The following is a 519,022-nucleotide window of genomic DNA, read 5'->3' as shown; positions in this document are numbered from 1 at the left end:
GTTAATTATGTTAGTCATCAAATTTTCACACTGAAGACTCAGTTTTGCTCTTGAGAGGCTTTACACACAATGAGCCCTGATTGTGTCAAGGAACACTCATGTCAAGAGCTTGTTATTGTATTTCAGTTAGGGATGCACTGATGCCCTTTTGTACCAGAGAATTTCAATGAACCTTCTATCACACTTTTGTATTTCAAAGAACAGGTTATTAAAAAGTATGAGTCAAGAGATGGATACAAACATCCATCATTAAGAAATTAAAGGAACCGGATGTGTAGGTCTGCCTAGAGCAGGCCGTCCTCACAAACTGAGCGAAATGCACAAGACCTAGTGATGGAGGCCACCGTTGACTGTCTGCAGGTGGTAAAAGCTCCAACAGCTGATGTGGGAGACACCGCATACAGGAAATGTTGCATGGGTTCTTCATCGGTCAAAGCTTAAAGGGACGGTGGCAAAGAGAGACGGAACCTCGGATGGGCATGTGGGAGACTCCAAGTTCAACTGGAAGAAGATTCTTTGGTCTGATAAAATGAAAATGGAGCTTTCTGGTCTTCAGACCAGACGCTATGTTTGGCAGAAGCCAAAACACTGCAATTCACCACAAACGCATCTTCACCCACCATGAAGCATGGTGGTGGTAACATCATGCTGTGGGGATGCTTCTCTTCTAAAGGTAGAGGGTAAAATTACTACAGTGAAATAAATAGAAATCCTGGAGGACAATCTGATTAAGTCTGCAAGGGAACTATGACATGGGCGATTTACATAATAACATTATGACCACCTTCCTAATATTGCGTAGGTCTCCCTTGTGCATCCAAAACATTCTGAGGGTGTCCTGTGGTGTCTGACAACGGAATGTTGTAAGTTAAGGAGAGGGGCCTATGTGGATCAGACTTGTTCCAGTGCATCCCACAGATACTTAATAAGTCTGTGCTGTTTTTTTTTTTTAAGTTGTTCCTGAACCATTTCTGTGTGTGTGCCTGTGTAATGCTGCATCCTGCTGGGGATGGCTGCTGCCATCAAGGAGTGCCAAGTAATACAAGGGTAAAACAATCAGGGGGAAGAATTAAGTCTCAAAGGCACTGCAAATCCGTGTATTGCTAATGAAGCTAAAGCTGTTTTACTTTTTATGGAAACAAACAGCTCTACTGAACTAGATCACTAACTTGTGATGAACATGTGACAAAGTAAAGCAGCTCCCAAGAAACAAGGTCTCTTCAGAGGTTATCCAGCAGCTACAGGGTAAGTGCTAATAATAATTTTATAGAAAAAAACAGAAGGACACACTACTTATTCACACATTTAATCTTTTGACTGAAGAATCAGTCTTACCACAGCAGCACACAAACATATACAAGCCATTAAAAAAAAAAAATCAGACAATAGTGGTCCAGTGTCCACATATAAACCAAAAGCATAAGCTGAAATAAAATCCTAGAATAAGTTACAGGACTTTATCTACAGAACAGTGACTGGGACTGGTTTGTATTGCAAGAAGCGAATCAGACTTGTAGGCATTTCCAGCTGCTCGATACAGTGGATCTTGTTGATCTTTTGGAGGTATCTTCGCACGGCAAGGCGGCACTGTGAAGTCAAGGCTTTTGGATTTCCTGGAGTTCACAGGAGGGGAAAAAAAAAAAAAAAACAAGATTAATACTTTATCATTGCATTCGTTTTATAAGATCTAGCTCAGGCTGTAAAGATATTTCGTGGCTGATCATGCTGTCTACAGTAATTGGTAATGCATTCTTATGGCTCTCCTTGCTGGATGACATTTCAGCTCCATAACCATAAAGAGTAGCCAGGAAATAAGCTTTGCCAAAGGGAGAATCATGAAGATCTCTTCACATGTTATGTCTCTATCCCTCTTTGGGCTATTAAATTTGCTCCATCCACCAGCACACACACACTCTGGGGGTCTTGTTTCAATGTACTACACTCATCTGGGACTTGTTGTGGATTCTCATTAGAGTCGAGCTGCCAATAATTTATCTCAAGGTCTTGTTTTCAGACTTTAATTCCAGAAGTGTCTCCCCAAATTGAATTAATGTGACATGCAAATCTTGCGCAGCAAAAGAAAAAAGGAAGCGTGCTCTCCAGTGGCTGCTAATATTTATGTCTACTCAGGAAGAAGTGGTTTCGTGTTTGTTTAACAAAGGTTATGCAGAAACACCAACCCACTGGTCCAATACAATCGAAGAATCTCCATTGTCTGGTAAACACTATCTGCTAGAGTTTAATTTGGGGGTTCATTAAAAAATGAATTCATCATTAATAATAACTCACTATTTTCCACTTCTTCACTGTTTTGTAGAAAGCTTTCCATAAATGACTAATTCAATGAGGACTACCTTTAGCTAGATTTCACAAGCAATTGTTCTGGATAGATTTGTGGCAAGTGTAGCAACTGAATGCTGTCATGTTCTCTCCTAATTATGATTCAACCTGCCAGAAATCCATCCTTATACAGGAGCAGGGCAGTGTCCACGATCTGTATTTTATCTGTACCTCTTTCCCGCAGAAGCAGCTCCACGGCCTCGTTCTGCTTCGTTGACTTCTCTATGATCAGCGTAGGGAGGTAGACGTTTGCACCAAAGTCAATCAGAAGCTGGATGTACTCCACGTCACAGCCATGCCTGAGGCACATCTCCAGCACAGTCTTGGGCTGCTTCACGGAGCTCAGCAGCTTCGCGTCCGTGCAGTTGTAATCCGGGTCCGCCCCGTAGAGGAGCAGCAGTTTGAAGCACTCCATGTGTCCGTAAACGGCGGCCAGGTACAGCGGCCCGCTGGACACCCTGGCACTGGACGTCCAGAGTAAGACTTTGGAGCGGGAGTTCACCTCGGCGCCGTGCTTAAGGAGGAGCTTCAGTATCTCCACGTCGCCCTCCCGTGCTGCGGTGAGGACGGGGGAGGAGTTGTTGGATGAGCTCCCGTTGGGGTTGGCCCCGGCTCTGAGGAGGGTGAAGACACAGTCCAGGTATTTCCCGCGAACAGCCGCGAACAGAGGCGTCTGGGCTTTGACGTCCACGCACTCCACGAGAGCGCCGTGGGCTAGCAGCACCTGCAGGCAGCTGAGGTGGCCTTTAGACACGGCGGCATGCAGAGGCGTGCCTGCGATGCCCCAGCCACCTCTGCAGTTGATGACCTTCTTGTAGATTTCTTGGCAGAGCATCTCATCAAGGAGTCTGTCATTGTTTTGTAACACCACCTGTCTGAGCTGGGAGATTTCACAACTGCTTTCTTCTTCCTCAGACGTCCTTAGCTGGAGCATAGAACCTACTGGAAGACAAAGAGGGAGGACATCAGCAAGACACTAAATATGGATGTAAAAAGAGACGTACAATGACATATTTATTTTCTTCTGAGACGGAGATATCAATACACAAATCAGCTCTCGACTGAGGCCGGTAAACTCATTCCATGCCATGCAATCATGACGTGAAATGAGTTTAAATGTTAATCTGGAAGCCCATTTTGTCGGCTGTAACATTGTTCACTTTGAAGGACAGTAAAACACACTTTTACAGGTCAGTCTGTGCTCGTATTGGACACTGAGACAGGTTTTGTTTGCTGTCATCGTTCCTCCAGACCCTTAAGAAATCTGCTCCCAAATCAGTTCCAGTCTAAAGAATGGGGAACAAATTCCACATTACTTATTTGGGCTAAGAACACATTCCAAAGTTGGTCTGAGGGTAAAATGAGACTTCAGTAGTGAGAGATGTACAAAAGAAACTGACAAGACTGTGAGCACATGTGTTAACTTCTGATAAAGTCAAATATATATATGCACACTGGCTGAGAATGAGCCTTGCAGGACCTTTCTATAATAACCCTTTTGCACCGAACTTCAATCAAAATACTTACAATTGTATGTTCAAGAACTCGTCAGGTTAAACGCACAACTTATAAACCACAACTTATACTTGATTATGAACAACGAAAGGTTTCTAGAAAACTCGGCATGCAAAAAAACACATTTAAAGGTGGTCTAAGCGATTAAAAACAAATATTCCTTTAAATATTATCATCGTCCATGCTTTTCTGTGTTAAGACTTACGGCGAAATAAGACGTTTTTAACTGCATTTTGGTACACCACATATATAACGACCTTGAATGGATAATAGCTAATTATAGTAGACTGCACCAGTACCGCAGCAACCTAACGGGTCTTTGCACAACATGTACATTATGTCACGTATCAGGGCTAATACGAGAACTGTAACAACAACAATATCGCAAATATTCAGCTGAAACAACCGCCAGCGTATCAAACAGATAATAAGCTCCGATTTTAGCGTTGCGACGCTAATGTTTTCTTACACTGAAATTAATTGTTTTGACAAAAACACGCTATTCCGTTGTGTTTTCTTCCTTTTACTTTACCTAAGATGTGTCCACTCCCCACCAGCTGTCTGCTTCTTCTTCCTATTTCCTGTTCTTCCTCGTTGCGTTTGGGTGAAGTAGCACCGCTGCCCTCCAGTGGTCAGTGACTGCTACAGCATGATCGACGAACAAGGTGAGCTGTTTAAAAACTGTGAATTGAATGGTTAAATCTACGTGAAAAATATTAAAAACAACATTTAAACATTTATTAAATTAAAGTAGACCCAGAGTTTTAAATCTTAAATAAATTAAAGACAGTATTACGTCTGGATAAATTATGAATTAAATGATAATCTGGAAAATAAATGCAGAAAATACTAAAAAGCAGCCTTAAATTATACAAATCGAAATTCACTTAAAAATATCTTATTTAATGCCATATTTTGCTCACTGTTATCCACATTTATAAATAAGCGAAATGATAAAAATAAAGTTTGAAAAGGGTTGATTGGAAATACAAAACAAATATGCTAGACAACTGGCACTTTTCCAAAAAAAGACAAAATGGCTGTGATTATAATTAAAAATATGAATTTATCATGTGAGAACTTATTTCCAATTCAGTACATATACATTTGAAGATTGAATTTGTGTTAGCGCTACTTAGCTAATGTTGGTATGCTATGTGCTAGCACATAGCATACCAACATTAGCTAATGTTGGTATGCTATGTGCTAGCACATAGCATACCAATATTAGCTAAGTAAGTAAGTAACTTACTTAGTAAGTAAGTAAGTTTAGCCTAGGCTAAACTGACACGGGGACTGTTAGCATGCTGACATTAGCATAAATCACAAGACGCTTCTGTATCGGCCTCGCACTGAAGGCACACTGAATATTCTTTTAAACTTTTAATATACCTTGTGGATACTATAGCCAATACCTGTAAAACTAGCTAACTGACATGTGAAGCCGTATTTCTATTTCTTTTCAGTATTATATTAACTGGCATCTTTAACTTTACTGTACATCTTTCTCTAGTAGTAGTAGTTTCAGTAACCATATGTTCTTTTATCTACAATCATAATCTGTTTATTATTATTATTATTATTATTATTATTATTATTGTATTTTCATTTATTTTATGTTTTATTAATTTTATTTATTTTTGTCATTTATATTTTTGTTTTTATTACTGTATATATTTTATTTCTGTGAGCACCTTGGGTCAATTACATTGCGTTTAAGTGTGCTATATAAATAAACGTGACTTGACTTGACTTGACTAGGTCTACTTTGTGTCAGCACTACTTAGCTGATGTTGGCATGCTAACAGGCTAAACTGAAATGAGGTACATTAGCCTGCCGACTTTAGCATAAATCACAAGCAGTTGGCAATTTCATGGTTAAATAACATTAACTAAAATGTAGAATAAAAACTATATTGCCCTGTGAAATATGATTATGTCTATCAAATACTGAAATGTGCTCTTCATGTACTTAAATACATGTACTAGCTCCCTCTGTGTTACAAAATGCAAATAAGTGAAATAAAGAAATACAATTAGCTTTGTGAAAAGGGAAAATGTGCATTTGCATGTATAAAATGGTGAAAATTACTTTAATTGAAATAAATGTATCAAATACAGTACATGTTTGCTCACTCAGTCTAATAAATACTCCCTCTTGATGAACCTCTTATGAGAGGAAATGTGCCTACAGCTGTTTCCATAGCAACAGACTGACATCTCCAAGCTATGGCTGCGTTATCACTGCCTTCAACTTTATCTGTTCCCTCTCCAGGCAACCAAGATGGCATCCTCTCCTTTTTAAAACTGGGGTCTCTTTCTTTGCATGTGCGTCACAGAGGCTTTGTCTGGTCAGCGATGAGGCCTTTAGTGTTCGAGCTGAGACAACAGACTGTGAACACAATGCAGGAGACGGCACCGTCAAGATCTGAAACCAGAAAAAAAATATATATATATATCATCAGTACCCAGAAGATACTGATAACTCTAACTATAAAAAGCATCAATGTGCACCTAAACAACTTTACACTACTATGACTCTTTGGACTTCCTTCTGTCAGGAGCTCTAAGATGCATCCCGCCTCAGTGAGCCGGCCTGTTTCCATTGAGTGGCAGGGGTTTTACAACATGGTAATGAGCAGCGCTGGCCTTCTCTGTCCACTCCGCTTCTATGGCTGTTGCTGAGAGACAAAGTAGAAGTCATCCAGGCGCTCGGAGAGAGTGGAGAAGAGGCCTTTAAAACAACGACACCGCCATAACTCATAGTGTGTTTGCAGGACGAGGGAAGGAGGGAAGTGTGTGGAAGGGACGCAGTTGGAGTTGAGACAAGAGGGATTGAAAGGAAAATTAGCCGCTTTTAAACTTGTGCAACGAAACTGAGAATAGGGCGAAAATAATCTACACGTTTAATAGCAATGCTGGGAGTGCGCTGATTTGTGCAATGCTCATTTTCCTTCAGAGGACTTAACTTGCTCTGCGAGATGACAGGCACACTTGCATCACCTCTACGGGCTCTACTCTGGATTCTTTGTGCAGTTTTGATGACCACATCTGGAGGTGAGATGCTCTCATTTGCCACAGAATAAAATTAGTAAATTAAAACGTGAGCATTTATTTGGGGAAACTGTGGTTTTACGTCATTCAGAGATTTTCAGAGCTGAGGACTTTGCAAATGCTTGCTTACCTTTTATTACTGTTTGTTCTACATTGTTTCAAATTCCTATACACAATTGTGTTTAATGATCTAAAATTAGACAGTGCTGGTTTAAAAAAAATCTAAGTAGTAACATGTATTCGTGTGCATACAGTTACTGAGCGGTTCATAGACTTTTTGACTGGAATTGAGCTTTTTAATCATAGTGCCTCCTGTAAATGTCTTCTCCTCTACACATTTTGCAGTCATGCAGACCCCACTGATCCAACCAAACAGGATTAGGTTTCATTGAACTTTATTCTTGCAGTTTTTTTTTTTTTTTTTAGGTGGTTATCTTCGACGACCACACCTGTAGCTGTGTTTCAATTGTACTAGTACTGTCTTCTGTCTCTATTAAGTCTCACAGTCTGTTTTTTTTCTTATTCATTAGAGTCATATCTGAGAAAGCAGCGGTCTTCACAGGTCACACAAGCGTTAATTGGAAATGGTGCATATAACAACATAGAAGAGGCTTTTCATTGAGTTTGTAATTAGTTTGTACCTAGTGTTGTTAATAATTATGTAAATGATCAAATACCGCTCACTGAAACAATACAGTTATTGTAAGATGATGCTATTTTTATCCTGTACTTAACCTTCCTATTGTCCTATAAAAATGTGGTTTACAGACCATGGATTCCGAAAAGAAGTGTACAATGTAAATAGTTGAGAAGAAGCTGGCTAAAAACAGAACTAGGTCATACATTTTTATTGTAAGCTTTAGAAAAAGTCAAATTTTGTAGTCAGTTTTGATCCAGGAGGACAAAAGTTGCATGGACAATTTCATACAAGGGTACAAGTTAGAGGTACTTGACTTGAGTGTTTTATGCTCCTCTTTTACTCCAATAGCTCACAGGGAACTAATCTACTTTAGATTAAGATTAAGTAACAAGTTAAGTAATAAGTGTCCAGTAATATTGCATACGCAAGTCATGCGTTTGCAAAATGACCACTTTATTTTTTAATCAGATAGTTCTTTACTAATTATACTTGCAGTTCTGAATGTGGGCATTTTACTTCCAACAGAGTAGCGTTTTATTTGTAGCAGTGTTTTTTTTTTTTTTTACATAAGGTACTTCTAACTTTACAGTTAAAGGTGTGAATTCTTCCCTCCTCTACTGCCAGTAAACTGTATCAGAAGCGCCTCCAATATCCTGTAAATCTGTAAATGTTCATCACCTTAAAAATAATATGTTACAGAGGCAGTGTTTTACATAAAGCGTAATACTTAAAACCAGTACTGGCGGTGGGTACTGATAGCTAGGATTTCATGACCTGATGCAAAATCCTGATGTAAGATCAGACAAAATATGCAAAACGTGAAACCTCTGTCATGTAGTATCTGTTTTTGCTTCCTAAACGCAGCAACCTGAAGAATTTGTTGTTTAAAAAAATGTTAAATTAACTGACTGAGCTAAGTGAATATGTCGCACATTCTAAGCAAGATGTGATTTTCATGATTCGTAGAGAAATGGCTGCTCTTGCACGCTGTCAGCTGAGTTTGAATGTTGCCTTCCAGAGCACACTCCCTGTCCAATAGGAGGCCAGATCCACCTGACCAGCCTGCGATGCTATTGGCTCTCTGAGTCGAGATCATCCTGGCTTGAGGCGCGGGATTCGTGCAGAAAGACTCGCGGAGGGGATCTCGCTTCTGCGGACGGCCCCGAGCTGAGAAATTTCATCTTCTACTCCTTTCCAATGTGAGGCCCACAGAAAATATCATTTATATCATGCCATATTACTGTGTACTTAAACCAGATATGCTGTCATATTTCTGGATTTGTTTAGGGAAACCACTGTGTGGGTTTGGTTGGGAGGAGAAGCCCCAGAGAGACTCAGTGAGAGACAGGAGATGTGTGCCCAGATAGCTTTCGGCACATTGGGGAGGTGGAGGAAAGCGCAGTGTGCCGGACGATACCTCTTCCTCTGTGAAAATGAAGTTACTGGTAAGGCTTGTTTACCGCTCAAAAACATCAGGGGCTCACATGAAGAAAGAACGAGGTAAGCTCCACAGGGAAGGTTGGCGGGATATATGCTAGGGGACAAAAGCAGAGAGAGGAAAACAGATAAGGTCAGAACTTGCAGTCACAAAAAATAAACAAGGCTTGGACCTACCATTTTTGACATTTGGCTGTCAGCATCTTGTTTATTTTGGCGCCAGGAGTGACCATAGTGGACAAGAGAAGGAGCTGGAAAGGATTGAGGAGTGGATCTTTAGAGATTTGAGTTTGACTTCTCAGTAACTAAGTTTTCAAGTTCCACAAGGTGATTTTGGTTTATTCCTCTTCACGCAGAGTCTTTACCATCTCTAGACAGTTACCTGACTGGATTGGTTCTCATGACTGGCGTCTATGCTGGCACCCAGATACACCCCCTTCCCAGTGTCCCAGACACTGGACAGCACACAGTAGAGGTTAGTAAAGTGTCACATTAACATTGACAACAACACCTACTCACTTGCTACATGATTAGAAAGAAAAGAAAGAAGGATAACTTGATCATTTTAATTATCTTTTTAGATATGTAATCTCTAATCAGGGGTTACCGGTCAGCATTGGGAATCACTGGTCAAAAACACTGATTTGCGACCTGCCGTACTTGTCCCAGAGGGCTATCCTTGACATTCCCAGCAGTTATATGGATCAAGATTTTGAAATAACTTAATTAGGATTTCGGAAAAAAAACAGATTTGTGGGACTTCGCTCACTTTTCACACATGAAAAAGCATTCAAATGTAATTTATAGGTGGACAAAATAGCAAGCTAGAAGTATTTATAAATGGCTGAAATACATATAAGTCACAGATAGGTTAAACTTGGTGTGATCAGTTGAAATAATCAGCTAAGTATTGGGTCAGTGGTGAGAAGCTAAAAGTAACGGATAAAACGGCGGAAACACTCAACTAGCACAGTTTACCTGTATGAAAGATATGTATAATCTAATAATTTGTCTTGTTGATTAAATACGATAAATGAACATACTAGGACATGAAAAAATTAAGCTGACGAAAGAGTGTCCTAGGTTACACTCTGAGCTCTCAGGGTAATTCCTTTGTAACTGAATATCAGGATAAATGTGTGGTGTATGTTGTGGTGTTGTTATAATCCCCACAGATGCTGCTTTTCCCAGGCGTGTGGTTCAGTCATGCAGGTCAGCTTGCATCAGTGGATCTGGTTGTTCGGCCCAGCCCTGTGTCCTCTCTGGCCTGTGTCCAGATCCTTCGACCCTACTGCAACCCCAACCACCACTTGGTGCCTCCAGGTACTGAACAGCATTAGCCGCACAAATGGTCCAAGTTTATCGGCTCGTGTGACCGATAATCCCCTCTTGACTTGTCAGGTTGCAGCTCTCTTCTTAATCCGTTCAGCTGCTGCTCGGCGGTACCGCTGTGCAACACCACAGGGGGCTGCAGCATGGGACAGTACTGGTGCCATCTGCTGGAGGCCTGCGTGCCCACCACCAATCCATGCAGCCCTTACGATCCTGCAGTGACAAGGCGGGGCTTTGCCTTACCGCCTCGGTACCCCGCACTGACACCCTTTTACCACCTGGTAGCAGACCTGCCTCTGAGACTAACTCCTAGCTCTGAATTGAAAACTCTGACCGTGAGTTAACTTTCATTCCATTTAAGTCCATTTTGTGGATCACGTACTCTTTACAGTTTATTATAAAAGCTGATTTTTCTACAACAGCTTCTTCTCCCAGATCGAGGCATCACAGTGTACCCTGATGATGTTGTGGCTATACAACACACTCTCGACTCCGGAGCATTTCTGCACTGCCAAAATAGTGACGCCTCTCTAAACTCACCCTGGCGCCAAAGTTACCTGTCCCTCAGGGGGACGGAGTGGGGAGGGTGGTTGGAGGGAGGTCTCACTTCACTGCCCAAAGGAAGCAAGTGGGTAGATGGGGTGTTGTGTGATCTGAGGATGCTCTATGTGGACACACTACACGGAGCTACTTCTCATGACGATATCTTTGACTACACTCACACAGAGACAAGCACAGCTCCTGATGTTAGGCCCCTGACTGCAGGATCTAACCCCAGTCTGAAATCTAAATTCAGACTTAATGTCATCCACCCGTTGCCAGATGAAAAAAACCAGATTCACGTCCAAATCAACATCCCAACTCTCATTGTTGTCAAGGCCCTTTACGGAGAGAATGCAAGGAGCTCGTGGTCCGGCCCGGTGCTGCAGACCGGAGTCCCCTTTCTTCCATCGTGTCCTGAAGAAGTGCTCCAATCTTCACCTGGCTGTGAGAAACAGTCCAGTGAAGCCTGGTTCTCTTCTGTGACTCTGGTGTTGCCGTCAGTGGGCGTTCAGGTGCTGAACATCAATGTGATGGACTCAGAAAGCTTTCAAAGTCTGAGTGTGAAGGTCTGTGGCTACGAGGCCGTGACAGGACTTAGTGTTGAGCCGTATGGATGCCCCAGGATGCTCGTAGACACATCACAGGTAAGAAAGCACAAGAAATAATTAGCAGCAAACACGTGGCTTTGTTGACAATGTATATGTAGTTTACCACACTAGTGTGAAATGGCAGTTTGTGTCAGTCAGTCAAAAAATATCTTCGGTTTTGTACAGACATTCATATCTTCGAGGCGATATATCCTAATCTGATACCTGAATGTTATCTTACTCTCACTTTGCTGACATTCTGTTTCATATTTTAAACATTAGTCATTTACAGCCAAAGTGGAGAGAGGCTCCTCAGTAAAATTCACGTGGGTGATTGACAACCTAGAAGAGTTTGCCTATGAAGGTGAATCTTACAGTGTGATGTTCAAGAAACCTGCAGAGTATAAGCTCCAGGTGAGCCTTTGGTTAACTATTGAATGTGTTTCTGTTTCTCTTGTTTTAAGCTTGTCACAAATAGAATAAAAAGAATAATCTGTAAACTTTCTGTTAGGTGACAGCGTCCAACCCTGTGAGCTCTGAAAGCCAGCAAATCCTCCTGACTGCTGCTGAAGTGACACCACTGGCTGAGCCGGAGCTCCTGTCTGTCAGAGAGGTTGTAGCTGTGGATGATGTTCACCTCTATACTGTGAAGGTCAGAGTGGATACCTCCCTTCCTGTTACCTTTAGGTAAGAGTATTTTCTTGCACATACACCTGTATTTTATTGATTTTTCCAGATATAACCTTTCAAAGGGAGAGGACAGGCATGCTATGTAGACTTAGCAAGAAAGACTTGAAACACACACTTGAAAAGTTGTGTCTTGTCTGATTATTCATAATCTCCTTGTACTTCCGTTCATGTAGGTGGGAGTTTGGAGACGGCAGTAACAGTGTCGTCCACACCCACCCTGCTCCCTGTCAGACCATGTCAGAAGGACATGGGGAAAAAGAAGGGAAGCAGGTCTATGTCCAGGACTCAGTGAACCATACCTATTCCATCCCAGGTGAACACACATTTAACTCCCAAAAGACCATTATGTGGGATTTAGTTGGCTATGTTAGCATAGATGAAATATAGTATTTATATTCTCTCGCCGTAACTACAAACTGTTGCTATTGTACAGTAAATGAGCCATTCACATCTACATAGGAAGTTGAAGTGTCAGCCTCAACAGGTTGTCCTAGACGAGAGGTAAATTTAAATGTCTTTAAATACACATATACATAAGTAGGGGGCTCCATAAGTAGGGGGCTCCATAAGTAGGGGGCTCCATCTCTCCATTAATTTTTAGGGTCCTTGGCCTGGAAAAAGCTGAAGACCCCTGTCCTAGACACTTGGAAAAGAAGGAGTACTAAGTTGATTGCAATCTGCAACCTCCACTTAATACTACACATGAACTCTTTATAGCTGCACGGTTATAATACTGTTTTATCAAAGACAATTACAATTTAACTGACTCTGCAGTTTCCCTCAGCTGTACTAAAAATTATAATCTTTTTCAACTCATTGCTTTAGTTTTACACCCCATAGCTTTTACTGTTTTGGTCCACTCTCACCTCTCATCACCATGGCTCCAACAGCAGTTAACGGACTGTAAGGTAGTATAGCTGCCCAGAGTGACGAACAACTCAAAAACCAGTCAGCCTTAATCAGATGCCCCCATCAGATGGCTAGTTACCATATTATCTGGTGTTTTATAAACTATATCCACTGATTCATGTATCATTGGAAATATTTGCTCCATTTATGTCTAATTGAAAATATGCCCTTGACATTGGTTTCCGATTTTTTATTTTTTTTTAATTATCTTGGGAACATTAAGGAAGTATCAATGGCACCATAGTTGACAGTTTAGATTTACTATATAACAAATAGTTTTCTGTCTGTTTTCTCTCTCCAGGGGACTATACACTTCATGTTCAAGTCTCCAATCAATATGACAGCAGAGACACATCCGTGAAGATAAATGTCCGCCATCGGTTAAATAGCCTCTTCATTTCCTCTTCGACTTCGGTGCTCCTCATCAAACAGACGTTCCAACTGGAGGCTTCCATCGAGCCTTCCACCTCTGCTGTTTTCTACACCTGGGACTTTGGCGATGGTTCCAAAGCTATCCGCGGCATCCACCGTAAAGTCAGCCACAGTTTTGGATCTGCCGGAATTTATAACGTCACAGTATGTGCCAGCAACACTCTTACGTCTTTGACTGCCTGGGTTGTGGTGGTAGCTGTGGAGAAAATCTCTGGTTTAACTGTCACCCACAACGCACCAAGAGAGGCAGGCTCTGTTACGGACTTCAAAGCAGAAGTTGCCACTGGTACCAGTCTCACCTGGGATTTTCACTTTGGCGATGGGTCCCAGCTGGTAAACCTTATAGATGGTTCCATCTCCCATGTCTATAAGTTTCCAGGGAACTATAAAGTAGATGTAAAAGTCTCTAATTCGGTCAGCCAGGCTCATCAGTCTATCACTGCTGAGGTCTATAGATTGACTGTTAGTGGAGTTCTCCCAACAGAATGTGTAATAAGTGGAAAAGACATAGAGCTTACTGCTCTGGTGAACGGTAACATTTCCAGTCTGACTTTCCATTGGCTGTTTGGGGAGGATTCACCTTTGTCTGTAGTGACAGGACAGTCAACAGTCATGCATGCATTTCCAAGCCATGGGATTTTTCGTCTTAATCTGACTGTGTTTAGTTCTGTTACATCTGTATCATTTAGTACAAGTATATGTGTCGAAAGTCCAATAACTAATGTTGAGGTGTGGCCATCACAGGATGTAGTGCCAGTTGGAGAAGAGGTGTGTGTCACAGTGTTAGTTTCCCCTGAACAAATGACAGGTTACCACTTTAAGTGGTTCACTAAGCCTTCTGGCTTTTCTGCCATGACAGAAAACTCTCAGAAATGTTTTGTCTTCAGAGGTGCAGGTGTTGAAGAGGTGTCAGTAACGGCAAGTAACAAAGTGAGCAACAAAACAACCAAAACTGATATCACTGTTCAAGAACCTGTGAGTCAGCTCTCTGTCATGCATGATAGTCAAAGTGACACTCTGACCGTCAATACATTAGCGTGCTTTTGGGTTGCCAGTTGCGTTGGCAGCAATGTGTCTGTGCTGTGGGACTTTGGAGATGGGTCTCCCACAGAGCAGAAGCACAACGTATCACATGTCTTTACCTCAACGGGTCAATTCACAGTTACTGCCACAGCATTTAATGTTGTTAGCCGTGACTCTACAACCCTCAGAGTCAATGTTTTATTTCCTGTTTCCAACCTTTCGCTTCACACCAGCCAGCCTTATGGTGTGGTAGGAGAGGAAATCCTTGTCACAGCCATTAGCAGCGCTATTAGCAGCACAAGCTACTACTGGACAGTAGACGGCATCACCTCAATGAAACAGGGTACTTATCAGTTTAGATTTATTGTCCCCAATGCAGGAGTACATCGAGTAAAGGTTATAGCCCAGAACCTTGTGAGTAGAAGGGAGGCAGCTATTTTAATTGAGGCTTTTGAAAGAATACAGAGTCTTCAGATTGAGTGTCAAAGCCTGATAGATAAGAAATATGTACCTGCCCATGAGGAGCTGCTGTTTATTGCTTCAGTCACCAAAGGCTCCAACGTCACTTATGACTGGCGTTTTACACAGAGTGGAACAAATCGACAAATTACAGGAGATCAATGGATTTTTCGTGTGTTAGCTGAAACCTCTGGCAGTATTTCAGTTCATCTTAGAGCTTCTAATGTCTTGAGCGAAGCCACCAGCAGTGTTTCTTTACTCGCAGTAGAGCGTGTAACAAGTGCACACATAGCAGCACAATCAAACATTGTGGCCCTGCGGAAAGTAGCGAACATCTCTGTATTTGTGGATACCGGGTCAGACTTACATTACTTTTGGTATGTGAATTCAGATTTCTCACCCCTGCAGACACAGGAACCCTTTCTTCTCTACACTTTTTCAAGTCTGGGCCATTGTCTTGTCAGAGTTTCAGTTCAAAATGTAATTAGCCAGAGTAATTACACCAAAGAGTTTTTGGTTCAAGAAGAAGTTCAAGGGGTGGACTTTCAAATTGACAGCAAGAAACATCCTTTTTACGTCAATACAAGTGCTGCTCTTTATTTTCTTGGGTTCATCCACAAGGGCAGTGACCTCCACTGGGACTGGAAAGTTAGAACTGCCGAACAGAACCTGTTCACCTCCACCAATCAAACTTTTACTTATAGTTTTCCACATGCAGGCACCTACCAGGTGTATTTGAATGTCTCCAATGGGATAAATTGGCAGGTGGTTTCACACAGTGTCACAGCCCAGGATGCAATCCAAGGTCTTCTGCTGAATATTAGCAAGTCTTCTTTATGTATTGAGGAGCAAGTAATGTTTACTTCAACAATTTCCAAAGGCAGCAATGTAAGCTATGTTATAACTTTCAGAAACAAAGGCTGGATACATAGTCAAGATATTTTTGAAGGCCAGTTCACCACATCGAGCCTTCCGGTTGGGAGGCACCAAGTTGCATTGAAAGCTTTGAACCAGGTCAGTAGTGCTGAGGCATCCTCTAGCATCCTGGTAACTGAGCAAATTCAAGGTCTGCGAATTGTCAACTGTTGTTCCAGTACCCTAGAAGCTCTTAAAGGAATCCAGTTTAAGGCAGAAGTTCAAAGTGGGTTTCCAATCAACTATACCTGGATATTTGACTTGGAAATGTCTGGGCTCACGTGGCTAACAGGACAAGAAGTAACCTATACTCCATTGGAGAATGGCTCATTGTCTGTTAGTGTACTTGCCAGCAATGGAATCTGCTCCCAAAGGATAAACAAGACTGTAAAAGTTGAGTTGCCCATTAAGAAAGTCAAACTTGTCTGTAACTCAGAAAAAGTATTTGTTGGACATACTGCCGGGTTTTCTGCAATAGTGAATGAAGGGAGCAATGTCCAGTACCTGTGGGATTTCGGAGATAACACAGAGGAGTTGGTGACAGACTCAAGTGTTGTCAGTCATACCTACTACTATACTGGAAAATACAGCGTCATGGTCAAAGTTCTCAACAGTGTTAGCGACACGTCCACACAGCTACACATTGTAGTAGAGGAGCTTCAGTGTTCCGGCCCACAGGCCGTCATGATCCAGAGCCAGTCCACTATCTTCAAATCCATACCAAGCTATTTTGAAGCGAGCGTGGACGTTAACTGCTCTGTTTACAGGACTTCCTATCGATGGGAGTTATTCAGTGAATCATATTGCACCAGTGACAACACACATTTGTCTGGGAACAGCATCAATCTGGGGGATGCAACGTCCCCTTTTCTATTACTCCCAAAGCATACTCTCGATGTAGGACGCTATTGCCTGGTATTCACAGTTTCCTTCAAGGGAACTCCTCTTCTCGTCCAACAAAGGACCAACATCACAGTTGTCCACTCCCCATTAGTAGCCGTCATTAAGGGAGGCTCCCACAGACTGTGGCCAAGCCTCAGTGACCTTGTCCTTGACGGATCGGAGTCTTATGACCCTGATATGGAAGCCGGAGTAGAGGACACACTACAGTATCAATGGACCTGGATGTCAGCGGTAATCACCTTCTGATGTTACAGCATTCTTATTGTTATTGCAATGTCATGTCGTAGAGTGTAGCATAAATTTCTTATTGTCAGTAAAATCTGTACTTACAGAACTCCGCAGAGTCTCCTTTTATAAAGCCGCCAATTGGGAATATGAGCAGTAGGATGACTATACTCAGCAGTCAGCTACACCCAGGCACAGTCTACCTTTTCACCGTCACTGTGCATAAGACAGGGAGGACACCTGCCTTTGTTAACCAGACGGTGAATATTACGTATAATCTTCCTAACCTATTTCTACCCACTTCTTTATCAAATAAATTGTATTACAGTTCTGTCTTACTCTGGAGCCCTCACTAATGTCGTACTCGTTTCAGGTAACTGTTAGTGAAGCTCCAGTGCTTCCTTTGACTGTGGAATGCGCATCTTGTTCTGTACTCTTGTCTGCTCATTACAACAGTTACAGCACGCCTGTCGTCCTTGCTGGACAATGCGGAGAATGTAATGACCAGGTTCAGGTAATAACTTACAATTTTTAACTTATAGTTAACACTTGGTGTGCATATTGTTGGAGGCCCAATTAATTGCAACATGGAGTTTGAAGTGATTCAGTTGGTTAAGTAGAAGAATAACCATTAGAAAACAGTTGGTTATTTGCAAAATACAGTACAGTAATAACACAGTATTGTGATTCATATATTGTATGTGTCTTCCCACAGTACGAATGGAGAGCTGAGCATCAGAGTGGCATTGCCATAGACCTTGATGAGGCCACCACCCTTACTGGGAGACATTCTCCTAACTTGGTGGTGCGTTCAGGTGTCCTGCAGCCAGGGCAGAGTTATTCCTTCGCCCTCAGTGTGTCACAGCCTGACAGCGGGCGGTGGGGCAGGGCCAGCCTTATGATACAGCTGAACTATCCTCCCCACGGCGGCCTATGCGATCTCAATCCAGAGTCAGATATACGTCTTCTGGAGACAGTGGTCACCTACAATTGTTCAGGTAAGGCTGTGATGTTAACAATACCACATCAGTATCTTTTTCACCAGTCAGAATGAGTAATTCTATTCTGTGGAGCCTCTTTTAGTGACTTGATTGCGTATTGTTGTATTTAACAATGTCTGTCTTCCCTTTTGTTAGGTTGGCAGGGTGGTCAAAGCAGGGCCTCTCAGCTGATCTATACCTTACAAGCAACATCCTGCCAACCCACTAGTAATGTGTGCCCCATGCTCACCCTCTACAGGTGAACATTGGCCTCGGCTTTAACTTATTAACTGACAAACATTGTGTTATTATAACCTACTAAATACTACTAAAAACTCCAGTGTAAAAATGAAATAATTCTTCCCTTAAGGGGTATTCAGTCAACATTCAGCTGCCTGGTCCCAATGGGGAGTCCAGGACAACAGAAAAACACATCCGTTATCACAGTTATTCTGCTGGTAGAAGACCATCTGGGGGCAAAGACCGTTGCTCTGAACAGGTAAAGATTTGAGGTAATTGGTGCAAAATGTTAGGTGCTTTTCCAGCCACCGTGCTTGGTCAAAGGTCAGGTAAGCCATTTGAGGACAACACACATCAGGTCCAGTGCCTCTGTTAAGATTTTGTAAACACTCTCATGGTCTTGATTCCACTTCCCAGAACGTTGACAGTTGAAAACCCTGCATGGGACGGAGCTGCCAGTCAGTGGCTCAGAAACAAGTGCCAGACAGAACTGTGGGCCTTGGTCCAACATGGCAACCCTCAGGAGATCATCCCTTATTCCATTGCTGTTACCAGCAAGCTCAATCAGGTAGGATACCTACCCTACATTTTTATTTTTCAGTGCATGAAATGACACTTTAAACTAGTGTTAATTATCTAGCTGCTCATAACTTCAGACTGTGAGCATCATGATGTGTTACTAAATTATGAATTCCATCCTCATCTACAGATGGAGTTTGGACGGACTGCTGGGGAACTCACGGCCAGGAGGGAGATCCGTGGAAATGTGACCCAGGCCCTCGTCTCTCTCCCTGTGTCCTCCTTGCTGGATGTTGATCAAATCAGCTCAGCACTGTCCCAGTCTACTGTAAGAAAGCAAAACCACATTTTTTCCTTGTTATTCTCATCTCGTAATGCACATGTGATCTGTAATATTACAAACAATTGCCTCAATAGAGAGAGCTGGAGGATCTCAAATATTAGCAGTAATTTGCCTGTTTGGAAGATGTGCTTATTGGCTGTGTGGAAGAGAGTTAAATGAGAAGCTCAATACCACCCCCACTGTGGTCTGTTAATTAAGAAGCCACAGCCAGCAGCATGTTAGCTTAATTTGGCACATAGATTGAAATGGTGGGAAACATCTAGCCAGACTGTACAAGCTCAATATAATCTGCTTAACATCACTCCCTAGCTCACTAATAGACTTCCAATACCTGGCTTTTTAATAAAAAAAAAACAAAGAGTATTAATTAGTATTTGCTGTTTTACAGTAGAATTTGTCTGGAGTAATCTTGCAATTCCTTCGAGCCAATAAATAAATAAAAAAAAAAAAATATATATATATATATATATGTGTGTGTATATATGTGTGTATATATATATATATATATATATATATATGTATATGTATAATGAATTTGGCATGAAATATAATTATATGGACAGTCTTTTGTCCTTGTTTCCAGTCTTGGTGCAAAGCTAACTGGCTGATGGTTGTAGGTTCATATTTAGATGCTTTCATCTCGATCATGATTGTGATCCTATTACAGCAGTATGACTTAGCCCCTAGTTATATGAAACTGAATAGCTCCAGACACAACTGTCATTGACCATTGTTAGCAGAAGGCTAAAGTACTAGCAATATTCAGCAGAGCCACTGATCACTCAACACTACGCCAACCACAACGACACATTTAAAAGTTGCAGGACAATGAAATTTCCTTTCTTTCTTTTTTGATAACCCTCTATTTTGGGTTGATATGCACTGTAGATATTTGTTGCAAATGTTATGAAAAGACATGTGATTGGCCAAAGTTTCCCCATCAATGGCCAGATTTTCCAAAGCTTGAAAACACAGCCAAAAATATGTGCTGCAGTCTTGTTTCCTATCAGATCTCTTAAACTACAAAGTAAGGAAAGTTTATTGTGGACTTCTTGCCCAAGGATACTCAAAAAAGTATTGGCTGTTCCAGCTTTAATGGACTGCCATTGCCATCGACATTAAGAATACCTTCACACGAGAGTACGCCAGGGTCATCTAACTGTATATCTAAATCTAGCCAGTGTTCTTTTTTTCTTTTTGCTGTGTGTTGAATTTACATCTGTCTATTTTTTGTAATTCCAGGCTGTTCCTAATGAGTTGGTGTGTGAGAGCTGCCAGGAGAAAGTTCTGGAGTCTGTGAGGAAGATGATTCATGTCATAGAAGAACAGACGAGTCCCGCTGTTTTGCCAGCTGTTCACACAGGGAGAAACATCCTTGATGTTATAGGTGCTGTTCAACAACTATCTCTGGCATGAAACAGCCATGCACTGGTGTGAAACTTACTAAATATGCTTTGCGTTTCCAGGTAGCACCCTGGCGGCTGGGCCCGAGACAGCCAGTGCTTCCAGTTCTCCCCCCACGTACTCAGGCACTCTGCAGGCAGCTTCAGCAATCGCCTTGTCAGCGCTGGGCCATGCTGGAGCTCTGATGCGGGCTTTGATGCGTTTGCAGGTTCTCGGTGAGGAGCCCTTTTCACTTTCTACAAACTATATCAACACAGTTGGTTTCCAAGGAGACCCTTCTGAACTCCTCTGCACTGACCGATCAAATCGCTCCGACCAACTTCCCACTGGCCTTTCTCAGTCATCATCAGCTGATGAATCTGAAGGTTCTGGTCCGTGTCAGTTTCATATCCCCAACTCCCTTACTGCACACCTAAGGAGTGAGAGGTCTAAGGTGGTGCAGGTCCTGTTTGATATAGGTGGAGCACTGGAGCACAACCCTTTGCTGACAGCAGCCGACCCTCCAATCTCTACTTCTCTGGTTGCCATGGAGCTCACCACTCCTCAGGGTCAGCCCATACTCATCCAGGACTTGGACCCTGAGCAAGGTATTAGGGTCACCCTGCCCAACAAGTACCCTGTGGAACAGGGAGATGGGGGACTAGGTGAAGCTGGAAATGGGACGTGTCTTTCTGTAACACTCCCCACGGAAGGACAGTTGAACTTCACAGTAAAAGCTCTGGATGAGCTGGATGAAAATGCAGGTTTATACATCTCCTTCAACTTCAGTCTGGCTCCAGGTACAGTATGTTATTCTTCAGTCTCTACATCCGTCCTGTTAAAAGAACGACTAGTCCTAAATTAATGATAGTTTATAAGTTGCAGTAGACACATGACATTTCACGATGTCAAAACTTTTTGTGGAGTTAAAAGAGTGAACTAAATTTAAGGTCAGTCCTGCAGCACCTACATTATTATTAATCAGCCTTCCCTGTATATCTGTGAGTTTCTGCATGAATTATATATTTCAAAATTTTCAAAATGCATTTTGCATTTCTAGGAGCTACTCCAGCCAGCCTGGGACATGTCAAGACAGAAGTGAGCTCTGCCGTGCCAGGGACTAATGCATCCCAGGATTCCCTAGTGAGAGAGTGGGCTCTCACCCTCTCTGCTCTGGCCACCTCCTCAGAAGAAACTATCTTTCTGTCCCCACTGTGAGTCCCAGCGCTCTCGTGTTAAGTGCCCTGATTGCTAATTTGATGTTGATAATTTGCTTCATGAGAGTGGATTTCCCTCCACAACAGCTTGAATGGGACAGACAAGCCTCTCTATGTCAACCTGACCTCATCTCTGGTGGACGGCGGTCCTGTCCGAGTGTCGGTGTGCGTGTTCAGCTCTCTGTGCCGGTACTACAGCGTGAAGGAGAGCCGTTGGAGCAGTGAAGGTCTTCAGCCACTGGAGGGCAGCACACTCCACACGGCTCACTGTCTCACCCAGCACCTCACCATGTTTGGGGCCAGTTTGTTTGTTCATCCTGGGGCAGTTGTTCTGCTGCCACCGGTATGTGAGACCACAAAGAATAACAAGGAATTTTTGTTACAGCACCCGACACACAAAATATATATACGCTACCAATCCCTAAATATAAAGCTGGGATCAACGAGCTCTTCCCTTTCTCTCTGTCATGCTTTATATTTGCAGTCAGGAGGACCAGTGCGGAACATGGTGGTGGGGATGGTGTGTGCCGTCCTGGTTCTGATTCACCTGCTGGTGGGGCTCATTGCCCACAAATTGGACCACTTGGACACCCTGAGACAGAGCCAGGTCCCTCTGTGTGGTCGACCGGGACTGTACCACTATAGAGTGCTGGTCAAGACCGGCTGGAGGCCAGGCTCAGGTCAGCCGAGGGCAATTAACAGAATAGAAGAATAGAAGTGTATTTTTACATGAGATTTTTTTTTTTAAAATGTTCTTTTTTTTTGTGATGGAAATGATTAATGCTGTGTATCAGGTACCACAGCACATGTTGGCATCAGTCTGTATGGTGTGAACAAGAGCGGCTCCCGCCATCTGCAGAGGGATGGAGCTTTTCAGCGTGGCAGCCTGGACCAGTTTCACGTGGAGACGGATGACAACCTGGGAGAGGTTTGGAAAATCCGCATCTGGCATGACAACACAGGTGCCTGCAGAAATATAAAGCGAAATTACCCCCAAGTTCAACAAGTTATTAAAGAGTATGCAGTTACATTGGTCTCACTTGATTCTGAAAGTAATCAGAATAGTTTAATGTCATGTAAATATAGGTTTGGACCCATCCTGGTACGTTCAGCATGTGGTGGTGTGGGACCCTCAGACCGACCACATGTTCTTCTTCCTGCTGGAAGACTGGCTCTCTGTGGAGAATCAGAAGAATGGCACCGTGGAGAAGGAAGTTCTAGCCTCGTGTAAGCTTGTGCATGGTTCTTTCAGCTTGCACACTGCAATAAAACTTAATAAACAGGTAGACGATTTATCAAAAGGAGCTGTCAGAATTCCTCATGTTTTTGTCCACATCAGGTCCAGAGGAGCTCACTCAGTTCCGACGGGTCCTCGCCTCCCAGCTGATATTTGGGATGGCCGAGCGTCACCTGTGGTTGTCACTGTGGGAACGTCCCGCTCACAGCTGTTTCACCAGAGGTCAGAGGGTTACCTGCACTGCCCTCCTGCTGCACCTCTACCTGGCGCTGGGGGCTTTGTGGTACGGAGCTGTTGGCACTGAAGGGCACAGGTGAGCTGCTTTATTTTCGGTTCATGGCATAAAAGATTTTCCAGATATCAACCGTGCAGGTCTGACGGGATCATTTGTGTCCCTTTTACACAAGTGGGCCGGTGTCGTCCCATCTGCTGGTTAACATGGAGACGGTCGCCGTGGGGATGACGGTTGCCGTACTGGCGTTTCCTCTCCAGTGCTTCCTCTGTTTCCTGTTTAGAAAAGCTCCCAGCCAGGTGACTCAACACAGCTTTTGTTTTTGTCTGACTTCTTATTCAACCTGAATGTTTTGTCGAAGCCGGTCCTTTGTTCTTGGTCGCCCCCTCCGTGTGTTGCTGGTTAGAGGTCGTTGTAGGCTTGTGCTGGTCGTGCGTCTAGACTTTGTTTTGCTAGACTACAGTCTAATCTCAATATGGAAACACAACAAGTGAGTGTTGGCCATTTATCTGAAAGTACACTCACTAATGCAGGTGTGTGTTTATGTGTGGCCGTAACCCAGGTAACCGTGGACATGTCAGTTCCTCCATCTCCTGTCTGCCACTCTGTGGAGATGGACGTCTACCTTGGCCAGTCGAATCTCTCCGGCCCTTCATTCCTGTCTCTGCCAGATTCCTCTGGCCCAGTCCGAGACAGTACTTCATCTGTGAGAGCACACACACACACACACACACACACAGATGGTTGATATTCTAGTCCTGACTCATTTCTTGGACTCACATTCCTAGTGTTCTTCTGTCTGTAGTTGCTGGAGAGCAAGGCGTTAGACTCCAGTATCTTGGACTTCTGGGCTGCCTCTGGCTTGGCGCCCCAGACAGACGGAGCAACGCTAGAGAATGGCATGGTAGCATGGCCATCATGTGACAGCCTCCTCTTACAGCCTACCGAGACAACCATAGGTCTCGACGTCTGCAAGGACTCACCACTGCAGGGTCCTGCTCGCCAGCTGAGGAGGAAGAAGGCCTTGATGCAGCTCCACCTTTCCTCACCCAGGCCCACTGTCTCTGCCACAGCTCCTCTTTCAGAGGACATTTCCAACTCTCCCCACTTCTCAGATGAACTTGGCCAGAAGTGTCCCATCACGAACCCCTATCCAGTCCAAGTTCACAACCACAATCTGACTACACTTCTAACCGTGTCTGGTGAGAAACCTTTTAAATGAACTGAAAGGAAATCAAAGTTTATTACTCGTGTATCTATAGAAAGTTTTTTTTTTTTGTGATTGTTTGTAGAGGAGGACCTGCTAATGTCTATAGCAGCAGCAGCAACAGAGGAGACCGCAGATGCAACCAACAGCAACTCAGACAGCGGCTGGGATTCCCCTAGAACCACATCTTCTTTCTCAACCACGTAAGGATCACCTCTAGGAATCACACACATGCGCTTTCTTGCAGTTCTACGTTGCTCGTTGTTCACTCATGTGATTCTGTCGCTTTCAGGCGGAGCGTCTCCTGCAGCAGCTGGTCAGAGCAGAGTGAGGATAAGTCCCTGTATGGAGAAGACATCATCAAGCCTGACCTTCAGTCCTATCCCTCGCTGTGTGAGACGGGACTCCACAAGTGTCCTTCTATGCTGTCTGTGGACTCAGTGGCAAGCACCTTCCTGCCAAGCCCTTCTCCTGACTCCACACGGTCGTCCTCTACCACACGCATCGGTACCGGCCAACTTTTATTTTGTCCGATGTGCCCCAACCGTCTTGTCAAATGAACTCAAGTACCCCTTCGTTTACTCCACCTGCCACAGATCAGACTTAGGTATCGTCATAAAATCAGTCCCAGATGGCAAACAAATCTATCCAGACACTCAACTGAACACTGGCCCAGTAATGTCACGTACGATCCCCATATCGTGGATCAGTATCTGCCATGGCTACAGGCTGGCACAGAGCAGATCTGCAATTATCTGGCATAGCGGAACAGTAAACCCCATGATGTAGATGGGTAGAAGTGAACCCCACTGGTGGCCTGGATCTTGCCAGTCGTGTCTAGGCTACAGCTAAAACACAAGACTTTTAGATAGATGTGGCCCAAAGATTATTTCTATTCAACTGTTTATCTCTACATGTCCCTTTACCTACATACAAAATCTATTTCAACCATATCCATCACTAGCTAAGGTGTACTCATCACGTTTAGCTATCTGTTTCAGCTTCTTTACTCACTTATTTCAGCAGAATACAGTGCAGGTGTATAGCTCAATATGTGGATATACTTTTTAAAGTTCAGATCAGGATGAATGTAGTATTAGTAGTATAGCATTCACCCCCTAGAGTACAATTACCCCAGGTTTGGTTTTTACGGCAATGTGGGACATGACAATCCGTTACCTACCTGTTTAGTATATTTCTATTCACAAGGTTTATATTGTTTGAAATATCTTTTGTTCAATTCTACCACTGTAGGGGTTGTTCGAGGTCAGCCCAGCTGGGTGCTCCCTCCCTGGGCACTGTGTATGATTTACCCACTGGTGGCTGTGCTGCTAGGAGCCTGCCTGGCAATGGTGGGACTCTATGGGAGTTTCTTCTCCAGAAGAGTAGTACTCATGTGGCTGATATCAGCTACATGTGCCTTCCTCACCTCTGCTTTGCTGCTGGAACCTCTCAAAGTGAGTTCAAAGTCCAACTAATTTCTCAGATGTTTGCCGCTGGATAATTCATCTGATTTGCATGCTCTTTCATGCTCAGGTGTGCGTGCAGGCCTTGATCTACACAGCGCTGTGGAGGCCGGTGGATCCAGAGGTGGAGGAGCAGCTGGCTCAGGAGACCACTGTGGTAAGAGCATTTGGAGAACACAGCGGGAAGGTTCGCCCGCTGTGTGGCTACGGGCTGCTGCAGGCGAAAGAGGAGGCCCGCAAAGTTCGAGCTCTGCGCTCACTCATGAGGGTGAGAATGAAACTGACCAAAAACATTCAGAGGCAGCTTGTCTCCAGAGAAATCTCATCTTTTGCCTTTTTCCTCTGCATCTTCCCTGTAGCACTGTGTGTGCCAGCTGCTGTTTCTGTTGCTGGTGCTGATGGTGAACTACCAGGACAGAATAGAGCAGAGGCAGGTTAGGCTGCTGAACTCCGCCGTCAGACAACGTCTTCACACTGCACCCCTGGGGTTTCCTAACCTCACCTCACTCAGAGAGTAAGGGCAACTCTCAGCTTCCTGCTGTCAAATCACCACATCACGCCAGAAACATTACATCCACACTGTGCAGAATGTGGAGAGAACATCTTCAGCAATTGACTTTGTTGGTTCTAATAGATAAACTACCATCCAGTATATAGTATCGAATAGGATGTCTTTATTATCATTGTACAAGTACAGCGAAATTAAGGTGACCTGAGGTCCCCTCTTAGGTGCAGTAAAAAAATAAAAGTAAGGAAATGTAAAAAACTAGAATAAAAAATATGTACAAAACTATAGACATTAACATGACATAACACTGTTATTGCACATCACATGAAGTTATTGCACTCTATTCTAGTAAGAGTGCATTGTGTTGCTGCATAAGACAAAAAGTAATGTAGGAAGACAAAATTCCTCACTAGAGGGTGACACGGGAATCAATTGTCGCTCCCATCCCATCCCGAGCCCACAAAAATACTCCCGTCATATCCCGATCACGTGACTGCCCCCCCAAAAAAAATCCTGTCCCGCAAAATCCTGAGAGAAAGACTCCCAAATCCTGTCCCGCTCCCTGTGTTGTTGTCTAAAGTTATCAGACTCTGTTGCCCCACTTGTCCCCCATGTAGCATGTTTGGTTAATCGCGGTCAAATCGCTGAGGTTGCCTTGGAAATTTAGGCTACACGCGTTATTTTTTAATTTAATCTCCGGCTTGTCCCTCTCCCGTTGATTATTTGCTCTTTCCCGTCACTATCACGTTACCAACAGTGAAATTGACTCCGGTGGGAATACCGTGACCCGCGGGAGTCCCGAAAATTTCACCCTTGGTTTGTTTTGAAATTCTAAAAACTAATATTATGCCCTGTTCACATCGTGGTATTAAACGGCATCTAATGTGATCTAATCACCAGTGGACAGCTCTAAGTACAGGTGTGAACACATCTAACATGCACTGAGGAGGCATTGAGATTTGAAGCTCGACCAAAATTGGTCTGGAACCACTCCATTGGGAACTGATTATACTCTGGCAAAGATCTGCAGGGCCAGCCTGTTAAATCTGTGTGAGTGGGCTTTATGTGGTGATGGACAGAAGGAATGGACATCATCTAAGCTTAGTGGAGTATAATGTGTTTACAACTAAATGGCTTTGATTGGTTATTGGACTATCCACTTGCACGAAGACGTATGTTTTTCTGTCACTATGGGATGTGTTTCAACCGATAGAGAAACATGCCCTGAGATCTTAATGAAATCCAAATGGTGTGTTACTAGACTCATACCCCAATAAAGATTTTGAGTGGCTACCCCAGGCCTGGGTAATTTAACGCAATAAGGAAATTAAAAACGCATTTTGAAGTTTAAGCAAACTTAACAAGAAATGGAGCAACTAGTTTGTTTGCTTGTTTTGATTACAGCTTACAGTATATTTGGTGGGTTATTTAGAGTATGTGGACAGAGTCAACCAAAATTACAATGTATGTTTATGCTAATGAAAGAACCATGTTTCTAATATTTCTCTGACATCACATTGACAATCTCTTGGCCCTCCTTCCCTCATCCAGCTGGTCAGATACAGAACAGTGGATCAATCACACTTTGGCGCCACACCTCCACCAGAACCCCACGTTACGCCTCGTAGGGTTACCACAGCTGCAGTACACTCACGCCCTCGGCACCCTGTCAGTTAAGCTTCTGGGAAACAACACTGCAAAGACACGCCAGCTCCTAGCTGACCTGCACGCGGCGCACAAGAGCAGGAAACTGTGAGTGCACCATCCGTGACATGCTCAGTGTGTATTCATTAGTACTGAATTACTCTAATGAGGCGTGTCCCATTAAAATCTGCCAACAAGCTAAACAGTGCAACTTAGTTTTCTTCTGAAAACAAATGGAGCAATAAAAGTTTAATGTTTTCTCATGTAAATTACCCCAAACTATTTTGTACATTTCATAATGAGGGTTAATATTACATTGCATACACTGCAGACGTTATTTTTCATAATGGTAACCGTCTATTGTGATGATAATTGTATTTAATATGCTTTAAACAGCGTTGTTTGTGTTCTGATGCTTTTCTAATTGTGTTCTTTTTCATTCTGTTTTTGCCCCAGGTTTAAGGCTCTTTCTATAGACTTCACACACTACCACAGAGAGTCTGGTTTATTTCTATGTGTGTCCATACAACTAGAGCGGGCTCAGACAAGAGTCACCCCCTTCCTCTCCATCCATCCGCTCCTCATCCCTTCACCCTTCTCAGGTCCGGACCTTCAGGTGGCTCTGACGGTAACAGTCTCTGTAATTCTATCTAATAAACAATTCTTTCATACAGAACTGAGCTCTCACGTTACGCAGTCCACTTTTTATCCTGCAGATCCTTCTTCTCATCTCTGCTCTACTAATCTTGTTTGGGGAGCTTGGGTCTATGGCTACTGAGTGTGCTCAGCATCTGCTCCAATGCAGTCACTGGTTCCAGCTCCTCTTGGCCTTGTTGTCACTGGCAACAACTGTCCTTCAGCTGTGCTGCCTGTCTCTTGTTACTTCATGTGTTTCCAAGGTAAAGAACAAAACACAACACTGTAAACTGCGTAACTTATCGCTCTCACTAACCTAAAAGAATATGTGTGTACCATTTAGCTGAGGTCCAAACCAGACAGCTTCATCAGCTTCCATAGCGCAGCCCTCCTGGCACAGAGGTCTTCTCAGTGTGCAGCTGTCTTGCTCACTCTGCTTGTTTTAAAGGTAAATAAAAGAGCTTGTTCATTTGCAGACAGATTAACCACTTTAGTGAACGTCTTCTCGTTTTCATCACTCTCTGTTCCAGCTGCTGGGAACCTTACGGTTCGTGCGGAGGTGGGTGGTGATAGGCAGAGTGCTGCAGAGAGCCCGGGGGGAGCTGGGGGCTCTGTTTGTCCTCGTACTGCTGCTGCTGCTGCTCTGCATTCACCTTGGAAACACGGTACGAGGAGAAACTTTCAAATGAAACAAATGTTGATGTCAGAGAAAGGTGTTTGCAAGAGTTCTGCCTGTATTTCAGCTTTTTTCCCAGTCGGTGGAAGGTTTTCTGTCACTGCATCAGACCAGCGTCTCGGTGCTCTCCGTCCTGCGTGGCCGGATGGTGCTTCAACGACTCTGCAAAGTCCATCCAGTCTTGGGCCCTCTCTACGGGCTGCTACTGATGGGTGGAAGTGCTTGGCTCTTGGCCAGACTGTGTGGAGCTGTTCTCATTCGTACATACAGGTAGACATAACAAGATTCTTATTGTTTCTTGTTGTGTTTGTGTTTTTGGCAAATTTTGTTGGAGCAACACAACAGCCTTTCAAAACAAGACACTGTCAGTCTTTACATACTTTATATTCTAAGGCACACTTGGAGTGTATGGATGTGTAGCTCAATTATTACCATGTTTGGTCCAGACATTTGTCCTTATGATGGAAGGATGAAATTTCGATCAGTTCACCAAACTTTAATACAGATTGTTGTGAAGGGGACATATGTATTGTCACATTTCGGGGTATAATCCAGGCAATAAGCATAGCAGCATTTCATTCAAAACCACAGATGTAAGTGTCAAGTTTTGAAGTAGAAGTCAGGGAATGTCCAGAGTGAATTGGACTCAGTATGCAACAACTACGAATGTGTGTAGCATCAGTGTACTCTGTACAAAATTATATGGTGATCCATCAGCAGCAAAGACCAAAACCATAGATACCAACATGATGTGAGAGAAATCATCAAAAGCAGTTGACTGCATCCTCTGGCAACCACAAAGTCTCAATCCATCCAATATCTGTGAGGAATGTCAGTCTACATTTTGCTACCATGTAACCCTCAAGAATAAGTGCATAATATGTATTGAGTATGTGATAGCTGCTAACTCATTTCCTCCAAACAGACCCCCATAGAGAATAAAGCGGGATTCATTGCTACCTGTTGTTGTGTCCCAAAGGGCAGAGCAGGCTGCGTTGTTTCTTCCATCCATTGAACCTCAGGACTACGAGATGGTGGAGTTCTTCATCAAGAGGCTCAAGCTGTGGATGGGACTTACCAAGGCTAAACAAGTAAACAGTTGTTTTGTTAATATGCGTTTCATTTTCCTGCTTCGTTCACGTTGCTGATTCAGCACATTTCTTTCCCCTCACATTTAGTTCCGGCACAGGGTCAAGTTTGAAGGCATGGACATCCCACCTTCTAGATACTCCCGGGAATCTCGTCTCTCCACCCTGTCTTCCACCCTCCCTTCGTCCGACTCCGCGTCCATGTCCTCCTCCTTCTCATCCCCCCGGCCGCTGTCCTCGGCTCTCTCCATAAGGTCTGTGGACTCTGTGGTATCAGAGCCAGGGTTCGAAGTCCAGTCCTACCTGGACAGCCTGGTGCCCTGCGTCAGTGCTGTGCTCTCTCGTTTCGATCGGGTCAACCAGATAACCGAGGACATTCACAACCTGGAAATGAAACTGGAGGAGGCGCAGGCCAGGAGAAGGAAACACTTGATAGATAACAAGGAGAACAGTAAAGGAAGATTTGCAGAACTAGAAAAGCTGGAGGAACCAGATAAGGAAAAGGTAACAGCAGAAGTTAAGCACAGGAGGAAGGGTTTTCTTTATCCCAGACCGCGAATCTCTCTTCCATCCTCCTTTCCTTTCACTCAGTCCGCACTTCAGTCCTCTGCTCGATCAATCTGCATCCTTCCCCGCACACGTAGCTCCTTCTCTGAGTCTGAGTCAGGACCAGTCCAGCCTCAGACCCCCGGAAACGCACCTTTTTCTCAAGGCGCCAAGCCTGCTCCTGGAATCACTGGTTTGTGTGCAGGTTCTTCTGCCTTTGGCAAGTTCCCCCGAAGAAGAGCTTGGCATTCTGGGAGTTCTCATTCAGCTGACGCCGCTCAGAGGGCCTTCCAACTCTCAGGAGTTGCTTCGTGTAGAAACGGAGGAGAAAACGTAGCATTCGCTAACGCCAGACCCAGAAGTGAAGAGGGGGTAAAGAGACATATCACTGATGGGGTTCCCGTCAAGAGAAAGGCCTGGATCGCCGAAGGACCAGGGACTGAGTAAGAGTAAATATGTGTTCACACTGAAAGTAAGCTTATCTGTTGCCCCATCCTACTCTTTATGGCTGGGCAACAGAAGAACTGACTGAATCTTTGTTGTTATCTTCAGAAGTGCCAATCAGCTGGACTGCGTTTGTTGCATCTTTGGCACTGTAAGAGGATGCACTGTTCTGATGAGATGACTAGTGCTGTTCAGGCTCCTCTTTCATTATTTTATAGGTGTAGCCTTTAAAAATGCAAGTCTGCTCTGCTCTGATAACCTAGGTTGACCTAGAACACTCTTGCACGGAAGTCATTTACCAAATCAGATGATTCAATTACTTTTTCAGGCCTTTCTGCTTTTCTGTCTTAGAATCTCAACCCCTTTGTGCCAAAACATTGCTTAGGAGACAGACAAGCTTTCACTCTTATGAACTTTTATGCACAAAACTGTCTGTACCTTTACAATACTGCGTACCTTCGAATGCTAAAACTCTACATATGAATAAAGAGGTGAGAGCATTTGGTCTGGAGGTAGGTTTAATTTTTTTCAATTATTATTGTTCCACAAACAGGACCACATGTTCTAATAGCTATACCGTGTGTGTGTTTAGTGATAACATGGTCCAATTGACATTTTATTAACCATTATTACTTATCTAAAGGCAAATGCCTTGATAGGAGTGTCAACATGAGATTACATATCTTGACACCCATTCCCTAAGGTCACTGACAAAAGTGTTTGCTATAAATTAAATGACATAAAAAGCGCGAGATTAGACTTATTTTGTAAATAACAAAGGCAACGTAAAGGAAAAATGCACATGTTCAATTCAAGAGTGAGTAGAGCTGGGATACTGTATGTGAGGTTTAAAATGAAATCAACAGAGGTATAAAGGCCGTCAATATGTCACATGTCAAGATCAAACACAACAACTTTCATAAATGTACAACTGCTGCATTTATGCCCGACAATATCTAACACTGACTTTGGCAAGAGTCCCTCCGTGATGACTTTTTCCACTTGCCGCTTTTGAATTACTTGTGTTCCTTTAAATGTACAATTGACCTTGTCTTGAGGTCAGCGGTTGCTATCTTTCCTTATCATCTCAGTCCAAACTTGCATGTGTGCATTGCCTTATCACCTACAATGGTAAAATGTCAACCCACCCATATAAAAGAGGATGCATGTCTGTCTGGGGACGCTCAGGTTGTGGAGTCTAGAGGTAAGTCCACAGGATCGCACACTCAATATTTCACTGAAGTAGTATTTAGTGGGAATGTTTCTGTAATATCATCAAACTTAAAAGTATGAGCTTGATTTGTTATATTGCTCCTCTGAAGACTGCTTTCTTTTGCAGCAATTGACAGCAGAGCCGAGACCATGAAGTGGGTTTTTGTTGTGTGTGCCATGGTGGCACTGTCTGAGTGTATCATCCAGTAAGTCAGTCAATACCACTCTAACACGTTTTTGTTACCAACTTCATCTGCTTTTCTGACACTTATAAAGTGTAGGGTCTCTTGAAATGAAATCAGCGTCTGCATATAAAATTAGTGAGAGCTTTACGAGGAAGGCCTTTTTATTCATCTCATATGGCACAAATAAAAAGTTTACAGACGTAGCTAAAGAAACCAATCTAAAGTTTCCTGCTTTGACTCATAGGGTGCCTCTGGAGAAGGGTAAGTCTGCCAGGGAGTACCTGGAGGAGCAGGGTCTGTGGGAGGAGTACAGGCTCAAATACCCGTACAACCCCTTGGCCAAGTTTGACGAGAGCTTCGCTGTGCGCAATGAGCCCATGACCAATGACGCTGATGTGAGTAAAAGAAGCTGAAGCGCAGGCAGACAAATGAACAGAACTTGGACAAGAGTCTCATGACTAATCTTGGCGCCCTCTCCGTCTCCAGCTGTCTTACTATGGAATCATCTCGATTGGGACTCCCCCTCAGTCCTTCAAGGTCATCTTTGACAGTGGCTCATCTAACCTGTGGGTGCCTTCCGTCTACTGCAGCAGTCCAGCCTGCAGTACGTAAAACTGTATTATACTGCCCAGTTAACTGCCTTGATTATGGCAGCAGGGTAATTTAAGAACACGGAAAAGTTACGGAGTTACGTCCACCCTTTGGTGAACAGGGTGTAAGAGGAACAAGATATAGTACGTGACAGTGGTTAGGGCTAAACGTTGGACAAGGTGAAGATAAAAAATCAAGACAATTACAAGCTTAAGAGAGGCCAAGACCTACCTCTCTAAAGAAACAAAGACCCAAGGACAATTCAAAAGGTTTGTTAGGTTCAGGGTCAGATTTAGGAACCCGCACAAGTATATATGAAGGTACATACTACCTTTCTAGGTCTAGGTACTAACATACCACACCAACAAAGTACTACCTAGTTGGTGTGGTATGTTGGTACCTAGACTTTAGTTTTCAAGTTATCACAAACGTGCTTTGTAACTTGTATTATGATACTTGAGTCAGTGTTTCCATTTTATACTACAGTATACATCTCTAAGACAAAGCACATTTTTCCTCTCTTCCTAGACAACCATGTCAAGTTTAACCCTAGCGGGAGCAGCACCTACCGATACAACGGCAGTCCTCTCGATATCCACTATGGCACTGGCAGCATGACCGGCGTCCTTGGTTATGACACCGTGACGGTGAGAACTCAAAGCATGTAGCATCACTTAAAGATCCCACTTTTTGAGGCTGTTTTAAAATCTTGTCCTGTCTGTTTGCCTGTCAGGTCGGCGGGCTCCCCGTGAGGAACCAGATCTTTGGTCTGAGCGAGACTGAGGCTCCCTTCATGCAGTACATGCGTGCTGATGGTATCCTGGGCCTGGCCTACCCTCGCCTGGCTGCCTCTGGCGCAACACCCGTGTTCGACAACATGATGAAGGAGGGCCTGGTCAACCAGGACCTCTTCTCTGTGTATCTGAGCCCGTAAGGACAACCGTAGCCTTGCAGCATCTTATGTAGAGAAATGAATAGTTGTTTCTCATGATGCTAATTTGCTTGAATGCTGAGGTAGAATCTGATTTCTACAAAGTTTATCTGCAAGTTCTCACTTTCCTCTGCAGTAACTCTGAGCAAGGCAGCGTGGTGACCTTCGGCGGTGTCGACCCCAACCACTACTATGGTTCCATCACCTGGATTCCCCTCTCAAGTGGGATGTACTGGCAGATCACAGTGGACAGGTATCTCCGCAGATTCACACTAAAATGTGTTCGAGACCCAAGACCTTTTTCTTGGCAAACATCTGCCCTTTTCTGACGGTTGCTGCGTTGTCCCTTCCAGCGTTACTGTCAACGGTCAGGTTGTGGCGTGCAGCGGCGGTTGTCAGGCTATCGTAGACACTGGAACTTCTATGATCGTTGGACCTCAGAGCAGCATCAGCAACATCAACCGCTGGCTCGGGGCTAATTTCCAGAATACTGAGGTAAGTGCAAATAAAGACGGGTTACCCATTTGCTTTTCTTGCAGAGGGTTCTGGGAGATTGATACTCTTCATTTAAATATGAGGTTGAGGAGTTTTAATGCATATGTTGATACTCTCGTATCACTCCCTCTTCCCTCAGTATACTGTCAACTGCAACAGCGTTGGCCAGATGCCTGATATCACCTTCCACATCCATGGACAACAATTCACTCTCCCAGCCACTGCCTACGTCCGTGGGGTAAGTTCTTTGCCTGAATCAGTATTTTCTCACCTCCTTACATTTCTCCTATATTTGAAATTCTCCTAAATCCCTCCGCTAGTCTCAGTACTACGGCTGCCGTACCGGCTTCAGCAATGGAGGTAGCAACCTGTGGATCCTGGGTGACGTCTTCATCAGGCAGTACTATGCCATCTTCAACAGAGGCCAGAACATGGTGGGTCTGGCCAAGGCTAGATAATCAACCTGAAGTCAAGCTGTGCAGCGGTCGCCTGTACGTCTTAGTGTAATAAGTGTAAAAACTAAGACTCCAGTCTTCAAATGATTATGTTTCCTTAAAGCCAATAAAAAGACTTCACTCAATTTGACTGTTTGTCAGTGATGCCATAGCGACTCATTTAAGATGCCGACTCAACCAAACAATACGTGTAAAAGGTACAACAGAATAACTTTGAGGAACAGATTTTCGCAACTACTTGAGCACTTAACCCAGATGTTCTGATGTCCGCCCTGGGTTCTTTTACATTTGGTGCAAAAGGGGGAAGAACCCAATTGCAGGAGAACATACATTACAAAAGGTGAGACAGGGTCATCTGAAAATGGTCCAACACGTAATCCAAGTCAATGAAGAACCAGGAAACACCAAAAAACATAGGAAATAGACTCATGGATGACTTATGTCAAACTGACAAAGGGAAAGGCGATTAGAGAAGAGCTATCAATCACAGAGGAGGTACCAAAAAGACAGGAAGTAAAAGCAGACATAAAAAACAGGGTCATTGAAAATAAATACAAGAAACACAAATAACCATATATAAATATCATCATCCACATGATTAAAAGAACATGTTATTGTATTCATACTTAGCATGTGCATCACAGGCTTGATCACCATTTTTCATTTCATCCCTGTGTCATAGCTAAAAACTAAGGGTGGGACTTTAACGCGTTAATTACGATTAATTAATTACGAACAAATTAACACGTTAAAAACAACATTTAATCGCAGTTTGCATTCCAAACAACGCAGAACTTTTGTCAGTGCACGATTCCCTGGTACACCGATTACACTGATGCACGCAGAGCTCGGCTCACGGCTACCAAAATGGAGGAATCGGATGAAAGCACGTTGCTGATGGAAGGCAAATTTTATTTAAAATAACTACTAACTAACTAATGGAAGCCTTGATGAAAGCGGGGTTTTGTGCAAATTGCATACCACTGAAGCACTTCAGCCCTACGGTGCCATCTAAGAGCTGTTAGTGCTAGTCAATACTGTTTTGAAAAAGTACTTAAAATGGCACTTTAACTTTAGGTCTGTTCAGTTTTGGCCAGGGGTATTTTCTTGAATTGAAATGCAATTAAATGCTTTTTTCCAGACGTTAAAATGTTTCAAGAGTGAAATGACCGCCAACTTGTACGTGCCTCACGCCAACGCCATGGCTGGTGTACGCTGGCTTCTACAGATGTAGATCCTTTTGCAAAACTTGGAGGTGATGCTAGGAAACTGTCATAAATGTGAAAACAATTAGTCCGACTGATCAGGACTGTGCCGGTCGACCCTGAGCAGAGCCATGCCAGCCGTGTGGCATGGAATTAGCCGCATGTCAGCCAGGTATATCAAATTCCCATACAATGCATCTGAACAGGTCAACATTAAAGCACAATTTGCAGCGAGAGACGGTTTTCCCAATGTAACTGGAGCTACTGACTGCACACACATTGCTTTAAAAGCGCCATCACATGATGAAACATTTTCATTCGATCACTGAACAGATCATATGTGATGCGTAAATGTAATTAACCAACATTGTGGCGCGTGGAGGACAGCTGCCAAAGAGGACATTTTTGCGCCCCTCCACTCCAGTGAGTAGCGTCTCCAATTCGCTTTCTGTAAAGTTCTTCTTTTTTCCCGTTTTACTCATTCTTATGTTTTCATTTTCTGATCGTGCAGAGAGGGAAATCTCAGGTGCAGGGTCAATTGAAATATGATTTGCATATTTAAAAGGAGGCGTGGATGGGGAGGGGTCGGGTACAACATGTGCGCTCAATTGGGAGGTACAAAGGAAATGTGCTTCTGGATCTGAGCGTGCGCCACATTCTAGTAGGAAATCCACGCAAGTCTTTTTTACATGAGGCCCCTGGAGTTTACAGTATTCATGTCTGTGTCTATTATTTGATTCAGTCGTCCACTAAAATCCATTTAAATTGAAAAAATTTTGCTTTTTGGGGCAAATATTGTTATGCGATTAAAATGTGATTAATCGAGATTAATTAATTACAAAGCCTCAAATTAATTAGATTAATTATCAAGTCCTACCCCTACTAAAAAACTTACCCAACTAAGTGCATACAGGAGCAGAAAGAGTGTTTCCTCCGTGTATTTAGTGAACTTAGGTGAATGGTAAAGGTACGAGGAAGTTTCACAAGACGTCCATATCGTGTTATCCAACATTCCAGTGAAAACCGAAACTATTTTTAGATTTCCTTAGCAGACGCTCGTTGCTCTCCTACTTCTGTGTGACAGGATTGACAAGCTCCTAGTGAGAAGTAAGAGGCGGTTCAGCTGTACGACTGTTCATGTTCTTTGGACACTTCTGCACCGTCACATGTCACAGTCATAGTGTTACAGCTAAACAATGGCGGTATGAGGAAGTTTCAGATAAGCTCTATATCATGCTCATCAAACATTCCAGTTAAAACCAGAGCTCTGTTTAGTTTTCCTCATTCAATAGTCCTCCAGATTACAAAACCTGAACGACAACAGCAGATAGCAACAGTCTACACACCCAGTGGGTAGAGACGGTTCAACTGTATTACTGTTTCAGTCCTTCCTACACTTCTGCACCGTCAAATAGGAGGCAATAAAGAACTAAAGGATGCCTGGAGAATTTCCCTGGAAGAGTAAGTGGTGTTACTACTTTTCTTTCACCCTAATGTTTATTGTTTTTCACTGTATTGATTTTAGTGGACGGCAAATTAAGTCGGAATTGTTTTGTGTAGAATTTAAGAGGTCTGCGGGAGCAGATGGGAGCAACCGCGACTGGATGTCGCAACTGCCGCGTAAACTTCACACCGTTCCTCTCTATGAACTGGCCATACCTGGTAAGGACCTGAAATAATGTAAAACTACCTACATACTGTCACTCTTCACTAATGTGAAGAACATGTATCTCCAAAGTGTCTTTAATTAGCTGGAGGAACAGCCTCATTTTCAGCTTTGTGACAAAGCATATTTTGAGAGTTGCAAAAAAAAAAAAGTTAACATTGGAAATTCCCAGTTGCAGAGGATTGCACCATTTCTGTACCTACTATCATGATTTTGTTTCATTGCCTTTTGTCAGATACTCTCCAATGATGGCTCACGTACCTTTACTGTTCACATTGTCATTGAATGTGTAAATGCTTCCACTGTATAATGTCAAAACACTGCACAATGGAACTAAAGAAGGCGTGTCTTGCTGCTTCCAGTAGCTATTTAGTAGCTCCCTCTGTCTTTTCCTTTATTATTTTCTCTCCTGCAGTTATAATTTAGTTTCATCTGGAATTGGACACCTGCTTATTTACTTTAAAAAGTCATGTACATGAGTGTATAGAGTTGTGTCAAGTAGGAGTCCTTTAAGGAACTCTCCTACTGTCTATTGAAAGCGTAGCACACACATTGCCACTGCTGTAGTTTAAAGTGGCGCCAAGTGTTCTTCTGCCAGATGAGAAAATGAACAGTGAGCAACTCAACAAGTTGGTGGCAATGGCGCAAAATGCTGGACTGCTACCTTCAAAGGGACCTCAAGAGGTGATGGTTCCAGCACAGGGAGTATATACATGAAATGTTAAGCGTCCACGTGGTAACATCAGCCTTACCTCGTGAGGACAACTTGAAACGGTCTAACAACTCAGATATATTATGGAATTTAAATAAAACATCACGCCTAAGTGATGTTATTTTAATTTACCATCCAGCTCCAATGGCAGCAAGCATCACAAGGCCGGACTTTGGTGAAAAGATTTCCCTTTGCAAGTTTGTGAATACTACATGAGTTAATATGGTTATGGAAGTTAGACCCAATGGTGATTGGAAACCCAACAGTGGTTGGAGACCCAACAGAGGAAGACCACCGAAAGTATCATGGTCCCACTTCTGGGCACGTGGCCCTGACCCCAGGCCCCAAATTGCCATGCATGCTGTTAGAGTGGTGAACATGTCATAATATCAGAAATTGGAGATATGTGAATTGTTCACTAGACAGCAACAAAATGAGTTCATGAAACTTTATCATTGCTCTGATAAGTGATGGTGTGTGATTCCTAGGAAGCCACGACTCAATGAGTTATGACCTGGATGTCAACTCCTCGATAGTAGAGCCTAAGAGACTGAGGAGGTTTAGCAAGATCTGCTGCGTGCGTAAAATAGTGCGCAGATGGGGATCCACTCAGGTAAGGGGAGCTTCCGACCCGTCGATTGTTATTGTCAATGATGAAGCAAATGATGAAGCAAATGTTTATCCGGTTTTGCTTTTATCACAGGAAGCGACTATCACAGATCAGCTGGATGCAGGGGTACGCTACTTTGACCTGAGGATTGCTCGCAAGCCGAACGACCCCGACCCCACCAGGCTTTACTTTTACCATGGGCTTTACACACGGACTGATGTGGAGGTAAAGACGCATAACAATTATCACTCGGTACTTAGGAATTAATCAACCTTTGGATTATTTGTCACCAGCGGTATCAGGTCTGGGTTTTCTCTGAGAATCATTACTTAAAACAGAAAATGAAGGATCCCCGATTTGGGATGCAAAAAAAGAGGAAACCTGTCCAGGCTGTGCCATCTCCTGTCTCCTATCTATTAAAGGCACATAAGCCCCCAAAACTTTACTTAAAAAAAAAAAAAGATGTACCTCTGTGAGAGCCAAAAAGCTTTAGCGAGTTGAGAAAACAGCAAATCAGCTGTCCAGTGTACTACAGTTGGATGTTAATGAATTCAGTCTATCAGATCAGAGTACGCTTTAAATCCCAGTGTCTGGGGCTCCATCATATAGAAATATTTAATGTGCAGAAAATATAACTGAACCGAAACAACTGAAAATAATCTTGTGCTTGCGTATGTGAATATTCAAATTAAAATGTACATGGAAGAAAAGCTGCAGCAGAGAAGGGGTTTTATATATCTTATGTCAACTGCTTTAACGTCCTCTTCTGCCGCCGTGGATCAGACCGTTCTCCGCGCCATACACGACTGGGCCAAGGACCACCCTAAGGAGATCCTCATCCTGGCCTTTTCCAACTTTAGAGGTTTTGACAAACAGTCCGAACAGATGCTGCACGACCACCTCATCAAGTTCATCAAGACCTTGTTTGGAGCCAGGCTTGTCCCTAAATCGGTACAGTCAGTACGCAAATAAATAAAATAAAAAAAGAAGTTGCGCTTAAACTTTCAAAATAAGATGTTTTCATGTTCCTCAACAGGCCAATCCCACCTTGAAGAGCTGCTGGGACCATGACAGAAACGTCATAGTTTCTTATGATTATAAAGCAAATCAGGAGTTGTGGACAAAAATAACTTATTTCTACGGGAACAGTATGAAATCTGGAGACGTTGAGGCAAGACTCTGCCGAGCTTTGGAAAAGGAAAAGCCTTACAAGTGTGAGTCTTCCCTGTTTGGTTTGAGTGTAATGTCAGTAATGACGGTTCTTACATTTCGTGCCGTGAAACGATCGCTGACCTTTAATTTGACCTGCAGATTTCTTCGTGTGCGGCTTGAACCTGACGCTGCCGACCGACGCCAGGATACTCAAGTACATCCTTCGCCTCTGTGACAACTTCTGCAACGTCGTACGCAGGAGTCTGCCAAAGCTGGTGCAGTGGCTGAAAACGGAATCGGCCCGAAATGTGAACATTGTCGCCTCAGACGTGGTGACCCGTGACGACTTTGTCAGGACGGTTATCGAGCTCAATTTTAAACGCGGAGCAGCATAATTAAAATAATGATAATAATAAAAAAAAATCTGATTTGTGCTTGCTTTGGTTTGTTAATAGTCACCTTTTCCATTTCCACACACAATTTAAAGAAGATCAGTCACCAACACTTAAAGCTGAACTGAGTTACAGATTGTTTGTATATACCATGCATTCTGTTTTTGTTTTTTGTTTTTTGTAAGAATTAATGCATAAATTAACATTTTCGATTGTGCTCAGATTTAAAAGGAATGTAAGTGTCCCTGATCATAATTAAAAAGTGTCATAAGGAAGCATCATCTGTCGGTGCGCCACCCTCTGTCAAGAGACGGTACTGCAATAAAGTGTACCCCTGCGCGTGCCTGAAAGTTTTGGCTGGCCTCAGTGTCAACAAACTAGCCAACGTTAGCTCCCTGAAGTGACACACTTGGTGGATTAGGATGTTAAGACTGGCATGGCGGCGGACAGCGTCCACAAGTAGCCGCTCGGAGCCCGCACGCCTTTTATCTGCAGCTCTTCTGGGAGCGGACGGTCCACGGCTGAGCTCCGAGGCCAACATTAGGTGTTTCAGACGAATTCCCCTCCCACCACCAAGTGACAGGTCGCCGCCGCTCCTCCATCCCCAGCCGGCCTGCTACCTCAGGTAAAGCCACCGCGGCTAATAGGTAGCTAACGCTAGCTGTACGTTGGCACTGCCTCGACACGTTACAGCAAGCATACACAACTCAGCAGAAGATTTCAGTGGATGTTAAATAAGATGGTGTTGTGTTGTTCACGTTAATGATAGCAGCGAGGAGCATGGTTTCTGTCGAACCGCACGACACCCTATTACAAAATCGTACAATTAAGCTCCCGTAACGTTAACTGCAGCCAAGCTAGGTCGCTCAGAGAAAAAATACATTTACCTACGTCTGAATACCTATTTTATTTAATTCGGCATAAACACAAACGCTACCAATAAGCGCTGCTTCCCAATAATGTGTCAGCTTTTCTAACTGGTTTCCTTGGTAACCCAGCGACTTTCCCGTGCTGCTAACAGTAAAAGCTAGCATTGGTCTTGTCGTTTACACCTTCAGAATCCAACTTATGTGTCCTGTGTGTCATAGCTGTTCCGCCCGAATTTAAAGAAAGGGCTTAATATATCGGAAACTGTTCAGTCGTTTGTTTTTTAGGTCATGTACATTTGCCTGTGAGCCTCGTCTTCTTAAATTAGGGCTCATTCAAATGGAATTCGACATGGCAGTCGGTTGGCTAACGGCTACAGTTTGGACAGCTACTGCAGCTGTGTTGAAGGGCTGCTGAGCAAGCCCCCGCAGTGTTAGCTAGCTGACAGCGTGAATGAACGCATGTGGCTTAGGACAAGATTACTTTTTAGGTTTATGTATTATTGCAGCTAGCAGAGTTAGCCGTTAGCCTTCACACTATATAGCGCTAATATTTCAATTAAGATAAATGTGTACAGTGTTTAAAGCTGAGTAATGAGGTTATGCGTTGTATTCCCTAACTTCCCTAACAATCCCTCACAATCATATTTAATATTTCTTGGACAGTGATTTGCAGGTAAGGACTGCCTGTGTCATCTGCCCAAAGCAACCTGTTCCATGACTGAAAGATCTAGTCGTGTCTTTCTAATCTTCAGATTTGTGAATGTTTTTCACCTTGTAGTGAAGTATAATTAACAGAACGGCCATTATATTTTAACTGACTGGTCATTATTATGGCACCTGTCATTGGGTGGGATATATTAGATTGTACGTGAACAGCTGGTCCTAAAGAAGCAGGAAAAGTGGGCAAAACTGCAGCTCTGGTGGGGTGTTCCCAGTCTGCAGCGGTTCATACTTATTAAAATGGTCCAAGGAAGGAAAAGCGGTGAATCAGCGAAAGAGTCACGGACAGCCAAGGGTCATTGACGCATTTGGGGATCGAAGGCTGACTATTGGGATCCGATCCTCGAGATGAGCTACTGTAGCTCAAACTTCTGAACAAGTTAATGTTAGTTCTGGTAGAAGGGAGTCAGAACACACAAAGCATCACAGCTCTGTAGCTGCAGACCAGTCGAGGTGCCCATGCTGACCCAGCTGTCCACTGCTGAAAGCTCCTGGGGCCCCTGATTATCAGAAATGGAAGCAATGGAAGAACGTGGTCTTGTCTCATTAAACATGTTTGTTTTACTTCACATGGATGCTCCAGTCCATGGGAGTTGATTACTTGTGTAAGATATGGCTCAATGATACTTTTTTTATGCATTTTATGCAAGGAACAACCCCTTGCTGTTGTCATGGGGTGTTCATGGTCTACAACAATGTTCTGGTGGTGGTACATATCAAAGTAATTTCCACATAAATGCCAGGACCCATATTTCCCAGCAGAACATGACATTACTTTACACTACAAGCTGGTGGTTGTAGTGCCGTGCCTGATCAGTGTATAAGCTAAAATTAAAAAAAAAAACGTATGTCTATGAACCTAATTGTACCCATGAGTCTTCACATATCCAGGTATTTGCCTTAATTCTCTGCACCATTGGACTCTAAACAAACTACATCTGTGAATGTGTTGTGTATCCAGTCAGCCTGTCTTCATGAGCATGGCGTCAGGAGGCGAAGAGGCGTCGTCCACTCCTCACAAACACACCAACAGGTTAGCCAAGGAGAGGTCGCCCTACCTGCTGCAACATGCACACAACCCTGTTGACTGGTGAGTGCCTTTACTCTACAAATTGGCACATACTGTAAAAACAATACTTTGCATATTGTCTGATTTTCAGATTTTCTTTTTTCAGGTATCCATGGGGACAAGATGCTTTTGACAAAGCAAAGGCCGAAGACAAACCCATCTTTTTATCAGGTAAGAAGTCTCTTTCAACCACATCATTAACAAGCATTTAATACTGGGACCATTACACTTAGAACTTGCTTATGTTTCAGAGTGAGGAATTAAATTATCCATGGCCATATATTATAAGAAGTGGAAAAACTTTGTTTACACCTGATTTTATTCTGACTGGCAGTAGTTGTGCCTGTAGCAGACGTAAAACATTTGCTTCCTTTAAATGTTTCTTTCTTTGACCACCAGTGGGCTACTCGACATGCCATTGGTGTCATGTTATGGAGAGAGAGTCTTTCGAGGATGAGGAAATTGGTAAAATCCTTAGTGACAACTTTGTCTGCATCAAGCTAGACAGAGAAGAGAGACCTGATGTGGACAAGGTCTACATGACCTTTGTGCAGGTTTGTGCACATCTACGTTTTCACACTCACAGCACTTTCAGTTTTGTTTTTTTTATATGCACATGTTCTTTTATGTCTTTTTGTTGCTATTGTTTCCAGGCAACCAGTGGAGGTGGAGGCTGGCCCATGAGTGTGTGGTTGACCCCTGACCTTACCCCTTTCATCGGAGGCACCTACTTCCCTCCGAGAGACCATAGAGGACGACCTGGGTTCAAGACAGTCCTCACCAGAATCACGGAGCAGGTAGCAAGGCTTTGCCAAAACAAAGATTTCAGTTTTTGGTCCATTCAAAGAATAAGTTTTCAGACTCATACACTGTCTCAGTAGTATGGATGTGTGTGAAAGCCATAAAGTATGTCTTACGCTCCTCAGTGGCAGAATAATCGTCCTGCTCTGGAGTCCAGTGGGCAAAGGATCCTTGAAGCTCTCAAGAAAGGCACCACCGTCGCTGCAAACCCAGGAGAAAGTCCTCCTCTGGCCCCAGATGTCGCTAATCGCTGCTTCCAACAGTTGGCCCACTCCTATGAGGAGGAGTATGGCGGCTTTAAAAATGCACCAAAGTTCCCCACACCAGGTAGATGCTACAGCTGCAGCAGCAGCAAGGAGGGTCACCTCAGTGGCTTTCAACCTTGACAAACCTGTTCAATGCTCTGTGAGCCTCTGACTCACTTTCTCTTCACGTTACTCTCTCTCTATCTTTTCTTATCCCTCTGTAGTGAATCTGATGTTCCTGATGTCTTACTGGTCTGTGAATCGCACCACATCAGAAGGGGTTGAGGCTCTCCAGATGGCCTTGCACACGCTCCGCATGATGGCACTGGGAGGGATCCATGACCACGTGGCACAGGTTCATATCAGGGATAGGAACATTTAGAAATGTTGATAAATGATCACTTGCAGTTTTTTTTTTTTATTCTGAAATGTACATTTGATGTGTACGCATTGTCCCAGTTAATACTAGAGGACTGATACTACAGCTGTTAGAACTAGGGATGTCAGTATCGGGTGTTTGTTTGATACTGTGCTCATTTTTCTAAAGCTGCAAAAGGACCACATCTGATAACACTTGAAAGATAAACTGTGATGACAAAAGTAAAGCAGACTGCAGACTAAGCTCTGCTAAATCGTGGAGTGAAAAGTTAATTTGATAAAATGTCGCCAGAACAAAGGCAGCTCTGACTTTGAGGTGTCCGCTAATGCCAGCTGTGGGATACCGCTCGACAGCTACATCCAACTTTGCAGCAAACACAGCATAGGTGAGAGAAAATGTTTTGAGACAATCCACGGTTTTTAAAAATGGCCTTTGTCTCGTAGCGTGCTGGAGACCAAACTGTAGCATCAAAGCGGCAGCAGCTTGTTGTGGGATACCTTTAGCGCCGTCACTGATATTTGGACCAGGAGTGTCTCACATCATTTTAACAGTACAGTGGATAAATGGAGAATTTACTCTGCCAAAACTCGGCTACGTGCAAAAGATTTTCGAGATTCATAGTCTAACCAAGCAGTAGCATGATTGTTGGCTGATATATGTTGGGGAGATGAACCATGGCAGTGCTGAAGGGTTAACAAAGGATCACAGCTGATAATACAGAGGAGTTTTTTCATCAGCAAGAACCCCTACTTTTCCAAAACAAAGTCACAAACTGCAGTAACACTCAAGCTGTCATTTTAGACTTATTCTTCTACAGTTGTGTGGCTTGGGGTATTGAAATGCACAGAACTGGTTGCAAGTTGCACTGAAGCAAGAGCATTAGTTTGTGAAAGCTTTTACAGTGTGCCTTCCTACATCTTTCTTTCTCAGGGTTTTCATCGTTACTCTACAGATTCCTCCTGGCACGTTCCTCACTTTGAAAAGATGTTGTACGACCAGGCTCAGCTGGCTGTAGCCTACATAACAGCTTCTCAGGTGTGTGTGCGCGTTTTTGTCTCTGTTCTCGGCTGTTTGTGTGTGTTGTTAATTAGGACTGGAACTTGCAGGCAAACTCAAATACATACATGCTTGTGTTTAATGAGGATGTAGAGGCTTTCTCAGCGTTCCCATTGGACGCTGCAGGGAATACCCCTCATATAAATCACATGACGGTACCTTTAAGGTTGTATTAAGGTTGAATCACGACTCTTAAGCAGCTGCGTTCTATGTACTTGTGTGTTTCCAGGTATCAGGTGAGCAGTTCTTTGCAGAAGTGGCTAAGGACATACTGGTCTATGTCTCCAGAGACCTGAGTGACAAGGTGAAACATCTACAGCCTTATTGCTGCTATGTCTGTGTTTGGGTGTTACTTATCTTATGAGGACCACATGTTATCACTAGTGCATTAAAGCAATGGGAATAACCTAAAGGTTTACCACGATATGCGAGAATGGGAGTTAGGGTAAGTGGGATGTTGTCACCATGTCTTTTTCCGCTACTGACAAAGTGCAACATAGTTTATGCCACCAGGAAATGGGAAGTGTGTTCACGCATCCTCGAGGCCAAGGGACGGGACCCCGCTGACAAATAGCCTCCTAAACCCCTGCTCTCCTCTAAGGGTCAGCCCCTTTTCCCTTCTGATTAATGAGGCGACAGCAGCGAACGGGGCACGCAATTAAAACCGCACTCTACGGCATCGTTATATTCCCCAAGATTTATTATGTAATTACGGGCTAATGAATTAACTCCGCAAAGGTAATTTTCTACAGACTCCGTGATTTTCTTGGTGGTACGATACGCGGGATCTCCCCACTGCGAGGTAGACCCCCTGAGTTCTCAAAATACACCTCGTGGCTGTGGTCAGTTGTCATAAACAGAGCCCTTAAAGACGTTAATGGATTACTGTCACATTTGTCAAATCGGTACTTAAAATGGCAGTCTTGTTAGCGTTTTTTCCTCTCAGGCTTTCACAGAAGACATATTGTCTTGTCAGAGTGGGAGAGCAGAGGTGTATTAATGATGGCTGCGTGTCACACAGGGGAGGACGTGCTTTTGTGCTTGCTCTTACACTGTCATGGTTGACTGGCACATTTAATTGAGGTGAGCCTTCGTTCCCAAGCATTCCCAAGCATTCCCATGCAGATGGCTTGACTAGATTAAGTTTAGAGTGCATTATAGACGGCAACGCATCCGTAGAAACACGGAGGACTTTGGCTGATGTCATTTAGACACTTTTTATTTGTGGTCATCAAATATAGATGGCATCAGTAAGCCAATTATAATCCAAGACATAGAGTGTGCTAAAGCAATGCGGGGTATATTTGAGGAATTAAAAACAATATATATATCAAGACACGCAGCTTTCTCACAAGACCACGTGCACCACATACCATCTCAACTTCAACTTCCACTTCCATGATAAATTGAATATGAGATGCTTGAACTGCAAAAAGTGTGTTGCACAATGCGTCTGCACAGAATGCGCGCCGAGAGATCTGAAGGCTGATTTATGTTCCCTTGGCAACTCTGATTTGATATGTATACATTTTTTTATCAGTCACTGATCATCTTGCCCCTAAGTGGCCTCTCTCACCGTGCTTCCATCCCTTTGTATTGTCTGAAACAGTCCGGGGGCTTCTACAGTGCAGAGGATGCAGACTCTGTCCCGCCATCGGGTGGGGCAGAAAAACGAGAGGGGGCTTTCTGTGTGTGGACGGCTTCAGAGGTTCGGGAGCTCCTGTCAGATGTGGTTGAGGGCACCACTGGAAGTGCCACGCTATCAGACATCTTCATGCACCACTATGGGGTCAAGGATCAAGGCAACGTTGCTCCAGAACAGGTGCTTCTACCTTCTACTAGGCATTCTTATGTCACATGTAGCTTTTGTAATTCTTCTGTTGGTTGCAGTTTTAGGTGACAGGTTAAAAGAAGTTACTGTGTATTCATGAAATTCACATACAGATATTGTAATTTAATGAACTAAGAAACAGACTGAATGATTATCACTTCCTTCAGACAGCATTTTAAGGTGTTACAAGTCCATCAAGGCATTAACTTGACATCTGTTACAGTCAGTATGAGTCAATTTCCGTGAATAACCTTTTATCCTCTGTTCTGTATGTTGCCAGGACCCCCATGGGGAGCTGCAGGGTCAGAATGTGCTGATCGTGCGTTATTCAGTCGAGTTAACAGCTGCTCACTTTGGCATCAGTGTGGAGAAAACCAACGAGCTCCTTGCCTCCGCCAGAGCCAAGATGGCAGAAGTTCGGAAGAGTCGGCCACGCCCTCATCTGGATACCAAGATGTTGGCCTCCTGGAATGGTAAAGAGTAGAAGAAAGGTTCACACTACAGCAGTATTTTTTGACTTTTACTAGATGAACTCATTGTTGATAAAATGTTACTATCAGCCATTATGTCACATCCTGTATCTATAGCATCAAATAACTAACTAAAACAGGCACAACTAACTAAACTTATCCAGAGAATTGACATTTGAACATGCTCCAATATTATATTAACGACCTAAAATGACAGAAACCATCCTTGGAAAAAATAAATTATTTGATGTGTATTTTAGTGTTTTAATTTGGCCCAAGTCCCATCCACTAACATGGAGGGGGTGGAGCTTATGGCCTATACTGCAGCCAGACACCAGGGGGAGCTCTACTTGCTTTGGCTTCACTTTTGAGGAGCAGTTCCACTGTCCATCTTTATATGTCTATGGTTGAAACACCATAGTCACATGGTGATAAACCTGCAAGATTTTGATAAATATATAATGGCCTTTCTGCCTGTTCCCAGTTGGAACAGTGTGGCTGACTGGAAATCAGTAAAGCAGTGTTAATATTCCAAATGGCTTTAGTTTTGGTAGTTGATGATCTGTGCTCCTTCTCCAAACTGGGGACCATTTATTCATACAGCCCCACTTGGGAAAACATAAATAGACTGAACTATCCCTCTAAACAGGACAATGACATTCAAAAGTAATATAAGCAACATTCATTCATGTCTTGTTGTAAAAACTGCCAAAACCGATGTCATGTAGTTAAAATTGTTGCATAATTATTACCCTTATCTCTGCAAATAAGGTGTATGATGTGAGAAGCAAGTGCGCTTAAAAAAAAAAAAAGAAAATAGTTTTAAAATCGTGGATGTGAAAGGGATATGAACCATTGACCTTATGCTCCAAAACTTGCTTCTATAACCACTAGATTACAGCCCCTCAATTGCAAAAGTACAATTATCGAGTAAGTTACAATTAAATCAGAGTTTAATATTTGATTTGGTTTTGACAGATCATTAATTTCACTTTTACTCCACACTCGCAGCAAGCCGACGGCGTTCATTTGAGTGATTGATAGAGCATCCGTAGGGTTCCATGTCATGTGATGCTATGTTACTACTTTGTGCTTCTTCTTCTCTAAAGTTGTTTGCTCTGTCTGATAAATAGAAGGACAATGGAGAGCATCGCGTAAAAGTTGTAATAAACAAGATATAGTGTACTTTGACAGCCTGTCATAAATACACATATATATATTTATGCCCACATTTATTATCTGCCCTATCAAAATGTGTGCAGATTACAGACGCTTGTTGTCATTTTGCATTAGCGTGATGCCAGTTTGGGGACTGCTAAACGTTGTTTGTCTCAGATGTGATTAATCACACGAGCACGCGCATACATAAACACATAACTGCACCCACAACTTTGCCTCACAATCCTGCCGTCTCAAGACACACTGTGTTAGTGAGGTAATGAGGCTCTGCGATCCTGAGAACTTTGCAATTAGACGCAAGACTCTCTTTCTCCTCTCTAATGAAGAAACCCCTCTATTAATCACCTGTCCTCTGCTGCAAGACTTTGAAGACCATTCTGTGCACTCACGATGCTTTGATACACGACATGAAAGAGCGTGGAAGGAGTGGATGTTGAGAGGGACAAGGGAAGGGATGAGGGAGAACATGGGAACTTCAAAGAGTGGGAAAAATAACTAAGCTGAGACTGTGTTGCGGTTACACATGGGTTCCTCACTGGAGAAGGAACATGATGTGGTAAGATGAGTGACAGTCATTCTTTTTTTATTTTATTTTTTTCTTTAACCTGTATCACCACCTCTGCTTCCTTCCCAACAGGCCTGATGCTCTCGGCCTATGCTCGTGTTGGCGCTGTACTGGGGGACAAGGCCTTGCTGGAAAGAGCAGTGGAGGCTGGCAACTTCCTAAAGGAGCACTTGTGGGATGCTGAGCGGCAGACCATCCTCCGATCTTGTTACCGGGGAGACCAGATGGAGGTGCAACAGATGTAAGAGTTTTGTTGATTGCTTTTTTTTCCTACTTGATTTCTGTCAAATTTAATTAAAACTGCACCCATAGTTTATCCGATTTTATGAGTGCTCCACTTTAAATAATTATTTAAGGATGTTTGTCCTGGCTCTGAGACAGATTTCTAGTATCCTCTGGTAGTTTTTTTGCTAGCACATTTAAACATTCCTGACACATCATTGTCATCCGTCAAGTGACAGTGTTTTTATTACCCACATAACTTTCTTAAGCTTAAAGACAATCATAATGTAAAGAAGAGGATGTTTCACTTTAAGTAAAGGAGAAATAAACCATTCTTCTGTGCTAGGATGACTAACTGCTTATGTGCAAACAGGAAACCAGGACATCTGAATAAATCATGTTACACAAAGAAATCAGAGAACACGCTCACATGCACTGCAGTAACCTGCTTAGAGTAAATCTACATTTACATGCAGCAGGTCGGTAATTTGATTTCTCTTCTAGCCTCTATAATGGCTTATTCTTGAAACAAGATTGCCCATATTTTAAGTGGATTATAGACGCCTGTTGAATGACTTACAATGTTGAAGAGGTTTTTCCTCTTCAGAGATTGAGAGAGCAGTGAGAAAAATATGGTTGAGAATATGCAGTTTTTCTTTGTAGGTTGCATTTTTGTCTCATACACTAAACCTACTGTTCTGCTTTGCAGGACTCTATGTACTTATTATCCTGCTTTTAGTCTGTGTTTCTGTTGAATGAAACATGGCCAAGAAATCTGTGTTTTTAAGCAATGATTAAAACTTAAATATCTTTATATGAGAATATATTTTAAAGATTGCTCCACCTGACAGAAAATTAAAAGAGTTTCTCAGCCACCTCACATATGGTGGCTAGGAAAAGAAAGCCATTCTGTAACACTTGGCATTGACACTTTGCTACAGCCCAATCTAGATGGAGCTGTTTTACTACAAAGATCCTGTTGCTAAAAAGTTTAAAGTCAAAGATGGCCTTTTTAAGAAACGTCCATTGGAACCCTGCATGTTTTTTTGTGTAATTGTAACATTGTAGTATAAATCAGGGATGTCCAAATCAGGTTTTTTGGTCCTCCGATCCGAGAAAGGACTTTTAATGTTCAGTCTGAGTATGGATCCGATCTTAAATATACAAAATTTCCTCCCCTGGAGATCTTAAAGTCTTTTCTTATCAATAGGGCTGTCAAAGCTAATACCGTACGGAGGAGAAGGTAGCTTGTACCTTGGTTCCAGAAAACATGTGTTCTCTACTACAGAAATGTAGAAAAGAAGTGGGCCGGTCAACCAATGCCATAAACTCCCTCTCTATAATATTTTTCACGTTGACAAAATAATACACAACTTAAATCCACATGGCATCCACATGCATACATTAATGTCAACACAAGGCTAATTAACCACGCTAATATAATTTTTATGAGGGAAGCACACATAACCTACTCCTATTCGATAATTTAACTTGTGAACCTTGGTTTGGATTATTTTAGTTAGGGCAGCACAGTGGTGTGGTGGTTAGCACTGATGCCTCACAGCAAGAAGGTTCCAGGTTCGAATCTAGGCCGACTGGGGCCTTTCCGTGTGGAGTTTGCATGTTCTCCCTGTAACTATAAGGATGAAATATTTTCAAAACCTCTTTTTACTAATGAACAGACATCGCTTCCTGTGTTTTTGTCTTTTCAATTATCCAAAATAGCAGTTGAGGGTTATTTTATGAATGAATGAATGAGACAAAACTCCACTTACCCAAGAGCGACCCTGTTGAGTAGGCTGTCCTTAATGTGACCAAGGACGTGTTGTGTGCTCAAACTGCTGAAAGAATTTGGTCACAAGACTTCAAATGTGTCCTCAATGTACCGAGGTGTGTCCACACCTATACTAATGCAGCTGTGATGGGATTGCTCAGTGGTTATTAATGTAAGGTCTGAATTGGGCCTTAGGTGAAGATAAGGTCACATTTTGAGCAATTAGTGCTGAAAGACAGGGACCTCTTTTTGCTGTTGCTCAAAAATGTCCAGGTCACGGAAGTGCATGAAAGTGTTATCATTCAGTCTGTATTTTAGGTTGGGAATGTGTTCCAAGCTTCAGAATATACACACAGACAAAAACACTTGTCTCTTGTTGATTCTACACGCTACAGGTGTCCTCAATCTGTTGGCTAGCCCCATGCCCTAGTTACTGTGAAATGCCACAGATTCAGCAGAAACATACGCCAGGAGTCTTACAGCATGCTTAATGAAATGCATACACGCTCTGGCCTTGTTCCACAGCCTTTGTCTCATTCATAATTGTCCAATCCAGGTCTGTGTCAGCATAATGCTTACCAAAGCCCTTTTCTTAAGCCTCGTTTAGTTTCCATACATGGGTAAATCACTCTATCATGCCAGGCACATGAGGACCGTGGGCTAATTTACCAGGAAGAATGGTAGGTGCTCAGAGTAACTGGGTTAATAGGCTGTGGAATTGTTGAGAAGCTGATACCATAGATTTTCTGTGGCCTTTGCTTGGCACTGGATGATCGAGAGTCTTCCTGGCGTCTTCAGAGATTGGAGGGATGCCTGAGAATAGGTGCTCTGTGGCAGTGGCAAGTGTTTTTCCACTGAGATGTTGACTCACTATTCGTTGGCTTGTCAACATGTTTGATCATATGCTGCCTGATCTGCACCGCATTTAACAGATATTACTTGTCAGTGAGTCCTTATTTCTGCAGATTTTTGCTTGGTTCACCCATGGCGACTCCTTCAGGTCATGGTAAATACCAGCTCGATCTACTGCATTCAAACAAGCCTTGATGTGCTATTTCAAAACCAATAGCACTGATATGGTTCCCTACTCTTGCCTCAAGAATTTGGAACCTGGCTGTACCGATTCAACCACGAGAACATTACTGAAGTGTGACTAATGTTGGCATTCCAGTTTATGCCAACCAAGGAGAAAACAATTTCTTTGTCAGACTTTGTCCTTGGCAGCATTATTCCCCAAAACTATTGCCACAAAGTTGGAAGCACACTATCGTCTCAGATTGTCTTTCAGTTGATTCGATGTAGCTTTAACATTTTATAAATAGAAGTAAGATTGACTCACAGCACAAGTCACAGTTAAAATCTCCAGATCAGAAATACAAACACTTTATTGTTATGTATTTTTCAACTTGTCATAAAGAAATGAACAGTGCTTTAGTCGATATGTCCGTGATTTTCTACTTCCTGACTGTTCCTGTGACTGCGACCATTGCTGATTTGTTCAAATAAATGTTTTTTTAAAAGGCTGTGTGATTTTCTAATGATACTGGGGACAGTAGTTTTTTCTTTCTAGCTAATGTTACTCAGAAATAAATACTTTACTAGTACTTTACTCTTTTTTACCACTGACTTACACATTTGGTACTCAGGTCCATGTGGCAGAATCAGGGCTTGGTATCCCAATTCAATTCCCATTCACAAGGTCCCGGTTTGATACAATATCAATTAATTTGAGATATTTCAGTTTGAAAACTATTTTAATTAGTTATGAAAGAGATTTTCACAAAACCAATGAGAGATTTTTGGAATTTCTCAAATAGTTGGCACATCGTGCTTAAGGCTTCGCTTTTTTTTTTGCAGCTCTTCTCTGACGTCATATTTTTTATATCCAATACATTTTTAAAAATCCAGACTTAGTCAAAATAAACTTCAGTGCCCATGTCCATGATAATAAAGGAACCTGTCATCCAGTTTAACACTCCAGCACTTTTTTTTCTTTATAGATTCACCCCTTAGGGCACTTCTACGCTGACAACATACATTTCTACTTATCTGTCAATCCTGGAGGACTCTCAGATTTAACTATCTTAAACTAGTAACTTGTTTCACAATATTTTATACGATTAAATCCCAGTAAAACTGAAATGTTGGTTTAAGCCTCAGATCAGGTCTCTTCTGATATTCTTCAACACTTCACTGGCCACAAATCCTTTTCCAAAAAGCTAAACCTAATTTTTGTCTCCCGGCAAAAAGTTGATAATTACCTGAAGCTCTAATACTTAACCTAATCGCAAAAATAGTAAAACTCTGTAAAAAAGATTACTTACTAATACCTTCTATCCATCGCATATCAGCCATGGTTAATTCCAGATTATATCCCTTAAATCCTCTGAGCGAGGCCTCAGGGAACTCTGTACGGAAGTCCTCTCATCTTTCTCTTTCTCGCTCACCTTTTCTTTGTGACATTATTATACGTTATTCCTGATGTAATTGCACAGCGTAATCCATAAACAGTTCAGTCCAAGAGCAAGCGTATTAAATTAGTCTCCAACATAAAGGTCACTGCTGTTGTAAAAATGATGGGACTCTGTTTTTACATGACCCATATCGCCCCAATAGGTTTCTACCTAGGTAGCTGGTGTATCACTGGCTATTATGACTGACTATTATGTAGCTATTATTATAAAACTGTCTCATATTGCTATGATACGGTAGACTGACAAGGTGTTTTATCTTTGCTCTCAGGAATATGACTCATTTAACTCGCTCCACTGATGGTGTGAATGAAAAGGCTGTCTAGCATTTCTAAAAGGCTTTTCCATTTCCGTGTTTGTGTGCCAGTGAAATCCTCTTAAGGTCTTGTCTCAGGCCGTCATGCCCGTGGCTGGGGTCACCTCAGCTGGATGACATGTCGCTGTGTGACTCAAGAGGCTGAAGAGTTTGGGAAGCTCTTAGCTGCGAGTGTGTTAGTGTGGGGAAAGAGGCAACATGGGTGCAAATAACCATAATAAGAAGTATTCCTTACATTTGCAGTGTGCTTACCTTCAATTTTACCACCAAGAAACATCTTTATAACCAATTTCTCATCCGACTTTACTACTGCAAAGATGTTGTATTGCCTGAAAACTAAACTAATATAGAAATTATACACTAATGGCCAGAATTACAAAAATGAGATCCAAGGATCAAGTATAAATGAGAATGTCCTTAAAAAATGACCAGCTACTAAAAAGACACACAGCTGTGGGTATCCCCAGTTGGTGTTCTTTGATCTCCAACCACAGCTCAGGCAGTGATGTACCCTATATGGTTCGTCAACACCTGAAAGTATGGAAGAAGATGCCTTAGTCTGATAGTTCCTCAGACAAACGTTGCAAAGAGGAAAATAATTCTTAATTAAAAGTTATTTCAAGCTGTTCCTTTTTTTTTTTAGTTTTCCAAGATAAAAGACTTGAACCATGTGGACTGATTGGTCTGGCACTGGGTTTCTAGTTAGTTTTTTGTCAACAGCTGTTCAAATTCTGTTCTCCTCTGGCAGCTAGACACCTCTCATCTTTAAATCTGTTGCCATCAATTGGTCAAAATTTCAGTTTGTGCAGTACTTACACATGCAGGACTAATTTGTCATCAGCTGTTTTCTGCTGCTTTGCATGCTAACAAATACTTGTGTCCTGAAGCGATGTGCTGACATGACGAACGTGCTTAAAAAACGATTGGCTTAAAATTAGGATGCCATTTACATTATGAGCACCACATGGAGGTGATATTTAACGTCCTGACTTCCATTAACTTATCGGGCAAAGACCGGCAAGGCATGCCGGTTATTTGCAGTCGGACTTGGAGAACACTATTTATGTATGTATTAGCTCCAGGCCCTACGCTATAGTCTGAATTTCTGCCCTCTCCACACCATCTACTCACATGTCTGCTCTGTTATCTGTGTTGCAGTGATTTCAGTGAAAGTAACTGCTGTTTGACCTTTATTAACTTAACCACTTCAACATGAGCTGCTCAGTTCCAATTACCATTGAAGAACGCAGAGAAACTCAACACAGCTGACTAACATTTTAGCGGTAATCACAGAACTATGTAGGTACAAAGGTGTACCTGCTTTGCCCCATACCACAAAGGCTCTACGTAAATTCGTTGTGGAAGCTTGATAGAACCTTACTTATTTTTCTAAATATTAAATTGCTCGAGATTTTCCTTGAGCTTAGCAAATGCCCTTATCCCCTTCGAATTTACATCAAACTGACCTTGACCCGTCCAGCACATGAGTGCTTGCTGTCTCCGTTTTGACCTGACTTATGAGTCGGCCTCTGTCTTTCTGTCTGGGGAAGATAGGCTGAGATATGCACCCTCACCCTGCTACGACCTCTCAAAGTCATGCGCTTCACCTCCTCCAAAGCCTTCCTCCTGTTTTCAGCCTCTTGACCGCCAGCCTCCCCTGACACAGCACTATCTGGCCCCCTGTCACCGTCCATCCACCTGCACTCACTCAGATGGGGTGCCACTGGGAGAATTGAAGGGGGGAAAGCAGCATGAGCCGTGGTCAGGGACACTTGAATGGGCGAGTCTTGAACAATCAATCACATTTAACATCAGTGACGTAGAATGGGTTATAAAATGGAGATAGGTTGGTATACGCAAAAAACTTCAAGTGTTGATTTTTTTTTCTGTAAAGGTAGTGTTACAAAGAAGGAGACTTAAAACTCCAGAGACATTTGCGTGTGCACATATGAATGTCTTTGCCCTAACTTCAAAGAAAGCAGATGGATAATATCACATTAGGGAGAGATTATTTTCAACATGCTCCATGTAACGAAGGCTTGTACTGTCCCCATAACATTTCTTTAGGCTTTTTATAATCTCTAGTCTATGGCTTGAAAGGAAAGAACTTCGCTCAGTGAAAGATGAAGGGAAAATAACAAGCCGAGCTAGTTCAACAGCAGTAACTCATCTCAATGCCTCTTGCATTGATCTACCAATAAATTCTTAATATAAAATGTCCTCATTTTTGCTGTCACTCCCTTTCTTTGATTTCCATTTTCTCCCTCTGTGTTCTCCAGATCTCCGCCTATCTCTGGCTTCCTGGACGACTATGCCTTCATCATTTGTGGCTTGCTGGACCTTTATGAGGCCACGCTGCAGGCCGAGTGGGTGCAGTGGGCTGAGGAGCTGCAGGTCAGGCAGGACGAGCTGTTCTGGGATGGTCAGGGCGGAGGCTACTTCTGCAGCAATCCAAGTGACAGCACTGTACTCCTACAACTAAAAGAGGGTGAGGAAAAGATACGGTATATTTTGATAATGGGTAGGGACGTAGTTTTACCAGTGATTATTCAGAAACTTCCAGGGCAGTTGTAACTCTTGACCTTGTGTCATAAAGCGAACTGTAAAAAACTCACTTGTAAAAAAAATCATAGAATCATAGATTTTACATAACATCTTTAGTGAAACTTTGAGTAATAGTGTTTCATCAAGGTTTTACTTAACGTCTTAGAGGCCTATCCACTTAAGAGTGATCGAATCTTAATTAATGATCATCATTCATGGTATAACCTTGTATATTACAGTAGCTTTGTATAACAAAACGTGTTCTGGGCTACATGCTAACAATTGTACAATAACAGTACTGCTGTGTTAATCAGGTATAAAGTTTTTCAAAATTGATTATTTTTTATTTTAGTCCTTATAATGACACTAGATGAAAGCCAACCGTTTGCCAATCTATCCTAAGAGGGGCATGAATGTTTGAACCACAATTTTAGCTTTACATACCCAAACTCAATTCTTTATGTGGTGTGTTTCAGCCAATGGAGAAAAAAATACTTCTGCGTGCAACTGGATACCAATCAGAGCCATTTTATTACAAATTTGAATATCAACAGCGCTCAGATGATGTGTATGAGTCCATCACTACATAAAGCCCACCCAGACGATCTGATTGGCCTAGCAGATCTTCACTGGAGCATAATGAGCTCCAAATGGAGTGACTCCAGACCAAGTTTTAAGTGGAAATATTTAGTAGGCTTGGAAAGTCGGGCCGGCTTTCAAATTTCAAGTCCATCCTCTGGGCAGCCTCTGGAGACCAGGAATGTCTTTACAAGCAACCCATTCAATAAATGTTAGAACAGATATTTCAGTCAGGTAATTCATTTGAACAAAAGAAGTGCTACTAGATGAGTGTAATCATTCCTTTATTCAGTTATTCATTCATCCTTATTTTTTGACAAATTCATCTGTTTCGATTCTTTTTCACCTACCTATATCCTTCACCTTATGGAGTGTAACAGAATGGAAGCTCTGGCTGTAATATCCCTAGTAGTTTCACTCCATTGCTTCACTTAATCTATAAGACAGGAGGGAGCCATGGGTAGATGGATGGATTGATGGATGAATAAGTTCGAGGATTGGGGGGGGCAGAGGACCCCCATCTCTCAGTCAAGCAGAACCTTTCCACCATGAAAGCGCCCAAAGACTGATGCTCTGATTCTTCTGCTACTTTGATCACCAGACCTGTCAAACATGTCTCCATTCCGTCTCTCAGTCCATCTGCTTCTGACAGGTAGAAACAGCACCGCATTGTACAGTGGGAATCTAAAGTCCACATCCTCCCTCTGCCTCATCTCATCTTGCTTACATCTTAACTTCATCCTGATTTTTTGTTTTCTTACGTTTGTTATATTTTCCTTCTTTGTTGCCCTCTCGCCTTGACTTTAAGCTCATGTATCTATAATGATTGTCAGAAATTCAGTCTCACTGACATGAAAACTAAATACTACAGCTATTTGTTTTAGAATCAGTTTTTCATATCAAGCCTGAAAAGTTCAGTGCGTGATGGAATGTACTTTTTTCTTAACAATATAACATTCATGAAGCTGAGATCTAGTCCAGGACTTTTATATTAGATTGCATTTTCAGTATTACACTTAATGAACTGGCAAGTGAAAGTATGTTTAAGTAATTGACATTGAGCATCTTGTGTCAATACAATGTTCTGCTGGGAAACGTTCGGACTAAATAACATGTGGATGTTATTTAGACAAGTACAACCCACCTAGACCAGACCAGGAACCCCCGCCCCATAGCAATGACACTCCTTGATGGCAGCAGCCATCCCCAGCAGGATGCAGCCTGACACAGGCACACACACACAGAAATGGTTTAGGAACAACTAAAAAAAAAACAACATGAAAAACAGGACAAGATGTTGACCTGGCCTCCAAATTCACCAGATCCCAAACTGATCATGTATCTGTGGGATGCACTGGAACAAGCCTGATCCACAGAGGCCCCTCAGCTCAACCCATAGGACCCAAAGGCCCCCACTAACAACATCCTGTTGCCAGACACCACAGGACACCCTCAGAAGGTCCATTTTCATTCTCTGATAAGTCACAACTGCTTGGTGGCACAAGGGAGACCTACACAATATACATAGGTCATAATGTTATGCCTGATCTGCTTTGCATTATTTTTTAAATCTAAAATTAGTTCAGAAGCAGTCTGCAGTTTTTGCATAAAAATAGTTTATTCAGTATGTAGTTTAATGTTGACACTTTGTGGATAAATGAGATTTTTTGTTCCAAACGACTGATGGGATATAAATAATATAAATAGTCTGACCTTGATGTGCGCTCCAGCCTTTCTTCAGCTGCCAGTCCACTTCTCTAAGTGATGGCTGCTGGCAGGTTAGATAAACTGACACCTTGTAGACATGCAGACATTTACCTTTGATCCGTCGGCCCAAAGTTTCCAGTTTGGCTCGAGTTACTGTGTCTCGCAGCGGCCATCTATTTCAACGCCGTCCTTCTCCTTTTTATTCATATGCTCTTGTCATCTCCACTGCGCTTCATATTTGGCTTTATTACTGTGTATGTGCTGTCAATAGATGGGTCTTTCCCCATCCAAATTGATCTCATGCTGTGTTTCTTGGAGTTGGAAATTGAAGGTTTTTCCATTTGCGTAAATTTGCTGAGAGTTTTCCGTGTGGTTAGCTTTTAGCCAAACTAAGAATTTTATTAAGATCGTCAGTTGAATTGTTGAAGGTTTCCAGATATTCATTTTCCTGGCTTTCATAGCTTGGTGCAAGCAGCTCAGACGGGAGTGAGATACCACGGATAGGTGGGCAAACAGGGGGAAAGAAGCATGATTATTCTTGTTATGAACTGTCGACAGATCTGAGTTGATGGCTGCACATGCACGCGAGCCTGTGGTCGTCCCTGCGCGCCGTCACACCTGCATCTGTGTGTGTGTTTATCATAGCGGACGTGTGAGAGGTTTCCCATCTGAGAGGATTGACAATGCCATTATGGCGGCGGCGCTGTGTAGGCTTGAAGCCCATTAGTGACGCTACAGCCACCGCACTGTGGACGCCTGTCCCAGCAGCGTAGCCTGTCACTGAAAGACACATCAGCCCACCACGCTGCCACTCTACGACTAACACCCCTGACAGACTCCCCTGTGTGAATTTGTTTTGGAGTAGTAAAGCTAAAATCATGCAGAACATCTTTTTATTTATTTAGGGGGGAAAAAAAAGAGCTGTGTTTGTTCAAATCTTGAACCGTTTTTGTCTCCTGAGGCCACAGCACATTTGATGTTTTTCCATTTGACAAGTCAAAAAATCTTGAGGTGCATCGACTTCGGTGTTGTGATAGACTTTCAAAAACTGATAAAAGTGAAAGTGTTGTTTTAATGCAGTGAATCTGGGCTGTGCTGCTTTTGCTTTCACGAGTCTTTCTCCATGTGTTTTTTTACAGGGTTGTGTATTTGTTTGGCAGTGTGGCTCTGTCACAGTTTTACATCCATGTGACTTCTTTTCATGGGGCTTCTTAAGAGGAAACATTTGAAATGTGGAAAGTAGACAGGCTCTCTCTCTCAACATCTGTGTGTATCCATGGTATTTATGTACATACATGTGTATGTTAAAACTTCCTTGCTGCAGGGCCCAATAAGAGCTGAAACATACTGCAGGATAAAATCTAATTATTCCTGCAATTTCGTCATGCTTGGGTGTTCACGTGCAGCTATATGTGATTGTTAGGTCATGCCTGTCATAAGAAATATTGATTATATGCAGCGTAGAGTGCAGTCTGGCTGTGTGTTAATGGATGTCTTTCTTTGCTATATTTTTGTTTTTGATCTGAAATATTTGTCTTTAAGGCGGCTTATGTCCTATGCCGACTCAGAAATCTTTGTCTGTCTCTTGCTCACACTCGCACAAACTGCAAAAGCCAGACATCAGGGGATTTGTGGGAAGCCGACATGTAACGAGGTCATAGGTTGTGAGAAGATCGCCTCCAGGTTCTCACTGGACACTGATAAGAGATAAGGACCAATCACTTAACAGAGCGTAGTCATAGGTCATCAGTTAGTTCCACCACATCGCACCGTAGGTGTCTCTGGAATGGTTGCATGCTCTGTGAGAGAGGAAGGCATTTTGACGTGCTATTTTTCCTGTGAGCTCAACAAGATGCAAAGGAAATTTGGTTTTGGACCAGACGCATCACATTTGTTACAAGGTTTATCGCTTACGTTTCATGAAAAAGTAGAGGTAGAATAGCTGTTATGCACATAACATTTTCTTTTTGCCTTGTATGTTCCTGCTATTATGTGTAGTTGATGTGAAATGTTTTGCCTGTTTCTGAAGTTATAAAAATCCTTGAGTACTGTTTTAGAATTTGCACCTGGTTATGCAGTGTTATTTGCATATAGTGTTCCACATTGGCATAAAAGTTAGTGAAGCATTTTCTGAGACAGAACACAAAAACCTGAGATGAAGCCCCACAAATCATGGCATCCAATAGATTCGCACAGAATTATCTCCCGACCCACTCTGCTGTCTGCTTCAGATTGATGAAGCTTTTAGCTCCTTTGGGCTCTTTGTTTCGGGTGCTGTTTTCAGCAAACTGTGTCAGATAAAGTCAGTATACACTACTTGTCCAGCACTTACAGACAAAGAAATGTGAGTAGTTGGTGAACGCAGTTCAGCATCTAATAGAAACACCTCGATAGATACTGGTGTATGTGGTGGAGACCAAAACATAGCTAAAAGACGAGTGAATATTTGTCACATTTTCAGAAACTTCAAAGGTTGTTGTGTAACTGTATTGTGAACTGGTATGTGAATTTAGCCAAATAAAACGGTACAGCATAAGTATGAGTTATTGTGCCACCCGTAAAAAGAATCCATGAAATGTCATAGAGGAGATAATAATTGACTGCCACTGTGAAACATGCTAGACTCCTTATTTCTTGAAGTGTAAACTTTTTGGACTAAGTCTACAACAGTCAAAGCCTTGTGAAAATGGTTTCTGTCTCTTTGTGTCCCCCAGATCAGGACGGAGCGGAGCCCAGTGCCAACTCGGTGTCAGCCTCCAATCTCCTGCGCCTGTCCCAGTATACCGGAAGACAGGAGTGGCTCCAGAAGTCCCAGCAGCTGCTGACTGCATTCTCTGACCGTCTGACCACTATTCCCATAGCCCTGCCTGAAATGGTCCGGGCTCTTATGGCCCAGCACTTCACACTGAAGCAGGTCATTGGCACACAAACATGCACACATTTGCTGATATTAATACACATTTGCAGCTATTTATGAAGAATTAATGTCTCCTTATGGGCTGCACTGACCATTACAACTATATTTTTCCATGGCTATTTGCAACTTTGTCAAATTAGTCTGCACAGTACACAAATTTTTTTTAGAGGTCTTATTTGAAATTAGTAGGGGGAGTGGTGCTGTTAGCCTAAACTAATTTTCATGTCCGCCTGCGGAAAGAAACTGTTCCTTCTTGCATGACAAATTGTGCATGCACAGTAAACTGGTAAACAAAAACCAAACTAAACAATACACAACACCAGGACAATAGCTGAGCAAGAAGCTGGTGAAACAATGAACATTTTCATATTGATTGTGATGACTCACTTCTATTATCGGTAACCATGCATACAGTGAAAAACTGTCCCACTACTGACACAGGGCTCTTTTAACAGTTAGATCGTTACATATTACCACTAAATAAATCTTCTTCGTTCTCCATAGCACAGTTTTTCATGCTTCTATGTCAGAATGATGACAATGGATACAAGCGCAGTCTAACCAGATTCTGAAGCAATGGCTCTTGGCGTCTAATTTTGTCAGACAAATAGTGTGAACAAGGAAAGGTTTCATGTACCTCGACAAGCTGTCCGTGTCTTTAAATCTACAAAAATTAAAAAAAACAAAAAAAAAAACAATTTCAACAGAAGTACATGATTCATGCCACAGCTGAGACATTTAGTGTGTACAAAAGATTTGAGTCATAAGTATTGATTACAAAGACATCAGACAGATGGCACAGCATCACTCAACTAACCTAGGTACATTTAATCCTCTTAATGCTACACTCACTCTAATGGCAAGAGAAAGCAACAAGCGATGTCATCTGTGATATGAAGTGCCAAGCTGATGCCTGGTGCTACGTGATGTGTGAGACAAGCAAAATATGAAGGTTTAGCTCGTTTCAACTTTTTGCGTTGCTCCATTGACACATCTACCAGTCATGCATTTTGTTTCAGCAGTTAACATTTTAACAAATAACGTCCCCAACAACATCAACAAGCGCTTGAGAAGCACTTAAATGGCAACTTTGTGATAATGTAGCTGGCAACACTGACTGAGATGTAGCTTTTGTCGCTCGTAGTCAGAACCATAGACTGTATATAAACATGGACAATGCGTCGCCACTTCGTTGCATTGCCAAACTGACGCTATTTTCCCAAGGATATGGGCAGCTCCATCTTGCGACTTTGGAGACACAGTTTGCGCAGTACGGTCCAAGAGTGGCTCACTAGCGTTTACAACTCTCCCATCCCATGGGATGTTGTCACATCCTGTTTCTATAGCATCAAATAACTAATTAAAGCGAAACTTATCCAAACAATTGACACTTGAACATGCATCAACATCATATTAACTACCTAAATGGCAGAAACCATCCTTGGAAAAAAATAATAATAATTATACGTGCATTTTAGTGTTTTAGTTTGGCCCAAGTCCCATCCACTAACATGGAGGAGGTGGAGTTTATGACCTATACTGCAGCCAGTCACTAGGGGGAGCTCTACTTGCTTTGGCTTCACTTTTGAGAAGAAGTTCCACCTGAACACAGCATTAGATAACAGCTCAAAGCACTCATAAGACATTATTTCTAAGCACTCGAAGACATTATTTCAAGTTAAGGACCACCTTAAATAGCAGCTTAATCTCTGTCCTAACTCAAAAATAGCTAAACAAGGGCCCTAGACTGTGTCCAGTTTTTGAGAGTTACAACTTTGCTTGTTCTCATGCCGAGGTCTGGTGTTAATAAAGTTCAAAAAAGGAAAAACCCACTGGTGGTGCATTCACACATCTAAAACCAACAATCAGCAATAATAAAATGAGCTTCGGCTGTTTTCCAAAAAGCAGTATGCAACAGATTATTTTCAAAAGGAACAGGAGGGGAGCTTCTAACATAGATGCCCCTGATGATGAAAGCGCAGCACTGACTAAGCTCGCAAAAAAGCTAATGTGTTACCCGTGGCTATGTTTCGACAGAGAAGCGAAGCTGCGTGTGTTTGTAGGTAATGTGAGTCGTCCATTTACGGCAACTCTAAACTTAAATATACATTTATATACACAACCCACTCAAATATTCTGCAAATATTTAGTCTCCAGTCACAGTCATTGGCATGTCCTTGTTTAACATCAAAGTGGTATGCAAATCAGGACGACTATTCATCAGCAGGCAATGACATCGGCTATGTTAACATGGTTATATATCATTTTTATTAGAGATTTCAACATTCGGCCAGTCTTTGGAGTGTCAAACCTGCCGTAAATATAACAGAAGACGTTGTTTTTTTCCACTGAAATCATTCTTTCGAAAAAGAGATGACCATGGTGATGGATTGAAACAGACCAGCGTTGTCAGCGGTGCTGCCTAGATCAATCAAATGCTCGTTCAAACCCCCAATGCCAGTGATTAGTACCGTACCAAAAAAAGAACCAAATAATGTGATAATAACTGAACACATGTTATATAAACCTCGTTTGCATATGTGTCTCCTTAAGCAAACAGCTAAAGTGTTGATGCATATTTATCACCTCATTTCTATTATACTAGGTCATCTAAGGCAACTGGCACTATCTCAGCTTTCTACATGCACACTTAATCTCTGGACACCCTCTCGAAATCTTTTTACCCTGTTTTTAATGGCCCTCATGCATTTAATGGGCTATTTGAGCTGCTCTGCCACAGTTACATAATCAGTTTTGAAATATTAACACGCTCAGTTGAGCCTGAAACCACTACGAGCGTGCTGGCGAAGGCGCAGAGGGAGTTACACTAAAGTTTCTCCGTCCACCTGGAGGAAAGTTTTGGCGTGAAAGAATGCGCCGTACAGTCAAAAGAACAAAGAAAGGAATGAGTGGAGTGGTAAGAGAGGGCTAGTTAGCTTTCTGTCCGTCACATATGACCTGCGGAGGGTGAGCCGGGGCGACAGGGCGACGGGGCGAGGATAACAAGCTCACGGTGAGGCAACGCGAAGCAGTCCCAGAGAAAACACCTGCCTCCCTTGTTACCGCTACAAATACAGTAGTGACCTGTCTCGCTTCCTTCGTCATCCCTCCTCCTCATATGTGTCACCTTTACCCTCATATTTCACTCTGTTCATACTCCTTCATCTCATTACCTCTCTTCTCTCCTTTTTTTTCTTTTTTTTAGATTGTGATCTGCGGCCAGAGAGACGCTCCAGACACCACAAGTCTTCTAGCAACAATCAACTCCCTCTTCCTTCCGTATAAGGTAAGTATTCGACATCCTGTTTGTGCGAAAGAGATGCATCATCCGGACAAACATGTCATCGGTCCCTAAAGTAACCGGGAAAAGCAAAAATCAACTTTCAGCCGCATAAACACGCTCTGATTTACTCTAACGTCAGTACCTTCATAGAGGCAGCAGATTTGCAATAACCTTTGAAACATGCACACAGACAGATAAACACAGATGCAGAGTGAGACGGACCTAGAACACTGCCTGGGGTGTTGGCTGGTTTAAGTGTGGTTCTTTAAAGGTCAGCCTGAGCTTCTCTCCTTTCCTCTCCTCGGTGTAATAACTTCCCTGCTATCTCTTCTTAGGCATTAGTTGACCTTAAAGACCCTTTCTAAATGCCGAGTGGGTCTAAATCGTAACTCTGCAATTGCTGAGAATCTGACTGCGTGCTTGTGTGAGTGCGAGACTTCAATCCAGTCCTGATGAAGCAAGAAATGGACAGCTGTCAACTCTGCATCAGACTTGAATTCACTATGGACCTGTGGCAGATTTCTCAGTCTAAAACTATTTTTCAAAGCTGTGTAGCAAATCCAAGTGTATTTAAAGCCTGTCAAGTCTTTTGTAACTAGTCCAAGTCAGGTCTCGCATCTCCCACAGAAGATTTCAAATTATTTGTCTGTCAGAGCAATTCTCAAGTTATCTGAAGCAAGTCCAAATAATTTCAAGTCAGTCCGTGCTGTCCTCGGTGGATCATCACACAGATAATTGATCAGTTTGGGATCAAGTGAATTTGGAGGCCAGGTCAACACCTTGTGTTGTTTTTCATGTTTTTTTTTTTCAGTTGTTCCTAAACCGTTTTTGTGTGTGTGTCTGTGTCAGGCTGCATCCAGCTGGGGATGGCTGCTGCCATCAAGGAGTGTCATTGCTATGGGGTGGGGGTGCCTGGTCTGGTCTATGTGGGTGGTACATGTCTAAATAACATCCACATGAATGCCAGGTCCCAAAGGTTCCCAGCAGAACATTGAATTGTCACAAGATGGTCAATGTTATTCACTTCTCCTGTCAGTGGTTTTAATGATGTGGCTGGTGTATGTATGCTGTTGTACAAGGATCAAGATGAGATATGCTGGATGCAGCTGGACTCACTGCAATTTGATGTTCTGCATCTCATTGCTTCTCACTTTGTACTCGGGTACGAGTATGTTCAATTCGAAAAACAAAGAAAACACACAGTCACACGGAGCTCCGGCGCTCTGATTGTGTTAAACTGCTCGCTGAATTCTGTTTATTCGATCAGCCCGTAACCAAAATTAGATCGCTAAATTAAAGCAGCTATTGTCCAGAAACACACTCCCCCGTCCCCCCCTCCTTCACACACACACCAGCTCAACAGGGCCCTATTGAAATATAGATGAGTTGTGCAGTATCAGGCAGTGGCTGCAGTAACATCAGACCATTCCAGGTCCCTGAAGAGAGACAGAGACCAAGACTGAGCTAGATAGAGCCATTATCAGGATGGATCTATTATTAAGGGGGATCTACGTTATATGCTCTTACATCCAGCCAGGAAAAGTCACATGCTCAGCTTTGCTGCAGCGGTGTGTTTGGGAAGAGTCTCAGGTTTAGTATCGTGTCAAGACAGGTTTATCTTTTTAGTGAGTTTATTGATGGCACTTTAGCTAATGAAAAAGGGATCAGTAAGATTTTACAGAGATATCAGTATTCATGCTGTAGTAATAAAACATCTTTCCTAAGTAGGTCTGCGTTGAGTACATCTTAACTTTTGTAATGAATAGTATCAGAAGATACAAATTAAGGTAAATATGTTAAATGTCCATTTGTTGGTACAGAGTTTCGAGTACTCAAACTTATATATTTTGAGTCTGAAGCCTTCTAAGACCTACAGGTAATTTGTACAAGAAAGTAGTTACAGGTCAGCCCCGCTGTGTTTATAGAAGATTTAATTTGTCTGAATAACACAGTATAAATATCTATTTCATGCCTCATGTTCAAACTAATTAACCTTTGGTCTAATTACAAGCCTGTGTCTGCTAGTGAAAGCAATGATGGTAGAGGTGGTGAAACCAAAAATGGGGCGTTTCAAAGGCCCCAGTTACGGATGAAAGAAGAGGTAATGGTGAGGAGTGCAGTGGTTTTTACTACTGGGACCAATGAGATGAATAAAAAAATGAGTACATGCTTAACCTACTGTTAAGAGTCAGGCTAGCTCAATCCTCCCAAGTGGGAAGAGTATCTTAGTTACTAAAACCAGGATCATTTTTATCAAATGAATATCAAGACATCTGAAAACAACTTGACACTCGTTATATCTTCTTACACAGTAAACATTATTTAAGTCTGCATGTTCACTGAAGCCCGCTGGATAGGTTTGTGAGAGTGACACATCAGATACAGATTTTGTTCAAATGAGCCTTCTTTGAGCCTCGGCGTGAGATGAAGGGGGGGGATTGCAAATGAGTAAATAACACGGAGGGGGGAGAGTGTGTGTCTCCAGATGTTTTAGGAACAGCCAGTCATTAGTGGCACTAGCAGCTATCTTTGCCAGGCTGAGATGCAGTGATCCCCCACAACACTAAACACACAGGGAATGAGATAGCAGCCTTCCAGAGGAATAGCTCTGCTGCATGCAGCAGATGTGAATCACACACATAAACACTGCGTATACCCAAGCAGGCACAGAGGCAACTCATACACTTACTATGGTACACATGTGCACCTGAATATTCAGATCACACCACGTACAGCATGTAAAGACAAGATGTAACACGTGTTTTCGTTTGAACACACACAAAGGCATTAGTAATGAGGCAATAGAGGCGAGAGGGTGAAAGAAAGAAATGGTAGGGAAGCAGTTACGCTATTAATTGATTGGTTGATTCTATTATGACAGCTTTCTTAATTGAATAATTGATGAAATCCATTAGCTACTAATGGAGCTTACTTTAGCTCACAGAGCGGGTTGAAAATGTGGTCTTTAACTGACCTAAATGCTCAGTGGCTCATTTTAAAACATGAAAAAGTCTTAATGCTGTTAGCAACATAAGGTGTACACAGAGGAAGAGACTAGGAGTGGAGTGTTAATGAAGTTCAGTGAGTTGTAGCAATGATAAATTGGTATCCGCCCACATTTGGAGACGCAAAGTGGGCAGATACTAACTTAATTTCCACTTTGAGGCGACAGCCAATGGAAGCAAGACTGACGTTCCTCAAATGTTTCCACAAAAAGGAAACAGTCCATGGTTCCTACTACCAAATTCACCATTCTGTCAGCGAGCTTGGAGCATTGGGTAAACCCAGATGGAGCAACATTGTTTGAACTTGTGCCTATTTTTACTCAGAAACATTTGGGATGGGGAATATTCAGTAGGGTTATCTAGGCAACCAGAGCCTGGAACGATCAACTGTCGGCTAAAAAGCAATGGGAGACGAACATATCACGTTATGCAGGATTTAAAGCTGCTCGCCCAAGCAGGAAATCAGTATCTATAAGTTAATGATCCATGTAAATACAGAAACAGCAATAGTCTTGTATATAGGTAATTAGTCCCATGGATTATGAGGGTTTTATTTGAGTAACTCAAATAAAAAAACAGGATGTAACTGCTAACACTATGCTAAGCTTTTAGGTGGAAAGTACTACACAGTGGATGTGGCACAGTAGCACACCAACATGCATGCTGTTTAATCGGCTATATTCTTTATGGCTCCACCAAGCACGTGAAGTCCCAGATGCCACCCACTAGCACACAGCCAATGCAGAGAGAGACCTCTTTGACCTTGCCAAAGGCGGACTATGCTGGACAGCCCGCAACGCAGACATAACACATCCTCTGAGTATCCAGTTTCCTAGAGGTTTTTTTGGAGATTATTCTGCACGGTGTTTATCATCGGGTTGGGTTGTTGAAATAAAGATAACATAATAATGCTTGATTAATCGCACATTAACTATGAAAAGCATGCATTAAGCGCGGTCAAATGCATTAATCCAATAATTGCTGTTATGTTATGGCTTTTGAAAAACTTTTGCAAAATAGACACCACCTAAAAAGACCACCACCCTTTCATCATGGAGGGAAATTTAAAACTTGTCGGAAGACACGAGTTCTCCTCAAGGTTGGGGAAACAGCGATTACTTTTAAATGATCAATTTATCCAAGGTGCTTTGTGATGAAGTCTTGATAATAAAATAATAATAATAAACAGTACTAACAGATCAACACAAAGACTTGTTGGAGGTAATGTATGCACAGTAAGATAACGCATAAGATTACCCGAAAGCCCATTAGGCTAGAAGAGAATGGGAATCTGAATGAGACAGATAAAGGATAAAATGTATGATGGGGTCAAGGGGATGAATTATGTACGTGCGAGAGGTTAAATGAGATAAATGTAAGAGGTAGAAGGAAGAGTGAATGAGGGGATTGGGGATTGTGCTCCACGTTACATTAGGCAGCAATGAGCAGAGAACATGTCTAATTTGAATCCAATTACTCCTCATCTGTTTTCCCTGGTTTTAGCCCGGCACAAACTAATTGTGTGCTCAGAACCCAACTCATGCTGATTTAAACACGCACACACGCACAGATCTTATCTCCGTTTAATTTATTTACCATTTTAATTTACCATGTGCTTCTCAATTCATCCCTGCGCTCAGATGTTTTTCTGCGCTTTTTGCTTGTTGTAATCAATTACGGCCCTCAAACGTCGCCTTGATTGTAATTGCTGCAATAAATTGTGGTTAATTTTTCTATTACACTGAAATATAGCTTGATTAGAGTTGGGTCGAGGTTTGTTGATCGGGAACCGACTGAAATTGTAAGGGAGTGAGAGTTGGAACACAAATAGAGAGGCAGTCTTTCTAGGAATTAGTCTTCTCCCCACACTTCCACATTCCTATTCTTCTGCCCTCTGGTTGTTTGGGCCTCTGACTACTGCAATCTGCATGCATCTCTGCTTTCCTGCTCTCTGTCTCCCTCCTATGGAGGTGTGAAACAGTATGTTAAAGGTATCGTAGAAGGGGAATTGTTGGGTGTGTAACACAGTGGTATAACTTTTCAGTTTATCTCTAGATTGTTTCAACAGCTTTAGAAGGACGTTTGTATTGAAAACCTAACGATAGATAGTTGTCGAAAATGGCAGTTTCTAACAGTGCAAACACTAACCTGGTCTCTATAATAAGTCAGCAGGGTGGTCAGCAAGGTGGTCAGGAAGTGGTAACAAAGCTGCAATGCAGTCAGAGTCGTGGCAGTGGTGTGCGTTTCTTAGTTGTGTACTCAAGCGATAACCCTTTATAGGGCACTCATTGAAATTCTTAGAAATTAAAATTTTCAACCATAGAGTGTTATTGTAGGGCATAAAAATACTTTTTTTTTACTTTTGTGAATTTTTTCAAAACTTTTGTGGAGAAAATCAAGATCAATGAATTTTCCATATATGGTTCTTCACCCTTAAGTGGTAAACAGATGTTAACATGTATTGTCACCATTAGAACATAAGTGCTGATTCAGGCATACTCATTATTACATTAGACAACATTTCTTTGTGGTTCAAGCGGTTATGCTCAGCATTCATGCAGAGGAGGACCTTGTAGACCACATTGGACCAGGATTTGGGATGCAGGGACGCAATTTAAAATGTGTGCTGAAGTTACCAAATATGGTTTCTTTGCCCCATAAAGGGTTAAAAACACGTTCAAAATGAAACCATCACTACAAGTTTGATGTTCTGACATACACCGATCAGGTGTAACATTATGACCTAATACTGTGTAGGTCTCTCTTGTGCCTCTAAAACAGTTCTGAGCTGGTTCTCAGTTCTAGCTTGGCATAGCCAGCAATATGAGTCTAGTTACACTCCATTTGGATTTCATTGTAGGGTATGTTTCATTTGAAACAGAGGAAAAAAATACTTTAAAAAAATTAAATAGTTCAACAAGCAATCAGAGCCATTTCAACGTGTATGACTATGTCGCTGTTACTCGTCTGTCCATCACCGCATAAACCCAGCCCAAAGGATTTGATTCGCCCTTGAGATCTTTGCCGGAAGCATAATCAGTTCCCAACAGAGCGACTCCAGACCAGCTTTTCTGCTCAAAAACATTAAGAGGAAGAGGTTTGGGCCTACCACTTCAAGTATTTACTTAATTATTAAACAAATGTGAAATCCTGGAGTCTTACTTTGGAGAATATGGAATTGTCAATGGTTATATTTTTTTTCCTAACAGTGTTTTAAAAAAAAAAAAAAAAAAAAAAAATTATTTCTACCAGGAGATACTGCTTTCTGAGTCAGTCATAAAGATTTAATTCAGTAACAAGCACATTTTCTTTGGAGATTAGACCCAGTCGTCATAGACTTTGGGAGGGAGAAGATAAGGTCGAGTTTATTGTAGGTGATGAGAAGAAGATAACGCTTGAGCACGGCATGTAATGAGGAATGGACTCTGATGAGCTTGACCTGGGCCCTGGATGTGAAGACTGGAGGTGAAAAGGGTGGAGGAGGGTTGCAGCACTTGAAATCAGCATCAGAGGAGAACGTATTTAGAATTTGACTGGATGATTGAGATCGTAGAGAAATCTGAAAGGATCGGGTAGAATCTCCAACGGCCAGTCTGATTGCGAAGTGGGAAGAATGAAAGAGAGAGAGATAGAGAGAGTTACTGGTTTTCCTGATAGAACTTATGCTGAAATTCATTTGTCGATTACATTTCCTGACTCACTGATTCATCCGCTAATTGTTCCTGCTCTAATTGAATACATTTTTAGTTTCCTCTACAATATGCCCCCGAGATACTGCCAGGCTAACATTGGTTTATAGTTTGAATGGGTGACATTAAAAATGCACAGAAAAGGTTTCCGATGTTATTATTAATTTAAATTCATGCACCAATTAGGCATAACATCATGACCACCTTCCTAATATTGTGTAGGTCTCCCTTGTGCCTCCAAAACAGTTGTGACTCTTCAGAGCGTGGACATGGGCCTTCTGTATGGAATGAATTTACTATCATAATGCAAGAGCATTTTAAATTGATTCGAGGGCAGAATTGATCGATTTCATTCTCAGATTTTGTGATATTATCTCTCAAAACTCTGCTCTCGCTCTCAAATTTGCTCTGCGCTCTCAAATTTGCTCTGCGCGTGCTCAAACTGTGTCCACGCACTCGGTTACGATGCTGCTCGCGCAGATTTCCTGCGCTCAATCTCCAGCTCTCCCTCTTGCTCTCACGGAACATGTGCGCTCACGAAACTCTGCTCTGCTCGCGGATGTTTGGTGTATCAACGCTGTCAACCAATAGAAGGCCGGCTGGTAGTGACCAATCAGATGATCCCTGTTTGTATACGGGTGCGTTGGCTGTTTTTCGAGGAGCGTCGCATACGGGCGGGCACTCTTTCAACAGGTTTCATTCACTCCCTACCCCCGGGGCAGTAATAAATGTGATTTCTTTTATTTGTTGGACCACTGTTCGAATAAAATATCATTCAACACATACAAGAGCGTCCGAGCTTCTCATTAAAATGGCTATATTGTATAATAACAGCCGCATCGAACACTGTTCTTTGCGGTGTGCTGGTGCAGAAAACAATGTCACCATCCTGAAGCTAGCGGGACGGGCGAAATGGATCGGCGGCAAAGCCAAAGTGCTCAGGCAAGTTATTTTTAAATTCATTTTAATGTCACGCGCTCGTGGTAACTTTCGTGAACGCTTTAAAATCAAGATAAAAATGTTTACGATGAGGCAATTTTATGGCCTGCTAACATTAGGAAGAAAAATAATAACCACCAATGTCCCATGTAAATATTTGTTGCACATCTAGAATATAGCTCATTAGCTAGGTCTGGAACAGAGACCAAGAGCCTCAGCAGCTCACTGCCTCATCGTAAACATTTTTACCTTGATTTTAAAGCGTTCACGAAAGTTACCACAAGCGCGTGACATTAAAATGAATCTAAAAATAACTTGCCTGAGCACTTTGGCGTTGCCGCCGATCCATTTCGCCCGTCCCGCTAGCTTCAGGATGGTGACATTGTTTTCTGCACCAGCACACCGCAAAGAACAGTGTTCAATGCGGCTGTTATTATACAATATAGCCATTTTAATGAGAATTAATCACATTTATTACTGCCCCGGGGGTAGGGAGTGAATGAAACCTGTTGAAAGAGTGCCCGCCCGTATGCGACGCTCCTCGAAAAACAGCCAACGCACCCGTATACAAACAGGGATCATCTGATTGGTCACTACCAGCCGGCCTTCTATTGGTTGACAGCGTTGATACACCAAAGATCCGCGAGCAGAGCAGAGTTTCGTGAGCGCACATGTTCCGTGAGAGCAAGAGAGAGAGCTGGAGATTGAGCGCAGGAAATCTGCGCGAGCAGCATCGTAAACGAGTGCGTGGACACAGTTTGAGCACGCGCAGAGCAAATTTGAGAGCGAGAGCAGAGTTTTGAGAGATAATATCACAAAATCTGAGAATGAAATCGATAAATCCTGCCCTCGAATCAATTTAAAATGCTCTTGCATTATGATAGTAAATTCATTCCATACTTCTGAGGGTGTCCTGTGGTGTCTGGCAATAGAATGTTGGTAGTGGGGGGCCTTTGGGTCCTATGGGTTGAGCTGAGGGGCCTCTGTGGATCATCCCACAGATACTTGATCAGTTTGGGATCTAGTGAATTTGGAGGCCAGGTCAACACCTTGTGCTGTTCTTCATGGTTTTTGAGTTGTTCCTAAACCATTTTAGTGTGTGTGTCTGTGTCAGGCTGCATCCTGCTGGGGATGGCTGCAGCCATGAAGGAGTGTCATTTCTATGGGGTGGGGGTGCCTGGTCTGGTCTAGGTGGGTGGTACATGTCTAAGTAACATCCACACGAATGCCAGGTTCAAAAGTTTCTCAACAGAACATTGAATTGTCACAAGATAGTCAATATTATTTACTTCTCCCGTCAGTGGTCATAATGTTGTGCCTGATTGGTGTATATAATGTTTCTGACCAGTGAAATCCAGCATCTTCGTTAACCATAATCTTTTTAACTTATGTAATTTCAGTGGAATTTGTTAGATATCAATAGCTTTTTTTGATTGACTGCAGGAGTTTCAGTGGAAACATGCATTTTTTTTCTATTCCCACTGTTTCTGTTATATACCCTTCACACTCTCTTATTCTGCTGTTGTTTGCCATACATTGTTTCATTGTGTCCGGGAACATCCCAGTCACTGCCATATTTGTGGCCAGCCAGATGACTGTGGCGAAGTAAAGGTTTGTAAAAGCTTGATGATTGATATTAACAAAAGCAAAAAATCTCCAGATTACTACCCATATGAACGTAAATACAGCTCCTAGGCCGGATATTTTTTACCCTCAAAAGGGATTAAATCTGAACTTGATACTAATAAAATCCACATTAAAAATAAATATTCCGCTTTTTTTTTACCCGCGCATGCTGCATGCTAGTAAATCTTGGTGGAGTTGAAAAAGAAAATTATTCTAAGGGATTTTTTTCCTACACTGTCTTGAAGATTTACATGAAAAGTGCATATTTTTTAATGTTCTCAAAGCTGTTCTGATAATGAGCGACAAAGCGTCTTGAGAGAAGCGTTGAGTGGGCCTCATAGTATGAATTGCCGTCGCTAGATTTATGTGTGTAGTCTTTTATGAGTTGAATAATCTCTTCCAAGCTAAATTATCTGTGAATTCCAATTGTTTTTGGCTCGAATGCCTCTGTCAGCACCGCTTATTAATCAGTCTCTATGCTTTTGCAAACCCCATAATCTATCCACTTAATGTCTGTGTTACGCAGCGAGGATCAAACAGTCACTGGGAGCCCTCTCTGGAGTATACTTATGTAAGGCAGCTGAGTGATAGGTGCAGGATCTGGTAGAGTTATCTGTGGCAAGTGTTAAAGATGATTGCAGACTGCAGGATGGAAGCGCTAAACATATTACAGGGATTTCTTCGGATTTGAGGAACAGGATATAAGAATCCCTGGTTGGACATAATTGTAAGTGGATATGTTCCCCTGCTCTTCTAGAGAAGAGAACAGGATAGAATGGAATAAGAAACAGACGGGAGAGGGGATGGAGAGAACATAGCCTTTTAAGAGGAGAGAGGCCTTTAGAAAACATCTGCGGAGGGAAACAAGTGGGAATCCCTAACAAGACCTTAGAGACATGGGGATGAGTTAGCAGGGTCACATGGAGTGCAATAAGAGGAAAGGAAAGGAAGGAGCTGGGTGGATATCGAGAGCCCAGTTGGAGGCTAACTAGCGCCGGTAACAATACGGTGCAGAGGAGGATTAGAGCTAGGCTAGTCTCACAGTCATCAGTGATCTGCTGCCTTGTTGCCCTCCTTCTCCCTTCTCCCCTCCATCACAATCCCTCCGTTCCCTCATCAAAGCTCCTTGTAAGACTGCATGTGTGTGTATTTGTCCGTATTTAGCATTTTGTGCTAAGAATTGATTCGTCCGTTCTCTTGCTAATGACCTGCTAAGCCCAATAACCACCCAGAGAGCAGAACCCAGGTTGACTGACAGCTGTGGGAAAGGTCCCAGATGGTTCCCGTTGCAGGAAAGTGCTTGCCAGGCTGACTGTAATGCATTCAGATAGCCGCGCGCGCCATCATGATTTTAAAATTCACTTTCACCGAACCGTCCTCTCACTCCATCCTTCTCAGACATGTCATTCTGAAATGTTCAATATTCCTCAACTGAGTGATTTTGCTTCAGTCTATCCAGTAATTCCACCATGGGCCAATGGAGCCATGAAGCTATGGGGGGAGGTGCATGTACGCTCAGTATCCAGCAGAGAGTGGACAGCTTTGGTGGTGTTGTTTGAGATGTAATCCTCTTCCCGTGGTTGTATCTCGTCGGTACGTCTGCTGCAGTCGCGCCCCACGCCGCGCGCTTATCCACATCTCAGCTTCGTAAATAAAACCCACGCTGAACAGATGAAACGCCTGTGTGCACACACTCACACAACGCATAGATACACATGTTGACTTAACTACTTCGCTCTCTTTTTATCCTTGTAGGCTGTGAATGTTTTTGTCCAATATAAACACATATTTCTCCCAAGTTTAGTTTAATCATTGTCGTATTTGTGAAGTAGTCTTTTCCTCAGGATGTGTGATTCGGAAGCTGGAGCCGTTTTGCTGAATTAATCATGGTTGTGCATGAATTTACGTTTATTTGATAGCATATTTGCGAACTTAATGACACTTGAGTATGCAAAGATGTGATTAATATTAATGATGACAGAAAAGAGCATAATAAAGTTAGTATTGTATAGATTTTTTGTGTTCACCTGTTCACCTAACTCAGTTTAAAATTTTGAATCAATTTTCTATTTAAACTTTCTGCCACTTTCCACTAAAATAAAAGCAGTAAAACTAAAGTTTTAAAATCCTTTTGTATCACTCATGGTAGGTTACAGAGTATAGATTTTTTAAAAAGTCTTTGAAGTAAAGTAGCGTTGAAGAAACTTTTCAACACAGAAAAATAAGGCATTTAAGGCATTAAAACTGCTCCCAAACCTTCCTGTGAACTTTTGCATCGAGCAATCGATAACTACTACATCTAAGCAGTTTGTGTGTGGCCATGAATAGTTGGAAGCGTTCTCGGCTAAGCCAACATCTCACTGGCAGTCAAAGTAAGGAAAGCTGTTCTGAGCAATTTGTTCATTAACAATGCCAACACTCAATTTGCTTTCATACATGCTAGAGGACTTTCTGTTGGAGAACATCCCACATAAATCTTTCTCTGAACTACATACAGATTTTACTTTGCTAAACAAGCAGTTCCGCAAGTAAAACCAAAGTCTTTCATATTATCCGTCCTCAAAATAACAATAGAACTGTTCTGAGTCTGACTACCTCCCTTAGATCTCTCATCTGAATCTGATGATCTAAAACTAAGGTTTGGACCTCTCTTGTCTTTGTCATTCTATTCTATAAAATGCAGATAGAGTTTCCCTGAAATAATTCACGCCCTCATAACGATCTGATCAACTTATCTTTTATTTGTAATTGAGAAAAGTAGCAAACTGATGCTAAATGTATCTGTCCGTGTAGTTCTTTTCTGGGACACTTGAATGCTGAGAGGAAGTTCCAGATTATGGAAGGTTTTCTTTTAATCTTTAAAATTTCCATTAATCCATTAAGATTTCTAATCAGTCTCTTTCTCTAAAATAAGGGAAAAAGTGTTTTCTATTCTATTCTCGATTACCTTTCAAATAACGTAATCTTGTAAGATAAAATAGCCATTTTACAGGCATTCTGTGAACCTGTAAACCTTGTTGTATGTATATAAGTTTGGCCTGGAAAAAAAATTGCGGTTCAAATAATTTATACTCATTTTATTCCGGTATTTACCCTGGATTTTAATCAAATACTGTGTGAACCACTAATAAACTCTTGCCAGTAGTACAGAACTCAACCCAGTTTAACACCTGGAAATAATCGACGATAATGTTTTAATCATTCAGTCTCTCTCTTTGTGCACACGTCCACGTTAGTAAGTGTTTCAAGCCAACATACTGAAATCCTAAGATGTCCTAAAAACAGAACAAAAAATGAATGCCGATTTTCAGAAAAGAAAAAGAAAAAAAATGAAAAAGCTTGTCTTTGATAGAGTAGTGCGTTTTCCCCCCGGTGCAACTCTCACTTTCTCTTCTTCTCACTCTTCTCAGTTACTTACAGTATTTCCCTCTTACAGTAAATGCAGCACCACTTACTTAGTAGGTCCCTTTTGCTATTATTTAAAGGCAGCATATGTTTCAGTACATATACGTTACTGCAGCATGAAATAAGATGTGGGCTAGTGCACAGATTATATCCTCTGCAGTGTGACGTAACAGCCCTCATGCTCTAGCTGATAATGCTTTCACACACGACATAAGACTCGTTTCTCTGCACATGCTTAAGTTAACGGTTTCCCGTGATGAGATGAGGAAAGAAGATGAATTTTGTATTTTATGTCAGATTCTGGGCCTCCGTGCGAATGAGAGGTAATGAATCACCTCTGCTGGAGTCCAGAAGTCTTTAGTCTCACACATGCAGATAGTTGCCAGTGGTTCTGAGGGGTCAGCACAGTTCATCTGTTCTCCAGCTGATTGACCCTGACTCTAAGGATATGACCATCTGAAGAAAGAGCCAAGGTCTTTGACAAGGAATTAATTAAGACACGTTACACTTGTCTTCATTCCAGTCACTTCCAAAGAAAAAGTCAGTTTTCTAGTTAGTCTGATATAGGGTTTTATAGGCTGTTACACAGTGTACATAATCCAATAAATCAACTATTAAAGTGCTAATTTCTATATTTTCCGTACCAGTCAGTTGAACACACCTTCTCATTTAACAGATACTGACGACATCAAAACTATGAAGGAACACATCTGGAATTATGTAGTAAACCAAAAAGTGTTCAACATCCCAGAATATGCTTTATATTTTAGATTCTTCAAAGTAGTCACCTTTTGCTTTGATGACAGTTTTGCAAACTCTTGACATTCTCTCAGTCAACTTCATGAGGTTGTCACCTGGAATGGTTTTCAGTCAATAGATGAGCCTTGTCAGGAGTGAATTTGTGAATTTCTTGCCTTTTTAATATGTTTGACGCCATCAGTTTGTTGTGTAGGTGCAGGGTTGATACACAGTTCTCTACAGTGAATAGTCCTGTTGAACTGCTGTTCTAATATATATTATAGCAAGAACAACTCAACTAAGTGAAGAGAAACGACAGTCCGTCATTACTTGAAGACAAGAACTTGGAATGTATCCTCAAGATCAGTCAGAAAAATCAAATGTTGTGATGATAATGGCTCTCATGATTACAGGAAGACCAACAGTAACCTATGCTTGAAGATAAGTCCAATAGTTCAATAAAAGTTACTAGGTTCAGAAACCACAAATGAACAACACCTCAGATTAGAAGCGTTCAAGTTGCAGACATATCTCAACATCAACTGCTGTTGCCAAGATAGGCCCTAAACCTGTTAAAAGTAATTTTTTGATGAATAATACCATTTCAAGCTACAGTTTGCCTCCTGGTAGGCAGAGTTTGAGGGACATTCATCTTCTTTGGTGCTGTTCTGACTGGACAAGGTTCTGTGCAAGCCTCCGGACACTCCTCCTTCCCACATTTAGTATACTGCATTGGTTATGTACCCACTCCAAAACAGAGGCAAGTTAGCAAATCTTGGTATATTATAGCAACAATGCTAATTTGAATCCGCAGTCCCTAGGCAGGTAACACAAAAACACAATAAGACATAGGACAGGACAGTAGATCACAATAAGAGCACATCACATGACAGTACATTACTAAGAAGATAAAAGTCAATGGTTACAAGACTGGTTTGCTTTCAACCACTGCTTGAGGTGAGTTTTGAAGGTTTGTAATGTGGGACACTCCCTTATGGAGAGTGGAAAACTGTTCCAGATCTTACTGGCCTTTAGAGAAAGAGCATTTCATTCCCAAATTTGGGAAAGAAGTTGGGCTATCTATCATCCTTTGGGTTCAGATTGTGTAGTGGCAAAGGACCATACTGTTAAGCTTGGTATATACCTCTTATCTGATCTACACGGTGCCCTTATGCACATATAAACTGGTGTGTCGCCATCGTCCTGTGACGCTTTGCTAAAACGCTAGTCAGAAACTTGTCAGCTGTGATGAGTTTCTCTGCATATTAGGATCAGTGACAGCTCTTGCGGCTTGCTTGGATTTCTAGAGACGGCGTAACTATGGGCGTAGAATCAACACAGCAGCATAAATCTAGGTTAACCCTCAAACACTTGTTCTTTACCTCGTGAATGGATTGGATGTGGCATCAAAAAGTTACCACTGCCAGCAGTGTCGATCGAAACAATGCAGAGTGAGTTTAGCCTTCCTAGGATCTGTTATACACATATTGACTTTTTATAGATCTCTATAGTTGTAACGATTTTCTGACGAGGGAGTAGTCGTTGATCTTTTCTCAACAAGCTGTTGCACTGGGAGCTAAACAGACTGAGAAGCCAACAAGACATATTTAAAGAAATGGTAACTGCTAAATAAGTAGGGATTGGTCATCTTTTGGCTTGGTTCCCTGAGTGATGAGGTCCTGAAATGTAAATGTCATTGTGGAAGTGTGTCAAGTATTCCAACAATCTGGGATGTTTCAAGAGATCCGGTTTCGTCCTTGTCAGGCTCCTATGTCAGATTCAATCTCCGTTGCATTTTTAACTTGACATCGCTTTTATGACACTTTCACAAATGAGATTTCTCTTTCATCCTAAATGCAACATAAGCTGATGAAGTACGTCGTAGGTGTCGGGGCCTGATTGAAGGGAGAGGCTGTTAATTCTGTTCAGACACCAAGGCGTCCTCACATCTCGCTGCAGACACTGTTGATTTAGTGAAGAGTGGCTTGTAGAAACTGTCAGCAGCTGAAAAGTGATGGCCGGTGTGACAAAGGACAGAACGGACCGCCGCAACAGCCTCCATTGGTCATTCTGACAGTAGATCTAAACAAGTCACACACACAAGCGTATGTGTGTGAATTTTGTAATTCTTTTTCAGGTCTGAGTGAGATAGTTTTTTTAATTGCATAAAAGCTGATTTCTTGAGATTTAAAGTCTTAACCTATTTGACATTTTTATGGTCGACACCAAGAGCAGCTTGGGTTATTTTTTATTTTTTTTATTTATTTTTTAAATTTTATTGCCTTTAAAGCACATTAACAGAAAATTAACATCACATAAGAAAACAAAAGCTCATCTTAGGACTGGGTCTCGACTGTCACGCAGAGATAGCACTGTATAAAAGGTAGAGCACATATGCACTTATCTAGTTTTATACATTTTGAGGTATTGGAGATATTGGGGTCCATCTTCTCATAAAATTAGGCACTTTTAGCTGTACCTGGGCAGTCATATATGCCATCATGTAGACATGCTTTACATTCTGTAACTATAGAGAGCCGAAGTCCCGCCCCTCTACTTCCGGGTTATGGGACCTATCTTTCGAAAAAATATGAACGGCAGTCTATGGAGAGATAATAATTATTTTCTGGTCCCGATCGAATTGTGGCATGAATTTCACATATGATGTGTGTGAATTTAAAAGATAATTTTTCAAGTCAAGAGATAAATTATTCGACGTAAATAAGCTGAACAACATTAGGTTTTGTATGAGATCGCTTAGTGAACTACATCTCTCGTCTGGAACAATGTACGTAACTAGAGAACTATGGCTGTCTCCTTGTTGAGCTTTACCGTCTTCTTCCAGGACGAAGGCAGAAGCATCAAACGAGGTGAAAATCATTATTAATCGGGTCATGTCGAGAGCTGTAGTTACACGAAGGGAGTTTTGGTCGGTTCTGTACGCGCCAGCATGCGGGACTTGTAGTTCGTTTAATTACGTATTTTCCATAGCGTTTTACTTAACTATCTTGCGACAAACTGTGACATTCTTGACATGTAAAATCATTTTTTATTCTGAAAAACAACATATGTATAATCCAAGGCACAAGTCGATCGGGACCAGAAAATAATTTATCTTTCGCCATAGACTGCCGTTCATATTTTTTCGAAAGATAGGTCCCATAACCCGGAAGTAGAGGGGGCGGGACTTCGGCTCTCTATAGAGAGTTCATGGGAGGGTCAGGCTTCATCCAATTAATAGTAATCATTTTTCTTGCAATCATTAACAAAACATGTAATATATAACATTGTTCTTTGGTAAACAGGTGGGTTAGTTGTTTAAAAAAAAAACAACGTACTGTGAGAAGTGGGTTGTACAAAACCATATGATGTATTAGTTATATATTATTTTATTTATATGTGTGTGAGACAATATGCATTAGTCTATGTACAGGTCACAAGCTAATACTCAGTTTTGGCACGCGGTGAGTAATGAAAAAGACGGAGCAGCTGCAGTGAGCTGTTAGATGAAGAGCTGCAGGCAATATGCTCTACACCTCAGCGAAGTAACCAACTCCTTTTTACTGTGTCCTGCTTTTTTATATCTTGTCACAGTTGCTAAAATGATGGAAAAAGACCAGTTATTGTCAGTTTTTATGAAAAAAAGTGAAAATAGTTTGTTTTCCTGTAGCTGGGCCATGTTATATTAAACCACATTTGCTGTAACGCACACACACACACACACACACTTTTGTGGGCGTAGAAAGTTCAGGTTGGCTTTCATGCTCCAGTCGAATAAAATATAAAAATATAAACTATTATGCAAATAGTATAAAAATAACTTTTCTCCAATTCTTTGTCATCTTCCTGTCAATGACAGAATTGGGTATGCATTGAAGATGTCAGCGCAGCAAAAACCACAGCTGCACTGAAAGAACGTGCGCAATTTGAAACTACATACAAATACACACTAGAATTTGGAAGCTGAGGTGTTAAACTGGACTGAGATCTGATGACTGCGACGCAAGCACATAGCAACGACCGTTCAGCGAGCCCTTGTATGGAAGCCTCCTTTCCTCATTTATATGTCACCTGCCTGTATATTTAGAAGTAGCTTCTACTGTTTCACATCACAATACTCTGGAGGCTGCTTGCCGCACCGAGAAAAAAAGAAAAGCATACTTATTATGATGCACAAATGCCAAATGTATTCAATCTTCCAAATAACAGTGCAGCGTCAGCCTGTCTCTGCTCGTTAAACTTATTGACGCTACCAAATCAGTCTGTCTGTGCTATAAATATCTTATTCTTTAAATTTCTCTGACCTTTTCCTGCCTTTGAAATGTCCAGTTGTCTTTCTGACACTCTCAGCTCCTTTCTCACCTGCCATCCTTTCTCAGCCCTGGTAGAAATGCAGATGGGTGAATGAAGTTCTTGTCGAAGTTGTGTCAGCAGACGCCACACGTGTCTCTCCTCTAATTTTATGTCCCAGTGTGTCTGTGTCTGTCCTGGGGCAGCGGTCCAGATGCTAGATTGTTACTGAGCAGGTCCCTTAATGTGTGTGTGTGTCTGTGTGTGAAGTGTGGGACCGAACAACAGTGAAAGGGATGTAAATCTCATGCTTGGCTGCACACACTGCGTTCATGGGCAGCGCCATCACTCTTCCTCAGGTATGACAGTAGCTCTTAAAAGTGTGCTTTGCGTTTCTGCACCTCGCTGACAAAACCCGGCCCGCGAGTCGCGGCCGCACTGGCTTAGCTTTTACGAATGCACTCCTAAAGCTGCGTTTGTTGGTGAGTTGGTGTCAAGCGCAGGTACTGCGTGTTCCCCTCAAGTGTCTCGGTTGGTTTGGCAGAGTGAGAGAGGGAGAGTGGGAGGGAGCTGTCAGTGTAGGGACATTTAACGGGTGGGAGTTGTGTGTGTGTTTGTGTGTGTTTGTTTCAGGGTTGCCCAATATAAGGGGATTAACCCTGTGGGAGTTTGACTGTGCTCTCATGTGTAGCCAACTGTGCTGTCTGCTGGAGCTTCACTCACAGACCTGCACATTCTGCAGTAAGCTGAACACAAGACCACACACTATATGCGTTCAGTTTGTCACATGTTCCTGTTTCTCTATGTTGCTCTCTTTCTCCATCATTCACTCAGACACACACACAAAAAAAAATAAATCACACACTGGTCCTGTCCAGTCCCCAGGGGTGTTTGAAGATGGTGTTGTTTTGACACAGACAGACTACCATGTGACCTCAGAGATGAGGGCGCGTGGCTAGATGTGGTCTGGACCCATGAGAGGGACCGCGTCTAGCTGACAGGCGAAAAGAAGAGTCCAGACGGAGAGTTAAAGGTTCGGCTTGGCGGGGGAAATCCTCCTCCAGTCTCCATAGCAACCGGTCATACCACTATGACCGCATTCCATCACACTCCTCGCCGGTCTTCCTCCGTTCCTCTTGATCGTCTCACTGTCTGAAATGTTATGGCGCTCTGTGGGAAGGCGCAGTTTCCCGTGTTTCTGCAATAATGGTATTTATGCTCTCAGCTGTATCTAACAGGTGTGGCAGCATCACTGTTGAGAACCAGATAAGATGAGATCGAGCAGCTTCATTGCATCACCCCCTAAGGAGGATATTTTTTCACCCGTGCACCACATTCAGTAATAGAAACGGAAATGCCTCGCCACTGCAGAGATGGTCTCCATTAGCAGACGTTGGCAAGTGTACCCCATTGATAGTTTCTTAGCATTAGACGTGCAGATGGCTACCGGCACAAATGAGCATCTAAATGGCTGAGTGGAGCACTTGGGGCGCATTGAGATGTCCACCGAATGAGATCGTGAGGCTCACTGAGACTGAAATGAGATTTAAACTGTTTTGCATGGCGGTCCGGGTGAATTCTGGCTGGCAGGAGTGTCTCTTCTAATGGGCATCTAGGTCTAATGACCGGGTAAAGATTCAGGTTGAAGGCAGAATTAGTGCTACTTGAAACTCCCTGGTTTGTTTAAGCCACGACCAAACATGGCTCAGTGTGAACTGGCTGGTAAGCTAACATGTCTAACCTACACATTCATGAGACATTCAGAATGTGAGTCTGGTAACACGGCATTTTGATTTCATTATGGGGCGCGTTTCAGCCAATAGAGACACTCAGTTAGACTCAAATTCAACTCCGCAACTCACCAGATAAAGCCCTCCCAAATGATTCAATTGGCCCTTCAGATGAATTCTAAACAGAGCGACTCCAGATTGAAATTCCCAGACGAAGATGTTGTGGGCAGAGGAACGCTGGCATGGCTTCCAGGCTAATGCAGATGATTAGCAGGTATAATGTTTACCGTGCTCGCCATTGCATTCATTTGCTAATTAGCACTTAACAAAAAACATACTGAGACTGATGAGAATGTGATTAACGGTCAACTGCTTGATGGTGCGAGAGTAAACATCCTGTGGTTGGCATAGTCACCGGGAAATTTTCCCAATGAACCATGAACATTTGTGGCAAATTTGATCTAGTCTGGTAGCTGTTCAGAAGTTTCAGTCTGCGTCAACTAGCTAATGGGTTGACCAACCAACACTGCCATGTCTGGAGATAATTTGGATGAAATTTAATGATTGACCATAAACGCCACATTTTAAAACCGTGCTGAGAATGATACAGAGCCCTACTATGTTGGAATTTAATTTTATAAACGAAATAATTCTGGTTTGGAACGTGTAACTCATTCATACTTCAGTACCCTTTAATACATAAACCTTACCCGACACCCATCACCAGACCTCTCTCCTCCTGTGGTCTTCCTGCCACCTCTCCCTTCTCCCCCATCTTAACATCTTTGTCTGTGCTTGTCGGTTATGTTGTCATTTCTCGCTCGAAAGTGGTGCCGCGCGGGGAGGAAATGCGTTTGACAGGAATCCGCCTTAGGGACGGACAGGGCAGCCCTCTTTACCTTCGCTCTACTGCCTGTCCAAGCTGCACACGCATCGCACAGACACACACGAGACAAGCAACCTCTTTTTATATTCTGCTTTGTGGGCCTTGGGTCATGTCCACACGCAATAATAATTTTTAATATTTAATTGATTTGTTTCTGAGTGACAAGGCTGATCTAATTCTGAGCTGCTTCATTGAAAGGCAACACGTGTGAACCACATGCCCATTCACACACACACACACACACACACACACACACACCGTTCTCTTTACTACAGGCATGAGACCACAGCAGCCACCGACTCATGAGCAAATGTGTTTGTTTTTGTGGGGTTACTTTGGGTGACTGTATTCCAGTTATGTGTGAATGATGCAGCTTTAAAGGAAAATAGAAACTCATCATGATCAAAACTAGACTCTGCCCCTTGCTGAGATGATCCACTCACGCAAATAAAATGTTTAAAAGCTGTGATCACACTGAACATCTTTTACAGTGACACTAACTTTCATCTTTAGTGACTGGATTGCTGCCGCACAGTAACATAAAACTGACAACCCAGTCTCTTACACTGTTACCTGAGCAGCCTGTTATCTAACAGAGGAAGTGTTTTTGTCTCTTTCACCAATATGTTTAAAAAAAAATCACAATCCCCGACACATAGCCAGTGCATATAATGCTAAACCTTTTTATTTTCCACTTACTTAAATGCACAAACCTTTCCAACAGCAAGTAAAGCATTTTAGCTATCTGTTACTTATTACCAACGCATGCTTAGATTATGCTTAAATATTCAAATCATTATATTCAAATGTATGTCTTCTGTCTTCAACAAAGACCAGTCTTCAACTGTATTGTTTTATCTCGGACTGCAACAAACTTAATCTATATTATATTTTTTCAGTTAATCTGTGTCGATGGATCCTTAGACTAACAAATAATTAAACATATCTTCTACCATTTAACTTTTCAACCATTTTCTTTCTAAGGTTTTCTTATAAAAGTTTCATAACATGAAATCTACGGATAAAAAGAATCAATTTCAGACTAATTTTTATGTAATATTATTCATCACAAAAGTTAGAATCTATACAGAGTAGACGTCATTAGCATGTTATTCACTGTATTGCACTTAGAACTTAACTTTCATTGAAATCTATATTGTTTAGTTTAATATGTTTAAAGTACACTGATCAGGCATAACATCTTGCGACAATACAATGCTCTGCTGGGAAACTTTTGGACCTGGCATTCGTGTGGATGTTACTTAGACATGTACCACACACCTAGACCAGACCAGGCACCCCCACCCCATAATAATGACACTCCTTGATGGCAGCAGCCATCCCCAGCAGGATGCAGCCTGACACAGGCACACACACAAAAACAGTTTAGGAACAACTCAAAAAACATGAAAAACAGCATAAGGTGCTGACCTGGCCTCCAAATTCACTAGATCCCAAACTGATCAAGTATCTGTGGGATGCACTGGAACAAGCTTGATCCACAGAGGCCCTTCCCCTTAACCTACAGGCCCATGTTCATTCTCTGTTGAGTCACAACTGTTTTGGAGGCACAAGGGAGACTTACACAATATTAGGAAGGCGGTCATAATGTAATTCCTGATCGATGTATATGTTATAAGCAAACTGCTAACACTTGTCAATGCACTGGACATCACCTTTGCCATTTTACCCTTGAGGTTCTGCTCCAGAGAGAAGGAAACAACAGTGATTCTGACAAATCTGACAAATGTCACTAACTAAAATATTGATGTTGCCCTCTAATGGTTGAAGGTTGCAAAGTCCCACGACATTCCTTGTTGAGAATAGCGGTTGTACTGCTGTGGCAGGCTCTTTCTGATTTATAGTAGAAAGACAAGGTGGACAAGGTGTCCATTTTATTAGGTCTTCAATGAATGGAATATTTCTCATATGTCAAATATTATTATTTGAAAAAATTAAAGTATTCCTAACTGTACTGAAAATGAAGACAAGCGAGTGAAAGATACATACAAAAACAACATCATGTTAACCAGTTACTGCTTTTCTTGGTTGCTCGTGCAGGTCCTGATGCTGACTGATGGAAATGCAGAGAATTTTCTGTGCCAGCGTTTGCCCGTCCTCTCCTCCATGTCCCAGCTGGGTGGTGTAGCCACAGCCTACGTCTGTCAGGACTTCACATGTTCTCTGCCTGTCACCGACCCCCAGGAACTACGTCGACTACTCCTGGACGGGACCTTGGACATGCAACCAGAATGACTGAGGGACTGACCTGACTGAGTTATAACACACTGACGGTCGTAATCTCCAAAAAACAGCAAACATCAGACCTCCAGCCTAGCTTATTTTTTCTGTTTTTTTGCTAGTAAGTCTGGCTTTGCTACAAGACAATGCTGATGCTTAGATTGCTGATACCCTACAATGAGGTTGTCCTCCCCTAGCTCATTCCAGGTCTGTAGTCTTTATTAGCAAGTCCAGCTAAGTATTACCTCGGACATCAGCTCCAGTTATACTTTAGTAGACCGTCAGAAACAGAACTTTGTAGAAGCCATATTGAAATTCAGGTATATAAATGTCCTTCTAAGGAAATTCACACAGCAGTCGCCTGAAAGGTTGTAGCACTTGTACAAAAAGTCCTAGTTTGACTGTTAGGCTAGAAATAAGCTTCAGACTCTAAACAGACCATAACCGAAGACCCCTTTGATGAACTATTTTTAGTAAGGTCAAAGAGAACAAGCCTCTTTAACGTCCTCCGCCTGCCACCAGCTCTCACTCCTATGTCTGGCTGTTATCTCGATTTACCGCAAAAGGATTCTTCTCCACCGCAGCAGATACTCTTGTGAGTTTCGTCATGAGATTTAGACGTCAAACATGTATGCGCACAACCGTGAATAAAACAATTATTTTATTATCGGTGTCCATTTCACTGTTTTTGCAATGGATGCTTCTGTTGTGATTCTGACCTAAGTAGTCTCAGTAGTCTACACAGTCTTTTTATTAACGGATGCTGGTGCTGCATTTGAACTGATCAATGTACACTTAGATCACAAAAGGATTCTTTTGTGATGAGAAAGTGCCTACCTTTGCCTGGTATAGCAAGATTTAATTCTTATCAGAATATAGGTCTGGAAATGCAACATTTGGATTTCATTATGGGGCTTGTTTCAGCTGGTATTTGACAAAGTACCTGTGCACGCATGCGGTTAGTCTAACAATCCTTCAGAACTGCGAATTATGTGATGTATGCTTCTCGACAATTGCCTTAATTGCTGTCAGTGTCTTACAACAGGCGCCTGTTGTCTTTAAAAAACAACGTTTCATTAAGTGGGACCGTTCAAACACGGTTGAACTGATTTAAAGCTATTTTTCTTATTTTACTTTTAGACAGACTAGAATAAGTGACAAGATTTTTGTGACATGTTCTACCTCGATGTGCCAGTCAGTCAAAGATGGGAAAACTCCTTCAGGATGGGATTGAATGTGTCCCAGCAGTCAGTCTTTCTCTTGTTCTGTACTATAAATACTCGCACAGAGTGAAACCCACTGTTGTGTATTTTCCTCGACTTCTTCCCTTTAGGCTGTAGGAAGTGCAATGCAAGTGTGGTGCGACTGTGTTCTGCCAAGAATGGGAAGTGTGTGGATAAGGGACAGAAAGATGAACTGCTGATGTTGAAGCAAAGGACTTTGTCTCAGAGGGTCCTGCTCTGGGGTTTGGTAGCGAGACAGACGAGGAGATGCGAGGAGCGACGTGAGGATTCCGTCGTGGCTCGACGGCAGCCTCGTATCCCGCACCTCACCTGAGAGGTGAAATGACTCGCCGTGTCATCCAGCAGCGTACTGCAAGACCACCGAGACCATCTGCGCTTGTTTACTTTCGCTCCTCTTTCTGTTTCTTCTCCTCCCTTTCAGATCTGGCGAGGGCCTTGTCGCCTGAAGAACGAGAGGAGTCATTTTGGCAGGCGCCTGCTTCTGTGGAAGAGCAAGAAATTGCCAAGAGAGGAAAAGAAGAAAAGAGGGCGAGGAGGAATATGAGGCGCAGGGATAGGCAGGGATAGGAGAGAGGTAGAACTATCACTCTGTTTCATTTCAGCTCTGGAGGGTCCCAACATCACTTTTTTTTTTTTTTTTAACCTGTCAGATTGGGAACAGTCACGCTTTTTTTTGTCACTTTGGGGTTCCTTTTCATGTATTTCCATCAAATCCCTTTACAGCCTTATCTCCCCTCCCCTCCTTTGGTGTCTAAACCCTATCATCCTGTACCAGGTTGGGACCCCTCTATCTTTGGTCGCACACACACCGGTGTGTCTCCCTCTCCGTACCTCTGCTGCACCATAGCCCTGTAAGCATGTTGGAACCGCTGCCCCCTTAATTTATTCAGTCATTTCTCTACACACACACACGCGCGCACACACACACATCATTTGTTATCTCCTTCCCTCTTTGAATTCCATCACTCCACTCATTATTGTTCTCCACTAATTGTTTAGATGAGCTGCGCAAGCTAAATTTTAATTAGCGCTGAGATTAGCAGTTGACCCCAGCTAACCTGTCGGCCTCGCTAATTACGAAGCTGCAATCTACATGCCTCAGATCTGAGAAGATATTAATGATGTCGTTATTTGCATGGCAGGTTTTTATAGTAAACTTAGTGCTTACATTTTGCCTGAACAAAGGTAATAAAAAATATATAGTAAAAATTATAACCTGAGAAATAGGTTACTGGAGACCTAAGTATGTGATTTGTACATGTTACAAAGTGAAAGATCAGCTTGTAGTCGGTTCATTAAATGTTTTATTTGTGATTAAGAGGACTTTTCCTGAAAGCAATGGAAGACAATAAAGGAATGATAAAATGCAGGTAATGCATTTTATTAGCACATTTTTTGTCAAAAAAAAACTTGATGTTGCATTTTAGACTAAGTTAAAGTGATTTGGTGCTTTCATAATTTTTGCATAAAGAGTTGTAATAGATTCTAAATTGGCCGTAGGTGTGATTGTGAGTGTGAATGGTTGTCTGTCTCTCTGTGTTAGCCCTGCGATAGACTGGCGACCTGTCCAGGGTGTACCCCGCGACCCTTCACAGGAACAAGCGGTTACAGAAGATGAATGAATGAATGAATGAATGAGTTGTAATAATCAAGACTATTTAATGAAGATGTGAATAAGACTGAGTCTACGGTGAGTATGAAGCATAGGCTGTATAAAGATGGACGGCGGAACAGCTCCTTTAAAAGTGAAGCCAAAGCAAGTAGAGCTCCCCCTGGTGACTATCTGCAGTATAGGTCTTAAGCTCAACCCTCTTCATGTTAGTGGATGGGATTTGGGGCCAAATTAAAACATGAAAGTATGTGTCAAATACATTTTTTCAAGGATGGTCATTTTAGGTAGTGAATACTGTATAACACTGATGCATATTCAAGTGTCCATTTTTCTGAGAAGTTTCGTTTTAGTTATTTGACGCTGTAGAAACAGGATATGACATCATGATCTCTACAAGTCAACCTCTCCATGAAATGGTCCCGCAGGAGTGGGAGATTTGAGAAAAAAAAAAAAAAAAAAGTACAGTGTATAATCCAACATTTCCTTGTAACTGGTGGAGGTAGAGCAGAAAAACGTGAGTGAGTCTCGTGGAAGTGTGGGCGGGTCATCGATAACACGGCTCCGTGTGGCTCCACTCCGTGTGGCTCCACACACACTGAAGTAGGATCTCTCACAACTCATAATGTAGCCTGATGTGCACCTCCCCGGAAATGTCACTGCGTTTCGTTGTTCACGTCTGCACAACCACAGAAAATTCACCCTTGCTCAGCCTCCTACACCCAGCCTGCTTGAATGTCTTCTCTATGTTCTGTTCAGCAGTGATTTCCGTGAAACATTTGATTCACATTTATTAAGTTTAACCCCAACAAAAGTTCCATTCACCATTCAGATCCATTCACCACAGTTTGAAGTATACAAAGAAACTAAACACAACTGACTAGTGCTTTAATTACAAAACGATGCAGGCGAGTAGGCTTACCATAGACCCGTTGAGAAAATGTAAACCAAGCAGTAGGCACAAGAGTACCTTGACCTAAATGGTACCACCATCTTGTTGTTCAGCAGGTATAATACTCTCCCTGTTACAGTGCTAAAACATTTTTTTAACAGCTGAAGTACATCTGATGGTGATGCTAATGCCATTAGCTCAGCACGTTTGAGGTCATAAACCAAGTGGTGATGACACTAGATCAAAGCAGCCGTAAGGTTGGGCAGAAGCGAGACCAAGGGAAGCATCCTCTGGTAATTAAAACATCAACTCAAACCGCGCTTGAGATATTCAAACCGTATTGATATGACAATGACGTACCACGTGTTTCCATTTTGAATGACATTAGGTTTGTACGCGTTATGTAATTTCAAAAGTTTAAACTAGAGCAAATTAATGTGTAGACTTAAAAAGTGTAGCTCAATCTACAGTTGCAGGTTTGTGCATTTGTGTATCATTCAGTATTTATTGCATGATCTTTTTTGTGGTTTTTGGATGGACATTATTGAAACATGCCACCGTGTGTGTAAATGAGTGTGTGTGGGTGCATGCAGCAGTCTGTGTTTTTGATGAAAGCGAGTTTCTGTAAAGCAAGGCTGTGGCTGTGTGTGTGTGTGACTGTGTGTGTGCTGTTGTCTTTGCTATCGGATAAGGCTGCTGTGTTTCAGTCTGTGTCATAATGAGGCCACAGGGGGCTGACAAGAGCGACACTCTAACTTGGAGAGAGGAGGAACATTCACAAACAGGGCGCTGGTGGTGGTGTGCGGGGTGAAGACATGGATGCTTTTATTCTGTCTTTCTGTCGCCGCGCTCAAAAACTGGATGCGTCTTAAGAACATTTCACCGTTTGAACTGTTCAAGCAGCTTCAATTTGGAAAAGTTTTGAGATTTGACGATTCTCTTTTAGGAAAAACTTTTCTGTTGCTTGTAAAAACTTGAATTGCAAAAGGACATTGTGTGTGTGTGTGTGTATTTATGTGAAGAGAGTTATATCTGCAGTCATCACACTGTCTGTGTGTGTGCGATAGTGTGCGTGTGTGGTAGTGTGTGAGTCAGAATAGGTATCCCACCCCTGGCGCCTGTCTGATAAGCCCAAGAAACTCCTGGAGAAAATCCATACCCCTGCTCATCAACCCAGGTTGGTACCTTGTGTTTTAACACCGATGACACGCAATACAAACACACACACACACACACACACACACACACACACGTGTTTCTATCTTTGAAAGGCCTTTCCGTTGACATAATGCATTCCCATAATACTTACCCTAACCATAACAATATAGACTAAGTGCCTCACCATATCCTTTACCCTTACATGATTGTAACCTTTACCCTAAAACAGTTTTAACAGGTTTGAACAGGGGGAAAAAAATATGCAACCAAGAAAAATGTCCCCACAAAGACAACATGGCCCCACAATGTTGGTATTACACAAGAGCCCCCACAATGTAATAAAAACAAGAACAAAAACACACACAAAATAGTTAAAAGGCAAAGAGGAGTCCTGGGATCTTAATCTCCTGTTATACTATACTTCCTCGATGTAAGTGCTGCTGTTGATGTAGTTCGGCTGCCAGAGGTTAAAATGTCTTGAACACTTAAAAAAAAAAACTATATACTCGTAATTGCACTGCATCTGGGTAAGAAGAAGCTGGTTGCTTGTTCATTACGCAGTTGCCATCTCAGCTCTCGGCCATGCTGGTCTTGGTTATTAGGTATTTTCCAATTTGTTTCAAGGATTTTGTTGAAGCTGTTCTGCACACCTCTGTCCAAGTTAGGAATAAAACTTTCATAACTGTACGAGGCTTCCCTGGGGCTGGTCTTGATGACAGCATCTAACAAAACCAGCCCCCACTGAAGTTCACAGCAGTCAAATGATTTGTTCTCCGTAGGCAACAAAGAGCAATTTGAGCGACGGCATCATCAGTAGCCATTTTCTTTCAGTAGCTCAGTTTCTGAACAGTCCCCACCAGCCATACCCTCTTGTAAAACTTATGCAGCTACAGCCTCGAGCTGTCTCCGCTATTTATTGCTTCCCGCTCTCTCCAAAAACAAATAACCTGGATGTTTATCCAAGCCGGCGAACACACTGTAAGAAGTTTCTTGTCTATAATATTTGGTGCAATGATATTAAAAGATGTTTAAATGTAAGGTTATACCCACTGTGAAATTCAGTTTCTTATCTGGACTGGCGAAGACTCCTTCACCTCTCCACCTCCACCATGACCGTCAGCTGGCCTGACAGCGTCTGACTGGAGGAACTCTGCAGCCAATGGCGGCTGATAAAGTCTGAGCTATGATCCAGCTACCCTGCCTACCTCAGTCTGACATGCACATAGGATGACGGTTAAAATCTTGCCAGACAGGACAGGTAAAAGGGTGACAAATGTTTCAATCCGGCAACCTAGGGTTGTGATGTGGTGTAGATTTATAGCTTTTTTTCATCCTTCTAGTCCTCCCTCTGATTCTAAAGAACCATGATGATGAATGCGAACAGACAGCTCATTTTTTCACCTCCATCTCCACAGCTTTCCACAACAATGACCTAATCGATCATTCCCTGATCACTGTGTGCGTCCTGACAAACCACATTTCATACAATTCTTAACAAGCAGTAACCGCAAAAAAATAATAATGACACAATGGCATTTGGAAAGAATAAGGTGTGTCTAAGACTTCAAGGGGTGGGGGCAATTGCTGAGACAAAATGTTGATGAGAAACTAATGCTAACCTCTTCAAACGGTTCCTCAGTCAGATTAGGCGGTGCTCTAGATGTAGCTCAATATCCACTCCTTGCTTGTATTGCAATATATGCTAGAGAATCAAAACATAAACATCCCTGCTGCTGGTACCTTGTATACTGTTGCCAAACCTGCACTAACCTTTGGGGACATGAACCACAAGAAGATGGATGTTATGTCGAAGAAGTTACAAGTCAGCACACTGCCTATATATGGTTCAGCCTGTTTGCCACCCCAAAAAGTTTCAGAGTGAAACTAGTAGAACATAAAAATGCTGCTAGAGTTTGTAAGGAGCTAACTCTGTTTGAGAAGAAAATACCATCAACGCCGTTGCTCCATTGTGGTTCACCCAAGGCTCTGAGCCCGATGATGAATTTGACGGTAGGAACCAAAGTGGTGGACAGTGTTTAATGCAATAAATGTTTGGGGAAGTCTTCATTTGCATCGTATGTCATTATCAACCGTAATGCTCCCATTGGTTACTCCCTTAATTGCATATCCTAAATGTTGAGATTACCTAAACTTGGCACCCGCTTGCTTCGTGTTGCAACATTACTGGCTTCCTCCAGAGTGTACACCCCTTTAAGAAAACCAACTGCCTTCATCTAGACCAAATCTTGACATGTACCCTTTTTATGAAATAAAGTGTTCCCTTTATCTATAAATACTTAAAATAGTTTGGCTCAGTTGTACATCTGCATGACTTGGCTCCATTAGCAATACAGCCGGATATTAGTCTCCTACACCTGATATTGATGTTGGCAATCTCAGTTCTTATCATCTAGCACAACCAGCAGGTAAGGCTTTCCACATATTCAATGGGAAATCATCCACGGCATGGCTTGCCACACAACAGTTTGACTGATCATGTTCCCCACAGGAAAAATCCCGCCGACTCCCTAAATTGTAACCATGGCCATTTGTGGTTTTGTGTGAAATTACTCAACGACCATTGGACCGTTTAATTAGGCACTTTACTTCTTTGGCTTTTCATCTTGTCGAGTGCATCCATCGGGTCAGAATTAAGAAGTTAAGAAGTTTTCACAAGCCCACTGCCTACTTTGCATGCTAACACACTAAACTAATACGCCCAGTACTACATTTTAGATACTGTGAACATCTTGGTATGCGGATGACAGCAGTTAGGTTAAAGCACCACAGCCTCACAGAGCTGCCACCATGATAAACTTTTGTACTTATTCCTTCTCCAATAAGTTATATTGTACCTTTTTATAATGTCATAGTTGAAAGTATTCTATTGAATTCCACCCCTCCAAGCGTACTGTATTACAGTGGCAGGTCTTTTTGTCTAGTTTTTGGAAATGTCATGCAGTCCAGCTAAGTATAAATCTTATTTTCATCCCAGCTATTTTATTTTCTCAAGATTTATTTCCTCTTGTGGACAGCACAAGATCATTTAGCTAGAGGAAAAAAGTTTCTTCTGCCACAGAACAAGATCATACACACCAGTATGTACTTTATATTGATGACTATTGAAATTCTTTAAAGAATTTCAAAATATCTGTGGAATGAGTATGCTCCAGAATACGTGTGTGTGTCTCTCTTCACTCTTGAACTAATATTGAATCGGACAGTTCATGAATTGCTGGTTGATAGGAGCTCGCTTCACTTTTCCTTTCTCAGCTCCGTGTGCAGGTGACACCGGGGAAAGAAGTAATAATATGTACGTGGGCTGACGGAGAGGACGATGAGCTGGAGTGAGGATGAAGTGGTTCAAATGAAGGAAGAGTCAACAGGTCAGTTATTTAAAAGTGAGGCAGGCAGGTGGACGGAGATATGAGGGAGGTCTGCCACAGAAGACGCCATACACATTTTTATTACTGTTCTTCCTATTATTATGGGTTTTAGTGTTGTGTAGAATACTGGCATCTTCCTTTTGAGGTGGGAGATCCGGTAGCTCATTTTACTGCTCCCGTTCAGTCACTTTGTGTGAATGTTATCACTGCCCCTCTGTTGTCAGGCTGCCTTTTTCCAGCTGCTACACTGCACCATAAAGCTGCCCAGTGGAAATAAACTACTGCTCCGGCGGAGATATTATTAAACAATGTGAGATTCCTTTTCCCTCATGAGAGTGAGGAAAACATTTCAGAGCCTCTACACCAGTCTATAAATTACACCATGAGGTCTAATGCTTGTCAGACTGGTGCATTTTTTAAAAACGCATCCAACTTGTATCTGTATGAGGCCATTCGCTGAATGAGAAAGTAAAAAAAAAAAAAAATTTACATTACGGATGAAGAAAAAATGAAACCGATTCCAAATTGCATATTGTCTTCTTTTTAAGAGACAGCTGAATTGATCTGTAGCATTCTAAGCTCCAACCAGCATCTGGCTAGCTTGACGCTTAAAGATGGAAAATGGGAAAATGTCTTGTCATACTTGTCAATAAAAGCTCATCAACAAATATAGCAACTATTTTTTTTTTTCCTGAAAACCTTAACCCCACATTCTTAAAACACACTCCCATGCAGCTGTGGGTGGACAATTTGAGGGAGAGAATAGCAGAACATTTAATCAACCAATCAATAGTTAGACAAAAACATGATGCAAACGGTGTAGCTTATTGATTACCACTATATTTTTAAGCTTAAACATCCTTGTGGCGTACTCCGATGCCACCGTGAGTTCTACAGCAGAGAATCACCCGGAGAGCGATGACGTTTAAGTTGCTTTATTGAGAACACGACACTCAACGCAACGTTTGTTGTCGTTCGCAGCCTTGCACTCCTTTCTCCTGCAGCTGACAGCTGTGAGTGTGTCTCTCTGCATTGTGTCCCTCCAGGTCCAACACGCTACTGTGTTAAAAGGAGAGAGTGATTAGTCCAACAGGATGCAGGTGTGCCAATCACTCTCACCTGGTGCTGCTCTCCTGAGCCCTCTCCACACCTCTCTCCTGCAGCTGATGCACCACGCCCCCTCCACAATCATCTATTTACTGTTTTTCTTGTAAATATATGTGATTTCACATATTTTTTTCCCCCACTTTTTTTTTTTCAGTCGGGCTCATTTCTTCCTTTTTCCAGTCTTAATACTAGACATTTGTTAATTTTGTCAACAAAACCATGATGAAAAAAAATAATTGGTGAATTTCTTTTAATTTTAAATACAAAACGAAAAGTAATTAAAAGGTAAAGCTGTTAAATATGACAAAATGTGTCACATTAGTCACCAATGACGTTAAAGAGGAATGAATGAACCAATGAGCTAAAAACTAAATGACTAAAACTAAAAGTTAACACCAATGAGAAAGTAGATATGTATATTTCTCAAAACTATTCTAGTAGGTCCAAATTCAGCTGTAATTTTTCATTCTTTTTATGTCTTTTTCTTTCAGAATTTGGTTTCCATAGACCTTACTCAAATGCTACTTTCCATGTTTTTTTTAAAGGCTGTGCATCTTAAGGCTCTTTTAGAGTACTGTGGGACCTAGACACCGTAACGTACGCACGCAGCCTGTGCTCGTGAGAGCCATTTATACTCACGCTCGTCAGTCTGGCTCGCCCTGTAAAAACACCACCCAAACGCTAGTCGGCACTGCGTCTTTTTTTCCCGTCGGGTTAATTTTTGTTTCTACTTTCTGCATCACTTTCAACTATGGCCAATGAAATGTTTGCGGAAATTCCGCCAAAATTTTGCGAGTCAGTTAACCTTTCCTCCATGTGTTCCATCTGTATTGATCCAAAACAATCAATTCGAAAATTGTGGAGATTTTTGAATTGGTTGATTGAACTGCGTCAACGCAGAAGTCTAAACCGCCTATTAAGGTATCTACCCTCTGATTAAATTTGAAATAATGTAAGAAGGCGAGGTGGTTAGCACTGATGCCTCACAGTGAGAAGGTCCCAGGTTCGAATCCATGGGCCAACTGGGCCTTTCTGTGTGGAGTTTGCATGTTCTCCCTGTGTCTGCGTGGGTTCTCTCTGGGTACTCCAGCTTCCTCCCACTGTCCAAAGACATGCTCATTAGGTTAACTGGTGATTCTAAACTGGCCGTAGGTGTGATTGTGAATGGTTGTCTGTCTCTCTGTGTTGGCCCTGCAATAGACTGGCGACCTGTCCAGGGTGTACCCCTGCCTCTCGCCCGATGACAGCTGGGATAGGCTCCAGCAGACCCTGCGACCCTTAACAGGAACAAGCGGTTATAGAAGATGAATGAATAATGTAAGAATGACAATTGAAATTTGAGGTCATATCCACTATATCAATGTAGTGTTGGGTTTCTTCAGGATCATTCAGCTGCAGTAACCCAATCATCATCATCATCAAATGACTGTTTACGTTTACTGCCAATTTAATTAGAGGTGCTATTGATTAGCGCTGACCCACTGAAAACCCAAGTTAACAGTGTTTACATCAGGAAAGTTAAATGAGCTGAATGCCTTGAGTTCTAAAACAGACATCACTAAGATCAGAAATCGATCTCATATTTTCTCAGTCATCATGAAGCAGAAATGCATCAATCTCTGTGTTTCATTTCTACTGAATGAAAAACAAAAAAGGTCTTGGCTCGAACGGCAATTAAGGAGCTGCAGCTGCAGGACAAACAGATTTTGATTGAAGTTTTCTTTTCAAAGGGCCCGTAAAACAGATGTCCCATGCAGCCACTCGTGCCTACCGATGTGCTCGGAAACCAAAGAGAAAAAGTGAAGGTGAAGAACAAAACACGAGAGGTCTAATCAGCATTTTATCAACGCAACAGAGTGAACACACGCTCTCCATCTCCCTCTCGCCTTCTCTTGCCATAGATTTATCATGCGTTGCCGGGCCCGGTTTGTGTGGTGTGTAGGGAGGTAACTAGAGCGATGGAGGCTGAGGGGGAACCGGGCAACTAGTTCATCATGTTAGCCTAGTTAGATGAAAGCGGAAAGAAAGAGATGCTCATTAAAACCTTCCATCCCGACTCCACATTCCTGCGTTTATCTCCCCGTTTCCGTCGTCTTCCTTCTTACTCAGTGTCACTGTTTTGCGTCATGCTATTGCGAGAAAAACATACGGCGTTATGCAACATAGCCGGGTAATTACATGCTCTTCCTGCTGCTCATTTTCTGATCTAAACTGGAATCGCTGTCAATACCGGAGGAAAGGTAGAATCTGTCAGCATTGATGTTGGCCGCTCATTATTGGCTTTGGCTTTTGTTGAGTCAAACTGCGAAGAGCTGGTGCTTGGGTCATTTCACATACATTAAAGTGAGGGGCAACGGAGTGCAGAATGGCTGTCAGAATAACTCTAGTTTTTATGTTGCTTTTTTTATGTGGTGTGTGAAAACTTTGTGTTTTCTCATCTATTATTCTACAACAGAACTCTGTTGAAGAAAAGTCATTCCCGTTATTTAAAACAAAATAATAAAGAAATCAACTAACGGCAAGCAGTGAGCTGATAGTGTTGCATCCTAACACGCATCCATTTATTGCGTTCGCACACAAACTCCAAGTGTCCGCGCTGGTTTTCATGTCCGTGCCCTTGACATTTCCCCGACATTTGTTGACATTTGTGGACACATGTAAACTGCAGGATTTGAGAGTTTATCAGAAACGGAAGGAGAATAGTGATGGGTAAATGTCACCAGGCTCAGGCCATCTGTCGTTATGGCGCCGGCACTGGGGTGAAGTGCACTGTGGGACGGTTTGACACTGGTCACTTCTGCTGTGCTGTGGCTCAGAGTCAGGGTGCAGTGTGGCTGGCTTCACGGACACAATAAAGTGGTCCAGACCTTCGCCTTTAACTCGTAGAGAAAAGTACTGATGAATGCAACAAATTACAACAGACCAAAATGGTTCTCATCATTAAATTTATACTTTTCCTGAAGAGCGGTATTGAATCACAAGTGTGGGTGACTCTCGCGGCGCCATCTTGGCAATGCTTAACTCCACTTAACCCTCGGCTAATTCAAAAAATGCCCAAAGAGCTGTCATGTGAGTGAAGCTGAAGCAGGCAACTGTCACAGAGACAGACAGTTATCAGTCTGTGACAGTGTCCACACCCTTAACTAGACATGAATTTTAAACCCTGGTATAAAGTAAAGGAGCGAGTTACAGACGTCAAGAATGGTGAGACCAAAACCGTTTGTAGAACCAGGTTGGGCATTTTGATAACTCCTCAGGTGGCCATTCAAGGAAACTTCTTTGGACATTTTTCTGTTGGCTTAATTTTTTAATGTTGCCACTTGGTGCACACATGCCTGTATCTGTCCTTGCAGTAACGTTGGAAACTTGTGCTTTATTCGTGCCTCGTTGAGCTGCTTTTTTTGGTTTTGCATAATCATGTATGGCGCAAAACTGACAGAAGCAAAGGTCCTAATTCAGCTTAGCGGGGTTAAATAAAAGCGGATGGTATGAATTCAAGACTATTTCTGCAAACTTGAACTCTACACAGAGTACAGCCCAGGCCAGCATGCGAAAGTGAACCCATTCCTCTTGAGTAAGGACAAAAGACAGATGGAACGAGGCATGATGTTAATAAACCAGTCAGCAGAACAATCAGAAGTATATTCTGCAACATCTAGAGATATATAACCTTTACATGTGTGCACGCATGTGCCCTGGCATCCCTTTTAACTTTTGATTGTGGAAGTAATTTTAATTTCAGAGAAGTTAATGTAGCATAGCCTTGCATGCAAGGCCCATACAAGATTCCTTATCAGCAGCAAATCACCTCAAAGCAACATTCCTTTCAAAAGTTCCTCCTACGTTGTCAGTGAAATTGCAAACAGCTAGGCCTCTCTAATGGAAACAATATTAACAGATTTCGTATGACAGATGCAGAGACAGGCGATCAGAGGAAGGATTAAAGCCTGGATATGGTCAGATGAGGTGCAAGGAAATACTGTTGTTTGTTTTCAGCCATGCTAGTGTAGTGTTGGTGGGTCATGAAGCCCACTATTCAGCAACTATACTAAGGATTTTGTACAGGCGTTCATGAACAACAAATTAACAAAGGGTGAATCCTGATTACTTGCCAGTCGTCTTATTATTGATTTAGTGACACCCTGAGGATGATATGTATGTGTCTGAATGAAATATTTGAACAAATATCGGATGGAGTGAAATTTGGATACATACGATGATATTTGTTCTTGATACCTTAAGACCAAGGCTACTTTTTGAAAGTTTCACCTGAAATAAACATCTTCAAATTTATTCACCAAGCGTTCAGCCCTTGTAAAGCTGAAATGAACAACCTTGGGGGGTACTGGTAAGTCTCCCCGCCTCTACCAATCCTCAAGACTGAGATTCCAGCTCGACATATACTTCCGCCCTATGACTGAATGTGGAACCATAAATTAGAGCATCTAACCTTATAACAATGAATCATTACTCACTGATTAACCTGTTCTGAAAATTGACAACTGCAAGTTTGTTGCAATTTATGCATTGCTACGTTTGTTTCGGTTGGAGAGGTTCGAGGTGGACTCTTCATCGAATGTGCCTGCCAACTTTAAAAATATGGCAGTAGTTTGTGTTGGTCCTTAAAGGGGAACTACTGTTTTTCACAACCTGGACCTTATTTCTGGCATAAAATATTATCGTTTACTCACCCATATAACTTTTGTGTAATTTGCACTCATTCAGGAGATGATTAGATCAGCGTATATCCATATAGTGGGAGTGACTGGGGCACCGAGACACAGCCTCTAAATAACGCATTATCTGCCGCGAAACTCATTCATTTCACCAATATTTTATGATACGCTAGTGCTATTCCCCGTTGAGTCCGAAGTTGCCTGTTATCATCATCCGGGGTCTATAGATTGACCTGGATGATGTCATCTCTGAGCGCCACGCGCAATGGTCAGCTTATTTACCTGTACTTTGAAACTGCTATTTTTTTTGCAACGTGGCTGAATATTTTTCCGATTCTGAGGTTGTGGACGAACCATAGCAGTAGCAAATTACAGGTAAACAATTTACAGGTCAATCAGTGAGTTTTGCGGCAGATAATGCGTTATTTAGAGGCTGTGTCTCGGTGCCCCAGTCACTCCCACTATATGGACATACGCTGATCTAATTATCTCCTGAATGAGTGCAAATGACACAAAAGTTATATGGGTGAGTAAACGATGATATTTTACGCCAGAAATAAGGTCCAGGTTGTAAAAAACAGTAGTTCCCCTTTAGGAACTTCACAGTGGGGCAAGTTCACTATGTGTGTTTTTGCATGGCATTACCTTTATTTCAAAGCACATCTTTAAAACACTGTCTTGCAAACTACTGAAATAGCACTTTTGTGAAGATTTATCCTTGAGAAACCAATGCCCAATATCGGTGCAAGTGGAAGTGGTGTATAGTGTTAGCTAGCAGGCTAACACATTAAACCAAAAAAGATGATTTTGTGCCAGAATTTTAAAAGGATCAATTAATAACTGACTAATGGATAACAAAGTAGTAAGGATAGTAAGGATAACAATTAAACATGAAAAATAAGGTGAATTGCAGCAATGAAAATATTTACCGACTATAAATGTTACTGTTGATGCTGTGAAGTCAATAGTAACAGCAACCTTGTGTGTATGATTCAGCTCTATAAGTGCATATAATATTCATAACTTTGATCTGTCTTTGCAGGAGTGGGTGGGCTTGCATTGCACCAAATGTAAACAAACAGCTTCTGATTAAATCCGTGCCCCGGCGTGATTTACTGCATTAATTTATGTTCATACATACGCAGATAACCACTCTAATATTCTGCGAGCAGCGCGCGGCGTAGGGATGATTTGATCACTGCTGCATTTCCATTGACTGGCTGTCGTGCCGTACAGCTAGGGCGGCTCATGTAATGAGAAGACACGTACTGTAGCTTATGCCAGGAAATTGGCTTCATTGCCTTAGTGTTTGCTATTGGTTTGTGTGTCAGCAGCAACAGGATGCAGTAATAAAGGCTTCACTGAAAGCGTCTGTTTGACTGTATATTTGGGAAAATGCGCTTCTATGTTGTTATCGGTTGTCTGCATGTGTAGAAGTGATGATCCAGTCCAGAAAATTTAGATAGCAGCAGCTGCCATGAGAACATTTTTCCACCTTGGGATAAACACAACCCAGTATAGGTTATTACCCATGAGCTAGGCTGGAAACACACATGTAGCCTGCTCCTGCTATGCTATTTCGATTTCATTACAGGACATGTTTCAACCTATACAGAGTACAAAATATACCTCTGCGCACAACTCTATAGATCCTATAACAAAGAGCTATTTTGTTGTAAGTTAGCCTAGCAGATCTTTGTTGGAGCATAATCAGTTCCCAATGGCGCGACTCCAGAACACCACAAAGACTTTGTGGGCGGGGGAGGTTGACTAGTTTCCAGGCTACCATTACTTTTATCCATATGATCCGTCATTAATAGAAAAAAATATCAACATTCAATGCAACTTATTCCAAGCTCTTCACTGTGGGTGAGGTAGCTTTAAACGTTTGACTCATGTTGGCCTGACTGTAAGACAACCCTCGCTATAAAACAAAGCTCCCTTTTCCAATACATACTTTTGGAAAAGACTTGGAAAACACAATGTCAAACTTGGTCTGTCTTCAAGATTCTAGTCGTCCGGTGATTGGATTGGTCAACATCTCTCACAAAGTGGAACTGAAATACTTTTCAAAACACAATAAGGAGACACTTGGAGTCTCTTTGTGGTAAACTGGGCAAACTAAACACTTTTAGAGATGACTAAGCCTAACAGACTGTTAATTTACTTGCAACATTATCTGCCAGAGCCAGTGTTACAACAAGATGCTCGCCACTTGCAAGCATATTTGAGGTTTTTAATATGTAAATGTTTAATGCAAATCTCATCAAAAAACGTCATTTGGGAAGAAAAAGCACACTTATCCTTTAAATTCCTGTGGGTAAGTGTGCGTTTCCATTATTCTACCAAGTTACTCAAACCCTTAATCTCACCCATAACCCATTACATAATACCTGCTATACTTGATGAGGGAACCGAGATTTAAACATCAGCAGCCATGTCACATCTGCAAGCTACTTCACAGGCTCCCGGCCCCTCGAAATAAGATTGATAAAGTGGAAGTGGAATTCCTTTTTGATGAGACATCTAAACTCCAAACAGCGCTGTGACCACAAGGAACATGGATAAAAGCTGCAGATCATTTTTCTTCTGGACATGTTGCAGCAGAGAGCGAAGACTTGCGTGGCTTCTCGCTATTGTGGCCGTAACTCTCTCCAGACTGTAAAAAAAAAAAAAGAAAAGCCAAAGCCGAAGGCCAGCCAAACTGTGGGCTCGCACACACACACACACACACACACACACACACACACACACACACACACACACACACACACACACATACCCTCGTTCCTGTCTACCTCTCTCTCAGGTTAATGATGTGTGACCGTTCTGACAGGAGAGACCTGCTCAGAAAACCCACCGAGAAGCAGGTTACACCCTTCATATTTCCAAAGAAACCTCCCATGGGCTTGCATCTAGGATTACCTCGAATCTGTCTTTATGTGTGATGGCGACACTTCTGTGTATGCTTGTGTTTTTGTGCTCGAGTCCCTGTGTGTTACGGGCCTGGGTTTTCAGTGGCTTATGGAAATGTTCTCCCACCTACGATACCACATCTGTTCCCCTGGTACCACTCCCCTCCTTCCCTCTGATCTGTGTCCAGATGACATTCCTGCCTAGCGAGCCTCATCATGGTCCCATGATGAATAAGACTGCCTAATTTACATAATAAAGTGCTGGAGATGCAGACGCGGAAGCGAAAGGGAACCCACATGAACTCTGGACGCCTGTCTGAACTCTGTGAGGCGCCTTTTGATTTTTTTTTTGGGGGGGGGGTGACAAGGCCACGTTTGCCGTTCATTTCATTAAAGTGTGTGACATTTGTTTTTATTGAGGAAATGGAGTTCAGCATCATTAGATATTGTAAGATAAGACACGTATGTTTTGGCTCAGCGTCATTTTTTTATTTGCGAAGCTAGGTTTAGACACAAAAGATTACTGGTAAATTTAGTTTTAACTCCATGTTCGGTGTACTATGGACAAGTAGTTTGGTGCCATTGGTGAATACAGCAAAGTAGCTAGTTTTACCAGGCTCAAGGACTGAACGGTTGTTAGGCTGTTTGTAAGGGGTCCTGAACACCAAATAGTCAGTAACGAAATATTGGCAGTGAAGAGGGACTGCAATCACCTAATGTCACATGTGTCTCTAGACCAATAAGATGCAGTTGAACAGTACACAAAGACTACAGCTACTAGCCAGCTACTAGCACTTTGTAGGTTTTGCGTCTGTGTGACAGAATATACCTCTGCGTACCAACAGTCGCCTTTCAGAAAGGTGAAACCGGAAGATCATGGGCTAGGTAGGTAGCTAGGAAGAGCTACAAACCGCAGAACTAACCATTCCTGAATCATACTGATAAGTTGGTTTACAGTTTATTTAGACTGGATGGCCATGTTGTTGTGAAATATATGTGTGTTTCACTGATGAATAAAGAGAGAACCAGTTTGATCGTGCCCTTTGGACCTGGTTGTACCTGGCTGAGAGATGTACTCTGCAGTAGATTTAATGCTGAATTGGCTGAAAAGTTGCTGCGGGGAGCCAGCTAGTGGCAACGGAGTGGGTGAACAAAAATTTCGGCTGCTTTGGGATCGTTTTGGCTGTTTTTCTAATTAATTTCTAGCATGCTGACATTAGTTTGCTAATGTAATTCAACAGTAATAGTAATCAGTTTCTGGAACTATCTCTGCTTGAATGCTTCAGTGAGATTTAGATAGACTGACAAAGGAAATGAGCAAACCAGGCTTATTTAAGGCGATACAACTACAATTACCATGCAACATGCATCTACATGTTTATGTGGGGTAAATCGGGAGGTCGCGTTGAGTTCTGCCCCTGCACAGTTGCACACTCATAGAGGCCAGATATAGCAGTTCATCAGACGATCATGTGACGAGACGTGGCCCATATACTGCAAGGTGGTTTTTGAGTGTTTCTGCTCGTTACTTATTTGGACCAGATGTGGTATGTATGAGGCGAAATAACCTCACCACCCAAGCAGGTGGCAGTAGACTATAATCAAAAGGGACAACCAGAAGAACCTGGACTAGCCAGGAAGCTAGGAAGCATTACAAACTAGCTACGTCATGAGTATTTGAGTGTTGGAATGATCAGCTGAGGTGACGGAAAATGCGAAGGGAATCTGTATGGGTCCTCTAGACTTTGCCATTTGCTTGCGTTTGTCATTTTGTTTCTGTTTGTGTGCCCCAGTCTGAAGAGTTTTCTCTTACCGGTGCACTCCGGCGCAGATTCAACATGCTCAATTGGCCGAAAAACCTCTGACAGGGGTCCAACTACTGCAACCGGGCCAGGACACGCACCAAAAACTAGAGCCACACGCACTCACTAATGGCCTGACAACAGCCAAGGCCAACTATCCGCTTGGTGTAACTGAACAGATGACGGGATGAACTCCATTTTTTGCAGTAAGGCATTCCTCATTCTGTGGTTCGTTGATTGTGAATTGTGCTTCTTCATGGTAAATAAACTAGATCGGGATCTGGAGAGTGCGTAGGCCATAGCACATGCTTCAAGTCATCTTCATACTAGTCACATCATTCAGTGACTAATGCTGCTCCGTGTGGAAGGATTTACATTGTGTAAATGTTTATGTCATACACAATTCGTCACCTGTCTGTAAATTCAAAGTGTACTGTCAAGCAGAAAATCGTAGTAAGTTACGTAAGGATATTGTGCAACGTTCAGAGCTTGCTTTCCAACTAACCACTAAATCAAAGTGGGCAGACGGTGGGAATGTGGGGATTACAACATGGCAACAAGAAGACGTTGGTGAACCATAATGGCGGCACATATGGAAATTCAATCACTCAGGAATGTATACATGCCGAAAGACAGATAGGATGCTGTGTGACAAGCGGACTTTCCCCTCTGCTCCCAGTGTTTCTGTCTCGCACACACGCAACCCCTTAACTCCTCCGCATTTCAATCATTCAGATAATTCAAAACACCCACCCAAGTCATCACAAAAATGGAAATATTGATCTCCCTTTCAGTGGCTGATTTGGGCTGCGGAAATGGCTCGAGACAAATGCGAGGAGCCCCGGTCTTTTATGGAATCTTCGCACGGTAGCTCGGAGTCCGTGCGTTCAACAGGCCGCCTGCGATTTGGCTGTGACTGGATGCTGGCTGGAAAGCACAGGGTCGAGGCTGGCGCACTGAGAAAGGCCGTAGAGAAGCTTTTCAATCATTTTTCATCTGGGTTCCTTCTTTTCTCAACAAGGGGGGAGTGTCTGAGTTGTGTGCCGCTGCTTACGGCACATGTTTTCTGTTGGTTCCCAACTTCTGTGTGCATTGAAGTAGTTTGCTTTTACTGTGTCTGCGTTCCTGGTTGGCGGTGCATTCTTTTTTTGGGCGTCTGTGTCTCTCCATGTAATTGCTTAAGAAGTGTGTGGGTTTGTGCGGACATGTGATAGGCAGGTGGACAGACTGCCTGTCAGATGCAACTGGCAGGTAGCAGCTGTAGATCATTTCTGGGGTCAGAGGTTTAGAACACACACACTCACCTCATTAGTGCTGTCCTGGTAATGAAAGAATCAAAAAAAAGGGACTCCTTTCGAACAAAACTGGAAAACCGGATGGTTGGAAGTAGTTACAAAAGTTTGTGTCCAAAAGTTCTTTTTTCTTTTCAGTAAAAAAAAATAAAATAAATAAATAAATGGTGCATAGCAACGGTGTGTGTGTCTGCATGCGAGTTTGTGTGCATATGAAAAATGTGTGTCTGGCGTTTGTCCGTCAATATATTCCCCCTGTGGGAGTGATCAATTGCTGTGATCGCTTTTCCTTTTCCTGTGTGAGCTTTTAACCCACATAACCAGACTGCGGACATCGCTGAAAGCTTGACACATGCACTGTGATTTCTCACTCTGCTCTGACGCCAGCAGCAGTTGGCTGCCTGGAAGATGGGTGTTTGCTGCGTTATGTAATCCTCCGATCAAAGGCCCTGCGCAGCCAGTAATTGCAGTGACATTCAGATTTAATTCAGGTGGCTAGTGTAACATTTGTATCTTGATGGACCCCGGCCACGGTGAGCTGTTTACACTGGTCTGGGTTAGCTATCGACTCGAACAGTGGCAATGCTGATCATTATGTCTATTGGACCGCTACTTCAGAACATGCTGAAATGTTGTGGCCCTCAGAGAACTGTTCTAGTCTAGTTAGTTTTTTTTTTGTTGTTTTTGTTAGTTTGATTTTATTTTATCTTTTTTTTTTATTTGGGAAGTGTCCCAGCAATTAGTGTTGACAGATCGGCCAGTTTTACTCACAATTAGGTGGTTTTGAATCTTATTTTGCAGGAACACCGCAACAATACAATGTTCTGCTGGGAAACGTTTGGACCTGGCATTCATGTGGATGTTAATTAGACATGTACCACCCACCTAGACCAGACCAGGCACCCCCACCCCTTAGCAATGACAACCTCAGAAGGCCCATGTTCATTCTCTGATGAGTCACAACTGTTTTGGAGGCACAAGGGAGACCTACATAATATTAGGGAGGTGTTCATAATGTTATACTATGATTTGTGTATAAGTACAGTATGGCGGGTGAACGAAATTTGGGCTTATTGCCTTTTAATGCTGATTTGAAACCAAACCCTTGGTTCTGTGTGCACTCTGATGGTTTTTGAACAGCTTTTGGCCTGGAAATCATCAGCTGTATTTGGCAACACTGCCTACAAAACTTTGGCCATCCTCTGTGATTTCTACATTTGTGGTTTGTAGTTGAATATCCCCACAATATTTCGGCACATTGCCCTGAAATTTGGCACCGCCATTCATTTCGCCCTAATGATCAATTGTAACAAATTTGAATCCCCCAATCTTTCATCTGGTGCCATCATTGGGGCAAACTGTGAAATCATCCAATTCTTTTGTCGATGAACTAAAAAATGCAAAGCTCTTGATAGCGCAGCCCTGGCTACAGCTATTGTTATGAGTAGATGTTAGTGAGCTAACTTGCTAAGCTAAAATTGCTTATAATCCGGTTTTCAACTTCAGCATGTTGTTGTTTTCATTCTGGATGTGTTAGCATGTAGACATTAGCATTTAGCGCAAAAGCATCGCCTCAGAGTGCACTCATCACCCAGCCACATATTATTCATATACTGTTTGTGTATGCCACAGTATTCTTGATTAGGATGATTCAGAAGTGCCTGTAAAGAAGTAAACACTCACACAACATACATTAATAAGCATTATACATTTGCATGGACTAGATACACACAGTGATTTCCATGATTAGATTAGCAAACCTCCCAAATTCAACTATCCCAAACTCTTGTTTATTTACCCTTTGGTAGTTTTAGTGTACTTTTCCCACTTTGACAATTTTGCATTGCCTAAATATTCCCACATTACGCAGTTATTAACTCTTAGTGACACATGCTGAGGAGCAGTGGCCTAACATATTCCATCCTCACCCCAGGGACAGCAGCGGCCCGTCCTGAGTTGACTCCCCGAGACCCTCTGGGATCGCGGAGCTCAGAGTGCGGGAGCCGAGCTCTGACAGAGCTGGAGGATGCTCAAAGAGGGAAAAGATGAAAGGCAGAGGCAAATAGAGAAGCGCTGAGGGCTCCTTCTGTTTCTGCCTGGCGTTCGTCTCAACTTTCTCCTAAGTTCTTTCTCTGTTTTGTCATGTTGCAGTTCCAACTTCGTGTTAGCGATTTATTTATTTTTGTTAAAAAAAAAAAAAACAATGCTGTTTTAATTAGGCTCACAGAAGGGAAGGGGGAGGGAATCAAAGAGAAAGCAAAAGTAGAATGAGGAATTCCCGTCTCAGAATCCATCTATTAGTCATCACTGCACAGCTTTGCAAACTCCTTCTTGTTCGACTGCCGGTCTTGTACCTGTGCTCGTCTTAATCTCCTTGGTCCTCCATCTTCTCTTTGCCTTTCCTTCCTCCTCTGGAAGCCTTATCTCATTCCTCTCTCCCTTTCCCCTCTGATTCATTTCCTCCTTTGTTTGCCCTCCCACTCCTTTTTCCGCCTCGTATTGTTTGCAGCTTCTTTCTGTTTCTTCTCTTCCTCGTCCTAATCATTCTTCTGGTGAACCTTCTTGTCATTTTGCTTAATTCGTCATCTTTCTCCTCATGCGCCATCTCCTCTTCTGGATACTCTCAGCTCATTTTTCTATCTGTTACTTTATCTGATCTCCCATTTTTCACCCTCCTCTTGCCCCAACTAATCTCCTCTCCTTCAATTTTTTTTTGCCTCCATGTCATTACAGGCATATAATTTATGAAGTGTTGAAAATGTTCCTCTCTGCCACACTGCTCCGTAACCAAGGTTACCAACATGTGAATCAGTATCACTGGAATCATGTGTGATTTTGAGGTGGGCAAGCAGGAGTGGAAAAGCTTCATAGTTACAGATTTGTATAGTCTGGAGTCGTGTGTTTAACATTTCTCAATTAGAGGTGATTTTCATTTCTAAATGACTGATATTGTTGTTGACCCTCTCCGGGCTCCCAAAGCACGCCCACACACACGCATGGACGCACCACATGAGTCACAACCGAGTGCATTGTATTACTGTGCTGTTTGGATTGCATGTGGGCTAAGATAAACTGACATGCTCATTTTCTTCTATTTATCATTCAGCAAATAAACAGAAAAGTGAGACCATGGGCACTCGCCTCTTGCGTCCCATTGCCGGCCTTGTCCTGTTCTGCGCGGCTGATTTGTCCCACCATGTGAGTGTGTTTTTGATAAGTGTGTGTGGCAGTCGGACCACAACTTGACGTGACGTACCTCAGAGAGATGTTTGACGTTTTTGTGAAAAAACTTTATTCTGTGTCTTCCTGATCATTAGATGAGACAATCAACGTCAACTGTCAATCAGCTGTTCACTTTCTTTTATGCCTTAACTGATGGGGACACTGAAGAGAAAGAGGCAATGTGGAATAGAGCAGGGACTGATAATTGGCAAGGGAGTCCACTGCTCGAGGAACATGTTTGTACGGTACGTGCCATAATTATGCAACCAATATTTACCAAAGATTAGAGTGAAATATCTGCTTCTTAAGTGTGTGATGCAATAGGGTTTCAAAACAGGAAGTTATCTGAGGCTAGCATAAGAGATTTGTGCATTTTTGTATTTTGGCCTGACTGGTTTCAATTGGGAAAAGAGTTATGTCTTTTGTTTAAACTAATTAGATTGTATAGCTGAATCAAAATCGCTTTTGATTCCTCAAGCTCTGTCAGTCCAGTCCATGGACTGTAAATAAAGATGGACAGCGGAACTGCTCCTCAAATGTGATGCCAAAGCAAATTGAGCTCCCCCTGGTGGCTGGCTGCAGTATAGGTCATAAGCTCCACCCCCTCTATGTTAGTGGGTGGGACTTGGTCCAAATTGACAGTTCCTCTTATTTTAGGTAGTTAATTCAGTGCTGATGCATGTCTTAATTTTTTTGATAAGTTTGGTTTTAGTTAGTTATGTGACGCTACAGAAGAGGGTGTGACCTCATGATGACTACCAATTCCAGCTGCTCTGTAAAGTGGTCCTGTAGGACAGTGAGAATAGGAATAAATAAATAAATAAATAAATAAGAACAGTGTATAATCCAACATTTCTTTGTAACTGGTGGAGGTAGAGCAGAGTGCAGTATTGATCAAACGTATCTGCCCGTGTCTCCTGGAAACTAGCATCAGTTTGGCCAATGCAGGGATGTGGGGAACACATATTTATATACAGTCTATGGTCCAATCTGATGAAACCACGCCCACAATGTCCTGTCAAGAGTTCAACTCTTGTAATTGAGCATTTTACCTAAATTTGAACTTTGTTTTGTGCTCGTTTAAATAATGTTATTGGAAAGTAATAGCCTGGAAGCCAGAGCAACTTCCCTGCTAACAATGTTTTTTTTTTTTATGGCAGAAAGTTGGTCTGGTGTCACTCCGCTGAAAACTGATTATGCTCCAGCAAAGATCTGCAGGTGACCAGAACAGAAGACTAACAGCAACGAAGATGTACACGTCATCTGAGCGCCGTGGAGTTGAATTTCTTTACACACAAAATGGCTGCCTTAACGTCACCTAATTCTTTGCTCTGATTGGTTGTAGGTCTAACTAGTTGCACGCAGAAGTATTTTTTTTCCCTCTGTTTCAGCTGAAACAAAACCGCATAATGAAATCCACATGGAGTGATTAATATTCTGATAAAAATTTAATCTGGCTACTCAAGGCCTTTAATGCCCTATACCTTAATATCGTCAATAACTGGCTCCAAAGGAGTGCAGGTTTGCTGGCACTAAATACAGCAATGGGCTGCTGGTCAAGAGAATGAAAAGCTCCACAGCATATGCGAAGAGCAAACTCCTGGATTTCATAGTAACCACGAATGTCACGTTCAGCTTCAGCTGATTTAATCAATCAAAAGGATGTGTTTTTCTTCTTATTTGTGGTTTGTTGATATCACACCCTTTCTTGGGATACTTTTGTGGCTAGATTTGTCAAATACAAAATCCTGGATGCCAGTTTGTTCTTCCGCAGTACAGTTGTTGATATCATTTGGGAGGAGGCTCTGCAGAACACAAATTCAAAGAGAAGCACAAGTATTCCTTTCTCCTTTAGAATTTTTATTGTACCCAAACATTTAAATAGCCTGCGGCGACACTGGGAGTTAGAACAAATGATTCCCCATATCGTGGCATCAATTCTACAACACTGAACTCGATCTCAGTTTTATTGGGAGTAAGCATGCTGCAGTAGTGATGGTAAATGATTGTTCTTTGTGCGCCAACAAACTTACAAACCCTGCTTGACAACATATATATATATATATATATTTTAAACCAGCAGATGCTTCTTCCAAGCTATTTTTTCTATCGATCGTAGCCTTCTATGCATCGTTAGCTTTTTGCCCGTGCTTCTCCTCGTGGCAACAATAATCTTTTTTTTTTTAATGTGCCTGTGTGACAGCAGGAAAAGAGCTGTTTTATAGCAGGTGCTAGGCTACGGACCCTGGGCTTGTTTGTGACACCTGCGCAATAAGGCACTGAGCAATTAGACAGCCTCCTGTCCCGCAGTGCAAAGGGTTAACTGTAAGAACAATACTGGAGCAAGGACATGGGATGACTCAATGATCAATATAGTAATTACCTCCTCTGGACTGTTCCCACTCCTGGAGACTGTAGGGGGAGGACTAATGAGGGTTCAATAACATGGACAGAGTGCAGTCACGTACATCAACACACAGACATCAGTGCACGCTGCATGGTAATGAGTGATTATCAGGTATCAGATAATTCAATTGGAATCAGTTTACAATTACACGCACACAAAAAAAAAAAAACCTCACCTCTAGAGGGAGGTCAGGGGTTAGAGATTCTGGAGCTGGGAGGGGATTCGGAGTCATCAGCTGACACGAACGTGGCTCATCTTTCCAAGACAGGCCAAACCCCGAAGCCTGCAGAAGATTATGTGACCGAACGATCCATCACGGTTTGATGAGGCATTTGCGAAAGCATCTTGTGTCTGTCAGTGATTTACAAAGTTATTGTGAGGGACACTGGTGCAAATTTCATTGCAGGCTATCCAATAGAGAAATGAAAAACAAAGTATCAAAGCCATGGTGGTGGCTGATCACTGAAACCATCAGGGTTTATTCTTTGGGGACCAGGAAAGGAAAGAGAAGGGGAAATTTGGTGGCTGTCCGTTTATATATTTGTTGAAATATTTCACTCTGGATCAAAGTAGGGTAAAACCAACCACTAGTGTCTTCATTCTCAAGATGTTATGTATTATGAAAAAGCTCATGAAGTGTCTGAAATGGAAAAGGTCCATCCACCGAGGGGAGTGAATGTGCCCTTTACCCCCTATATTATTACATAAACTGAGTCTGTCAAACAGATTTTAAGAGTTGTTTAGCAAAACTTTGATTTTTGGCTGACTGTGCTGAAGGAAATGTTTCCATTAGGATTAAGTCTATGAAGGTCATAGTATATAAAACAAAAATGTTCCTATTTAAACCCCAACTCCTCAGCAGTCATTTAGAACTGAAGAAGCCACTTGGATGAAATTTCTTCAAGAAACCCTCCAAGTCTAGTGGCCCTTGTTTCAGCTTTTTATTTTTTTATTTTTGGACTTCAGTATCAAGACGTACACTGATCAGCCACAACATTAGGAGAAGTAAATAACATTGACCATCTTGTGACAATACAATGTTCTGCTGGGAAACGTTTGGACCTGGCATTCATGTGGATGTTACTTAGACATGTAGCACCCACCTAGACCAGACACCCCCACCCCATAGCAATGACACTCCCTGATGGCAGCAGCCATCCCCAACAGGATGCAGCCTGACACAGACACACACACAAAAAAACTTTAGGAACAACTAAAAAAAAAAAAAACATGAAAAACAGCACAAGGTGTTGACCTGGCCTCCAAATTCACTAGATCCCAAACTGATCAAGTATCTGTGGAATGCACTAGAACAACCCTCAGAAGGGCCATGTCCACACTCTGATGAGTCACAACTGTTTTGGAGGCTCAAGGGAGACCTACACAATATGAGGACATAGGTCATAATGTTATGCCTGATCGGTGTATCTTCTGGTGACCATACCAACACTTGGCCTTTCACAGATGCTGATCTTAAGGTATCAACAATGTTCATCAAGGAGAAACTTTTATGGGAGATTCATTGGGGATCACCTTTAGGAATCCCCAAATTTTCACACTTAAATGAGTCTTTTCAGGGTTTTCCTCTGGAACCAACTGACTGACATGAACATCCTTAATATGTGTTTGTTTTGTGCACCACTGCAGTGTTGTCTGTTGTTTGCCCCATGCAGCCTGTGTGTACTTGATACCAGCTATAGCTTGCTGGCTTGTGCTGATTGTAATGTTGATTGGAAACTCCAGTTTCTCACAGTTGAAGTTATTAGGATTCCTCCTCTGGGGAACATGAATGCATGTACTTTTTTAAAAAAATTGCATTTCATCCAATAGTTTTTGAGACATTTAACTAAAATTCAAAACGTCACAACCTGCCTGAGTCTTCTGGAGATTGCCAAAGTCTGCACGGTTCATGCATTTGCTTCGGCTCAGACTGTATCTTATTTGTGCATCGCATTTGACAAAAGCACCTGTCAGTGTCTGTTTCAGACACTTCAGCCTTGACCAAAGTGGGGGAGGGGCTCATCGACCTATCCGTAGGTTGACATGACACCCACAGAGCTGCTCCACCAGTAGGGCTAATACAAAACAAATTATTTCAGTCTAAGAATCAACTTGCAAAAAGCCCGTTTTATCTTAAATTAATCGTAGCGTGAGGATTGCTCTGCCATGGCAATCATTGACTGTGCAAACAGCTGCGGGTCAGGAGGCCTGTGGAGTTGCCACGAGAGAAGGTTATTCCCGGAGAATTGAGATCACTCACTCTGATAAATTGAGGTCTTAGCTCGAGGTGGACGGCACTAGCAAACATCATTCATCAACTGCTCATAAAAGTTCGCCCTGGGAGGTGTTTGTAGGCATTGCCATTGCTTTATTCCATGTTATAAATAATAAATGCATAATTATATTGCTTATTATTAATGCATGTGTTTAAACTTTTAGGCGTGCTTTGCCTAGGACCTGTCTGTTGCACTTTTGATTGTGTTCAGAGCAGCTTCGTTCCTGGCTAATAGGTACAAGCAGTGTTGGATCAATATGCTTCAGTGGGTGCTCTGTTAAGAAAGTACACAATTAAGTAATCAGTGCAAACAAGATCTATTGACAGAGGCTGGAAAGAGTCCGTTTTTCTCTCATTTTGTCTAATCCTGTTTGCACATGCAGGTGTTTTTTAGGCCACGCGTAATTCTCAGCCTGTGCTTCCACAGTGAGCTATGTGTGAACAGACCAGGTGATTAATATCTGCCGCTGCACGCCAGCGCAGGCTGGAACGGATGCTATGGAAAAAAGAAATTGGTCCACCGAATTGATTTGCTCCTGCTCTCAGATCAACGATCAAATGCCGTAATGAAAATAAAGTATGCTGCTGCTCTGTGGTGAATAATGCGCTCGGGGTTACTGCTGTATGTATGTTTTGGAATCCCTGCATCGAAAAAACAAACAGATCTGAAACAGGGTGGAGGTTTGTAATGCAGAGACGCTACATCATTAAAATAATAATAAAAAAAGGATACTACTATGTGTGCTCTGCCTCAGGCTGCTTTACTTCACATCCTAAAGCAGCTGTTGGTGTGAGTGTGAGAGACAGGCGGCTTGGGGAAACATCTTCCTCTAGTGGCCACCAGCGTGCACTCCTGCAAGAACCAGGGTCCCCAGATCTGGTAAGACAAATATGTATTCATTATTTAAACTACGCTCTGTGAGACTAACAGATTTCAAATGTGTTTGTTGTTTCTGTTGACTTTCTAGAATGACTAAGAGCTCAAACTGTTTCTGCAAACTACATAGTTTTGGAAAAGGTGCTGCAGGCTTCAGGGATGCCCCGGTCTCCCCCTTGCAGCACACTGTGGGATAGTTTTAACCCCATAATAACTTTTACAGCCTTGAATTCATATGTGCTGGGACTTATTAGAGGTTACACAATTAATCAAAATAAATGTTTAGTTTTATGACCAAATGCAAAAAACAAACAAACAGAAGATCCAGTTGACTTTGGTGTGCGGTTTCACCTGGATCCTCTTGTTTTTGCCTTGGCTGAGGCAACAAGTGCACAATATAGACTACTTCACCACACATCCTCAGCCTGTTGGAGTGACTATGTGCCAACTTCCCAGTTCCACACAATAAAGTCCCGCACCAATCATGCTGCAGCGCTCCTTAAATGCCATCACTCCCTTGCTTCTCATTGGCGCACAGCTGACATTAAGATTCCAGCTGTTTCGCCCCCCCCTCCTCCCCACCCCCTCTTCCTCTCCTGCCCCGTTGCAACTTCATCTTTGACGCGCAGCTCAGCCACTGAGGAGGGAGATCCGAGTCAGGCCGCGCCGCCATTGGCGCAGAGTCGGGCGCTCGTTGGGCGGGGATTGAGAAGTTAGTATCCCCTCATCCAGCTGTGCGAGCTCCGCTGATGGACGGAACCGAGTACACAGATTGGAGGAGAGGAGAGCGAGAGCAGGAGCGCCCGGTCTTTCGTGTGCGCAACAATGGAGAGGGGAGGCGTTTGTGATATTTAGAAAATATCAAAGGTCGCCTCTTTGACGCCTGTGTTTTATTTGTGTGTGTGTGTGTGTGTGTGTTCATGGATGCGCAGCAGCAGCAGCATCTCCATGGATCTTTAAAGCACTCCTTCGGGATACGCGCAGACGAAAAACCGCGTGTGGATGCAATGAAAAGTCTTGGATTCTTAATCTGAACGAGGAAAAGCGGCGGACGAAACGCGGGGAGAGGCAAATCAATTCAATTTCTCCTCTTTTGGGGTTTGCCCATCAGCTCCGTGGAGGAGGTGGAGGAGGGAAGCGTGAAGAAGTTTGCGCGCGGCGTCGGCATTTCTAACAAAGCCCGGGGCGCCGTAAAGTACGCAAACTCTCACTGCTCCGGTTTTTATTTGCAACTGGGTGATGATTGGGAATTGTTGCTGAGGCCCCTGGAGAGGCTTCTTGGACACCGGAGACCGGGGCCTGGGCGCACCGCGTCTGTTGAGACGGATCCGCGCAGCTCCACCACCTGGAAACTATACGGTCCACTAGACGCACCAAAAACCCACAAGACCCTCTCCTCTTTTCTCCCCCAGCTCCCTGCCTCTCTTCTGTATCTCTCCCTTCCTCGTGTTCCCCTCTCACCAAGAGGATTCCCTTTCTTCTTCAGGCTGGTGTGGACTTTTACAGCCGCCACAATAACTGATCATGCGATGACTGAGCGCGCTTTGGGCACATCTACCGAGTCCATTACAGGTAATGAATCTCAACGGGAAGATGCTCCCGTCACTCTTGCAGCATGATAGCGTTCAGAAACGAGTGCACAGTTGGCAGATTAATGTTTCTGGCGAAGTTTGGGGAGCAATGCAAAGAGCTGCATGCTATTGTTTTAGGATCTGGGGTTTTGTTTCTGATGAAAAGGAATGCGAGCCCCTCTTGGGTTTTAGGAGGCTCATTAGGAGCTCCATTCGATTTTCCAGCCGAGGACAGCAAATCTGCAATCAGTCGACGTTAATCACTAAAAAACAAAGCAGCTTTGTGCATTATTTATTCCATAAAAAAACAATTATGTGTAATATTTGCCTATTATGTGTGCGCACATTTTCCTGAAATAACCTCCCCACCACCTAGCTGCTCTATAGTGTTGCTTTCCTTCCAGTGTTTAATTGTGCGCATATGTGCAGCAGTGCGTCTTTCACCAAATGCAAAGTTATTTTCTTCCAACAGTCCAAATCTGCACATTTAAATGCTCATATTTTCCTGAATCCTAACTGTTCATAATGCGCTCTGTCTCTCTCTCTCTCGCTCATGGTTGTCATCTCTATTTACTGAATCTGTGTGTGTGTGTGTGTGTGTGATCGCCCGTATCCCTCGCAGGAGGCGAATGATGGCAGAGGATGGGGAAGGAAATCTCTCAGGGGCCCCCGACGCCAGGGGCTCGGAGGGTCGCTCCTCTCTGCCGAGGACCTTCATCCGGCTCAACGACCTGTCCGGGCTCGGGACGGGAGGCGGGGAGCGCGGCGAGGTGGTGGTGGTGGAGCCGGCGGCGTCCCCTGCGCCCGACGGGATCTCTACGGCCGGGGAGGATGCGTCGGCGAGCGGCGAGGAGAGCCTGCCCTACCCCACCCTGGCCCCCGTGGTCTTCTTCTACCTGAAACAAACCACCCGGCCCCGGAGCTGGTGCCTCAAGATGGTCTGCAACCCATATCCTTTCTTCTTCTAATTTTTTTTTATTTATTTTTTTAAACTTCGGAGTCTGCTCATGCGCACATGCGCGCTCCCACCTGTGGCAGGTAAGAAACAGCTGCTCGGTTGTGGAGCTTTTCCAGCTGACCTCAAGGGTAATCCAGTCACCACTTAAAAACTATAGTGAGCACGTGGCCTGCTTTGGCACACACTTCCAGGAGGGTGAGTGTGTGTGAACATGTTGCTGTTGTGTGAAGCTAGTCTTAAAGCTTCTTGGCCTCAGGTGAAGTAAACCAGGGGCCAGGTGTATTTGTGTGACTCACTTGTTTTGGTCCCTCTGGAGCTGGGGCCGATCTCACAAGGCGTGGGTACGCTTTGACCCTCCGGTCCGTGCACTCGGCTTCACCCGTCCTCATTCAGAGCCGTTTTTTATTATTTTTTTTATGTTCCAATCGATTATTCATAACGACCGCTCCGGATGAAAATCCATTGACCTCACAAGACTGAACCTGAGCGAAAGGGCCGCGGGTTATAATTAGTTTATTGATACACACCTGGAGTGGCTGTTCATCGAGCCTTTCCTTGGGGTTGAATAGCAGCGGAGGGGTGGTGTCTATTGAAGTCGCGGAGCCTTATTGAATCGCTCCTGCCACTGAAGTGTATTATTGATTCATAAGTGTACAGACCTGCACTGATGCACTTCCCCTGAGAGGAGGGGGAAGCAGGCACTAGAGAGTCTTCTCTGTCTCCCAGTGTTTCTCACTCAGTGTTTAGGCAACACGGATGTTTGTGTGTGTGAGGTCTTGATAGCTGGATGTGAGACAGCTATTGGAATGAATGTTTCCTTGGCTGATGCTGCTCTGGAGGTTTCAGACAGAATTTATTTTTCTGTTAGATGCTGCGCGTTAATATCTTTTGGATTACCTCCGTTCCTTCCCTCTCTGTCTGCCTCCCCTCCCACGCCTCCACCCGTATCCTCTCTCCATCCATTCCTTCTGCCGTCTGTCGCTCTGCATCCCTACGCCCCCCCTCCCTCTCTCCCTCCTCCTCCTCTTTCCTCATTTGTCACCATTTTAATTGAGACACAGTCAGCCTGTCCTCCTCTTCCCCCCAGGCCCGCTGTCCGCGATGCTGCTCGCACTTGTTACTCTTCCACTCACACCCCCACCCCACCACTTTCTTCCGCCGTCACCCTCTCATCTTTATTTTCCTCCTTTGTCCTGGTCTCGGCCTCCCAGCGATCGCAGCTGATTTCCATGTCTGTAAATGTCAAATCTTTAAAAGGTCTTACAAATAGACTTTCATAGCAGCAGGGGCGCATCACTCCCCAGAGGCTCGGCGGGGAGCAAAGGCGATCCTTGATACTATTATCCAAGTCAGGGGCTCTCAAACATTTACTTTTCACCGAGCCCCCGCCGAGACCCCCATATTAGGGCAGAACTTTTCTACTGGATAAAAAGAAATTGCACCCCAAATGCTTTTGATCACATAAAGTTGTGACGGTAAGGTTGAAGTTGTTGCCACGTTCTCAGTAACTGACAAGGAAAATCAGTGAATTCTTACAAGCTCAAGTAATTGTTTGCTTTTCCACATAATCCTAGCTCCTCCTTGTATGCTGTGTACATACACCGATCAGCCACAACATTAAAACCACTGACACAGGCACACACACACAAAAAACGGTTTAGGAATAACTCAAAAAAGCATGAAAAACAGCACAAGGTGTTGACCTGGCCTCCAAATTCACTAGATCCCAAACTGATCAGTATCTGTGGGATGCACTGGAACAAGCCTGATCCACAGAGGCCCCTCCTCTCAATTTATAGGATCCAAAGGCCCCCCACTAACAACATGCTGTTGCCAGACACCACAGGACACCCTCAGAAGGCCCATGTCCATTCTCTGATGAATCACAACTCTTTTGGAGACACAAGGAAGACCTACACAATATTGAGCAGGTGGTCATAATGTTATGTCTGATTGGTGTATAAGTTGTTCTGGTAAAGTTAAAGTCGTTTGATTTATCAAATTGATTGATTTATTTCTCGGTGAACCATCCCATCTCGAGGATGTCATGTCATGCAACGTTATTGGATATACTACAACTTGGATCACTGAGAATCTTCACAAACACATTGTGACTATGTACACAACTTTTGTGTCTCACTCATTGTTTTGGTTTGTGCTGTTAAAAAGTTACATTTGTCATCCATCTGTCTACACCTGAATGCACTGCGCGTAATCAAGGCGAGCCTATAGACGGAGCTCGTTGGTCCACGCACACACGTACGCTTGTCGACTGTAGCACGGTTTCGTATGGATTAAAAACTCAGGTGCGCCGCAGTCTGGATTTGAATGCCCTCAAATGCCCTCGATTGCCAACATTCACCTTGTGCTGGACGACGACATTGCTTTTTCTTTTCCAGACGCCGCCCGATTCTTTTCAGTCAATTAAGGTCGGCGGTCTTGAAATGGATCCGTTTTACAGACCCTGCTTTAAAATGCTGTATGGATTTTAAAGCGTTGAAAGGGCCGCTTTGTAATTTGCTGATGATGGTTGAATGTTGAGTGCGCAGACGTCCCTCGGGCTTTAATGGTTGTATTTAGACCTTCTCGGTCTTCTTGTTTCCCCTTTAATGTGTATCTGTGCTGATTTGGGGAAAGGTCACTGACTGTGTAATGCATCGTAACATTACTGAGATCGATTTGTCTCTGCGTACCCCGCATGTGTGTGTGCGGGCGCTTGTGTGCTCTGCGCCGTGGGAATCCGTGTGCGCGCTGGTGCTTTGTATCGGAGAGAGCAGATGTATCTCCAGCTATATTTGTAACTCTTCCTCTCTTGATCCGCGGCCCTCCTCTGCCTCTGCCTCTCCGCGCCGTCCCTCCATCTCTGCTCTCCGGTTGAAAAATGTAATCCTGCAGTAGTCGCCGCTCTCTCTCTCTCTTGCTATAAATACATCCACCACCAGCAGCCAGCTCCGATGCGCAGGGGCCCCGTCCTCTGTCTGACGCCGCAGACCAACAGCACGGGAAAACCCGACTGATCTCAGGGCCAGAATCTTTTCTAAACAGGCATATCCTCGGTAAGCCCTCAGCCTTGGGCTGCCGGCGGCCATTTTCGACAGTCTGAAGTAATTAGGACCCCTGGATCCTCGTTGAGGTATTTAGGGTCTAATTGAAGACCCCTGGGGTGCACACTCTGAGTGATGTTTTGCCCAGCACATTGCCTGTGTGAAATTCCCTCTGCTGGCTTTGCTAATGATTCCTGCAGAATCTGTGTACGGTAGAAAGCGAGAGCCATTGTGCATGTGTGTGTGTGTGTGTCAGCAAGGTTGTGTAAGCGGCGCGCATATACATGCACACACTTCCACAGGACTCCCGTAGGTGTCTCCTCTCTGGCGGGGAGCTGGATACCGTGCCAAGACGGAGGAGGAGGAGGGGAGTTTGGGAACTCTTCCAGCGCTCTCTATCCTTTGCTCGCACTGATTTAAGCAGAGGATTACACATCCCCGAACGGTGAGGGAGGACACCTGGCCCTGCTAGGTGTTTGTCATCACGCTGAAATAACATCACAGAAAAGGCTGATAAACCACTTGCACTCAAGGGAACGGAGGGATTTTTGGCAAAATAAGCTACTGATTAATATTTTTTCCCTCTGTTTCGCTCCCTCGCTCTGTATATCAGCGAAGCGGGCTTTCACATTTGTTGCTCGTCGCTCTGATGCGTCCGTCCAATAATGGAACCCGAAGCGGACACTTACTTAATCAGCAGAAAATGCCTCCTGCCCTCCCCCTTTCGCGCGTTCTCCCCTCGCAACCTCCCCCCCCCTCCTCCTCCTCCTCTTCCCTCGCTACTCCTTTCTTTCAGACCCCTCGCTATTTTCTTCCTGTCTTCGGAGTTAAAAGCCTCATGTTGGCTGGGGAGCGCGGAGGGGCGTGCGCTTGCCATCTCCGTCGGCCTCCAAAACCAGTAGAGGGAGAAGAAAGAGAAGAAGAAAAAAGAAACGGCAGAAGAAAAAAAAAAAAAAAACAACCAAAAAAATAAAATAAAACGAGGCTCAGTCGGAGAGCTGAGTGGGATTTCAGAGAGCATTTTTTAAGAGGTGATAAAGTAGGCCTGTACCCGCCAAAAACTTCACTTTCATATTTCTCTCCTTCGCACCCCACCTCCCCCCACTTCCTTGGAGAATTTTTCCAGCTTCTTACGAGTTTGTTCCTCACTCCGAATTCTATCAGAACTTTTTTCCTAGGTGTGTAAGATCATAGTAGGATACACGCTACACACACACACATATATATATACACACCGATGAGGCATAACATTATGACCACCTTCCTAATATTGTGCAGGTCTCCCTTTTTTCCTCCAAAACAGTTGTGACTCATCAGAGAATGGACATGGGCCTTCTGAGGGTGTCCTGTGGTGTCTGGCAACAGAATGTTGTTAGTAGGGGCCTTTGGGTCCTATGGGTTGAGGGGAGGGGCCTCTGTGGATCATCCCACAGATACTTGATCAGTTTGGGATCTAGTGAATTTGGAGGCCAGGTCAACACCTTGTGCTGTTCTTCATGTTTTTTGAGTTGTTCCTAAACCGTTTTTGTGTGTGTGTGTCTGTGTCATCCTGCTGGGGATGGCTGCTGCCATCAAGGAGTGTCATTGCTATGGGGTGGGGGTGTTTGATCTGGTCTAGGTCTAAGTAACATCCATACGAGTACCAGGAAAGCACATTTTCATATTCCCCATGTGTTCTCTCCATATGTCAGAGGCTGACATGAACTCTTTATTTCAGTGTGTGTATATAGTTGTGTGTCTGTGTTTGTGTGTGTGGCTGGTCTTTAGGCTGCAATTCATGCGTCTCGCTGAGCACGCGATGCGACTTGCATGTATTTTGCATGTAAAGTGCGAGCCGCAACGGATACGCGCGTGCGTCGGAGATTGTGTTCGCGTGCATGCTTAGAGTCGCGCACGTGATCATATTAATATTTAACATACGCCTAGCTCAGACTTTAAAAAGCGGATTTTTATGTAAAACACGACTTGCCAAAAGGATGGCTCAGCCTGCAGCGATCTTGCACGCCGGGTTTAATGTAGATATTGTTGGCCAGTCAGATTCCCTGCTAACTAAATGATCATCATGAGGGCTCTGTGTAATATGTCAGTGACTGCAGGGTAGACAAGCAGGCCATAGCTATATTTAGTGCCAGCAAACCTGCACCCACTTAGTGCTAGATGATATTATGGTATAGGGCTCACTTTTAAATGAAATGGAAATATTGGAAATGTTATAAATGAATACTTGGCTAGCATTAAGCCTTAAAGGTTTGGTTCTTTTGACAATTGATTCTTTCGTGTATGATTTTCTCTTTTTCAATCCTAAAAAACATTTTCCAAAATAAATGTTGCGTTGCTTATTACTTCACAATTCAGTCCACCATGGTGACTTTTAGTGTAATCTGATCTGCATTAATGGATTTTCTGGACGCTTGAAACAGCAGTACAAGCTACATATACTGTCACATCACATTGAGCAGCATTAGTATTTATCTGTATTTCTGTCTTCGTAATAAATAGAAGTTCAAAATGTACTCTCCTTTTGGGTTTTACCAACTCCCTGAGGCTAACGCGTGGCTACTTGCGCCACTGTGCTTGCTAGCTAGCTGCTAACATAGCCTGTGTGTTTGTATGCTAGGAAGGTAACATTGAACAGGTGGTCAGAGATCGATTCTTGATAAAAAAGATGTGTACTGCCGCCGGAGCTCAGGTTAAAACGTTAAAGTCGTGTACAAAAACGAGCTGAAAGATGCTAAAAGATGCTAAAAGATGCTAAAACAGTCCACAATGCTGAATTTGGTGATAATTCTCTGTGGCATCAACTGATGACAAATAAACGTTGATTGGTTCAGCTTCACAAACAGTTTCTAGGTATCTAAATATTTAATGGTGAGCATCGTTATCATATCGATAGTAGACAGTTGAGGCTGTAGAAAGTGAAAATCTGTCTTTGAGGATGCAGAGGCATTTATTTGGATTCTCTTTTCCTACCAGGATACCTCTAACTGCTAATACTACTCTCTGCTTTTGGCAAAATGCTCAAGTTTATTCTCTGAAGGTGGACAAAAGGCATTCTGGGAAATGCGGGAAATCATTTATGAAGCCGCTAGTCAACAGGGATAATGGCTACGGCCGACATGTTTGTGTCCCCTGTCACCTTCCTTTCAGCTCACTGTTACATTTGTTGACAGCACGAACCCCTTCTGTCTCACTTTCCTTTTCTAAGATGGAAACTAAGTGGCAGAATGAAAACTTGCATAACTGCAAACCAAAAGAGCTCTAATGAGAGCGCGGCCCCAGTCAAAAACATTCAGCGCAGCACTGTAGCTGGTATTTATGTAGGCATGGGCGTGTGGGTGTAGGGCTTTGTTATTGTGCCTGAAAATCTTTGTCACATTGAGAATTGAACGTTAGCCGGTTTGTCGCTTTTAGTCACCGTGCTTTTGCGCTTGGCTTCGACAGCAGGAAGTGAGTGAGCGTTTATCACATCCCTTTTCATAAACAGCTCAGAACATTCATCAGAATCACTTTAATGACGTTTCTGCCATCCATATCATGCAGGCCCTGCTGTGTGCGCGCTTTAGACCTGACCAGCATCTGTCACACGTTCAGGAAAACCAAGGTTGTTTGAGGAGAGCGACGCTTCTTTCGCCCTTGAACCCACTCCGACAACAGTGACAGATCAGTTTACTGCTGATGACAAACTCCTGACACACTGTACTGTGTACTGTATGTGTGTGAAGCGCAGTGATTCAGCCACCGCAACACTGAAAGTGCCAATTATTGATGAGTAACAGAAGTGACAATCAGGAAGAGAAGGCAGGAGAAAGGGAGCGAGGGAGCGAGGCCGGGGCTCGGGCTGCAGTTAAGGTGCGAGCAGACGACTCGGTAAGAGGTCTGCCCTTAATGAGGAGTTTTGCTTAAGCTCTTAAACACAAAGAAAACCCTCATTTGTGCTCTGTGTGCTGCCCATTTTTCTACTCTACTGCTGATTGCTACGGCACTATACTTCCCTGCACGCGGGTTGTTAAAGCTTTGGCGTTTTCAGTTCAACACACCTGGTGTTTGGTGGTTTTTCCTTTGAGCCTTGATTATTAAGCTTTTCAGAAGAAAATTGCTGCTTGTACCGGCTACGGGTTCTTATTCGGAGAGATATCACCGACAGCTTTATATATATAAATATAGATAAATATAGGTTTACTAGTGGAAGAAGCGCCTTCTGCTGCGCTAAAGCCTGTTTTAGTGTTACTGCTCCATTCGCATTGATTTTCAGCCTCAACTCAACAACAGCTAAAATAAACAGAGCTGGAAGTTCAACACACAAACACACAGATCTTCTTCACCCCAAGTAATCACCTTTTTTTTTTTTTTCCATTTGACCCTTGATCAACATGACTCCTACCCTGGTGTAGCCAGACTTAGTACTTATCCAAATATGACTCCGCTAACCATTTGGATTTGATTATTTTTTCATTATGTTTCAACCACTGCAGAGAAAAATCTGCACCCAATTGGATCATCCTACAACCTATCAGAGCAACACAATATGTGACATTAAGTGATGAAGGCTTTCTCAACACATGACTTCAATCTCTGTTAATTGTTCGTCCTTTAAAGTTAATCGGTGTCAATAACGGATTGCGGCCATTTTGCCGTAAACAAATTCTGCGCACAATTGGACAGTCCCACAGCCGTTCAGAGCCATTTTGTTGTCAACAAAGTCAACTCCATGGCGCTCAGAACTACATCGCTGTTGCTCATCTGTCCATCCCCGCGTAATGCCCATGACTGGCCAAGCAGATATTTGCTGGAGCATAATCAGTTCCCAATGGAGGGGTTCCAGACCAACTTTCCGCCCTTGCTTCCCAAGCTTCTAACAGACGTTGAATACATTTAACAACAAACTGTGATATTTGATTATGTCTTTTTCAGCGTCCTTTAGAGATGCAAAAGAGGTATGATATTAATAAATAAATATGATTAGGACTGCCCTTCGTCTCTCCAGTCAGTGTTGTGCCTTTTCAGTGGTGATTTCAACACAGACCACTTTGTTCAGAACAAACATTTCAGATTCGTCAATTGTGGTCTGGCCTTTAATTTGTCTCACTGGCAGCTTAATATTGATTGACGAAAAAAAAGGTCAAAGTGGTCAGGCTGGAATTAAATAGCGAACAAAATAGCGTTGAGAAAAAGGAAACTCAGAGCAACCGAGGGCAAACAGTATAACAAGACTCCATTGTTGCGCTGAAGAAACTGGGGCAGTGGAAACGTGAATTTTCTGTGAATTTACCATGTGACTCATAGCTCTTATAGTAGACTGCAGGTGGGTCGCCATGCCAAGGCAGATGAGGAGTATCACACACAGAAAATGTAAGGAAAAACACACTGCTTTGCCAGACCCTAATTAACAAGCGACCAAAGATCATGATGCGATGACTGGAAAGTGTGTCTCTGAGTTGTGTGCCCAAATCCAAGGAAAAACCTTAGCAGCCTAATCTAAACAGATTCTGAGTGCTTCGGATTCACAAATGAGCTCTGCGGACCCAACCTGTGGTTTGGCCTTTTTCTGGTAGAACCGTCATGCGGCCTGCAATTACAGTACCTGCGCGACCTGGTTTTCTCTGAGTAACCTGGTTACCAATGTTTGTGTGTGTGTCGGGAGGGTGTGGGGGGGAGGGGGTCCCAGGGCAGGGTAGCTGTGTGTGTGTTTGTGTGTTGGCAGCAGAGGACCGGCTAACCCGATACGCACCCGGTGAGACTCCGACCGCAGTGATTCAGGGGTAAACCGCAAACTCCGCTGTAGACTGCCAGACAGCAGCAGGAAGCACTCTCACTCTGTGTGTGTGTCACTCTGCAGGATTGTATGATTGTTTTTACTGTTTTCTTACTTTGTCATGGATTAGTTTGCATGTATGTAAGGAGAGAAAGCATAATATCTGAGTCTCAAGCAGCTTCCAGCTTTTATGTACTTGCATTTTTTTTTGTTGTTTGTGTGTTGCTTCAACTCACTTTCCTGTTGGTTTTGTGCCCCTTCATTCCTTTGATTCCGGTGGCCTATTTAACAAATTAATGTGACTCCCATAAAAACCACAGGATAGCTCCTGGAGATTGGAGGAAAAATAAAGGGAAAGAGGGAGAGAGAGAGGGAAAAAGGAAAGTTGGAGGAGTCTGATGATAGGAGGTAGTGAAATCCTGAGGAGAGGGATTGAGCTTTGACTCTTCTACAGACACGCTGCCTTCGAGGTTTCGTCTGTGACCCTGTAAAAAAATTCAGTTCCCAGTGGTTATGCGTCTCACCTTAGTTTTTCCCTGCGGCGACCGTATTGCTGGAGGGAAAGTCTATTGTCTGGAGTTTGAGAAGCACAGTTACGTGTGTGCGCGTGCGTGTGTTTGTCTCCAGAAAGGAAATATGTCAATCAATTATTTGTACAGGGTGAACAATTAGTACAGACAAAGCTGTGGTGCTTAATTACCGCTGCTTTAGAAAACAGCTTGTCGCGATTAAGAGGTATGAAAAAACCAAACAATTCTGTCACTGCCATGTGCAGTAAATCATCAGGGATAGTTTGGTTAGATAAATGGTCTGGTTGACTGGCTGGTTGTTTTATAGATGGTTTATAGGCTTGTTTGTTGGCTGAAAGGCTGGATTGTGTCGTGTTTTGATGTTCGGGTAGTTGGATGGAGGCCTGCTTGACAGATTGGTTGATTGATTGGTTTGGAAGGTTGTGTTATTCCCTGGTTACTTCCCCGTTGGGTTGTTTGACTGACCAGATAGCTTGCTAGTAAATTGGTGAACTGAATGGTTTGTTACTTGGTACTTTGGTTTGTCGTTTCACTGGTGGGTTGATCAATTGGTTGACTTGGGTGGATGAATGTTTGGTTAATTTATCACCTACTTGATTCTTTGGATCTGTATTAACACATTTAGTTGGATTGTTAGTTGTAGTGCTGCAGCTAAATTGTACTGGCAAAGGCCCATGTTATATTCTCAAATAATTCATTAATTATGACTATAAACAACTATAGCAATAAGTAGCAAAAATAGCCATCACAAGCGACCAAAATCAAAGGACTAAAATGGTCTAAAAATATTTAATTTGTTCAGAATTCAGTTTATGGAGGACCAAAACTGCCAGAAATTAAATGGCTCAATCAAGACAAAAAAAACAAAAACAAAGATAATAAATTAGTAAGCTAAACGTGACATAAATTGATATTTATCTTTTTCTATAAATTTAATTCTCTATACGTTTCTTGTTTAAGAAACGTAATGTTGTCACTCAACGTGTATCATGGTGTCGACTTTTCATCTTAATAACTGGTTGGAGCAGAAATGACAACAAAAATAATTCACTGACAAAAACAAATACATTTGAAAATAAATCAATAAGTAAATGGGAAAATTCAGTCCGTAAAGTTGAAAATGTAAATAAATGCAAAAGCAAATTAAAACAGAATTACCAAATTATGTTACGTTTTATATATTAATTGATGTCTGTGTTTACTTTTAGGATTATTTTCTGTGGATTTAAAAGCACGTATTTTTATTTTGTTTTATTTGTATTTCAGCACTTCTGGTCCTCCATAGATATTTGCCATCAGACAGGAGTGCAGATACTAACGAATATTTATGTTTAAGAAATCAATGCTGTGTTTTGCAACTTTGCAGAATGAAACAATTAGTTAAAAGTTGCTGTAATTTTAAGTTTGATTAATCTCTAAATGACTGGTTAGCGGTTGGGTCATTTAGTGGCTGGACTGGTATTTGGTTGGAGAGTTGTGGGGGTGGGGCATATTTTTAAGGCATTATTATAATATAACCTCCTCTGTACCTTAATATGGAAAAGGCAGGCTAGATATAAATACAGGCATTTTACATATTGTGCACAAAATACTGCATGTATACACAAAACGAATGAACATATGTCCTTTCTAAATCTGTCTTATTTTTGCTCCCTTTCAATATGTTATTTTTTTCTTCTTCTTCCTTAGCCCCCCTCTTTGTTGGGCTTTCCGTGAGATGGCTGTAAGTTTATGTAGGACTCGGTCCAGGATTTTCTCTACCAGCTTTTTCTCATTAGGGTATTGTAGAAGACTTGAGCAAGGCTCCACGGCGTGGCAACAGAAGGGGGCGGGGGTACAAGCGAATGACGGAGACAGGGGTGGGCCAGCTATACATTTACTCCAGACGCAGCAAAATCTCATTGGGCGCCTGAATCAAGTTATCTTTAACTCTCTTAACGTGGCCGCATCTGGTCTCTTTCTTCTCTCCTTTGCCTTTCTGCTAACTCCTGCCGATCTGCATCTTTCTCCGTCTCGGCGCCTGCTTCAGTTTAATGTACGTTCCTTCCCCTACCTCCTTTCTCAAACCTTCTACTTGTCACATAGGATTTTTTTTCTGTTACACATCCCCGCTCCACCCTCTGCTCTGTTGTGATAACTACACCACCCCTCTCCCGCTGTATTTCTCCTCAGACAGACTGATAAGTTGATGAGCAGCAGCACAGCGGGGGATGCCATGTCTGATAGATGTGTCCGTTTTAGACCGCGTTGCAAACTGAGGACTCAGGTGGCATTGACACACACCAGACCTGACCGCTGGCCTTATCTCTGTACCAGCACACACACACACACACACTCACAACCACACACACTTCTCCTCATGGCACAAACAAGTGGAGCGTCAAATCGGTTGACTGTCAAATCGGCCCATTGTGGATTGCCAGTAATGTCAATAATTCACAGGCACGTACAGAAATACATCTGTCTTGTCACATTTTTTTTTGTCTCCTCCTCCCCTTCCTCCTTCTCCTCCTCCTCCTCCTCCTCCTCTCTGTCTCTGTATCTCTATCGCAATCGCTCTCTTTCAAGCCATCAAGACACTAATCAGGATTTTCCCGCAGCAGGACCGGGGAGTCTGGTGAAGGAGCGAGGGAGAAAAAAAAGAGAGATGTCTTATTATAGATAACAAACGAGGGATATAAATACCTCTGGGGTCAGGAAGCTTATGTAAGAGTCATGATATGTGCGTCGGCCTCTCGGCTAAACCCGTGCACGGGATCCTGCGTGCGCTTCCTGCATCTGCGTGCGCGGATAGACTCTGTAATGTAAATCCAGCATATATCACAACACAATCTTGCAATACGGTAACAGATTGCCTGGTGGTGATTCACGCAATTAGTGATCTTATTCGGCGATGTGCCCGAAGCGTTGCTGCGGCGTTCGGCGTATCGTGTGCAGTCAGCCTGGTTTGTTCCAGTTAATGCAGATCCTGTGAATGCTGAGAGAAAGCTAATGAACTGACCGGAGGGGTATATCAACGCGCGTGCTTGTGTTTTTGGTCATTATGGAAGGCTGTTGTGCTCGTGTAACAAGGAACCAGCTACAGAAAGTAGCAGAAACTGTTTTTTATATAGTAATGGAGTGAGGATCATTCAAGCGACTGTTCATCAAACCTCTACCCCACACAGAGACTTTCCAATCACAACTTAGTGACAGTGTTGCTACGTTCGCACTAGAGACAATACAGCAAGAAGCTACAATACATTTTTCATGTTATATAGGGTCCACAGGACACCCCACGCTTAAGTGAGCACTCTACGGATGCGGTGGCGATGCCAGTTAACGTTTAAACAGATGGCGTCACCAAGAACGCCAACGAGCGATTGAGAAACACTTCAATTGCGACATTTATGAAACCAAAAGTACGAGGACAAAAGTGTGGGGAGTAAATGAAACAGTTTGTTCATCTCCTTTAACACAAGTTGAAGTATGGCATGTGTGGCAAACTAGCCTCCACGCTACAGTAGTAACCTTAACAAGAAAGAAGGACATTCACTAATTTCCTAATGTGTGTAAATTCCTTTTTATTCCTATTCTGTTTCTGCTTTGTCCATTTGAATCTCCCGCAGCGGGGGATCAATACCTGAGGCGCATCTCATCTCATCTCACTTTGAAGGCCAATAAGCATTTCATTCATTCATTCATTCGTTCTTTTATTGTCTGTGACCGCTTGTCCTCTGGAAGGTCACGGAGCTGGGTGGGGCCGATCCCAGCGGTCACTGGGCGAGAGGCGGGGCACACCTTGGACAGGTTGCCAGTCTACCGCGGGGCTAACACAGAGTAGAATCGCCAATTAACCTAACGTCTTTGGACGGTGGGACGAAGCCAGAGTACGCGGAGAGAACCCACGCAGAAACAGGGAGAACATGAAAACTCCATTCAGGAAAGCCCCAAGTCGGTTGATGGATCCGGCTGTGTATCATCTACCCACTGTGTGCCAAGACGTATTATTTTTATTCCACTTTGCTTTGTCAGGTAAAAGCAAGACATGGCATTTGAGAATAAGAACAAAAGAACGCTAAGCCTCATTTCTTGCTTGTCAAAGTGAGGTAGGCGGCAAAAAAAAAAAAAAAAGTCTGCAGCTACCTTGCAACATATGGAAACCAAATAGGATGTTTCCAATTAACTCATAAAACTAACAGTAGTATATTTAGCTAACTAACTAGAGTTTGTTAAAAGAAAATCTACTTTTGTCTCCCTCTATCTGAAATAGGACCTCCTATTTAAACATGCTAGAGTGGCCTAGCCTGGGAAGCTTGAGTGAACATTAATGTAGTGTGGTGTATATTTGGAGGTTCTCATGGTTAGCTGGAGTAAGAGGAAGTGTGTGTGTGTTGTGAGTTTGTGTCATCTGTGTCCTTACCTTTGTCATACTGTAATTACTCCGCTTCACTTCGGTGCCCTTTTCACTGCGATCGCTTTGCACAGGCAGTGGCACTGACATGACAATAGACTAACACACACGCACACACACGGGCAACACACACTATCGGGCGTCCTCCCCATCGGTGCTTGGCCCAAATCACTGTGACATTTACAGTTTCGCAGCCATTAGAGCCTAATGTCCCAGGGGCGACTGCGTGATGGCTGCTCCGGCATCTGATCACAGCGTTTTGCGAGCGCGCCGAGCCTCGGCGTCCTTTCAGATGCTACACCTGCGCCGGGATCGGCCGAGGAGGGGCAACTCCCACGGGCGAGGAGCTTGCCAAATTTAAAGGCGGACGCGAGGTCGGGTGAAACGGATGTAATCAGTCAGGCTGACAAAGAGAAAATGTCAGATGTCGGTACATCGGCGCCTGATGCTCCCTCCTTGTGTAGGTGTTAGCTGAAACTGCTGCGTCGCTTTAATGAATTTTACATGAGCATTAGAGAATACGAGGTGTGGATTTATACGCTTGCTAGACTACAGATTGATTATATGTAGTTTTGTCCTTAAACAATAGTACGTTAAGGGAATGTGAAGTGTGTTAAGTGTGTGAAGATTGCAGAGTTTGTAAAGTCAATGTAAAGATAATCCAACAGTCAGTTAGTGGAGTCTCACTCTGCACAATGGTAACAAAATATCCCGACTCAAACCTCACCAAACAACACCACACAACAAGCTACGTCTCATTAGTCATATATTTCTGTGTTTCTTACAAATGCAAATTAATTATTCACTCTCCTTTCATCTCCGCTTTGGTCTCCTCCAGAAAAATATCTGGCTCTTCACGTGGCACTGTGTTCGTCAGCCAGCTGCTGAGGTTTGGTGCACCTTCTTTTACATCACATACAGTAATTCGACCTATTTTTAACACAGAAATGTTGACATCTGCATTTTCAGGGCTGTGACGAGACAGAATGGCTGTGGTTAAGAGGTCAGCGCGATCCGAGTATGCGCAGATGTTTAGCCTAGAGACAGTTAGCTTAGCCTCTTCACAAGTGAAATAATATGTCACGTTGTAATGCATTATTCAAATACATTTCATGGGGTGAACAATACTGTGATGTGGGAATGCTGCTTCGCTTCAGACGATTCCTAATCAGTAACTGCGAAGTTCTAAGCGATTAAAAAGGTGGACAAACTAATAAATATAAAAGGCTCGACAAAATCCGCCGAAAACCTACAATGCCTGCATCAAATACAAATGATCCCTACATGCAAATGGTTCAACATCACCCCTCTCCCATTCCTTCCCTCCGCGGCACATATTGTATTCTGATGCTCCCACACATTCACAAATGTGACAGCGTCATTTCTGGAAGAAAAAATGCACCCTCTCCACCCGAGGGTGCAGATCCTTCCGATGCAGGATGAGAAAGAGAGTGAGATGTGCTTTTTGTCTTGATTAATATTTTGTCTTAGTCACCAGTGCATCACCCTCCCTTTCCCTTCATTTCTACCTCCTCCTGCGTGTGTGTGTGTGTGTGTTCGTAGCAAGTAACAAGTATGCATACTGTTGCGTGCGCTCCTGTAAGATCTGGTCTCTGTTAGTGTTTATACCACTATAGGCTAACGCAGCATAGCTTGGCCTGATAATCAAGCACACAGGGAGGTCTTGCTGCTCTGTTGCGTCGTGTGTGTGCATGTGTGTGTGTGCGTGTTTTGCAGTCATCCCATACATACAGTTTGCAGATGTAGACTGTGAGGGAAACCCTGTCTGCTCCCCGGAGAAATGTGTGTGCCTCTGTGTTGTGTGGTTTGCGTCTGTTTTTGACCTGAAACAAGCTCGAGCTCTGTGTTTGTTTGTGCAATACGTAATCCTGCGAGAGCGCGTGTTTATCTCTATTTATCCATTGTGTAGTTGCCGGCCCTCGACGTATGTGTCGGGGTGTGTTGGCGCACGTAAAGTATTTTCGTTTTGTGTTTATCAGTAGTGGTTCGGCGGGCAGATGTCGTCTAGCTGAGGGTGTGTATTGCTCCCTCTGAGAGACACATGCATATACAGTATACACACGGGGTGTAGGGAGGGGAGCCTCGGCGCTCGTGGTTTCGGTGTCCCTCGTTAACTCGCTCTGTTCAGGATTTCCTACAAGATGTGGCTACGAAACCAGTTCCAGACTCCTCTGTCTCTCTCTCTCTCTCTCTTCTTTCCTCTCCCTTCCTCCTTGCCTCTTTGTCTTTTGGTGAACGATAGAGAGGCACCGAGAAAGGGAGAGAGAGAGAGAGAGAGAGAGAGAGAGAGAGAGTGAGAAAGAAGGAGAAGTCTGCTTCTAATTTTAAGTGCTCCCTTACTGTCCTCTCCTCCTGGGTCCTAACTCCCCTCTGTGTCGAGGCAGGCCGCCAAGTGCCTCTTTAAGAAAAACACAAATTAAATTCATAAATAAGACCGCGGGCCTGTGGCTCGCAGGGGAGACCTGGTTGTTTGCCTTTATCCTTCTTATGTCCTGTGCGTCGAACAAAAGCCACACTTGTGCTACTCTGCCTCGATAGAACAACCTGTATCGAAACGTAGTGATCGCTCACTTGTTCTACTCATTAGGTCTTTATACTGTGAAGGTATCCATGCCTTTGAGGCAGAGTAATATCTCATTCTTTTATGGCACGTGTAATGCGGTATTGCTTTATTGATGTGTATTGCGCCAGTAAATTTACTGGAAATTCAATTGAGAACGTATTTACACATAAAATACCAGGTGGGAATGTTTTTGACAGACTTAAAGCTGAACAAATTAAGGCAATTCATCATGTTGGTGCAATAATCCTTTAAGCCATATATCGCCATAAAGCACAGCTGCTCATTGATTTACAGTATTTCCTTTAATGATCTAATTCAACCAGAGCAATTACAGAGATCACAAAGTTATCAATGAGCCTGGGTTCTCTGAGTAATCTGGTTACGTAAGTGGCACAAGAATGTCGCTTTGTTCCTAGAAAATATATTAAGGTTATGTTTATGTGTATTTACAACCCTACAATTAATATTTCTTTGTCACTGAATGCCTTGCTTTAATTGCTGCCTCACACCTGTGCTGGGTTCAAGGTTTCTACAAATTTAGGCCACGCCCTACACCCTTCACTTGCTGTCGGATATTTCTGCTTGATTGATTTCTTCAATCAGTGCTTTTCTTGTTTGGCTCATTTAACAAATTAATTTGTATGGATGGATGCCTTGTTTCAATCTACCGTTCACAACCTAATCCAGGAAGCTCATCAACTATTTTATTTTACATTTCCACTTGACTGAGCGGTTTTACTACTGTGATCATTGGGAGTATATTTGCGAAACGGCATCTCTCTCATGCAGAATCTGCAGTACACAACCATGACATTCCACCGACGTGAGGTCAGATAAATGAACATGCATGCAGCTAATGAACCTGCTGAGTCTGCGTTCCTGGTGCTAATACAGGGGAAGGCTGCGGAGGTTTTGCGAAGAAAAGGGCAGCAGGCAATAAAGACAACAGGGAAGAAGTAGTGCTGAGCAGTGGTACAGTATATCAGTCCCAGGAGTGTTTATATAGGCGCGTTGACCGACGTGCTTCTGTATAAGGTTTGTGATAGATTTGACTAAAGATCTCGTTGTTTAACTACCTCCAAATCTTAATTTAATCCATCTATCCTTGTGAAAACCTGTTAAAGCACTCTGCTCCTGTCCTCTGTCTATAAAGCACCTGCTCCTCAGATTTATGTTTCTTGCTTCTACCAGTGTCTCCGGTTATCTTCACCGATCACACTCTTCTTTATCCTACTCTGCCTGTGCTCATCTGTTTTTTCCGGCTACTGTGACGGCTGAAGTCGAATTTGATTGAAATTTCTGTAGGACACTGTGAGAGATCGGCAAAGTCAGCCATGCAGGAAACATCGTCTGTTCAGCGTTTTTTTCTCCCGTGAGTGAAAAAAAACACTGTTTACAAAAGGCGAGATTTATCTATGTACTGTAAGTGTAATATTAGTGTTCCTCTAAGGGCCTTGAAGTCATCTCTGGTAGGCAAGTTTGGTTCAGTGGAGCAGATCATTGGTAATTTCTTGGAAGTTGCAGTTTTGAGGGTTCATCTCCTATCATTTAGCCAATTTCTCTACCGTATCCTCATGCTCCGCCCCGGCTGGGATCATGTTCTGAGCTTGTCTGTATTAGCTGAGCTAATGATAACGCTGACATTGACCACAGATGGCCAATGTCTGTTTGAGTTTGCATTATTGAGGAGCCCGTCCACCCATAAGGCAGCTCTAAGTGGGCATACATATAATTTCTAAGGACTAAAGGGAAGTCTGTATACCCCAGAGGAATCATCTTTGACACCTGATCCAGGTGTCACATGTACATGATACTTTAGTAAAATGACCTGCTGACCTGACTGACTACATATGGACACACACACACCTAGTTGGTAAAACACCCTGACTTCTTAAGACATTGCTCTCTTTATTTTGGGCCAATTTACAAAACAGTCAGGAAGTAGGCTTCTGACTATGTAGCATCTAGCTAAATGGCTCAGACCCACATAAGTAACTTTAAAAGACAAAATAATAATCGGCTTAAGTCGATACTTAAAAAAATACCACTGTAGCACACTGATTGCCTGGAAGTCAGTCCGAATTGGTGGTAGGCCTATCTGAATGCGTGCAGAAGTCATTTTTTCTCCGCATTGTTTGAGGCACACCCAATAATGAAATAAAAGTGGCGTGTCACCAGACTATATTCTAATAAAAATGAGTACCACATTGAGTGAAATGCAGGCAGGCCAGGACTGCAAACAAAACTAAAACCAAAACACTGGCGAAATGAGCACTGCCATCTCGTCCTGGAGATCTCATTTGAAACCGGAGTCTGCTGCCTTGGAAGCTCACTGCACGCAGATTATTGTCATGATTGCTAACTACCAGTTGTCCAGAACAAACACGTTTTCCCCTGGTAGCATTAACGTTCAGTTGCTTTCAAAACACACATCTAAGATACCGCAAAAGACCCTCTCATAAAACCCAAGAGTATCAGTGAGTAAAATGCAGAATGACTACTCTCAGTTTTTATGCTATGCTAAGCTAATTGCCTGCTAATTGGCTCTAGTCTAGCATGAGGTATCTCAATTCACGTCAAGTGTAGGAGGTTATGTGCTGGAGTCTCGGCTAGTTGTCACACAGAGCCACCGAGACAACTGGTAGAAAGACTTTATTACCAATGGAACGTGCCGTAGCGATCTCTCTTCTGTGTGTAGCTTCATATTTAGGGTAATTGCAATTCATGGAAAGAAAATGAATCTGTGTTTTCCCCAAAATGTGGAACTATTCCCTTTAGCTAAATTTAGACCTCTAGAATTTGAAGCAATGGTTCAGCGACATGTATAATCCACATTATTTCAACCAAATAAGCTAAATCTGAATTGATTCAATATGGGTTTTCAAAAGGACTCATTTTTGAAAGTGGAATAAGTGCCGTATTCAGATTAGATAAAACTCTAAATCCAATTATCTGCTTTTGCGAGATTATCTGCCCATGTGTCCCTGAATACAATTATTCATTGTGCAGCTACACTTTTACAGACACACACACACTTACATTAAATGCATTCATACTGAATTCAACTTACAGTATGTTGTCAGCGGTTGCAATGCTTTTGTTAATGGCTTTCAGAGTCCCGGGTTTCTCACAGGTTCTTTAGGGGAAGCCCTAGCATAATAAGTAATTGTTCAGTATCCCTATACTTCAATTACCTCCAAATTATCCCGTTTAATGTGTATAAGAATGGTAATCACCAGTTCCTCTCCCACCACTATTATTTCCCCACATACAGCGAGACACTTATGTCAGCAACACAAGTTTTCCCATATGAGTGCTCCTTGGGGCATAAATCTGTCAAATAGCAGACTGTAATGTACGTCTATTTTGGGGTTCCGAAGAAATGGGCTTGTGATCGGAAGACGGCTTGTTCTGTTCTACAGAGCAGCTGGGAAAATGTGGGTGGGGGAGACTAAATGGTAACTCCTCCGTTGTTGATGTAGTTTACAGCTTGGATGGTTACATTTCTCAACATACAGTTAACCATGACATAACTCCATCAGCTCTTAAATCACCAAACCCGGAGTTTGGGTATTTTTATTTTTTTTTACACAACAAAGGTGATACATTACTGTCCCCTTAGACTGCGCCTGGCTGCCCGAGTGAGATAACATACGAAGGGCCGGATCATGCCCTTTCATTCGCCGCAAAGCCCCAGCTGCTTAGGCCAGTGCATTTTCGACACACTGTGCTGATGTTGTACACCAGTTGGGGAACCGCGGCGTGTCATTGGAGATTACTCTGCAGTGCCGTTCTTTAGCCATAATGAGCTGACGGACTGATGAGCGAGACTGAAATGTCTGAGCGCTACGAGCACTCTTATAAATCAGGGCCCCCGTTCTGAATTATTCACTACGTCTTTACCCCAAGGAGATGGAGAGGGGGGAAAAAGGAACGAAATGAGGAAAGATACAGCATGACCACCAGGGTTGAAGCAGAATGAATAGAAGATGAAAGATGAGGAAGTAAGGACAGGGGTAAAAAGATGGCAAGGCAAAGGAATTCTGGGAGCTAGGACATAGTGAAGGTATACGAGTAGAGATGGAGGGAGTTGTTTGGTTTTCTCAGCATGGGGTGAATTTTATATTGGATGTAGTTTTATCTGCTCTTAATCTGTTCTTTTATAGTCATGCTAATTCTATATTCTAGGGAGTATAGAGGCATTACTTTCAAAGAAGAGGAATCCTGATGAATCCTGATGACTTTGCTAACCCCTGAGTTTACCTCTTTTCCCAGCATAAGGTTGACCATTTAATTTTTTCAAATTAAACATTGTTTGTATGAATGTTCTTCTACTTTGTCTACTTTGTGACTATCAGCCTCAGTCAAAACACAGAAGCACAAATATTACTTTGTTAGAGTTCGAAAAAGATCAGGGTTTGGGCTAAAGCTGATTCTTTCACTCGGAGAAACCAGGTTGCATGCGTAACATTTGTAACACAAGTTACCAGGCAAGCTTCTCTGATCTTCCACAAGGTTCTCTGCCATTTTAGTGGCTACCAGGGTGTTGAGTCCTACCCAGCCTTGGAGAATTCATACGCACTTACCTCCACAACTGTAAAAGGTTAAATATAGAAAACTTTAGTTGTCATTTTCCGGCTAGGACGGACAGCATCTGTCCACTCCGAAAGACGCAGAAACGGTTGTTGTTTACTTTGTAAGAAATAAATGTTAAACCTTGATAAGCACGATGAACCATTTTGATGTGAGTTACCAAAGACATTTACCTCCTCTTATTATATTACTGCACTATAACTGCTAAAGACCGAAGTCTGATATTCTTTACAGTGAGCTGGTCGGCCTCACTTATCGTGGCCAGAGACTCACAGCTTCGTCAAAACCAGACCCTTGGAGTCTTTCAGTTTCTGTGTCAAAAACCTTCTTCAGCCTTTTTCTCGTCTTTTTCTCGTCTTTTTCTCGTCCTCCACAGACAAGCTGTGGAGGACTTCTTTCATTCCATCCTTTCTCTTTAAGCTACCTTTTCTTCCACTCTTTTCCCCCATCTCTCTGGTGTGCTACCTTCCCTCCTCAACCGGGGTTGCTATGGTGATGTGAGTTATATATATATATATATATATATATATGTATATAGAATAGGGAGCTTTTTCCAATGTTTTTTTTCTCTTCTGCATCTTCATGGTTTTCCTTTTGTCTTTTGTTTCTGACTGGCTGTTTTCCTGTGCAGAGGATGCACCCATCGTTTCCCCTCAGTGGGTTGTGGAGTTCAGCTGCGGTGTTCATTATCTGTCGCTGGAGGGTGGATGTGGTTTGGGGATAGTACAGACAGGTATCTTTCTCTTAGCCTAAACACTTCCCCACTTTCCTTCTTATTTTACTCTCCTGTCATTTCATCTTCCCTTCATCTCTGTGCCCTACTATCCTCCCCTTCCTTTAGCTTCATCCTGTCCCTTCACCTGTCCTCCTCTCTTCCTGCCTCCCTTCCCTCCCTGTCAGTCTACCCTCTCATCCGTCCACCCACGCAACACCAGCTTTTCTCTCATTGCGCTCATGTGTGTGTGAAATCCACAGACGTGCATGCACGGTGGTCATGCGCTCTCATATCTGTCAGGGCTTTTGTGGGCGCAGCATCCATCCGGGAGACATACAGGGAGGCAGGGCACGGCGAGGAGGAGCAGCGAGTGGAAAGGGGAGAATGCAATTTAAATGCGAGCGTTAAGGAAGAGAGGGAAACCCTGTCTGGGGGAAAATGTGGGAAACAAGATTTGGCACAGAGCAGCTGAAATGAACCGAAGTGCGCTGAGTCATAAGAGATAAGATTAAGATGAAACTTTGTTTTTTCCCTTTGGGGAGATTTGCTTTCTGGCAGAAAGCACAATTAATTTTACAGCAAGGCAACAACGGAATAAAAATAATCACAATCACAGATGCAGGAGATAAAGTAAGCAATAAAGCAAGATGTAAACAGTTTGGTCGACCGTAAGAGAGGAGAACGCAGAAAAGAGGTTTGGATTATTTATGTTTATGGACGGATTATTGCGCAAGCAAAATTTGAAACCAGACTTTATTGACCATTGATGCAGTTTAATAGGTGGCAGATTTATCTCTCTGAATTAACTGATTTCAAGCAGAGGCAGAGAAAAGCGGCTTGTCTAGTCTAGCTGCCAAATGTGGATTTTGTTGATAGATTACTAGCTGCAGCTCGGATCATTCGCGAGTCTTCACCAGCTGATGATCCATGCAGGAGTAAAGAGACGTCAGTGTTCTCGTAAAAGCTAGTTGGCGTGATAAAAAGAAATGTATAGGCTCGACAGCTGTGAGAGACAGACGGTGACGCGTCAAGGGGTTAGTGACGGACAGTAAAAGTTGCAAAAAGTTTGACTGGAATATCATATTCATCAAGTAAAACAACAAGTAAAAAGAGTATGTTAAAATGATGAGGTATAATTTAACAGGTAACACCATATACTAATTACTGGAGAATAAAAATGCGTTCTGATGGAGCCCTGGACAGAGAAAGATTTACTTCCAGGTCGGTTTTGGCTAGTAAAAAAAAATATCTATATATGGCAGATGCCCTTATTCATGCTTCAGTATAAAAGTTTGTGCCATGGTTCCCAACTGACCCCGAGGAATATTGTCCAAAATGCTTTTTCCCCTAAATAAGATATACAAAAGTCTTACAAAAGTTTCTTGAGTTCTTGAAACTTTCTTTCCGTGTCTTCTGTGACTCCGGACGTGCCCAGTTAAAGGTGTTTCAGCACGTAGCATTATCTCTCTGCTGCAGTTTGACACATTTGATGCGAGTTGGTCATTTCTGTATGCGTCGCTTCCAGTTTGCACAATTACGACAGTTCAATTAAATTTTATTTATGTAGCGTCGACAACGATCCAAATCATCTCAAGACGCTTTACAGAACGCAAAGCCTGAAACCTCCCTGAGCAAGCGCTAAGGTGACGGTGGCAAAGGAAAACTCCCTTAAAAACAACCTTAAGCTTGAGCCTGGCTGGATAGAGAAACAAACAAAAAAAAAATGGAGGTGGACTCCATCTCTCAGAGGCTGAGGACAGAAAACCAAAGCAATGTGAGAATATAGAGTGAGAGAAAGCTGCCAGAGTGATAAAAACAGAAGCAGAGCAGAAAGGGAAAGGCGAGGTCTGACCTGCCCTGAGGTAGTCTCATATACTTGTTCAATCAATAAAAGCATACACATAGTTCCCTTGTATATTGTCAAATAATGCAATTCCCGCATATTTCTTGACTTTTTAATAGAATTTTTACGTTCCATTGATCGGCCTCGTGTCTGATGCTTGCTAATATAGCGACAAAAAGAAAGCGGTTCTCAGTTTTTCCGGCTTGCATGTCATTTCTCCCGTCACTATATTTATCAGGGCTGCTGCTCCGCTGTGCAGACAGCTGAACAACATGAAAGGCCTTTGCCCTGCAGACGAACACATGCACTCCCCCACACCGGGCACGTGTACACACACACACACAGACACACACACACAAGCCTTCGTTGCGGGTCCGATCGAAGCTGTTTGGTTGTTTTCTGTTCCACACGTGCAAACGCGGAGCTGAGGTAAAACGTGTAAGATCACGGCAGGTGTGGGAAGTGCGCATCCATCTGCCCCTAAAGGAGACGCTAACCGATTTGCATGCCGTACAGATGTGTGCTGCTATGTGTGTCCTACAGGAGCCCATTCAGCAACTCTAACGGCCTTTAATCCCCTGAATCAGCAACATCACTGTCAGTGCTTAAGAATATCAGAGCATATGTGTGGGCGGACGGGTGCGATGGGGAGGGGGGCTCACATGTTTCATGAAATATACATCGTTATCATGCAAGCGCAAGAATGATTGGGTACATGTTTGGAAGGACTGCTCTGTGCACGTGTCTGAAGGATAGTCCTTTTATTTCTTTTTTGTGCTTTTTGTGTCGGAGATGCGCCTCTTTTATTCCCACATTAGTGATTATTAATTGCTCTGCTTACTTCCACTTCCCACGGGCCCACACACACACACACATAAAGCATCACAGCAGCAGCAGGCACAGCAGCATCTGTTTTGTCATAAATGATGGTTCATGAGAGAGATAAAAAGAAGAAGGTGGAGATGGATGGGGAGAGCGTCGTGTTAAATGAACGGGAGGACTTGTGTTAAACGGATGGCTTCGCTGTGATTTTAATGAATTAGTGTTTCGGGGGGGGGGGGGACACGGCCCGACCGACGCCGCTCCCGCCTTGAGGTTTAGAAAGATTAGCAACGCGCCGACTCGGTCACATTTTTTGATGATGAGGTAGGATGCGAGATGAAAGGAGCTGTGTTTTGTACGGAATATATGCAAGAGTTTCATTTTTATTTGATTTCTTTCCTGATGAGCAGTAATTACTGTATCCGTTCAAGAGGAAGAACAGCTACCGGTCTTTCGGGTTAAGGGGTTGGTTGTGTTACTTACTGCTTACCTCTAGTGGTGTATCGCCATGGAAATAGCTTCGTTCACCAAAGCTTTGAAATATCTCTAAGGTTCTCAGTTTCAACTTGAAAGTTTTATTTGGAAGTAAAAAACAAAATTCGGTGGAGCAACAACAACATCCATCATCTATATATCTAGTATCCCTTGTCCCCTAGAGGGTTGTGGGGGCGTTGGAGCCTATGCCATTTATCATTGGGTGAGGGACGGGGAACTCCACGGACAGTTCACCAGTCTATCACAGGGTTGGAGCAACAACAGTTTGTGTGATTAAACATTTTGCAGTATCACTTACTCTGATAAGTATCTTCTTGACAGAGCAGAGTCCCGAATGAAGATAGTGGATAAGAATAGGACCCCGTGGTGTCTAGACGCTGGTGGAGGTGATGGTGGTTGAGACGCCCTGGACAATCAGGATGAAGTGGGACTAGGGAGGACAACAGCTGCAAGAATTTCAATTCATTTAAAGGACAAAAACTTGTCACAGATTGGTTCAGAGAACATTGGACAACAGTAGCAAGGGCTAAGACTGAGAATGAAGAGATTTTGACGGCGTCGGAAAGTGACGAACTGGATGCTTTAGACGGATCAGAAGAAAAATGCCCAAATTGACCATGAAGCAATAGAGATGGAACACGTAAACACATCTTTGTTATTAAAGTTATGCCAGGCTGGAGACTAAACCTCATTTCCACTCTAGTGCTCAAAGATTTTAAATGATACTCAGCCCTACTGGAAAGAACGACATTGCCGTTGGGACTGTTACATTTCAGTTGCGGGGGATGGACGGCTCCTGTGAGGGAATCCCATCATTTACAGCCGCCGAAATTCTGACTGGCACTCGCAAACTGGCCGAGGCTGTTCTCTACTGACGACTAGCTATGCAGTCAATTCAGTTCTTTGGCCTCTCTTTGTGAGTGTGTGTTGGTTCAAATGACTATATTGTAAAGTGTGTGTGCGACTTCTCTTCATCCCCCTCCCCCCTTGTGTAATGACGGAGTGTGTCTGGGAGGCGGGCTTGCCTTGCTAAGTACACCTGAGGGAACTCTGCACTGTGCAGCCTCGCTTTATCATACCTGACATTCCACTATATATGTTTGGGGGGAGAGAGAGAGTTTGCGTCACTGCTGTAGGCAGCCTCGGTCGACCCCTCACACACTCTCCTGGCTCAGCATTCAACGCAACTGCTGTGACACAGTCATCCATCACACTTACCTACGCACAAACACACACACTCAAACCCATGCACACACACTATGCACATATGCTATATCACACTGTGGACTATGTAAGCATGTATGGATGCACTCAGAGGCTCTTTAGATTGTGACATTGAAGTACATAAACACACACATTAGCTCTCTACTGACAAATATTCGGTGTGATCATTGGCTTATGTTCATCTTGCTTATTTACATTTAATAAGGAAGTCTTAACAATTTGATAGGTGCTTTGCAAGAACAGTTCTTTGCACTGTTCCTCAGTCATGATTAAAGCAACACCAGCAGTTACTGCATGTGCCATAAGTAATGTCAATGATGGAGGAGTATTTTTCGAGAAGGCCTGAACCAGGCAAGTCCCCAGGTACAGCACTTGATATGAATAGTTTTCTGAGAAATCCCTAGGACCAGACCATTGCGAATGGTCTGTATCACCCAATTATATTGCCCCATTAATGTGGATCCAATAGTAGGTTAGCTGTCTTAGCCAGAGGGAATCTGTGTTTTATATTAACTCTGGAAAATAGTTTTCTTAATACATCCATGGGGGCATGAAACTCACCTCGTGCTGCTTACTGTGTTACAACAAACTAAAGAATAAAGTGGACTACTGCAACTCCGTATTTCCAGTAATGTGTATAAAACATGCAATGAGTTGTCACATTTGAATGTTTGGCTCCTTTTCTGCGTTGAATCTCGATTCGCTCCTCTATTAATCCATGTTTCTTGCGTCTCTACCGTCAGCGGTATCAGATGCTGACCTCAGTATTGCATCAAATGCACTTTTTTTCCTCGTTTCCTTTTTTTTTTTTTTCTTGGGGTGATCCATTTTACATCCATGACCTATCAGTCTCTTTGTGGTTTACAATGAAATTCCTGAGTGGGAACGTCAGACTGCACTCTGCACCTAGATCCTCCTTTAAAAAAAGCTGTAAATACAATAAAAAGTGAGGTTTCCAAGAATGAAAACCATGATCAACCTGACTTTTAGGGACAAATTAAAAAAACGTGGAAAAATGACGTTTTTCTGATTGTAGGACATCATTACCTCTTAGTATTATTAGTCCTAATTCACTGTAGCCTCTTTCACTCAGCCTGTTTAAGCTTGGACTGTTGTGCCTTTACTCCACCTTGTCAGCTTGTGTGAAAGGGTCAGTGACCAATGACTGCCGTTTTTGTTGCACCACCAAGCAAGAGATGTATTTGGGGAACGCGGGACATGTCATGAGTCAGATTACGGAATTCCAGCGTCCTGCCTGTGGCGACGTTACTCTGGCTTTGCGTGGTTTACCGTGAAAGAGCAAAAGCACAATCGTCGTTAGAGGGGGTTATGGAGCGAATCTGTGGGAAATGGGCTTTTGATGCCCTGGTGCTTTGGAAAGCAAGCCAAAGTTTTGAAATATATCTACACTTCAAAAGGCTACTTTGATTGGGATTCTCCAGATTTTTCCAAATTTAACTAAAACTGTGATCATTCCCTGAACTTTAGTAAACATTGTAGTGTCCTAAGCCTTATAGCAGGACATCAACCCTTGTCTCCGGCACTTTGTACACCCAGTCTGTCACACTGACCTCATGTGACTTCTCTGCAGTGCAGGCATGTCACGTTTCCTTTGCTGGAGAACCCATTTTGCTAGTGACTAGTACCGTAGGTTTGGATAGAAAATGTATTTCGTAGAAGAGGAGAAAGTTGTGGAGGAACATTGCCACGAAAGGTTAATGAGAGGACAATAGAATCAGAGATGCTGTAACTTTGCTAAAAAGAGAGCAGAGAGCTTCAAATGTGGTGAGATAGAGGTAGTTGCAGATGGTAGCTCACCGCTGCTCTGTGTAAAACAATAAAAGCTGATTCATGTCTACATTCCTCGGCTGGTTGTAAAACCTGCTTGCTTGCTTTAAACGAGGGCTCTGCCAGTCTCTTTCCCTACATAGGCCTCCTCTCCTCTTTAGTTTTCCTCTTCTTTTTTTTATGTCCCCTCTCCTCTTAGGGCCGCTTTGCGAATGTACACACTCGGAAACACACACACGATCTGATCAAACCGTATCCCGATATCAGGAAATACCTCTAAGCCCAGGACATTCCTCTGATAAAGCGAGTGTGTGTATGCCTGTGTTAATGTTTTGCCTTGTGCGTGTGCGCGCGCGTGTCTGTATCGGTTTGACACGCACATTTGAAGCCAATCTGAGACCCCGCTGTGTTAGTGAAAGTCGGGAAAGAAAGATCCTTGTCCAAAATAAGAGACATCGAGCGGTTTCTGGCCGTGGCGCAAGAATAACAAGTCATTTTGGTGTTTCCTTGGCTGGAGGGCAGAACAAAGCGGAGGGGATCTAATCAGCTTCATTTCAGCTTCATTTCAGCTTCATTCATGGCCCGGGCTGACTCGTTTTACATTCCTTGCCTCTCCGCTAGCATGAGACTCCCGTCGCGGTGTTGGCTGCAGCTTCATAATCTGATAGAAACAGCTATTAAAATCACATCCCTGCACAGGACTGTGACTTGCTGAGGCAGGGAATAGAAGGCTTTTATAGGTTTTCTGCAAGTTGTTGCTTAACACTGCTTTAAGCTTTATTTAAATCCATGAAACATGCACACGAATCATCTGTGCCACTTTGATTTTGAATGGACAGTCTAAATCATGCTTCAGCTAACCACGCCAGCAGTCTGTGAGGCTGTGTTCAGGCGAAGTGGTGCTAAATGCTAATGCTAGCCAAATAACATATTGACAATTAACTTGTTAGGATGCTAACAGTTTTACAGGTATTGTATTTAAAATGTTAGCATGCTAAAATTTGCTAATTATTACTCAACAAAAAGTACATTGTCAGTTAATGCAAATGTTTTGGAGGTGTAAAAGATTTTGATCTGATAATGGTGCTAGCTAGAGTAGCGGGGCTCAGCAAAAGCTTTAGCATTCATTTTCTGGGCATTATCTGTACCAAATTTCCTGATAATCCATCCAGTGCTCTTTCACACAAAAGATAAAAAAAAAATTATAATAAACATCCTAGCAAAGTATCTAGCTTTTGTTGTAATATTTAAGTCTGAACCGACTGAACAGACCGACATGAGCCTAGCAGCTAGCGTGGCTAATATTTTTCTTATTCTTTATTTGACTATGTGCTCTGGTTAAAACTCAATCTCTATAACACTTTTTAGAAATATTCTTCTTGTGCAGTAATTTATTCAAGAAAATTAATAATTTCATCTGTGAAGATATGAACTCTGGTTTTCAGTATCCAGTGTTACCCTCTTGTGCAGCAATAACAGCAACTAAATGTTCCCGGTAACTGCTGATCAGTCATCTACAGCGGCTTAGAGGGACTTGAAAGTAAAATAGAGTAGGTAGTTAATTTAGCAGAGCTGCTTCCCTTCACCCTGGGCACGTCCACTAACTCTGTTTGCCTGATCTTCATTCAGAAAATATGTACCGACCTGTGTCCACTCAGGATATGTTGTGTGTCTCTGCAGAAGATCATTTTCCCCGAGCCACGATATTTAAAGCTGCAAACGTGCTATCATTCGGGGATCAGGAGAAAATGAGTTCATCTCGAGTATTATCAAATGCACGCGGCGTGATATTGCGATCCAGCTTTGCAGAGTCTTGGCTGTTGTTGTATCCTGTGCCTGGATTCACTTCCTGGTTGAGTGGTGAGGGTGGCTGTGCTTTGTCTGAACGGCAGCTCTGCATTAGATCACTCTGCTATATTACGAGAGTAAAGCGGAGTCTACTCTGTGTGTACAGTATGGAAGCTTATTTTCTCTCTCCCTTCTCTCCCACCATCCACCACTCCGATTCTCTAACTCCCCTAAGACTAGCCTTGAATTACTTAATGCCAATATTCTCTTCCTCCGCTCCCTCCAAGTCTTCCTTGATTTACTCTTTCATCTCACTTTCTGCATTTCCCATGGCTATGCCAGATTCTTTTTATTCAATGCTCCCTCCTTCCCCTCATCCACCTTCTTATTCCCTTTCTTTCCTTCCCTTTCTGTGCTCCCTGGCTGTGCAGGAATTTCTCCCCAGTTCCAGTCCACTAATCAGCCTTCCTGTGTCCATCCTTCCATCTCTCACCCTTCCACCTTTCACTTGCTCCCCAGCTATTTGATGTGCTTCATTTCCTAATTTTACACAACCCTGCAGCACATCCAATGCCTCTCACCTCGCCTTTTTTTTCCTCCTTCCACTTCCAGTCCACCTCCTTTATCAGCTCTCCCGCATTCTCTCTCATTTTCTCTCATTATGTCAGCGTTATCTGCCGATTTGTTCCCTCCCAAACCTCCCACTCCCTTTCTGTCCTCATCCTTCCCCTCTTCTTCTCTCTTCTCCGTTGCCTATGTCTTTTATGGGAACTGGTGGGAGGCTGTGGTGGTCCATCTTGAGTTATAGTTTGTTTTGATGTGCTGGAATAGATAGAGAGACTGAAGGACAGGGGCACTGGGAGAGGAGGAGAGGAGGGGGAGCACAGAAGCACTGAAGAGGAAGATAAAGACGGGGATAGATAAATTTGGCCAGGACAGAAACAGGAGAGAACGACAGAGCAGTGGAGAAGAGGAAGTGGATAGGAGGCAGGGTATGGCTCACTTCATAACGGCTGGTTTTACCTTCCAGTCGACCCTGAGGACCACGAATTAAAGCCAGGCAGACCTCCAGACATGTTCTCCACGCATGAGGGGAAGCAACGATGGATGGAAGAGTGTAGGGAGGCAGTGCCCTGTTTGTTGGGGAGACAGGGAAAACCCCAGAAAAGGTCCCTGTGTGGCGTGAGAACCATGTTAAAGCGACAGATGGCAGCCTGCACGGATTATTCAAAAAAGGCAAAAGGCAGATGACAGAGCACTATGAACAAGCTTTGTTCCAAAGCTTTAAAGGAAGGATCTGTCATTGCCTTTATTTTTCTTCTTCAATTTTTTTTTTTTTTTAACCATTGATTTATTCACAGTAGTTTGTGTTGTGCGGACTTCAAAATCAGCACATGAACTGATCTGAAGCAGCAGTCATGGAGTACGCCACTGATGAAAGATGAATTTTAAAGTAAAAAAAAAAAAAACAGAACCCAAACAGTTTTGATCCAACACCTGTAACTGCAGGGCAGTTTGAGCATTTTCCAAATAAGTTAACAAAGAACAACTTCATGCTACTGTTGCCTCAGGACCCGCACATCTTAATGGCAGATGACCGATAGTTTCATGCATTTTAACCACAGTTTCCATCTAGCTGCCCGCACAGACCATTTAAAGCAGCTGTATTCCCCTTAATGACCAACGCAATTAACTTTTGTGACCCTTTTCACAATAAAAGCCATCCTGCGATTCACTATTTAGGCTAACTTATTAGCGCTGCTACAGAGACTGATCAATAAGGCAGCGATCGATGAGAACAGTAATCCTAAAGAACATGTATCGTATGTTGTGCAGGAATTAGAAATCTGAACACGGCTGTCTGTTCCGTTTGCACTTCTCTCCAGGACGCTGCGGTGTATCTTCAAGCCCAAAAGTAACTAACTTCTCCTCGTTAGCTTGAGTAGCGTTGATGCGCGCTGAGTCACCGACTTCATTAAGCCTTTATTAACGGAATATACTACAGTCTGATCACATTGGGTAATTAATGCAAGTGTTTATGGCTTTCCACAAGCGTCTCAATTTTGGCATCCAGGGTTTGGAGCCATTACTCGAGAACAGTTAGCAAGCCAAGAACAAAAATCTGGCTTTACTTTGTGAATTTTGTCATTTCCAATTTTCTCCACTTAAAACAGTATGGTTTGAACGTTTAGCTTAAAAATCATTTCCAACACTTTATTAATTAAGTCAGAGAGAACATTGTACAATCTCTTACTTACTTACTTAAGCTCCTGCAAATCTTATCTTATACATAATTAATTACTATTTAAATGTAATATAAAGCAAGTCATAGTGACATTTTTACTTGAGTAGAACGTTATAGGCTCGCTCCACCACTGTCTCTTTTTCCTCAGCTTGCCCTTTTTCTTTTCCTTCCCCTTTTTTGATTTGTACAGTACTCCCTCCTTTCAGTCTTAACCCCTTCTCCTCTCTCTCATACTCCCCTCTCTCCAGGGCATTGGGCTGGTATGTGACCTATCTCTACCATTTTCCCCCTCTCTCGCTCTTTATCTCCGCCACCGCCGCGGCTTTTTCTTACATTTTCATCGCTCATATTGCAGCGATTTGCAGCATCTCCCATGATCAAAGTGGAAGCACCAAGTTGAGTCGCTTCCCCGTCCCTAAGAGGGTCAATTGAATCACAGCCGCTTTCTCTTTCATCTTCCAATCATCCCACTTCCTTTCCATTATGTCTGGCTATTTGGCTCCGCTGTTTGCCAGTAAATTTACATTTCCGCGCTCCCGTCCGCGGCGATCCATTTTTTTTCTTCAGTTATTTCTTTGCCGGGTCTGTCTTCAGCCAGTCAGCTGAGTAAACAGCGACGGTTTATCTAGATTTTTTTGACGTCAGCGAGCCGTCCCATAACCTCTATCATCTGCCACAGAGGTCACGGGTCATTATTTCTGGTTCTCCCCCGGAGACCTCTGAGAAGAGCTGCGGTTCAACGAGAACAGCGTCTGCCCACGCAAGGGCTAAACAGACAGTTTTTAAATAAAGTTGCTGCGCCGAGGTGCCAGCACTTCAAATGGCGCGGTACAAGTTGAAACCGAAGCCAGCAGAATATGAAAGGAAAGGTCGCAGCAGCTGTGCCAGCGCTTTGCTGATCCGATACGACTTAATGTATGAAAGGTGACTGCTTTCTTTGATCAACCTTGTCAGAACCGCCGAGAGACCTTTTCAGAAGACAGCTTGATTTATAACCAGGGAGTCTCTGCGTATAGAAAAAGAGATCTTCTGGCACAGTAGAAGAGTCACTTAATCAGAAATTGCCTCATCTGTGCGTTAGGCACATAAACATTGGTTACTGCTGTTCAAAGAGTGTATGTTCTGATCCATATTAGGTAGTTTGTGATGCACTGGAAGAGGATACCATCGAAGGGATAGTGCAGTACCCAGACTTGAGTGTTCAAGTGTGGATGTAAGGCCAAGGAAAATAAATAGATGCTCTCCTAAGCGTCCTTAGCTGAATAAAGATGAAAGAAGTCAGACTCCTTACCAGACCAGCGGTTCACAGCCTTTTTTCTTTCCTTGGAACTCCCCTTACGTGTATCTAAGTCGAGCCTTTCTCCCGCGCACACACTTATCTGTACTCCAGTTCGCTCATAAAAGCACCAAGAGCATCTTTGTACTGCGAGATGTTTGATTCAGCGTTTTGATCCAGAGCCGTCTGTAGCTCCCGTAGCTCCCCATCACAAATAACACATTCGGGCCAAAAGTCTGCTCCTTTTTTTCTTCAGTAAAATCAAGCTAAAGCTAACTCTTGAGATGCAGCCATACTTTCTTTCTTTTCTTTAGTTTTTCTTTTTTTTTTTGATATCAATAAGAAATCCGCATGTTTATGTTTCTGAAATGTTATTTCATTCATAAAAAAGCAACGCTCCCACTGCTGGGAAAACAAAGGGGATGAGCTTCAGCTAGCTGCTAGCTGGCCGGATGAAACTGACTTGAGGGTCTGGGGGAGGGGAGGGGCCTCTGTGGATCATGCTTGTTCCAGTGCATCCCACATATACTTGATTAGTTTGGGATCTAGGGAATTTGGAGGCCAGGTCAACACTTTGTGCTGTTTTTCATATTTTTTGAGTTGTTCCTAAACCGTTTTTTTTGTGTGTGTGCCTGCGTCAGATAGCATCCTGCTGGGGATGGCTGCTGCCATAAAATGGCTCGCTCACAAGATTAGTCCACGTATGACGGAGGTTCAAAAAAATGACAGAAGCTTTAACTGGGGAAATGCCACAAATCTCCGGAACCAATGACATGATTATTTTGACTTTTAGGTTGTTTGTTACAAAACTGAATTGATATTGAATTGAATCAACACCCTGTGAATTAGAATCAAATCGATTCAGGAAGTCACTAGCGATACCCAGCTCTACCCTTAAGAGGAGCTTCCCCTGCTTGGGAACCATGGATTCAGACCCTAGGTGTGTGTATGGTTCTGATCTGCTGAGGTTTGCCTCTTCCTAATCACTACAGCCTCAACTTCAACCCTTCAGTTCCAGACACACACCACACCGTCCAGGCTTTAGAGGATCAGCAGCAGCACTGATAACACGCACACACTCTCATATATGCTCGTAAGTGTTTGTGTACATAGATAGCACAAAAATACACACACACACTCACGATGATACACACGCCTGAAGACACGCATGGACGAGTGCCTGAGAGGCTGAGAGAGGCTAACAAACGAACCACCTGCTATCGGACCTAGAGTGTCTGTCCTGCGTGTGTGTGTGCGTGAGCGTGATAAGTGAAGTGGAGTAGAAGTTCAGCCCTAATCAGCGCCCGTCTCCCTCTAATGGCCCTCTTCACCGTCCACTACGAGCAGCGCCACATCTCCACAACAAACACACCCTCTTCACCCTGCTCCGGCTGGACGTGCACACACACAGACACACACATACGAGACAGCAATTCACCTAGTGTTTTTGCCAGCGAGGCACCAGAGACACCATAGTCCACTTTAAAAACTCTTCAGATCAGTTTGTGTACTATTTAATGAGATACTCTTACACGCAGCTCATACTGTAAATTCCACACTGTGTGCGTCACAGTAGGTTATTTAATTTAAGGAGGAAGATGGACAGTGATGAACTTTCTGCATGTTATTTTTATGCAGGTAAAGTAGCTCCAGCTGTTTTCAAACCACCCATAAGTATCTTAATATAGAGTATGATGTACAGCAGGGCTATTCAGTTACAAACTCAGCAGGGCCAAATTTTCAAATCAAGAAATGTAGCCGGGCCAGATATGTTAGGTTCCCCTTAAGCATCTTGTAATGACAAATTTCCAACCAACACAGATCAATGTGATGAAAAATATGCACCTTGCAATTGAACAGAACCTGAACCAATAACATTTGTTTCTGGTCATATCTGAACATGGTACATTACAAAGTCCATTTAACTGAAAAAAATCTTTTAGTATGCCAAACCTGTGTGTTTAATGAGTGCGTACTCATGGAAAAAGGTTTTGTGTTTGAACTTGGTAAAATATAAAGATACAAAGATAAAATAAAAAGTATTTATCCATCCGGACTGGGTTTTCATCGTCAATTCTACGTTTGTTGATATAATGGAGCTGTTGGACAAGACAACAAACAGTTTTTTAAAATCTGAACAGTTGAAAATTACAAATTTTAGACTTGGTGTCGCGGAACTACTCCCGTCAGCACCGCTAGCCCTGGTTCAAAGCAACACAGAGGCTACGTGAAGTTGTCTGAAACACTGTAGGAATTTCTGAAATCTTGCAAAACACGTAGCCCCCGCATTTCTTTAATTCAATTCGGTTCAGGTTGGCTGGGCCACAGACTGGGCCACAGGCTGGGCCACAGGCTGGGCCACTTGTAGGTTGGTTCTGGGCTGCTAATTGAATAGGCTTGATGTACAGCATGTAGAGGTGGTGGAAGGTGTCAGGTGAGAGACATTCAGAGTGTTAGTCATCAGTCAGCAAAGTAAAACAGTTTATTTCCATAATCATTAGCTCTTTGTGGCATAGTGTTACTGCCAAACCAGTTCTTGTTTTTGTCTTCCTCCACCACATACTGTATAGATCAGTTGATCGTATTTTCTGTGTATTTCTACGATCCCCATCATGCTTCAGCTGATGTTAAGTCCTATCATTTGACACCTAAATGTGATCACATTTTTATTCTCAGCATGAAAGTCGCTTTATTAGCAGCCAGCACTTCCTGTTTGTGCAATCTTTAATACGTGTGAATGATTAGCAAAAATACATGCATTAAAGCTATAGTCCTATATTTAAGCTTTAGCTGATGTCTCTTGCTTTGTGAGCGTCTTTGAGTAAGACTCTAACAATAACTTCTAGAAATTCCAAGGCTGGAAGCTAGCCGCAAAAGTTCCCTTGCCCACAAATGTTCAGCGAAGAGCCAATCAAATTGTTTGGGTGGGCTTTAAGGGGTGGGCTTTAAGTGGTGGACAGAAGAGTATCCAGTGACGTAGTCGCACACATCATCTGAGCTAAGTGGAGTTGATTTTTTTTTAAAAACAAAATGACTCTGATTGGTTGTTGGACTTTCCAGTTGTGTGCATAAGTATTCTTTTTTTTTATCTGTATCTTTTGAATAGGCCCCACAATGAAATCCCAATGGTGTGTTACCTGACTCTCCCATAATATTCTTGTTCCTTCAGTTTTCGGAGTGATGGAGAGGAGATTCTGCTGGGTGAAAACAGCATTAGATAATCCCTGAGGCAAACCCAAAGTGTAACAATAACAGAGCTATCATCACCAAAACTATTTGCTGCACGCACACACGCTTGTGTAGACGTACATGCGCTCACGTCCCCATCCACAGTCAGATCAGTGTGGGAATGTTTGTGCCATCAGCGAGCGTCTTGTGCTGTGTTGATGTTGTGATTACAGGGGGTGTTTAAGGTTGAGGATGACTCATCTGACATAGACACACACACATACACACACATCATACACACACCGCACACCCACAGCAATCTAGATAAAGATCATCACTCACTCGCCCTCTCCTTCCTCCCTCTCGTCCGCTGACAATGCTTACAGCTCACTGGGATTTATGCTCACCATTTCACTGGTTTAAACATCTTTATATAAACGCTTCAATCCTAAATGCTGCTCGGGGAGGAGAAATAACAGTAATAGCAAAGAGTAAAATTAATTTAAATTGCAATCAAAGCCAGTTTGAAAGCGTCGTTTTAATCTCTGCACTTTATATGTATATCATTGGAATGGGCCAAATTCGTGGATCGCTGAGCGCAAATCTGCGTTTGTACGTGGAGCACAAAGCAAAATCTCCAGTTCTGTTTTTGTCCCCACACATCTGCCGTGTTTGGCTTTCAATCCTGGGAGGGATATTATTCACAGACATGCCTAAACTCTGTCAGATGACCGTGCTCAGGAAGATTTATCTCCCCTTGTACTTGATGTTTCCATTTTTTTAAGACCCTTGTTTTGCTTTGCTCTTCAACATTTTCACTCACTGGGATCAAGTATTTATGTAGGCACGTATACACACTCAGACCCCATAATCAGCTAAAGTCCCTGGTGCTAAAATTTCTTCTTCTTCTCCTCCTCATTGTATCTCCACAAGCTCATGGATTCACAAGCTATTGTGCAAAATGTTAGTAAAACTGATGTTAACTGCTTTAAAGCTGCGTTGATGTATTTTTTGCCACTTGGGGGCAGTATAACAACCTGACAACAGAATGATATATTGTCAAACTCATATTGTGGCATAAGTTAAACAAACAAATCCTAAGCAATATTTGCATCAATTAGCTGAAAAAGGCAATCTGCTGCAGCTAGATATACCAAACCAGTTAGTTAAAATGGCAGAACTTGACCAGAGTTTACCTCTCCCAGCAACCGTTCTCGCACTTTATGCTGTAATTTTACTAATAATTGATTTCAAAAAATATAAATTATTGCAGCTTTAAATTGTAGCCAAAGTAATAATGTGTCCATGATTTCTTGATGTCCATCCAGATTTGGGCTGAATATAGCCTTTTGGACTATTTCCATTTGATATACTGGTGCAGTCATACAAAACAAAGGGACTGTTTAAAAAATCAGAAATTACCATCCAAAGTTTGTTACCATAACAAGCTCATGTTTGCTCAAGCTATTGTGCAAAAAGTTTGTAAAACTAATGTTAACTATGTTTTAAAGCTGCGTTGGTGTATTTATGGCCACTAGGGGGCAGTGGAACAGCCTGACAACAGAATGTCATCTTTTTAAACGTAAGACTATTTCTTGTTGGACGAAACAAAGAACTGTTTTTAAAATCTGAAAACCAACTAAAAATTAATCTAAAAGGTCTTTGCCAAAAAAAAAAAAGCAATTTTCAGTGGGTGGGGCTCTGATTGCATGTGAAAGAAAACCCAGGAAATCGGGGAAAATGTCAATCACGTCCAGACCATGCAGCCGGGAGGAAAGAACTAATCAGGCTAAGTGGGAAAACGAGTGGAAACACCTGTTAACAGAGAACCCAAAGTACATAGAGTGGAGAGGGTCTTTAAGCAGTAGAAGGGAAAGAGAAAATCTAAAGTTGAAAAGATGAAATGACTTACCTTATAAATATATTATGTCACAAAATAATCTCAACGCAATTTAAGACCAAATGTATTTCAACAAGCATTAGTTATTCTTTAACAGAGCATGTAGAGTGAGTCTTATCTGAAAAGACAGACAATTCAGGGACACATTACAGGGCAGTACGTTGCACGTATTTGAAATTTATGATGATTCCCTGCCAGCCAAGAAGCCAGATATCCTTTTGCACAGGTAGGATAATGTTTTTGTTTTTTGCTTTTTCCAAGATTTGTGTATAGTCTTTCCAGTTTACTGCCCTATCAATGCTCTGGAACTCCATATTTGGTCTCCGATGTAGCCAAAACTGCAAGCCCCGTAAGTCCAGGCAACTTCTCTCTCAAAAGCTAAATTAGTTTGTTGCTCTCTAGAACCGAGCATGTGAGGGGAGGCCATGCGGAGGAACGAAGGAAAAGATGATAGGCATCGCAGTGGACAAATGGAGGGAACGCGCCACCGAGTCCCAAACAGTGGGAAAGTCCTGAGGGAGAAATTTGTTCTGCACTCCTCTGCTACGCTTCACCGTCCCCCTTTCTCACTCCTTCCCTGTCTACTTTTATCCCTCCTTCTCCCTCTGTTTGACTTCCCTGGCTGCTCTGTGATTTGTTTTGTTCCCTTCTAATGCTATCTGTTGCTATTCTCAGAGGCTCACTGGCTACAAGGATGGACAGTGTGTATACACTAGCCTTGAGTGCGGCGTCACATCAACAGTGCCATGGCTGAGTGTGTGTGTGCATGTGTGTGCTTGTTTGTTCGGTGAAGAGAGGGCGGGGGTCCAATAAAGGGCCAGAGAGACGGAGACGAGCATGGCTTCTCTCCACATTCACAAGACAATTTTACTATCTACTTGTTGACAGAAACTCTCAAGGCACCCAGGGAGTAAAACTCTCACTTGGAGAACGCTCAGTGAAAATCCCTGATTTCTAAATGTATTCTCTAGTCGACGGAGTGAATGCTGTTTATCAGTGTGAAGAGAGAGCGGGTCGCAGTAGTCTTCCTCTCTGGTGGCAGCCATTTTAGAGGCTCCTCTCTTCACGGTGGCATTGTGGTGCAGTCCCAGTTGATTAACATGTTGTCAGTAGCTGTGGCTGCGCCTCTCCTCTCTCTGTAAGCCACTGTGCAAAGACAAGACACAAAATTGGGTAATATATGACTTTGGAGACCTGTGATTGGTTAGAACGCAAGACTTTATTGCATGTTGTGATGCAGCGCATATGGTTCTGATTTTGGCTTTTTTTTTTTTTTCTCTTTCCCTTTCCCCCTTGCTGGAACGCAGACAATAAGCCACACACATGCAGATGCATGCAGACAAACATGGAGAAATAAGCAGGCAGAATATTCTCACATGCACCAATCCTGATATTGATTGTGCTTAAGTTCACTATATTCACATGACCCCTGCCCTTATACATGCTGACCCCACTATGGCCAATTCCTGATGGCTGCTCTTGCAGTTAATTGCCAGTCATGGTCAGTGTGCCCTTATCGAGCTGCTTTGATTATATATCCTGTGCTGGTCATGGGCTCATTATTTTAATAGGCCAGCACTGACAACTATACATTACTACAGAGGAACCGGGATCTAAATGCTTTATTTAATGGCCTTTGACACATCTTCATGGCTGTGATCCAAACTCAGGCTTGTTGTGGTCACTTCCAGGAAGCACAGACCTTATTTATTAATGTTTCCGTTGAAAGAGCTGTTAAAGTTAACAAATATGCGAAAAGATGCTCATAGCTAAAATGTCGACACAGCCATATTGTAGAATTGATTTTTACTATTTGTAGCCGTCAAGCGTTTAGGATTGGTTGCAGGACTGTCCAGTTGCATGCAGAGGTATTTTATTCTCTGTATCAGTAGAACCACGCCTCATAATGAAATCCTTAGTTGGTAAAGACACTGTAGTTCGCTCTTGCTGCCTTCAAGTGGAGTTGTGTTTACAATCTGCATGTGAAGAGACCATATGAACGGCCTTTTCTTGTGATATTCACAACCTTGTAAGTGGACATTTTTGGAAAGGTCCGAGTTCATGAGTATTGACGAGCTTGTTGACGTTTCCAGAAATTGGCATGAAGGTTAAATTAATGTACTTTAATTTTGTCGCTCTTTGAGATTTCATTATATTTTTGGGGCAAATGATAACAGCAGTCTCATCCAATGCAGTGATCCGTCAACCAATCATATTTGTTTGCTTCACCCGTTCCCTTGACTGCTAGTTTCCCAAAACGCTTGTCGATTGAGTGCCCCTCTGGCAACAATGTTGCTGCCAACACCGAGTGAGTTGTAGCTTATGTTGCCTTTAACATGAAGGCGCCATTAGCCTCAGTGCTTTCTAGACACCAACAGTTGCCACTTTCCTTATGACTTGAAGCTGTTGTTAGGACTTGAATGCCAAACAATATCATAAAATATCTTAAATTGTGAGTGGGGGAAATGGCCAATATGGATGTAGTTCTAAGCAATACTGGAGTACTGGTAAGCATCATAATATTGCCTTTGGCTTTGCTTTTGTTTGAATGAATAGATTTTAGTTTGCACATTACATACAGTATATTGTGAGCATCAGCACAATTTACTGCATCAGCTCAATATGCTGCATGTTTTTTTTGCTTGTTTGTTTTACCCCAATGAAATCATTGTTTTTGTCGTTGAAAAGGGAAGAAGGAACATGGAGAGAAACAGTGCTACAGATGTATGTCCACCAGTATGTGGGATTGTATGAGAACATCCCCTGTATTTGAAAAAAAAATGGATTTCTGGTGCAGAAAGACAAAAACATAAAGCAGGCATCACTGTCTGAGTCACTCAGTAGTCACCGTCACAGTGAAAAGAAAAAGCCAACGGTGGAAGGATGTAACACGGCCGAGCTATGCATATATGTAAAGACGCGGTGCCCACCCAAACTGTTGAGAGGGATGGCTTTAAGGCAATGGCAAAAGCACTGCATTCACGGTATGCTGTGCCAAGCCACAAACGCTTCACACAAAACAAAATCCTGAACTTGTACAGCAGCTGTCGTGAGAAAGAGGAACAAATGGCTCGAACACACACACTTACACATAGCGTCAGCTGTGCAGTTTGATAACTTCCACTAGTTTGAATAACAGTGTCCAACCACTGTAAAGTAATCGGGAATACATTTGACTCCAGGCAATAAATGATTACCTTTCCAGAATATTGTAGCTTATTTAACATTTCAAGCTCATTCTGTTGCACTGCAATTAAGGAAGGGTGGAAGTTTTTGATTTTCACATTGATGCTACATAACATCTCTCTCACATAAGAATCTCATTTATTGTACCAAATGAACAGTAAAAGCTTAACATTTAACTATATACATAATAGATAAATGATTGAATCAGACAGCTAAGTGTTATTAAGTAACAGTTCCAAATATCAAATAACACCTGGAGAATGGTTGAATCAATTATATGTGGTTGGAATAGCTAAATGTAATCCATAACTGGTCAAAATATTACTAATGCAGTATATATACAATATAATAAACAGTAATGTAAAGACTCAAGTCAAATAATTGGTTAAAATGAATTTGATACATTTTTAAAATAGTACTAAAAGTAATGAAATAGTATAAAGCTGGAAAATAATAAAGACTATTATATTTAGTGTTCAACAATTAGTAATAATTGACCTGTTTTATAGCTACATAGTAAGCAGTTAGATAAGTAGCATAATTCAACTGAAATGGATAGCTAAGAGTGGCTTAAATAGATACAAAGATACATTTAAGAAACAAGTGGGTACAACAGCTAGCTAAACGTAACTGATAGATGGTTAAAATAGTTAGCTAAAAGTAATGAAAAGCTGAAATAGGTGAAACAGTTAGCTAAATATAATAAGTAGACATCTAAAATATCAAGTTTAATGTAACTGTAACTAGTTATAATTGGCTTAATGGGTTAGCTAAGTCAGTGTATTGCTAAAATAGTTAGCCTAACCTATAGTAAATTGGTTGAAATAGATAGTTAAAGGTAATCAGTCATCTAATTGGGTAAAACTAATATTTAAACTATTAAAATAGTTACATTTAATAAATAAATAACAAAATGTAACTGTAATACATTGCTAAAGACTTTTAAAATAGTTAGCTATCTATAATTAATAAAGAGCTAAATGGGTTAGCTGATGAATAAGTAGCTTAACTAGCCAAACCAAACCAAGCGCTAAAAGTAATATATGAAAAGCTAAATTGTTGAGCTAATTGAAATAAATAACCAGTTTTAATAGTTGGCTAAATGCAATGGATACATATTAAATAAAAATCAATAAATGTTAGAACTAGGGAAAAGTAATGTATAATTGGTTCCATATACTACAAGTGTTGCTACAGTCTAGTTGCTGGAGTACCTAAATCTACCTCTGCTGTACATTAATATGTTCTCCACAATATCAGTGTAGAGTCAACAGGACTGTGGTAGCACAGACTTTTTCTCTTACAGAACAGAGATACCACATCAAGTCACCTCACCACCGCACACACTCATAAGGAAGTTAAGATGTTGGTAGAGTAGCCTACTTAGTACCACCTCTTTGAACACAACAGTGGGCGGTAACTAGGTCAACAATACTCATACATGCAGACACCTTATTGCATGAATTATTCATCTCAGCCTCTCATATTTAAAAGGAAAGTTTTTGTTTACCCGACACCTGATTACCCACAGTGGGACTGACTGAATTATTGGCAGGGGAAACTGTCGCTGCGCTCATTTAATAATGTTTCACACAACAATGTTCTCGTGGGTGACGGATTGACTTTTTCCTCATTTTCATCAAACCTGCGCTCCTGCAGGCACGGTCAAACCGATCTACTCTAGACTTCTCTTTAAAGCACGTGTTTCCGATCGGCTCAAAGGTTTTTCCTTACTGGAGAAAGCTTGTGTACAACACACACAGGTTTGGTGTGCTTGACGAACAACCTCAAATGAATCAGTAAAGTAGTTCCATCGCCTCATTTTTAGTGTTTATATGTTTCTTGTGATGGATGCAGTGCCTCTGACCTCTTAGTTGAAGCCTCAGGTCTATTACTGAAAACACAGCCAGTTCTTAATGCATAATGCATAAAGCTGGTAATTTTTGGTCTTATTCCCTAGACTCTTTGCTTTTATTCATAACTGTGTTTACTTGGGCGTTAGGATTTGTACTTTCCTGCTGGCCTTGTTTGATAGAACGTTTAAGAGCCTGGAAAACATGGAGCGCCTTTGGATGTTCAATGCAAGTTTTGTTAGAAAAAGGATGATGCACATCGGATTGTGATCTACAACGCATTATGTCACATGTTGCACTTAGTCGGTGTGAAGATGCTGTTTCTGATAGAAAATGGGCTTCATTAGAATATTTAACAGAATGCGTGAGAGCATATACCGTAAACAGAAAGAACTACTACACAAATTATCAGCTACATAAATATTGGAGCCTTATTATAGTAAAAGACAGTCACTTAAAGGGACTGGACAAAATGGTTGGTGTATTTTAGAGTGAATTGCAGGGACAGGGATGTTTTTTATGCCTTTACGCCTTAATGGACCAGTCCCTTTGTTGTTGAGCAACTAGTTGTTCATTAAGGGAAGTGTTTATCTTCCTAGAGCAACCTTGGTGCAACAGACCACAAAGGACAGAGCCTCCTATCCCTACCTGTATGGCTGAAACTATCCTGCTATTCCTCACCGGATATTATTTTTATAATCAGCCCCACGTGGCCCATTACATCACCTCCCGCCCATGTTTCTAATCCTTTGTATACCTCGGTTTCTACCGACTTCAAACACTTCCAACCCTGCATTTCCCTGTCTCTGTGTTCCTCTTACATCCGTCTGACCTCATTGTTATACCGACCCAGAGCCACATATGGTTTGAGGAGCACTTTAAAAGACAGTGCATTCTTAAAATTTAAGAATCTGCAAGAAACAGAGACATGTTCTGGGGCTTATACAATGCAGCTCCTCAAGTAGTATCAAGATAACAAACCTTGACTCAGGAAAATCCCTTAAAAAATGGAATTTATTTAAACCCCTGGGCAGAGTTCTCATCTGCTTCAAGGAAATGTTTGATTTTAAGCCTCGCTGCACTAAAATAAATGATTGTATAAGATGCATATTATACCCTGTGGGAGGCTGCCGCATACATGACAAGTCGCGGTTCTGGATTCAAAAATCCATGTATGAGCGGTTTTGCCGGAGTGGGTGGCAGCAGTAAAAGGCGGCAGTTGTGTATTTGTTTGTTAGCCAGCAGGGTTGACGGGGAAATCAGATGAATAAACAGCTGTTTGGTTGTTCATACAGTTAACGGCCGGGGTGGAAGACAAACCCTCGGATAGCCAAGGGAAGAATTTGTCTGCCTTTAATTCCTCTTTTGGTTTCATCCAAAAATGGGGGAAAAACAACAAAAAACACCCGGCAGTGATAGAGAATCAGCCTGCTTGGAGGGAAATGCAGGCAACCCACTCTCTCCTCTCCATCCTCAGGTTCTTCAGCTCTCTCACGTTCAGGAGCACTCTGCATATTTTAGCATGTATATGAATCTCATGATTTCTAATGGCTCTAATTGGCTGTAGCTCATCACGCTGGAGTGGGCTTTAATCTTTTGTGTGTCAAGGCCTCGGCCCACTTGCTGAACCAAAACAAATGAATCAGTACTTGTCTCTATTTAACTCATTTGTGTTCAGCCGCTTCCACTCCTGTATGCAGTGCGAAAAATGTTATGTTCAATTTGGCAAAAGTGGAAATAATGAATTACCTGCTCACAGAGATCGCCCATCACTGTGAGAGAGAGACGCTTTTTGAATAACTGGAGTCACTTTTCTGAAGCACCTTTTGCCTCAAGTGTTATGGCATCCCTTGCTCAATTTTATTTTATTCCGCCTCCAATGCATTCAGGTTTAATTGAGCATTACAAGATAAATTGGTATCATTCTTTTCTGTTCCTCTATAAACCCAGGTGCCGCATGGAGAGGAAACCTAATAAATGTATATTTTACATACTCCTCTGATGGTCTCCTTTCCTGAGTTAAGAAGTCGTTTTTTCAAGCTTTGTGCACTTTTATGTCAGACTATGGAGACAACATGGGCTCTACAGAGAATATGTTTATAGTGTTTAAACTCATGGATATGTAGCTGTTTCCAGTATTTGCGCAGCAGTGAATTAAATGACATGGATTAGCGTAGACATGACACGCGGTTCATTTTAAACGCACGCATGTTAAACATAAAAACATCTGTATTTGCTCAAATGTACAGTGTTGGACACCAGTGAGAGATGGGCATGCTGCTTGCAAGCGAAAAAAGCGGTGACATTTGCCAAGTTTAGGTTAGGGCTACTTATATCTGCCATGTTTTTGCGTGTTGTTCAAACCGGAGGCATGTGAATTTTCCTAGTTGGGAGCAATTTTTTCCTATTACACGCCAAATCAGAGCTTCTCAAACTTCAGCTGAAATCTAATGACTGGACAGATGCAACAGAAACATCATTAGTGCTATAAAAAGTGCCAAAAAAAGTTTCAGTAGATAGGCTGACTTAGAGTGGCTTTGGGCTAGCGGGGGGTCGCTGTTGGCTAGTTATTAGAGAGAAAGAAATTTTGGGAGTGTGGAGTCACTGATCTGATCTGGTCTATGTCCATGGCTGAGGCTCCTAAACCCCAGACACCTTGCATGCCTGCCTTGTGTTCCAAGTGTGCTCGCTAGGATGGGTTGAACCAAATTCCTTGCATATGCGTGTTCATATAAAGATGGCACAATAAAGCTGATTGTTTACTACCTGTCTATCATTTCTATGGCTGTATCAGAGTTGGACAGAACACATAACCCTTCTGCCTTGCAGTTTTTCCTGATAAACTGCATAATACTCTAATACTCGTTAAACCTTCCTAGGACAACTTACTTATTTTCATGAAAAATGTATCTCAATTTAAAGTCTAGGGCAGTTTTGAAAGACATGTCTTCAGAAAACCTAAGAAGTTGTGCTGAAAGCATTTTCTTTTTTCCATTTGAGCTGCCGATTTTTAAATTAATAAGTCATTTAAAATATGCAAATATGAGATTTAAGGCCAACCAAATCACATGAATTCCTTTAGCTGCTGACAGTTGAATGTGGTTAGCTTCTCTACCTTTAGCCTGAACGAGCTGGCGAGGACTATATTTTTTGTCTCCACCATTATAAATTATATATTTAGGTGCTGCATTACTTTATGTATTGTAACAAATTAATTTCCTGTTGGAACTGCTGGAGTGTTTATTGAAATTAACTTTTCAAATGCAGAAATCGGCTAGCACAAAGCTATTACATTAGCTTTAGCTAAAGTATCTGAGCAGCTAGCTTATATTGCAGTCTGGTTGCTGTAGTTTAGTTTTTTTTTCTCTTAAGCAGACCTTTTTTTAATATGTAATGCTGCTAGAGTCAGATACTGGTCTAAAATGTTGACCAAATATGCAGATATGTGTGTTGTGAAGTGGGATATTGAATCCAGAAGCAAACCCAGAAGATGTGGCTATTGTGGTCTCTGTTTGGCCTGTACTCAGTGTAGTCGCTACCGTTTGCCATGATAATTTGGTTTTGCTAAATTCAGGTCCTCTGTATGTTGTAACATGTTACCCTATAAGTCTATGTAGTCTGAATTCAGTTTGAAAGTACTTAAAGGAGACCATGATGTGACTTAGTGAAAGTTCTGAGTTATTGTAGTTGCTGATTGGTGCTTTCACCACTATCTGCTTTTCTGCTCTGTATAGGTGCTTATGTATGTGTGTGCGAGTGTGAAGACCAGGTGTGGCTCGGGAAGTGAGACCATTAGCATGATCACACCATGACAGAGCTACTCCCCTCTGGGGCAGAAAGAGTGTCATACCTACTCCTATTTTTCTTCAGGCTGACTCCAAGAACAACACGAGTGTTGATGGGAAACATCACTTCTTGCTTGTTCGAAAAACCCTTTGTCTCGAGGTTCTTTTCATGCTGAGACATCATCACACTGTATCACGGCACATTCATCTGGTAATCCCTGCAGGGACAGTGGTGCTGTCATCGAAAGATTTGCAACAATCAATAATGGAACAACTAATTAATTTATAGTCCTCCCCTATTCCCTTGACGATATTGAACCTGAAAGCAACGCTCACACTAGTGTATGCTGTTTACATCCCAGAAAGCGCCCAACTTAGTGTTGTAGTTCTGCCATTATTAGTTCATTCTTTCTTTTCTGGCGTCCAATTCTCTGTTGACTCTGCACCAACTTCCCCCAGAGAGATCAATAATTAATCTAACTTTACCCCTTTGCTGAAACAAAGGAGCAGAAAGCGATCGCAGAAAAAGGGCTTCTAGAAAAAGTGGTCTGGTGCAGACGCCACTGACTCCTCACTGTTAACCACTTGACAGATCCCTAACCCACCGGTTTGGGGTCACAGATTGAGATATGTGTCAAATACACGGCCTTGCTCGAAGCCCATCTGCTATATGAATCATGGATTGGGTAGTAGAATATAGGACAGAGTGGTGGGTCATGTTACATCACTGCTGTGACTTCTCTTGCTTTGTATAACAGAAAAACACAGCGTCTTTTCTGCGATAGTTAAATGCAGGAACGTTTGCATCCATGAAAGCTCATTTGCATGTAGAAAGTACTGTATGTGCTCAAACTCAAGGATGCACAACTGCTGCTTCCCGTGAAAAGTCGAAATAAACCCTGGCACCAGTCGTCATGCTTCATCGGTGGAGTTTTATGTAAATCCAACTGGGTAGAACACAAAGCTCCAGCTAGTTATTTCTGTTCTAAGAACGCATTATCCGAAATGATGAAGACGTTTTTTGTTTTTTTTAGGTCGCTCCTGCTGGAATATACTCAAGACGTCTGTGTGTGCGCGCCCTCCCCCGAAAAAGTCTCTGTTCTCTTCTAATTGCTGCTTCCCAAAAAGCTGCTCGCTGACAGTTTTACACCGAGTTTGACAAAAGCAGTGGGAAGAAGGGAGGAAGTTAGGTGTGAAGGGGTGAAGAGAAAGAAAGGAAGGTGGGTGGGTGGAGAAAAAGAAGAAGGTGAGGCTGAATTGCACAGGCTGCATGTCAATATTGTTTCTTTTCAAGGAAGTGCTGCCAGCTGCAGTTTCCCCCGATTCTGCTAGTGCTTTAGCTTCACCTCAAGTGTCAAGAAGAGTGCAATGCCCTCCTACATGAACTACGCTGTTTTTGTGCCTTCATTATCAATCCCCACTGTTTTACACATCAGCCTCCTCCTCTACACTCTTGTACCTTCTTTTTTTATCCCTAACCATGGTGGCTTTGTGATCCATTCCTACAATGTACCTTAAGGCTGTTACGTACTCCACGAGAAGCGAGAAGTGGGAGTTATCGCTGCTTGTTCTCAACCAGGCAGAACTTTTTTTCACGTGTCATGTCTGTCAACCTTTCTGTGATAGGTCAGAAATTGGAAGTGGGCGTGGTTAATGCGGAAAAGTGGAAATGCTAGTGGCCACTCTGTGAGCTCCCAGAAGCTAATATTCGCAGTGAGACCGCTAATCTCTCCTGAGTAGAGATCGGTATACTGTGTGTGGGTGCATGCTGAATGAACGGAGTGATCCGACGGACATGATCATCAAAACCACTGGCTGACATCTGACAATAATAAGAAAATTTCCTCTCGTCATCCATCCCCCACAGCGCCTAGTGCTGCAGTGGGAGGGCCCTTTGAGGACTTCCCCGGAGTTCGGCACTTGAGTCTCTCGTGAAGTATAAATTACCTGGCCAAAACTAACTTTTTTCTTGTTCTTGCAGCCCTAGTAACGAGAAGAAGAAAGATTTCAGAGTATGCAATAAGCTTTAGGAGACGCACATACTAACGAGCCAAAACAATTACCTCTGCCAATATGCTGTTGAGGCGTGGATCTTTATGTACCCTAGGTCGGGTGCCAAGATGTTAGCAGGAAATCATTTACAGAGGCAATTGTGAACATTTCAGTCCTAGGCTGATTTGTAGTCACAGGTCATTGAATTCGTACGGCAGCAAAACAAGTTGCACAGGCCATGGCATGAGTCTGTAATCAGCAGGGCACAGGGAAAAGGAGTTGGTTAGAAGTTGGTGGTCTTAAGCCTGCCACCTGCAGCTCTTCATCTAACAGCTCACTGTGGCTGCTTTTTCTTGTTCCATTACTCCCTGCAATAATTTAAACTGATGCTCCATCAGAAAAATACTTCATAATACTGTAATAACTTGTGTCAACTTGTGTTTTGGCAGTTTAATGTTTTAATATAAAGCAGCAGCAGTAGAAAATGTTCAGTTTGCATTAGCTCTGAAGGAGCTATGAGCTTGAATTTTTGCGTAAAACATAATTAAGCCATTATCTGTAACCACTTATTCTATAGAGGGTCAAGGGGGTGCCGGAGCCTATCCCAGCTATGACTGGGCAAGAGGTAGGGTACACCCTGCACAGGTCGCCAGTCCATCACATGGCTAACACAAAGCAGAAACATTCACACTCACATGCACACTTAGGGCCAATCTACAGTCACTGATTAACCTACCCAAACTATGCACAGAAAGGCCCCAGCTGGCTGGAAGGTCCATACCCAGAACCTTATTGCTATGAGGTGTCTGTGCCAACCACTGCACCACTACTGCAAAACTTTATTCATTATTAAACATATATTTAAATGAAATTCTTTTACATGAATACATTAAGTTCTATAAGCTTACCTGACTTGTTCCAGGACATCGTCCACACTCTGTCGCTTGGATTTTTTGTAACCTTTGGAAAAGCCACGCTAATTGTCTCCCCCTCGGTCTTTGTCCTACACTAAGGTAATTGTTTGTTTACTCCATATTTCTGTAACAGATAGATATGAAAGCAGTATTGATTTTTTTCTTCTATATCTCAGTAATCAAACTGTGTGCGGTGTTTTCTTTCTCTCACTTTGTTAACACACCCAGATACTGATCTTTTTGTTGTTGTGGTGCACACTGGATGTTGTCCATTACTGATATTGTAGCCCTCAGCATATTACAACACCATAACGACCTAAATTGTAGAAACCAGAACCAAACTGTTGTTTTTTTTTCTTAAAATGAAATTGCATTTATTTGTTTGTGTAATATTTGATAGTGACAGTTTATTCTTGATCGTGGTCATAAAGGGCTGATGGGAGCTTTCCGTCACATCTGATTACCATCACATGCGCATATTAAATCATGCCATACCACAGCAGCTGATGGAGACCTTATGGTCCTGATGAGGACCATATTTTATAACCTTAAAATGCCACTTTTGGATGTTAAAAACAACTTTAGGTTCAGTGTTGTGCCACACACGCCTCTAGCCGGGGGACAATAACAACTCAGTTGTCACCCTCTATTTGGCCTCCACTGATTCATGAAAACACAGCCTAATCTGGCCACAGCCTGCAGGGTTTCAACCCAACTCTTAGCTTTTGTGAGTGGGCAGCTTTCATCAATACAGTCCCAGGCTGAGGCCTAGCTAGTGACTCCCACCTGCAAACTCAAACAAACAATGTGTAAATACCCTTCTAAAGCTACCAAGGAGACCAAAGCAGAACAGTGAGTAAGCAACAGGATTTGTGGGCGGTTTACTTGCTGTATACATTTGCATGAATACTTTTATTGAAAGAACAAACAGTACTAGGGAAACAACCCATTACTGTGGTTTATGAATCGCGCACTGATCTTCATTTCAAGCCTCACTAACTAAAGACAGACTCTTTTTTTTTTGTTTTTTTAATTTCATCCCAAATGCAATTTTAAATGGATTTTTGATCCATTGCACGCACTAACATGCCAATGTCATCAAATATGGAGCCACATGGGTTTTTTTTTTTTTTCATGATTGTTGTTTTCTTCATCATCAAGCATTTTAGGAACAAATTGTATCATTACTGCACGCACGGAGACTTGTTGAGAAAGTCTATGCAAAACGATTCAGATGCTGCGGGGTGACTTATGTGTGGTCCAGAGTCTCAAGCGGCCGTTATTAGTGCAGATAATATGTATTTTGCTCCATAATATGTTTGGATCGGTTTGTCAGTCATGATAACATTACAATGAGCTTAGAGCTGTGGTTTGAGGACATGCATTGGTTAGCTATAGTGGCACTGTGGAAAAGGAGGCTAAAGATTATATTATCGCCTGTCAAAAAATACCAGCTGCAGGAGGAGGGGTTATATGGAATTGAAGGGAAGGCTGTAAAGGAGGGGGAGGAGGAGAAGCAGTGCTGTGTTGCGGTGGTTGGTGACTGATTACAAATTATCTTAATTATCTCCAGCCCCTTGAGATGCATTAAACCCCATGTAAACAGCAGCTCAGGGAATGATCGCCTGTTCCCTCGCTCTTGACTGTGTGAGGGAGCGTTTGTACAGATGTCATAAAGATCCACGAAGAGTTTGATTGATAGTGACTTGCAGTGACAGTGCCACCCAGTTCAACCAGACATATCCTGTCATGACTGCAAGCTGAAGCCAATTCGGAAGCCCCAACAATGACTAATATATTTGCGGCCTTCAGAATGTTCTACATTCCTCCATAAATATTGACTCAAAACATTTTCACACAGATTTATTTAAAGGAGAACAAAATTTATGTTTTGGAACGGCCATGTCAAAGTCCTGACCTTAATCCAACAGAAATGTTGTGGAAGGACCTGAAGCAGGCAGTTCATATGAGGAAACCCTCCAACATCTCAGAACTGAACTGGTGCTGTACTAAGGAATGGACTAAAAGCCACTGTGTCGATGGCAGATCAGCAGTTACCGAAAATGTTTAGTTGCTCTTATTGTTGCACACCAAAGAGGAGCACACCAAATATTGAAAACAAGGAAAACAAGATATGAACAAATAATTAGTGCACAAGCATATTTCTCTTTTAGTTGATTAGGTTCTCTGCTGAAAATCTGCTCACATTTTAGATTATTTGTACAAAATTCTGAAGGTTGCAAAAACAAAAACAAAAAAACAATCAAAGTGTATATATGAAAAATTTCTTCAAAGATGTGTTTTGGATGACACTTGGTGTTGCAGCCATTATATATCATGCAGTTATCTTTAATTTAAATCACCGCGTTCATGTATTTACATGCAGTTCCGGGGTTTTACCTAGGGGGAGCACTAGTGTGGAAGTGCATATAGCTAAGCTACAGGTGGGGGAAATTAGATGTGTGTTTGTGGGGAAGCAAACAGTTTTTTGACCGTGTCTACCGGGAGCTTGTCAGAATGGCTGGCGTGCGAAGTATATGGATTTGGGACAGCTCTGTAATATTTTGAGAGTATCTTCTGTGACTGAAAATAAATGGATAAATTCAAGAATCCGAATGTATAGAAAGCACTGGACGTTGTGTATTGTTTATCCCAGAACACGAGTCCGAACAAGTTCACCCCCACGCCACCTCAGTGGCTTATTTAGGTTCATCCAGTTTTCTTTAAGTCACTACACTTAGTTTCTTTCTTTCAGTGTATGAGTTCATTGTGATATTGGGGCGTCAGATTATAGGGTAAGCCTAGATAAAGTTTTTTTTTTTTTTTACCACAAGCCTACAGAACACCCTCAGTGCTTGGCATACAGCGAGGATTTTTAAAGTCTGATCACATTTTGACAAACTAGCACTACTGAGAGTTTGCCGAATTAACTGTTTGCAGTCCTTATTCACGGTGTACTCGTGTGTGGGCGGACAACTTTAACGGTATTACTTTGATACTGAAGAAAACTTTTCAGATTTCAGAAGATCTGGAGTTACAAGGACTGTCTTTTTTTCCCCCTAGGACTTCTGATTAGATTATGGATGCTTACTTAGGGTATAAAATATAATGACATCCACAGACTGGAAAGTCATTATGTCTTTGTGTTCAGATTCAACAGAGTTATTACTCTGTGTTACGGCTATTGCTGCTGCAACTGCTGGCCGTGTTCATAAACGGATAAATACTCCGCTCACGCTGTATTTTTGTCTCATGCCTCTCCTCTTCTGTGCCTACCTTTCAGCTCGCACCTCGCTGTTTTAAACACTCCAAAATAGCAGCTTTGTCCAAAACAGCTCTTTTGTTCTTTCATTCACCCGCTCCCTCCGTAATACGCTGGAGCTTTCTTAATAACGAGGTGTAAATTGAGACCTCAGACACTTACAAATCATCAACTTTTTTTTATTTTCCGTCACTGCAGGGTAGATTTTGCAGCTAATAATAATAATATAACACAAACCTTATTAGTAATTAATTCATTTGTCATTAATTTGTTTGGTCTTTCACAGGTTGCTACTTCTTCTTCCTGTTTTAACACCATCCTTCTATTTTCAGACAAAAAACGCGTAGAAAGGTTTGGAAATCTCAACTTTTATTTTAGACTTTTTTTATTTTTTTTATTGAGGCAGCCTTTCTTATTAATTTTTCATCATGATCAAGGTGTTTCATACACGATGTGTTCATGCACGCATAGTAAGACATTACACCTTGTGCGTTCAAACTGCGAGTACTGTTTTAGATTATTAATTGCGGGCAAGTTCAAAGTGTCAGAGGGAAGGGAGCGCGTCGGTCTCACTCGGGCGAAGACAGAGGCGGCGCTACATCGGAGCGTCCAGTGAATGGCGGCCTCGTCAACAGCAGCCTGAGCCGCTCCTGCTTCCTCTTCAAACGCAAGCGCATCTGTTTGTCTCTGCTGTTGGTTTTGTTTGAGCTCGAGCTGTTCTCCTATTAATGTTTTATGTGCTACTTTTTATGCACTCTGCTTTGCGTCCGATTCGCCGGGATGTATGATTGTCATACTTTCCATCTTTTTCGCATTAGCGTTAAGGCTCCGACCGTATGACGAGATCGCCCGGGCGCTTGCCAAGTTTGTGGCTGCAGCTCGTGAATGTGTGCGTTTGTGTCTGTGCGTGCGTGTCAGTATCAGTGTGTTTTTATTCCTGAAGTTTGATTGCCCATATTTGTGGCTTTATAGATGATCTCAGCATTGCGTGCTTCGTGGGCTTGTGTTGATGTTGAGTGCGAGAGTGTGTGTGTGTGTGTGTGGGTGGGTGTTTGGCATGAGGCAGGTTCGGGGGCCAGCGTGTTGTGGTGTAGCATGGCCTTCCTCCAAAGCCCTGTGGCTGTTGAACTTTTATGGAGAGTCAAGCGCTGCACAGACCTTTCAGTCTACCCAGCGCACATCACACAAACACACACACACACACACGCACACATATCACCAGCAGCCCGGCCTTCATTAGAAGTGCCACCAGTAGCCAAGCCTGCAGCCTGACACTTCAAAGAGCTTTCCCTCTCTCTGCCTCTTGTCTCTAGCCTGGGCTCCTTCTCTCATTTTTTTGTTTTCTTCTTCTCTCCATCTATGACGTTCTTTCTAATTCCTCCTTTCCTCCTGCCATTTCTTTCTTTTCGCGCGGCCAAAATTGCGGGTAAACACTTACAATTTGCTCTGTGTGATCTTTTCGAGGAATGCTCCAATGAAACGCTTTCCCTTTGTGTAGAAATTCTCACCTGCACCTACCTGCGAAGTAGCTCAGAAGGCTTCATAGCTCGTTCGTTTGCGGAGATCAGTGGCTCCAGCTCGGGTTCAGAGCTGTTGATGCCAGGTTACACCTAAATAGAAAAAGAAATGCTGAGAGCTTGTTACTGTTTTCTCTTTCCTAAAAAAAATAACTATTTGCATCATATCCTTGTGTCTCAGGGTTGACTATGGACATGCACAAATTGTTTGTAGTTATGCAAGATTAGATGGGCTATATCTATTTTAATAATCCACTTATAGTTCTATAAATTCACTGAGTCCTGCTTCTAAATTGTGGGTATTATCTGTAAAACTGCTAGTTGGGCAAAACAAGACTGGATGGATGGATATTTTTCCGCGACCAAAGATTAATTGAGATAATACATGGTAGATTAATTGGTAACGCCAAATTTACAGTCTGTATTGAGACTTGTTCTCCATGAGAATAAACTGCTTTGTATTTAAATTGTCGCCGCTGCACGTATTAATGTGTGAAAATTGCACCCAGTGTTTCTGAAACTTGAAAAACTCGACCACATGATCTATATGATCGGTACGCTGCAAGCTATCTCCATTAGTCCACTAATCTACTGGTCTTTAGGTGGAGCTTCAGCGTTCACTCGTTTGTGTTAACAAATTACCACCAGCGACTGGACTTAAATAAAAGAGTATCAGCATTTTGGGAAGTATTCTTATTTGCACTCTTGCCAAGAGCTAGATGAGAAGGGCGGTACCAACCTTGAATCCATCTGTTAAATATGAAACTATAGCCAGGAGAGTCACTAGCTTGTCGTGACATCTAAACCTATTGTAATACATTGGTTTAATCTATATAGAAAGCTGTGTATGGATACATAGATGACAAGCTAAACAAATGAGAAACAGTTGCGATTATTTTTTAAGCACTGTTTTTACCACCGGACAGTGCCAGACCACCAGTTTCCTTGTGTCTGCAGTCTTTATATGCTAATCTCAGCAGCTGTAACTTCATTTTACATTCAAGTACCAACCCCTCTGTCAATCGCGCCATCTGCCATTGACAAAAAGAGCAAATAAGCGTTTTCTTTGAGTGTTTGACCATCCAAGCTAGCTACAGCTGCCATCCTATAGGGCCAGGAAAAGTTTTGAGAGCCACCTTTCATGCCAACAGCTGGAGAGTATTTGACAATCAAAAAATCTTGTATATCCTTACTGAATCTTGTGGCTGGTAGCAGGGCATTAGCCATTCGATAGGCAGTCGGAGCAGAAGACAGAACAGACAGTATGACAGCATGAGGAGGGAAACACATGGCTGGAGTCGCTGTTCAGTGCTGGCCAAGTATCGTAATTTCCTTCACAGCAGAAAACAACACAGGGAATAGAGTGTCCTCATATCCTCCCCCTTTCGTAATGACTGTTGTGACTTTCTCTGGTTTCTACAGTTAAACACGATAAGATAAAACAGAGCGGCTTGACTCCACCTATCTCATTTCTGAGGGGTGCAGCGGGGTCACTAAGCCCCACTTGGCCGCAGACCAGATCTCAGATATTGATTGTTCCTCGTGTGGATGGTTCCTCAGAGAAATACAACCATGCTGGCGAGCGCCGCTGCTGCATATGGTGCTCTGATGCCATTCCAATGAGTATTCCAAGTTTTACCAGGAGAGTACGGATTATGCATTACGCCTGCACTGGGTATTTCTCTTGAATTATTCCGTGCTCGGTTCACTCAGCGATGAATCACAGTTGTGCGTGATAACAAGCCTGCTGAGATAAAAACATCAGCGATGCACCGCAGTGGAGCACAAGTTAAGGTCGCAGATGCTTGTATGAGCACAGCAGAATGGAAATGAAAGGTATTAAACAAATTTGTTAGCTGAATTGAATCGTCCGCTTCAGGTTTCTGTGCACAGGGTGCTGCTCCAGTCTTTAGCCCGTCGCCATGTGGTCTCCAGCTGTGTGTATTTCTTCACAGAAAAGCATGTCTGGCTTTGGCTCAGGGAGACCCCAAATGAGTGTGTGTGTCTCTCTGTGTGCATGTGTGTACGTGTATCTAATAGGGGGTAACCCTATGACATGCTTTAGCTTTTACCTCTTCTTACCTAGTGTTCCCCTCTCTGATTACCTCTCTCTCACACACATTGACACACACAAACACACACCCACACACAGGGGTATTAATAGTTCTGCTAATTGTGCAGAATTTTTAGTCGAACGCCTCTGTCCATGTGAGCGAGAGAGGGATTAGAAAATGGCTCCCAATTAGCTCAACTTTGAAACTTTGGCCACCATTCCCCCCTTTTTTTTTTTTTTTATTTCTTCTAGAACCTTCCCCTTCGCAACCCCCAGCCAAGGGTGTGTGTGTGTGCGTAAATGTGTGTGTCTGTGTGTTATGGGCTTGAGGGTCTGGCACTAAGACGGCCAATTAAAACCAGTGCCGGCAGCGAAGGACCAATGGGAGCGGGGCGCCAATGCACTTCCCCACCGTCAACGTGGTAACGCAAACCAGATGCAGTCGGGCAGTGTGTGTGTTTGCGTGCGTGAGCATTTGTGTTTGCTAAAGTCTACTGTATGTGTTTTTGCAAATGCCTCTTTGCTGATACACACTTTCTGCCTGTGCCTGTAATGAACATCTTTACCTTTTTGGAAGAGGAGCTGCAGAGCTTGCAGTTTTCTTTATGTGAGAACCAAAGGGTGCAACAAAAAGGGTCGGATAACAAAAACTTGGTGATAGAGAGAGAGGTATCCCCTCTTCAGTCTCAAAGGTATCCTAAAAGCGCAGCGGCCGCTCACACCGAGGCTGCATTCACCGTGCGTTGTTTGGAAATTTTTAGCAAAGAATCGGTTCTGGCATTCATTGTCAGAAAAGTTCATCCTGCTTTCATCCTTGAGTGTGATTGCTTTGAAGGGCCCCATTATGCACACTATCTTGTTATTCTTATTCTGTGGAGTTTTTCGAAGTCTCCGTATTTTCTCCTTCCATGCAGTTCGATCCCTTTGAAGCGTGGGCGTAAATAGAAGCCCCAATTGTACGAGCAAAAGGAAAGTTTTATATTGCATCTTTCCACATTAGCTACATACTTGCTGTGGTACATAGGGAAACACTGAAAAGAGCTCAAAGGCTGTTTTTTTTTTTTTGTTTTTTTTTCTTGTTTGTCTTTTTAATATCCAGAGCACCATATATTGGCGCGCTGACATTGCGAGTTGTGAGTCATAACTCAGTCAAATAAGACCACATGTCACACAAACATAATGTTGGAATCGGTGGAACCTGTAGATTCCAGCCAACAGCCGAGCCTGTTCAGGACAATTTTCCTGAATCCACTTACCAATCATGCACTACATGTGCTCATTGGTATGAGTTTCAACTATTAATTTGTCACACTTTTGGCAGGGTCTTGCAACTCTGAAATGATTGCACTCGCAGTCATTTCAGGGTTCCAAGATGTTCTTTTGATTCAACTAATATTCCATCAGCTTAGGCTAATCATTTCAAATGGAAAAATGCCTTAAATATAGATGTGCTATTGCTTTAAATTACACTAATGGACTTTAACAATCCTTCTATGTGTGGATCTGGTCTTGGAATCATCAATTTTAGACTTTAGGCCAACTGGCTAACAGACTTAGGGTTAGGGTTAGGGTTAGAGTTTGTATCCCTCCAAGCTTGGTGGATAACTTTGGTCAATTCTTGGTAGTTTTTGATGAAATGCGATACAGACATTCATTGTTCTCAGCTATTGTGGAATTGCGTATAAAGGCGAATTTTATGTATCATTTTATGGTATTGAATGGAGATGGTTAGGGTTAAGGACAGCTTGAAACACAAAACAGATTTTTCACACAACTCCATCGTCCTACCAACACTTTAATTTGTCACAGACTATGGTTTATGGTTAGTCATATAAAATACTTCTACTGCTAAACAATCCCATCAGCCCTGGTTGTGCTTTGCTGGTTGTGTCTTATGCTAAATGTTATTCCTGCAGTGAAAAAATCTTTAATTTTCCATTTCTATTGTTTCCTGTATGTCTGCGATATAGACACTACGTTGTTCAGTGGACAACCATCTGGAGGATAAGAACAAAGGAATAAATTATTTTTTAATACCAAAAAAAAAACTTTAAAAACCTGCCCAAGGACCGATATATCAAATGGTGTCATTTGTGAGTAGCCTAATTTATGCTGAAAGTAACAATAGATGGCATTGTTATTTATATTTTGGCTTAGTTTAAACAAGCAGAGACCATGCCAAGAGCCTAAAGGGAATCAAAAACTAAACAGCTAAACCTGACATCTGAGGTTCAGATCAACAGAAATGATACCCATGAACTGTTTGAAATTACTCTCACTCAACTTTTGTAACAGCAGTATTTCTTGGCAAGACGGGAGGTGAAATGCCAAAGTCCCAACCTTCACGTTTCCCGTCTACTTGGCTGCCTCGCTGCCCTTTTGTCGAATGTGTAGGACGCCTGGAAAAAATCTCTGACTTCCCCTCCAGTCTTGCCAATTTGGACCAAGATGGTGTCTGGAGATGCTTTCAGCGCTGGGGTACTTTGGGGATGATTAAACTCTAACTCACTCACACACAGAGCAGCTGTATACTCCATGATGGATCCTAGCGTCCCACGGGGCGTATGAAGTTGAGATAAAGTGGATCAATCTGTGCATGTGCCAGTGTGTTTGTGGATGTGTGTGCTCTTTCTTTGTCTTCTTTCTTCTGGCCATACATCAGTATGACTCCAGCTCTCAGGGAAAACAGGGAGCTGTTTTTGATTACTTCTGGAGTGATAATCAAGTTGTTTGATTGTCTTTTCTTTCAACAGGCAGACAAATTTTCATGTGCACATTTTCCACATATACACACAAATATGTACAGTGATGAATACCAGAGGAACCTCGCGGGTCCAACTTGCTCGCCGTGTTCTCAGAGTCACCTCATTTAGGCGGTTAGAGTGATCATGGCGGACTTCATTCTGTGTGATCAATGGACTAGGAGTTACAGACAGGGGAGGCAGTCAGAGGTGGAGTGAGGGGAATGAAGGATGCACGGAAATAAGCGGCAACCTCTCCCGTGATGGCCGGGAGAACTTGCGCACGGGGGATGATGCAGAGAGGGACGGACAGAAAGAGACAAGCGTTGAAAGGGAGGGAGAGGGATGAATGGAGAAAGAGATAGAAAGTGACAGTCAGACAAAGGGGCGGAGAGACTTCAAACCTCATCGCCCGTCTGTGGCTGCCCATGATAGATACGAGACGTAGACAAGAACTCATGACCTGTGAGAGCGTCGGGATTGCATTTATTTGGACTATTATTGCTTTTGCGTCAGCCTCTTTGGGAAATGATGTCCCCTTGATTTTGTGCCAGCTGCCGTCCTTTGCTCCAGTGGAATTTCTCAAAGTTGCATCACGACCTTTTGTGCCTTCCAGTTTTTCAAATCCCACATGAATGGTGGCCATCTGTCCATTATGTTACAGTAGATTAGCTATCGATCGCTGTGTGCCATAATTCCATCAAGGTGTATAATGTGATATTGACTAGGTATCAGGGTTCCACCTAGCTTAAATATTTGTGTGTGTGTAGCCTGGATTTAAAGGAATGCATATACTCTTAAATCAAGACTCTATCTTCTGTATGTATGTACATTTTTTTTTAAAAAGAAATCTGCTATCGGCTGTGCAGTTAGGCCTCTTGTTTGTTTGGTAGCTTCTTACAATAAGGTTGCAAGTACAAAATAATCTAATGTTCATGTCCATTGGGTGGAGGTTCCTCATAGGCAGAACATAACATCAGCTCAGTTACTTAATGTTTATAACTTGTGTTTTGAGGCTGACTGTGATCCACATTGACTTCATTCGTTTTGAGATACAGGTTAGGCAGTTGCTGGGCTTGAGATCTCCGTGCTAGTTCTATAAACTGCACATATTCAGTAACAAGAAGTGACAGCCGTAGCCTTATTACCTGGAGAGGCTTTCACTCTAGGCTTAGTTTTCCCAGCGACTGGGTGAATGTCTCTGCGGTTTTGGCTTCGAGTTGAAAAAAAAGAAAAACAAACAAAACATCCACCCCATCTTTCCTGCAGTTTCGTATGATGCCCTCCGCTTTCAGCTTATTAGCCAGCCAGTGTGGTTTCAGAGTTTCCGACGAGCCTGACGGTAAATCCCAAAGCTTTATGGGAATCCTCTGTTAATTAGGATTCACCTTGTGCAAGGCAGATTTTATTTATTTTTTTTTTATCTGGATCTGGCTTGGCGTTGTGGAAACAAATGCTTGTTGAACTAATGGAACAGAGGGAGGTTTTAGTCTCTAAGCACGTTTCATCCCCGCAGTGGAAGAGCAGGGTACGCCTCGGGCCCCTGCGGTTTTATACCTGCTGCCTCCACATCACCGCTCCCAGGTAGCTGCCCACACAGATTTACTACTTTTGTGGAGAAGACACAAGCAGCGTAGTGGTGCGTATAAACGGTGGCAGGCAGGGACTTCCATCAAACAGTCGTAATCCATAAGCCTTTCAGTTTGGCCTTGATGTTGTATGAAAGAGTTATTGATCGGACATGGAATACGTGCTGATAATGTTATGGATTAACGGTGAGGGGATAAGTAGATGTGTACAAATGTAGGCGCTTTGTATCATAGCCGCTGGCTGTGAGAGGATGTAAAGCCATGCTGCAGATACACGCACACACATTACTTCCTAAAATAGCCAAAGCTATCTGCAACCCATGAGCGTTTGTGCGCAGATCGATTGTCTTGCTTCTGTTTTCCTGTGAATGAAGGGATTCTGGGATTTAACCACTGGTTCCTCTCCATCTTTTGCCAGGGAAAATGAGTGAATCAAGGAGAGATGGAGCGATATAAAAGTCCCAGCAGAGAAAAAGTGGACCGGCAGTTTAATGAGTAGCCTGGCTCCGATGCAAATGGGAATTGATTGGTGCTGCCGACGTGTCAGGAGATACTTAACAGTGACAGGAAAAGAGAGAGCGTGTGCGCGTGGGCATGGATTTGCGTTTATCTTTTGTCTATCTTATGGTCAATACGCCGTCCCCTCCATTGTCTTTACTTGTCACTTTATGAGCAATCGCTAATTATTCTTTTGTCTGTGCTGACGGATTTTTGACGCTTTTGCTTACACACACACACATAGTTCCTCCTACGCCAAGGACCACCAAGAAAGAAAGGGTACAAGTGTAATTGTGGGAAACCCAGTGAGTTAGCTTTGTCATCTCGTGTTAGCATCTCGAAGCTAGCTGTGACTCCTGGGGGACCCTGCGTGACATTTAGAAAAGGCGGTGGAGCAGGGCCCTTGTTGATCGATCTGATCCTTTTGTGCAGCTGCAAATAAACAGACATTTCTTCCCCCCAGGCGAAGTAGTGCACCAAGATGGCTCCGCTAGAGTGTGTGCCTCTGAGACAAGCCTTGATGAAAGTAATTATGCAGGTAATTGTGTGTACGCAGCTATTGAAAACACACATCACTGGCACCACAACAGACAAGAGGTTTATTTTTACAGAAATGAACTGCAGGAATGAAACCCGCGCGCCAAAAAGTAATAAGTCCCAATGAATGTCACAGCCCAAAGCTTCAGTTAGCACCGCGGCCTTTAAACGATTCGTAAAATTTGTCTTTATAGAACACCGTCTGTGGAATAACATCCTACGTTCAGACCTTGTCCTCTCGCCTACTGTTTTTTTTTTTTTTTTTTTTTTTTTGTTCCCCCTATCAAAGCCAAGAGCCCTTTAAAAGTTAACAAAGTGGCCTTCAGCTCTCATTTGCGGACGGATCACTCATTAGGAGCTCCATTAGTGTCTTATGTTGTGTGATCCCAGTGAATTAGCTGCAATCAAGCCGTCTTACTGATGCTAATCAGAAACAACTTAACGGGGTTAGCCTAGCTGCTGCCGGCACTCCAATTAAGAGCTGTGTGAGTCACTTCAAGAGCACTCGCTTTTAAAAACTGCTATTCAAGAGGCAGTTGCTGAGGTACACAAGGAAACATGTGACTTGGATGTTTTCATGTTGCTATACTGCTGCAACACATTGCCTGCAAAGTAGGAGATTAGCATGTGGACAGCTGTGCTCTTCACGTGTCCGGGTGTCAACTGGGACTATGCTTTTATGAGGACTGTGTCCACTGGATGTTAACACGCTGTGAACAGTAAGTCACTAATTCAAGACTTGCTTCCCATTTATATGACACTGTCAGTTACTCCATAATTCAAAAAGCATCTGGATGGCTATGAGTAAGATGAGGAGTAATGTACAAAACATATTTAGCCTGGTGTAGCCAGACTCAGTTCTTATCAGAATATGAGTTTGGTAACATTTTTATTATGTGGCGTGTTTCAACCAATATATATAAAACTACCTCTAGACACAGTTGGGTAGTTCTTGCTGTTACCTTTGAGAAAAGCCAGGAAAGTTGTTTCCAGTCTTTATGCTAAGCTAAGTGTCTGCCATGTCTGCAACTGGGGTCAGAATGAACATGTTTAATGCAGCCTTAATCTATTCCGGTGTAGCCAGACTCAACTCTTATCAGAATTGGAGTCTGTTAACATTTGCATTATGGGACTGATGCAGAGAAAATACCTCAGCACGCAATTGGATAGACCTACACCCAAGCAGAGCCAATTTGTTGTAAACCCAACGGCACTCAAATGACGTGTATATGACTATGTTGCTCTGTGAAAAAGCCCACTCTAACCATACGATATCCCTGGGAGATATTTGCAGGAGCATAATCAGTTCCCAACGGTGCCAATTTTTCCGCCACAAAAAAAGTTGTGGTCAGGACTGCCTTCCAAGCCAATGAATGTTGTCTTAAAAGCAGAAAATGCTGTGCACACTACAAGAAAACCAATAAGGGATTTGGAATACTGTGTCTAGAGCTTCTCTAAATCTAACCAAGCAGAAAATGATTGTAGGGCACATACACTATATTACCAAAAGTATTCGCTCACCCATTCAAATGATCAGAATCAGGTGTTCTAATCACTTGGCCTGGCCCCAGGGTGTATAAATTCAAGCACTCAGGCATGCAGACTGTGAAACAAGACATTTGTGAAAGAATGGGCCGCTCTCAGGAGCTCAGTGAATTCCAGCGTGGAACTGTCATAGGATGCCACTTGTGCAACAAATCCAGTCGTGAAATTTCCTCGCTCCTAAATATTCCACAGTCAACTGTCAGCTCTATTATAACAAAATGGAAGCGTTTGGGAAAAACAGCAACTCAGCCACGAAGTGGTAGGCCACGTAAAGTGACGGAGAGGGGTCAGCGGATGCTGAAGCGCATAGTGCAAAGAGGTCGCCGACTTTCTGCACAGTCAATTGCTGCAGAGCTACAAACTTCATGTGACCTTCAGATTAGCCCAAGTACAGTACGCAGAGAGCTTCATGGAATGGGTTTCCATGGCCGAGCAGCTGCAGCCAAGCCACACATCACCAAGTGCAATGCAAGGCGTCGGATGCAATGGTGTAAAGCACGCCGCCACTGGCCTCTAGAGCAGTGGAAACGCGTTCTCTGGAGTGATGAATCACGCTTTACCATCTGGCAATCTGATGGACGAGTCTGGGTTTGGAGGTTGCCAGGAGAACGGTACATTTCAGATTGCATTGTGCCAACTGTGAAATTTGGTGGAGGAGGAATTATGGTATGGGGTTGTTTTTCAGGAGCTGGGCTTGGCCCCTTAGTTCCAGTGAAAGGAACATTGAATGCTTCAGGATACCAAAACATTTTGGACAATTCCATGCTCCCAACCTTGTGGGAACAGTTTGGAGCGGGCCCCTTCCTCTTCCAACATGACTGTGCACCAGTGCACAAAGCAAGGTCCATAAAGACGTGGATGACAGAGTCTGGTGTGGATGAACTTGACTGGCCTGCACAGAGTCCTGACCTGAACCCGATAGAACACCTTTGGGATGAATTAGAGCGGAGACTGAGAGCCAGGCCTTCTCGACCAACATCAGTGTGTGACCTCACCAATGCGCTTTTGGAAGAATGGTCAAAAATTCCTATAAACACTCTCCTCAACCTTGTGGACAGTCTTCCCAGAAGAGTTGAAGCTGTAATAGCTGCAAAAGGTGGACCGACATCATATTGAATTCTATGAGTTAGGAATGTGATGGCACTTCAGTTCATAGAATGAGTAAAGGCAGGTGAGCGAATACTTTTGGTAATATAGTGTACATCAATATAGGGAAGCAGCCAGATGTGGTAAAGCAAGAAATCAAAGTGCATGTGGGTGAATTAAAGGAGTGAAGTGTAGAACTTCTTCATGGCAAATTCTCTGTATTGATTAACTCTTTCTTTTTCTTGAAGATCAAACTCACTGCTCAGTTAGACCACAAAATCAGAGAAAGTTATCTTGTGAATTTCCTTCTTTCACAACATTTAGCAGTGACATTAGCTACTATAACTGTGTTGCCAGGACTAAGTAATTCAGATGCAGACTTAATTCATATGTAGTATGTGTCTTGTTGGATAAAGGAAACGTAAAAGAATCGGTCAGCTGTTTGGAAAGACTTAATCATTCTCTTGTTGATAGTTAGATGAGAATGGTGAATGGTAAATGGTCTTGCTTCATTCACACAAGCATACAGCCATTCACACACCAAAGCTAGGTACTGAAAGCAACGTAGGGTTCCGTGTCCTGCTCGGTTTACTACTCCTGCTTGTGGTATATATGCACCAGGGATCGAAACACTAACTCTCTGGTCCATGGAGTAGGTAGAGTAGGACTCACACCACACTCTTATGTGGAAATACTTCTGGTAAATACTGTACGTTACTTGAGCCAGCTAGTTAGCTAAGCTTTGCGTAAAGCCTGGAAGTTCCTAGCGTGACTGTGCCTGAAGGGAATAAAATCTGCCTAATAGCACATGTAAAACCCAACGATGACACATGCAATTATTTTAACTGTACAAAAGAGAAGGGGTTAGGTATCGGACTATTTCCTGGCCCAGAACTCCAACGTCCTGGAGCCTCCAGAGGATTTCTTTGCAACCTGCTCTTTATTTGATCATTGAGGTTCAGAGGTGGTTGACATTTTGTCATCTTTGGACAGAGTCAGGCTGTCTTGGCAACTTGTGTTCCGGCCTGTTTCCAGTCTGCGCTAAGCTAACCATTCTTGGCTAACAACACGATATTCAAACACTTTCATGTGCATAAATGCTCAGTTTTGTCCCTTCTGACCCTGACAGAGGGCCTCACAGTGTTTCTTCTGGTCATGCATGGAGGGATGGGCCTCAGGAGGACAACCATCAACACACTCACACAAAGTTAACAGTGTGATGCTACTGTTATCTCACTCTGTTCTAGGGCATTACTGCTATTAGCCAACCGCTGGTATTAACTCGGCACCCATTAGAGCTGATTGTTAGCCTTTGTGGCTAATTAGAGCCCCCCCCAGCTGGCTCCTTTGCTCTGTTATTAGGGCTCTCACATCCAGCAGCCATTATGCTAGCAAATGTATCTGTAATGTGCATCTAACCTCATTGACTTCCATGTTTAGCTTCATGGCTATTAGCAGTATCACTAATGATGTTTCACACAAGCCTGGAGACTGATTTCAAGCTTGTTTTATTATCAATTCTGGTCTTCTAGCATCAGGCCAAACATCTCCCATGAAATCCTAGATTGCTTTTCCAATTGACATGGGCTTTACAGAACAAAGAGAGAGAGAGAGAGAGAGTAAGCATTAATTCAGGTGTTATACTCCACCCAATCCACCTCTGATGGTGGTCAGAGCTATTGTTGCCCACATTAGCAGGTGTTACGGCCTCAAATTCTCGCATTGTTAGATCAAACCAATGCAAATGAAACAGGTGGTCGACACTTTGGATAATAACGCTCATGCAGAAAATAGGTATGTGATCGAAAACACCCGAAACAAAGTGCGACCACTGGCTCCTTTTCAAAAGATGTGTCAGTGGAGGTGGGGATGGGCTGGTTTTGATTTTAGTGTTTGCACAAAAGCTTCAATTTGAGTGTATGATTTCAATAAAATGCAGCTAAATCACAACAAGAAACTTCCAGAAGCCACCAGAGGGACATTAAGGCATGACACAGACTCATTACACTACCTTATTAAAACTGACAAATAAACTCACTGCCTGTAACTCATCATATGATGTGGCTCTATCATGTGGTTCTGTCTTGTTAGCGCATTTTCGAATGTTGTGGAAAAACAGGGACTGTTGGCTCCTCGATGTTTTGTCAGAGCGGCACAGAAACAGATCTGCCGTGCTGTAATTGTGCTGCCGACCTCCCTCGCCGTCTCACTCCGCTTTCCTGTTCTCTTTGTTTCTGCGTGAAAGGCACATTGTTTGTGTCGTGTGCACCTGGGAACCGGTCGGCCACTTCACACAGCGCAGACCGGGTACCCCAGTGAGCCGGCTACTCCTTGTGGTTACCGTGCCTTTTATTTCCCCGCTCCGCTGTGTTCTCACAAGCCTCACCACTCTATCGTCTGATCCCTTACTCCACCTTTTTCTCCTCTGGCTCCCTTTATTCTCCTTTTTCACCATGTATATTATTGTTTTATGATAAAGATGCTTACTCGGACAAAAATGCCTCCTAGTTTGAGCTGAGGCTGTTTTTGTGAAAATCATATTTACCACGATAACAGCAGGTTCAGTTTCACAGTGCAGCTTGTTCTTCTGTATTCTTATATACAGGTTAAAAAAAAAAAAAGATCTGGTGACAAAATAATTCTGAATTCAGCATGGAAAATGGTCGGCTCTGCCAAAAGACTTAACTGCTGAATGCAAGAATATGATATGGCTATTACGCCATGAACACTATCACAAAGAGCGATTTGATTTCATGAAGAATGAATCTTCTCCAGCAGTACGTCAAATTTATCGTTGTCTAAAGCAGACAGGCATTATGGTCCCTCTGCTCCCTCGCCACATTACATTTGCCACTTTAGCTGAACGATGGCCATGTTTCACGCATTGGTCTTTGGGTTTTGGGCGTTCCTCTATCTTCCAGCGCTTACATTTGCGTTGAAGTAGTGAAATACGTGTGTTTGTGCCTTCTGGTGCACGTTGATGAAACAAACTTACCATGCTGCAGTTTGCCTTGCAGAGAGTACAGGCCTAAATCATAGACCAGGCACTCTTGATTGGCACAGTTTAACTATGAAAATGGCAGATTGTGGTGGTCGGAGACAAGGATTCAGAATGCATCAGACTGTGACACCAAACACAACGAGAATTTATTCATGATTGACCTTTCCTTTGGAGAACATGGTGTCTGGATCATGTATCATAACGTTATGGTAAGGGTGGAACCTCAAAACTTGTTGAACAACGACCAAGAGATGCTGCAGTTAAAATAATCTACCTGTAGAATTGTCACATTCTGTCTTACTGTCAAACAGTGGCACAAAAGGAGATTATAAACCACCAGTTTTGAGTGTGTGTGGATTTTGTCTTCCTTCCAAACAGCCACTAGTTCCCATTCATTCCTGTCCTGCTCTAAAATAACTTAAGCAAAGGCTTAAACTTTGCTTTTGTCTGGTATTCTAACACATTAAGGTGCACTTCATAAACAGTCACAGCTCTTCTGTCTGTGCATCTTCCAACAGAGCTGTTGTGTTTTGAGGCTCCCTTCTTGTTTGTTTCCTATTGTTTGGATTTTCCCCCATTGCCAGTGCTTTCCCCAGCTCTCTCCGTCCATCTTTCTTTCCATTCGCTTGTTTTTTGTTTTTTCCCCTGGCGCTTCTGGTGTTCCCTCATTACAGGGCTTTGCCGATGGCTACGTCTTGCTGCACCCCTCTTTGAGGCCGGTGCCTGGATTAGATGGTGTGTACATGTTTGTCTAACTGGATGTCTGTTTGAGTTTTGTGTTGCTTGGTTGTAAAAAAAAAAAAAAAAAAGAAAGAAAAAAAGGACAAATATTACATTACTTCCAGACCTTCTCTGATTTTTATTTATTTATTTTTTTCTTGTAAGTGGATTCATTTTAAAAAGATTTATCTTAACTCTTAAAGAAGAGTCTCTTTTAGAGGCTAAGCCATCGTTTAAGTAAGGCCATACAACTCATCTAGGCTTAAACTTCATTAAATCCCGTCCCAGCTGTGGAAAAACCTTTCTGATTAGTTAGATTAAGACAGAACGTGGCCAATCAAAACACTCCGTTATGCTTTAAAGACACGCCATTGGTCAAACATCCAATTTTGTGACACATGATATTCCTGCTGCATCTCTTGCCTGTGTGTGTGTGTCTGTGTTTGTGTAATCACAGCCATATGTGTACACATTCCTGCACTGTACATAACATCAACACGCTCACAGCTCGCGATGCCCAAACACAAAGATGCCGACTCCATCGCCATAGAAACCGGACCGTAGCCAGTAAGAGGGAGCCGACTTCTCGGGAGTGTAAACATTTTCATTGTTGTCATGGTGAAATGGACACAGTTTGCATGCCATGTATTTGTTCTGATTTTTATACCGCCTTTTTGCTCTGTTTGCGTGTCCGACCTCGGCAGCGTTGCTCGTGAGAAGGTTGGGGCTTGGTAGCATATTAATACCAGCAAGTATTTGTGGCGCTCACAGTGTGGTGCGCTCTTAGGTGGAGGGAGGCTCCAGCAGACTCCACATGTTCTGGACTGTGGAGGTTGTGGCTTGGAGCTTGTCAGATGATGGGTCTGTATTGGCGCGCAGGTCCGGGGGAGAGGTTACTTAGGGTTTGTCGTTCAATAACAGTTTGTTCTCGCTCGGCTTTTTTTGCCTCGTGCTTGAACCTCGTGACAAAAACATCACCGCCACCGTGGGTGAAGACCGTCAGTAAGAGCTTATGAGCTTGAAGATTTAAATTTGCCATCGTTGCATTTGCGAGCCCTTCTTAGAGATCACCCCTTTCTCCCCCTTCCCTTTCTTTCTTTCCCTCTCTGATGTCGGAGGGAGCCAACAACAACACAGACCTGGGATTTTTATAAAGCTACAGAGAAAGTTTTGAGTCATCCAACACTTAATATCCACAAGGCATTCTTTGAGGTTGGCAAAGCTTTTAGAGTCACTGGGGTTTATGGGCTCTTTCTCTCTCTCTTTCTCTCTCTCTCTCTCACACACACTTTCTCCACCTACCTCGCTCTCCCCTTTCTGAGAAACAGTTGGAGCCTATAGCCATGGCTTATTTGCTTTGTATAATGGGCTGCTCAGTGCCAGAGGACTGGCTTGGCTGGGAGGAAAGACCGGAGGAGAGGGGGGAAAGTGGAGTCGCGGGAGGGAGACAAAGCCCGAGTTCTGCTCCGTGAAGCCTGCTGTTTTGAGCCTATGGTTTCCCAGGTCTGTGTTGTAATGACTGCGTGTGTGTACGTTTGCATCAAGAAGCGGTCACGAGTGGCGGCCAAGCGGAGATTGGGGGAGACTATGAGTGCACTGAGAACCAGACGAAATGCAGAACACACCAGATATTACACAACTCTTACCGGCCCACTTATTATACACTGTTAGATGGGAAGAAAGTGTGTATAAAGTTGTGCTTCTGACATTGTGGTGGTGAAAATGTCTTCATACGGTCACATTATGGGGAGATGAATGGTTTCGGTAAACCATTAAATCTGAGGGTTAAGGCATGTAGTGATTATGGCTGAAGTATGTCTCCTCAGAATAGTGAAGTCACTACAAAGGACTCCATCCCCAAACAAAGTTTGTAAGTGTAGAATCGCCGTAACCCTCTCGGCATTTGTTAATACACAGGATTAGATGGTACAATCCCTTGTGCCAAGATCCCAGGCAAAACACATTTAGAGGCCCTGTCCAACTGAGAAACCCTAACAAACCTACGGTCATGAGATATGATGATTAACCCTCTCAGTAATCAGGCTGAGAGGGTTACAGTGCAATTTAGGAACAGCATGCAACCATTTTTAGATGTATTACATCCATGCATTGATTGCTTTATGAAATCCTCTGTTTATGCAGAATATTAAACACGCCACAGTTGGGTCAGTTAGCTAAAGAATGTAGTGATATATAGTCAAAAGCTCAGGCATTAGCCAAGATCATCTTCCCCTCCTAGTTAGTTGTTCCAAAACCATGAGTGACCCCCCCCCCCCCCCCCGGGTCGGCCCATTTGGGCTGGTGTGAACACAGAATCACACTCTGTCCCGGAACAAATCAACTGAGCTGAAACTTGTTAGAGAGGGCGTTCTCAGTCCGCTTACGGTCTCTCCTCGGACCAATTTGTTTGCGGTCAAGACACATGTTACTGGACCGGACCGTTACAGCTACCCTGTGTTTGTACTTATATAACCAAGCAGCTTACCTGATGCCTCTGTGGAAGAGAAATGGTCAGGTGAATAAGTAGCCGCATGCCTCCAGAGGTGCCTGGCAGCATCAGTGCGACATAAACTACTAATATTTATAGGTTGGCAGCCGAGATGCTCGATCAAACTGATCATGTTGTTCATGAACAGAACACTGGTGCATGAGCCACAGAACAGCAATAAAGGCCAGTGCCCACACTCACTGCTGACGCTGCATTTTCGATTTGATTGCTTCCTGTACAAAAGATAAGGTGAAACTAGGGCAACCGGAGCGGTAGAGTTTCTGGAAGACGTTCCACCACTTATCTAAGTAACTTCTTCAGTTCTGATGGTCTGCTGAGGAGTTGTGGTTGTTGGGGTGTTGCTCATCGGAACTTCTCACCAGTCCTTCAACAATGAAGAAGTTACTTGGATGAGAGCCGAAATGTTATACCATGACCTGGACAGACGTATCGATTACTTCCTGATGTCCTGAAATCCAAATTTCCTATAAAGTATGACCAATCACAAAATCTTTTGCAAGCACATTGTGTTGTGGGCTTTGTCTTGATCGCTTTGTCTCGGCAGCCCTGTCCGCACAAGAAGAATGCAACATTATAACATATTGTATCGTATTACTCTCTGAATCTGGGCAAAATATAGTTGTGAAACCACCCCTTGCTGTTGGGAAACCCTGTGTGTTTTGCATGCGATGAGTCACGTTTTATTAAAATTCCAAAAATCCCAGCGTAAGTTCAGTCCAATCCAGCTGCTTTCATGTGCTTCCATCAAAACTGCTTTGCTCTGAGGACAATGACACATACTGTATCTATAGGTGTATAGTGTGTGTGGCACTGTGCCTACAACCCCACAACTAAATTTAATATCGCTCTCAACATTTGAAACACATTTTTAGCACCGGTAATAAAAACAAACTATTTTCCCCCGGTGCAGCCTGAGAAATGTCTCCTCATGATTCACCGGCCAATCAGCCTCTCCCTCACAGGCGCATCGCTGCCAGCGAAGCCAGGAAGAAAATGCTACTGTTCGTGATTTAAGACAGAACATTCAAATAGACTTTTATTTCCTCCCTATTGCGAACTTGCAAGAGAGAAGGCAGCCAGAACAGGCTGTTCTGTGCTCCTTTCAAAATGTTCACACGGGAGAAAATCCACAGACGGAGAAATTAGAGCTACGGCACACGCTGTTGATGGTAGGCGTGAGGACAACTTCAGGCTTGTCAAAGGAACACCCACTTGTATAGGATCAGAGTCACAGTCTTTGGCAAGTTTGAGCCAAGAAGTTGAGGAGACTAGTGTAGTATTAAGTGTATCCTCATGACATTCTTTGAAAGAGTCCTCCACTGCAGCAGTACCTATTAGCAATACCTAATGAAGATGTTATAACTTAGGTTCAGGAACAAGACCACGCCCAATGTCATTATATTTCCCTTGTTTACCTATAAAGACGTATACCTTCCCTTCAACCCCTCTCATCCCTTTCCTTCGACCGCTCTCATCCCTTCCCTTCGACCGCTCTCATCCCTTCCCTTCAACCCCTCTCATACCTTCCCTTCAACCCCTATGATCCCTTCCCTTCGACCGCTCTCATCCCTTCCCTTCGACCGCTCTCATCCCTTCCCTTCAACCCCTCTCATCCCTTCCCTTCAACCCCTATGATCCCTTCCCTTCAACCACTCTCATCCCTTCCCTTCAACCCCTCTCATCCCTTCCCCTCAACCCCTCTCATCCTTTCCCTTCGACCGCTCTCATCCCTTCCCCTCAACCCCTCTCATCCTTTCCCTTCGACCCCTGTAATCCAAACCCTTCAACCGCTCATGGTTCCCTTCGACCCCACCCGTGCCTTCCCTTTGACCCATCTCATCCCTTTCCTTCAACCACTTTCATCCATACCTTCAACTCCTCTTCCATACATACCCCCATTCCATTTCCCTCATGTCCTGTCTACAAATAAACTTTCTTGCATCAGTTAAGGCGGTGGCCTTTGTCAGGGAACTGTGAATTTACAGCAGTTTCACTAAACAATCTGAACTCAAGGTCCACCTTATTTGCCTTTACAACTGACAGTAACTTAGTCTGCGCTGTAGCTCTAATGCTCCCTTTGATAAGATTTGAGAATATTTTTGCACACATGCTGTTCCTAAATGTTGAAAGTGAATTTTTAATCTCAGTTAGACGTGTTGGGCAAAAGTAAGAAAATCTACCCCAGGTTGTAGGAATAACGTTAGATTATCATATTTTTTTGTTACAAAAAAACGTTTTATTTTAGCCTTTGAGGTCTCACATAATCTTTTATTAGCCCATGTTCTCGGTTCATGTCATCATTGCACAAGTTTAAGCGCGTTTTCCCATTATTAGCGCTGATTGCTAATTAGCGTTTCCGTGTGCCCTGAATATTTGGACTGTATCTCCACTCACAAAGTATGCTGTGCGTATGAAAGGTTACCCGTATTGTGTATGTGTTCGTGCAGACTACGGTAGCGTGCCTCCGCTAACTTCCCCACTATTAGCCTGTGTTCTCATGGGGCCAGATTAGCTGCATTGATAAAGCTGACCTCCTGTTAATCATGCTGATTCTGGCGCTGCGCCGCATTTTTCTCATATCGTCATTTCCTACCATTTGCATATTTTCAGTCCGTGCATTCTGCTCACTTCTTTACTTTTTTTTTTCTCATCTTATTTTGATGCTAGCTGACCTCTTGCTAACCTGTCGCTGCTGCATGAGGTGTGTTTTCGTTTTTCCTCACCCTGCAGGATTAAGGCTTATTTGTTGTCACCATGGCATTTAAATGGATTTCCTAAAGCACGGCTACGTGTTTCTGTGTGTGTGTTTGCAGCGTTAATTTGTCTGAATGGAAGGAGGGCTGTAAATAGCTTTGCTTATGAATGAAGTGGCAGCGGTGGCAGCCTCAAGACACGGGCAAGCTACTGAAAGAGACAGAGAGCGAGGGAGCGATTGAGTCAATGCTTAATTAACCAGAAGCTACAGGGAACTGGAACGATGCCTGACCCCTGCCCTCGCTTAACACACTCACCCGTCACACACACTTTCTGACAGTCCGGTTGTGTCTCATAATCCGAATGTAAGCGACGACCTGCGACGGGCCTTTCAGCCAGTGGTGATATCATACACTCTGCATTTGTGTGTGTGCGTGTGTGTTTGGTAAAAATCACCCTGCAGAGAATTAAAACCTCACAGGGCCTTTAGATCAATTATTCATCTTTCATTTCTATATCACACCCTCGCTTTTTGCTTGTTTAATCTGCTCTCCTTTGCCCCTACCACCCCGGTTTTCTCTCATTCAGCCCTCCTTGCGTGTTTTGACTCACTAAAAAGTGGACATGAGATATCTGGATATGTTTTCAAGTGATTTCTGTAGGAGGTCATCCTCTCTTCAGACATCTAATATATATATCCTTCCTGTGTGTGCTTTCTGTTCCCCAGGGCTGTTAAAGCTCTCACTCACACTCCAAATCACATATACTGTGTAGCCATGCACCTGTACGCACAAACACACACACACACACACACGCAGGGACACAAGGCAGTACATCTCTGTCAATTAGGATGACAGATGTGGCTTTGTATCCTGTCTGACAGACACACATCTTCTACTGTAATTCCGAGTCTTGAGCGCGGTTCCTGGCCGCAGGTGTTTCTGTGTGCGAGACAGACAGCGAGTGGCTTTGTGTGTCTATCAATCCACGCTTTTTAATGTGGGTGTCCTTATCGCTCTGTCTGTCTGTGAATTGTTCAACTTTTGTGAGTTTTCCGCGGTAAACACTGTCAACATTTTCCTCATGGTCAACAGACGCCCATCAGGCATAACATGACAGGTGAAGAAAAAAAAACTATGATTGTTAATTAGACAGGTACCACCCGCCTAGACCAGACCAGGCACCCCCATCCCATAGCAGCATCCATCCTCAGCAGGATGCAGCCTGACACAGGCACACACACACAAAAACGGTTTAGGAACAACTCAGAAAACATGAAAAACAGCACAAGGTGTTGACCTGGCCTACAAATTCACTAGATCACAATCTGATCAAGTATCTGTGGGATGATCCACAGAGGCCCCTCCCCTCAACCCATAGGCCCCCACTAACAACATCCTGTTACCAGACACCACAGGACACCCTCACAAGGCCCATGTCCATTCTCTGATGAGTCACAACTGTTTTGGACGCACAAGGAAGACCTACACAATATTAGGAAGGTGGTCATAAAGTTATGCCTGATTGGTGTCCATCACTGTCTTGTGCAAAAGGCAGAAGAGACGAGGTAGTGTTCTGGTATTTTGTAAAAATGAATGATTTTATTATAACACCCAAGAATGCAGTTTGTACTGTGTTACCAACCAAGAGAGTGCCGTTGTGCTAACCTTTAGTCACCTATACTTATCAAGACCTTGACCACCGATGTAGAATACCATAAAAAGTTAATATCAGAATGCGGGTATGGTCACAGGCAGACTCTGAACAGCTCGCTTCTTCCATGGTTTGCCATTTCGTTCTAAACAAATTCTACTCCACGGCGCTCAGATGGCACGTATGACTATGTTGCTATTACTCACCCGTCCATTACCTGCTCAAAAATAAACATAATTGGCCCAGCAGATTTTTGCCGCAGCTGAATAAGGTCCCAGCTGACTGGTTCCAAACCAACTTTCAACCAAGCTGGTCTGGCTTCCATGCTAGTATTATGTCGCTGGGCTTGTTGGACGTCCAGGACGTTATTCCTATGGTTAGGGCTAGGGTTTGTTCATAATGGACTGTTCTGCAGTGTAAGATTTTGCCTCCAGTGCTAATGTCTGGTAGGAAGTTGCTTCCCTCATGTACCAAGGTGGAAAAAGGTCTGCAACTATCCTTTTTTGATTTGTTATCACATTGTACAAACTGTCAAGGAATTTGGGTTTGTCCAATATCAATTGTCTGAATGCCTTCCTCTTCTACCTCCTGAAAGTACCTTAACTCTCATTGATTTAACTATGTGGCTTTCAACTTGTCTTCCTCCACACTGCTTAATGCACATAACATAATCCCTGTCCATCAGCTCCCAAGCGTGAACAGCAAAGTAGCATAATCACCGCTGAGGATGGCCATTACACTGTGTCATAGAGACTCTAACACAGTAACGTAAACGGCACATAAGAGGTTAATCTGCCTCAAAAAGCTGCTGATTTGACGGTCTTAAATGAGAGCAAAGAAGCCTTTGGCTGAGCAAATAATGTGCATCGTAAAACTACTGCAAAGATTAGCATACTCAAAGCCGGAGCAGGAGCTACTATACCTGGGATGTGCTGTAGTACAGTACAGTCTTTCCTCCTGCCTTCCCACTGACTGTGACAGAGAAAGTGATATTTCCTAAAATTGCGTCACTAGGCAGCTCTTACAGTAGTGTGAAATTTCTCTCCCACTCTCTTTATGCTCTCTTTCTTTCCTCTCCCTGGTCACATCTTGCCATTCTGCCATTTAACGGGATAGCAGAGCAATATTTTCTGCCCTCAGCGTGGTAGATCAGTCTTATAACCTTCTACAGGTTTAAGAAACACTCTGGTCATGCTGTGATTTTGTCCCATCCCATTAGGGCGCACATGACTTCGGGCCTGTTGGTTTGAAATCCATGTGGACCGCAAGGGATCGTCTGTAAGTGAGCGAAGATGACAAAGCACGAGTTCTGACTTAGCAGGTGGCTGAGGTTAAAAAGGGACAAGAGAATTCTTCATGTGCCGGTGTGGTTTCTGTGGTTGATGGCTTTGCCGGAATAAATGTCAGACACATCACGGACTTTCAAACGCCCCCTCCCCCCCTCCAAAGTTGCGCTGTGCGGCTGCGGCAAGCTCTGCCCCATCACCTCAGCTACAGATACCACAGCAATAGAGATGTGGCTTCACAGTACTTCCCAATGAAAGCCCGCGTTGCTAGGCAACTCACAGTCCGCAGTGGCAAGATACAGGGGTGTTTCCTGGCGGATGAGAGAGGTGTGTGTTTTGTGTGTGTGTGTGTGTGCAGAGGAACTGTTTGTGCTTTAGGAACCCTCCACATATTTCATATGTAAAACGCGCTTGCCTGCGTCTGCAAGCTGAGATGATGCTGCGTATTAGCAAGAGAACATTCTGGAGCATAAAGCGATCTTGTTCTGGTTATTGACGGGGCAAGCGGATCGCGAAGTCAGCATTTTCTTTGCCACTCTCACATAAAAATTGATCCCTTAATATAATTCCTCCTAACAGTCCCCATTGTGTCAATAAACCGTACGCATCCATATTCATGAGCAGGGAGCTTGAAACAAAGTTGCAGCCCGTTTGGGTGTACAGCATCTTGGAGTGAGGGATGAATTTATCAATAATGTAAGCTGGTAAAAGTTTAATAGTGTTTGCTGTTGCCCATGTTCCCCGATGTGAAATCGTTAGGTCAGATATCTAACCCCTGACTCTCCCCGACACACACACACATATACGACGGTGAATTGCTTTGTGAGGACATCAATCTGATAGGCTGTCTCCTGCGTCTTCCTCACTTGTCATGTCTCTTTCTCTCCCACATGCTCTGTCTCTCACATGTTCATCTTTTTCCGTCTTACGCCCCTTCTATCCCTTCTGTCTCTCTCCTATCCGTCCTCCCCGCTCGCTGTTTTTTTTTGTTTTTTTCTCTCTCCTCCAAGCCTCCTCTCATATGGTAGGCACTGATACAGCCAGAGTAACAATATGCTGCTTTTCTCCTCCAACCTCCTAACTCCCCGGCTCCTGACTCAGGCTACAGATAAGCCCTGTCAGCAAGCAGTCGGGATATGCAGTAGCAGGATTTGCCATGCCACAAGTTGCAGCCCACTGTAACATGGCGGCCTTTTGCATCCCTTAGAAGCCACATTCTCACAAGCTTAATCCTCTCTTAACTGATACAATTTTGATTAAAACCTGTATTACAAATGGACATCTGTCCATAGAGGTGTTCATCTACCTCTTCCCTATCTGGGCTATGGCGACATAGCAACACTTCAGCACTTTATAGCTGGACCAAAAAGGATTCAGTCGCATTCCTTTTACATTACATTGCAATAATGACTAGACATTGTTCCAGTAGCTTCATTTCGATGTAGTTGCTCCCCAGTAAGAAAACTTTTTCCACTTGCATTATTCAGGGCTGGTCCATGAGAAATGCTGGTCCACAATGAAAGCAGCAGCACTGTGTGTTTGTATACTCTTTAAAAATCCCCCAAGCTTTGGCTTTTTCTGTCATGCAACTTCTTTTAGTTGGACCGTTAACGATTCCCCCTCTAAGCAATGATTCCAGCGGAGGCTGTCACAGAGAAAATTGCTCGGACTGTAAGCTAGGTAGCCTAAATCACTGAAATGCCAGAATTCCATACGGTTGTCCAATTACTTGGACAATTACTACTTGCGGCTATGGCTACAGTCTTTTTCCATCTTTGTCTGAGTCATTATAGTTGCCCAACCTGACACCAAATCTGCCATAGAATCCTCTGTCAGGAAAGTCAGGAATTTTCTAAACAACAATCCCTGACAGGTGGTTGTCTAACAATTCAGTTCAATTTCAATTATATAGCGTAACAACAGAATGCCAAAGCCTAAAACCCCAAGAGCAAGCGCTGAGGTGATGGTGGAAAGGATGAACAGATTTTAACAGGAACTTGATCCCAGCTGGTTAAATGGCCCAATCTTGAAAAGCTAGCAGTCAGTGTAGCTAGCATGTCCGTAGATGATTCTTGCCATTTTTGTAAAGAAGATTTGTGCATTTGTGCATAAGACTGTAAGACTGCACCTGAAAAATGCCCATAGCCGCCAGTGACTCCTCACAGGACGCTGACTGGTTTGCAACATGTGGACAGGCTGCAGGCTCCTACTTTGAATCCCTGCAAGATTTTTGCTATATCACAAATCTTACAAGAATCCAGTTTCCCTGCAAAGTGATTTGTTTCTTAAACTTTCCCAGACCGTAAACTTACAGGTAGCATGTTAGATAATACTTTCCAGAGTGTTTAATCTTTCTGACAAGAGTGCTGCTACTGCTAGTGTTTGCCTTTTGGGGAACTCTGTCAACTGTTTTTCAAGTCTTTTCAGTTTCCAAGTGTGTGTGTGTGCGCGCACGTGCACAACTTGGCTTCTCTGGCAGTCTGATATCTCCCTTATTTAAGTCTGTCCCAGGCTTTACCGCCTACTTGCAAACACCAGGTGATAAACATGCAAACTAATGAAGCTAATAGGGTTCAGATGCTTTGGTGGATTATTAGGGCCACTACTTCTAGCTCATTGTGTCTGCTAATCATAAGCATTCCTGCTAACCTCAGGTTTATGCCATATGAAATGAAGCACTTGCTGAAAGCAGTGGCACGTCGACGACCGAATGTCGATGTGTGAAGGCGCGGTCGTGCACGGAGACACATGTATGCACGATGATGGACTGCACATTATAAAGGGCTGCAGCAGTCACACCCTAAATATTTCATGAACATCCCTCCTCTTTGAGTTATCTTCTAACTTTTAAATTTTATTCTGGCGTGTTCAGCAGACGTCGCCAAAAAAAAAAAAAGAAAAAATATATAAAAGTTTTATTTTTGTCTCTTCCCAGAAAATAGCTCGGGTAGGACAGTACAGACAGAAAAGTGAAAGGAGAGAGAGAAGACGGTGATCAGAGAGAGGAAAAAAAGGGCTTTGAAGGGTTTGGAGAAAGGAGAGATTGATGGGAGAGGAGCAGTAAAGGTGAGGCAGCCGCCGTCTCTGAACAGAGATAAACCTCACTTTTCACCCTGAGCTACCTTCCTTCCTGTTTTGCACACCTTCACATGTTGTAGCTGCGCTTTTCGGCTTTGTAAAGTTTGCTCTCGGAAGAAAAGGTGCTACACTCCCGAGGAAACAAAGACAAAAAGGAGGTCGGTTGTCATGAGCGGTAAGAGAGAGAAAAAGAAAAAAAAAAAAAGGTTTCTGAAATGGCGAGGCCACAGACAGGAGTGAATTTAGCGTCAGCATTTCTCTTCACAGCAACCACTTTGTAATCGTATCCCTCGTGATTTCCTGTCCAAGGGCTTGAAAAGTTCGAATATTTGTTGCACCCTCAAACCAAGTTTTGCCTGAATTTAAAACTTTGCAGGTTTGAAGACTTTATGGTGATAAATTTTGAATTAAAGAACATTTTCTTCTTCCATTTTAGAAAATGCCCCAAAGCAACATGCATGCGAATTCAAGATGTGTCATCTAAGGAAATAGCAGAGGGAGGAGATCAAGGTAGATGGACGGATCAGCAAAATGGTTTCTTTTGACCTCTATCTCTCCCTAGCCCTAGCCCTAGCCCTAGCTAAGTAATTTTTGTGCCTGGATAAAAATGATCATATTTTCATTCATGTGATTTGGAATGGTCGTGGAATGTGCTGACAAAGTGTGATTGTTGCCAGTACGGAAGTAAGATCGCAAAGTGCATCTATGAGGGATTCTGATGGGCATTTACAAAGAACGTGTTTGTACCCCATTGGTTTAACCTACTGCTTTCTTTAGAGCATGCGTGTCAAACTCATTTTAGTTCGGGGTGGGGGCACATACACCCCAGTTTGATCTCAAGCGGGCTGGACCAGTAAGTCAACATCATAATAACCTATAAGTAACGACAACTCCAGACTTTTTCCATTTGTTTTAGTGCAAAGAACAAGAAGACAAGACAACAAGAAGAAGAACAAGTAAATAATTATTATTATTTAAAAAAATAAATAAAAATATGTCAGTAAAATAAGTGCAATTTGGGCACATTGCTGTCTGCTGTTTAGTCCTGGGTCTCAGTGTTGTCTTCTGTCCACTTCTCTGACTAAAACAGTGGCCAAATTAGGGATATCAAGTATTTTCATTGAATTTTCGCACTTTGCAAATTCATGCTGCGGGACAGATTAGGACCTCTGGTGGGCTGCTTTTGGCCCGCGGGCCATATGTTTGACACTTGCGCTTTAGAGGCGCTTTATTATGTGCATGAATTGTCAATGTGTGTTCTATGCAGAACTTAAAACATGCTAATAGAGACCCAACAGAGACCTTAAAACATGCTAATAGAGACCCAACAACTTTATATGTATGTACCCCCCAGTGCACACTGGCATATTTGCTGGGTGACTGGGCTCAGGCTGGTGATGCATACACGCACAAACTATCCAGGTTTTTCTTACAAAAAGCGATATTCCTACTAAGTTGAATACACAGCATCTGAATATTTGAATACTTTTAAACACAGTCTCCATATTTCACTCCTTCTGCTTAGAAAAGGTTGGCACTGCGATAGTTGGGCATTTCCAAAAACCTGTTGCTTTCCAATTTGTGAAGATGCTCAATCATTAAGGTCATGGTATACTGATGGACAACACAGACAGATGTTCCTGTTTAAACCCTAGCTCTCAACTAGTCTTTTGAAGAAGCCAAGGAAGCTACTGGGATGAGTGGAGACACATCTTCAAAAAAAAAAAAAAATCGTTGAGCCCAGTTGCCCTTGTTTGAACTTGTTTTTTGGATAAATGTTTGACAGTTGTTTGATTCCAATTTCCGACCAGAAATGTGGGCTTTCCGTTCGCTTGTTTTTGTTTTGCTGGCTAGTTGGTTTGTGTAGAACGCACGGAGTCTACCGTAAACAGGCAAAAGGCTGCGGTAAAGACCCTGTTTGAGACAAAGGTTGTGAATGTACCTTCTCTCACTCTGAACATCCAAACTGAACATGCTGTTTTTATAAAAGTGAAATATGTTTCAAATTGACATGAAGACAAGCCTGTCACGATACGTGTGACGGAAGCTCATAAACACGCGGTCAACAAATCTGAAAGGTGGACTTGTTGCTTCTTTTCTCGCGCCCTCTACTCCATCTTCCACCCTATTTCATTTCATCTCTTGTCTAACTACCAGTATCATCCCACGCGTTTTAACCCTTTTTCCTCACCCAAACTATTCCTATTTCTTTACCTCAGCTTCACACGTCCACCCAAGTGATCTGTTTCTGCTTCCGTCTGTCCACTTCCTGCTGTCCCAGTCCAGCTTGCCCTCTCCCGCTCACCTCCCCAACAGCTTTTAATGAGGGAACACACAAACATCATGACGTATGGCTGAATGCCACTGCCCCTGCCCCACCTCTGGCATACTTTCCCAGCTGCTTCCTGAGCCCGTGACACCCCTGTGTCGGCTGGTGCGGGGCTCGCCCTTTCTGGTTGTTTGAACTTCCGGACAGGTTGAGTTTGAATCAAGAAGCGGCGCCTTCGCACATCCTCTGTGAGAATCCTCTTTGCTTTGATCCAAATTCCTTTCATGAACATAATGGGGAGTCATGGAGCCAGAATTTCACGGAGTTGCATCAAGCAGACAGTCTCCTCTACATACTGTACAAAGTAAGCAATAATTATGCTGCTTTTACTTTGACTTACGTGCATGTTTTTGAATTCCAGTGAGTAATTTGGGGGCCACTGGAGCAACCTTTTATTACAGCGGAGCTTGGATTATAAAATTAATGGTAATTGCCGGTGAACCAGTTTGTCCTCCTTATGAGAAACTAGCCATAGGATCTTCCTTAAAACATGCTACGAACAATGGTGCCAAAATCAGGGAAAGACATTGACGTTCATTCTCCAGTTGGATACCGATGCAGGGGAAGAAGAAGGCATACTGATCTAATAGATCTCCCGAAATCCTACACACTGGTCCTTAAACACACACAGACACACACACCTATCAAACATGATGTGAATTAGGTGATTAAAAATTAACATTTTTGTTCCCTATCATCTGAACATATCATCATCTGAATGTATCATAGTGTATGTTCTGTTCAGCCCTTTTTTGTTAACGCATTGTATTGTAGTTAAAATACTGAAATCCAAGGCTCAATGTTTTTCCGTTTGGAGAATCATGGAAATTGTTCTTAAAACCCGCTGATCCCAATGTATATTTGTTTCTTTATACATTTAAGCTCTGCAGTATCACAGGTTGCGTAACCGTGCCTTATTTCAAAAAATGCAGCGCTTGGTACGCTTGCAGTAACCCGACGCTGCTCATTGCCTCAGCGAGAGAAACAGATTCTGAGATTTTCTTCGTGTACAAGGCTGTGTGGTATGCGCGGAGACGGGCAGAGCAGAGATGGATTCAGAGCCACGTCCTGTGTGAGTTATAGTAAACACAATGAATAATATCTATTCAGAGAGGCTCGTCTATATTGATCGCCCTCAGAATGCGTGAGCAGCTCATCTCTCGCTGCTGAGGATTCATTTCCCTGCCCTCATGAAAGAATTAATAGCTGGAGAACTCTTGATGAGTTGAAGTTTCTTTTCTTTTTCTTTATCAAACTTTTTTTTTTAATTTAATAAAATATGTCACCTTATTTCTCCTCTCTTTCCGTACATATATAAACATGCACACACACGCACACACACACATGCTGGTTCTTTGTTGTTCGCATCCTGGTGTGTGGTGTCACATCATTAGTGGACGGAATCGGAGTGAATCAGCAGTGTGATGCAGGGGAAGACGTAAAGGCTCGCATATCGTTTTCCCTTCATTAGGCAAGAAGAAAGGGACTTTAAATGTGCGCATACCCGTGTGTGTGTGTGCGAAAGAATGCATGAGTGAGAGGCTGAGAGGAACCCAGGAGAGCAGAATACTTTTCCGAGGTGTTGATGAGTTTGATAATGTTGCCTCTGATGAAAGCACTGTGGCGTGCATTTGCATGAGCGTGTCTGCGGCGTAGGGCGCGCAGGCTTCTTGCTTTCAGAGTTTTGACAGAGCATATCCCCGTGTATCTTCCCTCTAATTGAATCCATCCCTCAGGGCGTCACCGCTTGTTTATATCCTGACACCATGAAGGTGTGTGTGTGGGTGTGTGTGCGTGCGTGCGTGCTCACGCTGAACAGAACACTGCAAACACTCTGTCCTTATCGTTTAATTATAGCCCACCAGCTGGAGGAAGGCAGAGGAAGAGAACGAGGGCAGGAAAAGAAGAGTTATTGATTAAATTGGGCAGATTATTCATATTTAATGTTTTGCTTCCATCTCTCTGCTGAAGCCCTCTCCTCAGCCTCCTCCTCGGCGCCTTCCCGTTAATAAATCCTCTTTTATTCTCTTGTAAGATGGCCAGTAAACAATATGTTTTATATGTTTCATCAGCCGACAGCATCTCAAGTGCACCAGTAAAACCTGTCTGCTTTTTGCGCACGTCCAAGGATTACAGCACTTAGCGTGTCGTTCATCATCGTTCAAAAAAAGGTACTTAACCTACTTATTTTGTTTCTGTTCAGAGCCCACGTGTCATCCGCTGAGTGCATTTATTTAAGACTTCATTCTTTCTTAGGACATTGATTACATTTAATAACTCTCCAGATGTTATACTTGTCGGTGATTCTGTGACTTGTGCGATATTAGCATTAGCCAGTGTGCATTAGCTTTAGCCAGCGTATACAAGCGGTACTGGTTGGCTAATGAATATGGGGTAAATGCTAGCAAGCAAACAAGTCTTAGAGTAGGTCAAATGACTCATGGGCAGCGTTCAGACAGTCTGATAGCAAGTGGCTAGCTTTAAGTACTCGTGTTCACACATGGCATCAAAATGCATCTCCACACAACCAAATGTTTGCTAACGTTAGCTGACATTAGCTGCCAAAAGTCATACCGGACCAAGGCAGTAGCAAAAACCCCTTTACCAGCTTTTAAGCCAATAAAAGGTAATAGCAAACTTTAGTTATACGGGAACCTTACTCTTCCAAGTCATATCTTTGACCACCACCTTTGCCCCACCTCTTTTACCTGTGTGTTTGGTCTCTGCCAACTCTCAAAGGAGTTATCTGACCCTGCAGCAGCTAAATGCGCCAGTATCCTCACCATCTAGTTTCTAACTTGGCGTGCCTGCTGTTTAGTTGCAAGGCAGGTTTCATCTGAAGCATTTTGCCGCTAACTGTGTCTGAAAATGACTTTACGGGAACGGTTAAAAAAGAAGAAACCGAAACAGTACGAGCTGTAGATCGTAAAACCAAAGCAAAGGGCTGAAAGATGCTAAAGAAGTCTCGTAGAGTTTCAAGTCAAGTGTACTATTGAACAGCGCAGAGGCTTGGCGCAAGGTTGTTGTTTAGCTGTTGCATTTATAAGATGAAATTGACTTCAAGTTACAAGGCCTTACTTTCTGGTTTCGGAGTTGGCCTGCAGATCACTCAGACCAGCAGTCAGTTTTTACTCTTTCAGTTTGTCCAACTCCCCAAACCTCAACCTGTCTGCGTCTGATAGCTGCAGCAAAATATCAGCCTTGCTAAATAACATACTGTGCGATGCCTTCAGTGAATCACTCTGTCCATGGCACCAGAAGCTTTTAACTTTTGTACGCTGGTACAGAATGCAGGTGAATAACATCCAGTGATTTGTAATCATTGTGGGGAGTTTTTTGGCCTTTGTTTTTCTTCCTCGGGATGTACGGTTTCTTACCTGACTACGGAGGCCAGCTTCAGACATCACGTCCAAGGGTCTGGAGAATCGTCTGACTTTTAATCCATACCAGAGGCCTACACAAGCACTGCTAGAACAGAGCATTCTTATTGTAGGTTCTAATCTCTAACCAATCTTATTGGTTATTCCACCTTCTATTCTTTATACCATATTGATGTTGAGGAATTTTTTTCCCTATGGCTTACAGCTTTCTACTTTCTCCTTTCTGTCACTGCTAATAATGCCTTGACTGAAGGCAGAGCTTCAAAAATAATTGGCCTGCCGACTCATGATTTGACAGATATTCATATTATAGCAGTTAGATGGGATGAAGAGGCAGAGCAAGGAAAATTCTTTGCATAGATCATCTATACATCAGCAAGCCAACCACGTTTGACCCTGCGTTTCCTTAAACCAGAGGTGGGACCAAGTCACTGTTTGGCAAGTCCCAAGTAAGTCCCAAGTCTTAGCAGTCAAGTCCAAGTCGAGTCCCAAGTAAAGACAGAGAAGGGCAAGTCGAGTCCAAGTCCAAGTAACACCAAAGCCAAGTCGAGTCCAAGTCCAAGTCCCAAGCTTCTTCGAGTCCTGAACAAGTCATCATGTACTCTTCTCTCAATAATGCCATTATTAGACTAACTATCATAATTTCAACATATCAACCTAATCTACAGTATTTTATTTTTATTATAAACACAAATTAAAATATGCATATATTTTATTTATCTGTATATACACATGCGCCCAAAGACCTTCAAAGTATTGTGTGTGAATGGTGGGTTGGAAATGTATTAGCACGGAAGGCCCCACTGTCATCCTAAAGTTGGTAAAGCGCCTTGACTAGTGAGGCATGAACTGTGTGGATGCATGTAACTGGCATCTACTGGATGCTTCAGTGGATGCCAGTTATAGTAGGTCAACATTTTCCTTAAATCACAATGAAACTTAATATTTCAATAAAACAATGTTTAATCTGCATAACAAAAACAGCAGAGTTGAGAGAGAGAGAGAGAGAGAGAGAGAGAGAGAGAGAGAGAGAGAGAGAGAGAGAGAGAAATAGTAAAAATAAGCTGCAACCAAAGGCACTGGTTATCAATGAAAATAAATAAAACCATAAAGCCCTAAAACAATTAAGGTCTAAATTGTTTGTACATTGTACATTTAGATAATTTACTATGTTGACTGTGTAGCCTACGTGTATTTTTTACCCGTGACTGAAAAACGATCATTGATCCGTGATCCGTTCGGATCAATGTCTTCGGTTCGGAACACACGTGATCCGCGGATTGATTTATAAAAAAATAAAAAAATAAAAAAAAAATTGTGCGCACGTTCAGTCCACACACAGCGTAGTCATGGCGAGCGGAGGAACGCTCGCCACGGGATACAATAATGAACTTGTTGTAGAGGCTGGCGCAAGTGATGAGGAGATTACAGGGAGAGATGAAGAAGAGGAGGAAACTGAGGAGGACGAGGATTAAATTGAATTGGAGGATTTATTATTATTTTTTTTTTGCTTCAAACCAAACGAGACAGGAATGGTTAAACTTTGGAGTGGTAAGGTGTCTGTTGCTTTCTGTTACGATAACCTACCGGTAATTATCACCGTGTATGGTTAAGTGTTTACAATGCACTACCGGTATGTTTGCTACGTTTTTGTTACCATATTTCTACACTGGAATTTAGCCTGAATTACCGGTATTTAATGTTCTGTAAGCATACCATGTTATGGTAACTGTACGTTTTCAATAAATGAACCTGGTATTTTATAGGTTCAAATAGACACAAAATCTTGTTTTTATTCATTCTACTGGTAGTTCGTTTTGCTCAAATAGAAATAGAGGCCTGCCTCTAATTCTGGCCTCCTTCCAATAAAGGCCGGGGCCGCGATGCGCTTGAGTCAAATAAAGGCCCGGGCCTCTATTGGAGGATTTACAGTATTTTGTTTGTCATGCAGACCGGACGCTCGGCTGCATGTCTCTGTATCGGCCAGCAGGCTCTGCCCGTTCGTCTCGCATGTTTTTGTTTTTTTTTTCCTCGCGGAAGTGAATGAGTCTCTGGGGTGTCTTGGTCCACGATCAGGAAATGTAGTTTTTGACTCGAGACATGTCAAGTCATTACAAGTCAAAGAGGCCAAGTCCGATTCAAGTCTCGAGTGAATAGCATTCAAGTCCAAGTCGAGTCGCAAGTTATGGCGAATTTTATCAAGTCGAGTCTGAAGTCATTAAAATCATGACTCGAGTCTGACTCGAGTCCAAGTCATGTGACTCGAGTCCACATGTCTGCCTTAAACCGTACTGTACACACAAACCTACTGAAAATCAGCATCTTTTCTGTTTTCATTGCTTGTTTATGCACTGCTTGTGACAAGCTTTCATGCAGACTGGTCCAGAGTAGGCAAAGTCCCCTTAATGAGGACAACTTTTTATATTGTTACAGGCAGTCGTGGACTCTTCTGTGGTTTGAATACACTGTCACTGAGGAATAAAAAAAATCAGAAGTTTTGCTTGGCTAAATCAAGACTTAGATATTTTTGAAATTCCATCTGGAACAGTCCCTGCTCTCTGTGGCATCAGGAAACATTATTATCTTGTTGGAATGTGTCGTTTATATGGTAATTTATTCATTTTCAGGCCTGCTAGTTATGTTCTTCATATACAAACAGAGCTAAATTTGGAGGAAACCAAAAGTTCATGAGTTTTTTTTAGTGTTAAGTTTGAGAGCTGTATTTTACCAAATTAGTGAATAACTGCATACTAGTGACAGCACAGAAATGTTTTTACTAACGCCATACTGTGTCTCTGTGTGTTGATTATTCCAAAGACAGCGTTCAGTTTGTTTTTATAGCACTGCTATCCATTAATCAAAGCAGTATTTTAAGCTTTATTCGTCATACATTCAGTTGCCAGTTCATTAGATAACACTAGTAAAAACAAATTAATTTTAATACAGATCTAGATTAAATCCTCTTTCATGACTGTTCTCTTTCAGTGTCCGAAAGGTGGTAATTCAACTGGATGAGCATTTTGGAGGATGTAGTTTGTGGTGCGGTAAACCTGGATTGAATTGAACACTGAAGTGTTTCTGTCGCTTAGCCTGGCCCACTGATTAAAATGTGAAAATGTCAAAATAATAGGAACATGTGTCGTTTAGAACACACTACAGTTCAGTTGTACAACAAACCACAGCTTCCAAAATGAAAACACAGTTGAATCAACAGTTCTCTCAGTAATTTGAAACAAATGCTGAATACAATAACCTTTAATGATTATGTAAGAGTGTATTCTTTTCACTGGTGTACCCAGTGAACTGGCAAAGGACTCCTGGCCACATAATGCCTGGACATTAACCATTGTAACAGGCAAAACATTTAGGTACGTGGTTAGTCTTTCTCTGGAGCCTGTTCATGGTGTCGATAATAAACTGAAATGTTAGTGAACTCCAGTGGTGACACTGTTTTGCTCTGATGAACGCCAGTGATGTCAACAGCTTACAAACCATGCAGTTTATTATTTTCAACTCGCCCCACCTCCTCTGCTGGTGACTTATAAAACTTTCTGCACCACCGTTCTCAGACTAGACCTCCACGTGACCGACTCTTTGTTTCCTGTTTAATGCTCTCACTCTCCGCACTGACTGATCTTTTTAATTGCGTCCCCTTGGACTCACACAGGCTTCTGTGCATCTTCCTGTGTGTGTGTGACACAATCATGCTCCACCCTCAAGGTGCAACTGTCATCATGGAGCTAATGCTAGTGAGGTTGTGTCTGGTCACAGGCCCAAATACCCCCATACAGCCTGTGTGCGTTATCTAATACTCCCGTTCAGTAAAGTATAGGAACCACCAAGATCCTGCTGTGCACTGTTGGGTTAGCTCATTTCAGGTTTTAATCGCTTCAGTATTAGTTTTAGATCTTTTTTAAACATGGAAGTTATTAGGGTATCCTGTGAATGTAACTGACCCACAGCCATGTAGAGATCCCAGTCTCATGCTCATGCAATGATGACTCCTTGTGCCTGTAGTGTTGACATATTTGACCGAACTGCACCTAGTTTTTCGGTCGGTTTTAATTAACTACAGCCCCCTTGCTTCTTAGTTCTAAATATCTGTGTGAAGAATGCCGGTGTGATGAACAATGCAAAACTGTGTGTTTTAGGGAGAAAAAAAAAAAGCATGTCTTTGAAGTGCATCTGCTTATCGAGCACTTTACTGCATACTAATCCCGGATAAGGCCCCCGCTTGCTCTCAAAAGTGGCTCAACATTGGTTTTATAGATTCCACAAGATGCTGGGGACATTCCTTTGATATTCTCCTACGTGGCGACACGATTGCATCACGTAACGTCTGCAGATTTATAAGCTGCTCATCTCACGCTGTGGATCGCCCTTTCTGCCACATCCCAAAAACAGTCAGATCTGGTGACTGGGGAAGCCGTTGAACTCCCTGAACCCACTGCTGTGTTCATAGGATTTGTGATTTGTGGCACGGTGCATTATCATTCTGGAGGAAGACGAGGATAGGTAATACTTAAAACGTGTCTGAGATCAAGTTTCTGAGGTTGTGGCGGCACAGTTGGTAGAGTGGGTTAAAGGTTCAAGTCACAGTGCATGGACCACATCCCGAAGTGTCCTTAAGCAAGACACTGAACCCCCACTAGCTCCCTGTACCTGGCATTGATGTGCGAATGTGAGTGAATGCATCTATGAATGAACAGGTAGATGTGTCATTGTAGCCATTGTCTTAAAGGGTGATCTTAAAGGATTATCTTGCCCTTATTTCTCTTTGACTGACACTGTGGAACAAAAGCAAGTCAGTGGTGCTTGATTTTGACCAGCACAAAACAGGAAAGTTAAAAAAACAAAACAATGTTCCAACTTTTGCTTCCTTGTCGTGGCAGCTCTGGTGCCTTGCTGACCCAGCTTCATTATGGGTCAGTGGGATGAGTGAGCATGGGGAGGCTAATGCAATAAAAGACAGACAGGTCATTTGTCCTCACAGCTTGCGTGCACGCTTTAAGACACACTTTCACGCGTACAATATACCGTTTTCTTTTTTGCTCACACGTCAAGACACACACACAGATGACAAACTGTCTTTTCCACCTAATAATGTTAACCGGGTTGGACGTAGGGTGCTGACTGTGGGTGCAGCAGTGATCTGTTTTTTTTATGTGAATGTGTGTGTGTGTGTGAGTATGCATCCGGCTTACATGTTTGTGTGTGCGCATAAAAGCAGCCTAAACTGTGTTTCGTCTCATTGATCAGTGTCACATTGCTCAGGCTGGCGTTTGGCCTAACCACATCAGGATTGCCCACTTCGACCTCTCAGTCAATAAAATTCCTGCGCTATGGATCAAGACGTCCTCACACTCACTAAATCTGAAATCTAAGACTTCTGCCTCGTCTTAGTCAGCATTCCGGTCGCTCGGCATCCGCCTCTGTCGCCTTTCGTTTTGCCTCGCACAGTCTTTGTTAAAGTGCCTATCAAGCTCCCTAGCTAGCAATCGGAATGTTTTCCAGTGCAGCCTCGCGAACAGATCGTTGGTTAACAGGGTGAAATGGGAGCGCTGACTGCCACTTGGAACAGCCACAGGTGGGCTTTCCCATTTCCCGGATTCCTCTGTGGCTCATTTTCCTCTCAAGAACCGTTTTGATTGTGAATTGGACTGGAGGAGTCAAACGTGCCTCACTTTGTTAGATGAAGTTGGCATAATGAGGTCGCTGGAGAAAGCCTTGAGAAATGTGTTTGTTAGATATTTTTTTTTCTGTCACTGCAGCCTGTTTTCACTTCTCTGTGTTATATTCCTTAACTCTTGTCCTGCACGTGGTTCGAGCGAGCGTCCATGTTGGTGATCCTGCTGAACTGTGTGACCCTGGGCATGTTTCATCCCTGCGAGGACATCAACTGTGACTCTGAGAGGTGCAAGATCCTACAGGTAAGACAATTTCTGCCTTAATGTGATATGAACTAAATGTGGTTTCTTTCTTTCCACAGTTTGTTTAATAACAAATGTTAAAGCAAAGCATGACCATAATTCAAGCCTGACCGAAGGTATTGCTAAATGAACAAGTGTAATTGTATGCAAGTATGTCCTGATGTGCACAAATGATAGTGGAGGCTGAGAAGAAAAATCCATGGAGTCTGTTGTTTTCAGTACATCAGCGTTCGTGTTTAATGGGAAGGCTGGTAAAGGAAGGCGTATGCTTAATTTATAGTTGTGCATCACTTCGGAACTATGCCGACCCTTAGCTGTAGCCTAGGCCAGAGCCTGATGTGCACCTCCTCAGGAATTTAGCTATGCATCGTGGCAATGCAGACCACAACCGCTTTGATTGATCTGAAATGCATTTCTTTGTTCACATGTCTCAGCACCCAAACAAGCACAGAAAGTTCTCCCTTGTTCAGCCTCCAACACACCATCTACTCATATGTCTTCTCTATGTTCTGAGCAGCGGAGCGCTTTGGTGAGAGCGATGAGTATGACTGGCTAGGTAGGTAGACAAACTGAGGAACACGATTCTAGAACTGGCCATTGCTAGCTAGCCTTTGGCTAAAGTCTTTGTGGTGTGTTCAAGTGAAAGTTTTGGTCCAGACACAGGCAGCAAAAGGCGACGTCACAGGCATCCTTGGTTGCCACTAGACCTTGGACGTCTGTTGACGTGTCCGGGACTTCATCTCCCGGGTAATGTGCGGTGAGAAGCAGCTAGTCTCTGCTGTAGAAGAGAAAAAAATCAACCTGACAGTACCTTTATAATTCAGGGTTCATCTACTTTTGTTGAAGCGTGTGTGAACCCTAACATCTCTGGTGAGCTACCCGCCGCTATCACGGCTAAACTTACTATTGCTGTCAATTGCACTGCCCCTGCCACAGTAAGAGCTTTTGTATTAATGTACAGTAATTGGTAACATTTGCTGCTGAGCAACATTTAAAATAGTGTCATTACTTTTTTTTAATGAGTCTTATGTAATGAGTAATAGTTTACACTTTTCCAAAAGCTTGTGTGAAGCTGCTTACCACAGAGAGAGAGAGAAAACATGTTGACTTCATAATAAATATTTAAAAGGCCTATCCAGTTTTTCTGGATTAACTTGCATTAATTCTTAATTAAGACAAATCCCCAAAATAATTGCTAAAGTCTGAGCAACGCACTTTTGAGCTGCGAACGCTCTCCATCAGAGCTGCCCATCAGACCAAATGGAACTGATGGTGTCAGTGTTTGTCGGTTTCACATCTTTCTGAAACCCACAACCAGACATTCACACCCTTCGCGCCGTAATTAGCCAGCTGTTTGAATGTGATAAAGCAGGCTGTCAGCTATTTCTGCCACTTTTCATGTGCAACACTGTGGATTTCACTGTGTAAGAGAGACTTTTAAAGTGTGTCCGTTGTTTTCGTATTTAAACTACGTCGGCCTTCCCACGCCCACCTCCCTGTCCAGACGATATATACACTATTGATTGCTCACATGGCTGTGGAAATGACCTCTTTTAAACCTCATATTTCCCAAAATGCTGTGCAGTTACATCTTTTTGAGAGACCCTTGGTGCCTGCAAATCTCACACCCCCGGTTATGTAATGTAGGATTTTTCTTACAGTCAGAGGTTATTCAAGAGAGGTGTGCTATTTTGTCAGAATTGATAAAGCCCCTCTAGAGCCATGTAGGCCTTATACTATGGAAATGTGGAGACTAGACTAAACTGACTATGACATATCAAAGTTGGTGAACTATGAACATCAACAATGTCCATAGTCTAGAGGATTTTTGTTCGATCTCCAAAAGAAGCAACACATTGGTGACTGAGCCTATGACCCATTGTTGGAGGTATTGCTCTATTGATATATTTCCATTAATATGAATTGGGTGTCTGTTCCTGCATTCCCTTAAAAAAGCTTTATTGAACTGATACTGTATGAGGATATGACTGCAGAATAGTAAATCGGCATCAGAAGATAGACAGTGAGGTTGCTGCTAAGGCAAACTGAACAATTCCTCCTTCACATTAAAAGCCCCCCCCCCCCCCAAAAAAAGTACATTTTTATGATGAATTAGTTACAAGAAATGCCCGTTCCATCAGCGAATTTGGTAAGTTTGCGCTCATTAATCAAATATGCGTTTAGGAAACAAGTCTACTGTTGTTGCGAAATAGAAAGTAATAGAACAGAAGGAGCGGCCTCAGTGAGCTGTTAGATGAAGAGCTTGAGGCTACAGGTGGCTTCCCTTCTCTAGCACCCTATAATATCCAGAATATAATTTAAAATCCTTCTCCTGACAAACAAGGCCCTTAAAGGCCAAGCTCCAGCTTACCTTTAAGAACTCATAGTACCGTATTACTCCAGTAGGATGCTTTTGTGCTGAAGTAAGTGCAGGCTTACCTGTACTTCCTAGAGTTTCATAAAGTAGAATGGGTGGTAGTTTGGGCTCTGAACAGAGGGCCTCTATATTTTTTTGAATTATCTCAGGTAACCCTAAACCATCCCTTGGTTGTGCTGCTATATGTTTAGGCTGCTGGGGGGTTTTCCCATGATGCACTGGGTTCTGCTCAAGGATTGTTCCTGTTCTTCTGCTGTTGCCACCATTACCTTAGCTCATGCTTCAGGTTCTTGGTACTGTAAGGCGTCTTAAGACAATTTGTATTGTTATTGCGGTTATTGCAGACAAAACTAAATTAATGAGAATAAACAAACTTCTTGCTTGAAGTTGACTACACATTGCACCGGGAACGGTGGTTTAACTTTTGATCGCTAACACTCTTCCAGATGCCCTGGTGAAAGAAACAACTTAGGGACATGACAGCGCAACACTTTATTCCCATGCATTCATTTATCACCCGTGAGCTTCACTCAATAAGACAAGTACAGCCAAAATGAAAGGCCTTCCAGAGGGACGAGCATGAAGGGAAACAACAGACACACACTACAGAGGCAACACTCACCCACAGAAACCATCACAAGAAGATAAGGACAGCGAATGCAGAGTAATGGGCGGCAAAACATCAGACTGGTACAAGGCAACAAAATGTTTGCGTGACAGATCATGAGCCAGCAAAGGCATTGTTCAAACAAAGGCAGAACAGATGACAGAGCGCAAGAACACTGGCACAAACATTTCTAACAGCAATGCATTTGATGGAGTCCCAGAAAGAGCTCCTGGGACGATGTTTTCCTGCATACGTGGCCTTTGCAGCCCCCTCCATTTGCCTAATCTGAGATGCACAACAAACAACAACACCGGGCGGAGGCGTATCCATTAATTCATTTATTGACCTCCTTTTAACCCAACAAATACTAATGGGAGAGCTTTGTTGTTCTTGTCGGTAAACACATAGGGTAGAACGGACATTTTTCTTCGGCGCTGGCTCCGAGAATAAAACAACAGGGCGAGGTGCGGTGGAACAGATCTGCATTATCTGGCACCGTTCATCTTGTGCGGTGAAGAGATAATGTGCTTGCAGAGTGCTTCTAAATAGATTGAAACTGCTGAATTTCACTGAGTCAGTGGACAAGAAAATAACACGACTTCAGGTCTGATTCAGTCTAAATTGAGATATCTATCATTTAAAAAAAAATAAAAAATGCAGACTCTTACTCTGTGTAAAATCCGTTTAGTGGGTAAAACATTTGCTGATGGGCAGCATTTTGAAATATATTATCACACTTCCTGTTTCTCTCATTTTCTCCTGTGGAATAAGGAAACAGTAAAAAAAGAAAGGAAGAGGAGAAGGAAAGGAAGGAGGAAGTGTGAGCACAGGAGAGGAAAGGAAAGGAGGGAAATGCATGTGAAAGAGGTCGAGGAAAAGATAGCAGGGGTAAGAAGAAGACAGAAAGACAACAAATCAGAGAAAAGGAAAAGGAAGGTAGCAGGAGAGGGAAGGAAAAAAAGGGAAGAGGGAGATGGGTATAAAGCAGGAAGGAGGAAAGGGGTAGGGAAGAGAAGGGAAGGGAAAAGGGAGCGAAAGGAATGGAAAGGAAATGGGGGTGAAAAGAGCAGAAGAGTAGACAAGGAAGGGAAACAACTGATAACATGGGATGTAAATGAGGTGAAAGAAAGACAGAAGAGAGCAGAGGAATGAAAAGGAAGGGAGGATAATAGACAGGAAGCAATGGAAAACAGGATATAGGAGAAAAGAAAAGGACGGGAGAAGAGAAGGAAGTCTGAAAATTAAAGAGGTCAAAGGAGGAAGATAAAAGTAGATGGGAGAAGAAAAGAAAAGGTGATGAGGTGTCACGAAAGGAACGGAAACAAATAAAGCAAGAAGAGGAAAGCAAAGGAAAAGGAGAGGAGTGAAATGAGGGAAAAAAAAGGAAGACTGATGGATGAACAGAAGAGAGGAGAATAGGGCAGGTGAATATGGAGAACAGGGTGTGTTGAGATGAAGAAAAGAAACGTAAAGATCAGGGAGTGGGGGTGTGGAGTGTGCTGTTTATAGGGCAGCCCCAGCCCTGTCGACTCCTTCCATCTTCTCTGCTGGAGGATATGAGACGTGATTTAATTCAGCGGGTGTCCTCTCTGGAGCGCGGATGAATACACATCGCCTAGAGGTTAAATGCATTCTTATTAATTCCCAGCTCCCTCCATTTCCATCTCCCCATCATGTTAAGAGATCGTAAAGGCACGTGACCTCCACGGCTGTGTCTTTGATCCGCCTCACACCATCTGGAACACACTGACTCTCCGGGTTTTCTCACTATTCACATCTCTTCCCTTTCCTCGTTATCACACTTTCGCATCCCTGACACGCCGCCGCCTCACTCTCGCCTCTCTTGTCATTTTTTTCCCCCTTGCTACCAGGAGCTGGGTTTGACTTTACAACCTCAAGTAAAATAATTTACCTCAGAAGATGATCTCAAATTGATTTTGACAGCCTAACATAGCGATGACAGGAAAAAAAATTGATTGAACCTAAACACATTACACATAAGTTTGGGATTTAAGCTAAAAGCAATCCTTGGCACCTAGACAGAGCGGTTTTTAGTCCAACTCCAGAGCCTAACGTACCATATTGTTGACTAAAAGTCATCAGCGTAACCCTGGTTACTCCGAAGTCATCTGCTGCAAAAACTGGGCATTCGTTTTTATTGCATTACAACAAAACAAAGTATGTGTGGTACACTACAAGGATTGTGAAGCCCAAATTTGGAAAATAAATCATCTCAAATCCCCGTTGCAAAACTATAAAAGCATGCACTGATTAGGGCTGATAGACTGATCGAATAAACCAGATTTAATGTGATCGCTTTGTGTTGTGGGAATAATAACTTGTCTCCCCAGGCAACCTCATTCCTCTCCTTCACTTTCCCCTTTGGCTGTAGTGCGGTGAGAAAGTCAAAAGTGTATAGCACAGCGGAGCAGTTTTAGCATTCGACATGCCTCAAATATTAAACCTGGTTACACTTACAAAACATTAAATCCACACTGTAACACAATGCTCAGTTTTCCAAAAGCCATAGAAAGGAATACTTTTCGAAAACCATTTTTGAAATGTTAGAAGTAAGATCACTCATCAGGTTGACTGCTGTGTGATGAAAATCAAGTCGACCTGACATCACTAATAATGAAAACACAGAAGAAAGTAAAGCCTTGCAACAATGAAATCTATATTCTTGCCCAGAAAACATGTGCTGAGAACAGACAGCTCATGTGCTACATACTGTTCTCTGCAGATATGCATAGCCTGTATAAAACAGGCTGCAACTCAGCACCATCAATAGCATTTAATAGCACTCCACAGCATGTTGTAAGATGTGATAGTGTAGTTGGGTTTAAAAAGGCCTTTGAAGCCTTCTCCATGTATTGCAGCTAAACCTTTAATAGCTTTGACAGTGAAATGCACCAGCAAATTGTTGATTTGCAGCCTCCTTCTCTCTGTTACCGCAGGGCATTCGGTGAAGTTGTTAATTGACTGCTGTCGAGAGGACTTGGACCGTTCCTCTGCTAGCGTTAGCGAATGCCTTTTTAGACAAGTGTTTAATGCAGTAGTACTTTTGTTGTATTTCAGGACTGGCATGGCATGGTAGTATGGGCTTCGTCTTTAGTGAAGCATTTCCACACAATTTCTGCTAATTTGCCTCAATTACCCATTGGGCTCCTCCCATGTCTTCCCGGAGGCGTCAGTGTTGTTTTTGTCACCTGGTCAATGACGAGTCAACGGGATGATTGAAGCGTCATGTCACAGCAGTGAAGTCAACAAACTGACTAGTCAGCTAGTCTGTACAATTCGTGTTGTGTTGCAGCATGTTCTTCCTATTAATCTACACTCAGAAACACATAGTGACACACAAAGAACGTGTCTTTATGTTCTTTATGTTATCTTGGACAGTTTATTAAAAAATCAACTAAGAAATCTCTAATTTACAAATGCATTCGTACCCTTGATCTAGTACTCGGTAGAGTTCCTTTAGCAACCGTTAAAGTTTGAAGACTTCTTAGTTTAGTTAGTTAAGTTTTGTCCCATCAGATATAGATTCTGTTTTGTCCTAATCGTGCACCTTTAAATTCAACTGCTACTCACATGCCTTTAACTCAAGAGTGAATTTCTTCTTGGCGCTCTACTGTGAAGGCCTGATTGATGTGCTCTCATGTCTTTGTCATGGCAATCCATGGCACCAATATACAAAGTGCATCTCATTCTTGTAATGATATCAGTTTTTGTAATGATATCCCGCCATATGTTTTCCATCCACGACCCCCCAGAGGAAGTGGTTACAGAAAATGAATGAATGAACGTTTTCCATTAAACCATTGAAATAAAGGTAAACTAGCTAAAAACTGAAGTATGCCATGTAGATGTAGATATCATACTTTTCTCTGATGCTGCCTTGACGTATGGCCAAAATGTGCACACATTCACGATATACAGAAATACTTAAATACTTCCTGTGTGCTCCACATGTGCTGGTGCCTGAGATCCCAGATCAGAGCTGTCCACGTGCCATGCTGGCAGCGCAGCCATGCTAATGACAGGGCTAATGAGGGAGAGCAACCAGGCACCTCCGTGACTTTCCTCTCAGACACGGGCTAAATGAACTCTCATCTCCTGACCCAGCTAATGTCTAGTGCAATAATCACAGACCACTGTGTAGCTGCAGCGCGGGAAGAGAGACGACCCTTGCTCTGAAGCATTATTTACAGTTTGTTTTAATGGAGCTCCACTTGGCTTCAGCTTCGTCACTACACGGCTGCATGATTTCAAGGGTTCAGCTAATTATGAGATGTTATCTAAGCCATCTCCCTTTCCTTCTTAATATTCGTCCTAGTGTTTTAATGGAAATTTACTGGCAAAACCAGATGAAAACCCTTAAGTGATGCATGTAGGTCGAGTGGAGAGTGACAGTGGTTAATTACTGAATCTCCTGTAGGCTACCTCAAACATAATATTTAAGCATTTCCAGAAGTTCTGGAATTATCATAAAGGTAAATAGACTGTAAAATGCTGGCCTGCAGATGGTATTGACTTAAGGTTCAGTGTTTTGTCCAGTGCTGCATATGTACAGGAGGAACCAGGGATTAGACTGTGACTATAGTTTACAAAACCCTCTAACACCTGAACCAAGACTACTGACACAAAGGCATACATGGGAAAAAATCTGTGACCTTCTTGCAGTGTTTATCTCTAATGCCAAACACCAAATAAAAACAGCATTACTGCTGTGTTTTTCTGTGGTGTACCCACTAGTCTAACATTATCTCAGTTGGTAAACAGACCTGGGATGAGGTGTTTGATACAAGGCAGAGAGCATCAGAGAACACTGCAGCTCGGTGTTGAGAAAGCAAGGTTTCAGCAACGACTTAGCCAGCAGAGTGTTTTCAAAGAAATGTCAAACTCTTTCCCTGTAGCTGCTTTAAGGTTAGAGATCGTCTCACTGAAAGATTTCCGTGGAACATGTTCAGCTCTGAACGCTACAGCACACACTTAACCCTCCATCATGTCTGCCCAGCAGCGACAGCACAAAACAATGTCTGCAGAAGGCTAATAAAATCGTATCCTGATTAAATAAAAACTGATTGCCCTGGGTTGCAGCGAGATGCACACAGAGAAGAAGGACGTGACAAAGAAGCAGACAGGTGATGCCAAATAATTTAGAATTCTTGTTGAGATTGAGCTTCAGTCTGAGGCTGCAACATAGAGGCTCTCGGGCCTGTCAGTGTCAGCGTAATATGCGCCTGGAGCCGTGAGAAACCATCACATTATGTGTGTGCGCGTTTGTGTGCGCCATTGCTCCGGCTGCTGTGAATGGCGGTGATTGAGCTGGAAAAGTCACTCTCACAATATTATCTCCCTTTACCTGTGAGGAGTGGATCTCGGCTGAATGGCAGATTACCGTCAGCCTGTCCTATTGTCTTCGCCACATGAGGCGTGCGCTGCCTTCGCCGGCGCGTACAACTGCCTTCCCGCTGTGCATTTGTGTACGCACACGCCACGAGAGAATCTGACCCCGGCAATAATGGCGTTCAGACTTGTGACAAGGTGAAATTAGCATACATAGTGGCCAAGATTTATTTTCGGGAGACAGTGCGGGGAATAGTTTTAATAGAATAGATGGCACCTGTTTTAGCACACTGTACATCTACACCGATCAGGCATAACATTATGACCACCTTCCTGATATTTTGTAGGTCTCCATTGTGCCTCCAACGGTTGTGACTCATCTGGAAATAGACATGGGCCTTCTGAGTGTGTCCTGTGGTGTCTGGCAACAGAATGTTGTTAGTGGGGGCCTTTGGGTTCTATGGGTTGAGAGGAGGGGCCTCTATGGATCAGGCTTGTTCCAGTGCATCCCACAGATACTTGATCAGTTTGGGATCTAGTGAATTTGGAGACCAGGTCAACACCTTGTGCTGTTTTTCGTGTGTTTTTTTTTAGTTGTTCCTAAACCGTTTTTGTGTGTGTGCCTGTGTCAGGCTGCATCCTGCTGGGGATGGCTGCTGCCATCAAGGAGTGTCATTGCTATGGGGTGGGGTTGCCTGGTCTGGTCTAGGTGGGTGGTACATGTCTAAGTAACATCCACACGAATGCCAGGCCCAAACGTTTCCCAGCAGAACATTGCATTGTCACAAGATGGTCAATGTTATTTACTTCTCCTGTCAGTGCTTTTAATGTTGTGGCTGATGGTGTAATTTCTTTCCTAGCTGTCAGGATGCCGTTGAGCTGAGTGCAGGAAAGAACACAGCAGTCTTTAGGGAAATACAGAATTATTTTGTTTTTTTATATATATATTCAAATGGTGATTCATCCCTCTATAAAAGCTTTGAAGATCTGGGATTCAAAGGATAAACGTGTGGGAACCCCTCTATACAGTAATTGCTGTTGTTTCATAGGTATTTCCTGTGAGGAAGATCCTCTCCTGCAGAGCAAGTGTCGTGCTCACATTACTGGCAGCAGCAGGAAGCAGAAGCATAAATCCAAAGTCTGTCGCGAGCTTTGGCCATGAAAGGCTCTGTAGCTGGAAGGACAAAGGAAACGCTATCCAAACAGATTCACGAAGTTCAACAGCAGAACCGCGGGGAAAAGAGACACACTGCATCACTGATCTCTGGGTTCCAAAAATGTTGTGCCACGTTTGAACTGACAAAAGCAGGAAGTTGTACAAAACTCTGTTCTCTACTGTTAGCACAGTTTTCCTCATTGCCACTAATTTGTGCGAATTTGAACACCAGTAGAAGCGTCTTTTATGTTAAGACAAAAAGACAGTTATGATGACAGAGTGATTAAGTCAGCTTACAAGTAAGCCTGGAAGAAGATCCAAAATGGCTGTTTAATAACAGCTAATTTCTGTATTTACTTTTGGCTGTGATTAAGAATGAAATTAAAAGAATAATTCGTGGAACGCTGCATCTCTGTTGTTGCTCTAATGGTACTTCATTATACACTGCTTGGCTCAACTCTCAGTTTTTTACAATCCCTACCAAACCGTTTGCAAAGCTACAGTGACGCATGGCCGCTTTATTGAGAAATGTGCGAGGTTAAAATAAACTGGAATCATCTTTTAATGTCTGATAAACAACTAGATCTGGTAGACTGTAATCCTTCATGTTACCTGTACCTGTAATGCATCCATACCAGCGTAGGTCTTGTATGTTTTTATTCTCACTTCTTTGTGAAATGACCTATTTTTCTACTAAGATTGTTACAAAGATGTTCTTACTAACTTGATGATTTGACAACACAGTAGGTGACTTGAAAGTAGCTTTATCTACCTCCACTGGCACAGTACAGCAGTTCAAGAGTGTATAACGCTGAATGATGGGATTACTTTAAACAACAGAGATTAATCACATCATAAAGTAGCAGCTACAGTTCTAATACCCTGAGTGTTTCATACAAGCAAGTGGAGCGATTCAGTTCCTTTTCCGTTTTTATTAGAGCTGTATGAGCATGTGTCATGACTCAAGTCTGCACATTTTCAACCTAATCACACCTCCAGTCGCTTATAGTAAAATAATCTGTTAAATTAGGCTGCACAGGTGGCAGCCCACTGCTCTGAGTGTACACTGCTGTCTGAATGAATGCACAACAACTATGACAACTAATACAACTACTACAACTAATACTACAACTACAACAGTTACTACAACATAGGGGTTGCACAGACTAGTTGATTAGTCGACTTTACTGCTGAGCTTTAGTAATCATGTCGACTAGTCACTGATCACGTGACAATAACAACATGGACGCCTTCGAGAAGACAGGTGAGGGGTCCAGTGGGTCGTGGCAACAAACAAGCAGCGGATCATCAAGTGTGTGGAAATACTTCATTAACGGTGGATCCCATACTACCGTGACATGCAAAATATGTAAGTCAGTCTTGAAATACTGCAAAAGTTTCACTGCAATGCACTTTCAGCTGAAAAGGCATCCGCTAACGCTAAAAGAGGAACGGTCTAAAATCCACTCAGCTGCAGTCAATTAACAATTTCACCGTGCTGCAGTAACAAACAGAAAGAGGCTGCGAATCAATTTACCGGTGAATTTCATAGTCAAAGTTATTAGACTTTTGCCTGTGAACTGTCAAGTGAAGATAACTTGTCCTAGCAACTTGCGACGTTGTAGTCGATTTGCTGCGGTAATGGCAGCATATTTCTGTGAGTCGAGTCGCACTTTTAGCATGTACATTTCAGTCGACATCTCCCTTAGTAGGTAATCCGTGGCAAAATCCACCCACAATAGTTGACGCTGTTTATGGTGTTGGCGTGGGCTATGGCTGACAGTAGCGCGTGTTCCCTGATTTCCCCATGGGGATGAATAAAGTCCTATCTTATCTTTAAGCTTCAAGCTAGCTTCCGTAGCTTGCTTGTGTGAGGCACTACAAAATGTATTCAGGTCAAGAACATAGATTTCATTGTTGCAAAGCGTTACTGTGTTTTTATGTGTGATGTCATCGACTAGTCGACTCGACTTTAATCACGTGTTAGTCGACTTACCACGTTCTACTAAGACTACAACAACTACATCAACTCCTACAACTACTAGTACAACTACCTCTAGAACAACTACTACTGCTACAACTAGCACTACTACTACTACTACTATTATACTGCAACTGCTACAACTACTACTGCTACTACTGGTATTATCACTACTGTTACCACTACTACTACTATTACTACTAATACTATTACTAATCATGTGGTAATACAACCTGTACTACCACAATTTAAGACTAATATGACAATGTATATTAGAATTCAAGATCACTCCAGTATGTTTTAATTGTTTCACATTGCATGTTTTTTTATTTTTATTATTTCAACATAGAAAATCTGTTTGAGCTATGTTTCAGATGATTACTTTCAAATCGTTGTGTCCAATTTAAGATAAAAACAATAAATAAAATAAAACCTTGACAAACAAAAACCTCCATACTGAAACCGCCACGCTTACTGTAGATGACATAACATCATTCTTGACAGCGCAGCGGAGATTAATTTTAATCGCGTTGGAGGTCAGAGGTCAGGGCGAGCTGCAACACAAACACCACAACACCGGCTGTTCCGTTTGGTGCCTTTGGCAGGCTCGGCGCCTGATGTCATGTGACTTCCTCTCCTGGCACAATAATCTGCGATTGATTGGTGAGTAAATGATTATTTACCCAACGAGGCCTGCACTCGGACGCAGAGCCACATGTTGCCGCTTCGAATCATGCGCAGGAATGTTTCTGATCTGAGGATCTTGATTACTCGTCGAGGGTTGCGGAGAGCTGCGCACTTGGGCGCTGCATTGTATCTAATAACGGCTCCGGAACGTGAGGATTTGTGAGTGAGCCACGTCGAGTCATCAGGGAGTGCTTTAAGTGCACTCAGCATTAGTGATTAAGTGCACTTAACATAAAGGCTGTGTTCAAGAGGTGACGTGAGGGCGTGTAATGTTGGCACTGGCTTGATGCATTGATAACACACAGTACAGCATGCTGTGCTTGCTGATCTCTCGCTCTCTTTGTGTGTGTGTGTGTGTGTGTGACTATGTGAGAAGTAACATGGGCATTCACACACACACACACACACACACACACAGGGGGCTGTTAAGCTGGTATGTGTTGTCACTGTTTAGCCTGGGAGCTTCACACAAGACTGACACACTGTACACGCACGCATGCACAAATGTACTGTACCATTATCCGCGCACTCACACTGTAGCCGAGCACCCAACGAGATACAGTACAGAGACATAATCACAGTAATAGGAGAGCGATACGACTTCCTCTCAAGACGGAGGGAGACGATGGGGGGAGAAAAAGATAAGAGGCAAGATGAGAGAGATTGAAGTCGGTGGCGGACGGCAGGAGGAGGAGGAGGAAGAGGAGGAGAAATGCCAGCAGCTCACATACAGCAGGAATCTCATCCAGATGTTGCTGCAGGGAGACAAGAACAGAGAGCAGATAAGAAAGACAGAAGGCAATAGGATGAGAATGGAATAAAAAATGGGGGACTGTACTATAGATGAGTTAGTCTGAGACGGCAGCCTCTGTCTCCAGTGAAGTCTGTCTTTGGTGTTCACTAAACATACTGCGAATGTATCATCTTCTTCTGTCTGAATTCGGTCCATGCGCTGCCTTGGTCTCAAAAGCAAAGCATTGCATTGTGGGATCAAATGTACTGTAAAAGCCGTGTCCATGCTACGGACACTGTGCGGTTAACTGGCTCAACAGATGTATTATGAGCACATTTAGATAATAATGTGGGTAATGTGTTTACGTTTTGTTAATTAATTGTCGCTTAATAGCGATTAATCCCGTACTCGTAGTTTGAGGTATGAAGCGTTCTCGTTTTAAACTGTCTGTGTCTGGTAAGCCTTTGCAGGGCCCGTCTGGTGCACAGGAAGTGAAGGCTTTTCCATATCTGGCAGCGGCAACGGTGGTTTGTTTGGAATAAATATAGAAGGATGAGGAGTGTTGCATACCACCTACGCAAAATCAAAGGGCTTTACAGCCCAGCCAGCGCCGTTTCATTGACAAATGATCTCTCAGAGATGCAGGGCAGAGCCACCATAGCAAAGAACCAAACAGGAAACAGAAACACGTGTTAAGCCCGAAAGAAAAGCTGGCCCCTGTAAAAGCTTTTGGAGTCGTCATATGTCCGTTAAAAGGTTCATTTCGCCAAAGAATGCTCCGTTGCGATTCATTTTATTATCTGGTTCACTTTAACGTCAACAGCAGATTCAACCATCTTTGTTTCTTTGAGTGTTTTAGATTGGAATGTCTCATCTTGAAGTCTCCCGCTGTAGTTTGTTTGGCTTATTTCACAATTTAGTAGCTGTCACAGAGAATGAAAGCCTGCCTGAACCAGTATTAGACTGGATAATGTAACGTAATTAACTTTTTAGTTTGTTTTCTCATAATGTGACAGTCTTGTTATTATATGTAGACATTTCAAAAGGTTTGCAGTAAAAAAAAAAACAAAAAAAACTTCAAATCCAGTTGGTTTAAAATATTCTGTCTTTCTGTAAGAATCTTCACGGGAAGAAAATGCAGTTTAGGGAAGATATTAGGGAGTGTGTGAGCAGTGAGCCGTTCAGCACAGGTCACTGGTGTCTATTCCCTCAGGGGCAGACGTGTGTGATTGTGTGTGTGCTTGTGTGTACGTGTTTCTCTGGTGTCCTCGTGGACGGACAGCCAGCGAACCGCGGTGACACAAGACACACAGAGCAACACACACACACACACACACACACACACATTTTCATTTCAGTAAATACTCAGCTTGATAGGAAGCCTCTGGGAGGCTTGCATCCTAGCTGCTGATTGATGCAACGTCCGCGCTGTTCATCAAATCTAATCTATGCGCATCAGCATCGCGCAACACGTTTCTACGCTCCACTGATGTGTGATACAAGGTTCAGGAAATCGATATCCTGATTACAGAGCCTGCGTTACCATGTGCTGCTCCACCAGTGTGCTCCCGTAGGAACGCCTGAGGCCAGCATGTCCTGTTGAGTTCAATAAATTCACAGTCCCAGTTGTATATAGAGATTGTGTGTGTGTGTATGGAGCAAGTACAGTAGGAAAGGTTGAGTTTGTTTGACATCAGATCTGTGTCAATTTATACGGTCCCCGAAGGCTTGGTCACCTACGGGTTACAGTACGCATGAGTACTGCGCTTGAGCTTGTGTACTGTCTTCATGTGTGAGTGTGTTTGAAGTTGTGTGTGTGACAGCAAAGATACTGTCCCCATCACCCGGAGTCTTAAAGGGGTTTCTTATGTGATGGTCTCTGCAGGCACGCAGGCTTTAGCTAATGCAAAATAGATGAGTAATTACTTCCCAGCAGAGACAAGAGAAATGGCTCCTTCTTGAACCAAAGGAGAGGAGAGATAGAATGACGGGATATGAGACGAGAAAGCGTTGCAGTCATTTAGTGCTCAGCATGGTGGTAAAAAGCCCCTATCTATTTCACACAACGCTTGTTTTTGCTCAGTTGGGCATCTCGGGTTCTAACATCTGTCGATAGCGGGGCGTTCTTGTTAGTTTTCCATTAGATTGCTGTTCCTTTGTTATCTATCTCTGGTACAATGTGCAAAGCATTCTTTGAAGAGCTGACCACTAACAGGAGCATAATGAGGAGAAACCCTTGACACCTTCAACCAAAGGTCATCCAACTGACTGTAGTGCCCTACGTGTCGAACTGAACGTTTGACCTGAATGTAGTGTTAAATACACAGGATTTGGTTCCCCAGAGCAGTGGTTTTGACATCCAGAGCCTTCCAACAAACACATTTTATACCTCGTTACACTGTATTCTTTGGTGTGGTGAAGAAACGTGGTGAAGTTCTTGGCTGTCAGTGCCGACTGGTTGTCCTGGATTGTATCTGCAATGCAGCAAATTTTAAGACAATTTGAGGCCAAATTCTCGAAGCGTGACTGTTGCTACATCCAAAGCCTGCAAAACAACTAACCAGGAAACTCCTGGAAATAACTTGAAATCAGGTTTGGGGTAAGAGAAACACACACGCGCCAACACATGAAAGCACAACCGTAGAGGTGCAAGGAAAAGTTTGTGTGACTTGGGCAAAGAAGAAAGCTGTTCAGAGTTTGACTTGCCTTGTTACTTAATTTTTTTATTATACCACTAAATTGATATCATGTAGTCAGATGTAGATTGAGATTTTAGTGACGCATACTTATGCAGTATGACATGTAATGTCACATGATTGTTGTTAATGGTTTAAACTCACCTACAGTGCAGTATCCTTTTAACTGTACCACTTGACCGCTGTTTGCTAGGAGTGAGTGGACTACTGATGATCAAATGTTTAGGATAGCATTAAGTGATAACTCTGCCTCACTCAAAAAGTCCGCCATCATAGCAAGAGTTTAGATGTCATGGTCACTGAAGCCCCATTCAGACCTTGCATTAATATCCGTCCTGGGCAATCTGATCACAAGTGACCTAGCCTAAAGTACGGGTGTGACCACACGCAGGACGCATTGATGGTGCATTTGAGGCTGTGGTATATGACCTTACTCCTTCGGTAGTGTGAACACACAGCTTGTCCTGGGTCAAATTATAGACCACCTAATCAGTAAGGATATTCTTGCATAAGTGGCGTTTTCCACAAGAAAACACACAATCACCATTATAATTGATGTCCAGAAAAGGAAAAAGTGAACATCTGTTAACGGTTCGGATACAGTGGTAGATAGAGTTCCATTAGAGACAGCAGCTGTTGGAATATTCTATACCGCCCAAATAATGTGGGTATTTATTTGCATACAGTGCGCAAAACTGAGATTGGATCTCAAGCGCTGGCTGGAGATGCATTTTAATGCCAGGTGTGACCACAGATACTTAAAGCTGGCCAGTTGTGATCGGCCTGCCCCGGACAGATGTTAATGCAAGAATGAATAGCGCTTTCATTCAACCCTTTATCCCTGAGGCAACCTACAATCTGAGGAACTAAACCTCTGTCCATATATACGGGTATTGTCTCTCATTGCTTTGTAGCTGACGCTTGGTTGCTATTGGATGTTCCAGGCTCTGGTTGCCTAGGAGTAAAACAAGTAAAACCTACAAATATTGCTAGTCTATGAAATGACAAAGGTCTTCTTGTCGTCACTGCTCTCTATTTGAAACATACCATACCATGACTTGACGTGACATACCAAGCATGCATGGTCATTGTCAAATCAATTACATTGCCTCTGAGTTGAGATTAGATCTTTTTAGGTTTTTCATTGGCACAAATGAATTCCAGGAACATTTCTTGATCTCTTGTTGCCACAACACTGCTAGCCTCTTCATGTGTATAGCTGAGTGAAATGGTCCAAAGGCAACACATGAAACTTGTGCAATGTGCCTGAAATTAAGGTAGCATTGTTGTATTACATGTGTTTATGGCAAAATTTCAAACAATTGCACCATGACAATGTGTAACATCCACATCGTCGTATCATGTGTAACGTGTTATGGCCGATGCGGTGCTTTGCATAAAGAAGTCGGTTCCAGCTTCCAGACAGTCCAGATTAAATTTAGATCAAACACATTGTTTTTTTTCTCTTCTGCCTTTTCTTTTGGGAGATTATGCATCACTGAACATTCTGCTCTGAGGCTCTTCTGCTTCTTTGGAGTCAATGAATGGTGTGTTAAACATCTGGAGTCATGTATGGTCAGTATTAGGGAGTTAACCTCGGGCAGCTGTTTGCTCAGCATCCCAGCTGTCTGATAGGTTGTAAGCCCTGGAAAGGGCAGTGCAACGCCATGTGTTGAGTAGAATCTTTCTAGCTTTGTTTTTTTTTTATACCAGAATACATGAATGCTCTTAAAAGATGGGACAGGATGAGAATTTTGAAGTTGTGAACCCTCTCTCACACTCAAGCATTCCCGTGTGAACCTCTACATTTTTCTGACAGTGAACTTTAGAGCAGCGAGAGGCTAGCTTCTCCTTAAGCTAACAGGGTTTGATATATTTATCCATTTCTCTGTTCATGTTAGGATGACTCATCTATCAGTGGGTGTCCTGTGCCTTGATCTCCTTCCAGAAATTTTCTCCTATTTTCCTTTGAGCTCCTTTCTTTTCCCGTCCTCGTCTCTGGCTCCCCTCCTTCCGCATTTCTTCATTTATTTATTGATTCTCATATTTCATGCATTAAGGTTATCTTCTTTTAATTCCTGTCCAACTCGTGTCCTCATTCCTGCCCTTGTTTTTAATCTTCAGTCCGGTCTGATAATGATTTGGGGGGCTCTGGCTCAGTCAGGCAGCTAGACAGACAGTAATGAGGGCAGGAATACTGATTAGTGCAATGAGCGGTTTGTTCCAGGTTATTACATTATATACTCGGGATTACAAGCCATTTGTAACTTGGGTTTCTGTTAACACAGCAAGGTGCAAAATCCCTCATTAGGCCCGAGGTCATTTATAGACATCGAGCATCTGGCTTGCTGAAGTGTCCTTTAGCAAAATGCTGAATATTTTGCAGCTGCGAGGAGGCTGTTATCTCTCTTCCCTTTCCCCACTCACAGGGAGCCTGACCTCCTGATGATAGGGCAAAAGAGGATTCCACTGCAGGAATTAATAAAAGATCACACTGCTGTCAAGGGCTCTCAGTGGGATATTTTTAAACATCAAATATATTGTATGACTAATATCAGCGCCCGAGTCTGATGCAGATGTTGGCCAGAAAAAAATAAGTAAAAGGAACTTTTGGAGATTTCTGCTCATGATCTTGGTCAGCAGATCGAGTTCCTTCAGTTGTCATGAAGATGGTTCAGTTGTGACACAGTTACACAAGCAAGTTGCCACTTCGGTTTAGATTAAAATATTTCCGTAACTTTTAACGGATTTTGAACGGCTTTAAATTTTCAACCGACATTCATGGTCCCCACAAGATGAAACCTGCTGATATTAGAGGTCCTTTACAATTCATGTAGTTGTTGTGAAATATGTGAAATATCTCAAACATTTACGAAATGTGGAGAAAACAATTGTGCAGACGTTCATGGTCCCCACAGGATAAAAACTCCTGACACTGTACATCCCTAGACTTTCATCTAGTGCCACGTGATGTCCAGTGTTATGTTTGTTCCAGCCAAATATCTCAAATATTTACTAAATAATTTGAAAAGAAAATGTCCAGATGTTCATGGTCCCCATAGGATGAAAGCAGCATTGGAGATCCACAGACTTTCATCTAGTGCCACATGATGTTCAAAGTTATGTTTGTTCCAGTGAAACATTGCAGACATTTACTAAATCATTTGGAGCAATGTTTGGTGCATGCATTCATGGTCCCCACTGGCCGAAAGCTACGGATCCCCAGACCTTGATTTAGTGCCACTTGATGTTCAACATTGTCACAACAGCCACAACAACGAATGAACTGCTATCATATCATCACATATATCTTGACATATTCATACTCCCTGTAGAATGAATTGTGATTAAAAGGTTAAATGTTCAGTTTTACCAAATGGCATATGTTAGCATGCTAACATGCTAAACTAATATGGTAACGATAATACAGTACCGTATCATGTTAGCCTTCCCATTGTGAGCGTGTAAGCATGCTAATCTAAGCAGTTAGCCTCATACAATGAATTTGTATTGGTTCGATATACATGAGCATAAAAGGAGCAATATAAAATATACAAAATACACAAAGAACATGTAAAAAGTCTGGATTTAAATAAAGAGAGATTGTGTGTGGTACTTCTGTTACGTACTGTATATTGACTTATAAGGGTGGATGAAAGTCAAAATACATACTTTACAACAGTTTGTCAAGAGCAACCTTCTTCACACAGTCATACTCATGTGTTTTGCCGTTCTTCCTCTACGCAGGACTTTGATGACTTCATCTTTGCATTCTTCGCCATTGAGATGGTGATCAAGATGGTGGCTCTGGGGATTTTCGGCAAGAAGTGTTACCTCGGGGACACGTGGAACCGCTTGGACTTCTTCATAGTACTGGCTGGGTGAGTTACACGAGTACACGCACAGACACAAACACAAACACGCAGGTGGCCAAGCATGACCGTGCATAAACACTTGGGGCTTGCACAGGAAGCAGTGTACTGGACGCGCTTGCAGCAGTATCTGAGCCGCAATCAATCTGCAAGCTGGGATCTGGGAGAGTGGTGACAGATGCACAAAGCAAGGACGGAATATAAAGTGTAAATAAAATAGATGTTTCAAGCTTCTAAATGTAACGGTGTTCCCGGAGGGCAGCGAGCTGCGGGGGTGAAGATCAAACGGTGGATCTGAAGCATGAACTTTGTAAAAACCAGCCTTCTAAGCAACATCAGGCTTCGTCCCTGTGGGCTCAACCACGTTTGTCATTAAATAATTTACCCTAAATGCCCCGTTATAGCATTTTAAGCAGAAATTGGTAGCAAGCATGCTCTTAAGTGCTCTGAATCTATCAAAACTAATGGAGAGTGTGAGATCGGAGTGTGAGATGATTGCGTACATTTGTTTTAACTTTAAACTTACTCTGCACTTACGTGTCGGTTCTTGCTCGCTATAACTCTAAATTATTTGCAGATTTGATGCATTTTGTCCTCGACTTCAACCACATGCATGTGTGCTGTTCCAAAGGCTGTTCATGCATACGCAGCTTACAGTGTTTCAACAGAAATCTTTACGGATGCACTCATACTAACAGACTGGTAATATGGTATGTATATAGTATACATTATGAATACATTAGGCATTTAAACTGACACGCATACACACACCCACTGTAATTTGATTAAACATGTTACAGAACATAGCCTGCTGGTTTTGGTCTGACATTTTCATCACACTACATCCCCCGCTGGGTTTTAATGCCATCCTTCTGCCACAGCTTCTGTTGTCCATCAGTGGGAACGAGACACATTTCCTTCTGTGTGTGTGTGTGCGTGTGCGTGCATGGCTAAGTGTGTGCAGTGTCCTTCAGGAGCAGATATGAGATACATTTCACCTCTTTTTTTTTTTTTTTTTTACCTGTAACACGCTTGTATGTATAACACAAAATAAAGAGAGATAAATGATCCCCTTTAGTTTAAAGTGAGCGACTGTTTCCACCGTGGAAGGTCTCGTTCAGTCCATTTTCTCCACCTGCGTTATATCTGAGTGGAAACCTTTTAGGATTATAGGTGGAAGCTGCTTCACTGCTGCTCAGGGAACTACGGGTCGTGTGCCAGAGTACTATGAGGAACCTAATGGGAAATACCTCAATATTCAGGCACTTATCCACTGGGCGATTAGAAGGTCAATAAAGGTTAATTTACAGCAACAGCTATGTTGGGGAGACACTGCCGCAGTGCAGCGTAGCATAGAGCATAAAATAGAATTAGCATTCACGAACATGTTGATGTGTATAATTTCATAATAAAAAAAAACAGCGTTGGACTTGGTGCTGGTTCGATTCCAGCTTTCTGCTGCATGTCCCAGTGTTTTCCACAAGATTTCATGAGACCCTGACCTCTGTTTTTTTTTTTTTTTTTTTTTGTGGTGGGGGGTCTACGTCTTAATAATAGCCCCTAAACATGATGCTATCCAAACTATTAAAAACTATTTACAGTAAATGGCACATCAAATAAGAGCATGCGGTTTGTATCAGTCCCTTTTTACCGCCTGTGATAACACTGTTATTGGATTTAGCGACAAATAGCGGCATCCTGTGCAGTTAATGTACACAAATACTAAACATAAGCTGTTGAGACATGGCATTCTATGGACAAATGTATGTACGATTGAATAAAGTATCAGCGAATAACACGTATTTTAAGAAAACGGTCGAATTTCAATCTTTGCTAGCTAGCGCTTGTAAAATTAAGCTAGTTCACGTAACGTCTGTCGTTTACTTAAACTCTCTTCAAATAATTGTAAATGAGATGAGCTGCTTTCAAGAGCAATAGAAAAAAGAACGTTGTTTGAAACGTGCAAAAATATTTCAGTTGCGTTATGAGACCACGGCGTAGTAAATTAGACCCTGGCGGACCGCCATAGTATTAACATTGTATGGGAAACACTGGTCCCCTCTCACTCACCCGATTACTGTCTTTCTCCATTGAAGACTTTGCAATGAAGGCCCAAAAAGGCTCCAAAAAAAACCCCTCAAAAAAGAATATCACAAAGAAAAACTGTTTTATAACACGCAATCAGTGTTTCACGTTTTTGAATAATGTAAACATTTGCTGTTGAGTAGTTTACAGGAGTGTTATATTTCCAGGATCTCATATCTGAAGCATGAGTAGGAAACATAACTGAATAAACTTTGAAAATGAATAAAAATTTACGTGTGATATAAATGTAATTTTCTTAATTGTGAAAAGTAAATATGTGAAATAAAGGCATTTACCAGAAACTAACACAATTGCCCTCCTAACCACATTTCAGTCTAAATGGAATAAGTGAAGTGGAGCAGCTTACATTAAAGAAATGTGCAGTTCAAAAAGCGCAGTACTCATGTACATGGACACACTTTTCTTTAGATTGTTTGTCCAGTAGTCTGCATTTCCTGTACAATGCAACAGTGACGCCTTGGTATCACAAAGAGCCAGTCGCTGTTATCACACCCTCCTCACTTTTGCTCAGCATTTTTTCGTTGTCACGCTTTACTCTGCTTTACTTTACTGTAATAACCGTGGAGAAAAGTCGCAAAAATAATCTATGAAAAAGCCTGACATTCGCTGAGAGTATGCGTCTGTACCAGACCATGCACAATATGGAACGTTGCAGAAAACATGTCAAAGAAATGGGAGTCTATTTCTGTGTCTTTGTACGGTCTGTGTATGTTGGCTTGCATCAGACGGCGGTGTAGGTGGTGCGCATTTGTTAATATGTTCTGGTGTTTTTAATGGGTTATACTATTCTGAACAAATTAAAAAAGAAAAAAAATCTCATCTGCACAGAGAGCCCCAGACATAGAGAGACAATGGTAACCAAGGCAACGGCTAGTTGTCGAGCATTTGATATATCCTGGCAACAGTTGTTAAGTCTGCGGAGGAAGGGTCTGATGAACTGTTTGTTTCTCTCCAAGACGATAATTACGGCTAAGCTGCTTTTTCAGCAGGTCGGAGCGCTCTCCTCCTAATCACCTCTCTGTCAGGAGGGAGTGATGGAGGGAGCAGGTGGAGTGTGTGTGTGAGAGAAAGAGAGAGAGAAAGATGTGCACAGAAAGAGTTCTTGGCTTGTGATCAGTGGAGGCAGTGCAGGATAAATGTTGTGCTTGATAGATTTTCGGAGTTTTCTGCTTTGCACAAAATAAAGTTTTCATCAGTTTCCCGCTGCTATACTGCGATCTATACGAAAACTCACAGTTGATGGATGACAGTTTAATTTCACAGAAATGTTTTGCAATCGCATCATCGGAAATCCCTTCACGGCGCGTTTCCAACCCCGGCACGGCTCCAGTGTTGAGTTTAGAAGACTTTAGATCCGGCTGCGCAATGACTTCAGGTGACCTGTGTAAAAAGAGGAAATTTGCCACTATTTGTGTGGCTAACCAGTTGGTGTTGACAGTAATTGCAGTTTATTGTAGCAATAAATTCCTCCGTGCTTGCTTCACAGAGAAAGCTGAGTTTATTGAAGTATCCTGCTCCACACTTCCACTTACGAAAATAAAAGCGGATCATTAGTTAAGCTGTCACTGGGCGAGAGGCGGGGTACACCCTGGACAGGTCGCCAGTCTATCGCAGGGCTAACACACAGAGACAGACCGCTTGGCCACTTTAGAATCGCCAATGAACCTAACAAGTATGTCTTTAGACGGCGGGAGGAAGCCGTAGTACCCGGAGAGAACCCATGCAGACACAGGGAGAACATGCAAACTCCACACAGAAAGGGCCCAGTAAAAACAAGAGTGGTTCACTGCATCAGAACAAAGTAAGCAAACTAACTTCAAGACCCATCTCAGGAGTCAGGTGCAGATTGGATGACCTGTTAAGAGAGTGTTTTCATTTATTTATGAATTTATTCATTGACTGGTGCAGTGGATCCCCAATCGATATCTGACTGAGTCTAAATAGCAGAGTGCAGCTTACTGAAGCAGACAGGCTACCCTATCCATAGCGCATCAGTCCGGCTTTACGCCACGTCTGGGGCTGAAATTCCTCCCGGAGAAAGAGAACGTATAGGAGGAGGAGGAGTGGTGGCGTGAGGAAGGGTAATAGGTTGAGAGAGGAGCTGAGGCAGCCGGATCGATAGCTTCGTCGGACTCCCTCAATATTTAGTGTGATGTTTGAGGAGGGTCGCCATGATAAAAATACTGACGTTGATTGTATTTTGCTGCACAAATTATGCTATTCACATAGAGTATGAAAAACTTACACCTAGCAACAGAACAAAGCCATTTTCTTAAGATGAAACACCCCGTATAAGCATTTTCTTCTGCGATGCAAACCTTTAATCATCTCCCGCAGCACAGTGAAATAATTGCTGCCATTATAGCATATGCAGGATCAACATGCTGGCAATACATGAAATCACTCCTTTCATCCAGAACCAGTAATCCACCACTTTTCTCTTCTAGTAAAGTGATCATCACAGCCACAAATACTGTACCTCCTGTTCGTTTGTCGAGTTGATTGGTCTCTTGATAATCTAAACCTGGTTGCTCGTATTTTAAATATATCGTTAAGTATATCGCTTAATTTCTTCCAATCATTTTGTTGATTTTTAACAGTGAAATTTGTCTTTTTGAAGTGCTCTAGGGTGCTTTCACACCTATTGCATTTAACCTTGGTTCGGTTTGTGGTCACTGGGAAATTGAGACAAAGCATTTGAGCCAAGTCCTGAAAACATCCTCATTTTTATAGGATTTTAGGAAATAATCAAATAGAAAAATTGGGAAAATGGAGCATTAGCAGTAAGCGTGGCTACTGGCATTTATTTTTGTTCTATTGTTCATTTTGATCAAGGCTCAGTGCTACATATACATGTATATAGGTGCAGTGTAATTATAAGTTAGTTATATATCGGTTCTGTGGGTAACCTGTGTTCACCTGAGACCACCCTCTCTAACCAGGCTCAGCTTGATTCATTTGTACCGGAACAGAGTTTGATTGCTGAGTTCACACCGGCTCAACCGACCTGGGGTGGAAACGTTCCCAATTCCGGAACAACAATATAGGTGTGAAAGCCCCTATATTGACAGAAAAGACATGTTAAAAACCAACATTTGAACTAAACACATGCACACAGTGCGACTGATACTGTCAGGGAGGTTTTTCCTTTTGCTGTAATTGAGAAATGGCGTACGAGTAATGCGGCAAGTCATGCTACGAGTTATCATTGCGCGTTAAATGTGTTGAATGAAGAAGAACCCCTGAGCTAGACCTGGCGGACTTGAAGTTCATAGAGATGTGGAGAAATGTGGTTAAGGATGTGAGCTATATTTACAAAGTTCCAGGATGTCACGTTTGTCGCCCAAGTATCCACGGGCTGCCACCAAGTTCTGACTAATGGTGAAACAATTTACCGTTAACCAAAAATATTCATTTCCAGAACCCAGAGTGCGAAACTGTACGTTTGCGTCGTTGTGAGGATGCAGGAGAGATCAGGAGGATGGTATTCACCCCCTGTGGACCGTACATAGTTGGTTAGAACTACTTGACCAAAGTTGTGGTCCAAGCCACCATGGGGCTGCCAGCAAACATGTTCAGACAATCAAGAAAGAAGGAACAGAGTCATGTAACAGAAACGTTGTTCTCTGTCTTGAATTATTTGCTGATCGCTCACATTTTTCTCTGAACCTCCATTAAGACTCTCACATGTCCCCTACATTTAGCAAAGGCACAACTGACATAAACGTTTAAGATCAATGATATCATTTTAACTTTGAGGCGTTCAATAACACAGCCAGACTCTTGGTGAAGCACAGAAATTAGGTAAAGCTTAGGGACACAATTTTGCAGTTAGTGCAGCCTTAACGATACATTTGAGTCAGGCACAAAGTATATTGGTGGTACTCATCATGGTGGCCACGGCCCTGATCATTTAGGGTAATTATATGAAGGCATCACTATCAGTTTCCTATAGATTTATTGATATCTCAAATGCAAGCTTAGCACCTTTAACTGGATTTAAATATTTAATGCATAATTTTGGGTGTCAGACCCATGATTGAGCCGCACTAAAGGAGGCGAGAGAGAGAGAAGCCCACAAGCTAATCCTGAGCGTCGCCTCCTTTCTTCTCCTCATGATTTATTGATGACACTTTGGATCGGCTCCAGCGCGGTGTGGGAGACAGCGGAGGGAAGGAGGAGTGTGGGGACGGAAAAGAAAAGGCGACGGAGGCAGAGCGAGGCGGCTAAAGATGTCTAGAGGAACGAAAGAGGTAGACAGTGATGGAGACTGAGGCGAGGCCAGGAGTTAGAAGAGACTAAAAGAATAAAATATCAGAGAGCAATGAATGAGGGAGCTCGCTGTTATGTACCTTAATTAGTTTCTTAGCTGGACATTGAATAAACCCTTTTGCGAGAAAATGAGAAGGAAAAAAAAAATCTATATTCGTCTCATGTCCGTGCTGCAGGCTTAATGTCACACTTTGACAGTGTTTTGATTACAGTGGACTTAGTTAAAGTGTAGTTCAGACAGAGCATGTCCTGCTGAGCTGAATTGGGCAGATTGACTCCCTGGCCTAAATACCAGGCAGCATCTGTAACTATATGAGTAATAAGACACATTTTTACTGATACTTTATGAAAAATAGCTTGTATAAATAGCCGCTAGGTGTTGTTTTAAGATAATACCAATTTATTTCAGCCGGCTGTATAGGTTTGCTTTGCACTGAGCACCTCCATTGAAGAGATTCCAGAAAAGATGGAGTTACAGTCTGCAAACAGTGCAGCTTTTTATATAAATGATTTTAAAACCAGTAAGAACATAGAAATTAAGTTACCAGTACTGCTCTTTACCTAGAAGGAAATACAATTTATATAATAAAATGGACATATTTGATTGTATAGCTATACATGCATGCAGTGAGTAAAAAGCATGGACAGTATAAAGATGGATGGCGGTACAGCTCCTCAAAAGTGAAGCCAAAGCAAGTAGAGCTCCCCCTGGTGACTGGCTGCAGTATAGGTCATAAGCTCCACCCCCTCCATGTTAGTGGGTGGGGCTTGGGCCAAACTAAAATACTAAAATACACATCGAATAATTATTTTTTTTCAAGGATGGTTTCTGTAATTTTAGGTAATTAATATAACGCTGATGAATGTTCAAGTGTCAATTTTTCGCTTTAGTTATTTGACGCTATAGAAACAGGATGTGACATAATGGCGACTACCAGTTGCCAACTGCGGGAGAGAGTTGTAAAACATTTTTTTGAAATAAGTACAGTGGATAATCCAACATTTCCTTGTAACTGGTGGAGGTGAAGCAGAGTGTAGTATTAATTAAAAAAAAACGCAAGTGAGTCTGAATAAAGTGCAGTTAGTTCATCGATAACGCGACTGGTTATACGCTGCCTGTATAACCAGTAAAATAGCGTTAATTTAGCCAATGCAAGGAAGTGGGGACACGCTGTCCATGTTTACACAGTCTGTGGTAAAATGGAGATTGTGTTGGGCCCCATTTCTGGCCATGTGGTCCTTTTTACAAATGAAAAGGAGAAAACTAAGGGATCTGGTGTGAATATAACTTGCTATAACGTATTTGTTTCTCTTGGTTTTAAAACGCGTCTTATTTACAGCTGGTACAATAGGCTTGCAGCATATGGTTAGCCAAGCTTACCAAACTTGGCCACTTCAGTGAGAACAAAACAGACACCAACCATATATGGCAACCCAGGCCACTGCCAGAGTTGCACAAATAGTGCATGTTGGCTAAGTATTAACTCAAAGATTAATTTGTTATCTGTAACCTTAGAGACGCTCTAGAGGACAAAGTGATCTGCGGGGGAGCCTATCCCCGCTGTCATCAGGCAAGAGGCTGGGTACACCGTGGACAGGTCGCCAGTCGAAGAGATAGACAGCAATTCACACTTACATGCACACCTACAACCAATGTAGAATCGCCAGTTAACCTAACAAGTGTGTCTCTAGACTGCAGAAGAAGCCGGAGCACCTGTAGAAAACATGCAACATGCCAACGTGTCCAAACCTGGAACCTAGTTGATGTGCGGGGTCAGGTCCAACCCTTACACCACCGACATGTGGAACAGTTCTCTCTAATTCCAGACAGTTTCCCCCAAAACTCACGTATTGTCGTCTGTTAATTTCTGTTCATTTAGAAATGTACAAAATAGACATTACATATAAGAATTATAATATTAGGCCTAAATTATGGTGTCCATCAGTCTCCAGTCTGCATGCTATGCACAGATAAACACGTCCAGACTCCAGAGTATTTATCACACAGGCATAAAACTTACATCAGTTTTCATTGTCACTCTCTGACAGACGACAAATTAGAGTATTTAAAAAAAATCACTGACAAAGGCAGAGAGGGGAAGTGAAAGTGAGATGAGAGAGTCACCAATGTTTTAATCCAGAGGACACAGTCAAGGATGCAGCATCCATAAACAACAATGGCCATTAAACAAACTGTCCACTGTCAGGAGTCCAGCTGCGGTTCTCCCAGCCTCCTCCTCCTCCTCCTCCTCCTCCTCCTCCTTTGTCTCACTGTGAGCTTTCCCTAAGCAGCTACAGGATTGGACTCGCTGTATTCTTGTTCTGGGTGTCCTTATCCACAAGGGTTCCCCTCCATTAGCTAGATTATTTCCCTTCTACAAGTGGGTCAGCAGATCGGCCGTAGATTATCAGTCAGATGGAGGCGGGGGGGATGACATACTGAAGTAGAGATGAAAAAAAAGGTTGAGCTCAGATGATTTAAAGCTTGACAGGGAAAAATTGGCACGTAAGACTGCGCCTGTGTTATAGACCAACATAAAGTGGCAGTAATAAGGAAGATCCTACTGCAGCCTCTGTTGGTTCACTCCGTTTTCCTAAATTAAATTCAATTCAATTCTGCTTTCATTAGCCATTGGTGGGAAACTCTGGGTGTACACACAAAGTAAACACTCTTAGAAGGAAGTAAAAGTCGTATGTTAATGCACCATGCATTTTTAAAGCCATCATAAATTTGGAAACATAAAGTTTATTTTAAGTTCCTCTTAGCTATTAGCCAGTCCGGAATTGATGATTTATCCAATGGGGTAACACGATTTTGACCTAAGAAATATTTTAGCTTGTAAAGATGTGTATAATTCAGAAAGCGGTTCCTTGAAAACACAAGTTGAGCTGTCCTATCGACACCATCGCTAGCAAGGGTGTAGTCTTAGAGGTGCGAGACAGGTGTAAATTGTGTAAGTGTTTATTTATGTCCATTTTAGTTACTATGAGAATTATATGTTTTAGCGTACAGTATATACTGTCACAATCATGCAAAAAGTGTAGGAAAACTCTTTACATCAGGACAGGCGAACTGAGAAAGGGGCCCCCCAGATGGCTAGTTTTTGACATATTATGCCATAGTAGCCATAAACCTCCTTAAACCTGTGAAGGCTCTACAATGTATCAACAACACTCCACAATCCCTGCTACGATCCCCCTTCTATTTAACCTTTAACAGGTTTTGCTAGTTTGGACTTGGAGGCCCTCCAAAACCTAGGATCGCCCCTGCCTAACTGACTGTTATTCATACATACTGTATTTAGTCAGTAGCCTCAAGATTTACATGCTCATTAAACAGCAGTTCTGAAGTTTTAAGTCAGATATGTGGACGACATTCCATATGTTGGACCTGTTTGATGTTGTCTATTCTTTATTCTCACAAACAAATGTTAGCTTAATTAGCTATACAACGGTTACACTGTTTACCAGCAACTCTATGTAAGATCTAGTTCATGATGTTCAACTCAGTTTATGTGAAACTACACTGAATTAACACTCAAGAACATGTGGTCCATGTATCGGACATATAAAACATTTTCAGTTCAGCCATTGCCATTAATATTAAAATATTGCCCATTTCCCTAGAAATGGAGAAAACCACCATGGATGAAATCTCAGTTTACTGTTTCAGTTTATTAGAGTTATAGATGCAATTTCTGACATCAAAAAGATGTGCTCAGTGGGTTTTTAAAGCTATTTGACCACCCAGCAAGCAGTCCCGATGCAGTGGCAGAGTAATACATGCCGGCCTGGGAGGTAAAACTTGGAGGGAAAAAAGTCAGCAAAGCCCACCTGCTACCGCTCATAAATTTTAATAGCTGAGAGCTCTCGGCAATAATTCATCATTTTTAGCCTTCTCTTCTTTTCTCTGGATTTCGGCAGGTGAATAATCAGAGAATGTCGATACTAAATCAAACTGGGCCGTCTCTGCTCCAGTGAAAATCACTGTCAGTGAAAGGATAGAAAAACTACACAAGCAATCTGCAGTTTACTCATAAGGTGATTGTGGGCTTTGTGTTTAGACTCGGAGCTGGAGCCTCTAATTTACAAGATTGGATTTTGCAGCTTTAAGGAACAAAAAGAGGACAAAAATGTGTTTCACTGACCAAAGGGTAGGCTACAAATACATGTTTTGTTTGTTGTGTAGAAGCTAAGTAATAGTATTTACTACATAATTTACTATATACAGGTACATTTACACCATGCTTGGGTCAGACTTGAATACATTGCTGCCAGGGAGCATCCTCATTGTGGTATTTAGTTAAGGTAATTATAGTAGCTGAAGGGACACCTCAAGTAGCACCAGTTGTAGCGGAAAACTATCACCTACACTATGGCTGAGAGCGATAGATCATATTTAAATGTGCTGTTGTGGCGTACTCCACCTATTTAGTGCTGCAGTCGTAAAACATTGTCAGGTTCATAATCGTTCAAAAGGTGCCGCAGGACCATTTTCATAATATTGCCTACTACGTTCGTCTTCCTTGTCAAAACTTGGCAACTGCACCCACCCACAGAGTTTCTGCTGTGTTATGCCACTAGCGGCTAACATGGACCGGGGCAGCTACCCTCTCTCTATGCACTCAGATTAGTTTCATTTTCAAATTTATAGTCTTAATCTCCAGCCCATGCTGAAATGACATTGGTCGAGGCAGTTCACACCTCACACCGTTCCCTGTCTATACACAAAAGTCTTAATACATACTTTTTTCAAATATAGATCGTTGAATACAATTGGTGGAACGCCACTTTAAATTGTGTTTTTGAGTTAATCAAAGTAAATAAAAAACGTGCTTGGTGCATTGAACCGATGTTGAAAATGTCCGGCAACAAAGGCTGACTGTAACATTGCCTCATGTACCTTGTGTCTGGAACAAAATCAACAATTGGCAGCTTGCATGGGCTTCTAGTTGCTCTGTGCCTGTGTGAGAGGAGATAAGTCTCCATACCAACATGTGGCAGGAGTCTGTATTCCCAATTCAAAACTGGAAACCAGAGGTGCTGGAGTTAGATAGGAAGCTCGGAAGAGCTACAAACCCTCAGAGGAGTTGGGTATTGGAACAGTCACATGACATAAAACTGTAAAATAAGAACAGCCGTCTGTGTATACCCTCTTGACAAGTTGTTTGCCTACTTTGATCACTTCAGTTTCTCTTTTTGTGCACTGGTTCAGCCAGCTGAACAGCCAATCAGACGGATCTCTCGCAGCCAGTTCAACAGATTCAACCTCTCCTGGTCTTGGTTGGGTGGAAACTACAAAAACAGACTGTTTACACCTGTGTAATTATCTAAGTGTAATTATGAAAGTTGTTATAAAGTTGTTAAAATATATTTGTTCTTTCAAATCTGGAAATATCTGGCCACCCAAATTAAAAATGCATTAGGTTTCTCTTTGCAGCAGGTTGTTAGTCAGTCGGTCCCTCTAATGGTTCAGTAACTTCTATCCCTTCTACCCTTGGTGCACGCACGCAGCTCATCGTTATGTTGTGCCGCAGGATAATCTAGATTTTTCATTCTGGCTGCATATTCATGTTCATGCGGATTAAATAAAAAGTTCTTGATTGATTGCGTGAAGTGGCCAGGGTATCAGTTGGACACCAAGCACTTATCAAGAAAATGGTATTTAAATTCTTTTTTTTTTTTTTTTTTTGTGGGTTGGGGGATAACGGAATAGAAAATCCCTCAGGCATTAACTATTTCACAAGAAAATTGCTTTGCTGAGTTTGATTTTGTCCGAGCTGGGTCTGAGTTGGGTTATTTTCTACGCGGGAAAGACAAGGCGCCTGAAACATTTTGCAGGTGTTTCTGCGCGGTGCACATTGTTCCAATAATAAAATAATGTGTTTTGTTGAGGGAGGATTTATAAGCATGTCCCATTATTTTTATTGTACACCGTATTAAATTCATACTCCTTTTATTGCTCATATCTTATATAACCTCTTTTCCCATTGGGCTCTTAACAGAAAGTTAAAGAGGTGTGACAATGCTGTCTAAAAGTTACATTTCCACTTTGCATATATGAACTCTGAAGTATCCATGAGCAACACATTTATTGCCTATCTCTGCGCACTTCTGTAGCTGAGATCGCTGCCCTGTTGAGGGTTGGGATAAAGGAGATTTCCATCACAGATTCTGAGAAAAAGAGATGTTTGTTCAGCAACCATTTCTTTAAAGAGTAAGTTGGTTAACATTTAGATAAGCAGCAGAGTGGGATGATGGCAGCAAGTCTTAGTGATGAAAGGATTTCAATCTGATTCAGCATGAAAACACTCCATCTGTCTGTTCTCTGCAGTTTCTCCTCTCTACATTTCTGCCTAATGACACTACATGCACTTACTTTAATGCTATTAGACTCATCGTTATTAGTCGTCTATGCAGCAACTTGAATAGAAAACAGCGTTTTTATTACATAAAGGTTGGTTGGGACTCTAAACACACACACAGAGACACACTCTATCCATCCACCCGAGCTATCCATCACTCATATTTCATTTGCTGAGGAACATCCAGTGTGACAGCTTGCCTGTCACTGAAGTGGAGGCGAATAGAAAGCAAACAATATGTGACTAAAGGAATATCAGAGTGCAGATGACTGGTTGCTTCATAATACGTAAATGACAGGACGGACTGTAATGGAGCACAAGCGGTAAAGCGGTGTAATCCAGTGAGCTAATAACAAAGCCATTATCTTATATAATAATCGCAGTGGGGTTATACAGGTAAAACAGCTTCAGTCACTGTGGTGTGACAACAGAGATCAGGAATTAACTCGCCCCCAAAACAGGAAATAATTGCTTCCTGAATGCATTATTCAGTGCTTCTGTATCAGTATGCCATGTATGAATGCTCTCACTCCACGGGTATTAATTTTTTTATGCAAATGTTTAATAAGTTGAAATAGCCCCAGAAACATTTCACATTTTGATCTTATCCCACAGGAAAGCAATTTGTTGCTCACTGTGTGCATTGTGTGAGTGTGAGAGGAAGAGGACAAAAAGAATTAATGATTAATGATAATGCTTACAATGTATATTTACTATTTTAATGATACAAAGAAAATTTCAGTTTTAGTGTTGTTTCATGAAAGCGTCATGACATAAATTAGACTTGGGCAAATGTCAAAGCTCGTTCTTTTAAAGAACATGCATGAGATAAAAGCCTGGTTTAAGGCTTTAAGCTATGCTAGCAGTGTCTTCAGTCTCCCGAATGTAAGGCTAAACAGCAGTATTTTGCATATTATGGTTTGCAGTTGATGGGGCTAATATGTAAGCAAAGTAATGGCCATTTACATCTCAACATTAGCGTTGTAAACATTAACATTCCACTGAATTGGTGTTACTAGCTGTCTACACTGGTAAACATGAGTGGAATTCAGTCTCCTCTGTTGCAGTCTCCGCCAACTACTGAGCTAGTTGCTACCACACTAAAGTACAAGGTTTGTGTTAGGTGTTAGCATTCTTTTGGAGAGATGTTACTGGTTGTCACGCTCGCAAATGTAACCACTGTTTACTCTATTTTTAGCTCTGTTGTGGTCTCCAGCTGCAGAGTGTTCCTTGAATGCATCAGCTAGTTGTTACCAAAGAATCCACTAAGTACAAGGTTTCTGTTAGCTGTTAGCATTCCTTTAGAGATGCACTACAGGTTTTCACAATGGCAAGCATAAGTGAAATTCACTCTCACTTTAGCTTTGTTGTGGTCTCCACCAACTCCTGAGGAAAAATCTTGAGCTACTAAAGTATTTTCCAGCTAGTTGTTACCAAGTTTTTGTTAGGTATTAGGACGCCTTTAGAGTGGTGTTACCGGCTGTTACACAGGCAAATATATGCACTATTTACTCTAATTTTAGCTCTGTTATGGTCACTACCAACTACCTAGAAATTTTTTTAAGATCTTAAGATTGTAATCTTAAAAGCCTCTCCCAAATGCTTCTTGTATTCACTAACTAGTTTCTACTAAACATTCGCCTAAGCAGAAGATTTTTGTTGTTAGCATTCTTTTGGAGGGATGTCACTTGTTTTCACACTGCACAAGGCATAAATGAAATTCAGTCAACTAGATCAGTCCTCTACTCGTTGTATTCCCTACAAAGTTGCTACCAAACAATCCACAAGGTAAAAGATGTGTGTGTGTCCGTCCGGTTGTCACACTGGCGAAACGTAACCATTACCTATCTGTTTTGTTTTTAGCTCTCTTGTGGCCCCAAAGCATTCATGAAGAAAATCTTGAGCTGCTAACTGTTCCTTGTGTTGCCCTTCCAGTTGCTATGAAACAGTCCAATCAGTAAAACATCCGCGTTAGGCGCAAGCATTCTTTTGGCGTGGTGCTACTGCTCTCCACCGACTTCCGAGAAACATCTTTAGCTGCTAAGTGCTTTCAGCTAGTTGCTACCAAACATTCCCCTAAGTACAGTGTCTGTGTTGGATGTTAGCATTCCTTTGGAGGGATGTTACTGGTTGCCAGTGCCAAACATAAGTGAGATTCATTTTCATTTTAGCTCTGTTGTGGTCTCCACCAACTTGCGAGAAACATTTTAGCTACTAAATGCTCCTTGAATTCACCGACTAGTTGATACCAAACAATTCATTTAGAAAGCATTTGTGTTAGGTGTTAGCATTCATGTCTGACACACAAGTAGTATTTACTGTACTTTTAGCTTCGTTGTGAGCTCCACCAACCCCTGCAGTTTTTTTTCCTTTGCTAAACTTATGAGGCTAATTTAGCTAACTATCGTTCTCTAATCACCAAGCTAATTAAAGGCTGAAATGTAATACATATACGGTATATGTATTGCTGTATTGAACAACTACAGTACATTTAGACCTCACATGTCCACATCAGTACAGTCAAACAACTGTCACACAACATGAGATTGCTTTACCATTGAGCGCTTTAGCAAACAAATCCTGTCTAATGCCCAATCTTCATTCTACGAGGCTAAACTCACCTTGGTGCTATGACAGATAAACAGACCTAACCATCTATGTGCAGTGCATGTAGTGATAAATGGGTATGGCAGTGGGCGCACATAGTGTCTGTTTTGCATAAAACATTTAAAACCCAAACCCATTCTTCAGCGAGAAAGCCCCAGCACATCCTCATCGGTTATTCAGCAAGTGTAGCCTGTTTTTGACATTATTTATGGCTGAATTTCTTCACTGATAAAACAAACCAACTCCCCAGCTTCGAATCGAGCCCGGAAACCGAGTTGACTCCATCAAAATTTGTCAATTCCATTCAGCTTTTCTCGGCCCATCTGTCTTGATTTGCATAAAAATACTCAGATGAAACTCCAGTAATAAAAATGATGAAACAATAGAGAGTGGTGAGGTTCCCTTTATGTCTTGCTCACTATTGATTAAGCCCTGATTTAGCAATTCTATCTTTCAGTAAACTACTCCTTCTTATTAATCTGTGAGATATGGGAAAAGTGGCTACAGAAGATTAAGACAGACTTAAGACAGAAGACGGATAGATGCAGGTAGGAAGGTAGACTGATAAAGGTTAGGTGAGGACACAGGATGGGATAACAATTCAACACTGTCCAACATTCCAGAGCTGCCTTGCATACTCTTCCTATTATAGGTCTTTCTGGGTGGCAGTATGTCAAGTGTGCATGTGTGAGTACAACCAATTTTTAAACCACTGCTGCCTTTGTTTTGGAGGAGGTTTAGCTGGAATGTTGTGTGTATACTATTCTTCATGTGCCTGGCCCTTTTGGCACAAACACACACATTCTGCCTCCGCGATAAGAAAAGACAAACTAAGAAGTGAGATGTATACATGCACAGATACGTGTGTGTGTGTTTATGTGTGGACAGATTGTGTCTTTGGATGTTTTCCCCGGCCCTGACTTAGATGAATCTCATTGCATTCTTCTGCGAGTGTGTCCTTGCGAGGGTCTTGCCATACAACGATGCACACAAGTATCATATCCGAGCGTGTATGACATGACGTGAAACTGTTATTCATGCTCGCCTCCCTCCCCCGCGCATAAATCTGTTTAGTTTGGGAATTCTCCTCACGCAAGCTCCCTCCAAGGTTGGGGCCTCCCCCGTCCTCCGTCCTCTCCTCTCTGCTTCTCATTTTCTGCGTCCTCCTCCCGTTGCCCTTCCCCGTATCAGCATCATCGCCACTGGCACGGACTCTGACGAAAACAGCGCACGACTTCCTGCTGTTTCCATCGTTTGTTTGATACACTCCATTTCTCCTCAGCTGCGTCTTCATTCCAGATGAGGGGAGATGGGTCAGTTTTCACTGAGCGCACCGAACGTCACCTGGCTCTCATCAAAAGCAGCAAGTGTTTTTGCATAGGCGATTTTTCAGCAGACATCATTCATCATCCGCTTTAAGTTTGTTTATGTAACTCTGTCTGACGAAACATTACCCTAATATTTGTATTATATTTCCCTGGAGGTTTGGAGCTTGTCTGTGGCACTCAAACACAAGATCTACCCTCATAATGTTGCCATAAATCTTCCGTAGAGACTGCACTAGTCAACACTGCAATCATGACAAACCCTCTTAATCAAATTTTATTGGTATTTTGCTTTCACTTCATTATTCAGTCTGACCTTCTGTTCATAGAAGTCATTTTCTGTTTGGATCATTTTGTTATTGTGACCTAACTAATCAGATCCACATATTTTAGACACGGCAAGTAAAAGAAGATGAAGATGCATGCGTGTCCTCATATTGTATGACCACTTTTTGCCTTTAAAACAGCAGCTACTTCTTCAAGGTAAATGCAGTAGCCTCAGCATGTTGGACAACTGTGTTCTATCTCCAGGTCTTTTCATGTGACCCAAAACGAACTCTATGGTGTTGACATCAGGTTTCTCGATGCTGAAGACCTTGAAGTCATCGTCATGCTAATAGAGCCTTAAACTACTGTCCTGTCAACATCATAGAAGTGGTTAGCAGCAAGAAACTGATCAATACTTGTGGAACTACATGTCGGGCGTATGCAACGACAAGGTTTTGTACTACGTATGTGAAAAAAAGAAGAAAACAAAATACTGCTTTGCTCTCAGCCCTGCTTGTCGCCTTTTTGGGTGGTCATTGTTCTGTCTTTGGCGTGCTAATGCTACGTTCACACTGCGAGTGGCAAAGCTACATTGTCTCCGAATCACCGTTGAAGCGCTGTTCGTTGACTTTAGGGTTACGCAGTACTGGGAACATACAAAGAACAAGCTGCAACAAGGGCATTTGCTCTTGTAGAGTTTCTTGAAGATGCTGTTTCACCACTAATCCAAGTAGCTTCTTCAGTTGTAAAACAGTGGTGGACAGCTTGGGTGTAAATGGGAACATCTCTGGGTGTTGCCCATCAGGCTAGGGTTTGTTAACAACCAGATACTTAATTGTAGTTGGAGGAATCCGTTTTGTTCCAGTTTTCCTTCAATGAATACCAGAGTAGCGTTCATTTTGGTCTTTAAGAAACGCTACAAAGGTCTTCAAGAAACGCTACAAAGGTCTTCAAGAAACTCTACAAAGGTCTTCAAGCAACTCTAGTCCAGTTGCCTTTGTTTCAACTTGTATTTTTGGATATACTATGGCCTGGATGACTGAGAACCTTCTCAAATGTAGCGCCAAGAGCAGGAACTAAACACCTGTGACTGGTTGAGTCTTCACTGAGCACTGGAAAAAGCTGAGACCAGCTATTCTTTGATTTGTTCACATCTCCAAATGTCTAACTCAAACTTGTTCCAGAGTAATCATCGGTTATTGCAGTGTAGTTAATTCATCCTCTGTTGATTGACCTATCACTTGAGCTTTGGCTCTTACACGTCATCATCCCTCTGAGTAGGATAACAATTGCATCCTTGTACTGTAACTGGAGAACAAATCTGTTGTACAGTGACCTTAAACAAACTGAACTCAAGGCGCTCTGGAGGCACTCAGCGTTGGACAAAGTTGTGAGATCAATAAGAGACCGACTAAAGTTGATACAGCAGAGCTCCTTGAACCTGGATCCCACACTTCCCATAATGTAGCTCAACAGTATATTTTCCTTCAGCGCTTCCTGTGTAAATAACAGAGACCACTTAAGAGTAAGTTTCCTGTGCTTGACAAAGCTCCTCCAGAGCCACATTATGCAACCAATTACAGGCTGAATAATATTGTTTGACTTCTGAATTAACATGTTATATTGGAGGAGCCTTCCTTTAATGTGATTTACCACTGATAGTTTTTAACGAGGTATGTCTTTGTCTCTTCATACCCTTTTTTTTCCCTTTAAGTTACTTTTTCAAAAAAGTGCCGACTGATTCCTTTTGACCTGGATGTCCGTGGCTGCCATTGTGGATGATTAGAGATGCTGATGTGATGTGCTTGCTTCCAGCAACGCAAGACAGCGTTGACGTCGCGTTTCTCCGCTGTTAACTGTTTACCCGTTGACCTTCTCTCTCGGGCCTGCAAGCCATCTGTCAGCTCCGGGTTTGCATCTGCATTTGCGCGTATTCTCGGTTTAATTCTGCCGTGGCGCCACAAGCCAGAAACGCTTGAACTTGGACACCTGTTTGAGGAGAACGTTCATAGGTTCATTAAGGGAATTTCTTGTACCGAAGGTGACGCACACACACACACACACACACATGCTCTCACACACATACGCTGTCCGACATGTGTTGTGAATTTGTCAGACAGACAGACTTGGAGTCAGTGAGAGGAGGGAATTCCTTCATCTGCACGCTCCTCCAAACGGCACATGTGCTCAGCATCTGCTCACACACACACACACACAAGCAGAGAGAGTGAGTGTGAGAAGGGACGACGGTAAACACTGATCAAGAAACAAGAAAAACGTTTTTTCAGGCCTTGGTTTTTTTCTTTTTTTTTTTCCTTCCTCCACATTCTTGCTCTCTCATCTAAGTACTGTCCTTCCGACCTCCCATCGCAGCCTGAAAGAGCCTCTGGAGAGCTGCTGGAGGGCCTCTTCAGAGTGTGCGACGTCTCAAGGTTAAAAGGCTGACTGATCCGATGGTGCTCTTTTATGTAGCGCGCAACGCCGCGTCCGCCTCTCGGTGACGAGCGGTTCACCCGCACTTGACGTCTCAAAGGGGATTCACACGTGTCACTGGCTCCCTTGAAGGTTGATTGCGTGAGGAGGGTGCATGTGAACGTATGCGGGTGTTTGTCAGGCCGACAGGCACACAAACATTGCGTGTATGCTGCGGCAAGCACAAACAGACGCAGTGCAGTGCTTTTGCGTGGTGTTTTTTTTTTTTTTTTTTTTTCGAACTTCCTGGCCTTTTAGTCACAGTCCAGCGTGCCTCGCAATGAAAGCACGTTGTTTGCCAGAACAGCTATGCGTTGCAGTCATCTCCAAAGGCAAGAATGTAAAATTAGAAGATTAATTACCACTTACTCACTGAGAGTGGGAGAGCATGTAATACATGCAGTGTATAATTGGCTACATAATATTGTCTTTACATTTATTGTATTTTTATTCCCAGATGGTGAAGCATGTTCTCGCTTTATGAGCTGCAGGAGCAATGAAGGCAGCAGGCTTGTTATTTTCGGGCTTACACGTATCTTCTTTCTTTCCCTCCATATGTTTCAGGATGCTGGAGTACTCCCTCAACCTGCAGAACGTCAGTTTTTCAGCAGTGAGGACGGTTCGCGTGCTGAGACCCCTGAGAGCCATCAACCGAGTGCCAAGTGAGTTACAAACCTACCAGATTCTCCACCCCGGGGCGCTCTGTCCTCTAAGATCACACCAAGTTTGTCTTCCTCTCAAGACAAATACACCTCTCCTGGCCTAAAACTAACACTGACACAACTTAGGCTGGCATCGGCTTTAGGCCATGGTTGAGTCATTTAAAAAAAAAAATTAAATAATGGTGGCAGTGCAAGTTTGGAGTGATAACACAGATAGACATTAACAACTTTATTAGACTGATGCATTTCAGTTTGTGACCTTCATCAGGACCATACACACTGCAAATGATATTTTAAAAACTAACCCTACATACATATGGACACCTGCCAAATGCACTTGGTTATGTGGCATCAGGCCAACTAATCCCATACTGTGTATCCACATACATACAGTATACACTGATCAGCCACAACATTAAGACCACTGACCTGTAAAGTAAGTAACACTGACCATCTTGAGACAATTCAGTGTTCTGCTGGGAAACGTTTGGACCTGGCATTCGTGTGGATGTTACTTAGACATGTACCACCCACCGAGACCAGACCAGGCACCACCACCCCATAGCAATGACACTCTGATGGCAGCAGCCATCCCCAGCAGGATGCAGCCTGACACAGACACACACACAAAAACGGTTTAGGAACAACTCATAAAACATGAAAAACAGCACAAGGTGTTGACCTGGCCTCCAAATTCACTAGATCCCAAATTGATCAAGTATCAGTGGGATGATCCACAGAGGCCCCTCCCCTCAACCCATAGGACCCAAAGCCCTCCCATGTCCATTCTCTGATCAGAAGACCTGTTTTGGAGGCACAAGGGAGACCTATACAATATTAGGCAGGTGATCATAATGTTATGCCTGATTGGATGTATACCAGTCAGATTTGGGGAAGTGTGGGTGTCAAATTGTCATGTAGTTTTAAGCCTATAATTCTACTAGACTGGTCAATGGTAAATGGTAAAGATCTATGAACACAATAAAGTATCTGTAAAAACAAGGCATGTAAAACATCTATATCTAAACATGCATATCTAAAACTGGATAATCTAAAACAAAATACAAACCCACCTAGAAAAAGATGTTATAATTAACAAAGTTTCATACCATGTCAGATGCTCTGTACGTATCCTCAGGTGTTAACATCTCTCTATAGTGTGAACCAATCAACAGCTGACTAGGGAGAGAAATCAGTGGGAACGTTAAATATAGGAATGAAAATAATCTCCCTGTTTGAGTAATAAGACGCTTGCACATCCTCTGGCACCGGATGTTTACAGTAGGACAAACCTCCAAGCACGCTATTTGTTTCAAATGACGACAAAGCAATGTTGAAAACAAACTTGAAGCATTTCAAATTTTTTTTCGGATTGAGATACAGCTTACTTTTACGATTGTCCTATTTGGGCACCTATTGTCAGTTGCCCAACAAAAAGAAGCACACATTCACTTTTGATGCACATAGGGAGAGGTTGTTTCCTTCTCTGTGCTGAATTGAAGTTGGGATAATCTTTTGGGAAAAAGTACTGATATAGTGAACAAGTAACTTACGTGAATGAGTACATGGACAAGTTGTCTCGGCTTCTAGAAAAAAAGAAGAAGCTGTCTTCCTGGGGCCTTGTAGAAGGCCAAGGCAGCAGGTTTGATGTGTCGCAGCCCATATCTCTACTTTCTGATGACTCTAGGCTTCTTCTTCTTCTTCTTCTTCTTCTTCGCCTAGCACTCCTTCGTGGAGCGTAGGCCATTGATCACAGTCTGCCAGAGTCCTCTATCCTGTGCCTTCTTTTCCAGTTGTTTCCATGTCATACCACACTGTTTGATGTCAGCCTCAAGGTCCCTGCATGACTCTAGGCAGCCTAGTTTATTTGATCCAAAAGTTCTCCACAAAATCAAAGGTAACCTTGGACCTGTTGAGTTTTCTTGAGGACGTTTCACCGCTAATCAAAGTTCTAATTGACTGATGGGGTTTAGGTTTTATAAGGAACATATGTGGGTGATGCACATCTGCTCATACTACCATATCACCCCACCTAATAACGCCAAATAGCAAACTAAATGCTGCTAATCTGGCCTTAACTATGTGGAAGAGACATCTGAATAACTTTCAGTAGCATCACATTATTTCATTTGTTCTTTCTTTGACGGTTAATGTTTAACTTAGCTAGCAGGCCAGTGTTTCCAACTCTTCTTTCCGTGACCAAGTTTAGTGTGGAAATCTTTGCCTAGGGCCCCAACAGACTCTCCGGTCACGAAGTCTGAAATTTTGTGAGGTGTGACAACTTTAGTTCCTCGTTAGTGCCGAAGGACTCCAATTTGTTTCCCGCTAAAACATTAATGCCAGTAGACCAGTTAGTGAGGCGGAGTGAGTTCCCCGAATCCAATTTGTCATTAAAGTATGCACCACTGTGTCAAAACATGAAATATCTATGTATAACACACATTCCCTGCTCTATATACACAGTTCTCTTTTCAAGAAGACACTCGTATTGGTTTATTTGTTGTGCACTGGTACATCAACTCAAAGACATGTGGCAGTACAAAATTACATATTTTTTTTTCCTTCAACTCCCCTTAGCTCACATCATCATCATACGTTTCTCCAGTGATTGTACTCAAATCTCACTAATTTAGGCACTGAACTTGGAAGAGCTCAAATTTTCGTCCTTGTGCACTTTACCTACGGAAACTACAGGGTTCAGTTTCATAAAGCTATTCTAAAAACTGACATTTAATACCTTGTGACAATAGTAATATCTTGCTTCTCATGACTAATCGGGCTTAGCAGCAGAAGATATTAGCTGTATAATTTCACCGTATCTTTCATTGGACTTCCTCTCCTCTGTAATGGCACTTGCTATGATTTGTGAACCTGTAGGTGGATTGAATTCCTCCGCAGCGGTGGAATGTAGGTCAGCCGATCTGCGCTTAATATGCCGTCTCGACTGTGTCTGTGTGTTTTGGCTTTCCCCAGCCAGCCAGCTTTGGACTCGGGCAGATTTACGTGCGATTTTCTGACTCACCGACTTTCATTAAAGGAGTGCAGTTCATAGCTACAACTCGCGCTCCCGGGGTATCGCGAAACTCGCGCGTCCCTGCCGTTTGCGTCGTCCGCCACCTTCCACATGTGATCCCGCAGTTCCGCGCTCCTCTCCCCTTCCCTTCCATCAGTCTCTATTGCAGCTTAATCAGCCCAGATTGAGTTTCCAGTGCACACGTTGATGTTTCAATAAATAAATAAATCGTAAGCCTTTTCTTATAGCGACCCACTCGTTCAACTCGGCGCGCTCGTCCTTATCTTGATACCACCACATGCAATTCTTTCATTTAAATACAGATCCTAATCATATCATTAGCGTTTCTCAGGATTGTGCGTGTTTGTGCGCACATGCAGGTGTTCACCCCGCGTATGAATAGGGCATCAACCCCCTTCCCGCCTCTCCCATCCCTGCACTGATGACACTCCCAAGCCTCTTGTGCAATCTCAACCTCTTGTCAATCAGGGCCGCGGGGGTCCTCCGCTGATCATTAGACCGCATACGCACATTAAGGAAGCTCATCGCTATGCGGACTGATTCGCTCATTAGGCATCCAGCCATCCCTCATCCTAATCACAGGACTAATAGCGGCATTAATGTGCGGACGATTTGGTCTGGTTCTGGCCCTGTGGGGAAAATGTCATAGGGTGTACGGGTGGTGGAGGAGGAGGAGGAGGAGGGATGTCCCCTTGCCTTTGGCGTAGCTCATATCTGTCATCTGCCCCCCTCCCCACCTTCAGTCCTTGGCAGCCTAATCAGGTCCTGTGAAGAAGCTCGCAGCATTCATCATGACTCTGGGTGGGGATGTTTGTTGTGCAGCCCGGGCTATTTTCAGGCCCGCTTAAGTGAATCTGAATACGTGGGTGCTCCACTTCTTAGGTGCTGTGCATTAATTTCCTACTGGATTTATGACACTGCAAGTTTTTTCTCCGTTCATTAATCTGGGTTGTTAAGAAACGAGGCAGAAAAAGGGCAAACTTGCAGTTCGCCCTTTTAAAGTTCACCAAGTAGTCAGAGGAATTTGACCTTCCTAATTGCCCTAATGCTGCCACATTATAAAAGAGATGCAGTACAGGAACCCGGCAAAGAACTCACAGGGTTGCAGAAAGCATGTGGAAGAAAGGCTTGTTCACACAGAGGTAGGACAGTTATTAGGGCAGATCAGTGAAGTCATGCCTATTACAATTAGGTAAATGTCGTCAGCTTTTTCTTTCATTCTTCATGACCGCAGTCAGCGCATGACCTGTAGCACTTAGTCATTAATCAATCATCAGTCTTTATCGTGTGCAGGTTCACTTTTAGGGCTTTCATTTTACCTCTAGTTTCACATCTTGAATATGGCTTTTCCTGTGCAGTTCTTCTCTGTCTCTGTCCTGACGGTGCCCTCAGGGTTGTATCTTCCGTCATGTTTTGGATCTCCCTGACACGTGGACTAATCTCGTTGCGCGGCCTCGTGAGATTTGTTGCGTGACACCAATCTCGCGAGACCTCAGTGAGATTTCAATATAAGAAGATGCAGGAAAATACTTTAAAATTCGATTTTTGGTTCGGTTTGAGGGTTTTATGAAACCCAGGCCTATTCGCCGAGTTGCCACTGCAACCATTTTGTCGATGCACTTTTGCCAGTGCCATATTGTTAGATACTGTCGTTGCTCACATTGTTCAAAGACCAGCTCTAAACTAGCAATTGCTGGTCACTTCACTGAGTGACACAACTGAAGTGGTGTTATACTCGATCTTCATGAACAGTTGTTAATCGTCTGCAAACTGGAGGACTGGAGAAAAAATTTATTCAAATACGTTTGCAGCACTACTTCAAAAATCTCCTCGTGGTGAGAAGTAGGCATTTCTGTTGTTACCTCGGCTCTGATTTCAATCAACCAATCGGTGAAGAGTTGAATCCACTCCACACTTTGAGTGACAGCCCTCCCCAGTTGCATAGTAAGGCAACATAATTATAATATGAACATTTAGTGTATTTAGTGTGAGTCCAGTGTCAGTAAATATTGACGGCCCAAAGTTATTAGCCAGGATTCAGTGCTCAGGTGTAGAGCAGACTATCACTTCACAGCCTGACAGAAAGCCAGCTGGCGCTTTTACAGGAATTACTGTCACGCAATAAGCATCCGAGTTTTGTGGTATAGCTAACGGAAAATGCATTTTATTCCGAAGGCGACCAGAAAGCACACAAACAGTCTGTCATCGATCGTCAGTGTGGATAGATGCGCCATACAGCAGGGATCTTGCGCTTACTGTAGCGAATAGGTCTGTCTTTTTAAGTATCGTAAATCCTATAAGAGGAAACGGTGTGTGTAATCTCTGGTCATCGCAACTCTAACCCTGTATTTCAGTATCAGATTTAAATGTAGCTCTCTAAGTCAGAAATCGTCAGCCCAGATGGAAAAAGGAGCCGAGGCTGATGATGCAGACGAGACAGTGCCGCCCGCCTCAGCTGATGGTGACTGGAGATTACACGGTTTATACTGGCGCGTGTTTACAGGTCAGCAAGTTTTACGAAGTTTGTCAGGATGTGGCGTAAACTTTCCATCTCGAGGCTCCGATTTGAATTCCTTGTTGATATTTGTCCGCCTGGCAAAAAATCCGAGCCATCTGAACCCGGATCAGCAGACGTATAAACTGTTAGTACTCACATTCCTCCTCCTCCTCGCCGGGCTACCTTAAGCCCGTTTGAAAACAGAAGGCCGGGGGTTCGTCCTCAAACACACATACACACCCTGGCACTTGTGTTAACGAACACATTGTTCCCGGGCCGGCGTCCACATTCTGGGCTCTGGCAGTGATTGATGCGCTAACATGGCAGCACTGCCAGTGGAAGTGACAGATACATTTCGCAGGCTTCATCCACTGGCTGCCAACAAAAAAATAAAATAAATAAGAAATAAAAAAAATAAAAAAATCCCAGACTGTGTCACCACCACATAACCACCACCCACTGTCTGCCACCTGATTGGCCATTACCCTCACGTACAGTGCTGGCCCTGAGGGACCATGTACCAGCCCTGTCATTGGCTACATCAAGGCGGACATGACAACTTGTGACATACCTCTCTGTGGGTCATAATATTCAAAAAGAGCTGCTGGCCGCTCGTGTGTCCAGTATACAGTATGGTGTCCTAGGTGACAGAGGAGGATCCACCTCTGTCTGGAAAGATACAATAATTTACTGGACACACTGCTCATAGCTTGAGTATAGTAGAAGGAGAGATAGCTGTTGAGGTACCCAGAGTATTCGTGTATATCTTAATTTTCAAAGCAAACCGGGCCTCTGCTTAGTGTTAAAGAGCTGCATACTTTAACATTTAAAGTATATTGTCAGCAAATGCTAGTTTTATAACCTTTATGTGGCTGCTGCAAAATTCAAATAAAAGTAAAGATCTTCTTTAATGGGTTTAAGTTTTGGTCCTTCAGTTGCTAGAAGCTAGAAGACTTACGTTAGAATGCAGGGTGATGGTTGCTCACCTGCCAAAGTGTCTGGTTTATGCTGGGTTGCCTTGCCAACCTACAGAAATTGCAGTTGTGAACTTACTGGCTAGGATTCAGTTGCATACCTGCCTTGGTTATCAACAGGTTCCCAATGTCAACAGCAACAGTTGAAGAGAGGAGAGGACCTCCTCTGGTTTTACAAACGAAGGCCAGTTTAGTACAAAACAGCTGCAGCTGCAGAGGAGCTTCATTCTGCAGAGTCAGAGAAAACACCTTGTGATGATGTAATTGGTGCAGTGCTCGGAGAAAACTAATTTACTGCTTTGCATAGAGTACTAGAGGTATAGAAATGCAAAGGTGGAGACTGAAAAACCTTGCCTGCAAGGTCTAGTTGCATTATGACAATATTAGGATGCATACTGAGAAATAATATCTGTCAGTTTTCTGTATTAAAAAAAGGACCTTTTCTGGTTTTACAGATGAAGGTCAGTTTTGTAGACATAGAGAGTGCGACATAGCCCGTGGGAACACTTGTAGCTGTAGAGAAGGTTGGGTCGGTGGAGTCGGAGAAAATACCTTCTGGTGGTGTTATCGGTGTAGCGCTGGAGTCCACACATTTGTAGCTGCGTTGCAAAATGTGCAGTTCAAGGATTACAGAAATGCAAAGGTGCTGAAGGCAGCCTGCTAAGACAGAATAACACTGCCATCTTCTGCTTTGGTCACCAACTGTGACATACTCTTTCAGACCCACTTTGCAATATATGAACTGATCAATATATGAATTGACCTTACTCAAGACCCAAATTACAGTAGATTAGCTTTAGTTACCAGTGCAACAATTTGGTAACTCCCCTCTCCCTATTCGTCACCACCAAATATGTTACTCTGAAGGTTTACATGAAAAAAATTACCCAAAGCTGTGTGTCTCCAGCTTGAGTTCAGTAAGATGCAAGGGAATAACAGTATTTATTGTAGGTTATTAAAAGAGTAAGACTTTGGCAACGAGACTCCAGCAAGCATACGCTGAGGTGAGGATGTGCTTACAGTCTAGACAAATCTGGTGGTGGAGCAAAGCCAATCTGTAGCTGATGGACACTCTCAATTCAATCTCCCTGCATTTGCATTGATATTTAATAAAATGTATCCAGTGACTTGTTGGTTCAAGGACAGGGTGGTGTTCAAACTGTAAGATGTAAGGATTTTGACAGAGATCTACCTCACCGCACTTCCAGCAGAACTTCATTCATTTGACTACGTCTTTAAATGAGACAATAATTCATGGGTAACTAATTGACAGAGCTGAACTGTGGAGAGCAGAGAGGGTGTGATGCTGCAGGCCGGCAAGTGAAGAGCAGACGTAACGTAATAAAACGTTAACATCCCTCTGAGGCTTGTTGAGTCCTGTTAAAATTTTGGTGCTGTGAGTGACCCATACTCGGTGTTGATTGATAAGCCAGCCGCGGCAATCGATATTTGATTATCACAAGAAACAAGCACTCGCAGTTGTGTTTCTTAGCCCATAGTAGCTCTTGCGCAGTTTGTCATGTTTGGCCACCGACAGAATATGCCCTTTCCCCAGAGCCTTATCAGACTGGAAAGCACACACACCAGAAGCACTCATTTTCCTCACTCTCCTTGAGACCTGCAACGCATCCATGCGCACACTGTTATTTCTGCCCATGCATCAATAATACGTAGCGTTCCATCCTGCCCGCCACGCTTTGTTACGTTTGGTGTTTGAGCTGCGCCTGGTTCGTACACACACAGTCTTGTACTTCCACCCAGATAAGCCCTAAAGGCAACAGCAACACAAAAACACCATCAAACTCACAGCTCCCTGCGAGCTCGTGCCCTCCTCCTCCTACGGCACATTGTTTGTCGAGCCGCAGTACTGTAATTAAAGAGCTCACAAGAACGTCCTAGCTTCTTTTCTTCTCTAAGCTGTTAGGAGAAGGCACGGGATTTTATAGCAAGTCCTAAGTCGCCCCTTGGCTCCTGCTGTTTAATTGCGACGTAAAGACAAGAGAGACTAGGGGTGTCGGGGGACAGGTTTGATCCAAGGCCCCCTTGTTTAGCAAGAACAGCTGAAGAAGGAACACACAGATTAGGTTAGGAAGAGTTCAAAAGAGGAAGTTGCTTGACAGAAGATGAAAGTCAGAAATGTCACTGGGTAATCCTCACCGTGCCGTCGAAAACAAAAGATCTTGTTAGCTGAATTTCAATGTGACAACAACGCACGCAAGCGATAATTTGTCGCCTAAAGAAGGAAGAGATTTTCAATCCCAATTCCTTTTCAAGGTTCTCAGCTGCCATACTTTCTTAAGACGCGAAACTCAGGTCTTTGATCAGTTGGAGTGTTCCAAGACAAGCTGAAGAAAGTTAGACAGCCATGTACTCAGCCCAGCCGAGATTTGTCAAAGAGATTTGAGTTTAAGCTGTGGCAAGCGCTGCATTCAAACGCCCAGGTAAAATTAAAATTATTCTGTTGAAGGAATGACGTAATGGAGTGTGGGAAACACAACCAGTTGTCAAACAGTCCAAAACACGCACATGTCATTCAACGTGTAGAGCACTTTGGAAATGTCTTTGTACTTAGACAAAAAAAAAAAAAAAACATTTAAACACGCACATACATGCTGCAGTGAACAATGTTACATCTATTATATATTGGAGTCATAGGAGTAGTGAGTGTGAGTAGAAAGAGTAATTGGGAAAAGGTTCCTAGAAAAGTCTTCCTGCATTGTTAAGGGTGTTGTGCTCCATTTTTTCACTTTTGACAATTTCCCACAATTTCCCGTGAACAGAGTTTAGGTGTATAGCCTTGCCAAACATAAAAGGCAGCAAAAATACAAAATACAAGGAGTTATTACCAAGGAGTTCGGTTGTAAAGCTGTACTAAAAACAGATTTTAGTCCTTAACCTGATTGACCATTAGTTGCCATGTTTTAATGTGAAATACATTGTTTTCCAAGTAAAAATAGAAACAGTTTGCACAAGTCTTAGATTGCGTATCTTGTGTGTCTAATTTCGAAATAGATTCATCTACAACCGCGCCGTTGTACATCTGAGGATTTGTTGAATTGTAAGATCAGAATGATAGGTCTAGTTCAGTGCAGAGAAATAAGCATAAATCCAAAATTGTGTGCAAGACTGCTTAGAAACCCCACTTCTAATTAGACCAGTGCCCACTTCCTGTAATGCCGTGCATATTAGTCAACACGAAATATGAGAATAAAAGTCAAGTTCTGTTCAGTTCTCTCCATCAGTTTTCATTTTCCTGCGCGTCCCCCGTCTTCGGGTCACATGGCTCACTGACGCAGAAGCTTATTTCCATTTCGGGAACGTCTACTCATCTCTGTCTGGAGTCGCTGACATGAACCTAGTTACCATCCACTCAGAGCAAATAAGAAGAGACGCAGGTGTACATTGGCCCTCGACTTGGAAAGCCCATTAGTTCACCGTACACAGATTACAAAGCTGGCCGGGCCAGAGCTGGACCTGGACAGGAGAGCAGAGGAAGCAGACCTAATCTGCCTGCTAACAGATGGCTCCCCTATCACACACAGCAACCCGCCTGCCAGCCATGTTGGAATGGAGTGGCCGCCCACGGCGAGGTTGGAGAGGGCGCACAGGCGGAGGAGGAGATGATTGTTATTGAATATGAAATGTCGATCACTTGGAATGAGCACACTATTCAGGTCGGGAGAGGCTCAGACGATTGATTCTCTTATCTATGAGATGAATAGGTTCTTTTCAAGAAATTCATGTTTACTGGCGTCGCTCGAAAGAAGAGTTGCTCTCCTACATGGCTCTTGTGTATTCCTTGATGCCCTGATTCATACCACCCTCAGAATTCAAACCAAACAAACACTCAAATTAATTTGATTAATTGGGCTCTTTTTTCTGAATAATGTGAAAAATCCCAAATTTGCTGTGCTGTCACTCAAACACCAACACTACCATTTCTCTGTAGACTGTTGTTGTTTCTTTGGAAACGCCTGCACGCCACAGCTTTGCTTGAGTAATGGCACCTGCAGCTAGTTAAGATGATGAAACACTGTAATAACAAGGGAAGGTAGTCATGGGTTTCTGGGTGTCCATGTGAACACATTCAATATAACAAAGGAGCTGTTCTTTAGATTGCCAGAGCATTGGTGACTGAAACAAATGACATTCAAAGTGACATACTTAGTACTTAATACTTAATGTGCATAAGCAAAAAATATTCTTAGCGTGTATGATTGTGTTTGTGTATTTCTACATTAAAGGTTGTGACGTGGCACGGTACGATATGAGTTGACACAGTATAATACAACTAAATGTAGTACAATACGATACAGTAGAGTACAGTACATTGTGATGCGATACAATATGATACGATGCAGCACAATACGATTCAATACAGTACAACACAGCATGATACGATACAATAAAATTACAGTACAATACTATGCGATACTATACGATACAATGCAGGAAGATACAGCGCAATACGATATGATGATATTACAATACAGTACGATACATTGCGATACTATATGTTACAGCACGATCCGATACTATACAAAACAGTACAGGGATACGGGACGATACAGGACGATACGATACGCTGTGATACGATACGATACGATACGATACAGTATGATACAGGACGGTATGGTACGATACGATACCTCACAATACAGCACAATGCGATACGATACGATACGATACGATACGATACAGGATAGTATGGTCTGATATGACACCTCACAATATGACACAAAACCATACTTTCCAATATGATGTGATATGATGATCCTTCATTGATTCCTCAATGGGAAATTTTGAATTTGCACTGTTAGAGCAGCGTTGCGCGCGGAAACGTTAAAAACAGGAGTAAAAACACGATGGAGAAAATTTTTATTTTTTTATATTTATATATGAATAGTATGGATTTAACTATTTATACAACTTAAATAGAACTTTTTGTTGCTTAAGGATGTAAGTTGTTTTGTAAACTCTGTTTCTGGATTTGTAATTTTACACAGTATTTTACCAAACCTCCACACAACAAGCATATACAGTATGAATCTAAAAGTCAAATAGGATCAAGTGTATAATGAAGCCTGATAAAGGACATCCTTATTTTTAGTCACCAACTGTAACAAACTAATAATTTGTTTAACACTGTTACACGGTTTCGATCGTAATTTTTAATTGTGTTTAATTGAAAATGCAACCGTCTTTCCAGACAAGATTCGGAGCACTGTCACTACCTTTGTATCAAAATTCTTGCACTTTGCACTTGTGCAGCTGTCAGAGGTGTCTCACTATTGAATTCCCATCTCGTGGATGCGTCTCAACACTGAATCACGGCATATGAAGCCGGGCCAGTGTGTGGACGCTAATCCCGGCTGCTGTCACTAACTCAGGCCCAGCTAAGGGGCGTTCTAACAGCTCAGCATATTCCACCCTGAGGGGCAATTACATGAAGGTGCCTCTGCTTAACGTGTGCTCTGTATGAGTGCCTGATGGAGAGAAACAGACAGGTGGATCTACTGTTGTTGGCAGCGAGTCAGATCTGTCGGAGTGCATGAGCCTCCACACCTCTGCGACAGCGACTCAGATCTCTCTCCATTCGCGAGTTCGGGGCATTTATGTTAAATGTGCGTCCTACAAAGGGCAAGCGGCAACAAATTTCCACAGGCAGTGACTCACGCTTTAATTTTACATAACTCTCTGACTGGATCGCTTCTTCTGACTCATGACAGGATGTTTCTCTTGTAAACAGAGCAGCAGCGCGGCTTTTAATAACTTTCTCATAGCGTGGCGATGGGTGCTTCGAGGGGATATTTTCCTCACGCCTCTCATCTCGTGCTGTGATCGTATACGCTGCTTTGCTGGATTTTGCATCCAGTGCATAATTTGGCAATGATTAGACAAATTGAAAGAACTCGAAAACGGTGTTTTTCAAACGCCTTGGATGTCATTCAAGAGTTTCTTGTGTTGCTGTCACTGTGCTCCATCCAGCTGAGTTTCACATCTCTCGGATCTTCTCCTCCGAGAGAGCGACGAGCGCGAGAGACACAATCCAAACATGCGCCGTTACCCCACAGACGCTCATCGCTGTCACTCATCCTCCCCTCCTTCAGTAGCGCCTTTGCTCCTCTCCTGCCTTCATCTCCTCCCTGCCTCTCCTGACCGCCTTCGTCTCATTTGTTCTCCGGATCTGAACAAGTCTGCAAACTCCTCCTCGTTTTAGCTCCCATCTGCCGACGCGAAAAGAAAAAAAAAAAACCTCTTTGTCTCAGTGAGTACCCGCGTGGAAAAAAAACTGAACTGGAGATCTAGCTAACGTTATGAAAAGTTCCTCATGCAGTTTGATGTGACACTCCTAGATGGCACAGCGTACATGAACGTTGTTGGAATGGGAATGGAGCAACCGTGTGCTTCATTTAGAGCAAAAACTCCAAAGATCTCAGTGAATAACACAAGTAAAACCATTTGCTGTACTGTATATCCTTGGAGTGTGTCTGTTCAGAGTCATGCTTTAAAACAAATTAAAATTTTTATTGAGAAAAACACATGAAGACAGACATTAAACTGAAACACATGTTGAGCAGTGGTAATATATGTTTTTTTTTTTTTTTTTTTTTGCATACCATCTGTTATTCCACATCTCCCTCCTGCAGCTCATCCACCACTCAGCTTGATTTAAACTAAAAAAAAATAAAAAATGATCACATTTCACCGTTCCTGGCTTCCCTATGCTGGCCTCCTTTTGCTTTTCGGGTTGATTACCAGAATTTTGCTGATTACTTTTAAAGCCCTGAGAGGACATGCCTGAAGTTACCGCACATTTTGGAGCTTTTATTAGCTCCCAGAGATCCTCAGATGTTTCTTTTCTCATTGTTTCAAGAGATTAAACAAATGTGACACGGCCTTTGGACTGACATGCCTGAAGAGACCGGGCCCGTGAATTTTGTTGCTTCGTTTAATCTGCTTTCAAAATCTTGCCAAGCATTTTTTCCAAAACGGCTTTTCAGTGAAAGCTTTAATGTTTTCTGCGTATCGGGTTCTGTTGTTCAAGCGGCATGGTGGTGTAGCGGTTAGCACTGTTGGCTCAGAGCAGTAAGGTTTGGGGTTTGAACCTGCTAGCCAGCTGGGACCTTTCCGTGAGGAGTTTGCATGCTTAACGTGCCTGCGTCGATTTTCTCCGTGTGATTGGGCTCCTCACACAGTCCAGACCTGCATGTTAGCTTAATTGGTGATGAGTCATCTGAATGCACGAGAGTTTGAATGGATTGTCTCCTGCGACCCTGCAGAATAAACAGTTTGAAATAATGGCAGGTTGTTTTAATTGTAAAACACTGTGTGTTGTCAAGAGAGCAGATTTCTGATGATGGAAATGGCTGCCGCTATGAACGGTCTGTGAAGGTTCGCAGTCATCCAGGTCATAGTATATCCAAACAAATCAAGCTGAAACAAAGAGCCCGACTCCCCACCAGTCTTTTAGAACTGACGAAGCAATTGGGATAAGTACAGAAAGGTCTTCAAGAAACTCTACAAGTCTAGTTGCCTTTTATTGTTTATTATATATTGTCTGTGCACTTCTATTGATGCTGCATCATTTTAGCACTTGCACTGTATTTGGCAGCAAGACAAACTTTTTGTTGTCGGAGTTGATGCGTTAAAAGCAGGTGAAATGGACGGAAAGTGGCAGGTTTTGGGTGACTCTGACGAAGACCAAAGTGTGATGCATCTACTAAACCGCAGCTCTTTCGGGGTGTTCCTGGTCTGCAGTGGTCAGTACCTATCAATAATGGTCCAAGCCAAGGAAAAGCAGTGAACCAGCGACAGGGCCATGGACTTAGGCTGGACGTTTTTGTCTGACTGAACAGATGGGTAGCTCAAACTGATAAAAAGTTCAATCCTTGTTCATGATAGAAAGGTGCCAGAACACAGAGCATCAAAGTGTGTATTGTGGGGGTGGAGGTGGTGGTGGTGGGGGGGGGGGGTGCATAGCTGCAGATCAGTCAGGGTGCCCATGCTGGAAGTGAACACAATGCGCCTGTGAGCATCAGAAGCGAACCTCGGGGCAGAAACAAGTGGGCTGCTTTACTGATGAAATAATGAGTGTCCGTTGGCAACCACAGTCTACCTCTGCATCAGGAAAAGCCACAGTTTGCTGCTATTTTGCAGTTGATTCTTAACTTGTATATACAATACGGCTATGTTAGTGCCCCTGTAACGTGGTTAGACTATGATGCTCATAGGTGAAAATCAAATTGTCAGCATTTTCACTAAGTTTACCAGGGTCACGCCTTAGATGAGCCTGTTAACATTTTTTGCTAATCACATTTATGTATAATGTACAGCTGAGACTGATGGGAATGACATTAGTTATTCATATACTGTATCTACTGTCAAGACATTTCTTATTGAATCACAAACTGTATCCAACTGCTGGTTCAATCTAACAGTTGTTGAGATATTTCAATCCAGACCAGGTGAACAGACTGACTGACATGAATAGAAATGCGCATTTAAACGTTGAATGTTCGTGTGATTCAGGGAGAACTGATCTAACTCTCGTGACAAAGATCAAGTACTGTGGCAAACAATACAAAATGATACAGAAAGGTATCGAGTGAAACATGTGGTGCAGGGTGCATTCTCCAAGAGCAGTGATGTTTTGCTGTCAAATATTTATAGTGACTTACTTTACTTATTTTATCAGTAATGAACTGATCCACTCAGAGCAGACGTTCAAACTTTCGACTGTGCTCTTTGAGTTTCCAATAAAAAGTTACATCAAACAGAGGCTATGGTTTTTGGGCCCCTGACCCTGTGTCTGTTAGAGCCATCAAGCCCACGGATTCCACTAGCAGGGATGAATCAAACTCCGATTTTGACTTATTTTCCAAAGACAATAATGACCTCCCTGCCTTTTCAGCTTCTTTCAAAGGGAGCTAACCACAAACCCCTGAAAGCTCTGATACCCCGTCTCTCAGTTTCTTATCCTCTCCCTCGGTGTTGCTCTCACTGTTGACTCAGTGTCCCTCCCTTCATCTCCTCTGTTTCCTCGATGGCTGTCGGCCCAGCAGACGAGCTGTGCCGATGCTTTTACAGGGATTGACCCAGCCTCTCCAATTACCCAGAAAAGCCCTGATCAGGAAAATGATCCTCATTATTGACGCCTGGTTCACTGGGATAAGTGAGAGAAAAAGGGTGAGAGAGGTGGAGGGAAAAGGGGAGACAGGAACAGAGAAGGACAGAGACAGACACATCAGCATCACTAGAAATTTGCCTTGGTGAGATGGATAGAGAGGTACGTAAGTAGGTAGGTACAGAGATGGATAGGTAGGGAGGTTGGTTGGTTAGTTAGTTGATTGATTGATAGATTGATTGGTAAGTATGAAGGTAGGTAATTAAGTTGGTTGGCGGATAGGTTTGTTGGTTCATGGAGGAGGAGGGAGGCTCTTGAGTCCCAACGCCTGTGAGGGTGCCTTGGCCATTGTTGTTGTCAGGGAGGATGGGGCACTAGTGTGAGGGCCTGTGAGGTTTCACAGACACCAGTGCTGGTGGAAGAGGTGTCATCATTGGAGCTTGAACACGGACTACTGATGCCTTCAGCCCATGTCAACACCATAAGCGCCGTCCATCTGACACTTCTAAAATGCGGCTTTCGCTCAGGCAAACTCTCAGCTCTACCATAACTCTCGTGTATGGTGCATTTACTGACATCATGGACCAAAAACATGCTCTACAACCACAGCAACAATGTCAACTAATAGACCACAACAGAACTGAATCTAAACACATGAACGTATCAATACTGTGTGCTGCTGATAAGTTTAACTACTTTACAAAGGGGATAAAAAATGTTTTAATAAATGTGGTATATCTCTGATGCCTTTTTCCATGTAGAAGCTAAATTTCTAATAATGTTGATTTGCAGTCCCCTTCTCTCTGTTACCGCAGGACGTTTGGTGAAGTTGTTAACTTGCTGCTGTTGAGACGATTTGGACCGTTCCTCTGCTAGCGTTAGCTGATGCCTTTTCAGATGAGTGTGCATTGCGTTAGTACATTTGTTGTATTTCAGGATTGACTTGCATATTCTGCATGTCAAGGTAGAATGGGCTTCATCCTAAGTGAAGTATTTCCACACACTTGATGAACCGCTGCTCGTTTGTAGCAATGACCCACTGGGCTCCTCACTGTCGTTTCGGAGGCATCCATCTTTGTTACTGTCATGTGATTGTCGACTTCCTGCTTAAAGCATCATGGCATAGCAGTAAAATTGACGAGTCAGTACAACCCCTGGTAGGTTGGTAGGTATACAAGTACTTACATACATAGATAGAGATGGAAAATAAGATCAAAATCTGCATTGCAACAGCAGAGGGACACAGCCAGAATTAGCAGAGGGAGTATGTAGGCGGTAGGAAGTGTGTGTGTGTGTGTGTGTTGTCAAAAACTTGTGGGAACACTGTCCAGAGCAGACAGGCTCAGAGATGTACAGCATGAAAGGAAAGGTCTTTTACTGTGGCTTTAATTCAGCCCTAACTACAGGAGTCCTGCTGACATTCACAGACTGCTAACAGATCTCTGCGCTTCCGTTTGTTGTGTCTTCTCCAAATATATTTTTAAGTTTTATTCATGCAGGGAAGGATGTTGCTGTGCACACTGACATGGTACAATGACAGGCTTCTAGTTACTATAGGAGCAGCTTTGCCTTTCAGTGGCTCCGTCATGAGCACTTTGTGCTGCAGCACCAAGATCAAAAAGTAGATGATGGCATGACAGTCTTGTTCTAGTTGCATATGCCAATTCCGAGACGGATGTCACTGATGGTTTTTGGTATGCTGCTGCAGAGACGGTAAAGGCATTTGCACAGCAAGGTTATGCTTATCATATCCATTTTTAATCCACCCAATATAAATTGATAGGCACAGCAATCTTGATGCATCTTTTTCTTTTCTGCAAACAGTTAGCAACACAAGATGAAGTGAAGATTTTTCATTCATTAATTCATCTTCTGTAACTGCTTGTCCTGTGAAGGGAGTAGATACTGGATATCTAAAAAAACTAAAAACTATGACCTGGATGACTGAAAACTTCCACAGACATAGTTACTAGATGTAACCCCATTTCTATGAGCCTTCCAATGCTTCATTATTGGTTTACCGCAGCAGGAATATGCATGAAATCAGTACTTCTGAGTGGAACGACAGCAAGTAAGATGTTGCATATCCTTAGTAAGCTCATTTTATGTGACCCAAGGCAGTGAATAGAAATGAAAGCAAGTTATTATCATGCGCCCTATACTGGTGTAACCTGAGTTAAATCCCATTTCAGAGTAAGACAAATAATAAAACCTGCATAATTGTCCACATCCTGGCAACATCAGCATCATAATCAACAGCGGCATACTGTACGTAAACAAATCAGTATATGCAGGTTTGGAAGTATACAATATATCCACCACTCAGAATCCGCATATGCCACAAGAAAGACAGTCGCATACTGTCAGAAAACTTTGAATCACTCCACTATTAGTGGGAACTTCTCTCATGTTAATTTCCTAAAAACCTTCCAAGTGGCAGGAAATTTCACCCTGATATACGGAATCACTTCTGTTTGCCGAGAGCCGGGGCTCATATTGTTTACAAGTAACCCACAGCGCTGCTCTTCATCTGTTCCAGTGAATGACCGTGTTTTGACAAGCCTTCATTAAGCCGTGTTTAAGAAATATAAAACACAGAGAGGCTACTGTACAATATATTCACTAGACTGTAATGTGCAGTAGGCTGTTATGTCTAGCGTTTATCATTGGTATTAAACTTTCATTAAACTGCAAAAAAAAAAAAAAAGTGGTATTGCATCTGCTGGCAAGTGTATGATTAAATCAAACAAATGAAAAACTAAATTGCACACTTGTGCCTATAAGGGTGTTAGAATAAGCTGAGAGTTGTAAATTTAGAGGTGCTTGGATTTTTGCTAATGTGGACCAGTCCATTTAATTAATGATCCAGTATTCATACCAGCCCAGAAAATGTGCCTCTTGTACTAATGGTGGTGTGAACCTGATGCTCACAACTGCATACAGCGTGTTGTCTAGATGCTTGACCCTGTCCTTCCTTGTCTCTCCTCCGAGGTATGCGTATCCTGGTGACCCTGCTGCTGGACACCCTGCCCATGCTGGGTAACGTACTGCTGCTCTGCTTCTTCGTCTTCTTCATTTTCGGCATCGTGGGCGTCCAGCTGTGGGCCGGCCTTCTCAGAAACCGCTGCTTCGTCGAAGACAACTTCTCTTTGTGAGTCCCTCATCGTCCATTACTGCCAGTGTTCCATGTTTTTAGATCATTGCATTCATTATTGGTTCAAATACTGACTAGCTACTGCATTTCTTGCATGATTGGCATTCGTGAAAACACGTAAGTGCTGTACTTTACACCTGTGTTTTCCTTTTAGGCTCCATTCTATCTTATGCTTTAAGGTATAAAAGATGTTAATTTAAATAAATGTCTGTTAAGAGGCGATAACGTTGACTAATGCGGTGACAAAGTGGTAAAATGATATGAAATTCTTACGTTTACAAAATCACACATTAGGTGTCTGTGGCGCAAAAAACTGAAGCTGTGCACAGTTAGTGATGTCTGCTACATCACCCAGCAGTGACAGTATTTTCTCGTCAGGGAGGGTAAATGTAAATGTAACACAACACGCAAAAAAAAAAAAAACTGCCATTAGCTCAACGATTAGCAAAGCGATGCACTGTTCTGTCCACTGTTGAGGTTGCAAGGAAATGTTACTGCAGCTGCACTGCCTAAGGAACAACCCACTGTATGCTTTTATTATGGAGGTGACAAAAAAAAACACACCTGCATTTAGTGGTTATCGACATAGCTGCAAATAAAGAGAACAACGTGGAATCAAGATTTCTACCTTATGTACATTTTGTTCTCAGTACTTTTTTTACTTGCTCTTGTTCCTATCAACTCCTAATAACAACATATTTACCAGTGTAGTTTTGCCAACATATGTAGGAAATATAGCAAAATGTATTGTTTACTATCATAAACCAACTCAAAAGTGAAGCCAAAGCAAGTAGAGCTCCCCCTGGTGACTGGCTGCAGTATAGGTCATAAGCTCCACCCCCTCCATGTTAGCGGATGGGACTTGGGCCGAACTAAAACACTAAAATACAAGTCAAATAAATTTTTTTCAAGGATGGCCTCTGTCATTGTAATGCATTGTCAATGCATGTTCAAGTGTCAATTTTTTGGACAAGTTTAGTTTTAGTTAGTTATTTGACGCTATAAAAAACAGGATGTGACATAATGGCGACCACCAGTTGCCATGCTCCAGGCTCCAAACTCATTTTCCATATTTATACAGTCCTGATTTCCAATGATACAGAGAAAAAAAAACTCTACATGCAATAGTCCTACAACCAATCAAAGCCATTTTGTTGTAAACAATACAAGTATATGACTATGTTGCTGTTGCTCTTCTGTCCATCACCATATGAAGTCCGGCCAAAAAATTTGATTGGTCCGGGAGATCTTTACCGGGGCACAATCAGCCGAGTGAATCCAGGCCAACGTTGTGGCGGGGAAGTTGGTCTGGCTTCCAGGCTAACAGTAACTTGAATATGAGAGAAATGACAAACTGGGCTTGGGCCTGAGACCACATGTGAGGTCCACATGGTGGCCGGTTCATTGATCCCGTACAGTGCGAGCGGATATACTAAAACATGTAACGTCAAATTCAGGTTTCAGCTGTCAGGACTAACGCTGCCGGCGTGCTGCAGTTGATGGACAACAACTGATGGGATGCCAAAATGTGATGTTCTAGTACTTTTGATGTCAGAGGACAATAACATAGACATAAATAAACTCATGACAGTTGTTTGGATCTGGACAGTTGCGAGTACGCTTACACCTCCAGTGTTCATTTTAATTGATTGTGAAATGATGCCTGAATTTACAAAATGAAAGCCAAAGCTTTTATAGAAATTTATATTGTATATAAAAACATCGAGCAATAGCTGTGCAGTAAAAGTGCCTGAATCCTCGATGAGAAATATCGATGCTGATGCAGCCTCCAACAACCCATATTGATCTAATTTTTATTGAAAGGCACACAAGGTGACTGGGCTTATTTATTTGCCATTCTCTTAATGCAGTTCTGATAAACAACACGGCTCAGATTGCGAAAAGGTCTGCAAGAGGTGAGGGTATATCACGGGAGTGAACCTTGACCCTGCACACTGAACTAGGTCATGCACAGAAGTCATTGGGACTAGCGATTATAGAGGCTCATCATGGTGATGAATGGGGGCGAGACAGGCTCCCGAATAATGAGAAAGACCCTCTGTGGTCCATGGTATATGGAACATGGGCACCCATGACTTATTCATGTTCCATGTGTCACCCCGGCTTCATTACTCTCTATAGGATTTATGATGCCTCACAGCTGTAATTTAAGTTCATGCATAATGGCTTTGGTGAGCTGGCATATTTTTTGTCAATTTTTAGACATTCTTCTTTTGTCTGGAAGCTCCGTATCTCTGCATTAGACTCTCTGTAAAGGTCCAAAGCCATAAACATATCTGCTTTAACTGCCGCCGCCATCTCTCTCTTCGACTCATATCACTGCTACACATTTTTGCGCCATGGCACCAGCTGCTAACTGTTAATTGGTTTGACAGTAACCCTTTATTAGACAGACTAAAAATATGTGAGAGCACGTCCTATGCATCACGTCGGGGTGTGATGAAGCTCATCAGACGGATAAGTGCTCCTTTAGATCATCCCGAAGTGTGAAACTGCTTTTAAGAATATAAAAATCGGAGAGTGTGAAGTGGTCCCGAGGTGGAAACTGGTCCCACGAAACATGCGATGCGAGACGTTTGGATATTACGCAGTCACCAGACGCACAGCGGTGACATCCGGTCAGAGGAGTGCTGTGCAACAGATAAGCAAAGAGGTGCGGCAAACAAACAGGTCGCGCATCCAGCTCACTCAGCACCCACAGGCGTCCCCCCCATGTATTTGGCCCAACACAATTACAGCTGAGTTCACTGATTAGTTTCTCCTATCTGTTTGAAGGAAAGTTAATGACTGAAATCAGCTGCTGTTGTATATGACTAGAATTAAACCGTGCAGATTCTGAAATTGATCCAAAACCTTTGCCTAATCTGTGACAAATTTCCGACTCCTTACGCTGCTTCAACCTTGCAACAAAAGCAGGCTTCAGGTGAATAGTATTAGTAGTAACCAAAATGAGACTGTCCTTATTTTATCTTGGGAAAAGCACATGGTCGCCCGAGCTATCTTTCTGTCACAGTGTTCAATGGTTTTGCAACATGTAGTAAAGATAAAATAATATAAATTCATTCTGAATCATAGTTTAATACATTCTGAAGGCCTCAACTTGTTGTAAGTACCTTACCCGGTAGTGTCTTAGTCCTATTAATGAAAGAAACATGTTTAATTGTTAAGCATTAAAAAGATCTTCAGCTCATTCTAGTAGTTTTGCTGCTGCAGCCAGCTACTCTAGGACCCTTCAGTTTATTAGTGTGTGCTACTGATTCCAGACATATCATTTAAAACTTAAGTCATTTGATGATAATGTTCTGAAAGCCACTAATTCAAACCAATCTGGGGAAGAGAAATTATCTTGTATTCACCACTTGCATGTCGTGTCAGATGTATTTGCTTTCAGAACTGAAAAATAAAAGTGTGTCCTCCGAAAATTCTGCATTTGTTATAGAGACCAGTAATAATCCAAACTCCATTTTTATATTTGTGATCTTAGACATTAAATCTTGGTTGACTTGGCAGCACCTTTTGCTACAGGTGGAAGTGTGATTTAATATTTTTTCCATCATTGTGTAAGCAGCAGGGATCTGATTTGATGTTGTACACTGCAGGGCACAGTGAAAGGAATTGGTTGCGTTTCAGAAGTTGGAGGTGTGTAGCCTATTACCCGCAGCTCTTCATCTAACAGCTCACTGTGGCTGTACCTTCTTGTTCCATTACTTCCTGCAGTATAACTTAGAGCACTTTTTAAACTAAGGTTATAAGCTTTTTAGCATTTCTCAGATTTCTATTGCACTTTTGTTTTTATATTTTGTTTTTGGTAGGTTTTACATTTCTTTTGTTTATTTTACGCTATAGTTCGTAACAGGCAGTCTATGCTTCTGTGTCGATTTGACAGTGTAGCTACGGCGATAGCCCACACCCTACGCAGTCCCTAACACCGTAGTCTGACGTGCACCTCCGCAGAAATGTAATTACGTGTGATGCAGACTGCAAGAGCTGTGATTGGTCAGCTTGGTAGTTGCGTATTTCCGCTTTAGTATTTCTGGCCGCTTTAGTTTTTCTGGCTGCTTCTCCATCTCCGCAATTTTCGAATTGATTGTTTTGGATCAATAAAGATGGAACACATTGAGGAAGGAATGAATGAGGAGGTTCGATGGTACAAGCATGTGTAAGACTGAACCCGACTGGCAAAAAAGACGCAGCGGCGACTAGCGTTTGGGTGGCGTTGTTGCAGAGTGGCCCTGCGATAGACTGGCGACCTGTCCAGGGTGTACCCCCGCCTCTCGCCCGATGACAGCTGGGATAGACTCCAGCAGACCCCCGCGACCCTTGACAGGACTAAGCGGGCACAGAAGATGAATGAATGAATGAATGAATGTTATAGAGTGAGCCAAACTGATGACCGCTCAAGTATAAATGGCTCGCACCGGCGTAGGCTACGAGCGTAGGTTACGCCGTCTGTGTCGCTATGTTGCAAAGTAAGAATGTCATTGTATGTTCGAAATGGTTGTTTTTACTGTGCATCCTTACAATATCCTTATTTGGCAATAGAAAGCGATTTGAAAGACATTTAATAAACAAATGTATATCAGTGTCAATTTTTAAACTTCTCTCTGTAAACCCTTCTATCCGTACTAACCAGCAACCCTCTCAATACCTTCTCCTCTATCAGCCCTCTGTCCGTGGATCTGGGGAAGTACTACCACACTGAAAACGACGACGAGAACCCTTTCATCTGCTCTCAGCCGAGGGAGAACGGCATGAGGCTCTGCAGCTCGGTTCCCAAGCTGTACGAGGAGGGGGTCCTGCAGTGCAACCTGGACATGTACTCCTACAACAGCACCGACAACACCACCTGCGTCAACTGGAACCAGTACTACACCAACTGCTCCGCTGGTCTCATCAACCCCTTCAAGGGGGCCATCAACTTTGACAACATCTGCTACGCCTGGATTGCCATCTTTCAGGTATGACGATGGACTGATTTTGGGTTTAATTTAAAAGGTTTTCTGCAGCGGGGATCATACAATCTGGTTTGGCTGACACGCAGTCCTGGAATACAAAGTGGAGACGAAGGGGGAGGAAGGGGAAGCCTAATTGCCCAAGCGGCTAGTGTATCAGAGAAATAGGGCTTACAGGATTAGCAGGCCACCACAGCCACACCACCAGACTGCGAACTCTTTTTTTTTCACACCGTTTGTTTGCTATCCATATCATCTGAGAATCCTTTCGTGAGATTACTGTCTAGCTGAGGGGCTTGTCGGGGGACGGGGGGTTTAGAGGACAAAAGTCAGATTGGAGATGAGTCCTTCTGTAAGTATGGCTGTTGCGGTTTGCTTTTGGTATCGCACCAGAGACATGTGGAACAATTTAGACTGCAGAACATACTACTCTACTCTATTTGGTTGTGTTTTTTTCCTATTGTCTGAACAGTTTAATGTCTATATTCCTTTTTAGGTTATTACTCTGGAGGGCTGGGTGGATATCATGTACTTTGTGATGGATGCTCACTCCTTCTACAACTTTATCTACTTCATCCTACTCATCATTGTAAGTGCCGATTCTTGGTGCCACCAGCTGTGTGATGATTGAACGAACTGGTCAGGTGGGCGTGTGTGTGTGAACATCCATTGACATTGTAAATAACAATCTCCTCTACCCCCTCCTCGTCCATAGATCGGCTCCTTCTTCATGATCAACCTGTGCCTCGTCGTCATCGCCACCCAGTTCTCGGAGACCAAGCAGAGGGAGAGCCAGCTGATGAAGGAACAACGGGTGCGCTTCATGTCCAACGCCAGCACTCTGGCCTCCCTCTCCGAGCCGGGCTCCTGCTACGACGAGCTGCTAAAGTACCTGGTCCACATTGTCCGCAAGGGGGCCAGGCAAACGGCTCACATCTGCAGGCTCTTGGCTCGCCGCGCCGGGCTCAACATTGCCGCTTCTCCCCCGGCCACGGACCCACAGCGCAGCCAGAGCCAGAGGAGGAGGAGGAAGTCCTCGAGGCAGGGATCCGTGTCCGTTCACCACATGGTGCACCACCATCACCACCACCACCATCACTACCATCTAGGGAATGGCAGCGTGAGGGGAGGAGGTAGCATCAGGTGTCTGGAAGGTAGGGATGTGGAGGCTGGGGCTCACAACAACAACGAGGAGCTCTCATAGCAAGACCGGCAGTGGCCATCTCGCTTTGGCGGCGCCGCCCTCTTCGGTGACGGCGGCGACCTCGGACGCAACCTCGCTGCTTTGTCCCAATCCTGCTGCGGGAGCTGCTGATTCGTCTTCGGCTCTTCACTGTACTAACTCACCCACCAACCTCGGAACGACGCCAGACTTCTACTCCTTGGCTCCGGCTCCCGTGTCCAGGGCCATGAAGAGGAACTCTGTGCCCTTTGCTGCTCCAGGGCCCAAGAACTACCCCCACCCTCCAGGCTCGAGCGCTGGCAGAGTCCAGGCGAGTCAGTGTTGCTGCCAGCACCCTGACGAATATCACTTCAACCCCAATATTACCACCCACGCCCATGGAGAGGCGGCTCGTCGAGCGTAGGGGACGCACACCTTCCAGCAGGTAGGTACACGCCCAACCAACAGGGCTGAAGTCACAGAATCATGAAAATCATAAATCATAAATACAATCAATGGCTTGAAAGGTGCTTGATTACTCGCATTACTAGCAGCCCTCTGCATAAGCTGTGGCGAACAGATCGCTTGAGCTTGAGCCGAGCATTAAACCGGACAAGCATCGTTTTGAAAATAACATCTCATTCATTCAAAATGGTGGTTAATTTCCATGTCAGCGTTGAAACAAATGAACTGACGCAACAGTGGAAGTGTTCCGTTTTTATGCAATCACCTATTTGGCACGGCGGCGTATCGATTTGTTGTTGCCGAGCCTCGAACCGTAACGCCGTCCAGAGAGGGATTTTTTCGTGATAGACAGAAAGAGCGCTAATTACAAGTCGATAAACATTAATCCCTCATGTACAAGTTTGCAGCCAGCATCCTCTGCCCCTCGCCAAGTCCTGAAAGCCAGTGCTTCTCAGCGAACGTCAGGCGAGGTCTGTTCAGGTTATACGGATGGTGGATAAGTTGGCTGCCAGTCAGCCAGGCCACAGCGCAGGCTGCGGAGAAAAGGCATTAGTCATAGAGCACACACTGCCCATCACCATCAAACACACTTCCTGTAACACACACGCAACTGTCTAAAAATGTTGTTATTCGCAACAAATATCCTTCACTGATTTGACAGTTTGTCTAAACACTTAATTTAGGTAATTGATCACAAGCGCACTGATTTTAATTCAGTACCATTCTATTTGTATCACTTTGTCATTTGACCTTTCTCCACACGGTTGCAGCTCAGCTCTCCTGCCAGCTGTCAGCCCGTGACCTCAGCACCACCAGCAGCGCCATGGACACGGCCGCTCTGACCCTGGACCCCGAGAGCTGCCCCTACTGCGCCAAGGCCCTGGCCAACGAGTCCGAGGGCGTCACCGATGGCAACGAGACACCTGGTGACTCAGACAGCGAGGGGGTGTACGAGTTCACCCAGGACCTCCACCACAGGGACCGGAGAGACAGCCGCCAGCCCAGGAAGAAGCACCAGAGGCTGGGCAAGACCGCGGCCAAGGTGGTCCACTTCTGGAGGCTGGTTTGCGACACGTTCAGGAAGATCGTCGACAGCAAGTACTTCGGCCGAGGGATTATGATCGCCATCCTGATCAATACGCTGAGCATGGGGATCGAGTACCACGAGCAGGTTAGTGTAAATGTGGAGCTGCTGTGCTGAGATAACAAACCTTAATGCCTACACAAAGTTTATAATGGGAGTTAAGACTGATGCACAATGAGCACACGGAAGAGACACAATGAACGACTGTAGGAAGGTATTAGTTTAAAATATACATCCTCTGTCTGTGTGTGTGTGTGTGCTTGTGTGTGTGTGTGTGTGTGTGTGTGTCAGTCTGTGTGATTATGCAAGCAACACTGCTCCCACAGGCCCAAAATGGAATTCCTGCTGTCTCTCTCTGGTCTCTTGTTTACACGAGGCATAATTACAGCCATGTGAGAGAGAAAACGGAAAGAGAGAGAGAGTGAGTATGGGGAGACAGAGGACACAGAAAGAGACGGAGGGAGAAAGAGAAAGAGTAACAGGGGTACTTAACGGGTGGGGAAGGCCCGATGACATCTGACAGAAATTTTCTCTCTCTTTCACCTCAATCTGCAGCGTCTTACTCCTCTTTCTTCTTTGAACTCATTCGCACCGGATACGAGCCTGCAGTCTGTAACTCGATAGCTTATCTGGATGAGGAAAACTCATGTTAAAGCGAGGTGTGAACGCGTGCGGCCTGCTGGGAAGACCGCATCTGGAGAAAATGTGACTTCCAGTGTGGTCAGATGCCAGCCAGGTGCGAATACAATCTGTTTCTAGGTTTTTTTTAAAGAAAAGAAATCTGCTGAAGGCGCTGGATGGTCGCCTCCAGTGTCTCGGCCTCTGCCGGCTATCGCATCAGCAACATCTGCAACAGTTGTAGAAGAACGTGCAGCCCATACAGGAGCATTGCTTATCTTTATTTGGGACACCTTTGGTAGTTGACTGCACCGACCAGCTAAATCGCAAACTAGGTCACATTACGAATGCACACCTCGAGCAATAAATGTAAGGATGAGGTTGATTGTGAATAGGCTGGAGGTAAGAATGGGATGTCTTTAACACACAATTAACAGTGTCACAATGACACATCTACCCATTTATTTACACAAGTGCCACACACATTGGGAAGCAACTCTGGCTTCAGCGTCTTGTTCCGAGTCACTTCGGCATGTGCTTCATGTACCGGGGATCAAACCGCTAACCCTCTGGTCGTCAGACAGCCAGCTTTGCCCTTGGTCCCATTTTTCAGTTCTGCAACCTCCCTGCATGGATCTGATTGAAATGATTTTTTTTTTTGTATTATGCAACATGAAGCCAGAGATTCCACTGACGCTGAAAACTAAGTCCGCCACATGGTTCGACTGAAACAACGTAACACTGACACTGAAGGAATGTCCTTAATATGGATTGGTCCTGTCATGTCTGATCCCAATCAGTATCAGTCCCCAAAATAAGCAGTGCTGTATCCTTATCTGCGTAAAATGATATGACTGATGTGCGTTGACAGCGTGTTGTGTATATAATAAAAAGCTGCCCGCATCATTCTCACAAAGTGAGGAAGTGCAGAATGTATCTGTGTACTATTCCCTTCAGTATCCGATCCAGGCAGCCCAAGTGTGATGAATGCTTTCATTGTTATGTCTAGGCAATTGGAAGCACTCGGTTAAGTTTAAAGAAAGATCATGGTCGTTGGAAAAAAAAAAAAGAAATCAACATTGATTCGAAGCAGAAAACCTGCTCTAAGGAGAAACCCAAGGGATTTTTCAAACCGCAGGCTGCTGACAAAGTCCAGGATTTATTGTCTATTTTTGCAGAGGATGACATTTGCAAGATCAGTGAACTAATTTTGGCCCTGCCGTGCGATCGCCGGCTACGACGCACTGGAGGAACTTTTACCTTTGGAAGAGTTCCTGGACATTAGTCCAATCACATTTCCAACAAAACGTGTTTGGCGAAACGAAATGCTAGTATAATACAGTGTTTTTTTGTGAGACACAGGGCTATTGTTGCTGAAGAGGTTCAGCCTAGTGTGGTATGAATGAGTTAGCCTGAAATGCCCTTTTGCGATCGTTAGCGCTCGTCAATTTATGTGCATGGTGAATTGATTTTAAGTTATGAACACTGGCTGTTCATAAATTACAATTTGGGCCGATGTCAAAAAAATGTGCTTTTGCTGTGCAGTTCTCCTCCTCTGATGTTCTCATGATAGCTTTTACAGAGAACATAAAAGAGTTTGCCAAGTGGTTTCAGTGCTGAGGTACGTATTGTGTTTGAGGCTATTGTCTCGGGCTGTGTTTTTGGCATGCGTGATTATATAACACGAGCAAAGCAAGTGACACAAGTGTTTGTTGGTGTGCGTGTAGGTGTGTAGTAGGAGATTGAAGCCGGGCCAGGTTTTACGGGGTTACTTTCGGTCCCTGACCCAGTGCCTATAAACATATCCAGATGCCCAACATCCTCAGCACACAAACACACTCTCACACACTGACGGAGGAGGTTTTATAGCGTTCTAGTCTCCACCTTTCTTCCATGCCTTTTCCCCCAGAAATGTTTCCCTCGTGTTCTTGCTTTTTCCTTCTTATCCCGGCTCTTCCTTCGATACTTTTCCTCCCACCTCACGTCTTGCTGCTTTTTGTTCACCTTCACTTTTTGTTCACCTTCACTTTTTGTTTTTTTTATTTCTTCCTCCCCTCAATCCTCTTCAGCTTTTTCTCCTTCTTTTTTTTTCCTCGACTGCTCTTTCCAAGTTTGGCTAACACGGATCAATCCAGTCTCCAGACGGGCTGCTGAAAACTTTAGTGAGACTCCTCATTGATTAAAAGCCCATCCACACAAGGATCACTAAGCCCCTGATGCCTATGTGACTATGTCCACATGGGAGAGAGGCTGGGTTTCAGTTTCCATACATCCTCCAGCCAAGTTGTCTCCATGAGTTTGCATACGGCGTGTACCCCATACGACTCTAACCTTCACTGAATAGGTAGTTTGAAGATGAGCTGCTCTCCATGGCTTCATTGGTGACTGTAGTCATATTTTCTCTATTTTATTTTGCGCTGAGGTGACACCAGGTTCATTCATTCATACCTTTCACATCCTGTGGAAACAATTACCCTCAAGAAAAAAATATATTGCCTAAATAAAATGTTGGTAGTTTATCTGAACTTTAGTAAGCATCATCAACCGGCAATTCCTTTCACAGCCTTTTGGGTCAGCTTGATAAGCAGTATGCGTGATAATTATGTATAAAATAGTTAATTTACATATCGGTATTGGATTTAAACAAATTAAGCTAGCCTTCCTGTGGTAGCTCTAAGCTAGCTGGTCAGCAAAAAGTTGGACCAGAAAGTTGGTTGCCTCATTTAAATACAATTCTGACACGAGAAAGATTGGATTGACCAAAGTTGTCATTAGCCCAATTCCAATGTCTACATTCACACACTCTGAGGCTAAGCCCACGAGGACTTTTAGCCGCGGCACTCGCTGTAAAATTGTCAAGAGCAAGAGGGCTCTCTCACAATTTGAGCCCTTAACACAGACTTTCTGCAAATCTGCAATTGGCAGAATTAACTGAGGAAATTACCCGCGGTTCTTTTTTTTTTTTTTTGTCAACGCTGCAAGAGATCTGAATTTCTGTTCCGATATATAATGTTTGCAAGCTAATGCATGCTTCTCCTAGCCATGACAAAGTTAGCATGACCCATAGAGTCACAATTACACCACTGATGGGGCATGCTCTATGTTGGAATTATCCTTTAAGGACTGTCACAGCTGGAAGGATGGCAGCTGCGCCAAAATACTAGCTGCCATTAACACAACCTTAGCTGCGCTACTTAGATCAGTTCTCCCATGCAGCACGAGGACCAGCTAGTCATTTGACTGGAAATATGTTGGTGGTTCATGGTAGCATCATGACAATGCTGTTTTAAGTGTGGCCACTTAAATCGTGTCCTTCTTTGCACAGAAAGAAATAAAGTTAGCAATACAACATTCTGTCAATACGAGTTATTAGCAGTATGATATCTGATGTTTTTTTGCTCATAACTTATTTTTCATCTGTTTTGTGCCTTGGGAAAAGTGGATGCATTATTGATGGAATGATTATTGCCATAACACATAATCCAGACACCTCTCTGACAGATCAAGATAAAAATGTCCACGCATTACCTGCCAAACATAATTCAAAGTTAGTGTTTGGGGAAAACTGTGCCTTTAAGGAGTAGTGTGTTGGCTGAGCCGCTTATGACAGCTTATCGATCAAGCTGACCTGTTTTCCGGCCCCCCTCTGGTTCTGTAAATTGATGACACACACATGCAGACACACAGAAACACAATAGATACTGCATGACTATGAATCATACAGCTGCAAATAAGGTTCTGATGGTGTCCTAAGGAGAATGTATGAAGATAAAACCACCACCCTAATGAATAATTGACGGAAAGAGAAACAGCAGACCAGACTATAATGTGCAAAATGAATCAATCGTGAAGCACAACCTATTTGTAAAGGCCAATCAGTGTCTCTGTTGGAAATAATTACATATAATGACCTTACCAATTGCAGATTATGGTGATTATGAACAGGATGGGCCTATTTGATAAAACTGAAAATGGTGTAAATTTGCAGCTGTGTTTGTTTCCATGTGTGAGAATTTGACTTAAGCTTGCAGTTACCGTCATTTTCATTTTCTCTGCACAGTTGCTTGTCCAAGTAGTCAAGAATAATACTAAGGCTGTGACACACTGATAATTATAACCATTAAGGCCGAGGTGGTTAATTAATCATCTTATGGCTGTTGAGTTGAGTTGAACTGAGTTGAGTTCAATTATCATCAAAGTTATTAACTAATCATTGTATGACTGTTAAGTTAAGGTCATTAATTCATTAACTTTGTTATGACAGTTAAGTTAAGCTGAACTAAGCTAATATCAAGGTCATGAATTCCTTTATCATCTCATGACAGTTAAACTAAGCTAAGCTAAGCTAAGCTAAGCCACCGTCTAGATCATTAATTCATAAGTCATGTTATGACAGTTAAGTTAAGCTAAGATAAACTTAGCTAACATCAAGGTCACGAATTCCTTTATCATCTTATGACAGTTAAGCTAAGCTAAGCTAAGCTAAAGTACGCTAACATCAAAGTCATTAATTCACTAATCATGTTATGACAGTTATGTTAAGTTAAGCTAAACTAAGCTAACATCAAGGTCATGAATTCCTTTATTATCTTATGAAAGCTAAGCAAAGCAAAGCAAAGCTAAGCTAACCCTGGCCTCGCAGAAATACTGCTACAGTACTGGACACATTTTAGTGGGAACAACTGTAGCGCAGAAAATGCCGGAGAACGTCGCAGATTGAAAATGTTTCTATTATGTGTTATAATTGTGAAAGGGTCAGTTTGTTTCTAACCAAAGATTGATAAAAATTAAAGTAATAACCGAAAAGTAATACATACGTGCAAAACGAATTGTTCAACATGGAACATGAAGGCCACTTTCTTCGATTCTCCCATTTGCTAAGAGAAGGTGTTTGGTCACTCCTGCTATAATGCTTCACATGTGTATACAGAACCTGATTAATATTTTAAAACTTGGATTGTTTGAACTGGTCGGCAGTCTTCACAATTATTGTCGACAGATTGCTACAAGACACCGTTGACAGAAATGTGTCTTGCATCAACCATATATACAACTGTACAAATTCAATCAAGGCCCACCTTAATTTTCAATCTCTCTACCGAATTCATACTTATTGTGATCAAAGAGAAGATGGAATACTTTTTGGCTGTGACTTGTGAGCATTAAAGTCGAGTCTGAGTATAATGAGTTTTGATTTTTATTTATTTACTCAACATTAGGTCTGGGCACACTGGATGAGAGGCTGTGACCTGGACTCTTGAGTAAATGGACCATGACAGATACTGTACATCCACATGAGTGTCCATCAAGCACGGACATGTTGTTAAGCTGCCATCATTGTGCATGGAGTGACGATGGCTGAACCCCTTACTGTCCATCACACATAACAGAGCACCCCCGCCCCATCTGCTTCCTGTCTCTTTAATGCATATTCACAAACACTTGAAATGGAGCACACATGCAAGGTCAGCAGACCAGGAAAGTCTAGCAAACACACATGCGTGTGATGCAAGATGGAAGGATGAAACAATGATTAGAGTGTCGGATAGAGATGGGGGAGAGGAAGAACGTGGAGGTGAAGGGATAGGAAGAGCAATGGGTGGAAGAGTGGAGGCGTACTGGTGGGACGACTAAGGATAGGGTGTCTGTTTTATCTCCCTGTGCAGTTTAAGAGCGTTACCATTTATGGTGGAGCTGATGGAATAGTTGTGTTTCTGCCAACTATGTGACACGGCCCATAGTCTGTTTACTCGGGAAGGTCAACCTCTCTCTCATTTTACATAAGAAACTTCCTTTAGTCTTTATAGCCATGGAGCCCGTCACTCTTTGCCTCGCATCCCTTTTCTCCAGCTTTCCTGTCAGTCCCTCCGCTCCCTCGATGGACGGCACCGGTGCCAAAATAGTTTGAGGAGAAGTCAAGAGGCGCAGGGGAAAGAAAAAAAAAAAAAAAACGAGGTGTAAAAGGAAAAGTGGGGTAAAATGCGCGGCTCTTGTTTAGAAAATTGGTGTTGCTGTTATAGGGAGAGCTTTTTAGCACCGATATAAATATTGATTTGGCGTGCAGCTATTACATGAGCACAAGGCGATCTGAAGTCACTTTTGTGCAATTTGGTCCACACAGGCACTGATTTGACATTATTAACACTGAAAGCAATTCCCTTGAAAAAGAAATGACACGGAGAGTGCTAAGAAATAGTGGTGCATTTTAGTGTTTTCTCACTTCACATACTGAAGGCGGTAAAGATAGCTTAACTTAGTACTTTAACTTAAGGGCATAATGTATTTAGGGTCACAAGGTCGAGGATGTCACTAAATGTAGATTTACCCTCACTCTAAGTATAGATATTTAAGATTTAAAAATTGCATTTTGCAAGTAAACGCATTAACCATCAGTCCATCAGTAGAAATAAAAAATAACAAGCAGCTTTCTTTGTATTTTTACTTGCAGAAAAAATTGCATTTGAAGCAAAACTGCGTGATCTTTCTGAATGGTGGCCAGCTGTTTGGACTTGCACATGGGAGCAAATAGCTATTAGCATTGGTGTAATACAGACGTATATTATGTGAAATTCTTTTAAACGTTGACAGAGCGCTGGTGGGATTATTGTTGTATGTTTTATCATTCATCCATTTTTTCCTCTCCCTGACATTTAAATTGAGATATACAATCAAGTTCGGTTTCTCTAAGGACTAGTAGTGCATAATAGTTTAATGTGACGGCTTGTTTAATTTCCGAAGGTGATGAGAACAATGTATAGTGTGTTGTTATGTGTGCTGAAGGCTTCTTGATACATTCCCATGCAGTAATGTGCACATGCACACATTTGCTACTCCCCTGCCAAACCCAGGGAGACAGTGGAAAGGCCCTCTCACTGTGCCTCTTGCTCAAACCAGAGACAATATTTATTCAGCTTTTATCCTGCCCTGCCGGAGGAATGCGGAGCTGGCATCCGAAGACGCTGGCGTCCCTCCAAGACGAGGCTAAGAAAAGTGTTTTTCTAATTTGTACAATGGTAAGGCGTAGAAGGCGAAACAACAGCGACTAATCCTGGTTTATAGAAGGAGGGCTTTTCCAGCCCTGAAGGCCATGAAATGCAAAAAGGGAGAATCAATGAAGTGATCAAATGATGGATTCAGTTATTTGCTGGTTCAGTGAAATGTCAAATAACATGCTGCCTTTACTTAGCAAGTTCTTCTTTCTAGCTCCTGTGCTGGATCTGTCATTTCATTGTCAATATGCTAAGTATTAGTAGAGAAATTTCTTGACATAAGCACTGGGGGAAGTTTATAAGATTAGTGGTGACTTACGTCTGGTCTAGATCATCTATAAGAAATTCTGAATTCATCATTTTACATTTTTGTGTGTGGATTTCAGCTGACAACTCTCCATAGTTTGGTCATGAAAATGTCACAAAAACGCAATACATAGATGAGTTGTGACACTAATATTTGGCAAAACATATGAGGAGGAAATGTGTGTTGTCTCTGTAACACATTGCTAGTACAGTAGCAATAGCTAATCTTAATTTAGTAAAAAACTAAAAAAAAAAAACAAGGGCCCCAAAATTGAACCCTGCGGAACACCGGATTTGGGGGAATAGTGAAACATACTGCATGTAGAGATATGCTTATTGTGTTACATGATAAGATCAATAATACTATGCTTTAGTTAACATCTTGAGTGACCGCCAGTGGTTTTACATTTAGAATTGGCCAGAATATTTCTTTGCAACTTTGTATTTCATCTGGCTAAGAAACACATAAGGCTCTTGAAGAGTTTACCTCTGCACTCAATGGGATAGTCCAATAAGCAATCAGAGGAATAAACAAATTCAACTCCACGGCGCTCAGATAATGTTGCTGTTACTCTTCTGTCCATCACTACATACCCAATCGTTTTGATTGCCGGAACATAATAAGTTCCCAATGGAGAGGTTCTAGATCAATTTTGTGAGCAGGGAAGCTGATCTCGCTTCAGGGCTGCCATTGGTCTAAAATTTCAAAACCTACAGTTATCTCAGATAGGACATCAGACACCGTCTTCATTATTATTAAATCAGAGCCAACCTCAGTGGTTAGTGCGTCATTTCATGCTCGAATTGTCCTCCTCTGTAGCATGCCATTTGATTAAAGTAACAGAACGAGAGAGAGAGAGAAAGACACGGTGCTGCATCATTGATAGTCTAGAGCACAGCATCCCGTTTAGATTAGATCACATCAAATTAGGTGACATACATTAGTGCTAACCAGATTACACTATTCCTCATCTAACACACTTTACCTCCTAATGCTCCTGCAGCCTCATTACCCGGGAAAGAAGCCATCGAAGGAAGCAATTAGAAAAAAAAAAAAAAAACAGAGCGTCTTTCTCAGTTACACACCCATGCACGTGGTCACATTAATCTCCCTTTGCGTACTATGCACACCTCACTGGTCATTAGTCAATTAAGAAGTTTCTCCTGTTTGATAAACTGATGCCGTGGGTGGGTGGGTGTATACTTCTACCTGTGTCTTTTGTGTATTTCAGTGTGTACTACTGTGTTTCAGAAAGGCTTTTATGGTCTCGTTCTCTTGCAGTAATGTTGCATTATGTCTGAGGAATGTCTAATATACAAGCTGGAACAATAGCAGAGCAGAAACAGTGGGGGAAAAATAATGACCTGAACCTCATTCTCAGGGCCAGATGTCTACAGTCCAAGTCTCACCTCATAAAAAGTGTACTTCTTGTTCTGGCTTATCAACTGCATCTATTATAGAGCTGTACGTGTGTGTCTGCTTGCATGGTTATAAGTGTGAGTCTGTGCAGAACTTGTGTGTATGCAGCATGTGTGCATACGTGGTAAAGAGTGTGGGAGCCGAGCTCTATGTGTCGGTTTGTGTGTGTGGCCTGTGGATGCATGAGTGGTTATTAATGTAACTTTTGATACACCTCAAAGCACGTTCACGCTGCGTACACGCACATGAACGCGTCTGTTCCGACATAGCCGCGTGTGAGGGCATTCATCTGCAAAGGACACACAAACATCCCCTGCATTTGTTTACCCTTTGAACTTACCTTAATCGCACAATGTGTGTGCGCATATGAAGGATTTGCCGCTGGCGCGCCCATCAGCTCACAAATGAACGGGCACAATAAAGGAGCGGGATCAAACGAACAGGTTCATCTGTGTCTGTGAACACCGGAGACAGACGCAGGAGACACAGACAATGCCACTGAGGTGAGATGAAACGGAGAAAAGCTTGTTTTTCAGGAAGCGGGGTTCGCTGGTCGAGCTGAACTGCAGACTGTGGGCACATGATTCTGTTTTAACAATGTCACCCTCTGGTCTGTTCATACACTTAAAGCCGATATGCTATAGGATTGTGCTTACACTAAAATGCAATGCTTTCATAGCACTGTCACAAATCAAGTCTACTGCTACCCAGTGGTTCTGGGTACTGATTCCCTAATTATTTAGGATTATTAGGATTAACTGCTATTTCAGTGGACCGCTTACTTTACAATTAACAAATCTGCATTTGCTGAAGAAAGTTATGCTTGCTTATTTCACTGATTGAACATTGACAAGACTAGGCGTGTCACAGTGGTGTATTAGCATTATCAACTTACAGCAAGTAGATTCTGGGTTAGAACCCATCGGCTATGTGGGGCCTTTGCATGTTCTCCCCGTGCTGCGGTTTCCTCCCACAGTCAAAGACATGCCTGTTAGGTTAATACGTGATTATAAACTGGCTGTAGGGGTGGATGTGAGTGTGAATGGTTGTTTCATTGTGTTATCTCCGTAATGGACTGGCGACCTGTCCAGTGTGTACCAGGCCTCTTGCCCAGTGTCAGCTGGGATAGGCTCCAGCCTATAATCTGTAATGGATAATGAATGGGTGGGCTGTATAATGCTGAGTGTTGATGACAACAGAGTGAAAATGTGAAATCTTGAAAAGTAAGCCCGGAGAGAAACCAGAGAGAATTTGAAACATTGTACAGTTACAAATGTAATTAAGTGGCCTTTTGCCTTGTCATTCCTGGACAAGCCCTTCTCTTAAAGACCACACTATTGATTGTTTGCCATCATGCGTAAAGCATCTTATATTGGGGAGATGCATCTCATGCAAATAATGCAACAAAGACGCAATTACTACTTGTTATAGATCGACAGAATTTCTCGTTGAGGTATGTCTGGGTTCAAAGAGGAACTCAAAGAGGAAGTAGGCCATTGTCTTAATTCTGTTTAAATTCAGGAATTTACTCATCTCGAACTGGGGCCTCAATTTGGTTGAGGGTCTTTGGGTTAATCTGACAAACAAGCCTTGTGCTGGGTGGGAATCCAGCATAGGCGTATGAGTTCTGGGAAAAACAGAAGGTTGGTACTGATAGGTCAGAAGAACAGAGGTCCATAGATTCCCACAGTTTGTGATTGCCCCGGGGATCCTAGCAGGTTAATGCAAAACTCTCTGGTTCAGTATACTGTATGTGCATAACGTTTGATTTATTTTCAAATTAAAGACTGCTGCTGACATAATTTTCTCTACAGGCAGTCAGTGCTGATTTCTGTAATTTCAGCCACTTAAACCAGAAACACAGCAGTTCAGAAAACAATCTGGAACTCATACAAGCCATGTGGTCATCTAAAACCCTGTTACAACCTATTTTTCATGTATTGTTCTGACTTGTTGAAAGCTGCAGCCGTAGCGAGTTGGGTAATTTATCAAAAGCCAGTGTCATTCAGTTTGGAAGCTTCGGGGGTTATGATGCCGTTTTCGGCCTTGTTGCTGTTGGACTCTTATCTTTGCCTTTGGGCCGAATGCTAAATTTATGTCTTGTGGGAGTAATGACTTAATACCAGGCAACGACTTGTGAGTGTTTACTTTTACAGACTCAGATAAGCTGTCAAGATCCTCTTATTGAAGTTTTCTGTTGGTGATAGCTGTTTTTGACGAGTTTCCCTTCAGCCCACATGTACTGAGTAAATGACCCACTTCAACTTTCAGATTTAAAAAGTTCTGTGAACTAGCATTTTGCTGACATGCTACCATTATGGAATCACCATATTCACCATATTGACCAGCGCCTTTGAAATAATAGGCTTAGCTTAGCATAATAACTGAGCTATAAATCCACTCATCTAACTGTTCCCCATAATGGAAGGTGTGTTTCTCCTCATGTTTTTTTTTTTTTTTAATTTTATTTCAGTAGAAGAAGTAGTAGTAGTAGTAGTTTCGTTTTGTCTGACACAAAACCAATGGTGCTTACAATTATTTTGGTGCGCTACTGGATCCCTGCAGCGTTGCAGAGGCTTCTTTCTGTTGGGTTCTCACCCTTGCGGCATAAGGCTATGCGCAGACTTACAGCCCAAGTCTTGGGAGCCTGGAGTCCAATTTTTGCAAACCGGCTCACCACCACATTTGAATTTGGTTTCAAATTGGATTTCCACAGATGCATCTCAGACGCACTGGCTGCTCAAATCGTATTTGTCTTATGAGGAGATGCAGAAGTGCTGACTACAATCCGAGCTGCTACTAGCAGAGCGGCATGAAGGACACTGGATATGGAGAACAGCCGTGCGTGGAAAGACACTGAAATAAAGGAAGAAAGAAAAAGAAACCTAGGGATAAAAGAAAGCAGTCTGTCTTAAAGATATAATTTGAGAAAGACATCCGATGTGTCTTGAATCGCGACAGCGGCGGTGACAGCCCAGACCCGATGCAGGCCCTGCATGGACCATAACGCCGCAGCCTTACATGCACCTCGACAGAAATGTAACGTCGCATCACGGCGATGCAGACCACCAGCTGTGATTGGTCCGCTTGGTAGTAGCATATTTCCGCTTTAGTATTTCCGACTGCAGCTTCATCTGCGCAATTTTCAAATTGATTATTTTGGATCAGTTAAAATGGAACACAATGAAGAAAGGTTGACTAAGGAGGTTTCAAAGGTACACTGACTCGTCTTTGGCGAAATTTCAGCGAAATGTCAGTAAATTTTCAGGAGCCATTGTTGAATGTGAAGCAGGAAGTAGAAACAAAAACTTAACCTGACTAGAAAGAAAGACACAGCGCCAACTAGTGTTTGGGAGGCGTTTTTACAGAGCGAACCAGACTGACGAGCGCACAAGTATAAATGGCTTGCACCGACGTAGGCTGTGTGCGTAGGTTACGGCGTCTATGTCCCGCAGAACTGTAAATGAGCCTTTACAGCACGTGGGAATTTAATGCACATGCATCATGTAAAGTGTACCAGATGAAGGTTTAGTTACAGTTACATGTTAAACTCAGACTGGTTTAAGGTAGGCCACTGTAATCACCATATTTTGACATTGATGATTTCATCATAACAGACTGACTCGATTTCTTAAGGGCTCTAGACAAACTGGTGCCATGACGCAACCGGCGATGCTAATCTCTATACTCCTTTCTCTGCGTATCCGTGGCGGTGTTGAGTAATCGCTGCTTAAACGGTCATGGTGGGGAGTGATTAGTGACGGCCCACCAGGACAGCCCTTATGACACACGCTGCGTTTACATTACATTACATTACCCCCCTGGTTCAGCCTGGGGGAATGTTTCTGATGACGAACTTATACACACACACACACACACACACATGCACACACACATACAGTGGGCTGCTGAGGCTGTAAAACACACAGTTATATGTACAGAACATGCACCCACATGCTCACATATTCATGATGGATACCATGCAAATCCTGATCAGGCCTTCAACACCCTCCATCCTCTGTGTCATTCCAGCGTAATGTGTGTGCGTGTCAGACACCCCATTTGAGTTGTGTAAACTGTTTATTGCGTGGAGATGAAAGGCCTGATGAAGCCTGTCTGGGGTGTCACACAGTCCGCCGGCACATAACAGCACCCCCCCCCCCCCCTTCCCAATCCCCTCGGCTCTTTTCTCCCGCTGGTAATTATGTATACTCGCTATAGAAGTCTGATTTGCATACCGTGTCGTATTTGGATGTGCCGAGCCTTTTATCTTTCGGGATTGTTGTTCACCCTCTTGTGTCTCTTGTCTCGCTGCGGCTTTTTCTCCCCGCGCTCAAATGCTCATATGCGCACGTCATTTGTTTGATCGAGATGCGAGCGGCAGGCCAGCTCTCTGATGAGCTTTTGAGCATGTCAGCACTGTGATCAGCGTGTGCCCCGGTGCCAGATAAAGGTCGGAGGTTTTTATTGTGTGTCAGAGTCTAGCCGCGACCGATTTGTCATATTTGAACTGTATTTAGTCGTTGGCGTATGCCCTTATGCGCTGGTGTCTTGATGCTGTAACCCTACCGACACCAAGGCAGAATAAATGTACACTGATCAGGCTTAACCACGAAGTAAACCATCTCCACATTGACCATCTTGTGATAATACAATGTTCTGCTGGGAAACTTTTGGACCTGGCATTCATGTGGATGTTACTTAGACATGTACCACCCACCTAGACCAGACCAGGCACCCCCACCCCATAGCAATGGCGCTCCTTGATGGCAGCAGCCATCTGTCCTCCAAATTAACTAGATCCCAAACTGATCAAGTGTCTGTGGGATGATCCACAGGGGCCCCTCTCCTCAATCCATAGGACTCAAAGGCCCCCACTAACAACACCCTGTAGCCAGACACCACAGGACACCCTCAGAAGGCCCATGTCCATTCTCTGATGAGTCACAACTGTTTTGGAGGCACAAGGGAAACCTGCACAATATTAGGAAAGTGGTCATAATGTTGTGAGTGATCGATGAACGTCCTTTACATAATAACACACCAATTATCTCCTGTTTTGTCTCTGTCTCTCCAGCCTGAAGAGTTGACCAACGCCCTGGAGATCAGTAACATTGTTTTCACAAGCCTGTTCGCCCTCGAGATGCTGCTGAAGGTTTTGGTCTACGGTCCTTTTGGCTACATCAAGAACCCCTACAATATCTTCGACGGCATAATTGTGGTCATCAGGTAAGGACTCTCTGGCAACAAGGAAGTCATGACATTTTACCATTTTCTCTCTATTTCTGCATTTAAAATGGTGCCACTGGGAACTAATAGCGTGCGGGCCCCTACTGTCGCGAAAAAGTATTCAACTCCCTCCCGAGGTTTTTTTTGTATGTCTGATACTAAAGTGCGTCAGAGCTTGAAACTCAAATTAACATAAAAAGGCAACACACAAGTTTTAAATGTTAATTGTGTTTGTTGAAGCAAAAGAATTATCTAACGCTTAAGTCACCAGTGTGAATAATTGTTCCCCTGAACTTAATGGCTACTTGTGGCATATTTAATAGGAACAACTGCAACCAAATGCTTCCAATAACTGAAGATTAGTCTCTGACATCACTGCATTGGAATTTTGACCCACTCTTCTTTGGTTTAGAGCGACCATATTGGAGGATTCGATCTTCTCTTTTCAGGTTCTGCTACTGGTTTAGATCTGGAGTTTAATTTTATTCCCTTTTAGCCATTGTCCTATGCTTTAGACTGATGTTGTGCTACATAACCCACGTGCGCTTTCTGAGAATCAGTTCCCAGACTTATGACTTAATAAGTAGAATTCCTGATTTTCTCAACCCAAGCCAGTTGCCCTGAAGTAGAAAAGCATCGCCACAGCATTATACTGCCACCTCCGTGCTTGACTGTAGGTGTCAGGTGTCAAAATTCAGACTAGATTTGCTGTCCTTCTTCTGGTTTAGCATCAGCCCTCTCGGTCTTTTTTGCACGGTGTCTTTCAAATACTAGAATCCCTGACCTTTATTGAGGTGAGAGGAGTCTGCAGTTCCTTGAATGTTTTACTTGGATCGTTCGCGGCGTCTTGATAAGTCGCGGCTGTGCTCTTGGAGGAATTTTGGAAGGTCGGGCCACTTCTGGGAAGCTTTACTATTCTTCCAAGTCTGCTCTATTCGTCATCACCGTGGAGCTCTAAAAGCTGTGTGACTCAGCCCAGAATGATGTATCTCAGTCACCTCCTTCCTCGTCTGTTCTGGAATTTCTTTTGGGTTTATTTACAGTGTGCTACTTGTGAGATCTTTCAGCCGACTTCCACGTTTTTGAAAGCAGTCTTGCAAAGTGATGGTTTGATTGAAACGGGCTGGCACTGCTCATCGCTAAGTGTGTCTTGTTTAGCTCCAACCAGTCATCAGTGCAGCTTGACTTTTCTTTGGATTTAGCAAATATGGGGGGAAATACTTTTTTCCACAGAGGTCCAGTTTGTATAAGATTAACTTTGCACTTGACTACGTACAAGTGTCTTTCAGATATACCCGTGGACAATATAGAAGTAAAGCATTGGGCTGTAATGTAACCTGAAGTCAGATTTTCTTTCCATTCCACAAAATTGGCCCACAATCATCCCTGAATAATAATATGATCACAAATATTCCAGTGCGAGTCTCAAATGAAATGGTCAAAAATAGAAAAGCAGCCTCTGAGAGCAATGCTGCAGTAAGTGTAACGACAAGTCGACGCACTTTCAAATTCTGATGAATGTTTTCTTGTTTTTATTTTCTAACCATAACCATGCATGGGAATTCGCAGGTACTTGCTAAAAAAAAAAGTGATCAGGTAGTGTTCGGAAACAAGGAAACTGTAGCTCAAGAGTCGTTATATTTGTCAGTTTTCACCATTTGGACATTAACCACAAATAGCTCATTTTAATCTGCAATCTAATAAGGGACGTTATCCGCAATGCTAACAAATGACAAACATGGTTAACCTTGATATTTGCCAAATCATAAGTTCAAGGGTTAAATGAATATGTGTAATGGAAAAGGTGTCGCTTTTAGTTTTGAAACCCACAGAGGATCAGCGCTGGATGCTGCAGTCCCTTTTAACTCTTCGTCGTGGTTTAGCTTCTTTCAGCTCATTGTTTTGGTTCCACAATACACTACCTAATTGTTACGGTTCACTCTCATGTCTCTCATCGGATCCTTTGCCACAACTGTACTCAACGTCAGTTACGGACTAGAATCTTGTGAATTTAGTATACCATTGAATTTTCTATCGGGGTTGGCGGAGACCAAAACAGATCTAAAAGGGTGAACATTTTCACAATTTCAGATAAATTCTAGCATAGATCAGTGAGTGGCAACAGTTTGCTAAGGCAGGATGTTATGATATGTCAGTGCTGTGTTCACTGACCTCCTAGTGGCTACATAAATTATTTAATGAAGTATAAATAAACCTAAGATATTGCTTCCAAAGCATAAAAGTGGGTTTACAATTTAAATTTGTAAGAAAATGATTTTCTAAACCATCATTTTGTAGTGACTCATGTTTATATAATCGCTACAGTACAAGCAGCTGGAGTCCATGACATTTTAACTGGTCTGGACCTGAAATTATTATTGAGGTTTCTTTTTTTTTTTTGGTGCTGTCAAAAACTGAAAAACAACTAATTATACGTTGGATCTAACGTGACTCACGCGTGCGTCTTCTCTTCGGACAGCGTGTGGGAGATCGTGGGTCAGCAGGGCGGGGGCCTGTCGGTGCTGAGGACCTTCCGGCTGATGCGGGTGCTGAAGCTGGTCCGTTTCATGCCGGCCCTGCAGAGGCAGCTGGTCGTGCTGATGAAGACCATGGACAACGTGGCCACCTTCTGCATGCTGCTCATGCTCTTCATCTTCATCTTCAGGTGAGATAAGGGGGAGGGGAGTGACCTTGAGTCCTGTCTCACACTGCCAAAAAAAAACAACAAAAAAAAAACCACACGTATCAATATTTCAATCTTATTAACCGTGGGGGAACTGTCTGTTTCCTGCTACCGACAGAGAAACCGCATCACAGTAAGTAAAAAAGCCAAAGGGAGTGCAGTCAGTCGCACAAATTCTGTTGCTGCAACTGAAACCGCAAAAGTGTGGAATGAAAGGACTCCGGTAGATAAGAACATGGCAACTTCTGCGAGGAGTGTCAGACTTTTCTGCACTTCTCTGCACTTATCTAACAGACAAAACTCTTTCCAGCATTAATTTTGCATCAGTGCAACATTAGAAATGAGGTAGGCTTTGGAGGCAAACAGTTAAACCGTTAACAGGAAGCCGCTGCGCCCGTGACATGTGCTGGATGTATCTAAACTATTGCTTCCTCATTTCAGCAACTTTTACGGGTGTACATGCTGATGCAAGTATCTGAGGGGACCTCCTGTACACATAAACAGCCTCAACCTTCCGAGAGCGTTGTGCATGCATACATAAACAGCCCTCCATTTGACTGAAGGGTTGCCAAGTTGACACAGCGGAGGCCTGTTCGTTGATCCCTCAGCTCCAGTTGAGCTCCAGCGTCTCCAGTGTGTTTCTGAATAAAGGCCCACTGCTGGCTCACTATAATAACACCCATGATTAGTATTGTGTAGCATAGCTTGCTTTGTCCTCTTTTCCCCCCCCCGTCTGTTTTGTGTCCTCGCTACTGTATCCTCGGTGCTTTCCATGATGTTGACATCAGAGCTCTGTCGGGACCGTGCCATCTGTTTCAGCCATCCTTGAGCGACTTGCGACTGAGGATAACTCAGTATGACTCTGACCAGACAATTCTTTGATGGTAATGAATGGTGGATTAAAAAAAAAATAAACAGAAAAGAACATCTAAAGTGCCAGAAAGTTAGGAGGTTCATTCGATTTTCTGGCATACATAATTTAAAGTAAACTGCAACAGCAGATGAACCGTTCCAGCTCTGTTGCTTTTGTTTACTGCGTGATATTTTGTAAAGGTTGTTGGTGTACCAACTTCACTCTCAATAAATTTAGACTAAGATTTAAATAAGGCAGCTAACAGGTAATCGTAAGTATTAAGGAGTGACCTTTAAACATGATAAACACTAGTGATGCTATGACTTGACCATTCATTTCTGTATTGGAACCCAGTTTTAAAAATAGGCATGTTTGCGTCAGTCCTTGGAGTTATCTGAAAAGCTGATCTCCTCTTAGCGAGTTAACGATGAAGCAAAAGACAGGAGTGCTTATCAACAGCTTAGCATGAAGACTGAAGTCATAAAAATCATTTATTGCATGAAGACTAACATGATAACGTGAAATTGTCACTCGTTTGTATGGAACATTTTTGAGGCAGTCTGAACAAAAGGTCTCTGCACATGCATAAAACATTATGCCACAGAGCCCTTTAAAACACCACAAATTGATTTTTCAGTGCAGTGAGTGCGTAACAGATTAGATGCAGCCAGTCAGTAAATTTCGGAGGCGCTAACAAAAAATCCACATACAGTCAGACTGGCTTCCTCCACATTTCCAGTGTTTGTATTATCCTAAGCTAAGCTAATTGTTCTCCACTTATATGTCAATGCGTGCAAACAGTTTGTGGTCATGTATAATGTACTTTTGAACTTTATTCCTGATCAAATGACATGTGATCTTACAAAAGGCACGGGGTGTCACTGTCATGACTTGTGGCGCTCTCCATGGTGCTGAACTTAACCTGGTACAAGCACTCCATTACCATTCCCTTTCTAGGCAGCATGTCTGCTGCAGTGCGTAGTGGGCCGATTGATGTGAGCCAATAGCTCCCAGCGCTTCATATTTTCAATTTTATTTAGTCACAATATTTGTGCTTCTATTCATGCCTTTGCAGTTTATGCAGTAGTTGTCGTTAATGTTTGGAATTCCACAGTTTTTATTTTTGCGAGGAGCCCTTACTGTCAGCGTGGTACAGTCAAAACAACTCTTTTCCTCAGATAATATCAGTTTGTTTGTACAGTATCTAATGGGTTGGCCTAAAGTAAACACTTATCCTTCCTTTTCCTGTTTGTTTTCTCCCTTCCCTCCCTCCCCCCTCCTGCATTAGTATCCTGGGGATGCATCTGTTTGGCTGCAAGTTTGGGTCCGAGAGGGATGGAGACACCCTGCCAGACAGGAAGAACTTTGACTCTCTTCTCTGGGCCATAGTGACGGTCTTCCAGGTGAGCTTAAAACCCTCTCGTCTCCCCTTCCCTCACTAAAGGTGCCAAATAGTCACATTTGACTGTGTTACGGCCAATTAACGTCTGCCTTCATGGCCTGATGAGATAGTTTGAATTTAACGGGAGGATGACCTACGGCTATGCTCATTAATTCACCGTCGGGATGCTTCGACTTCTCTTGTGTTCAGGCTGTATCTGTTGGAGTGCCCTCAGGCAACTAACCTGAGATCTTCACTATTCATCTGTGATGACTGCACCTGTCTAAATGTCCTCCACGAAAAATAAAATATGTCAACTCACTTGTCCTTCGATTACAAGCTTTTGTCTACCGCTCTTATTTTCTTCCCCTGATTTCCATTTCCAAGTACTTTACATAGGTTAAGTAGGCTTTCCTCTTGCTTCATGCCACTCTGGATTAATGAATCAACTAAAAGCAGGGTCGGCAGGGTCAAACATGTACTGTATAACTCTTAGTATAGTAACCATTCATAATTCAGCGCAACACCCAGGGATGATGTAAAGTGTCATGTCAAGTGGATCCGTCCACAACATTTCTTTTATCAGTCTTTGGGGAAATGGGCGGGGGCTTTTTTGTAGGTTACAAATTGTCATCCGCTGCTTATACTAGCTACGAGAATTTGGAAACTTTGAGATTCTAGTCAATCCACAGGAAAAAGGGCAGTCCAAAGTAGAAAAATATGTGGCCCCTAGGGTGTATCATAGGGTTAAGGGGGTCAATGGTTGCCATTACAAAATATTCCAAAAGGTAGCCATCTGAGGGTCTAATTCTTATTCTGGGGATCTTGGTTTGCCATTAACCCACAAATGTCTAGGGCTTTTGGGGATCTGTGAAAGGTAGCCAAAAAATGAATCGTGAATAGACAATGTTCGAATAAAGATTCGATTTTCAAATAACTGCCACACACAAAAAAAACCCCACAGTGTTGAGAAAGGGTAAAATTCTTGTTGAATAAAGATTCAATTTGACATCAGCTCTCTATGGGGCTGTTGTAGAGTTTGGACCGACATTCCGAAACCAAAAAAAACGACAGAAATTTAAAAAGTGGAAATCAATGTGCTCATCTGCAGTAATTCAAGCTAGTTAGCATGTTTGGCTAACTAGCCGAGTACCAACTGTAACCAAATGTTAGCTCCACATTAAGATGAACATATCGACTATGCAGTGTTTCCCCACAATGTGGATGTCGGTCATTAAGGCTATCGGGGTTTAAGCTAACATTAGCAGCTCTGTCCAGGCAATGCTATTGCTAATTATGTTAAAATGTTAAAGTTAAGTTTAACTGTTTCAAAGAATGAACATTTATGTGAGCTCAGGTGACAAATAAGATTGCGTTAGGTGGAAATGGCAAGAATGAAGACATTTAGCTTGGAAGTTTTAGAATTAGCTTCACCCTATTTACTTTACATTATTGTGTTACCACCTAGTGCATAGTAAAGACCATTTAGAAGATTAGTCAGATGGAGACAGTGTTTTTAACCAACCCATGGAGCTAACATTAACTTAACTTGTTGGCTGGCTGGATAATAGCATCAAATTCAGTCATTTAAGCCCTTGAACAAAAATCTCTGCACATGTAAATATCGACATGACCAGTTGTTTTGCAGTGAGAAATTATTTGTGAGCATATTATTGCTCAGAAATAATATGCCTTTTCTGCCTTTTCACTCTCTCCAGATCCTGACCCAGGAAGACTGGAACAAGGTGTTGTATAACGGCATGGCATCCACCACTCCTGTAGCAGCCCTCTACTTCATTGCACTCATGACCTTCGGCAACTACGTTCTCTTCAACTTGCTGGTGGCCATCTTGGTTGAGGGATTCCAGACTGAGGTATGCAGCTGGAACTACCGAGGCAGTGTGTTATTTCTTCTGATCTTCAGCCCTTTTCCCCTGAAAGCATGTGAAGGAGAAGGATAGAAATCATTTTGATTGTTCAGGTCAGCTTGAGCTCGCTGCCCTCCGGGTCTTTATTTATTTTTATTTGTTTTATTTTACTCTGAAAAATTAGGTTTTAAGATTCCATTATGTGCTTGTGTGTTTCACTCGCATCAACACTAATAGATGGGTTTTCACACCCACGCACGCACGCATAACAAATTCAGGAACACTTCAGGCATTAACCTGTGCTTTTTCTTGCGCTCTTTGCAGTGGGTTAAGCGAGGACATGAGATCGCACTAGTCGTATTATTTAATTTATCCTCACCTCTTCATCTTCATCTCCCTTTTTTGCTGCAAGCCTCTCTTCCTCCCACTCTTTCCCACTATCTCAGCAGTCATCCTCATTATTGCTCTGCTTATTTGCCAGTACCATAAATTACATCATGAGAAAACTATGTCCGCAGACTAGACTGTACTTCGGCCTGGATCACCCAAATCCCCTGTTTCATCTGTCTCATGCCCCCTCTCCTCCCTTAAAGCACATCTTTTTAATGTCATAAAACAAAAGTGATACGTTATCCACCACCGCACTACAATGCGCTTGTGATTCCACTCAGAGAGACAGAAAAGAGCAAGAGACAGCAAAAAGAAAGAGAAGAAAGTGGATTAATGGTTGCTCTTCAGAGAGAGCAGCTGGGGAAAACAGTTTTGTTTTCAACTGAAGAGTTTCAGAGCCACGGGAAGTAAAGTTGAAACTCTTTGAGAGACCTCTCTTTAGTTTTCAGCCAGTGCTTTATTTGAGACAGGAGGCAGTAGATTAATGGAGTAAATCAGTATCTAGTCTATCTCCACCTGTCTGCTTGTCTCCTCCGCTGCCTCCTTCTTCAATGGACGACAGTACCTTTGCTTTGATCTCTGATGCTCTTTAGCTCTTTGGCTGAGAGGACAGAGAATACAGGGGGGTGGCGCGGAGAAAGGTTGACAGCGTCATAAAATATGGATTAATTGGAATGGACTTCTCCTGTATGAATATCAAGCGGATGACTGTGGTGAGGGGAATCACATGCAGGATTGGGTACAGTGACCCAAACTATTTAGGGAGACCACAACTGGAAAATAATATGTTTTCAGGGTTCAAAGTAAAATGAAGTTAATGCTATAGGTTCTCTGTGCCTCTAGGATGACGGCTCCCTGACACCGTTGTGTTTTTCAGGGGGTATCCACATTTGACAGCCTAGCCTTCCTTGGGCTATTGCCATTACTACGGAAACATGAATCGTCACGTGTTGGGGAATTAAAGTTCCTGCAACTTATAGTGGAACACACCTAATTGGATTGGTAATCATTGTCTCTGCATGTAACTTATGCCTTGTGAAACAAATCTCAGAGGAAGGTATGAAATGCTACCATGGCGCGTTTCAGCTGATACGGAGAAAAAAGTACCAACTGGATTATCCTACAACCAGTCACAGCAACGAAGTATGTGACATGAAGTGATTAAGTTTTCACTGTCAATTGTTCGGCCTTTAGAGTTATTTCACTGCCAGTATTTTTTATGACAGAAGTGATAGTCTACTATAAATAGCTTGCTTCTGAGACGGCAGCCATTTTGTTGTAAACAAATTCAGCAGCATTCAGATAACATGTTTGACTACTGTTACTTTTTTTTCATCACCACAAAAAAGCCCGCCAAAACATTTTGATTGACTTAGTAGATCTCTGCTGAAGCTAATCAGTTCCCAACAGAGCAACTCCAGACCAACTTTGCATCACAAAAAATATAGTATGTAGGTGAAGGGTTTGGTCTGGCTCCCAGGCTAACAAAATGCTAAAAACTTTACTGGTCTTTTCTGTACATTTTAACTTTTCTGTACATCAGGTAATTTGGCATCACCACAACCCACGAGGGAAAGACAGCTAATGCTAACAAAACAACCAGGGGCAAACTAGCAAGCTAGGTTAACTAGCTCTCGCTCTTCCGGTTAAAATAATGAAAATATTTATATTTATATAATATTTACAGTAACTTACATGTGACTTGGATACGAGAATGGTCGTTTTTAGTCATTAACCCCTAGATAATTATTATAGACTGGGGTTTCTCCCAGCAGACATTTGATAGTAGCTAAAATCGCCAAAACAGCAAACAAATAAAGTTAGCAACTAGCATAGTGTGTCATTTAGCATACACAGCTTTGGCCAGTTGGTGGGTACCAAAGACGGAGCTAAAACATAATAATAATAATAATAATAGCTTGGACTTATATAGCGCCTTTCATAGTACCCAAGGTCGCTTAACAATGGGAGGGGGGGGGGGGGGGGGGGGGGTTAGGGGTCAAAGGACTTTGTGAAAAGAAATGTTTTGAGGTGCTTTTTGAACATGGGCAGGGACGGGGCAGAGCGAACATGGAGTGGTAGAGTGTTCCAGAGTGTGGGAGCATTGACAGAGAAAGCTCTGTCCCCAAAAGTCCGCAACCTGGTCCGGGGGATGGCCAGCAGGTCCTTGTCAGAGGACCGCAGGGAGCGTGACTGAGTGTAGGGGTGGAGGAGATCAGTGAGGTATTGTGGTGAGAGTCCATGGAGAGATTTGTAGGTGAGCAGGAGGATCTTGTAGGCGATGCGTGACTTGACTGGCAACCAATGAAGCTGTTGAAGAATGGGAGTGATATGCTGCCATGGCTTTGTGTGGGTTAGAACCCTGGCAGCTGAGTTCTGAACAAACTGGAGTCTGCTAAGGGCCTTGGTGGGCAGTCCAGACAGGACACCATTGCAGTAGTCCAGGCGGACGGTGATGAAGGCATGGATGAGTGTCTCAGTTACTGAATGTGTGAGTGAGGGCCGGAGTCGTGAGATGCTTCTGAGGTGGTAGAAGGCAGACTTGGTGACACTGTTAATGTGAGACCTGAAGGAGAGAGTGGAGTCCAGGATAACACCCAGGTTGCGCACCTCAGTAGATGGGGAGATGGAGCAGCCATCCACGACCAGGGCCAGGTCTCCAATTTTCCTGAGCAGTGGTGCAGGGGCCACCACCATGAGCTCTGTCTTGTTACTGTTAAGTTTGAGTAGGTTTGTGGTCATCCATGATTTGAGTTCCTGCAGGCAGTTGACAAGTTGTGTGGGTGGGAGATGGGAGGAGGGGTTGGTACTGATGTAAAGCTGAGTGTCATCGGCGTAGCAGTGGAAGTTGAGTCCATGTTTACGGATAATATGACCCAGGGGTAGCATGTAAATGGTGAACAACAGAGGACCAAGCACAGAGCCCTGCGGCACGCCATGGTTGACGGGTGCTGGAACAGAGTTGGAGCCTTTTAATGTGATGAATTGTTTCCGGCCTGTCAGGTAGGACCGGAACCAGGACAGTGCTGTGCCACTGAGGCCGATGAGTTCAGAGAGGCGACGGAGGAGGATGGTGTGGGAAACTGTATCAAAAGCTGCAGAAAGGTCAAGGAGGATGAGAATGGTGACGCGGCCATTGTCGGCAGCAAGCAGGAGGTCATTCGTGATTTTGATGAGGGCGGTCTCAGTGCTATGATGGGTTCTGAAACCAGATTGAAGAGGTTCAAAGAGCTCATAGTGGGACATGTGATGTTGAAGCTGGGCAGCCACTGCTCTTTCCAGGATTTTACTAATGAAAGGGAGGTTGGAGATTGGACGATAGTTGTTGGGGTCGTCGGGGTCTGAGCCTGGTTTTTTGAGAGTTGGGATGACTGCTGCCATTTTGAAGCTGGATGGTACCACACCGGAGGCAAGAGATGCATTTATGATGTTTTCCACTGGATGACGGAGAATGGGAAGACAGGCCTTGACCAGGGTGGTGGGCATTGGGTCAAGACTGCTGGTTGATGTCTTAGCTGAGGTGACCAGTTGTTTTACTTGGTCGGCATCTAGTGGAGAGAAGGTGGATAGGCAGCACTGAGGTGAGAGGGCAGCTGAGTGGTGAGCATCCTGTTGGGCCAGAGTGGGGCAGGGGGAGAGCCCAGGAGGCTGGAGCTGCTGGTGGATGGTGTCCACCTTCTGCTGGAAAAAATCCAGGAACCTGGAGCAGAGGTTAGCTGCATCAGAGGGTTTGGCAGCATCAGGAGGGTGAAGAAGGCGGTTGATGGTGGAGAAGAGCAATTTGGGGTGTTTTTGTTGGTTACTGATAAGTGTAGAGTAATACCTTGTTTTTGCCTGAGAAAGGGCTTCTTTGTAGTTCAAGACGTGTTCTTTAAATGCCTCACGATGGACAGTGAGGCTAGATCTTCTGTATCGTCTCTCGAGCCTACGACCTGTGGTCTTCATCCTGCGGAGCTCGGGGGTGAACCAGGGGGCAGGACGAGAGAAAGACACGTGGCGCGTGGTGAGAGGAGCTACAAAGTCAAGGCTGAGAGAGAGGGCACGGTTGTAATGTTCCACCATGTCATCCACTGTTTGGTAGGGGTGGTGGGCAGCGAGATTGGTCGCTAGGTGGTCAGACAGCGTAAACATGAATGAATACTGGTGAAACTCGAGTGTAGCCATCTTGCTAGTTTACTAAAAACTTCACCCCACTTACTCAAAGGGTGATGGTGTGTCAGTGTTGTGTTCACAGTTTGTTTCCATTTCCAACAAGTGGCAAAAATACAATATAAGTTCAACAGCATGGAATAAAGTAATTGCTAACAGTTGATGCTAATGCTAATGGTAATTAAACACAATACTATGATTATTGCTTAGGCTATATTTCCTTGAACAAGAAATGCTTCTGATTTTGGTTTCTATTTAAACACAGTGTGGAAAATGTGGAAAATTAGCGCGAACCTGCGGGAGGCAAATAAACCTGGGAGACACTCACCCAAGCATATGAGGAAACCTCTGAGGTTCTATTCCCCGTGTCTCCTGTAATGAGACAGAGCCGTCGGCTTAATTCTCCCTCTCCTTTTTTTTTTCAACTTTACATCCTTTTCTGCAAACACTAAGTTTATTTTTAGTCAGCCAAACTTTCCCTGCGTCAGGGTTGCTAGGTAACGGGCTCTTGAATGACGTGAGCCAAGCCAGGGGAAATGCACGGCTGTGGCGCCAGCACACACACACACACGCATCCACGTACAGAAAAGTGCATTGCTTCTAATGTCCACGTTGCTTTGGAAATAAAGGCAGGGGGGAAATCATCTTATAGATTTTCTTGTCAGTTGTGTTTGCCTGCTTTTATTTTCCTGATTGAATTCCTTCCTGCGTCCAATGCATCTCCCCCCATACTCCATTTCTCCTCATTCTCTCCCATTATCTACCCCTTTCTCTTATTGTGTCCCTTTGTCAGGTTGTGACAGCGTGTCCATGTGACAGAATCCAATATCCACTGCAGAGAGTGCAACCACACTGATTTGTGTCTTTACGGAGACCCTTTAACAGAACAGAGACAGAAGCTGTTCTTTCTTTTTATTGCGCCTCTCGCTGTGACAATAAGCATACATTTTACACCCAAGCACACATAGGCACCGTATGCGTCAGATGCAGAGGAATGCTTCCATGCCGAGCACAATGCATCCTGAACACTGCATTGCTGCACAACAAGTCATATAGGATGATTCCTGCTTTCTGAACAAATGATACGATCACACACACACGCACGAGTGGAGCACCTGCAAGGTAAAACATGGCTGTGCTTCACCTCTATCTACTCTTTGCCGTCCTAAATTCTCACGCTTTCAACTGATCCAGCTGCTGGAGTGCAGATGTGCAGCACCAGAGTGCACACTGCGACCCGGGACAGTTGCTCTGACATGTTCTCGTTGCTTGGTGACGTGCCAATGTTCCAACAGGCTGAACCTTTAACCTTCTCCTTCTGCTCTTGTCTACTGCCGTGGTTCCACCTTCCGCCTTCTTTCCTGCGCGCCTCCCTCTCCTGTCCGGCTGCACCGATCACTTCCACTAATAGGAAGTGTCCAAGCGGGAGGACTTGCATGCCCAGCTGAGCCTCATTCAGCTGCCTGTAGACTCAGGGGTATGTACAGCACTGCAGCTCTGCCTTCCCCCTTCATTTAATTGACTAACTGCCCTCCCCCATCCTCCCCTCAACCCTCCCTCTCCCCTCCTTCCCTTCATCCTTCCCTACAGAGGCTTTGCAGTGATGCCATAGATCTCTCCGCAGCTACAGCTTGGAGTTCTGCTACAGACGCGCTGCTCATTAATGACTGAATAATGAATGGCAGTTTACCTGTGCTAACATTTGCTTAGTTCATTAAACAGCTTGGTATTTTGCCAAAGATATCAACATAGATAACACCAGGCTGCTCAGAGCTAACGCTCGCTATTGGTGCCTTAAAGGGACATTTGGACCTTATTAAAAACAAACCTTTTTTCTTGTTTTCCCCTGATGGTACTGAGCCAATGTGGACATCCTGTAGTTGAAATTGTATTCATTTAATTTTTTGAGGCCCTCGCAGCTGCCAATCCAATCCAATAGAGTACTGAAGGGGGAACTTTTCCAAAGCTTGAATGAACATTAATCTCTCTCGGGTGGATTACAATCACAACCAATGAGCAATGTTATCTGGTCTTGATAAGAATGCAAAGGTGAAAGAGCTAAATCAGTGTCATAAATTTAACAGTAGTCTCGACCAATCTGAGTCAAAGACAAGTCTGAGTTCAATTTGAGTTCCAGCTGAAGGAACGTAAAGAGCTTTGAAAAGCACTATTTGGAAGAACAACAACAAAAAAAAGTGACTTAAATTAGAATTGAGGTGCAAATATGACTTTTTGCACAAAGAAAAATATAAAAATGCATATTTTCCACACAATTATGCACAAACCTTTGTTGAGACAGGCTCCAGCTTTGCATTATTTAAAGCCACCTGCCACATCAAACTGACTTAGCAATAACAAAACAGTTACACTGACAATTCTTCGCTTTGGTAACTTCATGGAAGTGAAAGCACGGGCAAATAAAATTAGACCTTCTATTTTGGATAAGTTCACAAACTGACTGTAAACTGTCAACACCGTACCGCCAGGGGACGAGCAAAACTAACTTTTCTTCTTTTTTTGGTGATTGGAGTAGGCTGGTAACGATATAATGTGATTCAACTGCAACCGGTTTCATCAGCACCGAGCAGTCAGTCAAAAATATTACCTAGAGCAAAAGACCTCCAGCGTAGCTGCCAGAAGGATGTGTCACATCACCTGAAAGTCCTCTAACCTGCTTCCTGCATGTTTCCCCTGCTGCTAAGACTAACTTGTGCACTGAGAAGAGTTTAGCGGAAAGAATATGCTTAAACACTTGCATCACTTTGCACTGCTGTGTGTCTGTGTGAGTGTGTGTGTGTATTTTCTCACTTTTCTGTCATCTATTAAGAGCAGACTCTACATCAAACTTCACGTTGAATGCTCACCTCCTGCCAGCCCTCCGCCCCTCGCTCTTTTTCTTTCCAGCCTCTGGGTACGGCACAGGCGCTGCCAAAAAACTCTCCCCCTCTCAGGTTCTGTTTTATCTGGCTGGAGGATGAAGTGAAGGAGAGAGGGGGATGAGAGGGCTGCAGGCTGAGGCCTGGCTTTTTGGGAGGCCCCGGCTCAACGAGATAAATCCATCCAGACTAGAGGATGAGAGCTAATAAATGGAGGGGGCTCAAATCTGTTTGCATGACTCAGGCTCTTAAGACAAGGCCAGTACACTCATTGAAACAAGGCCTCCGAAAAACAGATGGTTGTAAGTCTTGTCCTCGTGTCCTCTAGTTTACCACTGCTGAATGCTAGCCAAACTTACCCAAGGCTTTTTCTAAAGGCCAAGTGTCTCAGATTCTTCTGAGTGTCTTTATAGCTGGTTGAAAAACTTGGCTCGCTGGGGGCAGGCCCCAGATTGACATGGAGATTTTGAATAGAGTCAGTTGGGCTTGTTGAACCTGTTCCTTGAGAATCTTTACGCTTTATATTATGCACGTATTACCAGAGGAACAGCTTGTCAACAAAAAAGGCAGGCGAGCGCTTGAGGCTCCAGGCCAGTAGGGGGTGCCCCGAGGGCTGACAAACTTTAAACATCTCTGCACAGCTCTGCACACTCAATCCTGTTACTTAGTTGGTGTGCATGACTCTTTGAAGTAGTTTGCCAAAGGCGTAAATTTAAACTGAGAAATAGTTATGACACAGAAAGAAAAACAAAGAGGCCAGAAAGACAGTGGTAAGTGAAGCATAATGATGCTAAATAGACTAAATGTTACTAGTCTAGAGTTGACCATGTTGGAGAGACATCAGAATAAAACTATATATATATATATATATATATATACATATAATATAGTTATCTTTCATTCATTCATTCATTTTCTGTAGCCACTGGAGGGTCGTGTGGGCCTCTCCCAGCTGTCATTGGGCGAGAGGCAGGGTACACCCTGGACAGGTCGCCAGTCTCATACAACACAAGGATCTCCATGTACACAAACACATACACAAGGTCTCTCTCCTTGCTAATGCACTTCACTGCTTTTGCAAGAGTACGGAACAAACTCCACTCACAAGAGAAACACAGGCAGGTAGCAAATTCTGAGTACTACTCTTTACAAACGCTGTATAACCTGGTTATTTGCATTGGTTCGTACCTGAAGTCTCCTCCCCTGAGATAGCAGTGGCCAATGATATGGGTGTCTCATCAGTTAAAACCGCTCTAATTTGTGGTTTTAATTTGAGTAGCCGTTCAGCCGTTGCATGGGTTTCCATTACGCTGGGTACAGAAATTGCAGTAATGTTAATGGTCCTTTTCTTCTAATGCCATCACCAGGTCAAAATTTGAATTTGTTGGATGCAATTATAACCATACATCTAAAAAACAATATGGTCTTGCCTGCACATGCAAAAATGCATCATTTAATTTTCACGTCAAATTAGCTGTGATTTTCAACTTGAGGAAGCAGACCGCATACTGACCATCGTTCCATCTGGCGTCGCTTTTAAAACGTGCATGTGCAAATTGGACTATTAAAGTTTTGTTTAAATTCAGTCATGCATGCGCATGTGGGAAAGGAAATTTCAATTTGATGATGACCCATATTTGCAGTCTCTGACTTCCGTAGACACGTGTTGTTGTGAATGTCATTATGGCCTTGGTGCTAGTTTAGAGGGTGGCACAAGTAAATCCAATTCTGGTGTCAGATTCACCGATGGTAGGCTACACATTTTTGTGGACACACACACACATCAACAATTACTCGGCTTCCTCCTATCAACAACCACCCTCCGTCTACCATTTGCTTTTTGAAACGATGTAATTGAGATCCCCCCACCCCCAACCTGTGTGCTGCTGGTGTCTATTATTGTCTGGCTATCAGCAGCAGGCCTGGTCTGGCCCATCTCCTGCTCCCGCCATCATGCCCAAATTGGGGTGGCAGAGTGTAAACAAGCTATCCAAACATCCTGGCTATTTCAGGACCGAGGATTTCCCCCGAGCCTTCCTGCTTCAAACCTATTATCCACCACCTCACCTTTCCCTGCTGACACCTCTATTGTCTAGTGCCGCACATAACCCCAAACCAACTGTCAGCGTCAATACGCCAAAAGTTCCCAGTGAGGAATATAATCCAGTGAGTATTTCCCAAATATTGACAGCATAGCAACCAAAACCAAAACATTTTACCTTTAATTAATCTGTAAATGAATATAAAACCTGAAGTTCTTTTTAATATATTTTAGCTGGATGTCAAGGCAAGACAAAGAGGAAAGACAGCTTGAGAGAGAGCAGCCACATAGAGGAGGAGAAGGAAATCTGGCAGATCTGAGCTGCGGATTAATCTCTCCGTCGTGGTCTGATAGTTTTATCGACTTCAGCTCCTCACCTCATGAGCCAGTCGGTTGTGGGTTTCTGCGCACCTCTGACGTTCAGAGGATTATGGCTGTGCAGGTCTTTGGCCAGCTTGATCCTTTGGCGTCGTGGGTCAGAAACGTGCAGTTTGTCCATTTTGACCCGCTAGTGCCATGTGTTACCTTACAGAGCACAAGTAACAACCTGTGAAGTGAGTTCAGAAAGACAGCAGATTAAAAAATCCATCAGATCCAACCAGGAGCTTCAGATCTTTCAGTTTTTAGCTATCGCCTTTCATCTCTATACACTGATGAAGTAATGTAAGATTAAACCCAGAGGATCAGTGCAGGAGTTTTTGATCGAGCTGGATCATTTGCTAGGAAGCGTCTTCTTGACCTCACTTGGCTGCTAGTTGTCGTTTTATTGACTCTAGACAAACATGGCTTCCAGAGTTTCCCTCACAGTTCATATGAACACACCTTTACAGTGTGTTTTGATCTGTTTGACCCATTGTTTGTATCAGGCTTAGACACTGAGAACCGGAACGCCAAGTGCTACAATGCCAAAGCTCTTAGCGGGTAAAATGGTAAAAGGTCAGGCTGCTCCAGTGCACTTCACCTCGTCCTGCCAGATCTGGTCCCTATGCTCATACTACAAGGCTCCGACAACAGAATGCCTTGTTTGGCTTAATTTGCCCGTGAGTCATACTGACCTTTACACCAACCAGAGAATATTGCAGATAAAAGCCCCTAGCTTGTTGCTCTGAGGCAACCTAAACCAAGACCAAAAGCACAACCTTTCTCCCTTACCTGTAAAAGCCAGAGAGGGATCGAATATGAAACCAGGCTCCCCAATTCTTGTTGCTGATGCTCCTCTGGCTTGGTTCCATCACCGCTGTCTTCCTGATTGATTGCATGTGGGTTGATGAGCCCTGTGGGAGGGAGGTTCTAGCAGTGGTTAAAACATTTTTTTTTTTTTTTCTTTTTAAAATTTATGTCTGGTGATATATTGTCGAGGGTGTTGTTGGCTGTGTGCTTGGTTAGCTGTATGTCTGTGTGGGTGGATGTGTGAAGACTCGTCTGTGGCATTATACCACATACAAATCTGAAGCACTCAAACATTTCTAAAGTACTTCACACAAAGCAGAGAAATCAACAAATTACAAAAGCAAGTGCAGAAACTAATGTCTGTACCACAGAGTTTTGTCCCCTAGGCTTTTGAAACAGTAGTGCAGAACAGATGAAAATCCTGTTCACCATATATCTAGCTACTCCTATTAAGACATATTCAGTATAATACAAAATACCAAAATTACTTTGTCAAAGGAAACTAGTATGTAATGATGTATATTCTAATAACAAAGATTTACATTTCACTGGAACAGGGATGAATCCTATACAAATGCGTACTGACACATGTAGGCCAGAAGGTATGACTGGGTGTCCTCTACATAACATAGAAAAGAGATGCCACGTCTCCGGGGAAAGCATGTAAAAGAAAAACAAAACAGATCCCGAAATGGAACCCTGAGGCACACCACAAGATTAAACCTGTCAGAGCACCAAATGCACGACATAAAGCCAGGATGGGGTTCATGAAAGGTAGCAAAAACGAAGCTTTATTTACTGCAAACCAATACGAGATTACAAAAAGTAGGCAAAAAAAAACCAAAAACCAATGGAAACGGAGACAGGGTCCAAGATTCAGGGGTTGAAAAAGTGAGTGAAAGCGACAAATAAAAGGGAGAGACTACAAGATCATCAGCATGTCTAATTTCCAGAAGGTCTAAATATGATGACATCTGACCTTTGAAACGTTTCGATGTGTAAAACATTTGTACGGTGAAGTGTTCAACGGTTCAGCCGCAACGGCTGCAGCTCCCCTGGCCACCGTTTCACAAGTTTAGTGGTCCCCTCCTCCTTCCACTATGTTGCAAAGATCATTCAGAGTGGAAACCTTTTTACCTCACAGTGCGATGGAGGTTGCCATACTTCTTAGCACGACTCAAAATGACAAGTACAAGTATGCAAGAATGTTATGTGAGGGAGATTGTATACAAAGACAGGTAGACAAACAACCATAGAAACACAAGAAAAGGGATCAACACACTAAATGACTGAATAATTCATGCCGTAAACCCAACACATCAATGACAACTTTCTAAACCAATGATATTGTGACAATAATTTATCACTTGGTGCTTTATGTTTCCTCCTTTGAGCCAAGAACCACTGAAAACTCTCGGCAGGCCTTGAGTTAATGGTTCGTTAGATTCTTGGTCTCATTACCTAATCTTCCCATACTTCCCAGGTTGGAGGAAAACAGTCTGGGAGAACCCAACACATCTGCAGCAAACGCTTGCAATATGCAATATATCCATAACCTCTCAGTTTTTCTCTAATACAGGGAATATCAAGAAAGTAATTTGTTAATTCAAAACTAGATCCCGAGGTTTTTGTAAACACAGTTGATTCACTGTGCTACCACAGCGGCCTGACTCACTGTGTCGGCTTTCTATTAATCCAGCATCCACGTGGAACCCTCGCGCACATTAATGGAGTCTGCAGGCGTAACGCAGCGAATACAAGCTCAGTAACTCAGAGTTCCACCGCTGTGGGTTTGTAAGTAGAAAGCAGCGTGGAAGCGGAGGCTAGAAATGAGTAATTAGGAGCTTGTGAAAGCCATGAAAGCAGGGACATAAATGTGCAATAGACGCATTTTGATATCGAGAACAATAAAAAATAATGAAACAAGTGCTCCGCTGTCAAACGTGGCTGCAGATGTACAGATTGTGCTACGCTGCATCGCAGTACATTCAATGTGCATAGTGTGTTTTTATGTGGAAATTGTAGACCTGCCAATCACACTGAATCTTTTTTTTATAGTTGTTTTATGTGTCACAGCGAGTAGAAAGAGTCGTGAACTCAACGCGCTGACCAGGTTCGCCCTGGTTGCTAGTTTCATTCTAATGTCTTCTTTTCAGTTTGGTTCCTCTGTGAACTTTCTCAGTTTTCCTTGCATGGCAGCACTTTGCACAGTTGACCTATCTCGCCCCCTCTCCATACCCGTTGACCACTGAACTCCGGGATCAGGGAGACTGCTTTCTCACCCGCCTGCTTGCCGAGTGACGTTGCCTCTAGCGACTGATCTACAGAACAGGTCTAAAATATCTGAGATGCCGAAGGTAGCTTCACAGTAGCCGAACAGGGATCTGCGTTTAGAGGCAACTTCAACCCACCCGTTTTCTCTTAACTCTACTAAGGAGCAGATATTTTTTGACGGGTGCTTTTCTGTAACACTTTGTGTGTGCGTTTTGTGTGTCAAGGGTGACGCTTCTAAATCAGGTTCTGAGATTGACTCCTTCGCACGAAGTATGGAGGACGTCAACGGGAGCAAGAAGGATTTGTCAGCCTCAGCAGGTGAGGCACGTGCACATCGCATACTGTAGGTACAGTATGTACACAGACAATACATATTTATCCTACAAGATGAATACAGAGGATTAAACTTGGCAGAACGTGTACCATCTGTCTCTTCACTGTTAGCATTCTCCCTCCCTAATCTTTGTTAGATCCCTTTAGATTACTCGCCGTGTTGCGTTTCTTAAAAAAAAAAATGTAAGTAAAAGCTTGGCAGGCATTTAAAGTGTACCATTTGCAAACATCCCCCCACTTATTCTATGCCTGTGGTCTCCCGTTCTCAGTCTTTTTCCCCCTTGGTTCCTCACCACACTCGGCAAGCACGTGCCTGGCTGTCGCGCTGCGCAGCATCAAACCGGTACAGCGGCCTCATCCATAATTCCTCATACGCCAGTTCTCATCCCCTCTAATTACTGTTGGCACAGACAGAAAAGCCCAATGGAAACACTACTGTATGGTGTACAATTCCCAGATGTACTGTGTCATCTTCCCCTTCAGCCTCTTCCGATGCAAAACTGCTTACATAGCTGCAAGAACCTAATGTACATCTTCTAGGCCTCGCATAAAGGTTGGGAGACGGAAGAATTAGCGTTATTAAAGCCGCATTCCCCTCCTCGCGTTCTGTATTTGTGTTGCTGCCAAACGTAATATTCTCTCCCACGCATCCCGTAAGATTAATGCCCTGCTGAAATATTCATGTTGCTCAATAACCGGATGAGGCATTCATTTTTAAGTACTGCATTACTGAGCGTGTACTTCCACGGCTTTGGTTTTCATCTCCCAGCGCTTACCTTTGCTCTTACCCACCCTTAACCCACTGCATTTGACTTTCTTTATTACTCTCTCGTTTGCCAGTAGTGCCTATAAATGGTCACGTGGACCTGAAGACCAGCCTGACTCCACCACTTATTACACATACTGCTGCCACCCCCATGCCTGTACCCAAGTTGCCTGTGGGAGCTGACCCCATCTTGGGCTACGAGTCCCGTCGAGGCAGCAATGTCTCCATAGACCCAGCCTGCTTTGATAAATCACCGGTCAGTGTCTCAAATATTATTTTGACCAAAAGCATGTGGCAGTTCTCATGTGTAATAACCCTTTTCCAGGATTTCAGTTACTACACGTGTAAAGGGATACTCGGAAGTGCTCGGGATTACCATCACCCCACCTGGCATTCCCTAAAGTCTCTATCTGAATAGATCTGTGTGATGATCATAATGATTGATGATGATTAATGCCAGTCTGACATTCTACTTACGGCTGCCACAGCCACTCAGTTCATCTCATGCAAAGACAATTTAGCTTCCTGTATTTTAAACAACCAGAGGACTAAGGCACAAAATCAACACTTTTATCATGCAATTCGTCTTACAATTTTTCTGTGTCCTGGTCCTTAACCACCTGTCCTGCCGCCCTCATGCTCCAGACAAGTGCCCGGAGCTCTTCCCCTCATGCTCCGTGGAGCTCTGGTAGCGGCTGGACCAGCCGCAGATCCAGCTGGAACAGCCAAGGCCGTTCCTCGTCGAACAAACGCCCGAAGCGGCAGTCCGGGGAGCGGCGGTCGCTCCTGTCCGGGGAGGGCGGCTCCAGTTCAGAAGAGGGGGAAGAAGGAGGGGAAGGGGGTGGCGGGCTGATGGACGAAGATGACGCATCCCTGGCCAGGACGGACTCGATGTCCCAGTCGCAGGGTGGGCCTCGGCACAGGAGGATGGAGTCGGTGGAGACTCGGAGCTCAATGGACCTGCCCCCTGATGCTCTGCTGCAGGTAAACCCCTCTGCACCAGCTGTCGGTTCGTACCTTTGACAGTGTGTGAGGGCTTGTGGATTGCTCAGAGTCTGCACGCCTTTCAGACGTTTATCGTAAGTGATATGTCTCTTGGACTCCCTTGGATGAACTCATGCAACATTCATACTCTGGTGCTCTGGAGAAGTTTTATCTTACTTTTTGGGCTGATGTGCACAATTAAAAACTTGATCTAATGAGGTCAGTTAATCTGGATGGTCTTCTAAGCCTAACGCAGAAGTTAACCAGGTTGTGATAGCACTGAACATGACTCACATTAATCTGAAAATGAAGATCTGATTTCATTTCACACTTCCCCCCCATGTAGGTGCCCTTCCTTTACCGCTCAGCCAGCATGCACAGCTCCAGACCCCCATCCCTGGGCCACCTACGGCCCCCAGAGCACAGTGACTGCAATGGGAAGGGATCTCCGTCAGCCTTGGGCCCCACGCACGTCTCGCTGGAAGACAACACTGAAGATGAGAACGCAGAGGAGGAGGCCAACATGGTTAGTCTGTGTGCAAGTGGGCTTGCAACTGTTGCTTTCCCAAGCGGGTTAAAGAGCAGGAAATCGTTTGGTAGGATCACGTGTAAGTAAAAAAAAAAAAAGTATTCTCTGTCGGCTCTATTGCTAATTCAAAAAGGAGTTGGGAAGGAGGGCAGCGAAGTGTTCGGCTTCTGTTCTAATTAGCCAAACAGTGTTGTACGAACAAGATTCCAAAGCGTGTGAAGGCTGATTGTGGCTCACGATGTAAAACAAGTCGCTGTGCGCATGTGAAAAATATGAAAAACTGAATTCACTTGTTTTTTTGTGCAGGGTCGTTTAGCCAGGCTGCTTCGCTGGCTGGAGAAAAAACAGCCGGTGTGGTGTCGGCAGAGAGATACCTGGTCACTCTACATCTTCCCTCCAGACTCGAGGTAATATTCACACCTCTGTTTATCTCCGTGTCTCCGTCTCCTCGCCATGTTCTCATTTGTGCAGGCTGGTTTCTGTAAAATACGTATATTCATATATTTATTCTGGGTACACGGCACGGAAACGTGTTGTTCCGAAAACAGCTTTGCCCTGTGGCAGCTCCCGGTGTACAAAGAAAGACTGAGCCCTCTTTTTTTGACAAGAAGAGGATTGTTGCCATTGCATTTGACTGACATCCCATAATGCTGACTGTAATGGCAAAGCGTTGTTCCCAGCCATGTGAGCGTAGCATTTTCTCTTTCATTCCCATCAACAACTCCTATGCTCCTATTCCCTCCCACACTCTCTTCAGAAGTCCCTTTTATCTGCACGTTTCTGCCATGTCAGGGGTGAGTAAGCAGGAGCAGAGGGAGGAAGGGAGTTTCTTCCACTGAGTGCTGCGTGTTATCTCAGCCACGTGCTGAATCCATCGCTTCCCTCCCTCCCTCCCTCCCTCCCTCCCTCCCCCGCTGCCTCTTCCTCCTCCCGTCGTGGGGCTTTGATCTCGGCTGTCTGTTGGGAGGATGCGGCTGTGGAGGAAGCACCAAGCAACACGCTGGCCCTGGCCCGCCGCCACAGCACCGCAACATGCTAATTAAATGTCAAAAACAACCCACCCAAGGGGGAGCCTGACGCTGGCCGGTGTGTCGTGTCCAGTTCTGCTCAGTGGATGTTTGAGATTTAATGAAGGAACAGACAGTAAGAGTTGGCCGAGAGAAAGTATTAATGTGAAATCATCAAAGTGAAATCATTTTTGTTTAGATAGATTTACTGTATCTCGTATCTGGCTGGTTGTGGCTTGCATTTTGGCTTGTTCAATGATCAGGCATAATATTATGACCACCTGCCTAATACTGTGTAGGCCTCCAAAACAGTTGTGACTCATCAGAGAATGGACATGGGCCTTCTGAGGGTGTCCTGTGGTGTCTGGCAACAGAATGTTGTTAGCAGAGGCCTTTGGGTCCTGTGGGTTGAGGGGAGGGGCCTCTGTGGGTCAGGCTTGTTCCAGTGCATCCCACAGATTCTTGATCAGTTTGGGATCTAGTGAATTTGGAGACCAGGTCAACACCGTGTGCTGTGCTTCATGTTTTTTGCGTTGTTCCTAAACCATTTTGTGCCATCAAGGAGTGTCATTGCTTTGGGGTGGGGGCGCCTATTCACAGTTCTGATGAACTATGCCCATAGATGCCAAAACCAAGCAACATGAAATAACATTTTATAGGTGTTGTGTGTAAGTGTTGCATCATTCTTACATCTTACATCATTTCACTGTTCCCAGTGTTTTGAATTTGACACGTCACAGAAGGTAATCATTCTTTCAAGCTGACAGAAAGTAACAGATCAGCGATAAAACCACTGAGACCGCATAACCTTGATCTTGGGTTGAAGGAACATCTGTCAGGCCAGGGATGACTGGGTCAGGTCATCTCCAACATGTCAGGTCTTGTGAGGTGCTCCAGATACACAGCGGTTCATATCTTACACAAGTGGTCGAAGGGTCATGTTTCGATGTTACTTTGACACACCTGCCTAAACATTGCTGCAGACCCCTTAATGGATGTGCGATTATTACTAAGTAACTATCAGGAAAGCAAAGCCTTTCTATTCAGTGAGGCAAAAACGATTTATATTTTTGTTAAGATCCTTAAAATGACATCTATCAGTCAGCTATGTAATAATGTCATTAGTTGCTCCATTGTTCCCGCAGTCAGTTCCCTGTAGATAATTTAGTTTTAAATATAAATTAGCTATATTTGGCAAGGTTATACCAGAGCAATCTGTGCTGACACATTGCATCAATGAACAGCAGAGCCCTATGAAGTGTCTACATGCACTGTATAGTGCATAGTGCAACATGGAAGTTGACATTGTGTCTCCTAGCAACAGTCCTACGCAAATGTCAAGCGCTTTTAGTTTAGTTCCATCTTGTATTCTTCAGAATAGAGGAAATTAATAATGAATCAAAGCTAGTAAATATCAGTAAGAATAATTCCCATGCTGTTTTGCATTTAAATCGTCCATCCGCGAAGCTGAGCCCTATCTAAAGTTTTGGATGGTTCTGCTATCTGTTGGTCGTATTATGTAATTTGGAAAAGGTTAATAGGAAAAGCTCCCTGTAGTCTGTTATTGCCAGAGTATTAAGGAACCCGAAGGAGCTCGCTTCAAACCGGTCTTGTAGTTGGCTTTCAGTCTCAGCGGGCTGCAAGGCCCGGCGGTTGCTGAGAGTGACACCGAGGACACGGGCCCTGCGTGGCGCCCATTCCGGCCTTGGAACGCCGCGGACGCCCACCTGTGCTCACAATCACATCAAGAGACAGCACCTCGACGGGGGGCCCCCGGAGTCCAGCGGGTTTCACATGGACCAGAGTTCACCTCAGCCTTGCTTTTGTGCTCGCTGCCGTCGCTGCCGCTGCAGCTGATTGCTGCAGGGGAAGTTTTTAATGAGTGGAGGGGTGGGCCGGCTTTGCAGGCATACTGCGATCAGACGTGTTTGCCGCAAGAATGGACTTTGTATGAACAGTAGTCTGGGTTGTGCAGGGTTGTTCATGTGCCCCCACTGTATAGTACGTAAATAGATTCTGTGGAAGTGGATGGAACTCGAGCAGATTGTAAGAGACAGACAAAAATAGATCATATTTATATCTATCTATCTATATAGATATATAGACATATACATATAGACATATAGATAGATATAGATATATATATACACATATGACCAGAGCAGGAACAGTATTGCTCATGTTTTTTTGCAAAGCGTCAAGAAATATACCACAAGCAATTCAGCCCCATGCATGTCACTGAGGAAAACACTAACCGTTCCTGGCATCTGTCAGCTCTTTCCTCGAAAGCAATCATCCAGCTCACAGGAAGTGATGCTGTTTATGCCTGTGCTTTGTTAGTAATTACCGTGAGTGCATTTTCTTTTCTTTCTTATCCACACTGAAAAGCCAAAAGAGGTCATGCCTAAGCGCCGCCGGTAGAAACTCGAATATCTTTAGCAGGAGATCTAAGCAATTATGTTAGAGGCGATTTCTAGGAAGTGCAAAAGAAAAACGGCACAAAAAGAATTTTTGAATGAGGAATAAAGTAAAAAGTTGAATACGTTAAAATAAGATACGATTTAAAAAAAAAAAGTTAAGGACACATTTAAAGTTTGAAATTATCGTTTTTAAAAAGCAAAAACTAACTGTGCTCAATATTTACGTCATTTACGTAAGCCGTCAGTTACTTTAAAGGTCAGTAAATCACAAGATATTTACTGACCTTCAAACACTTGTCAAACGTGTAAAAGTCCACGCATAAAGATGTCAAGAGAAATCTAAGGTCTGACCGAAAGCGCACTTTATTTTTTATCTTTTGCTCGAGCGTGGATTGACAGTTTGTTTCCTGAGATCTTAGCGCAAAACGTGTGACGTTAAAGTTCATCCAGACATCTGCGCCTTCAGGGGCCGCGGCTTGAAGATGTCAAAGAGGTATTAGCTCAGCCGGTCTGTGTGACGTATGAAAAGGCATAGTCAGATAACGCACGCTCATGCACTCAGACCCAGCGAGTGTTGACACAATGATGTCTGTATTGCCAAATAAAGCCAGAAATCCAGATCTGAGCCTCGCAGCGTTGTCCCCCGCTGTACGCTCATACCGATATGAGCCATCAAAGCTGGTCTGATGCGCAGTTTAATCCCTAACGCTGCCGTTTACAGCGAGCATCCCCTCTTTCTGCCTCTCTCTGTTGTTGCGTGCGGAAAGCTTGGGAACCTTTTCATGTCGGGTAATGAAAGTCAGGCATAATTAATGACTCCTAAATCTGCAGTGGTTCATTACAAAGTTATTGTATGTGAGACAAGCTTAAATTGAATGAGATCATTTGTTACTTGTGTGTTTAAGTTAATGTCCCTGTGCGGTGTGTGATATTATTTCAGGCTTTGTTGAACATGCCGTGACTGAGCAGGCAGTCTGGCTTTACACTCCAGCAGACAGAGAATAGGGCTGCTTAAAAGATTAAGGCACAAAACTTACACTTTTATGCATCTGTGTTGATCTAACACATCATGAAACTCTCAGGTCCCATTTTCATCTGCACTGTGAATGCGTTTCCTTTACGTTAAAGCTTTAAATGATAACCAACGTTCTACTCAAAAAACGTAAGAACTGACGATGTGGAAACATCGTGAAGGGGGTGTGCAAAGGGCTAGACAGTTCCCTCGGGAGTCGGTTTCTACCAGGTGGCCACAAACACAAGCAGATGTGTAAATGAGCTATAGTTTGCCACCAAGTCAAACAAACCGAACCATATCAGCTTAAAGGGGCGTGATGAGACTGCTGTGTTCACACGCTGTTTCTGTTGACTACAGGCTGCAAAACAATCAGTCACTGCAAGACCATTTTGCCAACTATACCGTTACGTGCTTTTATTTCAGTGATGCAGGTTTTGAAGCTCAGTGCGTCTATGTCTTGGCAGTGCCTGACTCTGACTAACCCCCGACCGTTTCTAAAATAGTCCACGAGGTCGTGGTGGAGCGTGAGTGGACCTGAGGTGGGTGGGTGGTGCCTAGGCAGACAGCTAGTCATCTGTGATGGCACCAACCTGCCATTCAAAAAAATAAATAAATCAAAATTCAACCATGCTCTTAATTATTCATAACTTAAAGCATGACTGCTGAAATTAGCTATAGGGACCAACACCATTTTTTATACCACTGTGTTTATTTCTGCTGCAAAGTTGACTCACTTTTGAAAGCAGCTTCAAGTGACCATTTGGGTAACTGCAGTATGCACTCCGTCACTCCGGCTTCGTTTTTTTTAGCCTGAAAGATGGCTTAACTTTGTGAGACTTAAAGGGAAACTACAGTTTTTTAAAACCTGGACCTTATGTCTGGCATAAAAGACGATCGTTTACTCGCCCATATAACTTTTGTGTAACTTGTAGTAGTTCGGGAGATAATTAGATCAGCATATATCCATATAGTGGGAGTGACTGGGGCACCGAAACGCAGCCTCTAAATAACGCATTATCTGCCGCGAAACTCGTTCATTTCACCTATGGTTCGTCCACAACCTCAGAATCGGAAAAATATTCAGCCATGTTGCAAAAAACTAGCAGTAGCAAATTACAGGTAAACAAGCCGACCGCCGCGGGTACGCTCAGGGATGACTTCATCCAGGTCAGAAGACAGACCCCGAATGATGACAACAGGTAACTCCGGACTCAACGGGGAATAGCCTTAGCGTACGATAACAAAATATTGGTGAAATTAAGTTTTTTTGCGGCAGATAATGCGTTATTTAGAGGCTGCGTTTCGGTGCCCCAGTCACTCCCACTATATGGCTATATGCGTATTTTATGCCAGAAGTAAGGTCCAGGTTGTAAAAAACAGTAGTTCCCCTTTAAGTTTGCCAAAACCAAGCGTGATGCACAACATTGATTAAGGTCTTTATTGGTTAGAACATAACTTTAAATAAAATTTTTAAGCTGGGGTGGGGCTGTTCGGGTTTTGTCTAGGTGGGCGTTACATGTCTGAGTAATATCCACAAGAATGCCAGGTCCAAAAGTTTCCCAGCAGAACATTGAAATGTCCCGAGATGGTCAATGTTATTCACTTCTCCTGTCAGAGGTTTTAATGTTGTGGCTGATCGGTGTACCTCCAACTCCGCAGTGCTGACACTACCGGTATTTATATTATGACCCATCTTATAGCCTCCCTTTGGCAATACTTACCCCACTAGCTCAAAACTTTTCATCATTGTCAGACAATTGTTTGTTATTGTGTGTGCCCAGTTATTGAGCTCATAGTCTTTTATTTATAGGCTATTCACCCACTGCCCAGACACAGTGCTTCCCTATTGAGAGGAGGACAGAAGAATGCACCGTCTTAAAGGCTTAAGCCAGGGAAGAAAAATCTGTTTGCAGTAAATACTGCATGATTGGCTGTACGGGGCATCAATCTGGCAATTTTTCCATCTATGGCAGACTTTTTGGTACCCTTCCTCGTTTTAGGTGCTTACTAGATATCCATTTGTGGTGTTACGGGAGTTAAACTGCTGTGTTTTCTGTTTATTCGGCAGGTTTCGGATCCTGTGCAATAAAATCATCACCCACAAGATGTTCGACCACATCGTGCTGGTCATCATCTTCCTCAACTGCATCACTATCGCCATGGAGAGGCCTCACATCGACTCCAAAAGTGCTGTGAGTGTCGCCGGGTCTTTAAAAGTACAAACACGATGTGCGGCTACCGGCTCTGTAAATATGGATTCAAGAACTCGAGCTGTGTTGGCTTTGCAGTCTGCAGAGACAAACTCAGAAAGGAATGGAGAAAGATGAGGGGGGGGAAGACACGTTTATACTCTATATAGAAACTTCCTGTGAGGTGTGTGTGGAATCAATCATGAAGAAACTCAATGCCAGTTAAAAAAAAAAAAAAAAAAGGTTTCAACAGAAATGGAGAAAATAGGGAGAAAGTACCTGTCAGCAAGTCCAACCTTGATGGTTGTTCAAATAAACACACACTCTAGCACAAAGTAGAATTCCTACTCTAGTTTGCTCTCTGCAGAGAAGAGGAGCAGAGCTTTGTATAAGCAGGGAACCACTTCTGTTGGACTGTGAGCCAGTATCTGCTGCACTGCTTCATCAACACCATCACCTCCTTAGCTAATGCACCGTCCCTTCAAACAGAAGAAGGCTGGCTGGATGCCTGGCAGCGGCACAAACACACGCGCGCACACACACACACACACACACATACATGTATTGCCGTGTCCTTTTCCTGCTTCCAGCAATAGCAGCAGAACACAGCTCATGCATAAACACAATAATTATCACTGTTTGAGGATTGTTGTTTTTTTTTCCCCTCACTGAGCGAGGTGTTCCACGGATGGCTTTAATTGCGGTTCGTTCTCGCTGGAACGCTCCGTTCTGCTTGCTTTGCGACTGAAACGTGGAGGAGACAGAGCCGTTGTAATTGATTCAATTATCTGTGGGCTGGCGTACGTGGCTAATGTCCAAGAAAAGGAGATGTTTAACAAATGGGGGCCGACCCACAGGCCACCCGTTCCCATCGGGGCGAGGGGCTCGCGCATATTTAAATACACAAAATCCCAGACAAACTTTCAGATCAGGGAGCAGCACTTTAATGCACATGTATTTTGTCAGCTTCCCGCCGTGGCCGCCATGTCCAGCCTGCACACAGAGGCCATTATTGTAATGAGATGGAAATGTATGACGCGGCAAGCAGCCTGATACAAAAGAACGAGCAGTCATTACAGTTAGGAGCTGTGATGCTTATTGCCCCAGATCCCATTTGGCCGGGTGGACATTGCATGATGCTATTTGTTTGTCTATGAGGATCGCTTTGAATTAATGAGGAAGATTGTGAATCAGTTCCCTGTGGCTGAGTCTGTTTTGGCCTGTGTATAACAACCGAACACGTACAATTTACAACTCTGCTGCCAGTCTTTTGAAGTACCGTCTTTGCATCAACCCCTTTGCCAATTTAACAAACGGCATGTTAAAATTCTTTAAATAGAAGTGTAGTCATTGTCACAGAGATAAAGTCTGTTTGTCACAACACTTCAGTGAGGAATGCGGGATGAATAATTCGTTTATTGTCCTGGACGTTATGTCACACACTTTCTTGCATTTGGCTCGCAGTCCATCGCTGTTTTGGTTTGGTGCCGCAGGTTGCTTGGAGACTGTCGTCCTGTAGTTCAGTGGAAATTACTGAGGATGATTGTACCACCTGTTATGATTTATTATTTCGAATGGAGCTATGGGGACAATACATCATTGTCTAAAACTCTGAATTGAATTATATCAGTTTCCAGCATCTGCTCCAGACAAGACCAAGATAGACAGATGGCGCTACACACAGGGCTGTGACCAAGACGAGTGGTGTTCACTCTGGTGGAAAGGTTTTGTGTAAAGATCTAGTAAATTATTCCCATCATTATACCGCTGAGGAGTTCCTTAAATATGTAGAAACTTGAGACTCGCTGGGATCTCATGTAAATCACCTACTGGAAGCGTTTAGCATGGAGTATTGTGGTCACTGGCTAAGTGAAGTGATTCTCAGGTTTAAGTCATAGCTGGCGTCTGCCTTTAGGTTCAGCGTTACTTTAAACCAGGACGAGCTGGAAACCAACTCGCAATGCAGATGGCTTGTGGTTCCCTGAGTTATGGTCAGACGAATTGGACACCGGGGGGAGGAATAACAACACCACCACTGGTGGAGATGAGGCGTGAGAGGCAACAGGGAGGTGTTTTACTCCTTTTGAGGGAGCCCTTGGTTCCTGTCACTGTCTGTTACATTCTGTTTCTTTCAGCCTTCGGCTAAAAATGTACACGAGCTCTGAAGAAAGCACCCACTGCACACAAAGAGAGAAATTTGCATCGCCTTGCACAATGAAAAGCCATCATCTCTTGGTGACTGGCTAGAGTCGGAACCGCTTTTGCATTCAGTTCTGACTTTGATTAACATTTTTTATTCCGGCCTCTTCAGGCATTTCCTTTTTTCATTTCATCTGGCCAAACTCTAAATGTACATAGATAAAACCTATGAGCTACATAAAAGAATTAATACGGCTAATTCCAATATTTTAGCTAAAAGAGTATAGCCTGCCAGAGTGAACATTCTACAATTCAGCTTATTTAATTACATTTTAAGTGAAAAAGCTAACCTTAAGTGGAAAGTTGTCTTATTTTGTCATGCGAATGTGCAGAATGACTACAGCATGCAGTATCACTGCTAGCTAGCTATAATAGTTTACAGCTTGAGGTAGCAGATAAGTTTCTCTAAAACTTTGTTTAAACATCCAGTATGTTGAATTTTTCTCTTTGTTTATTTAATTTGATCAAAAATATTTCCATTTTTTGGCCATATGTAACCCAAATTCTAACTGGCTAGCTAACACAGCTAATGGTGAAACATGCAGGCTACAGCTAGAAAGCGAAGTTTATTTAGAGCTGTTTTCCAAGTCGAAATATTCTCCATGTCTTTGAAACTTGTGCATTTTTACTTTATGTTATTTTTCAATTCAAGTTTATTTTAATTTGTACAATGTGGAACTGTACAAATTGAAAAAGTAACCTAAATTTGACATTATGCTCAAACTTTGGCTAACTATTTCACCATTACATCTAGTAATATATTTTTATCTGTCCATTTTCATTTCTCCTGGCCAAATTGTGACCAGAGTGTGTATGTAATATATAATAAACAAGAAAAACACAAAAGATGATACTGTGGTTAGATTTTGCCAGCTAGCTAGCAAAAAAAGATAATTGCTCACTACAATATTTAGTCTGGCAGATTTAAAGCAGCTTGCGGGAGCTAACTCTCAGCTTCTTTAACATAGCTTCAATAAAACTTTTCAATTGCAAGTTATTTCTATCACTTACTCAGTTTTACTGAACTACAGGCTAACTAATGGGCCATTTCAGCATATAGCATTATTGCTGCCTTCAGTTGTAACCTGTGGGCTTGTTGTTATGAAATGGGAAGCAAACGAGGCTAACAGCTAGCAAGCTAATGGCCGGTTTACTCAGAGTTGGAAATGCAAAGGTATAATGAAGGAATAAAGCTTTTGGGAAAATAATAATTTTCCTCAAACATTTTATAAATTTATGAGGAAAACTATATACAACATAATTATATTATCTTCCGCCATTTCCGAAAACGTCCGCAAATTATAAGGACATGAATACACCAAGAGGGTGTCATTCATAGTTAGCCTTCCAGACATTAAGCTTTTTTGAATAAATGTTTTTTTTGGGGTTTTTAAACCAATCTTCATTCTATTCAGTTGGACAAAATATTCATGTATGTATGTATGTAATACATCTGTGAAAGGACTTTGTCTTCATAATCCTGTGTTTTACACTTGAAGAGTAAATAACATATATTGGCTATTTATTGCAAAGTTTCAGATTGCAAGTTATGTTGCCAGAGTTAAAGAGTTATTATATGTACACACCCAAATCTTCATTGTATTCATAAATATTTTACATCTACCCCTCTGTTAGTTTATAATGAATGAAAGTATGAACCCTTGGCCACAGAGGACAGGAATGGCCGCTGTCAGACTGGAATTTATAAACGCTCTCAACAACAGCATTCCCAGTGATGTCATGCCTGACATTCCCAGAGACTTCACCAAAATCGCTGCAGGACTGCCATCTCTGTTTATGTGTGCGTTACTTCGTGTCGGGGGGCCGTGGGAAAGGCAGCCACCTACACACACGCACATGCATAGACGTTCAGTGGCAGGACGGGGTCGCGTCTCCTCAGACGTTGGGGAAGTCGGGTAAATAAGCAGCCGGTGAAGGGATCTTATTCTTGCTGTCCTGCTTGTTTTCTCTCTTCAGTCCTTGTTTGGCTCAGTAAATAGACTCCCATCCTCTCCCACGTGCGCACACACACCGCCGCGCCTTGCCGCCTCCGGCAACAGGGGACCATGGGAGTGCAGTAATGTGGCTGCGTGAATGGATGGAGGTCTATTAGCCCAGATTTATGGCATTGCATTGTGTGCACACTCACAACATTTAAATGATGGCACTTGTTTTCAAGAATGACAGCCAAACGATCTGATGCAACATGCTTGTTTCATCTGAGAATTGCCCATCTCAGCGTTCGGCTCTTGTATTTCAGCACAAGTGAAGCGTTTCACAGTGTATTCAAAATGTGATATAGGGCCACTTGTTCCCAGAGCACATCAGCTGATTGTAAACAAAAATATTTTTATCAATTTGTACTCTTTTGAATTTCCCCCACAAGGATTAAAAAGTGTTAATCCTTGATAATATTAATATTTGGAGTTATTTTTCTTTCCACCAGGACAATGAAAAATGCGATTCCAAAAGAAAGTTGCCTTGTTTAAATATTTCACACCGCGCTAACAAAGAGTAAACCTTATAATTGCCCGCCAGCCATCATTAGAGAGTGCAACAGAGGCGTTTGTACAGAGATGTACGGTTGGTGCAGGAAAGAGCTCCCTCATACATTATTCAGCCGCAGACTACATCAGTTTACGAGCAAACAACGAACTTAGTAAAAAACGTGCCTGCACTGTGAATGGGCATTTTACATCCAGGTCTCTTGTTTTTCCGACAGGAGCGGCTCTTCCTGACGTTGTCCAACTACATCTTCACCGCAATCTTCGTGACTGAGATGACTGTAAAGGTAAGGCTTTCCTTCGAATGCGAATTCCCACACGCGCGTCGTATTAGTATTGAAATGTGATGGGATATTTGCATTCTACCACATGCTTGAAGTTATCCTTTTGAAAGATGTACTCTGTTCTGCATTCTTCCATAAAGCCTTACTTGAATTTTAAAGCAGCTCACAGTATATTTGGCGCATCGGAATTTTCTGGTACCACATAAACGCTGGTTGTCTCACCTCGAGACGTCTCATTTGTCCCGAGCTTTGGAAGCAACAAGATGTGATACATCTGTATTTGCTCACAATGCAGAAATTTTGCATAACACTGAGAAACCCGAACCGGACTCCTAAAACCGCTCAGCCGCAAAGCTCGTGAGACAATAAAGACTACCTGATAGCCTCGGTGTAAGCCCCCCCCCCCCCAAAAAAAAAAACACAGAGGGAGGCAGAGCGAGAAAGTGGAGAGGAGGAGGGTGAGAATGGAAGACTTGAACAGACAGCGGCGAACGCACACATCACACGCTCTTTCATAATGCTGAGAGGAGGATTGTCTCGCCTGTATTCAAATGGCCCAGCTTTGAATGGAGGTCCGTGCAGGCGTGGGCTGGACCGAGCGGAGGCAGAGGGGAAGAAAGTTCATGAGTGTCACTCATTCAGAGCTCTATTTTTGGTCCCAGTGGCTCACAAACGTAGGGCCTACACACACACACATATTTTTATGACTATCGTTGTGAGAACACTCGTCATTGACATAACGCATTGCCTAGCTCCTACCCCCAACTTTAACTATCGCATGTAATTGTAACCTTAACCCTTAAACTAGGCATGGCCCTTGAAGGGGTGTGAGAAAGTGTCCTTAATGTCCTCACTCGGGTGGTATAAAACTCAGACTAGTCATAACAATACAGCTGTACAAGTACGCACAGAGCGAGCATTCTTTTTAAGTACATCATCGACTGTATATAAAGACGGATGAACCCTGAGTGACCATAAGTTTCCCGAAGACTCTCTGGCCGTCGCCATCCCGGCAGTGCCTCATTCCTCATCCAGCTAATTCAAAAATGGGCAAAGCATCAAGTACTACATGCGCTTGACAAAACCAGACAAAACCATTCCAGATTAATAATACATTGCATTAAAGATTAAACCAGAGGTTTGCAACCTTTTTAGTTTCTGACAAAAGTTCAAATCTAAGGCCCCTTGGCACATTTGGGATGTCTGAGTTCTTAACAGGTCAATGAAGGAGCACTTTCTCCTCCAAACTTCTCGGATGATTTATTTTTTATTCTTTCCACGGTAAAGTACTCCTTTTATGTTTTATGTCCGCCCGTATTATAAATAATAATTTAATAATATCACTCCACGGGTCTGTTTTGCTAATTACGGCTGTAATGATAGCCTATTATTTCTCTTAACTGAGCTGTTTTTGCCATAAAATGTATTGCTAAAGCAGGGTTATTTGCTATATATGAACACAAACCTCCACCACTTTACTTTTGACAAGGCTCAGCTGCTAGCTGAAAACAATTTCAGGTGACGACCTTATAATAGTACCAATAGTGTGGAAAGCAGTCATCAAGATAAACAATGGCTAATTAAGACCAAGGCCCCATTCAGACCTTGCATTAGGCAGTCTAATCAGATCAACTTAAAGTACTAAGCATTTGAGTGATCTGACCTCAGACTACATTTGGAGGTGGTCTGGGACTCAGTTGGCTGCATTCCTTTGGTCGTGTGAACGCACAATGCATCCTGGGTCACATTAAAGACAATGGTAGAGATTGTGTTCTCTTTCATAATATTTCGCTCGATGTCTCACTATGGGATGCACGCCTCGCTGCAGCCCTCAGAAGCATTAATCTCATTACGCCAATCCTGATTGGCTGGTGAACGTGTCCGTCCGCCATAGGTAGTCCCACCTACCTTAAATAGCTCAGGCGGACGGCAACACGTCATTCAAACACCTCTTCTCACTCGGAGCATATCTCGCGTCCAGGGCTAGCTAGCTAAACTGTCCACAGACTGATCTTTTTTAGCTTCGGTCGCCGGGCGCTTCTGGCCTTGGACGTGTTCTGCCAGTCGGTCACACCAGATCGACCCCAGTGCTTCCTCGCCCTCCACGGCCTGGTCAGCACTGTCCTCGACGCCTCACCACGGCGCTTCGAGTACCGAGTATTAACACACCAGTTAATCCCTCGTCTTCATAAGTTAACACACCAGTTAACTGCACCCGGTTAACACACCAGTTAGCTGAAACACCTAGTTAGCACACCAGCTAACTGCCTCGATTAGCCTTGCTGGCACACCAGCTAGCGAGGAATGGAGGCTAGAATCCCTCACACCAGAGGGCACGGAGACTCCGGGGCCCGTCCCTGTCGCTGTGGGAATAAGATCTCGAAAAATGATCCACACCAGGTCTGCTCGAGCTGCCTAGGGCTGGAACACGCCCGACTGGCTATCGATGTCCCCGGCTCGTGTCAACACTGCGCAGTGTTCACAATTAAGAGTCTCCGCAGACGGCTAGCCCGCCAGGCTAGCTTGTCTGGGCACGACCCCTTTCTCCCTCCCGACGGCGCCGCCGCAGAAGACGGAGAGGAGATGGCGGTCGCTGCGGTGGCGACTCCGAAGGCTAGCGCCAGCTGGGGCTCCCAGCTCGACCTAGCCGCGGATCCCCCGCAGGAGGAAGATGTTCTGGAACTGGACTATGGGGACGATGAAGATGCCGCCTCGGAACTCCTCATATCAGAGGATGAAGAAGAGGACGACGTCTTCATCACTCCGGCCCGGGCTGCGCAGCCCGCGGCCTTCGTCGCCTCTCGGGATGGAGAGGAGGGTAGCATACCAGCTTCTCCCCTCCCCAGCTCGGACATGCTCGACGTGTGCAAACGCGCTGCTGCCCGGCTTGGCATCCCCTGGCCCGCTGTCGTAGCTGAGACCACCAGATCCCGCTACGAGGGGAAGAAATTGCCCTTGGCCAAGAGCGCGACGAAGCAACTTCTCCCCGTCTTCCCAGAGCTGCTGGATGAGGTCGCGCGCTCGTGGAGAGACCGCCCTTTCAGCAGCAGGAGCCCGATTCCCGGAGCCTCGTCCCTCGATTGTGAGGCGATGGACAGCCTGGGTCTGCTCCGCATGCCTCCGATGGAGCCACTCGTTGCGGCGCACCTCCACCCCCGCCTGTCAGCGGTGTCCCCTCGGAGCCCCAGCCTGCCGTCCAAGTCGGACCGTTTTCAGTCAGCCCTGACTGAAAAGGCGTACAAGGCGGCTGCGCTTTCGGCCAGAGCGCTCAATGTCCTCTCCCTGCTCACGGCTTATCAGGCTGAGTTGTGCGAGGATTTTGTGCAAACTCAAGACCCAGCAACGTGGGAGGAAATACCGGTCATCACCGACCTGTGTCTCCGTGTCCAACGCTGCGCGGTCCAGGCCACGGGGAGATCGCTGGGGACCATGGTCCTGCAGGAACGAGCGCGATGGCTCAACCTCGCCAACCTGTCGGACAGAGAGAAGGACGACATCCTGGACATGCCCATTGTCCCGGAGGGGATTTTTGGTTCCGCGTTGGCCTCGATGCAACGGCGGTGTGAAGCCAAAAAGAAGGAGGATGAAGCTCTCCAGCTCTGCCTCCCTCGAAAGCCCCCAGCGCCCTCTCCACCTGCGCAGCGTAAAACCTTTGCGCAGGCCGCTTCTCAGGTTTCGCAGTTCAAAATGCCGAAACAGCTGAGACCCCAGCCCGCCCCACCTGCCCCGCCTGGTCGGCCCGGCTGGCCCAAAAAACCCCCGGCCCCGACTGCAGCTTCGCCGGCGCGGCCCGCGCAAGCTGCCAGCAACCAGGCCAGAAAGAAGAAGAGAGCGGCCTGACCACCCCTCTCTCCACCGGTGTTGCAGCTGGAAGTTCCCCGTTCTCCAGCTCCACCTGTTTGGCTTTTGAGCGTGCACCTGGGGGTCCCCCACGCCCCCATCTCCCAGCTGCCACGGACCGTGCCAGAGCAAGCCGGGAGAGATGGACATTTGACGGCAGAGGGTTCAGCGGTTACCCCTCTCTCATGTCCACAAGCACGCACACATACACAAGTTTTCACGCAGAAAATAAAGTGTGTTCCACTGTCGCATCCAGGCCGCGGGCTAAGGGCGCAGTTAATAAAAGCCAAATTTGTCAAAATAAGCAGCGCGGTGGCGACACCCGCTGCCCCCCTCCGGCGAGAGGCCGCGGCTCTCCCCGGGGTGGGGGCTGTGAGGTCCCAGCCGCTGCGCTGTCCTCCCGGGCAAAAATGCACGGCGCCGCACAGGGACCGTGTCGTTCCACCACGAGAGGGCGCCACCGCACCACGACGGGCGCCTCTCGTGGTGGAGGGACTGCGATGCGTGTCGCCTCTCTCTCTCAGATGGGAGAGATGGGCCGCACTCGCAGCCCCATCCTGGGTGTTAAAGACGATCTTGAAGGGTTACAGGCTGCAGTTCGCCGCTGTTCCCCCGCGGTTCGCCGGTATAATACAATCCCAGGCTCAGGGAGAGTCAGCTCGTGTTTTACGAGAGGAAATCCTCTCACTGTTAAACAAAGGAGCAATATGTGTCGTCCCTCCCGCACAGTGTCAGAGCGGTTTTTACTCCAGGTATTTTCTGGTCCCCAAACGGGGGGGGAGCGGGATTCGCCCTATCCTGGATTTGCGGGCTCTGAACAAATATCTGAGGAAATACAAGTTCAGGATGCTTACACACGCATCCCTGCTGCGTCTTGTGCGTCAGAACGATTGGTTCACTTCTGTCGATCTGAAAGACGCGTATTTCCACATCCCAATCTATCCTCCCCACAGAAAGTATCTGAGGTTCGCTTTCCAGGGGATCTGCTACGAGTACCGCGTGCTCCCTTTCGGCCTGTCTTTAAGCCCGAGGGTGTTCGTGCGGTGCACGGAAGCAGCAATAGCCCCGCTGAGACGGCGGGGCATCCGCTTGGCCACGTATCTGGACGATTGGCTGCTTTTGGCACAATCGGAGCAGGAGGCCAGGGCGCACACGCGTATTCTCACACGGCACCTAGTCGATCTGGGTTTTGTGATAAACGCGGAAAAGAGCATGCTGTCCCCGGCGCAGGGCATAATCTTTCTGGGATTATCCCTGGACTCGGTAACTTTCACGGCGCACCTGTCGGCGGAACGAGTGAAAGCTTTCAGGACGTGTCTCGCGCTTTTTCATCCAGGCAGGTCTGTTCAATTCAGATTGTGTCTTCGGTTACTCGGACTGATGGCGTCTGCCATCCTCGTAGTCCGTCTCGGTCGCCTCCACATGAGGGAGTTCCAGCTTTGGGTGGCCTCGTGTGGGTTGGATCCCGTGCGTCATGGCGTGCGGAGAGTGTTGGTCACACCGGAGTGCGCCAGGGCGCTGCGCCACTGGCGGGCCCCGTCCTTTCTGACCCTGGGGGTGCCCATGGGTTCCGTCCTGTCCAGGAAGGTGGTCACTACGGACGCCAGCCTGACGGGTTGGGGCGGAATTCACGAGGGCCGGTCTGTGAGGGGCCGCTGGGGATCGGACCTCCAGCGGGCTCACATAAATTTTCTGGAACTTTCAGCGGTGTTCCTCTCCCTGAAACATTTCCTTCCGTCTCTCATGGGTCATCATGTCCTAGTGAGGACGGACAATACGACGACGGTGGCGTATATCAACCGTCAGGGGGGATTGCGCTCCCGTCAGTTGCACATGCTGGCACGCAAACTGATCCTGTGGAGCTGCGGCCGTCTCCTCTCCTTGAGGGCGACGCACGTCCCGGGCGCGCTGAACACGGGCGCGGACCTGTTGTCCAGAGGCGCGCCGGTGTACGGGGAATGGGCTCTGCACCCGGAGATTGTGGGACAGATATGGTCCCGCTATGGTCGGGCCGCGGTGGATCTGTTCGCGTCGAGAGAGAACGCGCAGTGCGCGCTGTTTTACTCTCTGCGCAGCCTGGATGCTCCCCTCGGCGTAGACGCACTAGCGCACGCCTGGCCGCACGAGCTTCTTTACGCGTTCCCTCCCCTGGCCTTGATACCCCCCGCTCTGTCCAGAGTGAGGGAGCACGGCCTCGCACTGATTTTGGTAGCTCCGCATTGGCCTGCGATGCATTGGCTGGCGGAGATATATCGGTTACTGTGCGCTCAGCCCTTGCAGCTCCCGCTGCGCAGGGACCTGCTGTCGCAGGGGGGGGGGACGGTCTTCCACCCGCACCCGGAACGCCTGGCGCTGTGGGCTTGGCCCCTGAATGGCTCAATCTGTCGGCTATGGGACTGTCACAGCGTGTGATTTCCACGATTCAGAGCGCTCGGGCCTCCTCCACTAGGTCTTTATATGACTGTAAGTGGAGAGTGTTTGAGGGGTGGTGTCACAGTAACGGCCACATTCCTTTTCAGTGTCCGGTAGGAGTGATATTGTCATTCTTGCAGGACCTGATTGACAAGCGAAAAGCCTTCTCCACGGTTAAAGTGTACTTGGCGGCTATCGCCGCCTGTCACGTGGGGTTTGGGAAGCGAACGGCTAGCCAGCACCCTCTGGTTTGCCGTTTTATGAAGGGGGCGCGCAGGCTCCTCCCCGTTTCCAGACCGCTGGTACCTCCGTGGGATCTGGCTGTGGTTCTGGAGGGACTTAAGGGCCCTCCTTTTGAACCACTGGAGGGAGCAGATTTGAAACACGTGTCTTTGAAGACTGTGTTGTTGCTGGCTCTGGCTTCGGCCAAACGAGTTAGTGACATCCATGCGCTTTCGGTACATCCGTCATGCGCTCAGTTCTTCCCGGGGGATGTGAGGATGATTTTGAGGCCCAACCCGGCTTTTGTGCCCAAGGTGTTGGGCGCATGTTCCCCTATTGACCTTGTGGCTTTTGCTGCTTCATCAGAGGGCCAGCAGTCACATGCGTTATGTCCGGTTCGTGCGGTGCGCACTTACATGGACAGGACTAAGGGGTTCAGGAGGAGCGATCAGCTGTTTGTCTCCTGGGCTAATCCTCATAAAGGAAAACCTGTCACGAAGCAGCGCCTATCCCACTGGATGGTGGAGGCGATTGCTTTGGCCTATACGAGTCAGGGTTTGCAGCCACCTGTGGGCCTGCGAGCGCACTCGACTCGGGGCTTGGCCGCATCCTGGGCCTTATTCAGGGGAGTCTCTGTTCAGGACATCTGTGCTGCGGCGAGTTGGTCCTCGCCTCTCACGTTTGTCCGCTTCTATAGGTTGGACGTCTCCGCGCCGTGCGTGGCACGCGCGGTTTTACTGTCCTGATGGGAGCAGAGTGTTTTTCCCTGTGGGTTGGTGGACGCTAGATAAGCTTGTCTGGCAATACGGGAGCTACCACATCCCATAGTGAGACATCGAGCGAAATATTATGAAAGAGAACTTTAGGTTATTTACATAACCCCGGTTCTCTGAGTAATATGAGTGAGATGTCTCACCAGACAACCCTTCTTGCTTGGGCGAGTGAGAAGAGGTGCTTATCTTGAATGACGTGTTGCCGTCCGCCTGAGCTATTTAAGGTAGGTGGGACTACCTATGGCGGACGGACACGTTCACCAGCCAATCAGGATTGGCGTAATGAGATTAATGCTTCTGAGGGCTGCAGCGAGGCGTGCATCCCATAGTGAGACATCTCACTCATATTACTCAGAGAACCGGGGTTATGTAAATAACCTAAAGTTTTGTCTTATTCATTCAGGAAAAACACAAAACCGCTATTATAAATGTTCACCTGAAAGTGATGTCTATTCAGCAACGAGAGGTGTCTTTATGTAACCTTATTACTGGACGTTACAGTGTGTGTGGAAGTTTTGAGGTATAATCCGAACTCTGCGCATTAACTTAATGCGTGTGCTTTCAGTGAGAGCGAGAGAGATGCCACAGATTGTTCCAAAATACGTGTCATATCCCCAGGTCATGAGGCAATCACGGCAAACAGCTGCTCGTGGGTCTGATAGACCGGTGGCCATCCATTAAAGACAGCAGCTGTTGCAATACACAGATCAGCCACAACATTAAAACCACTGACAGGAGGAGTAAATAACATTGATCATCCTGTGACAATTCAATCCTCTGCTGGGAAACCTTTGGACCTGGCATTAATGTGGATGTTACTTAGGCATGTACCAGACCCAAAGGCCCCCACTAACAACATCCTGTTGCCAGACACCACAGGACACCCTCAGGAGGCCCATGTCCATTCTCTGATGAGTCACAACTGTTTTGGAGGCTCAAGAGAGTCCAAAATTTTACTAGTAATGTACTGTATGAATTTAGTAGGATAAAATGTAAATACTTCAGCTTACACATTGTATTTATTCAGTAGGTACTGTTATTCACAGATTGGCATCAGCTAATTGAATTTATATTCTCTCCATTATCCTTTCATCCCTTCTGCCGCAGTAGGTGCTGCATTAGGTAGTTCAGCCCATTGTCTGTTATTTTGTGGACCACAGTACAAGCTTTCTGGGCAGAATAAATGATGAATGATGAACCTATAGAATCAGAAATGAGGTGTGGAAAGTTTGCAGCTTTTATCATCTCTGCTGCCAAGTAAACGATCGCTGTGCAAAGCCGATAAGCGGGGCATGTGGGATATTAAGCACTGACTCCTAATGAATGCAAAAATAACAAACAAATCTGCAGCTGCACTGAGATATTGAATATCTCAATTGTGTATCATCATTTTCAGCCACTTATATCTTCGAGTGAATATATAATATCCGAACCAAATTTGTGCTGCGGCACCCCACCCTTTGTGTCATCCATCTTCTTTCTCACTCACGTACAGAGACTCTGCACTTCTTTACATTAATCTACCATGTCCCCTTTTCCGTCCAGATCGTGGCTTTGGGCTTTTTCTTCGGGGACAAGGCCTACCTGAGGAGCAGCTGGAACATTCTGGACGGGATGCTGGTGATGATTTCTGTAATTGACATCCTGGTGTCTCTTATCTCCAACTCGGGAACCAAGATCCTGGGCATGCTCAGAGTGCTGAGGCTGCTGAGGACCCTGAGGCCTCTGCGGTAAGTGTCTCTCTCAGGGACGATGAAATGTAGTATATACACGAACTCAGACGACAGACAGCCCGTGAAGCTGCTGAACGGAATAATATAATACAACATTACCTTTCATTTAAGATCTCCCAAATCGCTAGTTGGTGGCCACTGCTTAAAGTAAAGCAAAACAAACTTTATATATACAGTATAGGGCTGTAAATACTTGTATATTTCTAAAAAAATAAAATAAAACATGGCAGTGGAAACTAACTGAGCCCCCCTCTCTCTCGGCCCTGACGTGTGCCATTTTTAGGAGCATTTGGGAGATGTGTTTGTGTGTCTGCGCAGACATTTATTTTAGAGTGCATTCAGACATGAATTACTGTCAGAGTGTACACAATTGCACAGTTATGTTTATTTGAGCGGAAATAAGGCGGAAATCACCAATTTGGAGACTGTTTTTGTACTCAAATCTCCAAATATATATTTGTGTGTGTGTGTGTGTGTGTGTGTGTGTGTGTGTGAGAGAGAGAGAGGGGAGGGGGAGGGGGGGGGGGGGGACACTGTGTCTTTGTTGTGTCAGGAGATGACAGGATCTTTACATACATGTGCAGGTCTTAAGTTTCAGTCTCAGTGTGTGCGTTCGTATGTGTACATGTGGATCCGTTCGCATGGCTTCGTGCTTGACTTGGCTCCCATGCTCAGTGTGAGAGGACGGGGTCGGGGGGGCTCTCCGGGCTTTGCCCTCTCTTTGAATATTTATCGCAGTTCTCGGTAAGAGCACGAAAATCAAATATTCATTTTCATCCTGCCAAATTTACCCACTAAACACCACTGATCTTTCTTTTGCCTCTCTAACTTTCACCTCTGACATGAAAGGGAAATCTTTTGCTCTCGCAGCCTTCGAGGTGACGCTTTCTCCTTTGAGTTCGTAAGTAATGTTTGCGTGTGTGAACTGGGTGTATTTGCAGTAAATCTGCATATATTTATCTTTCTGTTACATCGTACCCCTCAAAAGTTAGTTGGGTTGGAATTCGTAGAGTTTTCATGGTGTTATTAGATGTCAGTAAGTACTTTGGTTGGTATAACGCTACTATAACTGAAAGAACGTATGCCCTAAATTATAAATATATGGTTGTTGTTGTTTTTTTTTTTTTAAGTTGTATGTAATGTCAATAACAATCCAAATCGCCTCAAAACGCTTTACAGAACTCAGGGCCTTTAACTTCCAGAGCAAGCACCAAGGTCGGCCGGCTGGCCTCAAGCAGATGGGCTTGAGGCCAGCCGGGCAAAGAAAAAGAAAAACAGGGAGAAGAGAAGTGAAGAGAGCAACAGAATGAGCATACATGCATCTGGATAAAGCAAACATGCAACATAAAAACATAAGTACATGATACCAGATCATGACGTGGGTGACTGATAATGGACAAAAAGAATGGATACACTGGAAGTATTAACCTTTGGAAAGCTTATTGTGTGTATGCAGAGTGCCTATAAAGTTACTGTTACAGTAATAAACAATGGCACAGGGCCATAAAACTATGTCAGCAACAATAGTCTTTATGTTGCAGGCGTGTTGGCCGACGTAATGTACAAACGAGGTATCATAAGCGGGTCAGAGGACGTGAAACATCTGTTTGCATCAAGACCCTGTCCACACTGTTGCTGCAGTCAGTGTGTGAAGTGTGACAGGAGCCGGCGTAAAACTTTGCACAGCTCGTGAATTTTTAAGCACCTCTGGTAAATTGAGGATGCTTTTAAAGTGTAATTTATTTATTTGTTGACTTCCCCGCAAAGTGCAATAAACTGAAAGAAACCCAAGTCTTTCTCAACATACTTGGCGAATAAGCTGGAAAACTTGCCACGGTTTCTTTTCTCACTGTCTAATCATTTAAAAAACCCCAGTCTGACTTCATGATGTTGAAATCGGAGCTCTGTGGGGGTCAAGCCATCTGGTGCGGGACTCCTTTCACTTGTTGTGACTGAAGACAGTTTTTTTATTGACTCTGGCTTCGTGTCTGGGCTCGGTGTCGTGCTGCAGAGTGAATTTGGAACCGGTGAAACGCAACCTTGATGATGCTTGCAGGACGGATAAGAATCTAAGCATCTGACAGTCCTAAAACATCTGCACCTTACTGTACTTCACACAAAATACTACTTGAGAATTTGGATTTGCTGCCATTCCAAAGCTTAATTCATTTAAAAATATACAGGATGCTAATGCCTATACGCTATAGCAGCGCTATTACTGCGTTGGTGGTACACAGGGCTTTGCAGGTGCATGTCTTCAAATCAGTGTGGAATTATTGGAAATGTAGGTTGAAACACATGCAAATGGACTTGTAGGGTTTCTTGAACCACTCATCCAAGTAGCGTCTTCATTTCTAAAAGACTGGTGGGAAGATGGTGTTTAAAATCAAATCCTCTATGGGTTTTATCCATCAGAAACTCACATGACTAGGGTCTGTTAACACCAGATACTTACCCGTAGTTGGAGGAAACTGTTCCAGGCTGTTCTTCACTTGTTTGCGTTGTTGTTGGTCCAATGGTCCTAGCTCTTCCCCCATCTTGGAAAAGACTGGACAAAGTAATTCTATGTAGTGGACAGAAGCCAGTTCCTACCTCTCACCCAGCTCATTGGCTGACTGCACACAAATGCATCCCCTTAGCCTCAGTGTTTGTTGGATTCCCATAATCGTTCACTCTGGGCTACACAAACAGACACCAACACTGTACCGCAAATCGGCCTTTTAATGTGACATTAAAGAGTGAACTTACTGCCAAACAAAGGACTTCCTAATTAGACCTGGTGCAACTATGACAAACTGAATACTCATAAAGAGTACCTGACTCCAACTGCTGCTGAACGTCTTCCTCCCTGTGCACCGCGTCTCATTTAATCCCCAGAGGGCAGCAAGGCTGAAGCTGTATTAATGTCGAGCAGGGACGGTTTTAAAGTCAGATTAGAAAATATGAAGCAATTACAGGAGGAAATTGGACACATTTTGAGTATAGGGAAAATATTCTCGGGAGCAAAGGGCAGCCATTTCTCTAGGGAATGATGTTTTCAGTTTGAGGAAGATGCAAAATGGCAGAGAGAGAAATAGGATTAGGAGGACTGTATGAAGATAGGCAGAGAGGGAAGGAGGCAGAAACAGGGGAGGACGGGAAAAGGACAAGTAAAAGAAAGAGCTCAGCTGGGTCGCTCGATTCTCTCCGCTGAAGCTGCACGTGAGTTACAGGAAAGTAATACTGACATATCATTTTTAAGGTAGTTATTAACTTTAATCCAAGAGCAGGGGCACAATATTAAAGGCTATAGCATATTAAGCTATATGGGTTGATTAGTGTACTGCAGGTACCTAAATCCCTGTTAGAGATAATTCAGTCTGGTCAACAAGCAGTGGTACTTCTGCTTGTTGAGTAACTGCTTGGTGGACAAATATGTACTGTTAAAAGTTTGGGTCTGTACTTTTTGACTTGATTAGCAAGAACCTGCTTAGTTCAGCTATCTGTTGGAACTAAAAAAAATAGTAATAGGTTTGCTCATTTTATATTCAAATATACAGTGAAATGATCCAGTGTTTCTTGGCTGCTTGCAAAGTTGAATGTTGACACCTGACACCTGAGTTATGTTGGCACAGATTGTCTCAAACTTCGACAAGATCATGTCCGTAAAGTAACATTTCACGTGGACGTCATATGTAGCTGCAGTCTAGCTTAGCCACATGGAACACTGCATCACATTCCTCCTTGTCCTTACTAATGCGAGGTTTATACCTCTGCGTCAATTTAATGCCGTAGCTACGCCCAGACCCTAACACCATAGCCTGATGTGCACCTCCCCAGAAGGTAACTGATTGGTCTGCTTGGTAGTACCGTATTTCTGCTTTAGTATTTCCGACTGCTTCTGTATCTCCACAATTTTCGAATTAATAATTAATAATGAAGTTTGAGGAAAGGTAAACTGAGGAGGTTCGGAAATACAAACATTGTATGACTGGTCTTCTGTGAAATTTCAGCAAAAGTTTCAGTTGCCATTGTTGAAAGTGAAGCAGGAAGTAGAAATAAAAATTAACCCGAGTGGCACAAAAGACACGCTGCTGACTAGCGTTTGGGTGGTGTTTTTACAGAGCAAGCCAGACTGACGAGTGCACAAGTATAAGTGGCTTGCACCCGCATAGGCTAAATGTGTAGGTTACACCGGTTATGCCCCGCAGAGGTATAAACAAGCTAACTTTGGAAAATTGTTTTCTCCTCTCCACACCCTAACATCAAGGCAAATCTAGAAATGTCATACAATTCTGTTCCACCAATAGCTGCTATGGACTGTAGACGTTGACTCTGGTGTAAGTGCTAAGCTAATTTAAATCCTTTTTGAGAAATATTGAGACTTAAAGTAAGTATTGAGACTTGTTGGTGTAACTGGTGTAACATTTAGTGTGTGACTGATTCCTTAGCTCTGTTCTCTGTTCTGTAGTGTGAAGGGTTGCTTTTCCTTGTGTTTGTCCTGCGGTGAACAGTAAACCCAGTCAGGATGTCCAATATCAGCTGGGATAGGCTCCTGCCCCGAGCGACCTTCTACTGAATAAGGTCATAGATAATGGATGGACGGATGAAAATAGAACCTAAAGCACAAACTGGGATGGCGTCATCAGTGGGCATATCTTATTTAACAATAGAAAAGGTCTGCGAATAAAACTAAAACTAGCTCATGTACCTCAGTTGAACTTACATAAATGCTTGCAGGTAAAAAACACAAAATTTTGCTTGATCTTCGAAAACCTACATTCATCTTAAAAATATGAACAGACTCCAGAGTGGTTCCTCATGGAAAAGCTGTTCCAGACATGGAAATTGTTGTTGTGGCTTCACTAATACCATCTAAGTTTTTCCATGTGACATTGTTTTTGGGATCAGCTGTGGGACACATCCAAACAACCTTTGCCAGGCAGCTGCGCAGACCTGTAACTGAACATTTGGTCGCAAGAGGCCTGGAGCGTAACCCGACTGTCATTGGGTGAAAAGTGGCCTGCACCTTGCCTGTTCAGATCTTGCATTAACGTCCGACGTGGGCAATCCGATCGCAAGTGGCCAGCGTAAAGTATCAGTGGTCACACGTGGCATTAAAAATGTGTCTCCGCATGCATCCCCAACCAGCACTTCTGATCTGATCTCAAAATTAAAATCACCAAATTGCCTAGAATTCATGTTTTGTAGACTGAAGGAGAAGTGGGAAAATCGGAAGAAAGCCCACTTAGTCCCAAGGAGTTTTCTTCCCCAATTTAACCTCAACTCCAACCCCAATCCCAACCACAACCCAGTCCCAACCCCAACCCCAATCCCAATCCCAATCCCAAAACCCAACCCCAACCCCAACCCCAATCCCAAAACCCAACCCTAACCCCATTCCCAACTCCAATCCCAACCCAGTCCCAGCCCAACCCCAACTCCTACCTCAACTCCAACCCCAACCCCAACTCCAACCCCAACCCCAACTCCAACCCCATGCCTGACCGTGGCGGATCTAAAATAACCCTTTAATGGAGTTTTAGAAACTTCTATTGAGTGGGTTATGATGGTTGGCTCTTCCCGAGGGCCCCTAAATTACATATAATTTGGGATTTGTATTTGTTATTTTCATTAATTTCGTTCAAATTCTTTTAACTTTAATCCTTCCCCCAGTTTATTTATCTATCTAAAAAAATTTTTTAAAGTACAAGGAGCCAATTTAACAATCTTGCTCTAACTGGTGTAAGATACGACCTGTGCCCGTGCATTAGTAACCTGCTCTTTAAGAGTGGGATTACTATTTTGTCCCCAAACCCAACCCCAATCCCAACTCTAACCCTAACCAGTAAACAACACCTCAATCTTTCTCAGGGTCCGTTAGAATCATTTAAGCTCAGTAAGTGTAAACAAATCAGGTTTACCTTAAAGATCATAAAACATCTTTAAAGAAATGTATTATTTTCATTCTAAATAAATCAGTTAATTCTATTCATTGAATGAAATTTAGTGGCGGCACAGCTGGGATAGTTCAGTATATTGTATGTAATCTCCCAAATTCTTCATGTTGGCATTAAACAGAGCAGACGCAGCTTTGTCATCCATAAAGCATTAGTTTCAATATCGGCTTGTTGTCACTCCAGCTTGATTGTGGCAGACTCATGCTCACTGGGTGCTTGAATTAAATATGAGCTTGTCTGTGTTTTCGCCTCCGGCAGCACGTGGGGTTCGCACAGGCGGCATCCGAGCTGCGGATGCTGACACGGGAATAATAATCAATCAGCCATCACTTATGCGCTCACAGGCTGAAATCCATGGCAGTTTGTCACTTAGACAACCGAGTTTTGGGCTACGGCGGGTGATAACTGCTGTAGGTTATGCAATGCGACGAGCTGAACAGAACTATTTGCGTACAGCTCGTGTGCAGCTCGGGACTGCGTGCGACGCAATCCCAACAAGTGGTTGACTTTTGCTATTTGTTTCCCATTACAGATATTAATGACTGCATTACATTACACGAGAAAGCCGAGTCCACGGGGGTGCGCGGGCCTCCGTGCGTGACAGAATGATGCATCAGCTTTGTTTAACAGGGCGCACACACACCTCCGTAGTCATTCATCAAGCCCACAACCCGAGCTGGGGGTTGTCTTCAGGGAAGACCCACAAGTTAGCACCCCGTGTCAGCACATGGCACTTTTATGTCAACCATCACCACCTACACCCCTATCGACCAGTCAGCCGCAGCCTAGAAGCCCCACGCCCCACCGTACTGTGTCCATTAATTATACCTGCCACACTACCGGGCTTCCTTGGAGGCCGACCGATTCGGTTTGTGGGGATTGTGAGGTCAGGGCCTGCCAACGTGTCTGTTTATTGATAAATCCCCGCTGTGTTTGACCTCTGTCGGATCAGCTTTTGAGCTCATCCATGACTTGATGACAGTGTAATTATTCCTGATGCTTCTGTTGAGTGGTTTACCTGCTCGCTTACTTGTGTGCATGTGCATTCGCGAATGTTTGCGGTTAACAGAGCTGAAAGCAACCTAATTAACTCCACGTATAATTGCCATTCTTCAAGGTGTTTAGATTATCTTTGCGTGACACCTGAATTCATCGGCTAGCTGTTTACATTTGCATTTCATTTGCGAGAACAGCGAGCGGTGCAGTTTTGTAGCCCGAAGACGAGGGACAGCTGCAGAAAAGAGAAAAGCACGGAGAAATTTGTACAGCAAGGTGGAGCGAGAAACAAAGCTGAGGCAAAAAAAAAGCGAAGAAATAGAACTTGCCTCATTTTTTATTCCCTCTATATCCCTGCAACTCATCAGCCCTCATCTCCTCCCTCTATTCCCTGCTTCTATCTCTCAGCATCGCTTAATTACACCCAGTGTTTGCACTGTGGGAACGCGCCTGCCACTTATTGCCCTACTTGTTGTTCCCTTTCCTCAATGTGAGGGATACGCCGGTGCTGGAGCGAGACGGGCGGTGCGTACGCGCAGGTGTTGAGCGCCGCGGCACACTCCTTCCCCTCTCCTTTGTATAGCACACAAAACAAGGACACGCCGCGAACAGCGAGAAAATTATGCAGAAAGGTAGATTAGTGGAAGTAGTGAGCGCTCACTTTTTCCTCCCTCTGGCTCCCGACCATACAGCTCTTACTCATCCTCCTTTTTTTGTGTCGTATGCAAATAGACATTATGTTGAGGAGCCCGTCGCAGCGCGTGTCCTTCATGTACCGCTTCATCAGAGCGTATTGACTCTGAATAAGAGTCCCGTCTGTCCTTCGTTCCACTATTTAATAACCCCTTTCACTTGAGCATATTTGTCAGAGTGGAGCTGGAAAGGAGAACATGATGTAAAGAGCTAGAGAGGCTGGCTTGGGGTTTTCATATGGAAATCAGGAATGTGTGGAAACACTTTCTTTTTGAAGTAGTCGACGGAAGGGACGGGAAGTGTAAACAACGCACTTCTGTCCTTGATGGAGAACTCACTGACTTTCCTAGGAAGTCTTAATCTCAAGCTACGTTTGCCTCATCGCTCACACTTTTAAAACTTTTATCAAGCACACATTTTACTGATTTTAACAGAGACCTTGCCTGAATTGATGCAAAGAAGTTTATTGGTAGGCAGGCCGTGAGGGACGTGGATGGAGGGATGGTAGGAGTCGAAGGGAAAGGATGAGAAGGATCAAAGAGGAAGGGTTAAAAGGGGTGAAAGGCGTAGATGGATGATGGTCTTTGGATGCAGATGAACCCAGGGAGCCTCACTCCCTGGATGAACCCGGATGAACCCAGGGAGTCTCCCTCCCTGGGTTCATCTGGGGGACACATCTCCAAAAGCTTCGGATCCTCGCACCCTGGTTCCTGTAATGAAAGAAGGAAAGGGTAGAAAAGAAAAGAGAGGGATGTGGAGGGTGGGGGTTGAGAATTGAGACGAACAGAGGGGGAGACGGTTAAGACACACCTTTATAGGTAAGCATGGGAAAGAGAATGACATGGGGCATGGTCTTGCTCCTGAACCTAAGCTATAATAACGCCTACAGTAATGCTTAGGAAGGAAAAACTGGACTCTAATCCCTGTCTTTGCTGAGTAATTAAGTGCATATATTGTCCGATAACATAACCCATAACAGTATGCTGATGGAGACGCATGCAGTTCTTGAACACTAGTGCCCTCTATGGGCCAGAGGTGGTACGTCAAACCAACATGGTTTCATAATAAGACACTGTGAGGTGCAAACTGATGAAGTGTAGCCACGGGCTTGTTATTCTCCGATCAGGGCTATCGATCAGTCGGTCTGCCCTTTCTCCTTATTATCTTATGTCTCCTCTTAATCTGCTATTGACTCTTCCTTCACTCAGCTGTCAGCTCAGGGGAAAACCTACAGTGCAGACAAAGACGGATAGACAAAGGCTGAGCACATTGCAACTCCAACAGCCTTTTTTTCACGGGGTAGCATTGTCTTCGGTGTGCATGAAGAGGCGAATGTGAGCGTTTGTGTTTTTTTTTTTCTGCAGTAGGTGTGTGTTGGGTTTCAGCCTGTCGGAGAGGCTCAGCTGCAGTGCAGAGTGGTGCCGGGTGCCCTGCTGGCACTGATTAAACATCCTCATCAGTCCATTGGCTTAATTAGATGTGTCTGTTTCTTTGACTGCGAAAGTGAAAGGAAGCAGAGAGCGAGAGAGAGGTGGCGTGAAGGAGAGGGAAGGACATAGCTTTTGTAGAAAAGTGGGGAATCGGTGAAACTTAATTTGTCTGCGAGCCAGCAAGTATTTCGGGTTTGCAAAGTTCGCATGTGAGAAAGCGTGTGCGTAAATGTGTGTGTGTGTGTGTGGGGTGTGAGGAGGGTTGAAGCTTGGAACGCTGCAGGCGTCACCGCTCCATCTGGTCAGCGCTGTACAGTCAGTGACCTGAGAGTGCCCTGCGCAAACACACACACACACACACAACGCACACACACATCCATGTTGCACTAACATGCTGTTGTATGCCGTGTTCCAGAGTGATCAGCAGAGCCCCGGGGCTGAAGCTGGTGGTGGAGACCCTGATGTCATCCCTGAAGCCCATTGGCAACATTGTGGTCATCTGCTGTGCCTTCTTCATTATCTTCGGCATCCTGGGAGTGCAGGTGAGAGAAGGGGGGCGAGGGAGAAAAACAGCGAGAAGGGATGCGGACAGAAATAATGAAAAAGCAAAAAACTCCAAAGCGCCGCTCTCCTGCCGCGCCGCGATAGTTTGACATGTGATGAATATTCTCACAGTTTTTCCACATTCTCTTTCCCCACCTTGGGTGCACACGCATCACAGGAGAATTTTTTATTTTTTTTTCAATGCACTCTCTGCGTTATAACTCATACACCAGGATACTTATGTATGCTTATCTGGTTACAATTTAGATTTCATGGCTAAGAGCCCAAGGACCAGTCTATACCAATGACTTATGCACTCTTGGTACAGTTACAGCACTCGTTTATCTGCCTTCAGTATGTTGATGCCCATAAATCACCTGTTCATGTCATGGAGGGTTAATGGCCATGATGATAGCATAAGTAAAGTGACTAGAGAGACTTCTGCAACGTCCTTACCCTCCAGAGTTGAGATGTTCAAGATGTTTCAAGGCTATATATATGGTGCAATTTATGTCTGTTAGGTTTATTTGTGATCCATTTAGCAGATTTTATAACCTTAACCAGGGCCAGCCACCCAAGGTTAAACGATACCTTTAACTGTACTCTTATTATTCTTTGGTATAGATCTGTAAAACGCTAGGGTATTAATTTCACTGATGAAAACTCACATTCTGAAGGTCAGCCAATTCTTTTTCACCTGGGGACAAATCAAGTGCGTATCCTCCAGGGTCAAAGTCCTCTTAGTACAAAGCTCCCTCGCTCAGGCTGAATGAATCCAAACCCAAATGGTAAAGTAGCGGCATGTGTGTGTTCTCCTCCTCAGCTTTTCAAGGGAAAGTTCTTCGTTTGTCAAGGAGAGGATGTGAGGAACATCACCAACAAGTCAGACTGCCTGCAGTCTAATTACAAATGGGTCAGACACAAGTACAACTTTGACAACCTGGGACAGGTGAGGCCTTTGAAATGCCAAGATTCCTCATATGTAGAAGGATGCATAAATGAAGGTATTGATGGAGTTTTGCCAGTCCTGTTTTCGGTGAAGTGGGTATTGTTTCGACTCTCTTTCCTTTTCTCTCTCAGGCCTTGATGTCTCTCTTTGTACTGGCGTCGAAAGATGGCTGGGTGGACATTATGTATGATGGGCTAGACGCTGTAGGAGTTGACCAACAGGTAAAGAAATTCAATTGTACACACCAAAACTCCTGTGAAATTTGCCCAGGGCATGGTAGGTCACTTGGTTTGGATAGCCCCATATGATCTTCTACATCAATTTTCTTTGTGTTTCAGCCGGTAATGAACTACAACCCATGGATGCTGCTCTACTTCATTTCCTTCCTCCTGATCGTCGCCTTCTTCGTGCTCAACATGTTCGTCGGCGTGGTGGTGGAGAACTTCCACAAGTGCCGGCGCCACCAGGAGGCAGAGGAGGCCAAACGCAGGGAGGAGAAGAGACTGAAACGCATGGAGAAAAAGAGACGGAGTAAGGAGAAGGAGCTGGCTGGTCGGTAGTCTTTCCACATCTTTCTGAGTCCTGCTTGGTTTGAGCTTGAGCCTTTTCTCTTTTTTTTTTTTATTCGTTTTGCTTTTTAATTTGGTTTGGCCAAATCTGGAAGAACGCAGTCAGTGAGCTAGTACCATTTAGTAGTTGCTACTCTGCGGTAGAACCTTCCCTTTCCCTCGAACCATCCACTTTTCCTTTAACTCGTAAGATCTCGGGCTAATTCATAATGCTGTCTGGTGGTCACCTGCTCTGGCTCTGCAGAATCTGCTACAGACCATGGAAGCTCTTCTTCAACCCCGGCATCAGTTTGATCAAGCTGGGTGTTAGGAAAAGCTCCCATAAATGGTAGGTTTGCAGACTTGGGACAGCTGAGCGCTAGAGTTACCCCCCCCCCCACCCCCCCCACCCTTACCCTCCGTCCTTATCTTGCTTGGTCTACCGTAGACGTCGTGCTTGGGATGGCCCCATGAAGCATGCCCAGTGAGAGTGCTGACAGACGGGGGCTTGCATGGTAGTGGGTATACGGAGCTAGAGGGAGGGGGAGCTGCTGATCAATTCATCGCCGCGATGACAGACAAGATGACCCCCCTCCCTTCCTCTCTTCTGCATGTGGTTTAGTACAGCCGCAGGGGCAGGGATAGACCAAAATCTGGAAGAAGAGTTTTCCCTTAGCTAAGATCAGAGATCACCTCGGGTGAGATTTGTCGGAGTTAGAGCTAATTCCCTACCTGTCCCTCCTCCCCTTCGGCTGTATAGGAGTTGGTGACAAAGTGTATAGTTTCGTTTTTTTATTCTTTCCACTGCCTCCTAAACACCAAACAGCAGTGCTGGCATCAGCTAGCATTAGCCTTCTTGAGAATTGGGTGCCTATCCTTAAAGTATTTTACCCGCTTATTACAAAGGCACTGTCTTTTTTTATATTTTCTACAAGGAGCAGTGGACACCGTTTGTTTTCTTCCAACCTGAAGGAAAACCTTTTGATTTCTTACGACATGATCATATTATTTTGTAAGCGGAATGTTTCCGTCGACCTCTTGAGAAATACAGATGGGAATTGATCTTCCTTTTACAGGAGGTGTCTGTCAAGGGTATCTGTCCAATCGAAAAAACTCCCAACCCAACGCTATCACACACAGTGTTCACACTTTATATGTCAAGAGGATCTCTACCTGCCCTACCTCCTTCATTTTTTTCAAATTGTTTTCCTGATTTTGCTTTTTTTTCTTCACTGATTTTTTGGTTAAAAGTTTGTCTTTTTTTTCTTGCACAGTATTTTTTTTTTTTCGCCAGGAAAACCTTTTTTTACACAGTGGTTTTTACGGTAACGAAAAGGCTAGATTTTGGGTTTATTAGTCAGTTCGCAACACAAAAAGGTAAGGTTGCAAACGTCAGCTACATTTTGAGAACTTTGCGTATCAGCGGTTCCAGTTATGCGAACAAGAAGCGAAACTGTCGGTCAAAAGAACTGGACTCAGAATCACTGGAAAGACAAAACATAGGAACATAAACCAGCTTAATCCTTCATCGCTTCCTTCTGGCCTTACTCCATCCCTCTTTCCCTCTTTCTCTCTCTTTGACTCTCTCCTCTATCTAACCCTCTCCTTCCTTTCTTTCTTCTGCTTCTCCCTGACTAACACGGTCTCATTCCTCTAGATTTAATGGTTCCGGGGGTGAGTTGGGCCCTTTCTGACGGCACATTGAAAGGTACAGAGTTTCCAGCATGTTCTGTGTGTCCCTTTAAACCTCCCACCACCACTGACCACGACCACCCACCATGGTGGCTAGGGTTCTCAGTTCAATGATCACGGGAGGTAGGGCCCCATCCCGCGTCCCCGCCCCCCTGCCTCTCTCCCATCAGCCTTCAGTCCGCTGGACATGCTGTTACCTGTTTTCTCTCTGTCTTGGCTTTGTCTTTCACAGCTCTTCCACGCCGTCCGCGATCCATCCACCGTTCACAGCACCGCACTGCTGCACCATTACCACAAGGGAGGAAGTTTAGTTAAGTTGCCAGGGCAACTGAGGTGGAGTGAGAAAGGGGAATGGTTAATGAGGGGCTGCAGTCGTTGGACGTGTTTTGAGATAAAGGATTCCAGGGCGGTTCTTTGTTTTTTTTTTTGTTTTTTTGCACAAAGCAACTGCACTATAGTACTGGTGTAATTGTTCCTAAACACTTTAAGTATGATTCACTCAATTACCACTTGTGCTTTGGTCTTGTGATGGCCATCATTTCTGGTGGTTATGCTAATAGTTTGGTTATTCTAAGTAATTTCTGTAATCTGGGAATATGGTGACATCGCTACAACAGTAAGACATCACAGAGGTTGTAATAATCTTAAGTATCATGGTGCTTTCAGTTTTAAAGTCATGTGGTACCTTGTGCTTCAAGTCTGATTTCCCCTCCACTGCTGGCGTGCACTTATCCCATTCTGTGCTCGAGTGCACATGCGTCATCATAAGTCAACTTTCTGTGTTGAAGAAAAGTACCGTGCTATGGCACATTTAGCATTCCCAACAGATGGATGCCATACCCAAGTACAAGTGAACTGCACTTGGCACTGAACAAAGTTCACAGTGAACAGAACAATCGTGCAAACTGAACGTTTGGTTTGTTAAAAACGCTCTCCGTCACTTTACGGATCTCCTGGCATGCATACGCCCTGGAACTCATCATGCTAACATACTGACAGCAGATGTACCGTTTACCATTTTATTACTTCATTGAGCCTATTGACATGGCAATATTTTCTTGTTAGCATGAAACACAAAGTCAGCTTAGTTTTGCTTTTATAAACCATTGTCTGATTTAACTTGGGAACAACAGTTTTCTTGGCATTTTCTGCGCTAATTTACTAATTAGTTCTAAAGGAAAGATCAGTTTGAATTTATTTGCGTCATCGTGAAGCTAAATTAACAGTTAAGCGATCAAGAATTGTACATAAATTCCTGTAGCTAGCATGGTTTTGGGACCAACAACGTTTGTTAGATGTTACTTAAAAATTTAAAAATAAACAGGAAAGTCTGTACAGTTTGATGGATGTCTTCAACTTTGTCTACAACGTTTTGGTTAAGTTTGGTCACCTAACTGTATGTCTTTCCTGTTTGACTTATTGAGTATCATTGGCTAAAGCTGTTTTAGCTAAACTTTAACAACACAGTGTTTCTTGTACAGTGTATGGTGCAATTTCATCTCACTGCTGTTGCTGTAGATCCAAACCAGGTTAGGTGATTTGATCATGTTGTACAGGAGGAGCCATCTTGTACGACCAGATTCTCCCTGCCGGTAACATTTACTTATAACCATTCTATTTTAAAAGTTTCTGGCTTCCATTAAAGAGCGTTGGACCACAACAATTCAATCAAGAACATTCTGTTATTTCACCACTGAGTTTGTGCTTGGCTTAAAAGCTTAATTTAAGACCTCTGATGCCAAAAATATGTAAATGTAATCATAGTTAACTCAATTGCAACACACTCCGTTAGAATATCCAACTAGTTTTTTCAAGCTGCAGTCACCACAGCTCAGGCCCCACACAGCTTGTTTAACTTGAGGAAACAAATGGTTCCTTTGGTGGCTCAATTTCCAGTTTGTCAGATGTATATCAGGAACACAGCATTATTAAATCATAGCCTAAAATAGAATTAAGACTCTGGCCAACTCCTGACCTAAGGGCTGATTTACTACATGTACAAAGGTGACAGCACTACAACTTGTTATTAAGCAAGACCGCAGCGTGTTTGATCGCAGCAGTTGCCTCTTGTTGGGCATAAAGGTCATCCCGTGGATGTCTGTGCGTTCTCATTGGTTCTCTGGCACACGCTGCCGAATTTGTCAGCACTCGTTTCCATGGCAATCCGCTTAAGGAATTGCTGTGATAGATGGGAGCTGCTGAGAAGTGTCAAAAACAATGACATTCTTTGACTAACTCGGCATCATGAAAGTTTGCGCGTGTTTGTTTGAGGTTGTGTCTTGTTAATCATATATTACCAAGTGCGACGTTTGTCAAAGAGGGGGGCGCATTGCAGGAAGGCAGACTGCGCTGGTTGGTTTTCTCGTGTGTATGTATGTGTGAGTGTGTCGGGGAGCAGATGGCTGCAGAACAGGTTGTAAAATATGCAGGAGCAGCTATCTCATCCTCAAATCCCCTCTCCTTTCAGGCTGGATAACTGTCTGAGAGGAGAGCAGGACCCCCACAGCCCTGTGTTGATCCTATGCGGCAATTCGCCTCAGGGCGTGAGCGCTCGCAGTATTTTGATATTTTCACCAGAGGTAATTAGAGAGCTGTCAAGAAACCCAAACAGAGTGCCCTTGCGGTGTGTTACCTATGGATTTGTGTTTGAGCGTTCAACACGGTATGAGTTTAGTGTGTGCGTCCCGCGGGTCGGGCGGCTGCGTTGTGTTTGCTTGTGAGCGGGAGGACCCTTATCTTTAGCTTGCACTGCACTGAAGCTGCCGTTCGTGAAGTATAGACAGAGGAATGGAACAAAGAGAGGATGGAGGAGGTGCATTAAGATTTTGACTGAGGACGCCGCAGAGAGGAGGAGAGGACATACAGTAGATAGGGGTGGTGGGTAGAAGTGGCAGAAATGCCCAAACACACAAATGTGCAAATGCACTTAATTAAACGTTTGATCAAACTGTCACTGTATGCAATGAAGTAAGTGTGACTTCAGCTAGACTAGGCTTTCTTGAAGATGTTTCACCACTCACCCCAGTAGCTTCTTCAGTTCAAAAAGACTGGTGGGAAGTTTGGGTTAGGGTTTTGAACATCTGGGCTTTTGCCCATCAGAAACTTGCCTAACTACCGTCTGTTAATTGCCAGATACTGATGGGTCACACCCACAAATGTGCCACAGATGTGCCAACTCCCCACCAGTCCTTTAGAACTAAAGAAGCTACTTGGATGAGTAGAAACTCTACGAGTCCAGTTGGCTTTCTTTGGCATTTTTTTTTATATGACCCATTAAAGGGGAATTACCATTTTTTACATCCTGGACCTCATTTCTGGTATAAAATACGATCGTTTACTCACCCATATAACTTTGGTGTCATTTGGAGTCGTTCGGATCCAGCGGAGCGCCACGTATATCCATATAGTGGGAGTGGCTGGGGCACCGAAACGCAGCCTCTAAATAACACATTATCTGCCGCGAAACTCATTCATTTCACCAACATTTTGTTATGATACGCTAGTGCTATTCCCGTTGAGTCCGGAGTTACCTGTTGTCTATTCGCGGACGTGCAGCGGTTTCTTGTTCTTTGGCCAGCTGTTCCTCTCTCTGCCTCCGCATCCTCCTTTCAGCGAACATCCATATACTCTGGCTCAAATCGGTAAGGACGTCCATCATAAACAAAGTCGTCGTCCACAACCTCAGAATCAGAAAAACAGTCAGCCATGTTGCAAAAAAACTAGCAGTAGCAAATTACAGGTGAACAAGCCGGCCGTCGCAGGTGCGCGCGGCGCTCAGAGATGACATCATCCAGGTCAGAGGTTAGTAGGTCAATGTCCAGACCCCGGATGATGATAACAGTTAACTCTGGACTCAACGGGTAATAGCACTAGCGTATCATAACAAATTATCGGCGAAATGAACGAGTTTCGCAGCAGATAATGTGTCATTTAGAGGCTGCGTTTCGGTGCCCCAGTCACTCCCACTATATGGATAAATGCGGCGCTCTGCTGGATCTAAATATCTTCCGAACAACTCCAAATGACACCAATGTTGTATGGGTGAGTAAACGATCATATTTTATGCCAGAATAAGGTCCATGATCTTTCTTTACTCCTCTCCTTCTACTCCATCTTCTCTGGCTAAACTATACAAATGGTTGTCCTCCAAAGAGTGTCCTTTGACCTGTATCTTGGCCTAAAGAGCTGACTCTGTGTCAAGCCATGTGTTTGTGAATGGCTTGTATTGTTTCTCTAATGTGCATTCCGTACTGCACATAACAGCGTGAACTACATTGCTCTGTTTTTGTCTGGGTGTTTTGTCTTTGGGGTGAACAAGTTTCTGCCTCAGTGTATTACTTGGGTTTTCTGATACTCCAGCCACATTGAGGATGACAGTGTTTCTCCTCTTGTTGTTATCTTCGTCTCCATCCATTCTGGGATCGCCTTGCGCTTGTTTTGTTCCTTCTCCTTATCTTATGTCCTTGTGGGTACAGTCTGTCCTCAGCGCTGTACGGTTCTGATGAGCCCCAGCTTGTGGTGGGGACAGAGGGTGGTGGGGATCAACCGTGCGGTCCAACAAAGCCAGACGATCTCCTCTGATGTCCTCCCATGTTGCTGTCCACTCCACTGATGTGAACACACGTACAACAGTTTATGCAACTGGCACAGGATGGTACTTAGTACATAAACGCACACCAGAAAATCAAAAAAATCAAAAACCAATTAGTCAAACATTAAGGAATCACTGAATCTTGCTAAAGTTCAGTCTAGTTCATGTTGTGGATAATATAGATATCGATACCACATGTCATGGCAGTCCATCAAATAGTCGTTGACATTGAAAATCAGAAACTTCAACTTAATGGTGGCACTGGAGTGAAGATCAAGGGATCACCAGAGCTACCAGGCCTTAAAATGTCATAACAATCCCTCCTGTGCTTGACTGACAGAACAAGTGACAGGCACGCATTAGAATTTCTAAAGCCTTTCCCCTAGCATGGCAAAAAAATTAAAAATCAACATTTCTGAGGTTTGAGAGGAAAATGATCCTTATTAAATAATTCAGTGTCATTTTAAATGTCATATTCAGGTGACTGAAACACTTGCAACCTTTCCAGTTTGTCTTGGATTTTTCTCACGACGACTTGTGACTGGACTGGACTTAGACTTTCTCCAAATTACTGAATCACATACAACACAATACGCAATTTTACAAACTCAGACAACGAGTTGCACACGCACAAACAGTCACGAACACACACATTCAGGATGGCCTAGTTCCCCTCAGGGTCAATGTGAAGCGTCGCCCCGTTGGAGTTGACTTGTTGTGTTGAGTCATGCGTTCTGCAGTCAGAGTCAGCTAGTTGTGACAGACACATCAGGAGATGCTACAGCACACCGCGCATGATGTGTGCTGCAAATTGTAAATATAGCTTCGTATTATTTCCTCCCTGTTCAACTCTGGATGTGCTACCACAGAGTCGGTAGTCTGGATATTTTGACAAACAGCAGCTTGTATCAGGGTAATGATGCTCTTAGTGTTTGTACTAGCCTATAGGCTTTTGGCGGCTGTGTACAGCAGCAGCAGTGTAGGCAGTCACAGATAAGTGTCTTACTCTATATACACCGATCAGGCATAACATTATGGCATTCAAATACTGCGTAGGCCTCCCTTGTGCCTCCAAAACCGTTGTGACTCATCAGAGAATGGACATGGGCCTTCTGAGGGTGTCCCGTGGTGTCTGGCAACAGAATGTTGTTAGTGGGGACATTCGGGTCCTATGGGTTAACGGGAGGGGTCTCTGTGGATCATCCCACAGATACTTGCTCAGTTTGGGATCTATTAAATTCGGAGGCCAGGTCAACACCTTGCGCTGTGTTTTTGTGTGTGTGCCTGTATCAGGCTGCATCCTGCTGGGGATGGCTGCTGCCATCAAGGAGTGTCATTGCTATAGGGTGGGGGTGCCTGGTCTGGTCTAGGTGGGTGCTACATGTCTAAGTAACATCCACACGAATGCCAGGTCCAAAAGTTTCCCAGCAGAGAATTGTATTGTCACAAAATGGTCAATGTTATTCACTTTGGGCAAGCCTGATTAGTTTCCACAGTCCAAAGGATCAGAGAGCTATTTTGTAGCACATAGGAGTTATAGGGAGGTGGTCAGAGTTGAGGTTTAGCATACAAATTGCAAGACCTTGTCAGTCCAACAGAGAATACAAAGAAATGATGGAAATACAAAAATAAAAATAATGCAGATATTAAAAATCTTGGAGAAGAAGGCAACAGACACAATTAAAGTCTCAAAGTCTGTCACCGATGGGGACTTTGAGTATGCTAGGGTATTGTATAATATATGTTCCTGGGTTCGCTTGGTGTGTTCGGGAGTCGGATTTTGATGTTAATTTCCCTGTGTGTCTATCTGTGTGTGTGTCGGGTTATCACTCCCCGCTATAAGTCCGTCTGAGAGAATTGTGACTCTGCCATCTTAACAGATGGCCCTCGACTTCCCAAACACGCTGAAGAGATCAACACTGTATCCCAAGCAGCTCTGACTGGGTCAGCCCCCACACGAATTCACTCTACCACGACACTCTGTCATCATATCTCACCCCAAACAGTCATCTTATCAAGGAATGCACATGCTGCATATATACCGGGGCACTGCTAACACTCACAGGAAGGTGGGCTTCGGTATTTGTATTTAATATTTGCTGTATATGTCTGTCACACCATATTTGTTAGGTTCTACAGCTGGCCCTTTTTCACAGTTTGCCTGTATTTGATATTAGCTATCCTGATTTTAAGACTGGCTGCATTTCTATAGCTTCGCTCCACCTCCTGATCCGCCAAAATATTAAAACCACCGAAGTGAATAACGTTGACCATCTTGTGACAATGCAGTGTTCTGCTGGGAAACTTTTGGACTTGGCATTCATGTTACTTAGACATGTACCACCCACCTAGACCAGACCAGGCACCCTCACCCCATAGCAATGACACTCTTTGATGACACTTCTTGATAGCGGATTTCCAGAGGTCCGGGCCTCACCTGCAGCCTGTAACTATCAGACTTTCGTTGTCAGTGCCCTCTCCTACACTGTGGTGTGCTGGGTAGACCGCACTAAGAAGAAGGGCACCTTGAGGCTGGTAAAACTCATACATAAGGCGGGCTCTGTGGGGCAGAGCTGGAGTCCTTGACATCAGTGGCAGATGGAAGGACCTCGAACAAACTCTGGTCCATCATGTCCACCACCTTCTACGTGAGGCGTTGATTCACTTGGAGGCTTGCAAAGTTTTCCAACCTCCTGAAGCTTTTGAAGGTCACCAGACTATATGTTAATCTTTTACCCCGGCACATAATCACAGTTCAGTCACTTTTTGATTCAGTGAAAAACTAGGGCTTTAAATTCCTGCCAGTTTCCCGGTTCGCATAAAGCATGTTTACACCTCCGAAGACAATTGAACCTGCAGCTAAAGTGGACAAAATGACTGTTGTAATCTTTTTGTCGATTCATAAATCCCCATCACCTTGAGGTGGGTAAACAAAGTCCTTTCCTATGCTGTGGCTTTAATCTTTGTAGTCAGCACCCAACCGGAAGTCAACAACTCGGCAAGGATAATAGGATCATCCCCTCACACGATGGTCCCCAGCACCAAAAACGCTCACAGTGACATCTGAAAACACAAGTGTGGGTATATGCAAAGCAGCTTGACATTCCATGAATAGATTTTCTTCATCTATTAGCTTGGCACTCACACACACACACACCAAAGGAGACACACAAGCCAGCCGGTGCCAATCCCTTGCTGTATCTGGGTCAGAGCTAACAGAGATGAATCTAACAGAAGTTGCCCCTCTTTCTTTTTTTCTGTTCCTCCGTTGTTGAAATGTAATTAATAACTACAGTCCTTTAGGGAGAGGGTGAATAAGAGAGGAGGGTGAGTGGGAGAAGGAAAGGAGGCGCAGAAATCTCAGAGGGGAGTCGGTTATGAAGGCAGGAAGTGAGTCGGGGTGACATACCATGGCAAGAAGCCTCAGCGATGTGTTCAGGGGTGTTAAATTGTGATGCCACAAGGTATCGGTTGCAGTGTTGAGTGGAGTGTTAAATGTGATTAATCCTTTAAAACCTTTGGGGGTTGGCAGCAACTGGAGACTACAACTGTTTGGGGGTGTGCCAAGGAGTTTTGTTGAAGTTGTCCCGATGTCACACGGCTTAGTTGTTACCATTATCCTCTTTTGTGACAGTGTTGCTTCATCCAGTGAACAGTGGACAGAGCTCATTTTTCTTCTAGACCTGTTAAATATATTAGTTCATCTATAAATGGTGGTATGAATGATGGATATGTACTGGAAATCTGTAACTGATGGATTGTGGGTATGCCTTAGAAGGAAAATCCAAATTCATCAAGCTCATTAACTTTCACATAAGGGCATGTTTTAACATTAATAATTGCTTAAACTGCTGTGAAAGAACATGCCATAATTGCTCAGTTTGATTGAAAAGCTGTAAGTAATTTAATGGAGGATAAAAAAAAAAAAAAAATGGCCCAACAACACTCGCTATGAATGTTTCATGTTGGAAACTTTCTCTATGAATATTTCATCTGCAAAAATGTCAAGAAGAGAACAGCATGAGGCAGAGTGGCAGACGGCCTCATATTGTATTGCTGCCCTGCTGCACTGAATGTAGTGATGAAAGAGACATGAGGTGGACTCGCATTCCTTTCTTATTTCTCCGAGGCAGCAGAGTTCCTTACTCAGACGTCCAAACCCAAAAGCTATGTCTTAACCTTTGTGTGTGCGTATGCAGTGAATTCAAGAACAGTTTGCAAGTGTGCCAGCAGCTCTGTGAGGCTGTACCTTTGAGTTAACATCAGCATGCTAACTGGTACTACGTTTACTATGTTCACCACCTTTGTCGTATTAGCATGCTGAAATTAGCCAGTCAACCAGTGACCGAAGGTGATAAGAATGATCAGATCAGAGAGCTGTGATATAATAGTATACGTTTCATCAACATATAAAAACTGAATATAATTTTATATTAAAAGAACTTTCATTAAGTGATCAGCATCCATCTGAAAATATCTGATATTCAACCCTTAACCCTTTGCACTAAACTGTGTATGTCTGATTTCTGCCGGCTCTTGGGCAAAATGGACAAACTTGAGAAACAATTATATAGAATTGTGAAGAGCACTGCCAGGACAGAGCACAGAACCAGGATGAATGTCAGTACTCAATTATTTATCAGAGATACACAGCATGTATTACTGTGTTAACTGGTGTTTTTTGCATTTCCCTAAAGCTACTTTCTGACTGTAACCATAGTGGTCTAGGGGGCCCCAGACAAAGTCGTACATGTGCTATCCAACCTATCTAAACTACCGAAATCTGTTGAGCACTGTAGATGCACTGTGGGGTCTTCATAGATGTTTTGTCAAGCATGCCAAAGGGTAGTCATCCGAGGGCCCCCTATCTCAAGTTGGTGGATCCAGCTTCTAAATGACTGACTGCTGTGAAGTGGAGAGAACAGCTAGTTGTTGTAATGCTAATGCAAGGTGAGCGATTTTGTTCAAACAACCAGAGTTTGAATATTAAAAGTGGATAACTAATCAATCAGGGTGCGTTCACGTTACTGGGGACCATGGGTTGCGTTAACCGAATATTTGCCGTTATTGAACGTTTTTTTATCCGTCAAAATGACAGCTTGCAATTCACACCCCTGACCACTTGGTGGCGAGTGAGCATATTAATTGGCTCTTGGTTAAGGCAGGGATCCACGAGTCTCGGTTAAGAGTCGATTAAGTTTAGTTTCTCTGCCGGCCGAGTGAGTGACTGCTGACTCTCGGTTAAGCAGGGATCCACGAGTGGCGGTTATGAGTCGGTTAAGTTACGTTTCTCTGCGTATTGTGTGTAGGTCAGTGAGTATCTGAGTGCCTTAGTTTGCTAGCGGTCAAGTCGGGTAGTACGTTTTGTTTCTCTGCTGAGTGAGATGTAAGATGTTTGAATGGTGCAGTTTATTGATTATATATCAATCAAATGTGGCAGGACTCAACTGAGCCAGTTAAATAGACGTCTAGACTCATGATTCTTGAGTCTTCTTTGATGGCAGGTTATATGAACTGGATCCCGAATCTCTAGGGACATAAGCTACAACTCGGTCAGCGTTGCCAGCGACATTGTTGCCACTGGAGCGTCACTCGAGTACTCTATGATGACATCGACAGGGGGTTTGGAACGCATTGACTTACGTAACACAGCAACGGTTGAGGCAAGCGCATATGATTGCTTGAAGCATCGCCGTATCGGAGGGGCGACGGAAAAAAAGTTCAAACCAGCTCAACTTTCAAGTGTCGGACGTCAGCTTGTTGCTTCATATCACCGACTTCCTTTTAAAATGTATTGTATCTTGTTGCTCTCTCACTGCCAGTGTGAAGACACGATTAGTCCGTTGTATTACTACACAGCAGAGTGATGCAGACAAGCAAACAATAGAACAGCACTTTTGACCACGGTATCCGCCGAGGGATGTCCGCACTAGCTTCAAGGTTCAAAAAGTCGGAAAAACAAAACATGCATTTCAAACAGGACACTAGTTCTTTATTGTTGCAAAGGTTAAAATGCCTAGAATGTCTTGATATGTTGACAAAAATGGTTTATTTTATGGCAGTTCATCCAATTCATCCAGGATGTTTCCATCAAAACCAGAAGCGTCAACCTAATGGCTGTGCTGTAGAAAGCTAGAAAGAGGTCCATAAAGGTTTCGCCATGTTGAGTAATATTTCAAGCTGTCACCAAAGTTACTGGGTTTCATCCTCAAGGAGCCAAGAGCATTTGTACCAGATTTGATATGTGTTAGAGTTGCGTAGTTCTCAAAATAGTTAACTAAAAACCAAATATGTCAGCCTCATAGTGGTGTTTAATGGGTGTCAAAAGGTAATGACATGGGCATCCATCCAGTGATGACTAAGAAAGTGTCAAAAAACAGCATACAAATGGTAATAGTAGTGCTGTCGGGGAGAACTAGGCTTTAGTCACCTTTTGAGCTTACTACCCTTTACTTCCTCTAATTTCTGTATACCTTTTCCACACAAATCTCCAAGTATTTTTATGGAACTTCTGTGTCGGTACAGGATCATTTTCACGTTCCTACAGGATTTTGGAGGTCGCCCAGTGTGTCGTTCTGTGCATTTTCGGGAGTTCAATGCGTGCCCTGTTCTGGCTGTCAAGAGTAAAAGCATCTGTGCTCGCTGTTGGAAATAGATTTAATGTGGGAGGTGTCAAGTTGTCTTAAAACGTGTTCCCAGTATTAGTCTTCGACTGGAAGGATTATATTTTACAGAGAGAAACAATCGTGGGAGATTTATAGCTACTTTATGTGTGGTTTATAGCTACGCAGTGAATGGTTTTAACTGGCAATGAAGGTGTCGAGCAGGCAAAGGAAAAACGATGCCGTTAATTCCGCATCCAAGTCCAGGCGCGCATTAAAAGCCTTTAACCAACATGGTCCTACACATACAAGGTCTTTCCTTTTCTGTATGGCTTAGCAGGGTCCGTGTTGATATTGTCGCTCCAGATGCAAACATGGATTCAGCCAAAGGAAGAAAGGTCAAAACACAGCGTCATTATGCTGCCGAAAAAGCTTCCCATCGGTCTGTACCTTGTTATCACTGTTATTCCTGTAACTCCGCCCTCCACTCACTCTGTCCAATCGCTTGCCTTCACCATCCAGTCCCCCCCATTTCAATTGGTCCATCCTGCTCAAGTATGACTCAGAAAGGTGTGTCAGTCTGCCATATGAACCAGCACAATGTGTGTTAGTGTGGGTGTGTTAAAGAGTGCCGGTGAGAGTGGGTGTCGTCATGCCCTGTCATTTTGAACGATGCCATGTTTTGTTATTTCTTTACCTCTTTTCTTCTGGACTCCTCAGTTTGCTCTGCTGTCCCTCTTGGTTATTCCTCCACTTTGTTCCTTTTGTTATGGTTTCTTTCTGTTCCCTCTCCGGTACCTGTCTCTTTTTCTCTCTCTTTGATATGACAGCAGAGCATTCGGGAATTCCAGTTAAATCCTTTTTTTAATTGTTTTACAGTAACTGTTTGTGTTGACGATTGTTTTTGTTAAGACTCAGTGTTTGCTGGAATTCAAAATTGGACATCCATGTCATGACGATCAAGGTCGACTCATCTTTTTTCCTGGCAGACACTGAGTCTCAGGTTTACTACTGAGCCATTCACCATGAAGGACAGGGGCATAAAAGCAGCCGCCGCATCCAACCAAACTACTGCCTCGGAAAAGTAAAAAGTCTAAATGTTTCTCGCTGACATTTCACTAATTTCCATACAGATCTTCAGATAACCTTTAAAATGCACTGTTGCTGCTTTTACGTTCTGTGCCCTGCTCTTTCTTTCACAGCCATCCTTTTTGTCATCCAGGTTTCAAACTTTAAGTCTATTTTGGTCCCACCATCTCATCCATTATCCCCCATCTATATCAATCCACACCTCCTGCCTCAATAGCCCAATCAACCTTCAATGCCTGACCGAGCCACCGCACCCATAGAGGCTACAAACACATTCAGAGGAGATCCAGCAAAGCGGCAGCCATCGCGCCGATGAATCAAAGCCATAGCGGCGTCTCGGATTGTTTTGAGATTCATTGTCAGGCCCCCTTTTCCATCGGAGTAGGCGACACAACATCTTTTCCACTTCACAACCTACTCTAGACATCACTTGACCACCGCATTCTCGGCAGCCCGAAGACCTCTGTGCTCCAGCCCCATACTCCGCATATCCAATCCAATCCAACATGCCCTCACCTACACAGTCACAGTATACCCATAGTGCTGTACTGTGGTGTTCTTACTCATCGACCCCACAACCAAGGACCCTTACTGTGTCTGTATTTCCCAAAAAAAAAAGACCGCCTCGGAAATGTAAGCATTATGTTTTTGAGCGTGGCCGCGTCCAAAAGCAAGTCCCAGGCCCAGTCCTCATCTCTTAACGCCCTCAGCCGGCAAAGGCGGTGTTGTGCTTGAGGGGGAAGGTGAGTAAAGTGCAGGGCAAAGAGAGGGATGGTGGCTCTTGGAGTTGTTTTTGGACAGGGAATATTTTTCGTCTCCTAACAGTCTTTTTCTCTGTCATCTTCAGACCCTTGGGAAAATTGTCAGCAGGGGTTTTAGATCTCCTTACAGCCGGTGAAGTCATTCACTAAACCCAAAGCCAAATGTCCACAGGATGTGGCTGCTTTATGGTTGAGCTCATGCTCAGTCACGACACTGTTTCTGTGTCCACATAAGATATTTTAACAGATTCAACAGAAGAATCTGTCCAGCAGTATTTCTAATAGAATTCTTTGTCCAGCACTTTTGGGTTGTGCAAATACAAATTCATACTTGCAGCTCTTTTAGCTTAACAATTGCTTTGGGACTATAGTTTAATTACTGAATAACTCTCAAGGCTGACAAGTGTACATACCGGGGCCTACATTGGTAAAATATATTAACGCCCTGTTTTCACTAAGCCAGCATTTGTCTCACTTTAAAATGAAGCTGTTGCAGAACAATAACATAAATTAACAGTGTGTTACAGCTGTTTAGCATAAAGAAAACAATCGTGTAGATTGCATTAATTGCAAAAAGCCAGCGAACACAGGCATTTATTATGTGCAAAAGTTTCCAACCATCACACTAGATTTATAGATTCCCATCCAGTAGACAAAGGTAGAACAAGGAGTTCTACAGCAGATGGACCCCATAGAGCTCTGATCTCAGCATTATGCAGTCAAGTCTGAGATTACATGAAGAGACAGAAGACACTGAGACGGACTAAATCTGTATCAAAACAACACCACAACAGCTGAGGCAAGTTCTCAGACTCTTGGAGCGTCCTAGTCACCTCAAAAGAACCGGGTGAACGGAGAAGAACTCCCTGCTTCCAAATATTTTCTGTTCATTGCACCATGAATAATAAGTTAAGCATCTTTAGGCAACTCGTGCCTAAACCTTTGCGCCAAACTGCGCATTTAAATGTGGTTGCCATCATCTCAGCCTGATCTGCTGGACATTGGCTATAAAAGAATCAGAAGATAATGTCTGTTTTGAGATCCAACATGAACAGCCTTGCCTGTTTTTTATGGTTGTTTTTATTCCATTTGGGCAAATAAAGTCACAATGAGATCTAAGACCCCTAGAGACACTCCTTGATGGTCTGTTAAATGTACAAGAAGTGGTGTCAAATGTAAGGATGGAAATGCAGAGAGCCGGCTCTGTGACCTTCACGGAAACGTCGGCCCCGACCCCTCTGTCAATTCGCACCCAACCGTGTTCCCTTTTAAAACGGTATCAAAGCTTCCGAAGCTCAGAGAGGAGGGAGGCTACACCTGCCACATCAGTGAAGGAGTTGAGAGGAAAGGAGGGGAGGGGGAGCGGAGGCAGAGGGAGCGAAAGTGGCAGCGAGAGATAAACAGTTCCTTCGTTCTCCCGCCGAACATTTTGCCACCTCGCTGGAAGGAAATCATTTCCGTGCCGGTTTGACTGAAAGCAGGAGCGGCGTAAACTCCCCTCCTCATTAAGAGTAGCATTTTTCTTTTCTCCGTCGAGCTAAAAAAAAAAAAAAAAAAAAAAGAGTAGTGGAGGCAAGAGCAAACGAGTCGGGGCAGCTGGTGTAATTTGGCTTCCTCAACTTTCACCTTTTCTTCCCTCACTTCATTCGTATTCCGCACCCTTAGGGACCAGTGGAGTCTTAGCCGAAAGGTTTCTCCCTTTCTCTTTCTTTCTCTCATCCCCCTATCTCTTGTTCGGCCTTGCCCTCTCTGCCCCGTCCAAGATATAAAGGGCAATGCTTACTTCCTTCCTCAGATTACTTTCTTTTCAGGGAACCACGCTAGCACACCAACTTCAGCTCTTGGGTGTGTTTTCCTGTGTAACACCGTAAATGGGGCAGCAGGAACACCATAGTACGGAGAGAAAAACACAACATTTAAATGAATGAGGGAGCGTAGAGGAGAAGGGGAAGCAAAAACACGGCCGTTGTGTGTGTCTGTCTGCCTCAGCTCGCCCTGCACCTGCAGACAGTAAGTAGAGCACAGTAAAAAATAATGTTTGCTCATCCAGAGATGATCGAGGATCTCGTAAATACGAACTCCCGGTGAATGAACCGAGCCGTTGCATCCCACAAGGGCTACACCTAACTGCCCTGATTCAAAGGCCCGGACTCTGAAACGGTTTTATCACTGTCTGCTCAGTGGCCGTGCTGTGAAACATCCAAAAGCAAAGGCACGTTTATTTAAAAGCAGCTGACAAGATGAGGATACGTTGGCGCAGGGACGACTCCAGGCGCGGGTGGCTGAAAAGCAAAGCAGGTGAGGGGAGCGTGTCGGCCTGTTTTCGTGCCTTTATTTGAAAAGCCAGGCCGAGCTCACCGGAAGCCACATTATTCTCACTTTCTGGCACGCACATCTCTGTAGGTGTTCGGCAGCGGTCAGACTCCACCACTGGCTGTCCTGCGGCTCAGGCCCCATCACCAGCATCCAGCTTCACCTCTCCTGTTGTCAATATCAATAGTTACCTGCAGGCACAAAATTCAAAATTAGCTCTCAGCTAAGATGAACATGAACTCAGCTATACAGTAGAATAATTAACCTGAAGGCGCGCAGCAGAGTACGAACCCCTACTGAGCCAACATCACATTTTACCGAGAAATATTCTTGTTTTCAGATCTGCACAAATTTTAGTTGGCACTGTTTCAGTTTGTGCAACAAGCGATGTCACACAACAAAATTCAGAACTTCCTGCTGAGAACTTTTACATTAAAAGCCGTTCCAAAAGTTTAAAAGACATTCTGTATTGGACGTTTCTCAATGCTAAGTTTGCACGCAGGACGGCCATTCTGTAACTGGAATAGCCTGTGAAATGCATTCTGGGATACCTGGTGGCTGTGCGGAGTCCACACAAGTTAGCTCTCAATGCCTCCCCTGATAAAAAGGGTGAGACAAGAACCGGGAATTTGGACCGTACAAGGTCAGATGCGTACTTTGACTCAGTGCTTTCATGATGATGTTACACAAGTCGCATATACAGACAAGAACGCACTGAGAAACGCCAGCACTCTCCCTTTCTTAATAGGCTTCGAGTCTGAAACATCCGCAGAAAGTGGCATTGACTCTTACCTTAACACCGGACTATTGAATTATTGTGAATCTAATTATCGAAATAAATTAGTTTTCCTGCTGCTGCGGAGAAAACCGTAGCGCCAGATTGATGTGCGTGACACAATATTATTGCCGTGTTGCTGGAAATCATGCTGTGATAATGTACAGTATGTCAAATGTCATTATGCCGCATGTAATTTTAGACATCTAAATGGTGTTTATCCAGCTATTATTTGATTGCATCTGCGATTAACTGACGCAGGTACGGCCAATATTGATTGTTTTTAGTTCTGAGGACCGAAGAAATGCTTATTTAAAATTTGGATTTAAGCAAGAAGTCACGTAAATTGTGAATGTGCAGTGCTCAAACATTTACAATTTACAAGTTAAACAATCAATGTGTGGAAAGGGCAGCATACAATACAGCTGATTATGCTAGAGAGGAAATCCTTTATTCATACACTGCAGGTTTTTTTTATGCTTAATATTGTAATTGAGGTGTCAGTAGGGCAGCCAGTATTGATTTTTGACTGTAAGTGTAACAAATACAAAACTGAATCTGAATTCATTCTGGGAAATGCTCCACTATAGCAGTAAACACACTATAGGAAGGCTTTAAGAATATCCTCTGCTCTATGTTTGTAATAACCTTGCACCTGGATGGGCTTTTTTTTTTTTTTTTTCCCTTCTCTCAGGAGATAGATTTCCATCCCAAAAGATCCAGATACATATTTAAGATCAGGGATGGATGGGTATATTTATTCTGTTAACAGACTCCGCTTACTCAGCTCTCCTGTCTGCTTCCATGATCAATGAGTGGATCTCATCTATGCGATCGCGAACCCACTATTCACACACCACGAAGTGCGCACACTCACACACACACACGTACTCACGGGAATTGTCTCATCCCGGCACAGCTGCAGCCACAGCAGCACACCTGCGCTAATTGGGCAGATAGGGAGCACCCACAACACCCAAAGGACCTTAGTCTATTGAGTGTGTGTGTGTGTGTGATTTCCTTTCCCCCCTCCTGTATGACCTAGAACCTCTCCTTCCTTCACTGATGGAGTGATCAGGTGATAGATGGCACTAGCCTCCACTCTCTTCCTCCTCCTCCTAACTCCCTGCCCATCCATCCATCCTCTCTGGACGAAGGGAAGAGGTGAGGAGCGAAGTGATGGATGAGTATGGAAAACTTTTCCTCCGTGTTGTGTTGTGTTCTTCCTGGGAGGAGGGAAGTGAGAGAGAGATAGGGAGGGGCAAAGTCACGTGGCGATCAGGGGAACAGAGGGAGAGATCTCCAGACAGTAATATCCTGCCAGCAGCCTCCTCCTCCTCCTTGGAGTCTCTCGCAAACGCACATTGAGCAATTCTGTTTATCTCTCACCACGCTCTCCCGGGGGAGAGTTCATTTAAATAATTGTTGATCAGAGGAGAGGAGATTTGATTTGATTAGTCCTGACAGCAGACCACAGGAGCGCCTGGCTGGAGTCTGTCTTTTCCCCTGTTCATCATGTCATCTGCCCTTCTCTTTTATAATCTCTCCACTTCTCTTTATACTCTCTCATATTCTTAATGCGAGTCCACCATCATGAGTGATGCTAACACATTTACAGGTTTCACTAACCACTTTTTTTTTTTAGGAGGCTTCCTCGGCTCCGGTCCTCATCACAGCAGATCTATTGTACAGTGTCCCAGTATACTACCTCCTATCTCACTTTTTGCACACCACCTCCCCTTCCTCCTCCTCCTCCTCCTACTCTTTTACTTACCCCCCTCCCTGCTACCCTACCCCCCGCTATTACCCACTTCCAACAGAAGCTCAGAGCAAGCCTTACTACTCCGATTACTCCCCCACGCGCCTGCTCATCCACAAGATGTGCACCAGCCACTACCTGGACCTGTTCATCACCATCGTAATAGGGCTCAACGTCATCACCATGTCCATGGAGCACTACCAGCAGCCCAAGGTCAGATGTGGGGGAGGAACATGGGGAAATGGTGGGCTCTTGACTTCAAATGTCCATACCTTGGCTTGAATATGAATTGCTAATTATCCCAAGGCAAGACTGTCCTTTGCTAGTATCGGTCATTCATAGTTCATCTTCCTTGAACACCGAGTTTGCTGCTTCAGGAGACAGTGTCGTGTAGACAAGCTGTTCTAACAGTTATACAATACCTATAATAATATAAACTTGCCTTTAAAACTGCCTTAGTAGTTCTTTAAACAAGTAAGAGAAAGAGGTGTCAAAAGAAAAAGAAATTAAAGTTGGCCGCAAATCAAAGCCCGGCAAGAGAGGAAGTGGTGACCTACCTAAGGGAGGTCAAACCAATAAATAAAAATATTATTCCACAATAGCTAAAATGGAGAAAACATATTACGATTTAAACCTGGGCACCACAAATCTCAGCCATCTGGTTCGCTCAAAGTGTAATTATATGTACCCTAAGTATCTCAGAGGACTGGTGTGGATTTATTATCCATATTTTAATCGCCATCAGGCAGCTGTGCCAGCAGGGAATTGTCCTCAACTCACTCTTGAAATATTTCATATTCAATCACGTGTCATATTGTTGGCCACCTGCTCGAGTATAACCCCCGAAGTGGAGGTAGGAAAAAGGTGGTGGAGGGAAGCAGAGGTGAAAGCTGTGATTAGCAAAAGAAACAGCAACAGCAGAGCTGAGGGCCGTACAAAGAGCGTTTGATCTGTTGGGCAGAAAAAGAGGCTGTGTGTCATGCTAAATGGAAATGTTGAGTAGGAGGTAGCTGAATATTAGGTAGCTTTGCTGCTCTTTATTGTGCCAGAGGAACTATTGTGTTTAAAAGATTGTGCAAAGCATGAATGAAGCAGCTGATGCTGGTCAGCTACAACAAAAAAAGAAGATCTCTGGGTAGAATCAAGGGTCTTCTGGTGGAATACAAGGTTGTCGGGTAGAATTGAAAGTCGTTTGACAAAAAGGAATATCTTTACCTAGACTCAAAGGTCCAAGTAAATTACAGGGTTGTTTGGTAGAAAATGGCAGAAAACAATGCCTTTAGGTAGAGTAGAAAGTTATCTGCTAGAAGAGAACATATTTAGGTCTAACTGAATATTGTTTCATAGAATAGAAAGCCTTTAGTTAAAATCAAAATGAGTTTGGTAGAACAGAAGGTAGTTTTGTAGAATAGAATAGATAGAAGAGAATATCTTTTGGTCAAATGGAAGGTAGTTCGGTAGAATAAAATGTCTTTAAGTGAATAGATATTTGGTTCTGTTGGAGCAGATGTTGGTTATTAGCAATAATTTATTCATCATGGATGTTATTATTCATTATTAATATAAAAATTATTCGTAATAATTCAGCTGTGAGAGTTGCGGTCCCGTGAAGATTGTTGTCTTTCTGTGTCATGTTCTAGAGATGCAGAGGGAACCGGTTGTGCTTTGTTCTCTAGCATAGTTAGCAGCCCAGCGCTAACTCGGGTCGCTGTTCCTTTGGTTGATAAAACTTCGCAGGTAGACTTTGTGTTGACCCTGCAGCACTAAATCTACCAACAGGAAACTGGCAAGCTCTTGCCTTCTGTCTGGAAATGACCACCTCCATGTTCAACTAGGCATCCGATTGGTGGAGAGCAGCAAAGACCCACAAAGAGCGGAGGTCTAGAATATAAAGCTGTTTAGTAGAACAGAATGCATTTAGGTAGAACAGATGGTAGTTAGATAGAAAGGTTGTGTGGTAGAATAGAAACCCTTTAGGTTCTACCAAAGTTTGGTAAAACACCTTGGTTACAATAGAAGGTTGTTTGTTAGAACATGGTGTCTTCAAGTAGAATACAGGTTTGTTTGGTAGAATAGAATGTCTCTGTTAAAATGTGACTGCCAATGCTAAAGACTTTTACAGTTTGCTAACAGTAACAGTTTGCTTAAATACCACAAAGTTGTACTGCATCTGTGGATTTCCATGGCTTGACAGTTGTTAGAACAGACTGTCTTTAGGTGAAATAAATGGTTATTTGGTAGAACAGGGTGCCCAGATAGAAGTAGAGTGGCATGTTTTTGGTAGAATAGCATGCCTTCAGGTAGAACAGAAGTTTGGTAGAACATAATATCCTTGGTTACGGTAGATGGTAGTTTGTTAGAACAGGTAGCCTTCAGGTAGAATAGAGGTTTGGTAGAGGTAGAGTCGCAGTTTGTTTGGTAGAACAGAATGTCTTCAGGTTGAATAGAAGGCCGTAGAAATGAATGCCCTTTGGTGGAACAGAACTCCATTTGTTAGGATGAAAATTATTCACACTGAACTGGGGTTGTTAGCTCAAATGGAATGTCTTCATTTCGAACAAAGCTATTTCCCTGTGGAGACCAATAAAGTTTTTCCAATTCTTGTTAAATTAGAATAGATTACTGGGTAGAACAGAAGATAGTAGTGTAAGGAAACGTAACCCAAACTGGAACTGTTAGTTGATGAATTGCCACCAGTGAGAATTTAGTGAAATCCCTGCAGACGGTTCTCTTTACGTCTCTCTGCTTAAAGGTCAGTTTTTACATGCAGATGTGCACTGCGAATTCTCCCTCAGGCAAAAATGGACACTTTGATTCTAATGGCCTTTTCATAGAGAATGGGGGAGGGAGGGGCGGGCCGAGCCATTCCATCTATTAATGGAATGGCTAATTCTGGAGAAAAGGACAGTGTTGGCAATATGGGTTCTTTGGTATTTTATGCAAGAGCTGTAAATGCATGGAAACCGTTTATTCACACAACAACAATATCCAAGGCATTCAGTTGAGTCAGGATAAAAGTGGGTTCACGTTATGCGGTGAGATTGTTTCATTGGTTTTCAGTGCAGTTTCAGCATATTTTTATTAATGAGTGCTGATGAATTCCACTGCTCAGTGCTTTGGTAGGGCAACAGAAATTTTAATGCCGGGTTTACTGACTTGTTAATACGGCTACATTTGCAGTTTATGAATCGTTAACCTTTTTTACCATCTGTCTTGCAGGAGCTGGACGAGGCGCTGAAGATCTGTAACTACATCTTCACTCTCATTTTCGTCCTGGAGTCCGTCTTCAAGCTGGTGGCCTTTGGGTTCCGACGCTTCTTCAAGGACAAGTCAGTATTTAAATCATTGTCCGCAAAGTGCCGTAGCCAAACATCCCTGACACGAATCAAATAGAGATCCAGACAAAACACTTACCTCCCAGTTTTAGGGTTTTGACATTTGGGCGCATGTGATAGCCTAATAGATTGGTGGTTAAAGGTACCGTTCATTAACCTCTGAGTCATGTGGAAAAACTGAGGCAGTGTACAGAGGGCTTAAATTAGCTTTTTCTAAGGTGCTCCAGTGAACGGTTCTCAGCGAGGTTTGTATGAATACAAGCGGCCTCGTTAAACACCCATAAAACACAACAGCCTTAGATGATTTCATAGCTTTGAAATCCCTGGCTTCCTGCTGAAAACCGCACAATAATGCACGATAACACATAACCGCAGCACAAAGGTACACTAGCGCACATCAAAATATACATGAACACGGAAACACCTCACTGGAGACATCATGGTTTTGGACCAGAGCTGCGTACCGACAGTTCTTGCCCATTGTCTTTGCCAGAGCACAGAGCAAACCATTATCCCTTTTTTATTTTTTTATTTTTTTAGGTTGGCAGCTCTCCAGTTTGATATCAAGTCACACACAGTACACACAAACACAGCTCCCGGGATTCATTTGAAAATATAGCCTTTTAAGTTAATTTCCTCACGTTGATTAATACAATTTGTGAGATACACTAAGAAGTTGCATTTCCAACTCAGATGGAGAAATCTGCACATTGAAACCATGGAAATGGACAAGCCAGGTCACTACTACCACCCACCACAGTCTCCACGCATTCACTTTGTCCCAAACAAGCGGCTGGAAAATTAGGTTAAGTCTCAACATTTTGATCTCCAGTTACAGTTTCTGGGAATGAAAGTAACCCGCTGACTCCAGTTGTGAAAGTACCAGATCTATCTTTATGGTCGCCACAATAAAATCATATTATTGCTGCCTCATAACGCTTAAAACAGTCTGCAAAATCCCGTGCGCTGTCATCCCGAAAATGATTCCTCTCTAAATTTATAAGTTAGTTAACTGCGTATGACTAAAGGTTTGACTTAATTTTGGAACATTACACAAAAGCTTTTTAGTGTCACTTACCCCTGTAGGCATAAAGGTCGTAAAAAGTTTGGAGCTGTGTTGAAGCTGATAACAACCTCGGATTCTTTGATACCTGCCATGATGTTAAAGCAGATTTTCTTTAAATATCTTTATGAAATGAAATGACTGCAGCTGAAACTGCATTGTTCAATATGTTTCAAAGCAAAACACAAGATTTTATTATTGAATTTCGGATTGGATTTAGCAACAATTAGCAGTATATATACATGAATATATACTTAATGCTGTTGAGACGTGGCTTTCTGTGGACAAATGTATGTAAGATTAAATATTAGTGAATTTAGTTGTACTAGCAAGCTGTTATAAAGTTAAAGGGGAACTACTGTTTTTTACAACCTGGACCTTATTTCTGGCATAAAATACGATTTTTTACTCACCCATATAACTTTTGTGTCATTTGTAGTCATTTGGGAGATATTTAGATCTGTGTATATCCATATAGTGGGAGTGACTGGGGCACCAAAATACAAACTTTAAATAACGCATTATCTGCTGCGAAACTTGTTCATTTCACCAATATTTTGTTATGATACGCTAGTGCTATTCCCGTTTGAGTCCGGAGTTACCTGTTATCATCATCCGGGCTCTGTTCAATCTACAGACCCCAGGTGATGATAACAGGTAAGTCCGGCTTCATTTGCTACTGCTTTTCGGTGCCCCAGTCACTCCCACTATATGTATATATGCAGATCTAAATATCGTCTGAATGACCTCCAAATTGACAGATTGTTTCCTCTATATATGGATATCTATATCATCTTACTTGCAGAAAGGGCTCTTAATTTGTGAAACAAATTGAATTCGACCCTGATTTCTCATGAGTGGGTGCATCTGTGCTCGAATGAAAACCCAAGGTGTTCATTTTGAAGTCAAAAACGATTTGCAAGCTTTGTTGATTTTCTCTAGTTTAAAGTAATCGGATTTGTTACTCAGCTCTGTCTCAAATCCAAGTCAAATGACTCGAGTTCACACCTCTCTGCCGAGGGAAATGAATCACAAAGAAGGTTTCAGTGAAAAGAGGCGACCTAAGTTGGTGTTAGCCACTGATGAGTGCGTGTATGTGTGTAGGTGGAACCAGCTGGATCTGGCCATTGTGCTGCTGTCCATCATGGGAATCACTCTGGAGGAGATTGAGGTCAATGCTTCACTGCCCATCAACCCGACCATCATCCGCATCATGAGAGTGCTGAGGATCGCACGAGGTATGATCCCCTTACCCTTCCCGCTGCTAATCCACCCTCCTCATCCCTCTGTCAGACGCACCACACGATTTGCTCACGGTGCTGCATGTTTAAGATGCCTTGTAAAACAGCCACGTCCCTGGGACTCCCCTATTTGTCATTTTTGCACAGCACATCTCGGCAGGGTTCAGGCAGAGTGTGAGCCGGCCAGATGGCATCGAGAAACACAGTCAGCTGACGACCGCAGCTCTGAGAAAAATACAGGGAGAGAGGTGCAGGGTGAGGAAACATAGTCAAGGGAGGGGGGAGAGCCGAGACACATCATGACAGAAAGTGAATTAAGCCGCAAGGAACCGGGGCTAAGTATGGAGGGAGAGGAAGGAGGGAAGAGAAATAAAAAGGGGGAGGCAGAGATGATGAACAACTTCTGACCTGAAAATAGATTATAAGAAGATGGAAAGAAGTCTGAAAGAGGAACACTTGATGTTACTGGGGGGAAAAAAGTTGAGATTTAGTGAATGATGAATGGATAAATGAGGGCAGGAAAGGTATGTAGGTGGGTGAGGGAGACAGAGAGAGCCGACACTGCATTTAGAGGGAGAATGAATGGTGAAAAGAGGTAGAGGAAAAGTTCAGAATTAGGACGGGTTGTAGAGAAGGGATGGATTTGGCCGGAAGGAGGAAGAGCAGGGGGAAAGCTAGAGTGCCCGTGTGCTTCGGGCTGATTGCTGTTCAGGTAATGAAAGATAAGAGAAGGGTTGAGGGGAGGTCTGAGAGGAGGAAGGTAGTGACAAGAAAGGCTGAGGACAAGCTGTTTTTTTTTCTGATCACTGAATGTGAAATAAAAGGGTTAGCATGGGAGTCACTGTTAGTTACTGTCATACAATAAACCGGGCCCAGACTCACACTTTGTTGCGTAATTCATGTGTCTCTGTTTGACACGTGCATTATTTGGAAGGGTACAATCTTTTTCTCTTGAATTAACATGCACCTTGTGTTCGGGCTGAGTCTAAATTTGATTTAGAGGGATTCCATTTACACAGCATCAGCATTGTAATCCCATTTTAATTTTTTATTTTTTTTCCCCAGCTGCAGTATCATCAATGAGATGCACCGGAACGACTGGGAGCTTGTTCTTTTTGTGCCTTGCCTTTAAATGAATAAATCACAAAAGTAACAAGTGGAAAATCATTATTTTCCAGACTTCACTGTTAGCTCAGAGTGTGAAATTACCTTAAGGTCTTAGATTGAGATAGCTCACGCTGTTACTGTGTGTTTAAGGCTGACTGATGCAAATGTTTGTCAGACTCTATGATTAATGCTTTGCCGATTTGACATACACCGATCAGGCATAACATTATGTCCTAATATTCTCCCTTGTGCCTCCAAAACAGTTGTGACTCATCAGAGAATGGACATGGGTCTTCTGAGGGTGTCCTGTGGTGTCTGGCAACAGGATGTTGTTAGTAGGGGGCCTTTGGGTCCTATGGTTTGAGGCTTGTTCCAGCGCATCCCACATGTACTTGATCAGTTTGGGATCAAGTAAATTTGGAGGCCAGGTCAACACCTTGTGCTGTTTTTCATGTTTTTTGAGTTGTTCCTAAAACTAGTCTAGGTGGGTGGTACCTCTAACATCTAACATCCACATGAATCCCAGGTCCAAAAGTTTCCCAGCAAAACATTGTGTTGTCACAAGATGGTCAGTGTTATTTATTTCATCTGTCTGTGGTTTTAATGTTGTGGCTGGCAGGTGTATATTTTGAGATTCAGTGGTTGTAGCTGATAGAGAAGCACACAGATGTCTGGAGGCTTTAAAATTATTCAGGGAAATGTGTTAGCACCAACACAGCATGTGCCGCGTTAGCTAGCAGATGTCTATCAAAGGTGCCATTTGAAAAGAAAAAAAAAAAGGAATATACAAATATACTGGAAATTGCTAAGCATTGATTGTACAGCTTTGAACATAAGAAGGCCACAAATTGATTAAAGCTTTCCATTTATCTCTGTCATTTAGAATTCTTACATTCTTACCATATTAACCGATATTCCCATTAGCATTGAGCTAAGCTAACACAACTTTGTTAATTCCCCTCATTGAGAACACTGCGAAACTAAAAAAAAATGAGATGGTGAGTGAACTGAACCAGGCCTTTTTCTCTTTGTGGTGTGAACACCATCTAACAGGTGGAACGAGCGTCGGTGAGCTCATGGTTACAACACAAATGATCGTGTACACAAAGGCTTGGCGTTCAAGTGAGAACATTGTTGGCTAGTCCGAAGAGGAAAGAAGTGAAAACACCTGTGTGGGTGGGGCCTTGGGTGTTTTTGGGGTGTTTTTTGGGTGTTTTTGGGTGTGCTGCAACTTTAAGTACAATGGTCTCTTATTTTCACATAGAAAGGTCGACCTTTTCGTCTGCCTTATTCAAAGAAGACTTGGCTGAACCGATGCTCATGGATGTTACTAATAATATTAACAATGACACCTCGCTCTTTCATTGTGCGCCATGTCCCTGAATCTCAAGCGGCATAAATGGAATCCGGCCATCATTAATTTCATCATTCTCACTTGTGCTTTTCCTGCTGCGAGACCACATTTCCCTTAACATCAGATTTAATTGTAATAGGCTTTAATTATCTCGAACAATGGGCTTTGGGTGACGTGAGGCATCTGTGTTCACCGGTCATAATTACTCTTGGATGTTGACTTGAATAGTGGAAATTTAGTTATTAGGGTAACTTCTATATGACACGAGCACGGGATGAGGTCACTGCGGATGAAGCACTGTTTCCCCTGAAGGCAGCAGCTCTCAGTGAAGCTCAACTGCTCAATTTGTAAATGTTCTCAAGTTGAGCAGGGTCTGGGTTGCTTCCATGAGAACACATACGCACAAAGAAGTAGCCCATGGGATTGTCTGTGAACAGTGATATTTATACATCGTTTTTGGGAAGGTTATTGTTATGTTAAAGTGGAATATGTCCTATGTCCTAAGTTGCATGCACACGTTTGTTCAAAAACTTGTCACATGCTTCCCATTCAGTACGTAGATTAGAAATAGGGATGACCGAATGCTCCTCTAGAGGAATTTGGGTTGTGTCACCAGTCTTTTTAATCTGGTTCGCTGTGCTGTGTTTATGCAGTTAGCTTCCTCGCCAAGGAAGCATTATGCTTGTTACCTCAGCTTTTTGTGTGCATGTCTACTCCCTTGCATTATCTATCAGTCTAAATGTACCTCCATTGACCCCTTGTAATCAGGAGGATGTAACCTCAATCATGCCGATGAAATGTTTTTCATTACAAGAAAGTCCTTCCCTGCACTAACATGCACAGGACTAGGCTGTAAGTGAGAATAATGTGTCCTTTCAGTTTCACAGAAGGTGCGATGGCACAAGTCCCTGCTCCGTTATGTAAGACTGCACAATCTTAATATTGGAGAGACACTTCTTCATTCTCTGTGTATGTGTGCTTGTGTCCCCACAGTGTTGAAGCTCCTGAAGATGGCGGTGGGGATGAGAGCTTTGCTGGACACCGTTATGCAAGCTCTGCCTCAGGTACACGGTCAACGGCGCAACATAACATCCATCAAAGCCGCGGAATTTTCTTTCCGTCATTAGCTATGTTTTTCTTCATGGATTTCACATCCTAACACATCCCACAGAAACTTTACATCCCATAAGCATTTCTTTTTTGGCGCATAGTCTCCTGTTTCGGGGCGTCGCCTTTTCCCATGAGCTTTTTCCTCAACTCCAGAGACCCTTATTTGCATTATCAGCCTCCTGCGGCTATTGGGAAGTGAATCTAGCTCGAGGTTCTGCTTTGAAAAGAGGTGGGTGGATTTGTGGATGACGGAGTTGTTAAATTAGAGCAACTTCTCCCGTGTTTGGATTGAGCGGAAAAAGAACTCAGTCTTATGTTGTCGGCATTCTTTGATGCCGTCGTTCTCATTCAGAGAGACACGGAGATTGTTGTTCCCCGTCTAATTTCTCCTCGAGCTTGTCAGAAGTGTTCCTAATTAATAAATCCGATAATAGAGGGTGGTGCGGGTGTGAGCAGGTTGCTACGCGCTGATTAGCACTGACAGCAGCAAGCCCTGGAGCTTTTCATCACCCAAACCCACTCCTGTATCAAAGCTGTGATTCCCCATTATTTCCGTAATCAGCCGCTCCTCCTCATATTTTTAGTCAGATTTTTGATCCTTTGTGTCATAGTCTGTGAGGGACACACCGCCTCTTCCTCCCACTGTACAAAAACGAAGCAGAAATTGGAGCTGCCATCTTGGGATGGGGACGTCATTTGCGCAGGAGACACGGCCAAGTCCAGGTGACATAGAAAGCCCGTCCCAATCTTGCGACTGGTTGTGGAAACATGCAGTAGTCTTCAATTTTTCCAGTAAAGATTTGAGTACAAAGTGCTATTTCCTAAGCCAGCTATCAACATATCAACACCCATGGTTTGGTGGTGCTCTGAGTTTGGGATTGACTTGGCTTGGAAGGAGGAAAGACTTTCAATACAACATTTCTAGTCACTGTTCTGGTCACCCCAGTCATGTAATCTTCTAACAAATGATGGCAACAGTGCAGAAAAATGTTGTCCAAATCTATGCTTTAACTCATTTGTTTGTTCGCTCATCATTTATGCTTTATAGCAAATAAAGCTAATGTTAGCAAGGTTGGACTCAACGGGGAATAGCACTAGCGTATCATAACAAAATATTGGTGAAATGAACAAGTTTTGTGGCAAATAATGCGTTATTTAGCGGCTGCACCTCGGTGCCCCATTCACTCCCATTATATGGATATACGCGGATCTAAATATCGTCCGAATGACTCCAAATGACACCAAAGTTATATGGGTAAGTTATAACGGTAGTTCCCTTTTAAGTGTTTTAAATGACTAGGGTCTGTTAATGATCAGATACTCACCTGTAGTTGGAAGAAAGTCATCTGGTCATTAACAGACCACAGTCATGCTAGCTACTTATAGACAACACCTACAGATGTTCCTATTTAAACCCCAACTCCCCACCAGTCTTTTAAAACTGAAGAAGCAACTTGGATGAAACATCTTCAAGAAACTCTACAAGTTTAGTTACTCTTGCTTCAGCTTGTTTTCTGGCTATACTATAACCTGGACGACTGAGAACCTTCACAGACATCGAACCCATGATAGTACACACATTGTCCAGCAGAGAATTTTTTTTTATAAATGGATAGGAATCCCTCTTTTTTGGTTTATTTTGACTAGGATCTTCTGACTGAACACTTTCTGATCCCATTGTCTCCCCGCAGGTGGGCAATCTGGGTCTTCTCTTCATGCTCCTCTTCTTCATCTTTGCGGCGCTGGGCGTGGAGCTGTTTGGTGACTTGAGTAAGGACACGTGCTCTCTGCAAACAGTGAGGCAGTAAAGATTCTCACTCGCACACACCGAGGCCGTGGAGTGTTTCATTCTCTCCTCTGTGGGTTTAATCTATCCGATGTTAATTGCTTTCTAGGAGCCTTTGGGGAAATACCATATTGATTTCTCTAATAGTACCTCGTAGCTTTCAAAGTAATGAAAAGGTATTGCAGTAATTATCATTTCATTGCAAAGCCCTGGGGGAAAAAAAATGAAAAAGAATGATGCTGTCGCTGTCTTTATGCTATCTAGCTATTCCTCTCTCTCTTCATCTCATCCCTCCCTCTCTTTGTCTCCGCAGTTTGCGACGAGCTCCATCCATGTGAGGGCCTGGGACGCTACGCTACATTTAAAAACTTCGGGATGGCATTTCTGCTGCTCTTCAGAGTCTCCACTGGAGACAATTGGAACGGCATAATGAAGGTGAAACCAACACTACAGTTCGGATTCTTAAATGTTTCCATGCTACATATTCACTCTTTTGTGTATGGTTTTATGCAGGCACACAAGGTGATTTAGATTTAGTGGTTTCCATTTGCTTTTAGATGAGGCTGGTAGTCATGTACCCTAAAATAACTTCACAGATATTCAAACATTTGTCTTGTTGTTTGTCTTTATGTCGTATTTCATGGCAGGATCCCACAAGTTGTGCTTATATTGGATGCAAATTTGTGTTTCCTGCTCTAGTAATGTGCCATTTAAGGTAAAAAGTAAGAGTGGAGGTTGTGATAGATGGGGAAACTAGTGCATCGGACTTCCAAATCAGAGATCTAACCTTTCTGGCTTTTTGGAAGTTATCCATGTGTAAATATCAAAGGAGTAAATTCTGTGAGCAAGACTAAGGTGGGTACACGGGGCATTGGCAGTCCTTTTTTAAAGTGTGTAACAGCAAAACTACAGTCCATTTTTGCGTCGGGCTTATTTGAATTTGTAGTTTCGCTAAACTGCCTGCATCATCATGCTCATCATGACATGCTGATGTTTAGAGGGCAGTATGTGAATCATATTCTCAGTCTTAGATTAGTGTCTTTGGTGTCATTTTATGATTATCACTAAAACAATATACATCAGAACCTGACTGGAATGTTATGGATGTATTTTTTATGGTTTTTAGTCAAAGTATTGGACAGATTTACACAATGAAGACAAGTCAACTAACTTTTAACCAATGGGCTCATGTCGTGTTTTCGTGTTTTTTCCAGGATACCCTGAGAGACTGTGCCAATGAAACCAGCACCTGCTACAACACCGTGGTCTCTCCCATCTACTTCGTGTCCTTCGTCCTGACCGCGCAGTTCGTCCTGGTCAACGTGGTGATCGCGGTGCTGATGAAGCACCTGGAGGAGAGCAACAAGGAAGCCAAGGAGGAGGCGGAGCTGGAGGCGGAGCTGGAGCTGGAGCTGCAAATGGACGCGGGGGACATGGCAGCGAGGTCGCCCCAGCTCAACCCTCTCGCGCTGGGCATGGACCGGTCGAGCTCTGGGGGTTCCCCGTGGAGGTCCACCGGAGGAGGGGATGCGGAGCAGGACAGGGATGGTCCTATGGACTCACCCAGCGCTGATATAACCAGAGACTCTGTAAACATCAGAGCAGAACCCTCCTCAAGCCTGGAGCCCCAGCTAGAGGTAAAGAATCATCTCTGTGGTGATTATACATGGCAGTGAATCCATCTTTAGCCATGTTTATAATCCCATGTTACACGTGTGTGACTTTATTACCAACATTATGTCTGCACTCATAAAAGTAACACCCGTTCAGACCAAGCGTAGGTCACATTCTGCGATTCTCAGGAGTCCAATCTTGCGCGACGTGACAGACTGTCTGAGGTCACTTCCTGCTGGTGACCAGGTTGCACGGGCAGTCGGATGACCCCTACGTGTCTGGTCATTAGTTCCAACTCCAGTCCAAACCATTGGTTAATTCTTTGGAGCATGCTGAGGAACACTGAGCGTGCCGGATGGTATCAGAAATAATGGATTTCTTGCGTTTCCTGCTCTTTACTGTCTCGGTGTATTAGCTGCAGTCCATGCATAAAGACTAATAATAACTAAGGCTCACATGGCTATATTAGGCTATATTCTCTAGACAATCTGGCATCATTTCAAACACTTGCGGTTACAAAATCTGGGTCATATTTTGAAAGTATACGCTTCCAGATACTACACTATGCTATATTTCTTATGCATACCTACCAGACACGTACCATACAGAAAGGTCTTTTTTCAGCACTAACGTATTCTCTTCACATGTCAGACACTTGTGTGAAAGTGGCAGGGTTGTTTTGGTCCACTCGAGAAATTTACCCAGAAAAAACTGTATGCAAATGTATTATCTCGTGTAACCTTTACTCACCCATATCAGGACTGTTTATAGTTTGTGCGCTTCGGTTAGTGTGGCTGTGTGTGTAATGTTTGTGTGTGTGTGTGTGTGGCTGGTCCCTGTAGAGGACATGCCAGTCATAGACAGGTCACAGTGCCATGGGAAAGCTGGACCACAGGGTCTTGTTGTTCGCCTCAACAGCTATTTCCAGACGGCGGGGAAACTTTGGGGATAGGAAATAGAGGTCTCACTATCGTTATGCTTCCCCTCTAAGATGTTATCCATCTTCCTCAGCCGCTCTTCCAAAACATGAGTGGCAAAGCCTCAGTGTCCTCACCAGCCCTGGAGTAAACCAGCTCTGCTGCGGTGTTGCAGTGCCCCCTTGTGGGGTTGAATGGCAACATGTGATTAAGATGGAGATGTTGATTAAGATGAGTAGATATTCTACATCTCAGGAAGTCATTTAGTTAATCACTCAGCAGTCTAGGGTTGGTGTATGGTCTAGCTCTCCTTCTTGGACGTGTTTCTTTTGTCATTTGTGTTTGTATATCTGTTTGTTTCTACCTGATCGACTGTCTTTTTCCCTCCTTTCTTTGTGATCCATTCTTCTTTTCTCATTTATTCATGTTTCTTTGTCTCTTTGTCTACTGTTTTTGTCCCTCCTCCTTTCTTTTCTTTTCTTTTCCTCTGTCTTCCTCTTTGCTCTCTCTCTCTCTCTTTTTTTTTTTCCTCTGCATTGTTCAAGTTTGTCCAGCGGAGAGCGCTGTTTGACTCGGTCTCCCTGGTCATCCAGGGTTCAATGGAGGGGGAGTTGAGCTTGATGGACAACCTGTCCGGCTCTATCTGCCACTACTACGCGCTGCCCCCCAAGCCCAGCAAGCACAGCACCGACAAGAAGGTCAATAATCTCCCAGAAACGCCACCGATGACTCGCTTCCTCCATTCCATACGTCCTGTGCTTCTCTCTGCAACACGTAGGGCTGCACGAGTCATGAGAAAAATTAAGACTTCAATACAGCAGTTGCCAATATCAATATTTTACAGTCATGTCATGTGCTTCTAATGCACTTTTATAAGTGATGTGTTTAAAGGATCAGGTCACCCACTTACTTTTACTTAAAAAAAATAAAATTCACCTCCACAGAATTTAGGTGGAATAAGAAATCTCAGATGCAGGGAGGGATAAACAAACCGTAGACAAATGCATTTCACTAGGTGAATCTAAGCTTTTGCAAGACTATTATTTCAATTTTCAAAAATTTGTATTGCTCATGAAATACTGCACTTACATCTAGGGCTGCAACAAAATGATTCGTTGTTCAATCAATGAATCTACCTTTAATTTATTAAATTAATTAATTAATTAAATATTTTTCGAGTAGTCAATAAATCTTTTGCTTAATTCACCATTTAAAATAACCAGTCAATATAATTTTATTTACACATTTTCTCTTAATAAAATAATTTAACGTGAAACCTATTCGGACTTTAACTCCTGCTTACTATTAAACTAAAAAACTACAAACAATTAAAGATTTATTCCATGCAGACCTAACTAGGAGGGATGTTTTTTACTGTTTGCTTCCATTAATTAGCCTAAGCACTGTTGAATTTGTCAGCTTCCATTTCTTGTGCTGATTGTAATTGAAAATTCAACTGTGATATTTATCTCCAAACAGTCGCTTCGAACGTGACGTTAGTTGAATTTGAATTGAGCTTTATAGGTTCCTATGTGCAGGAACAAGCTTACCACAAATTAGCGTTGTCATACCGTCCATTAGCATCTGTACTAGGGGGTCTTTCTTGAGCAACACCACGACACCTGCCAGGTACTTAACGCCAACCCACGATCAGAGAAGACTCACTGTAATAGTGCAGATACTATGCTCCTGTCTAGTCTTTCTGACAATGGAGAAAACAGTTCATGCTTTCTTTTGAGATGATCATGAATAGCAGTTGTGCTAAAGGTAAACAAAAACTAAAGTGGTTGGTTGATTTAAGTGAACAGATCCCTTAAATAACGCTGATTAGTGTGGAGGGGAGCTCTGTTGAAGTTGGAAACAGTTGAAACACACAAGTCCAGTTTGAAAAAGAAATGCAAATGTGATGCTTGTTAATATCCCGCAGCCCTACAGCCATTACCATTTTTGTACTGGCATTCCTCCACGTTGAATATCTCTCCCTTTCTAACCAGCACCGCTGCCCACCCCGGTGCAGTGCGTCATATCCCGCCTCAGCTATGATCTCATTCCCTCATTCACTTGCACTCATTCATGCTTGGCAGGTTTTTGGTCTGGTTCGGCGGCCGCACTGACACGGTTTAGAGTTTGCTCCGTCTCCCTCGCGCAACTCGCCGCCGGTGTTTGTTCGCCTGTGTGTGGGTGTGACATGTTTGTCACATGGGTGATTACCCACCTAAGACACTCCTGGAGCAATAGGTCACATTCTTACACAAGTCTGCAGGACAAAAAGAAAGGCTTTGAATCACAGAGTCGCTGAATAATACATCTGGGTGTCTCTTTTCCCTCACCTGAAAGCAAATTCTGCACAGCCGCATTAGCATTGCAAAGCCCCATCGTCTAAGAGCTTTAAATGGGTTCGAGATGTCGGTATTAGAAGCCATAGATCCACCGTTCTTCTTCGGATGCGTGAGCAGAAATGCTTTCCATTGAGTCTAAGCCCCTGTCCCTCTAAGCACGGAGGGCCCATTTGCCTGTCAGGAAGCATTTCCCCATGTTAAACCACTGTTTGGCCAAACACACAGCAGCTCCTCTTACAGGAGCCACAAAGGCTCAAGACATCTGAACACAGCTAGGATGAAGCCATACTCTTCAGCGCTTTACAATTCACTGAAACATCTCAAAAGTCTGTAGTTTGGATTCTCCTGTTTTAGCCACGGAGGCACTTACCGTACACTATCGTTTAGTTTATCTAATGCACGGTACATTACAACACATTTAATATGAATTATAGAAACACACATTTATGTTGAAAGAACACAAATTTGTTCCTGTGATTGTCTCATTTCCATCATTTATGCTGTTCGTCATATCTGGCTGTGTATGTGTCTGATCCCTGTCACAATATTGCTGTAACCCCAAAATACTAGTCTAAAAAAAAAGAGAAAGTCATCATGTGACTTCTAGTCTTTTTACTTTTGTCTTTGTTACATGCTTCTAGCTTATATATGTTGTTCCAAACATGTATTTTTCTGTTAGCGACAGGTCTCACCTGTGTGTTATGTTCTTCTGTGCACGTGTGCTGCACCGAGTGCACGTTTGTTTTTCTCTGCTCACCAGTGGTTGTCTCTTCCTGCCTAGATCCCTCTAGCGGAGATGGAAGCTCTGTCTCTGGCCTCTGAGAAATCCTGGTCCCTAGCTCTGACAGACGACTCGGGCCCCGACGATTTTAACCCTCTCTTTCTAACCAGTCTGGAATGCAATGTACTGACAGCTCCTCTCTCTCATTCTCTCTCTCTCTCTCTCTCTCTCTCTCTCTCTCTCTCTCTCTCTCTCTCTCTCTCTCTTTCTCTTTCTTTCTCTCCATCCCTCTTCCTCCTCCGTCCCTCTGCAGTGGCTTGTGCTGTCTTCGTCCCAGGGCTCTTCCGATGCCACTCGTCTCCCCACTATGCTCACTCACCGTGGTTTAACAGATTCTGGTTGGCAGAGGGGAAAATAACTAGGTGCTAAATTAGCTAAACTGCTAAACGGGTGCCGATCACTTTTATTAAAAGAGTTGGGTTGGGGTTGGGTTAACCCTAATGTATGGAGAATTTAGATATTTATTTGCATTATATGTGTTGTGAAGGGCAGAGAGATGGTTGCTTTTAGATTTCAAACCCTTTTTGCATCCATCGTTGTTGTCAAAAGGGCCTCTTGAGGCTGGATCCAAAAGAAAATCAATCCCCATGCACCCCAAGGCTGTCTCTATAGCTAGTTAACTCAACAGGCACCACCAAGATGGCGACACCCACACTAATCTTCAGAAATCCTATGGGTGACCACCTCATAGAGATTAGTCCATCTTTATACCTTTTTAAAATGAATGGGCAAAACATTACTCAATAGCACTACTAGTGGTCAAAAACTCACCAGGATGCCTTTAAGTTTTTCTTAATGAAACTTTTTCCCTAATATTTGCCTCAGATAAATTACAATGGGACACTTCAAGAACAGTTGAGGATCAAAATTTCGCACATTCCTGCAACGATGCCTGTTTTTTGATCTATGGAGAATAAATTCAGTTACCTTAAACGCTCATAATAACGGCAGTGTAATGCTCTTTGAAATGTCTTGATGTGTAAAATACATCAACCTCCGTGGCATATAGAGCATATTGTAGAGAGTTTCCACGTGCTCATCAATTATTTTGTCATATGAGGGCACAGTGTCATGGACTGTGGCTCGCCAGATTTAATCTACACCTCCCTCTATGATATCTCAAGCCACAGGGCTCTGTCGTCAAAGTGGAAATGAACTGAACTTCATCTTGGTGCCAGGGTTTAATTAACCACCCGTTTGGCTCCTTAATGATCACGTGGCTCCCCCAGAGAGGGTCGCGGTCACCTTGGCTCTCGGCTGCACGCCGCTGCCAATGTTGCAGCGGGATCAATTTATATATCATCGGATAAAAGGACTCAGGCCAACGCTGTCGGCTCGATTATGCTTGGGATAAATACAAAAAAAGAAAAAAGAAAGAAAGGAGAGTGAAGAGGTAGAGGAGTGCAAGTGGCATCGAAAGACCCTGCTTAATCTAACCATGTGCCCGCCAAATTTCTCTTTCTCATTCCACCTTTCCAGCCTGGTGTGTGTTATTTTCCAGTCCAGTCCAGTCCAGTAGAGTAGTGCGCCTCCTCACCTACCAGTCTCCAGTTTTCTCTTGTTCACCTATACTCTTTTTTTTCTACTCTCTTCTTTCTCTGTAATCTCTTTCTCTGTTATTTCCCCTCCTCCTTTCCCTCGGTTTTCTGTCTTTTTACCTTCGTGCTTTGATTGTGAGTCCACGTCTTTTCTCACAGTCCTTTCCTATCAGTCTTCTGTGTTTGTACTGTCTGCTGTTGTAGCGGTTTTCAGTCTACTCAGTGCCGTCTTGTGTTTGCTGCAGGGTTGTAAAAGTGTGCTGGAACTCCAGTATCTCTGTGACGAATGCAATCTGGTTCTGTAACGGGTCAGGCTGCAGGACACTGCCCTAGCTGGCGCACAATCACGGAGGGGGCTTTCGTAAAGTTACATGATTTAGGGGGGGGAAACACAAGACGTAGACTGTGTAACGTTTAAAATTTTAAAAGAAGAATTGGAAAAGTTTCTGTGATCTGTGGCTGCGCTAGTCAGCTCCAACGTACAAAGATCCTGCGTGTTTTCCGTATACGCTGATGATGACTGCCTCTTTGTTTACGTGGTGTCAGAGAGATAACATTGCAGTGAATGTGTTAGAAAGGGTGTGAGAGTGCTTGAGAGAGTAGCCCCAGCTTATTCTGATCCGGACGGGCCCTGACTCTCTTCTTTGTTTCCCCAGTCAGAGCAGCTTGATCCCAGGGAGACACTGGAGGACAACCTGTTGAGTGTCCGAAAGCCTGCAGTGGGACGCACGCACTCCCTGCCCAATGACAGCTACATGTTCCTCCCCGTGCATCCCTTTGGTCCCACGTCTCCGGGTGCAGCGCAGCTCGTTGCGCAGTCACAGGGGCCCCGGCACATACTGGGCACCCACAGGGCCCAATCAGGTAATGCATGTTATTTAATTCATAACGCAGGCTGACATCGTTTCAGGAGCTGCAGATTACCTCCTCTCGGGTGAACACATCTAAATGTTTCGGTGATGTTCACCTGCCAGTGCTGTGCTCTATGTGCAGGCTCCAGCTGCTCACTGCGATCACAACCCGGGGAGTTTTCCCAGCAGCTGACCGTGCCCGCAGACCTCTTCAGACCCATCAGCCCCCACAGCCACTCAGACTCAGAGAGCGTGCCACGACAGCCGCCTCCCAGACGCACACACACACTCAGCCGAACGCTCCGCAGACAGGTGACTATATTTGCGTTTTCGCCTGACTCCAGTATCGCTTTTCCAGACTTATCCTGTCACGTCTTTACTGTACGTGGTGAAAAATGTGTTTTACGCCAATGGTTCTCGACCATGTGTGACTAAAGGCCTAATGGTCTAGAAGTTTCTGTTCATGCCAAACACTACAGGAGCTGATTTTACTGATTATTGACATCGCTTGTTGCTGTGGCAAGTAGCTGATCTTTGAAACAGCTGCTGAAGTTTAGTGTTTGGTGCCAGTGAAACTTTTGGGGCATGGGTTATGAGTTGCAGCAGAGTTTTAGGACCACTCTGGGGAAAAAATCCATAATACACTGAGGGGAAACCATAACAGTATAAAGTATTTTTTTTTTTCTGCGTTCATACTGAATGTATGCTTTTCATTTTTACTAATGACAGAACTTTGAACAATGAGTCTTTACTGATTTATTTCTGGAGGCACTTTAATGTGGTCGGCCAACACGTTCTCACTCCCAGGGCGTCAAATACTGTGTTGTGTTTCCACTTAGTAACAGTTTCTAAGACTTTGGAAAGAAGTTGGAGGAGTTGTAGTGGTGTAAGTCATAGCCCTTGGACCCGGGAGACCGGGGTTCATGCTCTGTGTGTGGGCTATTATTGTTCCACTTTTGGAAATTTAGTTTTTACTTGCTGATAGGTTAGGTTTACATATCAAACTTTGTTCGATTTGGGAAAAGATCAAATGTTATAAGCAAAAGTTGACCTGAGCAGCACAGAACATTTGGCTTAGGTCTTATAGTGTCATAGGGCACCAGTGCCAAAAGACACCTTGAGTAGCTTAAATAGCTTTTACAAAATGGCACTTTGGGAATGAGAGTGTGCGTCCTAAACTGTTAGCATAATGGCTAGTCTTGCAATATTCTTCTACGTTTGCTCCTTGAGCAATAAAACAACACTTTAGATGTATTTTCTTTTTCAGGAGTGGTTTCACAAATAAAAACAAGTTTGCTCCCCTTCAGACAGATTCACATATTATAGTTAGCTTACTTACTGTGATGGAGGCTACATAAATAGTAGGGCGATGCGCCTTCAAATGCCGTAGCCTAATTTGTAGCCACAGGGCTTGTGGCGCCTTGCTAGTTTTGGTAGCCTACCGTCGACACCCCTTATCCAATCCAGTGACAGTTGGCCCGTACAAAGAGATCATGTATTTTCGATTTCCGGTATTCAAATAACATATTACAATATTAAAATAACATTCCAGTCCAGCCACGTTAACACAAAAAGGCATACATTTCGTCATAGTTTTTATCATCAGATGTGAGTTTTAGCTCGTCAACGTCTCGTCTTAGTCACAGAAAAAGTGGACGTTGACAAATATTTTTTTGTCATCGTCTTCGTTGACAGAATTAACACTGATTTTGGGAAAACTTACCTACAACTTTCTTTCCAAAGTTACAGAAAACTGTTGATGTCAGTACGATTAGCATAATGACTTAAATCAGCCTACTGGGGCCACTAAGGCTAACGAAGCTAGCGAAAGTTACAGCTAGCTTTAAAGCTTTTGGAGACTTTTTCTCCCATTAAAAGTTTTTTTTTCTTGCTATCAGAATTTTTTTTGACAAGAGTGGTCCTACAACTCCACTGTAGAGAATCATTGGTTTGAATCTTTCCCTACTGCACGTCCTAAACAGTATCTCTCCTCTTTCTCCTTCCCCTTCTTCCTGGTACTCCCGTTTATTATTAACCGATCTGCCGTCTCATATTCCACATTGTATCTGTTCCTCTTTGATCTCAGCTCAGTTGGGCCCAAAAGCCGCCCGATCCTGAGCTACTGCTCAAACACAGATACTCCTGTTTCTGAAACAGCGACACAGAGCAGACTTTAGCTACCACTGGGCCTTTCAGAAACACTGGACTCCATGCTCATCTTCAGTCAGACAGACAGACATACAGACACACCAACACACACACGCTCCTTCTCACACACACAGGCTACCCTCTTTTACCCCCCTCCCCCCTTTTGTCTCTCATTTGCCCAGATGTTTTTGTCTACTGCTAACCATCAGCTACAGGGCATCTGTTATTCTTTATTAAATTCAGTGGGAGTTTATAAATTCTTCTAAATTCTGCAAGTGACTAACGGATATTGAGTAGAGTGTAATTTAGTCGGAGGCAGGTGTGGTGTGGTGAAGAAATTCACCCACAATACAGTGCACTTAATAACAAACTATACAACTCAGGGGATTGCTACAAAACAGGAAGTGCTGTCCATTTGCATTTGGCCCTTTTTGTACCCACAGTGTGATGATGATAGAACACCACAGACTTTTGTATTGCCTAGATTAGTGCTTGAACAATAGTAGAGTACCGTCGGTTTTGGTTAAAATAAGTAATATATAAAACAGGGTGATCATTTTTAGTAATCTTCCAGTGTGCACTCTTATCATTTGTTATCTGCTAGTGCGTTGCTGTGGCTGCTCATTGGCCTGGTTGTAAAAATCTTTGACCACTAGGTGTCTCTGTGGTCACACTGTTCAGGCTTGTGATGGGTAAGCCCACAAAACCCAAACTCATCTCAAAGTGCTGCGCCCCCCCTCCCCAAAACCCATGCATGCCTTATTTCCTCATCTCCATAGATTTAAGATCTGATTTAATTTTACCAAATTATTTAATTTAATCAAAAAGGTCTGTGAGGGATGAGAAAAAGTCACAAGTTCACGAGGACATTTCAGCAGTCAGTGTGCTTACTAACCTTTCCTCTTGTACAGTAGTGGTCACATATTGTGTCTACCTTCTGCCTATTGGCCTCACACCCTGTAGATGCACCAGAGGTGAGGATGAAGGCGCGGAAACACCGGTCAGAATTTGGTTCTAAATTTTTCTAAAAACTGCACTGCTGACGGTTTACATGGTTTTGTGTGAAAGGCCAAAGGTTAAAGGGTCACGTGGTCTGGCTCAGAGTTCACTGTGTCAGCCAGTGGTCGATCAGCTGAGTGCTTAAAACAACAGCACTTTCTTGGGCAACACTCTGCCTTCTCATTTGGAAATATCACTGACGTCTATTCATACCTGTTTCTTGGAAACCACATGTGGCGTACGGAACCCTTAGCCGAGTAAGAAAATAATATGCCTCAAGTCTATATTTATTTTACGCCAATAAGGAGCTTTTTGTAAAAAGGCGTAAATTGTATTTCTAATCCCTGGAGAATCTAAATCACACCGTTGAAGGCTTCAGGTATGTATGAGCACAGATTGTAAATTTGACTCGTTTAAAGTTGTTATGTTGCGTTTAAACCTCCAGACATTTTAAGACATAAAAAGATCTATTAAAACTTTATAGCCGTAGCAGATGAATGTAAAAACATCATTCTGCTCACTGAATATCATCCAAGAGAAGCAACAATCATTTCTGATCGAAGCTTTAACAGTTATACCGGCCAGATACCTATCAAATCCTCATCCAGTAATGTTGTCAGACATTCTTTACTACCTCTTAGACCAGTCTTAACTGGGAATACTGATGTTGAGCAACACAGTGAATTTCTATGTAACAGTTTACGGCAGAGTGTTTCAGTTTGGCTACACACTGCCCACAGTGAGCAGTGTAGAGGACTGTGAGAATGCGCTGGCCTCACTGTGAACTTTGACCCAAACTGCTGCTTCTCATCCTCATCACCTCCCACTAACTAGTCTCCCCCTCTCATTTTTTCTCTGATCCCGTACCTCGGTCTCCTCTGTCTCCCCCTCCCTTCCTCTCATTGTACATTTACCTCCATCTTCCCTCTTAATTATTCCACCCTCCACCTCCCTCCCCTCCATGCTCCGTTTTCCAGGTTGCCGTGTCTACTGATTCTCAGGAGGCCCTTTGCTCAGACGGAGGGGAAAGCAGTGAAGGACTTGTGAATGTGGCCTCTCTTGGCCTCCCTCCATCCCCCTCTTCTTCCCCCTCTTCTTCCCCCTCCTGCTCTCCCACTTCTCCTTCTCCCTGCCCCCAACACCATCATCAGCAACCTGCTCTCTGCCTGGTCCCGGCCACGCCGGGCGCCTCCCCTAAGCCCTCGCGCCCCAGCAGCGTGCACACCCAGCACCACGACCAGCACTGCCTCTCCTCCTACTACCCTTCCTCCTCTTCCTCGCTGCCTCCTCCGCCCTTACCGGCCAGGCCGCACCACCAGGAGGAGGCCTCGGAGGATCGGGAAGTGTCCCTCATTACCCATGCGGGGCTGGCAGGAAGTGACGACGTCATGGCGGAGGACAGCAGCAGCGGCGGCGGTAATGAGGATTACGGTAGCTACGCAGGTTGCCAGGAAAGTCCGTGTTTGAGGAAGCTGAAGAGGTTCCACAGCGCTGACACACAGGGGCGTAGAGCCCTCTTGCCTCGCCCCCGCCCTTACTCTTGGCTGGACGACCCACGACGCCACTCCGTGGAAGTATGCTCCTCGGTGGACTCCAGCCCCCAGCGCAGCACCACCTCCACCTCCTCCGGCTTCGTGTCTCGGGCCGACAGCCTGCAGATCCAGAGCCAGATCCCCATCCAGACCTCGCTGCCCTCGCCCCGCCGCAAGAAGAAGATGAGCCCGCCCTGCATATCCGTGGACCCCCCCGACGGACTGGAGTCGCAGCCTGGCCTCTACCCGGGCCTGGAGGCGCTCGGCGGTATCGGGCTGGGAGGGTTCGGGGTGCCCCCTCCCCTGCCCAGCCGGGACACCTGCCTGAGGAGGAGAGCGCCCTCAAGTGACTCGAAGGACTCCTTTGACCTCGGAGAGGGTTCAGCGCAGGACGGAGGCTCGCCAAACCCCAACCCCAAGCTATTGACTCTTCCCAGTTTCTCCTTCGAGAAGACGAGCTCTGAGCACTGAACACCGACACCCCTAACACACAGACACGCACACACAGCCGGACGAACCCTCCACACACACAAACACACGATGCACTCCGTGTATCTGTGATGGTGATAGTTCTAGTAATAATGCTGTAGAAAGTAATAATGGTAAAACTACAACAAACAGTGAAAACATCCTTGGTTTCATAAGGAGTGCAGTACTGTAGTAGTGTGACCATCCCTTGTCTTTGTATTGTTACTGCCAAAACAGCCAGAGAAGAGGAGAACACGTGAAAGGTTTCTCTTCTGCTACACCTGCATGCCTCAGGCTGCAGCTTGACCCCAGAACCTCTGGAGTGACATCAGCACCAGGGGATTCGGCGCCCTCTGTGGCGACCATTTGAACTGCCTGGTGTTGCACAGGGACTCGGAACTGGTCAGTGGAGGTACAAAGCAATATGAACGTTTTAGAGACACTATTTTCTTAAATTATTGGGCCATAGTGTTTGTACAGGATGTTGTTTTTAAGTTCATTCAAATGTTATTTTCATGTCTCTTTTGTGACTTTCTTTTTTTGTCAGAAAAGGTTTGTCTTTGTCTTTCTTTTTCACTGTAGGATATTTCTAGCTTTCTTGGTTTACTGAGGAAAGTGAACGTTTTTCAAAGTGCTGAAAACCATGTATTTGTAGGAATAATATATAAATATATATATAAAAAAAAACAAGTCATTAAACTGAGCTTGGATTTTTAAGCACACGCATTAGACCGTGGTGGTTTGATTGTTAGAGGGAATAGGAGGCTGCGCTTGAAGTTTTTACATTGATTGCTTGAATCTCTCGTGTGTTCCCGACAGCCCGAACGTCTCTTCACAGGATGTAAGGACCGACTGAAGAACAATGTGAGAAAAACAACAAATTGATCATACAGTTGTTTGCTTTTCTAACTCGATTTTAAGTTGGACCGAGTTCTGCCTTGCTGAACAAACAACCTGCAGTAGAATCTTTCAGATTTCACACAAGCATATTACGTCAGACCGTATGAGGAGATCCTTAGATGTCTCAGGTGAGTAAAATATTCAGGGTGATTCTATAACCAACCCAAAACACTTCACCCCAGATGGGACTCAATTCGGTTCCTTTGTGAAATGCATCATTAAAGCGGAGTGCCACTGACTTTACTAATGAAAGCATCTGTTTACAGGTCTTGTGGACTAGCAGTGTAGATCTGAAATACGTTTAAAATATAAAAAGATAAAGCTATGTGGAATCTGTTAACTGTCGAGTTCCTTTCCAGCCATTTCTCCCACCTCCACACCAAAAGTAATTTGTCAGGAACCTGTTACTTCATGCACCTGTGAGCCTTGTGGCACTTGAGTCCGTTGGGAAGTGTTGAGGCACTCGTTCTCGGGTGATTTCGCCTCGTCCTGCCGAAGCGTGGATTAAACCGCACTTGTACTTCGTGAAAATGCAAAATCAGATTCAGTTCACATTTCAGCGTTAGTTTATTTCGCCAAGTATGTCACACATATAAGGAATTTGTCTGGGCAGCCACACATGTACGACATGCAGCATACTAAACGGGCCAGACACAGACCATTTACGTGTTCAAAGGAACGTACAATTGAGGAAATGATAATCTAAGCCATAGGTTTTGAGTATATAACTTCTGAGGAGAGTCTAAAAACATATTTTTTATTAGACTTATTTGACTTACAACGACATTGTACAGTTGTGCAAAGGTACATTATGTTACATAAATGTTGGGTCACAGTAAAAGAGCTCAAAGTTTCGTATAAAGTGCAAACAGTGTCTGGGGGAAAAGATGCTCACCTTTCCTGTGGTGGATTTGAGGGTCTTGAGTCTCCTGCCAGATGGAAGAGTCTAGAAGACGTGACTTTCAGGATGGGAGTGGTCACTTTGCATTGACAGCACGCAGCCGATCATCAGCTGTAATGATAATTTACTGGAGTTTGCCTTGCTTTTGTGAGACCGAGAATTTCAACCAAACAGTTGCTGATGAAAGGTCCGTAAAGGACTTGACGATCCTACGCTTCATCACTACTTGATGCTTGAGCCTCAAGGCTACATTAGCCACAGCTAGCATGAAGCTGTTGTGTTGCATTCCATTATGGCTGCCGAGGACTAATCTATAAACCAGCCTACATCTGCCTACAGCTCAACTGAAGCAATCATTGTCAATTTTGGTTCAGGGTGCCTTATTTAAAGCTGCTCCAGCCTACCTACCCTTGTTGTTTCCTCCTCAGAAACCCCCTTCTTGTATGCTGTGTCTGACTTTATCAATGTCCTTTCTGCGTCGGTGATGTTTTCCCTGTTCTTCGCTGCTGCTTTATCAAATATTTGTTGAGAAACTGTAATCCAGTCAGCTCCGAAGTGAAGGACCGGTGGACGATGTACTCAAAGACTGACAGACCAAAATCCCTAAAGCCACCTTGCTGACTACCACTGGTGCAGAGAAAGAAAGAAAAATCTGGGCAGCTGGGTCTTGTAGCAGTCAGTGTTACTGCAGTATGTGTACCAAGCCTCGCCTCTTGGGATAAAGAAAAGAGCTTTAAAAATATTTGTGTCTTTGAGACGCATTCAAACTAAACCCTGTTACAGTTTCAATGCAGTAAGCTCGTCGAAATCATTTGCTTGTGTTTATATGCAACTAGAAATGACTCGATAACCAGCCGGTGACACATCTCCCAGGTATATAGAGCGTTTAACTGCCCGTTAAAACACGTGAAAACTTAAAATGACTCCCGGGCAACTTGTGTTTTTTTTTTTTGCATATGAATAAGCAGCAGCAAGCACTCGAGATGCAACTTGCTGATGCTGGGACGCTGATGGCTCAGACTGGGAACAGCCCTGTCTGGGGAATTTGATCTGGTAACTGTTAGCAAGAGCGTGTTATTTTTTTTTCCAATGTGGCATGGAAAGTGAGAAAGCAAAAAACTTTTTAAAACCCCGCAACTTGTAGTTATATAATCTTCCATTTTCTTTTGTTGATTGCTGTTGTCTATGTTTAAAGAAGTCGGGTTCAGTCATATTTAAAAGTTCATACTTTAAAATCTGTGTATGAGTATACGATCCCAGTGAATGTCACTGTCAGTGAATAGATAAATCAATGGCCCAGACTACTCTTGAATAAACCCATTAAAGTCTTTGGCACAACCCAACAAAACACCCATTTCAAACACAGCTGTGTTCGCTGTCGCATATTCTCCAACTCGCTCCTGCTTTCTCACTTATGCCACTCTTTTTATCTTCTGTTATATACCCTGTTGTTTTCTCTGTCTCTCTAACTTACATGTCTTGGTGCTTTTATATTCTCATCTTGAACATCTCATGGCTGACAGCAGGCACCGAGAAATGCGTCGCGTTTGTTTTCGAGCAGTCTTTGTGCGTATCATTCCTTCCTTCCTTGGCCGCATCTGATGTCTCATTTCCATCTGCCCTTTAGTCATTAAACCCCGCTCTGCGCCCCGAGAACAGATAGAATAACACTCCATCAGGCTCGCTAAACCAAATTAAGATGGCGCGTGGCCTCCCAATAACAATCTCTCTCCAGGTCGGAGGGCCTGGAAATTAGTGATGCAGCAGAATAACACATGGAAAAACAAAACACTGAAGGGCACTAACAGGCATTCTTGTTTACCGGTGTTAGTCTGTGTTTGGTGGAGGCCCCTGGGGACATGAGCCACACAGAGTAGAAAGATAAGAGGAGGTGTGTTAGTATAACAAAACAGGGCCAGCTAAATACATGGCTGCCCCGTCCAGTGCAAGAAATGGTGCCTGAAGCTCTGCTCATATTTATGTATATTAAATTATATAATATTCTAATTTAATATGCACGCCAGATATGGGTCAAATTGAATTTCTCTGGGCAATTTCTGGCTTGTATAAGTAATTGATATATAATATTATCAGTCTGCAGTGTCGATGCAGTGCAGAAGGAATTAATGCAAACACGAATGTTAAAGATGCTTATTTTTATTTCACGTTTCGTTCAAGAGGTGTAGTTTGCGCCGAAGTACTGAAAAGAGTTGAAGTTGATGATTATGGCAGAGCTGAAACTGAACTGAATGAGTTGAAAATAATTGCGGAAAGTGTGTGAAATTTGAGCCAAGTTGTTGGTTTGTGTGAAAAGTGGCCGAACTTTACCACATGAAAGCAGCTGAAGTGTCAGTTAATGCTCGAGCCATGAAAGACGAATTGAGGTTTGAGCGCGAACAGATGAAAGCGGCTGAACTATCAAGTGAAGAATAAGAGGCCGAAGTTGAACTCGCAGCTGAAATGTAGATGATGAAAGCAAATGCAATTAGAAGCGAAGTCCCAGGGGCAGTTAAAGTGTGTGCCGTTAAAGAACTTTGAATGGGTGAAACTAAAAGCAGTTGTAAATTTAGCTGAAGCGTAGTTGCTGAAAAGATGTACAAGGTGTAACGGAAGCTTTAAAGGGGAACTACATTTTTTTTTTACAACCTGGACCTTATTTCTGGCATAAAATACGATCGTTTTCTCACCCATATAACTTTTGTAGTAGGGGAGATATTTAGATCTGCGTATATCCATATAGTGGGAGTGACTGGGGCACCGAAACGCAGCTGCTACTGCTATGGTTTGTCCACAACCTCAGAATCGGAAAATATTCAGCCATGTTGCAAAAAACTAGCAGTAGCAAATTACAGGTAAACAAGTCGACCGTCACAGGTGCGCACGACTCTCAGAAGAGATGACATCATCAACGTCAGAAGACATCATCCGGGGGTACAGATCCGATGTCAAAAAGTGATTTTTTTTTTTAATTTTTTTTTTATTTTGCCAGTATGAACTCATACCATGCCACCATAACAATCATTTATTTTTACATGTGAATCTAAAATGTGAAGAATGTGAAGTCTCAAAATACATTTGTTCAATTTCGAATAATTTAGGTTATTTTTATTGGGGGGGGGGCAATTCATGTTTTTCAGAAATTGAGGGGGGGGCATGTCCCCCCCCCCCCCCCCCCCCCCCGGGATCTGCACCCATGGGTCTATCTACAGACCCCAGATGTGTAACTCCGGACTCAAAACAAGTTTTGCGACAGATAATGTGTTATTTAGAGGCTGCGTTTCGGTGCCCCAGTCACTCCCACTATATGGATATACGCAGATCGAAATATCTCCCGAAGGACTGCAAATTACACAAAAGTTATATGGGTGAGTAAACGACCGTATTTTATGCCAGAAATAAGGTCCAGGTTGTAAAAAAACAGTAGTTCCCCTTTAAAGGAAATTGAGTTGTAAATTTGCATATTCTATAGCTGAAATAACAGGTAAAGTATAACCACTGAAAGCAGCTGAAGCATAGATACTGAATTCTGTCTAAACTCGGTATCAACATGTGTACTGATTAACTCAGTGATCAACTTTGAGTGCAAGTGTGAAGGTACCTAGGTCGCATTGAGGACACATTTGAGATTGGGATCACTCAGACCCCATTTGGAGGCAGTCTGAGCCGCTTGTGACCACCTTCGTTCAGAAGTCATCCTGGGTCAGATTAAAGACCTCCTACTCAACAGGGGTGCTCTTACTTAAAAAAAAAATTGCCTCGGCTATTATAAATGATTGACTGAAAAGGAAAAAGCACCATGAGTGAAGTCTGCTGATAGCCAATAAATAAAAAAAAAACAAAGATTTAAACGAGTTAACTAAACTATTGAATATAAATACACTGTATGTGATTTTTGTCATGGTGATTCGGTTATAAAAATGGCAAGTGGTTAATTAGCCATGTGTTCATGCTGATGTATGCAAAGTAGTCATGTGGAGTTCATTATTTTCCAATAATAACCGGTGTCTTTATTTGCCTTCATTAGATTTTTTCTATCACTGCGGTGAGATTGCTGCGTGTATGGAAACTTCAGGAGTTCAAGTTATAAGCCGATCTTTGTTTGGGTTTATAAAGCACCTAACATCAGGGTGGAGATCACTTAATAGATAATCACAGATATAGACAGTTTATGTTTAAGATCTAAACGGAGTTGAATCCGCAGTTGACATGTCAGATATGAAGACTCTGGAGCTGAACTAGCACTTGAATTGTAAGCAATGAAAGACATTGAAATTACAGTGGAAGTGCCAGAGGAAGCTAAAACACCATGAACTTCTGAAACAATCTTTCTTTAGGTGCCTTATGAGTTGGGATTTAAAAACACATATACAAAATAAATGTTCCCTTCTCATTCCTGTATGGTATATGGGCGTATGGGGTATATTTAAAAATAAAGTACATATAGAAAGCTCATAAAAATGTGCATCCTAAACTAATGTGTTTAATCTTAGAAAATGCAGTAAAAATGTTAAGTCCTAACCAGTTTTACAATTAACCTCACCAGCACATCTTAACAAATAAAGAGCTCAAACACCTCATTTTCTTCTTCTGTCCATCTTACACCCCACTCCCCTGCTTTTCCACAGTGAGAGAAGTGAGATCTGGCTCGTCCTGCCAGGATTTTAAGTCTGGGCTGGAATGGTGTTAGTACACCATGTGAAATTACTTCTCTCTGACACTTATTTCTCTCATCTCTCCCCCATTTGTCTGCATCTCTGACATGAGTCGCCATGCTTCTAGGAATGCAGGCATTTGATTGGCTGAGTAGCATCGTGCCAGACGTGCCAGAGGCAGAGTCTGTAAGTTTCCTGGACGACAAAACCTGGACAGTAAAGCTTGGAAAAGCTGTGATGATTAAAACAGAAAATGACACGGTTCTCTGTCATTTATCAGGCATAGGTCCAGGTAGGATCCTGGGCAACCTGTGTTTTTCAGGCATAACATTATGACCACTGACAGGAGAAGTAAATAACATTGACCATCTTGTGACAATTCAATCTTCTGCTGGGAAACTTTTGGACCTGGCACTCATGTCGATGCTACTTAGACATGTACCACCCACCTAGACCAGACCATGGCACCCCCACCCCATAGCAATGACACTCCTTGATGGCAGCAGCCATCCCCAGCTGGATGCAGCCTGATGCAGGCACACGCACAAAAACGGTTTACGAACAACTCATAAAACATGAAAAACAGCACAAGGTGTTGACCTGGCCTATTCAGCAATCTCACTACTAAATGACACTAAACCCTACACAATGGACAATGGAATCTGTGTGTAAGAGCTCGGCTGACAGACGTGCAGAAGGACACACATTATTTGCTGTCATCCCTGATAGAACCCGTATTAATGTTCTCACCACCCCCATGCCGCATGCATAAATGTGCACATTACTCTCAATTTAAAGAGGCGCTTATCTTTTCTGCTGCTGTGTGATCCTGTGGGTATTTATTTGATTCAGAAGAGACAATCTGAGCGACAGGCAGCTGTGGGCAATAAATGTGACCTCAGTGGGTAAACTTATCATAACTGCCAACGTTTAGAATTCTAAATACTGGAATTCTTTTCAGTGGCGGATGGGGGTTAGTTAAGTTCTTCCATTTTGTCTACATTTGTCTGGTGATGAAGATGGATATGTGGCCATTTTTTTCAACAGGCATGACCAGTGACTCGCCGAAATAAATGGAAAATGTTCTTCTCAACACTGCTAAACTTTGCTGGTGTATTTGGATTTTTACTTGGAACACCGTCCTGCCGTGACGTTCTGACAGCAGCTGAATCAGCCGGCTAATTCATTTAGCATTCAGTTGGCCTGCCTGCCTAGAGAGCAGCTGTGCACACACCAGCTGAATCGGGTTGAGGGTCGCCGTGCTCGGTGACAGATTGGTCAGAATTGTATATAATGTGCGAAATGTGTTTCACAGGTGACCTGGCAACTCAGATAACATCTGAATCTGTGTATAACGGCTATACATGATAAAGTTTGAGGGCCTTCCCCCGGGGGAAGCAGCAAACCTGGAGGAAACTGGGAGAACAGAAGTGTTGGCAGGTATGCTACTGATGTTTCTGCAAAATCCTGAATTACATTCTGTTGTACGAGGAAAAAAATAACATTATTTCAGATCTGCTTGATTTACACTAATATCTGCACAGACAGGCAATTCAGGTCGAGAGAAGTAAAAGAATAACAAAGTTAATTTGAGATGTTGGGGAGCTCTCTGTGAGTGCTCCTCTGCTGACTAGAGAGACAACAACGCCTTTAGTGATGTTTTCTCTTTGAAGCAGTCTTAATGCAGAAAATGTGAAGTAAAGTCTGAAATGCTGGAAACCGCTCTGCTCTCTTTAAACAGTAACTCAATTGCCTTTAATACACCCGTGGCCCGTACACGTTTTGTAATACATGGCATATATACACTGACCAGGCATAATATTATGACCAACCTCCTAGTATTGTGTGGGTCTCCCTTGTGCCTCTAAAACAGTTATGACTGATCAAAGAATGGACATGGGCCTTCTGAGGGTGTCCTGTGATGTCTGGCAACAGAATGCTATTATTGGGGGCCTTTGGGTCCTATGGGTTGAGGGGAGGGGCCTCTATGGATCATCCCACAGATACTTGATCAGTTTGGGATCTAGTGAATTTGGAGGCCAGGTCAACACCTTGTGCTGTTCTTCATGTTTTTTGAGTTGTTGTCGTAAACTGTTGCTGTTGTATCCTGCTGGGGATGGCTGCTGTCATCAAGGAGTATCATTGCTATGGGGTGGGGCTGCCTGGTCTGGCGTAGGTGGGTGGTACATGTCTAAGTAACATCCACAAGAATGCCAGGTCCAGAAGTTTCCCAGCAGAGCATTGCACTGTCACAAGATGGTCAATGTTGTTTACGTCTCCTGATACACTGCGCAGTTGTAGATATTAATTACAGTGTACATTCACTGTATAGTTACACGTTCCACTTGCAGATTCTATATATCTTCAGATTATATGCATTCTGTGCTGTAATACTTTGTAGTGGGGTAGATAGAGCAGTGACAGTAGTGCAGCAGTAGCTGCAGTAAGAGTAGTTATAGTGTGTGTCTTGGCAGTGCATATGTGGCACAGTGGGACTAAGAGAAATAACATTTCACACGTCTATGTGTTTTCATTAACATATTGTGGAAGTAACAAGAAACACGACCTGAATCTTGGACAATGTATGTATATACTGTATATATTCAATATTCCACTGCTGCTAATACTCTGTGTTAAGTTACATTGCTATGGCATCTGATAATATGTCTGGTAACTAGGGGTTGCACAGACTAGTCGACTGCACTGCTGTGCCATGACGCTTTAAGCAACATGTCGACTAGTCACTAATCACATGACAATAACAACGTGGATGCCACTGAGAAGACAGGTGAGGAGCCCAGTGGGTAGTTGCACAAAACTGGCAGCGGTTCATCAAGTGTGTGGAAATACTTTACTTTAGATGGAGCCCATTCTACCATGACATGCAGAATATGTAAATCAGTCCTGAAATACAACAAAACTACCATTCAGTGCACACTCATCTGAAAAAGCATCTGCTAACGCTAGCAGAGGAACGTTCCATATCCTCTCGACATAAGTCAATTAACAACTTCACCAAACATCTTGTGGTAACATAGAGAAGGAGGCTGCAAACCAGCAATTTGCTGGTGGATTTCGTTTTTCAAAGTTGTAAGACCTTCAACTGCAGCACATGTTAAAGGCTTCAGTGAAATAGCTTACTGCATTGTTTTTTTTTTACCTAACTACACTATCCCACTGATGGTGCCGATTTATATAGATTATATTTTCTGCAGCGCTATTAGTTGACATTGTTTCTGTGGTTGTAGAGTGTGTGTGTTTTTTTTGTCCGTGATGTCATTGAATGCACCGTGTGAGAGACTGAAGTTGAGAGTTTGCCGAGCGAGAGCCGCATTACTTTCTACTGTGTTTTTCTTAGTGACGTCATCAGCGACTAGTCGACGTAATAGTCCGTAATAGTCGACTTATAGAAATCTGAAGTCGTTCAACCCCTACTGGTAACACACCATTTGCATTTCGTCAGGGGGCATGTACAATGAAACAATACCTCTGCAAGCAACTGGATAGTCCTACAGCCAGTCAGAGTCAGTGTTGCTGTCCTCAATCCATCACTGGGGGAAGTACAGGCTCACGTCCTGGCCCAACACACAATCACTAGAGTGGTTAATATTAAGTGGAACAAATATGCTTTCTTTCAGTTTTTTGGGAGGACTTGGATGTGTTGTCAATTACTGATATTGGTGGCAAGAAATTTCCTTTACGTGCATATACTGGTACATTCTATTAAGATGTTTGTGTCATTGCTGTGAAAGAACAGCACATAGTTAATAGTTCATAAAGCCCTTTAAGAGATGTTGCAGTGCATTTTGTGAAATCCTCTTAAATAGGGATCAAAGTTGCTTTGATACCCAAATACCTGATGGCTAAAAGTAAACCCACACTGATCTGATGTCACCTTCTACAGTTTAGCTCTGTGAAACGTTTCTAACTTTGTTCTTTTAGTATCCAATCAATTAGTCAAGCTATTTTTTTACCATTGATCCTCAAACAGGTGAAACCAGCTCCATTAATACGCATAAACCCACACGAGGCTGCTTTCGGAATCTTCCCTCTGAAATCATCTAGTGTGTATAATTGATGCCAGTCTCTGTGGAGCCTCTGGGAAGAGATAAAATGGATGCCTGAATCCTGAGTCTTATTCGGCTCCACGCAGGAAAACATCTGAGAGTTAAAGTAACTGTATGCTCTTTGGGAAACCTCAGTGGAAGTTTATGAACTAGTCACACTGATCCATGACTGTGTGTCACTGTCCAAATGTAAAAATAAATGACTCACATACAGGGAGGGAGGGGGGCGATAATAACTGAATGAGTGTCTACAGTTGGCTGTCGCAGGGCCGGTAATGTGCAGTTACTTAGCAGCGTTATCAGGGAAGTGGGATTTCAGTTAGAAGAGACTGCATAACTTTTGCTTGTGAGGCTTCAAGTGATTCTTATTAGATGTTGGTGCATTACGTCTTGTTGTAAGTCTGAGCATTGAGAAGGTTAGGGTTAGGGTTACATGCCTCAAACCATCAACTAGGGTATAATTTGAGATTAGCTAAGTGGTTCTGCCAACGGTGTAGTGTTGAATCCACCAGAATTATAAAAGAAAAATACGTTTTTTTTCCCCCCAACTGTATTGACAAAACTAAATTCATTCAAAGGAAAATGCTACCAACATGTTTCTGTTCATGTTATGCCCTCTGATGTTTACATCAATTGGTTGGACTGTATTTAGTCCATTTGGACCAACCAGTTCAATCCAAACGATTGGATCGAGTGTTAAAGTCTGAATTGTGGGGTATAAATAAATGCACATCTTATCGTATCGTATTTTACCTTATCTTGCCTCATCGTTTTGTATCGTATTGCATTTTACCTTATCTTACCTCACTGTATCATACTGTATCATATCGTATCTTACCTTACCTTACCGTACCGTATCGTATCGTATCGTATCGTATCGTGTTTTACTAATTGGGTGAAATCTTTTTTCGTACAGAGTGGATTATCAAAAGTTTACACCACCACCCCTCTAAGTCTGACTGAATAATTGTCTGTTTTGACTGAGATGTTACATGAGGAATTTTTTTTCTGATTGGGCTGATTCTGATTAGAATACTAGTGTTCAGGTAAAAGCAGCCAGTCTGATGGGTTAACCTTAACCTTAACCCTAGGGGGTAGTTTTTGTAACTTGCCATGGTGCTGTGTTCCTTCAGTTGCTGCCCCAACTTTCTTGGAGTGGGTGTTTGAGCACACACATCTCCATGTTCATCACTCCTGGGAGCACAAAGACTGGAAGAACAAATGCAGTCTGTGCCAATGTGGGTCGTTTTGGCAGCCTACAGTGCTGTTGTGTGTTGGCCTCCTCCTGTCAGAGGGTTCTTAAGGCTTATATTGTTTTTGCAGCTTGACCTTCCCGACTTCTTTTTCCCAGTTATTTAATTATAACCCCCCTCCCCCCATCCACTAGGCTTTCCCAGGGAATGTAACACTTAATGTGATGGATGTCTCTGTTAAATTAAACTCTGACGTTAGTTCACACTACAGCGTTCAACCCCCCACCATTAGGATATGAAATTTCAGCTACAAACAGCATTACCAGAAAAATGTCATTCTCACCCCAGACACTTCAGCACAGTAAAGCCTATGCTGTCAGTGCTGCTGGTTCAGAAAGTACTTTTCCATACATTCCCAATTCAAACTAATATTTTAATACTGGTGTCATTAATATTTCTATGTTGACACAACAAAAACTATAGTCCCATAGATGATTTAATGCAATGGCCATTCATTTTCATATATGACATATAGCTTTAAATATTACAATACGCATGGCATCTGTTGCAAATTCAAAATGCTTAACTCTTGCAAGTTCATTAAGTTCATCAGTGTTAGAATTATGAATTGATTGAACTGCTAAATATTTCGAGAATGTTTCTACAAAACCTAATCTTTAGTTGCTGTTTGTGACCAAACAGCAACAGACAATTTATGTCTTGATTTATATTTAATCCTGTATCTTGACGTTTTTAGCCAAGAACAAGATGTGGGTAATTTTGTACTCTATTGCAGTAGTACTGATTATATGACCAAGTGAGATTCATGTCCACTGAATCCTTGGAGGTGTTCCACTTCCCCATCACTTGAGACTGAGAATGGACTTTTAGTGAAATCCCTGACCAACAAAATAACTCTCGCCTTTTCAAAAGGTCTTAAAAAGTGTTACCTGTCTGGGCTGGCTCACAAGCTTTCACAGATAGGAGGTGGTTGGTACAGATCCACAGCAGACAACAATATGCTGAAAATGAAATTTAATATAACAAAATCATATTTGAGTTTGCTCACTATTTCTGTATAGTATATATTACAAATCATGTCTACAGCTGCAGTGTGGACGATATGAATAAGAAGTGACTACTGTCAATAGAGATGGCAGTCAGCATTTTTAGAATAAAAAAAAAATCATGTTATTTTTAGGGGCGTTAATTACAATTAATTAATTACAAAAAAATTAACGCATTTAATCGCAATTTGCATTCCAAACAACGCAGAACTTTTGCCAGTGCACAATTTACACCGATTACACTGATGCACATGTCAGAGCTCGGCTAACGGCTACCAAAATGGAGGAATTGCATAAAAGCACGTTGCTCGGACTGATGGAAGGCAAATTTTATTTTAAAAACTACCTGATGGAAGCCTTGATAAAAGCGGGGTTTTGTGCTTCACTGCATTTTTATCGTCACTTTAATTAAAAGATCTGAAGACCCTCCGAATTCATGATTAGTATTAATGAAATTACTGAAAAGCAGCATACTCCACCACTACTCAGTCTCAATGTACCAGTCTAAACACTTTAATGACATCAAAATAACCATAATCCTAGCTCTCGACATACCAACGAGTGTCTACGCAAGTCTTAGATCGGTGTGTGTGCAGGAGATGGACAGGAAATGGCAGGGATTACATCTAATTTGCTACAGCAGAAAGTTTACCCTGCCATTACAGAAATATACGGCATTTACATTCACATTTAAGTTGTGCAGTCTTTCTGACCTAGCAGGAGACGTAGCTTCCTCAGTTACACATGGGTGTGAAAGGTTGCCTCCTATTATCAGACAGAACTGTGCAAAAGGCTGCATGATTGCCCAGTTCTTGTAGAACTTTATATGGTATGGTTTTGCCTTGATCAAGGACATAGTGGTCACACACACACACCAACAGGTGATCAATACTGCAGTGAGCTTTCATGCAAAATGTAAATGCACATTAACACAAATTTGTTCGAATTCACAAGGATTTAGAAAAGATGGAGGTGGGTTATGAAAATGTTGAGATTTCCAACTTTATCAAAATCACTGACTTACATTTTAATATTTTCCCATTAACCTTATTAAATTATTCCCAATATCCTATTCTTTTCATTTTATGGCTTGTCTGTCTCTGCGGTGCTTCTGGCAGTGTGACATTGCATTACACCTTTTATCCAATCGGAGTCAAAGAAATCTGCCTGGGCCTTCACAATTAAAATTGCAGGCGGCTGAAGCTTGAAACACATTGCAATGACGCTGTTCCTTCAGCCAATCACATTTCATGTTCGTATTCCTAGGCCGGACCCAGCCGGGGAAATGGTGTGTCCGCATACACCACTTTCAGGTCAGCAACTATGAGCGCCATGAAGAGAACTCTAAATTGTTTCTTACGTTCTGGTGAGTAAAATGAATCATATTTACATCTTTTATGTATTGCCATTTTATTGGGTCGACATTAACGGTTCTGCTGGATTTTGACGTATGTGGCGCTGGTGCACAGCTGCAGAGAGTGAGAGGAGACTTTTTGAATTCTTCTAAGTGAGTTTCTTGCTTTAGTAATGGCATTCATCTCGCTATATGAGATACCTGCCTACAATGCAATGTCCTGTTTTATTGCATGTCCATATGTTGTTGTTGGTTTCTATAGCAGTGGCATCATAGCAGTCGTATTAAGAGGTGTTTTGAATGAGGTTGGAGGGCATTGAAGGCCTAGGTGGAAAATGCACGGCCCGTCGCTGGTGGTATCTGTACACAAAGACGGGCAGCTATAACTCAAAATGCTCAGAAATATGCTAATTTAAAATGCAAAAATGAGCCTAAAAGATCTAAAATGTGACTAAAACTGAGAGGCATTTTGGTCAAAAGGCTAAAACGCAATAAATATCAGGTGCCAAAATGAACACTGGCCTCGAGTAGATTAAGTAGAAGTAGACGGATAAAGTGATTCACTGAAACTATTTATCAGCTCCATTTGCTATTTTACTCAGACCATTTAATGGTCCCTAAACTTCACTGAAGCACACTCACACAGAGGCAGAGGGATTTGCTTTACAAGCTTCCCTGACTCAGATAGTCATGAGCTCAGATAACCGACAAACTGCTGCCACTGCTTTCTGCTCGCCAAGACAAACACTTAATGCGGTTTCGTCAGAGTCGCTCCGTACCACTAAAAGCAGGCTTGTGGTTGATGCAATTAAACTACACTTTGTGACTTTGACATTCCAAACGCATCACGGCGGATAGCTCATGCAGTATATTATTAGGCTGAAAAGGTACACCCAGGTACGGTTTAAAGGAAAGTCGTCTTGCTCGAATAAGAAAAATCAATCCAGTAATCCTAAATGTTGTCCTTGCTTGAACTGCAGTCATCCTGCAGAGGACAGGAGAGGGCCAGCTGCCATGTTATAACCGGACACCGATCTGAGTTGAGATTAGAGATGCACCGGATCCTGATTTTTAGGATCCTGCCGGATACCGGATCCACTGCTTAAGATCCTGCCGGATCCGGAACCGGATCCGGATCCTACTCCGATCATCAGCTTGTACATTATAATGCAGTAAAACAGCGGAGATGTTGAGTACACTTTAACGTTTTTACCTCGAGACAAACTTTGACAGCAAAGCGTGCATATCGCATGACTTGAATCTCCCTCTACCAGTTTAAAGTACTGCCACACAGCACTTTTTCGGCTCCCTGCTTCCATTTCCGACGAGGACTGCTAACACAATGTAGTGGATGGCTTCTCTAAACATTAACCGCGTAATCACGTTCTTCCGGGTCCGGATCCGGTTGCCACGCTAGGTATCCGGCAGTAACCGGACCCCATAAAAACGCCATTATCCGGCCGGATCCGGATCCGGAACCTGGATCCGGTGCATCTCTAGTTGAGATGGAGGCAAAAGGTAGAACAGGGGGGCAGGAAAACAGCCACTCCTTATATTAAAAGCCACCCCGAGGAGTGCCAGGTGGCGCGCACTAAACACACCTCTGTAATTATAAAAATGCTTGAAAATGTGGCGCCTTTGCCTCCAGCTGTCCAAACTCTGCCCGCTGCAGCCTGACCGACAGCCAGCTCCCCTGTCTGCTTTTCCCTTCCGTTTTTTTCCTCTTGCTAGCGTGTCTCACAGCTCTGCATCATTTGCTCAGTTTCTCACTCAACACGTTAAATGTAGCACGGTGTTTCGGTTGTCTCTGGAGTGTACATAAACCTTTGTTCCCCTCCTGTACATTCAGCGTGCTTATCAAGACATCGGCTGAATTATTCAGCTTTGTGCTCATGAAGCTGCAGCTGAATGAGGGGTTTCTATATAGATAGATAGATTATAGATACTAAAAGAGAAGCATGTTCTTAAAAGTGCTCTGATATACACAAAAAGTATATACATGCCCACTATAGATCAACAAGTTCCGGTTCTCTTTATAACCTGCACAAATCAACCACTTGAAGAGACATATTTAGTCGTAAAGCCCTATTAAGTTGTCTTTCTTTTTTTTTAACTATGATGGATACTCACTTAATAAAAAACACTAATTGGCGCCATCTTGCTGTCAGCATTTTCCAAGGATTACATGGTTAGTCAGGTTTAGCAGAATCTGCTTTTGGAACTGGACAGTTTCTATTTCCAGCTCATTCAACAAGGTCAGGCTGTATGCATCACACTGTGTATTTTCTGCTGTCTGAGTTGTGTAAATGTGTGTTGCATGTGTGTGTGTGTGTGCACCATAGACTGTATAAATATGGACAACACATCCCTACTTCCTTGCATTGGCCAGAATGACGCTAGTATCCTGGGGATACAGGCGGCAGAGTCTGCGCCGTACGGTTCTGAGATTGTAGTCTTCACAATGTCGCATCCTGTTTCTATAGCATCAAATAACTAATTAAAATGAAATTTCTCCAAAATAGGGATACTTATATGCACTAGTATTATATTGCTACCTAAAATGACTGAAACCAAAAATATTTGATGTGTACTTTTGTGTTTTAATTTGGCCCAAGTCCCATCCACTAAGATAAAGGGGGTGGAGCTTATGACCTATACCGCAGCCAGTCACCAGGGGGAGCTCTACTTGCTTTGGCTTCACTTTCGAGGAGTAGTTCTGCCGTCCATCTTTATATTATGGTATGCACACGTATGGATCAATGTGTGAACACAGAGATAGGTTGGATACTTTTCTCTAACGCCAGGTCATTTTTAATGACAAAAGCCGTTGGATATTACAGCTGCGAGTTGTTTGTGACCTGCGACAATGCTGCTGTCGTTCACGCTCACTGCTCACATAGAGAAAACTTTGATTAATCCTCTGCTGTGCTACCTGCCCACCACCAAATGGCAACTAGCTAGTAAACACCGGGATCTTTTAGCTGCTAATAAGCTAAATGTTTCCTTTTAGCAGTTGGTAGAGACCAAAACCTGAGCTAAAAAAAAGAGTGTGAATATGGAAAGATAAATTCTCTTCATCAAATCGTAGCATCTCCAGACAAATGCAGATTAGTCAGGAACCTCTCAGTTAATTTTTGATTTCATAAAGATGTTATCAATATGTTCAGACCAATGGCTTCCATTAAGCCCTGACCACAAAATTTTGGTGGTTTTAGGGGGGCCTTTTGCAATGATGGACAGAAAAGTAAGACAATAACAATGTAACATCTGAGCACCGTAGGGTTGAATTTATTCATAACAAAACGGGTCTGATTGGTTGTGGGACTATCCAATTGCATGCAGAGGTATTTTTTTCTCGGTTTTTATTGAAGCACACCCTATAATAAAAAGCCAAACGGTGTGATACCATACTCATATTCTGATGAGATTAGAAATGTGATTAGAATCAATTACAAAATAGACAGACACATGGGCGTCACACACGTGGGGGATGGGGGTGTTGCAACACCCCCATCCCCATTGCTCTGTGGCATGTCAGCTAATATTAAGTAAGCCAGGTGGCAAACAAAGTTAATGCAAGCCCAGTAAAGCTAATGGTAACTGACAGTTTTCTAGAGCCATCCACTGATTATTCAACATTATCATTATTCTTTTTTTTTTGGGAATGCCAAAAAGGAAGAGGCAGCAGAAGACTGACTTCTTTTTCAAGTCAAGTTGTCATGTAAGTGGTTATGTGACAGGAGGGAAACAAAGCTGGCTGTCAATCCATAAATGCACTAATTAAATTTTATAGTGTACATATTCTTGCATTAATGCCATGTAGGTGTTCATTTATGTAACTTAAAGCTATTTGTTGGAGCTTAAAACCTTCTTTTCCATGAAGAAAATCCCCGACATCAACTCATCCCTGTTACTGCTCTCAGAAACTAGAAGAGAATAGAAATGAAGACAATGAAATGCAATAAAACTATTAAAATCTTAAATGATAAGAGGGATAAAATAATAATATCGAGTATGATAAAGGCTAGGATGAAAGATTAGTTAAAACAGATTAGAACAACAAAATATATGTGAAAAAAAATAATAAAAAGATAAAAGAACAACAAAAGAAAGGAATGTTTCCCCATCAAAATCAAGGCTGTAGAGGTTTGTTCTAAGTTTACATAAAATATTTCAACGCTTCCATGTTCAGGAATATTAACATTGAGTTCTTTATGTAGGATGAGGAAGGGAAGTCCAGGAGTCAGGACAAAGGAGAGCACGGACAAGATGAGGGAGAGAACAGGAGAGAAGTTGGAGAGAACATAAGAGAAGAAGAAGGGGAGAACATGAGAGGAGAGGGAGGGAACACAGTGTTCTTGTCACTCACACTTGTTCTTTAATAAAACATAAATTAATTGCTTAATACCGTGGTATGTGATTGCTTGTGAACATATATCTTGGGTTAAAGAGCATTGTGCTATAATGTACATTTTGAATGCAATATTATTTGCATATCCTCATGAAGAAAATCTAGAAATGCATTGCATTAGTTTTGGAGACTGAAACAGGGGCCAAAGGTGGTTGAGGTGCTCATGTGCTACCCCTAGAACCCCCCCCCCCCACACACACACACACACACACACACACACACACACACACACTTTTAAAATTGCTGCTTCACCCCTGCACAGACAAACCCATACAGAAGAGAGACAGAGGTGAAACTAATGTGGAATACAATCACAGCAGGAAAGCAAATCTAACAGAAAGACACAGTGACACAGGAAGTAAGCAAAACACGAAAAAGAGAAGAAACTTTCAAAGAAAAACAGGGAAAAAAACGTAACAGAAAACCCAAACTGAGCAGAAGTCCAAAACTGAAACTCATGGAAGAACGACAGAAAAGTCCAAGTCAAAAAAACAAAAAACAAAACAAAAAAACACTAACATGACATACAGTCTTCACGCTTTTGGCCATTCACATCCCCCCGACAAGGACGACAGCTGCAGTCGCTGTTGGATCTGTACTACAAATGCGATACTACTCCAAAAAGTACATATTTAAATAAAATGTGACAGAATGAGGGAGCTAGTGATATTATATATATATTTACAGACCAGCACCAAATATGATTCAGTCTCTTTAAGCACAAGTGACACACTAATCCCAACACTTTAAATCCGTGTGTGTATGCACTTTTGCCGCTGTAAAAAAGATTTATGGCCCTTCGTATTTTACAAGGTTACTACATACAACATCGAGATGACAAGCTGCTTCGCACACACACGGTCATCCATGCATGCTTGCACACGCACACTAGGCTTTCCTCTGAGCCTGGGCTGTGGAAATGGCCTTGTCACTGAGCTGAAGTTGTGACCCTCTCTGTGTATTGAAGATTATGAGGGATCAATTATCTCTCAGCTGCTCTGCCATTAACCTTTCACCAGCTCGTCTCCTGCCTTTTTTTTCCCCCCTACCCTACTCTCCTTCCCGTCCATGCTGTCTGTCTCTTCATCCCTTTTTTCCCGTCTTTGACACACGCGTGGACACAAATCAACACAGGCCCTGTGGAGAGTTTCTGTCTTTCAGCAAATGTGCCAGAGCAAATGTATGAAACATTAGTGGGAGGCAGTCAATGAATCAGTGTGGATGCGGCGTTAACAATGATACAAATTCGACCGACACATTTTTCCTCTTGGCTTCCGGCTTCTTTAACCTCCTCTGACCCGCATCCGCCTCCCTGAGGTCTAGAGAATTTTAAGGAGTCCTGCTTTATTGGCTCAATCGCTGTTATTTTAAACGGAGATCAAAAAGCTCCACGAGAGTCCAAATTGGGAAACGTCATTTTACATCGAAGTAAAACTTTCCTGGCAGCTGTGACACTAAGCAAACACACTAAACGAGATTACAGTCAACGTAGGACAAATATAGCAAATTACTTGAATTTGAATAGCTGGGAGAGATAAGTAATTAAAGACTACATAGGGCGCTTCATATGTATTTTTACATTTGCTTCTTTAGGCGTTCATGCTGGAGATCAAAACATAACAGAAGTAGAGACAGGCTTGACTCTATTGTTATATAATTATGTATAAAACACATACAGACCAAGACTTAAAGGGTAAATACTGTTTTTGACGCAAAACTTATATGGGTGAGTAAACGGTCGTATTTTATGCTAGAAATAAGGTCCAGGTTGATGTAGGCCAAACCTGCAAATACTCATAACGTTTAGAAACATTTAAAAAAATCTTAGGAAGCTCTGATGTTTAGAATGATGAAGTATTTCACGCACAAAAACAGTTCAGGAACAACTCAAAGAACATGAAAAACATCACAAGGTGTTGACCTGGCCTCCAAATTCACTAGATCCCAAACTGATCAAGTATCTGTGGGATGCACTGGAACAAGCCTGATCCACAGAGGCCCCTCCCCTCAACCCATAGGACCCAAAGGCCCCCACTAAAACATTCTGTTGTCAGACACCACAGGACACCCTCAGAAGGCCCATGTCCATTCTCTGATGAGTCACAACTGTTTTTGGAGACACAAGAGAGACCTACACAATATTAGTAAGGTGGTCGTAATGTTATGTCTGATTGGTGTATCTGTGCCTCACATTTCCTCAATTTTTGCGATATTAGCGACCAATGACGTGATAACTGTAAATCCCATAATAATATATACTAGTCTAGTAATATGTATTTATCCTACAGGATGGTGACCAGCAGCGTAATAACAGTTTAATCATACAAAGACGTGTCATATAAATATGAGAGTAGCAGCAAATAGCCGATAACAGGTGTGGTGTGTACATACCTATACACACATACACACACAACCACAAATAAATGAATAAATAAATGGAGAACAGAAGAAAGCTTTGGTGTCACAGAGCGGTACAGCGGGGTTAGGTCGACCAGGTCGGTGGTGTTGTTTATTTAAATTGACTTTGTCTCCAATCATTTATTTATTTCCATACACTGAGTCAGATAATTACTCCCTAAACCTTTTGCTCTGAAAGTAGACTTTGTCGCTCTCTCTAAGACCCTGTCTTGGCAGTCGTATTCTGTACTTTTGGGAGTCACTGGCTGTCAACCAGTACTTTCATATGTGTATTACAACGTATTGAATATGACAGAAACGACTGCCTCCCCTAAGTTTGGGCAGGAGTTGTAAAAATAGGCAGATGAATGTCTAATGAAGTAGGGAGGACGGCTGTCAACAAGACAGAACCTAATAGCAAAATACATCCAGGAACGTTGAAAAATCCTGCCGCTGCTGCCAGCAACATTTCAGAGTAAAGACGCATCTAAAATGTCACTTCAGGCATTCCTTCAGTATGTCATGCCAAAATAAATCCGCTCACAATTCGCACATTCAATGCGTATGCACAGTATAAACATGAAAATTAGCAAACCAGGCTTTTTTTCAAGTTGCTTCTAGGGCAAGCATTCATAAGCAAGCGCCAGCTGAGGCTTCAAAGTACAGATGTCAGCAGAATGCATTTCGAAAAGAGTTGTCATATCATGGACTAGACTGAAGGCTTCTAGGAGGACAGTTCAAGCACCCGAAACATGAATCCAAAGCGCAATCTGGCAGAAGAGATCACACCTTCAGAGGAGCAGTACATCAAGATTTGAGATTGAGAGATCGGGAGCAGTTTAATCACTGAAAGACAGTTTGATAGAGAAAACAAGACTCAAACCACTCATCAAGTCTTGTAGAACACAAGTGGATCAAATCATCCACTAATCCCAAATCAGAAGACTGAAGGTCAGAGTCCCTTTGTGGTCGTCTTTGAGCAACCATTCAGTCACTCATGTTCTCCGTTGATAGATGATTGGTCAAATGCAAAGAAAGCATAATTATTAACATAAATGCAAACGTATTTAGATGTAAAGTTATTTCTTTAGGTATTTCCACAATAGCCTTGGCACGGGCTGATAAGTCATGACTGCCGAGAATCCTCTTTTCAGAGAATGTAATTACAGCAGCTGATGTTTTCCTCATTAATGATGGAGTCTTTCATTCAACAACCCATCCTGTGTTAATCAGAATGTAAATTTTTATGACCCAGCCTGCCTGACCCGCCGATGGACGGTGGTCCGTGCATCCCTTCTGTCTAGTTATGGTCTCAGAGGAGAGGTAGCGTCTCTAATCGAGGGGCGAGAGAGAAAAAAACCCAACGTATTTACTGGTGAAAGTGAGACAAAGATTTGTAGCAGCAACAGAAAGGTTTATTGACGGAGACAAACAGGTGAGAGAATGAAACTGCAGCGTATCAAACCCACGGTGAGGCATGGTTGAAACATGTCCACGCTGCTCCATTCTTTAGAAAAATGCTACACCCTCTTGTTTTCTGCTACAGTTACTACAACAAGACAGAGACCACAAACACACCTCAAAGCTTCCTGGTCACACGGATCCAAATATTAAAACAGGCTTTGGTTTAGCCCAAGGTCCATTCTCTCATTTCCTTGTTGGCATAAGCATAACATCTAAATGCTGTACAGCAAGACCTTTGTGTGTGCATTGGATTCACATATGATATATGATTTCTGATGTGGACAGAGCAGCCTGTCCACAGTCTGTCTACATCAGCAATAAGACAGCACCGGTTAATTATTACAACAATTTATATGGCCGTGTTTATGTAGCTATAGATGTTGGGAACGGTTCTCAGTCATCCGTTTCACGGTATGTCCAGAAAACGAGCTGCAACAAGGATAACCAGACTTGAAGGGTTTCATGAAGATGTTCACCCATTCATTCAAGTAGCTTCTTCAGTTTAAACCCCCATTCCCCAGCAGTCTTTTAGACCTGAAGAAGCTACTTGGCCGAGTGTCTGAAAGTCTTCAAGAAACCCTCCAGGTCCGGTTGCCCTTGGTTCAGCTTGTTTTGGGGATTTATGTGGCCACTGAAGAACCTTTCCATGTTTATCACTGTGAAAGTGTCTCTTGTTACCCACACTGTGACCTTTCTCTAGCTTAAACCTTGATAATCTTAATGAATGGACTGACACAGGACCTAAACTACATTCTACTGGCTAGAAGTTTGCCATTTGGCTTGAGCCACTATCTAACCCTTCTACTCTGAGAATTATTCTTTGTCGCTCTCTCTAAGACCTCACCTGGACGCAGATTTGTTGACTGGCCATGCATGTAGTTCTTGCCGAAAGTCATTTTGAGAGTCACCAGTTCTTTCACATGAGTATTACAACGCACTGAATATCATAAAAAATTCTGCTGCCTTTAAGCCTGGGCAGGTGTTGAAAATATGGTTAGATACATATTTTATGAGGAAGGAGGGAGGCTTGTTTATAGACTTTACGGGGTCAGTCAGGGCATAGCAGAGCCAGGGCAACAGAAATACTGCACAATGCTGCAACTGATACTAGCAACATTTCAGATTCTCGTGTAATTTAACATTAGCATCTAAACTGTCACTTAAAGTTATTTTAAAGTCTAATTAACTTAAATCCTTTCGTGTTTCTGACAGTAATTAATGCGTTCACGTCTTGTACATTCAGTGCATATATTTATATATATATATATAGAAACATGACAATTAGCAAACCAGATTTTTATTCAAGTGGCTTCCAGGACCTGCAGTCGTAAGCAAGTATGGATGTCACCAGAATTAATCAGGTAATCCGAGGACTGGCACTTCATTTATGTAAATGTCACACAGATGAAACAAAAATACACTGACAAACCCTCCTTTTCCTGTCCATCAGCGCTCTCAATTTGCATCAAGTTCAGTGCTGTGAAAAAGTGTTCAGCCCCCTCCAGAGTTTGTCTGTTTAGTTTGCATCTAATTCTGAACTTTGTCAAGCCTGAAATGATCACCGTGTGTACTGAAACAAAACCAAAAAAAAAAATTAGCCATTTCCTAAATGTGAAAATGTAATCATTCCCTTAAACTTAATAGCTAGTTGTGCAACTTTAGACGGAACAACCACGACCAAACTCTCAAACTTGCACCCACTGTATGATTTGAAAATAATAGTGCAACACATGCTACAGGGTAGTATTTAGATTATTGCGTCAGGGAGCATTGAATGAAACACATGTGATCTTACTTGCAAATTAATGTGAACAAAACTGAGTCTGCTGTACAACAGTAAACTTGCAGTAAACCTATTGGTAATGCGAACTGGCTTTAAATTTGGAAGGTGCATAACTGCTACCTGGATCGGTAGATATACAGTAAGTTGTTAAAGCTAAAGAAAAATACGGCTAAACGGGAGTGTAATCATATTCAGAGAGAATCTGAGGTAATATTTTAACAGAGCAGATCTGAAAACACGTCACATTAGCAGATAATCTGGACCGAACCAATTATCAAAAGGGGTGAATATGGGGGATGAATCAGCTGAAAACTCCTGTAGTCTGAGTTCAGGGTAAATGAATGGTTTTTTGACCTGAATTGCTCTTTTCAGGTCCCGCCGCAATATTTAGTCCAGGTTCTAGTCTGGTTCAATTTCTTTCTCCGTATGGGATGAAACACGCCTCATAATGAAATCCAAATGGTGTGTTACCAGGCTCATATTTCAATAAGAATTGAGTTGGCTATGCCAGACAATCTCTTGTAACCCCACTGATCAAAACATTTTAATTTAATTAAAGTAATTCACGAGGCTATTTTGCTGCTGTTTTGTATATTTTAAGCAATAGACATTTGTTTTCCTGTTGACCAATGGCAAAATTTAAAATGAAGCTCTTAGAGCGACGTAGAAAAGTGAGAGACACGCTCTAGGTGTTTAAGCGCGGGTCGAGACAAGGGGCTTACTTTAATGGGTCGGGTTAGGTCTGGATTTGAAGGTCCCACTACTGAGAGCCGCAGCTTAGGGCGGATACAGGTTTGTAAAGTTCGAACTCTGCAGCCAGAGGCACCTGACATCACTCTGTTTTTGTCAGAGGAGAAGTAGGAAGGGCATCACACCCAGGGGATCAAGGAAGAGGCTGTTCTAATTCCAGAACAGAGCTCTCATCGTTGACGAAGGAGCTGAGCTGACCCAGCTGGCACCTATGAGGAGTCCCCGCAGACTGCGCCCCTCATTACAAAGATGCGGCTCATGCTCATTTCAAAGAGAAAGCAGGGTTTGTGACAGCTTTCTACTTTGAACTTCAAGCTTATTTTCTCTCAGGCTGAGCGCTACATGATGAAAGTATGAGATGAGCTGGTTAGCAGGGGGCCTTCGACGAGAAAGGCAGACGTGGGCAAAACACTAGCAATCTCTCTCTTTTGAGTTTCTCTCTGTGCAATCTCTCCCCTTTGTTATTACCAGTCTGCCTCACAGAAGCCACTCAAGCCTTCCAAGCACACGGTGCCCTTGGAGCTGATGCGCTGAAACGTCTCGTCCAATCTGCCTCTTTCCGCCGCGCGGTGATGGAGCAGGTTAAGACAGTTCTGCAGGCTGTTGCTGAGGTTGGGTCCGGAGTGTTCCAGCACGCTGACCACAGTGTCGGTGCCAAGCACTCTCAGGAATGCCAAGGGAAAAATAACCACGCTCTTTGATGGAGCTCACACGCACAACTTCCAAGAAATAAACGGAAAAAATGATGAGTTGATCTGGATCTTATGTGTTACGCTGTAACATATTCACCAACAAAGAACTTCTAACCAAACTGGCATTTTCCCCTGTTGGTCATGCTTCAAATCATGCTACAACCATGTGTAAAACCTGCTAGAAAAATGGTTTTAATTCTGGTTGAGAGGGGACCAGCCGGTGTGTGCGTGTGTGTTACTTATAGCCAGCAGCGGCTCTGCAGGCTGGCGTAAGGACTCTGCCGACCCACTCCCACAATAAACTCCCACGCACTGTTTATTCACACTCCTCCACTGTGTGAATGACTTGCAGCCTCAGGGAGGCTACCTCCCTCCAGTGAGTGTGCAGCTGTAAGTACAGACGTATGCGCGTGTGACACGTACATATAATTGTTTCTGTGCATGTGTGAGTTTTTTTGTTGTTGATATATTTTTTTTTTACTATTGAACACTGAGGAAGAGATGGGAAAGAAGAAAGAAATAAGATGTATGTGTGACAGAATACCTCCAGGTGTATAAAATACACACAGAAATACTAATTATTGCGAGATTGAAAACACACCGGACCACACTGGCTGCAACAGTTTGAGGAAAAGTATTTCTGTATCTATTCAGGTCTGTTAATTTCTTCCCGCAACATGTTTATATGCCTGGTACACACATGTGATCACTGCTTGTAGGCTACTCCTCTGTTTTTTGAATGTTTTTTTCATTAGCCACTGGAGCTCCTCACTACAAATGACAGATTTTGTCCTAGCCGTGTCCTGTCCTTTGGTAAAACAATATTATCCTTTTTGATAACAGTGAGTCATCAGCGCATGTGGATTTCTCACGCAGCGTTGTTTCATTTATGACAGTCTGACTGTAGGACGAGATGGGGTGACCTTCACCTAGCTGCTAGCTGACCTGATGGAGCTGACTGAAAGCCGGGTCTGTGGCCTGATAAGCAACCAGCCAGATCTGAATGAGTCCGTAAGTATGTTTTGTGATTTTATCGAGAGAGAGAGAAAAAATAATTGATTTTGTGTTAAAAAAAAAAAAAAATAAAGACAGTCAAGAGACATTCACATTGGATGGATAGCCACAAACAAAAGACAGATTAGATAGATCGATACACAGAGACAGGAGGAATTACAGTCAGCAAAAAGGATAAAAAGTAAATATATAAAATATACAAGTATATGTAAACAATATGCATAGTGTATATATATCCAAAAAAGGTGTAAAAAAAAAAAGTAACTGGACTTGTAGAGTTTTCATAGTGTTTATACAAATACATATACAAAGATATATAATATACTAATATACTAAAAAATATATATATGGTATATATTAAACACATCAAATGCTGAGACATTAGATATATTATTGACAGAAGATAATGTAACACAACACTGAAATACCGTATATGACTAAACAAAAAGATAAATCACCACATTAGCGCAAGCAAAGGGAAAATATAACACCGGTATGTTTTACAGTGTAGTCAGAAATGGTTCAGGTTTGCTGGTTCCGTCTTGTGATTCAGTTTTAAATAATCAGTCCATATTTGCAGTTATACCATTAAATGTGATAAATGACAAAATTTCGATGTACGGTGACGGTCTGCTGTCAGTAAAGTAGGAGTGTGTATGCGTGTACTGGAGGATTATCTCGGTTGTTGCAGATTAAGGAGTGGTACCTGTTGGGGAAAAGGATTATGGTTCCGCTAGACAGTGATGAGTAAACCATGGAGAGCAAATATGTTAATTAAATTTGCTCACTGGAGCTGGTTGCCAAAGAGAGAATGTCCCACTGACAAAGCAAACACACACACACAAAAAAAGCAGCCAGATATTTTAGGGCAGCTTTGCTCAATACACCGTGCAAGTTTGCAACCGCTATTAAAGCTTACAGTAGCAGGAAGTAACATCTAAAAATTTACAGAATGGCCACGTTCTATAATTTAATGAATGACACCTGAAATAAAGGTGCAGAAACAGATGTTTTGTGTTTGAGCTGATCATCAAGGACAGGTTTTAGACAACCAAATGTCAGAATGGAATCAAAGCATTTTAAACTAAAATCAATTAAACACCTCAGACAAGTAAACTCCTCACTCCTTCATCTTGATACCACCAACAGGAGAAGTAAATGCCTTTAACCATGACGTGACAATTCAGTGTTCTGCTGGGAAACCTGGCATTCGTGTGGATGTTACTTAGACATGTAACACCTACCTAGACCAGACCAGGCACCCCCTGCCCATAGCAATGGCACTCCTTGATGGCAGCAGCCATCCCCAGCAGGATGCAGCCTGACACATGCACACATACAAAGACAGTTTATGAACAACTAAAAAAACATGAAAAACAGCACAAGGTGTTGACCTGGCCTCCAAATTCCCTAGATCCCAAATTGATCAAGTATCTGTGGGAATATCTACAGAGGCCCCTTCCCTCAACCCATAGGAGCCAAAGGCCCCCACTAACAACAGTCTGTTGCCAGACACCACAGGACACCCTCAGAAGGCCCATGTCCATCCTCTGTTGAGTCACAACTGTTTTGGAGGCACAAGGGACTATATTAGGAAGGTAGTCATAAAGTTTTGCCTCATCGGTGTATGTCATCAAAATGTTCGCATTCAGAAATGTTATAGTGCAGAATGCAACCGCCGCATCTGTTGTTGCAATGCTCCATGGACGCGTTCACAAAGGAACTTGCTTTGGCAAACAGGCACTGCTCGTGATGTTATGAGGTCACAAGAACATTTATGAATAGCTGTTTTATTTATAGTCAGGATCTCTCGCTGGGCTGCAAAGCTTAAGCAGCTGTGTTGAGTAAAACAAAACAATCTGGAAGGAACAAACCCTCAGGTATCACCAGGTGTCCGAACCAGCAGACATGGAATCGGAGCGGAGACGACAGCGAATACGAATTAAACTAAGTCCGATCAGGAACCTTTACCTTCACTCGCTGACCCTGTTCACCTCCAGTCACATCCAGGGCTCAGGTCAAGTTCATCCACTCCTTATTCCATGCAGAGCTCCAGTATGCTCTTCTTCTCATCACCACCCTCCCCCCCCCAGTGTCTAGACTCATGAGGGTAATCTCTGCAATACCTTCTCCCCCTCAAATCTATGACCATCTCCATTTGGTCTAATCACCAAAGGCATTCACATTTTTTCTGTTGAGCACATTATTAAATAAAATCTTTACTGTTCACTCTGATGGAAGTATATTTGGATTGAATATTCATCACGTTCCCAATGTTTCTGAAGTTATCCCTGCAATCATCTGAGGCTGAAAGAATAGTTTGTTCATTACTAAAAACTGAGGTTTAGTTAAGTATATTAAAAATGTTCCACAATTTGAACCAGCAATGTCAGATCATCTACTCCCTGTATTCCACCTTTTTTTTTGGACTGGCCTGACTGAAGGAGAGCAGGAGGAGGAGAAGGATCCATCCTCATGTGCACAGGGATCAGTACACTGCAGACGAAGTTACAGGAGACTGTATCTCCAAGTATAACTTTGCCTCCTAATTTTTTGTAAGAATTTAAAACTTTCTACCCACAGCTGTTTGTGCTGTTTGCAAGCATATTAAGCAAACCGTGGTTAACCTTTGTATGACTTAAGTCCCGGAAAGCGCCCGAGGCGGGAGCCGGACGATTTCAGTTTTCTGTTTCTGTGACTTAATGCCGAGGACATCTGAACTTTGTCTCGTTCACTGCCAGCGGTTGAATTTAAACTCAGAAACTCATGAAATGCCATCCACTGGGATTTGGTGGAATACTTCTTTTAAATCCCTCTCAGTGGATTTCATTTCGATAAATCCAAAGTCAGTCTTGGTACACCTGCAGCTGCGAAGTACTGAGCGACTGCAACCGGTGGAAACTCAAATCCACACTAAACTAACTTCATCATTTCCTCAGTGCATTTTTTTTTTTCATCTTAGATACACGCCACTTAAGCTAAGTGCAAATGGCAGATTTACGGAAATGAAATGAACTGATGCATCAGCGGGATGCTCGCGTCACAGTTTGGGCCAAGTCTAAGCAATGAGAGAGTCTATTTGTGGTCTGCGTTCAGCAATGAGTACCTCTAAAAGCTCTTTTTTTCCCAACAAAACCCACTGGACCAGAATCAGTTTCGGGAGTTGCCTCAGAAAACTTGATTATTGGAAAAATCTGCAATCTCTTCTTCTCTGCTTCGGCGTGTTAACTCCCTGCTAATGTTTTTTTCTGGGACAGGTTTCCTGGTGCCACTGTGCACACACATTTTACATCTGAGCTTCTCTACCGTAATACTGCAGCTGCTTCTCGCTGCTACTTCGTCCTCGAGTGGTTAAGTCTGTGCTATTCATAACTCCAATTACAGGAAGCAAACACCTCTTTCAAACATGGATGGAAGATAGAAATAGAAGATAGAGATAGAAAATTAGTTTCTGAAACAAATTAAACCTCAACTTTAGTTCTGATCCCCCTGACTGCATTCTTTTCTTTTTCGATAAAAAAGCAGCATCCCCTCGTGTTGTGCCTGCTTTTAACGTTTGTGTTTAATTTCTTCACATTTTTTCTGCTGTAGTGGATGCTCCGAGGTTTTATTCATTCTTAGAAAAGAACCCAAAAAAGCGTGCAACCCTAAAAGCCCCCGAACCTTTTTCCGTCCGCGCAAAATATGAAGTTTATAAGTGATTTGTTTAAACCGAATAATCGCCTGCATGCGCAAAATCATAATTTCGTTCACACTAGAGCATTTCTTAGCGCATGTCAGGGACCGGGCAATCAAAGGACAAACAGCCACAGGTTTCTTAAAATCATATGACATGTACCAATTAATCAACAAAGAACCTATGGAGGTAATTGGGCCCTTAAAGGGGAAATACTGTTTTTTACAACCTGGACCTTATTTGTGGCATAAAACATGGTCGTTTACTCACCCATATAACTTTTGTGTAATTTGTATTATATAGATATTTTGATCTGCGTATATCCATGTAGTGGGAGTGACTGGGGCACCGAAACGCAGCCTCTAAATAACGCATTATCTGCCGCGAAACTCGTTCCTTTCACCAATATTTTGTTTTCGTGTGCTAGTGCTATTCCCTGTTGAGGTTGGAGTTAGCTGTTATCATCATCCGTGGGTCTGTAGATTGACCTACAGACCCACGGATGATGTCTTCTGACCTGGATGATGTCGTCTCTGAGCGCCAAATCTAAAAGGTGGACATGGGCACTGGGACTTCACGGTGGCTAAGTTAAATTCATGTGATCAGCATGCTGGTGTCACTTTGGAAAATAATTCCATAGTTAAGTAGATATTAGGCCTCAAAGAGAGGTATATTTGGGATTGTGTCTGGCCCGACTGACATGTTGCCGTCGGGGTCTCAGTCAGATCCACCCCTACCTCCTCCGTAGCCGCCCAAATACATTTCTGGCTCCAAATAAAAAAGATGGCGACGGCCAAATGAGAAATTCAAGGCTGCAAAACAATGGTCCATAAAGCAGTGGTTGACATCACAGTAGCTATGTCCATCCTCCATATATAATCTATGACACCATCCACCATCAACCTTAACTTTATCGTAGACCAAGCGCAACCAGCTGATGGCAACAGCACTCCCTGACCACAGTGTCCTCCTTCAGTTTGCTGCTTAGGAGTGTCTCAAGGATCACAACAAAGAATCCAGCCAACACAGCCTCCAAACCCCCCACATCCCAATCTGGTAAAGTATTTGCAGGATGCACTGGAAAGTCTATCCCCCCCCAGGCCCCCTGTGCACAGGAGCCACTGCCAGCGTCCCAGAGTCAGAAACACCCCCAGAGTTCCTACTGATCCAAGCTGTTTTGGCGACATGCAAAGAGTTCTACACACTACACACTGTATATCAAGTTTCTACGCAATCACACCAATAAGAAAAAGCAAAGACCTTTAAGGTGTTGCAATGCTACCTAATTTTCACTTTATTCATATATATATTTGTCTATAATTATCCGTGCCTAGACTGTGTTCGAACTTAATTTGTCGGTGACAAGATACAAATAGACTCCAGACATGGTGGGGCTGAGGCTTATCGCTGCCAACCCATCACTCATTTCTCCCCCGGGTTGGCTTAGCAATCACGGGCAATCTTAGATCTCTGAACCAGTCTTTCCCCACTGAGCCTGAGCACAACAATACCTTCTGTTTAACCCCGTACTTTTCCTCGACAGTTCTCCTCTCCGCGTCACTTCAGGTCCGCTGCTGACTCAGTTGTGCGCTGAGAAAACCCCAACACGCACCCACACAAAAACAGACTTCGCACAAAGGTAGAAGACAATAGATAGCACAACCCAAGCAGCAGAAACTGCACTGCAGTGGAGTGGAGCTCATATTCCTCCAAAGCATGACCGGACCACTGACTGTACACTAGAATTGGAGAATAAATGTTTCCTCAGTTACCAAACTGAGTTACAAGCTGATCCAAACAAACAGTTATTTCTGAGTATATACAGTCAATGGTTATTCCAAAAAGCAGTACAGATCCTGGAGGAAAAAATATCACGGGGCTGGGGATGGATGGGCAGATCAGTTCTATTGAAGTAGTTCTTGTTTACAGCCTGTGTGATATAATCAAGAAGACTGCATCACACGGGCTGCTTTCCGCCTAATAGAAACCAAAGATTAGCTCCAAAGTACGCAGTCCACGTCCCAGACAATGCCACAGATGTTCAAGACAAAGGTACCAATGCGCTGGGCGAACGAAGGGAATGTGGAATAATTAGAAATCAGAATGTAAAAACATTGCTGCTGTTGCCATGAAAAGTTCCCACGCACATCTCCCTGCCAAGAACATTTTCCTCAGTCTGTCCCTAGGTTACATTACCTGGGAACAAGTCATTATCCTAAATTAACATAGTGAGACTCTGCTCTCGCTGCCACGGGAGAACGGCTGCTACATTTACATAACACCTGTAGCTAATTCAGAAGAGAAAATAAGTCAGGCAATTAGAGGATGATGAAGTCCCTGCCAGGCATTCTCGTTTTCTTTCTCATCTTTCTAAAAAGAAATTGACAGGGTGCCTTCCTGTTTTTTCTTTTGTTTGTTTGTTTTTTTTTGATTATTTGTGTCTTTCAAGTGTTGCCGACTACAACAAGTACAGCCTAAAGACCCGAAATTTCCATTAGTAGTTCATTTTTATCAGATAATAAAGGAAAATTAATGGTGTCATGCAAACACTGTTATGCCTTAAAATCACAGAAAGCATTTCAGTCTAGCCTGGATGCCAGCCGAAACGGATATTGTGAAGGAATGTCGGTCTGGACTCACGCCATTGGGAACTGATTACACTTGTCAAAGACCTTTTGGGCCAATCAGATCGTTTTGATCGATTTTACGCTGTGGTGGACGGAAGAGTAACAGCACTGTAGCCATGCACGTCATCTGAGCGCCATTGAGTTAAATTTGTTTGCAACAAAATGGCTCCGATTGGTCGCAGGACTATCCAGTTGTGTGCAGAGCTCTTTTTTTTTTTTTTTTTCTCCATATGGGTTGAACCACTTCCCACAATGAAATTCAGTGGCGTGTTACCAAACTCTCAGGCTAATTTCGACCATGTTCTTCAGTTGTCCTTCTCACCTGCCAGAACAGATGGGATAGTATTTAATAAATCCATCTGTTGGACCAGATGTTTTCCTGTGCGGTGCACGCATAACAACGGTGATTCGATTGGGTTTTGAGTGCTTCCAAAAAGCAGGTGACCTACAGCTCAATACCGTGCTTATGCATAAACTGTTTAGACACTGACTGATCAATAGAGGCAAACACTAGTGATGGACATCCTGGCTTTTTTTCATTTGTTTCAGTTCAGCAAGAAGAGATGATTTCGTCCTAGGTCTGGCTTTTATTATACAACCAATCTGAGCAATAATTTGACCTGGGACTGATATATGTGCACATACTGTAACTAATAGCAGTTAAATATTTTAATGTAATTCTATGACGCCATGTTTAGTATAAAAACATCAACACTTGATGCATCTCCACAGCCGAAGGGGCCGAAAACGGTCCCATGAATGGCATGTGGCAGATCAGAATAAACAATGTGACTCTGTAGGGATGGTATTATTGGCATGAAGGCAGAGAATCAGTGGATCGATGAAAGGGATCCTCTCTGCTTAGGTGTGCTGGGTGTCGCACTTTTTTTTTTTAACAAATCACCTGTTTTACTTCACCTTTTTAGATAAAGGCACAGAATCAAACAATTTTTTATAATAACTCCTGTGCAAAAAAGATGAAAAAATCAAAGCCGGCTGTGACCTATAATATATAAAGAACAAGTTGTAGTGGTTGCTGGGTTCTTTGTAAGCTACTTTATAAGTTACTGTTTGGGGCTCAGTCTAGACTGATCAAGCTAATGTAAAATGTATCTAGGCCAGTTGCAGAATGCCATTGCTAGCTAGAATACATCTTACCTTATTATACATCTTGAAACCCAATGAAGTACAGATATATATTTGGGTCATTTATAAATTAATGTTCTTCACGATAAAGACTACAGACGCAAACGCTTCAAACCAACATCAAAGAAGGCAAAGAAGGCTCACTGTGTCGCCTCACATCACCTCTGTCAAGATGAAAAAACAGTCTACAGTCAGCTACAAACGAAAGCCACGAAGATGAAAAGCGAGATGATTCGTCTGCGTGAGCCCTTTGAGTCTACTGTCTTGACTTCTGTGTCTGTTCTCACGCACTGGTGTGCTAAGCTGATCAGCCAATCAGAGTGATCTCTCTCACCATCGCACTCCACTGGCGATTCAGCCGACGAAAGGGGAGCGTCTTGTACCAACAATGCAGGATACACACCAAGAATGACGGCTCACCAAGTGCTCGACACGGGCAAAGTTCCAGCCATCCGTTGGCTTGGTGTGTCACAACCTTAGGGCGAGTGTCATTTGTGTTTCCTTTGCAAGCTAAAATATCCAGATGTAGCCTGGCGTAGCCACCCGGATCGGGCAAGAAAAAACATCCTGGATAGTCCTACAGCCAATGAAGCCATTTTGTTGTAAACATAATCAACTCAACAATGCTCAGATGATCTATATTACTCTCCTGTCCATCAACACATAAAGCCCACCCAAACAATTTGATTGACTAGGCGGAGGATAATCAGTTCCCAAGGAAGCGACTCCAGACCAATTTTCTCCCACAAGAAATTTGTGGGTGGGCAAAGTTCAAGCTGGCTTCCAGGCTAACAAAACAAAGAAGCTAGAAAATGTTTTGCCGCATGCGCTAGGTGTGCCATTTTTCATTGAAGCACACAAGTACCAGGTCAGTATTTGGTTTTTCTTAATACACACACGCATGGTTTATGGCCATGTTTTCCATTTCTACATGTGGTAAATAAAAGCAATACACTTTGGGCAATTCAGCTAGGTGTGGCGGCATTAAGAGTAATTTAAAGTTTGGAACGCAATTAGTAATGTAACCAGTTACACTGGCTTCGCTATTAGTAATGTAATTAATAGGGATGGGTCTCGATTCAAAAATTATTCTACTTAATTAGAGGCTTTGTAATTAATTAATCTCGATTAATCACATTTTAATCGCATAACAACATTTGCCCCAAATTTAAATGGATTTTAGTGGACGACTGAATCACATAATAGACACAGACATGAATATTATAAACTCAAGCTCTTTTAATGTCTGGAAAAATGCATTTAATTGCAGTTTTGCTGCCGACTCATCTCGTCCGTACTCGGACCGGGGCTGCTAGCGCTAACAGCTACTGCGGTTTCTGTGCTCACTGCAACATGCTTTGCATTTAGATTGCACAGTAAGGTTGAAGTGCTTTGGTGGTATGCAAACTCCGTTTTGGTAACCGTTAGCCGAGCTCTGACATGTGCACCAGTGTAATCGGTGTACCAGGAAATCGTGCACTGATAAAAGTTCCGCGTTGTTGGAATGCAAACTGCGATTAAATGCGTAAATCTTTTTAACACGTTTTTTTTTTTTTTAATTAATTAATTGTAATTAACATGTTAAAGTCCCAGCCCTAGTAATTAATTAAGTATAACATCTTTCAAGTGACCTGTCCAACAGGTGTTATGTTCAGCCACGAGACACAAAAGCTAACCGTACAAATCTTAAATTCCATTTTACTACACACAAAGTTACAGAGTCGATTTACTTTAATATTAGTTTTTATTACTTTCAAGCAACCATAACGCTGAAAGTTGCTGTGGATAAGCTGTGCCGTAGACCAACAACGTAGACCGTCATATTGGTTCTTGGGTACAGTATATCCCGACATTTCTCTTTCATTACTGACTCCCTCAACTCCAGGACAGCTTTCAACAAGCTATTATTTGAATCTCGGGGTGCTCAGTTGTCAACCCCTATTCTTACCTCACATATGGGCTTCATCATTACAAGCCACTGTGAACACCAGTGAAGCGTGACATCTAGCGACATTGAGCATTAACAGAGGCTCAGTGCATGGCGGGCTTACTTCAAAAAGCTCCACTATCCTTAAAAAGAAACTTCAGTTTGTCTGTTTTGCATTGTGCTTTTAATGTTACTCTTTGGTTATCTTATGTACATTGTCCATGAACCCACTGATATTAGATTTAACTCTGTCCCACGTCCTCCACTGATGACACATTTCAGCACATGCTTCAAAGGTCTTAAGCAACTTCACATTCACACCACACAACTGCTGCCCTGAAATGATTTATGCTTCAGAGAATGGGTTGCAGCTTGGGCCACCAACACTTGTTCTATAACTATTATCTTAGAGATATTTCAGCGTGGAAACAAATGTAGACTGAAAGGCTGAGAAAGGCTGAGAAGTTCATAACTATCACTGTGGCGATAACATCTCCCATATTACAATTCTGTAGAGATACACCTTTAGTGTCAGGCTGTCAGTTCAGTGTCTGTCAGTGCAGCCTGGCATCATCTAATTGCTTATGAATAGTGTAGCATGTCATGTCCATATTGTTATGTTGCGTGGCATTTCTCAGCGTATGATCTTTATGAAAGGCCTTAAGACCGATCCCTGGGAAACTTAGGATGAGTTGCATGTCTATAGCGATGTGCTATTTATAATGCAATTCCATGATACCGCAACAGGCCTGCAGGCTGCAGGAGTGAATCTGGCTTCCCTGCTGTTTTGTCTCTTTTTATCTCGCACTGTAACTTCTATTCAAGGTTCTACAAAAAATAGTGCTGCGTTATCAGGTGAATCACAAATGAACAAAACCCGGGAGAATAACCGCAAACAATTTTAGATAGAAATCTTGTTCCTGCGCATATTTCACCATCTGCCTCTATCCCCCCCCCCCCCCCCCCCCCCCCCCCCCTTGCAGTTTCAGAGAGGTCACAACTAACAGTGTCTTACTGTTTCGTTTTTTTTTGTGTGTTGTCGACAGCACTTCCTTCTCAACTCCCACTAACTCCTCGTCAGAGACGTGGCTGAGGGTCACAGGCTGACGGCAAGAAAAGAGACATTCCAGTCATCATTAGCTATAGATTAAGATTTTGATTTCATATTTTGAAAATACAGGATAAATATCAGACTCTTGATGCGACGCAAAATTTAAAAAAACTCCCGAATGCTTGTGAAATGAAAGCAACACAATAAATTGAGAACAGAAATTTCAGTTTTGGGGGGCACAGGAGATTGCTATGTAAATGGTAAATACTGCACTGCAGGAAGAAAGGCTGATCAATAAACACAAATCAGCACACACATACACAGTTTTCATCACTGACAAAAAGGACACAAGCAGAAAACACCCACTGGGCTCTCACGCTTGACTTACCGTGATCACTGTTTCATCGGTTTATTTTTCAGAGATTCTTTTTGTGTTACTTCCAAGTTGGAAGACACTGTGTTCGATAATGCCAGTGCACCTTTTGTCTGATATCTTCATTTTCCACTGTGTAATCCAACAATGCGTCTTAAAATTATGTGAAATTATCTTCAAGTGGTTCGCAGGCAGTGATCCTTTACTCTATTCGCTACGTGCTGGGATTTATTATTATCCTTGGTGTTTCATACATTTTTATTTTATCTCGAGCACCAAAGAAAGCAGTAATCCAGTATTTTTTATTTTTTTAAAGGAAAGGTCAAAGTATTCTGGTTTAGGGCTAATTGCTTTAGACAACATGCTAAAGTGCCCTAAAATGGAAATGTTAAAGGTACAATAGGTAGCATTTGGCAGTTGCTGTTTGTAAACAGAATTACCCCTGCTCCCCATTTACACATTTACAAGTGAGCTAGACAGTTAATGAAGAGAGAGAGCGGCATTAGCAAGCACAAAACACTAAAGCCATAGTCACATGCATGTTTGTAGATAGATAGATAGCCTTTGTGCCAAGCCCTTCAGTAGACATTTTCACTGGACTTGATGGTACTTTACACTGATCAGCCACAACATTAAAACCACTGACAGAAGAAGTAAATAACACTGACCATCTTGTGATAATCCAATGTTCTGCTGGGAAACTTTTGGTGGATGTTACTTAGACATGTACCACCCACCTAGACCAGACCAGGCACCCCCACCCCATAGCAATGACACTCCTTGATGGCAGCCACATTATACCACATTATATTGGAAACATATTATCCTTTGCAGCCGGGATAGGTTCCAGCCCCCCCGTGACCCTTCACAGGACAAGCGGTTATAGAAGATGAATGAATGTTATCCTCTGTTTGATAACTCTCTCAAATTCCACTGACTAAATTTATAATTCAGGCATTTTCTTTGTAATTTGAATTCCAAATCAAAGCCAAGATAACCCACTTGACACTGGATTTATTTTGTCAGACTTGATAAAGCTCTTCAAGATCCACAAAGGTTATACTACAAAAGTATTCCCCTCCTCGTTGCTAGTTTGCTCATTTTTATGAGTTAAATTGCTCCGGTGCACCTTTAAAAGTGTCTCTTCTGACTAATATATACAGGTGATTGATGATGAAAAGCTGGCAGGGAATATTCATGGACATGATGGGATCTTCACATAAGATCTTCCGGGCCTATATTCCTTTGTAATGGCTTATTTTATAACAGCTCACTAGGACATTTAGATTGTCGACACAAAAACATTGTGATTAGTCATTACTTAGATGTTTTTATTGCACCGAGTGCATCCTTTTAAAGGGACTGTGAAACAATATGAGACCAGGTTTTCCACCTGTAAAAGCATACTGGCGCCCTTTACGCCGGGGGAAGACAAAAACCCTCTGCTGCAAGTGTACCGTACTGACGCAGAGAACAAAACCAAAAGCAATGTTAATGCAACACTAAATCTTCTAAGCGCATCCATCAAAATGATTGTCACTGTTTTTGTTGTAGGCTCCAGATACCAATTCATCTTGTTTCTGGTTGGCTCACAACAAAAGTAGACAAAATGATGCGTTGTTCCAAAAAGCCGAACTTATGTCAAGTTTTTGAGAAATGTCTTTACATCTACACTTTCTTTCTTTCCTTTTTTTTTTTTTGAGAATTCTTTTCCCAGTCTTTGGCAGAACAGCGAGTTCCAGATGGACAGTGATATTTATTATCAACCGAAGACGTCTTATGTATTTGATCCCAGTAAAGCTGCATATCTTCATATGAGACTTTAGAACTAGTTCCTTGGTAGGTTGAAATCAGAAGCACATGCAGTCATAACGGAAAAAAAGGAAAACTATAAGTGTCCTTATATTGATATACACTTAGAAAATAACATTTTGGGATTGTTATCAGGACTTCCAGATTAATAGGCCTGGTAGTCAGGAAAAGAAAATAAGGATAACTTTCTTTTTCCTATTTCCTGTTTTATTTCATTATTTATTCGTCGCCTGTTGGTCATCCTTTAAGTAGGATTTAAGCAATCAGCTTGCACAGCCTGACAGCTATTTGTCAAGCTATTTAATATGAATGCACAGTAATATCTGAAAGCAGCGCACAGTAATTGAAACAATGAAAGTGCTTTATACCTTTGTATGTGTGGGGGGAGGGGTGGGGTGGGGGAGGGGGCATAACTTCACCAGGTGGTAATGTGCCAGTGTTGTGTTTACAATTTTATTTATTTTCTTTTTTAAATTAAATTGCATTCTTGGACGTGTAATTAAATTTGTTCAGCATGACTACGTATGAAATCAGTGACCGCGAGGCCCCGGAATCGCTGCAAGCGAAATAATCCCCACTGACTGTGCAGGGAGAAGAAATGAGATATCAGAAAGTTACAGTACACGAAGAAAGAGAGGAATCGCATCAGCAAGACAAATTCATTCAGGAAAGAACAGGTGGAATTCTTTTTATTACCATTACTATGCGGCAATTATCCAGCCATCTGTTTGTTTTAACACTTCATCACTTCACCAGTCTAGAGCGATTGCTTTTTAGTGGAAACCCTTCCATCTGCAGTATTTCCAGCTCATTCTGACCTGCTGTGTTGTCAAACTGATGAAGATGTTTTCTTTCATTTTGCTCCGATCCAGGGAGCAATTGATACGATATTGTGACAATGTTGCATGGGATTTACCGCTGTGCGGGCGTTCTTGTACATGAAAAACATTTTTAGTTTGATTGAGCAGCTAGACTGTGTGCAGAAAGCAACAATTATGCATATGTGATGAGAACATATGACCTCGGTCAGGTGCACGCTCTTCCAAAGAAACATCAAGTAAACTATTTGGTTATATAATTATGAAGAAGTCGTATTGGTCTGAGGCTAAAGTGTGTCCACGCTGCCAACGAACCAATCTGGGGAGCAATTACAATCAGGCAGAGACCACCCCCTCTAACCAGGCTCAGTTAATTTATTCCTGAATGGAGTGCAATTGTTGTGTTCACACCAGCCCAGATGAACCGGCCTGGAAGGGAAACGCTGTCGGTTTCAGAAAAAAAACAAGCACCCTTAATTTGCTTGTGTTCTGTCTATTTGCATGTGTTTCCTCAAGTTGCAGTTGCACAGTTCTCAGGTAGCGCATAGGAAACAAGATAGGAGGATGTGGATGTGATTATAGGTCACAAGCAAACTTTAGAAACTCTCTCCAAAGATATGATGGAGAAAAGTATGCATTTATTAAGAGAAGAGTATTTGATCCTATGCATGCACCACACAGCACCCGAAGGCTCCCAGATAAATCAATTTATGGTGCTGATGAAATATGGTTCTGTTAGAGACAGTTTAACACAAACTGAAGTTTGATGTCAGAGCCGGCTGCCTGTTTTATTTTTTACTCTTTTACCAACAAGAACATCTTTCTTTCTGACCCCCAGAACGTCTATGTGACCCAAGTGTTTCTGTGTGTATGTAAATGTGAGAGACCAGCACTCAGCAAAGCTCATTTCACATCACACTTTCTCTGTTATGACACAACGCAAACCAGACATACAAGATGCCTGCGCTCATGAAGGGAAGCTCCTCTTACACTTCAACACCAGTAAATGGTGGGAACCCCACACTGCTTTAGTCTGCTGAAACGCACAGCGCTGTATGTAACGTAATCTCCACACAAGAAAGAAATCGATGACACTTTTCAGCCCTGCACACATACACACCTGCACAAATATACACACACCGCCATACGCACAATCACCCTATGGGACAGTTTAACTCGTCAAGTGGATTCCATGCCGCGTCGGTGCCATTTGCTGGTGAAAGTCGGCGGCTTCAGAATAATGGATCCCCGCCAATTCCCCCGCTGCTCCATCTCTCATTTGTAATCTCAAAGCACTCACCCGCCAACTTTCTGAAATAAAGTCTTTTCAGCAGGGCTCCAAAGTCACATGTTGGTGGCAAATGACTAGACTGTAATGTACAGAGCCAAAAAATGGTTGCATCTGTGAATATTATTTAGTACGGTTGGGACTCGATTAAAATAATTAATCTGATTAATTGGAGGCTTTGTAATTAATTAATCTTGATTAATCTCATTTTAATCGCATAACAATATTTGCCCCAAAAAGCAATATTTTTTAATTAAATGGATTTTAGTTGACGACTGAATCAAATGATCGACACAGGCATGAATATTGTGAACTGAAGCTCTTTTAACTTCTGGAAAAATGCATTTAATTGCATTTCAATTCAAAACAGTAGAAAAAAGTCCTGCCCCTATTATTTAGGCTTTTTAAAATTTTTATAACAAATTTTGTACATCTACATTGTATATATATCTATATCTACACATACAACCCTGAGATAGAGGTCTTCAAACAAACCCGCGGAAAGCCAACGGGATATGCATGCATTCATTTTCAAAAAACGAGAGACCTCAGCTAAAAACAGGTAGACCTGACCTCAATAGATCAGAGGTTAATTAACCAAAATCCAAACCAGTAAAATGAGACATCATTAAACTGTCTAGAATTTAGTCTGACATAGGTATCGAGTCAGGTTCCTCAGATACAGCTGGACCAAGTGAAGACCTCCAACCTGGAGCTATTTCATCCTAGTCACACATCAGTATAACTAAGAGGATACTGCCTCCCTTCAGGTTCCCCCCTACAGTTTTTGACCCTCAGAAGTGCTGCTTGGTAAAGCTCATTCCCGCTGCTACTTTCATGATGATCAACAATCGGAGGCAATAAGACCTAAAGAGCCAACCCGAGATTAACGCGCTTTTGCCTCTTCAGCTTTTTTTTTTTTTTTTTTGACCCACTTCAACCAGGCCCTACCCACCTCCTCAGCACAACCGTTGATCTTCTCATCCTGTGTTTCATCCAGGACGTTCACTTTCTAAAAGTAAAGTTTCTGCTTACAGGCGTTTTTGGTGTTGCAATCGCAAACAAAAGAGTCTTTTAATAGGAGTTTTCCCAAAGAATGGGGGAAAAAAAGAAGTTCAAACACTGTCTTCTTTATCCGAGGTTTCCCATTGTATTTTTTTTACAGAGCAGCTGCCTGAAATAATGAGCACCCCTACGAATTTCAGAAAAAAAATGATCACATCCAAGAAATCATTACATCCACATGATGCGTGTGTGTGTGTGGTCTTGTTTTTATTAAGCTGTAGAGGCCAATTTTTTCATGGAATACTAGGATTATAGGTCCATTTTATCGATGTGGTGCCGTCTTTGCTAGGTTGTGGTTAGGGGCTCCTCACAATGGTAGAAACACAAGGTTGTGTGTGTGTGTCCATATATGTGTGTCGGTTTATGTGACCCATTCCTCACCTTGCCGCATTCCCCGATCTCATTCCTTCTCCGAGCCATTCACAACATTCCTATGGAGAATGAAATGTCACATGTGTGCCCGCCCAGAGTTGCACTGATTAGTCAAATGTTGTTTTGCGAAAGTCGCCGGTGACACAGAGATTTGCACAAGATTTCCTTTGGCATTTGTTCCATGACGCACAGGGTTGGCAAGCAAATTCGAGCACCCACTTTCGGCAAAAAAAAATAAATTTTCCCGCTGACATGTGGTCTGTTTTAGTCAACAAACCACAATCCTGTTTTAATTAGTTTTAGTGCCTAAACCTAACCTAAGATGGGTTTAAAATACGACAAGCCCCAGTGTCCTGGTTGAAAGTCCTGTGATTTGTCCCTCCATCACCCATCCAATGTCCTTTTAAGGACTTTTCCTGAAGGGAAACACTCCTACACTGTATGTAGACCATTTGTTCTCAGTGTCTAATATAGTGGGTTGAGGTCAACTGCAACCCTGGTTAGTCAGGAACTGATGCCAAAGCACAATTGGTGCGTTTCTCTGAGACCATTTGACAAAATGGCTATTATGTGTTATTATTCAACAATACGACAAATACTGTAAAATCAAAAGAAAGCTGCCTTTTGGAGTCGCCGGGGAAAAGTAGTGTCTCTAAACCCTTACCAGCAGGGGAAAGAAGGCCAAACACTTGGGCTAAGACATGACAGCATACATGGTGGATGATGGAATGAAGTCCTATTTACAGATTAATCAAAGTTAAAGATTTGTTGATTACAGAAGAATGTTTGTAAGGAGACGGACAGGAGACAGAATTATACCGCCGTGTATTAAACCCACAGGGACACATGGTGGTGGGAATATTCCAGTCTGGGGTGTTTTGCTATTCTGGAGTATTCTGGGCACTGGGAAACCGAGAAAACTGTGTGTCCATGAAGCGTGAGTTCTGCTGTTGTTGTGCTGACTTTAAATGGAGTTGTATTTACTGTGTTCATGGGAAGAAACCATTGAAACAGCCTGGTCATGTGGTATTCAAAAACGTTGGAAATATTTGTATGGTGGTCTCCTTCTTTCATAATGCCTTAGCATTGCCTGCATTGAATTACCTGGTCATTAGCTTGAATAATCAGTGGTTTTTCGATACCAACAATTGTCTAGCAGTGGCATTTTTTTTTAAAGACCTTAAGATGAATTACTGCTTTTGCTTTTGCTTTTGCTTTTGCCAAGCATTTTGTGTACACAACTTTCCATGTTGTAACCATGAGTTCATTTTTTTTCTTTTTTGAAAACTTTATTTTCCGGTTTTCAAACATCGGACACCAGCCAATACATAACGTAAGCAACAGATTGCATGTTCGTAAGCTCGCACTTGGGGGGTGGTATGCCAAAGATGGCTGTAAGGAAGCCAGGAGCTATGGCCTGTATAGATATGAAAGAATACCTTAAAAAATAATCTCCCAGTAACTGCTAAGAGCAGGACATGTCCAAAACATATGCCCTACTGAGGCTGGACTGTGCTTGCATGTGGGACAACCAGGGCCTGCAATGTGAAGGACTCTAGCCAGCTTATCCCCTGAGTAGTGAAGGTGATGGAGCACCTTAAACTGAATTAAACCATGTCTCACAGACACAGAAGAGGTATGAATGCGGGTCAAACTGTCTTGCCAAGCATCTTCGGAAAACTCTACGCCCAGATCCCTCTCCCATGCAGTCTCTGCCTGTTTTAATCCCCTTATCAACAAATAGATACCGGAGGCACGTTTTTTTTTTTTTTTTTTTTTTCTCTCAAAGGGATCTGTGAGTTCATTTAAGGCAGGATTAAAATAAAAAAGGGGCAAATAAGTAATGAAGAGAATAATCACCTAACTTGCCAAACTGATGTTATCATAAAATATGAAGACAGGTGTTTACATTGCCAGTGTAATAATATAATGACAAAACACTGAATAAAAACAACCAAGGAAACGTAAAGAATTGTGTCCCAGGGCTACAACATTTTTCAAGGACATCCAACCTGCATAAATATTAGCCACGCTTAATTTGCATACAGCAATCTACCAACAATTACTTGCAAGTGCAATTTAATTTTGTGACACCAAATACAAGATTTATCATCATTACAAGATTACAAATGCTTATATATGCAAATACGACACAGAAATTGCATCACCGTAAGGTACAAGATCACCATAGGTCAATATCCATCTCTTTTGCACATAATTCATTCATTCAACTTCTGTACCTGCTTGTCCTGTGAAGGGGCACGGGGGGCCGGAGCCTATAGCAGCTGTCATCGGGCGAGGGGCGGGATACACCCTGGACAGGCTGCCAGTCTACTGCAGGGCTGACACAGAGAGAAAGACAACCATTCACACTCATGCACACCTACGGCCAATTTAGAATCACCAGTTAACCTAATGAGCATGTCTCTGGACTGTGGGAGGAAGCCGGAGTACCCGGAGAGAACCTTCTTGCTGTGAGGCATCAGTGCTAACCACCACGCCACTTTTCCGCCTCTCTCACATAATGTGGATTCCAATTCAAATTTACAGATACACACACATTACACACACACACACACACACACACACACACACACACATGTCTTTCTCTCTTTGTGAGGACCATACATTGTCAAAATGCATCCCCTTATCCCCCAACCTTAAATGTAACTTTTTACTCTTAAACCTTGACAGGTTTCAACCCCTGAAAAAGTTCCCAGCCAGGAGGGCCCCGCAATGTATGGTTAGCATACCATCAAAAATTGGTCCCCACCCCCATCCTTCTTTCCAATCACAGTTGGTGCAAGAAAATACTGTTACACAAATTCATCAATTAAACAACTACAGTTCGTTCTTGCCTTTAAAATACAAGAATGTATTTATCAGAATGTTTTAAATGAGTGTATATGAAGATATTTGCTTTGGATGTGTGCTGTACGCACAGAAAGTATGAGTGTGTACAGCACGGATGATCAGTGCAGAAAAACACATTTGATCGGCAATCCTCGTGGTGGTTGTATTGCACTGGATGCAGGAGGGAGGCTATTATCCGAGCAATTTGCAACAATTCCCATGTACAGCAGCATTATCCCTAGATGGAGTTGCGGTTTTGCAACACCAGTAAATCAGATGTCTGAAAGCTCCAAAAAGGATCGAGCCTCCACATAGTGCTGTGATTAGAAGTCAAATAAGGCCAAAGGCAGACCAGCAGATCATTCTTGTATGAAGACAAGTCGTCTTTATCCAACCCTTGTGGTCTTTGATCTTTCACAGGACAGATAGATCTTTTAACATGACCATGCAGTTATTATGGCTTTAAAGATTCCCTTGTTTTGATATCGCATCATTCCCTGGCCACTTTAAGTCCGAAGATTACTGGTCTATAACTCCCATTGCTGCACTTATTTATGACTGTGCCTCCTATTTGATCTCTAAATGTGCTAGGATTGTGCCCAGACTCCATGGATTGTATGAAGTTTTGACAGCAATATGTCTTTTGTTTTATTTGTGCTCAAATGATCTCAGAATTTTTTCTGGCAACGTCTGTTGACAGAATCGACCTGCGCACCTCCACATTATGACTTTTTTACCGACTTCTCATTTCAGGGAAGCCTCCCCTGCTGCTGCGCTTTCTATAGAGGAGTAATTGCATTGCAATAGGTTGCAGATGTGCATCCGAACCCACCGGAGAGCAAAACAATCTGCTGTGTTCGACTGTAATCCCTTCCCAAGCTGGAGCAATGATTTATACATATCAGGAGCTGACAGCAGTGTGTGTGCGGAGACACGTCGTTATTGGGATTGATCCACGTAGGAGGATTGACTGCGACTGTGTCGGTGCAATGAATCAATTGCGGTGTCTGTCTTTACTGGCAAACGAGCTCTGCATGGCTCCGTCTCTCATTTTGCTCCTCCCCGTGGACGTGTCTTTGGTTTTGTGCTGGAAGCAGCTTTGATGTGGCCAATAAGTCCGATCCAGTAATGAAGCGGTTCACTTTATTCGCACTGGGAGTAAGCCTCATTTGGCTACAGCATAATAACCCAGCAACAGAGCCAAGTGGACCGGCCTGAAGTGTCAAGAGTCAAGCTTGACATCCTCTAATTTGTCACGAAGTTCACACTTTGCATAGAATATAAAACAGAGTTCAAGTCTGTAAGAGAGGTCATAAGTTATTATAGACTATTAAAGTCAAATTGTAAAAATTGTTGGAGCAAATATAAAATTGTAAAGCAAAATGCAACAAGGTAATTAGTAAGGTAATGCATAGTACATTCAAATAAAGTTCCAATGGCTTGTGGTCCAAGCTGCTAATCTGAGTTCAAACACTGATTTGTATCCAGAAACAAACCTTCCTTTTTATTGTTGTTAAAATTTATTTCTATTTTTACAATAGAAATAAATTTTAACAATAAAGTTATGAAAGAGACAGACCATAAAATAAAATAAAAAATCACGTTGCTTTATTTTAAAGGTCGGGACAAAATCCCTCACCATGGACTGTTTATGAAGATGGATGAACCCTCCATTACGTCAACCATGGTTTTCCAGAGGAGCAGTTTTGAAGGTCAGTGAAGGCAAACAGGTTCAGGGTCAGTGGCGCTGAAGCAGGCAGGTAACACTTGGCGACCGTGACCACAGCTTAAAATATAACAGTGTACTCCAGATTAAATTTTATGGGCATTTTACTTTTCCTGCCTTGTTACATAAATCTTCATACCAAATGGGGGGGGAAAAATTACATATCATCAAGTATTCCCTTGTCAGTTTACGAGGTATGCCAATGGAAACACATACATGTAATGTAAGAGTCCTGCACTAAATCTTATCTTCATGAAAGTTATAGTATTCAGCATTTGTTTTAAATAACTTGGAGAGCACTGATCCGTTTTGAAGGCTGTGGTTTGTAGCACTATCGAACTGTATTGTGTTGTACAGACACATGTTCCATTTCGACAACCCCATTGTAGTCAGCGGACTAGGCTCAATAACAGAAACATTTCAGGGTTTAATTCAATCCAGTCTAACAAGACTTTTTTTCTGCTGTTTCAACATAAGCTTAACATTATAAAAAGTCATGAAGAAGGATTTAGTGCAGGACTGTTCTATTAGAGCGCATTTGTTTTCACTAGTATATCTAATGAACCGGCAAATGAGTATATGTTTGAGCGCTCATTTGTTTTCGATTAATATGGCTATTAACTAACAAAGACCACGGCAGATTATTAATTAACAGGACCCGAGGGAAGTACTGTAGATGGAGGAATGAGAGGGGCCCGAGTGAAGGGGATGAGGTCGACTGTGGAGGCAAAACATGAGGGCACTTCTCAGTGATTTTTGTCTCTTTGTTCCACTTGTCACTGTATTGAAAGACGGACGTAGAAAACAAAAAAGTGAGAATGAGAATTTGAATTATGATGCTTAGTTGTAAAGGAATATACACCAATCAGGCATAACATTATGACCACTGACAGGAGAAGTAAATAACATTAACCATCTTGTGACAATACAATGTTCTGCTGGTAAACTTTTGGACCTGGCATTCATGTGGATGTTACTTAGACATGTACCACCCACCTAGACCAGACCAGGCACCCCCACCCCATAGCAATGACACTCCTTGATGGCAGCAGCCATCCCCAGCAGGATGCAGCCTGACACGGGCACACGCACAAAAACGCTTTAGGAACAACTCAAAAACCTGGCCTCCAAATTTGCATGGGAACTGCATTATTTTAGTGAGATAATTCATGGTTACAAGGATTAAGGCTTAGGTGTCCTTTGGGGTGGGACGTGGGACGTGGGAGCACGCTTGCATCCTGTGCAGCACACCTGAAGAGCCTACAGCGGCTAGCCACATTGCACCGATGTGAAAAAACACGGTGAAATGCTGTAAAAGTAACAACACAGTTGTGAAACGAGTACGTTAAAGTGATGAACTAGCGGTAATGCAGTTGTATACCGGAGTTTTGCAAGTTCAATGAGTGTGTCGTATGAAACGGTGCTTCACTCTCTTCACTCACTTCGTCCGCTAGGGAGGAGTAACCACCTGTAGCCGACTACAATATAGGTTGCGTGTGTGTATTTCTAAAAAGTGTAAGCAGCCACCTTTGTTGTAATACAGTGTGCAACGACAGTTAGGGCTGTATTAACATGTGAGACAAAAGGTGTTGGACGCACCTTTATAGGAATGCATGCAATATAGATTTAGATAAGCCGTGGTTCTGCTTTAACTTTAATACACTTTATCGTCCTCGTAGGAAGATTTGTCTTGGACTCGAGTGCTGTTGAAATAAATGCCTCCAAAGTGTTTTGGAACTTAAGATGTAATGACTTAATTTGTGGCTCCGGGGAGGTCATGCCAACTCTGCACTCTCTACCCCTGACGTAAGCCAGGAGTCACACAAAACAAAGTACATCGGGACAATTTCTTGCAGCTTTCCAAAACACATGAATCATTTTGTAGATTCTGATGAGTCTGTTCTCCCGTCTGACCAAAAAAAGAACACAGAAGTGAGCTGCCTGGAACAGTCATTTTTGCTAATCCGTGTTTCCCCGAATATTTACAACACAGTCAGTCTATGACCACATTAAAGAAGTATACACTAGAGGCAAATAAACCTGAATCATCCTGTAACTCATGCCACGATCCGTCTGCTCCCAATGTTCCTGTTGTCCTTGCTTTCATGTCAGGAATTCTGTCGTACCGGCGGCCGTGTTTCTTTTTTTTTAAGCCTATTTGATGTGCATTCATTTTGAACTGTGCCTTATTTGTATTCCTCCACTCTCCTACCATTTCTACCCCTCTCCTCCTCTCTGTCTGCGGCACAGACACACTTCATCCTTTCATGCGCAGAACAAATGAAGAGCAGGCAGCAGTCGGCGAGGCGCTTCTTCCCGGCGCAGCAGAACGAGGACGCGTTATGCGCGTTGTGCACTCAGACAGCATCGCACCTGACATTATGCACACATGCGCAGGCCTGCGCCGCCGTGGAAGCCGGCGAGTGCACTCTGAAAGCGCATTTGTGCGTTCGGTCAAATTGATATTTGCCGTAAGCTTGAGGCTTATACGATATGGTGAGATTGTCTGAGTAGTTTATTGATGCTGCTGCCCCGCAACAATTGGCCTTGCCTTTCGTATGCTGAAAGGGCATAAACACGCTGATACATGCAGACATACAAAGCTTCCAGTAGCCTCATTTAAAAAAAATAAATAAATCCTGTGATTTTCTTCTTTTCTCTGTTTTTGTTTCTTCTCTCATTCCCTTCATCCTTTCCTCCGTGTGAGTGTGTGTTGGCTAATGCAACGGGCGTGGGTGTCATCCTGTGGAGTCTCTTATTTCTGTGGAAATCTCAACAGGCAGTTGAGTTGCATCATTTACTGCGTAATCAGTCTGGATATGCGCTGCTGATCTGGCTTTAATAGCTTCCTAAAGCCCTTTTCAAAGAGTCTCCGTTTTTACGAGGGCGACCTCTAAACCCACATAGCGATGCAATGCGACCTCAGCTGTGACAAGATCCTGCCGACAGGCATTGGGAACTCCAGCTACATTCCACGTAACTCTCGGACGCACACTCACTCACATCAGGGAGTTGCGTAAGAGCTGATAATTCATTTTCAGTCATTTGTAAAGAGTGCAGAGGAGAGGCAGGTTGCTCTTCGGCGAACATTTTTACATCCACTTACACCTGCTCGACTCTGATAGGAATTCTGTGACATTTAGTCCCGCCATAAAAGGAAATGCATGACGTGGGAAAGATTTGTGTCTCTCGCAGCCACCGTTGAGCGTCTCTTTCCAGCAACGATTTATCATTTAGCTGGATCTCCTTCTACCAATATGCATTTGCTGTATGAATACCACACAGGACTGTATTGACTTCCAACGATGGGAGGCTCTTGTCATAAATGGAATTACGACTTGAGAGGTGAAAAGGTCACAGCTACAAACAGAGGAGCATTAAAGGCCTGTTTAAGTGTTCATCTCTGGAGGCCAGCTCAGATCAGATAAACAGGCGAATGATAAGGAACAGAAATGCTTTCACATCAGCCTGAGATGACTGTAATTGCGAGCTGCCCACTGAGAAAGGCCGTTCACATTGTGTTTTAGATCCTCTCCCAATCGGCTTAGGCTCCGGTGTTAATTCTTTTCAAACAGGCATCGGATAAAGCACTCGGCAGACTGATCAGTAGGTGTAGATGAAAACCTTAAACAAAAGTGCCATTTTTGCACAGAGGGGAGTTCGGTTTTATAATGAATGTATATCTGAATACAGAGAATTATCTGCTGCTGCAACAAACAAACAACCCTTGGGCTTATAGGCTTGAAAATTGCTTTGTTGTCACCCTAAAATCAGGAAGCCCAATAAATAAATGGAAGCTAGCCACTGGAAAATTGGCTGTCTATGCTGGTGTACCGTGCAAAGAGAACCAATGTCGCTCATAAATACATAACAGGCATCGGATTTAGCGCTAAATGGACTATAGTTAAGTGTTAAGTAGTTAAAAATACTAAAAAGAAAAAGGCAAATCAAGTTGCTAACTGTATAAACAGCCTGTCCTTTGACATAACTTGGTGCCCTTCTTGAAGCCTTTATTTGAAAGAAAAAAATATGACTGCCCAATTTAATATTAGTAATAACATTTATGACTGTCAACCATCCTGTGGAGGTGGAACTCGAGTTATCACACAGGACTGGCCTATCTTGTGGTCTGTAAGTTCATTTTTAACCAGGCACTAACTTCATATCGGAACTGGAGATGATGTAACCACTGAAGGGAATGGAGCTCCACTGCTTTCATTCATTCATCTTCTGTAACCACTTGTCCTGTGAAGGGGTGCAGGGGGGCTGGAGCCTATCCCAGCTGTCATCAGGTGAGAGGTGGGGTACACCCTGGACAGAACCAACCGACAAAGATGGAAGACGCTAAATAGCGCGTTATCTTTATCGGTTGGTTCTGCTGCCTGTCACTGCCGGATCAACTGGACATTTACGCATGCGCGGCGGTAACTCTACTTGGACAAACTGCCCGAAATGCTTTGCCAGAGACGTTCAGAGTCATTCTGCGCTGCAGATGGGTTAATTGCATTAAAATTTTTAATCAGATTAATCATGATGATGGATTAATCCACGTTAACGCGTTAATTTTGACAGCCCTAATATTAATAGAATGCTACTCCCGACACCGCTGTGTGCCGTGCGATGCACTGCAGGCTTTCCAATTCATCACGCTAAAAGACACACGAGATGGTAAGGGTTAAGGACATGCATTCGTTGAGACTACACGGAGTAAAATAACTCGGCAAAACCATGCAATGCTCACCGATGGCACTTGACACGATGGGACGTGCCACCAGGCAGCTTTACACACTAATCAAGCGGCGTCTTAAAAAGCCTTGGGATGAGCAAATGCGTGTAGCTTTCATAAATTTTAAACACAAACTAAGGTTACATATAATTAATAACCACTAGTTGTAAGTCCAAGAATATCTTATCAAGTGTTCCATTTGAAATGTATTACCTGGTGGCAGGAAATTCAACAAAAGGCAAACAACTTGTGTGCCTTCATTCATTTATTCATTCATTCTTTATCTGTTGTCCTCTAGATGGTCACGGGGGGCTGGAGCTTATCCCAGATATTATCGGGTGAGAGGCGGGGTACACACTGGACAGGTCGCCAGTCTCTAACAGGGGCAACACACCAATACGAACACGATGCACACTTACAAGCACACCTATGGCCAGTTTAGAGTCCCCTATTAACTTAACTCACCTATTGGCTGTAGGAGGGAAGCCACAGCATTCAGAGAAAAACCCACGCAGAACCCAGAAGCGTCAGTGCTAACCACTTCACCCCTATGCCGTCTTTGTGTGTCTCATCCTTTTGAATCATTGTAGTTCCACTTCAGCACTCATGTTCTAGCTCAATATGAACACATGCTGGTTCTTGTCTTCTGCCTTTTGTGCAGTCTCTCCCTGCGAGTACTTTGTGGGTGTTCCCCATTGATGCACTTGGGAGATTTTAATATAGATACTGCATTCACATTCCTCCTTCTGAAAGTTGCTCAGTGACTCCATATAGTATGTCTGCTAGATTCCGAGTTATCAAAATGAAAGCGTCAAGCTTGATTTGCATTGCCTAGGTTCCGTGCACATCCATGAATGTTTAAGCACCAACTTCATAGGCAACCGTTTTGCCCAAGCCTGGACCCCACCATGCAAATGATCTGCTTTAATTATTCAAAAGAATTCCTCTAGTCTATTGCCTAATTTAAAATGACCGTTCCAGGTCAGAAAGGAAGGGAGGGTGCAAGTCTGCCTCTTAGCGTGCAATTTTATTAATGCGTTGCCCTCATGTAGCCCCTAGCAATAACAAAAGGCCAAAAACATTGTTTAGCCCGGACCGGCCCCCGTTGATGACGCCGCTCGGGGGAATTGCCGCAGTGGTGGGTGACATTGACCCTGGCACCATCCATTTAAAATAATGGACACTGGATATCCCACAAAGGAACTACAAATGGGCATTGTTGGCCGCCTTTTTAGCTACTGATTTATGTACGGCATGTGTGTGTGTGTGTGTGTTTGTGACAGCGAGGGTCGTTCTGTCGGTGCGTAATGTGTCTCAAGTCCCTGTGTTGCTGCATGTCAGTTTGTGGCACAAGCCGCGGTTGAATGGAAATAAATGGCACAGGGGTTAGTGAGAGAGAGAGAGAGAGAGAGAGAGAGAGAGCAGAACACATTGCCTGCATACCTCTCTGTTGCCTGTTCTCTCCGTCTTCCCTCCCACTTTGGGCTTCAGAGCGCGAGTGCGTGTTCCTCTCCCTGCCTCTCTCTCTCTCTCTCTCTCTCTCTCTCTCCTCTCTCGCTCGCTCTCTCCTCTCTACCTCTGCCACTCTCTCTCCCTCTCTATTACTCTCTCTCAGTCATAGAGGGGTTTCTCCGTAACCGGCTGTACCTTGGTGTGATCCTTGCTCTTCTGACCATCATTTCATTGACATTCTCCAGTATTTTCTCTCCAGTGTTTCGATGCGACCAAGGTGCACATAAGGTGAAGGGAATGAATGAGAACTTTTAAACCTGCAATCAGTGCACCTTTCTCTTATTGGCATATTTGCTGTTGAGAGACCAGACAGCTGTGGAAGTTTTTTTTTTTTTTTTACACAGTAGTGGATGACTCATTTTTGTTTTTTTTCCCGCTGGATATAGATTTATTTTTTCCCTTTGTTCCACAAGTGGTGTCACCTCATAGACACTCCGTAAAATCTGTGGGGTCTTTGATGGAGTGTGAAATTTGTGCAGTCAGTGCGAAGTTTGGTGGAGAAAAGTGAGACAGAGCATGGCCGATGGAACCGCAGCTGAGTGTTGAACCTTTCTGTCCAGGAAGGCGGTCCAGGTAAGAATGCATGTGATCCAATTTAATTGATTTCCTAGACAGATTAGCAATCGTCCATAAAGATAAACGCATATGTGCTAAGGGCTTTTGTGCTTGCCAGTCAGGTCTATTAGTGACGGCAGAAATGGTCTATTAGTGAGGTCTGACTTCATCTCAGCCCCCTGGTGCTTTTCGGAACTGCTTAACTCACAAAGGAGGGATACTTTCTCAGTCACTCCTGTCTGAATCTTAGCAGCTGGTCATTAGTCTGGATGAAATGAGACTTCTGAGATTAAGTTAAAAGTTCCCTCGACAGTTGATGCATGCCTGGGAAATTAAAAGCTTAAATCCAGGAAGGCGTCGTATTAATTTGGCAGTATTCTTGCGCTGTCTGAGACCACGCCAAGTCGATACTCATGTCACTGTGCTTAAGAAGGGTCTAAGACAGGCTGTAAACACGATACATGACACTCATTGAATCAATGTTGCACTGAGGTCAGCAAATGCAATTCACTGGGGGTATGATTTATAAAGTTAGCCACTCTAAAAGTCCCCTGGAGATCAACCAACAAGAGTGCTGCATGATTAAGGAAATGGATCATATCACACGGATCTTAAATTCCTCCAAAAATTCTCTCCAACAAACAAGGTGAGCATACAATCTGGTATAAATATCTTGGAAATATCATTTATGCTTGTATGTTGCCAGAATGAGGATGCATTTTGTCATCAGGGTTCAGGAATTCTGCTGACGTAACACTCGCACAAAGCAACACCCCACAACTATAACCCTTTGATCAGTTCATTTTTTCAGCATTAAGCAATCAGAACGCAACCTCTGGTGTAGTTCACACTGCTGATTTTTGGCTGCCGTTACTATGTTTGCTTCCCAAGCCTATCGACTGAATTAAATACTGCTGCTAATTTTACAGTCCAGGCAAGTTTCCGAAGTTGCCCAACGTCTCATTTCGTGACCGATTTAGGAAAGCTGGCGTAAGATTGCACGAAATATATCATGGGGATTTATATTTCTCAAAGAGGTACTTGGTGTGAGAAATGCAGATTTTGAAAATAAATGGTAGAGCTGAAAAGCTCTGTATCTTGTTAAGTAATTCCCTAATGACTTGTGTTACAAAGAGAATATGAATGACAAAAATCTCCCTCTCTGACTGCGAAAGTCACATTTTTATAGGATCCACTATGTGCTCAAAGTGCAAGGATCAGTCCATGTTAGAAGGCAACAGTTGAATATATAATTTATGTAACCCCATATATTTCTGTTCCCACCCATCCAGACATGACAACAGTGTCCATGGAGCCTGTAGGAGTCCTGGTGGAGAGGGAAGCCAATGCCACCGACACTCCTCTGAACTCCCATGAGGACACGGCCGCCACCTTCACCATCGGCACCATCCTTTCCATCATGTGCCTCGTTGGAGTCTCAGGGAACATCTACACCCTGGTGGTGATGTGCCACTCCATGAGGACTGCGGCCTCGATGTACATCTACATCATAAACTTGGCCTTGGCAGATCTGCTCTATCTCCTCACCATCCCCTTCGTGGTCTGCACACACTTCCTGAAGGGATGGTACTTTGGGGATGCAGGGTGTCGAATTCTGATCAGCATGGACTTCCTGACCATGCACGCCAGCATCTTCACGCTGACGATCATGAGCACAGAGCGCTACTTTGCTGTGCTCAAACCGCTCGACACAGTCAAGAGGTCCAAAAGTTACCGGAAGGCCATCGCTCTGCTGGTTTGGGCAGCTTCTCTGGTCCTCACCCTACCAATGATCGTTGGCATTCAGCTAATGACAGTGGGCAACAAGGTCATGTGCCAACCCACCTTTTCACAGCTCTCGTACCAGGTTTACATCTCCTTCCTGTTTTGCACTAGCATTGTCGCTCCAGGACTGATCATTGGCTATCTCTACATCCAGCTTGCGCGCACTTATTGGATTTCACAGACGGAGACCTTCAAACAGACCAAGAAACTACCTAATCAAAAGGTCAGTGAAACACTACATACTGTTATTTCATGGGACATTATTTCACAGAAGCTTGATTTATAGTGGTGGTTTACAAATTCAGATGGGCATTAAAGATTTACAGTAAGGATTAAATGCTTGCATGTGTGCTCAGTCGTGTATGGCAAACCTGTTCCCGACCAGAGTCCTCTAGTTTGGTATTCTCAGGAAAATATGATTTCTCGGTACAGTTTTTGGCACTGAAATAGTTTGGTTCGGATGGATCAGTTAACCTTTGTCAATATAGAGGAGAGACTGTGATCATCACAAATGAAAGACTTTTACTTTTACAGTTGGCAGGATTTTTACCTTTTATTAACCCAACCATAGATCCTAGACCGCTCCCTTGCAGCATCTTCATATAGTCTGACAATGTTGGAAGGTGCATTTACAAGGTTTACTTAACTAAAACTACCAATACCACACTGTAAAAAGTAAAAAAAAACAACAAGTAAAATCAGGAAACTGTACTTGAAATACTAAAAGAATTCTTGTGCAAATGCACATACATAAAAAGCTAACTTTTGGTATTTTAACATGAAATATGCTCTGTTTCTAAACACCTGGGGGAGGTGAGGGAGGGTCTTGCATCCGAGATAACCTCCTGCTTTGGCCGGCGTTCAACTACAAAACTGCCATCATGGCCGATAAAGAGCTGCTATTTAAGTTCACACCATACCAGCGTTAGCGGCATCACTTAAGCGTTCTCTTATCAGTCCTCTCTGTGCTGCTACAGGTTTCCTATTTTTCCATTTGCCTCATGCTCTCTGCCCATGCTGGGACAAAAGCCATTGCAATTTGCTTCATAGCAGGGCTTGAGATGACTTCATTTTGTCTTATCAGTGTGATTAACAAAGTGGCGCATGCTGCCTTTCAGTTGCATTGAAGGTTGTACATAGGATTTTGAAGCAAGATTGTGGAGCAAGGCAGAACATAGGCTGTCCAGCTTTCAAAAGTGCTGCTTCCTGCTTAAGGAGTAATTCATTTTCACTTTCTCTACCCGTGCTGTGCTGACTGAGGGTCTTTTTCAGTTATCACATTGGAGCTACAAAGGCCATTCTAGTAGGCCATCCTAGGCTTAACTCATTAGTGCAGACTACGTGATATCATGGAATCGTGTATAAATAGCACAGCACTTCAGGAACATTTCACGTGTCAGCTTTTTAGGCATCATGTGAGATGGTTAGGTTTTGGACTAAGGATACAAGTAAGTGGTCTGTTATCAACCATAAAATACATGATACTGATAGCACCCATCACAACTACGTATGTTACTTATACACAATTAGATGAAACCAGACTGCTGCAAAGGAATCCATTTGGGCAGGGTCATCCAGATTTGCTTACAAGTTTAAGATGTTTTACAGTGCAAGAGTGATCGACTAGAAAGGACTTGAAGTAACCATGTTCATAACCCTAGGTTCACGACATTAAACTAATCTGCTATGTTATTAGCCATTGACCCTATTTGCTCCACCGCTTTTTATTCTTTTGTTTACAATTGCTTCTTTTAAGTGCTTGTAGCCATTGCAAGACCTGGGTAAATAACAACATTGCAGTTCAAATCAGCATATGACAATTTAATGAGCAAGTCACATGCCCTGGTTGCAACACAGTTATGGAATATTTTGATATTTTGCATAAAGAATCTCTGGTTTAAGGATTATGAGCATCATTAAATAGTGAAAACTTCCGGAGCCCTTGACATTGGTCGATATCTGTGTAGAGCAAAGAGTTTTCGTCAGCTTCTTTCAGCCCTTGTCGGAAAAGTGATCAGGATGATCCTTGCTGTAAACAAGACAAAATCATCAAGACAGAACTGGAGCAATGCCTTTATGCAGAAACACATGTTTGATCCTTTGATTTCAGAATACTAGCTAAGAGTAAACGCTGGTCAAAAAGACAAGGAGGTTTCTTTTTTTTTTTTTTTAAAGGTGGGTCGATGTGAACCTTAGGGATCTACAAGAATACACACAACTTGGTAATCAAGTCTTAATGCATTATATTGTATAGGGCTGGGTATTGCTAATAGTTTCCTTATTCAATTCGCTTTGATTCAATATCAGTTCATTTAGAGATATGTCAGTGTTGCCATTGGTTTCAGAGATTTGTGGTATTTTCACAATATTTTACCTTTAATTGGTAGATCTCGCACGTGCACGCTGCTTTCAGGCCTGACAGTGTTCTCAGGGTTGGAATTTCTATCATGTTTTGGATCTCCCTCCCACGTGGGATAATCTCGTTGGGCGACCTTGTGCAAAAGCAGCAGACGGCAGCAAGATCTCTAATGAGAAGATGCAGGAAATGCACCGAGGATTCTATGAATAGATATGAAATCTTTCAATTCAAGATCGAAAATGAATGTTTATTAAAGCCAGCCCTAATACTGCACAATAACATATTGAGTTTCTTTCTGGACTATTAGTGTTGCACATTTTCTTACACTTCTTACTGAATATTGCACATTCCACGGTTGATACACATTTACATATTTTGATTGATTTGATTTTCATTGTAAAACTGATTAATATTCCAGTCCCAGGTGAAGTGAAATCTGATCCCCATTAACGGCACCTCTCTGTGGTCTTATGCCCCTGAAGGTTCTGTACCTGATCTTCACCATTGTGCTCCTCTTCTGGGCCTGCTTCCTGCCCTTCTGGATCTGGCAGCTGCTGGGTCAGTTCTACCCCTCAATGTCCCTCTCCACCGAGGCCAAACGCAACATCAACTACCTGACCACATGCCTGACATACTCCAACAGCTGCATCAACCCCTTCCTCTACACGCTGCTCACCAAGAACTACAAGGAGTACCTGAGGAAGCACAAGCGGTCGTGGACCGCTGGCAACTACTTCAACCGGCGGAGTCGTTTCCAGCGCTCCCCTCGCAGATCGCCTTCCGCCAGCAGCCAGCAGTGCACCGAGAGCTTCATGCTCACGCACACGGCATCGCTGAAAGCTCATAACAGCAGTTTGTGAGGTAGGAGCAGCTCTCTCTGACATTTGTGATTCCTTATCTGATAAGAAGTAAGACTTTCCCCAAACAAAACTTAGCACCACAGTCATTTCCAGCAATCTTTCCACTAACAGTTGCATCAACAGCTTGGGAGCCAGTGATTGCTTTCGACTTGGCAGCTTTATTGGAGTTTTCTATGAGAGGAAAGTCTGGTTAGGGTATTTATTCCTGATCCTCTAAAAACATTGTCTGTTTAGAATTCCTGCTTCCTGATATGCAGCATAAACATGTGGGACAATTGGTGCCTCCTGATGTTTACGTGTGGAAGTGGTGAAACGCGTTCAGCAACAATAAATAGTCGATCACATTGAAATTTCCTGAAGATCTAGGACAGGATCTTCGGTTAGTCTTAAGCCAACAGGTTTCCGACAACTGTGGGGAGTAGGTGGAGAGGAAACACAATCCTCTGTTTGAAGAAAAACATTGTTTGGACATTCGTTTAACTGTGATATATTTCAATAGTCAAAAAAAGAATTCTATCACTTCTGCTTTTATCATGGCAGCATATGTTGCTAACTGCCACTACGCTTCTTCTATGACAGGCCCTATATTTAATCAACTGTATATCAAAAGATCCACTGAGTAGCTCATTAAAACTCATTGCAATTGACAAAACACCAAAATTGAGATCTTGTCTGTCGTCTGGTTATTCTTTGAGAGCAAAAATTACATGCAGCAGCATCTGATTTCATGGAAGATAAAACACCTCTATGTTTTAAAGTTTCTAAAAACTAAAAAAAACTAAAAAAAAACTAAAAAAGATTATGTTATTACTATTCAAAAAGAACTTCAGAGTAGCAGGTCCTTTTCTACATAAATGATTTATGATTGACAACTGCCAGTCAATGGTGTTTGAATAGCCTTCATAAAAGCAATTGTAAATACATGTGTCATTTTAAACTTGACACCTCAAAAACTCTTAACTGAGATGTCAGTCATTTGACACTCTAATGGTGCATTCACACTATGAGGGACAAAAGAACATAACAGAGTCGCAGTCAAGTGTCAGTCAAGCCCTCTCTAACTTTAACGACGAGGGGTTTTGGAACGGACGTCAAAACGCAGTGACTGCACAAGGCGTCAGAGGGACGACAAAAAAAAAAGTTAAAACCAGCTCAACTTTTGTGTCGCATGTCTGGCCCGACGAGCGAGCCATTTGTGCTCTGTAAAGACACTACACCCAAATGCTAGTCTGTGTCTTTTTTGCCAGTCGGGTTCATTTTTGTTTCTACTTCCTGCTTCACTTTCAACAATGGCGACTGAGACTTTCGCCAGAAGAACCGCCTCAGTTAACCTTTCTTCAATGTGTTCCATCTTTATTGATCCGAAACAATCAATCTGAGCAGCCGGAAATGCTAAAGCGGAGTTTACACTTCTACCAAGCGGACCAATCACAGTCTGATCTTTTCTGTGGTACATTTGACCTGGTAGCCGGCTGATTTAGTTAAAAGCAAAATGGCTGCCATCGGAGAAGTGAAATGTTCAGAGTCCGTCATAGCATCTTTGGTAAAAGATAGCAAAACGACTTTCAAGAATGAACAGTTAACAGCGATCAAGGCATTTGAAGAGCATTAAATGTCACATATTTGCTGCTCTGTTTTAGTTTCTGGGCTATTTTTCCTCTATTTTCTTCCTCAAAACAAGGCCCATAATGAGATCCAAAAGGCACGTCGCCAGATCCATCCATCAACAAACCTGTATGTTGACCTGCAGCATAATCTATCTCAGGCTTGCTGAAGGGGGGCCAGGCCTCCGGATCTCTGCATCTCCAGAGGAGGGAGATGTCAAGGAAGCCAAGAGAGCGAGCGTCTATGCTAGCTAAAACAAACAAGCTTCTTTCATCCATTCTGCTATTCTGAAGTTGCTTGTCAAAAGCTTTGGCCACTGGTGGTTTCATTCTTTAACTACCATTATTCAAAATAGGTGAGGAAACGCTACTTCTCTTACAAAACTACATAAAGAACCTTCTTTTATTACTGCAGTAACAATAGATAACATATTTTCATTGCTTTTTGCTTTTGAGTGTCTCTTCTCCTGGACCATTTAAACCTCTGGTGCATTATATCGAAGGAGCTTTCGTCATTTGACTCCAACTACTACCTTCTTTTATTTGATTTAATGACTACATACAGACGCATGCTGTATACTAGTTACACTCATGTCTTACAATAGAATAAAGAACAGAAATGCAGGCCTCTAGAATAAGCCAGTAGAAAATATTCAAACTATATAAAGTAAGTTATTTAAAAAATATAACTCACAAAAAATAAACCTACATTCTTTTGTTAAATGTGTGTGGTTTAATAATACCAGTGGTGACACTTGCACACTGCATAATTCTAGTTTATAAAAATTACAAAATACATTATTTATGAAGCACTTCAACTTTATATGAATTCAGTTGTGCAATAATATGGACTTATCAGCTTGACTTTACATGTCAATTATTTGTATTTTTACCTATGAAACTGGCTGAAGACAGCTCTCTGTCTGTCTGACTGGAATATTAAGCTTTGCTTTACACTGCCACCAGGATGCTTCTCCTAAAGATTTCCTTTCCTGTTAATTTCTGTCGGTTTAAATTTTTAACTGACAGCTTTTTGGTTTCTTTTTAACGACTCTCTTATTCAGCGACTACATGATTTGGAGCCCGTGCGATGTCTCTCGGCGTTTCCCCTACGCCACCTCCGCTGGCTCCCCTTCTTGAAAAATATTTTGTGTGTACTTATTTATGTGCCTGCCAGTCTGCGGGACTGTCTCACAGATTTAATGGGTTTCAGATGACGGTCGCAAATGTTCCTTGAAGAGGAAGCTGGACGACCGAATGATAGCGCAGCAGAGGGGAACGGGGAGTGAAGAGCGGAGGGGGGAGGAAGTGGCAGGAGGCAAACACACACACGTACACAAAAGGCTCACATTCGCCACTGACTTGCTGCTTATAGTAGTGGTAAGCACATCTATATCTGCCAAGCAGCTGGTGCCCGACACATACTGTGTTAATTCTTCTTCTCCTGGTAATATCTAAGTACCCTGGCAATGTGGATCAAGACTAAGCCCAGATTTACACAGCATGATATTACAGCGTGTTTACCTTTTATTCCCAAACGCGTCCTATAGAAACGAACCCATGTTACGCTTCATATCAGTTTTCTTTCATTCCTTCCACAAGAGGGGAAGGAAAGAAGGGAATGTCCAATATTTACAATCATCTAATATATTGGTAGTGCTTTACTCTTGATTGCTGGCTGGTGTGGGTCCAGGCCGCCTGCAGAGAGAGAGTGGCGGTGAGTCATATATTACTGCGCTCTGCCTTGAAATACAATGTGCTGAGTGACAGCCACCATAATTCAAGAGGGCAGAGAATACGGCCCCGTGTTTGTGCCTGAACACTCACACACACTGTCATGTGTCGCTCTCGCAGCCACCAGTGGCCAAAAGAAATGTAATCAGTTTTTTCTCTTATACTACTCTAAGAAAAAGGAGATTGCTTTCCTAATTACCCAGCAGGAAATGTATTTATGAATTTTTAATTATCCATTATTTAATTTACTCAATTTATTTTATTATTCATTTATTTCATGTATTTTGTGCTTCACCTCATTTCCACCATGGGCCCATTAAACACCCGTACGTTTCGTATTCTGCATTCAGCAGTAGAAAGTTATTGGCTTTTCCGATTTAAAATGTAGCTCGATTTCCCCGTCATGACCGCAGACTGATTTTATGTAACTCAACCATTTAAATGATCAGGTTTGGAATTAAGCATAATTACGGTGCGGTGCGTTTGAGTGACAGGTGGGTTTCTCCCCCCGTGCGTCCCCTCAGCTCCCACACTCCCCCCTCTTTGACACTATTTAGACTAGCTGTGGATTCGGTCGAATCAGGCGCTGCCAAGATGGCAGCCACCGGTGCCAGCCCACTGAGCTTCAAAACCACAAGTCAGGAATTGTACGGGGTGACATCACTGAGGATTTGTCCACTTGCATTTACAGTCAATGCTAAACATGAGACTACAGGAAAGCTGACTAACTGCCTAATGCTAAGAAAATGTGCTTTTAAAACCAGAGTTTCCTGCTTTCTGCCCAGATTTCTACACTTGTTAAACACAGAAAATGCATGCTTTTATTTTTTTTAGATATGTAGCACAGATTTACTATGCAAAGTAACTCTGAAGGTCATTGCGCAGCCTAGCAAGTAATCATGGCCTGACTTAGAGTGTTTCCTTGTTGGATTCCACCATTGTGGAAACATTAAGTGGCTGTCAACAATAATCATTCTGAGACTTTAATTACTGACATTTAAACAGTTTGCGTGCCCCGGAGAAAAGCCGGCGCGATTTTACGGCTATCGCAAACTTGGCCATTCACCAGCTGGAAAATCTCTTGATTCTCTTTATGGGCGAGGAACATGAAAGGCAAAACGAGGCGGCAATACTATCAAAGTGCGGACAGACTTTATATTATGCCTCCGCTGAATGGAACTACACAGGCTGCCGTTAAATGACCTGGGGAAACAGTGGCAAGGATAAGACCGGATTCCTTGAGCAGAGTGCCGTTTCCCCTCAAAGAAAACATGTATTATCTCCCCAACAGAGGAATGTTCAGCAAGTACAAATGTATGAAGCCTGGCAAAATCCTATCTGTTCCACACTGAAATTTTATACATTATTAATTTGTTCGTAATTGGATAGTGGCAGCACTTTCCCCCCGAAGGCTTCTTCACACTTCTTTGCACTTTTAACGACTGTTGGAATATTCTGCTTACAAAGGCTGGCTCAGGGAGATTTTAAACACAGCGACTTTGGGAAAAGTTCTGGAATAAGTGAGCTATTGGAAAACTGAATGGGCCTCTTAAAAATTATTTAAAACTGACACCTTTCCTTCTTTTTACTGCTTTCCACACACATTTTTTTATTTATTTATTTTTTTTTTGTAGGAGAGCCGCTTGACGTTGCACGAGCGCTACCTAAAAACGTTTCTTGCGCGAAATTTTGAAGTCATGCATGAATGTTTCCGCCATAAAACGGTTGCTGGCAGGCTTCGGCGCGTGGAAGTGTCCTAACTCTTAAAATGCACTGATAGCATTACATGTTTATTGCACATGAAAGTTGCCAGAGGGGTTTTTTTAAAGGGGAAATGGTAGGAAGTGGGGATTTTTAGACGTTGCTGAGGAAAGCACATCCTGTACAGACTTATTATATAGGGAGGCGGTTTATTGCTGCTCACCACAGCAGCGAAGGCATATGGGATCTCCTCTTCAACCAGCTTTATTATTCCATATATATATATATAAAGGCTGGTATTCCTCACACTCTTAGATCTAAGATTTCAGTGAAACTTGTTGCCAAAGTGTGCCGGGAAATTAACAGGAAAGAGGTCAGATGATGGAAAATTTATGGCAACTTTGTGCTCGTCTGTCGATTGTCTCTAAAGCTCACAGGAAAAGAGAAAAGTCTTATACACACATAAGATTATACATTCACAACATCTGCACCTGCAGCGTATGATTAGGATGTACTGTACGTACGGTGGCATGTTCTAAAAACACAGCCATATATCTTGCATTTTCATTGTTGCAGTGGCAGGTCTAAATGCTCTCACCTTTCCTTCCAGATAAGGAGAGGAAATTAGTAGGCAAAGGAAGTGGAAATATTCCATGAAAGAAAAGATCTGCAAGTAATATTTCCTTAAGCCTGCCCTGCCAGAAGAGAAAAGGTGAATAATTCATAGATCAAAAATAACAAACGACAATCCACTCGTACATACGACTATGCATTATTCATTAGTTTTAAAGTACTGTGATTTTATTGAAGTGAGTGTCAGTTTTGCTTCTAGGAAAGTCCTTTGTTGGAAGAAAAGAAAAGAAAAGAAAAGAAAAGAAAAGAGTTTTTAGGCATCCTACTGCTTTATGAAAGTTGGTCTGCTGGTCGAGGTTGAAATATCACAACGATTATGTGATGCTATGTCTTGACTCGCAGTTTCCTAGGTTCAGAGTTTGCTTCCCCAGTCAAATATTGCAACCCCTGCGAACATTCAAGGGGACAAAGCCTTCACAGCAAACTGTATTTTCCTCCAGCACCACCAAATAATCCTTTATCCAGTGAAAAATGTTGTCTGCCGACATTTTATTTTTCATTTTCAAATTTCTGTTCATGCCCAGCCCACGCGTCCCTTGAGGGACTTCAGATGTCGCACCGATCCTCGTGATGCCATAAATGTTTTTGTTCACATATGCACGTTGCAATGCCCAGCACTATGAGGATGAACTCCGACTAATAACTTCATCCCTTTGTGTAGTTCCCTTTCGGTTTTCTGCATCACCTGTGATTTGCCAGCCAAATGCTTACCTGGATATATACCACTTGCTGTGGTATATATCCTCTTAGCTGCTAGATTGTCTTTATACCTTCCTGGTCAATAGTCCAGCTAGTCCTTGATCATAGCCTGTGTTGGACCATTTTCTTTTTTTGATTTTGGATGGTTATTGGATTTTCTCCTGCTCTTTGTCTGCTCTGTGTTTGTCTTGCTTCATTGACTGCCTTCCTGTGTATGTGTGTATTATACGCTGCACTTATTTATTTATTTCTATTTTCCTACTTTTGTGGTCCTACGGGACAAGAATCATAATCACACACTGCAGCTGCAGATGTTGTGATGCTGCGAACCTCTTCACATACTGGTTGTCAAACTAAAATGAAACTTCTCAGTAAAGAATTGACACTTCAACATACTGTACATCAGCATTATATTAAATACCTAAAATGACAGAAATCATTCTTGAAAAAAAATATATTTGACGTGTATTTTAGTGTTTTAGTTTGGCTCAAGTCCCATCCACTAACAAGAAAGAGGTGGAGCTTATGACTTTTGAGGAGCTGTCATGGCGTCCACTTTTTATACAGTATGGACACTGCAAGTTACTTTATTAACGTTTGGATTTTTGACTTTTACACTGTGTTATGTCCTAGTCTTTGGTCATCACTGTACCCAGACTTTGCAGCATTTGTGGTTCTGAACTACTTTTTGTGTTTAGTGCAAATGTAAGCATGCGTACACAATAAACTAAGGTTAATAGAGAACATTATTTTGCTAAATATCAACATGTGAGCACTGTCCATTAGCCTAAGCACCTGAGATTGTAGATTAAATCATACCACACAGTAGACGAGTGCCCACGTTAATTAATACCAGAGGACAGTTGGTTCTTGGCAAGATCAAGACTATACGGTCAGTTTTTATATATTAATAGTGTCTCAATGCAGCTATGCATGTAAAACCCATAGAGATCAAACAGGAGAAGCTTTGACCACTACTAGAGCTGGTTATGAAATAATCATTCCCTCACAAACCAGACATGCTCCAATTTATAATTGCTTTAATCTCATGTCTAGAGCTGGGCACATCAGGCCCACTTTAAAGCCGTCAATGTCACAACCTGAGCCAAATCAGTAAAAATACTGATAGGTTACCTAATTACTTGGTTACCAACCTCATAGCCTCTTTTCCATGGAGTTTCCGTCTTAGCTGCCAAATAGAAGAGCGGTTAGACCGACGGTCGTCGCTTGGCAGAGTGGAGCAGAGGTCACCTCTGTAAGGTCATCCAGAAACGCACGCAGTCATCCTTTCCCTTCCACTCATGAGGCTGAAAAGACTATTGATCTTCCTGCCATATAGCTGAAAGTTGATTACATTGACTTGGCTCATTTTGGGAATTGTAAATGGGAATTGCTGTTCCCTTCTCGTCATATGCGATAGGAAGCGTTGCCTGTAATAGCCTCAGGCTGGATTGTCTGGGAAAGTCCCTGCTGTGATCGATAAGAGCCCTGACTCACCCCCATCTGCTCTTCAACAAGATTATATAGCTAGACCAGAATTGATCGAATGCCCTCTTATCTTAGCAAGGTTCATGTTAATGTCCCAAACCCTCATTTAGGAAGGTCTTAGCTGATGAAAGATGGGCTCCAATGATGATTTGTTGCACATAAATGTATTGCTTTTTCCCCCCTTCGCTGCTCACACACGTTTAACCTCGTTAGATTACAACACATACATTTCAGCACTTGACTCCTAGGAGCTCGTGTCATTTTATTTTTTATTTCCCGATTCCAGTTATATAGTTCACATGAACAGGGGATGAATGAACGACGGTTTGTGCAGAGTTTAGCAAATTAAGCATGCAAAGTGACAATATGAAACTCCAGCGGGGTGACAGCAAGTGACAGCTTTTCCTTTTCGATTTCCTTTTGGCACTCTGAGCATTTCAGCTTCAAAATGTTTCAGCATTTTTTAAAAGAGCTGTGCTTTTCTCATTTAAATGACAGGCAGGAGTTAAGAAACTCCTTAGCAGCACTTTCCTGTAACTTCTCATATGGTTTATGCAGTATATAGTCCCACCTGTGCAGGAATAGTTTACATTCAGTTTCCAAGTGCACCTGTTTCCAGGTTCATACCCATCACAGTCAGGTGTCCCAGTACCTTTTGAGTAAGGCAAGCGTCCCAATCAGCCTTTAAGTGTACAATGCTTCATACTTTAAAGCCTCATTCCCAACCCCCATCACACACACACATCTTCCATGTGCATTATCGGTTTTCGTCACCAAATATTCTTCAAGTAGAGTGCACACTACCTGGCAGATTAGCGACCTGCACATGCAGTCAGAAGTAATTTTGTTGTCAACATATTTAACCCAGCAGAGCTCAAATGACATGTATGACTACGTCAATGTTACTCTTCTGTCCAATACTGTCTAAAGGCTGTCCAAACGATTTGACTGGCCCAATAGATGTGCCAGAGTATAATGCCAGAGCCCGGCAGGTTTGCCAGAGCGTAATCGGTTTCTGTTGAGACGACCCCAGAGTCTGGCTTCCAGGCCACATTGTATCTAGTCTCCATTATTATCATTTTTCCTTTATTGGAATGGACCGTGCTGTTGCTGTTGTTAGCTATTGTTTGTCCAGTCCCTACAGGATGGGACTTGACAAAGGATAGGAGCCCTCTGAGTGGTGGTCAGGGGACCAGTTAGAAGGTCAATATAGGGTCAGTTGATTAGCAAATGGAAGAGGAGGAGTTCCTATTTAAGCCTCAGATTTCCCACCAGTCCCCCAGAACTGAAGAAGCTACTCGGATGAGTGGTGAAACGGCTTCTCAAAAAACTCTACAAGTCCAGTTGCCTTTTTTGAACCTTTGCTGGATAAGAGGGCAAGTGCAACAGAGAATGAAATGCAGCTTGCAAAAATAGTAGAATCAAAAAAAGCATTAATCACCGAGACAAGATCACATTGAGATCTAGTGCACTACCTACCTACCTACCTTTAATTGTTCTTAACCCCACCAAAGACTCTGATGTATGACCACTCCCTTGTGCCTGCAAAACACTTCTAACTTATCAGAGAATGGACATGGGCCTTCTGAGAGTGTCCTATGGTTTGTGGGAGGTATTTGGGTCCTAGGGGTTAAGGGGAGGGGCCTCTGTGGATCAGGTTTGTTCCAGTGCATCCCACAGATACTTGATCAGTTTGGGATCTAGTGAATTTGGAGGCCAGGTCAACACCTTGTGCTGTTCTTCATGATTTTTTAGTTTCCTAAACTGTTTTGTGTGTGTGTCAGGCATCCTGCTGGGGATGGCTGCTGCCATCAAGGAGTCTCGTTGCTATGGGGTGGGGGTTCCTGGTCTTGTCTAGGTGGGTGGTACATGTCTAAGTGACATCCATACGAATGCCAGGTCCAAAAGTTTCCCAGCAGAACACTGTATTGTCACAAGATGGTCAATGTCATTTACTTCTCCTGTCAGTGGTTTTAATGTTGTGGCTGACTGGTTAATTACATAGAATTTATTGATGTCCAGTGCACCTGTACTTTTTGGCCAAAGGAAAATTGCGCCTTTGCCTGGCCAGTAATCCATCTTCTCTAAGCACGCTTGAGTCGGAAAGATAAGGCTGCCCACCTTGCCGTAACCAGACCATATGGGACCTTGGTTCAGTGTGACGGTATGGGTACAGTATAGCAGAGGTGGAAAATATATTAGACCTCTGATATTAAAGCTTAGAAACAGGGCGGTTAAAGTGATAGCTAACCGTTTATTTATCACTTTAAGCCAAGGTTCTCACCTCACTGGCAATATGCCTGCAAGCCCCGAAGCATTTTGGGAGGCGTTTCCTGTTACTGCTGAGGGGATTTCCAGGAAAAGACTGATAAGAGCGTGAAGAGGAAATGGAAAGTAAGAGAGCGTACATTTTAACAGAAATTCGGGAACAGGTGGGCTTTTTTTTTTCTTTAATTCGTTCTGCTGTTAGTGCCATGAAAAAGTGATGTAAAAGAAATGGAAGAAGCAAAAATAGATTCGGTGAGAAGATGAAAAAAATATATCCAATTTCTGTGTCTGGGGAGAACAGATGTGCGCGCGACAGTCCTCAGGACCTCGGCTGCACGCACGCCGTAAATACTTGTCCTCTGACCTTGCACAAAATGGTCCGGCGTCCGCACGCAATTTGGCATTCAGGATTTGAGGGGCAATAAAACGCTTGCACGAGCAGCACCAAGACATTAAAATCCAGCTTCTACTGGAAATGTTTGTGTGTTTTTGTGAGAATAACAGGATGATACCGCTCAGTGGGCGGTTTTACACTGCAGAGGACCATGACAAAAACATTGCATTTTAACAGGTTGTTTCATTTGGCTTTCATTTGCTTACTATCACCTCTAAGCAGAATTTGCTCATTGGGCCATGAAGATTGTTGCGGCAGCTCTCTAAATAAGTATGAAATATTATTGCACCCCATAGCGCAGTGGTAAATGGAACTGCAGAGCCATTCGTTTTTTTGCCTTTCAGGCGAGCATCCCGGGACAGGTGTTGACCTTGTAAAATGACTGATACACCTTTCAAAAAAACTAAAATCAATTGATAAGGTAGAGGTGGTGTCCCCTGGGAGTAAATAACAATAAATGGCCTCTTTTCTATCAAGTCAGTAGCAAAACAGAAGCTTGAAACTGAATTATTCTGTTTGTGGCTTGTTTTTTTAATGAAAAGATATGAAGCTACAGCTGAAGCTATGACGCTAGCCTGGCTCTGTCTAAAGACAACAAGAATCTTTTGTACAACTTTTTTTTTTCTCAATACAGTTGCCGTGTTTCCATACTTATTTTGCAGTGCATTTTAGAATATTGCGTAAGAAAATGTCCATGGAAACTGCAATTGGCCATTGACATCCATTCATTTTCTGTAGCTGCTTGTCCTTGTCCTGGGAACTGGAGCCTATCCCAGCTGTCATTGGGCGAGAGGCAGGGTACACCCTGGACAGGTCGCCAGACTATCACAGGGAGAGAGACAACCATTCACACTCACACCTACGGCCAATTTAGAATCACCAATTAACCTAACGAGCATGTGTTTGGACGCCGGAGTACCCGGAGAGAACCCACGCAGACACAGAGTGAACTCCACACAGAAAGCCCCCAGTCTGACCATTGACATGAGAGATAATAATAATGTCTTGTATATGGTCATGGTGACTATTTTTATCCTTCTTCTTTGAGGTTATGTTTTGGTTTTGGTCTCGCTGCGTCTGCTTCTCCTACTGTAATATGATTATAATCATATGGAACTTGTCCTATACTGCCGCTGTCTCACGACACTGAACAGCCAAATTCATTCACATCAAAGTAGAGTTTGCATTTTCTGTTTTCTTTTATTTGTGACATTTGAAAAGTTTACTTTTCCATGGAAACATGGCTACCGACGTTGTGCTTTTGACTGCAAAATAGCTCAAAATGTCCCATTAACAAGGCTCTTATGCCGTTATGCTAGTCAAGTAAATGTAAACGCAACATAAATATTTGCATTGGGTTGAAACTTGAAACGTGAATTAATTGGATTACACATTACAAAGTGCATTTATAAATCACCACGGTGTGCTAAACAGAATAGCTTTATTTGTTTCAGTGATTCAAAATTTCAAGAGAGGGAACGGATGGGGGAAGTAAAGTAAAGCTATAAATCCCCAACACTAGGAGCATTAATGGCATTAAGAATATTGATGAACAGTCTGTGGGAATACCAGAAATTACCACTGAACACTTAAAGTGATGTAGTTGGGATCTACAACCTGCACAATATAAATTATATCTTGGCCAAATAGCGCCATTAAAAGTATCAGGTGTTAGCTGCTAGCAATCTCTGCCAGACAACCGAGAACAAAACTCAGGGATTTATATGCATACTTCTTTATATTAATTCTCCTCTAAACCGTAGAGGATACTAGAATTGGCAGTGCCCAAACAATACACATATTACCAAAATGAATACTTCCACTGGTACACGTGTGCTTTTCCTGCTGCGTCGGTGAACAAAGCCCAGTATCGTCATTGAAAGTAAAGTGTACCCCAGAGTCATCCAGGGGGAACAATTCGTCTTGGCTGCTTGTCCGCAAGATATCATGCTTGACTCCGGACCAAGATTTTGAAGTTTCCCTGAGATCACGTGAAAACGGATGCATTATTTATCATGGAAAACATATTCATCTGAATCTACTGTGTTCAGCGATAATGGCCTCCCTAAGGCCAGGCAGGGTTAGGACCTGATACCTTCATCCCTCAGCAGACTTTTCTTGGCTGCAGGAGAACATTTGATCATGTATCCGAGACAAGAAAGAGTCTAAATGAACAGGATGCATAATTTAATACGTCCTGAAACAAAGTTCTCCCTGTTTTCTTCCCCAGACATTGAATTCCTTTCTCCCTCCACTGTACCTGTTTTAAATCCCTTTTTGAAGTTTATTTTTCTACTAATCGATATCTCTGCCTGTCCTGCTCTCTCATGTGTCTCCATTAACCTATCCAAACACAGAAAACCAGCCGATGAAGGACATGTTGCGCACAGGGGGCACCAAGAAGTTCTGAACCAGTATCCATGGGAACAAAGACATCTCCCACAACAGTAAACCAAAATCTCCATACATTTGTTTGTGTGAGGCTGGTTGCCGTGGGATACGCACTCTGCAGGGGCTAATCTTGTGCAATAAATCACAGTCATGTAGCGGCCATAAAAAGCTGATACAATCAATAGGATGTCTGGATCTGTGCTCACAGAGCAGCTCGCGAGCACAATCTTAACTCTTTCACTCAGCTTTATCTCCCTCTTTCCCCCACTTACACTATATGGACAAATGTATGTGGACAAAGTGCAATGTAAAAATTATATCATACACTGCCTGGCCAAAAAAAAGTCACACACTTATTTCGTTGGACCGTCTTTAGCTTTAATTACAGCACGCATTCGTTGTGGCATTGTTTTGATAAGCTTCTGCAATGTCACAAGATGTATTTCCTTCCAGTATTGCATTCATTTTTCACCAAGATCTTGTATTGATGATGGGAGAGTCTGACCACTACGCTAACACTCATCACTCTGGAACAGGGTAAATCTGGACTCATCAGACCACATGACCTTCTTCCACTGATCCAGAGTCCAATCTGCTCCCTAGCAAACTGAAGAAGTTTTTTCCGGTTAGCCTGACTGATTATTGGTTTTCTTAAGGCTACACAGCTGTTCAGTACCAATCCCTTTAGTCCCATTTGCATTGTACATAGCCCTGAGTTCTACGATTTCTTCGATTTGATTTCACCAAACGTTTAAGTGATCGCCGATCGCGATCAATCAGAATTTTGTTCCAACCACATTTCTTCCTCGAAGACGATGGTTCCCCGACTATCCTTCCAGCTGTTAATAATGCGTTGGACAGTTCTTAACCCAATTTAAGTAGTTTCTGCAATCTCCTTAGATGTTTTCTCTGCTTGATGCATGCCAATGACCCTTCTCAGACAAACTAACATCTTTTCCACGACCACAGGATGAGTCTTTCAACATGGTTGTGAGAAGAAATGAGAAGCTACTCATTGCATCAGTTGGGGTTTAATAACTAATTGCCAGCTGAAAGATAATCGCCCATGCAGTAATTATCCAATATTTGCTTAGTTAAATCCAGGTGGCAACTTTGGCCAGGCAGTGTATATTCTTAACTAAAACGTTTAGGAATTAGACAATGTTACGTCTGTAACCCTAGATTCTTTGAGTATAAATGCAAGGTCGTTGGGGAAAAAGTGAAGAAATGAAAAAAGAAAAAAGAAAACTGGACTTACAAGCTGAGGCATCTGGTATTTCTAAAACCTGCAACCTGCACTAAAGACTTTTATCTAAAGTGTCACAATGTTAAGACTGATTAGTTTGCTGTGGTTCAGTTGTTAATTTAAAGCTTTTATAAAAATGTTAAGCAATAGTAACTGTATTTTTTTTGTATGTAAAAAATGCATAAAAATAAGGCTTTTATGAAAACAGCGAACGAAAAAATGCTTACCAACAAACAAACCTAATGAAGAGCCATTTGGAAGTCGTTTGGGGGTCATAAGAGCTCGCTCTTCTAAGGGAGCCGAGCCAAAGGAAACAAATCTTTGAAAAGAGCAGGACTTCCTATCACTAATATTAATGGGTGAAGTACAAAACTGACTGTCCTTAGACAACATCCATGTTGTTGCAAGATTTTGACATTATGCAGACATGTGGACGTTATCTTCCTCATACAGTCCATGAATCCACAATGACGATGAGAGAAATAAGAAAACCTTCTTGGTATGGCACAGCGTTAAACCTGACACACATCACCAGCTGTCTAGCACACACTGAGTGAGCCAGGGAAGATTCAGATACATCATGCAGGTTGCAGCAGAAGGAAGAGCATGGAAAGGCCTAGCTTGCTACTATGCAGATGTTTGCCACCGGCATCCCTTCGGGGTGTGTTGTGGACCAGGATAAAGCTGTTGTCACGCACAGGACAACCTGTGGAGACTCCACTCCTGCTGCTCGTGTAATGGTATTACTCAGCCAGTGAGACAAATGCTTTTCAGACAGGGACCTACCCTGTGACCTTCCTTTGTAGTGAACAAACAACTGATGTTAGCTGTGCATAAAACATAATGAGATAGAGCGTACACAGGACAGAGCCGGTGTGACGTCTCTCCTGCTTTCCTGTTATGGGGCAGTAAAACAACCCTGAACCTAATAGAGCCAGTCGTGAAATTAGTAAGAAAAGAGGGCTTTGTTCTCTCTGATGGACAAGACGTAAATCCCTACAGTGTGTATGAGTCACTAACTGTATTAGTTGAGGTCAAGGCTAAGAGGAGCTCTATTTTTTGGACTGTTGACTCAAATGGAGGTTTTCCAAATGACAGCACCAGTGGTAAATCCCACTCAGGTGACAAACGGAGCATGACAGGTCTCTGTCACCTCACGAAAAGGGCTTAACCACAGGACGCTCCAGTGAGGTCTGTAACTGGAGCATTCATGACAAGATGAGACGACCGTGGCATAAGCTGTAATCACAGGCTGAGCTTCTTTCTTATTTAACAAGGTCTGGACATAGGTTGGCAAAAAAAGGAAAGATTAGCTCGCGCCAATAGCAGCAACAGAGACAGAGTAGCCTATACGAAATAGAACTTTCCAAGTTGACCACCTGTTATTAGAAAATAATCTTTTTTTTTTTTTTTATCATAAACTAAATTCCCCAGCATCCCCAGTTTTTGGATTAAAACTGAACAAATGTATTCTTCTATTTACTAATTGGAAAAATGTATATGTCCCATGGCCTTCCTATCCACTTTGATGATGGGGTTAGGTTAGGCCTGTGTGCAGGCCAGTAAAGTTGTCAAGACCATTTCTATTTGGACTCCTCTCTGTAAGCATCATTGTAAGCCGTGGCGCTAACTAAAATATGAACCAACAACACTATATGAGAAGTAAATCATACAATGTACTTAGCAGTGACACAGATAATCAAAGTAAAAAGTTATTGCATTATAAAACTCAGTCCTGTTTCTGTTTTTTATAATGCCATGAGCCTTACCACACCATGTAATACCCTAATACCATGGCAGGTTTGAATGCCTGATGATATCATTTCCAATCAATGTTGTTGTTGTTAAAATTGAAAGGCCGCTCATATCTAAACCAGAGCTCGCAGAAAATGAGACAAAGCAAAGTTAGCAGCATGACTAAAGCAGTTTTTACAGTTAAATATAAGGCTGTAAATAAGTGACGTCTCCGTTTCAAAGGCCAGATCGTGGATTTAATTTGCACTGCACTATCAAGTGTGTGCTGAGGCATTTGCAAAAGCAAACACCATCTGGTTTGTGAGTTATATAATCAATGAGATTATGTTCTCACATTTCCACAAGCATAGATAGATAGATAGATAGATAGATAGATAGATGGATAGATAGATAGCTTTGCAAGGTACTCAGGGAGATTGAAGGTCTTGTGCAATCTCATCGTTGTTCCTGGAATCTGAGGAAGCCACTCAGTAACAGCACCAAATGTTCCGATCACCACGGGGCCACAGATGCCGTTCTACATTCTAGCTCTCCTTTCAACCCTTGGTATTTCTCTTGCTTCTCGTGTACCTTTTTCCTGATGCTGCAGTTGCTTGGGATTGCTACGTGTCCACCACTACAACGTCCAGTTGGTTAGCCATCCTCAGCATGTCTGTCTGTATCTGGACGTTTGGTGATTTTGGCTAGGCAACTGTCCACCGTATTCGGACTCATTTTGACCATGGGAACTCCGGTCTAAACTTTGCACAGACGTGTCTGTACACTCTCCCGGCGACCTGCCTGATAGCATCTTACACCACGCTGTTAAGTGCTGGAGTGTCTCGGGGGAATCTTTGCACAGAGTGCCCTGCCCTCTCTATTGATCTTAACCTCAGAGCCTGTTCCTGTACTGCCCTGATTAGCGCCTCTGTGCCACTGGCAGTATTTTATTGAAACAGCCACCTGATGGTTCTTGACATATTTTCTTTTCTGACCAAGCTCCAACACAACTAATTTTCATGCAGTTCCTTACCAGAAAGACCAGCTGCTCTTTCTTTTTCTGTCTTCTTTGTGCTTTTATGGCTCCCATGCCATACTCCTTTCTTGCCCTTCATATTCATTCATTCATAACAACTTAACATTTGTACACATCTGTGAGCAAATGTAAGTGAGCCCTTGTTTCCCGTATCTGGTCTGACCTCCTTGTGCAGCAATAACAGCACCTTAAAGGGGAACTACTGTTTTTTGCAACCTGGACCTTATTTCTGGCATAAAATACGGTCGTTTACTCACCCATATAACTTTTGTGTCATTTGTATTCCTTCGGGAGATAATTAGATCAGCGTATATCCATGTAGTGGGAGTGACCAGGGCACTGAAACGCAGCCTCTAAATAACGCATTATCTGCCGCGAAACTCGTTAATTTCACCAATGTTTTGTTATCGTACGCTAGTGCTATTCCCCGTTGTGTCTGGAGTTAGCTGTTATCGCACTAGCGTATGATAACAAAATATTGGTGAAATTCATGAGTTTCGCAGCAGATTATTAGAGGCTGCGTTTCAGTGCCCCAGTCACTCCCACTACATGGATATACACTGATCCAGTTATCTCCTGAAGGACTACAAATTACACAAAAGTTATATGGGTGAGTAAACTACTTTATTTTATGCCAGAAATAAGGTCCAGGTTGCAAAAAACAACCACTGTTAACATTTCCGGTAACTGCTGATCAGTTTTCTACAGCCCATTTTAGCTCCTCAATACAGTACTGCTCTAGTACTGAACTTTTGGAGCCATCATGCTCTATCCGTCTTCTCTCACGCTCCCTTCTTGACCTCCACACCCCCATGCCTCTGTCTAAAACAGTTGACTGTGCTGTAATTCAGCATTTCAGCGATGTGTTCACACCTTGGAGACGAAATAGAAAATATAGCATTGCCCTTGTTGTGTCACCTTAAGCCAGCAAATACAAGGATGAAGTGATCCATCACCCAGAAATGTCCAATATGCAGCTACCGAGAGTGAAATGGAAACGCTGTCTAATCTGGAATCTAGAAATGTCCTTTAAGGTTTAGAAAGTCTGCCGCTTTTATTCAAAGCACTCCAGCCAATGTGTATATATTTATAGTGGTCATTTTTATTTCCTCAAATCATCTGCACTGCTAGTGGTCCTGAGCCAAAACCACTACCACATTACTGTATTAGTATCACATAAGGCAGGCTTTCACAACAACCTCGAGACTTTGGGGCATGTAGGTTATGAAGGTGCAGCATGGGGACCTTGGGCCGTGCTGACTCCATAGCATTAAAGAGTATTTGCTGAGAATACTTCCTGGTGCTCCACATCCGAGCGAGGAGAATGAGATTTCAGTCGTATTCCTCAGCCACCCTCTGCACACATTCGCTCGGCAAGGATCGATCTCCCTGACCGCAATTTCTAGAGATAATCAGTCCATAATTATATCAAAGAAAGCAAGAGAAATTAAATTTGATGTCAGAGCAGGTAGTACAGAACATATGACAGGGCAGCTTTAATACATAGAGTGAAATTGAAAACCTAAAACAGAAAATTAAAGCAGTTAAAATGGAAACTCTATTGCGTTTGGAAAATGAAAAATGAAAATGAAGTATGAAATATAAAACTGCCCTTCATTTTCTTTTTATTCTTTTGTGGCTTGATGGTCTGATATGAGCCTCCCTTGGTAAAGTCCAGCCCCCCACCAACGTTGCCTCCATAAAATAAAGCAATCAAGAGCCTGCCCGTCATTTAGACACTATATTGGCTGTGGTTTGTGCATTTCCCTCTAATTGTTAACTGCGTGGGTAGCGAAGTATCTCCGAATTTAATTTCACAGAGAACTGCAAAAGAGGATGATTAAATTACAGCCCAGAATATCACAGATTTCAAATTTGAGGCCGTGTTTTTCTGTACAGCGTGCAACAGCCACTATGTTTTGACAAAACAACTGATGGTTTTTATTATAGGACTCACTTTTTGGAGTCAAAATGGATTTTACTCAATCTTGTATTTTTATTATTTCTATTTATTCATTTGATGAACAAGTTCAAGTTGTAAATCAAAGAAAGAGAGCATCTTGACAACCTTATATGAAATAAAATAACAGTCCAGTTGTGATTAAAGTCTGAGAAGACAGTAAAGAGAACAGCAGGAAAAAAAAAAAAAGTCCCGGAGCCCAGACGGTTGGATAGGACACAGTCTCGCTGCAGTTTGTGAAATAGTCGCAAAATGTATTTATGTCCATGAATCACTTTATTTAAATTGTGGCTACTTTACAAACTCCCACGAGACTGGACTGGAAGAGATATAGACGAAGTCTGACAACTAGCCCTGTGGATGTACTTCCTAAAGTGTGCCACCAAGCTTTTTGGAATCAAATATAAACTGGACTACTTTCTGGTGTGATCAAGCCTTCAATAGCACCGAGAAACAACCTTTGAGAACTTTGCGATTAACCTCTGAAGTCTAAATGAATAATCAAAATCCCTGTGGATTGGAGGAAATAATTCAGTTACGGGGGACTTGTCCTTGTTGTTTTTGCATAATTGAAGCATTTCATCCAGCCAACTCTTGCAGAGCACGTTATTCGATATAAAGCATTGACATTTGGCGTCCCAGGTGTGACCTTTTCAGTCGCCGTGAGCAAACAGCGAGCGGACCACAGCGGGGAGTGATGAAAATCATTTTTCTTTGGAGAAGGTTATTGTCACTTGTTGTCTCTGTGTTTAAAAAAATCAAATAAAAATAGTGAGCTTTGAAGCAGCCACGTGGCAAATTTGCTAACTTTGGACAGTGTCAGGTCAGCTGGTTGTCTTTGTTCAAAGATTGTCAGCTAAGATCAGGATGTCCTAGCTGCGGCTTCTAACTAAATAATCCAAGTGTAGTTCTGATTATCTCATCTATCTCGGTACAAGAAGGTGAAATAGTTCCCCAAAACCCCTTCACTTAACTGCCCTGCTATAAATCCATTCATCGGAGTGGTGCATTTACAGCTGCTGTTACGCATTACTGCATTCTCCTTCACACCACTCAGTGTGCGCGCAAATATTCCCTTCTCCTTCAGTGTCTGTCATTATCTCCTCGCTTTCCAACTTTCCAAATCACTCTCAAACTTTTCTTCTTTCGTGAACATCACTCTGGTCCTCTCCACTCCACTGAAGTCAGATGAGTCATCAGAGACAGAAGTTCCAGTGAGCAAGTCTTTTCAGGAGGGAGTTTAATAAGTGGTGCTTCCATGTCTGGCTGCGGCCCATTATTATTTCTCATTCAGTATTTTTGCATTTCGACCTTCTCACGATGCTGTGACACACATATACAGCAGTATACTGCGTGTGTAGTATTGTGCATTTCCCTTTCTGTTTAAATGGATGATCTGAGCTAATTTTTAATTATTTTTTTTTTGGTACAGCCTGCTCCTACACATCCATATCCAGCCCCTAATCGTTATCATTTCCCAAACTAAAATTCATTACTGTGCACTGCTTTAGAATCACAAGCCGTGATTACTTTGGAAGCCGAGGCTGTTAGATCATGGGTCTTACCCTATACTAATGATTTATTATGATTATATTTTCAAAGACTGGTGGAATGCTTCGACTTGATGTGTTGTTTCTAATTAGTTGCTGTTACGACTCCTTTTTTCACACCTGTCAAGCACAGTTTCCCTAGAATGTGATTTTGTTTTTATTGGAATCTATATCAGTTTGCTGATAAAACTCTCTCAAATCTTTATATGTGCTAGCTTCAGCAGTATTGCTGGCTTGAGTTGCCTCAATTGCAAATACAGAGGCCGTGCCAGCGTTGGGTGAAGCATGCCAGCAACGACTGGTCCATGGGCGAAAGTGAACTGTGCTCATGTCCGTGATCATTTAGTTCACAATTCACCGCTAACGCATTCCTGCACAACACTGAGCATACTATTGATTTCAAACTGACCCGTTGCTGCTGATCCACCACAATTCTTTTTGATCTATATGTGCTTCTCTGTTCTTCCCTCATGATTTTGCGAGCAGAGCCGTTAACTCCATCTAGTCCAACTCCCACACCAATTTGTGATCTCCATCCTTGCCAAAATCAATGAAGATCCTTCGTGTCGTTGTGTTCTTCCTTGCACTTCTTCCCTCTGTGCAATTCTCTTACTCTTTCCTTATTTATTTATGAGTCACCGAGTGTTTGAGCTGTGAATACATTAGTCGATGTGCCTAATTAGCAGTTGCTGAGTGTACGGAACAACATTATCTGTGCTCTCTGGTCCGGCACGACGCCACAGATGCCACTGCCTCAGTTCAGAGAGGTTAAACAGCAGTAGCAGAGAACGTGAGGAAATTAGTACTGCGGCGAACAATTGTTTTAACACAGATGTAAATTAAGCTTGTGTGTCATTTAAAATTGTAAAACAAGCCATGTCAGACTTTAACTGCTTTAACTGTTGATCTGATCACAAATTACAATGCTGCTAAATATTGCTAAATACAGTTACCATATCTACCATCTTGAGCTCAATTCATGGTTTCTCCACAATTTTTTAGGCAAAGCACTGGACATTTTGTCAGCAGGCTAACATTAGCTTGCTTAGAAGACCAAGTTCCTCGCTGACACTTTTTTTATGGTTAAAAGGTGTTCTGGAGTTGCTCCATCGGGAACTGATTATAGCCCCGCAAAGATCTGCAAGGTCAATCATGTTGTTTGGGTAGGTTTTATGAGGTGATGGACAGAAGAGTAACAGTGACGTAGGGATAAACATCGTCTGAGCACTGTGGAGTTGCATTTGTTTACAACTAAATGGCTCTAATGGTTGTAGGACTATGAAATTGTGTGCAGAGGTGTTTTTCTTTTCTCTGTGAAACACGGCCAATCACAAAATCCAAAAGGTTTATTAGGGCAGGTTAAATAGCTAGATAATTAGCACAAATATTCATTAGTACTACTTAGATATGAACCACCCACCTACAGTAAACCAGACCAGGCACCCCTACCCCCACCCCAACATGAAATACAGCATAAGGTCCAAATTCCCTAGCTGCATAGAACCCAGACATCCTTGTTTTACTGCCTTGAGTACAGTTCACAGTTATCTCTGTAAGGCGAAGGATCAATGTGAACAATGTCACCCTCAGCAGATAGGGTTAGGGTTAGGTATAAAGTACATCTGTTTTGTGAACTCGTTGCTCATTTTCCACTCTCAATGCTTGATGCTTTGTCTGTGCTGTAAGCCCGTCTGCAGATGCTGAATTAAACACACAGAACGACCAGAGTGTTATGATTAAGAAACAGAGCTTTCCACTATAATCCCAAACTGATCACGTATCTGTGGGATGCACTGGAGGTCCCTCCGCTCAAACCACTAAGAACATTCTGTTGCCAGACACCACAGGAAACCCTCAGGAGGCCCATGTCCATTCTCTGATGAGTCAGAAATGTTTTGGAGACACGAGGGAGACCTACACAACATTAGGAAGGTGGTCATCAGGATCACTGAACTCTATGAAAATATGTTCTGGAGGAAACTTCAATTCCAAATTTGGTTCTGTCCATTAAATTGTTCTCAGTGCATAAATAAAGCCTTTGCTGATCCACTTGTTTTTCATCTAGACAATATATATATATATATATATATATATATATATATATATACATATATACACACAAGTATCCAATCCTCTGGGGACCATGCATTTTTGTGCAATTTAGTTTTCAAAAGTTCAACACAATCACAATCTCTGATCGATGGGTTTTGTTGGTCCAAGGCAAACAGGTCGCATGACCCACTGTCCGAAACCACACCATTCCAAGAAAAGTTTCCAAGGAGTTCAAACTTTTGACAAGGTGAATGTGATACCGCTATGCCCATAGAGCTGTGAGAGGTGGTAATGAACACCACAAAGTTAAGGGGGTTTACACTCGCTCTGGCAGGCAGAGGAATAGGCTCAAGATAGGCCAGGAAAGCTCAGAAGTTTGCCTTTTTGCTTTTCTCTTGCGGCTGCTGAACCAATCCAGAGGTTGTTTATGGCGCTGGAGTAATGCGGAAGGTGTGTGCGAACAAACACACACTCAAGCGGACTCTTTTCCTTTTCACACACTCAGATGCAATTGACATTAGGGGCTCCACACAGGCAACGGTGATAGATGGGGGTCCAGCCGATCGGGGAGAAGACAAATGATGTCTGAGCAGACCGCAGCCTCTTGCATGGACCTTTTAACCTCATAAAACACTCGTATGCACAAACCAGCCAGCAAAGTGTGGACTGAAAGACGGATGGAAAAGGCAACGCGAGTCGAAGGAAAGTAAACGAGACATTTGAAGTACTGATGGATAATCTAGACAAGTGATGAAAACCTGTGACAAAAGTAATACATGTCTGAAACAATTGAGGCAAGCCAAGAAGGAGCGTTCAAAGGGTTAGATCCTGACGATTAATAATGCTGAATATTTTAAAATTTAGTATCCACCAGAGGCTGAGATTAAGTGTCTCTCACGGATGGTTCTCACAGTCTAATTGTGCTGTGAGACTCTTTTGCTCTGAGAAGACCACAGTGGCAATTAGTATGTCATGTCTAAAAATATAAAAACTCACAAATACTAATCAGAAATCCCCAAAGCACTCATGCCAAGTCCCTCTGAGATAGGGTTATTTGAATAATACGAAAACAAGGAATAACAGTGTAGAGGAGGGCAGGAAACCATTCACTTTAGCAAGCCACGTTTTCAAATATTTTTATTAAACGGGAGATCGGAGGCCCATTTCTACATGTTGATATGTTTCTTTCATGACTCGATGGAATCGTTGTTACATGCTTTGGTTAAAAATCCTCAATCATTGCGTTAAACAAAGCAATCCGTTTTGGTGCGCCCCCCCCTCCCTCCTGAGAATGAGCTCCTGAGTTACCCCACCCCTCTAGTAGTGTTGCCACGGTAACCGTTGGGTACAGCAACACTACGCTCTGAAGCCACATCAGTCCATCTATTTGTACCAGAGTTGAACCCAGAACAACAGGAGTCCCCTGAAGAAGTTCGGCGATAAAGGTTTGAACAAGACGTTTCTGATGTCTACTGTTTTTTACAACCTGGACCTTATTTCTGGCATAAAATATGATCGTTTACTCACCCATATAACTTTTGTGTAATTTGTAGTCGTTCGGGAGATATTTAGATCTGCTATAATGGGAGTGACTGGGGCACCAAAACGCAGCCTCTAAATAATGCATTATCTGCTAGTATTTTGCAACATTGAACATTGATGGCTGAATATTTTTCTGATTCTGAGGTTGTGGACGAACCATAGCAGTAGCAAATTACAGGTAAACAAGCCGACCGTCGAGGGTGCGCATGGCGCTCAGAGATTACGTCATCCAGGTCAGAAGACATCATCCGGGGTCTGTAGGTCAATCCTCAGACCAGCTAACAGCTAACTCAACGGGGAATAGCACTAGCGTACAATAATAAAATATTGGCGAAATGAACGAGTTTCACTCCCACTATATGGATATACGCAGATCTAAATATCTCCCGAAAATGACACAAAAGTTATATGGGTGAGTAAATGATCGTATTTTATGCCAGAAATAAGGTCCAGGTTGTAAAAAACAATGGTTCCCCTTTAAAGCTACTTTGAGCCGCTGTTCGCTAACCCACAAGGTAGCGAACAGTGGCTAACTCGTGGATGAAATGAAGGTGATGTGAACTTTAGTACAGTTTGTTGACAGCTACGCTATGTGTCTGTAGTACAGTTAATGGTCACCATAAGCAGTTTTTTTTTCTTTTTTCTGTAAATGTATGCCAAGTAACACCACTTTGCTCTTGTTTGTCCTGAGGATGGGAGTCGGTGTAAAGAGCCTTTGAGCCTGTGAGCCTTTACAGCTGAGCACAGAAAAGTTTACATGCTAAGACCGCTTCATTGTCGATGTGCATCCGGTGCTTGCTGAAACAAAATGTGGCTTCACTAGCACCGTCCCTACCTGTGTACAGGGGTAGGAGGAGCAGTGTGTAGCCGTCTAGGAACAGGGCTCGGGCGGTCTTATGTTCAGAGCAAATGATCTACATCACAAATGAGTCAAATTTGAAACAGCCCGCTGAATGACACATTTTCCTTCTCCGACCACTCATAACAAACTGACTGCATGGTTTTTTTTGTCGGCTTTTCTGAGCTCACAGACATGCCACACACCCTGCTAAATGTGGAAAAACCTCCAAAAGTGAGCAGTCCATCTGATGTCCCCTCCGAAATTACCAGAAAATGTGCCACCAAACGTATCGTACTGATGTTTTAGCCGCTGCCATGTGGGAAAACATATTTTGCTGCAGAAAATAACCTTTTAAAAAGCTTGATAATGTGTTGACATAAATATTTTTGATTACACGTGCGTAGGCAAAGTTGCCCTCATGGAGATAAAAGCATTGCTCTTTCCGAGAACGGGACCTCGGTTTACTGAAATTAGTTTGGGTGCCAGCCCAAACTACTTAAATGCCGATCCCAGCGATCCCCAAGACATTCACAGGAGTGAAAGCTGCATGCACTGGAGTGCAATGTGGGTTTTCTGTTTGAACAAAGAAAGCATGCATTTATAAAGTTCACTTGGTCAGCCCCATGCAAATGTGTGATTGCTGTAACCTTTTTAGGGCTACTTCAGACGTCTTTATCCGGCAAAAGAAAGATTGGAAAAAGCAACAGACAAAATCGACACAGCAGAGACAGATATTTTTTACCCAAAGTGCCTAGATCAGGAACAATTATATATTTTCCTAATGTTTCTCATTGTCACGAAATCCCAATAAAAACCCAAACCGGCCATGTTTTAGTCCAACTTAGCAAACCTAAGGATACTCTTCTGAGACACAGAACTCCACTGTTGCACAGAAGCTGTTATGTTTGTTCAATACATTCAACTGTAGTGTGTGCTTTTACTTTCCTTTATGTTGTTTTACTGGAAATAGTCCCCAACAAATACACCGTTTCTTCCATCGTGCTTAACATTTTCTGAAAGCAATGCCGACCAACTGTCTGTGGTCTTGAAGATTTATGCGTTCAGTAGGAACCAAAGGGCTGAATGCCACGGAGAGGACAGGTGCAGATGTAAAAAGCGCGTTCCTAGGACATCCGAAAGCACTGCAGGCTCCAAATGCACAATTCATCAAGTCCTCAAAGGACTTCAAGTGCACTGCCAAGGAGAGTGCTTGGAGTGTGGCCTGCAACAGACATCCTGATGAAAATGACCCACAATTCATCAATATCCACAAAGTAAAATAAAATAAATAAAAAAACCATAAAAAATTACCTTTTAGTTTGGAACACACTGACATTTTTTTTTTCGTAATCTGACAATTCCATATTTATTTTAGTTTGTAAATATCTATGATCCTCACATGAGGGATTCTCAATGTGAACTAACTCATCTGTTTCAATTATATTAAGGATTAAATGTGTGCATAATTGAGACAGTAGCCATTTTTTGGATTAGCCAGGAGCAGGGCGGAGTCAGGCACAACCAAGATGGCGACGGCCAGAGACGTTTTGAGCTTCACGTTTATGAAGTCACTTCTTTTTTGGTGACTTCATAAAGGGTTTGTCTATTTTTATATGCAGTCAGTGGGTTGTCCATATAAATAAAGCCATGATACCTTCAAGATATTGACGTTCTTGAGAGAAAAATAAAGTCTACAGTCATGGTAACAACTAATTCACATTAACAACAAGTGAACGACAAGGGTTTAAATGTGTCTTCTTTCTGAAAATCTGTGGCTGTAGCTTACTTAGTGGTGCTTTGACTAGATGCTTGATTTGCTCATGATGGAGGTCCATATTTACCATGTTCAGCTTAGTTTAACCTACTAGGATGCCCAACTTTGCTGATTTGTACAGCTGAGGTTGATGAGGCTGTTCAGCCAGCACTGGACACATTGAAAAGCTAGATGAAAATTCAGTTCAGTCACTGGAATTTAATCCAATATTTGAATCAAAGAGCCATCACTGCCATCCATAAAGCCATGCTGCTAGAACTATACATACTTCTTACAGAAGCCACTTTCATTATTCTTTGCCTGGAAATGCTTTTAATCCTTAGTTTTAAGTGCAGGCAGCTTCCCGTACATTTGCAGTCCCCAAGCACAAGTTGAGAGCACACACCGATGATTTGATCTTAGAAGTGGACTTTGTGTATTTACTCTTATGGGCTGAGCAGCTCCCGGTGAGTGGACTAACTTTAGTAGAATATGCAGCAGTCTTTATTAACAACAAGTCTTGTCCTTCACAGCCAGACTTTAGGTATCCGGTGGTATCACTGCTTTCAGGAGTTTGCTGTTTCACGTGGAGTGACTCAGTTATTAAGCACATTTGGTGAGCCCGTTGGATTCTGCCAAGTTTGGCCTGAACTCCAAAGACTCATTTGGTCCACGGCAAGGACGTCTGTTTACTCTCTGAACACTTGAAAGGCACTTTCAACCCACATGATATCTGATCTGAAGTTTTGTTTCCGAAAAGAAGCTATTTATCGCTCGGCAAGCAGGTCATTTCTCTTCTAATAACCTTTAGTTAAGCGGGGTCGCCACAAAGACATGGAAGTTTTTTTCAGGAGTAAGCCACAGCCAAAAGCAACATTTATGACTTTAATTTAAAAAAAAAAAAAAAAAAAAAAAAGAACAGACAAACAACCCACTGTGAAACTGAGAAAAGTCAGAGAAAAGAGACAGAATCCTATGGGTAGTCATACTTTGCATGCTTTTTAGACAGGAGTTCCGTAAATACGGATTTTCTATTGGTCCATATATAGCACTTATTATGAATTTATGCACTTTATTAAATAGAACACAGCCATAGGTGACAGAGACAGAGAATGACATTCACTCCAGACTTTGAAAAGTAAGTGAAAGGTCATTGCAAGTGCATCCTGCATGACTTCACCTGCTGAGCCAGCAGGACCCTTCAAAGTTCAAGTCTTTGAAGATTAAAAGTCTGGGACTACAGCAATAACTCCCTGACATTGTGGATTACTATGAATCTGACTTTGTGTGCTGGGGAGACTTTGCATATACACAATCTGAAATCTGTTGACACACAGCATGTTGTTCCCCGGTTATAGACTTACAGATGCCACTTTACTGCAAAACATTCTCGTTGTCAATGCAGCCGTGATAAAATCTCATAAACATCCCGCCAGTCTTTATCTCGCCGAGGTAAATAGATTACCCATCTGAATCAAGTTGCGAATCGAGGCAGTTGGGCATGATGGGAGCATATGCGCGAGGTGGTCCGAGCCTTTTAAACGATGAGTGCGCAGCAGGGGTGAGGGGGAGCTCGAGGAGAGGGAGGGAGGACGACTTTAGGGGAGGGGAGGCTGATGGTAGACAGATGCTGGGCTTATTACAGACTGATCACGCAGGGCGAAGGTTGGGCGGACATCGCAGTTTGCTTAATGGGAACTTTTCCCAGCTCCCCACTGAGATTCCTTCAGCACCGAGCCAAAACATGCAAACAAACAGGAACATGCAGCAGATGCTCGCCCCACATTCAAGTACGCGCACACTTAGGTTTATCTGCATAAATTACAATTATAGTCAGGGTTTCATTCTGACACTGAGAACTGCACCGTACTTCAAGACTTGGAAGGTCAGAAATAATACGTGGCTTTGCTTAGCGTCAGACTCTAGCACAGCCTTAATTCATGCTCCTGCTAATTCAATGTATTGGTTACTGACATTAATGAACTTATTTAGCAGCAAGTAAGTACTGTCAGACAATTTTATATACTCCAAATAGATCCTATGATTTTTGATGTGGAGTTCCCAAAGATGCTGAGCACTTGTTGGCCCTTTTGCCCTCACTCTGCGGTCGATCTCATCCCAAACCATCTCGACTGGGTGTAGGTCAGGTGACTGTGGAGGCCAGGTCACCTGGCGCAGCACTCCATCACTCTCCTTCTTGGTCAGATAGCCCTTACACAGCCAGGAGGTGTGTTTGGGGTCATTGTCCTGCTGAAAAATAAATGATGGTCCAACTAAACGCAAACCGGATGGGATAGCATGTCGCCGCAGGATGCTGTGGTAGCCATGCTGTGCCTTCAGTTTTGAGTAGATCCCCAACAGTGTCACCAGCAAAGCACCCTCACACCATCACACCTCCACCTCCATGCTTCATGGTTGGAACCATGCATGTAGAGACCATCCGTTCACCTTTTCTGTGTCGCACAAAGACACAGAGGTTGGAACCAAAGATCTCAAATTTGGGCTCATCAGACAAAAGCATAGATTTCCACTGGTCTAATGTCCATTCCTTGTGTTTCTTGGCCCAAACAAATCTCTTCTGCTCGTTGCTTTTCCTTAGTAGTGGTTTTCTAGCAGCTATTTGAACATAAAGGCCTGATTGGCGCAGTCTGCTACTATGTGTCTATGTGTCTGCTACTAGAACTCTGTGTGGTATCGATCTAGGCTCTAACACTCTAATTGTGCTGTTAACTTGCGATTTCTGAGTCTGGTGACTCAGATGAACTTATCCTCAGCAGCAGAGGTGACTCTTGGTCTTCCTTTCCTGGGGCGGTACTCATGTGAGCCAGTTTTGTCGTAGCGCTTGATGGTTTTTGCAACTGTACTTGGGGACACAGTCAAAGTGTATGCAATTTTCTGGACTGACTGACCTTCAGTTCTTAAAGTAATGATGGACTGTCGTTTCTCTTGACTTAGCCGATTGGTTCTTGCCATAATCTGAATGCTAACAGTTGTCAGCTGTGTACGAACCTGACTCCTGCACAACACAACTGATGGTCCCAACCCCATTAAGAAGGCAAGAAATTCCACAAGTCACACCTGTGAAGTGAAAACCATTTCAGGTGACTACCTCATGAAGCTCATTGAGAGAACACCAAGGGTTTGCAGCGCTGTCAACAAAGCAAAGGGTGGCTACTTTGAGGACTCTAAAATATGAATCCTATTTAGAGTTGTTTCACACTTTTTCGTTTACTACATAATTCCACGTGTTCATTCATTGTCTTGACGTCTTCAGTGAGAATCTAATGTAAATAGTCATGAAAATAAAGAAAAAACATTGAATGAGAGGGTGTGTCCAAACTTTTGACAGGTAGTGTGCACAAATACCACTGCAGTTTCAGTGATATCTCTACTTGCACGGTCTGCGTGAAGAAAAAGAAGCTTCAGAAAGTTGCAGCGACTTGTGTCAGCAACCTGAGGTTTGATTTGACCCTCTCCCCTCCTGAACTGCAGTCAACCTTTTTCAAGTTTTATTGCTGAAGGAACAGAGACAGATAAAGCAACACCTTATACCGCGCTACGAGAAGAGCCACCAGCACTCTCCTCCCAGCGTTATTAATGAGGATGTCGGCTGTGCCTCTGTATTGATTTGGCGGTGAAATGAAGCAGCTTCCTGTCAGGGCGGCTTCTCTTTTCTCTGTTGTCGGCTGTCTTAAAGCTGCGTTGGACAGGGAAATCCAGAGAAATCCAAGCGATAAGAATGTGAGGTAGAAGTACATTGCACTCTAAATTCTACGTGTTATATATGTCTTTCTGCACATTCTGTGCCACATTTTCATTCACCATTTGAGCCATCTGCCCCTTTTTTTGGCTTTGGGAGGAGTCATTTTGCTGTTAATCAGTAACTTTACAATAAATGAAAAATAATTGGAATTACAAATTATACAGCCACCACTACCAGCAGAGCAGATCCCGATATATTCTACAGAGACCAAAATCCTTGCACTTATGTAAATAATCCCATACGGAGACAATAACGTCCACCTACCAGTGATAAATGAGAAAGAGGTTTACCTCTGCTGCCAATCCTCTGGATAAAGACAAATGCATTTGAAATGGAAAAGAAAACAGAGCTACATTATATATAGAGATATATATATATATATACAATCCTCCATACAGAACATATTACTCAAAATAAAAAGCACAAAATGGATTCTCTCAGACACTAAAATTAAAGATAAATGTTCACATTGCACAGTCAATTGCCTCCACTCTTTATGTCACCATCCACACATTTCCCCTAAGGTACTGTGACACAGAATCGCTTCTCAGTTTTGGGTCATTATGTTTATGTAACATATCTAAACCTTTAATATACATTTAATATATATTTCTGTACTGTTGTCACTTTATTATTGTCATCATTTATCATTGTTTTACTTAAGAAGTAGCTATTACTGAATTTTCTCAGTCCCAGCAGTGAGCATGTAGTCCACCACAACTTGTTAATTTTTCAAGTAAGATTTTACAACATTCAACAAAGTCACAAAGTCCTCGGAAAAGGTTGTGGAGAACGTCAGATATTCGGTTTGAAGGATGTTTTTCTTCAGCAAGACGAAAACACGACCCTTTTTGAGCTGCTTTGGGAAGACAAGGAGGAAAACTGCCTTGCGCATCCCCCATTATCACTCAGCCTTTCCTCTATTCTGCACCTACTTGAACATAAAAATTAGGGGTGGGACTCGATTAAAAAAAAATAAAAAATCTAATTAATTAGAGGTTTTGCAATCAGTTAATCTCAATTAATCACATTTTAATCGCATAAAAATATTTGCCCCAAAAAGCAACATTTAAATGCATTTTAGTGGACGACTGAATCAAATAATAGATGCAGACATAAATATTGTAAACTGTTGAAAAATTCAAAACAGTAGAAAGAGAAAGAAAATATCCCTGGCCAAAACTGAACAGACCTAAAGTTAAAGTGGCATTTTAAATACTTTTTCAAAACAGTATTGACTTTAAATGGTAAAAAAACAAAAAAAAAAAAGGTTGGGCTGCCAATACGTCTTGTCCATACTCGGTTTCTGTGCTCACTGCAACATGCTTTGCATTTAAATGGCACCGTAGGGTTGAAGTTGTTCGGTGGTATGCAAACTCTTGTTTTTGCACAATTTGCACAAAACTCCACTTTTATCAGTTTAAAAAAAAAAAAAAAAAAAAAAAAAAAAATTACATTTGCCTTCCATGAGTCCTAGCAATGTACTTTCAACCGTTTCCTCCAGTTTGGTAGCCGTTAGCCGAGCTCTGACATGTGCATCAGTGTAATTGGTGTACCAGGAAATCGTGCACTGACAAAAGTTCTGCATTGTTTGGAATGCAAACTGGCGATTAAATGCGTGAATTTATTTGTAATTAATTAATCGTAATTAACGCGTTAAAGTCCCACCCCTAATAAAAATAAAATAAATCTGATGTCACCTTTCCAATTGTATTGGTGGATTTCCCCACTCTGCACCTATACCGTACATACTCTCACCATCTTTAAATCCTTTCCTATCCTCTAGAAATTTCATTTGTTTCCACACTTGTCGGCGGAGGCCCAAGTGTGCCTCAAAATTACAGCAATATTTTCAGGGATTTTGGATTACTTCTAAAGCTTCACACATTCTCACGTTAATGTGGGTTAAAGCTATATTTCTTTCTGATTATGCAAAACGCACAGTTTTTTCCTGTTCCTTTAAACCTGTCACACTTACAGTATCTTACAGTGTTTCCCACAACACTTACCACTGTCCACTTTGCCCTGACCACCAGAAACACACACATATTGTACAACAGCACATACTGTGGGCAGGCAGAAATACATTATAAATACATTATACATTATGTGTTTTTTTTTTTGTTGTTGCTTTTTAGTTGTTTTGTATTCGTAGACCACCTGCTTGTAAGAGGATGCTGTCTTGCTTCCAGTTGCAGAGTCTAGTTTAACCAGCTTGCCAACATTGACATGACTATTATATTCATGTTTTTTCAGCTCCTACCGAGTCTGCAGCAGTTCCTGCGCAGTGTTTTCATCCCATAGACACAAAAACTCGTAAATGCCTCCGACAGGCTTGTGAAACGCACCGTTCTTGTCGCCATATTTGCAATTAGTTAGGATCTCACATGAAGCTGTCGACATCTGAGCAACCTGGTTTAAAAGGGGAAACATTAAAAGACTGCCTTTCATTGGTTAATATTGTAGGTAGACTATTTTTAGTGCCATTACAAATACTTAAATTGTCAGTCATAACCACATCCCGCCATGATTAATAGGAAAAAAAAGTTCTTAATTGTGGATGTACTTCCTGCTTTGTAATAATATTTTGCTCATCGCTCAGAAGCTAAGCCAAAAAAAAAAAAGCCTTTGATGAGGAGCACTAAATTCATCACAAAGGCTCAACTAGAAATGCTATCAGCGAGAAGCATATTACTGCGTGCCATTTCAGACAAGAGCAAGGTCATCAGCAGAGAGACCGTAATTAGGAATGCACTTCTGCAGCCACACCGGGACATGCTCCGCCTCCAGCACACACACCTCGACTCGCAGACACAATTAATTGGAAATGTCATCGGTTCACGTGGAAAAATGTCATTAATTCATATGCGTGCAGCTTGCAGAGGCGGCGCGTATTAATAAACCGCGTGCCTCTGCGATGGAGTAATGGGTGACATGCGCGTATTATCTGCGGCAGCCTATAAATGCTGCAGGTTATTTACCTAATGGCGTGCCAAAAAAAGAAGCAGAAACTGTGTAAACAAACATGGGAGGGAAGGGGAAGACTCCTGAGGTAAGAAAGCTGAGACGGAGAGCCTGCGGGAAAATAGTTCTTCTTCTCTACAATCAAGATAAAGACACGGCATTAATGAGAAGTAAATGTCCGAGGGCTATTGTAAGACGGCCCTTAATGTTAAAATTACAGGTCGTCATAAACTGATGAAAGAAGGGCTAAACAAGTGGATGCAATTACTTGCGAGGTTTTACAGCTACACGTGTAACCAGCACTGATCACAGGCTTTGTTGTTCAGTTAAAGTGGTGGGGCGGCATGCGCAGGATGAGATGTGATTACTGGCTGTGGGTTGATGGTGAAGTCAAATCCTCAGGAATGAGGAACATTAACTTGTTTTCCTTTCGTTACCTCAGCGAACAGGTGAAGCGTGGGTTTGATTTATAATAGATTTGTCGAATTCAGAGCAACGGTACCAGTCAGGGTGCCCAGAAAAAACAGACGGACGTCATCGTCAAACTAGCATTTTTGACCGGCGCTGCTTATTACTTTCCATGGGACCTGACTTTGACATTGAGTCTGTCTTTATTGGCATGTGTATCAGACTAAAGCCTAGACCATGGCCGTGTTTCAATCTTCCAGTCTGGAAGTATTGTGGACGTAGTCTAAATTTTCCTCATATTAAATGATTGTTTTGGTTTAATTTAACCTGGAGTGTGTCCTATTTTTGCTGCTGTCATCCTGCACACCTCCACCTCCAGTGCAGAGACCAAAAAAACGGCATAGATCAACACGACAAGCTCCTGGCAGTGCAAAAGATAATAATTTCAAAATTGATCTGACTCATTTTAAACATTCATATTCCAGTTTTCTGGAAGAGATTGCCTCAGGGATCACCATCTAGGGCAAATTCTTGTCTCACCCAATCGCCCAGCACATTCACCCGCACGCTGCGTTTTCCTGTTATTTGAGGCGGCGGATAACTTTCGTGTTTGTGTTGGAGGAGCCGTGGCACATCGATGTCCTGCGCATAAACTGACTATTTACTCGGAGTAAAAGTATGAAGAGCGGACTGTCCCATCTGGTTGATGTTTTCCAGCCGATGCTGGCGAGCTGAAACGCCACCTCAGTGTTGATAAAGTTTCAAATTCTTTAGTTGTACCTGCACAGCTGGGATTACTTTCATCTATGAAAAATCAGAGTCTGGCATCAACAAACACTTTTTTTTTTTTTTTTTTTTTCAGGACGGCCTTGTTATTTTCTACCCCTGTCTCCATGATCATTCTCATTATGGTCTTCAGGCTAATCCACCATTGGACTTACCTGCTGAAGTTATTTAGTTGTAAACAAATTCAGCTTCTCAGATGACCTGTATGTCTACGTGGCTCTTCTATCCACATGAAGTCCCACCCAAACGATTTGATCGATCTATGCATAATCAGTTCCCAAAGATGCGATTCCAGACCAACTATTTTGTCTGGTTTCCAGGCTAATATTTTCCCATAACAATAGCCCAGTGGGAAATGCGTCAGGCTAAAATAAAGCAGAATTCTACTCACGCTCATGATTTAAAATACTACAAGAGTGATTTTTGACACCGTCAACCAAAATATCAGTATGAAAAACAATTTCGGCATTGAGCTTCTAAAAGCACAGTGTAGTGGAAAATGCTTGAGTGCCAGCCAAGGAGCTTGGTTCCATTAGAGGTAGCGCCACAACGAGCTGAACGGAAATAAAAAATAAAAAACTGATGAAAGCTTCTCTGTCACCGAGGACAATAAAATCCCGCCCACCAATGCACACACGGAATCACGCCTGACAAAAAAGCTGATTTCCCTGTGTATCGTCTAAAGCGCACAGATACTACAGGTGGATGTGGGCTTGAAATGTGAGCACGTACTGTAACGCCGTTGTGCATAATGAAATCACTTTCTTCAAACAGGAGGTGATTTCACTGAAAAATATTGGCAGATGGTTCCTCGAAGGTGCACCACTAATTGGTCACACCTCAAAATCCCTTAAAGCATGAAGGCAGTCAAAATGAATAGTTGATGAACAAACTTCTATTAGATTAGAATCAAACAGAAAATTTCACACCACAGGACAGTACTATTGTTAAAATAACGTGAAATTTGAAGTCTACACAATTATTAAAGAGTTTTACAATAATATTATTTGCCAGGGGCAGAGCCAACACAATCGCTGATATATGACCTATTGCTTTTTGTTGACCGCCTGTATCCAATCCTTCTGTTTTCCGTTGCTAATGCTGCTTTCAAGGAACAATTATCTCCACCGCTACCCCCGCACAGTATTGAATTTTAAAAGTCAGCAAATAACCTTGGCTTAATCAGTGTCCATTAGTCTGCAGCCCCTGGGGATCAGAGGGAATCAGTCAAGAAGGGACATCAGAATCAAACAACCCTGAAACAAACAAACCCTTGAGCTGCTGTTCAGCTGACTGTTTTCTGTCGCTATCTCTTTATTTTAAAAAGCGAGGGTGTTTCCTGGAAATTGGGCCTTCATTGTTGCAGAAGGAGATCAAGGTGTCTGAAGCACTTTGCTCACAAGTCTCGTCCGGTCCCATTTTGCTTTTGGTCAAGTGAAACGCGACACGCGGCATAAAGATAACGGTGCTATATTCTTCCACCTTGACGCGAATAGCCAAGGGGAAAGCCATGAAATGAAAGCACGCACAAGCAGGGGGAAAAAGCGCGTGGCGGAGCAAAGAGGGAGCAAAGAGGGAGAGGGAATAAAAAGGAGCCAATAAAGCCAACCTCTGATCTTCCAAGAGTGAAATCAGAAAGCTAAAGAACAGTTGTTCAACAGGTGTGGAGAAAGAGTAAAAGAATGGCTGGACAAGAAGAGGCAGTAATAAAGCTCTCCAGTGCTTGCCACGTTTTTATAACTCTGGCCAGTCCGCTTTGATTAGGTTTACTGGTTTGGGCTTGGTTTATCAAAGATTTTTAGGTGCAGCGAGAATGAACCACAGAATTACAATTGAGGCACGAAATATAGTTAGCACTAGGCCACCACACTTTTGGTAGACCTCTGATGCAGGATACGTTCTCAACGGGAGTCTTTCAGACGATTCCCTTTTAAAGGTTGCTGAGAGGTCGATGGCTTCATGTGATATCCCACCTGAGACTTTAAACGGGAGGGATAATCTCGGTTCTAGCCCTTAGCCACCTACTGCGTGACTTTTCCAAAATCCCGACGAGGGTGTGGATATGCAGAGGACACGTCTGAGGTGAGAGGGCTTGGGGTAATGGGCCGGTGCACATGTCGGACACCGAGTGAAATGTGAATGGGGCGTGACGATGACGCCCTTAGACTTCTTAAGAAGTCGTGTCTGCTGTCTTAGCTCATCCCCAATCAAAATGCTAATCCAATAAGCGCAGTCTTAAAACTTAAGGCAGCTACCAAAAATATTTTTTTAATGACTTAATGCTTGTAAGCGAAAAATATGTTTCTCCTAGTTATAAAACCAGAGAGTTATCACCCCACCCAGTACTACTCAGTACTTTTAGCTCATTGCTTTGAGTCTCAAACACAAAGTTGATCATCTAAGAATATTTACCATATTCTTAAAGGCTGATAAAACAGCATGAGGCGTATTCTAACTGATATAGAGAACGAAAAATGGCTTCCACAACCAACCAGAGCCATTTTGTTGTCAACTAATCCAACCCAACACTGCTGAGATGGCATGCATGACTACGTTGCTGTTACTCTTCTGTCGTTGACCTCGTGAAGCTAACCCAAACGATTTGATCGGCCCAGAAGGTCCCAACGTTGTGGTTCCAGCCCGACGTTCTGCCACAAAATATTCTTGGGTGGGGAAGGTAGTCCGACTTACAGGCTAATATTTTCCCATAACTCAGGGTTGTTTTGCTACAGCCTTAGCCTTGTTTAGGTAGCTACAATTGGCTAACATTGGCTAACCTCAATAAGATATTGGTGTCTAACTCAGTTTGCTCTGTGTGTAATGTGTTTGTTTTCCACTAAACCCTAGCATGACTCATGCAAACATTTGGTTTGATCAAAACCAATACAACAAGCAACAAAGCTAACTAGAAGATGTTGGTGTTCACTGTTGTTTCTAGTTCCGTAACAACTAATTTCCATATTGACTGCTGTTCAGAAAGACCAACAGAACTTCTCTTAAGCTGTGAATAAAATTGGGGATTTTATCAAAAAGAACAGTAATTAAGTGTTCAGATTTGTATGAGCTCACACTAGCGCGATCGAGATCAGCTCGGCAGGGAGCCTCTTCAAGAGAAGAGCACATCAGACTTCTCTGGGACACGAAGTACATTAAAAGCACCAAAGCAAAGACTAAGAAACCTTCAGTTTCTACAGGCAGACACGATTGTTGGGATTTCCTGTTGCGGTGGAATAGTTTGATGAAGTGACATTTAAATATAGTACAGTATCAAAGGGTTGGCCTTGTTGCGATGTCGAAAATTTCTCTTTGACATATCCCTAGAGTGAAACAGCACTCAGCTCTGTCCAATCATCCTTCATTAAACTTTCCCTTCTATCTCACTTTTAAAGAAAGCTCTTCTGGCAGCCTTTCCTTACCTCCCTATGTTCTCTCCAAGAACAAAACCAAAGACACACTGCAACACCCTCTAAAGCACCCAGGGAGATGTAGACACGTGGAAAGGTTCTTCTGATCTTCACTGCTTTTATAGGGGTTGTACATGGGAGAGAGACAGATGGGTGAATTGTAATGCCACTATAGTGACTTTGAGAAGACTTGTGAGAAGGCGCAGGCACAGGCAGCAGAAACAAGACAAAACATCTCATAGCACTCCCTCACACACCACAAAAAGTAAATTACAGATCCAATGCCGGAATTATTGTGTAACCTTAGTATAATTTGTGACTTACTTTGTGTGACATGAGCAGTTTATTTCACGGGTTGCTCTGCTGTCCTTGAGCCCTTGCATGGGAATTTACATCCACAACATTTTATCAGACAGCGATGTTAAGGGGACATGCATACTTCACGAACAGCCCCGCTGGCCAGCTGAGGGTGCTTTCACACCTAGGTCGCTGTTGTTCCGGCCGGGAACATTCGTCCCTTTGGTCGGTTTGTTTGGAACCATTTGAACCGAGCTGAGCCCGGTTAGAGAGGGTGATCTCGGCCAATTTGCAGTCACCCCCTGGAGTAGTTTGTTTGCTATGTGAGCACATGTCACCTCTAGGCTGAAACAAGTACCTTATAATGATATAACCAAGTAGTTAACCTGATGCGTTTTTGGAAAGGTGGGGTTCTGAGAGTTGCCTGGCAGCACACTGCTGGCTCAGTGCGCTGCCTCTTCATATAGACGTTAATTTTGTTTAATACGTCTATCAAACTTGATCAAACTGTTGTTCGTGAACCACAGTACAGCAATCAATGCCACCTTTCCACAGTCACTGCTGATGCTTCAAATTCGATTTGACTATTTCCTGAAATCCAAATTTTTCACTCAAAATTATGACCAATCACAAAAATGTTTGCAACAACCCAGTGACGAGGGCGTGCCAGAACTTTGTCACGATTGTCCTGTAAACACAGACTGAACCAAGGCTAAATACAGCATTGTTACAACACTCAATAACTCCCTAAATCAGAACAAAACGTAAGTGTGAACACACCCTGAGATATCCCATTCTTGTTGTAACCATTAGTTCTGGCTGATTTCGTGACACCTCAACAACAAACACTCGTTGGTTGAACGACTACTTTGGCCTACATAAGATACACCAGTTGCTCCTCTGTTGTATTTCTGACACAGTGTAGCAAGACATGCTCACGCTGTTTTCAAAATGAGTTGAACAATCGTTGTGTATACATGGCGTGTATGTCATTTTGTTTCCATCACTGCCACTGCTATAGTATGAGCAAACATGTGTGACGAATCCATTGCATTTCCCGGGCGTATGTGCATTTCATCAGCTGAATAATACACCTCCGTATAGCAGAGAACACGCTGCCTCATTACCTCTGAAGACCTAACTAGGAAGCCGTGACTTTGAATACAGAGCGTGAATGGCAGCCATAACAACTGATAATGACTACTACAATCTATTTATAATCTATAGATAAATCTATTTATATTTAGACACTGAGAGTGTTGCTGGGAAATTATTAAATTATTATGAATATGAAGTTTTGGAGCAGGAAACATATGATAATTGGCAAAAAAAATCTCCAGTGTATATCTACAGTGAGAAAATCTAATTAGAATTTGCACACATTTGCTTTCAAACCATAAATAGTTTTACCAAGTTTAATGTGTTTTTGTGGCAAATAATTTGAACATAGATTAACAAATGTATTCATATTACAAGCTTAAATGTCTCTGTCTGAATAAAAAGCCCACACGTGTAAACAGAGGCACACGTGCATACACACACGCACAATATCTTTATTAGTGGTTTGAGCGCACCGGTGTCACTGCGTGTGTGGATGAGGGCTGTCGTGCTGCAAGGCGAAGATAAGAACCATCCAGTGTGCTGTGTGCTAAGCCAGCCGGGATAAGCCAGGTCTGTGTGTCCTGCCAGAGTGGGAGCGAGCTGCGAGCGGGGAGCCGTAACTCTTGCAGGGCTAGCAGCACTTACTGGCGCTGGTGCGAAAACACAGGAACCCGCCGACTCCACTTATCACCCACCTTTTACCCAGACGCTCGGCCAATATCGCAGCCAGGCCCCAAAACACACACGTACGATTTAGCATTCTGCAACGCTTGAGACATTTTTCACTCAGAGGTGGAGTAATCAAGTCCAAATTTAGATTGGCCGTCGTCCAGATTGAACGTGGTCCAGGTTCTGTGAAATTCATAACAATAACAACTGTGATAACCACAATAATTGGCCTGTAAATCATTCTCCCAGCCCTGCCATGGAAGAGATTTATTTATACTCTTCTGCTGCTAATGCTTCATTCTTTGCAGTCAACATTACTGAATCTTTAGAAGATAAACATAGGAACGTCACATATGTATAATCATGCAGTTCTTTAAAAATCCAGCAAGAACGCATGCTGAAGTTTGCTTTTTTTCCCAAGTTACATTTGCGGAGATACCGGAAATACCAGAGGAAACCGCTCTCAGTCAATGAGCCTTCACTTCCTCAACCTTTTGAGATCCACTCATGGTGTCTGATGAGCACTCGATGAGGAAACCTTGGCAGAGGGGACAGATATGCCCCTTGTTGCCTGACGGCTGTTGCCAAGTGGCCTGTAAGGTGGTTTGGAGCACAGGGGGTCTGTTGGAACGGGAGCAGGGGAGAAAATAAGAGGGGGAAGAGAGAGGTGATGAAGGAGGCACATCAATGGAAGGGCGAGCAGCCAAATGCATTGCAGTCTCAAGTCAACAGGTGGCCAACAAGCAGCTGGACTGAAGGCTGGGGGAGCAGAGTCATTCAGGTTTCTATTTTCTGCTATCCGCCGCTATTCAAACAGCATAAGAACATGACTCTATTGCTGTGAGCTTTAGGGACCTGGAACAAAGTCAGCAACGTATTCCCTTCAAAGCTGGGTAACTTGCATTAGTGATGCTTCCTCTGGAGGAGGGCAGCCACACATGAATATACTCTTATGTGCCCCGTATGAGAAGACAAACATCCACAACATTTTTGCCTGAACTACCGTTGATAAATGAAGAGACGATTTGTCTTCTTTGCTGTTTTTGCCAGGAGGGATCTGACTTGAGTGAGTTATGTTGTAAAATAGGCAGAGGGTTAGAGGCAGTTTAAAGTTTATATACTCGAGCCAGGACCGGGAGCTAGTGAACCAGTCCAAGGATCACACACCCAGCCAACAATTTAACATTTGATGCCAGTGTTGCTCGCGTAGCCAAATGACTGTACAGCAGTGGATGTCAAATCGCCGCTTAACAAGTGGAACTAGCGGCACAGCGGGTCGTTTTGTATTTCGTAGGATACCAGCACATGGAGTTGAATTTGTTTAATGAAGTGGCTCTGATTGGTATTCTTTCTCTGTATCAGTTTCAACAGGCTCCATAGTGAAATCCAAATGGCAAGTTACCAGACTATCATCTGCTATAAGAATGCAAGCTTTTTGCCTTGGACCTGTGTGCTTTAGCATGGTATTACAGTAGCCAATAATGCATACAGACAGTTTTAAGCAATACTGTACACTGATCAGCCATAACATTAAAGCCACTGACAGGAGAAGTGAATAACATTGAACATCTTGAGACAATTCTATATTCTGCTGGGAAACTTTTGGACCTGGCATTTGTGTGGATGTTACTTAGACATGTACCACCCACCTAAACCAGACCAGGCACCCCCACCCCGTAGCAATGACACTCCATGATGGCAGCAGCCATCCCCAGCAGGATGCAGACTGACACAGGCACACAGTCAAAAGTTTAAATTTAAGAAAGTTAGGGAAGTTAAGAAAGTCAGGCCTACTTCAGGCCTCACTGAAGAAGTGCTCAGCTGTCTCAAAAAAACAACACTGTCAATCTTGTAACTGTGGCAGTACGTACAGCTAAGTAAATAATAAAGTCTTTTCTGAGCCTTCAACCAAGACTGTGAACTAACAGTCAATGCAAACATACACGGAAGAATATGGAACAATTCCTTCTCTTATTTTTTATTTGTGTGTTTTATGTATTTATTTATGTATTCGTTTTCACAGTCACAGTCTCCCACAGCTTTTACACATTTGAAAAGCTGGCACAGCCTATAATATGACTGTCACTGAATCTAAATTGTCTTTTTTTTTTCTTTCTCAGAAAAGTGCACATTTCAAAGCAGTAGGCAGTCAGCATTTACTGTTTGAATATTTCCAAACAATGTCAACTCGTATGTCCAAGTCTCGTGGATGTGAATGTTATTTACCACAGAACCGTCTGCATGACTGATGTGCTGGAAAAATCAGAAGCTCCTTCTCTCATTTTCGGTTGCTCTTTCCTCATCTGTGTGGGTTACTGTATATTACTCACATTGAAGCGACCCAGCTTCTTTTTGGGAACAAAAAGCAAGATCTCATAGTGTAAATCATTCAACTTTAGAAGGAAGACTTGGTTTAGGGTTGGGTTACAGTAAGGTGCATGCAAGTAGTAGGCATGGTTATAGGGTAAGTCTCTAGGACATAAATGTAAGTTAATGTATTTTTGTATATAATGATGGGACTACTTGGAGTATTGTGGGTGGTTATAGGCAGCATTCTGGTCATTCAGACTGCTGCAACCTCAATCCTGTTTTCCTCTGAGGTGCTGAAAAAAAATGCAGAAAAAATGTCTACGTATAAGGTATCCTGTCAGACTGGATTGCGTAACGTTTTAAACTGAAGCACCAACAAAAATGGGTATGAGACAATTTAATTTTCAGTCAATATTTAATGACTGCCACTTTAATTTCATTATTCTACTCACAGAAGTTAAAGTGTCTCAGTGAGTAAATAGACAAAGCTCACATGGGTCAGACTGTTTGGGTCCGTGAGTTCAACCATCAACTTGTACGTGAATTATGTCTGTCAAAGGTCTCAGTCGTCCAGGTCATGGTAAGCTCAAAAAAACAGGTTAAAAAAAATGGACTTGCAGAGTTTCTTGAAGATGTTTCACCACTCATCCAAGTACTTTCTTAGTTGTCGCGGTTCTAACAGACTTGTGAGGAGTTGGGGTTTAAATAGTAACATCTGTGGGTGTTGCCCATCAGAAACTCCTTTGACTAGGCTCTGTTAACGACCAGGTACTTACTTGTAGCTGGAGGAAACTGTTTTGATCCGGTGTTCTTTCCCCGATGAATGGTACTCTAATGACCCATTATCGGCCAGAGACTCCAGTCTCAAGGTGTGAACGGAGGCGGCTCAGTTTCTGATGGGCAACACTAACAGATGTTCCTATTTAAACCCCAGCTCCCCACCAGTCCTTTAGAACAGAAGAAGGTGCTTGGACGAGTGGTGAAACACCTTCAGGAAACTCTACTTTTCCAGTTGTTGTTCGTGATCACAGAAACATGATGATGAAAAAGATGATATTGTCAAACAGAAAGGTCAAGCAAGTCTCTGGATTAAACTAAAACAAAATTAAATGAGATCATGAATTCACTATGTATGAACTGCACTCTGAGTGCAGTACTGTGTATTAGGTAAATACAAAGACCAAACTGATGTTGAATGAAGGACTGGAGCTTTAGATTCTCTCTTCCAGCTTGTCTCACGCTGACACATTAACCCAACAGCACAACAGAGTGGAAAAATATCCCTGTTGTGTGCGTTTGCGTACGTGTTCTGTAACCTTTGATAATACAGGCCACACCTTTACATCGCTGGGAGATGCTGGGTCTTCCCATCAGAGTCCAGTAAACTGGATGTGGAAAGAGTGACGTAAATATCACTTCAAACAGCGTCTGCTCATGCTAACACACACTCTGGCACTCTTCACACTTCATTACACTTGAAAGGCAGTACAGTTGTCTTGTATGATGCTGCTGTTGGTTGTTTTCTTAAAACAGCCGCTTCTTGCATTTTTGATCTACTGTTTCTTGAGGTGCTGTGGTAAGATAGGCTGCAGTGTTGAACTGTACATGTCAGGATTTCTTAATTTTTAGTAGATGGTTATGTCTTTCTTGCCCAAAACTTTCGTCCAGCCTGAAAAATACAGCCACTGCATCTCAATCTAAAATTCTACCTGTGACAAATGGCATCCCGCAAGGCTCCATACATGGACCAGTTCTGTTGTAGTGCTTATTTGAAAAATATAATTTTCTTTAAATTTTTAGATAGACACATAAATGGGGAATAGTTTGGAAAAGATGCACCAAACCAATAAGCATTGAGGTATGGAAGAATTAACCAATGAAATGAGTAAACATGACTGCAGTGTGTCTAATTGTTTTGTTGTTGTATAGGAGATTTGCAAAAAAGCTGTGTGGAGTTAAGTTACGAAGTTCCTCAATAATGACTGGTGTCTTTGTTTTCCCTTATTACCAGAGATGTTTCTGTGTCAACTATTTTAATTACTGGCAGTTTATGTTATTATAGTTACCAATAGAATCCAAGGCCAAAAAATGCATATATACTGAAAACTGAATTTCATTCATTTAAGTCTTCACTTGAACCATGCTGAAAGAAGTAGAGAACAAAATCTAATAAGCATTAAATACACTCAACAGAAGCACTCAACATTAAGTCTTCTCATTAGTTGTCTATGCCACTCTTTTCCACTGATATCTCCAATGTTTTTAGTTTGACTGATAAAATTGGACAAGAATACATTCTTCCATTTTTTGGCAATCACAATGAAATTAAATGAGCAATATTAAACTTTCTCATATGAGTGATACAATCATTATTCAAATGAGAGAATACATTAGATTATGGTCATCAGCCCTTTCGTCTGATTCCTTTTTCTTCAGCAGACAATGATTGTATTCATTCTTAGATTAATGAATCACTTCATAAAGACACAGCTATCCAAAAAGTTCTCCTTTATCGTCAGAGTCCTTGGGAAGAAAAATTACAACAACATCGTATAATCATTCTTTAGCTTAGAGTAGCCACGAACATGAGATGATTATATTCGGGAACAGCTGCCAATTATGCATACTTTAATTTAGCCAATTAAAGACCTGATTAGCTGAGAGCCTTGTATCCATTACAGGTACTGCATGTACTATAAGCCTGGCAAAACAACAACAACAACATCAAATGGGTGGTGTTTACTCCTAGTGGGGACACATTTGAAGAAAAAGTAGAAGAAAAAAAGTTGAATGGCGGAAGACTGAATGAATTTGCATCTGACCCAGTTCCATTTGGTTTGAATAAGCACAACGCGAGTGGTAGCATGCACATAGAGTTGTGAATGTGAGCTGTATAAAAAACACATTTAAAACTGTGACAGAGAATAGAACTCAAGGCGGGGGTTTGTCATGTCATGCAGAGCTGTTCTCAAAAGTTTCCAATTCCACTGAGAGCAAATTAGCAGACAACAGACAACAAGCTAACCATTTCAAAAAAATCTACAAGCAACGTATGATGCCAAGTTATCTTTCTTGACAGCAGCCCTTGGTGGCCATAGTGTTTAAGAGAGGAGCTTCAAGGAGCAGTAGCTGTATAGTAGGGAGGATGGATGGGTTATAGTACATGTGGGGAGGATGGATGGGTTGGCACTGAACTTTATTATTGTTTCCATAGTGAACCTTTTTTCTTCCATATACTTAGAGGGGAACGACTGTTTTTTACAACCTGGACCTTATTTCTGGCATAAAATACGATCGTTTACTCACCCGTATAACTTATGTGTCATTTGTAGTCGTTCAGGGGAGATATTTAGATCTGCGTATATCCATATGGTGGGAGTGACTGGGGCACCGAAATGCAGCCTCTAAATAACGTATTATCTACCGCGAAACTCATTCATTTCACCAATATTTTGTTATTGTTTGTAGTGCTATTCTCCTTTGAGTCCGGAGTTAGCTGTCATCATTCATTCGGGGTCTGTAGATTGACCTACATGATGTCTTCTGACCTGGATGATGTCATCTCAGAGCGCCGTGCGCACCCACGATGGTCGGTTGTTTACCTGTAATTTGCTACTGCTAGTTTTTTGTAACATGGCTGAATATTTTTCCAATTCTGAGGTTGTAGACGAACCATAGCACTACAAATGATAACGAAATATTGGTGAAATGAACGAGTTTCGCGGCAGATAATGCGTTATTTAGAGGCTGCGTTTCGGTGCCCCAGTCACTCCTACTATATGGATATACGCAGATCTAAATATCTCCCGAATGACTACAAATGACACAAAGGTTATATGGGTATGAGTAAATTATCATATTTTATGCCCAAAATAAGGTCCAGGTTGTAAAAAACAGTAGTTCCCCTTTAACCACATTTACTGTTGTACCCATAACTACAAAGCTCTAGTATTTTAACCAGATCTTTCCTTTAAAATAACCTGTTTGTTTTTGCACCTAAACAACTATTAGGAAGGCGACGAACAACTACAACTAGCTATTTCTGTTGTGTGTTAAAATTTTTGTTACAAAACATATACGCAGTTCTTCATAAACTCTGTCCTCGAAAGACTCCATTTATCCAAAGTGATTATGCATAATGCATGAGGATAAACTATGTTTTGGTATTTAAGACACCTGAGGGATAATGGCAGGGAAACTCAATGCACCATAGACACTTTGCCACTAATCTGATCCTGCCAGGCAATCCTGTTAACTATGCTTTTATAAATCATGCTATAATGATTTCTCTGAGCTTGAATTCTGTGTGTGCATGTGTGTTAGGCCGATTCAAAAGAAGCTGTGTCTACCTTCCCAAATGTACACAGGAACTGATAACTGCTTCTTTGCTATTTATACTCACAGGCCGTTTCCAAAGAGAACATGCTCTGCAAACAGCGTATATGTGTGCGTGTGTTTAGAGGATTTACAACCACAGTATTAATAGCCATGCTCTGTCCTATGCCTCCCTGATAGATATGACTGAGCTGAGGAAAAGGAAGAAAGGACAGGAAGAACCCGTGGAGACACAAAAGGTAGCGGACCCTGAAGTTCCTCATCAACACGACCGCGAAAGAGGATGAGGAAGACCGAAGATTGTTTTGTATTTGCTTTTCAAAAATGTGTAGAAACAATAGTGTTATAGTAACACCAGCCGGAACTGATAAGAGCCTGGCGGCTGTTGTTTGAGACTGCACACAAAAGAGACACCCACGCATCTGAATTCATCCCGCAATGTCTTATATAACAAGTTTTAAGGGTTTTCTCATATGTTTACCCTCTGCCCTCCTTATGTTGCGCTGGGTCGTCTTGCATGGGAAAGTGTCTTTTTTGTCTTCTTGTGTCGTGTCGACCCGAGAGGAAATTTGTGCACAACAGGGGGTGTAATGTGGAAGAAAGAGAGAAAGGCAACATTATCGAGGCACGAGTGGTTTGGTTTACAAAAAAAAAAAACAAGGGAAACAATATATTTGTCATTTTCAAGCTGCAGTGAAAAGAATGCATGATGGTTTCAGCTGTAGCAAGGGGCAATACTTGTATTTGCTTTCTTGGTGAGAATTAGATGCCAAGATGAATGCCACTCATATCTTATATCACATACCCTAAATACAAAGCTACGTTATACAGCTGCAGCAATATTTCTGCTTTTCAGTGTAAAAAAAAAATAAAAAATGCCGCATTTTAGATGTTGGCAGTTGGATATTGTATTGTTTATTTCCAGTCTTTGCGCTAATCTAAGCCAAATGAACCACATTCTGGTGACAGCATCATATCTACAGCACATATACGACAGTGGCATCCGTCTTCTCATCCCGCTCTTTTTGAGAAACAATTGAATTTTCAGTGTGTTCAAACCAGCGATGTCCCAATCTGTATTGGGTATTGGGGGCCAATCCAATCATTTTCAAAACAACTGGATTGGTTCAGGATTGAGCCCAACCCGATCTTTTATAGTTATTTATTTTAGGTCTGCCATGAACCAAAATGTCAAAACATGTTCTTCATCTTCTGTTTTATTGGTGGTTGAAAAAAAAATAAAAAATGAAGACGATGACCTCTAGTGAGATAAAAAAAAAGCCTTTATGAATCTCCAGGGGAGGAAATGTTGTTTATTTAAAATCGGATTGGGACTCGTATCAGACGATACTCAATATTAAAAGATCGGCATCAGATATAGGGGCAAAAAAACTTGCTCGGGACATCCCTAGTTCAGACTATTCCTTTATCGACGAGGCAATGTTCCAACAGACAGCAGCGCAGTTTTGATAAAAATTAGGCTCATACCTTCCGTGAACAGAACACCTGCATCTTTTCAGTGAGAAAAGACGTTTGACCTTTTATAGTGGCCTCAACCTATACCACGAGGAGTCTGTTAAGCTCACAAACCCATTTCTTATTTTGAGCATATTCCATGAAAAGACCAAAATATTTTCTGTGCATCCTGTAAACCAGAAGTTAATAAAAATCCATCAATAAGCCCTGTTGTTACAGTGGGTGACTTTGTTCATTAACGCAAACACAAAGTAGTTTTATTTTGATACAGGCCCATATACGTTGTAAAATCTCACTGGAGCATCAGCTGTGGATTAATTAGAAGATGAATTGATAAATGAACCATTTCTTCCTGTATAAATCTACTGTATCAAACTGCTCTATGACTATTTTGCCTTTTCAAAAACGAATTCATATATTCTAGAGGCATTTTTGAAGACAAAATAAAGAAGCTATCAAGGTGCTTGATCTAAGATGTAAGGACTTAAAGGGGCTTTGGTCTGTCCAAGAAAATAAAGAGTAACGCCAGCCTTAAAACATTTTTTTAGAAACGGTAAAAAAGACTAACCAAAAATACACGGTTAAGAAAAAGAAAGGATTTCTCCGCATAGATATTGTTGCCAATTTTTGTATTACTTCTGTTTACAGACATTTGAATTCCTTCGCATGTCAATACTGCTTTTAATGCTACTGTGCCAGGCTCAGTTTCCACAATATCCCGAACGTACACTGAAAAAGCCAAAAGTGCTTTTTTATGTGTGTCCTCTCAGGTCTGTGAGGCTCCTCTGTGGCCTCTGTTGTCACCCCAGGCCGGTTTGATCATCTTTTGGTTTAGATTCTCATAAAACAAAGGATACAAAGTGAGCGAGCGGAGTTGCAGGTAGAAATCAAACTGTTACATCTCTATTGATTGAACTCCCAGTGCAACAGGCGGCGAGCTGCGAACGTTGCCTGGCTGATCCATTTTTAACCAATCCACCCTCTGTAGTAATCTTGTTCTGCGGATTTGGGAGGATTTGTATACAGGAGCTTGACAATTGGAAGAAATTTACACCGAGATCATAGTGATATCCGAGGATGTTCAATAGCCTTTTGCAGATGTAGCCTGCTGGTTTTTACACACATACGCTGTGAATAGACACATGAAAAATCAAAATGCAGTGGAGTCTGCCATGTCAAAAAAACTATTTACTGGCCGCAGATGGAACTGCTGGCAAGTCAAACAGCATGGAAATGTTTGGTGGCTTTCTTAGTGACTGGGCGTTGGGTTGCTAGGAATGCAAGAAAAGGAAATTATAATCCTAGCACGTTATAGTAGTACAGACTCCATTCCTGCATTTCAATATCCGAGCTAGAGCCGGTGTTTAGCTTTAGTTCGAAGTTCACATTATTATTATTCATGACAAGGCCGGAAGACTTTTTTTAATAACTAGTAAATTTGGATTGTAATCACAAACCAATCCTAATTTCCTGCCACCGCCACATGGAATGGACGGCCTGGGTCACTGGACTGTAGAAAAGCCACCGTAGGACTCTCCATTATCATAAGCGCAAATTCCATACATTCGTATTAATTCAGCTTCTCAGAAATCGAAGCCAACATCCTGCTTAAATATATAATATATGCAGTGCCACTCCACCGGTTTCACAGATCAAGATCGGTTGACTTGCTATGGGCAGAACTGCTCGGCCTGTGATAACAGTTATAACAGTATAATGTCTTCTGAAAGTCTGAAAAAATAAGTCTCGATTTCATCTCCGCTTGCGCTTGGTACTATACGAAGCTTGGTAGATTACAAACTAGAGGCACAAAGTGTAAAAGAGTCTGCATTTACGGGGTAGGGACAAACAAATTGGAATTGGAGGAGCACTTTTTTCTCTACCCCTATTGGGACTGAATGGAAATCTGGGCCTTTTCTGCTTCACAGACTTTCAGTTTCTTTATCCAAGCTCGTCCTAGCTATGCGGGAGTACAACAGGTTGTAGTAGAACTCATTTAGTTATCAAGGGTGATTCAATTATCTACTTCAGTGTAGCACATAAATGTCTAAGAGGGACCAATAATAATTATAGTATTCTAGTCAATCATCTCAGGAATGTTTCAGTCAAACAACCTGCGAATTCAGGCAGTAACATAAGTACTCACTAATAAGAAGGTACGACCACAAGACAAAGCTGTGAGGCTACAGTTATCTCAGCCATTCTGAAATAATTCAGCCTGTCGGTACCAGTAGCATTTGTGAACACCCAGAGGGTTCAAAGAAAACTCACCAAGGAGTTTAAAAACCAGGCTGCACTAATCCATTTTTTTTACCAGCGGACATAGAACAACAGTATCACTTATCCTGACAAATACCATTCAAACATTTTCTCGATATACAGTATGGATTAAAGGAGAAGTATTAGGTCTGTAGCTTTAGCAGAGAAGCAACGGCTTCAACCCGTCATGTGTCGCTCAACGGGTAGCATTGTCAGTGTTGGCTAGAAATGACTCCCTGCTCATTAACTGAGTAACCAGTTACCCAGAATCACACAAAAGACACAATTAGATTCACCATGGATGGCAAGACCTGACACACACACAAAAAAAAAGATTAGGAGGTTGAGATGAATCCCAGGGTGTCAGGTTGATGATTGTGGGGGGCACATAACCAAATGATGTGAATGTCGCGGTTTCTTTAATATGGGATGACCGATAAGAACCAAAAACAGTGAGCTAAAAGTAGCCAAACATTGCATAGTTCTATAAAGTTGGCAGTTGATTCTTAGTGAGTTCAACTCTACAATACAGCTATTACATTTTTCATAGTTCCCAGTTAATGTTTTCTCATCTGTGGTTAAATGAACTCCTGTGAATCGAGTCCCATTCTAGCCAGAAAAAGAAAGAAAAGTGTTTCTTCGAAAGTATATGTTAGGCTATCAAGCCTATGTATTTCCACTAAATCAAACTTGGGATACATGTACTTTTCCATGCATGTTGATGTAGCCACTTGGGACATTAATCTTGTGACTGGCTACTTGTACGCGGCTATCCTTTAGTACCTCCATGTAAACTTCCACCTGCTTAATTGGTTTGTGTTTTGGTAAAATGATTGATCACACACAGTCCAGTCAGGGGTTTGTCCTTGGCTGATATTGTACATATATTTAATTGCATTTCTCTCTGTGGGTGACATGGCACCTGGAGCTGCATTACTGTGCAAACTGATTGCTTCTAATCCTCTGTAAACTGAAGGCAATGAGTGATGTAAATTATGTGCACTTTTATTAAAGAAACTGTCTGACCTTTCTGCGTCTGTGTCCTTCATAGAACAGATGCTAATCTCTGTAATTAATTGGTGTAATTACACTTCATATTTTACATCATGCCACTAAGTGTCACGGTTTCTGATGAAATGGGAACCAAATGCAGGACACAAAGGGGAAGCAGGAGTAGGAACTGAAAGAGAAATTTGAAACAACTGGTGAACGAAAGGCTCTGCACTATGGCAGGTAGCGATGGTCCTCTGACACCCCAGGCTCTGACACATGCGCGGTAACTCAAGAAGCAGTTGTGTCGAACCACTGTGCTGAAGCTGTTGGTCACGTGACTAGTGACGTACGAACCACTTTGCTGCTTCGTTCGTCATCGAAACCCTGTCACTGGTATGGTTGTCTCGGCTCTTTGGGAGAGCTGAGCTGAGCCTATAAAGCAAATAGAGACTAAGTCGACAGAGATTTGATTTGACAGGGTTGCATTCAGCACTAAAGCTTCTGTAACGCCACTAAACCATGATTATTGGGAGCAAATAAAAACAGTCGATGTAAGCCCATTGGTGAGAGAGAATGAAGACTCATGGAGCGTAGTAGCTACTCAACATCTTTTAAGCTACTGGCTACTTTTTATTTAATTTAGAAATAAATATTTTTATGGAAAAAAAAGAAATTTTATTATGTTAGCTTGAAGCCATACAACTATGAAGTGTAGTCAGAATGTGCATGGCAAATCAAATCCCATACAAGCATGAACCAATAAATGACACGTCTCGATTGCATTACATTTTATTGTCCAGTAGATATCCTAATCGAGTACTGTGTCATGGAAGCCTCCAGTAATGAAAGATTTTTTGAATCAAGTGCCGAAGCTTCAACAAAGCCTCGACTGGCCATCACGAATGACAGAAATTGGTGAAAACCAAAAACCAAGGCGAGAACTTAGGAACACGAGAAAGCACGAGTGTAGTGTGTAGAAACCAACCCAACAATTAAAGAGGGGGAAATACTGGAAGTAACGCAACAAGAAACACCAAAGAAGAACCAACCACAGTGACAGGAAATACTCAAAAGACCATAACATGACAGTAAGAGGCTATGGGAAGGGCTCAAGTGTATAATACAGCATTACATTTCGAGTTAATTTAAAAAGAAATATGTTTGAAAAAAAAAAGAAAAAGAAGAAAAAAAAAGAAAACACACTTAGCCATCATTTGTGCAGTGTTGTCAGACCGGGCGGTTTCACGCCTAATTGGGCGGTTTGGAACAAAACCAATTAGGGATCATTTGGCGGTTTTTCACTTGATCTGAAACAAAACCTCAGTGCATTTACTTCTGAGTGTGTCTCCGTTTGTGTGTGTCTACCACATTTGTGGCTGTGTGACTTCTATGCGTGCACTGCTTTTGTTTTTATGATAGGCTACACTAGCATAAGCAATCTGGGTGGTTAAAGTATTAAACAAAAGATAAATCAAATATTTTGGGAGGTTTTATGTGTGTCTTGGCAGTTTTTGAGCATAATTTCGTCTGGAGTCCATCAGTTGTATCTGGCAATGCTGCATTTGTTAGCAGTTGTGTTGCTCACAACTTGCTAGCTTGCGGTGGTATTAGCAAAACATATGTCATATTTGTCTTCTAAAATTCCTCTTTTTGTTAAATTAATTAGCTAGTGATGAATTCCTGGGTGGGAAAAAAACAAAAGGTCCTTACATTTATTAGAGAAGAAACAAAAAACTGTCATGGATGGGTAGCACTGTGCTGTGGTTTTGCTAGCGTGACTAGCTTAAAAGATTTATGAACTCTCAGTTCACTGTCACACAGTCATGTCTGATAAAGATCCTCTCCTACCGCCTCCAGCCAAATCCTCTAAGTTTAGTCAAAAAAGAAAGTGGGTCACTCATGTCACTGATATCGTGCTTGGACGGATGTAGAAGACTCCTGGCTGATACTTAAATATAGACTCTTACACGTAATGTGTTTTGCTGTAGAGTACATTTAATCTCGCAGTGCACGCATTAGCCAGCCTTGTTGCCGAGATTTTTGTCACGTTTTAAATGTCCTCACCTGATGTGAGGCCATCTTAACCATGAATAACAAGCAGCACCTGCAGTAAGTCACTCCTGATAACTCAGTTACATGTCAAAAAGTGCGTGAGTGTGAATAATAAAGAGAAAACCACCACTTTACAGTACATTACAGGCCAAGAGGAGAGAAATAATTGGTAGCCTGCAGAAAGCATCTCAGTTTTTGTCACGTATGCATTAACAAAACAAAACAGAGAAGATAAATTTGCTTCACGCAATGTGTACTTTGAGAACTCTATAGTGCCGAGTGCTGAGTGCTATCCCCCCCCCCGTCTCTTTATCCTTGCTGAGTGCAGTCTCTTAACTGGCGTCCCAAGGGATACGCTGCTGATCAGCATTATAGGACTGTGTGTGCTCTCCAGGCCACTCCACAGGCCTCAAGCAGAAAATAGCACAAAACTAGCAAAACATCTGATGAATGCAATTCACTTTTTTTATTTTTACAAAAGTGGTACCAGTTGTTTGCCTGGTTCAACACCTTCATATCTGCTGAGGCTTGTGTTTTCACTGTAGATGTGTACGTAAAGAAATGCAATTAAAATGGAGTGTAACTTAATTTTATACTTCACTAATAGAGACTGGTCCCCAGAGGAGATGAGAAAATATTAAGCTACACCCCTAATGAGCTGCTTTAAATCCATGACCGTATGTTTGGTATGTTTCATCTTGGCTGACCAGGATACGTGCACCCAGGCCAATAATTTGTTCCCGCAATTGAACTATACTGCATCACACATCAAATAAAGAAGGTAAACTTGCAGGTTGTTAGTGTAACTGTCCTCTCTCCTCCATCAGAAACTACTTTTAAGACATATTTTATCAAGCCTCTTTAGAAGTGTGATACTCCATGAATATCTACTACTTGCTGTTATGCAATCATTAAGTCAGTCAAACCCACTAAAACAGCAGGATGAAGTAATGCAGATGGATTGTTATGGTCTGACCATAAAGCACCACTCTCCAAGTCGACCGTTATTATTGACACGGAAAAGAGCATAAATGATTTAGGAAAACTACAAACTAAGTGAATGTTTACATCAATCAGCCACAACATTAAAACCAGTGACAGGAGAAATAAATAACACCGTCTTGTGACAATACAATGTTCTGCTGGGAAAGTTTTGGACCTGTCTTTCGTGTGGCTGTTACTTAGACATGTACCACCCAATAGACCAGACCAGGCACCTCCACCCCATAGCAATGACACTCCTTGATGGCAGCAGCCATCCCTAGCAGGATGCAGTATGACACAGGCACACACACAAAAACTGTTTAGGAACAAGTCAAAAAGCATGAAGAACAGCACAAGGTGTTGACCTGGCCTTCAAATTCACTAGACTGATCAAGTGTCTGTGGGATGCACTGGAACAAGCCTGATCCACAGAGGCCCCTCCACTCAGGCCCCCACTAACAACATCCTGTTGCCAGACACCACAGGACACCCCATGAGTCACAGCGGTTTTGGAGGCACAAAGGAGACCTACACAATATTAGGAAGGTGGTCATACTGCTATGCCTGATCGGTGTATATATGTTAACTATTAACAGTGTTTGTCGAGGATGACTTAATGTCACATACTGTTGCTCTGATTGGTTGCAGGACTATCCAGTTGCATGCAGAGGAATTTTTAGTTGAAACGCACTCCATAATAAAATCCAGATGGAGTATGACCAGACTCATACAGAATTAAGTCTGGCTGCACTGGGCTAACTCATCATTGATGCTAACATTTCCTACTGGCCATTTGTGGTATTGCAATGAAAAAAGAAAACCAATTTCATTGTCGTCTACCGTTACGAGTGGTTTTTAATATGGGGATTTTACATTTTCAGAACAGTCTCAGAGACTAAAAAGTGAGTCTTATTTTTGTGTTGTCAGCACAACGTGAACTGTATGCACCGAGGTGGGAAGTGTTGGTGGTGCTAGCAGTGGAAACAATAAAGTACGTGTGCAGTGTGCCGTGTTTCATTTTATGAAGGCAACCAATGACGTGACCGTGTGTAATATGAAACGGTTTCATCCATACTGACAGAACGGGGACTTTTTTGGCGTTTTGTTCAGTTCATCATTCTCATAAAACTCATGCATCAAAGTAGGATTTGTTAAACACTACTGGAACACATTGTGGCTCTTGTTCGCCTCTTAGGTTGTACACATGTTTGTCTCCAGGATTATCTTATCTGCAAACCTCATGTGAGCCTGAATGATAATTCTCGTTTTCTCTCAGACAGGCGCTCCCAAGGGTACGGTGTTATCTTATTTATTACGCAGCCGACTGATTGTCGGATGAGTCAAATAACCAGCTGTACAGAAAAAAAAAGGAAAGAGATTTGTCAGCTTGAGAGAGAATGGCCCACAAAACACCAAAAGCTTGATGTTTTGTGAAGAGTGGGTGGTGGTTAAATAGAGCTGGCTGGTCGTTTGAGAATTTGAGCCAGAGGGCACAAATGCCGTATTTAAATCAGGTTAACTGAACCTCTATCTATTTGTTGTGAAGGTGAAATAAATCCCTCATATTTGAAATTCCTCAGGCAGTGACTAAGCCATTCTGTCAGTGTCTGCGAACGAAGTTTTTCCTCCTGGCGCCGCAGCCTGGATATAAGTCGTCTTGGTAACAAATGGACATCATCTGCAGTAAAATGATTTGCAGATAGCCAAGACAAAGATGAAAGAGAACAGTCATAATGTCTGAATTCATGGCGGTAAGGCAGTTAACACCCTTTGTTTAAGTAATGATTCATGCAGTTTTGTATGCATGTACGCACATACACTCTCACACTACAGACTCACGGGGAACTCAAAAAAGGGAATTTAGGAAGTATTCAGACCTCTTCACTTTTTACATGCTTCATTGTTTTACTTAGTTCCAAATGGATTCTATTGCAGTTTTTAATCTACACCCAATGACCCATTATAAAAAAAATGAAACTTATTCAGAATCAAAGAATGAAATCTCTATTTTATCAAAGTTTTAAGACTCTCAGTATTAGAAGGTTTGGAGGAACTTTACTCGCAGTTGGGGCTTAAAATCTTGCAGTTTGCTCCATTCTTCCTGCAGATCCATTCAGGCTACGGCTCGGATTGGAAGCAGCTGTGAACTTCCCCCTTCAGGTCACTAAAATCATACAGTGCAGACATCTTTATTTCTCGACCTAATCCATCTTCCCCATTTCATGGTAAACCCATCTTCCCCTTCGCTCTTCGCTCAGAGAATAGGTAATTCCTCCACCACAAATGTTCCCTGTTCCTATGTCTAGCCACTGTTTATGTCTGTATGCGTGTGTGCGTCCGGACCAGGCCAGTTTCTTTTAACGGCCTTTCCTCCAGCCGTAAGTAGAATTGTGGCAGAGTAATTATCTTCCCTCAGCACCACTTCTCTGACATTTCCCAGGTACAAAATGGGGATTGCAGTCACTGCTGAAATAATACTATCCTAATATGGCTTGGTCTTTGAGCAGCTCCAGAAGATGTGTACTTGATTTTCTATTTCTGTCAGGTCTAGTAACAAATTACATTTTTTATTTATTTATTTTTTTTTTAGACTTGGTGCGTGTTTTTTGTGATAGACAATACCATTCTTCTTACGCAATTGTGATGCTTGATTCCTTTTTTAGCTCTAGAAATGTTTTTGTTTCTGCTCTGTTTTCAGATGAAATGCATTGACCTTCACTCCTATCACTGTCATTGAAGTAGGTTGCTGTTAAATTACTTTGCAAATTATTTCTTTCTAATGTTTGCTGTACAAATTTCCACTTTTGTTCTGTACCAAACCTTACCACGGTTGCACATGTACATTCCTTTTGGATCCCTGTGTATTATACGTATGTATAACTCTTCCAATATCATCTTGTGTTTGTAAGCCTGTCATATACCCAGACGTGTCTTCAATAAAGTATTATTGATGATAGTCCACATTGAGAAATAATACTGATGTGTAGTTATTACATTAGTCTTTTTCTCTTTGAGGACTAGAGTTATGATCCCCTCTTTCTGTTACGGAGTTGTCTCGTCTTGCTTGCTAATACAGTTAGAGTTGCTCAGACGAAGTGGAATCATTGTAAAATATATATATATTTTTTTATCATTCTGTGGTCAAACTGTTGCTGCCGGGGGCTCTGTTTGTTTTTAATCTGCCATTCACTTTCTCTATCTCCTCCTGAGAGATTTGGGCTGTGATTCTTAGTTTGTATCCTTCCAATACGGTGAAGATCCAGTCTGCTTCTTCCATTATCACTCATACCGTAGAGGTTTGTGTATAGAATTCTTTGTAATAATCTAACGCCAGCGTCCTTTTTCATTTGCCACCGTACAAATGTGAGTGAAAAGCTCAAATTGAGCTGCCATGACACGTGAAATGCGCAGGCAATGGTGAGCTATTTATACACAATTCCTTGATATCACATATGTCCCAGTGTCCCACGTGCCACGACGTCATTTGCCAAAGCTGTTCAAGCGCACCCGCATCTCCCTGCGGTTTCTTGCATTTTCAGTTCTAGTAGATCTCGCTTTGTTTGGGCTCTGCTGTCATGTGAATCTTAAAATTAAAAGATAAGTGGACACCCTTATTTGCACATTTAATATTTTCATATGCCTTACATTGTTGTACTTCAGCTCTATAGTATAGTTGTGCTCAAAAGACACCATTTGTTCTCTGGCATGGATTTGGGTTTATGTCATTTCCTGTTTTATTTTGAAAGAATTCCTTACCTCATGTGTCTCTATTGGTTTTGCTTCCTGTCTTTGTTTTCATACCCCTTGGGGTTGTCTTTGCCACCCTTGTGTCTTTTGTTGAACTTCCTATTTTTGTTAGCCTGTTCCCTGCACTTTAGTTTTCCTGATTTTGTTGTGTTTTTGCTTTAGCTTGAGTAAAGCTTGAATTTTGTTATTTGCACCTGCCACCTGTGTCCTCTTTTGAACTGAACATACAGTTCTCCAAATTGGATCTTCTTGACTGATGTTAACATTATACTGGAGGGAGTAGACAAATGGCCTGTTCAGACCTTGCATTAAGAATGAATGAGGCAAAACTCAGCTGACCCAGGAGTGCACCTGTTGAGTATAGGAGGTCTTTAATGCCACTCAGGATGTATTGTGTTCACACTACCAAAAGACTGCAGACACATGGGACTCAGATCAACTCCAAATGTGGTCAGAGATCGGATCTCTCAAATGCGATCTCAATGCGTCTTGGGGGTGTTCAAACCTGTCTTTTATGTAATCGAATTGCTCGGATCTTAATGCAAGGTCTGAGCAAGCCCAAAGATGGATCTCACAGGTGAGATGGGGTTGAGTTTCTGTGCTATCGATCGGTGTTCTGCAGTTTCAGAGATTAGCATTTCAGCACGTCACACATCAGCAGATTCTTCCGGATCTGGACTCAAGATCATTCAGCTGGTCGAAAAGTGTTTTGTGTTCTTTCAGTGCATTTCGTTTGATTGGAGTAGCAGCTTCTTCAAGTTTTTTTTAAAATAATTTTACCTTACATCATTTCTGCGCACGCCATCAACTGCTGATTAATTTCTTCTATAAAATCAACCAGCTTCTTCTTTCATATTCCACTTAGGTTTCTCTTTGAATGATGTGATGTCTGCTTTTAATTCTTTTCTCGTTATAATTGGTGTACTTGTGCTTTTCAATCCCCTCACGTAGGAGTGAACAGCATAAGCAATCCTACGCGAAGGCTCTTTGTTTTGTCTGTTTGTTTGTTTTTGTCTTCATTCATGTCACTTTTTCTCATTTTTCCTCGCATTTTTTTTGTTGCCCCCCCCCCCCCCCCCCCCCCCCCTTCTTTATATGCTGCAGAGAAGCATATCCATACCATGTGCCGCACGGCCATGTTTCAATATAAAGTAGGAATTAGCCAAGTGTGGCTGCTGTCCGTCAGTCGTAATTCAAATCCATCTCACACCTGGAAAGACTCATGAAGTTTACATTCTCCATTCAAATTGCTAACCAAGGCCCTTCTGGCTGGGCTATTCAGCTTGGCTAGACAGTCAACACAATTTTATAGCAGAACTTCTTGAACTTTGTCTTGTTTTTCTGTTTTGTCCTGACATACACCGTGTGAATTGTGCAACACAATTGTGCACCTCGCGTGTGTTTTCAGGTTGAAATTGTCAATTTAAAATCAAATCTACAACAGCAAAGTCTGCAGAAGTGGAGGACTATGTGGGAGTATGAAGTACGATATTTTCTGAACCCAGAATGAACTAGGGAAGTGTATTTGAAATATAAAAAAAACAACATATACTCATTAATTTAGCCAGTGGATAAACAGTGAAAAAGTTGTGAGGTGAGCAATAATGAATTTAACTTGCAAATCATATTGATCTCTGTGGTCAGCATGTGCCAAATGGAATTATTGAAGGGTGAGCTCAGTTACCTTATTAACTTAATAAAGAAGGCAACTATATGAGGAGTGTATGCCGTAGTTATAAACCTCATTCATGAACACCTCCCTTTCCCAAAATGTCAAAAAAATAAAAAATAAAAAAACAGTGAAAATGTACACATACCTGTATTAGTATCCTGCTCGGCTCTGCAAGGGGAAAAAACCCCTGCAACTTTAGAGCACACCAGCTGGATTTGTCAAACTCGCTGCAGGAGCCTCATATTAGCCTCATCAAAATGTATTTCTGCACAGAATGAGGTCAGTGGATTTGATTTTCCTCATATTGAAGTTGGCCTTGGCCTGAGTGGGCGTCGGTTTTGGCTGAGGACTTTGAAATAAAGTTTGATAATGGGAAAAAAAATGAATAAATCTGAGTATGGAGCCAATCCACGGAGCAAGTGTTTTGAAATGTTCAAGACACTTTCTCATCTCTTATCTCTTATTATGAGGCGTGTGGATTGGGTGGATCTATCAGTAACGCTCAAGTACCACTTTTACCGGATTGCTGCTCCTCATCTCTACTTGAGACTAGTCCAGGCTACGGGCTACTTGCACAGCACAACAAAATCTCTGACTGAAGTGAAGGTAATCAGGTTGCATTGTGCATCGAAAGAACAACCTGAAATAACAGAGACTGAAATTGCAGGGTTTCATGAAGACGTTTCACCACGCACCCAAGCTTTAAATGATTGGTTGGGTGCTGGGGTTTTTAATCAGGAACATGTGTGGGAATTGTCCATGAGGAACTCACATGACTAGTGTCTGCTGAACAACATAAACAGTACTTACCTGTGAACAGAGGGATCTGGTTTGATTCTGTTTTCATTCTCCAATGAATGGTACTCTACAACCCGTTCATGGCAACACACTCCAGTCTCAAGGTGTGAATGGGGTGAAACTTTTTGGGGACAGATGCCAAGACTGTGTATTGAGAAATGATGGAAATTTATATCTCAGTCCAAACCCCTCTTTAAGGTTACAACTGCACTAATAGAAGCCTTATAAGTGCAGTTGCCTTTGTTTCAGCTTGGTTTTGGGTAAACCATGACCTGGATGACTGAGAACAAGCTTCCCGCTGACCCGCTGCATCACAGTATGGTATGGGAACAGTCAAAGCCAAAAGGCACTACAGAGGGAGGTGGAAACGGCACAACGCATTACTGGAAACAGTGTCCCATGTACAGTGTCCCTTGTGCACTTCGGGTGACTTCCGCAGCACTCCTTTGTGTGCGACCCACTGCAGCCAGTACCATCTTCTGTACCTGTATCCATTCACTGAGAACGTCTATGGTACCTACGGAAGGCACACAGCGTAATCAGCAACCTCAGGCACACCAAAAAGACTGAAGGACACTTTCTACCACCAGGCAATCAGACTCCTCAACTGGCAATCATTGAGTGTATAAATATGGACAATGAGTCACCACTTCCTTGGACTGGCCAAACTGACACTATTTTCAAAGGGATACGGGCAACGCCATTTTGGGAATTTGAAGCCAGAGTCTGCGCAGTACGGTCCGAGAGTAGAGCCACGTGGAGCTGCGATATCGATGACGCAACCACACTCCCTCCAGAATTGCTTGCGTTTTCTTTTAATTAATACTACGTTCTGCTCAACCTCCAAAAAAAACATATTCGACATGTATTTTAGTGTTTTAGTTCGTCCCAAGTCCCACCCGCTAACTGGAGGAGGTGGAGCTTATGACCTATACTGCAGCCAGCCACCGGGGGGAGCTATACTTGCTTTGGCTTCACTTTTGAGGAGCTGTTCCGCCATCCATCTTTATACAGTCTATGCTCACAATAGACTATCCTCTGGACACTGGACATACACCCTGTCATACACAATGTGCAACATGACTGCCACTTCCACTTGCCACCTTTGTAAATTTCATGCTGTAATTTTTGTGCTTGCATTGTTATATTATTATAGACCTACTGTTGTTTTGTTTTTGCTCTTACTATTACTTACTATTACTATTAGTATTACTACTACAGTGGCGAGGTGGTTAGCACTGATGCCTTAATGCATGGGCCGACTGGGCCTTTCTGTGTGGAGTTTGCATGTTCTCCCTGTGTCTGCGTGGGTTCTCTCCATGTACTCCGGCTTCCTCCCACCGTGCAAAGACATGCTCATTAGGTTAATTGGTGATTCTAAATTGGCTGTAGGTGTGAGTGTGAGTGTGAATGGTTGTCTGTCTCTCTGTGTTAGCCCTGCGATAGACTGGCGACCCGTCCCGGGTGTACCCCCGCCTCTTGCCCGATGACCCCGCGACCCTTAACAGGAATAAGCGGTTACAGAAGATGAATGAATGAATTACTACTACTATTACTATATGGCTGAGCTGACCAGATCACTCGTCCACAACATTTCAACCCTGTTGTTATTCCTGACAAATAAACCTGAATCTGAACCTCTGTCGACGAGTTGCACCGTGGCTAATCCAGGCGCCAGGCCTAGACGAGGAAGAAGAATGAAGGGAATTTAAAGAAAAATATCTCCGTTCTTCACTGTGCCGTGTATATTTATTTATTCTAAGGCAGTGGTTTATCGGTGCTTTTATGCTGGAGACGACAGAAATGGAAAAATGGAAAAATCTGAGATCAGAACATCTAGCACCAACACAAGTCTAATAACCACTGCATTGTGTGGCTTAACTTGGCTCAGCTTCACTTTCTTTTGGTACCAAACTATTTTCTCTATTCAGTTTTCCATTGCAGATAATTCCCCCTCAACACAGATGAGTCTTTTTATGCTGGTGTCATAGTGGAAGGAACATCTATGCTTTGTCGCTTGAGCATGTTGAAGTTTAGCAGACTACCATTTTCTTTTTTAAAAAAAACATAAGTTTCAGCAGGTTGGATGTTCAGTGTCCCAGCACACAGACTCTCTCAGACCAATCAGTGTTTTTCAGTGTTTTACATCATCTTTTAGCGTTGACTCATCTCGCAGCAGTAACTAAAACTGTACTATCCAGAATGCGGAGCAGCAGGCCGAGGAGAGTGGAGCTGAGTCGTACCATGCAGTGAAAATGATAATTATGGCCCCTTTTTCATTCCGACAGTTTCACCGCTCTGTTTCATGCAGACTGTAACTCAGCTTAAGAATCACAAGCACAGCTGGAATCACAATCAATGTTTTAAATACTCCAGCAAACTTGTTGAAAGCTGCCCTCTCTATGCCGGTGTGATGTCACATCAGCATCTGCAGCAATTTATACCACTATCTGTCATGTGATGGAAGCTCAGTCTCTACCTGTATAATAACACGATAATCATTGGCTTATGGCTGAAATACATTTACACACAGCAGATAAAATAACAGCACATCAGCAGTTTAAATAAAATCTTCCCAATAAAGGCAAAGAGACGAAATAAGTTGACATGATAGGTGGCCATATTATACTATAAACCAACTTTATTTGATTAAAACTCCCTTTTTTCCGTTTTGGCAGTGAGCGCAGTGCAGCTCCATAGATTCTGACCTCAAATACCACAGCCAACAAGACAGTATTTCTTACATTTTCGTAAAAAGCCATTTTATGTGAGTTATTACAGTCCTTGTGAAATAACCGCATGGAACTGAAGGAGCTGGATGTGCACTTTCCAGCGTCCCGGGCACAGAACAAGCTCCGCAGTTGCGATGAGTGTGGTTAGTAAGCCTACATCAAAGCAGACTCTGTTTTTGGGGGGCTGCTCCACGACCCACATCCACTTACCGCCACTTGGAATGGCACTTAATGTGGCGGACCTTCCATAAGAACGCGCAAATGGACTGTGCAGGGAAAGGGTAGAGCGTAACTGAGCCACAGAAACCATAACGAGGACTCAAGTAACAGAATAAAGTTGGTAATAAAAAATGGTTCAGATATATGTGTACCTGCATAATTGAAAATAAGTTACTGAGCACTGGCTCTCCGTTTCCTGTCTCAGTTTAAGATGGATTTTTCTTCGTACGGAGTTAGGAGACGGCATTTTTCTGCACTCTGGTTCCCAGCTACACACATGCACAGACAATGCACACATACTGATAGAGTTACTCAGTCCCCAGAGCTTCACTTACACACACACTTAAGTCTCAGAAGTCAGCACCGAGCCATGAGGCGCAATTATAAACCAATTTATTTGCATCGCATTCCCACACTCACTGCAATATGTATTAGAGCTCAGATTAATGGTCAATCTAGTTTACACTTCATCATTAAAACCGAACAAACACAGCAGGAGGCATTTATTAACCGGAGGCCATTACGCAGAACAACAGTCTCAGCCAGATCCAGCTGTATTTAGCACTGATGCTGGTGCGTTGCCTGTTAATTGAGCCGCAGAGGCCTGGACTGTAACAGCGAAATGATGTTCAGAGCTCAGCAGATGAAGAGAATATCTGGGCAGGTCAACAGCGTGGAGCGGAAGAGGTCAAACTCTTAACAGCTACTTGAGCTGGAAAGACTCAAGTGTGAGCTGATAACGTACATACTGTATCTCTGCGACACTTTACATAAGAGTCCTCTTTATTCTGAAAATAGAACAATATGTTTAGGATGAATGATGTTGAGCGCCTCCTGTATTTGCTCCATGTTGCTGTGATCTGTAGAGCCGCTGCTGTAAGGCTGTTTGATGTGATCTGGCATTGGTTTTAACTGATTTGGCGGTTGGTGTTGAAACAGACATCTTATGGGGATTAATTAGGGCACACTGGAACACTCGGCGCCTGACTGCCGCGATGGACGTTTAGATCCTGCTCCTTTTCTGAGTCATAAGTCAGTCAAAGCTGAACACATGTTATTAGATTCGATGGGACTTCCATTTCCTGATATCATTATCTTTGATGTCTGCTGAGGATAAATGACCATGAACTTTATATAATCATGGATTATAAGCCCTCTGCGATCACAGACTAATTGGCAAAGAGTTGCAGGGTGGGTGACGCCTCGGCCGATAACTAGCAACCTGTGCGATAGAAAGTAATTCACCTCGTACAGTTGGTGTGAATGAAGGAATTACCCTTTTTTTTTTTTTTTTGTACCAGGTTCTCTCACCTACAGCTGCGAGGTCAAAATGATGTAATTTTGTTCTCACGCACTGAATGAACGGCGTGATCCGACGGACACGAAACCATTGGCTGACATCCGAAAATAATAAGAAAACTGCCTCTCGTCGTCTGTCTCCCGCATTTCCCACAATGCTTAGCGCGTGTGACATATGCGGCTGTGGGAGGACCTATGAGGACTTCCCGGGAGTTCAGCACTTGAGTTCCTCGTGAAGTATAAATTTAAATTACCTGGCCAGAACAAACTTTTTTCTTGTTCTCGCAGCCTTAGGAGCGATAACAAATTTCTGGAGTATGTAACAAGCTTTACTCTCCAGCTCAACAGTCACATTATACTTCCTGTGTACCAAGCTGTGGGAGCTGCGGTTTCAGAAATTACAGCAGAAGAACAAATCAGTGTTTAAGGCACAAAGAGATCGCAGAGAGGAACTCAGTGATGCAACAAGAGAATGCAGCTCAGGAGCAACAAGCTAACCATAGTGCCTCTTGAGAGCCAGTTTTATTGCATAAGACAACAATGTACGTTTCTGATCAAGTCACCTTGTTTCGTTTAGGCACCCATAGAGTCTTCCATTTCAGATCTGAGGCCTTCACTGTACCACACACCAATGACAGTCTGAGAGAAAACTCCACATTTAGCATGGCGGTCCATAGGTGTCCATTGAATAAATATATGCAATATATAGATGCAATATATATTTAAAGCGCTTACCCGACTAAAATACACACAACATACTGTATACAGTACGACAATATGATCCAGTGTGTTTACAGAGCCACCACCCAGAATAAATTAAACTATAGCACATATATCTACATGAGCTAGTCTCACATTTTAAACTCGTGCGTATGATATGCCTGTGTTTGTGTGAACGTTGATTTAGCCCATCTGCTTAGGGCCTTCAAAAACTGTTGGGAAAACCTCTGCCTCTCTGAAAACAGAGCCCTCTTAAATCAAACTGTATTGTCAGTCCCATCCAGTGGACCTGCTGGGAAATAGACGACAACAAATCAGAAGCACTGGAAATGCGTCCTCCTCATCACTGTAAGGAGCCATCATGGCTGGTCAGTGGGGTTTTCTCAGAGAGAGACTGATGGGAGAAACAGCAGGCTCCCATCATCTGCTGCTGTAGTTCGTCGTGTGGTCACACACATCGCATAGAGATTTGCTTATCTCTGTTTAGGGGTTATGCTCATACATGCATAAAAAATATGACTTCCTCTGGCAAAGTTTAATGTGTAATCGTGTGAATTTCAACCATAATCTATAAGGGTGTCCATCCATTACGATCCCTGCTTCCTTCCTTTAGAAAATCTGACATGATTTTCCCTTAAATTTCTATTATAACTTCAAGTTAGTATTCCTCACAGTCTGACAACTCCCTATTCTCCCGATTATTTGTCAAAGTTAAATCAATCATTGCACTCTGTTCTGACTCACTGCTACTCATTGTGCCATTAAAACTGACTGCAGGGACGTATGTCTTCCTGTTAGCTACCAGACATTTCAACTCACAAACCCTGATTCCCCAGTTAGGGGCTTCAATCACAAAAAAAAACAGATAAGTATTAAGTAAATGTGAGACAAACTGAAGCAAGACAAAAGCCATAAGATTACTTGAATGGCCTGCAGGTCATACAAGATCGCTGCGTAGTTAACAACTGTGAATGTTTTAGCGTCTGTGAGGTTCAGGGCTCCTCGGGGAGCATCTGAGTTTGAATGTTTCCTTTCAGCGGCAGCAGCAGGAAACCTAATCGCTCGCTGCAGGAGCACCAAAACCCAAGCCTTAGAGCACATCTTCATGCGCGCCTTGTCAGATTCACTTCAAGTGCATATTTCTTTAAGTGTACCCATCGTATCGTTGACCTTCACCTACGAGTGCTTCCAGGCTCTCTAAAACTGCCATTTTCTGGACAGCTCTGTGGCTGTGATGAGTTTGCCAGAAGCAAAGATCACTGCGGTAGCACATTTCCTCAGGGCGGCCCAAAGCTAAATGACACCTGGGAATTGTATGTCCGTGAGGAAACTGCACTTGCTGATCTCGACAAAACGTCCACCATTCAACCCAGTGTGTTCCCTATGGGCTTTGATTATGTAGAGAGGCCCCGGCCTTACTGACAGGACCCATTGGTTCAATTTCTTTTTAGAAATTCCTAAATGTGAAGGCAGAACGTCCCTTCCAATTACAGACGTCCCTTCTTATCTGATTAAACTGACAGAAGACAGACTTTTTTATTGCCGTTCAAAGCTATACACCAGCAGTGCACATTCGAATCAAATTACGCTTCACTGACTCCCAGCAGGAGCTACACACAGACTGGACATGAGTAAAAATTGAAAATATAAAATAAAAATGCAATAAAATAAATGATTTACAGGTATCGGAGAAGTCAAGACCCGGAGGTCTTGAGGAAGTGGTAGTGCTGATGCATGTAAGTTCAAAAGCAGTGTTTCGCAACTGCCCCAATCTAAGTGCCATGCAGTGAGCAACTCATCTTGATGATGCCTATTGTCAGATTTTGCTAATTTTTGAAGTTAAACCTACACCTAACCACTTTCTGCTGCTCCTCCTGGCACGTGGACATCTGCATCTACAGTTTGTAAAAAGCAGACTGCTCACCGATCACATGACAATAACAACACGGACGCCTCAGAGATGTCAGGTGAGGAGCCCAGTCAGTCACTGCAGCAAACTGGCAGAGGTTCAACAAGTGCGTCGAATTCCATTAAGCTTCTTCAGTTTTAGGGTCCTGATGTCGTTCATGCTGACTGTGTCATGGTTAACTGGGACATGTAATTAGTGAGGGCTTTCTCTATGCTTTGAAAAGCTTTTATAGCGCACATGAAAGCGCATCGCTCTGTGTTTCCACGTACTTTAACTCGTGCAAGTATGCATGTGTCAGTCTCCAAAGAGATTAATAGCTCTAATTCTCCAGGATGATGCGGTGTGATTAAATGTGACTGATGGGATTTTAACGTCTACCAATCACTGACAAACACGCTGGTATCCTGAGGATGGACTCTTGCTGAAAGCTTCCCTGTCTGTACGCCACCAGATTAACTGCCACAGTACCGACATGTGGGCCAGCCTCCTGACACCAAAGGTAGCCAGCAGACAGGCCATCAATGGGGATGAGTCTCAGGAAAAATACACATTGTGCAGAAGATTAGTTTGGACAAACACTTCAACTTTGATTAGCACGCCACTGGAAAGGCAAAGAAATGAATAATGGTCGTAGGTGGTTAACAAATGTAGCTTAGCCCTAGGTTGTTGTGATTTTGTACAAATTTTTAACTTGGCTTGAATTATCTGAGGATTAAAATCCCAGAATTCTATAATAGTCTTCTGTTTAACACATTTCATCTGTTGCAGAAAAAGGGAAGAAGATATTAACCTTTACTTCTAAATATGACTACGACTCTATTGTAAACATTAGCAATGCTCGAAACTTAGGCCTTGCATGAGTTCCCATTTACTGAGTCTTGGACCAGTAGCGGGAAACAAACAATTTGCTACCGGGATGTGAAAAGACAATATTACTTAGCAAAACCCCCCTCAATAATATTATATCCCAGTGACCACTAAGTCATAGTGGGAAGTGACTGTGGGCTGAAATGTGTGCTTGACATGCTATAATATCTGGAATTCTGGATCAAAGTGGGGTCTTCTGCAATGAACAAAAGTGCCAGACATGAGGAGACACCTTGAGCATCCCCGTCTCCCATCAACTGACTAATGGGGCACAACAGAATACCATGGATGTTGGTGAGATGTTTCAGATGTTCACGAGAGGAAATATGTGCTTTGTGTTTGTTTGTTCACAAGGTGGTTTTGCCCTTGAGATTTGTAGGTCACGAAACTCCACAAAAGAAGCCTAATAAATCACTACAAAGAAAGGTGTTCAATACATTTCTATTAACAAAGTTGTCTCATGAGTTACAAAATTGTCAAAAGGTATGTTTTAGTAGTTTAAGTGCTCTGGGGTGGAGACTGAATGTAATCCTAACCTTATGTGAAATGCATGTGTCCTTCTCTGTTGCAGATATAGAGTATTTACTGCAGTTGGCAGTCTTCCCGCAAGTCATCATTACCAAAGTGCTCACTGAATACAATATTCTGAGCGTATGTGAAAGCATGTTAAAGTCCTGGAAGGAACTGAGAAATGATCCATTCGAATCGCATTTGACAGGCACACGCTGCAGCACAATTTCATTCGGCCGTTTGGTATTTATTAAGCTGCCTTTCAACTTTGCTTTTCTCTTACAGCAAAACGGGGAGGTGAAACCGAGGAGAAAGTCAATACAAGATAACATCTGATGTAACTGCAAATACCACACCCGATCCTTCCCTGGCCTTGCCTATAAATCCATATCCAGGTGTAAATGTAATGTATATGCTGCCGCCTCAGCGGAGAAAGAGAAATATTGGCTTGTTTTGTTTTCTGTGTACAGATTAATCTTAACTAGGAGAACAGCAAACTGTTCAATTCTTAATGCAATGAGTTATTGTTATAAATGATGAAATTACAGCACAGCAGTTGGTTACAGAGCGGCTTCAGGGGCATATATAATGAAACTCCCTTTAGTTTGCTGCAGCTTAATATCAATCTGATCTCATGTGGGAGATGCAGGTTGCAAATATAACAGTGGCAGTGTTTTAGTGCAGTTATATCGATTCCTCATGGGGAATTTCTTCAGCAATGCGTATACTCGGAGCACCACCTGTGTAGCTATAGACCTAAGGGGATGTGGGCTGTCTCAAAGCTGCTTTTCTAAGCACTGCACCCCCAAAAAAGGTGTATTTTTTAGGGTTAGGGTTAGATAGTTGCTTTAGAACGTGTGCTGTAAACTCAATTTCATGCAGTTTGTTAGTTGCCTCCATTCACAACATGAATCTGGATTTTCTGAACTATCCATAGACAAATAATAATCAATCGGGAATCCAACGGCTTTATTGTAAGGGGATCATGATGCAAAACCAGTGGAACCAGTGTTTCAAACATTCTCCCTGAAATGTAGTTCTACTCAGTTTATCCCTTACAACTTTGCTCAGCTTGTTAGTTTTGGAATCAAAGACCGAAAAAAAAAAATAGCCTTCAAAAAATAGCCTTCAAAAAAACATACGGCGCTCTCATCACTCTTAGTGCACATAGGAGTATATGCACCCTTTCAACATTTGTGGAGAAATCCAAAGTAACAGGCCTGCAGTGTGACCTGCGTGCAAAATAAAGCATCATGTCTAGTGAATCGTTGTATATAAATGTGCTGGACGGGATGTGTCGCAACAAACTTGTAGGAGGATGAATTCATGTCTGCGTCTGTACAAAACATTTCTGATTTATCTGATTACTACTAATACTTAATACCAGCGAACTTTGAAGCTAAAAGGGAAA

At 42.9% G+C, this 519,022-nt stretch overlaps 7 protein-coding genes across 9 annotated transcripts; 6 read left to right on the top strand and 1 right to left on the bottom strand.

Moving 5' to 3' along the window:
- Positions 1–1,040: 1,040 nt before the first annotated feature.
- On the bottom strand, positions 1,041–4,424 carry LOC311504063 (ankyrin repeat and SOCS box protein 12-like). Of its 2 annotated transcripts, none has more exons than XM_084567016.1 (3): positions 4,388–4,424; positions 2,512–3,282; positions 1,041–1,613 (listed from the first exon to the last, which is right to left on the bottom strand). In XM_084567016.1, exons 2-3 carry the CDS (start codon positions 3,272–3,274, stop codon positions 1,462–1,464), a joined length of 915 nt encoding a protein of 304 aa, XP_084423142.1. In that variant the 5' UTR covers positions 3,275–3,282; positions 4,388–4,424; the 3' UTR covers positions 1,041–1,461. The 2 variants fall into 2 exon arrangements, with proteins under 2 accessions (XP_084423142.1, XP_084423143.1); XM_084567017.1 differs by having other exon boundaries at positions 2,512–3,279.
- Positions 4,425–6,836: 2,412 nt separating this feature from the next.
- On the top strand, positions 6,837–31,373 carry pkd1b (polycystic kidney disease 1b; the record flags this gene model as incomplete). Its single annotated transcript, XM_084567464.1, has 42 exons — positions 6,837–6,912; positions 8,568–8,748; positions 8,837–8,994; positions 9,343–9,461; positions 10,162–10,309; positions 10,388–10,653; positions 10,741–11,505; positions 11,731–11,862; positions 11,960–12,135; positions 12,312–12,451; positions 13,349–17,010; positions 17,112–17,264; positions 17,378–17,518; positions 17,720–18,002; positions 18,141–18,243; positions 18,355–18,483; positions 18,642–18,792; positions 18,934–19,071; positions 20,329–20,473; positions 20,553–21,269; positions 21,530–21,683; positions 21,774–22,029; positions 22,171–22,366; positions 22,481–22,648; positions 22,773–22,913; positions 23,026–23,236; positions 23,331–23,454; positions 23,718–23,861; positions 23,961–24,357; positions 24,448–24,565; positions 24,655–24,869; positions 25,617–25,819; positions 25,899–26,096; positions 26,188–26,342; positions 27,888–28,088; positions 28,437–28,608; positions 28,697–28,879; positions 28,960–29,064; positions 29,147–29,281; positions 29,360–29,562; positions 30,272–30,383; positions 30,471–31,373. The coding sequence occupies 42 exons, from the start codon at positions 6,837–6,839 to the stop codon at positions 31,371–31,373; spliced, it is 12,477 nt and encodes a 4,158-aa protein (XP_084423590.1).
- Positions 31,374–32,584: 1,211 nt separating this feature from the next.
- On the top strand, positions 32,585–35,536 carry LOC311504915 (pepsin A-like). The gene is made up of 9 exons (XM_084568257.1): positions 32,585–32,788; positions 33,012–33,162; positions 33,254–33,371; positions 33,887–34,005; positions 34,092–34,288; positions 34,426–34,542; positions 34,643–34,784; positions 34,924–35,022; positions 35,105–35,536. The coding sequence occupies exons 1-9, from the start codon at positions 32,733–32,735 to the stop codon at positions 35,240–35,242; spliced, it is 1,137 nt and encodes a 378-aa protein (XP_084424383.1). The 5' UTR covers positions 32,585–32,732; the 3' UTR covers positions 35,243–35,536.
- A 1,621-nt stretch (positions 35,537–37,157) lies between these two features.
- LOC311503965 (PI-PLC X domain-containing protein 1-like) lies at positions 37,158–41,209 on the top strand. 2 transcript variants are annotated; one of them, XM_084566895.1, is made up of 7 exons: positions 37,158–37,905; positions 38,005–38,106; positions 39,311–39,435; positions 39,526–39,657; positions 40,216–40,383; positions 40,469–40,646; positions 40,744–41,209. In XM_084566895.1, the coding sequence occupies exons 1-7, from the start codon at positions 37,881–37,883 to the stop codon at positions 40,977–40,979; spliced, it is 966 nt and encodes a 321-aa protein (XP_084423021.1). In that variant the 5' UTR covers positions 37,158–37,880; the 3' UTR covers positions 40,980–41,209. The 2 variants fall into 2 exon arrangements, with proteins under 2 accessions (XP_084423021.1, XP_084423020.1); XM_084566894.1 differs by having other exon boundaries at positions 37,158–38,106; positions 40,744–41,021.
- Positions 41,210–41,398: 189 nt separating this feature from the next.
- Positions 41,399–89,856, top strand: spata20 (spermatogenesis associated 20; the record flags this gene model as incomplete). The annotated part of the gene is made up of 16 exons (XM_084566893.1): positions 41,399–41,601; positions 43,527–43,655; positions 43,741–43,805; positions 44,034–44,188; positions 44,288–44,431; positions 44,561–44,762; positions 44,905–45,035; positions 45,990–46,094; positions 46,345–46,419; positions 47,725–47,937; positions 48,227–48,419; positions 50,233–50,401; positions 57,223–57,431; positions 62,488–62,687; positions 65,896–65,976; positions 88,343–89,856. The coding sequence occupies 16 exons, from the start codon at positions 41,399–41,401 to the stop codon at positions 88,535–88,537; spliced, it is 2,469 nt and encodes an 822-aa protein (XP_084423019.1). The 3' UTR covers positions 88,538–89,856.
- A 29,728-nt stretch (positions 89,857–119,584) lies between these two features.
- cacna1g (calcium channel, voltage-dependent, T type, alpha 1G subunit) lies at positions 119,585–390,200 on the top strand (the record flags this gene model as incomplete). The annotated part of the gene is given in 42 exon segments (XM_084566892.1): positions 119,585–119,904; positions 211,100–211,211; positions 230,545–230,678; positions 250,648–250,745; positions 269,369–269,528; positions 274,216–274,510; positions 275,001–275,093; positions 275,220–275,704; positions 275,706–275,961; positions 275,963–276,076; positions 276,078–276,111; positions 276,902–277,302; positions 291,626–291,777; positions 294,257–294,442; positions 296,602–296,716; positions 298,413–298,568; positions 304,513–304,578; positions 311,687–311,780; positions 312,639–312,817; positions 313,207–313,545; positions 313,892–314,071; positions 314,381–314,481; positions 320,585–320,708; positions 325,627–325,695; positions 334,485–334,669; positions 344,146–344,272; positions 345,097–345,222; positions 345,354–345,443; positions 345,561–345,753; positions 347,428–347,478; positions 365,414–365,565; positions 368,572–368,681; positions 370,855–370,988; positions 374,446–374,516; positions 376,254–376,332; positions 376,662–376,783; positions 377,563–377,985; positions 379,425–379,577; positions 382,000–382,122; positions 384,194–384,401; positions 384,531–384,700; positions 388,513–390,200. Coding segments are annotated over 42 exon segments (7,806 nt in total). The 3' UTR covers positions 389,539–390,200.
- Positions 390,201–444,756: 54,556 nt separating this feature from the next.
- On the top strand, positions 444,757–496,932 carry uts2r (urotensin 2 receptor). The gene is made up of 3 exons (XM_084567933.1): positions 444,757–445,715; positions 448,334–448,712; positions 495,555–496,932. Exons 1-2 carry the CDS (start codon positions 445,002–445,004, stop codon positions 448,709–448,711), a joined length of 1,092 nt encoding a protein of 363 aa, XP_084424059.1. The 5' UTR covers positions 444,757–445,001; the 3' UTR covers position 448,712; positions 495,555–496,932.
- Positions 496,933–519,022: the final 22,090 nt, after the last annotated feature.

The sequence above is a fragment of the Chelon labrosus genome (assembly GCF_963514085.1).
Source record: "Chelon labrosus genome assembly, chromosome: 19".
NCBI classification, from domain to species: domain Eukaryota; kingdom Metazoa; phylum Chordata; class Actinopteri; order Mugiliformes; family Mugilidae; genus Chelon; species Chelon labrosus.
Note: the sequence above shows the minus strand (reverse complement) of the source record. Positions and strands in the feature narration are given on the sequence as shown.

Bases quoted from the DNA above. Each gene is read 5' to 3' on its own strand.
- LOC311504063 (XM_084567016.1), bottom strand. From the start codon at position 3,274: ATGCTCCAGCTAAGGACGTCTGAGGAAGAAGAAAGCAGTTGTGAAATC. The intron at 1,614-2,511 runs GTACAGATAAAA...TGTGAACTCCAG, and splicing joins GCTGCTTCTGCGGGAAAGAG to GAAATCCAAAAGCCTTGACT.
- LOC311503965 (XM_084566894.1), top strand. From the start codon at position 37,881: ATGCCTGGAGAATTTCCCTGGAAGAGTAAGTGGTGTTACTACTTTTCT. The intron at 39,436-39,525 runs GTAAGGGGAGCT...CTTTTATCACAG, and splicing joins GCAGATGGGGATCCACTCAG to GAAGCGACTATCACAGATCA. The intron at 40,647-40,743 runs GTGAGTCTTCCC...TTTGACCTGCAG, and splicing joins AAAGGAAAAGCCTTACAAGT to ATTTCTTCGTGTGCGGCTTG.
- uts2r (XM_084567933.1), top strand. From the start codon at position 445,002: ATGACAACAGTGTCCATGGAGCCTGTAGGAGTCCTGGTGGAGAGGGAA. The intron at 445,716-448,333 runs GTCAGTGAAACA...ATGCCCCTGAAG, and splicing joins AGAAACTACCTAATCAAAAG to GTTCTGTACCTGATCTTCAC.
- LOC311504915 (XM_084568257.1), top strand. From the start codon at position 32,733: ATGAAGTGGGTTTTTGTTGTGTGTGCCATGGTGGCACTGTCTGAGTGT. The intron at 33,372-33,886 runs GTACGTAAAACT...CTCTCTTCCTAG, and splicing joins CTGCAGCAGTCCAGCCTGCA to ACAACCATGTCAAGTTTAAC. The intron at 34,543-34,642 runs GTATCTCCGCAG...TGTCCCTTCCAG, and splicing joins TGGCAGATCACAGTGGACAG to CGTTACTGTCAACGGTCAGG.